The 464,742-nt window shown below is 42.0% G+C and overlaps 3 protein-coding genes across 8 annotated transcripts; 2 read left to right on the top strand and 1 right to left on the bottom strand.

Moving 5' to 3' along the window:
* Positions 1-25,407: 25,407 nt before the first annotated feature.
* Positions 25,408-31,935, top strand: KCNS2 (potassium voltage-gated channel modifier subfamily S member 2). Of its 4 annotated transcripts, none has more exons than XM_074944048.1 (2): positions 25,408-25,657; positions 26,919-31,935. In XM_074944048.1, exons 1-2 carry the CDS (start codon positions 25,638-25,640, stop codon positions 28,384-28,386), a joined length of 1,488 nt encoding a protein of 495 aa, XP_074800149.1. In that variant the 5' UTR covers positions 25,408-25,637; the 3' UTR covers positions 28,387-31,935. The 4 variants fall into 4 exon arrangements, with proteins under 4 accessions (XP_074800149.1, XP_074800151.1, XP_074800150.1 ...); XM_074944050.1 differs by having other exon boundaries at positions 25,644-25,767; XM_074944049.1 differs by lacking the exon at positions 25,408-25,657 and adding an exon at positions 26,208-26,304.
* Positions 31,936-60,207: 28,272 nt separating this feature from the next.
* Positions 60,208-340,630, bottom strand: STK3 (serine/threonine kinase 3). Its single transcript, XM_074944047.1, has 11 exons — positions 340,479-340,630; positions 315,154-315,234; positions 313,097-313,225; positions 311,151-311,265; positions 286,360-286,524; positions 283,800-283,967; positions 217,283-217,420; positions 211,784-211,909; positions 189,182-189,383; positions 150,410-150,585; positions 60,208-63,327 (listed from the first exon to the last, which is right to left on the bottom strand). The coding sequence occupies exons 1-11, from the start codon at positions 340,499-340,501 to the stop codon at positions 63,169-63,171; spliced, it is 1,482 nt and encodes a 493-aa protein (XP_074800148.1). The 5' UTR covers positions 340,502-340,630; the 3' UTR covers positions 60,208-63,168.
* Positions 340,631-379,160: 38,530 nt separating this feature from the next.
* OSR2 (odd-skipped related transciption factor 2) lies at positions 379,161-387,274 on the top strand. Of its 3 annotated transcripts, none has more exons than XM_074942996.1 (4): positions 379,161-379,557; positions 383,853-384,589; positions 385,613-385,712; positions 386,543-387,274. In XM_074942996.1, exons 2-4 carry the CDS (start codon positions 383,934-383,936, stop codon positions 386,723-386,725), a joined length of 939 nt encoding a protein of 312 aa, XP_074799097.1. In that variant the 5' UTR covers positions 379,161-379,557; positions 383,853-383,933; the 3' UTR covers positions 386,726-387,274. The 3 variants fall into 3 exon arrangements, with proteins under 3 accessions (XP_074799097.1, XP_074799098.1, XP_074799096.1); XM_074942997.1 differs by having other exon boundaries at positions 379,162-379,561; positions 386,625-387,274; XM_074942995.1 differs by having other exon boundaries at positions 379,162-379,561.
* Positions 387,275-464,742: the final 77,468 nt, after the last annotated feature.

The following is a 464,742-nucleotide window of genomic DNA, read 5'->3' as shown; positions in this document are numbered from 1 at the left end:
TGGGGGAAAGCAAGCAACGGAGGGAGGGGGCATGGAGTGGGGGTGTGGCCTCAGGGAAGAGGCAGGCCAGGGGATGGGACAGTGGTGTTCACTTTTGTGTGATTAGAAAGTTGGCAACCCTAAGTGCCATCTATTCTGGGCACTTCCATAGCAGGGCTTCCAGCTGGCTGCCATCACTGCTTCTGCTGGAGCAGGTGGTGTGTGACTGCTTTGTTCCTGCTCCATGTATTTGTGTGCCGGGGGATGGGCAGATTGTTGTTTTGCTGCTGAGCTCCTCCTCTGCCTTGCTTCCAAAGTGGCGGAAGACTTTTTGTATTGTTTCCCATGCTCCATTTTATGATGAGTCCTATCTTCCATTTTGTTTCCCCTTCCCTTGGCTGCTTGGTTTGTTTGATGTTCTCTGTTCTTTCTTGTGTTGGGTTGGTCTGTTTGCTTGTCGTCGTCCCCATTATTCCCCATCTGCTCCTCTCCTTCCTTTCCCTTGGGCAGACAGGGTCCCAAGTGATTACTTTTCCCTCTCCCTTCAGCCCTGTGAGTCCCTGCCCAGGGATTCCCCTTCCCTTTGGGGGATGAGGGCAGGTCTCCCTGATCCTCCCTACCCTTTTCCTTTCACTGTTTATGGTTCCCTTCTTCGTCCCAACCCGCCATGATTGTACCCCCTCACCTTTCCTTCCCTTCCTCCCTATTCTGTGTTTAGTTTGGTCCCTGCCTTCCTTTCTCAACAAAGTGGGGGGAGGGTGGAGATTTCTGATAAATGTTCCTTGTGTTGATTGCTGTTCCTTTTTCTCCATTTTTGTTTTGGTTTCCCCTCTTTGCAGTGGGAGGGTGTTTATTGTTCCCCTATCACCACTCTCTTCCCTTTTTTCAGTGGTCATCATGGCAGGTGTTCAGTCTCTCCTTGGCGAGACTTCTTGCCGCAGGCCTCAGTTGGTGGGGAGAAAAGGGGGGTTGGAGAGGGAGAGAAGGGATCAGGGATTCCTCAGCCACAGTCTCATCATGTGGTGATGATAACACTTTTTACAGTCCACTAGTATCTCTGGTGGATGTTAAGCAATAGCTATTAAAGTTAGACATTGTTAACTCAGCAGGAGTTAAACTTACATCCAAGAGTTTTAAAAGAGTTAATGTTGATTTTGAATAAGGCCTGGTCTACACTACGAGTTTATGTTGGATTTAGGAGCATTAAATTGAATTAAACCTACACCCGTCCACACAACGAAGCCATTTTTTCGACATAAATGGCTCTTAAAACCGATTTCTGTACTCCTCCCCAATGAGGGGATTAGCGCTGAAATCAACATTGCCATTTCAAATTTGCGTTAGTGTGGATGCAATTTCAAAGGTATTGGCCTCTGGGAGCTATCCCACAGTGCACGATTGTGACCTCTCTGGACAGCACTCTGAACTCGGATGCACTGGCCAGGTGTACAGGAAAAGCCCCAGGAACTTTTGAATCTCATTTCCTGTTTGGCCAGGCGAGCTCATCAGCACAGGTGACCATGCAGTCCCAGAATCGAAAAAGAGCTGCAGCATGAACCAAACGGGAGGTACTGGATCTGATCGCTATATGGGGAGAGAAATCTGTGCTATCAGAACTACATTCCAAAAAGACGAAATGCCAAAACATTTCAAAAAATCTCCGAGGCCATGTGGGACAGAGGCTACAGCAGGGATGCAACACAGTGTCATGTGAAACTTAAGGAGCTCAGACAAGCGTACCGGAAAACCAAAGAATCAAACGGATGCTCCGGGACAGAGCCCCAGACATGCCGCTTGTACGCTGAGCTGCATGCAATTCTGAGGGGGGCCACCACCACTACCCCCACCCCATCTGTGGACTCCGATGATGGGGTACTTTCCGTCATGCCTGAGGATTTTGCAGACAGGGAAGATGAGGAGGAGGAGGACGAGCTTGAGGAGAGCACACAGCACCCCATTCTCCCCGACAGCCAGGATCTTTTTATCACCCTGACTGAAATACCCTCCCAACCCAACCAAGCCAGAGAAGGGACCTCTGGTGAGTGTACCTTTTAAAATATAATACATGTTTTAAAAGCAAGCGTTTTTTAATGATTAAGTAGCCCTGAGGACTTGGGATGCATTTGTGGCCAGTACAGCTACTGGAAAAGTCTGTTAACGTGTCTGGGGATGGAGCAGAAATCCTCCAGGGACATCTCCATGAAGCTCTCCTGGAGGTACTCTAAAAGACTTTGCAGTAGGTTTCTGGGGAGGGCAGCCTTATTCCGTCCTCTAGGGTAGGACACTTTACCACGGCATGCTAGTAGCAAGTAATCTGGTATCATTGCATGACAAAGCATGGCAGCGTATGGTCCCGGTGTTTGCTGGCATTCAAGCAACATCCGTTCTTTATCTCTCTGTGTTATCCTCAGGAGAGTGATATCGTTCATGGTAACCTGGTTGAAATAGGGGACATTCAGAAGTGCCTGTTACTACTGGGCTGTTTGCCTGTGGCTGAAAAGAAATCCTCCCTGCAATTAGCCACTGGTGGGAGTGGGGGGCCATTGGCGCTGAGCTGTTCGTGTTTGGCTAGCAGGGATCTTCCCTGATACCAGCCACATGGAGGGGTGAGGGGTAAAGTAATCATCCCAGAGAATTGGGAGGGGGGGTTAGTTTGGTTTCTGCTGCTGCACATTAAGAGGAAAACTGCAGCACTAAATGGCCAACTCAACGTGCTTTGCTTCATATGGGAGAGGAGGACGCTGCTGTTATGAAGGTTGCAGAAGCCGAAAGACTATGGCTTACCATGTCTGCCTGCAAGCCGAATTCTGTTGCCCGGCACAGCGTGTGTGATCTCTAACACCAAAGCCACAGGCACTCAATATAAGATGCAAAATGTGAGCTTCTACCAAAATCACATGTACTATGTAATGTGAATAATGTTATTCACCATGAAAGAGTATAGCCATTGTTCTGTAAAATGTATCTTTTTAAATACTTCACTCCCTTTTTTTCCTCCAGCAGCTGCAAATGTTTCCAGCCTCCCTCTTCCATCCCAAAGGCTATCTCAGATAAGGCGACGAAAAAAACGCACGTGCGATGAAATGTTCTCTGAGCTCATGCAGTCATCCGGCACTGACAGAGCTCAGCAGAATGTGTGGAGGGACACAATACCAGTACAGGAAAGTGGCCGATGAATGTGAGGAGAGATAGCTGCAGGAAGATCAGAGGAGGCATGATGCAACGCTGGGGCTACTGCGGGATCAAACGGACATGCTCTGGCGTCTGGTGGAGGTTCATGAACGGCAGCAAGATCACAGACTGCCACTGCATCTCCTGTTTAACCGCCCTCCCTCCTCCCCAAGTTCCATAGCTCACCCAGACGCCAAAGAACGCGGGGCAGGAGGCTCTGGGCACCCAACCACTCCACCCCAGTGGACAGCCCAAGCAACAGAAGGCTGTCATTCAACAAGTTTTGAAGTGGCCTTTTCCTTCCCTCCTCCTACACCCCACCCGGGCTACCTTGTGAGTTATCTCCCTATTTTTATAATCAATTAATAAAGAATACATGTTTTTTAAACGATACTGACTTTATTTCCTTTGCAAGCAAGCTGTGATCGAAGGGAGGAGGGCGGGTGGCTTACAGGGAATTTAGAGGCAACCAAGGGGGTGGGTTTTCATCAAGGAGAAACAAACAGAAGTGTCACACAGTACCCTGGCCAGTCATGAAACTGGTTTTCAAAGCTTCTCTGATGCGCAGCACTTCCTGCTGTGCTCTTCTAACCACTCTGGTGTCTGGCTGTGCGTATTCAGGCGCCAGGCAATTTGCCTCAACCTCCCACCCCGCCATAAACGTCTCCCCCTTACTCTCACAGAGATTGTGGAGCACACAGCAAGCAGCAATAACAATGGGAATATTGGTTTCGCTGAGGTCTGAGCGAGTCAATAAACTGCACCAGCGACCCTTTAAACGTCCAAATGCACACTCTACCACCATTCTGCACTTGCTCAGCCTATAGTTGAACAGCTCCTTACTACTGTCCAGGGTGCCTGTGTATGGCTTCATGAGCCAGGGCATTAAGGGGTAGGCTGGGTCCCCAAGGATAACTATAGGCATTTCAACATCCCCAACAGTTATTTTCTGGTCGGGGAAGTAAATGCCTAGGGACTGCAGGGACATACCAACCACTTTCTGCAGCCATTTAAACAGACCAGAGTTCCTGAAGACATGAGCGTCATGAACCTTTCCCAGCCACCCCACCTGGATGTTGGTGAAACATCCCTTGTGATCCACCAGTGCTTGCAGCACCATTGAAATTAGTATGGCACACATTAAATGAATTAAAAAGTAGCTAACTGATAGGTCTCAAAATGTAACTGTAAATGGGGAATCATCATCAAGCAGTTCTGTTTCCAGTAGGTCCCACAGGGATCAGTTCTTGGCCCTCTACTATTTAATATTTTTATTAATGACATTGAAAAACACATAAAATCATCACTGACCAAGTTTGTGGATGATACAGTAGAACCTCAGAGTTACAGACACCTAGGGAATGGAGGTTGTCTGTAACTCTGAAATGGTCCATAACTCTGAACAAGACGTTATGGACTTCAGCCACAGGAGAGTTTGGGCTGCAGCCGCAAGGGGGGTTTGGGCTCTGGGTGGGGTGGGGGAATGTCAGGGCTCCTGACCCCTGGGAGCACCAGGACTCAGGGCTTTAGACTTGGGGGAAGTGCTGGGGCTTGGGGCTTCAGCCCCATGGCTCCACTCCTGGTTTCAGCCGGGAAGCGGGGGCGCTGGGGGTCAGGGCTTTAGCTACAGGGGGAGCGCTAGGGCTGAAACCGGCGCTCCCCTCATAGCTAACGCCCTGAGCCTGGCAATCCTCACAGGGCTGAAGTTGGGAATGGATTCGCAGAGCTGAAGCCTCAAGCTTGGGTGCCCCCCACGGGGTTGAAGCCAGGAAAGGAGCCCCGGGGCTGAATCTCCAAGCCCCAGAACCCCTTGTGGGGCTGAAACCGGGAATGGGGTGGTGCATGGGTTGCTGTGTAGTGCCTCTGGTTTGGGGGACACTGCTGTCCATAAGGATCCTCCACCCGCTCCCCAATGAAAGGTACCATCTTCTCCTCATTAAAAATTCATGGCTGTTGGGTTAGTCTCTGCAGGTGCCAGATCCTCTCCTACCTTCAGGCAGGGCATATTCTGTGGTTTATCTGCAGCAGACTCACACCGATCTGGACACCAAAGCCAGCTGGGACAAGGGAACAGAGGGTATGTTAGCCACCTTACGGCATCATCAGGTGGGATGTTGACCCAGACCAATGAACAGAGGTATTGGGGGTTGCTGAGGTTGTGCCAGGCCGCCTGCTGCACTTCCAGGTCCATGTGGAGTCTGCTTTAAAAGTTGGAGACCCTCTGGACTATGGTCGGTGGGACTGGGTGAACCCTGGGATGCTTGCTCAGCATACAGGGTTGGCTTCTCTGCATATGTCACACTGTGTGCCCCAGAGGGTAAAGGCCACCTGTCTGCCTCTGTGGATTATCTCAGGTAAGTCCTGCAGCATGGTGTTCCAACCTCCCCACCCCCAGTGTCCACTGGTCCTCTGGAGCTTGATGTCAGGCCCCTGTGCCATGAGCCTCTACCCTGGCCACCTTGAACCTTCCACCTGAGCCAACTTACCGAGATGCAGCTGGTCTGACTCTGAGCCACATCACGAGAGCAGCTGTACATGGTCCTGTTCCATACTGGTCATTTCCTCTCCCTTTAGTCCTGCCCTGATACTAAATGGCAGGACCTTTTACCACCAATGGAAGATGAGAGTGGCCCAGCATGTAGTCCAGCTTGGTTCCATGACCCACTGGGGATATAAGTTGGCAGTTCCTTCATGGAGTCATTAGCACGGGTGTGCCACTGATGTGGTTAACAGAATCCCCTGACACTTTGTGATGAAAGGGAGACTCTGTCCAAACTGCTCTTAAAAAATCCCCAGTGATGGAGATTCCACAACCTCGCTAGGCAATTTATTCCAGTGCTTAACAAGCCTGACAGTTAGGAAGCTTTTCCTAATGTCCAACCTAAACTGCCCTGGCTGCTATTTAAACCCATTACTTCTGGCCCTATCCTCAGAAGTTAAGAAGAACAATTTTTCTCCCTCCTCCTTGTAACAACCTTTTATGTATTTGAAAACTGTTATCATGTCCCCTTTCAGTCTTCTCTTCTCCAGACTAAGCAAACCCAATTTTTTCAATCTTCCCTCATAGGTCATGTTTTCTAGACCTTTAATCATTTTTGTTGCTCTTCTCTGGACTTTCTCCAATTTGTCCACATCTTTCCTGAAATGTGGCACCCAGAACTGGACACAATACTCCAGTTGAGACCTAATCAGAGTGGAGTAGAGCGAAAGAATGCAAGCACACAAGGGAGGTGAATTAAGGTTGCACATGCAACCTTATTGGAACCATATGGACCCCCAGCCAGATCAACAGCAGGACTGGATGGAACCTTTAGATCCATAGCACAGACCACTATCGCTTGAGCTAATTGGTAATAATAGTAGACTGTTATCCTTTATGTGAGCCACTCACTAGAGGGGGATGGGACACACTTTATCATTGCATTTCAGAAGAAAAGAATTTAATTTCTTTCACACCTCAAAAACATTTCATATGGACACAGCACACACTGTGGCTCTTTACCTGAATAGGAATCTAAATGGCTTGTCCTCAAAATTATGCAAAATGATTGTGCTCGTTTCTGAATCTAGGATTATAACACCTTAAATAAAATAGGTCTGGTTCTGCACACGCACAGTTTTGACACCAGTGTAATTTCAGTTGTGTTATTCCTGAGTTTTTCCAGTAAGTCAGATTTATGTTGTGTGCAGATTTGTGTTCATTTAAAAAGATATCTAATAAGAGTTTTACATTTTAGGATATAGTTTTCCCACATCTGAAATTACCTAATCTTTATTTCTCCACACACCCAAAAACAGATCTCCTCTCATTTATACCAGGGTAAATCAGAATTTACCCTTTTGAAGTCAAAGAATGACAATAATGTAACATGAGTGGAAAATTAGGTTCAAAGTACCTTAGATTATTTAATAGCTTGAGCCCTATTGACACCAATGGATCTTTCTGTTATGAATATATCGAATGGCTGGAAAAAATAACTTCATTCCCTAAAAAGAAATGAAGCCACGATTGGAAGCATCACGCTTTGGGTCTAGGAGCAGTAGTCACAGAATCAATCATCCAAAATAAATGATATTATTATTGGTATCAGTCAGAAGCTATTTGAAAGCAGACAAGCTGAAGGGATGTGTTTAAACATGCCAAATATGTTTGGAATATCTCTCACACATCTTACCGGTCCTTAGGTACACATTGATTGTTTTGTATTAGGACAGATTAATTTACAAAGTAACTAAGTGCACTGAAAACACAGAGTAAAGCATTACAGGCAAAAGAGTTCATTTTGTCCTGATCTGGCACCCTTGACTTAATCAGGATTGTGCAAGGTGTAAGTGAAGGCAGAATTAGACCCCAGGAGAGAAACTAACAACCTCTATAAGGATCACCCGGCAAAATCCTGAACTGATGGAACGCTCATAGCAGCCTTTGGGCCAAAGTCAGTGCTGATATAAGTTACAGGTGTGTAAGTTGCTTTGAGCAGGGGGTTGGACTAGATGACCTCCTGAGGTCCCTTCCAACCCTGATATTCTATTCTATGATTCTAAGTTGGCCAGAAACTAGGTGAGAGCGGTAAAGTGATTTAACATGCACCAACTGTCTTGTACAGTAGGGGCTAGATCCACAAAGGAATTTAGGTGCCTAACTCCCACTTTAAGAGGTGCCTAAGTCTAAAGTATAGACCCTCAAAACACCTGTTCAGCTGACACCTTACTCTGTAAGTACCTAAAATCTCTGGGTGCCAGTGTCAACCAGTAAAGTCCTCTAGGTGCCTAAATTTCTGCCAGTGGGTATTCACAAAAACACCTGTATCCTGGCAGCAGCAAGCAGCTCGGTGCCTAAACCGGGGTGCTGGAATGGGGGGCTCCAGGGGACATCCCCCTCCCACTTTTTACCAACTGCAAGGGTGAGTGATGGGGGGCCAGAGAGGAACGAGTGGGAGGCAGGGTCTTGAGGGGAAGAGGCGGCATGGGAGTGGGGCCTCAGGGGAACTAGTGGTGCAGGGGGCAGGGCCACAGTTCAGGCGCTGGTGGCCCGCCCACTTTTAGGGACCTTCACCGCTCCTGGCTTAAGCTCCAGCAGGATCCTCAAACCAGGCATTCCCCTGCCTAGCTTGCCTGTGGGGCCCAATCCAGTAGGCTTTCTCAGAGGCCACCTGAGCGCACACTGCTGCAATCAAGCTGCATGCAAAATACTGCAGACGAGGTGGAGCACTTATACCCTAGTGACTAGAGTATTCATATGGGGGACTGGGATTCAAATTCCACTTGATTTACAGCAAAGGCTTGAACCCAAGTCTCCCATGTGAGGGCTCTAACCACTGGGCTATAGGGTTTTCAGGGTTTGTCTCAGTCTCTGCTGTTGCTGAGCCACTTTGCATGAACTATTTAACCATTCATTGGGCAGAGAGAGAGTGAGAATGACTCTATAACCTAGTGGCTAGAGCACTCTCCCAGGAGACCAAAGTTTCAAGCCCTGCGCCAATCAATATTTAAGTATTTTATTAAAAATGAAACAGCTTCAACAAGAGAGATCCACCCTAAGATACTGTACAGCCCATTGGTAAGGACACACTAACAGCCAGACTGAAGACAATGAAGCTACTCTGGATTTATAGTGATGGATTTGAGATCAAAATCTGGCTCCACGGAATCAGGAGGGGTGTATAGCAGGAGTCAACAGTAGGTAGACGTAAACTAAGATATGCCAAATTAGCTCCTGAATCATGCACCCCATCTTATCTTACACCCTCCTGCTAGCTAATTTTCATGGTATACACCCACCGCTTCGGTGTGTACCACTCGTCTTGTACACCACTGAATGCTACACCAGTGCAAACTATATTACTGTGCCCATTACAGCTGATGCTAAATTTACATCAACCATTTACATGCTCAGAATTTGGCCCCATACATCTGAGAGCTGAGAGGATTCACAACTACTTGATACATAGGAAATACCTGTTTGCTCCTGTAGCTTGTTATGGAAGTTTGCACAAGCAGATATACACATCTCCAGACACAATTTCCAGACAGTTACCCAGTGCATCCATTGGGGACAAAAATAACCTTTTATTCCTGCTGTGTAGAGCTGCATCTCTGACACACATACAAGTCAGACTGAAATAGCCCCAAGAGGTTAATATGGTGAATGGGATCTACAGTTAGCAAAGCTGTTTTGCCTGGCTTTGTTGTTTGGCTAAACTGCAACAAGAATGTCTATCTACAAGGTGTTTACTGTTGCTAAAGGCAGCACTGAGGAATGTTTAATTTTTAGCAGAACTGCAGCTTTTGTGATACACACTCCAGATCTCATTTAATGATATAAACTATGAACTGTTCAGAGAAAACAAATCACAAGTCCATCAAAATGCCAGATAAATTAGTTCAACAAACTGGACTAGAGACATGTTCAATGAATCATCATCACCAAGAATAAATAAATTCAGATTAAGCAAAACTTGATTGAATCATGCTGAAGTTTGGCACTGTTAACAAAATGGATCAGTCTAAAATCTCACATTAGGTACACATAATCTCATAAGATTTATGACTGTTATTGCTCACCACATATGTTTCTAGGTTACTGTTTGCTATGTTAAGAACTGGATGCTCTGAGTTTATAAAGGCTTGCCTGTTATTTCATATTTTAATCTCTTCAAAAGGACATGCTCTTTGCTTCTCTTGTCAGGGGTGCAAAGTAAACTTTAAACATAGTCAATTTCCTGATTACCTTTTCCCCCCGTGTTAAATGCCGGATCTCTCCCAGTGGATTTCAGTGTAGTGTGAGCTTTCAGCGCTCTTTAGGCCTGGTGTACCACTACAAAGTTATGTTGATATAAGTCACCTTGTGTTGACTTATTTGTGACTGGGTCTACTATTTGCCTCCCAATGACGTAAGAGCCCCATTATGGCGACAAAATCAAGACACCTCCCCAAACAGTGTGGAGCCATGGCTGACCTAATGAGGTTGATGTAGTGTGAGTGTAGACACTGCACAACTTATGTGGGCCCTAACACTCCTCTAGCAGCTGTCCCATAATGCTCTCTGTGACAGAGACTGCTCTGCACAACTGTAAACTCAACTACCGAGGGGTTGTGGAGATTGGCAGCCAGACCTCCCTCCCCCTTTAAAAAACTCCCACATATTTTTCAAAATCCCTTTTCCTGATGGCCCACCTTGGTGAGCACACCTAGCAGCTCTCCCTTGTTGTGTGCAACTGCCCAGCTGCCCATGCCAGCTCCATGCTCTGGATGCACTCCTGCCTGGAGTAGGCATGAGGTATCGGATCTCCTGGGCGAGAAAAGGCTGGGCAAGCACAGCTACAGACCCGTCATAGAAACGTGGGCGATGCCCGCCAAGAGGTACAACAGGGCTCAGCAGCAAAGGCACTGCAGCACTCTAATGCCTGGAGGCCAACAATCCGTCTGGTGCTGAGATAGAGGCCTGCTACTTTTACAATGAGATGCATGCCCTACTTGGCGGAGACTCCACTAGCACCCCACAAACCACCCTAGTTACCTTGGAAGAGTGGCGACAGAGACCCCTGTCATGAAGAGCGAGGAGGAAAGGCGGGGGAGACGTGGCAGGGAACTCCAGCCATGAAACGAGCCAGGACCTGTTGGAGACCCCACCGCAGTGTAGCCAGTCCTGCCAGCTGAGCACGGATGAATCTGATGAAGGGGAAGAGATCGTGGTTAAGTGTGTGCTTGCATTGTCCCTTACAATGTTTAAATTTAAAGATGGCTCCTGGCCCATCCCCAAGGTATCATGACAAGGTACTGACTTTTCACTGTTTTACTTGTATGAAAAGAGGTAACAGTACAACAAGTAGACATAGAGTTGTTATCTGCTGTTCATTCCCCTATAGGGCTAGGTGGGGTGGGCATATGGAGCAGTTTGTTTATGTACCGAGGGTTGCCCCATGTATTCTCCTGACAGGTTTTGATGAAACATCCATGGAAGAACTCTGCAGAGAGTTTCTAGGAAGGGTTGCCTTATCATTCCTATTCCTCCACGGTAGGACATTTGCCCATAACACTCTGTGATGAGTTTGGCTGGCAACATTGCAGTAAACAGGGTCACAGTATATGCGCCTGGATGGCTTCAGGATGCCAAGAGCAGCTAAGTGCTCTGTGCCTTTGTTACCCTCAGGAGTGAGATAGCCGCTAAATCACCACCACCTGGGGAAGATAGTGCCAGTGCTCAGTGTCATTGCTCTATACCCATACCCAAGGAATAGGGACAGAAACGTTATGGTTTCATGCAAATTCCCTCCCCTCCCCCTTCACCCCAGCAGGCCATACTTACCATGGCTGGGGCTGGAGAGCAGCACGGTACAGAGGCACCCCAAAGCTGAAGTGTCAATAAGCATGTTTTGATGGGGATAAGGGAAGGGAGTTTTGAAATATATCTTTCTTTCCCTTTCTGTCATGGCTGTAAATCCAATGATACATCTGTCTGTTTTTATCAGCGGCTGCTAGTGTTGCTGCCTTGAGGGGTGCCCCCTCCACACCTGCCTGAGGATGAGAAGAAAGCTGGGGCCTAGGGAGGCTATGTTAAGCGAGATCCTGCAAACCAATGCTACACTGGCCTATGAAGAAAGGGCCTGAGGGCTGACATGGCAGACAGCATGGAGAAGAAAAGAGTGGACAGGAGAAAGGCCCAGGAATACCAACAGAAAGGGGAGATGCACCAGGACATAATGGGTCTTCTCAGGCAGAAAACACAAATGCTGCAGACCCTGACTGACCTAGAGGTCCAAAATCCCAGACTCTGCACCCTTTGCAGTCCTTAGAGAACTCCATGGTAGCAGCTCCCTACACTGCCCCCCGTCTAACATTCCACATGGTATCACAGGCCGCATCCTTACCTTTACCACTCCATGCTGGGGATAGCAAGGAAAACTGCAGCTTCACATACACTGACTTTTGGGAGCCACAGTTGGTGTGTGTGTAGCCACAACAGACTCTGCATTTTTGCTGAAATGTTTGCTGCATTTCCAATTTCATAGTCCCATTCTGGTAATTTATGTTTACAGTTTCTATTCCATTGCCTATTGTTTCTTGTACATTTAATTGCTGCAATGTTTTTGCCACTCAATGAATTTCTATCTTTTTAAAGAAAATGATCTTTATTAGTTCACAATACATAATGCAGAATGCAAATCAGTACTCAAAGCATGCAGTAATTTTAAATGCAGAGCACCACAGAACTCATATGTTCAAGTAAACACCCAGTCATATTTAAAAATGTAGAGCAAGCACCATATAATTCATAGCTTCAGTAAAACACACAGTCATAATCTGAAATGTAGAGAAAGCACTAAACAGTTCCTAGCAGCACCTAAAGCTTCAGGCTCAGAGAACAGTCCAGCACAGAACATTACTACTGCTGTGGCTGATCATTAAAGTGCTCTTTCAGAGCCTCCCTCAACTGCAGATCTCCATACTGAGCTCTTGTAATGGCCCATGTATCTGGCTGTACCAAGTCAGCAGACAGCTGCTCCACCTCCACCCTGGTGGCAGCTCTTCCTTCCAGATGTTATGCAGGACACAACAGGCAGCTATAAGCATCAGGATATTTTTCCCACTGAGATCCAACCAGTGAGCAAACTCCACCACTGTCCCTTCAATCTACCAGAAGCATATTCAGCTGCCATTCTGCAGCTGCTGAGCCAGTAGTTGAATCGTTCCTTGGTGCTGTCAAGGTGGCCAGTGTACAGCTTCATGAGCCAGGGGAGTAAGGCATAGGTGGGTCCCCCAGAATCACTATTGACATTTCAATATCACCAATGGTTGGGAAAGAATGTCCCTGCTGGCAGCTTTCTGAACACCCCTGTGTTCGTAGAGATGTGAGCGTCATGCACTTTCCCTGACCAGCCCACGCTGATATTGGTGAAGCATCCCCAACCCACCACTGGTTGCATAACCATAGGAAAGCAGCCCTTTCTGTTGAAGTGCTTTGTGGCAAAGCAACCTGGTGCCAAAACAGGGATGTGTGTGCCAGCATTTGCCTCCCCACATTTCAGGACCCCATTGTTGTAAAGCCATCCTGTACGCCCTGCATATCACCCAGCGTCTCAGTCCTAGGTAGCAGGATACGATTAATGGCCCTGCACACTTGCATGACAGTGGCCACACTGTGGCTTTTCGAACTCCAGAATGATTTCCCATTGACTGGTAATGTAACCCACACACCTCCTGGGTGTGGTGCTCTGTCCCTTCTAGTGGCACCGAGACCACTTAGAGATTAACGAGTCTGCTCTACAGACTTAGCTAAGAGTCCTGGGGCTTTTAGCTCATGCAGTAGAGGCTCATGCACTAAGCTTCAGAGATCCCAGGTTTGATCCCAACAACCGGGGTCATGTTGGTATTGCAGGAGCAATCTATCATTGCAGGTTTCCTCAGTGCAATAACCACTTGCTTCTCCACTGTCAGTGCAGCTCTCATGCTAGTGTCCCTGCCCTGGAGGGCTGGAGTGAGCTTTGCACACTGATCCAGAAATGTGGCTTTTTTCAGATCAGACAGTTCTGCAGCCACTACTCATCATCCCAAACCATTACAATGAGATCCCACCAGTCTGTGCTTGTTTCTCAGGCCCAGAAGTTGCACTCCATCCGCAGCTACTCCATGAATGCCACCAACAACTTTTAAGTCTTTTTCACTATGTCTCTCAGCAGTCTGTCCCTGCAGTTCTCCCTGTGGGTCTGCAAATACAGGAGGAGAATTGTGTGTCTTGTATTTGCAACATTCATGAGCATAGTGCAGAGCTCTGCGAGGTCCATGGCTCTGTCAGAGATGGCAAACACCAAACACTGCTGCACAGGTTTGTGGGATTTAAAAAAAAAAGCACAAATATTATGGGATATAGTTGGTATTATGGGATGAAGAATGTTGCATGCTGGGAACTTGGCCCCTACCCCCCAGAGATCCCTGAGTGACTAAGTTCTACCCCACAACACATGAAAATTTCCCAAAAGGCATTGTGCTGGATGATGGCACACTGGGATACCTGCCCGTGTTGCACTGATCTTTGCATCAAAACAAGCACACCTGTTGAGTATGTGACTCACATTGACCAAAGTTTGTAGTGTAGATATGGCCTTAGGTAAGAGTTCTGTAGCAAGTTTTGCAGCAGTGAAAGTGTGCAAATTTTGAACACTAAATCCAATCATTGATGCAGCTCAAGGAACCCTAGACATTACAATTCCATGGCAATAAACTCACACACTGGCCAATGGATTTACTTTTTGGTAGTTGAGATGGGCAGCATATGTTTAAGGAAATTTAACGTATTTTAAATTGTACATCAGGACAAGAAATAGATCAGTAGATAATTATTATTGCATCAGCTATAGGTCTCCGTCAGGCTAGAGGTCCAAGTGTCTTTCATGCTGTATGGATGCAAAGTTAGATATGGTATTTTACATGGTGGGTTTCCAATCTATAATACTTTGCAAATATAGCTCCAGATTGTGCTCCCTGTTACTCCAATGTAAGTAGTCCAGTAGTCTTTCCATTTGAAGCTCACTCAGTACTTAACAATGGTGGGTCAATATTATCCCCATTATACTGGTGGGGAAACCAAGACAGAGAAGTTATGTGACTTCCCCAAAGTCACACATTGGATCAGTGGTAGCATTGGGAACAGAACCCAGCACACATTCAGCTTTGGATGTAGATTGCATTTTACTGAGTGCTTAAAGTATGGATTGGTATTTACAGCCCATCACTTTGGGTTGTCTTTATGGAAAGTATTTAGGTCAATATTTGCTATTGGCAATATGAATGATATCACACAGCCAATAAAACCCCAGATTGCTATACTAAAGGAAACAAGCTATGGTGCCAGCCACTAGGATCTGCTCCAGCCTTTGGTCTTTGGCCTGATTTTTCCACTTGTTTTTTACATTGGAAATAGCAAACTCTCCCCTACCTCTTTCTGCTGAAGGAGCTTGGCAAGATCTTTGGAGGACCCAACGAGTGATGTCCCATGAGATTGCAACCAGAGTGACAGTTCTCTCCTTCCTCCAACTGAGAGTGGAGGAGATGTCAATTCTTAGACAGAAAACTGGTGTACGGTCTTCTACTGGGTACACATGTAGGCTGGAAAGTGAGACGATAACCGTCCAGGCCCAAGTCAGTTTGTAGCCTTTGCCTCAGGGCTCCATTTATTGTACAACACAAAAGACAAGACTGTGGATTGACAACATAAAGCAATTGTGCTGCTCCCATGGGTAGATTGTGGGCCCTCAGGCAATCTAGTGGTCAGGATCTCACCTCAGGACCTTTGCAGGGCTGGCCTCCTGCTCATTTGCTGGCTTGCTCTCCTCCACTGCACTGCCTGCAGCCTACATTGAATTATAGGAGGGTATTATCCTAGCCCTCTTCTTGCCCCAGGCTCCCTAATGGAGTAGGGCCCTCATCTATATCCTCTCGCTGGTAATCATCAGATCCAGTCACCTGATGCTTCCCAGCTGGGTCAGAGCATTCCCAGGACCTGACTGCTGGACTCCTCCCTGGAGGACTGCTGGCCCTTAAAGGGGTAGACCACCCTGTTACAACTTGACATCCCCCTTCAACCCTGTGACCACATCCAGAAATAGGCTCAGAAGTGACAATTTTGGTAAAACTTTTTTTAAAAGACCATTTCTCTGTTTTCTCATTGTAACCTTTTCTGGTGCTGGGCCGAGCAAAACAAACACATTTTTCCTTTCTTAAAAAAAGGACTTTCAATATTAAGTAATATGGCAAAATAATTTGCAAGCCCGTAAAGAACAAAAGACCCCCACTGTGTCTAATGCACTGCATTTATGCCTCTGGTTTTACAGTTATAATTCAACGGCCTTTTTCTTTATCGCTGTGTTCAGTGCAAGCAGATCTTAGAACGCACAGTATGGGTAGCCTGGATGTCTAATCAGACAGAAATGAGCTAAGCAAAGAGTAATTTTATACTGAAACCCTGCCCTAAGCTGTATGAAATGTCGGTAAGTGCTATTTAAGTAAAATGTTAATAAATATATATCATGACTCGATTAAATGCTGTGAAATGAGCCATTCACGGTCTCTGGTGAAAAATAAAAGCCAGAGTTTCACCGAAGTATTATACAGAGGGGCCCCTGCGGCGAATGTGTTGCTTCATGCAGCTGAGAAGGACTAGACCTGACTCCTGACCTTCTCGAAGCAGCTCCTTACATTCGCTATCGGAGGCTGCTCAGGAGAATGGTCCTGTCTGCCTACACAGGCTGCGTGCATGTCCTCTGTTGCACTCTCAGCCCTGGGTAACCGAAATGAGTGTTGCAAATGAGGCCTGAGAGTAGAATACCCCCATGAGTTTCCCCACTTCAGCACCTTGGAGCATGTTGGCCAAAATTAGCACTGCACAAAATTTTGGATCTGAAACCTTTTTCAGTGAAAAATTGCAGCTTCATCGAGACAAAAACATCAGTTTTGCTGAATTGTTTGTCTTGAAAACAGAAAACTCTGAAGAAGTTAAAACATTTTGTTGCGATATTCTCAAAACAGAGTGTTTTGATTTTTCAGTTCATAATGACTTTTTGGTTTGAAATGCCCTTCGATTTTATTAAAAATCTTCTAAAGGGATCAGAATGTAAACAAAATGTTTCATTCAACCCAGTTTATTTATTTATTTCACTTTTTGATTCTCTGAAAATTAAAAAAAAAAAGTTGGTTTTGGTTTAATCCAAAGCAATTTTTTTTTCAAAATTGCCAATGAAACAAAAAACAATCCATTATTTGCACAGTGCTAGACAAGATACAACTTACTAGAGAGGTAGAGTGTGTCCTATGACTAGCTCAGAAGCATCTCCCAAAGCAACTGATTATATAAAACTATCTGATGGGAAATGGACCCAAAGTGGGCAAAGGGAAAGTGATGGATAGACTCTCAAAAAGAATTAACAGCTGTGTGACATTGTCAGAGAGCACTCCGAAACTACAGCTACCAGTGGACTAACAGAACAGTGAATGATGGAGTGAAACTGACTAGAAATAACAATCATTGTGACTGTGAAACAAAGTATTAACTGCATCCAAACTAAGTCTCATTTCTAGGAGCAGTCATAAATCTGCCCTACTTGTGGCAGATTGTGTGAGTCACAAATAGGATTCTGTAGATAGAAAGAGCCTCGCAAAACCTTCATCCTTCAGTCACAAAGTGATAACCATCACCTCACAAAGATACTGGAAGGCCCGATTAATTGATATTTATAACAAACTTTGGAATCCTGAGATGAAAGTCACTATAAAAGTGCACCGGAATTTTTTATTGTTCCTAGACCACCTGCTTAGACCAGAAGCATTCTCTTTTAACATTGCCTGATACAGCTACCAATCTGCTGTCTCTTTGGGAATTTCATAAAACAGATGTGGCTGTCACATTTAATCTCTCTTTTACTAAAAACAAGGACGCACTTGAAGAGGATATAAAATGAACTGTATGAAAAGTGAGGGTGAGAGGAAGCCCCATAGTTCTGTTCTCACAACTCATGGACATACCAGCTGCACCATCGGAGTACTGCCCTGATGACTAACTCCACCAACATCACAAATTAGGCCTGACCTAGTTTCACTCAAAATGTTCATTCAGCAGCTGATTGATGTATTATTCTGACTGCAGCTAAAGTACAAAATTGTACTGTGAAGCAGTAGTTTGAAAAGAAGACAAAAACAGGATTCATGTTTTCCTATACTCACAATGCCTCTAGCAGTATATACTAAAATAATCAGTCAACAGGTGGAACGATGCAGCCAAAAACATTCGTATATTCTCATGGTTCCCTACTGTGCTCTTGAAAAGAATTACTTCAGTTTACCCTCTCCCTCTTTATTATAGGAATAACAAAGTCCAGGAGACGGGGGGGGGAAACATAGTTCAGGACAGGGAACCTCCAAGTGGCCTCAGTTCAGAAAACCAGAAGTAAAAGCATGTGCTTCACTTGATTTAAGTAACATGTAGCAATTAAGTACGTTTAAGTGCTTTCCTTAATCAGGGTCAAAATTTGACTTTCTAGGTCACTTCAAGTGAGGACCCAAAAGTTTGAATGCTTTTTTGAAAGCTATCTGAACCAGATGAACCTCTTGAGAACATGGAATTGGACTGTAAATCCCATGAAAACAGGCTCTCTCATGGGATCCTGGCCCTTCTTCTTGAAACTTTTCTCTCTTACCAACATAAATTGAGGCAATAAAAGGTATTACCTCACTCACCTGGTCTCTCTAATATCCTGGGACTGACACAGCTACAACAACACTGCATCCAAAAATTCCTGGCATTTCAGAAACTTTAAAAATGGAAGAGGGAAAATAAATTAAAATAAATGGGGTTCCTATTTTATTCTGAACTGGTTCACTCATTTTAAAACATAATCTACAAACACCAAAGGAAATCAAATCTTAGTGAAAAGAAAATGGTATCTGGATTCCTCATTTAGTGACGAGCAACATTTCAACAGCCAAAATGTGTTTGGAGAGGCATAAAAATGTGCATGCTCCCAATTAGATCTTTCAATAGGACAGTCTGACCTTTGGGATAAATTACAGCTCAGATTACATTGGAGATACATTTCATTATAAGAATTGCCACCACATATTTGCAGCAAATCTATCCAAGATGGATCGTTGTTAGAGAAAAGCTCATTATTAATTCACTGCCTTTTTTTCCCTCTGTTGAATACAACCTGTAAGCAATCTATGTTTTAGAACAAGGTTTTTGAATTCCTTTTGGTGGGAGTAGAACATATATGTTTTGGCAATTAAGTTAAACAGAATTATTTTTGTAAACAGGATTTTCTATAGCAACCACCTTGAGGTTCTGCAGAACAAGAGATATTTGTCTTCATATTTGTCTCTGCTTCATAAAGGACTTGGAACATCGCCTATTACATCAGGATGACACAACATTAGAGACACTGACCCACTCTGGGAGAACACCTTAGTTCACAAATAGAGTTGTAATGAGCTGGAGAGTATGTATGTGCACCACTGTCCTTTATTGGTTGGTATGAGAACTTCTTCACATTGCTGCTAACAGCTAAAGCAAAGTCATTTTTAGCTTAGGGGGGAGTGATTGGTGCTTGTGCAGTAGGAGGAGCTGGGTTCTGTTCTCACTATGACCAGCATGCTTTGCATATTATTAGTATTTATTTGTTTTGTGGTAGAACCTAGAGGAGGCCTGGTTTCCATTGTGGTAGGGGGCTGTACAAACAGAGCAATCTGCCCTGAAGCACAATCTAAGACTAGAGACAACAGGAGGATACAACAAATATGTCGGGGCGGGGGGGGGGGGGCACACAAGGAAATAATGAGGTGATACTGGTTAGCATGATATGTAGTAGTCACAGGATAGATAGATAGATAGATAGATAGATAGATAGATAGATACTGAGTGACCATGGTTTGCAACATAATTATACCTAGATGGCCACAGATTTGTCACAATTTGTTAAGCAGTTCCAGGCTGCCAGGTTAGTTAGTCTGGGAAGCTTCTCTGCCCTCACTCTCCAACTTCTGTATGCCCTTTTAATAAGCAAAATCAGTTCTCAGCTGGGATTGATATAGGCTAAGAAATGGTTTGTCATGTTCGCAAATTTTAATTAAGCCATTTCTAAATAAAGATGACTACAATTGTATTTGACTTGTTTTCTGTGTTTAGGTGAAGATGCTTGGGTCACACGTTGAAGAAACGAAAAATTAACACCACTATTCTTGGAGTAAATGGTGTGCTTTAGCTTAAGATAGTTCTTTCCCATTTACTTAGAACAACTGGCATCATGTGCATCTCCTCTGGCTGTGGAAGCCATGTGCTCAGCACAAAAAGACTAAAATCAAAGAAAGCAATCTACATTGTCCAAAACTTGGGGCAGATCCTCAGCTGATGTCGATCAGCCTAAGACCCATGCATCTGTTTACACCAGCTGAGGATCTGAACCAGGGGCTTCATGTTTTGGTTGGTGTTTCCTGGAGTAACATTATCCAGATAAATAAAAGCTAAGAACTGCAAGATAAAAAGGACCTAGTTACTGACTCTGAGAGCAAATGTGCCTGAGGGGTGCTTGAGAATACATTTTTAAAAAATCTTGGGACAGAAAGGTTGTTTCAATATGAATACTTTTGAAAATTTAACAAACATTAATTTTCATAATTAAATTATATTAAATTTAGATGAAGTTAGTGTTTGTGAAAGATACCAGCTTGACAGCCCTGTAGGTCCGCACTACATTACTTGTTCCTCAATGTAGAACTTCACATTTGGCTGTATTAACATGCATGTTGTTTGAATGCACCCAGTTACCCAAGCACTCCTAAAAAATGAGGTACTGTATCCTGAAAAAAAGCATTTCTGAAATGAGTCTGAAGAGGATCTAGGGGTCATAGTAGACAAGAAATGCAACATGAATGTCAGGGTGATGCTGTGGCATAAAGGGCTAATCCTTGGATGGATAACCAGGGGAGTAGGTGCATGGAGGCAATTTTACCTCTGTATGTGACAGTGAAAAGACTGAACCTGGAATGATGCCTGCAGTTCTGGTGTCCACATCTTTTAAAAGGCATTGAAAAATTGGAGCGGGTGCAGAAAACAACTCCACAAAATGAGTTGAGGGCTGGAGAAGATTCCGTAAAGTAAGATACATAAAGAGTTCACCTTGTGTAGCTTATCAAAATGAATATTGAGAGGTGACTGTGTTATAGTGTACCAGGACCTTCACTGGCAGAAAATACTGGTTACTAAAGGGATTTTCAGCCTAACAGAGCAAGGCATAAGAAGAGCCAAGGGCTGGAAGCTGAAGCCAGAAACATTCAAATTAGAAATAAGGCCTCTCTTTGTTACATTTTTTTTTCGTTGTTCATAAAATGTGGCACTTCATGCTGTTAATCTCTATGGCCATTTCTTCAGATCAAGATTGGATGCCTTTTTTGGTAGATATGCTTTAGTCAAATACAAGTTATTGGTCTCAGTACAGGGATAACTCTTCACAGAGCTCACAATAGCACTTGTATACCATTGAAAAAGGCAGCAACAGCTTGGTGGCTACAGACATTTTGTGACAAGATGAAGTAAATGTTCTAGGACAGTAACTCATTTGATAGTCAATCAGTGGCTTCTTCAGAAGGGTGGTAGATAATTGCATTGCCCAGTATGAATATGTGATTTATTAACCATAGTTTATTTCTGTAAAATAATCAGTGCTTAATTTATGCCAGAGCTTGCCAGAACTGAGCCCCGGCACCTCTAGGTTTGGCAGTTCCTAGACCCAGAACCTCTGGGCTTGCTGCATCAGTTCTGAATGTTAAAAAATATTGATTCATCCCTGCTTAGGCTCTGGCACCTCTTTATTACAAATTAAGCGCTGAAAATAATACAGAGTTTCCTAAACAATGAGTGTTTAAATTAGTGTATAGAAATTTACCAGAATCATTTGATCCTGATTATTCATTTCCCTTTGCCTAGTCAAAAGGAAGTGAGTCCTGAAGTATAGGTCCTGGCTCGTAAGTCAGTACGGACTGTAAGTGTAACAAATATGGAAAGTGAAGTACTGTCTTTTTTGCTTTAGACACTGGAATTAACAGGATGTCTTTCTGAATGCCTACAGTTTGCTGCCTCATAGAGATGATCAGAATATTAGGGAGGAATGCCACATTTTATGAACAGAGAAGCAAAAATGTAACCATTAAAATACTCCTTTTCTATATGGATGCTGGTGACATTTCAGTGTTTCTACAACCACCAGTAAATGTGTAGAATAATGGAGAGTTCTTATAGAGCACTTACAGCATTTACACTTACAAGTGCTTTACAAACGTTAACTCATCATTCCTCACAGCAGCCTACTATAGTGCGAGGAAAACTGAAGCAGAGAGATTAAGTGATTTGCCCAAGCCCACAGGGAGAGTCAAGGTCAGAGCTAGGATTAGAGCTCCAAAGTTTCTGGCTCCCATTCCTGTACTCAGACCATTATCTTCTCTTGCTCTTGAAAGCAGGGATGGCTACCAAATACCCTAAAGAATCTGGCACCTGTCCAGTAAGATTGACTCACTGTTAACTACAGTGGTGCTACCCTCTATAAGAAACGGTGTGCTCCACTGAAGAGTTAGACAGCCTCACTGCAGGGGATCCTGGCACTGGCCTATGGAGTGTAAACCAGCAGCCTGCCTGCTGTACAGTACTAACCAGAAGCGGAGAAAGGAGGAAAAATTAAGTTCAGTGCAGCGGCACTTTCCCTGAATACCAGGCAGATTGGTGTGAATAATTCAGTGTGGATTCAGAGTCACGTTAGACTCTCTCAAAATGAAATGAACCAGGTTGGAATTCCAGATGCCTCCAGGGAAAACTGGGCAGTTATCTGGGACACAGAGACAGAGCTGGTGTGTGGAGAAGATAAGGTAAGAATGAGAGAAAGACACCGAAACACAAGGAAATGAGAGACAAACAGCCCCAGAGCCATGGGTGGCGGGTATCATAGGCCAGGGAAGGCGAAGCCTTCCCTAGTTCCGCCGCCGCTGACTCGCCACCAGACACCTGTGCCCCACCCCTTCCCCAAGGCCCCCACTGCCTGCTGCGGCCTGCCATGCCTGGTAAATCTTCCTCCACTCCACCCCCGCACACTGTGGAGGTCCCCGCTGCTCGCTGTGTCCCTCCTCCTCAGTGGTGGGGGGGTGAGGAAGGACGATGCTTATACCCAGGACAGGAAGGAGAGAGAAAGGGAGGAAATCGGAGAGCCACTCACACACCAGTTAGGGAAAGGACAGAAGGAAGCAAGCAGTGAAATTAGATGTGGGATACAGAGAAAGGCAAATGCAGGGAGAGAAGCATGAGAGACAGCTGGCAGGGGAGCAGCACTCTGGCCCCCATTCAGAAAAGTACCTAAGCACGTGCTTAATTTTAAGCCCAAGTATTCCTATTGGCTTCAGTGTTTAGTATCTATAAAGTGACTATTGACTTCAATGGGCCTGTTCTTCAGATTCAAGCTAAGCATGTGCTTATAGGCTTTGCTGGATCAGAGGCAGAGCACTCAGCACCTTGCAGAATGAGCCCATATACATAAAGAAACCCAGAGAGGGAAGACACACAGTGAGAAAGTGGGGAGAAAGGTGCAGTGGGGGTGGGAGGGGTAGTGCACAAAGGCTAGGATAGGAGACTACATACCTCATAGGGTGGGAACAAGTGAAGAGGCTGGGCTACCAACACAACAAGGATCAGAAGCACAGCCCTGAGCCCCACATATCACTCAGGCCATTTGTGCTGCCAGACTTTTCTACTTTGGTCCTGAGGATGTTCTTTACAAAAATAACTGGCAGGTTCTTGCAAACAGGTGATTAACTGATTTAATGAACAATACCAACAAGTGAATCATCACCATCATCATCATGTTCCCATTACGCCTCTGGTGTTTAGGGCATTGACAAAACTCCTCCACTCCCGTCTGTTTCTGGCAAGTCTTTCAATGGTTCTCCAGCTGTGCCCCAGGTTTTTCAGCTTGTCTTCCACAGCTCTTCGCCATGTTGTTTTCAGGCAGCCTCATTTTCGCTTGCCTTCAGGTGTCCATCTTATTGCTACTCTGGTGATGGAATCAGTTTCCATCCGAAGAACATGGCCAATCCATCTCCAACGCCTCCTGGCAACGATGGTGCTCAGATCCTCTTGGCTGCACTGTGTCAGTAGATCTTGATTTGAGCTTGTTCTGGGCCAAAAGATACAGATTTTTCTGAGGCAGGTTGTATGGAATGAAGACAGTTTGGACATGTCATACTTTCTCATTCCCCAGCATTCTGCACTATAAACTAATGTTGAAAGTACACAGCTCTGATAAATCTTGCGTTTGGTTTTGCTGTTGTATTTTGATGATTTCCAGACTGTATTTAAGCTCCTGAAGGTGTTCTGGCTTTATTGATTTTGTTCCAGATGTCCCGGCTTGTTCCACCATCCAAGAAGTAAATGCTGACCCATAAATTCCCCAGTAGGGTGTGTTTTGTCCCAAAGCACTGAAAGAAAAACCTTGTTTGTTTCATTGCCGGCCCCTAAAGAAGTGTGTATTCAGTGCTGTTCAGCAGAGCTGCAAATGCACAGAGAAATGCTCCACCCCTATTCAGTGCATTGGGGTCTATAAGGGCTGGGGCTAAGCTGGGGGAAATGGTAAAAGACCCCAGAAAGGAGCATGCTAAAGAAAACCCTCCATTTTGCCTAGGTCTCTGGTACTGCTTCCAGCACCTGCTTTTAGAGAGTAATATTAGAGCAATCCCTTGTCATGAGCCACGTGGAGGATAGGTCCATCAATGGCTATTAGCCAAGATAGTCAGAGGTGCAACCTCCAGGTTCTAGGTAGCCCTAAGCCTCTGCCTGCCAGAAACTGGGACTGGAAGACAGATGGATCACTCGATAATTGCCCTGTTCTGTTCATTCCCTCCGAAGCACGTGGCATTGGCCACTGTGGGAAGACAGGATACTGGGCTAGATGGACCATTGGTCTGACCCAGTATGGCCCATCTTATAGTATCAGGTTCGTTCAGGTGCCAGAGTCTCAAAAGCAGAACAAATAGGGCAAGATAATGCAGCTTGCAGAGTTTTCGGACAGTTAGGTATATAACCCATTTATAAGTCGCCTATCCCAGAGCATTTGTGCTCTGTACAAGCAAACCCATTGTACAATCAAATCAGCTGTAGAGATGGCAAAGAATGGGTCTGTAGCAGCAGCTGACCTGGCGTCTAACATGGACGAAAGAACTGTTCTCACTAACTCTTTGCTGTTCCTAGTATAACCTATAACTTGAGGTCTAAAAATGTTGTTCCACCAAAAGGAACAAAGAGGTTGAAGGCGCGGGGGTGGGGGCGCGGGAGGGGAAACAGGCGTGGCAGTTCCTGATTTAAATTGCTGAAGATCGCCGTGATCCTTCCTTCCACAATGGCAGGGCAGTAAAGCAATCTTTTGAAAGGTATAAGACACTGAAATTTTGGAGCCTGCTTTTCTGGCAGCGAGACATGAGTGGCATTTAGCTAATCTCAAGCTTCAGCACGATTTCAGGTAGAGAGAATTGTTTTGACAAGTGCATACGTGTTTTCAATCAGAATGAACGCTACCTGTTAATTTCAGAGCGCTAGCTGCACATGGGCAAGTTCATACATGTAGGGAAGAGCTGCATGTAGGTGGGGAGATAATGCAGTCTCTCTCTCTCTCACACACACACACACACACACACATCAGTTGTCTCCCTGGCCAAAACCTCACCTGCCCATATTTACACAGGCCAGGGCACCAAAGTATGGCAATTGGGGTTTCTCTGAGAGCGCTCAGCGTTTCTGACGAGGCAGAGCCCCAGTGTACACTGTGTGAGCAAGCCCAGATGGCTCTGGACTTTGACACTGCCATCGCTTTGATGTGCAAGTGACGCTTTGCAAACTTGAGACCCGGTGTTGGGGAAGCGTGAGGCGAGCAGGCGTTAAAAAGAAAATCTCGGGAGCTGTTATCATTTCCATGCAGCGCCGGAGCGTGGGGTAGGAGAGAAAGAGAGAGAGAGAGAGAAAACCCTCCAGCACATCAAATGTGCTCGTGCCATCAAATCTCAGCCAGGGAGCCAGGCTACGCTTTTGTGCAACAGACACGCGTAGGGAACCTGCCTCCGTAGGGGCACTGCCGGGCTCCCGGGCGACAGCCCCATTTCTACCCTGGCTGGGGTTTAATCCCTGCACGAGCCGCTCCGCGGGCGCCCCGAGCCCCGGCCCGGCCGCGAGGGGTTCCCCGGCGCGAAGCAGGGCGCGCCCCGCGGGGCTGAGCAGGGGGCGGCCGGCGGTCGCCATGACGGGCGCGCGCGCGGCAGCCGCCTGCCGGGGCTGAGCGGGGCGGGGCGGCCGGCGCGGGAGCTGTCCCTTCAGCACCACCGCGCGCCGGCTCCGCCTCGGGCAGCGGAGCCAGCATGGGAGCCCTGCCGCCGCCGCCTCCCCAGCCCCGCTGAGCGCAGCCGCCTCCGGCGCACGCCGGGAAGAGGAACCCCGGCCGGCTCCCGGGGCCCCGCGGCTGCCGACTCCCCTGCCCAGCCCCAGCGCCCCGCCTCAGCGCGCGGGCAGGGGGCAGCCGCGATGCCGGCACGGGGCTGCGGGACGCGCCAGGCTCCGGCCGGGGCGCCCAGCTGCTGAGCGGACAGGTAGGGCGGCGCGCTCCCCGGGCGGCGGCCGGCGGGGTGGGGCGGGGCGCAGGGCGAGTCCCTGCCGGGGGCCAGCGGCGGCCCCTGGGGGGGAAGGGGAGCCCGCGCCGGGCAGCTGGGGGAGTGGCCCCCACGGGGCTGCTCCGCGCCAGGCTCGGCCCGGCGGGTCCCTGAGCTGAAGGGCGGGGCTGGGGTTCCCACCCAGACAGCAAACTGCCCTGGGAGCAGAGTCCAGTCCCGGCCGCCTCGCGGGCCCCCGGCAGCGGCCGCGATTGCCGGGGGCGCTACCGGCTGAGGGGGCCAGTCACCGTGTTTCACGCCAGGGGGCTTCTCCCAACACTGGGGCGAAGCAAGCGGAGCCCAGCCAAGCCCCGGGTAACTAGTGATTTCCTAGTGGCCCCAGGGACTCGCCGCCCGTGCTCATTACACGGCCAGGCTGCGAACCCTGCCTCCGAAACAAAGACCAGCCCTGAGAGTACGTGAGCGCCGGGGGCCGGCTCGGGCTGCCGGGTGGCAATGCCCTGGGTGGCAAGAGGCCAGAAGGAAAGGCAGGAAAGGGGGAAATCCCCATGGGGTCGCCCCTGGCACTGATTTGCGGTTTGATCCCATTCTAGGTCTATTCCCGGCGCCCCTTGGAAGACGCTCACTATGCCCGGGCGGAGCCTGGAGGATTTCTCTCTGGCTTACTCGGAAGACAATGAGATCAGCATCAACGTCGGCGGCTTTAAGAAAAAGATGCGATCCAACACCCTACTAAGATTTCCCGAAACCAGGCTGGGCAAACTGCTGAGCTGCCACTCAAAGGAGTCGATATTGGAGCTCTGTGACGATTATGACGACGCCAAGAACGAGTTTTACTTTGACCGGAACCCCGAACTTTTCCCCTACGTGCTACATTTTTACAACACGGGCAAGCTCCACGTGATGGGCGAACTCTGCGTGTTCTCCTTCAGCCAAGAGATTGAATACTGGGGCATCAATGAGTTCTTCATTGACTCGTGCTGCAGCTACAGCTACCACGGGAGGAAAATGGAGCCGGGTCAAGAGAAATGGGAAGATCAAAGTGACCGGGAAAGCACCTCGTCTTCCTTTGATGAAATCTTGGCCTTCTACAATGATGCCGCCAAGTTTGACAGACAACCCTTTGGAAACATCAGGAGGCAGCTCTGGCTAGCGCTGGACAATCCCGGCTACTCTGTCTTGAGCCGAATATTTAGCGTCCTGTCCATAGTGGTTGTTCTTGGGTCCATTGTGACCATGTGCCTGAACAGCCTCCCGGACTTCCAGCTGGTGGATAGCTACGGGAAGGCCGAGGAAGATCCTCGCTTTGAAATCGTGGAACATTTTGGCATTGCATGGTTCACATTTGAGCTGATGGCAAGATTTGCAGTGGCTCCTGACTTCTTGAAGTTTTTCAAGCATGCCCTGAATCTGATTGACCTCATGTCCATCCTGCCATTTTACATTACCTTAATTGTTAACTTGGTTGTGGAAAGTAGCCCGGCTTTAGCAAATTTAGGTAGAGTAGCCCAAGTCCTGAGACTAATGAGGATCTTTCGCATCTTAAAACTTGCTCGACATTCAACTGGCCTCAGGTCTCTTGGGGCCACTTTGAAGTATAGCTACAGGGAGGTAGGGCTTCTCTTACTCTACCTCTCTGTTGGAATCTCCATATTCTCTGTAGTGGCTTATACCATTGAAAAAGAAGAAAACGAGGGCTTAGCCACCATCCCTGCTTGCTGGTGGTGGGCTACAGTTAGCATGACCACAGTTGGCTATGGAGATGTTGTCCCAGGGACCACTGCTGGCAAACTGACGGCATCTGCATGCATCCTAGCTGGTATCTTGGTGGTAGTGCTTCCTATCACGCTCATCTTCAATAAATTCTCTCACTTTTATAGGCGTCAGAAGCAGCTAGAAAGTGCCATGAGGAGCTGTGATTTTGGTGATGGAATGAAAGAGGTTCCGTCAGTCAATTTAAGGGACTATTATGCTTATAAAGTTAAATCCCTTATGGCCAGTTTTACCAATCTGAGCAGGAGTACTCCCAGCGAACTAAGCCTAGATGATTCACTGCATTAGACTGCAGGTCTGACAGCAGTTTGCATGATGTGCACCAAGAGCTGTGTTTATAAACATTCCTATTCCTTGGGGTTTTTCTAGCATATAGTGTTGCTGACACTGCACTAACTTTGCACCTAACAGGAAATTTAGTTGCAAACTGACAGTTTGCACATTTCCATCCTGTTGCATAGAAACAAAATGCTCATTTTTCTAGACAAGTGTTACTGTGTCCATGACACTAGTGCTAGTGGTGCAGTGCTGATTTGTCACTTAGCTTGTTTCCTTTAGACGTCCTTGTATGAGCAGAGAAATGAGTTGATCCAGGGGAAAACGCACAACTGTGAAATTAACAATGAAATAATCTGTTTTCACTTACACTGATGTAACAACTCTTATTATCTGTGCATTTCCCAATTAGTTTAAAGCGCTCGCAAGGCAGATTTTAAAAAGAGCATTTTAAAGTATCTGACACTAACTGCAAGTTAAAAACTTACCTGTGAATAGTTTACATAGTAACACATTGCCACCTTGTTATGCCAGCTAATACTAATGTTAACCACATCTCTGAAAATGTGATTGAGTTTAGCAGTTCAGGGAAAATTGGCATTTATTCTAGAGCACATGTATTAAAGCACGAGGTGTTCTTTTGAAATTAAACATGTCGGTGAGATTTTCAAAAGCATTCGGCATTATCTAACTCTGCTTCCAGCTACATCAGAAGAAAAAAATCCCATTGCCCTCACTGGGAGCAGAGATAGGCCAATACTGAGCACTTCTGAAAAACTTACCCAAAGCTTTTAAATTATGAGCGCTTTAAGGCCACATTTTCAAAAGTGGCCTACAGCCTTGGTGCCCATCAAGACCCCTAGGGCTTGATTTTCAGAGGGGCTGAGCACCTGCAGCTTCTATTGACTTCAACTGGAGCTGCAGATGTTCAGCATCTCTGAAAGTCAGGGCCAAGGGAAGGAAGAAGGAAATTGGGCTTCAGAGGAAGTTGGGCTCCCAAAAATGGAGGCATCCAACAATTAGAAGCCACATGTGAAAACATGGGTCTCTCTAGAGTATGGAAATATTCCAAAGTGAATGATAAAGGCAGTATTTTAGGAACTGACATTTACCTACTGAAAGATGACTAATTAAAAAGATAGCATATGTATTTCTGAGATACAGCCTAATTTTATCAGGGAGGACTGTTTTGATGCTTGGCATGAGAATTAAAACAGGTGTCCATGGTAAATAATCTCATTAAGATTTTTGCAGATGAAACTCTAAGGGAATAAATATAGCTAGTATTTCTACTTTAAAATGGTTCAGAAAAGGATTCCTGTTTCTCAGTTCAGGAAGAAGCATTAAGGCTAAGACCAAGAAAGGGCACTTATTGGATCAGATCCTCAGATTGTCCAATGACTTTGATGATTTAAAGCAGCTGAGAATCTGACTTAGTATTTGTAAAGTCTGTCTTAAGTAAGACAGCGGATCTTGATATTTAATTGTCCAAGTCATGACTCTGCATAAACTAATCTTATGAGTGCTCAAAGTTGTCTCTCCCTGCCCACTGTAATGGTTTAAGGATCAATACTCTCAGCTCAGACAATGCCTTCTCTACCATACTATCATATTTCCTGTTTACTAGAGAACTGTGCTGTCAAGCAAACTACCAGTACTCAGCTGACAAAATGGCTCTTTTCTGTTCAAACCCTGCTACATTGCAAACCAGTTATCTATTGTTTTCAAGTCAATTTGTAGTATAGCAATTTATGAAGATAAGGTGGGTTCAGAGAATAGATTCGAATAAGGGAGATTAACAAGTGTCTTAAAGCACTAAGGCCAAAATTGTCACATTTGGAAGCCTAAAATTACACATCTAAATAATATTCAGGCACCTGAATAAAAATGGCCTGATTAGCACAGATGCTGAGCATCCACAGCTCACCTTGGGTCAAAAGGATATAGGAGTTGTCAAACCAAAGCAGACCAGAGGTCCAGCTAATTCAGTGTGCTGTTTCTGATAGCAGCCAGCACCACATGCTTCAGAAGAAGGTATAAGAACTCTGAAATAGGTGGATGTGGAATAACCTGCTCATCTGGAAAATTTCTTCCCAGCCCCCTTCAGTTAGTGGTTGGCTTATGCCCTGAAGCATGAGGGTTTATAACCCTTCTAAATGTTTTTGTTTTTAAAAAATCCTTATTGATTTCCATATATTTCTCTGTAACTTCAGTAGGAGATATGAGTGCTCAGCACCTCTGAAAATTTGGCAGTTTATATTTAAGTTTCTGAATGTTGGATTTAGGTGCCTAAATTTAGGCATTCACATTCAAACAGGTAGGCCAATGCTTTCACCTCTGGAGGACTGAGTTCAATTTCTGTATTGGGTCACAGGTGTAGCTAAATTTGGTGGTCTCAACCTAGTCCTGAATTGGAACATTTGGATACTATCATCAAACCTGGAAGGGTAGCCAAAAGGATCATAGCACTAGATTATGCGCATTTCAGGTCAGGATTGATATACCTTGAAAGAAGTATGTGGGAGATCTTGCATAGCACTTATATACAGAGTGGGCTGAATCCTGTAGAGCTGGCAAAAAAGTCCATTGATGCAAAGGATAATTTGGCCTTCATTAGGTTTACCAGTTTGTGGTCTATGCAGAATCTCTCTCTAGCCAAGGGTCTTATTTTCTCAGCTTCACAAGCAAAGAATTCACAGAGTTTTTAAAAAATCCTAAATAGTATATTATTTTAAGGCCAGTTATTTCAGCAGACATGTAGAATTGTCAAAGGGTCACTAATTCCCCCAGCTGTTAGTTTAGCATTGCAAACTTTGGATTATTTAAATAAGATTAGATTATCTTGTTTTATAGATTTATTATTCATAGGGACATTGTTCAGTCATTTCTTCAGAAACTGAATGGAATGTTTCCAAATTGCATTTTATGAAAGAAAATGAAGTTTCCCAACGAGTCACTATTTTTATTGTATTGGTTGTAAGAAATTTTCATTATTGCTTTTTTTTTTTAATATAAGTGCTATGGATCAAAGATGCTAAATAAATAAAGTATTGCAATTTAGTAGGCACTCATTGCTATGATTCATCATGAAAATGACTTTATTGTTAATTCAGGAGGATCCCTGCACACTTTACAAACTATATTTATAGAAGGGAATTACTTCATTCACCACGTAAATACAGCAACTGGGGGTGAAGCTTGGTCAGTGTTTAGGACACGAAGTAGCAAATACCGTATCCCAAAGTTAAACTACAGGTAGACATGCTGGCAGACTGAATGTAATTATCCAAACTTGAAACTTGCCCAGGACGCAAAGAATAACACAGACGAAAACAAGTAAAATGATTGAGTGTGTTATCATTGTTTTATTCAATGTCAGAAATGAGTCCTTTACCAAGGCTTACAGCCCTGCTTTTGCAAAATGGGTAATGACTAATGCAATGTGGAGTGGAGCGGGGAAAGGGCCTAGGACCTTAGTTTAGTCTGGCATACAAAATACACCACCCAATAGCACAGTGCCCCCTAGCACCATTGGGTCTGATTTAAATGATACAGTAAGTACATGTAAGGAGGAATGAGACATAGGCTGCCTGCCATTTTATAAAGGCAGCTATTGTAGGGCCCAGTCCTGTGAGCTGCTGAGCACCCTCATCTTCTATTAACTGCAATAGCGAAGAAAGATACTGCACATTTTGCAGGAGAAACTCAGCACTTTGCAGGACTGACTGTTAGCGAGGACAGAGAGAAGACAAGCTGTTTGGCCAGCTACTATCCTGGTGGATTTTTTAGATGACTGGTTTGTAAATTTGAGACAGTCTTGTGTCTTGTGAAACAGCAGGGCCTGAATTCAAGGATGTGAGGTGTCACAGGCAGCACTCCTTTGTGTTCTAGGCTTCAAAACGGTCAGGGTCCAAAATCTGCTTGTGATGCAGGTGCTAGCCAATTAATAGTGTTCTACCTGATGTGGGCTAACTCTGCTTTGTAAAGGGCACGTTTCCGGCGTCAGAGAAAACACTGAAACATGTTGCTAGTGCTACCTGTATGCTAAAAGGTTTAAAGTGGTTAAATGAGGATTATGGTTTTATTTCCAACCAAGTAATTTACTTTGTCTGAGGGATTAAACTTTGTTATGGAATTCTGATTTCTACTAAATCCCAGGAAAAACTTCCTAACTGTAAGAACAGTAGGACAATGGAACAGACTGCCTAGGGAGGTCGTGGAAGCTCCTTCACTGGAGGTTTTCAAGAGGAGACTGGATAGCCACCTGTCTTGGATGGTTTAGACCAGGGGTTCTCAAACTGGGAGTCACGACCCCTCAGGGGGTCACAAGTTTATTACATGGGGGTCGCAAGGTGCCAGCCTCCACTCCAAACCCCACTTTGCCTCCAGCATTTATAATGGTGTTAAATATACAAAAAAGTGTTTTTAATTTATAAAGGGGGGCACACTCAGAGGCTTGCTATATGAAAAGGGTCACCAGTACAAAAGTTTGAGAACCACTGGTTTAGACACAACAGAGATTATCCTTGCAGTCCCTTCTAACCCTCTGATTCTATAGAGCTGGGCTGACTATTATGGTGTTCCAGGGCTGCTGCTGAAAAGCAATATGATTTATTTATAGCTTGTGATGAAGCAGTTAGTATTTGTTTAGATTTAGTATTAACACTTGTTTTATTATTCATAGATTTTAGTCACTTGTTAGTTGTCTCCTTCTGTGCAGACTGTGTATTATCCATTTTGAAATCAGACTTTTTCTTATATAATATAGCATGATCTGTTTCACATTTGTAAGCTTAAAAATTGAGAACTTTGTGTTTGTTACTTCAGTTTTAGCACTTACAGTATTTGCACACTGTTGTGTGGGCCTTTATTAAGACAGCAATGATCTGTTATATATATTACCACTTTAATTTTCTATCTGGTGCCAACCATGTATTATCACACTGGTGTACTCAGTAACTCAGGCTTATGCCACATAATGCAAATTAATGAAAAAACAGTATTTAAATTTCATCAAGGGATTAATATTTGATCTAAACTGCAGGACATTCCAAGCATATATTATGATTAAAGAAAAGCCCATATTGTCTTGAAATGATAGGTTTCTTTTTAAAACTTTTCATCAGAATATATTTGTTTAAATGTTCTGATCTGGAGAAACATTTTTGGGCATTAAACAGATGGCACACAACTCTTGTTTTCTGTTTGGTAGATTAGGGACTAAGCAAAATACCTATAATGTTTCTAGGTATTAAATCAATTTGACATGACCTTTTATTTCTTCCACAACAAACACTTTCCTTAGAGGCCTCTGCTGTGCACATGTAAGTAGTGTTCTGTGTTGGGTTGGTTATCCATTTCCTCTCATAGCATTTCTGATTTTAATCTACCTTTGATGGTACTTTCAAATAACATTCGACTTGCAATCACTGCCCATGTCACCGTGTCATGTCAGTAAGAGCCTTTTCTTATTTTATGCCTCTCCATTCGTATCTCACATTATCACCTCACTTTCAATGAGGTTGCACCAGAGATTAATTTGATCCACTATCTTCTCCTTCCAGCTGTCCACAGCAAGGTGGGGACCTAATGATGATCCCCTGCAGTTTCAGAAGTATCTGTCATGAATACATCTTATATCCAAAAGAAAAAGACAGTTCTTCCCACCAGAGAATAAAGTACTGTGTTAAGAGTACAAGCAGTACATAATGCATTATACAGAACAATTCATTGCATAGCTGGCTTATGGTAAGTCGACACTGCAACTAGACACCTGTGGCTGGCCTGTGTAACTGTTTGGGCTTGGGCTGCAGCCAAGCTCTGGGACCCTCCTACCTCACAGGATCCTAGAGCCTGGGCTCCAGCCCGAGCCAAAACATCTATACTGCAGTTAAACAGCCCCTTAGCTCAAGCCTGAGAAGCCTGAGGCAGCTGTAATGGGCCAGCCACAGGGTTTTAACTGCAGTGTAGACATATCCTGAGAGATTATTTTAGTTTTGTCCTCTCCCTCCAGCCCAATTTTTAAGTCTGTTATGATGCTTCATCTACACCAAGGACACCTGATCTCCTCACTATTGTCAAGTGAATCATGAGCCCTCATACACAAAATGATGGGCCATCAACTGGCAGAAACAACCTCCCACACACTCGTGGAAGTGTCTGCTAAGGCCATGCAACTATAATGAGTCCGCTCTGAGCCTGAACTTGAGCCGGATAAGTGCTGTGGAGTTGATGAGTTATCCCTCAGCCTGAGCCTGATGAGATATCCCTGATGACCTGAGGGATCTGCATCAATTAATCAGGGTTCAGCCAATCCACAAGCACAGACCTAACCAGGTGACCCCCAAGGCCAGGGATATGGGCTTCCAATGGGAGCAGCCAGTCCAGTCTGCTCAACGTCACTACCTTACTGGGAATATCACCTGCCACTTGGTGGTTCTGACAGACTGCTCTAGCTCCTGCTCCTGCTCCAGCCTTGTTCCAACCCCATTCTTGATTCCTGCTCTGACCCCTGGCTCTGGTCCCCGGTCTGACCACCGCTGTTTCAACCACCAGGCCTGATCACCCACTTCTCAGTTTCTGACAGTTTGAGCAGACTACCTGATTTTGTGCCATGCCCCAGCAGTTGAGATGGAGACCCCTGGAATGTCTATCACTGAGATGACAGAGTTGGTCCACAGCCTTTGGGGTCAAATTGCCCAGTTGCATCTGGAGAATCCCTCCCTTCGCCCAGAGATCCTGCTAGTCCCAGTAACCTCAGTAGAGCCAGCCATGGTACCTTTAGAACCCAGCCCAAAGGTTCCATTGCTGGAAAGGTTTGATGGGAATCCCCAGAAGTTCTTAATCAGCACTGCCTTTTGTTCCTGATGAATCCTGCAATATATCCCAATGATCAGACCAAGGTGAGGTTTATTATCAGTTTATTGACCGGAGAAGCCCTGGACTAGGCCTCGCAGCTCTTGGAACAGCAAGCCCTATTCTCAATAACTTTGATAATTCATCCAGGCCTTCTCTGTAATATTTGATGATGGGAATTGCATGTGTACTGCTGAAGTTGCCCTGCAGTTTTCCCAGCAAAGTGTTGCTCCATCTTGACCTACGCTGCACATTTTCAGTGTCTGGTCGCCAATACAGTGTGGAATGCTATCGGCCTACTCTGTGGGTATCAGTGCCACTTTGCTGCCACTGAGAGCCACCTTAAATTCAGACCTTCGGTGACCTAGGGAAATGATCGTATACATCCCCATTAGAGAGTTTGCAGCTGGATGTAACCTCGGAGTTGAATCCTCCAGTGAGGCCCCCTCTTCTGTCCAAATGTATCTTGGCAGCAGTGAACTGTTGTCCTCCACACCTGCAGGTCTTGCTCCATCTCTGGGTCCCATCTGTGGTGAATTGCACCCATCTTGACTAGTAGATTCTGGGATGCTGGATTTGCTAAGGCTAATCAACTGCTGGTGAAAAGGAAGCCCACTCCAGATCTAGTGGAAACAATCAATGGTAGTATGCTTTCCTCTGGTCTGGTCACCCATGAATCCGTGCCCCTCCAGATTGAAATCCAAGATCATCTAGAGACTCTGCAGTTTAATTTATTTAAGTGATCACACTTTCCAATCATGCTTAGTATTCCCTGGCTCTCAATGCATGATCCAAACATCTCATGGAAGATGCTTGAGGTACGATTCAAGTCAAGCTACTGCTGACAATCATGTCTGGCCAAATCAGGGGCCACGGAAACAAGAACCAGCACCTAGAAGTCCACTGCCATGTGTGTCCAGCAGATTCAAGAAGCCAACAGCTCCTTAATGCTTGTAAAATATCAAGAGTTTGCTGATGTATTTGATAAAAGGAATGCTGATATTTTACCCCTCCATAGACCTTACAGTCACCCCGTCGATCTCCTGCCAGGGGATAAAATTCCATTCAGACGGATTTACTCCTTATCAGAACCAGAACTCAGGGCCCTGTGAGAATACCTTGACAAAAATCTTGCAAAGAACTTCATCCATCTACCCACACAAATGCCCCAATTCTGTTTGTGAAAAAGGATGTCTCCTTGTGCCTTTGCGCAGACTATCGTGCCTTCAACAAAATCACCATCTAAAACAAGTATCTTTTGCCTTTGATCAATGAGCTGTTGGAAAAGATCAGTTCTGCCAAGGTATTTACCAAGAGTGGCATTTACAACCTAGTTTTTATTCGGGATGGCGACCAATGGAAAACAATGTTTTACATATATTATGGCCATTTGGAATTTCTGCTTATGCCTTTCAGTCTCTCCAATGTGCCAGCCACATTCAGGCACTTTGCCAATGATAGTTTGAGGAATGTTCATGATGATTTACCTAGACTTTCTCAGAAAGTCAAACTATTCCTGCCCAACACATCTGTCTGGTATTCAAGGCCCTCCAAGTGAACGGCCTGTACTGAAAACCTGAGAAGTGTAAGTTTGATTGCCCCTTGTGACGACTTCTTAGGCTATGTCATTTCCTCTAATGGATTGCGATTGTGGACTGGGTATCCCCATGGAACATCCACAAATGTCCAGGACTTCCTGGACCTTGCTAATTTTTACCTAAGATTCATCAAGGACTTTTTTTGAAGATGGTTACCCCAATTACCCTCCTGCTCTGGTAGAACACCACATTTCCTTGGAAGCAGGAAGTCCAATCTGCCTTTGAGCTATTAAAGGAAGCATTTACACTGGTACCCACCTTGGTACACCCAGACCCATAAAACCTCTCACTGTCAAAGCAGGTGCCTTCAATTATGCAGCTGGAGCAGTGCAGTCACAGCAGCATGAGCCCCAGAATGTGCTTCACCCCTGTGCATTTTATTTCCGTAAACTGACACCCATAGAACAAAACTATCAAATCTGTAACAAAGAACTACTGGCCATCAAGGCTACCTTTGAGGAACACAGTGTCACCTCCTGAAAGATGCATGTTTCCCTGTCCAAGTATATACAGACCACAAGAACCTGGACAGAGCTAGCCCTAGACCAAATGGCTCCCTAGGCAAGGAGCATCTTTGGTGCCCTCCCCCCTCCATTTGTTAAACTTTTGAATACCTTATTTTTATTGCATTTGAATTAATTGGAGAACTTCGAGTGGACAGTGCTTCCCATGTTGCAAAATGTGACAGATGTTGTCCAATTTGACATAGAGGTCTTTATCACTGATGTGCAAACATTCCCCATGTGTCAGCATCTGGTGAAGGGTCGTATATTGTTCAAGAGTGTTTTCCTGTCCACCGGCAGCTTACTAAGGTCATACAAAAAATCCCAGGTCTTTTCATGATGCTTCATTTCCCAAACCTTTCTTCAATGGACACTCGAGTAGTGTCAACAACAAGTGTCTTTTCTGCTCATTTACTGGAAATGTCATATCCTTGATTTTGCCCGGCCCATTCAAAATTGTACGATCAATATTGTCAGAGGTTAGGATTGCCGGCCATAAAGAAGGATCTGCTGTATCGATTTGTGGTGTGCAATTTTTCTCTCTGTTGTTTCTGTCAACATGCAAGGCTGATTCTTCTTTATCATTTCTTTCCTTTTCATGTAAACCAGATTTTTCTTTTTCATTACTCTGCTTTTCATGTGAGCCACATTCTTCTTTATCATCACTCTCCTTTACATTGCCAGGAAAACTTCACAATTCTCCATAATTTTCCTCACATTTCCATTTCTTACTTTCAGGTAAATCTGCTAATTCCTTAGTAATAGGACTTCCATCCTTTACACTTTGCTTCTCAATTTCTTCTGCACTGGGTAGGGTGACCATATTTCCCATTGCTGAACACAGGACACCTGGTAAAATTACTCATATTCAAGTGAGTTCAATGGCAATCAATCAGAACTACGCAGTAAAAATGTTCAAATTAACATCAAGTTGACTGAGCCCCTGTTACAAAGAAATACTGTGTATCTGGATTCTTTTTTTATTTTCCTTCTTATCTTTATGGCTTTAGGGTTCACACGGGAAGAGATGACACACACTCCCATACACCTCTCTCACACAGAATGGGTGACTGGCCAACCCGACCCTCCCTGCCCAGCACTCTCTTCCCTCCATGCCTGGCTGGGCCCCCAGGACAGACCCACATCTCCTGGTACCTGGTGCAGCATCTTCCCAAGGCAACATGTGGCGGGGCATGCAGGGTCACATGCCCTCCCTCCCCAGATTTCTGCCAGGGTTCACACCAGAATGTGGCCAGCAGCAGCCTTTAGGCACTGTGCGGGAGGGAAGGGATGGGAGCTGCTTCCAACTGCAGGGGAGGAGGAGTGGGGAAGGGATGACCTGGCCCATGTCTTTGCAGAGCTCATCTCTCCCTTCTCCCCCCCACCACCCCTTGCGGCTGGAAGCAGCTTGTCCCTTCCTGCCTGCACAGTGTCGAAAGGAGGTAATACCTCCAGGCTGCTGCTGGCCACCAACTGTCCCCCCTGGCTACAGCATGGGCAGAAAGAGGTTAAGCACTAAGGATGCATTGTGCACCAGGGCCCAGGGAACCTGATTGCAGGGCTTCAGCACCGGCCAGAGAGGTGGCTCAGCACAGGAGGGTGCCTAGGGGACAGAGGTGCCGCACCTTCCCTGGGGGCAGGATCCAGGGCAGAGGGGGTGAAGAGGGTGCTAAAACCCTGCCCGGGGGACTGCTGTGGAGCCTGCAGGGTTGGGGCGCAAACAGGCTGGAAATCACTTTCCCCACCATCATCACTCCAGAGCTTAGCTGAGGCATGGAGAGGCTTCTCCATGCCAGCGCTGTGCGGGGCTTTGGCACATGCATGGCTCGGCTCCTCCTGGCCAGCACCCCAGGCTGAAGGGTCTTGGGCAGTGGGGGAAGGGAGGAGCTTGCCGGTCAGGCTGCTGGTGAGCTGAGCGCTCCAACCAGGGGCTGGTTCTCTGCACAGCACTGGGAATGGGACGCGCCCCGCCAGGGGGGTTATGGAGGAGCAGCAGGTGGATGGGTGGCTGATGAGCAGGGATCCGGCCAGCAGCAGTAACCACCAGTGCTGATGGGGAGGGGGACAGAAAATATGGGACAATTTGCATGTTTTAAAGAAAAAGTTGGGACGCTTTCAGAAGGGCTTAAATATGGGGCTGTCCCTTTAAAAATGAGATGTCTGGTCATCCTAGCACTGGGATGATGGCTACTACTTAAAGCCTGCTCTATGCTGTTCTGTTTCAGATATTTTCCCATCAAATTTGCCACTTGCTGCAAACTAGATTGCAATTGAGCTTTTTGCTTGCTATACCGAGCTCCTGAAGACTTCTTTGGGAGCAGCTTTTATTTTCTAGGGGGGAATACAGACAGAATTTTGGAGAGCAAAAGTCTACGTTCTGCAGTCTTAGAAAGTCATCAAACATTACATGTTAAAAAGGGCAAAAGAAGTAACTATTTCTTTTATATTGTTGCATAGGGAGGGGTTTGATAGATATCTCTGGCATCTCATTAAATATGTCCTTTATTAGTCGCTACTTACACTCTTCAAGTCTTAAAACACAAGCACATTTTCACAATTCCACCATAAAACAAAGTTCACAATATCGCAGCTGGGCTTTCACTTTGTTCTGATATCTCACTGACTGACTGGTGACATCCTACCCATTATATACCTGCAAGGGCATGGCTGACAACATTCTATGAGGTTCAAAGAAAATGTAGTTCTCATAAAGTCTGGAAGGTTCCACAAGATTCTACAGATTTCCAGAACATTCCAGGTGGTTAGTGAAAAATGAATCCACACATGGAATGCCTGAAAAATTTTACTTCAAACATTCTATTTTCCTTTTTTGCTAACAACAAAAACAGCACCCTGAGCCTGGCACCCCCCACGCCTGGCACTCCAGGTGGTTGTTTGGGTTGCCTGCCCCTAAATCCAGCCCTGAACCTGGAGTACCTGTGAACTGCAAGGGCTCTCAGCCAGCATCAGATCCGTTGGTCTCTTTTTTCTTCCTGATTCTTTTTCACCCTGACCTATTGCCTGGGTATCTGGAATAGTAAACCTGATGCACTGTCCTATGAGGCGGAGTACCTGGACAAGAACAGTACATCTCAGTCCTGAAACCCAGTCATTTCATCAATGTGATCGTGAACAGTGACTTGCTTTCTCTTGTAAAGCCCCTCCCACCCCACATTCCTACCCTGCAATCCATTTGCAGTAAATCTTATGTAACCAGAATGGACTTAGCTCATAACTCAAAATTCTCTGTCAAGAATGGGATTCTTATGTTTAAGGGCCGTATCCATCACCTCAATGATGGTGAGGATCATGATTAGCAATATCATGCTAATGGTGATGGTGAACCATGATTAGCATGATATTGCTAATATCATGGCGATATGGTATGGTGAACCATGATTAGCAATACTCTGGGTATGCCATGACTCGCCATGGCCAGCCATTTCAGCCACAGGAAAACATTGAAGCTGGTTTCTCAATATGTCCAGTGGCTGAAACTACATTCATCTACTGAGTCCTACATTGACTCCTGAGATGTCTGTGGTCAACAAAGACCCCACTCACCAAATCCATTGGTGCTCTGAGTCCACTGCCAACTCAGTCTCAGCACTGGTCGTCCATTTCCATGGACTTTATTATTGACCTTTCCAATACTCAGGTGCTAGTTGTTGTCGACCTACTTACAAAAATGTCTCATTTCATGCCATGCCTTAAAATACCTCCATGGAGGTAACAGCCCAGTTGTTTTTCACTCTGCTTTTAAACTCCATCTAATATCATATCTGACTGAGGATCCCAGTTTGTTTTGCACTTCTGGCAGGAGTTATTCAAGTTCCTGGATGTTCAACTATGTACTTCCTCAGCATTTCAGTCCCAGATTGATGGACAGACTGAACAAGTGAACCAAATTCTAAAGCAATACCTCTGTGGATTTATTAATTATCATCAGAATGACTGGATTTCCCTCCTTCACTTCACTGAATTCATGTACACTAATTCCAATCACCAATCAACCCACCAGAGTCCTTTTTATGCCAGCTATGGTTTCCACCCTTGGTTTCACCTGTCCATGCCATAAACCTTCTATGTACCTGCAGCCTCTGACCTAGTCAAACACCTTCACTGCATCCAAGAAGAACTGAAATCCCACCTAGAGTCAGCCAAAAGATGACAAGCATTACGGTGACCTACGTCAGTGGGCAGTCCCTCAAATCACAATTGGAGATGAAAGTATGGTTCTCAGCACAGCACCATGACTGTACCCAGCCTTCAAGAAAGTTAAATTACTGATATCTTGGCCCATTTCAGGTCATCCAGCAGATCAACCCTGTGGCCTTCAAACTCCAGTTACCTATGTAGATGAAAATGCACTCAGAATTTCATGTCTCTTAACGGAAAAATCCCATGGACCACACCTTCCTGGGATGAGTACAACAGCCACCTCTACCTGTCATGGTCCAGGGCATGAGGATTACTTGATGAAGCAGATCTTGGACTCCAAAATTCTCTGAGGAAAGCTCATGTACCTTGTTGGTTGGGAGGGTGATGGTCCAGTTGATCATTCATGGGAGCCAGCTGAAAATATAAATGGACCCAACCTGCTTCGAGAATTGCATCAGTCACACCCTGGTAAGCCTGGTCCAAGGACCAGTGGCAGGCATCTTTAGAGGGTTGGGGTGGTAATGTAATGAGTCATCTCTGAGCCTGAACCTGACAAGTGCTGCTGAGCTAATGAGTCATTCCTGAGCTTGATCACCCGAGGGCTCCACATCAATCAGCCAGGACTTAGCCAATCCACAGGCACAGGTCTAACCAGGTGACCCCAAGGCCAGGGATATAGGCTCCCAATCAGAGCAGCCACATCATTCTGTTCAATGCCTTGCTGGGAGTATTCCCCACTGCTTGATGGTTCTGACGGACTGCTCCTGTCCCAGAGCCAGGCTGTGCCTGCCTTCTGTTCCATTCCAATCCCAGCCGGTGCCTGCTCCTGCTCCAGCCTTGCTCCAACCCATTCTTGATTTGTGCTCTGACCCCTGGCTCCAGTCTCAGCCCAACCACTGAGCTTGACTGTTGCTGCTTTGACCACTAGGCATGACCACCTCTCAGTTTCTGACAGTGACCCCTTTTTTGGAGCCATTGGCTTTTTATTTTATTTCTGTCACTTGCACAAAGAAAAGGGAATTATCTCACAGGTGTTAAACCTCAAATTGACCTTCTGCTACCAGACCGAGAAGAAGTTTTCTTGGTCTTATGACTCCTAACCCTCCACACACAGTCCTTTGGCCCTTGCAAATTTAAATGATGAGTCTTTCCTTATATAAATGCATCCATCTGGAGGCCGTAATACAATTTCAAAACTACAATCCCCACAAAAGAATAGCACGATGTCAACAGCTTGTACATTTTTTTGCTCACTCTACCAATAGGTTTCTGGCACCTCTACAAACCCTACCCAGAAATAAATAGAACGAAGTTATTCTTGCATTGGACAAGGCCTGCTGTAAATCTGCCAACATCTTCTTTATGTGCATCGAAACCTAGCATCTTAAGTGAATTGTTCTGCCTGAGATGGATGATCAGACAATCAGCATGTGCTTACCACATGAGCAGTAATTGGGTGTGTGGCTGTAGTTTTGACCACATTATTCTATTCCCTCAGTGCCACTGTATACCCTTTTGGCAATATCTAATGCATGAACAAAACACTTTTTTTCTGTTTAAAATTCTATTCAGTGACCTCATTCCAACCATTCAAAGGATCCAGAACTTTTGAAAAGAACACCCAGATGATTATTGAGGCATTTCTTAAGATGATGTCTGGAATGGCTCTGTCTGCTTGCTATCCAGAGGGGAAGTTTTTAGCTTCCACTTCGAATCTGTTTCTTGTAATCCTAAATTAGTCTATTCCTATTGCCACCATTATGTAAAATGAATGGGGTGCAATCATGCAGTCTAGGTTCAAGTGCAGAAAAGCTATGGCAGGATTTTCAAAAGCACCTAAGTGACATGGGAGCATAAGTCCCACTGACTTTTTTGAAATTCCCACCGTATGCTTTGTTTTTAAGCCTGTCCTCAACTGATACTTCCTGAAGGGTTTTCAGTCTTCATTGTCAACTTCAGGTCTTATTATTTGTATTGTGCTGGTGTCTAGGAACCTCAGTCATGGACCAGGACCCTGTTTTGCTAGGTGCTGTACAAACACACAAAAAGATGATGCATTATCTTTAGGCACGGATGGAAAACTTGTCCTATATGTTCTATGGGACACACCTCCTCCTTCCTGTAAAAAGGTTTGGTTATCCACTGGTCTCGCCTACTTACTCTGTACACTCGTGGAGGCCCAGAGCATATCCTTGCTGGAGATCCAGTACTTGGTCTTCACCACTGAAGCAGAATTGTTGACCATTTAAAACACTATGACTGCCTAAAGGAAGGCAAGATAGCCTCAACAATTAATCTGGTACAAAGCTGCACACGCCACTGGCAGTGTGCGCTGTGAGAGCAGGAAAATCATATGCATGTCCCCTTTGGCCTCTTTCTCCAGCCCATCCTTTCAGCATTCTCTGAAGCAAATGGCTTTGTAGTTGGGTCCTTCTGTTCATTGATTTGCCAAGTGAAGTAACAGCACTGTCATCTGACACAGGTATAGCGCTTTCAGCCTATAATTCTAAACTGCTTTATAATTACAGGCCAAATTGTTGCTTGCCCTACACTGTGTGCATGGGCAAAGGCAGGGTACATGGAGCTCTCCTATGCAAGAGGCAGCCACAGTCCTAGCCCTTGTGCTTCCTGAGCACAACAACAGTGCAAGATAATCTGAGGGAGATGCTGGGGCTAGGCTACTGTTAGGGACAGCACAAGCTACTCCTCAAAAATAACTGTGGGAGCTGTCACTGAGTGCAATCCTATCCACCAGCACCCCAGCAGGTATTCTGCTTACAGGTAAATTACCCCTGGGATTGGTGCTGGTGAATTTGCTTCCACACCCTTGTTAACAAGAGATTGAAGTTTAAAAGTCCTAGTGGAGCCCTATGTGCAATATGGGAATCACTCAGCACCACTGGTGATGGAAGCCAACCCTGGGATGGAATGTGGCAGCTGCTTCACAATGCATGTGATTTTCTTAACCAGTTTCCCTTTAGATTCAAAGTGAGACCAATCTAGATATACTGGGAATGTAAAAGAAACAGGCCACATCCTTTGACAGATAATCAATGTCCCTTATATCAAGAAACAGGTCATTCAAGAAGAACTGATATATATTAGAAGTGTCTGACAGCTCTCCTTCTTCCTTAGAGGACACAGATGAAAACAAAAGTGTTACTCTATTGCTCGGTAAGAAGAAATACTGATGAAAAGATTGGCCTGCTTGATTTTTGGTCAAAGAATGTTTCCGTTCTGACTTATTTTTCTTTATCTGGACCTTTTGGGAATAAAACTGAAGCCAGAACTGGGATAAATTTCTTTCCAGAAGAAGTGCATGGACCAGAATCCCAAACCCTCAGCTTTGGCTGCCTATCTTTAGGCATCCATGCTACTATTTTGAAACCAACTTCCGTGAGTCCATATTTCGACTGGGATTTTGAAGGAGCCCAGGGGAGTTTGGTAGTCAACTCTCACTGAAATTCAGTGGAATTTGGGCACCTCTCACCCTTAAGCTCCTCTGAAAATCCCATCCATAGGGTCTGATCAAAAGCCTATTGAAGTCAACAGAAAGACTCCCGTTAACCTCAATGGGCTTTGGCTCAGACCCCTACATAGGAATGGCGTGATTTTCAAAGGTGCAGAACACCCACAAATTTTACTGAAGTCAATGATAAATATGGGTGCTCTGCATCTCTGAACATAGGGCCACTTATTCAGGGCCCCAGTTCAGCAAATTATTTAAGCCTATACTTAAAGTGCATCCCTCTTCAGCAAAGTACTTACACCCATGCTCAATATTATGCACGTGGTTTAGTCCCATTGAAGTTAATGGGACTTAGGCACATGCTTAAATGCTTTGCTGGGCTGCTAAATCAGGGCCTAGGTGCCTCTCTTTGGGGAATCTGGTTTCATAATGTTGGCCAAGCTTTTTCGCCTGAGATACGTCTCCATCATCACCAGAAAAAGAACATGCTGTCAAATATAGCTGATGGCCCTCTTCTGAGAAACAAAACCTAAAAAGAGCCGGCCTCCATACTGAGGTGATCTCCCAATGGAGTATAGCATGGTAGTGAACTCTAGAGACTGGTTTTCTACCTCTCCTGTGTAGGCTGGGGCTATCTGATCTGCACTACTTGCTGGGCCAGACTTCCAAAGGTATTTTGGCACCTAAAAATGAAATCAGGAAGCCTACTGGGAGTTTCAAAAGTGACAAAGCCAGTTAGACGTCTAACTCCAGCAATCAATGGCTGTTAGGTTCCAGACCTGCTCAGGCACTTTTGAAAATCCCACCAAGCACCTACCTTCATCTGTAGGCTCCTAAATCCCTTTTAAAAATCTGATCCTCTGTCACAATGGATCTTTCTTAATTCTTGAGAATCAGATGACATGTGAGAAAAGCATAAATCAGGTTGGACCTAATGTGCCATTTGGGGACAACCCAGATCAGTAAGGGGTTCTGTCACCACCTGTCCTGTAGGGGCCATGGTGCTCTGCAGCTCTGATTCAGATCCCTGACAGCAGTAGCCTGCCCACAAGCATAAGGCCTCACCCTGGCTCTCACCAACGGAGTTACTTTTTGCAAGGTGACACCAAAAACTCTTCCAGTCCCGAGTCTCCCCAAATATGTCCTCCCCGAGTTCTTAATTCATTGACACTGGGGTGACAAATAAGAGAGATACAGTCCCAAAGGTGAAACCAACACACACACACACCCAGTTATCAGCTCGCTTTGGCACACACATCACACCAGAGACCTTCTTGGGAAAAATAAACTAAAAGACTATTGAATAGAAACAGCAGGGATTGAAATCTGAAATAATAAGCGAAAGGAAACACATACAAATTACACAGCAAATAAACAAAGTCACAACTTCAGGCTTTACACTTTCATATTCAATATCTTTTCTAATAAGAGTTACCTTAAAGCAGTTTTCCAGCATAGCCCATAGCTATATGACGGATCCAGCGCTCACGGACAGCCTCCCACTTTGAGACTGTCTCCCAAGTTCTGGTCAAAACCCCTCAGTCCCAAGGCTGCTTTCTCTCTCTCTCTCTGTCCACAGTAACTCATGGTTAATCAGAGTGGGGAAATTCCCTCCTGACTTGCTGGTGGAGAGCCGGGATGTTCTTTTCAATTTGAGGTGACTAGTGTCTTTCCATTAACTCTAATGGTACAGCAGTGTCTTTTTCTGGGCTGGACAATGGCTTGAAGCCAGTTTCATGCAAACAATTGGTTTGGGTGCCTTGCCCTGCTGTGAAGTGGAGCTGAAGTTGCATCACAGATGAGGAGTACAGTTTTCTATATAAACAAACAGAGCAATAGATCACCCTGTCTGTATGTATATCTCATAGTGACCAGCAAGTTCGGTACATTACAAGCTTCCATACAAGACCTCACTCAATATGTTTTTATAGTACAACACAGTATGTGATCAGTTGGTTTGGGGGGGGTTAATCCTTTTATTCTCCCCTTTGGGAGTCCAGACCCTGACTGTTACACCTAAACGTAAAACAGCAAGGTTATGCTTTATCCAATGGTGCTAAAATGGTATTATTCAGTGGGGGCACCCCTTTGTTGTTTGCTCTGAACAGTGAACTGCTGGCAGTAATGTGAAAATTAACAACCGAGGATTGTGACAGTTGGATTTCTACTGGAGTCAATGGGAATCTTTCCATAGACTATAACGGGAGCTGGACCAGATGCTTAATGATTTAGAATGCTGAACAAAAAGTAATGTTACTTTCCGGTGATACTTTGTTACATTTGACTCAACCCCCTCCTCCCTGCACCAGTGCTGAGAGCAGAAATAGACATTTTAGTTCCATTTCTGGCTACAAAATAAATTGTGTTTTAAAGGAGGGGTTTTGATAATAAGATTTCCTCCTATTTCAACTGCAAAATTACCCAGCTTCTGCCCCTTTTATTTGGGCAGTCATGAACGTGCTATGGAATTCAGAAAACTGATACAATTGATGGGCTGTATAAATCAATTTTTGTTAACCTAATTGAAAACATTTCAAAATGAAGCCGGGTTTTGGGTTGGGCTTTAGGACTGCTCTACTGTGTGCACATCCTATGTTTATTAAAATTCCGGATTCTTTTGCTAAATTTGACCAAATAAGCACATAATTTCTTTGGGTGTATAAACATCTAGGAATCCATTAAACATAATTATAATTACCAACCAAACAGGGAGGGATCGACTTACCAAACCTAACACAACACTGTTGGGTAGCTACTGGTAACTTAAGAAATTTTGCATTATGGACTATAAACAAACCAGAATGCCTTTGGATTTCCATAAAAGTAGAGCAATCAGTATTAGGTATCCTTGACTAATACAATGGATTACTAAGAAAATAGCCTATAGTTACAGTCAATCAACAAGTTATATCAGATATACCTACATGCAGTGGTCACACTTAAAAAAGATTTTTTTTCTTTTCCAGTTTTGAAAGCTTCCACCACTGTCAGAGATATTCTCTATATTTAGCTGAATAGAAAATTTTAGTTGCATCCATGTATATGCATAAAGGGCCTGATCCAAAGCCTATTGAGGGTGATAAACTCAAGTTGACTTGTGCTTTGGATCAAGACATACACCTGCACACGTGTATGATCAATACATTACTGAGTATCAATCCAGTTATTTCTCGATATAATTCTATCGATGATACCAGGATCTTCACTTCATACGGATTAGTTAACAGGGAAACAAGGTTTACAGAAAATTAAGACAATTGACACAATTTCTATAGATACTTTAACAGCTATACCACTAACGATCTTAAAGCAACATGAAAGAAACATCTGCTCCTAAATTTCTCCGCTATGCCATGTCTGATTTCACCCTGTACCATTTTCATATGAAACACTTTTAAGACTTTTTTCTGGAATACAATTATCTTTTTCCAATTATTTTTATTAGGGAGAGAGTATATGGTAAATTTAGTACCTAGCTTTAAAAGGGAGAGTTATAGACCAATCAGGCTAACTTCAATACTGGAACAAATTATTACACAATCAATTTGTAAGCACCTAAAGGATAATAAGGTGATATGTAATAGCCAAAATGGATTTGTCAAGACCATATCATGCCAGACCAACTCTAATTTCCTTCTTTGACAGTATTACTGGCCTTTTGACACAGTCTCATATGACATTCTCATTAGCAGAGTAGGGCAATATGATCTAGATGAAATTACTAAAATGTGGATGCGTAACTGGTTGAAAGGCCATACACAAAGAGTAGTTATCAATGGTTCACTGTTAAATTGGGAGGGAAAATCTTGTAGGGTTCATTACTATTCAACATTTTCATTAATGACTTAGATAATAGTGTGGAGAGCATGCTTAAAAAATTTGTGGATGATACCAAGCTGGGAGAGGTTGCTAGCATTTTGGAAAACAGGATCAGAATTTAAAATGCCCTTGATAAATTGGAGAATTGGTTTGAAATCGACAAGATGAATTTCAATAAAGGCCAGTGCAAAATACTGCACTTAGGAAGGAAAAATCAAATGCTCAAAATACAAAATAGGGAATAACCGGCTAGTGCTGCTGAAAACAATCCATGGGTTATAGTGGATCACAAACTGAATATGAGTCAACAATGTGACGCAGTTGCAAAAATGGCAAATATCATCCTGGGGTGTATTATCAGCAGTGTCATATGTAAGCCACAGAAAATAACTGTCCCACTCTACTTGGCACTGGCGAAGCCTCAACTGGAGTAGTGTGTCCACTTCTAGTGCCACACTTTAAGAAAGATATGAATAAATTGGAGTCCAGAGGAGAGTAACAAAAATGATAAAAGGGCTAGAAAAACTGACCTATCAAGAAAGGTTTTAAAAAATGGGCACATTTAGTTTTGAGAAAAGAAGACTGAGCAGGGACCTGATAACAGTCTTCAAATATATTAAGGGCTGTTATAAGAGAACAGGTGACACATTGTTCTCCGTGTCCACTGAAGATAGGACAAAAAATAATCGGGCTACTCTGCAGTGAGGGAGATTTAATTGAGAGATTAGGAAAAACTTTCTAACTATGAGGCTAGTTAAATATTAGGATAGGTTACCAGGGAGGTTGTGGAATCCCCATCATTGGAGGTTTTAAAGAACAGGTTAGCCAAACCTTTATCAGGGTTTGTCTAGATATGCTTGGTTTTGCTTGAGCCTGGACAGATGGACTAGATGATCTCTTGTGGTCCTTTCCAGTCCTACATTTCTATGATTTATAGAATGTATCCATAGACTGGTTATAAGGCCTGAATTTGAAGAAGAATTTCACATTTTGGATACTGTTGCAAATGCCTGAAAGAAAAATGATAAATGTGCATCTAGTCCCTCTCCAAGCAAGCTCTTGCCTAAATAAGCTCTGGGCGATGACATCCATTTTTGTGTGCTCTGTGAGCAAAAGGGCTCTTTCTTTGTACTTGACTGTATACCAGATTGCCGTGTAATAAACATGAAATATGAGTTGCTATATCACACTAAAAGCTTTGTGTGAGATAGATCAGAAGCTTTTTGCCTTCCTCATTAATTTATTTTGCTGAATTTTTCCTTAAATCATTAAGTCTAATCATAATTGCTCTGGAAGCACAGAATGAACATTGAGCATTTAAAAAGAGATGCTATTAACATCCAAGATGTGTCCCTCTTCCATTAATAGGTTATTACAGAGAGGAGAGAGAGAGAGAATAGGAGAGATCAATTTTAAGTACTGATCTCTGGTCTGAGAAAGCTGATTTAGGAAAGCTACATTTTATGAGCCTCTTCAGGGATCAATAGGGAAAGGGGTTTTTTAATATAAAATTTCTCCCTTTGAAGAAATGTTTATCTGGAGTAGAAAGTCCAGACATTCAACAAAGAACCTATGGTTTAATGCAGATCATGGAGGAAAACTCATAACAGGATACACTGTTATAGTATATTTATATATTCTTCAATTTCTACAGTTTATTTTTACATTAAAAAAAGGAAAGGCATACAGTAGTCTGAATAAACAGCATTGGTTAATTCTCTTTCCTCTGTATGACCCAGAACCTGCAAACATTGCACTAATACATGACTTTGTTCACACAAGTAGTTCCATTAAAGCTAACTGACTGTAGAGGGCATTTGGAGTGCACCAGGATCACAGGAGTCGGCCTAATGTTAGCATATAATCCTCATGCTTCAGGGCCTAAACAGACCACCAATTGATTGGATTAGGAAGAATCTTCCATTATGGGCTGGTTATTTTCCCCGCACCTTCCTATGTAACATTTGGTTCTGGCCACTATCAGCGACAGGACACTGCATTAGGTGGACCATGGGTCTGATCCCATATGGCAACTTCTAAATTCCTATTATCTTTTTTTACACCATATGTGGGGATGAGACTTCAGCTGGTTCTAATTAAGTAGCTTTGGAAATTAAAAATCAATGCATTTATAGCAAGCTAGCTGGAAATTTTTAACTAGCAAGAGTTAGTGACATTCCTAACTCCTAAAGCAGAGTCAGGAGTGCAGTTCCTCTCTAAGTTAGATGGCTGTGTTTCTGTCAGCTGTTATGGAACAATCGAACTTTGAATGAATACATCACCTTTCTAACAAGGAACCAAAGCACTTAGCCAACAGAGCACCCATGTGAGCTTTGACAGATATTTGTAACAGGGTTGGCACCCACCTCTCATGAGTGCCCCCTTCTCGTTGGGCGTGTCTGTGTTCTTTAGTTCTGGTGACCCCTTTTGGTGGTTCTCAGGCAGATTGGTCAGTGACACAGCGCTCCTGCCAAGTCACACTGTCTGCATGTTAACCAGCACAAACCCCTTCCAGGGAATATGGTCCACCGGGGCCTCTCTCAGTACTTCTTTGGTAATGTTTTTCTCTAGTCCTCCCTGGGCTTTGGTCTTTAAGTAGTCCTGCCCCACTATGGGGCTGTATACCCAGGGCTTCCGCCCTGGAGACAGTATCTTCTTGCAACCCTCCCCAGGCTCAGCCCCTGCTCAGTCCCAGCAAACAACCAGGAGCTCCCTCAATGTTCCCCCAGGCCCTGCTAGCAAACCATCCGTGGCCCTGCTGCTCTTCCAGGAAGCCAGACCTGCAGTCCTTTCTTCTCCTGCTCCAAGCAGCATCTTACTACTACTTTGCTCTGCAGATCCTTTTATATGGTCCTCCTGGGCCCTGATTGGCTTCTTCCCCTGCAGCCACTCTAGCCTGCTTGGAGGACCTCTCTACTGTTCCTTCCCTGGGATGGCTGTGGCAGAACCCTGAGGCCTCCAGCATGGGGCCTTTGGGCCTAGTCCACCCCATCACAGTATTATTCTATCCATTTTACACATGGTAAACTGAGGCAAAGAAACAGACACAGATTAAATGACTTGCTCAAGGCCACTGAGCAAATCAGTGGTAGAGCTGGGAACAGACTGCAGAGAGGTCATCACTTCAGTGTCCCACTCAAAGCATTAATACACAACCTAGATGAAAAACAGAACCCTGAACTAAGATCTTGAGAGATGAAAGATGTTCACTTCACCTTTCAAGGTCACCTACAAAAGATTCTTTGAACTTTTTGCTGCTTTATAATGAATACTATAAAGAAAACCTGAAAGTGCCTTTTATAAAGGTTGTTTTTTTGCTTTTCATTTCTATCCACCTGAGAAATATCAGGAATGTCACATCTGGTTTTGCTGGAGGGGAAGGATCTCCGAATCTTGATTGTGAGCTATTATACGTTAGCTGATGAAACCGGGAAATTGAATCCTCAACAAAGACCTCCTAACTCTAAAATGTTCATTAGTTGTTGGTGTGAAACTCTCAAGGCCCATCTGCTCTCAGTTGCTCAACTTTCATTCTTTCGCCTCTTGTGATGCCATCACTTCATTAGTTCTCAAGTCATCAGGAAAGTCTTTCAGGGTAAACATGGCCTTAACTAGTAATATGACAAAGTCAAGCAGAACCATGCTCTGCCCTTGCCCCCCACCCCTTTTTTGTGTGTGACACAAACCTTTCTTTCCTTCCTCACAAAGAAGCAAAATAAGGTCACATGTTCACTTTTTTAAATTTGAAGGTCAGTGTTAATGCAGTGTAGTACTGGAACCCCAAGGTGTATATATCACCCAGTCCATCATGTGCAAACTTGTTTTGTTTCTTTGGGGCAGGAACTCTGTCCAATTCTATGGTTTGAAAAGTGCTGTGTACATTTACAGCACTGAATGCTCATTAATAATACATAGTTCCAAAGTTAAATTCATATGCCGTGTTTGGTTTATTTTTTAAAAAGTTGTTTCATTCCTTTTTACAAGTGCACCGTAGTTTCATATTTTCTATACAGCACAGTGAACAATTGCCAACATTGAACACATTAGCAGTTATCAAAGTTCCAAACATTAAATGTTGAGTCACTAATATGTATTTGCAAAATATACTAACTTGGTCAATAATAAACAATGCAGGTGTTTTAAAAAATTTAAATGTACTTTTTTTGTGCAACAGGACACGGGGCAGTAATTTCCTGTACTGACCTAAACTAGCTTTTCCATATGGAGCGTTCAAACTGCTTGTGGCAGGAATCCTTATATTCCCAATGCCTTGCTATTCTTTTCTTTGCGAGTGATGAGACAAATTTATTAGAAGCTAGAACAAATTTTGCTAGGTGATCCATCATACCGTATTGTAGGGGGTTGTCAGGCTTCCCTCCCCACTCTGAACTCTAGGGTACAGATGTGGGGACCCGCATAAAACACCCCCTAAGCTTATTTCTACAAGCTTAGGTTAAAAACTTCCCCAAGGTACAAATTCTTCCTTGTCCTTGGACGGTATCGCTGCCACCACCAAGTGAGTTAGACAAAGATTCAGGAAAAGGACCACTTGGAGTTCCTGTTTCCCCAAAATATTTCCGCCAAGCCCCTTTACCCCTTTTCCTGGGGAGGCTTGAGAATAATATACCAACCAAATAGGTAACCAAGGTAAGCACAGACCAGCCCCTTGGGTTTTTAGGACACTAAAAACCAATCAGTCTTAAAAACAGAACTTTATTATAAAGAAAAAAAAGTAAAAGAATCACCTCTGTAAAATCAGGATGGAAGGTAATTTTACAGGGTAATAAGATTTAAACACAGATGATTCCCCTCTAGACAAAACTTTAACGTTACAAAAAAACAGGAATAAACCTCCCTCTTCGCATAGGGAAAATTCACAAGCTAAAACAAAAGATAATCTAACGCATTTTCTTACTATTACTTACAATTTGTAATCTTGATACTTATTTCAGGTAGGGTTTTGGAGATGTGTTTTTCCTGCCCTGGTCTCTCTCTGTCCCAGAGAGAACAACAAAGAGACCCCAAAACAAAACCTCCCCCCACAGATTTGAAAGGATCTTCTTCCCCTATTGGTCCTTTTGGTCAGGTGCCAACCAGTTATTTGAGCTTCTTAACCCCTTACAGGTAAAGGAGGAATTTTATGCTACCCTTAGCTGTATGTTTATGACAGGCGTGATCAATTATTATTTGTCAAGGACCACACTCCAGATAAAATAATAAAAAACAATAATAATGATAATAATAAGTAAATAAAAAGATTTGGGGGTCCATTTGAAAGCATCTGGCAGTCTGGATTTGGACCGCTATCCACCTATTGACTGCCCCTGGCATATTGTATTAGCAGCCTTTGATTAGATTTCCCAGTGTTAATCTACTTGGCATTGGTCTGGCATGTGTTTTCACATATCCAATAAAAACAGATATTATTGAAAGTTGTATCTATGAAAATGATAAATAAAATAGTACCCAACAAGGACATATCACAATAAAAATACTAATGTAAGGAAATCTTACATTCTCAAAAAACAGTACTGTACTGACTTTACACACTGTTGAAGTATGAATTGTATAAGTTACACACATGGGAATGAGGTGGTTTGGTTTTGTCTGCCCATATTTTTGCTCTTAGTTGTATTATCTTATCTGCAAAGAGTAAAAAAAAAAGTCATGTAACCATTTTTCCTTTATTATTAAAAAAATACAATAAAAAAAGCTATAAGATGTTCTTTTTTAAAAGAGATTTTCCCTCTTCTTGTCCTTTACCTGATAAATGTAGGTCTGGTCTAGCCTGGAAGATTCTGACTAGTGAAATTATAGTCTAGTCTACACTACAGAATTTGTGAAGAATTGAGGTACCTAACATGATCCTGACCATGCCGTTGCAGTTAGTGAAGACCAGGACAACTCATGTTCAGCATCACATCAACTAATTGAACTTCTGTAGTGAAGAGAAGCCCAGTAACATCAGATAAGCCAAGAAACTGGAAGCAAACAATAGAGAAAGGGAAGGGATTTTCATCAAGACTATTTAAATCTGTTTTTGCTAATGTCTATTTAACTTCGGTGTCTAATGAACATTTTTGAGAAAGATTGTCTTGGCTAAAGATTCAACACCTCATGCTTTCAATTGTGTATGTGGAAACAGGGATGCCCAGAATTTATATCCCTGATCTCTCAGGTTGAAAACAAGAAGAAATAAAATGTGACTTACCAGTAACTCTAATTCTTCAAGAGCCACGTTCATACATTCGCATTATGGGATGGTGTCCCTACCATCTCAAGCTTGCAGAACCCTCTTGAAAGCCATGTCTATGGTCCTTTTTTTTTTTTTTTAGGGAATGGAAGAGGAAGAATCTTTCAAGTCTAGGACTTGAAATATAAAACTGGGACTTTTCATCTTGGAAAAGAGACGACTCGGGGGGGGAGGGATATGATTGAGGTCTATAAAATCATGAGTGGGGTGGAGAAAGTAAAGAAGGAAGTTTTATTTACTCCTTCTCATAACACAAGAACTAGGGGTCACCAAATGAAATTAATTGGCAGCAGGTTTAAAACAAACAAAAAGAAGTAGTTTTTTTTACACAATGCACAAACAATCTGTGTAATTCCTTGCCAGAGGAAGTTGTGAAAGACAAGACTATAACAGGGCTAAAAAAAACCCTAGATAAGTGCATGGAGGATAGGTCCATCAATGGCTATTAGCCAGGATGGATAGGGATGTTTGCCAGAAGCTGAGAATGGGTGACAGGGGATGGATCACTTGATGATTATCTGTTTTGTTCATTCTCTCTGGGGCACCTGGCATTGGTCACTGTTGGAAGACAGGATACTGGGCTAGAAGGACCTTTGGTATGACCCAGTATGGCCATTCTTATGTTCAAGTCTTTGAATATCGGAGCAAAAAAAGGTTTAGGGGCACGGCATGTGTATATATCTTCAAAGGAGACCTTTCCACCAATAAACATACTAAATCATGAAAGTGGAATAAAGCCTTTTTAAAATAGACTTAATGGGCTAGATCCTCTGATGCGGTGTTTCTGCTTTGCTTTGCACTGCTGGTAGAATCTGGCCCTACAGCCATCTCAGCATGCAAAATGAGGATTGACCACCAGAAGCTGCTAGAGCCTTGTCTACACTAGGCCTCCCACTGGGAACAGCAGTGTGAATTTTATTATAAACTTCCCTAGTGTAGAAAAGGCTTTAGACTGGTTTCACCTCTGACTTGAGCAGAGTTCTTCCTGGCTATACCACTGTAAATCAGAGGAGACCCAGGCCCAAAGCCTGCCATAGATATTAATGTATAGTTAGCTTGTAGCAGTACATATGACATTACAGAATGCCCATCCATTGTCTCTAGACCTTTAAAGGGCAGAAAAAGCAGCAGACACTTCAGTGAGCAAAAATGGCATTTTAATGATAAATTAGACTATGCTTTTAAAAATAAACAGACATAAAAAGTGGTTCTGATTTCAATTTTCCAACCCCTTGATTAAACCGCTTCATATTCCTGGATTGGTTTCTGTCATCAGAGCCCCCTACCAACTCTGCAGTATATTTCAGTTGACATCCTACATTGTCTCACTGTCACATTTTAAAAAATTAGCATGATTTGAAAAAGATTTGCCAATCTGCTAGATTTGCCAATCTGCTATTCTGTGAACTATTTTTAAGAGCTAACATGTTAGTGTATGCACTACTGTGTTAACAGTAGTGCATACACTAACGTCCCTATCCAATTATGTGCACATTGCAGTCAATGGGAATTTTACACTGACTTCCATGGGAGCAGGATTGGGCCCTAAATTATTAAGAATATAAAGAAATAAAGGCTTCTTGTCATATTCTAAACACAGCCCCTTTTAATTATGTCATTTTTATAACTAAAATGTATATGCAGCAGAAAGTGTAATAATCAGCTTATCACACTCTCTGATTAACCAGCTCGTATATAATATGTTTTACAGAAGGCTTTATAGTACATAATCTACTCAGAAGCACCAGTTGCTCGGAAAGGTCACTAACAGATGATCTCATATACTTACACATTGTTTCATCAACAATGAACCAGATTTATATGCTAGCAGGCTCAATGTATAACGTAGCTGAAGATATGGGTAGTTTGAGCCAACTAATTTGTTTTCTGCTCTGGATGTATCTGTGCAAATGTGGACACGTGAGGAATAAACATGAAAGAACTAAAAGGTGCACTAATAGCAGGAGTTTCTGCCATCCCCCTCAACCTTTTTTTGCTCTGCTAGTCAAAGATTAGCAACAGAACTGCTAATCAGTCATCATGGGAGCCACGTGGACAAATACTTAAAGAATAATGATTAAAAAAAAAAAAAAGAAATGGAACATTTGAATCAGGTTTGGGATGTTAAGTACAGCAGCTCTCCCTGGCACATCCCTCTCCAACCCACTCAAGTTCCCATTGCACCAGCAGAGCACCAAGGACTAGATTCTGCAACCTGCTGAGCACCCACAACTCCCTGGGAGCAGAGATATTCAGCCTCTCTCAGGTTCAGGCTACAAAACAAGGTCAGTTCACAGAGAGGGACATCAGTAAGGTGAGGGGGAGCAGGAGACGCTGCTACTTAGGCTCAGCTCCCTTCATGGCAGTCTGAGTAGGATTTCTGCTCTTTTCATTCCCTGCAGGGCAAAAATCAAAGGGGCTGATCTCACCCTGAATTTGGATAATTATTATTATACATGTTTTAAGATGCAGATCGCAACACAACATGATTTTTGTATTTTGTTACAGTTTGCAAGAAACTGAACTGCAGAAAATAGTACAAATTTCACCAGAAAAGACATTAAGAAAGCAGCCCCTCTGGCCCTCCAGAGCTCCTACAACTGCTACTTATCCAATGGGGGTACTTACTCCTTGATGATGCCCACATAATAGCTGAGAGTCATACGCATCTCATCCTCTGATATCCAAAAATACGTGCTTGCCTGACTCACAGCCACTTAGGAATTGTACAGGTTTTGTGCTGTTCAAAGACTATTTCCTTGGCTTTCAACTTCATTCCAGGAGAAAAGAAGGGACCATGAAGCCAAAGAGATCCATACACGAGAGGGGGAAGTGAATGCCCCATTTCCATTATGAGGAATGTCCCCACACAGTAGTGATGGAGAAGGGAGATGTTCCCCTGAACACACATGGGTAGCATAACAGATACTGCAACCACATGCAGTAGCTTTGGGAACCATTGTATTAACTTTACAAAGGTTATGCGTATCGTTTCAGGATAGGGATTGTAGCCTATTTCATGAAGGAAGATTTCCACAGCTCTTCTAGTAACTAAAAACGGGGGGAGGGTGGGAATTACTGCAGTTGCTGGGACTGTATACAGTTGCAGGGAAGTACCTCCTCCAGGGGTGGTTTGCATATACTGGTTCAGACTGGTACAAAGGACCCAAACAGACCAATGAAAGGGCTTCTGGTATAAAAGGCTGAGTTTAACCTGACAGAAGGGCCTCCATTTTGTTTCAACAAATGGACATGATCTTTTATCCAAGAAGAGACCAAACCCTTTGGAAGTAAGGTTGCCAGATGTCCAGTTTTCAACCAGAACACCTGGTCAAAAAGGGACCCTGGCGGCTCCAGTGAGCACCACTGACTGGGCCATTAAAAGTCTGGTTGGTGGCACAGCGGGGCTGGCAGTCTCCCTGCCCAGCTCCATGCGGCTCCCAGGAAGCAGCTGGCATGTCCAGCTCCTAGACAGAGGGGCAGCCACAGGCGCTACATATGCTGACCCCTCTCCAAGTGCTAACTCCGTGGCTCCCATGGGACAGGAATTGCGGCCAATGGGAGCTGTGGGGGCTGTGCCTGTGGGCAGGGGCAGTGTGAAGAGCCTGTTGGCCGTGCCTCTGCCTAGGAGCCAGAGGGACATGATGCCACGTCCCGGGAGCCACCAGAGGTCAGTGTGCCCAGAGCCCATACCCCTCACCCACTCCCGCACACCAACCCCCTGCCCTAGCCCTGAGCACCCTCCTGCACCAAAACTCCCTTCCGGAACTCGCACCCCTCCTCTCCAGCCCCACCCAAGCCCGCACCCCCAGCCACAGCCTTCACCCCCTCTCACACACCAACCTCCTTCCCCAGCCTGGAGCTCCCTCCTGTACCCTGAACCCCTCATTTCTAGCCCCACCCCAGAGCCCTCACCCCCTCCTGCACCTCAAGCTCCTGCTTCAGCCTGGCGCCCCCTCTTGCACTCCAAATCCCTCATCCCCAGCCCCACCCTGGAGCCTGCACCCCCAGCCAGAGCCCTCACACCCTCCTGTACCCAACTTTCATAGCCTGGTGAAAATGAGTGAGTGAACGAGGGTGGGGTAGAGTGAGCGGTGCCCCACCTCGGGGAAGGGGCAGGGCAAAGGTATTTGGTTTTCTGCAATTAGAAAGTTGGCAACCCTATCAGGAAGGGTTGGAAGGACTTGAACCTGCCAGGATCCCAAAAGCCTGACGAGTGACTTCTGGTACATTTAAATATGCATTTCGATCTTTTTATTGTTTTGTTTTCTCTGGATGTTTTTGTCCTTAAATAAATGTACTCTGCTTTGGAAGAACTGTTTGGTCACTTATAAGCGCTGGCTTACATTGGTCACAGCTCTTGGAAAGAAAGAAAAGCATAGGGGCTGGACGTTAGTCAGGCTAGTGTAGAGATAATCACAGTGCAACTGCAAGGGGGCAGCAAGGCTGACCCCTGCTCAGGACATTGAGGGACGCAGGTCCCTGCCCAGAGAAAGGTGATGGATAAAGGCCTGAGCCCCAAGAGAGTATCCCTGGAGCAGACCATGGAGAGGGGGGCAGGGAGCAAAGGTGCAGTTCCCTGAAATTGTGACATGAAGCATCTCTCAATATTACCTCTCCAGCCTCCTGTATCTGGGGGGTGGGATACAACAAAGTTTGGCTCAAGATCTGCCCCTTTCTTCTTCTGGGGGGAGAGGGGGGGATCACATGTAGTGTGGTTACTACAGCCCTAGCAATGTAGTAACACCTGTAGACTGCAACAGCCCTGTAGGGAAGAGGCAGCGAGACAGGTCTAGCATAAGGAGCTGCAGTGCAGGAGAGACACTACATGAACTTTCACCCCCAGGCAAGCTCTTTAATTCCCAAACAGGGGAGACTTGGGTGACCTACTATTTATGTCCTATATAAACTATCCACCTCCTGGTGGATATCTTGAGCTGGACAGGGTTTCAGAGGTGCTGAGTACCACTGACTTCAACTGGAGTTGGGTGTACGCAGGAATTCTGAAAGTCAGACCCCGAGCACTAAAGAAAGCAATGTTTTGAAATCTGAGACTTAAAGCACACTAAGTGAATGTCAATAACTAGCATGAACATGATTTAGCTTGAGATGGAGTGAACACAACACAACACCCATAAGCGAAAAATAAGTTTTTATTCAGATGTTTAGTGATAAGTAATTATTTTCCAGAGATTTTTATGTACTAAACTTAAACATACAAAATGGGCAGCAAAAAGAGAAAATGCTGGGTTAGAATCTTCCTAAATCTTAATGTGTCCGTAGTTCTTCTGGATTTATTGAAACGTTTGATGTTACAATGTCTTATTTAGCATACTACCTGATTTCCTTTATAGAAAATGCTCATTCCTCAGTGGAGATAAATGTGGTCATGAACATGGATGCTATGATTTAGTAAATAAACAGGGGAAAGAAAACCATAAAAGTACCCCTCTCTAATATAAAATCTATTTCGAGGTTTTACTCCTTGCACATAACTAAGGGTCTGATCTAGTTCCCCCTGAAGTCTGAGAGGCTTTTCACTCATTGCATCAGGCATCAAAGTTATTGAATTTTATATTAGTTGGGGGATATCAATTCTGGACAGAGAAAATTCCTGCATCTAAGTTACAATATCTCAGAAGCCATGAACTTCCCCATCCCAGGTGGATTATTCCATTTCCAATTTTTACCGTGACTTCTGGCTTTTCTCCTATGTATGTGTATGTGTAAAATTCAGTTGGGTTGCTTCATTTGGAGAGAAAGTGTGGCTTTCAGGTAGACTGCAGGTAGAGAAGGGATGCACTTTATGCCCTCATGCCTTTCAGATGTCATTAGAAAAGCTCTAGCCTGTCTAGTGGCCTTTAACCTGGGCCCCCTCTGGGTAAGTATTACACACGGTGTGCACTAAATTGGAAAATTTTCCAGAAGGCACAAAGTCTGAACACAGGGTGTAATCAGATGATGCTACCATATACAAAACCAACATATGCTATTTTTGGTGGGGCAAGTGGAAGAAAATATGGGAAGAGAAAGTTAGCAATGATGCAGAGAGGCTATAGTTGGACAATTACATTAATTGCCTACAAGGCACACTGGGAAAGGGCAAATAAGGCTCTCTCCTTCTTGATGATTCTAAGCTTTCCATACATTCTTTCCATATATTATATCTTTGTGTTTGTATGTACACATCAATGAATTTAAAAAAGAGATAAAGCAAAGATTTAGAAATTAATTTGAAACAACAGGTCTATATTCAGAAGTCTATGTTGTCATTTTCATAAACTGTATTAGATTTTACCATGCATCACTTCATTGTTTGTTTAGATGTGAGGCAGTAAAAGCACAATATTGGGGCATCTTGATTTACCGTAGGTTTTATGGATCTCTCTTAAGGGTTACTTCCCATCCTTCTTTGCAAAAGGCAGTTCACATTTTTAAAAATTTAGGAATATATGAGGGTCAGTTAAAATGTATTTGAATTTACGATTTACAAGTTGGAAGTACACACACACACATAGAATAAAAATGATAAGAATGGCCATATACAACTCAAGAAAAAGAATTGGTCCAAGAAGGGTCAGACATATGCTGATCTGTTTAAAACTATTTTTTCCTTGTTTAGTTAGACTGTTTAAAGATAATGCATGGTTTCCAAAGGCTCATGGTTCAGTATAAATGGTCCACATATGACTATAGTAAATGCCAAGAGGCATGAGATGTTTACTATCTTCCAGAAAACATTTAACAGAAGGATGCCAGTAACCATGGGCACCATTAAAATCTGTATAGCTGCATTTTGCAAGTAATTATCATTTTGTCTGACTTCTAGGGAAATATCCGAATACCACAATAATGTTAATTAGGCAAAAGGCAAAAATTGTGGCAATATTAATATTAATAGTGACCACAGTCGATGGTTCAGAAAGTGGATCACATTTTCATACAAATGACTGATGTATTTATTGCAACGTGATATATTTCACCTACCATATATTTACACACATGAACCAGAGACAAAAAATGGACACAGATATTAACAAGAGCCTGGTCCTGCATTCCTTATGCACCCAAAACTCTCACAGAAGACTGTGGGAATTTTGAGTGTTCAATGAATGCAGGATTAGGAATACTGCAAAACTTTGCTTCTTTTAGAGGCTTATTATGGATTAATACAGGTTTTCCATTGATTTTCTTTGGCTTTTAAATTAGTGTCCCTTACAGCTACATGTCTACAATGCAGAACACCAACAAATAAAATCATTCTACAAACCAACCAGGTAAAAAACACTGGCCAAAAAGTGTAGCTGTTGCTTCATTACAAAACAATGGTGCAGAATGATGTTTGAAACTGGTCAGAATGTAAGAATTGCAATAGCAACTAGAAGTATATACCATAGGTGTGACTGCACTTGTTGCTTCTCCTGCCCTATAGAAAAATTAAAACTAAGTAGGCACTTGTTTCCTTCCGTAGTAGGAGGAGAGCACTCAATGTAAGGAAGGGCAGCCCTTAAGCACATGCTTAACTTATCAGTGTCAATGGAACTCGAGCACATGCGTAAATGCTGCCCTGAATCAGGCTTTAATATGGCAGTGAGTTTCTTTTTTATTGCATTCCCATGTTCAATTTAAACTAACCTGACCCTGCTCTCCACCACAACTATCCTAATGACCCCCCCCCCCCAAGTTTTAAAAAGTAAATGGGCATAAAAATAAATACAATCACCTACGAGTATATAATAAATATGCTACTAAATGGGAGAAAAATATATTGCAACATAAGGCCCTGTAGTGCTGCACAATCATGAAACACTTCAAAATCTTCCAGGTATCCTAAACACTCTCCCATTGTACATCACAGTTACCACTATACAGCTGAGGGGGATCAAGAAAGTAACAGATTAAACTTCTATTACATTAAATATTTGAAAATAGAAGTGTGGTAAACGCACAGAAGAGTTTAATTGCATTCCACCGTCTTTGCTGAACACCATATACATGTTCTTTCACTGCTCCTTGGTTATGAAGCACAATTTAAAGTTTTAAAAACACCTCTCATAACTATAGGATTCCTTCAGACTTACAATTTAACAAGTGTCCATGTTGACTGCTAGCATTATCTTTGAGAGTAAGACAAATTCAGAAATTCTGTTGCCTTCGTTTCTTTGCATCCATTGCATCCAGGATAGGCTGCCTCTTCGCTGTGTATCTTTGACGAAGCTCTTCAATTTCTCGTTCCATCATAGGGTCCAAAGCCGTTAACCTCATTTGCAATTCTTCTAAACTTAGGTTTTTTAACTGTAAATAACAAACAGTAAAGCAAAGCTGTTTAATGAAATTGCTTCCAACAACAAACAAAAGATTGATAACTGTTAATACTAATCATTTGTTTAATTTACCGTGGCAAAGTGAAAACAAAGTATCAAAAATAGCAACTAGTATAGTAGCATGAAAGTACCTACATTCCCATTTACATCTGATACAAAGTAGTTTCAGTGTACCCTGCACATAGACATATGCCTTATGTTGAATCAGTTTGTAAAAAGCATGCATGCCAATTTATGGATGTAATTCTATGGATATGATGGTATCCAGGATAATTACCACACCCAATCAAAAATGACTGGTTGAGCTACAGTCTCCTGTGGAAGCCCTAATTCTAAGATAGACAACATCCACAAATAGTACTATGCCAGACAGTCAAACGTACCTACTGATAAGAATTAAAAGTCACTTGTATTCCTCAATGGATCACTGCCATATCTACACAGGGCAAACTGCCAACAGAGTGTATAAATAATATAGGAAACAACATCCTGAATTCATGGGAAGGAGTTCGTTATAACCAACCTCTTTTCTTTCTAAGCAGCACATTAACATTTTCTCAGAACATTAATGGGGCCATTAATGGCTCAGGAGTCCTTTAAAAATTAATAATAATGAGGCTATTTACAAAGAAATCGACTCATTTGCATGCTGACTGGTGTGACTAACCAAAGCTGGATTCTTGCCAGCCAGTGGAGCATTGCAGGCATTACTTTCCATGCCTCTTCTTGCTGGAAAGAATCCATAGTTCATAGTTTCATAACTGAAAACAAATAATGGTGAAGTTCATTTTTATTGCCCTGAGGCAGCAAGGTGTCTTTCTGCCCTTCACATTCCTGTCAGAGTCCTTTTTGTGCCAACTGCCCTTCGCTGGTTGTGAAGATTATCACCACAGTTCAGATGGCAGAAGGAATTTAATGAATTACATAAAGGCCCATCCTAATAAGAGACCGTCTATATTTCGTTTGAATGTAAATGAATGTTCTGACATACTGAACAAACACACCACCTAATAATTGCCTACGTGAGGAAAAAAAAATGACAACACATTTTCTGAATGAACCTGCCTATGAGTCAATATTGAGTTCATGAATCCTGGGCAATTTTTCATCAATACAGTCTAATCTATTTTCCTTGGGGAATAAAATATTACTTTTGATTTCTCTATCAGCATCTGAAGCATACAAATTAACCACACTGCTACTGCTATGTACAGTCCCTCTCCCTGTGTTATGACTAGTACTAATACGCTATATCACACATGGTAGTAAAGAAAAATGGAGTGTCAGAACTTTAATTAGACACAAAGAGAACTGGTGCAGGAACTAATAAAAAACCATAAACAAGAAACAGAGGAAAACAAGCAGTATGTCATGCAAGACAATACTAGCATTAAAGTTTCTGTGAAAATGAGAGATCAAGGAAGAGTTACTGATTAGGGTCAATCCTACCCTCCTTCCCACACCTCCACAGGGACAAAGGGTCCTATGATAGCAGAACACATACAGTTCTGTCATTTCTTCAGAAAGAGCCAGGTGGAGGATACCTGTAGCCCCAAGCCAGAGTGCACACCCCCGTGTGCCTCAGAACCAAACTCTAACCAAAGGAGTCATTTGGGGCCAATAGATCTTCAACTATGAAAATCCAAGGCTGCAGCACTGGCCACAGAGCACCCCAAATGTGCTCTGCAGCCTGTTGGCTAGGATTCTTTTCCCGGCTGCACATCTCGCTACTTGGGCTTCCACTGAGTGAAGTGATTAACTAAAATCTAGTTGGATAAGTTGCCCTGCCCTACTTCCAGAAAGGGGCTGGGGGAAAGTGGTCACTATTGCCAGGACACCAAGACACCCATTAATTTAGGGGGAAAGAGGGAAGAAGCTTCTGTTTTTCTGTTCTTGTCAACTGTTAAATGGAAGTAGCATGTTAAAAATCATGTGAGTGGGGATATTCTCTAGGGGGCAAGATTGGGATGGGTTTTCAATGTAAAGGGATCTAGCGTACAACGTGGAGGGTTTATGGCCTTAATAGGCATGTATTTAACTGACTCAGAAGAAGTGCAGGAGCTAAGGGGGGCACAGGGAGTTCCTATTTTTCTAAATTCTCCTTAACTCTTCTTTTTGAAACCCATCCATGAGAGGATGGAGAGCTTTGGAGATCCATAGAGAAGTGAAGGAACTACATGATGGGATCCAAGTATAATTTCTTGCCTGTAGGGTGTACCTTTTTTTTCAGGACAGATCTTTATGAGGTTTTCATATGATCTTTACAGTCTGCCCTGGCTCTGACTTGGGTACTCAGCTGCCTTCTCTGGATAGTCACTATAAACACACCAAGAGGATTTGGGTCTCTTTATATATCGTTTGAGACCGATCATCTACTGCTGTACAAAAGATTTTGTATGTGCGGCCAGGGAGAAATGTGACGGGTGCATTTTTATTTAAATCTCAGAAACAGAACAAGTAAACAGAAACAAATGCACTTTGAAGACCACAGACAGCTAGGCTGGAAATTACAGATTTGAAAAAAGAGAATTTCAAGATCCAAATATTGAGGGATTTTCAGAATGATCTCAGTCATGTCACTGAAGGGATCTAAGCCATTAGAATACTTGTGTGTATCAGTGGATACCACTCTGAACACTGGAAGGGAGAAGTGAATATAAAAAAGCAAGGCACTTCATGTGAAAAAAGCAAGCAGATTTGGCTTGTATCTGACATCAGGTGCGTTGAAGCAGGCATAGCTATAGAAAAGCTATTGTATCAGTGTTTATAGAACGCTATATAAAACAATAATTTTGCCATGATATCCCAAACTGCTAAGTGTCATTCTAGAGACAAGATGGGATGTCTGTTGGTGAGAGAGAAAATAAAAGATATTATCTCACCCACCTTGTGTCATAAATATAAAGGGAAGGGTAAACCCCTTTAAAATCCCTCCTGGCCAGAGGAAATCTCCTCTCACCTGTAAAGGGTTAAGAAGCTAAAGGTAACCTCGCTGGCACCTGACCAAAATGACCAACGAGGAGACAAGATACTTTCAAAAGCTGGGAGGAGGGAGAGAAACAAAGGGTCTGGGGGTCTGTCTATATTCTGTCTTTGCCAGGGATAGACCAGGAATGAAGCCTTAGAACTTTTAGTAAGTAATCTAGCTAGGTACGTGTTAGATTATGATTTCTTTAAATGGCTGAGAAAAGAATTGTGCTGAATAGAATAACTATTTCTGTCTGTGTATCTTTTTTGTAACTTAAGGTTTTTGCCTAGAGGGGTTCTCTATGTTTTGAATCTAATTACCCTGTAAGGTATCTACCATCCTGACTTTACAGGGGGGATTTTTTTTTTTATTTCTATTTACTTCTATTTCTATTAAAAGTCTTTTTGTAAGAAAACTGAATGCTTTTTCATTGTTCTCAGATCCAAGGGTTTGGGTCTGTGGTCACCTATGCAAATTGGTGAGGCTTTTTATCCAACATTTCCCTGGAAAGGGGGGGTGCAAGTGTTGGGAGGATTGTTCATTGTTCTTAAGATCCAAGGGTCTGGGTCTGTAGTCACCTAGGCAAATTGGTGAGGCTTTTTACCAAACCTTGTCCAGGAAGTGGGGTGCAAGGTTTTGGGAAGTATTTTGGGGGGAAAGACATGTCCAAACAGCTCTTCCCCAGTAACCAGTATTTGTTTGGTGGTGGTAGCGGCCAATCCAAGGACACAAGGGTGGAATATTTTGTACCTTGGGGAAGTTTTGACCTAAGCTGGTAAAGATAAGCTTAGGAGGTTTTCCATGCAGGTCCCCACATCTGTACCCTAGAGTTCAGAGTGGGGGAGGAACCTTGACACCTTGTCTCTCTAATATCCTGGGACCAACACAGCTACAACAACACTGCATACAACTATCATTCTGACCTTTATATAAGCTTCCTTGGTTAACTCAAAGAAATTACTTCTTGGCTTCCACCTGTACTACATAGCATACCTAAAAACCTGCCAAGGCCCAAACATGTGATACGACATGGGACAAAGATGCTAAGTGAGGTACATAAAAAATTAGCCATGCAGGAAACTTAAAATGCTGTGGGATTTGTTCCTTTAGGGTAACTAACTTTCTGTTGTCTCAGTAACCTGGTTCATTGACTGTTCCTTGACTTTAGCAAAGCTTTTGACACTGTTTCCCACAGTATTCTTGCCAGCAAGTTAAAGAAGTATGGGCTGGATGAATGGACTATAAGGTGGATAGAAAGCTGGCTAGATTGTCGGGCTCAACGGGTAGTGATCAATGGCTCCATGTCTAGTTGGCAGCCGGTATCAAGTGGAGTGCCCCAAGGGTCGGTTCTGGGGCCGGTTTTGTTCAATATCTTCATTAATGATCTGGAGGATGGTGTGGATTGCACCCTCAGCAAATTTGCAGATGACACTAAACTGGGAGCAGTGGTAGATACGCTGGAGGGGAGGGATAGGATACAGAAGGACCTAGACAAATTGGAGGATTGGGCCAAAAGAAATCTGATGAGGTTCAACAAGGACAAGTGCAGAGTCCTGCACTTAGGACGGAAGAATCCAATGCACCGCTACAGACTAGGGACCGAATGGCTCGGCAGCAGTTCTGCAGAAAAGGACCTAGGGGTGACAGTGGACGAGAAGCTGGATATGAGTCAGCAGTGTGCCCTTGTTGCCAAGAAGGCCAATGGCATTTTGGGATGTATAAGTAGGGGCATTGCCAGCAGATCGAGGGACGTGATCGTTCCCCTCTATTTGACACTGGTGAGGCCTCATCTGGAGTACTGTGTCCAGTTTTGGGCCCCACACTACAAGATGGATGTGGAAAAATTGGAAAGAGTCCAGCGGAGGGCAACAAAAATGATTAGGGGACTGGAACACATGACTTATGAGGAGAGGCTGAGGGAACTGGGGATGTTTAGTCTACGGAAGAGAAGAATGAGGGGGGATTTGATAGCTGCTTTCAACTACCTGAAAGGGGGTTCCAAAGAGGATGGCTCTAGACTGTTCTCAGTGGTAGCAGATGACAGAACAAGGAGTAATGGTCTCAAGTTGCAGTGGGGGAGATTTAGGTTGGTTATTAGGAAAAACTTTTTCACTAGGAGGGTGGTGAAACACTGGAATGCGTTACCTAGGGAGGTGGTGGAATCTTCTTCCTTAGAAGTTTTTAAGGTCAGGCTTGACAAAGCCCTGGCTGGGATGATTTAATTGGGGATCGGTCCTGCTTTGAGCAGCGGTTTGGACTAGATGACCTCCTGAGGTCCCTTCCAACCCTGATATTCTATCTGATGCAAGCAATTTTCAACAATGAAAGTAAGGAAACACCTAAATTGTGTGGAATGTAAGTAACTGGGATTAAAATGAGTGACATCCCTCAAAATGAAGCATGCTGCACATTATGTTATTTTTAACACATTTTTGATGTCTCACAGAGGTCTTTCAAACTCATTTTATTCACAAGTAATTCAGTTTACATAGTTTTATTTTGTTTCCCTTTTTTTAAATGATGGGAAACATTTCATGAAATTTCTCTCTGTTTGGGTAAAAAGCAAACTGAATGATCAGCAAAGTCTAAAGATCAACTGACGGAGGCAGAAAAGCCTCTTCTATTAAGATTACCATCAACATTTATACAGGATTAGGCAAAAATCCTGTTTTTTGTTGAATAGAGCCCTGTGTGATTAAGCAGTGTATTGCTCTACCTGATAAAAAAAATTCCTTGAGCAATTACTTTACAGTGAAAATACTCTAAGAAATTGAAACCATTCTAATTTTGCACTACTGTTAGAAGAGGGGACAACTCTGAATGGAAAAGGCTTCAATTTTGCAAGATACTAATTAAAAGGTAGTTAAACAGGAAACATTTCCTCTTGATTCCAACTCTAAAAGCAATGGAGGTGGATGCTTTTAGTTTAGTTCTAACTGCAAACAGCTCACAATTTAAATGGCCATAAATAATTTACCATGTAGTTTGCTGTTGAGAATCTCTTAGGGCTACCAACATCAGCAGGAAGAGAAAGGAGTTCTTATGCATTCAGCCATGAAGGCCATGGGAAACCAAAAAGCCTTTAAATTATATTTTGATAGCTTTTAAAATGCAGATAACCTCTAGGAGCTCAGTAATCCAGACAGGCTTGTCTAGCTTCTTAAATCTGAGGACAATAGATCGTTTTCAACCGGAATGCCCAATCGAAAAGGGACCCTGGCGGCTTCGGTCACCACCACTGACCGGGCTGTTAAAAGCCCTGTTGGTGGTGCAGAAGGGCTAAGGCAGACTCCCTGCCTGCCCTGACTCTGTGTGGCTCCTGGAAGTGGCCGCCATATCTGACTCCTAGGCACTGGGGCGGCCAGGGAGGCTCCGTGTGCTGCCCCTCGCCCCTAGCACTGTCTCTGCAGCTCCCATTGGCCAGGAACCATGGACAATGGGAATTACAGGGGAAGTGCCTGTGGGTGCGGGCAGCGCACACTGCACAGAGCCGCCTGTCTGCCCCTGCGCCTAGGAGCCAGACATGGCGGACACTCGCAGGAGCTGCGTGGAGCCAGGGCAGGCAGGGAGCCTGCCTTAGCCCTGCTGCACCGCCAACTGGGAACTCTCTGAGGTAAGCGCCGCCCAACTGGAGCCCACACCCCGAACACCCTCCTGCACCCTAACCCCCTTCCCTGGGTCAGAACCACCTCCCGCATCCTAACTCCCTCCCAGATTCCGCACCCCAAACCCTGCCCCAGCCCTGACCCTCCCCAGAGCCCACACCCCCTCTAGCACTCCAATCCCTTGCTCCATTCCTGAGCCCTCTCCTACGCCCCAAGCCCCTCATACCCAGCCCCACCCCAGAGTCGGCCCCCCAGCCAGAGCCCTCACCCCCTCCCACACCTCAACTCCCTGCCCCAGCCCAGTGAACGTAAGTGAGGGTGGCGGAGGGCAAGCGACAGAGGGAGAGAGGGATGGAGTGAATGGGTGGTGGGGTCTCGGAGAAGGGGTGGGACAGAGGCAGCGCCTCAGGGAAGTGGACGGGACAAGGGTGTTCAGTTCACTGCGATTAGAAAGTTGGCAACCCTATTTCCCACCAGTCCCAGTAAAATAAATCTATTTTTTCTTTTCCAGGATTGTCTGTCCACAATCCAGCAACTGATGGACTGAATCCTGGAGAGTGCTGCTAACTGTCAGTGAATGGGGATTCTGGTAAAGCATTCACCCCCTGCTGGAACACTCCACAATGTTAATTATTTTATCATTTGACTGTGGTAAACAGCAGTCCAAATTAGTACAACTTGCAACGTTAGGAATACATCGTGTGTGTGTACATACATACATACATACATACATACATACATACACACACACACACACACTTCTAATAGGGAGGATGTGGACTTGTAGTCTTTAAGAAGAAAAATTAGCATGTAGCATTAGCATTTTTTCTTTTCTCCTATATGGCATATTTGCTAATCCAATAGCCACAGGGCAAGTCGCTAACAATGCAGAAAAGCAATGGGGAGGGAATGAAGGAAAGAGGTCTCCATGGTGAGATTATATTAAATAATCTATTCTACAGCCTGAAGCACTCTCAAGGCACATTACTGCCAAAAAAAAAAAAAAAAAAAAAAAGAGGAGGGCCAGGGCCAGATTCTTGGCTCTGTTCTGGCCATTTTGCTCTGTTCCTTTTGGTGCAAAGTAGCCAGATTTTGGCTGTAAAGCATTCTCCTTGTGGAAAGCAATCGTCTTTGATGTAATGCAAGTGACACCAGTTCCAACACCAGCCTCCTCCCGTCCCTGGCATAGGCATGCTGCGGGAAGGAGGTGTCAGAATGGGAGCCTGGTGGAGGGGAGCTATGCTACACCAATCTTCTAATGGTACAAGGTCCCTTTGACTGCTTTAAGACAGGGTGGGGCTGGCCAGCAAAGAGTCACACAGCCATAAACAGTCCCTAAACACTCCCCTTCATCCTGAGCTGAGTGGAGTATCTAGCCCCAGCCTAGAACATTTAGTGAAAGTGTGCATTATGGACCAGGATATTTCTCTCTGTTTTTTCCATTCGGGCATATGGCTTTTCCACCCACAATTCAGCTCTAGTTTGCACTGAATGTACATTAAGTTTTATTGTGCAGAAGGAAGGTCTTTTGCTTTGTAGGCTTCCAATAATCACTTATTGCACTTTGCAATGGAACTCTAGAGAATCTTCTTCCCCTGATAGTGGATTGGATAAGCCACACAAAGGGCATTTGTACAAAACACTTGGTTTGCTTTTAAATTCTTATTGCTTTCTGATGTCCAATTTATGCCAGGTTCTCATGTTAATGGGATGGACTGGGACAGGACGATAGCAGGTTAGTTTCTAGACATGAGAAAGGTTGTTTTAACCTTGGTACCACTAATTTGACAGTATCTTTAAACTGCTTCATCTCTGGGAAAGACAGCTCTAGCCGCATCCCACATATTCCCCCCAGCCAATATATCATAGGAGTCTAGAGTAGAGGGGGGTGGGGGAAAAGGTGGCACACTGAATCTTGGGCTTTGCAGACAGGTGGCTAATTAAATTACTTTGCAGAGGGCTGCAAATTTGTTTACATCTGCCTTGGTCTCCCAACTTGTTCGTGATAGGCTCCAAGAAAGGCTGGGAATAGAGGGGGAAAACCAGCAGACTCAATGGAACAGAGGCTAATTGGTGTTGAAAAGGCCAGTTTAATAGGAAAGAAAACATTTTCATGCACTGTAGTGATTGCCTTACAGAAAAATTGAGAGAGAAACTGGGTCTGTCTGTGTAGCCGTTTACTGCCCACATAGAGGCAGAACATTTGAGAGGGATCCAGGTAGAATAGGTTCTACTGGAAACCCCAAAAGCTAACCATTCTGTGACTCCCTCTGTACTTACTGTCAAGAGAATGCAGTGGATCAACTACTGGACTAGCAGATGGTCTCATGGGAGAAAAGGCTTTGGTTTTGTTTTTTTGATATTTGGAACAATTGAAGAGCTTGGGGGAAAAAAAGACCTTCAAATATTATTTGTAACATTCATGTGTCAGAAAGGTTTGGGCATGATCAAATTACAACAGGAGCCAACATTTTGATGAAAATTGGTACAATGTGTGGCATAAAATGATAGAACAAACAAACAGTCTATTTTATTAATAATGGCATTGGATTCTGAAATTAAACACAGGAGGTAGGAAGGCCCTGAGCAGATTTGAAAAGATACCAATTAAAATACAAAAGAGCTTTTCTAAAGCCCTGAACAAGTGCAACTTGGGTATTCTTCCACAGTTATTTAGCTAAAGCTTCAAAATAAAGATCCTCACATACCACAACAATACAGGGGATCCTCATGCAAGGTCACGCAGGACCTGCAGCAGAACAGAGTATCTCGAATCCCAGGCTAGACCATCCTTCCTTGGAGGATGATGCTAGCATGGAAATTCAACCTTCTTTTGGTGCCACACCAGAGTCTGAAGCCCTAGTCTCTAAACATTACATCTGCCAAGAGACAAGGAATAATCATTCACCAAGCCAAGGAATTTCTAAGGGTCACTGAAGAGAAAAAATAGGCAAATTCTGGGTTTTTGTCAAAATCACCCCCATCGCTTTAAAAAAAAAATGTTCAGGGGATAGGCCTCCAGCCACCCGAGGGTTGTTCATGCATTCTGTTAACTTGTGCTGTATGTTATTTTTTATGTGGATATCCTCATTATCAGGGTCTCAAAAGATTTGGGGCTCAGATAAGTATCCAATTATCCAAACCTACAGAGTTAGGCTGTAGGGCATTAGGCAAGCTGGCATTTCCATAAGGCCGTCACAGTAAACAACAAGAAGCACATCAGTAATATAACCTGGGGACTATGAGAGCCTGGACCACCCTTGGTAGTTCTTCAGACAGAAAGAGGTACAATCTCCTTGCTAACTGAAGGCATTTATAACCACTGTTGCTATCTGTATTTACAGGAGCAGTGATGAGTCTAATATAAGCCCAGGACTGTCCAGTAGCATGATTTTTGGAGTATGGAAATCCTCAGTAGAGGGTGAGATCAGCTCCTCATAGTGTTCTTCTCCTATTAGCATCATCACCTGTTCTACATGGATTAATCTAGAGCCTGCTACTTTTCATCCAGGTGTTGCTTCTTTTCAGGCACTAGTACAACTGGCTGACAGCAAGAACCATGTCTGTTAAGGAAATGTAAAGTTGTGTGGTCACTGGCATATTGATAGCATTGAAGCCTGCAGTATCTTATGACCTCCACAAGTCATTTGATTTTCTTGGTCATTAATGGGCCCAACCATCCTTTACCAGCCATAAGGAAGAGAGATCTCTTTCTTCACAAAGTGACCCCAGATATCCCTCAGAATTTCAGGGCTTCCATTTGTGTGACTGGATCAAACTCTTTTAAGGAAAGTGAAACAAACATCGTTTATCACTGTTTTAATACTTCTTGGGTCCCACCAGAACCAGCTTCAACTGGGTCAATGCTTTTTCAGTGAAGCAGAATGAGAGCTCTTTTCAGTGAGTAATTCTTCCCTTTTTGGCTGGGTGAAGGTAAGCTGCTAGGCTGACCTAAACTATTCCATGTTCTGGAATGCAGTTCCAGGTGTTTGCAGTCCTGGACAAAAGCCACCCAGAGTAGTTCAGGCCAAAATGGAAAGCGTGCAAATAGGTATGCCTTCGTCCCAAAGGTATTAGAACTCTCTTGAAATAAAAGCTAACAGGAGAGCAGTAAAGTGGCACCTATGTCCCATTTTCAGAGTCAGTAAGTAGCAGGTATTTCAATGTGTGGATCTTGGCAGCTGGCTTGTCAGCAGTTTCTGGCACAAGACCCAGATGTGAGGAGGTGCACCCTAGACGTATGGTGCCCCTCTGCAGGTAATATCATGCAGTGATTCATAATGAGGGAGCCTGGGAGGCAGGAACTGGGGGGAAGGCGATCACTTGATTCCACTTGGCCAGCATATATCCAGGGCATCCAAACTTTTCAGGGGGTGAAAGCCACAGTTTTGGTGGATGCAGCCCACTACAGTCTTAAGCTGTCCTTGACAACTAACGGGTAAATAAAAGTTCTAGGCTTGTGATGTTTTCAATATGCTAAAATTAGATTTTATTAATAGCTTTCATATTGCATGAGTTATCGGAGCAACCTTTCAGTCCATCAGATTAAATGATGCGACACTGCTGTTACACTGGTGAGATGAAAACAAGAAAATGCTTTTTCAGGGTTTAAATCGTTAATAAAATAGATTTTCAAATAAAAAATAATCTGTATAAAGTTTGCTGTGTTTACTTGAAAAAACACATTCTTCCTAGCAACTGTTTAAATGAATCTTACAGATGCTACATGCCTTATTAAAGGCCTTTGATTGAAAAAATATGGCTTGCTAATACTGTATTCTGAGTCATCTCTTTTCCCATCTGCTAGCAATTCCTACAATATGAACTATCAACAGAATGGCTAACAACAATAATTTTCTATGGCAATTGCAACAGTGGGTTGCCTATAGCACTTTCTAAGATTTAACCAGTGCATGCCTCAGATTGTTTTATGTTGTTAGTGGCCTCAAGTAACAGACACTCTTCCTTTCTCTCCATCTCACCATTGTGGCATGTTACTTTACTTCTGTTGAGCAGAGTCTGTTTTTGTTTTACAGAGTGTGGTCCACTGAGGACTCTATACTTACATCTGGATTTGAGCCAGGGTCTAAGAGGTCAAAGGTCAGCCTGTTTAGCTTTTTGTCTAATGTCCAAACCTAGGGCCAAATCCTGCTCACTTTACTCACAGAAGTAGTCACATTGGTCCTGGCTGCACGAGGATTTTTTCTTTTCAGATTTTCCACATTTACTACCACCAGTGTAGCAATGCTGGGAACACTGGTGTAGGCAAGGTGCCAACAACTGCTAGCATTTTAAGCACTGTATCATGTAGTCCTGCTCTCAGCAGGGTCAGACAGTGTGCTGCGTGAGACACCAGTGGCCACTTGGAGCTCTGTCTACACTGGCATTCTCACCCTATCACCAGTGGAGCTGCACCAGCTCCAGCACTGGTGGGAAATCTTTGGGTGGGGAGAATGTAGACCTCACCACTGACTTTGATGGGTTTGAAACACTGGTGTCACTGAGGGCATAATTTGAAGATATGAGGTTGCACAGGTGTAAACAAGGACCTAATTTACCTCCCTGAACTTTTATTATGTGAGAGAAAAAGAACCCTGACTTGACTGTCAAAGCCCAAGCTGAGTCTGCAGGACTGGCAGTTAAAATAAACATGTTTTTATTGACACACGAAACACTGAGGCACAATTAACAGGGGGACCCAATTTATGGCATTTTTACAACGTCATTTCTCAGGGTACAACCCCATTTTAATGTTCCATGCTTAATTTCTGTATTCAGTGGCACAACCTTTCCTATTCATCAGACTAATACTTTAAAACTTCCAATGCTAAAAATAGCATGTATGGAAGCTACATTGATAATTATCCTTTTCTGGCTCTAGATTGCTTTTTTGTAGCTTTCTCCAAAGTGCTGGCCACTAGGGGAAGAGCTGGAGTTGCTTTCTACAATACCTTATGTGTAATATTACAGCTATGTGCAGCTACGCTGTACACAACACATATAGTATCTTTATCTGAGAAAGAGCAGTATTACCAAACCCAAGCAGTCAAAAATATCACGAGTCTGCCCCCCCCCCAATAATGAGATTTTTAAAAATAATAAACTTTGGGTTCTTTTTATTTGCCTTTTGGTTTTTGAGACTTAGGAGTACACTTGGGTCACATTTTTAAGCCTTCCTCTGAAACTCTGAAGGCTTGGAAAATCACTATTTTTAAAATAATGAAAGCTGAGACCCTCAGACTCTGATGGTTTTTTTCGAGCTCCAGCTCCTAAAGTCAAGATTTATCATTAAATATCACAGAAATCACAGTAATATCATAAGTGTAGTGTAATGTAGTGTAGTTCCATGCAGCTCACTGCTAACACACATTAAAAGACAGAAGCTTTATGTACCATTCTATCTACCCTACGGTACCTAAATATCATTTATACTGTGCTTATCACCCTGAAGTGAGTGCCACACAGCTGGGAGATTTGTAACTTTCGCTAAGGGGGATCAAGGGGAACCTAGGAGTGGTTGTGTATGTAAGTAACATACACTGCAAACATGTGTCTGTAGGCTACTGTGAGGCATTAAAATAAAGTAGACTTGCTCCTATATTAACTCCAGTTGTCTGCCTCCATCATTGCATTTAACATCATACAGCACTTATCAAGATTCTTGCACACTTAGTATAACTACAAAGCTTATGGACAAGATATTTTAAAATCACGTTAAGTAATAAAAATCCACAGTCTAAGTTACTTTGGGATAAATTCTGCAGCATGCTGAAAATTTACCTTTTAGTAACTAACTAAATTGCAAAGGATACAACTGAGCTGCTCCAAAGGGAAGGTACACAGAGGTACAGGATTTAAGCAAAATAGGAGCCACTCAACTTATTTTGCTCTTCCACTTATGTACAGTGTATTACATGCTTACTTTTGAGTCTGCTGAAGCATGTTATTTTGATTTTCTATCACCCTTTGTTTAGAACTGCATTGTCTATCACAGACATTTTTCAAAATGACTTTTTAGCATTACAGTATTATGCTTCAAGCAGAAATTCAAAGTATGAAATGCCTTGAGAGAGCACCAGGTTTACAAACTGAACTCTGCACAACAATTCATGTGATTTTCTACATCAGCAATCTCTTAAGGTTTTTTGGATACAGTTTGAACAATCTTTTGAAGATATTATACATTTGTTCACAAAAACCCCAAACAGAGGAAATTATTTAAAAGGTCTGTGAAAACCCTCCATCCTGATGCTCAGATCATAATACTTAACTTTGAGATACACACATAGCTGCTATCAAAACCACGAGCAAAAACAATTATCACACCTGATAAGAAAATCTGTAGGATTTTCTCTTAGAATTTTATTACGATATATCTAAAAAAAGCAAAACAAACTGTTCCAACAACTTAAAGAAGCAAAAGATAACAAACTTTAAAGAAAACAATCTAGAATTAAGACTGGAGAACCATCATTAATTTAGATAGCAATTCTCCAGCCAGACTTTTTTAGAAAGTTGGATGAGTATCATCACAAAATAGCATTCTATCTCTGTTAGTGAATAAATTAAAATCTTTCTCTCTCTCTAGGGCATGCAGTGTTGTAGCCATCTCAGTCCCAGGATATCAGAGAGACAAGGTGGGTGAGGTAATATATTTTATTTTATTGGACCAACTTCTCTTGGTGAGAGAAACAAGCTTGAAAGCTTGGTTCTCTCACTAACAGAAATTGGTCCAATAAAAGATATTACCTCACCCACGCTCTCTCTCTAGGGCAGACATTTTAAATTGTCTTTCAATGTCCTCAGCTATTAGCTCAGCTGTCACCACTACAGTTTAGTATAATTCTTTATGCGTTTATAAACATACCATATCACAGTTCAGTGAGTTGCTGTGAGCATTCAACTCTGTGAACAAACATTGCTCTCCAAAAGCTCTTTGGGGCTGATGCATTTGGTTTTGATTTATAATGAGTGGGACATTTGGTTGTAAGGATCAGATTGGTAGTCATTTTTAAAATTTTCTTTTGTTTTCAAAGGTGGAAAAGATTTTCACACCCTTTTAAAATGCCATTCATCCACATGTAAATGCATTTTATAAACTGATTTACCAGCCTTATCATAACCTAGCAGAGCCTAGAAGAATTAATTCTTTCTTTGCAAGCAGAGATTTCGCTTTCACACACTTCTGATTTGGGCAGTTTACTGCTTTATAGCTCTTTATGTAGTGATCACTATTACTAAAATGGGAGTTGCCCAAATCAAACCTCATAACAGCTGTTGGACTGTAAATTCTTTGAAGTTAGGACCATTTCTTCATGTATGTTTTATACAGTTTCAAGCACAGTTATCACACAGTATTTCTACTTTACAAAGAAACGTTCAGTTACCTTCGCCCATCCCTGCCTCCGGCAAAGTCCTACAAATCAATTTTAAAAAATAAAAATTTCCACCCTATTTAGCAGTTTTAATATTTTGAAAATACAGTAGTTATCTAGAAGCTAATTAAAGTTATAAAGAATCCAAGATAAAATTCTAAGGTTTAAAAGAAAACTAACCAGTTACTAAAGACAACTAAGGATCCATGTGATACATATGACATTATTTAAAACCATATTATTTTATTTTCACTAATAATTCCATTTTGATTAAGATGTTGGATTTTAAAAATAGACAGGAAAATTTAAACAGATTTAAAAATCACAAATTTTTTGTGACAACCAAATTTCAGTCCCTTTATATCTAGATATATCTCAAACCTAATAGAGTGATTAGCATGACTAGGATGTTAAAATCAATGGTTATAATCTATTTAGTAATGATTGAGTGGGCAAAAGGGGGAGTGGCAGTCTATTCATAAATGGCATTACCTGTTTCTAAGTTACTGATAACTTGGAAAAAATTATCTTGAATCCTTATGAATCAATGACCTAACAGATATAGCACAAGATGGGGTATTTGTGTCTGCTACAGATCACCACATCACGCTAGGGAACAGGATGATCACCTTTTTATGCAGCTCTCTACAACGTGTAGGAAATAAAGCTGCATGATCATGGGGGACTTCAATTTGAGTGACATATGTTAGAAATCCAATGCTGCTAGTACTAAAATATTCTTGGAATTTCTAAACATTACAGATGACAATCTCCTAACTCAAAAAGTGTTGTATCCCACATGGGGGAATTCTATATTAGACCTCATTTTCACAGATAAAGATGAACTGATCACAGAACCAAAAAATTAATGGTAACTTAGGTACAACTGATCTTGACTTGATCACATTTATAATGTGTAACAGCATAAAGTCCAGACCAGTAATATAGATATACCTGGTGCTTGAATAGGGCCAATTTCACAAAGCTGAAAACAATTACCAGCAGATCAGCTGGGAGGAAAATGTAATCAGACAATGTGAAAGACAATTGAGAATAATTTAAAGAACACCTTACCAGATGCCCTAAAAGCCACAATCCCACAATTGAGGAAGAAGGCCGTGCTGGTTAAAAAAAACAATCTGGTTTAGAGGGGAAGTGAAATCAGCTATAAAAAATAAAAAATGATATATAACAAATTAAAGAAAGGGGAAACTGATAATAATGAATATAAATCAGAAATTAGGAATTGTAGAAAACTGATAAGGAAAGCAAAGGGACACAAGGGGAAATCTATAACCAGCAGAGTTAAGGACAATAAGGAGTTTTTAAAATACATTAGGAACAAAAAGAATCCTGACAATGGTATGGGTCCATTAGTAGATAGAAATGGCAGAATTATCAATAATAATGCAGAAAAGGCAGAAGTATTCAATAAATATTTCTGTTCATATTTGGGGAAAAAAACAGATGATATAGTTTCACCATATGGTGATAATACTATTTCCATTCCGCTAGTATCTCTGAAGGATGTTAAACAGAGGCTACTAAAGTTAGACATTTTTAACTCATGAAGTTCAGATAACGTGCACCCAAGAGTTTTAAAAGAGCTGGCTGGGCAGCTCACTGGACAATTAACGTTGATTTTCAATAAGTCTTGGAGCACTGGGAAAGTTCCAGAAAGCTAATGTTGTGCCAATTTTTAAAACAAGTAAACAGGCCTACCAGGGTAATTACACGCCTGTCCGCCTGACACTGATCCCAGGCAAGATAATGTGTGGTGATTTGGGACTCGATTAATAAAGAATCAAAGGAGGGTAATCTAATTAATGCAAACTAACATGGATTTATGGAAAATAGATACTGTCAAACTAATTTGATAACTTTTTTTGATGAGATTACAAGTTTGGTTGATAAAGGTTATAATGTTGACAGACTTCTTTAAGGTGTTTGACCTGGTATTGCAGAACATTTTGATTTAATAAGTAGAACGATATCAAATTTACACAGCATTCATTAAATGGATTAAAAATTGACTGATAGGTTTCAAAATGAAACTGTAAATGGGGAATTGTCATCAAGTGGGTATGATTTCAGTTGAGTCCTGCAAGGATTGATTCTTGGCCCTCCAGTACTCAACATTTTTAATCAATGATCTGGAAGAAAACATAAAGTCACTGAAAGTTTGCAGATGACACAAATTGGAGAAATGGTAAATAATGAAGAAGACGGATCACTGATTCAGAGAGATTTGGATTGCTTGGTAAACTCAGCGTAAGCAAATAATGTGTGTTTTAATAATGCTAAATGTAAATGTATACATCTCGGAACAAAGATTGTAGGCCATACTTACGAAGTGGAGGACTCTATCCTGGGAAGCAATGACTCTGAAAAAGATTTGGAGGTTATGGTGGATAATCAGCTGAATATGAGCGCCCAGTGTGATGATGTGGCCAAAAGTGCTAATGCGATCCTTGGATTCGTTAAGAGGGGAATCTTGAGTAGGAGTAGAGAGGTTATTTTACGTCTATATTTGTCACTGGTGCGACCACTGCTGGAATACTATGTCCAGTTCTGGTGCACAGAATTCAAGAAGGTTGTTGATAAACAGAAGAGGGTTCAGGGAAAAGCCACGAGAATGATTAAAGGATTCGAAAACATGCCTTATAGTGAGAGATTCAAAGAACTAAAGCTATATATCTTAACAAAGAAAAGGTTAAGGTGTGACAATTAAAGTATAAGTATCTCCATGTGAACAAATATTGAATAATAGGCTCTTCAATCTAGCAGAGAAAGGTATTTAGCTGGAAGTTGAAGCTAGACAAATTCAGACTGGAAATAAGGCATACATTTTTACCAGTGAGGGTAACTAACCATTGGAACAATTTACGAAGGGTGGATGTTTTTCTAAAAGATCTGCTCTAGGAATTATTGTAGGGAAGTTCTATGGCCTGTGTTATATTGGAGGTCAGACTAGATGATCACAACAGTCTTTCTGGCCTTGGAATCTATGAAAGCATAACTTGGCGACAGCAACTAACTTGGAGACTGTCTAACCTGAATATCACAGAGTAAGCATGATGGAATCTTATACTGCAAACCTTAGTGTACATCTTAGCTGTTCTAGAAAAGAACTACAGAAGTTAATCTCAAGTTTCTTAAAAGCACAAAATGTTCATCTCAGAAATTAAAACAAAAATGGTATGAATAAAGCTAACAGGAAATGACTGTTGGAGGGCAGCCTCAATTTTTTTAAAATTGCTTAAATACACAAATTTATCTTTGTTACTGAGGAACTTTGATTAACTTATATTCTCTATAAGGAAGAAAATTCGGTGCAGTTTAAAAAGCCAATTTAGAAATGATCTAGGAAAACAACATATCGTCTTTAATCAATGGCAAAATGATAGACATACTGTTTGTTGTTTTACCTTTCATGCAGAAAGCACATCCGTTGGTTTACATTTTATGCAGAAAGCACAGTACAGTATGGGCTTCAACCTCTTTCAGTATCAAGTAACTTGCATGCTGGATGGGAAAACCCTACAGCACAGAAACTTAAGAAAATTTTCTGGGCAAATAAAACATCAGGGTTCCAACCTAGTGGACACATACAACAGGGGCAAGTTTAGTGATATCAAGCACAGAAACATTGAGCTGCCTGGCAGAAGCAAGGGGTGGGCAGAGTTGGAGTACAGCAAAGAGAACTGATCTATCACAGGGGAAAGTGTAGGAGAGGGGGCTGACATCCCAACATAAGGCGGAGAAGATGAGCACAGCAATGGAACTGAGCCACCCAGTCAAAGGCAATGTGGTGGAAATAGGATGGGCTAAGCAAAGCAATCAAATCAAGTTGTCAGTCAGAGGGGAGAAAGAAATACGCCTAGCTGATGCCAGCAATGCAAGTAATGCCCTGGAAAAAGAGGCTGGGACCAGGGAAAAGGGCATGGATGAGCATGCCTGAAGCTGAACCTCAGTTTGAATGCATTGTCCGTTAATAGTTTGATTTGAGGCTAAGCGGTGATCAGGAAGCTAAGAGACATGATTTTCAGCTGCATTCAAGCAGTCCAAAAGCCAGTTGCTCTCCTTGCTAGACACAAAAGCAACCGCTTCATTTTCCACACAAGTCAGAGTAGAAAGTGTAACAACTTAAAAGAATCTAGGAAAAGTTAGAAGCAATATTTGCTGCTGCAGGACAAGGCTCTCAGCTCCAAATCCCTCAACCTTTCTGGTTGCTGGAAGAGATCTTTGTTCCTTCATCAACCACTGTTTCTGAATCCTCCTCTCCAGTGAATAGCTCTTATATGGGGCTCTGCCAATGTGGTTTGGAGTTTGCAAGAAGTAACAGAATGCAACTAGCACAATTTTACAGGTTCCCAATAGCAGCAATGAAACCTGACTAGATTCTGCTCAGTTTTCACTCTGCTGCTGCCTGGAGAAACTCTGAGCAGCAGCAGAGACAATGTAACTGTCTGAGACTCAGAAAGACGGCACCACTTTGGTTCATACTTGGATTGCATTTGGAAGGTTATCAACCATAAAGGCTAGAGATTTAATTTTCTTTTTAAATGAAAGCTTAGACTTTGTAGAAGTTGATGACATTTGCCTGGGAAAGTTCCCTGCTTACTGTGGGTCAAAGAGAAGTGAGTGGATTTTTCAAACCCTGCTTATACCTTAAAAAACACTTTAGTTACTCTATATATTTTTTATTTTTATTTTTTATTGAAGCCACACATCTTGCACAAATCAGACTAATACATATTTTCAAGATACTTCAGGCTTGTTCATTAATCTCAAACTTTTCATTTTTCATAATGGGCCAGATCCACATTTGTCAAGCACAACTTAAATTAAAAACTCAGAATCTATCAAACAACAAACTTGAACCAACATGATGAAATCCACATTAGAGTTGTCTCGTTTTAGTGCAGCCAGCTTCTGTCATGTCCCAAATCAAGACTAAAGAGTATGATAGATCTAAGATATCTTAGAAATTGGTAATCCACCAGCAGTTTTTAAATTAGATAAAGTATCTTTTAATTTATGGACTTCTAGTGCTGCTTCCTCATTACAAAGTATAAATTAAGGAACACATGGAAAGTAAGAAAAATAATGAATAATAAGAGAATCAATCTTTATGAGATAGAAGAACAATCAGCCAGGAGCCCGTATATCAACCTACAATAAAGACAAATATTAAACAAGGAAAAAACCCCTAGCTTAAAGAAATTATATCGAGAGTATTTCCTTACTGAACAACAGCAACATCAAATGATCATTCAACACTACATAAATAAAATACATTCAATGTACAAGATGTGAGTATGCTGAACCTATTAAGCGATATAATGTACGGTATTTAATACTTTAACAAAAATCCATTCATTACGTAGCCCAGTATTCCTGAAAACATTTTGTCAAAGAAAAATACTATTTTCTCATGTATTTTGTTCAAGATTTAAAGATACTAATCCCAATCTCTGATTAAGATAGAAACCTTACACTTCATTCTTACCGTCTTAATATTAACTCCTAGAAAATCTCAAATCACATTTGATGAATTCACATGGTCACAAAGCGCACAGTAATATTAGTTCATTTAATTAGTTCCTTCAAATTAAATTGTGTGGATGTTGCTCATTAAGATGAAAGACTAATAACAATGGACTGAGCCAGGCATAACACAGACAGGTACAGGGCAAGCTTCCCTGACAGTTCTGCCAATTTACCTCATCTCTTGCTATTCCTGTCATGGATCTCTTGAGTAAATATTGCCAATTATGCACCATACAGATGGGGATTAGCATGAGGTCTGTAAACTCATAAATTACAATACAAGACCCAGATCTCCACACCGCACTAACTACTCTGAACCTACCCATCATTAGTTTTCTAAATCACATGCCATCTTTTGCAGGAACTATCTATGGCTTGATTAGTTGTCATCTTTCCAGACCTTGATCACTGAAGGGAAGATAATAATTATATAAACCTAAGAAACGTGTACTGTTTTAGGCTTGAAAATGATAGCCTAACATACACACTGCACTTTAAATTAGAGATGGATGCAAACTCTAAATCTTACTCTTGCATCTCATAAAAATTGTTGGGGCTCAAATTTTGGGACTTATATCTGCATAAGCCTTCGGGTCTGATATAGAACCAATGCCTCCGGGAGCTTATTTTTAGTTCTGAACTCAGGGGAAGGAAATATGGTCAGTGTACTCTCTTCCCTACCTAGCCCCCTGCTCCTTCCAGACACCAATACCCTCAGTCCCTTTCAAGCACATATCACCCAAAAAGAGGTGGGGAAGAGGTGAACCAGCCACACCAAAACGGCAGTTTCTCCCAGACCATCTCCTGGGGGTAGCACAGCTAAGAACCACCCCAAACAAGGACCAGTGCTCAAGTTGGCCAACTGATGTAAAATAAACAGGCTCAATTTTAAAAGACAATTATCAGGACTGTCTCATCTGCATTTTCTGGCTTTAACTGCCAAAGAGGACCATATTTAAATTAAAATGTTTCAAAGGCACAGTTAAAAAAAGTGAAGCAATGCATTCTCAAGAAAAGATACAAGCATAAATGCTGAGTACATCAAGTGCTCCCACAACACATTTAAAAGCCTACCACTCTATTCTTGTGCACATAGAGCATCTATTCCTCTCCATATATTTCAATTGTATGCTACAGTCAAAGGAAGCACAAAAGAAAGAGACACAATCATAATCATCTGAGCCATGTTATATATTGAGTGCTATTAGTATGCTCAGAGCTTTGTAAGCATACAAGGACTGTGAATGGGCAGCATTCTTATCTTGCTTTCAACACAGCACATACACACTGGGTTAGCGTCCAGAAACGTACACATCCTTTCATTTATTCTTAACAACAAAACAAAAAACACAAGTTAGGCTGAGATTCCTTCTGAGCTAGCTATTCCTTGGGTTTGGCCTTGTCTAATCAGAGAGATGCATATAAACCCCTTTTACACACCTGGGCTGGAGCTAATGATATCCAGCTGGTGTGGCAGCCAGGCGGACTCAGGAAAAGAGCCCTGCACCTCTATTCAGTGTCCTAGAAGCTGACATCCTGTCACAAAAAGAAACAGATGACACCAAGAAGTTTACTATTTAACATTAACATATACTAATAAATATTAAGAATATTAGCGTATAATAATAGCCATTGGAAAACTGTCCCCTCCATTCCCCCTGGAAATTATGAGGCAGATATTTCAATTTGGAAGATCAAATTATGTCCAGTACAGGATAAGATTTTGCTAAAGATAAAGGGCTAAATTGTGGCTTTATGCCACAGTCTGCAGAGGTGTACTGACTGTCCAAGCAGAATCTTCCTGGGGCACTGTGCCTGATGCAGCTACAATGCCTTGATGAACACTGGGGTTAAAAGGCCAGTTCTACACCCTATGAAAGGGTGCAATATGCTCTCCTATCTATGCATGCCAGTTTGAATGTCTGGGGGTGAAGGTTGGCATAGCCCTTTCCCAACTCACTACTTTTAGGATTTCTACTGTTGCTGGACATTGCTAGAGACCCTAGATTCTTGTGCTCTGAAAGTGCAAGGAATGAGTAAAAGCAGGAGAAGTCTTTACTCTGTTTTGCGCAGATTATAGGCTGAGCAAACACGGGCTATAGTCCAAACTTACTTCGTATCTGAGTTTGCCTTTATTTTTGACTTAAATAACAGCAACAATACATAAATTTCAGACTAAGCTGTCTCTGAAGCTTAGGTGTTCCTATAATTTTCCCCTCAGGAATCTAAATCCAGACCCTAGTACTCTCTCCTCAAAGAAAGGCTCAAACCCTTTTATATTCTGGGCTGGAGCTAATGGGACCCATCTCCTGAACTGACTTTAGAAGGACTCTCCAAAAATAACTGCCCTCTGATCAGTATTTGAGACTTGACAATAGGATGACTCAATAGGAGACACCTACATTGCTATTCTGGGTCCTAAAATCTGCCCCATTACCCTGGGGTTGAGTTTGGTAGTGTACTGTGTGTGGTACTGTACAGGAGCACAAAGGAGAGATTGAAGGCTCCTTTAAACCTCTCCCTCTCTTGCACACCCATGAAGGTCTAAGGAACTGTCACCTTCTGTGCAACATCAGAATTCTGGAATCAATCCTGAGTCTACTGAACTTAATGACAAAACTTGCATTGATTTCAGTGATGAAGAACTGGGCCCTTCATGTTAAGCACTGGGCCCTCACACTCTGAGTTTGGATACCATCAAGAGGCACATGAGGTGACAACAAAACCAAGAACATGACAGTATATTTATTTTTAAATGATATCCTCAGGAATAGCTATTAGTAGATAAAATATTTCTCCTCCTCTGACTTTTTATAGTTGGCCTTCCAGGCTGAGATTTTTCAAGAGAGCCATTGAAATGTAATGGGATTTGCATGCCAGACTTCTTTGAAAATCCCAACCCAACTGTTTCTTTACAATATAAAAATTACAATATATTCCAACTTATGTGCTAAATTCAAGTAATCAGGCTAAAGTACATTTCAGCACTTTCTTAGTTAAATTACTTTTTAAAATTTGCTCTTCTCAAAATACAGAGCCAGTACAGGTCTCTGGCTCATACTCTGTGCAATGATGTCCCTCCATCCTCTCAGGGGGATATGACACCCACCATCCAGAATGCTAGAGACAGGAGTAAGGGACATTTTCTTTCCACCACCACCCTGTTTTATAACACTACATAATAATTTTGTAAGGTTCTCATTCATATATTCCCATTTTATTTCCCATACATGAACATTTCACATGAATTTGAAATACTGTAAAACCCAAGATATTAGAATACTCCAGAAAGAATTTATTTTAGCGACAGACTTTAGCATTATTCAATTGCAGGAAGATGTCAGTGTCACCAGCAGAGCCCATGCTAAAGGGTCATGCTGAGTGCAAATTATGACCTCCAAGACTACAAAACAAATAAATTAAGATGTATTTTTAAATTACCAGTGTGCTCATATTACATATTAAAGCCCTGTTTATTTTGGACATCCAGCCCAACATTTTAAAAACCATCTCCTTATTTTGACTGCCCAATCCTGAGAAAACTTGGGCCTGATTTTCAGAGGTGCGGTATCCCTGCAGTTCCCAGTGATTTCAGCCACATCAACCTATGTACCCATTCCCTGAATATCTCCCTTTATATCTAACATAGTCCAAATGTCAAAATCAATAGTGTAAGATATATTTTGAAGGCTTGCACTAAAACCATCTCACAGCTCACTCACCTCCTCTCCCATCTTTCAAAATGTTAGGGGAACCCTGGTAATTACAATCAATTCTACATCTACCAACATGTTTGAACTTTATAAGAAAATGCTTGCTAGAATGCCAGCTACTTTACAACAACCCCCTCATTAGAACAGTGGATAATCAGCTGTAATAACTTAATAGATTTCATCTCTCTTCTTTATATTTTAAATTGTAGTCTCAGGTATTTTCACGGTCCAGAGAATTAATTGGAAGTATTTGTATTATAAAATCACACTGCAAATTAAACAAACTTAATTACATTAATTTGTTAAATTATGTTGTGCACATTCTGTCTCTTGTTCATCAATTTAGTATCATTCAACAGTTTGAAAGTAGGAACATAGCCTGAAAATGTGGAATTTACTGTCACTATAGAAACCAAAGGAGTCTGCATAAGGAAATACCAAGCAATAAGAGGTGAAGCACCATAGAAACAGAATGAAAATAGAATGAGCTATGTCAGAAATTACCAAACCTGCAGCAAAATTTTAGTTAAAAGCAAGTTAATGGATAGAGTTACAATTTGGGTAAACAGAAAAAAAGATACATTTCACAGAGAATCAACGAACTATCGATCTCACAGACCACCTGTTCTTCCATTCCTAACCAAACAATGTCCTTGTGGCAAACTACAGCAACTGCTTACAGGGAAAATTAATACAGTATAATTCCAATTATCCAAATTCCCCTTAATACAAGAGTCTTAGTTATCCAAATCCACAGTTTGTCCCCAACATAGACCTCAGTTAATTAACAGCACTTCCATTTATCAGCACGTCTGATTATCCAAAACTTGTGGCCATTTCGATACACAGGAGTGTACTGTGTTAGGTAAGTACTTGTGTATTTTTAGCTGTCTGAATGTAAACAAATAGCTAGAGGCAAGGAGAAAAAACAGTATCATGCAACCAACCCGATTTTTGTGAAGCACAAGTGATCAAGGGACCACAGCCTGGAAAATCCAGAGTGGTCACAATCTAGGAAGTCAGTGAACAAATAAAACACAGAGGTGAGGTGCATAAAAGCAGAAGAAAGAAGCCTGTGTCCTGTGGGCTCCATTATTTAATTTGTATATTATATATGTAAATAAATACGTCTTAGAGAGGATGACTAAGGCTTGGTCCCATGTATAAGGAGCAACATGGATGGTCACAAAAACAACAGTGTGAAGACAGAAGGGTGGTGACAGCAAAGGGAGAACCAAGAAGGGACAGGAGCAGAAAGATGGGAGGAGCTAAGCTGTGTGAGAATTGAAATGAAAAATTAAGATTAGTCACCAATGAAAAGCTACCTCAAAGATCACCTACCTAGTCATGACCTTCCCTTGCAGACACAGTATGCTCTAGAGGGATGTTTTCCGTTAGAAAAATCCAAGATAAGACTGTCAGATGTCGGGGGACAAAGCATTTGAGTGACAGGGTCCCAGCTCTGGAACACTTTACTAGAAAAGGTCACACTGAGTCGGACTCTTAACATGTTTAGATCTAAATGAAAGTCCCACCTCTCTAATAAAGCCCCAACAATGGCATCTTCCCAAGAACCCACAATTAAGGAGATTGACAGGGAGAAGTACTGTAGAACACAAGAAGGAAAGGCGGAGGGACCCACTCAAATATGCACATTGAGAACAAGGATGTTTTGGGGGATATTGTCATAGGGCACATTATTCATTATCTTCAATTGTTGTAGAGTGCCCACATTCATTGATCAGAACCTTAGAAAAACCAAAAATAGATTAGACAGATCTTTTGAGGGAATATACCAGCACTATGCTATCTCTTCCAGCTGGGACCTGCTGATAGCACTCTCAAGGGGTAATATCAGGAACATGAGTATTTCAAAAGCCAATAAGAATGCAATGCAATTTAGAATGTTTTACATAAGACTAAAACTCAGACTATAAAAAACAGCCAAATAATTTGGCTTGTCAGAATATTGCTAAAGTACTCCTTAAAGCTTAAAGGGCATTTGCCGCAGCTTGTAGTGAGAAGGGGGAATATTTTGAATGAACAATTAACAGAAATGGCATTAAAAGAAAATTAAAAATTAGGTGTCTAATTCTTGATCTCACACTAGGGAGAATCAGGAATAACTCCTCTGGTGAAAACTGCTATAAATTAGATGAAGAATCAAGTCCTACAGGTTTAAGTTCTCCTACAGAGTTATCACTGTATCTTGTCTCCAATAATGCTGCTATATTGTAGTATTATATAAATAGATAAAAGCACTCAAAGCCAGAATAGAGTAATAGCTAAACTGCTGTTAGTTCTACATGGTTCTCTACAATTCCTTCCAGCTGAAGGAACCAACAATTGACTTAGGAAGTTATGAAGGAATTCAAATGTAGTGGGTTTTTTTTTCCTGCTTGCCCCACTACTGCACTGTATAATAAATGTAAACATAGAATGATATCATTTCATCTCTGCTGTTCACCTTTCCAATGACCTTGAAGAGAAAACACCCTGCAGCCTGAATTTTGTTTGACATGCAAGTCACACAGGCCGGATAATATGACATTCCTACCTACCAGCTAAACACCTTTAATACATTAATTTCTCCTGAATAAAAATAAATACTGGGTGCATGCCTGTATGTCAATGGCAGAATCAATATGTGACTTAGTCAAAATGAAAGCTTTGTGTACAGTAAAAGAAATAATATAAATTAAGTATATAATTAAATAAATATAAATATAAATTCTTTGTTTAAGGATTAACACAGCCAAAGCTAAAATCTTTCCAGCTACAGTCATTTTTGAAACTTTTTATTGAATTTTGTAAACATGAGCCGTAATTAAGAAAAATACTTTGATAAGAAAGGTGAAAATACGCAAAAATGATAAAATCCACACATATAACACATATCCTAAGCAAAACGGAGTCAGAAAATAGTATGATTTACTAACAAGCTATTGTGCCATAACAACTCAAGAACAGAAGAAGATACCTGGATTTAGCCTAGTCCAGGCAAATGGAAGAAACCTAGATCTATAACATATTATTGCATTTTTAAGGGATTCAAACTCAGTTCTTCCAAATGACATTATCATAGCTAGACTGCTCCTAAATTAGTAACATTACAAATTCTGTTTTTTATTATTATTTATTAAGGTTGACAATATGCAAGATACAAATAAAGATATGGGGCTAGATTTACAAAGAAACGTATGCCTCTAACTGCCACTTTAGACACCTAAATCCCACAATCAGGCCCTACTGGGATTCACAAAACTCCTGCTCAGCTGCCCCCAAACTCTGTAGGCACCTAAACTCTCTCAGTGCCTGAATTTTTTTCGATAAAAGCTCTTTAGGTACTTATGTTTCTGCCTCTGAGCATGTGCACTGCAGCCACACACAAAGAGTCTGGACTCCCAAGTAGGGTTGCCAACCCTCCAGGATTCTGCTGGAGTCTCCAGGAATGAAAGATTAATCTTTAATTAAAGATTATGTCCTGTGATGAAACCTCCGGGAATATGTCCAACCAAAATTGGCAACCCTACTCCCAAGCCCAGTGTGATGTACTACCTGGGGGAAGACAGGAATTCCTCTGCCTAACTCACCTGTGGGGCCCAATCTTTTAAGCATGCTCAGGCCTCGCATACTGGATCAGACCCTTATAGATGAGCTTAAACAAAATCGCTGGAAGAAGAGGTGTGCACCTTATAATTTTTAGCCCAGCAATTAGAGAACTCATTGGGGATGTGGGAGACCCCTGGTTCAAGCCCTCCCCCTACCTGAGAGGGAGAAGGGACTTGTACTGGGATTTGCCATCTCTTAGGTGAGTGCTCTAACCATGCAGCTATTCTGATGTGGAGCTCCCTCAGTCTCTCCTGTTGAAGCTATTCCTCTGTGGATAAATAATGAAAGAATTATTGGACCAGAGAGACAGAGTGAGAGAGACAGAGAGCAAGCCTGAGAATAACTCTGTAGCTTGGCGATTAGAGCACTCACCTGGGAGACCCAGACTATAGTCCCCTTGTGCCAATTACTTCTGAAAATAATCCACAGTAGAATGGCTTCAGAAGGAGAAAATGAGGAGACTCACATAAGAATATCCCTTAGCTCAGTGATTAGGGAACTCACTGAAGAGGTGACTGAACCCAGTTCAAATCTCTTCTCCCCCTCAGCTGGGAGCGGGGACTTGAACTTGGGGGCCTTCCACATCCCAGGTGACTGGGCTAAAAGTTATAAGGTGGGCATCACCTTGGCTTCTTTCTATACCAGGGTTTACAGCTGAGAATCCCAGGCAGAGGGAGGTGCATTCCTACAGCCCAGACTTAAGCATATATCTTTGAAACAGGGGTGGGGCTTAGCACATCCCGCTTGGCTTGGAATTTCCCATTGGCTATCTTAGGTGAGGAGCAATGTTCCCTCTAATTTTTTCCATCCATGTGCAGAATGAATTTTGTTATGTGCACCAAATTATCGACGTAGTGTGTGGATGTGCACCACCAGTAGAAACAAAAAAATCTAGATATAATATATATTTTAAAACTGTTACTTCTGCCAGGACAGGCTAGGCATTTTAGAACTCACTACTCAAAGAATTAATTTTAAGCGTAAGAGAGAAATAAAAATTATGAAATGCATAGACCAGTCAAAAAACTAAAATAACAGTACTTTGAAAGAATAAAATTACAGAGAATATATGTACACTGCGGGAAGTATCAAGAAGTAACACCACCTCCACCACCATAAAAATGTGTTGGGAGGTGAATGTGAAAGACAGAGAGGGGGAGAGGGGGTTTGCCCTTTTAAGTATTTCACAGCCTGGCAGGACTCCCTAGTGGACTGCAGCTTCCCTTCAGGTAATCAATACTGCTAATTCTCACGCTATATGGTACTTTCCTTAAAGCTCCGGTGTGTATACATGGGCACAGGAGGAAGAAGTGTGTGTATATACAGCATCCCCTTGAGTTCTGGGAGAAATGGAGTGACTTCCTCCCATTCTGAGTTACAGTCAGGGGACTAAAACTTAAAGTATCCATACGCCCAAAGGGTGGAGTCCTGGCTGACAGCTCTGACATGGAGCTGCGTGCCAATAGAGAAGTTGGGCCATTGCCCCAGTCCCCAGCAACATAGATCCAGACCGCATTCCTCACTGAATGGGACCCCCCCCCTTTTTTTTTTCTTATTCCACAGAGGACCCAGCCCTCTCTCTCCACCAGAGGCAGCTCTGTGGAAGTTACAATCATTCTAGTGTTTACACATCAGTTTAAAGTGTTATGACTCTCTCTCTTCACAATGGAAAAAGACAGAAACTCAGGGATGGTTTTAATTGAAGCGCAGAATTTCAGATGATGGAGAAATGCAGCCTAAATGGTGGAGCCTCACTAAAACCTTGAGCGTTACTGTTTCTTTTCAGGCCTATAATTTGCTGCTGTACATTGCCCTTTTAAGTAGATCGGCACTCAAAGTAGACAGCAGCAGCAGCCACCAGCAAGCTCCCTCCACCCCACTCCTGAGTCCTGTCACATCCGCCCCCCCCACCTTTGCAGAGGTGGGGCATAGGGGTGGGAGGAGGGGGACACCCTGATATTAGCATCCCCGTTCCCATCCGCTCTGCATAGCGAGCAGGCTCCCGTGGGAGCAGCTCAAGGCAGAGGGCAGGAGCAGCAGGCAGTGGGCGGAGGGACACCTGAAGTGCGCGCCACTTGATAGCTTGCTGGGTGGCTGCCCGGCCGCAAGCTTAGAGGGAACTTAGGTGAGGAGCTGCCTACTGTGCTGGCCTTTGTGAATCCCATTCTGTGGCACCTATCTCTCCCCATGCATTGTATAGGGAGCTTACGTACCAAATTCAGGCATTGTGAATCCCAGTGATTTTCTAGGTGCCTAAAAGTTAGGTATCACCACACCTCAGGGTGTTTTTGGGTGGAATCTAACCTATGGTCCCTGTCCCAAGGAACTTAAAATGTAAAAAGCAGATGATGATCAGACAAGACTGCACTGGCCAACACAGAAGTTGATAATAACACACAGTCTTTTTAGTTGCTAATAATAAACTGGGATAGCGATACACTTATATTAACAGGTCTATATTTGTGGCGTTCATAAAAGAAACTGGGGTTCCTGAGGGATTTGCATGAGGAGAGGAAGGAAAACTGATACAATATGATAGTGAAATCATTTCAGATAGAGGGGACTGTCTGGTAGAAGGTATGAAGAGGAGAGTGGGAGAAGGAAACTAAGGGAGCAATGAATCTGGCTCAATTGTGGAGTAAAAGGATCAAGGTAAAATCTGAAAAGAAAGAAAAGCAGAAATACAGACTGAGTTACATAGAACTGGCCTGCAGTTAGGACTAAGGGGGTGTGAATAGCAGTGCTGCACTCCTCCATATGGATACTGTGGGCGTGAACTGAAAGATTCCCAGTTTGCATTAATGTAATCCTGTTTGAATAGGATTATATAATATGATCTAGGAACCTTTTAGTTCGTGCCTGCAGCGTCCACACAAGGAAGTTACAGTGCAGCACTTTGGTGCAAACTGCTATTCATATCCCTGTAATCCAACTTGTGGGGGCATTGTAGACAAGCCCTTAGACTTGATTCAATAGGCAAAGGGGAGCTGTTATTCAAAGAGGAGAGTGAACAGCAGTGGATAAGGAAGTTTAGTTATGGTGGGAGATAACAAAGGCATAGACAAGCATTGTAGCTGAATGGCCAGTTTTTTGATGTGTTGTAGAAAGAGAAGTGGTAGAATTTAGCAACACCTAAACAGCCTGGATGTGAATGGATGCATGCGTTGCCCTGCCCAGAAACAACAACAACAGCAGTCTCTTAATGCTATGGAATTAAACTGCACAAAATTCCTTCTGCAAAACAAGTCAACTTTTTAATAAAATTAGAAATACTGATGAGATTAATGTTGACAGAAAATACATGGCAATACTGAATACATCATTTTGGATTAGGAAGAGCACGGTCACTTCACAACATTCTATACAGGATGGTCACTCTTTCACAATATAACACAGATCAAATTGATTTTATACACTACAATCACTGCAGCATTAATCAGATCAAATATTTCCCAAAAGTTCTGGCAACAGGTCTGACAGTTTTTTCAAACTTAATTTGCAAGCCCAACTATAAACAAGTAATCAGAAGTTTCAAAACACAACACTGCCAAATTGTGGGTGGAAATCTACAAGGAGGTCTGTCTTGTTCTGGCATTTATGCCACTTTAAAACACAGAAGCCCTGCAGTCTTAATAAATTTTTAAACCACCTGATAATTCTACCCTGATACACCATTGGCTAGAAGGCTATCATTACTTCAGAGAGAATTAGAGATTTATAAAATGATCAATGTAAGATGCAGGCAATGGGTACAAAATCTAATCCGGCCATGCACTGTCCCCCAAAGAAAATTATCATACCTATTATTTTCTTTGGAACTAAGCATTTCCAAGCTTTCATGGCTGGTTGCATGTTGCTGTTTTTTACTAGCTTCATGAGCAGAAGTGCTTTTCAAATGCAAAAACTGCTTTACACCAATACAAAAGTTTTGGGAGAAATGCCAGAAAACGTTCACACCAAAGTGGTATTGGCAAGAGGCAAATATTTGTTGTTTTGAGTGGAAAAAAGTTCACACAACTGCATCACAACAGCTTAAATACTATGGACAGATAAGACTATGAGCCTCCTGGACTAAATGTGATCTAGCGTATGCATTTTCTCTAAACTGATTTTTAAAAAAAACATTACATTATAATACTTTGCAAATATTTTACATGTTCCCTCCATAATGTAGACTAAAAACAGTCATGATAAAATTGAAAAGAGCAAAACTCATGGATATATGGTTAAAAAAAAATGACCAAGTGCCATGGACTTTCTTTTGTCCCCTAAATACATTTTATTTTCTTATTTTAGTGCAAATAAATAGATCTCTGCTGTATTGTGCAAAGAGTGGACAGACCTGAACACAGTAGTTGCCATACTACAACTGAACTTTAAAAACACAAACTAATTCTCAAAATGCTTTTCTAAAAACCTTTTTACCTTGCAAAAGGAAGAAATACCATTATCTTCGGTGGAGTTCATGGCATTACTAACAGTTCACCAATATAATCCTTTGTGTTGCCTCAGTATTATGCTGAGGTCCTGACCTGCCTTCTGTTAATTGCTCATGCAACTCTTGGTTTAACCTGCATCATTCAATGTTCTCGCTCTGAAACTGGTTCAGCTGTTTGGCATCACATCCTTCCAACAGCATGCAAACACACCACTTTTTCAGAAAGCCATGGATATTTAAAAACAATACGATAAGAATTGGAGTCCATAACTCCTGTGACAGATCTGACAAAAATGCAGCCATGATTATGATCTTTCAGCAAAGAAAATGTTTACATTGAAACACCTACTTTGAGGATACAGGATGAAATAACTATTTCTCCATTTTACCATTAGAAAATAATGCAACCAATTATGCTCAAAAGTTAACAACAATGGAAAGATCATGGCTCCATTAAGAATAATGTTTTCCAAATACGAAGTATAAACTCCATGTTAATAAAGGTAAGTATCCCCTGCAGGCCCCATTTTAGATATTAAAAAGGTAGATGGATTTCTCTTCAAAGCATTACAGAATGAGATACCATATCACCTGCCAAAATTATACAAATAATGAAGTTTTGTAAATGCTGCAAAGAAAAACACATTTTAATGTTGTAGTAATGATACATATTAATAGTTATAGTTAATAAAACATTTAATCTTATAGTTATTACTGTCTAACTTAGTATACAGTATCTATTTACAACATGCAAAACTGAAGTCAAAAGCTAGAAAGACTATTGATTAAAAAGAAATGCTGAGAGAAAGCCATTTTAGGCAGACATCTTTTTAGGAAGCAACGATTGAAGTACAGCCAGATCATATCTAATGTCAAAGCAATAACGTTAAATAAAAGGATGTAATTAATTCCAGGTGTCTGCATTGCAAATTTTAAGAAGTGGTATTGATTTTTTTTTTCCTGCGATCCTATTAGGATCCAGGAAGCTAAAGGATCCCCCCCCAAGGGGAGGATCCACAGGACCTGGAAACCAAATGATTCCAGGGAAGAACTAACGAAATAATAGGGATGGGAGTGCGGTCAAAGGGTCAAATGAAGGGAACCTGATGGGGACACTGAGCAGAGAACCCTGGAAAGCGCCCACTGCTCCTCGAAGGCGTCAAGGGAGCCAGCGGACGCCACCCAGAGGAACTCTGCCCGGATGCGTGAACGGACGGAGGATCGGAATTGATCACAGGTACTATCAATGTAGCTCTGACTGAACAAATTTTAATTTAATCTTAAGCATCAGTAACAATGTAAAATAGTGACCTATTGTCTAGTACTAGTCTGCTGCATATGAAAACCAAGAGCCACTTAATACCCAACTTGTGAAGTATGAGAGTACTTCACTGAAGGAGGATGGAAAATGGGGAAAATGTTGACATGACATAATTGAGACGGAATTCCAAAATTATTGAGTTGAGATCTTCCTATAAATGTGCATCTTTATAGCATGAAATTCCTAAAAGCACTGATGCTAGCAGCAGGATTCCTTCCTATAATGTGAAAGGCCCCCCATTCTAGGCAGCATGTTTGATATTAATTATGTGGGAAGCCCTCCCCCAGAACTGCCCTGAATTACTGGCAATATGAATTGATTACAAAATAATCAGTACTCCAGAATTATCTTACTAACTCTCCCCAAAATCCTAAATAGGCCCTGTGCATTGTGGTGTCATCACAGGGGACAGAATTCAGTTACCAGGAGAAAGAGGAGCATGGAAACAGCACCAAATATTGTTTCACAAGCCTGTATACAAAGAAAGATTTATGCTGCATTACAAGCCATTAGAAAATATGACTGAAGCCATTTCTTGCAGTTTTCTCCTAACTGATTCAGATGTACCTATAGAGAGATGTCCCATCTTGATCTTTTCCATCACCTGCTCCACAACCATACATTCTTGCAATTAACAGAGGTAACAAAAAGTAGCAATTTTGCTGGATGCCTCTTTCTCATTCCATGAATCAGCATAAGCCTTTCTATGTATGAATGCACCAGCAGAGATGCACTTCCAACAGCGAAACCAAACAGAGACACTCCATTAAAGATGGCCACTAGAACTAGGCTTGAGTAACCAAAGAAGAAAAATGAAGGACATGTAGACTCACATTTGGAAACTTATTATCCCTGTTCATTAATTTATTTTACACAACCTTTTGTGGAATGACACTAAAATTGGTATTTGTCAACATGGGTTGCTTGGCACTATGATACTAGTCTGATACATGGTGGAGGCAGGAGGTTCATGCTTACATAGCACTTACATGATCCAGAGACATTGGGCCAGATTTTGGCTCCCATTTGGCAACTTCAGATGTGTTTAAGGCCATAAAGGGACTGCAAAAGCCTGAGTAGGATTCTCCTGATGCAGGAATTGTGCAGAGATGACTTACGTGGCCCTACTCTGCCGGGGATGGGCACATGTGGAGGGGGAGTAGCCATAACATTCAGTGCTATTTGGATTTTGGACTGCAGAGGAGCCCATGGGCAGCCATGTATAGGCTACCATCAATTACAGTAGCTCTACCTTATGCTGGAGGCTGTACCAGCCCCCACTGCAGACAGAATTTAGGATGCATAAAGTTACCTTTGCTCCCTTTCCTCTTGGGGGCCAGGCTTCAGGATGTGCAGCATAGAATCTAGTTGCATTAGTTTTTGAGATTTAGAAGTGAAATTATTATTAAGTGAGAGAGCAGTGGGATGGTTTGGTTGCAGACCCTAAGGAAAGATTTTCACAGATACAAAGAGTTTGATACAACTACAGAAATAATTAACTAATAATTAAGACAAAACATCAAAACTATGAAGAAAAAGAACTCTCTCTGAAGAAAAATATACACTAGGCTTTCAGCCAAACACCATCAAATGCTATCATGCTCAGATGATTGCTGCTAAAATAGCCAACTGGTAGTATGGAACGCCTTCCTACTTACTTAGGAATCTAATATGATACTGAGATCTTGAGAAAGGGGAGAAGTGCAAACAGGGGACCCAAGAACACCCTTTCATTCTGGCCCATACTTTAGCATTATCTCAGGCTTACCGAATTACTGCTACAGTAAACACAGAAATATAAACAATGAAGGGAATTTTCCTAAAATTTTGTGTCACCATTCTGCATTTATCTTTATAAAATATATCAAAAGTATAAAGTTCAGCAACTTGCAATGGTTGCTGAAAATAATGTATTTCTATGAGACTGAAAATGCTATTTTAAGCAACAATTGTTCTACTCTTGCTGCTCATCCTGAAGACAACCCTTTTGAGATCCTATGTCACTTTTTAAATGAAGGGAGGTTTTTTTCCCCACACACTAAAGAAAAAAGGGGTTTCTCTAATTGAAAAGAATTTTAGCATACAATAGACTCATGAAGAAATTGTGTTTCTAATATTATATAAAACTCTTTTCTTCTGCACAGTACATGTACACTTAAAATATAAATGTCAGAAAAAAAACCAGAATATATTGTAGAAGTGTCTTATATTTCAGCCAAGTTTTTAGGTGCCTCATGGCAGGGTGCCCAATCTGAGACACCTCAAAGGAACTGACTTTTAGAGGACGGGTGCTCTTCATCTTCTAAAAAGCAGGCCTCTTCAAGACATCTCCATTTGGACTCCCAAAAACTGAGGCACCTAAAATCACTGGTAATTTTAGAAATCTTAGCCTTAAACTTTCTATGTGCATTATTTTGCCTTTATCAACATGGAGAAGGTATTGCAGCTATTGAAAGCAAAGTTCTGCACATTGGAAAACATAATCCCAACTATACATACAAAATAATGGGGTCTAAATTAGCTGTTACCACTCAAGAAATAGATCTTGGAGTCATTGTGAATAGTTCTTTGAAAACATCTGCTCAATGTGCAGCCTCAGTCTAAAAAGTTAACAGAATGTTAGGAACCATTAGGAAAGAGATAGATAAGACGACAGAAAATATCATAATGCCACTGTGTAATTCCATGATATGCACTATACTGCGTGCAGTTCTGATCATCCCATCTCAAAGGCAATATATTAGAATTGGAAAAAGTACACAGAAGGGCAACAAAAATGATTAGGGGTATGAAACAGCTTCCATATGAGGACAGATTAAAAAGACTGGGACCGTTCGGCTTAGAAAAGAGACAACTAAGGGGCAATATGATAGAGGTTCATAAAATCATAAATGGTATGGAGAAAGTGAATAAGGAAGTGTTATTTATTCCTTTTCATAACACAAGAACCGGGGGTCACCCAATGAAATTAACAGGCAGTAGGTTAAAAACAAACTTAAGGAAGTACTTCTTCACACAACACACAGCCAACCTGTGGAACTCCTTGCTATGGTACATTGTAAAGGACAAAAGTGTAACTGTGTTAAAAAAAAGAATTAGGTAGACCTACTCTGCATGAACCTATCAATGGCTATTAACCAACATGTTAGGGACGCAACCCCATGCTCTGGGTGTCCCTAAACCCTCTGACTGCCAGAAGCTGGGACTGAACAACAGGGGATGGATCACTTGATAAATTACCTTTTTCTGTTCATTCCCTCTGAAGCATCTGGCACCAGCCACTGTTGGAAGGCAGGCTACTAGGCTAGATGGACCATTGGTCTGGCCCAGTATGGCCATTCTTATGTTCTTAACTTTATTTACCTTGTAGACTAAAGTATCTTCAATTCTGAAGGCAAAACTAAGTGGTTCAATTTGCATATATTGCAGCTACAAAGCATGCATATTATTGTATAGGAGGTATGCACGCAACTTTTTCTAAAATATGTATTGGTAAGTGAAAGATTTTTTCCCCCCTCAACAAATTAACCTAACAAACCTTTATTCTGACCTATTATGTATTCTACAGATTTGGAGGGGAGAGCAAGACTGCTTCCTGGGTTACACCAAATTCTCCAGCACCTAACCTCTAAGGGTTATATTACTGAAGAGTAATTTACACAACCCCCATCTCCATGCTGTGGAAAATGCATAAACTTTATCAGGAAGGAGGCTGTGCATTAGTGCAGAGGCAAGGGACCTTGGCATTGATATATGCATCTTGACTTCAGCAGACCTTGGAGGTTCCATGATATATGGATGGAACCCCTAATGAGTCTCCTAGGGAACCAAACCCATCCCCTACTCACAACAATTCCTTGTTCCTCTTTGGAGGTTTTTTTTCATTTTTCACGCAGAGGTTTGATACCACCATAATCTTAGTAAGGGGTGCCCAGACATGATGCTGGATATTTTATAAGCATTGTTACTATTATTACTATTATCCATTTGGGCCATAAAATTGAATATTATACAGTTTCAGATTTTCATTCAAGTTCAGCACTAGAAACTGGATCATACTTCTACACTACAGGTACTTACGTAAAAATCTGTGAGTAGTTTAATTTAAAAGCCATGGTCAGCAACCTAAAGCAATTCTTGACCATGCAAAAAGTTTTATAAATAGTTCCATGTGCACTGTTCATCTGGAGACTTACTAGAGTCGAATAATGACCTTGTATTTTGTTCTCATTTACTCTGAAGTAGTCAAGCCTTCTGTTTTTAATTACATACTTAATACACCTGGCATGGTCTAATTACAGAAAACAAAACATCATTTAAACAAAAGGTGACCTTGAACGTAATCTATCAAAACACCAGTTAGTTTTAAAAGTTTTCAATTTTTAACAAACTGCCAAGACATGCAATAGTAATTTTCCAGATGTGATCATATGCCTTTAGAGCAACAGACTTACTACATTAGGAAACATCTGTATACACTTTTTAAAACTGTATTGCTTTCCTCATTATTAATGCAAATCCTCTTAGATTTCAATAGCACTATAAACAGTCCTATAAGAAAGCATTAAGTTCACACTGCTAATATCTTTAAAATGTCCTACAATACATTAAACCTAGAGAAGGCAAACAACAGCCTGTTGGAACTAGAGCAACTTGTTTCAGAAATTGAAGTCAGTGATTTCGCATAAATATTAATAAAGGAAACATATAGCTATGACAACAGAGTTGCCCTGTAAAAAGGATGACAACTTTTAAACAAGGGCCTCAAATCAGTAAGATATTTAAACACAAGTCTAACTTTAACCACAAAAATAATCCCATTTGTCTAACTTTAAACACAAGTATTCCCATTGGAGTCAACAGGTCTACTTATGTGCTTAAACTTAAGCACATGCTTAAGTACCTTCTTGAATTTAGGTCAGTTTGTTTTTATAAGAATGCTTTATCAAATCTGAGAAGGCCTTTACATATTTGAGGTTCCCCTCTCTTGACCTCACTCTGACCAAGTAACAGTGAAAATTAGCCTTTAGTACATTTTACAAACACTTGGGATTTAAATAAATAGTATGACATGACATTTAATACAAAAATTACAATAAAGTGTAAAATATCCGTAACTGAAACATAGTACATATCCTCCTTTTGCACTATATATGTTCTTGACATTGCAAATTCAGCAGAAGTAAATTATCTATGTACTCACTAAAAAGATTTCCAATCATTTCTTTTTATTCCTGACTTCGACCATCACTAAGGACCAAATCCCTCACTCTGCATAGAGCAAGGCTAGCTGGTCAGGTGCACATGTGGGGTGAAAGGTATCCACAGGAATGGTAAGGAAAGAATTCTCTTCCCAGACTGTCAAAAAGGAGTCGGGATTTGCCCTAAAGAAATGTATTCATTCAAATTTTCTCCTCAAGTTAATAAAATGTCTAAATTGTTGCTAAGTTAAACCAGAGCTCTATAGCAGCTATTTGTATACCACACTATTCTTTGGAATTAATCTAAGCAGTGCTCTAAATATTAAAGTTTTCTAGTAATTGCTAATAACATAACTAAATAAGAATTCTCTATAACTGGAATTAAACATACTCAAGAAGAAACTAGCATGGTCACTGGAGTCTGTCTTATAAGTGTGTTCCTCCAGAATATTTCTCTATGATCTGGATCATTGCACACAGTATACTACTAAAACTAGACCACCACGCTACACAAGGTAGAGAGACACTGAATACGGTGACTGTTCCCAGTGTAACATAATTCCAGGAGGCTTGTGTTAAATACATGCAGTAAACACTGCATTGTGTTATTTTGACTAAATAACTACGTAAAACTAGCATGCAGTTCTTGATAAAAAACAGAATTCTTACACTGGCATTTTGATTTGTTTCTACATTTTTGGGCTGACACTTTCCTGAGGCTGCCATGAATGTTTTATAAATGCCATGAATGTTTTATCTACTACTACATACATTTGGCTGGCAAAATGGAGAAAAAAATTCTGTTTATAGGGGGAACATTAAGTCTTAAAAATGCTACAGATACAATTACAAAAGCACACTGAAGTAATGTGAAGAGTGGGAAAAGATCTAACACCACAGTCACTGTGATAACAGATATAAGAATACTGCTGGAAATCTCCCATTTTCTACTAAGAGTATGATTTAGTCTTTGCAACAATATTTTTTGTTTTGTTTTTTTGGCGGAGGGTAGGACAGATAGAGGATAGTGCATTTTTTGCTTTTGTGAGAGAGATCTGTAGTTAATAAAATTTGGATTAAATAGTGCAACATCATTTATTATTATTATTTATCTATATTACAATAGCATCAGAATCAGGGCTCCACATTGAGCTAGGCATTGTGCAAACATAATAAAAGACAGTCTCTGCCCTGAAATACTTATAGTCTAATTTAAGACAAGATGCAGCAAGTGTGTAACGAAAAAAACCAGATGGTATGGAAGGGATGATGAGGCTAACAGTGATATGATAGGGAGGTAGTCTAAGGGTTAACAAGAAACTGGAAGTCAGGACTCCTGTGTTCTACTCCTAGCTCTCCCATCGACATATTGTGTAACCTCAGACAAGTCACTTCACTTCTCTGAGCCACTGTTTTCCTGACTGTGAAATGGGGATAATGATGTTTGCCCATCTTTGTAAATTACATTAAGATCTACAAATGAAAAAGCACTATATAAATGCATAGACCTCAATCCTACATTGTGACTTGCACAGGTAGATTGCTGCCTTCTGGCAGAGCTTCACTGACTTCCACAGGGGTGCAGCAGTCCACCAGCTTGGATCACAATGCAGGTTTGGGGCTTTAGTGTTTATGAAGAATTATTAACTAAATACTCACCCTACCTGTGGACAGGAGAGTTCACTAATCAATGATACTCAGGTCCTGATTCATCTCCATATTATTTGAGTTTTACGATGTCAACGGAGCAAAACTATGCTGTCACTGGTGTAAAGCTGGAGTATTGAAATGGAAAAACAGCCCCATAATTTCCTGACTTAGTTGTCTCATCTCTACAGACAAATACAAAGCTATGGATGTTACAAACAGACATTTATCTGAAAGTAAACTGTACCTTAAATGGAGTTGATCTGTAAATCAGAAACTCAATATTATTTTCTATATGTGAGCCCTTATAATGAAAGATCAAGTGGCTCAGCACAGGCAGACTTTCAGTACTCCACTAGCATGATAACTGTTGTGTTCATTTAAAACTAGTCCAACTAAGACGAAGTCACTTGGTCTTCTGATTCTTTCATAGCACATTAATAATTAATATTTTCAAATGATTTCCATAGCTAATCACAGAGCATAATAAAATATGCCACAGAAACACTGCAAGAAAGCAATCAATTGTGCAGTACCAGTTCTGTGTATCTCCATGCACTAGTGATATGCTATTAAAAAAAAAGAAATAAGCAAATTTAATTGCTAAATACAATACCCCCTAGGAAACTACATTATTAATTAGGAAAAGATTACAAGGAATTCTAGATACTATTTTCTTATGCTGGCATTTATGTTTCTTGTAATAGTTAGCCAAACTCAATTTACTGTCCTGTCTCAGATCACGTAGGACCTATTTTTAGTTTCCCTGGTAAATAAAGATACTTGCCAATTCAAACTCCCTAATGCCAGTCAGAAAAGATACCACATTTGGAAAAACTGCAAACACGATCTGTGCAGAAAATGGTTCACCCTATGACAGAAGGCTTTTAAACTCTTAGAAACATGTTGATGAAATACACCACTTGACATCAATAGGACTACTCACCAGTTTAAAGTTAAGCATAAGTTTAAGTGCTCTGCTGGATTAGGGACAGAGTTCTTTGCGCCTTGGAGGACTGAGGCCGTGCTTTTAGGAATAGCTGCAGATCTGACCCATAAAAGGACAGACTGTTTACTTTTGCCAGTGCACCTCCCTGGCCTAGAAAAACTTTTTATACCATTCTGTGAAGAACTGTCGTATTGGAACGGAGGAAAGTGGAATTTATGGCAAGCATATCAAGTCTCAAAGCATGAAAAGAGAAATTATTGAGCTCTGACATTAGCATTAGAAACATTTGCAATAAATAAAGGGCTAAAAAGTGTTCAGAGAACCTAAATCAAAACAAATAAAATCATTCAAATTAAATACACATACAGAATTGAGAGAGACAACTACTAAGTCTTATCTTTTCAAAAACTACAAATTCAATATACTCTAATTCACTATTTACTTCCTTCGGGATTAGTCTTTGTTCAATAAGAAAGGTTAAAATTGTCTAATTTGTTTTGAAACATGATATGCTAGTTATTAAATGGCTATATTTACTGAATTTGGAAAATTAAATCTAATAATTTATAATTAGATCACATACACTGTTAGAGCTGGATAAAGCTCCTTGTCAATGTGCACTAAAAACAGACCACAGAAGCTTAGTGTTATTCTGGTTGAAAGATTCCTGGAGAAGCATTTCTCTATAAGGCGGTCAATTACAGAAATCTAAAAGTGATCTAAAGGGAATCCCAATTAGCATGCACTTTTTAACCTATGGAAAAATATAAGCAAATATAGTTGAGAAACAAGAAAGATTTTTCAGTTAGACACTTGCAATGCAATACTATGCTCATTAGAGCAAATGAGACTCTATGGCCAAGATTTTCAAAAATGACTACTGATTTTGGGTGTTAAATTTTTGGGTGCTCAACTTGAGAAAACCTTGAAAAGGCCTGATTAGAGAGTGCTGAGTACCTCCCCTCTGAAAACCAAGTTGGGTACCCAAAACGGAGGCAATCAAAATCATAGTCCGTTTTGAAAATATTGACCTATACGAATAGGTGTCAGGTCATGGACCAATAATGCAGTAGTTGCAGATTTACATAGGAAAAGAAACACCACTCTTAGAAGGCCCCAAACAATTATGGATGCTTATACAGCAGAAAGATGTTGACAAACTGAATGGACTTCAAAGTCAAGAAACAAATAAATTATTAACTCTTCGGGAATTGACTTATAAAATACAATAAAAAATATAGCTCTATTCACATAGTAGTTTCTCAAGGACTGATACATGGGGAAAGATTTAACAACCTAAATATATATAACTATGATAAATTATTCGTCCAAAGAGGAATAGGAATTCTCTAGAGTCACCCAAGGAGCTATAACTACATATAATGTCATGAACAAAAAGGAACTTTCAAGCTGAATATCAAAACACATTTCATAACAGAAAGGTCTATTAAACTGTGGGATAAGTGCCCCAAGGGAAGTGGTGGAAGCCCCATCACTTGAGTTATTTTAAACTAGTCTGGAAAAAGCATTCAACAGCATACTGTAGAAGCAATCTACTGTAGTTGCGGATGGAAATGATGACCTAATAAGTCATTTCCATCTCTCATTGTTAAGATTCCACCATAAGTTTAAAAGAATTAACTTTTAAAATTAAAATGAATAGCATCACAGATTTATTAAAACTGAAATGTTGAAATAAAGTTCAAATCGTAAATGTCAGGAGCTATCTTGATTGTTTTATCTTCATTATTGCTGTAACAAAAGGAAGGTTACTCACCTGTAACCAGAGTTCTTCAAGATGACCTCTGAATATTCCCTCTCTTGGAATGAACCATCAGCACATCCCGAGAGTAGGACTGTGCAGAAGCCACTTGAATAAAAGCCTTTCAGTTTTAGCAAACCTCACCGGTGGGTTTGCTTCACATGGTTTTATAACCTGAGTTTCTTTCAATTTTAGATTAACTTGAATCGGAAAACAAAAGTTCACCTCAAACTAACACTATGCAAATTCAGGCAAGTTTCACCACAGCCTGTGAAAGCCACCCATATCATCCACCTCAAAGACCTGCTCCACTAACAATCTTCTGGAACTATCTGCTTACCATTTGAGGGAGAGCTGTGGCCTGAACAACCCTCTTCCCTAGCACTGGTAGGTAACACTATCCTCCCAGCTATTTTAGGCAATGGCTGTTTAAGCCTGTAGCCCAATCTTATGTGATTGGAGGGGTAGTGATACGCTTCTCCCCCTTCCTCCCAGGCTGTTTCGCGTGGCAAGCCTGGGAGGGAGGGAGGGAGCAGCCGAGCGGCGGTGCGCTCAGGGGGAGGCGGTGGTGGTAGAGTAGAGGTGAGCTGGGATGGGGAGTGGTTCCTCAACCCCCCCCCCCCCGTTACTTCCTGCGCTCCACCCCACCCTCGCTCACCTCCGCTCCACCTGCTCCCCTGAATGCACTGCCTCTCCCTCGCCTGAGAGGGAGGGGGAAGAAGCGGAGCGGCGGCATGTTCAGGGGAGCAGGCGGAGTGGAGGTGAGCTAGGGCGAGGGGTTGCGGGGTGGGGAGCTGCAGGAAGCAATGGGGAAAATGTGGCATGCCCGGGGGAGGAGACAGGGCTGGGGATTTGAGGAAGGGGTTGGAAAGGGGTGGAGTTGGGGTGGAGCCAGGCGCAGGGGGGCACAAAAAAAAAAAAGCAGGGGTGGCGAAAAAATGTTGTGCTTGGGGTGGCAAAAATCCTAGAGCCGGCCCTGGTATTAGCAGGAGTATTGTAAGCAAGACACAAGAAGTAATTCTTCTGCTCTACTCCGCACTGATTAGGCCTCAACTGGAGTATTGTGTCCAGTTCTGGGTACAACATTTCAGGAAAGATGTGGACAAACTGGAGAAAGTCCAGAGAAGAGCAACACAAATGATTAAAGGTCTAGAAAACGTGACCTGTGAGGGAAGATAGAAAAAATTGGGTTTGTTTAGTCTGGAGAAGAGAAGACTGAGGGGGGACGTAATAACAGTTTTCAAGTACATAAAAGGTTGTTACAAGGAGGAGGGAGAAAAATTGTTCTTCTTAACCTCTAAGGATAGGACAAGAAGCAATGGGCTTAAACTGCAGCAAGGGCAGTTTAGGTTGGACATTGGGAAAAACTTCCTAACTATCAGAGTGGTTAAGCATTGGAATAAATTGCCTAGGGAGGTTGTGGGATCTTCATCATTGGGGATTTTTAAGAGGTTGGACAAACACCTGTCAGGGATGGTCTAGATCAGGGGTCGGCAACCTATGGCATGCGTGCCAAAGACGGCACGTGAGCCGATTTTTAATGGCACGCTACTGCTTGCCGGGTCCCAGCCACTGGCCCCGCTCAGCCTGCTGCCAAACCCAGGCCAGCAGCGGGCTGAGTGGGGCCGGCAGCCAGGACCCTGGCAGGCAGCAGCGTGCCATTAAAAATCCTGCCCGCCCCGGCCCATTCTTCTCTGCGGCCCCCCCCCCCCACCAGGTCAGGGTGAAGAAGCTTGGTCCTGCTGGCTGCTGCTGCAGGGCAGGCAAGCTCCCCTCTCCCCCGCCTCTTCCCCCAGCTTGCTGGATTTCTGCCCTCCTCCTTTCCCTCCCTGCCGCTGATCAGCTGATGGCCCTTGCAAGGGAGGGAGAGAAGCGGAGCCACAGAAGAGGTGGGGATGGGGCCTTGGGGAAGGGGGGGTGGAATCAGGGCATATCCCCTGCAGCCCCCTGCTGTGAGCTGCTCTGGGCAGGGGGTTGGGAGCACCCCCATGACCCTAGCCCACACCCCCAGCCCTCTGCACCCCCCTCACACACACCCAGCCCTCTGCACCCCCCTCACACACACCCAGCCCTCTGCCTTGACCCCTGCACCCTCCACACACCCTAGCCTCCTACCCTGACCCCTGCACCCCCCATGACCCCAGCCCTGACTCCAGCCCCCCCACACATACCCAGCCCCCCCACACCCTATGCCCTGACTCTTGCACCCCCCACATTCCCATCCCCACCCTGAGCACCAAACGGGAGCTCCTGCCCCTCCCCCCCCACATTCCCACCTGCACCCCTCACACTAAATGGGAGCTGCACAGGTAAGCACTCCACACCCAAACCTCCTGACCCAACCCTGACCCCCTCCCTCATTCTAGCTCCTGGCCAGACCCTATACCCCCTACCCCCAGCCTGCTCCTTCATCCCCAGCCCTGTGCTACGTGCACTCCCACCCTCAGCTCAGTGCAGAGAGAGAGGAAGAGAATGGGCTAGAACCAGGGAGAAGGTAGGTACCCACTCTATGTGGGCAGGGCTGGGATCCCAGACCGGCAGTGGGCTGAGCGGGGCCCTGGCTGGCAGGAGCTGGCGGACAGGACCCCAGATCGGCAGCGGGCTGAGCCGTTCAGCCAACTGCCAGTCTGGGGTCCTGGCCGTCAGCCCTGCTCAGCCTGCTGCCGGTCTGGGGTTCTGGCTGCTGGCCCCTTGCCAGCCAGGGTCCTGGCCGCAGGCCCTGCTCAGCCTGCTGCCGGCCTAGGTGAATGGAACCCCAGACAGCAGCAGGCTGGTGGCGTAAGATCAGCATTTTAATTTAATTTTAAATGAAGCTTCTTAAACATTTTGAAAACCTTGTTTACTTTACATATGACAATAGTTAGTTATATAATAGATAGACTTATAGAGAGAGACCGTCTAAAAAACGTTAAAATGTATTACTGGCACGTGAAACCTTAAATTAAAGTGAATAAATGAAGACTCGGCACACCACTTCTGAAAGGTTGCTGACCCCTGGTCTAGATAATACTTAGTCCTGCCTTGAGTGCAGGGGACTGGACTAGATGACCTCTCGAGGTCCCTTCCAGTTCTATGATTCTATGCTGGGAGTGCAATTGGGTAAGATAGCTATACATGGAAGACAGTATCCTGGGCTTTTGCAAAGAAATGGATGTATCTATGAGGAATTCAACTAAGGCTGTCGGAGAGAAGGCTGGAGAGCTAGCTCAGTGCCATATAAAATCTAGAACAGGAAGAAATTCCAAAGGAAAGCTTGAATGAAGAGGAGTCCAAATTACCAATGAAAAACAAAACAGTAACTAAATTGGACTACATGGCTGAACTGCAAGTAAAGTGAGTGTATCACCATGCTGGCTAGGAGAAAAGGTAACTAAATCACAGCTGCAGAAGAATCAACTGACAATTCATAGATGGCATAAGATATGTCTGTTGCAAAATGTGACGTTTTCTGTGTAACTTGATATACAGCATCACATTTGAGACCACGATGTAACACAAAATATTCAAGACAATATAGGTTCTTCTCTATGACCATTCAATCATCAATTGCTGTCACTACTGCTGTTATTGCAGCTTACAGTAATTGGAAAAAATAATCAAAAATGAAAAAGAAAACAAGAGAATTAAAATGATTGAAGATTTTAGTTTTAAGCATCATGGGGACATGCAAGAATGAGTGAAATTGTATAAAACTTTTGAGTAGTGCCACAAAGAATTATTATTCTAAAAAGTCTAATACCATGTCTAAAGTCAGTGCTACAGGAGACAACATCAATATCTGTCTACACTGCTCTGTAACTCTCTCATGTGGACGCTGCAGGCATGAACTAAAAGGTTCTTAGTTCACATTAATGGAGTACATTTTGCACCTCCCCCCATTTACAGCACAGCGGTTTGGTGTGCACTGCTGTTCATACCCCCATAGTCCGAACTCAGTGCACTATAGAGAAGCCCTTAATGGGAACTGGAAAAAGAACAGCTTTTGCCCATGGACAACAGTTCTTGACTCAGATCAGTAGTTTCCTTGATAAGTCACAATGAAACTGAATGGAATTGAATATTTTAAATTCTGCTGCTGTAACTGTTGTAAATTTGTGGCAGAAATGTGTTAAAGTATCAGCGACAAGTCACATTTTAGTAATCATTGCATCATGGGTTACAAATGGTTTGAACTCAAGTTGCTTACACCTACACTTTTTGGTTAATAAAATCACTAATGATGACCAGTGTTATTCAATGCAGATTCTCAACTGCCTTGAAATGTATGTAGCAATCTCAGTTTCGTAGAGTTTTACACTCACTTTACAGGGTGTATGACTATGCAAGATGTAAGGCAGTGGAGAGAGAGGCCCAGAGTGAGCACACCTCCTCCCCACAGCCAATTTCAACGGCACAATTTCCTGACATATGGATTTTTCCAACTTCCATATTGTATTATCATTCCTTAATATAAAGTATCTTTTTCTACTGCTGCATGAAAAATTAATTATTTGGTCTTTATTGCAATGTCAATAACTGCTTATATAAGAGGACAGCAGTCTAAGGATAGTTCAAGTTGTGAACTGAGCAACTTTTGAGATAAGAGTCATTGAGAAACCACAAAACATGGCACCACACAATGTCATATTAAAAACTCACTTTTCAGATGAGACCTACATATTAAAGTTTGAGTGCTTTGCACACCTCTGCATCAGGTTGCTAGGCTGTCCTCTGTATTCTATATCACTTTCTTGCAAAAGCAGAAGGCAGTACTTAAAAATAATATATTTGAAAGAAAGAACTCTCCAAACTCTGAGGATAGCAAGATGAGCCAATGATAATCCATATATATATATATATCTCTGTAGATTACCACTTTACATACACCCACATATATAATCTTCTGAGAACAAGAATTACAAGTAAGTAATTTTTAAAAAAAATTTATGTATGTATGTATTTATTTTTAAGAGATACACATCTCTGTGGATTCTCCTTTTGGAGACTAAAAAGTCCACAAATATGAAATATTTTTAATATGAAATATAAGAGAAAACTACAGAAAACTGTAAGGTAGACAAACATAAAGCTAACTTGCCTTAAAGGGAAAACAGCAACTTTTATTTAGTACAGAGCTTTGGAGCGGAGCCCGGAGCTGGAGCACGGAGCAGCTCCGGAGCAGTGGAGCTGCAGGTTTTTGTCTGGAGTTGAAGCGGAGCTGGAGCACAGCTCCAAAGCGCTGATTCAGTACATGGAGGGCACAGTCTAAGCTTTCTTCTCACTTTGGCTCTGTAAAGGCAGACATTCAACACTGGTGCTAGCTAGTAGTTGTTCAGAGGTATTGCAGGTTATCTTCCCTCTGCTCCACTTGTGGTGCCGTGACTCTGCCCTCTGACCAGGTTACAAATTCAAGTCTGTCCTTTTCGGGAGTATTAGAGAGACAAGGTGAGTGAGGTAATTTCTTTTATTGGACCAAATTTTGTTGGTGAGAGAGACAAGCTTTTGAGCTTACACAGAGCTCTTCTTCAGGCGAAGAGCTCTGTGTGGCTCGAAAGCTTGTCTTTCTCACCAACAGAAGTCGGTCCCAATAAAATATATTACCTCACCCACCTTGTCTCTCTAATATTCTGGGACCAACATGGCTAAAACAACACTGCATACAACCCTTCTGGGGTATGTATAAGAAGTTCAACAATGGGGGAAGCCTTCAGGATTAAGCAGAAGGCCTCAGAGGTCCTCCCTTGGTTTGATATCACGCAATTCAGGCCACTTTATCTTTGGCCTTCTACCCCAAAACTAGGTTCCCTGCATCAGGAATAGGCCTCTGTGATCATCCATCTTCAGGTGTTGGTAGGGGAGCTTGAGACCACCCTCCCCACTCAGCTTTGATCCATGATCCAATGGTAAGAAGCTACATCCTGCATCCCGGTGTGCTATGAAGCTGCCTCCCTGGATCACTTCTTACCAATCCCCTTTCTGCACATCATCCACTGCACTGCCACAGGCTAACGTAAAGAACTAAAACACAAAGATAAAGTCTCTAATGCTCAGAGAGTCACAGGTTCCTTCTGTATAGGCTTGGTCAGGTCACTTTAGCCATGCCTCAAACAGCAAGAGCTCCTGTGGTACTCCTTCCCAGGAGTTCAGAGAGTAGGTCTGTTCACCTTCACTGTCTGCCTCCCAATGAGCTACTCTGTTCCCCTTTCCAAGCTCTTCCTCCACCCTGTGCAGGTTTTCAGGTGGGGTGGGGCAGGGCCACCCGGGGCCAGAGCTGCTCTTTAACCCCATCCTTTCCAGTGTGGGGTTTGTATATCCCAATACAGGCTCCTAGGGTTTTTTCCATCATTGCTCCTAATGCCCTCTTCCACAAAAAGAGACACCAACTCCTCTGATATTCTGGGTTTGTGTTTAAAAAGACAAATTCATTAGTATAAGCAAGCAAAAATTACTCTGCAACTTCTTGCAGAGTTCTAAACCCCAAAATAACAGAAGAGCCTTGTATTCCCACGCTGGGTCCTACAATTTGCCACACAGTTACAGAGGATGTAGATAACTCCAGAAATATTTTAAAATTGTTACTGATTTTATAGTACTATACATGTATATGCGTGGTATTAGATGAGCAATTTAAACAGAGAGAAAGATCCTGGACTCTCCACAGAGTTAAGTTCAAACAGCTTGCTATTGCCTTCACAAACCTACGTAACTGAACCCCTACCTACTTATCACAGATATCTTCTCATCATATCCCCCCAGCCCCTCAACACACTCTCTCCATTTCCATCAATGATACCAAACTCCACACCATGTTTGTCCAATCCCGCTGCTACTATTTTCCATTCCTTTTTTCTATTCCAGTAAAATTCTTCCTAGCTTCCAACTACCAGTGTCAAACCATGTCTAAATGTTTTATCTGGCAACCCACAACACAAAAAGATCAACTTCTAAATCTAAATGTGTCGTTCTCCCTCAACCTCAGTTACCCCAACTAAATTGGAGGAATAAGAAGTATGTTAACTAAAATCCTTGGTTTAAATTCTGTAACAATAGTGATACAGAAAAGACTTTTTTTCCCAATAAAAATATTTCATACTTTTTTGGATGTGTGGGGTGATTCCTTTAGATAGGTAAGAAACATTAATTTACTTACCCTATAAATCATTTAACACTGGCAAAATTGCCATTAAAGTCAATGAAGCTCCTTGTTTTACAGTATCAATGCCCTTTGTCAGCATTCTTAGTCTTATTCTAATATCAGAATCAAGATTATATTGTAAGGTAAATAGCAATTTAAAAATATTTAACTCATTAAAAAAATCACAAATCATTAGAGGCAGTACTCCATATCTCTTTACTATGTAGTCTCCTCCTCCATTTTTATATTGCATGCTATGCAGTCACCATCAATTTTGCTTTGCATTCTCCATCAATTTTTACACTGCATCAGTATTTTTCAACGTCTTGCAAATCATTATCATCATCAGGTTTCCTGTCAGGTTTCCTGTAAACCATTTCCCAGGTTCCTGTCCGTACCAGTTACTCTATGAACATATATGCATTTCTTAAAGTTTAAGGTAAAAATATTTAGGTAATGAATACTTTAGTAAATGAAATAAAGTAAGGGTACTGAAAGAAACAGATCCATACAAAGTGTTGCTTAATCATAATATAGACATTGGTTCAAGATAAAACCATATAAATTATGTGTTTTACAATGAGAAATGGCATGGGCATAAGAACCCACCAGCATGGATCACTTTGCAGGATCAGGGCCATAACTAATTGTAATCAAAACAACTTTAAAACATGTGGTTTAGCTGGCAACCAGTAAAGTTGCATGTAAACTTAGTTCTGACTCACAATTTTGCGCTGATTTCCATAGAGATATAAACGAGATTTGTGTGTGGAACTGATAACTTCCTCAAAGAAAAACTGCTAAACTGGATAAGATACAATGCATGCTCATTTCAATAGCCAATGTTAACAGCAAAAGGAAACAACACTTAGGGTATATCTACACTACAAAATTAGGTCGATATTATAGAAGTCGATTTTTAGAAATCGATTTTATATAGTCGATTGTGTATGTCCACACTTTTAAGTGCATTAAGTCGGTGGAGTGCGTCCTCACTACTGTGGCTAGCATCGACTTACAGAGCGGTGCACTGTGGGCAGCTATCCCACAGTTCCCGCAGTCTCCGCCGCCATTGGAATTCTGGGTTAAGCTCCCAATGCTTGATGGGGCAAAAACATTGTTGCGGGTGGTTTTGGGTACATGTCGTCAGTCGCCCCTCCCTCCGTGAATGCAACAGCAGACAATCGTTTTGCGCCTTTTTTCCACGCAGATGCCATACCATGGGGCAAGTGTGCAGCCCGCTCAGCTCAGCTCACTGACACTGCCGCTGTTGTGTCCTGGGTGCTGCTGGCAGCAGACAGTGCAGTAGGACTGCTAACAGTCGTCACACACCGCTTCCGCTGCAACTCTGCTCTGCTGCTATTGTCTCAATAGCGAATTTCTCCATGTTGTCTGTCATGGGCTCCCAGGTACGTGTGTTCTTCCTTGGGAAATGTGCGCGGTGCTAACTGTCGTCCTCCACCGCTTCTGTGCTAACCATCGTCCTCCATGGCAGCGCGGTGACGAGAGTGATGAGGACATGGACAAAGACTTCTCTCAAAGCATGAGACCTGGCAATTTGGACATCCAGGTGGCAATGGGACGCTGATTCTGGGCCCGGGAAACAAGCACAGACTGGTGGGACCGCATAGTGTTGCAGGTATGGGATGATTCCCAGTGGCTGCAAAACTTTCGCATGCGTGAGAGCACTTTCATGGAACTTTGTGACTTGCTTTCCCCTGTCCTGAAGCACAAGAATACCAAGATGAGAGCATCTTTCACAGTTCACAAGTGAGTGGCAATAGCCCTGTGGAAACTTGCAATGCCAGACAGCTACCGGTCAGTCGGGAATCAATTTGGAGTGGGAAAATTTACTGTGGGGACTGCTGTGATCCAAGTAGCCAATGCAATCACTGAACTGCTGCTATCAAGGGTAGTGACTCTGGGAAATGTGCAGGTCATAGTGGATGGCTTTGCTGCAATGGGATTCCCTAACTGAGGTGGGGTGACAGATGGAACGCATATCCCTATCTTGGGACCGGACCACCTTGGCAGCCAGTACATAAACTGCAAGGGGTACTTTTCAATGGTGCTGCAAGCACTGGTGAATCACAAGGGACGTTTCACGGGATGGCCAGGAAAGGTACATGACGCTCGCATCTTCAGAGACTCTGGTCTGTTTGAACAGCTGCAGGAAGGGATTTACTTCCCAGACCAGAAAATAACTGTTGGGGATGTTGAAATGTCTATAGTTATCCTTGGGGACCCAGCCTACCCCTTAATGCCATGGCTCATGAAGCCATACACAGGCACCCTGGACAATAGTAAGGAGCTGTTCAACTATAGGCTGAGCAAGTGCATTTGGATGTGCATTGGTAGAATGTGCATTTGGATGTTTAAAAGCACGCTGGCGCAGTTTACTTACTCGGTTAGACCTCAGCGAAACCAATATTCCCATTGTTATTGCTGCTTCCTGTGTGCTCCACAATCTCTGTGAGAGTAAGGGGGAAACGTTTATGGCGAGGTGGCAGGTTGAGGCAAATTGCCTGGCCACTGATTACACGCAGCCAGACACCAGGGCAATTAGAAGAGCACAGCAGCGAGCGCCGTGCATCAGAGAAGCTTTGAAAACCAGTTTAATGACCAGGCTACGGTGTGACAGTTCTGTTTGTTTCTCCTTGATGAAAACCTGCCCCCTTGGTTCACTCTACTTCCCTGTAAGCCAACCGCCCTCCCCCCTTCGATCACCACTTGCAGAAACGATAAAGTCATTGTTGTTTCAAAGTCATGCATTCTTTATTAATTCATCACACATATAGGGGGATAACTGCCAAGGTAGCCCGGGAGGGATGGGGGAGGAGGGAAGCACAAGGCCACACTGCACTTCAAAACTTATTGAATGCCAGCCTTCTGTTGCTTGGGCAGTCCTCTGGGGTGGAGTGGTTGGGTGCCCGGAGCCCCTCCCCTGCGTTCTTGGGTGTCTGGGTGAGGAGGCTATGGAACTTGGGGAGGAGGGCGGGCAGTTACACAGGGGCTGCACCGGCGGTCTGTGCTCCTGCTGCCTTTCCTGCAGCTCCACCAGACACCAGAGCATATCAGTTTGATCCCCCAGTAGCCTCAGCATTGCATCTTGCCTCCTCTCATCACGCTGCAGCCACCTCTCATTTTGCTCGTCCCTCCTGTCCTTGCATTCATTTTCTGCTTTCAGTGACTCTGACTTTGTTTGCCTCCATGCATTCTGCTGAGCTCTTTCAGTGCAGGGGGACTGCATGAGCTCAGAGAACATTTCATCGCGAGTGTGTTTTTTTCGCCTTCTTATCTGTGCTAGCCTCTGGGACAGAGATGATAGGGGGAGCGTTGAAACATTTGCAGCGGTGGGAGGAAAAAAAGGGAGAGTAGTATTTAAAAAGACACATTTTAGAGAACAATGGGTAGACTCTTTCACGATGAATCAAGCTATTAACATTACATAGCACATGTGCTTTCGGTACAAGGTCGCATTTTGCCTCTTATATTGAGGGCCTGCGAGTTTGGTGAGAGATCAGACACGCAGGGCCGGACAACAGAATTCGGCTTGCAGGCAACCATGGTAAGCCACAGTCTTTCAGCTTCTTCAACCTTCATAATCAGTGGCATAGCTAGGCGGAGCAAACAGGGGCAGTGGACATAAAAAAAGGTGCCACCCGCCTGTACTCACCGGGCGGTGCTCTGGGTCCTTGGTGGCACTGAAGGCTCCCGCTGCCAAAATGCCGCCGAGGACCCGGAGTGAGTGAAGGCCCCCGCCGAGCCAGAGCGTGTGAAGACCCGTACCGCCGAAGTGCCGCCAAGGAGTCAGAGCACATGAAGGCCCCCGCCGCCCAAGACCTGGAGTGCAGCCGAGTAAAAATTAAAAAAGGCGCCTATAAATTAAAAAGGCACCACTTGTGCTCAGAGGGGGAGTGGCTGCTCCCCCTGCTCGCCCCCTGGCTACGCTACTGTTCATAGCATGTGGGAATGGTTTCAAACAGCAGCGCCCTCCTTTCCCATACCAAGCACCTGTTGGGTTGGCCATTTAAAAGGAGGGGCTGTACAGGCTGTGAATGCATCCCAAGTCTTCAGGGAAAATGAATCATTAAACATGCTTGCTTTTAAACCATGTATTATATTTACAAAGGTACACTCACCAGAGGCGCCTTCTCCGGCTTCATGGTCCGGGAGCCTGCCTTGGGAGGGTTGGGAGGGTATTGGCTCCAGGGTGATAAACAGTTCCTGGGTGTCAGGGAGAATTGTTTCTCCAGTTGCCTGCTGTGCGCTATCCTCCTCCTCATCATCTTCCTCATCCCCAAAATCCTCATGCCTGTTGCATGAGACTCCCTCTTTGCAGGTGTCCAGAATCCCATGCAGCTCATCACAGAAGTGGCATATCTGGGGCTCTGACCCGGAGTGGCCGTTTGCCTCTTTGGTTGGCTTGCCTGAGCTCCTTAATATTCACGCGGCACTGCTGTGGGTCCCTGTTGTAGCCTCTATCTATCATGCCCTGGAGAGTTTTGCAAATATTTTGGCATTTCGTCTTTTGGAACAGAGTTATGATAGTATGGATTTGTCTCCCCATACAGCGATCAGATCCAGTACCTCCCATTCGGTCCATGTTGGAGCTCTTTTGCGATTCTGGGACTGCATGGTCACCTGTGCTGATGAGCTCACCACGCTGACCAAACAGGAAATGAAATTCAAAAGTTCCTGGGGCTTTTTCTATGTACCTGGCTAGTGCATCTGAGTTGAAAGTGCTGACCAGAGCGGTCACAATGGAGCACTCTGGGATAGCTCCCGGAGGCCAATACCGTTGAATTGCATCTACACTACCCCAAATTTGATCCAGCAGTGTCAATTTCAGCACTAATCCCCTCGTCGGGGAGGAGTACAGAAATCGATTTTAAGAGCCCTTTAAGTCGACAAAAATGGCTTCGTCGTGTGGACAGGTGCAGGGTTAAATCGATCTAACGCTGTTAAATTCGACCTAAACTTGTAGTGTAGACCAAGGTTTAGTGAATGTGAGTAGTCCAAAGGAGTTACTCCTGTAAGTAATGATGTGTAGAACTGGGTTCTTAGATAGTTATGTAGATATTGAAGAGTCATGTTCGCTCCACATCATCTCAGCGAAAAGTAATTAAAGCTCTCCACAAGTAGAAGGCTAATTAAAGTTAATCTCTGCCTCCCCCACCAATATTTCCATGATTTTCTTAGTAATGTAGGATAGAGCTAGGAGACCTGATTCTGAACTCACACCAAGGTAACACAAGATTAAACCCACTGAAGTCAACAGAGTTATACTTGTGTAACACTAGAGTGAGATAAGAAACAGGTCTACATATCAATATATTACATCAAAAATAGGCCTAAAAAGAACATTATTAAAGTTGCAGAGTCAAGCACTCAAAAGTTAGAAAATGCCAGAATTATTTATTGAAACATTTATTTGGCTTCCTTGTGAGTATGCAATATTGTACAGTCCTTAATTACATGATCAAAGACTGTTTTGCCCAACCAGTCCCAGTCCTCCCACACTTTAGCTCTCAGTACCAGCGTCCTTACCCAACATAGTCCCAGTCTCAACAGATCCCAACTCCCTGTCCCACTATTCACTCTAACTCCTTGTGCAAGGAGACCAGACGTTCTTGTTGCTTTGCCCACAAGCAAACCATTGGGAAAGGACAGAGCCACAACTCCGCCCATCACCCCCATGCACCAAACAACGCAGCTGGCTAGGTGTGAGGGGTGGGAGGGAGGGACAGAGGAAGGAAGGAATATACTGAACCCTGTAAAGGGCTATAGCAGATTACTCTCCCCGCACTCTGTGCAATAAGGTGCTACTGGAGGTGTTGTCCTTGTTCCTTGTGCAGAACTGAGCAACCACGGAAACAGTGCAAGTGGCTTTAGGTTAGCTTCAAAAAGGTCCCAAGGGGCTGGGAAAGAGCAGAAGACAACGAAAGATATGGGTACAAGTTGAGAGTTGCCCGAAAAACTAAATATAAAAAGGATCCCATCCCCTAAAGACTCTCCACACAAAAGGAACAACTCTTGATGCCTTGTACTGCTCACGTGGACAGGAGTTTAAACGGTCCTGAAAATGCTAAGCAACAGCAACACATAACTAAAGGGGAAGTCTGTCCTTAGAACAACCCCTTTACTTAAAAAAGATTAAATTGGAAAAAGCTTACCCTCCGTGGTTAAAAAACACTGTACACAAGAAAGTGCAGAAACAAAAATATGATTGAAAAAGACTATATATGGTGAGGCATAGTGATCTGATTGGTAAAGATGTACCATAAGAGTAAAAATAGTATGGCAAATATTTTCCCTACTATTTGTTTTGCCTTTTTGTAAGAATAACAATGAGGAGAAGACAAAACTGTGCAATTAATACAGAAGTAGTTGAGAGAACCCCCTGTATTTAGGTTGCCTAATATAATGGACTCTCGCTACCTTTTCATACATTGTAAAGTTAGAAGGACCATTACAATTATCTAGTCTGACATCCTGACAGGCCACAGAACATCTCCCAGTAACTTCTACAGCAACCATGTAACTTCTGCTTGAACTACAGTGTATAGTCTAGAAAGATATCCAGCCTTGATCTTGGAGATGCTCTCTCACATCCATTTTTTGCAACAGATCTTAGATATTTGGCTGGCGGAAAGCTCTCAGGCTACAGATGTGCCTTTTCTTTGTGCCATTAAATTCCATGTAGCTTTTGGTGGGATATAAAGTGCTTATAATCACCTCTTCATTTCTATTAGTTACCTTGCTCAGGAAAATATTAGTAGCATGCCAAAATAGCTAGACTATGAACACACTAAGGCCGGGTTCACTCCCTTGTGAAAGCAGCAACAGCAGACACTATGCTGGAAACCCCCTGGACATTGCCAGAGTTGCTGTTAGCAGAAGAGCCGCGCTGGGCTGGACCCACTCCCCCACACAGATCCAGCACATGAACCTACTGGCCCATAATGCATCCCTCTTCGGGAATCATGCAGAGAAGAAATGAGCCCATGCTCAACTAACTCCTAAAGCCCTCGGATTCAGCACCTGACCCCAGCAGCCCTTTTCCTCCACCCAGGGGGACCACATAGGGCTGTAGTTCCCATTACCCTTGGGAACAGGTAAGTGAGAGCGAGAGCTGGGCTACCACTCAATATTCAGCATATGGTGCCAAATATCCATCCTCCCTCCTATGAAAGCACCATTTGGGGCAAGAGCTCCCAGATTTCCAGAGGTTGTATTTAGGTTGTAAAGTCAAGTACTTCAAAGATAGGAAATCCCAGATTTACAGTTGGCCATGCAACCTTAATTTTGTCCCTTCCCTTTGTCTACACGCATTATGATACAGCCTTTAATTGCATGATCATCTACTATGTTTTCCATAGGACTCTTGCCTCATTCAGTGCACATGATGGACACCCAACAGAGCAGAATTAAGCAGCACAGGAAACCATACATTAGCATTTCCTAACTTTTGAATGCTTCAGTTTGCAACCTAAATAATGTTCTTTTAACACTTTATTTTTAGATATAATACCAGATTGGTTGAGATTTGTCAATCAATTTAGCCTTCCTCACAACCATAGTTCCACAAAATGGCACAATGAATAAAATAGAAAAAAAAACATTTATGAGTACTTGGGTCTATAGTTCCATATGGCAGAGCTTGGGATAGAAAGGACGGTTATCTGAATGTGTCTTAACCTAGTCAAGACTGAAATAATGCTAGTAAATGTGGGAAAGCAACCAGAGGAAATGAGATTACATTAGTCCCCATTTGATAAGGGAGTGCACTTCCTGCTGTTACTTTTATAATTAGGAAGTGATGCCTGATTCCCAGCTGCTCCTGGGCATCCAAGTTGCAGCTGTGGCTAATCCTCCTTTTTAAAATCTGCATTTGCTAAGGGCACACGTTTCTTTCAGATATGCATCACTTTGTAGTTGCTATTCCTCACCTCATGATTAAACTATTACAATGCATTATTAAGCTACACCTTAGCTATCCAGAAATTTATGTTAGTGCTGAATGTGGCTGAGCACTTATTAAAAGGTAATTCTCTCCACATAAGCACAGTGCACTGGTGCTCCACAGTCTGCACTGGCTGCCAGGTGATGCTCAAGCTGTTGGTTTTGTTTTTAAAGCCCTAAACTAGCCTGTTGCACTGGATATCTGTGAGATCTTCTCTCTCCCTCATGTGTTACAGCAGCAGGTCTGGTCAGCAGAGGCACTCCAGCCAATAACCCTCTGATCAAAAATGGCAGGTCATTTTCCATGAGGGATCCTCAACACTCGAATTCATTCCTCCCCCACCCATGGTCCAACAGAATCCAAGTTTGCTGACCTTCAGGGCATGATGAAGGGCTCATGTTTCTGGTAATGGGACAGCCTGAAGAGTATGGGGAGGGGGAAATTACTGTCCCCTGGACTCCTTTGGGGGGCAGGGAAAAGTGGAAGAAGAACCTGAAGTCAATCTAGATGAGTTAGTTCTTATATCTGGATTGAGCTTGTGTATTTTCTAACATTTGTGTAAGTATCTAGAAATGAATGTGTCTTTTTAAAAATAAAAATGTGAAAAATAAATAACGGGTACTATAATATGGCAATCCCCCCATGACTCCACAGAGCTTGTGAAGCTTACCAGCGTTCTGTCCTCTGCTAGTTGCTGTTACCATGACAACAGTTCTCTAAAACAGGTCAGGTAGTTTTAAACTATTCACTGTTTCCAGTTATTTTCTCCCGTAGTTTTAAATTAACCAGCCTCTTTAAGATGATCCTACGTTGTACAGGAGGTCAGACTAGATGATCATAATGGTCCCTTCTGACCTTAAAATCTGTGATTCTATGATTGTTGCCAGTAGAAGACAGAGGACAACACTGTTAAGTTTCACAAGCTCTGCAGAAAGAGGCAGAGTTGCTTAAGTATCTGTATATCTCTACTTCATTGACTTTCCATCTCTTTACAAATCTCATCCGAAACCATCTTCATTCTCGTCAATATCTCTTAAAATTAAATAATAAAATGGGAACAGAAAAATTATCTGTATTTTACTTTAGTAAGCACAAGCACTATGGGGTTCCGGTGGTATGAAGGGACACGATGTAAACTGAGGGCCAAATCCTGCTAACCAGTAGGACTGCTATCCTTGCATGAGGAAGGAGAGTAGGATTTGGCCCTAGGTACTCCAATCCTTCAAAGGGATTTATATTACAGTAGTGTTAGGAACGGTCTGTGCTTCTGGTTCAAAATTATCCCACCACGCTGCCACCATGTCAGGGTTCCCTCCCCACTCTGAACTCTGGGGTACAGATGTGGGGACCCACATGAAAGACCCCCTAAGCTTAATTCTACCATCGTAGGTTAAAAACTTCCCCAAGGCACAAATTCTTCCTTGTCTTTGGATGGTATCGCTGTCACCACCAAGTGAGTTAGACAAAGCTTCAGGAAAAGGACCACTTGGAGTTCCTGTTTCCCCAAAATATCCCTCCAAACCCCTTCACCCCCTTTTCTGGGGAGATTTGAGAATAATATACCAACCAAATAGGTAAACAAGGTGAGCACAGACCAGACCCTTGAGCTTTTAGGACACTAAAAACCAATCAGGTTCTTAAAAACAGAACTTTATTATAAAGAAAAAAGCAAAAGAAGCACCTCTGTAAAATCAGGATGGAAGGTAATTTTACAGGGTAATAAGATTTAAAAACACAGAGGATTCCCCTCTAGGCAAAACTTCAAAGTTACAAAAACAGGAATAAACCTCCCTCTTAGCATAGGGAAAATTCACAAGCTAAAAGATAAGATAACGCATTTCCTTGCTATTACTTACAATTTTTGTAATCTTGGATGCTTATTTCAGGTAGGGTTTTAGGAGATGGTTTTTCCCTGCCCTGGTCCCTCTCTGTCCCGGAGAGAACAACAAAGAGAGCCCAAAACGAAACCTCCCCCCACAGATTTGAAAGGATCTTCTTCCCTTATTGGTCCTTTTGGTCAGGTGCCAACCAGGTTATTTGAGCTTCTTAACCCCTTACAGGTAAAGGAGGGATTTTATGCTACCCTTAGCTGTATGTTTATGACATATATATATGCTTATAAATAAATAACTGTCTACCCCTCAATCTACAGTAGCAATTGCCAGTCCCATCATTCACTTGTTAGTGCCTTTCTTTTTTTTTTACTTCAATGTGTGGATAAAGGTCCACTCACATAGACCCCTTTCCATACCTTGACCTAAAGTTGTATTTTATTAGTGATCTGAAACTACCAGAAATATAGAAATAGCTATGAATTTAGAAGGTTGGGGCAGGGGGAACAAACAGTGAGAAGGCTGATGTGTGTATTATTCTTTATTCAGTCTTTATTCAGGCCTAATTTGATGGTGTCAAGTTTGCAAATTAATTCCAGTTCTGCAGTTTCTCGTTGAAGTCTGTTTTTGACTGGGAGTGGCTGGGTTATTACAAAAAATAATTTTCCCTCTGTTGATATTCACCCCTTCTTGTCCACTGTTGGGAATGGACCACATCCACCCTAACTGAATTCTCCTAGTTAGCACTGACCCCCCCCCCCCACTTGGTAAGGCAACTCCCATTTTTTCATGTGCTGTATATTTATACCTGCCTACTGTATTTTCCACTCCATGCATCTGATGAAGTGGGTTATAAGGTGCCACAAGGACTCCTCATTGTTTTTACTGATATAGACTAACACAGCTACCCCTCTGTCATAAATATAAAAGGAAGGGGTAACCATCTTTCTGTATACAGTGCTATAAAATCCCTCCTGGCCAGAGGCAAAATCCTTTCACCTGTAAAGGGTTAAGAAGCTAAAGTAACCTCACTGGCACCTGACCCAAAATGACCAATGAGGGGACAAGATACTTTCAAATCTGGAGGGGGGAAAAAGGTTTTGGTCTGTCTGTGTGATACCTTTGCTGGGAACAGATCAAGGATGAGAGCCTTCCAACTCCTGTAAAGTTAGTAAGTAATCTAGCTAGAAAGTGTGTTAGGTTTTTTTTGTTTTGGCTTGTAAATTTGCTGTGCTGGAGGAAATGTGTATTCCTGTTTTTGTGTCTTTTTGTAATTTAAGGTTTTGCCTGGAGGGATTCTCTATATTTTGAAAGGAGTACTTGTGGCACCTTAGAGACTAACCAATTTATTTGAGCATGAGCTTTCGTGAGCTACAGCTCACTTCATCGGATGCATACTGTGGAAACTGCAGAAGACATTATATACACAGAGACCATGAAACAATACCTCCTCCCACCCCACTCTCCTGCTGGTAATAGCTTATCTAATAGATAAATCTAATTTAGATAAATCTATTAGATAAGCTATTACCAGCAGGAGAGTGGGGTGGGAGGAGGTATTGTTTCATGGTCTCTGTGTATATAATGTCTTCTGCAGTTTCCACAGTATGCATCCGATGAAGTGAGCTGTAGCTCACGAAAGCTCATGCTCAAATAAATTGGTTAGTCTCTAAGGTGCCACAAGTACTCCTTTTCTTTTTGTGATTACAGACTAACATGGCTGTTACTCTGAAATCTATATTTTGAATCTGCCTGTAAGATTATCTTCCATTCTGATCTTACAGAGTTGTTCTCTTATCTTTTTTTTGTTCTTCTAATAAAGTTCTGATTTTTACTAATCTGATTGGGTTTTTTGGGCCTTAAAAATCCCAGGGGTTTGTGCTCATCTTGTTTATTCTCAAGCCTCCCCAGGAAAGGGAGTGTAAGGGCTTGGGGGGATATTTTGGGGAAATAGGAACTCCAAGTGCTCCTTTTCCTTGGTTCTTTTTTAAAGCACTTGGTGGTGGCAGCGTTTTACCTAATCCAAGGGCAAAGACTTTGTGCCTTGGGGAAGTTTTAACCTAAGCTGGTAGAAATAAGCTTAGGGGGTCTTTCATGCGGGTCCCCACATCTGTACCCTAGAGTTCAGAGTGGGGAAGGAACCTTGACACCCTCTGAAACCTATCTCACTTTGATTGCTTTATTTGAACATATATCTCTTTCCCTCCATCCTTAGGTAGGATTTTTTTTAAAACATTTTACGGTCATTAGGGCAGGGGTTGTTTTTCCATATGAGGACCACATCTATAACATTTGTGGACTATCTTAATATAATTAACAAATAACAATCATAGAGTAGCATTTAATATTTAAATTAATACATTAAGTTACCATTTTATAAAAGCAATAATTTTCTTGGGAAAAGTGCAATATTTTACAGAGGTGACAGCCTTGGCTCCATATTTAAGGTTGAGTCTTGCACTTAAAACAGAGATCCAACCACTTTGTTATGTATGAAAATACAGTGTATCACTCAAACGAATCCTAACACTTACTCCTTGAGTATAGAATTATTTTTTTTTAGGATTTACAAGTAAATTGTCAATTAGTTTGAGTTGAAATTAATTTAAAAATGGGTTCTTTAACAAGGAAGGATGGGCTCCACCTAAGCCAAAATGGAACCAGATTGCTGGCACTTAAAATGAAAAAGGTCATAGAGCAGTTTTTAAACTAAGGGCTGGGGGAAAGCCGACAGGTGCTGAAGAGCATGTGGTTCGGACAGACACATCCCTAAGGGGAGTATCTATTAATGGAGATTTTCTATGTCCTAGTAAGGAGGAGAGGATGGAAAAGGATAAAATACAGGTAGGATCAGATCAGAAACTGTCAAATGAAAAAGAGTCCCATTCAATTACATCACGTAATGGCAGACAACAAAAAAGTGACAAGTTTTTAAAGTACTTATATACCAGTGCTAGAAGTCTAAATAATAAGATGGGTGAACTAGAATGCCTTGTACTAAATGAGAATATGATATACTAGGCATCACAGAAACTTGGTGGAATGAGGATAATCAATAGGACACAGTAATATGAGGGTACAAAATATATCGGAAGGACAGAACAGGTCGTGCTGGTGGGGGAGTGGCACAATATGTGAAAGAAAGCATAGAAACAAATGAAGTAAAAACTTTAAATGAACCAAATTGTACCACAGAATTTCTATGGATAGTAATTCCATGCTCTAATATAGCAGCAAGGATATATTACCGACCACCTGACCAGGATGGTGATAGTGACTGTGAAATGCTCAGAGAGATTAGAAAGGCTATTACAATAAAAAACTCAACAATAAAGGGGGATTTCAATTATTCCCATATTGACTGGGTATGTCACCTCAGGATGGGATGCAGAGATATACTTTCTTGACACCTTAAATGACTGTTTCTTGGAGTACAGAATCTGGTCCAAGAAGTGAATATAGCTGGACCGCATGGTAATAGTGACCATAATATAATTAAATTTAACAACCCTGTGGTGGGAAAAACACCACAGCAGCCCAACACTAGCATTTTATTTCAGAAAGGGGAACTACACAAAAATGAGGAGTTAGTTAAACAGAAATTAAAGGCTATGGTGCCAAAAGTGAAATCTCTACAAGCTGCATGGAAACTTTTTAAAGACACCATAATAGAGGCTCAATTTACACGTATACCCCAAATTAAAAAACATAATAAGAGAACCAAAAAAGTGACACCAGGGCTAAACAACAAAGTAAAAGAAGCAGTGAGAGGCAAAAAGGCATCCTTTAAAAAGTGGAAGTTAAATCCTAGTGAGGAAAATAGAAAGGAGCAAACTCTGGCAAATGAAGTATAAAACTAAAATTAGGAAGGCCAAAAAAGAATTTGAAGAAGAACAGCCACCTGTTTGTGGCTGTTCTTCAAATTGTGGATAGTTCTCTGAAAACAGGTCCCTCACCAAAGGCTCTTAAGCAAAGTAAGCTGCCATGGGATAAGAGGGAAAGTTCTCTCATGAATTGGTAACTGGTTAAAAGGTAGGAAACAAAAGGTAAGTATAAATGATCAGTTTTCAGAATAGAGAAAGGTAAATAATGTTGTCCCCCAGGGGTCTGTACTAGGACCAGTCCTATTCAACATATTCATACATGATCTGGAAAAAGGGCTAAATGGTGAAACGGCAAAATTTGCAGACAATACAAAATTGCTCAAGATAATTAAGTCCGAGGCAGACTGCAAAGAGCTACAAAAGGATCTCTCAAAACTGGGTGACTGGGCAACAAAATGGCAGATGAAATTTAATGCTGATAAATGCAAAGTAATGCACATTGGAAAACATAATCCCAACTACACATATAAAACGATGGGGTCTAAACTGGCTGTTACCACTCAAGAAAGAGATCTTGGAGTTATTGTGGATAGTTCTCTGAAAACATCCACTCAATGTGCAGCGGCAGTCAAAAAAGGGAAGAGAATGTCGGGAATCATTAAGAAAGAAAATATCATATTGCCTCTATATAAATCCATGGTACACCCACATCTTGAATACTGCATGTAGATGTGGTTGCCCCATCTCAAAAAAGTTATCTTGGAATTGGAAAGGGTTCAGAAAAGGGCAACAAAAATTATTAGGGGTATGGAACGGCTTCCGAATGAGGAGAAATTAATAAGACTGGGATTTTCAGCTTGGAAAAGAGTTGACTAAGGGGTTATATGATAGAGGTCTATAAAATCATGACGGGTGTAGAGAAAGTAAATAAGGAAGTTCTATTTACTCCTTCTCATAACACAAGAACTAGGGGTCACCAAATGAAATTAATCGGCAGCAGGTTTAAAACAAACAGAAGGAAGTATTTTTCACACAATGCACAGTCAACCTGTGGAACTCTTTGTCAGAGGATATTGTGAAGGCCAAGACTATAAAAGTTCAAAAAATAACTAAATAAATTCATGGAGAGTAGGTCCATCAATGGCTATTAGCCAGGATGGGCAGGGATGGTGTCCCTAGCCTCTGTTTGCCAGAAACTGGGAATAAGCGACATGGAATGGATCACTTGATGATTACCTGTTCTGTTCATTCCCTCTGGGGCACCTGGCATTGGCCACTGTTGGAAGACAGGATACTGGGCTAGATGGACCTTTGGTCTGACCCAGTAAGGCTGTTCTCATGTAAATTTAGCAGCTGATGTCAGACCTTCTTGTTGTTCTGAATGATGGCAGTAATGAAGTAGCACAGACTCTCCAGATTTTTCATATAGTTAAAACTCAAATTTTGTGCATAGGCTACATGTGATCACTTTTTTTAGATTAATGTTCATTTTTTGCTCTAATTCTTCATAACTGAAAGTTTCTCTTTCAGCCGGAAAAATGTTCTTCCATAAAGAACTGGATTTCTTTCAAAATTGTCACCATTTCCTATTGTTCTCATTGGGACTCAGGCCACAGGCAGGTCTTAGTAAAGATGGCTACCTTTTCCATTTACTTGTTCCTCACAGTGTTCTCTCTCTGCCTTCTGACAGCATAAGGAGTCACTGTTCTCCATGAGAGCAGCCTGGCTTCACTGCCGCTGGGAGCAAGTGGAGGTAGTGGCCATCTTTACTGAGGGCATCCTGAGGCCTCAGTCCCATTAAGAACCATTGGAGATGGTGGCCATTATGAAAAAAAAGTCTGCTCTTTGTGAATTCTCTGAAGTAGAATTTTTTTCTTCAGTCTCTGTTGAAGGAGAAACTTTCAGTAATGAAAAATAATACCTAAAATATTGCCCTATAGTGACACCATGAGGGAAAAAAAATCAAATTTACTTTTAAAAATCACTTCCACCTAATCTGGGACTAGAGTCACTGAGGTCTAGTCTACACAAAGGTTTTGTTTTGGTGATTTTTTTAAACAAAATTGTTGTACCATTACAACCCTAATGTGAATGCAATTAGACTGTATAAAAGTGCTCACTGATAGTTAAAGCAGTACAAATTTGTGTGTCGAAAAGGCGTATATTACTGTTATGTACTCTCAACAGTAACTCCATCTTAACATTATGTTGTTCCCAGACAAAAACACAGTATGTGTTTTTATTAAAATTATTGTATGAACATGTGCCCTGAGCTATCAGGAAGGAAGCATTTCATAAATCTAGGGCTAGCATTTTCAAATCTGTGTGCCTAAATCTAGGCTTCTAAATCCACAATAAGAACAGGAGTACTTGTGGCACCTTAGAGACTAACCAATTTATTTGAGCATAAGCTTTCGTGAGCTACAGCTCACTTCATCGGATGCATACTGTGGAAAATACAGAAGATGTTTGTTTTTATACACACAAATCATGAAAAAATGGGTGTTTATCACTACAAAAGGTTTTCTCTCCCCCCACCCCACTCTCCTGCTGGTAATAGCTTATGTAAAGTGATCACTCTCCTTACAATGTGTATGATAATCAAGGTGGGCCATTTCCAGTACAAATCCAGGTTTTCTCCACTCCCCCCCCCCCCGGATTTGTGCTGGAAATGGCCCACCTTGATTATCATGCACATTGTAAGGAGAGTGATCACTTTATATAAGCTATTACCAGCAGGAGAGTGGGGTGGGGGGAGAGAAAACCTTTTGTAGTGATAAACACCCATTTTTTCATGATTTGTGTGTATAAAAACAAACATCTTCTGTATTTTCCACAGTATGCATCCGATGAAGTGAGCTGTAGCTCACAAAAGCTTATGCTCAAATAAATTGGTTAGTCTCTAAGGTGTCACAAGTACTCCTTTTCTTTTTGCGAATACAGACTAACACGGCTGTTACTCTAAATCCACAATAAGGCACTTAAACAAAAGTGGCATGATTTTTCTAACAAGCTGAGCACCCAGAGTTCCCATAGTCAGTGGGAGTTTTGCCATTAACTTCAATAAGATTCTGTGGGGCTGAGCCTTACATGCAGAGCTTGTCATTGTGCTGCTCTACTCTTAAATGATGACTTATGTAACATTATCAAATATGATTAAAGTTTGTAACATGTCCATGTTTCTTCTCAGTCAGGCGATCTTAATGGGGTATTCCATCTTTTTGTATTTATTTATGTTTAAATAGAGATTCTACTCTGGAGTATAGTCTTGAGCAATACATAAATAGCAGTAACAATCAATACAAAAATAAAGAGCTCAAAGAATGATCTAATCCCTTATGCCCAATATAATTATCTTTTTTTGCAAGTAAAACATTTTCACACTGAAATATGTCCCGATCACTCCCACACTTTGCATGAAATCACAAAATGTATTCCAAGAAAAAAAGAATATATTCAGAATGATACTTTTGGGGGGCAGCTACACTGATGGGAAGAAGTAGTAATTGACAACCCAAGAGAACTCTTTTTCTTCTGGAACGTCTACAGTTCATTTAATCATAAACTGCAAATGACAAACAGAAAGAACTTCATAGAAATTTTTAACCTTGTGCATTATACATTATGCAGACACATGTACACCATTAATATATGTAATTTAATTTTTCATACATTGTGTTCAACACTTATTCTTTAATATATAACCTACTGAGTCCTTGCGGATCAAGGGATGAGACTCAAATACAGCTCTCTTGAATACAGTGCTCTAACCACATGGCTACCAAACGAATGCAGAAACGTCTCCTGTTAGAATACTGGAATTCCATTTGACAAGTTCTTATGCTCTTATTTGACTCTTGTAGAAAAATACTTCCCTTTTGTTATAATGTTAAACCGAAAAGAATCAACATTTTCTTTAATGTACCACAGAATGAGGAAATCCTTTTCATAACCAAAAAGTTACATACATTAACTTAAGACAGCCTTGCAAAATTCTGTTCACCCACTCTCCTGAGGCAAGTTTTATTTTTAGGGTTTTTTTTTTTCATTATCATTATTCATCATGGCAAAGACTAGGAGAGTAGTTTTTGTGCCTGGTCTGGTGAATTTGCATGATATTTAGTGAGGCCAATTTAAAAGAACACTCTCAAAGTTGACAAACTCAAAATGTAACCCATCCCTCTCTAATACTACTCAGTTTTGGGGTGAGATATTGCACCCACAGGTAAGGTACACTGCCTTGATATAAACTGTGATTCATGTAACATGATGGAAACTATGCATCTAGAGACTTCTGAGTTAGACAACTTTTTAGTGAGAGGACAGAGTGTCCAGAGACATGAAACCCCATGTTCTGATGTGTGAAAAAGCATCTTCTAAAACTTGTCCATCTACAACTGTTTTTCAAAACATGTGTTTCAAAACTGTTCCTGGACCACAAAGGATACTAAGCTATTCTCAGTGAGCTATATTAATATAGACAATTGGTTACCACAGTAACAAGATGGACAACTATAACTAGCTGTGCTGCTTTATCTCACCATTCTCATTGCTTATTTATATTTGTTCCTCTGTTTAAATTATGGATGAATTATAAACCTATTATATAACTAAGTATATGCAAACGAGTTCCAGCCTCTCCATTCCAGTTTGTTAGAAGAAAAAAAATGTTATCACATTGTCTGTACATTTAAACTCTTCATCATGAAACAGTTTCACAGCTGATAGATTAATACTAGAGTTGTGCAAAAGTGATGGAAAAATTTCATGACACTTTTTGTCCTTTCATTATGGATCATTTTGTGACTCAGAAATGTTGTTTTTTTAACTAAATTTTCATCATGCCGATCTTTTTACATTGAAATATTTAACTTCTCAAAAAGGAGCCAGGAGGAGAAGGCTCCACATACATCAACAAAAAACAGTATTATGTTATTAACTACATAACACAAAACTGCAGAAACTTGGATGCGATTTTCAGAAGGAGATTTGTGTTTGGAATAAAAAATTAACTATTAATTGTTGGCATGAGTGACATTTTAAAAGGCACCTAAGCGACTAAAGCACTTCTAAAAATCTCACCTGATTCATAAAAGGAGAACTGCACATAACAGTTCCTTTCTATTTAGGTCAAGAAATTGCATCAGGGATAGCTTAAAGAACTGGTAACTAAAAATCTTTATCAATATTTATTCATATATAAGAAAGCAAAAGACTGTTCTAGCTCTGTAAGTCCTCTTCCTTACTTCCCCATCTTGTAAAACTCCCACAGAGAGGGCCCACAATGTGAAGCTGATGACTTGTAGCCCTGTCTGAAGGACATTAATGATGTAGGTTTCAGAGTAGCAGCCATGTTACTCTGTATTCGCAAAAAGAAAAGGAGTACTAGTGGCACCTTAGAGACTAACCAATTTATTTGAGCATAAGCTTTCGTGAGCTACAGCTCAGTTCGTCGGATGCATTCAGTGGAAAATACAGGCTCCTCACTGTATTTTCCACTGAACGCATCCGACGAAGTGAGCTGTAGCTCATGAAAGCTTATGCTCAAATAAATTGGTTAGTCTCTAAGGTGCCACTAGTACTCCTTTTCTTTTTATTAATGATGTAGAAGTTAAGATTACAGAAAAGCAATTATCCTATCTATTTAAATTTCATGCATTATTAATTATCCTTCCCCCATCCCCCCCACTTTCTATCTACAGTATCTTTTAGTTAAACATCTTAAACCTTGATACAATGATAGAAATCACTGCATCTGATTTTCAGTCATTCCATCCTGCACTTGGGGCAGGGATGGAACTGGGGAGCAAAGGTGCATTTAAGCTACTCTTATGCCAGTTCTACCCCAGCTGGGGTGACACGTGACACTCTGCTTAGGTAATTTATACCCCCCCCCCCCGTCAAAGTCCCTTTATGCTGAAGACATAAAAAGGCCATAGTGTTGCTGAATCAGGTTTATTATGCCCTGAATTTGACCAGCAGAACTTAAATCAGCAAGCCCTTATTAACTTTATTTAAGGTTGGCCAGTTCACTTGGAAACTAACTTCTGCCCCCAAATTTTTAATTTATTTTACATATTGGTGTACTTCCACCATTGGTTGTATGAACAATGATTGTGCAATCAATCTAATAAATTAGTGTCATGTCACATGAACCATCTTCCTTCCTTCCACACAAGAAACTACTGTCCTAATCCTCTGTAATAAGAAGTACAACAGTCAGAGTTCAGCTGCTAAACTATACACAATGCTCACAAAATGTGTGTCAGATGTGGAGGTGCACACACTACATCTCTGCTCTCTTTGCCGACTTATGAACTGAAATTTATGAGAATGCTGCATGAAGACCAGATTGCCAATATCAACAATCCCCCATCTGGTTCACAAGAACAGACCCTGTACAGCACGGTATGCAACCCTTGTTTGTTTCATATGCCTGCTCACAATCTAAACAAACCCAGCAACTTGAATTTCTTACTTGTTCAATTAAGAAAAAGCCATGTAGCTTCCTGCAAGCATCTGGAAATGGATTGCAATAATAAGACTTGAAGAAGAGCTCTGTGTAGTTCGAAAGCTTGTCTCTCACCAACAGAAATTGGTTCAGTAATACCTCACCCACCTTGTCTCTCACAAAAATCATACAACTAATTTCAAACAAAGCAAAACTAATATATTTTAATACTTCAGAGTGCTCAGAAGAGGGCATGAAATGACTCAACCAAAGATTATTACATGAAAAAAAATTTCCCCATCAAATATAGGGAATGTTCCAAGCACAAAGTCAACAGCTGCTCAAATAAATCAGGGTAAAACCAGTCAAGGCTAAGGATGGAAACAAGAGGGCTCTCCAATGAAGCTAACTTAGCAAAGCAAGGTTTATATATATATATAAATTATATATATATAATTTATGGGAGTTTAAATTAAATTTTATATGCTCTGTAGTCATATAATGGTATTCTACTATTATCTAATCATCACATTATACATGTGTAAATGTTAAATAAAGTACTTGGTATCTGCACTATTATTTTATAACAATTATATTCCTAATGTATTTGTTTTGCATGGATCCCATTAAAACTATTCTGCCTAGGGTACCAGATGGCTTTTTAAATTTTTGTTACTTTTCCAGAATTTTTATGTCACCCAAAATGTATCTACTTAATATATGACACTGTAGTTGCTGCAAAACATGATCTACACATTCTCTGTTTAATGCTAAACAATCTGCATACCATTCCTGTTTGGAAATAATTATATCAAAGACAGAAATCACTACACTCATGTCACTGTAATAAACAGATTTGCCTTTTATCTTTTTCATTAGTTATCCTATACAGAAAAAAAAGTTTTTCTCAATGTTTAAGTGCTGCTAAAATAGATTTACTCAGTGAAATGAGACTTTATAACTCTTCCTAAATTAGATTAAGTTGGTAGTGCCAATGCCTAAGTGATTAGTAATTAGACTAATTTATCATTTTGTTATGCTTAGTATAGAACTATTTATTGAGTTTGCATCCCACAACAACACAGATTACCTAAGGAAAGAGGTTTTCAAGAACAATTTTTAGATGTACAATTTCATAGTAAAAAAGTCAAAAGGTAGGGAGAGGACTAATTAACAAAATATTATACAGCAAATTACAATCCAGTGAATTTAGATTTGCCTGTTATTCCTCACACCTGTGATACAGGTGCCAAAGAAATCTGTGAATACGTTCTTTTGCGAAGGAAACAATGAACAGTTCCCTTTATTTGTTTTTGAAAAATACATTCCTTAATTGCTCAGATAAAAAATTGACAGTCAACACCATCATACAAAGTAATGGATGACTCTTAAACCCAGAATGCAGAAATAACAACAAATAAAGTGAAGAGATCTGCTTAAAGAATACTGTGTGTCATTTTATTGCCAACTCAAAATAACGGATTCCCTCCAGCATTTAGATATCTAATTGAAACCATTTCTCATGCAGAACAAAACCAGGATAGAAAAAGAATATGTCCATAGAAAGACATGATGGCTATAAAAACAACTACATTCAAAAAGGCTTGGCTATTTAAACAGTTCAAATTAAATAAAACACAATTTGGGCTAATTTGGTTCTCTATTCCAAATTTCAGAGAACCAAGCTACAAGTTTATGAACCTTGGGAGGAAGGAGTGAGCCTTCATAAAACCTTTCTTAGCTTGGTCAATTAAATGGCTAAGCCTTGTCTAGAATATCACATCTATATACAGTATAGTTTAAATATGTTTTTAATAATTTAAGGTCATATTCTACCACCCTTACTCACATCAAGTAGTAACCACTGACACATCTACTTGCAAAGTAAGAAACTACTTAACCTAAGTCAGGTAGGCAGAATTGGGGCTTAAATTATTGTTTATACCATGCCATCAAACAGACAAAAGAATGTGCCTAAATGAAGAGTTTCCAATTTAAGTAGTGGATGAAAGAGAAATCCCCAATGATCCCTGAATGCAAAACATACATTTAAAAGTGAATACAAAGGATAGAGTTCAAACAAAGTCGGTTTCATAGTTCATAAAGTTTACAGCCAACCTCTCTGATTCACACCAAGTTGTGTGTTATTTTATGCAAATTACCTAATATTTTATTTATTAAGCTAATTTACATAGTTGAAAATAATTTGCGTATTACCATAAATGAAAACTTAATGCAAATTGCATAGATTTACTGCTGATTAAACATGTCAGCTCAACAGCCGCGAGAAAAAGGAAGAAGGATGGTCCTGTGGTTAGAGTACTAACCTAGGATTTGACTTCTCAGACCCAGGTTCAGTTCCCTGATCCGTCACAGATTTCCTATGTTGCCCTGAAAGTCACTTAACCTCTCTGTGAATCAGTTCCCCATCTGTACAATGGGGATAACAGCACTCCTCCACTCCCCAAAGGGGTGTTGTGAAAATAAAGAAAGACTGTGAGGCACTCCGATACTATGGTAATTGGGGCCATATAAGTACCATAAATAGATAGAATAAAGTCTTCTGTTTATCAGCAGGGCAAGCTTCACACTCCTCATGGCCTAGCCAATATGCCTCAATGGTCTATGAGATTCTTGACCTCTCTAATATGTCTACCTATTCGTAAAAAAACATGATGGTAAGATGGAAGGGATCTCAAATAGGGACTACCAAACATCTGTAAGGATACGTGAACTAGAACCTGGGTCTGCAATGCCTGAGACAGCTGATGTTTCCACAATGCCATGGGGAGGCTATGCCGAACCACACCCAGGGAGCACTGGAGAGTAGGTGCCTAGGGACCTAGGGTAACAGTACTCTGTGTCCCTCTGTTGGCAAGTGCACTGTGTAATTCTGGGAGGTGCCCCAAGAAGTTGTCCTGGCAACTACACAGACTTCTGGCCTGCTGAGATTCCAAACTTCACCTCATCTCCTGATCTCCGGACTCTGACCTGACTCTGACCTTAGTTCTTGCGTCCTGACTCCAGCCTGGGACTACTTCTGATCTCCGGTCTCTGACCCTAGCCTGTATCTGACTCCCAACGCTTGCTTACTGAACCCAGCACTAGCGATTTCTCTGACCCCTGCTCACTGACTACCGTCCTTGACATGTGGACCCAGCCCAGCTGTGACTGTTAGGCCAGACCATCTATGCCCCAGTTCCTTCCAACATCCACCAGAGGCAAACAAATTGTAATCCCTATTAAAATGGTCTTAATTCAAACTGGTGACTTATGGCTGAAATACCCTGTAGCTAACTCATCAGCAGGGATCCTAGTTTTCCATGATAAACCCCCTCCAAAATTCTCCAATAAAAAACATGAAAATCTGCCTTTTTCCACGATTAAAATGAAACACTGAACTTTAGTTTCCCTAGTCACAATATATATAGGTATCAGTTGAACACAATGTTCTATTGATATACTTATAATATTAAAGCAAGTTCAATGCCTACCAGTGCCATTAATCATTATAATAAAATAAAAATTAATAGAATTGCAATCTGTATTTCTTACATATACCAAATACTTTTACGTCTGTATTCTATATTTTCAGAAAATTGTTTCTTAAATGCACAAAAAATAAAGCAAAAATTGCTTTTATATCAAAATTACTCTCTTTCTGAGTTAGTCCTGGAGGCTAAAGTGAAATTTGAGATGCATTAAAACACAAAGCCCTATATGCCATTAAGTAACATCTATATGCCAGAAGCAGTTTTTTGAAGTATGTTTAGCTATGTAAATTTAAAGCGCATTCAAAAATCAACCATAAGATGGGAAGGTTGTGTGCACTGAATAAATGATACTGGTGCTTTCAGTACAATTTAGTTAATAGTTAATATATGTTTTTATTTTTTCACAAAATGTAAAAACTAAAGATTCTCTGTAAAAATGCAATTTCCCTGTTTTTCCACAGCAAACCGATTTCTAGGATCCCTGCTCATCAGCAGTGCTTTGAGACATCAAGTCTCCCAATAAGTGACAATTTAAGAAGGGGTATTATCTATACATATTACATTAAAAAAACCTACGTTAAAAGAACATGATGGTTCTAAAGCAGTGGTTCTCAAACTAGGGCCGCCACTTGTTCAGGGAAAGCCCCTGGCGGGCTGGGCCGGTTTGTTTACCTGCTGCGTCCGCAGGTTCGGCTGATCGCGGCTCCCACTGGCCGTGGTTCGCCACTTCAGGCCAATGGGGGCTGCGGGAAGCGGCGCGAGCCAAGGGATGTGCTGGCTGCCCTTCCTGCAGCCCCCATTGGCCTGGAGCGGTGAATCGCGGCCGGTGGGAACCGTGATTGGCCGAACCGGCAGACGCAGCAGGTAAACAAACCGGCCCAGCCCGCCAGGGGCTTTCCCTGAACAAGCGGCAGCTCTAGTTTGAGAACCTCTGTTCTAAAGTCAAGCAAGTGTGTCAATGCTGCCAAATTCCTCAGTGCTAAGTGCATCCAAGATGTATGATACTTGGAAGGTCTGCTGTTCTGCCTTTTCCAAGCTGCTACAAAGCGTAGTTCCTTCTAACTATGCATGTTCAGCACAGAGATATTCTGCATTTTGTACGGGCCAGTGCTGGCTACAGAGGCAGAGTGTGGAGAGGCAGGAAAACCTTGCAGGGAGACAGCTTACTCCTTGCCATGCTGAAGATCCAAGAAGCAAACCAAAGGTAGAGGTGAAAGACAGGAAGGGAAAAATCTGAAGGACCCCACTAAAAATGGTGCAGCCTGTATCCTGCTGTGCATGGAATCCATGATTAATCTGTCATCATTTATGGCTAACCACTGGTATATGTAAAAAGATTTGGTATCTTAGACCCCAGTCCAGCAAAGCACTAAGCATGTGCTTAATTTTAATGGGACTATTCATAGAATCATAGGTTAGAAGGCACTGCAAGGGTCATCTAGTCTAAACTCTTGACAAGATGCAGGATTTCTCATGTCTATTCATGTGCTTACAGTGTTTTTAAACACTTTATTTTCTTAAGTCCCTGCTGTACTGGGGCCTAAGTAAATAAAATGTTTAAAAATCTGTATTGGTTATTCATTTATCTGCGTTTCACTGTCATAAAAGAAGACACATATTCCTGGGTTTCAGCTTTTGGCATGAGATTTAGAAACAGATTAGCAAAATAAAAGAATCTGGAACCCTTCGATGACTAACAGATATGGAATGTCACAGCCTTCTTTTTCAACAGAGGAAAATAAAACTGATATGCCATTTCCCAAGGGAAGTTGGATGAGTGAGTGTTAATCTATTATAATTAATGCCTTCAGTATGCAGAATTACAAGTAAATAATTTCAGATTTTTTCTGCCAACACAATTAGATTATTAAAAAGAACATAGTCCCAGCAGCTACAAAGCTCAAGCAAGGCCTTCTTGAAAACAGATGTGGTAGAATCCTTATTCATGCTGAAGAGCATCTTACTCCACAAGTGCAGGCTACACTAGACCACTTGTGGAGAAAGTACTAATCAACATGAGTAAAGGGTATAAGAATCAGGTCCACTGAAATTACCTACAAGGGGCCCGATCCAGCACAATTTATTCTGCCAAAACTCCCACTGACTTCAGTTGGAGCTTTGTCTGGGCAAATAATGTAGCATTACACCAATAACTAGAAATAGAAACAATCAGATCAGGAAATTCAGAAAGACACCATGACCAGAAGACACAAGGCAATAGAGGTAAGTCTCAATTTTCCATCTAGCATTAATGGATAGACAATACACAGATCAGTCCAGTATTCTCAAGTCAGCGTTATATCATTTTTGTTGTTTCAAAACAAAGAATTTTATTTTAATATACTTCTATCCTGATTCGCAGGTACTGAGAAGAAAAGGTTACTCACTTGGTGCAGTAACTGGAGTTCTTTGAGATGTGTGTCCCTGATGGTGCTCCACTTTAGGTGTGTATGTGCCGCTGCACCTTTTTCGGAGACATATGGTAGCAGTGCCCTTTCTGCCTGGACATGCGCCCTACATAGCCTCATGCCCCATACCAAGGCTATATAAAGCTGTGTAGGCAAACTGCCCTCACTTCCTTCTCTATGGCAAAGCTCAGAGAGGCAGGTCGAAGCAGAGGGGAGGAAGGCGGGAGGTGGAGCATCCACAGAGACACACATCTTGAAGAACTCCAGTTACTGCACAAGGTGAGTCAGAGCTGTAACTAAGCATTTTTAGTGCCCGGGGCAAGGAATCATATTGGTGCCCCCTAGAAGCAACATGTGGGGGGGGTCACAAGGTCATGTGCTGCCCCGATTTCTGCCTCCTATTTAGCACAGAGATTATCAAACTGTGGGGTGCACCTCCCTAGGGGGATGTATCCCACAGTTTGAAAACCGTTGCCTCCTGCCAGGAGCCAGCAGAGCGGAAGCTGGTGGGAGCCTCCCAGCCCGCTCGGGCCCCTGGCTCTCCTTGCTGTGGGAGCTGGGCACTGACTGGCTGCCCAGAAGACCTCTCTGCCTTGCTCCCTGAGCCAGGCTGCCTCTGCACAGCTGGGTGCTCCCCAGGGCGGGTAGCACAGCTCTAAGCTACATCCCTGACACACTCCTGCCTCTGCTCTGAAAGCCCTTGGCGCCAGCAGGCAATACCACTTGGAGTCGGCCCCTGCCTATGAAGCCTGGCTGACATGAGATGCCTCCCAAGTTGCTCCCTGGAATACTCATTCCCTTTGGGCACCTGCCTCTCAGTAGCCCGGTCACACCCCACTCGCCACCCAGGGCCCTGCTATTGCAGCTTGGTCACTCTTCCCACACTCCCTTCCTGCTGAGCGGAACCGCCCCTTGCTCCCCTTCACTGCACTGCCCCTGCCCCAGCCCAGTGGCTGCTGGGCTCGTGGTGATACAGCCTGATCTCTGAGCTCGGCCATGCGTGCCTGGTGGCCAGCCTAGGTTCTGGGGGTAAGCAGCTGCTGGCAGGGCAAACTCACTCCCACCAACTCCAGAAACCAAGTCCATGAGAACAGAGCAACCCCTAAGGTTACCATATTTCAAGTTCCCAAATAGAGGACACTGCCAGGGGGAGGAGGAGCTGGAGGGGACACCTGGGGGGCGCTGGAAGGGATATTTGCGGCGTGTTGGAGGGGATATCTGTGGGGGCACTGGAGGGGGTACCTGCAGCAGTGTTGGGGGGGATGAGCTGACTTAATGGGGGAGCCCCACCTGCCGCTGCTGTCGAGGGGACGCTGCATGCGGGGCTCCTGCTTTCCTGCCATTCCCCTATACCCTTTTTTCCCCCCATTCCCCTCCCTCCCCACTCCCACATCTCCTTGCTCCATTCCCTTATCCCCTTCTCTTCCCCCTGCCCTATCCCATGCCCCTTCCTTCCCCACTGCCTCTTCCCCCACCTCAGCCCCCTTTCCCTATATTCCCCACACACACTGCGGGCACTCATCATTGTCCAGAAAATTAGGATAAGGGCCACATAGGGCACCCAACACACGTAGAAGAGGAAAATGACTGGCACGAAGACCCAGGAGGTGGCGTCCAGCTTTAGAGGCAGGAGAAGCAGCTCCTGATTATCCCCTGTGCTCCCTGCCCAGGCCTCTGCTTGTGGTTTGGGTGGGGGTGGGGGAGGCATACTACACCCATAAACTCCCACTGATGCGGCTGGGCCCAATCCTGCAGGGGTGGGGGGCTGACACCACTTGGCCTGATCCTGCGCTGCCCCATTTTTGCGCCCCTGCTGGCTCTGCGCCCTGGGCAGCTGCTCCTCTTTCCCCACCCTAGTTACGGCCAGGGCCAGCTCCAGGCACCAGCATTCCAAGCAGGTGCTTGGGGCGGCAGTTAGAAAGGGACAGCAGTGTTTCCACGGTGGCGGCAATTTCGGCGGCAGCTCCTCTGTTCCGCCGGCCGTGGCGGCAATTCGGCGGCAGTTTTTTTCACTGCTTGGGGCGGCAAAAAAGACAGTTACTCCTCGATGACAGAAGTAGGCAGCTACAACCGCCAAGATTTTTGAGGACACCCTTGGACAGAGGAAAGACCAAAGAGTAGGACCTGTTACTGGTAATGATTGTGATTGAAAGTGGAACAAAGAAATCTTGTGAGAAGGATGAATCACTACGTGGAAGTAGGCATCTTTGAGGCTGAGGGTCGCACACCAGTCCCCTAATTCCAGGGAGGGAATTATAGCTGCTAGCAACACCATCCTGAATTTCTGATGTCTGACATGCTTGTTCAATTGTTTGAGATCTAATATTAGCCTCTTGCCCCCATTTTTCTTGGGTATCAGAAAATATCCAGAATAAAACCATTTCCTCATGTGTTGAAGTGGGACTTGCTCTACGGTTCTAGGCTTAGGAATGATGAGATCTCCAGTGTCAGCAATCGCTTGTAGAGGAGTCCCTGAAGAGGAATGGGCAAGAGTGTTGGAAGGGGAAGGTGGAGGTAAATTGGATAGTATAACCTGAAGTAATGGCCTCCAACATCCATTTATCTGATGTTACCATGCTCGATGAAATAGAAGGAGGCGGTATCCAAATTGAGGAAGGGAGGTTGTGACAGGCAGCTGATAAAACCTGGTAATTGGGTGGTCTGGACTCTTGACCAAACTATCAAAATTGGTATGAGAAGGATGCTGAAGGCTGGGATGAAACAGTCGAGGTAGCTGCATGCTCTTTGTTTGAAAACCTCCACCTCTTGGCCTGTGGCCTACGGAAGGTGGAAAACTGAGCAGTGGGGGATCTTTGTGCTGATTGAGACTTGCTAAACTTCCTTTTATTTGCAGGCACGTATACCGCAAAAGACCTAAGTGTTACCCCTAGATCATTTAGAGTATGAAGCAAGTCATCCATGGAATCTGCGAAAAGCTTCTGGTCATCAAAAGGTAAATCTTCCACAGTCAATTGTATCTGCTGTGGAAACTCAGACAACTGAAGCCAGGAAGCTCCCTCACTGCTACTGCAGTGGAAATAGACCTGTCTGCAGTGTCCACCAAATCAAGAGAAGCCTGCAGTGAAATTTTTGCAAAAAGCTGACCCTACTTTATTATGGCGCTGAACTGTTCTCAATATTCCTGTGGTAAATGGTCAAAGTATTAAACTTCTCATAGTTCAGGTAGTTGTATTTTGACGTCAGTGCCTGTTGGTTAGCTATTCTGAATGGAAGTGTTGCTGATTAATAGCTGTTACAATCAAACAAGTTCAGACTTTTTTGGTTCTTATTATAAGAGGTGGCTTTTGGGGTATGCTGTCTGTCCCCTTTCACTGACTGCATCCACAACCACAAAATTTGATGCTGGATGAGAAAATAAAAACTCAGAATCCCTGCCCAGAACACAGTATTTATCAAACCTCTTGCATGTGGCAGGGTTGGGGGCGGGAGATGTTGCTGGACTTGGCTCCATCATTAGTATTCTATAGTTCATTTCCCTGTTTTTACTGGATCTTCCCTTTAGCAACAAATGCAGTGGGAGTACTAGTCGCTAACAGGATTACTTCTTGACAAGAGAGGTGCCTTTTACATCTTGGGGAGCCCAGCCTTCCTGACAGAAGAAAAAGTTGTTCAAGCCCCGCAGTAGGGGGAAAAGAAAAAAAAATGTGTGTGTGTATTTTAAGAAAAGGGGAACAAATGTTCCAACTATATGGTACTAAACCTACTACTACTAAGAACTAACTATAAAGCTAAAAGATTAATAAAAGGGGTGGGGGGGGAGGTACACAGTGAACAGGCACATGCTAGACTCCACCACTGGCCAAAGGTGGTTGAGAAGAAAGTGATGGCGGTTCACCAACACAGCCTTATATAGCCTTGGTACAGGGCATGAGGAGGTGTAGGACAGTGGTTCTCAAACTAGGGGCGCTGCTTGTTCAGGGAAAGCCCCTGACGGGTTGGCCTGGTTTGTTTACCTGCTGCGTCCGCAGGTTTGGCCGATCGCGGCTCCCACTGGCTGCGGTTCGCTGCTCCAGGGCAATGGGGGCTGCAGGAAGGGCGGCCAGCATGTCCCTCAGCCTGCGCCGCTTTCTGCAGCCCCCATTGGCCTGGAACTAATTTTTTGGTTAGTATTTGGAAAACTAGCAAATAAAATAGACTAGGAAATTGACTATCTAGCAGTACAACACAAAGAAAATATACCTTCTGGATTGAAGAACTTATGCCCCACTTCTGCCAATGCTTCTGCACAAGCATAAACCAATTGAATGCTTGCAGGAAAAAGTGGTAATCCCAATATTTTATTTCTCTGAATGCAAAAATAGTCCACCCAGTTTCATTTTTTTAAAAACCCTTGTATAAGCAAAAAATCTTAAATATTTCCTTTACTATTAACTTTGTTTAAAGCTAAAACATGCATCTGACTTTTTTTAATTAATTGCAAAGTTTGACTGGCACATCTTCCCTTTTACACCGCATTAACAAAAGCCAGATGCCCTAATAAACTTGATATTACTTTTCCCTCTCCAGACATCTGAATACGGTCTGTTACCCTCCATTATTGTGGTACTTTTTGTTCTGCCCTTCTGGCTAAAGAGTAAAGTATTTGTTGGCTGCTACCATTGGCACATTATGTATTTGCCTCGGGAGCGTGGTAAAACATAGTACAATCCTCCTCCCTTTTACAGAATAATCATATCATCTTTCATATGAGACTGGCCACTACCATCTGACATGGTGCTAGCTCTTCCACCTGGTACCACAGAGCACTATTACAGTATGTTAGCATTAGAGTGGGTCTCGAGCAGCATCCTTACTTTAGAATTAAAGTGTTAACTTTCGATCCCTAAACAAACATAGCAGTCATGATTGCCTGTATTCACTTTTAGAATCTCTATCTTGGTCCCATTAAGTATAATTCCACTTGAGATAGAATAGAGTTCTTTAGTACTAAAAGTTCTCTATTATTTATCTTTTTCATAAATGATTTAAAAGACTGTATGTCAGTAATCTAAAAAATTAATGTTGATTTCATATAAGTAGGAAATTTATTATGCATGCTTCCCAGAGATTTATCCTTTTGGAAAGTCTCTTGCAGACCTTTCAGCAGTATTGCCAATAATTTTTTTCAAAGCATTCTAATTTGAAAAAAACATACCCGTTTCTGACTGCTTAAAGACAAACTGAAGTATTCTGAAAATAAATAAATACATAACAATTGCCCTACTGGTTAAAACCAATGGTCCATCTAATCCAGTATCTTGTCTCTGACAGCAGCCAGTACCAAACTAAAACATTAATCCTAAATAAAGTAACTTATACTTTTATTCTTGTTTTATCCATATAAACATCTAATCCTTTTTTAATCCTCTTAGTCTCAACAATGTATTTTGCAACAACTGCCACAAATTAATATTGTTATAGCCATGTTGGTCCTAGGATATGAGAGAGACAAGGTGGGTGAAGTAATATGCTCCAGACCTAAAGGGCTCTGTAGAGCTCAAAAGCCTTGTCTCTTTTACCCACTGTTGTTGGTCCAGTAAAATATATTGGATCCATCTTGTCTCTCACAAATTAATATTGTGTAAAAACATATTCAAGTTTTAGTAGGTTTTTAAAACAGCATCACCACTTCATGTAACTTTTAAAATGTTGTTTGTAATTTTTTGTGCTACTGGTTCATTCTATCAATCATCTGAGATCTCAAATAATTTTGTATATTTATTTATTTAAAAAATCTTTTCAGTTGAATTTTAAAAAAGCTAAAGCACTAAAGAGATTCAATAACAGTAAGTCACTATATGATTTCTTGCTAAAGATTATAAATTATTTAGGCCTTGATACACATAGCAAACAAGTTGATACATGTGAGTAGTCTCACTGAGTTCAGTGGGACTACTCCTAATCTAGTGAGGAGGACTTTAAACTAGGTTCGCTGGGGGACGGTGACCTAAGCCCAGAGGTAAGGGGGGAAGTGGGATACTAGGAGGAAACACAAGGATGAAGGTGCAACAGGGGAGTCCTCCTTGGTTCATATTGAGAAAGCAGGGCAATTGGCGAGTTATCTTAGGTGCCTATACACGAAAGCAAGAAGCCTGGGAAACAATCAAGAAGAATTGAAAGTCCTGGCACAGTCAAGGAACTATGATGTGATTGAAATAACAGAGACTCAGTGGAGTAACTCACATGGCTGGAGCACTGTCATGAATGGGTATAAACTGTTCAGGAAGGACAGGCAGCGGAAAAAAGGTGGAGGAGTTGCATTGTATGTGAGGGAGCAGTATGATTGCTCAGAGCTACAATATGAAACTGGCAAAAAGAAAAGGAGTACTTGTGGCACCTTAGAGACTAACCAATTTATTTGAGCATGAGCTTTCGTGAGCTACAGCTCACTTCATCGGATGCACCCGATGAAGTGAGCTGTAGCTCACGAAAGCTCATGCTCAAATAAATTGGTTAGTCTCTAAGGTGCCACAAGTACTCCTTTTCTTTTTGCGAATACAGACTAACAGGGCTGTTACTCTGAAACCTGTCAATATGAAACTGGAGAAACCTGTTGAGAGTCTTTGGGTTAAGTTTAGAGGCAAGAGCAACAAGGGCAGGGGTGGCCAACCTGAGCCTGAGAAGGAGCCAGAATTTACCAATGTACATTGCCAAAGAGCCACAGTAATGCGTCAGCAGCCCCCATCAGCTCCCCCCACAGCGCCTGCCGCCCACCGGCAGCTCCGCGGATCAGAGCCTCCCCTTCCCTCCCCACATCTCCCGATCAGCTGTTTCGTGACGTGCAGGTGGCTCTGGGGGGAGGGGGAGGAGCAAGGGCATGGTAGGCTCAGGGGAGGGATGGAAGGGGTGGAGTGGGGGCAGGGCCTGTGGCAGAGCTAGGGGTTGAGCAGTGAGCACCTCCCGGCACATTGGAAAGTTGGCACCTGTAGCTCCAGCCCTGGAGTCGGTGCCTATACAAGGAGCTGCATATTAACTTCTGAAGAGCCGCATGTGGCTCCAGAGACACAGGTTGGCCATCCTCGAACAAGAGTGATGTCGTGGTGGGCATCTGCGATAGACCACCAGACCAGGAGAATGAGGTAGATGAGGCTTTCTTCGGAGAACTAACTGAAGTTTCCAGATCACAGGCCCTGGTTCTCATGGGGGACTTCAATCACCCTGACATCTGCTGGGAGAGCAATACACAGACAAACCAGGAAGTTTTTGGAGAGTGTTGGGGACAACTTCCTGGAGCATGTGCTGGAGGAACCAAGTACGGGCCATGCTCCTCTTAACCTGCTTCTCACAAACAGGGAAGAATTGGTAGGGGAAGTACAAGTGGGTGGCAACCTGGGCAGCAGTGACCATGAGATGGTTGAGTTCAGGATCCTGACAAAAGGAAGAAAGGAGATCAGAAGAATATAGACCCTGGACTTCAGAAAAGCAGACTTTGACTGCCTCAGGGAACTGACGGGTAGGATCCCCTGGGAGGCTAATATGAGGGGCAAAGGAGTCCAGGACGACTAGTTGTATTATAAAGAAGACTTATTGAGGGTGCAGGAACAAACCATCCTGATGTGCAGAAAGAATAACAAATATGGCAGGCAACCAGCTTGGCTTAATAGAGAAATCTTCAGTGAGCTTAAACACAAAAAGGAAGCTAGCAAGAAGTGGAAACTTGAACAGATGACTAGGGAGGAGTATAAAAATATTGCTCAAGAATGCAGGGGTGTAACGAGGAAGGCCAAAGCACAATTGGAGTTGCAGCTAGCAAGGGATGTGAAGGGTAACAAGAAGGGTTTCTACAGGTATGTTAGAAACAAAAAAAAGGTCAGGGAAAGTGTGGGACCCTTACTGAATGGGGGAGGCAACCTAGTAACAGATAATGTAGAAAAAGCTGAAGTATTCAAAGCTTTTTTTGCCTCGGTCTTCACAGACAAAGTCAGCTCCCGGAATGCTGCACTGTAGTGGGAGGAGGTGAGCAGCCCTCAGTGGTGAAAGAACAGGTTAAGGCCTATTTAGAAAAGCTGGACATGCACAAGTCCAGGGGCTAGATCTAATGCATCCGAGAGTGCTGAGGTAGTTGGCTGATGTGATTGCAGAGCCACTATCTTTTAAAACTTGCGGCAAGCTGGGGAGGTCCCAGACAATAGGAAAAAGGGAAATATAGTGCCCATCTTTAACAAAAGGGAAGAAGGAGAATCCAGGGAACTACAGACCAGTCAGCCTCACCTCAGTCCCTGAAAAAATCATGGAGCAAGTCCTCAAGGAATCCATTCTGGAGCACTTGGGAGAAGAGGAAGGTGATCAGGAACAGTCAACATAGATTCACAAAGGGCAAGTCATGCCTGACCAACCTGATTGCCTTCTATGATGAGATAACTGGCTCTGTGGATATGGGGAAAGCGGTGGATGTGATATATCTTGACTTTAGCAAAGCTTTTGATATGGTCTCCTACAGTATTCTTGCCAGCAAGTTAAAGTAGTATGGATTGGATGAATGGACTATAAGGTGGATAGAAAGCTGGCTAAATCATCGGGCTCAATGAGTAGTGATCAACGGCTCGATGTCTAGTTGGCAGCTGGTATCAAGCGGAGTGCCCCAGGGGTCTGTCCTGGGACCAGTTTTGTTCAACATCTTCATTAATGATCTGGATAATGAGATGGATTGCACCCTCAGCAAGTTTGAGGATGACACTAAGCTGGGGAGGACTGGGCTAAAAGACATCTGATGAGGTTCAACAAGGGCATGTGCAGAGTCCTGCACTTAGGACAGAAGAATCCCATGTACCACTACAGGCTGGGAACCGACTGGCTAAGCAGCAATTCTGCAGAAAAGAGCCTGGGGATTACAGTAGACGAGAAGCTGGATATGAGTCAACAGTGTGCCCTTGCTGCCAAGAAGGCTAAAGGCATATTGGGCTTCATTAGTAGGAGCATTGCCAGCAGATCGAGGGAAGTGATTATTCCCCTCTATTCGGCACTGGTGGGGCCAAATCTGGAGTATTGCATCCAGGTTTTGGGCCCCCCACTACAGAAAGGATGTGGACAAATTGGAGAGAGTCCAGCGGTGGGCAACAAAAATGATTAGGGGGCTGGGGCACATGACTTATGAGGAGAGGCTGAGGGAAGTGGGCTTATTTAGTCTGCAGAAGAGAAGAGTCAGGGTGGGATCTGATGGCAACATTCAGCTACTGAAGGGGGTTCCAAAGAGGATGGAGGTAGGCTGTTCTCAGTGGTAGCAGATGACAGAACAAGGAGCAATGGTCTCAAGTTGCAGTGGGAAGGTCTAAGTTGGATATTGGGAAACACTATTTCACAAGGAGGCTGCTGAAGCACTGGAATGGGTTACCTAGAGAAGTAGTGGAATCTCCATCCTTAGAGGTTTTTAAGGCCCGGCTTAACAAAGCCCTGGCTGGGATGATTTAGTTGGGGTTGGTCCTGCTTTGAGCAAGGGGTTGGACTAGATGACCTCTTGAGGTCTCTTCCAACCCTAATCTTCTATGATTTGTGTAAATTTACTTGTGGATAAATGTTTACAGGTTCAGGACCTTAGAATTTACAAATGTATTCATTTTGTTTGTAATTATCGCCCATCTGTAAAAGCAAAACAGTTTTTACAACAGTTCTAAAGAAGTTTTATTACCACCATAATAAACCACATTTAGACACAGATAGTTATTTTCCAATGAATAATGTACTAGTTATTTCACTTGTTGATTATGAAGATGCTGGCTATTGTATTTTTGTAGCATAGAAAAAAACAGTGTACTTATTCAAAAGCTTTATTCTTCTACAGCAACAGTTTATATTGTAATGTTTCACTTGCCGTACCATAGTAGCTTAAATGTAAGAGTCAGCTTTATTTAGAAAGACAGTAAGTGAAAACGGAGAAAAAAATCCCACACCTACAGCTGTCACCTAAAATTAAATGCAGTGTTTTTCAGTTTCTGAAGGTATCGTGATCAAATTTAGCTACTACAGTGTAGTGAAGGAAAGATCATGTTAAAGGTACAATAGGTATGTTAAATTCCCTTGTTTAGAAAGGTTAGAAAATATAAAAGAGTGGGGGGAAAAAACTGTTACAGCTATACATCACATGTCCAAGTCAATCTTATCAGTTTATTTACTTCATTTTGATAAAAGAACATTTTAAAACTATATCGGTTTACTGGCTGCTTGGAAACAGTTCTTTTTGTCTCTGCCATATTTTTCATTGTTATCTTTAAAAAAACCCCACATTTTGAAGCAAAAGACATTCAAGCTAGTGTAACAGAGAGCAAATAGATCAGCGTATTATTTCTAAAGATGTAATAATTTGTTCCAGAAATCACAGGAATTGTAATACAAGTTGTACCAAAAGACTCAAAGGACACATTAAATGATCTTATTCAATCTACTTAGGAGATATGTAAATTGTTCTGCCTAGTTTAAAATTCTTTCTACATGTCTCACTTGAGATATTAACTCAAAAAAACCCATTTACAGTATATTCATATTTTTGAAGGCTTTAATAAACTAGGTCACACAAGCAGTTTGATAAAGATAAAAACTACAATACAAAATTGAAAAGCGCCGAGAATACATTTACTGAAAGGAATTTTTTTTTTTAATGTTTTCACTCCAATCTACCACTCTCTTTTAGAAGTCATGTTCTGTGTTGTTATAACAGCTAGAACATGACTTTATTATTAAATATTTGGAAGTTATCCTTGAAAGATGACTTATTTTGTTTGCACTACTAGAAAGCTATAGAAAGGATTAATTAATTTTAGCATATATAAAATAAACAGTATGCAAGGAAGTAAACATTAGAAAAGTAACACTGTAAATGTACTTACAAAATCAAAATCTCCATCTTGAGGGACTTTCCAGTTATCAGGAAAAACATTTTTGGATATGTGGTAGGGTTCAGGCATGTTCTGATTACAGTTTTCATGGCTTTTATTCTTGGAATCTTGTTTATCAAAGTAGTCCATGAAAGAAGGTCTTTGTACTTGCGGTGAAGTAGCGTTTCCTTAGTTGAAAGGAAAGGAAAAGTTAAAACTGTCTGAAGATGGAAGATTTACTGCCCTACAAAATAAGCTATGTTTATGAATTTATTGGACTAACTCTGCACTGATTCATGTAATGTCTACTTATTGTTATACAATCAAATATCAGTATGTACTAAATAAAAATAATACACAGTTGTAGCAGTTTAATTAAAGATGTGGTTTTAAACTGAATTAGCAAAATTGGTGCACAGATGGTGCATAGACGACGAGTAAATTACTTCACTGGCAGTTGAGAGTACTCCGTATATAACAGGATCATAGCCTTACAGAGCAGATGGCTAGAAAGTGCCATATAAATTACGGCATGAACTCCCACTCTCATTCTTTTCATAAAAGAATTATATCTGAAATATGTTGCCATTTGTGGGACGTCAAAAGAGTTCACCCATCGAATAGGACAGTTAATCTATTAAACAGAAAAAACACTATATTAGGTCTATGTAACTATCTCCCCAGAGGCTACATCCAGAATAAAAGAATACTATGAATCATAAAATGTTGTACTCAAATAATATAAATATTATAAATATACAAATTCTACCAGTACAATAAAAAACATAATGACAATAATTAAGCAATCAATTTGCAAACACCTACAAGATAATAAGGTGATAAACAACAGTCAGCATGGATTTGTCAAAAACAAATTGTGTCAAACCAACCTAATAGTTTTCTTTGACAAGATAACAAGGCTTGTGGAAGTGGGGTAGCGGTAGATGTGGTATATCTTGACTTTAGTAAGGCTTTTGATACTGTCTCGCATGTCCTTCTCATAAACAAACTAGGGAAACAGAACCTCGATATAGCTACTCTAAGGTGGGTGCATAATTGATTGGAAAACCATTCCCAGGGAATAGTTATCAGTGGTTCACAGTCAAGCTAGAGAGGCATATCAAGTGGGGTCCCGCAGGGATCAGTTCTGAGTACAGTTCTGTTCAATATCTTGATCAATGATTTAGATAATGGCACAGAGAGTACACTTACAAAGTTTGCGGATAACACCAAACTGGGAGGAGTTGCAAGTGCTCTGGAGGATAAGATTAAAATTCAAAATTATCTGGACAAACTGGAGAAATGGTCTGAAGTAAATAGGATGAAATTCAATAAGGAAAAAAAGCAAAGTACTCCACGTAGGAAGGAACAATCAGTTGCACACATATAAAATGGGAAATGACTGCTTAGGAAGTAAGACTGCAGAATGGGATCGGGGGTCATAATGGATCACAAGCAAAATATGAGTCAACAGTGTAACACTGTTGCAAAAAAAGCAAACATCATTCTGGGATGTATTAGCAGGAGTGAAGTAAGCACTCTTACACTCTACTCTGTGCTGATTAGCCCTCAACTGGAGTATTGTGTACAGTTCTGCGCACTACATTTCAGGAAAGACAAATTGGAGAAAGTCCAAAGAAGAGCAACAAAAATGATTAAAGGTCTAGAAAGCATGACCTATGAAGGAAGACTGAAAAAATTGCATTTGTTTAGTCTGGAGAAGGGGGACATGATAATAGTTTTCAAGTACATAAAAGGTTGTTACAAGGAGAGGAAGAAAAATTGTTCTCGTTAACCTCTGAGGAAAGGACCAGAACTAATGGGCTTAAATAGCAGCACGGGCGGTTTAGATGGACGAAAAACTTCCTAACTGTCAGGGTAGTTAGTCACTGGAATAAACTCCCTAGGGAGGTTGTGGAATGTCTGTCATTGGAGATTTCTAACAGCAAATTAGACAAACACCTGTCATGGATGATCGATAATCCTTAGTCATGCCTTGAGTGCAGGGGACTGAACTAGAAGACCTCTCAAGGTCCCTTCCAGTCCTACGATTCTCTGATTCTATGACAAGCACAAGTAACCTAGTTGAAATGAAAAACAAGAACACTAGACAAACCTGTACTTTTTTATTATAAGCATTAAAAGCAAACTAAGAAAAAACCTAGATTGGGTGGAATTATCCTGTTTTAAAGAGAGAATAAACTACAGCGAGGGCGGAGGAGCAGGAGAATGTTGCAAACATCTTTTTAGGCATATGTATAATGTATGAGTGTGTGGGCTTTCTGATCTGCTGGGAAAAGAAATTTCATCATCTGCAAACCTGGACTGTGGTACACTGTAGTATATTTAAGAATTGTAAAACAACTACAGTGTGTATGCTTGCACTTTATTGCAAAATTTAAGGAGCTTTTTTTCTTTTGGTCTCAGTTTCTGTAAAGTAACTAGACACAAAAGCATGATATGTTCAAAGGATGCCATCAATTTTACCTAAAGGAGCCCACAGACGTACAAAAAGCAATTTTTATTAACTATTTTTCCTTTAAGGGTTTGGAGGAAGCAGAGCTGTACAGGGTAGACTGATTAAAATCAAAGTTCTTTAAATCACCAATTTTAATCATGATTTAAATGAGTGAGCAAGAAACCTTGATTTAAATCATCAATTTTAATCATGTTTTATTTATTTTCTTAAAGAAAGGTTTATTTTCACTGATAACCACTAAAACATGTTGATTTACAACTAAATAGAGTCTTTACACTAAACTTGGTACTATTTTTTGCTAAGCAGGAAGATGCACTCTATCTATATACATTTATTTAAACAGTAGCATAGCTTAATTTACATTTATTGAGATTCTTAATTTTTACAATTCTTATGTTAGAAAACGGTAAATGATGCATTTCTAATTTACTAGATGATGAACTTTTTAACTGTGATTTATGTCAAGCTCTATATAGATGGAAATTCAAATTCAATTAAAAATGCACAAAAACAGCATTTATTTATTTTATTTAAATTAAATAAAACTACCTTAAATGTGCTGGATCGCATAAACTTTTTGATTTTTTTTGTCTTATCAAAACATGTTTTGCATTAAAAGTAACTGATTTTTTAAGCAAAGGAAGCATTATTTGAAGGTAGTGAATTGAACTTATTGTTCCTGGTCATCACGTCCTTCAAGATTTTAAAATTAGTAGATCTCTTCCTCTCACAACTTGTTTACTTTCCTGCTTTTTCAGCTGCCAACTGGTTTCTTAACTTTGAATGAACTAGCCATTGAACTGACCTAGTTCAATAAATTGTAATGAAGAAAATATTCCCTCTGTACCTGTAGAAGAGTCTGGTTTAGGACTTCAACAAACTCTGGGGCCAGGCACTTAACCATTGACTTCCACAAGCTCAGTGATCTGATTTTCTTTAAAACTTTAGAAGCAAACTGCTTACTACAATTTTTGTGTTTAATTTTCATGATTTTAACACATTATTATATGTCTAGGCTTTAACATATGTTGTGAACTTCAAATTTAATTTTAAATAGATTTTTTTAAAATAAACCAATATTTAATTTAAATTAAAAAAAATCAACACCCCCCCCCAAAAAAAAAAGAAAAGAAAAAAACCCCAACCATTGATTTTTATCTACCCTGGAGCAGGACTGGAGAGTGCAAGTAGCCTGGTTAATATTTTTTTGAGTAGCCCACAAAATCAGCCTCCCCTCAGTTAGCCAGAATCACAGGTATATGGAAAAAACACAATTAAATATAATTTGGTATTAGACTTCCTATAAACTAATAACAAACTTACTCACTTTTTTTCCCTTTCTACTTTTATTCATCCAACTTTTTCTTTCTAAGGTACATTGGTGAATCTTTTCCTCTGTGTCTCTGGTGCTGTGGGTTTTGTTTGTTTGGCTTTCCCCATTCACTATAATTTTACTGCAATATTAGTAGTTGGTCTAGTTTCTTTTCACTCACTAACCTTTATTTCTGTATTGTGTTTTCTCCCTACTGCCTCAGCTTCATTCAGTTATTCTCTCCTCCATGCCCTCTCTACATCTTTCTGTTCTAGTAAGCTTTCCCTCTGAGTTTCTCATTCTTTCAACGGTTTCTTTTTTTTTTTTTTTTAATATCGGCTTCCTGTTCCCCAGAACCTGCTCACTTAACTCTTCCACTCCTTTCTATCCATGATGCTTCCTCCATTTATTCTGTGACGTTTTCACATAAATGTATGTATGTTTCCACACTTTACCCAAGTCTCCCTTAGCTGTTGCCCCAGTTCCCTTTGTAAGCTCAGGCAGCTGCTGCCTCTATTCATCTTTTCAAATATGGACAACCACACACACATGCACCAATGAGCCAAATTCAGGGCTTATCCAATGTCTCTGCTTCAGGTCCTGTTTCTACTTCCTCTCCTATGGCCTGATTCAACTCCATTTGAATTCAGTGTGATTTGGATCAGGTTCCTGGCTCTCTGCAGTCAGAGCTGGAGAGGAGGAAAGGCGGGGGGGGGGGGGGGGGGAAGCCATGATCCAACAGGAGATAACAATAGCATGGTTCCTGATGGAAGGAGGCCGAGGTGCTGGTGAAAAAAATAATACCTATTAAAAAAAAATCTTTATGATCCCCCCCAGCTTTTATATTGTATAGTTTATGTGGCCAAAAAGTAACTCAGGTATTAGCATTAAAGAGGCAGACGCAGGTCTATATTATTGCATCATCATTATTTTTCTTCCTGCTCTGCTTACTGTACTTATGCTTCATACATAAGACATAATTATGATCAGAAAAAATAACAAGTTTATCTATGACAGATACCATGTCATTCTCCCTCGTTCACAACAAACAAATAAGCTCACTCTATATTTTCCTTGAGCTACTCTTGAAGATTTCAGAGCTACATAAAAATTTCTATTAAATACATGTCAGGAGACTGAAAACATCTGTAAACCTAGGAAAAACTAAAAGAAACAGTATCCTTGCCATTAAATGCAAATTAAGGAAAGTGGTCAGCAAGATTAGAGTTGAAGCTTCTCAAAAATGAACAAATCACATTTAATTTGCACTCTGAGTCACCTTTTCGAGGGAGTTCGAGTGGGAATTGTAGAACAACTGTGAAGTGTTCAATTTACTTAAGGAAACTTAAAAAGAGGAATTTATAACTCTCTTATCTCTGACTAAATACACTCCCTGGTGCATGACTGGGGCTCCTTAGCATTATGATCATTACTATAATAAAAACAATGACAACAAAAAGTAAGCAGTTATAATCACCCCACTTTAAAGAAAACAAGAGTTGCTTGTATCCACCACAATACAGTAAAACTCTAAACTAATACTCTCACAACTATGAAAGGATGGATTTTCCCCATAAAATTCTCTCATGTCAAATAAAAATAGTGGGAAATTAAGATTTTCTCTATCATTAAAAATAATGAACACGACAGAGTCTTTATAGTTTAACCTGTACAAACGTAGTTAATAATTCACAATGTGGTTAACATGTTAAAGAACGGTTACATATCCTACAGTAACTGTCGTTCTTTGAATTGTTGTAGTCAGAATGGACCTCGTGTATGTGTGCATGTGTCTCTGGCATGCAAGCGTGGAATCTTTTGAATAGCCATGTCCTTCCGGAATGCGCATGCAGCCTGTGCCACCTTGTGCAAGGGCATAAAGAGTGGAATGGCCTCAACCTTGCTTTAGTTTCTTTGCAATTCAAAGCCCCTTGGTAGCTGAGGACTCCAAAAGCAGTGAGGGAATAAGAGGTCATGCATAAAGCTGTGCAAAGAACTGATTTTTCTGTTTGCTGGCAAGCCAAAAAATCGAAAAATTTAAAAAAAAGTTGGGATTTTTTGGTAAACCAAAAACACCGAAAACAATTAGTTTCAGGCTGAACCAAACCATTTGTTTCATTTTTGACTTTTTTTTAATCCTTTTTTAAAATGAAATTTAAGTAGATTTTGAAACAAAAAGTCATTTTTGAATTGAAAAGATTTCAGCTTTTTTCAATTATTGGGGTCTTTATGACTGAAACAATTTGGTAAATTCAATGCAAAATTGCAACCTTTCAGTTGACCCACATCTGCATTTTTCAGCAAAAAATGTTTCATTCAGAATATTTCACCCAGATCTATATGTGGCATCCACACTGACAACATGTCAAAGAACCACAATTACCATAGCATGACTAATCATTCTTTCTTCTTTGGCTATGCATCCATATGCATCCTTACACAAGGAGTATTCTCTTCAGAATGGTGGGGATGAGGAATATCAGCTGTATCAGTTGAAGAGTATCATTTCCACAAATTTGGCATCTGATCTAGAAATTAAGTTCAGTGTATGATGCTTGAGAAATGTGAGGGTGGCTGCTCCATGTAATAGTCTTGCAGATTTCAGAAATGAGCACATTGAGGAAACAGGCTGATGGTGCCACTTGGGCTCTGGTGGAGTGGGCCTTAAGAGTCAGTGGGAGAAGTACATCAGCAGGCTGGTAGGACAGTGAGAGACAATGTGTTACTCATTCTGAAAGTTTCTGTGATGAAATGACCAGATCTTCGGAGTGGCCAGCCAAGAAAAAGAGACATAAGGGCAGTTTGAAAGATTTGTTCCTACTGATGTTCTTTCAAAGAGCACTGGATATATCCAAGGCCTAGGGCTTCTTTTTCCCTTTTGTGGAAAACTGGCTTTGGAAAGAACACAATTAAGTTGATTGATTGGTTTAAGTGGAACTCAGAAACCACATAGGGGCTGAATTTTGCAAAATGTTTCAGTACCATCTTGTCTTTATGAAACAAGGTATGCAGGGGTTCCCAAGAGCCTAAAGCTGACTTACTCATCTGATCAAGGTGATGGCCATCAGAATGGTGATGGTCATTACTACTTTTGGGAGTGAGACAGTAGGCAGAACACTCAGAGGGAATCAAAAGGGCTCCATAAATTTTAGAAGGATGATGTTGTGGTCCCATGCTGAAGTAGGGTCTCTTACCAGTGGGAAAGCATGCAGGAGGGTCCTTGGGAATTTACATACCACTGGATGAGAGAAGGCTGAAAAAAAAACTATTCAGTGGATCATAGAATCATAGAATATTACGGTTGGAAGAGACCTCAGGAGATCATCTAGTCCAATCCCCTGCTCAAAGCAGGACCAACCCCAACTAAATCATCCCAGCCAGGACTTTGTCAAGCCAGGCCTCCAAAAACCTCTAAGGATGGAGATTCCACCACCTCCCTATTCCACCATTCCAGTGCTTCAGCAGCCTCCTTGTGAAATAGTGTTTCCTAATATCCAACTTAGACCTTCCCCACTGCAACTTGAGACCATTGCTCCTTGTTCTGTCATCTGCTACCACTGAGAACAGCCTACCTCCATCCTCTTTGGAACCCCCTTCAGTAGCTGAACATTGCCATCAGATCCCACCCTGACTCTTCTCTTCTGCAGACTAAATAAGCCCACTTCCCTCAGCCTCTCCTCATAAGTCATGTGCCCCAGCCCCCTAATCATTTTTGTTGCCCCCCACTGGACTCTCTCCAATTTGTCTACATCCCTTCTGTAGTGAGGGGACAAAAACTTGACGCAATACTCCAGGTGTGACCACACCAGTGCCAAATAGAGGGGAATAATCATTTCCCTCAATCTGCTGGCAATGCTCCTACTAATACAGCCCAATATGCTGTTGGCCTTCTTGGCAACAAGGGCACGCTGCTGACTCATATCAAGCTTCTTGTCCACTGTAATCCCCAGGTCCTTTTCTGCAGAACTGCTGCTTAGCCAATCACTCCCCAGCCTGTAGCAGTGCATTGGATTCTTCCGGCCTAAGTGCAGGACTCTGCACATGCCCTTGCTGAACCTCATCAGATTTCTTTTGGCCCAATTTTCCAATTTGTCTAGGTCACTCTGGACCTTATCCATACCCTCCAACATATCTACCTCTCCCCCCAGCTTAGTGTCATCCCATCATCCAGATCATTAATAAAGATGTTGAACAAAACAGGCCCCAGGACCAACCCCTGGGGCACTCCACTTGATACTGGCTGCCAACTAGACATCGAGTCATTGATCACTACCCATTGAGCCCAACAATCTAGCCAGCTTTCTATCCACCTTATAGTCAGAGTTCCTTCAATTCATATTCTTGCCAGCAAGTTAAAGGAGTACTGTGGGAGACCATATCAAAAGTTTTGCTAAAGTCAAGATATAACACATCCACTGCTTTCCCCATATCCACAGAGCCAGTTTTCTCATCATAGAAGGCAATCAGGTCGGTCAGGCATGACTTGCCCTTGGTGAATCCATGCTGACTGTTCCTGATCACCCTCCTCTCCTCCAAGTGCTTCAAAATGGATTCCTTGAGGACCTGCTCCATGATTTTGCCGGCGACTGAAGTGAGGCTGACAGGTCTGTAGTTCCCCGGGTTCTCTTTCTTCCCTTTTTAAAATATGGGCACTATATTTGCCTTTTTCCAATCATCCAGGACCTCCCCCGAACACCACGAGTTTGTCTCCCCCATTCAGTACGGGTTCCACATTTTCCCTGACCTTCTTGTTGCTAACATACCTGTAGAAACCCTTAGAATCATAGAATCATAGAATAACAGAGTTGGAAGGGACCTCTGGAGGCCATCTAGTCCAACCCCCTGCCAATTGAGCAGGACCAATCCCAAATAAATCGTCCCAGCCAGGGCTTTGTCAAGCCTGACCTTAAAAACTTCTAAGGAAGGGGATTCCACCACCTCCGTAGGTAATGCATTCCAGTGTTTCACCACCCTCCTAGTGAAAAAGTTTTTCCTAATATCCAACCTAAACCTCCCCCACTGCAACTTGAGACCATTACTCCTTGTCCTGTCATCTGCTATCACTGAGAATAGTCTAGATCCATCCTCTTTGGATCCACCTTTCAGGTAGTTAAAAGCAGCTATCAAATCCCCCCTCATTCTTCTCTTCTGCAGACTAAACAATCCCAGTTCCCTCAGCCTCTCCTCATAAGTCATGTGTTCCAGTCCCCTAATCATTTTTGTTGCCCTTCGCTGGACTCTCTCCAATTTATCCACATCCTTCTTGTAGTGTGGGGCCCAAAACTGGACACAGTACTCCAGATGAGGCCTCACCAATGTCGAATAGAGGGGAACGATCACGTCCCTCGATCTGCTGGCAGTGCCCCTACTTATACACCCCAAAATGCATTGGCCTTCTTGGCAACAAGGGCACACTGTTGACTCATATCCAGCTTCTCGTCCACTGTCACCCCTAGGTCCTTCTCTGCAGAACTGCTGCGTAGCCATTCGGTCCCTAGTCTGTAGCGGTGCATTGGATTCTTCCGTCCTAAGTGCAGGACTCTGCACTTGTCCTTGTTGAACCTCATCAGATTTCTTTTGGCCCAATCCTCTAATTTGTCTAGGGCCCTCTGTATCCTATCCCTACCCTCCAGCATATCTACCACTCCTCCCAGTTTAGTGTCATCTGCAAACTTGCTGAGGGTGCAATCCACACCATCCTCCAGATCATTAATGAAGATATTGAACAAAACCGGCCCCAGGACTGACCCTTGGGGCACTCCGCTAGATACCGGCTGCCAACTAGACATGGAGCCATTGATCACTACCCGTTGAGCCCGACAATCTAGCCAACTTTCTACCCACCTTGTAGTGCATCCATCCAGCCTATACTTCTTTAACTTGCTGATAAGAATACTGTGGGAGACCGTGTCAAAAGCTTTGCTAAAGTCGAGGAATAACACGTCCACTGCTTTCCCTTCATCCACAGAACCAGTTATCTCATCATAGAAGGCAATTAGATTAGTCAGGCATGACTTTCCCTTGGTGAATCCATGCTGACTGTTCCTGATCACTTTCCTCTCATCTAAGTGCTTCAGAATTGATTCCTTGAGGACATGCTCCATGATTTTTCCGGGGACTGAGGTGAGGCTGACCGGCCTGTAGTTCCCAGGATCATCCTTCTTCCCTTTTTAAAAGATGGGCACTACATTAGCCTTTTTCCAATCTTCCGGGACTTCCCCCGATCGCCATGAGTTTTCAAAGATAATGGCCAATGGCTCTGCAATCACATCCGCCAATTCCTTCTTGTTACCCTTCACATCTCTTGCTAGCTGCAACTCCAATTGTGCTTTGGCCTTCCTGATTACACCCTTCCATGATCGAGCAATATTTTTATACCCCTCCCTAGTCATCTGTCCAAATTTCCACTTCTTGTAAGCTTCCTTTTTGAGTTTAAGCTCACTGAAGATTTCACTGTTATTCTTTGCTTCCTGATGGACCTTGATTAAACTAATGGAAGTCCAGAGTGTTGCTCATGGACAGTTTTCTGCTCCGAATTAGGATTTTCTGAACATGTGAGGGATGGTTACTTTCCATGGTGTCCGACCAGCCAACATCCAGGCTTTCGGGTGCAGTGACTTCAGGTTTGGATGGAATACTTCCCTTAGTTCCTGTGATAACATATCTGGGTGGTCCAGGAGCCCGATTGATGGTTGCATGGACATTTGTAATCAACCAAAACTGCCTCAGCCAGTTGGAGCACCGAGGATGACTGTAGCTTGGTCTCCTCAGGCCTTGGCAATCATGCTGGGGGCTAGTGGAATTGGTGGAGAGCCTTAAAGGAATCTCTGGTTCCTTTGCAGTGGGAAGCATCTGGCAAGGATCCCAGGTTCATGCCTCTTCTGGAATAGTAATTTGGATACTTGGTGTTGTCCTTGATGACAAACAGGCCTGTCACCAGGTTCCTCCACTGGTGGAATACTGACTTGCTAATGGATTTTTGCAGGGCCCATTGGTTGGTCACCAACTGTCTGCTTAAGAAGTCCACCAAGTCATTGCTAGCACCTGCAAGGAAGGTGTAGGGTCATTGGAATTACACCATGCAGGTAGCACCAACTCCACAACTTGACTGTCTATAGAGCGGGGAAGACTGGGTGTCCCTTTACTTATGTATGTAGTGCATCACCAATGTACTGTCTGTCAACAGCTGCACTTCTGAGTGTGGCTATGAGCTCGAAAACATTTTGTGCCCTTTCATGTCCTTACAAGCATCATATGTAAGGAAAATATGAAAACTATACTTAAAAGAAATAAAATTATATCCCCATAACAGATAGCTGTAAGAATTTAACTTTTCTAAAGTAGTTGTAAATATGTTATCTTAAAAATATTTCCCCCAAAAAAATCTCAGTTAAAAAAAGGGGGGGGAACTGCAATTGGATCTGCATGGGGCCAGATTTCTATGGGGCTCTGTACAGGCTTATCCAATTGCAGAATTGGGATCTCAGTCAACACATAGTCAGACACATGATGGCTAGCAGAGCCTACAATTTATAGATTCATATATTCATAGATTCCAAGGATAGAAGGGACCATTGTGATCAGCTCATCTTATCTCCTGTATAACACAGGCCATAAAACTCCCTCAAAATAATTCCTAGAGAATATCTTTTAGAAAAATATCCAATCTTGATTTAAAAATTGACAGTGAGAGAAAATCCACAATGACCCTTCGTAAATTGTTCCAATGGTTAATTACCCACACTGTTAAAAACTTACACCTTACTTATAGTCTGAATTTGTCTATCTTTAGTTTCCAGCCATTGGTCATGCTATACCTTCCTCTGCTAGGCTATTATTAAATATTTGTTCCCCATGTAGATACTTATAGACTCTAACCAAGTCTCCCTTTAATCTTCTCTTTGTTAAGCTAAATAGGTGGAGTGCTTTGAGTGTAACACTTTAAAGCATGTTTTCTAATACTTTAATCATTCTCACAGCTCTTCTCTGATCCCTTTCCAATTTATCAGCACCCTTCTTGAACTGTGGGCACCAGAACTGGACACAGTATTCCAGCAGCAGTTGCACCAGTGCCAAATACAGAAGCAAAATAACTTCTCTATTCCTTTTTGCAATTCCCCTATTTATGGATCCAAGGATTACATTAGCTCTTTTGGTCACAGCCTCTCTGAATCAGTGACCTATCATTTTCATTTACCACTCCCCCAATTTTTATGTCATTTGCAAACTTTATTGGTGATAATTTTATTTTTTCTTCCAGAACACTGATAAAAGTGTTAAATAGCATAGAGCCAAGAACTGATCCCTGCAAGATCTCACTGGAAGCATGCCTGCTCGATGACAATTCTCCTTTTGCATTTACATTTAGAGACCTTTCAGTTACCCTCCCCCCTTATAATCCATTTAATGTGTGCCATGTTAATTTTATATCATTTAGCTGTAATCTCATCAAAAAAGATATCAAGTTAGTTGGACAGGATGTATTTTCCATAATCCATGTTGATTTGCACTAATTACATTACCTTCTGTTAATTCTCGATTAATCAAGTCCTGTATCAACCACTCCATTATCTTGACACACAAAGAAATTTGTGAGAAATTTGTTCTGAATACTGAGCTTAAGTATGACACTGTCTTGGGAATGAATTTGACATTTGGATTCTTTCAAGGACGTGAACAGTCCATTATACTATATCAGACATATAACTTTTCATTTACTTTACATAAACTCTGCACTTAAATATCATGAAATAATATAGCTTATCAACATCACTGTGACACTGACACTTTACAAAATCTTTCCATTGTCCTCTTTTCAGTTTTTAAAATTCTAGTCCAGAATGGATTCGTGTATTTGTCCTTGGTTTCCTTTGAAAGAAGCATAATTCATGAAGAGTCATATGCTCCCCTTCTTCCTACAAAATAGAAGGGAACAGAACCCAGTGTCTGGTAGCTTTACAAAAGCTATGCAACCTTGGGAAGCTGTGTTCCCTTTCTACTTGGTTTTACACTGGAAAGGCAGTATATGCCCTTTAGTTCTTTTCCTCTTCCCTGTTTCAATATTTCTCCTTGAAATAGTGCTGCAGGCAAATTACCAGTGAACGATTCCAGTTATCTGGATACAGTATGCATATAATATCACATGAGCACGCGCTTACAAATTGTTTATCTATTTAAAATGCAAGCTAACACTCTTTATTGAATTTTGTATTTTAATAAAACACTTAAACACAATTCTATACACTTTAAGCTTAAGCACAATGATTCTGCTGGCCGCCGCTTCCCACAGCTCCATTGGCCAGGAACAGTGAACCGCGGCCACAGGAACCTGCAGGCAGCTGTGCCTGCGGACAATCAATGTAAACAAACTGTCTCGCGGCCCACCAGTGAACTACCCTGATGGGCCGCGTGCAGCCCTCGGGCCACAGATTGTCCGCCACTGGTCTAAGTCCTCAATGACAGGCTATGTCTAAATCTTGCTGATTCTTTCTCCATAACATCTCTAAGATAGGGCCTTTCCTAGCCATCCCCACAGCTAACACTCTCATCCAGACTCTCATATTTCATGTCTCAATTACTACAACATCCTTTTCTCTGGCCTGGACAAACACAATCTTGCCCCACTCGTATCCATTCAGAATGCTGCTGCAAAGGTAATTTTCCCATCATTTTCACTATGTCACCCCTCTGCTGGCTCCCCCTTCTCTACTGCATCAAACATAAGTTACTTGCTTGGGCAGCAGGTATCCCTGGCACTGCCGCCAAGCTGCTGCCGGACACCTGGGTCACAGTGGCCCCGCCCCTCCCACAAAGTCCCCAACCTCCTGCTGCTGCTGCCTGCCTGTGTCTGCCATGTCTCTTCCACTCCACCACCACCTCTGGAGGTCCCTGCTGCTCACTGCGTCCCGCCTCCTCAGGGACGGCGGAGTGAGGAGGGACGCGGAGAGCCAGCAGAGAGCCACAGATGGGCAGGGGAGTGAGGAGGCTCGGCCTGGCGCTGGTGGGGGTGATAGGCGGTGGGTTGGGCAGGCTGGGGCTCCTCTGGTTGTGGGGGGGGCCCCTCAGGGCTTCTCCTGTTGGGGGGGGCATGAGGTTTTGGGGCTCCAGCATGCAGGGTCGGGGCTGGCAGGCTAGCCTATCCAAAGCAGCGGGTCATCCACTGCTCATTATTACTTGCTTTCACCTTAACAAGCCTTTCACAGCCTACCCCCATTCTTCCCTTACCTCTCATCTCTCATTCACTACTGAGATGGCAACTGACTTCCACCTCTGATCTGTCTATCTCTATCCATCTGTTAGTCTGTGTTATATTTAGAACGTAATCTTTTTGGATCAGGGATTATATTTTTTGTTCTGTGATTGTGCAGCACCTAGCACAATGGGGTCCTAGTCCATGATTAGGCCTCTTAAGGGCTACAGTAATCGAAATAATAATATCTATTATAGAGCAGGGCATTGTGTGTGTAACAGAGGTGTTGGCAGTAGATCACTGCACAGTGTGAATTCACTGGTCCGAAACTCCACACTGAGGGCTGCCACCACTATGCCTCAATAAGTCTGTAGCATGACCCAGGTGTATAAGCTGGAAGAATCCTATAGAATTCCTCCTCTCCATAACAACATCCCTCCCTGTTTCCTGCTTCCCTGGATGAGGCAGGGACACTTACGATAGTAGTTTCTTAAAGCAGGGAGGCTGGGAGCAATAGTTGTGGGCTTTGCCTACATTGAGGAAGTAAGTTGCATTAAAAATGTGTTTAAATAACACATTATTAAACACCTCTTAGTACTTAGAGTAGACAAAGGCAGTGGTGTTTAAAAACATATTGGCGGTTGTGGGTTAATGCTAAAGGTAATCCCACTCCAGTCCTTTTTTGGCACACTTTGGGGAAAGAAGCCACAATGCCTCTAACAGTCTGAGAAGTTATGTGAATAGGGGAATGTGGAGACTATCTTGGACACTCAATACATCTATTCCATCTTGGCAGTACTGGTGGTAAAGACAAAATGAAATTAGATGTCCTCAAATGGCTCTCTAGTACCTTTATTTCTATTAAGGGCATTTTTTGCCAAGAAGGATCATCGGGATGTCATATAAAGTTTATCTTTAAAAATATAAATTGTGACATCTAATACAATGAAGAAACACAACTTAACTTGACTGCAGCTCTGTCATTCTACTCAAAACACGTAGCCCTATTTCAAGGACTGTGCAGGGGGGAAATCAATTTTGTGCAAATGTTTCAATTTAAATCGGAATATAATCCACTGTAATGCATGTTTTGATCAAACCCACCTGATGTCTTCATTAAGGAAAAATATCTCAGTGATGATGTATTCCCTAAAGAAAAGTATTTTATGAAGATTAAAAAAAAAGAAACCCATTGTCCCCACAGATTAATGTATAGGTAAAGCCTAGATGAATAAAAAGCATGTACAATATAAAGTATTAAATGACTAGTATGTATTATATCACAACTGTAAAAATGTAATAATTAAGTTGAACAATACCAATAGCAAAATACATTATTCTGTCACTCTTGGCAGAATGAATAGAAATCTTGTAATTAGTTTTAACCTCTCTGCACTGCAGATGCCAAAACATGTACACAGTCATTAAAATGATTTACAACGCTATAACATTTGAGATACAACTATATGTTTAGTATCCCAATGCACTGAAAGGGTGTAAATGTAGGAGGGCAAGGAGTTGTTTAGGCTGGTTCAGTGAGCATCAAAAAGGCTGAATATCAGAAAACAGTGAGGCCCCTTACACATTGAACTGTCTCCCAAGGAAAACAGTAGCAGTCCCATCTTTAGAAATATATTAAACACTAGACTGAAAAACCTCTCAAGAATATACTGAATAAAACAATTCTGTATTGGTTGGGAAGTGAAAGGGCTGGGCAAACTGCTCTATGCTAATAGGTTTTTCTACACTGATCCTGCAAAAAGATTCACAACCAAGGATCTCTAGGGTCTCTTTGCAGGATCAGGGCCTTAACATCTATGAAAGAATTTAATGCCAAATATGAACAAAAATATACTGTAATTAACTGAGACAGTTACTTACTGTAACTGGATTCTTTGAGATGTGATGCAGATGTGTATTCCGTTTATGTGTGCATGCACTCTGCACACCGGAGCCAGAGAATTTGCCTAGCAGTACGTGCAGAGTGTCGGCGCTTGCACCTCGTATCCATGGCCCCTCCTGGAGCTATATGACAGTGGGTCTTGGAATACACATCTGCATCACATCTCAAGGAACCGTAGTTACAATACATAACCGTTTCTTCTTTTTCAAGTCAATGCAGCCATGTATTCCATGTATGTGATAAACAAGCAGTATACACCCAGAAGGCAGGGCTCATAGTCTACCTAAACAAAGATTGCAGGACCATCTTACCAAAACTTACATCCACCGTGGAAGATGCAATAACAGCATAATGGTTCATAAATGTATGGATGGACAACCACATAGCAGCCCTGCAAATGTCCAATATTGAGACAGCTCTCATAGAATGAGCTTGCACCTGCTGAGTAGGCATAGCTGAAGCTATGTCATATGCAATCTTCATACAAGATGTTATGCCTTTGGAGACAGTCTGCGAAGAGTCCGCTTGCCCCTTCACATGATCTCCAAATGACACAAACAGGCGACGCAAAGCATGAAATGGTTTAGTCCTACCTAGATAGAAGGCTAGACATCGCCTGACATCTAATGTATGGAGATGCTGCTCTTCCAGAGATGAATGCAGCTTAGGAAAGAACACAGGTTCAAATGAAATGAGAAATCACGACAAACAAAAATTTGGGGTATGGTCATAAAGACATTTTGTCCTCAGGGAATGTAGTGCCAATCTTTAAAAAAGGGAAGAAGGAGGATCCTGGGAACTACAGGCCGGTCAGCCTCACCTCAGTCCCCGGAAAAACCATGGAGCAGGTCCTCAAGGAATCAATCCTGAAGCACTTAGACGAGAGGAAAGTGATCAGGAACAGTCAGCATGGATTCACCAAGGGAAGGTCATGCCTGACTAATCTAATCACCTTCTATGATGAGATTACTGATTCTGTGGATGAAGGGAAAGCAGTGGATGTATTGTTTCTTGACTTTAGCAAAGCTTTTGACACTGTCTCCCACAGTATTCTTGTCAGCAAGTTAAAGAAGTATGGGCTGGATGAATGTACTATAAGGTGGGTAGAAAGTTGGCTAGATTGTCGGGCTCAACGGGTAGTGATTAATGGCTCCATGTCTAGTTGGCAGCCGGTGTCAAGTGGAGTGCCCCAGGGGTCGGTCCTGGGGCCAGTTTTGTTCAATATCTTCATAAATGATCTGGAGGATGGTGTGGATTGCACTCTTAGCAAATTTGCGGATGATACTAAACTGGGAGGAGTGGTAGATACGTTGGAGGGCAGAGATAGGATACAGAGGGACCTGGACAAATTGGAGGATTGGGCCAAAAGAAACCTGATGAGGTTCAATAAGGATAAATGCAGGGTCCTGCACTTAGGACGGAAGAACCCAATGCACCGCTACAGACTAGGGACCGAATGGCTAGGCAGCAGTTCTGCGGAAAAGGACCTAGGGGTTACAGTGGACGAGAAGCTGGATATGAGTCAGCAGTGTGCCCTTGTTGCCAAGAAGGCCAATGGCATTTTGGGATGTATAAGTAGGGGCATAGCCAGCAGATCGAGGGACGTGATCGTTCCCCTCTATTCGACATTGGTGAGGCCTCATCTGGAGTACTGTGTCCAGTTTTGGGCCCCACACTACAAGAAGGATGTGGAGAAATTGGAGAGAGTCCAGCGAAGGGCAACAAAAATGATTAGGGGTCTGGAACACATGACTTATGAGGAGAGGCTGAGGGAACTGGGATTGTTTAGTCTGCGGAAGAGAAGAATGAGGGGGGATTTGATAGCTGCTTTCAACTACCTGAGAGGTGGTTCCAAAGAGGATGGTTCTAGACTATTCTCAGTGGTAGAAGATGACAGGACAAGGAGTAATGGTCTCAAGTTGCAGTTGGGGAGATTTCGGTTGGATATTAGGAAAAACTTTTTCACTAGGAGGGTGGTGAAACACTGGAATGCGTTACCTAGGGAGGTGGTAGAATCTCCTTCCTTAGAAGTTTTTAAGGTCAGGCTTGACAAAGCCCTGGCTGGGATGATTTAATTGGGGATTGGTCCTGATCAATTGGCAGGGGGTTGGACTAGATGACCTCCTGAGGTCCCTTCCAACCCTGATATTCTATGATTCTATGATTCTATGAGTAATTGCGTATAAAGCAGCTCTGCCATCAGAGCCTGCAACTAACAGACTCTCCTTGCAGATGTTATCGCTACCAAGAATGAAGTTTTCTGACACAAAAGTGGAAAGGGACAAGATGCGAGGGGCTCAAATGGAGGTCCCATTAAAGCCGCTAGACCATGTTAAGTTCCCACAGAGGAACCAGCTCTTGGATCAGAGGATGGAGACAAAGCCCTTTTAAGACTCTTGCAACCATGACATTGGAGAAGACTAATATTCCCTGAATGGGGGTGTAGCGGGATGGTCACCCCGCTCCAGCCCTGAAGGGGTTAAAACAGCCCTGGGAGAGGCCTGCCCTGGGAAGCCAATAGTAAAAAAGCAGCCCTGGAGAGGGCTGTGGCTGGGAAAAGGAGTGAAAGCACTTGAGTAGCTGACCACAAGCATAGCCAGCTCAATTAGGGCTTAGCTGGCACTGATAAGAGGACTGGAGTCCAGGAGCTCAAGGAGTCTCACTCTAGCCCTGGAGTGGGAAGGGCTAGCTGCCTGGGAGCAAGGTACCTGAAGCAGAACAGTGCTGGGGGAAAGGGCAAAGGGAGCTGGGGAGCTCCAGCCTGGTAAACCTCCAGGCTGCAGGCCTTGGTGAAGGCCTACAAAGGTACTGGGGCTACAGATGTGCAACCTGGGAATAGGCAGAGGCAGCTGGTCCAACCTACTTGCCAATGATGAGTGGCCATGACAGACTGCAGTCTGCCCTGGGAGCGGGGGCTAGATGATGACTGGCAGTAGCCACTGAGGCAAGGTGGGGATAGAAGGTTGGCAGTTCCCCTGAGAGGGGAGACCCAGAGTGTGGGGGCACTGCCAGGGGGCAGGACCCCAAGGTAAAGGGGCACCGGGGTCCGGGAGGGACACGGGGAGCAGCAGCAGGCAAGACACCGGCCAGGAGGAGACGCTCCATACGCTGGAGAGCTAATTCCCGAGGTGACCAGCAGGAAGCGCTGCACTGGTGAGTCATCGCTTTGCTACAGGGGGGATAAAATGCTCACATTGCTGCCAGATGCACTCTCAATGAGATAAGTCCAAGTCCCAGCAACTGAAGGTTCAGCAAGTACTCCAAGATATCTTGGATAGAAGCCAGGATCAGTTGAATTCCATGGCCAATGACCACACTGAAAACCACTTCCATTTTGCTGAATAGGCCATTCTGGTAGAGGGCTTTCTACTGTGAACCTGTTAAACAGCCCTCAAAACACTGCTCTTCCTCATTTAGGCATGAAGCAGCCACACCATGAGATACACGGAGATGAGACCGGGACACAAGGTGTGATTCTGTGTGAGTATGGAGAAGAACAGGTATGAGATGCTGAATTGATAGCACAAGAAGTTCGGAGAACCAGCACTGCCTCGGCCATACGAGGGCAATGAGAATGAGCTTGGCTCAATCCACCTCCAACTTGAAGATGACCTGTGGGATGATTGGAATTGGAGGAAAAGCGTTCAGAAGAGCTGACTATTGGTTGAGATGTCCCCAAATGGAGGAGACGGGAAGAAGGGAGTGATAACTGGAACACTGCTCTGGACCAAGGAGTCAAAATGGACGCTTGGGGGACAGCGGGGGAAAGTATGTTGACTGGCCAAACTATGGTCCTGAATGCCTCCTCCTTTCTTGGAGAGGGAAAGGCTGCCCAGATGTGCAATGTGAACAACAGTTCTGCTGCTACTGTTGACCTCTGTCGTGCCTCTGCCCTGCCAGCATGTACACCCACAAGGCCAGGTAATGGAGAATGTGAGGAAGAAGAACCTGGCCTGGACGCCAAGAAGTCCCAGGCTTCAGGGGACAAAGATGGAGCCAGCCCTAAGGGTGCGAGCAACTGCTCTGACTCATTCATAGCCCAAACTGGCACTTAACAGTGGAAATGATACCGCCAGCATGGAGTATCCCTCCATTATTTCTGGTGCCAGAAGCGGTGTCAACCCCAAAGTCAGCAGCAGTACCACAGTGACTAATGGTGCCAAAGGGGAGGGTGGTGAATACGACCATGGTAACATCGGCGGTGCTGACAGCAGGACTGCTGAGAAAGTTCCCAGTGCCAAGGAGGTGACTTGTGCTGAGCCCAGCACAGGCCCCACTTCTACTGACTGTGGAAGGGAAACACTAGGGTTCACTGCCAATAGAACCACAGGATCAGTGGCCTGCCCAGCCAAAGAGTCTATGAACAATGCAGTCCTGGCAAAGTCCTGGACCAAAGGAGAGATCAGGTCAGAAAGGCAGAGCAGGTCTGTTGCCACCTGATATGTCGCCAGCGCGGAAACAGCTGGTGCTGGACTCAACAGACGCCCCGGGGCCAGAACCGGAGTTGATGGCACAGGATTTCTGACCTCCCTGTGCAGTACTGGGGAGCAGCTGTGCTCCATCTCACATAGTGGCATTCATACCTGGAGGAGGCAGATGAGCCCTCATGCTACCTAGAGCGGCCACGATCAGTCTTGTGTGACCTCTTTCTCAGCACACTCAATAGGGAACGACTCCTCTGTCTCTTTGGTGAGGCACCAGCTCCAAGACATAAAGCGACAGGGTTCTCAGAACCTGAGAGTGACCTTCAAAGGCCTTGGTGCCAAAGCAGCTCACCTGCGTGGCCTATTAAAGCAGGTGCTTCTTTAGATGAACAGCCCTTGCCACCTGTGTCCATTTGGTGAACAATTTGCAAACTCAACACCGTTCCTTGACGTGGGCTTCGCCTATGCACAGCAAGCACTGTTGTGAGGGGATTGTTGTGGATCCCACCCCCCAACACAATGGACAATGTTAGGGAATAAGCAAACAAATACTAATTAACAGTAAACCTAACTAACAGTATACTAAGGGTACTAATTAACCATATACAACTAGAAAAGTCACTAAGAACTAGAGAGATTGTGAGGTTAGAAACCACACAGAACTCCAATTCCAGCCATGGGCAGTAAGAAGGAACTGAGGGGGGGATCAGAGCGGCACCACCTCATTTAGCCAGTGCAGGGGCTATGGCCACAAGGTGCAAGCACTGCCCCTCTCTGAGTACTGCTAGGCAAATTCTCTGGCTCTGGTGCAATGAGTGCGAACACACCCATGTGGAATACATGGCTGCATCTACTCGAGGAAGAATCAATGGTCCTCATACTTACCTCAAAGTGAAGACAAATGTATTATTTCTGAAGGAAAACGCACACATCCCCAGTTTCAAATGTGTTTATTATTTTAGGGGGAGCAGGTTGTGACCCCTCCATTTATGTTGCTTAACATTTCCATTACAAAAGATTCTTACGAACTTTATGGTTATGTCTTCACTAGTGAAAAAGGTGCGTCATTTACAAGACAGCTAACAGGAGAAAGTTACTCAATATAAAATCCTGGTGAAGACAAGACAAGTGGTAGTTTTACCTTGATGTAGCTGGTCAAGGTAAACCCGTGGGGGGGAAGGGGCGCAGTGAGGGGAGAGAAGTATAGAGAGGAGGATTCTAGGGTTTATCTTGATATCAATGTAAGACTACCACTTGTCCTGTCTTTACTAGGATTTTACAATGAACTAGCTAGAGCAGGGGTTGGCAACCTATGGCACACGTGCCAAAGACGGCACGCGAGCCAATTTTTAATGGCACCCTGCTGCCTGCCGGGTCCCAGCCGCCGGCACCGCTCAGCCCACTGCCGAACCCAAGCCGGGACCCCGGCAGGCAGCAGCGAGCCATTCAAATCCTGCCCTCCCTGGCCCGCTCTTCTCTGCTGCCCCACCCCGCCCCGGCAGGATGAAGAAGCTTGGTCCTGCTGGCTGCTGCTGCAGGGCAGGCAAGCTCCTCCCTACCCCGCCTCTTCCCACAGCGTGCTGCGTTCCTGCCCCTCCTCCTCCTCCTCTCCCTCCCTGCCGCCCATCAGCTGATGGCCCTTGCGCGGGAGGGGGAGAAGCTGAGCCGCAGCACGCTCGCTGCTCTGGGGAGGAGGCGGAGAAGAGGTGGGGACGGGGCCTTGGGGACAGGGGGTGGAATGAGGGCATATCCCCTCCAGCCCCCTGCCGTGAGCCGCTCTGAGCAGGGGGCTGGGAGCACCCCACGACCCCAGCCCACACCCCCAGCCCTCTGCCCTGACCCTTACATCCCCCCCACATCCCAGCCCCCTGCCCTGAGCCCTGCACCCCCCTCACACTCACCCAGCCCTCTGCCCTGAGTCCTGCACCCCCCACACACCCCAGCCCTCTGCCCTGTCCCCTGCACCCCCTCACACACACTCAGCCTCCTGCCCTGGCCCCTGCACCCCCCACAACCCCAGCCCTGACTCCAGTACCCCCCCACATACCCAGCCCTCCCCACCCCATGCCCTGACTCTTGCACCCCCCACATTCCCACCCCCACCCTGAGCACCAAACAGGAGCTCCTGCACCCTCCCACATTCCCACCTGCACCCCTTGCACCAAATGGGAGCTGCCCAGGTAAGCACTCCACACCCAAACCTCCTAACCCAACCCTGAGCCCCCTCCCTCATTCTAGCTCCTGGTCAGACCCTGCACCCCAACCCCCAGCCTGCTCCTTCGCCCCCAGCCCTGTGCTCCGTGCACTCCCACCCTCAGCTCAGTGCAGAGAGGAAGAGAATGGGCTAGAACCAGGGAGAAGGTAGGTACCTACTCTATGTGGGCAGGTCCGGGATCCCAGACTGGCAGCGGGCTGAGCGGGGCCGGCAGCCGGGACCCTGGCTGGCAGGAGCCGGAGACTGAACCCCAGACCGGCAGTGGGCTGAGTGGCAGCGGGCTGAGCCGCTCAGCCCCTGCTGGTCTGGGTTCCCGGTCGCCGGCCCCTCTCAGCCTGCTGCTGGTCTATGGTTCTGGCTGCCAGCCCCTTGCCAGCCGGGGTCCCGGCTGCAGGCCCTGCTCAGCCTGCCACCGGCCTAGGTGAACAGAACCCCAGGCTGGCAGCGGGCTGAGTGGGCCGGCGGCGTAAGATCAGCATTTTAATTTAATTTAAAATGAAGCTATTTAAACATTTTGAAAACCTTGTTTACTTTACATACGACAATAGTTTAGTTATATAATATATAGACTTATAGAGAGAGACCTTCTAAAAAACGTTAAAATGTATTACTGGCACGCAAAACCTTAAATTAAAGTGAATAAATGAAGATTCGGCACACCACTTCTGAAAGGTTGCCGACCCCTGAGCTAGAGAAACTCTAACACCTCTATTGTGGTGCTGGTCTTTGAAATTTGGCAGGGACAAAGTCCTGCCTTGTTTTTGTCACATGAAATTCCATTCAGGTTTCGCTGAGATATAAACTGTTAAAAACCACCATTTTCCTTCTCCTGCTATTATTCTGGGAGCATGACAAAATAATAAACACAAATTTTCTAAAGTGTTGGGCCACCATAGTTCACACTGGCACAGAGTGCTGAGAACACTGCCAGGCAGAGCTCTCCTCCCCACAACTACCCAATTCCCTGGACCTGACACGTGCTCTACCCTGTGGGCACCGCATGGGAGAAAAACCTGTTCTGCTACCCACTCTTCCTGGAAGGCAATGGAGAGGAGTGCGCCAAGTTCTCCCTGACCATACCCAGATTCAGCACAGGATATTTGCAGCTATCCCCCTCCTCTGGGATAACAGCCTTAATCTTGTTGCTAGCTAATGTAGTTAGTCCTGAAGATCAAGTAGAACTCTGCAGTAGTGCTGAAAATTGAGGGTTCAAATCCTATGGCTATGGAGGGGAAGAGGGATTATTACAGTTGTACATATTAAAACTTTTTACCTTTCTTCTTTAAAAAACAAATGAATGAACAAACAAACTTAAGAGATTATATGTGAAAAAACTATCTGACAATTTTATTTTGGTTACAGTCAAGCACTTAAAAGTTAGGAAATGCCAGATTTACAGTTGCCCTTGCACCCTTAATTCTGTTCCAGCCTTATGCATATGTATTATGATACAGTTTTTAATTACATGATCACATACTACATTTTCCATAGGACTCCTGCCTCATTCAATACATAGGAGGGAATGCACAAAAGGGCACAATTACAAAGCACAGGCATTTCCTAACTTTTGAGTGCTTGACTTTGCAATTTAAGCAATGGTCTTTATATGTAGCTTTTAGGTGGAGATGGTGGGTGGTTTTTTGTTTTTGTGTAATCTATATATAACATCTACACAAAATGTAAATTGTTCTGATAATTAAAAGGAAAATCCACATACTCTATGGGCCACCTGAAAAAATATTCACAAACCTCTTGAAGGGACCGTGAACTCACGTTTGAAGACTTCTGTATGAAAGAAGTTTGTTTGTTTTAATACACAAATATAGTTTTTGCTTTCTGAGAACAAGACCTGTAAAACTGGCTCTATTAACTTTTGATCTGCTTTTCCACCTAGTGGAGGAAAATAAAATCAATAACATGACTATAGTAAACCCATTAGCCCTTTCTAGGATGAGTTTTACAATACCTCTGCTTCATGCACAGTAAAGAGAGAATCCATGTTAAGTACATACTCTGCAATAGCTCTTGAATCAGAGGGACCAACATGGTTCTTCCCAGAGAGGTTCTTTGACATGTAACTTAAAAGCACTTCCCATTTCTAAAAAACACTATCACAAAAAGCATTAATGAGCAGTCTCGTTAGCAGTCACAGCAGAGAGACCGAGGATTGAATGGGTCTGCACAAAACAATTACCTTCTCATTTTAAGGACCTGTATATACTAGAAAAATTACTCAGCAAACTGATGTCAAACACAGACAAACCTTTGGACCATAACAAATGATGTGCAATACAGGTTCAGTAAATGTGGTTAAATCATTCCAAATAAATGAGAAGTCAATGGCTATGCAGGAGCTCAGAACCTCTAAAAATTAGGCCCATAATGTATGGATTTCCTGGCTGATCTTCTACAAACTGGTAATTAATTAATACTATTCCCAGAGCTGTAGAACATCCATGCTGAAACATCCAAAATTGTGAAAAAGATGGGGAAGAATAATCAGAGAATTTTTAACAGACATCTTTAACTGTGAAAGAGCTATCTGAAGACCAAAAACTCATTATAGCACCAATTCTCTTGTTCAGAAATAAGCTAGACTCATCAGGAAACTAGAGATGGATTGGTCTGACATAGGTAGTTGGGTAATCTTACAAGCCATTTAAGTGATCATTTGGAAAAGCAAAACCAAATTAAGAACAGCTAACAAGCTTACAGGAAAGGAAAGTCATGCCTCACTAACTTTTTGATATTCTCTACTATTACTACAACAATACACAAGGGGATATACTGATGTCATACTGACATCACTTGATTAGACTTTCAGAAAATGTATACGTTCCACATTAGAGGATAACATCTATGATGCAGAGCCCCATATTAACTGGAATGTTGGCTTTCTCTATTAAATACCAGCTTAAGTGCAGGAAACAATAACATGCATGAACATCTTTCCCAGATAAAAAGTGGCTTCTTGTGCAGTTTATATTGTAAAGATCAGTGCCTGGAACCCTAACATTACAACATTAATTCCATAATATATGATAGTCAGGAATGTAGGAAACTTTTCAAAATGGCAAGGAAACATGCCTTGAAGTTTCTGAAATTGTCAGTAATATTTCTGTAGTCATCAATTTTTTTCTGAAATACACTAGTTTTATTTATTGGTAATAAATATGAATGAAATACCCTGAACAAAATTGGTAGGTTCTAAAGAGCTAATTTATAGGTAGCATTGATACATAAGTACAATAGATACAATGAACCCTAGGCAGCTCCTAGAACCAACAGTTCGGAAAACAACAGGCTTTAAGGAAACCAGTGAATCCCTAAAATTAAGTGTCTGCTGCAAAAAGCCTTTTCTTTCTTATCAAAACTGATATTCATTCCTTCCGAGACTTTCATTTCCTTAATTCACCCTTATTTGTTTGCCCGGTCTCCTCTTCCTCTTTTCCGTGCTAGCTTTTTAGGTTCCAATTCTGCAATTGCCTTTGTGCAGGAAGACCCCCATGGGGAGCCTTACTGAAATCAACAGGGCTTTGTGCAAGTGCCTGCCCATGCAGGGCTCATTGTAGGATCTGGGCCTTAGACTGTAATAAATCTGATCGCAATTGAGTTTCTTCTCTTACACTGAACAAGGAACTTGGGAGAGCTTTGTTCTCCTTAAGAGTTTTCAAATCAGCAGTTCAACATTTCTACAGGACTTTAAAGTGTCAGCTTCCTATTAGAGACAGGATGGACTGACATCAATGTGACACAATCTGATATTTAGGAGGGCTTGGAATTTCTTCACCAAGTTTTCAACCCAAATGACCCGAAGGGTTTGTTATTCAACCAGAAGGACGCCAGTCCTGCAATCTGGGACTCACTAGGGACCTCAGAAGATAGTAGATGGCATTCCAGGATTAGGGTCTAAAAGTTTTAATTCTTAACGGGAAATAAAAAGCACCTACCCCAACCTCTCCTGTATCTTGCATCCCATTAGTTTATTGCCCTCTTCCCTTTATTTTTACAGTACCAACACCAAGTATGGGGATGATGTATCAAGGTTAAAGCAATAATAATAAAAAACAGATTGAGGCCAAATGGCACAGAGAGAGAGAGAGAGAGCCTCTGCCAACCCAAAAAAGGGCAAATGTAAAAATAACAAAAAATAAAATTATATGGAAAAGAGAAAGTAAAACAATCAAAAGTGAGTTCACTTAAATAGAAAGGTCTGACCCTGAGCCTTAAAGACAGCTACAAAGGTACTCGCAAACATGCTCACGGAGAATGTTCTGCATACAGGGGGTCTCTGAACTGAGATCAGATGAAACTTACACACGAAAATCAAGGGCAGTCTGGTCAGCTATATTGCCTCACATCTTTTTTCCTTCCTTTTAAGTGCATATGAACAAAAGGCATCACTCCCTGCTTGTGAACATGTACAGATGCAAAAAGAAACAGGGCATAATGTTATTTATTGCTGGGTTATGTATTGCATGATGGGGCCGGATGACAGGCCTTGTTTTGTTCCCGATCTCAGCTTTATTTGGGCACAATTCCCTGTTTGTGAAAAAATATGTTTTAAATTATTTTTTGTCAAGGCTCCCAGAGGCCTCTGAGCATGGGCGCCTATAAATAAAAACTCCTCATTGTTACTTATTTTGTCCTTTAGCAGGGAAATAAAAGGCAGAGGGAAACAAATATAGGAAACTAAATGTTAAGGAAGTTTAAAAAAAAAATTTGTCATTAATGTTTTGCATCTCTAGGATTTTTAAAAAGCCAAACCTCTCCTCTGTCCAAATAACTCTGCCACTGTTAGTAACAGTCGCAGTCCCATGCCCAAATAACAGAGGATGGTTCTGCAGTTGGGTTTGCGACCCACTCAGGTAAAAAGCTTACTTACTGCAACAGGAACAGTTCAGTTAAACCAAAACTTTAGGATGGTAGGTGCAGAAGGAGCTCAAAACCCAAGTATGACACATCTCAGTGAAAGCTGAAAGGAAGCTGAGATCTCAAGACATTGAATCCTACGACCAAATCTGTCACAAGTGTAGTCATGTGGAACGTACATAATTTGTATAATACAGGAAAGCTCGTACAGGTTACAGGAGAATTGAAAAAAATACTATCTGAACATTCTTGGCACCAGTGTGATGAGATAGGCAGGGAGTGGCAAGATGGTGTTTGATGGTGCTACAATTTTATACTCAGGAAGAAGAATTCATGAAAGAGGTGTAGGAATAACGCTGCATAGCAGCACAACAAAGACCCTGGTGGCTCGACAGCCAGTGACAGACAGAACAACAACAGCCAGGCTGCAAACAAGACACATCAAGTATACAATAATCCAAGTCTGTGCGCCAATAAATGCAGCAGGGAACAGTGGAAAGGGTACACGCCGCAAGCAGGTGCAGAAAGTATTTGATGACCTGTCTGGACATGACATCAAGTTGATGATAGACAACTTCAGTGCACAAACTCTACTGGCTGAGAAGGAGTCACAGGCACAGCAGCAGAAGGCATCTGAATTGATAATGGCAAAGCCTCATGAATCTCTGTGGCACAAACACCATAAATGTAGGAAAAAATATCTTCTGGCACCAGAGAATTCACAAGCTCACATGGAGATCATCAGACAATGCAACTGTCAACCAGAGAGATCACGTGTGTATATCTAAGGTCTGGTCTACACTGGGGGGAGAGGGGAGATATCGATCTAAGTTACGCAACTTCAGCTAAATCGACGTACTTAGATCTACTTACTGCAGTAAGTCGACGACTGACACTCTCCCATCGACTCTGCCTGCACCTATTGCCCCGGTGGAGTACTGGAGTCAACGGGAGAGCGCTCAGTGGTCGATTTATAGCGTCTAGACTAGATGCAATAAATCGACGCCCGCTGGATCGATTGCTGCCCGTCGATCCAGCGGGCAATGTAGACAAGCCCTAAGAGATGGGCATCTTCTTTGAGGAATGTCAGAGTCAGCACAGGAGCAGATGTTAGCGCAGATCATTATCTTTTAGTAGCCACGTTACAACTTAAACTCAAAAAGATCACAAAGATGGACAAAAAGAGTGTTACAGCAATAGAGAAGTTCAAGGACAAAGAAACACAGATCAGATTCCAGACTGCAATGTTTTACAGGACCAGGCTGATGAAAGTCTGGAGGAGAAATGTACAAATTGGAAGAAGACGGTAGTCGAGTCAGTCTCCAAAGAGAGCAGAAGAAGGATCCATGGATTACATATGAAACATGGGCAATGACTGATGAGCGGAAAGCTCTGAAGACCAAAAAGGAACAGTGCAAGACACAGGCAGAACTCTTAGAGGCGGATGAAAGATACAGAGAGAAAGGAAAAGAAATAAAGAAGAGATGTAGGTATGATAGAAATGCCTGGTTCAGGAGAAGGCTGCAGAGGCAGAAGCAGCAGCACACAGGTGGAACGTCAAGTAGCTCTATAGAACGGTGAAAGAGCTCTCAGGAAGAACCAGACCACTACAGGTGATGCCATCAGAGACTCTCATGGACAGACTGAAAATGCATGAAGAGCAACCCAGATGATGGAAAGAACATTTCCACTTCATATTAAACTGTCCAGGGCTGTTGATCACACACAGATTTGAGAGAAATGCCAATCCTAATTTAGAAATAGAAGAGGAGCCAATGACACCCAATGAAATTAAAGCAGACATCAAAGACCTCAAACAGGGGAAAGCTCCTGGGGTTGACAGCTTCTGACTTAGAAGCTAATAAAACTCTAACGAAATATGGATGAAAGAACAAGAAGGGCCAGAAGACTGGAAAGATAGTATCATTGTTCTGCAGTTTCTCGAACTGGAATTAATTTGCAAACTTGAAACCATCAAATTAGGCCTGAATTAAGACTACAAAAAGTAATTTTCCCTCTATTGATACTCATACCTTCTTGTCAACTGTTGGGAATGGGCCACGTCCACCCTGATTGAATTGGCCTCGTTAGCACTGAACCCCCACTTGGTAAGGCAACTCCCGTCTTTTCATGTGCTGTATATTTATACCTACCTATTGTATTTTTCACTCCATGCATCTGACAAAGTGGATTATAGCCCACGAAAGCTTATGCCCAAATAAATCTGTTAGTCTCTAAGATGCCACAAGGACTCCTCGTTGTTTTTGCTAATACAGACTAACATAGCTACCCCTCTGAAACCTATCTCCTAGTCGAGTCCTCTCTGCTGTTGGAGAGGATCTCTCATATGGCTGAGGAGCATGCACTTTCTCGGTATGATGCCCATCCAAATACCATACCTGAAGGTGCAGTGGTCATAGATTGCATCCTACCATTGCATTGGGTCAGTAGATTGGGAAATATTGGGACGGTAATTGGTGGGTGAGACAACATGCACAGGCAGATTGGGGACCAGAACGGTCTGGGCCAGAACGGGAAGATCAAGGTGACTGTCACCCTGTCCTGCTGGATCTTGTGTAACATTCATGGCAGAAGCTTCAGTGGAGGGAACGCGATAAGCTAGGGCGCCTCTGGAACTATACTTGGCACACTTATTGTTGGCCAGGGAAGTGAATAGATCTCTGGTTGGGGTTCCTCATCATCTGAAAATGTCGCGTAGCACTGTATCATGAAGTTCCCACTTGTCGTCAATTGCAAAGTGTCTGTGAGAACATTCTGTGTCCCCAAAAGGTAGGCTGCTGATAGGGTGATCTGATTTCTGATACACCAGTTCCAGAGGTGGACTGCTTCTGCACAAAGGAAGGCCAACCTTGCTCCCCCTTGCTTATTGATGTAGAAGGTCATCGTAGTGTTGTCTGACATTATCAGGATGTGTTGCGAGCAGATGAATGGAAGAAAGGACTCGCCTTCCTTACTGCCTGTAATTTAAGGACATTGATGTGCATTCTGGACTCTTAAGATGTCCACATTCCTTATGGTGCCCCAATCTAGTAAGGGCATGTCATTAATGATGGTCTTGTCCGACGAGGAGGGGGAAAGGGACCCCCCCATGCATACATGATGAGGATTTGTCCACCACAGCAGGGAGGACAGTACCTTCGCAGGAACCATCAACATGAGGCTCATGGAATGATGGCTTGGGGAGTAAACCAACTGTAGCCACGCTTGAAGGCAGCAAAGGTGGAGTCATGTGGCCAAGTAGCGACAGACATGTCTTGACCATTACCTGAGGGTTGCTGGCGATGTGAGCTATGATATTGTTCATGGACTGGAACCTGTCTGTGGGAAAGTTCACCCGCGTAGTGACAGAATTCAAGGCTACCCTGATGAAGTCCAAAGATTGCGCAGCGGTAAGAACAGATTTTTTTTTTTATGTTTACGCTGACTCATAGTAAGGAAAGCAGGCAGAGCATCATAGAGGTTGATATATAGGCTTCTTGGTGAGATTTGGCAGGAAGGAGCCAGTCCTGGAGGTGCGGGAAAATGAGGTGTCCATGATGCCCAACATGAGCTGCTACCAATGAAAATACCTTGGTAAAAGCTCTGGGGGCAGTAGCTATCCCAAAGGGTAGTACTCTGTATCGGAAATGGTCAAAGGCCACCATAAACCTGTGAAATTGTCTATGGGCGGGATAAATGTCAATGTGAAAGTAAGCATCCTTCATATTGAGAGCCGCGAACTACGTGCCCTTTCCTAAAGATGGAATTATCGCTGCCAACCTGACCACGCAAAATTTGAGCTTGCAAATAATGTGGAAGAGGTGATGGAGGTCAAGGATTAGTGTCCACCAGCCCTTCTTCTTGGGAATGAGGAAGTAGATTGAATAAAAGCTTGTCCCCTAATAATGTTCTATTGCTCCTCACTGCAGTAAAGAGTTCACCTCTTGAGTGAGAATACTGTTGTGAGAGTGGTCCCTGCAGGGAGATAGGGAGGTTTTTTTTGGAGGAGATAGTGCTGCGATTGTATAGTGAGGGTGGACCACATTCAACACCCACTTGTCTGCTGTTATCACACTGCAGGTGTCAAAAAAAAAAAAGAGTGCTAGACAACCCCTGCATGGAGTATTGGGTCAGGAGGTGTTGGGCTTAGTGATTCATGGCTCTCGAGCTTGTGTCAAAAATACCATTGGGTCAGGGGCTGAGATTGGAATATTGAGGTCAGTGAAGAGAATAGATGGAAGTGGGACTTTTGAGACGTCTGCTTTTTACACAGTGGTTCATTGCATCTCTGATGGTAGAAGTGTCATGTCCTATATCTCGATGAAGTGGATTGGTGATGGAACTTCCTCTTAGGGGCAGGTGTGTATATACTCAGCGATCAAAGGGTAGCCCCAGAGTCCCTCACGGTGTGTAGGGACTCATCTATTTTCTGACTAAAGAGGTGAGATTCATCGAAGAAGAGGTCCAGGATGGTATTCCAGTCCTCCCTGGGGAACCCTGAGGCATGGAGCCAGGACTGCCTTTGCATCACACTAGCGGTTGTGGCAGCTCTAGAGGAAGTACTGGCCGCATTGATTGCAGCTGCATGGAAACTTTAAAAAAAAAAACCACCATAATAGAGTTAAATGTATACCGCAAATTAAAAACATAGTAAGAGGACCAAAAAAGTGCCGCCAGGGCTAAACAACAAAGCAAAAGAAGCAATAGAGGCAAAATGGCATCCTTTAAAAATAGGAAGTTAATTCCTACTGAGGAAAATATAATGGAGCATAAACTCTGGCAAGTCTACTGTAAAAGTATCATTAGGCAGACCAAAAAAAGAATTTGAAGAGCAACTAGCCAAAGATTCAAGAACTAATAGCATTTTTTTTTCAAGTACATCAGAAGCAGGAAGCCGGCTGAACAACCAGTGGGGCCCCTGGACAATAGAAATGCTAAAGGAGCACTCAAGAAAGAAAACGCCATTGCAGAGAAATAAAATGAATTCTTTGCATCAGTCCTCACTGCAGAGAATGTGAGGGAGATTCCCACACCTGAACCATTCTTTTTAGGTGACAAATCTGAGGAACTGTCCCAGATTCAGGTGTCATAAGAGGACGTTTTGGAACAAATTGATAAATTAAACAGTAACTAGTCACCAGGATCAGATGGTATTCACCCAAGAGTTCTGAATGAACTCAAAAATGAAATTACAGAACTGTGGTATGTAACCTGTCACTTAAATCAGCCTCTATACCAGATGATAGAGAATAGCTAATATGACACCAATTTTTAAAAAAGGTTCCAGGGGCGATCCCGGCAATTACAGGCCAGTTAGCCTAACTTCAGTACCAGGCAAATTAGTTGAAACTATAGTAAAGAACAGAATTATCAGACATATAGATGAACATGATTTGTTGGGGAAGAGTCAACATGGTTTTTGTAAAGGGAAATCATTCCTAACCTATCTATTCAAATTCTTTGACAGGGTCAACAAATAAGTGGACCAGGTAATCCAGTGGATATAAAGTACATAGACTTTCAGAAAGCCTTTGACAAGATCCCTCACCAAAGGCTCTTAGCAAAGTAAGCAGTCATGGAATAAGAGGAAAGGTCCTCTCGTGGATTGGTAACTGGTTAAAAGATAGGAAACAAAGAGTAGGAATAAATGGTCAGTTTTCAGAATGGAGAGATGTAAATAGTGGTGTCCCCCAGAGGTCTGTAGTAGGACCACTACTGTTCAACATATTCATAAATGATATGGAAAAACAGGTAAACAGAGAGGTGGCAAAATTTGCAGATGATACAAAATTACTCAAGATAGTGAAGTCCAAAAGACTGAGAAGAGTTACAAAGGGATCTCACAAAACTGGATGTCTGGGCAACAAAATGGTAGATGGAATTCTATGTTGATAAATGGAAAGTAATGCACATTGGAAAATATTATTCCAACTATACATACAAAATTATGGGGTCTAAATTTGCTGTTACCACTCAAGAAAGAGATCTTGGAGGTCTATAAAATCTTGACTGATGTGGAGAAAGTGAATAAGGAAATGTTATTTATTCCTTCATATAATACAAGAACTAGGGGTCACACAATGAAATTAATAGACAGCAAGGTTTAAAACAAACAAAAGGAAATACTTCTTCACACAACACACAGTCAACCTGTGGCACTCTTTGCCAAGGGATGTTGTGAAGGACAAAACTATAACAGAGATCAAAAAAGAACTAGATAAGTTCATCGAGAACGGCTATTAGCCAGGATGGGCAGGGATGCAACATCATGTTCTGAGTGTCCCTAGCCTCTGTTCACCAGAAGCTGGGAGTGGATGACTTGATAATTGCCTGTTCTGTTCTTTCCCTCTGAAGCACCTGGCATTGGCCACTGTAGGAAGACAGGACACTGGGCTAGATGAACCATTGGTCTGACCCTGTATGGCCGTTCTTATATAGATTAGAGGGTGGTTCTGGCTACTGACTTCCCTTACTCATTTCCTGACAGAGGAAAGTCCTGTCGTGGGAGGCTGTTGGCGAATTTGTCAAACTTGGCATACTTCAGGAAATCATATTTAGCCAACTGCTTGATAATTAGCTATCCTGAAATGAAGTCTGGAGGACCAGTAGATCTAAGCGTTTACAATCCTTGTCTGTGGGAGTAGATCTGAGATATTGATGCCTGGACCTTTCTGAAGTGGCCAGAAACACCACCAAGCTGGGAACTGGGAGAGAGAACAGGAATTCTGAATTCTTAGCCAGCACATAATAATGCCTCTCCACTCCTTTGGGGGTCAGGGTACAGGTGGCAGGGGTGTGCCACACGGTCCTAGCCAACTCCAGTATGGCCTCTGTGAGGGAGCTTTGAATAGGATGCTATGTTCTTTGGGACAACGCACTTCCTGTAGCAGACATGATACTGGCGAGATGTCACCAAGTGAGGGCATGCTGGCGAACTAAGCTAATTCCCAGGACAGCCAGCAGGAGGTGTCACAGCGGTGAGTCAAACCCTGACACAGCCTCATTGACCAGGTGGGCTATTCTCATTAAGTCCAGAGGCATGGAAGATGTCCATGCACTTGTGTTAGGAGTCCTCAATCTCCTCTGGTGGCATCTGAAGTTCCCCAATGACTCTGCAGAGAAGGTCCGGGAATTGCCGAAGTCATCGGGGGGGAGAGGAGATACTGAGGTCACCACTTCATCAGGCGATGGCAATGGTAACGTGGATGGTTTCAATGGAACTTCCAGAATTGGAGTGTAGTGCTACTACTCCTCTATTGGACCTGGGGGTAAATTTGATTATTCCTTTGAAGAGGAGGCAGGTGGCACCTCCCTGGTGTATGAATAGATTTTGAAGGGGGATGCTAGTCCCAGGGTCCCCAATAGGCCAGTAGCTGATCATAAGGGTCCCCAAGGTATGGGGTACAAGTGTCTCAGAGTCAGGTGAAGTCGCAGTTGATTCCAGGGCTGTGTGGGTTTCCTGGGAAATGAGTAAGGACAGTACAGGAGAAGCAGTTCCTCTGAGAGTTCTGAATCTCTTGAGGAGGAAAAGCCTGACTCAGTTTCCAATGGCAGTACCGCTGGTGCCACTGGAGAGGTCTGAGTTGTGAATGGGAGAGGAAAGGGGGGGCCATAAGCTCCGTCCCATAGGCAGGTTTCTCAGAGGAGATGTGAGTTCCATGGAAAGAGAGGGTCCCGAAGGAGCAGGGGATTCTGGATTCAGGAAAGCAAAAATGTCCTGTGGCGTGGCTATGGATCTAGACCTTCCAGGTGTAAGGGAGACTTTTTCTGTTCAGGCCAGCAAAGATGATGGTATCTGGCAGTGGTCAGTCTTTACCGGTACTAGAGGGACCCAGGTCTTATGAGGAGCTGGGGGTGGTGATACCAACAGAGCACTGTCTGGAGCCAGCGGAGACCCATGTTTCTGTGCTTACTTATCAAGGCCTATGGAACTTAGGACATACTAAGTCCTCATGGACTGAGCTGGTGGATTTGCTTGCAGGCACATCTGATTTCTTTGATGTGAAGTGGACATAGAAGACGACTTAATCCCATGCTTATGAGAATGCTTCCCAACTAGGTCCCGCTGTGGTGTCTGTGGATTCTCTGGCACCAGAGTCAGACTTTGCAGCAGGTGGCTCACTCCTTGCTGATTCAGGCTGATGTACAGGTGGGGTTCTCCAGCCTGGGTCCATTTGGGGTCTCATGGCCATCTCCATGAAATACTTACAGAAGCAAAGTGACAGGCTTCAGAGTAGCAGCCGTGTTAGTCTGTATCCACAAAAAGAAAATGAGTACTTGTGGCACCTTAGCGACTAACACATTTATTTGAGCATAAGCTTTCGTGAGCTACAGCTGACTTCATCGGATGCATGCGATGAAGTGAGCTGTAGCTCATAGAAGCAAAGTGCCTACCCTTCTTAGGTAAGATTGGAGGAAGGGTTGGCAACTACAGCACTGAGCTGCAATGTGAGCTTCTCCCAGGGAATAGAGGTTGCGTTGATAGCTGTTGCGGACCAAGAAGGACCATGGGCAGGAGACGCAGAGTTTGAAGCATGGAGTTCTGGACAAAGTACAGTACCTGGATGGGGTACTGGGTTGTGGGGGGAATTCCCCGTAGCCTAATCTAATTCTAAAAGGTACTAAAACTATTAAAACGATTACATCTATACAAATTATTAAGAACTATTAAAAGAACTATGAACTATTCATAACTGAATTAATATTGTTTTTCAGAATGACATCATAGCTGAGGACCCTAAAGTTTCCAACCATGTGATGAACCATGTGATGGTGAGAAGGAACTGAAGAGGTGATTGACCCACCCTGCCTTTATCACCTCGGACAGAAGCACAAGGCAAGCCAGGGCACATGCATGGACCAATCGACACTACTTTCAAATTCTCTTACTCCAGGCACATGCGTAACCCAAAGTGGAATACAATAGGGACCATCACTCAGAGAAAAGGGCTCCTTGTGCCCTTTCCCTCCCTCACAAATGCACACAGGGGCTGGACACAATTTGACGCCAACTCTGTATATTCCAGTCGTGCCTATTCTCTTTTTCATGTATAATTTCTTTCCCATAAAACCCTTGAACAGCCCCTCATAAAGCCCCATTAGACTTTTATTTCTCACTTTTTTTAATGGAAGTCTGTTGTACATTAATTATGGCATCCTGCAGAAACCTCTGAACATCATTTACATTCTTAAGGCTCCCTCCAGTCCACATTTCTTTCCAAGAGAGTGAAAGTTGCAGAGGATCTGCATTCTTCCCAAACAACACAGCTGACCCTATTCCTAGTAAGAAGCTCCTCTTTGAAAGTAGCTAAGTAAGCTCCTTATTGGCACTGAGCAGTCTCCCAAGTCTTACCTTCCTCTGGATGGGCTGAGGTAGGGGTAAGGGTCACAGACAAAGTGACACAGGAATAACACTGCACTGCAGTTAGCCAGGGCAGGGGACCATGAAGTCCAGAGCTGCTGCTTGTTGGCTAGCGATCCCAAAACAAAGCTGTCACCCAAGGAGAAGAAGAATAATCATATTGTCCCAGAGATTCTATTCCCCCCTTTGCCCTTTAAAAGCTAGTGATCAGAGGTTCAGGAAGAACACAGAAGCCTAAAAAAGACTGTTGAAGAAGAGGAAGCTACCAGTAGAGTTAAGAATCCTTCTTGCCAACTGAAAGGTAGGCTTAGGCCATCACAGCTTGCTACTGGGATTACTTAATAACTAGGATTGCAGTAACTGTTGCAGGCTGCATGTCTCCAACAGTAGAGAAAGGATTTGAGCATGGATTAAGAATTGCAGCACATATGAGATTTATATAAACTCTCATTCCCCTAATAACTCCACAATTCCCAGCACAGATCTTGGGTGGTGTTTTTGGCTTTACACACCACGCTGACCTGTCCTTTTGGCAGGCTGATCATCTGCATGCATGGACTTCTGAGTCTTAAAAGGTTTGGAAGGCCACATATCAATCTTTTCTTGAAAAGAATCCTTACTTTGTAACATTTCTACCCACAAGAATTTACTCAGGATTTTCCTTTGCTCCCTTAAATTTGCTTTTTTTTATTATCTGGTACCTTTACACTTATTACTACTCTGTTCCAAAACATGTTAAATTTAATTAGTTCAGGACTGCTTGCACTAAGCCTCCCTATTATTCTCATAGTTTATAAAGCAAATACTGTTTCATCATCAAAACAAATTAAAACATGTACTAAATGTTTTATGGGGTTAATCATCTTACCGAAACTCATCACTCATCAATAGGACTGTTTATTATCTTACATTTGAAGAGAAAAATAATCTCCAGTCTACTATAGGCTACACCACAAATAAATAAAATGTAATCCTGCCTTGAATTTCAAACCAAGCTTGCATAAGTCACAACAGAAGTTTTTCCAATATACATCCAACTTCACATTTAATATAAAACACTCTACGCTCTTTCAATTGTTCATTTGTTATCTTATCATTCCTTTCAGTTTACCAGACTCTCGCTTTATTTTTTAGACTTAACACAAGGTTTTTGCCCACTATAAATGATTCCTTGCATTCTGCCACAGTAGAATCCAAACCTTAGAAGTGTGGAATTCCACCTGCAAGGTGCTGAGCAACTTCAACTGCTAGCGAAGTCATTTAATATATGTCTGAAGTTACTGGAAGGTAAAAGTGCTCAGCACCTCACAGATTCACGTACTTATGGATGGTTTCGGATACTCTACTCAGGTTGAATTGTATCTTATTAAACAAGTAGTCCCTCTACAGATGTTCTTGTGGAGTGAAGGTGATACACAACATGAGTAAGGGTATCAGAATGTGTCATGAAATCACTGTTTAACAAGTGCAGATTACAAAGATTGTATCATATTTTATAATTTTGCTCTCTTAAAAAAACTACTAATTTTTCAGTTTTTCTACTCTTTTAGGGGCCGGTCCAAAGCCCTTTGAAGTCAACTGGGGAATCTGTCTGTCAATGAAAGATGACAATACTTAAATAAAATAGGCTAATTGGCCCCAATATTTTCTGGATGTACAACATGAAAAAAAAGCTTGCCCCAACCTGTAACTGGATCTGTGCAGATAGACTGCAGCACCCATACAAAGTCCCTTTGTAGTCAATGGGCCCATACACAGGCACAGAGAATTCTTCTGCATGGATCCAATTTGAGGATCAGGATCTTATTAATTAGCTTTGGCTCATAATTACTACATTTCAGTTTAATTTAAAGAAATTCATCCAAACAAACATGGGACATGAGAGAAAAAACAAGATACAGTTTATAAGGACTACATGTTAAAAGCAGAATATACAGGTGTTTAAATATTGATACCATAATGCTGTACACCCTTGTGCAATATGGAAAAATAATTCTTAATCAAAAGAGGAAATAAATAATTAACATACTTTTCATGGTCCCATCTTCTTCTTCTTCTTCTTCATCATCATCGCTATTTATCACCATAGTCCCTAAGTCTGATTCTAACATGGTACTGTTATGTTCAATCATTGTCTGGGCACTTTCACTCATTGTGCTTGTGGCCCTCATTGTGCCAGCACTCTCTGAATTAGTTTTCACCATGGTGTGAGAGTCCAGCTCGTCTTCTTCCTGCAAACAAATATTTATTAAGAATTATTTGCAGCAAAACATTTAAATGAACAAGTCAAAAGTTATTCGTTTAGGTGCCTTATTTTATTAATTTTGCAACTTCCGCTGACTTTTTTTCAATTACCTTTAATTTTTTTAGACCTCTGCCATGTTTAAATTGAGAAACTATAAAATATTGTTGTTTTCAAACAAGTGTCATGTCTACTAAGTTGGCCTTGCAATAGACCTCAAACACGTATGTTGATTATCCTCCCCTAAATTCCAAGTCCAATGTTGTGTATAGTGTGTGACAGGATTAAGTAAAGTTTGAGAGTTAGAGGGTCCTTGAGAACTGTTTAAAGAGTCCACCTCAAAAAAAGAAGGGCCAACTTGGCTTATTTGTATGTATTTTTTAACCGCCTCTCATGATAAAAGGGCAAGAAGAAAACATGTTGATACTTTGTAGAAATATATCTGCTGAGCAGATGCTTCAACACTGTAGAAAAGAACTAATTCCAGCAAGGGCTACAATAGCATTTTCAATCAGTGGCAGTAATGTGCCAGGAATGTAAAACAGGGAACTGATGATAATCCAGTTTATGAATCATAAAATCCATATGGAATACAAATATTTGAAAACACTATTAGGAAATCCTACTCCTTTTCTGAAGTCAGATTTAGAATATGTGAACATCACAGCAATTTAAAGGATAACATGGTGTACTGTGCATTAAGTTCCATTACATTGGTAAAATCTACTATCCAAAGAAAATCTAAGAAGTCAAATATGCTTCTTGTTGATTATTCAGAAAAATACCTGTTAATGCAAAGACTCTAATTTCAAGCATTTCTTTTTAAATGCTAATACTATCCTTTGATTTTCAATCCTCCTTGGGGAAAATATAAATCAGTCAAATATGCCTATTTTGCCTATGTCATAGTGTAACCTAATTTGAGTTCAGGAATAGTCACCACAGAACAATCCCGAATGAGGGAGCCAAATACCATTAATTAGAACTATACAAGTCAACATAAGGGACTGTCCTGTGAACATGTTTTTTCCTGAGAAGAGAAAAATATTATTTGTTAGGCACAGATAATAGGCATGGTGCTGCATATGACAAAGTAAAACAAAGTTAAGTTTTCAAAAAAAGAAATTGTATTTATAAATGGAAGAAGAAAACAAATAATATTCTGCCCACAGAATTACGTTCTGTGTTTGTACAGTGTCTCGCTCAATAGAGTACTGAGCCACATCTTTATGGACCAGTCCCTTTATCCTTTATGATTGCCACCATGTTAACTTTCCTCCCAGCTATGACAGCAGAATATAGGCAATCGTGTTACATTCTAATGCTTATCTAGTAAAAGGCTAGCATGGGCTGACAGAGAGAGTTTTTGTTAGCAATCCTATCACCCTGTCATCTGAAGATGAACTACTCTAAAGTAAGCAAATCTCCAGTTTCAGAAGTTCATCTCATTCCAATTCTGAGCCTCCTGCTAACATTGCAATGTGTTGCAGCCATAGTACTAACCCATATAATTGTGTTTTAGACATAAATTCTAGTGTAAATGTCAAGAAAACAAATATTTCTTGAGGACAAAAAAAATTCTAAAACTTTGTTTTTTAAACAAAAGTACTTCACTTGTTTTCTTTTTAAAAATTTTCTTAACTGTAACCTACATTCCATAATAGCATCTTTATTCCTCTGCCTTCAACAATTTGGGGTATTCCCAAATATACGGAAAATTTACAGCAACAACATTAGACAGAGCGTGCCAGTATACAGATAAGAATATTTTAATAGTGTTCCTCCTGGTGGTAAAAATAAGAAGCTAAAGTTAACTCCCACTGAAATAATTTTGTCTACAGGTTACCTAAAGATTTTTTCCTTCTCAACTAAGCCCTGGTCTACACTATGGGGTTAGGTTGAATTTAGCCGCATAAGGTGGCCTTTAAAGTGAATGCGTCTACACAACCAACCCCGTTCTGTCGACCTAAAGGGCTCTTAAAATCGACTTCTGTACTCCTCCCCGGTGAGGGGAGTAGCGCTAAAATCGACCTTGCTGGGTCAAATTTGGGGTAGTACAGACACAATTCGAAGGTATTGGCCGCCGGGTGCTGTCCCAGAGTGCTCCAATGTGACCACTCTGGACAGCACTTTGAACTCCGATGCACTAGCCAAGTACACAGGAAAAGCCCTGGGAAATTTTGAATTTCATTTCCTGTTTGGTCAGTGTGGCAAGCTCAGCAGCACAGGTAACCATGCAGTCCCCCCAGAATCACAAACGAGCTCCAGCATGGACCGAAAGGGAGACACTGGATCTGGTTGCTGAGAAGAATCTGTGCAGGCCAAACTCTGATCAAAAAGAAGAAATGCTAATATATATACCAAAATCGCACAGGGCATGGTGGAGAGAGGCTACAACAGGGACACACAGCAGTGCCACGTGAAAGTTAAGGAGCTCAGGCAAGCCTACCAAAAGACAAAGGAGGCAAACGGTCACTCCGGATCAGAGCCCCATATATGCCACTTCTATGATCAGCTGCATGGCATTCTAGGGGGGACCCTACCACTACCCCACCACTGTACATGGACACCTGCAAGGGGGAAGTCTCACGCAACAGGGAGCAGGATTTTGTGGAGGAGGAGGAGAATGTGCTGGAGGCAAGCGGTTAATCCATTCTCCCCGGCAGCCAGGACCTTTTCATCACCCTGGAGCCAATACCCTCCCAAAGCGGGATCCCCGACCCTGAAGCCGGAGAAGGCAGCTCTGGTGAGTGCACATTTGTAACTACAGTACAGGGTTTAAAAGCAATAGTGTTTAATGTTTGATTGGCCCTGAAGAATTGGGATGCATTTGCGGCCAGTACAGCTACTGGAAAAGTCTGTTAACATGTGATCAATGGCTCCATGTCTAGTTGGCAGCCGGTGTCAAGTGGAGTGCCCCAGAGGTTGGTCCTGGGGCCGGTTTTGTTCAATATCTTCATTAATGATCTGGAGGATGGTGTGGATTGCACTCTCAGCAAATTTGTGGATGATACTAAACTAGGAGTGGTAGATATGCTGGAGGGCAGGGATAGGATACAGAGGGACCTAGACAAATTGGAGGATTGGGCCAAAAGAAATCTGATGAGGTTCAATAAGGATAAGTGCAGGGTCCTGCACTTAGGACGGAAGAACCCAATGCACCGCTACAGACTAGGGACCGAATGGCTAGGCAGCAGTTCTGCGGAAAAGGACCTAGGGGTGACAGTGGACGAGAAGCTGGATATGAGTCAGCAGTGTGCCCTTGTTGCCAAGAAGGCCAATGGCATTTTGGGATGTATAAGTAGGGGCATAGCCAGCAGATCGAGGGACGTGATCGTCCCCCTCTATTCGACATTGGTGAGGCCTCATCTGGAGTACTGTGTCCAGTTTTGGGCCCCACACTACAAGAAGGATGTGGAGAAATTGGAGAGAGTCCAGCGAAGGGCAACAAAAATGATTAGGGGTCTGAAACACATGACTTATGAGGAGAGGCTGAGGGAACTGGGATTGTTTAGTCTGCAGAAGAGAAGAATGAGGGGGGATTTGATAGCTGCTTTCAACTACCTGAGAGGTGGTTCCAGAGAGGATGGTTCTAGACTATTCTCAGTGGTAGAAGATGACAGGACAAGGAGTAATGGTCTCAAGTTGCAGTGGGGGAGGTTTAGGTTGGATATTAGGAAAAACTTTTTCACTAGGAGGGTGGTGAAACACTGGAATGCGTTACCTAGGGAGGTGGTAGAATCTCCTTCCTTAGAAGTTTTTAAGGTCAGGCTTGACAAAGCCCTGGCTGGGATGATTTAATTGGGGATTGGTCCTGCTTTGAGCAGGGGGTTGGACTAGATGACCTCCTGAGGTCCCTTCCAACCCTGATATTCTATGATTCTATGATTCTATGTCTGGGGATGGAGCCCTCCTGGAGGTACTCTGAAAGCCTTTGCAGAAGGTTTCTGGGGAGGACTGCCTTATTTCGTCCTCCACGGTAGGACACTTTACGACGCCAAGCCAGTAGCAAGTAGTCTGGAATCATTGCAGCACAAAGCATGGCAGCGAATGGTCCTGGGTTTTGGTCGCATTCAAGCAACATTCGGTCTTTATCTTTCTGTGTTAGCCTCAGGAGAATGATATCATTCATGGTCACCTGGTTGAAATAGGGGAATTTTTGTAAGAGAACAATAAAAAGACGCCATTCATGCTGGGTTGTTTGTGCTTGGCTAACACGTTTTCTGAGCTTATGCAGTCCTCCCGCACTGATAGGGCACAGCTTAATGCATGGAGGCATTCAGTGGCAGAGGCCAGGAAAGCATTAAGTGAGTGTGAAAAGAAGAGGCAGGAGGCGATGTTGAGGCTAATGGGGGAGCAAACGGACACAATGAAGTGTCTGTTGGAGCCGCAGAAAAGCCAACAAGAGCACAGTCCCCCACTGCATCCATTGTATAATCACCTGCCCTCCTCCCCAAGTTCCATATCCTCCTCACCCAGATGCCCAAGAATGCGGGGGTGGGGGAGAGGCTCCGGGAACCCAGCCACTCCACTCCAGAGGACGGCCCAAGCAACAGAAGGCTGTCATTCAAACAGTGTGGATTTGTAGTGTGGCTACAATAAGCAGTGTGGCCTTGTCCTTCCTTCCTCCCGCACCCCACCCCACCCAGGCTACCTTGCCAGTTATCTCACTTTTTTTCTTAAATTAATAAAGAAAGAATGCATTGTTTCAAAACAATAGTTACTTTATTTCCTTTGCCAGCTGTGATCGAAGGGGGGAGGGTGCTTGGTTTACAGGGAATTAAAATCAACAAAGGGGGCGGGTTTGCAGCAAGGAGAAACACACACAACTGTCACACCACAGCCTGGACAGTCATGAAACTGGTTTTCAAAGCCTCTCTGATGCACAGCATGCTTAGCTGTGCTCTTCTAATTGCCCTGGTGTCTGGCTGCTCAAAATCGGCCACCAAGCGATTTGCCTCAACCTCCCCTCCTGCCATAAACGTCTCCCCCTTACTCTCACAGATATTATGGAGCACACAGCAAGCAGCAATAACAATAGGAATGTTGGTTGCGCTGAGGTCTAAACTAGTCAGCAAACAGCACCAGCGATCTTTTAAACATCCAAAGGTATATTCTACCACCATTCTGCACTTGCTCAGCCTATAGTTGAACTGCTCCTTACTACTGTCCAGGCTGCCTATGTACGGCTTCATGGGCTATGAGAGCAAGGGGTAGGCTGGGTCCCCAAGGATAACTATTGGCATTTCAACATCCCCAACAGTTATTTTCTGGTCTGGGAAGTAAGTCCCTTCTTGCAACTGCTCGAACAGCCTGGAGTTCCTAAAGATGCGAGCGTCATGCACCTTTTCCGGCCATCCTACGTTGATGTCAGTGAAACGTCCAATGTGATCCACCAGTGATTGCAGCACCATTGAGAAGTACCCCTTGCAGTTTATATACTGGTTGGCAAGGTGGTCCGGTGCCAAGATAGGGATATGCGTTCTGTCTATCGCCCCACCACAGTTAGGGAACCCCATTGCAGCAAAGCCATCCACTATGACCTGCACATTTCCCATAGTCACTACCCTTGATAGCAGAACATCAGTGATTGCACTGGCTACTTGGACCACAGCAGTCCCCACAGTAGACTTGCCCACTCCAAATTGATCCAGTAGCAGTCAGTCGTTGCAAGCTTCCAGAGGGCTATCACCACTCGCTTCTCAACTGTCAGGGCAGCTCTTATCTTCGTATTCCTGCACTTCAGGGCAGGAGAAAGCAACTCAAAGTTCAAGGAAAGTGGCCTTGGCATGCGAAAGTTTCGCAGCCACTGTGAATCATCCCATACCTGCAACACTATGCGGTCCCACCAGTCTGTGCTTGTTTCCCAGGCCCCGAATCGGCGTTTCACTGTATCAACCAGCCCCACTGCCACCATAATGTCCCAATTGCCACAGCCTGTGCTTTCAGGAATGTCTGTGTCCATGTCCGCATCACAATCGTCCTCGTGCTGGCGTCTCTTAGCCTGGTTCTGCACGTACTCCAAGATAATGCGCGAGGTGTTTACAATGCTCACAACAGCAACAGTGAGCTGAGCGGGCTCCATGCTTGCTGTGGTATGGCGTCTGCACAGGTAACCCAGGAAAAAAGGTGCAAAACGATTGTCTGCCATTCCTTTCACAGAGGGAGGGGAGACTGACGACATGTACCCAAAACCACCCTCGACAATGTTTTTGCCCCATCAGGCATTGGGAGCTTAACCCAGAATTCCAACAGGCAGTGGAGACTGCGGAAACTGTGGGATAGCTACCCACAGTGCACTGCTCCATAAGTCGATGGTAGCCATGGTATTGAGGACACACTCAACCGACTTAATGCGCTTAGTGTGGACATACACAATTGACTGTATAAAATCGACCCAATTTCGTAGTGTAGACATACCCTAAGTTACTTAGAATGTATGCTCTTTGGGTCAGGAACTGTCTTTTTGTTCTGTGTTTGTACAGCGCCTAGCACAATGGGGTGCTGCTTCTTGATGGGTCCTTAGACATTATTGCAATACATATAAAGAAGGAAAAAGAAAAGCTTATCTATGTAGAACGTAAATAAATTAACTACATTGTTCATTAAGGTAATGTACATTCTGGGTGAGCCCAAAGTAGCCAAATTCACTATTCCCTCTTCACTCTTTTTGATCCAAATTTACACTATGAGTGTGGATGTAGTGCTATTTATTCTTGTAAATGTTGCAAACAAGATTTTCCTCTCGTATCCAGATTAGCCTCTGCAGTTAAGGTGAGGCTTATTAATTTCCCAGAGCAATATTAATAGCAGTACCTAATATTTGAACCTTTAAACCTACTATAACTGGAAACAGTCTAATCAGTGTAAAACATCCAAACATATATATACATATATTAATCATGTTTATTATGACAGTGCCTAAGGACCAATGAAAAATGGGGTCCCTCTGTGCAAGGCTGTATAAACACAGAGTAACAGACTGTCCCTGCCCTGAAGAGCTTACAGTCTAAGCAGACAAGACAGACACAGGGTGGGAGAAGAAGTATAACTCACATGCAGAGGGAATGATGTGATGGCAGCAAATGTCATCTTGGTTCTACAGTATATTTATTTGATGGATTTAGTTAGGAGTTGATAAGCTAAATGGAAAGAAAAATGAATGGAGATGAGACACCGAAAGGAAGGGGGAGTGAAGGGAACAGAGTAGAGAAGAGGTTAAGAGGTCCAGGAGTGGTGAAGCTCTGGTGAACAGATTGTGAGGGAAGGAGATGGTTGGAAAAAACAGCCAATCAGCACGTGGCGGAGAAAGTCCTGTCAAAACCATAGGAAGTTCCCTGAATGTCCAAAGGGCCCCAGCTTTGGCTGCTTCTGCAGCTGCTCTTACTGGCTGAAGAATCTGTTTTAAACTTTGTTTAAAACTTTATTTTAACATTTTTAATTTAAAAAATTATTATGCTGGAACAACTGGGTAACATCAACAATAAGCCTGGCAACAGGAAATAAAGTCATTAATTTCCATGTCACCAGTTCAAATGGGAAATAGTGACTGAAAGTCATTACCATCTTACAGAGGTTTACCAGGTGGTTGCTACCTAATACCTAGCACAGCATAAAAGCCTCACTACCACTAATTGTCAGTCTCTGAAGGAACCAAGGATTGAATGACCAAGAAGATTTAACAACCATTTTGGCCTGAAAAGCGCTTTCTCCAAGTCAGAGTTGATGCAGGGTTCTCCAGGACAGTGGTATGAAATTTCTACTGCTGCTGCCCGTAGTGTTTAAAAAAACCTATTCTGAGGATTAAACCAGGTCACCAGTTTCCAGGGTTGTCATTCCAGCCGTTTTCACAGATATTGGAGATGTAAGTAATAGCTTAGTAGACCTAAGGTGCTCTGAATAAGCCACTTAAAGCTACTGGATGTTTTTATAAAGTTATATCAGTACATGTTTACACAACAGATGGAAATAATTTCTGAGTATTGGTTACAATATATAATTAACTCTTCATGAACATTTCGGGGGAACTTTGGCTCTACTATTTAAAAATATGAAGTGACAAAATATGACAAATTTAAAATAGCAAGGATGGTAAGTGTTAAGGATGACACTTCATCCTCAGACCTTCCCTCATGAACAGATAACAATAGAGAAAGGATGGAGTAAAATAACAGTTGACTAAGGAATAGCAGATTACTACTTTTTTATAGATGAATGTAATCGACTCTTAAGTTTGTATTTGGTTGTATTTGGGGTATATCAGAAATACCAACATAATTATATGTGAGAAAAGGATATCTAACTTATTCTGGTATGATATAGCACTGTCAATTGTAGAAACTGGGTTTAACTGCAGACTTTTTCAATATCCTGTGGCACTACATGGCTGTCATTTTGGATCCTCATCTCTCTACCAAAGCTTAGATAAGGATTTTATAACCAAAATAAAGCTTTTACGCATGAAAGATGGCCACAGGGACCTGCTTATCAGGACAGGGAACCCAAAGTGACAACAATGAAAAGCATGTGCAAGACTTCACAAACTACACAGTTGCAGAAAAGATTTTACACGGCTCTGCAAATCCTTGCAAAATGTTAAAACATTCTCAAAGAGGAGATAATGTTGTAACTCATACAGTATGCAAGATCAAGTATGACTGAGTTTAAGAATTATAGAATTAATTAGAGCTTCCCTTTTTACAAATTTTGCAAACAGACAACAGAAAGTCAAGGGATTAAGATTGCTATTGACTTGTAGAAATGCAATAAAACAAACAGTTTGCCTCTAAAATTCCTTAAGTATACACTTTGTATATTAAAATAAAAAACACTAGATGGCACCAAAGACAGCTAACTAGACTTCAGTACATTAAGTGAAGATTTACATGCTGACAAAATTTAATATCCTATAAAATAATTTCATTTACTATTAACACCTCATCATCACCTTGGAAAAATGTGGTTGTAGACTCAGCTATCTTTTGGAAAAAGCACTGTAGTAGCTTCATAAACACATAATATACTTTGGGAAAGTATGACGATCTGAAAAAGTTCCATAACATCTATAAAGCCTGATTCAGCAGACCACTTAACCATGTGCTTAATTTTAAGCACAGGCTTAAATCTACTCCTAAACAGTCAAAAGAGGAAGTTACCTTGTGGTAATTGAAGGTTCTTCAAGATGTGTGGTTCCTATCTGCAGTCCACATTGTGAGTGTGTGAATGCCCTCCATGTGCCTGGAGTCAGAGAATACTTGCAAGTAGTGTCTGTTGGTCCACGTGTGCGCCCTTGCCTTCTTCATACTTCCAACTGAAGGCATAAAGGGACAGAGCTGACCGACCATCTCTCCAGTTCCCTCTCTATCCCAAATCCAGTAAAGAGCTGAAGCAGAGGGGGAGGAGGGTGGGTCGTGGAATACACACAGAGACCACAAAAGAACCTCCAGTTCCCACAAGGTAAGTAACTTCCTCTTGTTTGAGTGCTGGTACCTATGTGTATTCCACTGTTGGTGACTGAGAAGCAGTACTCAAGTAGGAGCAGGACGTGAGGATGCAGATGGCAGAACCGTTTGGAGAACCGCTGTCCCACAGGATGCGTCAGCAGATGAATTCTGCACTAGAGCATAATGTCTCATGAACACGTGGCTGGAACTCCACTTAGTGGCTCTGCTAATATCCAGTAAAGGTACTTCCTGAAGCCATACAACTCTTGCAAAATGAGCCCTCTCCCTAGATGCAATAACTGGCAACAAAGCAGGATACAAACCAAGATCCACCTAGAGATCTTCTCAGAGGATACAGCTTGACTTTGGACTCATTCTGTTATACTGAAAAACAATCTAGGTGATTTTTAATTGGTTTTGTCCTTTGCAGGTAAAAGGAGAGAGCTCATTGTATATCGAGAGAGTGAAATATCTTCTTCTGATGCATGCAGTTTCAGAAAAAATGCAAGTAAGTGGATTGACCGCTTTATGAGAAATGCCGAAACTACTTTGGGGTGAATTTCAGATGTAGTCGTACAGATTTTGTCCATATGGAATTTAATGTATGGTGGATCTGCCATTAATGCTCCCAGCTCACCCACTATTTTGGTTTAAGTGATGGCCACAAGGAATACAACTTTCATTCATAAGTGAGACATGGAACATGTAACTAATGATTCAAAGGGAGGCTTAGTGAGTGCCAAAAGTGCAAGATTTAAGTCCCAATGATCAGTAGTTTCCTTACTGGTGGGAACATTCTGATTAGGCCTTTTAAGAATCTGCTAGTAAATGGGTGAGTAAAAACTGGTGGATGGCATGCACAGATTGCTGCCAAGTGGACTTATATAGAACTGAGGGAAAGCCCAGCTGTTGAAAGAAAATAGTCCAAAATGAGGGTAGTATCTGCTGACTCAGGAGATACATGTTTTTGCTGTGCCCAGATGAAACAACGCTTCCACTTTGCTGAGTAGCATTTTTTACTGGAGTCAGCTCTGCTATTATTAAGGATGGTTTGTATGGCTTCAGAGCAGAAACGTTCTAATGTTGATGCCCAATCAAAAAACAGGCCATGAGATGAAGCACTTCAGGTTTAGGATTGTCATAAATATAAAGGGAAGGGTAACCACCTTTCTGTATACAGTGCTATAAAATCCCTCCTGGCCAGAGGCAACATCCTGTTACCTGTAAAGGGTTAAGAAGCTCAGCTAGCCTGGCTGGCACTTGACCCAAAGGACCAATAAGGGAACAAGATACTTTCAAATCTTGGGGGCGGGGGAAAGGGTTTTGTTTGTGCTCTTTGTTTACGTGTTTGTTCTCTCTTGGGACTGAGAGAGGCCAGACAGAAATCCATCTTCTCCAACACTTCCTAATCCAAGTCTCCAATATTGCAACCAGTATAGGTAAACCAGGCAAGGCAGATTAGTTTATCTTTCTCCTCCATAGCTCTCTTGTGGGCAGCTTCCTCTGCCTCCACCCTGACTTTTTTTTGCCTCCACCTCCAATTGCCTTAAGGCCATCTATCTATCATGCTCTTTTTGTTTCTCTTCAGCTTCGAATCTGGCCAGCTCTAGTATATTAGCTGCTTCACTGGTAGTCATTTTCCTGCTTTCTTGTGCTTAACTCTAGCTATACACGAGAGTTAGGGGGAAAAAAAAAAAAACTTGTGAATTTCCCTGCAGGAGGTTAACTGCCCTCCCTTTAGGTAGAGAAAACTACAGCTCAAAAAAGAAAAATCCCTTTGTAAAAAAACTAACACCTCTGTCTCCAGGAAATAGACAGAAAACTCTCTAGCTGCTCTCAGCTTAAAAAAAACTCTCTTCCAGTCTCTGCTTTTGGTTCAAAATGATCTCTGGTTCAAAATGATCCCACCGCTCTGCCACCATGTCAGGGTTCCTTCCCCACTCTGAACTCTAGGGTACAGATGTGGGGACCCGCATGAAAGACCCCCTAAGCTTATTCTTACCAGCTTAGGTTAAAAACTTCCCCAAGGAACAAACTTTGCCTTGTCCTTGAACAGTATGCTGCCACCACCAAGCGTTTTAAACAAAGAACAGGGAAAGAGACCACTTGGAGATGTCTTCCCCCAAAATATCCCCCCGGGCCCTACACCCCCTTTCCTGGGGAAGGCTTGATAATAATCCTCACCAATTTGTACAGGTGAACACAGACCCAAACCCTTGGATCTTAAGAACAATGAAAAATCAATCAGGTTCTTAAAAGAAGAATTTTAATTAAAGAAAAAGTAAAAGAATCACCTGTGTAAAATCAGGATGGAAAATACTTTACAGGGTATTCGGATTCAAAACACAGAGGATCACCCTCTGGGCAAAACCTTAAAGTTACAGGAAACAGGAATAAACCTCCCTCTTAACACAGGGAAAATTCACATAAAACAAAAGATAAACTAATCTGCCTTGCCTGGCTTACATATACTGGTTACAATATTGGAGACTTGGATTAGGATGGGTTGGAGAAGATGGATTTCTGTCTGGCCTCTCTCAGTCCCACGAGAGAACAAACACGTAAACAAAGAGCACAAACAACCCCCCGCGCCCGCGCAAGATTTGAAAGTATCTTGTTCAATTATTGGTCCTTTGGGTCAGGTGCCAGCCAGCTTAGCTGAGCTTCTTAACCCTTTACAGGTAACAGGATGTTGCCTCTGGCCAGGAGGGACTTTATAGCACTGTATACAGAAAGGTGGTTACCCTTCCCTTTATATTTATGACAAGGATGCTTGATGCTTTTCTCCTGGGTATTTTCTAGGCTGGAGTTTCCTCGCCTCACAGGTATGGCTAGCCGTGACATGTGCCTTTCTGAGATAGTGCAAATAGCACCGGTGGTCATTGCTGACCAAGAAGAAAAGGGGGTAAGAGACAGTTTTGAAGGCTGGAGACCTGGGCACAGTCCAATACCCATAACGGTGAATGGGGGGGTATCCCCAAGGTGGGGGAATCTATCTAATTGGAAAACTCTGCTGAAAGGCAACCATAAAGAACTATATACAAACGGCTCTAAGGCAAACTTTGAAATATTTACAGATTAGAGACATCAAAGGAAAGGTCCAGATACTGGAGGTTCTGATCCAGGCCATGCAGTGGCAAAAAGGAAATGGAGAGGCATTTGGGCCACTCCAGCCCTTTATGCCTTCTGTTGGAAGCACAAGGAAGGCAAAGGCACATACGTGGACCAACAGACACTGCTTGCAAGAAACCTCCAAGTCTAGGAGCATGGAGCACATGTGCACACCCACAGTGGAATACACGTAGAAACCAGCACTCGAAGAACACCACATATATTATCCACAATCTCTATGCAGTTTTTAACTCCATGTGCACATGGTCTTGATTATATACGTACAGCAATGACCATCTGCCCAAACTTAACACTATATGTAAACTACCCCATATATCAAACTGACCCATGACATAACCCAACAGCTTAGGACATGAAGTATGTACATGTACACTATACCCCACAGATGGCTGCATTTCAGTGGTCGGTGATGTGATCTTACAGCATGACATGAAGGGGAAATGAGTCCAGGAGAGCTGGCTGTACTTTAAAGAATCCTTATTGAGGTTGCAGGAACAAACCATCCCCATGTGTAGAAAGAATAGTAAATATGGCAGGCGACCAGCTTGGCTTAACAGTGAAATCCTTGTTGATCTTAAACATAAAAAAGAAGCTTACAAGAAGTGCAAGATTGGACAAATGACCAGGGGGGAGTATAAAAATATTGCTCGGGCATGCAAGAGCTAAATCAGGAAGGCAAAATCACACTTGGAGTTGCAGCTAGCAAGGGACGTTAAGAGTAACAAGAAGGGTTTCTTCAGGTATGTTAACAACAAGATGATGATCAAGGAAAGTGTTGGCCCTTTACTGAATGAGGGAGGCAACCTAATGACAGAGCATGTGCAAAAAGCTAATGTACTCAATACTTTTTTTGCCTCTGTCTTCACAAACAAGGTCAGCTCCCAGACTACTGAACTGGGCAGCACAGTATGGGGAGGAGGTGACCAGCCCTCAGTGAAGAAAGAAGTGGTTCAGGATGATTTAGAAAAGCTAGACAAGCACAAGTCCATGGGGCCGGATGCGCTGCATCCAAGAGCGCTAAAGGAGTTGGCTGATGTGATTGCAGAGCCATTGGCCATTATCTTTGAAAACTCATGACAATCGGGGGAGGTCCCGGATGACTGGAAAAAGGCTAATGTAATGCCCATCTTTAAAAAAGGGAAGAAGGAGGATCCGGGGAACTACAGGTCAGTCAGCCTCACCTCAGTCCCTGGAAAAATCATGGAGCAGGTCCTCAAGGAATCAATTCTGAAGCACTTACATGAGAGGAAAGTGATCAGGAACAGTCAGCATGGATTCACCCAGGGCAAGTCATGCCTGACTAACCTAATTGCCTTCTATGACGAGATAACTGGCTCTGTGGATGAGGGGAAAGCAGTGGACATGTTATTCCTTGACTTTAGCAAAGCTTTTGATATGGTCTCCCACGGTATTCTTGCCAGCAAGTTAAAGAAGTATGGGCTGGATGAATGGACTATAAGGTGGATAGAAAGCTGGCTAGATCGTCAAGCTCAATGAATAGTGATCAATGGCTCCATGTCTAGTTGGCAGCTGGTATCAAGCAGAATGCTCCAAGGGTCGGTCCTGGGGCTGGTTTTGTTCAATATCTTCATTAATGATCTGGAGGATGGCTTGGATTGCACCCTCGGCAAGTTTGCAGATGACACTAAACTGGGAGGAGTGGTAGATACACTGGAAGGTAGGGATAGGATACAGAGGAATCTACACAAATTAGAGGATTGGGCCAAAAGAAATCTGATGAGGTTCAACAAAGAAAAGTGCAGAGTCCTGCACTTAGGACGGAAGAATCCCATGCACTTCTACAGACTAGAGACCGAGTGGCTAGGCATCAGTTCTGCAGAAAAGGACCTAGGGGTTACAGTGGACGAGAAGCTGGATATGAGTCAACACTCTGCCCTTTTTGCCAAGAAAGCTAACGACATTTTGGGCTGTATAAGTAGGAGCATTGCCAGCAGATCAAGGGACAGGATCATTCCCCTCTATTCGGCATTGGTGAGGCCTCATCTGGAGTATGGTGTCCAGTTTTGGGCCCCACACTACAAGAAGGATGTGGAAAAACTGGAAAGAGTCCAGCGAAGGGCAACAAAAATGATTAGGGGGCTGGAGCACTTGATTTATGGAGGGGAGGCTGAGGGAACTGGTCTGCAGAAGAGAAGAATGAGGGGGGATTTGATAGCTGCTTTCAACTACCTGAAAGGGGGTTCCAAAGAGGATGGCTCTAGACTGTTCTCAGAGGTACCAGATGACAGAATGAGGAGTAATGGTCTCAAGTTGCAGTGGGGGAGGTTTAGGTTGGATATTAGGAAAAACTTTTTCACTAGGAGGGTGGTGAAGTACTGGAATGGGTTACCTAGGGAGGTGGTGGAATCTCCTTCCTTAGAGGTTTTTAAGGTAAGGCTTGACAAAGCCCTGGCTGGGATGATCTAGTTGGGGATTGGTCCTGCTTTGAGCAGGGAGTTAGACTAGATGACCTCCTGAGGTCCTTTCCAACCCTGATATTCTATGATTTTATGATCTTTATTAAAGCTGTCAATTAATCACAGTTAAATCAAGTGATCAACTCAAAACGAAAATTAACTCGATTTAAAAAATTAATCACAATTAATCACAGTTTTAATCGCACTGTTAAACAATAAAAATACCAATTTAAATTTATTATAAATATTTTTTGATATTTTTCTACATTTTCCAATATATTGATTTCAATTACAACACAGAATACAAAGTGTACGGAGCTCAATTTATATTACTATTTTTATTACAAATATTTGCACTGTAAAAAAGATAAACAGTATTTTTCAGTTTACCTTATAGAAGTACAGTACAGACCCGTTTATGTGTGGATGTCGGCAGTCAAGCCGTCACAACCGTGTGTTAACGGACCGCGGGTTAAGAGGGCCATGCTGAAAAAAGTGTCTATGATTCACTTAGAAAAAAACGCCATTATTTTCTGCTCTTTCTGGCTCGCATTTTTTTTCTTTCTTATGAAGTCTGTCGTTCGCTGCAGATGAAATGCATTCATCGGCTGATCGGCTTTCTCCAGAAATCCATACTTGCGCTACACCATGACGCTTTTTAAAACGACTTATAAACCCCTTGCTGACTTGGAATTATTCATCCCCCGTTAAATTTCCAAATTTTGTCGCTTGGGCTTGAAGAATTGGCCCACTTAGGGGCATTCCTTTCAGCCTTTCCTGAGCAAACTACGTGCGCATGGCTTTGTCTGTTGTGGGTTTTGCTGAAAAGCGCACATGTTTTCGCTTAAGCCCCGCAGCAGAATCGATATTTTGTACAAAGCCATTCAGTTTAGATTAGTTTTTTCGCCATCCTCGGAGAGTAGATTCGGCAATCCCAATATCTTTTGAAACTTTGGCCTGGGTTTCTCTGCTATTTACTTGATCTATTGCAGCTAGCTTTTCTTCTACAGTGTAGGAACACTGCCGCTTGCCCTCTGCCATTATATTAGGCCTACAGTTAAAATTTTCTTATGTAGTATATATAATTACTATATAACTACTATATATCTCTCTTGTGTGACAATGACTAAGCGTGCGTGATACGTCTTTACCAATATAGGTAAAGACGTACAACACGTTTCCACTCCGCACTTCCTGTCGATTTCTATGTCAGTGAGTTAGTGAGCAAATCTGTAGCACTACATAGCAAGTTCCTGTACCGCGTGTTAACGAGTCTCGCATGTTAAATAGGTAGCACTGGGAGGCATGGCGCTACCGCACGTTAAGCAGATTCGCGCATAAACGGGTCTGTACTATACTTAGTACAATCTATTATCATGAATGTGTAACTAACAAATGTAGAATTTTTTTACATAACTGCACTCAAAAGCAAAACAATGTAAAACTTTAGAGCCTACAAGTCCACTCAGTCCTACTTTTTGTTCATCCAATCGCGAAGACAAACAAGTGTGTTTACATTTACAGGAGGTAATGTTGCCCGCTTCTTATTTACAATGTCACCTGAAAGTGAAAACAGGCATTCACATGGCACTGTTGCAGCCGGCATTGCAAGGTATTTAAGTGCCAGAAATGCTAAACATTCATATCCAAAAATATTTAAATAAATGGTATTCTATTATTAACAGTGCAATTAAAACTGTGATAATCGTGATTTTTTTTAATCTCACAATTAATCATTATTAATTTTTTTAATCGTTTGACAGCCCTAATCTTTATATTTTTCTTATCTACCTCACAGGAGTGGTAGTGAGGCTTAATTAGTTTGCACAGTAAAATGTTATGAAAATCAGATGAAAGATGAAAGCATTATTATGTATCTACCATGCAAAGCTGAACTATATTATTCCTCTTTTCCAGCAGTCTATATGCACTTTTCAATGTATGTGGTATATATAAAAACTTCCAGCACATAATCAATATTGCCTTGCTGTGCATATTAAGTGCTATAAAAATGCATTATTAACTAAAAGACAAACTGCAATTTACTTTTACTTTTTAAAACATGCCATAAAAAAAGGAACAATTACAGCAATTATTTCCTAAATTTCAAATTCTGACACCATTTTCTAAGCATTAATATAACAGCACAAAAGGAAATTTAATTGTAAGGATTAATTAGCATAAAGGGAGGCATACTGTATTGGTATGGCAATGGCTGACTGTTGTTATCAGTCAGTTACAAAAGTAAAATTAGTTTGAATTAGTCCTCTAAAATAGTTTAAAGAAAAGGAGTACTTGTGGCACCTTAGAGACTAACAAATTTATTTGAGCATAAACTTTCGTGAGCTACAGCTCACTTCATCGGATGCATTCAGCGGCACTGAATGCATCCGATGAAGTGAGCTGTAGCTCACGAAAGTTTATGCTCAAATAAATTTGTTAGTCTCTAAGGTGCCACAAGTACTCCTTTTCTTTTTGCGAATACAGACTAACACGGCTGCTAGTCTGAAACCTAAAATAGTTTAAACATTCTTCAAATAATGGAGACATTTAAATGTAACAGAAAACATATACTCAGAGTCGATTATTAGTTCATTTCTTTAAAGATCCTTTGAAATAAATATTTAGACATGTTCTTTGTGAGCTGCCAGGCAACGAATTACTTTACATTCCCATAATACAGCTGCCCGACCTCAGAATCAAATTCACATCACACTTCAAAAAATGCACAAGAGAAGAGATTGGTCATGTTTAGTAATGCTTAAACTAACATTTAAACTTTGATATTGCGATTAACCTTCTGTAAAGTACTCAGCTTGCAATTTTTGCTTAATTAAAAAAATCTGTACAATTACCTCAGCACCTATCAAAACATGTCAGTTTGTCAGAATGCATTTCCATCACACAAGCAGTTCCTGTAACATGCACAAAATCAATTCACAGTGCACTACTCCCAATCATATTCTGTAATTCAAACAAGGCAAGAAAAGCTAGTTGTTAATAACAGCCATCCAGGCTACAGGTGTGCAGTGTCAGGTTTTTGAAAAGCATATATATCAAAATGTTTACTATAAATTGTGTCCCCATCACAAGATGCTTACAGCAGGTGGACAAAATGTGACTCTTCCACACCTGAGGAAAACAGAATGGTACAGGTTCTGAAAATGAAAAGTGTACTTGTGCAATCTTTGTACTTAATCCATTTAGTTCTAAAAAATCCTTTTCCTTATATACATGAAATGTATACAGAGAACAAGCATAAACTAAATGTGTACTACTGTACCTATAGCTATGTTTCTACACTGAGGACATGAATTAAAATTTCTTGATGTTATAGCAAAAGATACCATGTCATACCACAAACTGGTTATTTTAGTCAATTATGTTATTCATACAGTACCACGGGTGTATACAGCACTGCTGAAAGGAAAAATACACCATACAAATGGAGTCAACCTGCTCCATCTACTATACTATATGACGTTATCTTCCCTATATTATTGGGAAGATGTGCTACGCACTAGTTGGTTATCACTTTCCAACCTAAGAGTGGCTGCATTTCAGTGGTACTGTTACATATGTAATCGGACTATGCACATGTATATAAACTATACCTAGAGATCATGAAGTGCAGGTGCCTTCGCATATTAAATTATTTAGGGCTATGTTATCACTTGGACTACGTGAGCCACCTACCTCTCCCCGCCCAGAGCAGGTGACCATGGAAGAGAAGCAGCACTGACTGTGCCTTCCCCCCAGATGTATCTGCCAGAATAGCTATATCCACACAAGGGATGTCATAATAGGCTGCTGGTATCTATCCTCTTCCCTCCCTCAGAGCAAGGGTCAAACAGGAAGGGAGCCGAGCCTTCAACCGAGTCTGCCCCTTGTTCAGCATTGTGCTTTCTAGCCCTTCTCAATCTAGCCCTTAACAATTTAGAACATGAAGCGAAGATGATCTTTTCCAATTAAAACTGCAAAAAGAATGTAGGAAGATAGCATATAATTACCAAACTTGGAATTGGTCCTGGACACTAGGGTTAACCCTGTACTCTTCTGAAAAGTGTACTGTAACCTTTAATGACTACAAGTGGGCAAGACCTTGGTTTCACCTCCCACATGAAAGCTGGAGTTTCTTATGATGATTAATTGCATATAAGATGCAATGGCAACACAAGGGAAATCAACATCAAGAATGAGTGATTATTAAAACTAGTCCAGAACAAGATATTTTATGCAACATGATAAAGTCACTACTACAAACCTGTGGTTGAAATGAAACTTTGTTTAAAATTTAGTTGGATTAATTTAAATGTTCATTCATGATAAGGATTCTAACTTCACTGGCAACTTTTCTTTCACACTACATCACTTTTTTTCAATACTCAAGCTATTTATTATTAAGGGCTTCAGTTTTCTGAGCAGCATAGAGAAAATCAGAGTACATGCAGGTCCTATTAGCAATAAATGTACTTGTAAGTACCAAACATAATTCATTAGCAATTTCAACAAAAATAACCATCAGATATTCATTATAGCAAATCACAGACCTAATAGCCATGTACCATCTTTCTTTTATTTTCCAAACCATATAACCATAAAAAAATTAGGGTAAAAAAAAAAAAAGCACACCACTAAAGACCTGTGATAGAGCCTTCAGAACCCTGAAAGACCTTTTAAGCAGAGAAACTGTTTTCCTTCACCCAGTTATCACTCCACGCAGATGCTTCAGATGTGGGTGGGGCTGCCCCAGGACTTGGATAGAGTGGGGGGAGAACACCCAATACTTTATATTAGCAAGAAACTGTTTCCCAGAGAAATGGCCCACTTAACTATAGAGAAAGAGCCCTGGGGAGTGAAGCTGGCCATAGAAGCACTACAATATTACATTTTCGGAAACGCCTGCCTCTCGATAACTGATCACGGACCTCTCCACTGGTTAAATTCCATGAGGGACACCGACTCCTGGATTCTGAGATGGTATTTAGCCTTATAGTCAGAGGTATAGGCCTTTCAAGTAGCAGACAGACGGGGAGCCAAACACCAGAATGCAGATTTCTTTTCCTGGGATGGGAGGTGAGGAGCACTAGAACAGCTGTGGGCCAAGGAAACCTCATCGCACTCCAGTTGGAAGGGCTTAACAGGAGGCACTGCAGCACAGCCAGGCAGCTAGCAGAGGGGAACCTAGGCAGCTCACCGCTATAAAGGGACTACACCAAAGCGTGCATCACCAGGAGGGGAACTGCAGCACGAAACAGGGACTCTCACCCAGAGGCCTGCAAGCCAGTCTGCAAGGGGCACCTACAAGCTTCAACACACCTCAAGGAAGCATAGAGAGGTAGGAAGGGACCCAGGAGAGGGTGTTGGCCAGATGGCAGGTGGTGAATGCCATCCCTACAGCACTCATGGGGTCCCTGGGTCAAAACCTGGTAGAGTGGGCAGGCCAGGTCCCCCTGCCTGTCCCTGCTCCCCTTGCCGCAGGCTCTAACAACTAGGCAGGACTGCTGCCACAGACTAACCACTAGGCAGAAGACGTGCCTGTCAATATAGCCCCATTTAGATTTTCTTTTTTGTAATTAACGTTCAGAATCCACAACCACTAACTAACTAGCTCAAGACATTTTGTAGAAAATGCTGGCTATCCTCTATTCTGTAATGGCCACTGGCATCCTGTTCTGTGTCCCCAGGCGAGGCAGTGACAAGGCATAAAATGCCTCCTTACTCCCCTCCACTCAGTACCTGTATCTGAGGGAGCATAGCCTCCACACAGCTGTTACTCTCCCACCCATGAAGGTGGGCAGGGACTGAGTGGAGCTTTGTTTTCACTCCTACTTCACCAACCCAGATAGCACAGCTGAGCTGCCACACTGGGGAAGTAACTGCACCATATATAGGGCTGGCACAGATTACTTAGTCCCTGACTGATAGTCTGGTTTCCAATCTACTGCTGAGACGGTGTAACTACATGCTGCTCTTATTCTGGTTTGTGACAAAGACACAACTTAGACCAAAATATTTGAGTTTGAGAGTTCAGAAGGTGATAAGTAGGAAGAAAAAAATGCCAACAAAGGTGTTTTTTAAAGGTCTGTGACAAATTTGTCTTTTTAAGGGTCATTTAATGAAGTGAAATTCTACTCCAGCATATAGTTATTTGTGGACCACTTGTAAGAATCTGAATTAAAATCAGATCAGCGGCCTGCCAATAAAGTCTCCTCTCCGATAAATTAAGTAGCAAACAACAAAACTGCATATGAAGTCACAAAATTCCATATCTGTGTGTGTTTCTTGACATAGGAAGGCTAATTCCATTCTTCCCAGCTTGTTTTATAACTGACTAGACAAATACTACCCCAAATTAACCAATTTTAAAAACGACTTACTCTCAGTCAGTGTTAAGACATTGTTAGAACACATAAGTATCCTGTAGACATAGAACATATCTTATGCCAGATCCAAAGCAAACATTCTACATTATTTGACTGGAATGTATCATTATATGCACATCATCATCCTAAAATCCAGAGTACCTAACAAAGCTTCTTGAGTTCAAGTTGTGATACACAATACATTACCAAAATGTATGCTTCTCAATTTGTTCAGAACTGTGAGATTCATATTAATATTCAAGCCACCAACTTTTTTACTCAGCCTTGCTCCTGTATGACCTTGGTTCTTCCAATGACATGTGGCAATGCATTTGTTTGAAACACACAGAATGAATGTCTTTTTCTATTGTATACGGTTCTCTCCTTGTCTACATTTCACAGGCCTGCACTAAAATAAATGATTTAGAGAGGGTAATAAAACGAGGGAAGAATGAATTACTCTTCGTACCACAAAACAAACAACATAAATCCTATTTACCTCCTAATCTGCTTCCCTAACAGATCTGCATGAAAAATCACGTGCATAATGTGAAAATAACAACATCAACCAACACAATTCACAAATCACTAATTCCATATTTTAGATAACTGTTTTCTATAACTGACTTCAGGGAAAGCTGTGGGATACGCCTAATTTTTTGAAAATCAGAATACTTATTCAGGTGCCTAAATATGGACTTACAAGCCTAACTTGAATATCTCGACTTCTTTTTTGAAACCTTAGCCTGACATTTTCATTTACTATAGTGTACACCATAGTTAAGGTAGAAATGGCATCTTTATTCTAAAAAGAGCTCATATCACTACAACTAGGTAAAGCTGTATGGGGAACAGGCTGATGCTGCAGTAGTCACAGGAGTATTGCTCAACATGAATAAAGGTGAAAGCTCAGACCTTGCACGCCGAAGAACTGGTAAGAAGATTCAAAATATTATATATATATATGAGAAAATTACAAAAATATACTTAAAATACAAAATACTTTAAAAAAAAAACAAACACTACACACACCGAATTTTCTTCCTCCTCTTCCAGCTCCCTTTGTTGTTCCTCATGTCTCTTTGCCTTGATCTCCATAGCTTCTGTGATCAGGTCTCTTAAAATTGAGACTGGTTTGGCATTCTTAATAAAAGTATGCTAGAAAACAAACCATGAAATTATATAACAGAAATCCAACAAATACTTTTCAGCTACAACTTAATTACAAGTAACAGATGTTAAAAATAACATGTTATTCAACATCACAGACTTCAGCGATAAATAGTCTTTCACATCAGACAGAAATTAAAATCTAGATTAGGGAAATATATGATCTCTCTTAGCTGCTTTGCAACTAAATAAAATTTAGCTTTTTTAGTTATTTGGGTTTTTTACACAGCAAGCCATGGGAAAATATAACTATATAATACAACTGCTTTATAGTTAAGGGTGTAATTGTTGAAAGGAAATGTGGATTAGGTAGTAAATAAATACAGTGGTGATTGTTGAACATAGAAAAATAATTTTTTTCAGATATTCAGTTACCACAATTAATTTTAACAAGCTGACAACACAATTAGTGGCCATAAGCAGAGCAGCCATTGCTGTTGCTTACTTCAACAAACCTGTATTTTAATATGTTATGAATTATTTAATCATCTGCAATGCTGAAAATGTAAAACAAGCAAAAAATCCCAACTATCTTTTAGCAGGCAGATTATTTTTAATTCAAAACCATTTCAAATATCATTTACCCCTCTTCATATGCATGTTGCTGTCTATAAAGCACCTGTTGTCAGAATATTCTGATTTCTCCATTAGTATTTACATGGAATTTCTCAGCGCAAGAAAACATATCTGTAGTTCTGAGACTGGCAAAGTAAGTTATTACACCAAATGAAAAATGACAATTAAAAAAACAGCAATGAGCATTTCAGTAGTTGGCTTCTTTTTCTTGGTCTGAGCTTAAATATTGAAGCCTTTAATCTTATTTTTCCTTTCTATGTCCTATCATTCAAAAGATGAGCTTTACTGATGCAAGCTAACATCTCTTCGTTATATTCATAATTGTAGCAAAGTAACTGTTCAATATGCTATCTACAAGCAATCCAGAGACAGCACCTGGGTCTATCCTTGAAATTTAGGGCATGTCTAATACAGCCTTGCTCCCTCCGATGTAAGCGCCCTGCTACACCAAAATAATAACAACTCCACCTCCACGAGAGGCGTAGGGCTTATGTCAGTGTAGTTAGGGTGACGCAGAGTCCCTGTAGACACTGCCTTACTTACATCAGCTCTTGGTTGTCATTCTTGTCGAATTTCACAGCTCTGTGCTGAAGCTCCCTGTTGTGAACTCCACATCCAGCTCACAGCTTGGGCTGACACCCTGGGGCAGGTGGGGGGCTCCAGCTAGAGCCCGGCTGTCCGCAGGCTCCTGGCTCCCCATTGCCAGCCAGGGTGCTGCCCGGGCCTCCCACTCGGAGCTGGGCTGCCACCCAGGCTCCTGGCTCTCCGCGCCAAACTGGGCTGCCACCTGGCTCCCCACTGGGATCCCTGCTGCCTCCCAGCTCCCCATTTGGATCTGGGAGCCTGGGCAGGAGCCTGGCTCGGAGTGGGGAGCCAGAAGCCCGGACACCAATCCGGCTTGCAGCAGGGAGCCAGAAGCCCAGGCGGCAGCCTGGCCCATGGCGGAGAGCCAGGAGCACGGGCAGCAGCAGGGCTCCCAGCAGGGAGCCCAGGCGGCTGCCTGGAACAGAGTGGGGAGACCGTGTGGCAGCCTGGATAAGAGCAGGGAGCTGGGAGGCTGGACGGCACCCTGGATCAGAGTAGGGAGCCCAGGCGGCACCCGACTGGGAGTGGGAAGCTGGAAGCTCAGGCTGCAGCCTGGCTCACGGTGGAGAGCCAGGAGCACAGGCAGCAGCAGGGCTCCCAGCAGGGAGCCCAGGCGGCTGCCTGGATCAGAGTGGGGAGACCGGGTGGCAGCCTGGATAAGAGCAGGGAGCTGGGAGGCTGGGTGGCACCCTGGATCAGAGTAGGGAGCCCAGGCGGCTGCCTGGATCAGAGTGGGGAGACCGGGTGGCAGCTTGGATAAGAGCAGGGAGCTGGGAGGCTGGGTGGCACCCTGGATCAGAGTAGGGAGCCCAGACGGCAGCCCGACTGGGAGTGGGAAGCTGGAAGCTCAGGCTGCAGCCCAGCTCGGAGCCGGGAGCCAGAAGCCTGGGTGGCAGCCAGGCTATCAGTGGGGAGTACCACCTGGAGCAGAGGGGCTGTGCACTCAGCCCCTTCCCGCCCCGTGCAAGTTGCAGACTTGAAAAACAGCAGTAAATATAGCCCAGGCTGCACATCGACTTAAGTTTGTAGGGTACATATGCCCGTAGACTATTACTTTTTTCAACTATTGCCTGTTTCTTGTCTCACTCACACCAACTTTACAATGGTGACACTCCATAGAAATACATGGTGCTAATCAATTTACAAGAATATAAATGAGATGGGGAATAAAGCTTGATGTTTGTGACATGGCATAAAACAGTGGATTGATCAGCTGTAGCCGTACGTAACTTAAGATCAGTATGAACTCTGGAAATACTAATTTTCACTGGATACCTATCAAATGCCATGGCTAATATCGCAATGCTTGTAAAATTATTTTTTCCTTATACAGAATGCTGATTCACCAAACTGATTAAAATCTAAAGCTCTGTTTATATGCTGTCCTGCCACAACTTACCTTACAGCTCGAAGCAGTGATCACAGAAGGAATATGGAAGTACTTCATATCCTTATTTCTGAATTAGGTTGTTCTTTGGCACTACATACTAATACTGTAAATGCAAGAATTTTAATCTCTTTGTAGTGGAGTCAGAAAATTCAGGAAAGTAACAATTTGATATAAAACACAGAGATTGGTTCATCTCCAGGGCAAGATAATAGTCTCTAAGTGGTGAATTTATGGTTCTGAATAATTAAAGGAAAAATGAGTTCCCAAGAGAATAATTTTTGAGGCTAAGGTGGTGCTGATAAATAATGAACCCCCTGTAACTTGTTGTGGCATCCGAAGTTAGCATTTTCTTGCCCATCAACTTATCTGAGAATCCAAGGAAGAATTTTGTTTTCACCCAGTTTGATTGTTTATTGGTACCATTGTTAAAATTTAAAATGTAACCACTAGCCTGTCCAAAATGCTTATGGATGAAGAATCAAAAACATGAGAGGAGCAGAAGGCCTAGGTAGTAATATAGACTATCCCCCTATCAAAGTAGGATTATTACCTACAGGAAATTTGAAATTCAATTTGAATTTTTGAAATTGAAAAAAACTAACAACAACAAAAGTCAAGAAAAATGTCAACAAAATTCTCATGACGTTTTTTCTCTATATTTTGACCAATTATATTGCTGTCAGCCAGTCAGTTCTACTTATGCTAGCTGATCCTTGGAACCTCTGCCTCGAAAATTAGGGTTTTTCAGGCAGCCATGGAAGGGGAAAGCATGGGAATCATGCTGTCATAGGGGATGGTCACTTAGGGAACTGTGCAGAACTACTGGCCTCTGAATAGTCAACCTTGGTGTTTGGCCTGGAATAGATGTGTGGTTTCTTTGAACATGCACTGATATAGTGGGTCAAAATTCTTTTCAACTCTTAAAGAAAGTTTAAGAGAAAACTGGGGTTGTATATTTTACCCCTTTACTAGTTTTCCCCATAAAGGAAATAATCTAGCCTGGTATTTTCAGGACTCCCCACTCTTCTACACTTGTGAATTTTAGTACATCCTCTCACAATACCATACCGAATAGATATCCTAATTCCACAACACTTGCTTTCTTGAAATCTAAAACCCTTGTATTGTTCAGTTCTATTATTCCCATTTCTTGCTATGCAGATTTCAGGCAGCCATGGTGTGAACCAGGGACCTCTTGGTGCCAACTGGCAGAGGGGATAGGGAATGCATAGAGTTTTATAGGAATCCTCTGGGTCAGATATATGTATAATAGTTCACCAAAGAGTGATACATAAGGTCTCTACTGAGATCCATTAGCCCACTGGTAGTCATAATCATTGTGAAATGTATGTACAGATAATATTTAAGGAGTTTATATATCTATACTGAAAATTATGTTTTAAGGTCTTGGAGTTAAAGCAGGTCCCCAGGAGGTAATTTGCCTCACACAGGTTCCTTTTAGGCAGGAGATAACAGAAACTTATCTCCCTTTCTGATCATTTGTACTTTGTCTACCACAAAAGGAGGCCTACTTGCATACCGACCCAGTGCCAGTCAAAAGTTGCAAAATCCACACAACAGAAAATCAACAGGAAGAAACAAAACAGCAGGGAGTGTCCTGTTTATGAACAATGGCAAAAGCTTTGGCTACACTGGAACCTGAACAACAAAACTTTTGTCATTCCAGGGTGTGAAAAAACCACACCCCAGAACAACAAAAGTTTTGCCAACGAAAAGCGCCGGTGTGAACAGTGCTTTGTCGGCAGGAGAGCTCTCCTGCCAACAAAGCTACCACTGCACATTGGGGGTGGAAGATTTTTGTCAGCCTGAGAACTCTCTCCGGCCGACAAACAGTGGCTACACTATGCACCTCTTAGTGGCATGGCTGTAGTGGCATAGTGTAGACATAGCCAAAAGAAGGGACTTGTATATTTGAAGGTGGTGGGTGGGGAACGGAACACAGCAGGTCCTTCACCTGGGAGGCAAGCTGACAGCATGCCTGTCATGAACCTGTTGGGATTCCCTCCAAGACCTTTCCACTAGGCTTATCCAGAACACCTCGCATAGTTCTGGAAAAACATTTTATCCAGGTCTCTAGGATCCAAAAAACTCAGTTCGACTCCACTCGTCTCTCAGGTTACTTTGCCTATGCTAGCTAGGCCCAGACACAGGGAGTTTTGGCATAGGGTGATACTGTACCACATTTCCAGTTCATGTCACATACTACACAGTTCATATATGTCTTTCCTAGCTCCTAATAGCTATACTTACATGTAAGGACCAATCTCTTTGCAGACTGCATAAGGCAAGCTTATTAGTGCTGCTTACTTTTGTTTATTATAAACTTATTCACAATAGTTAGTTTAATTAGTTTCTGACTCCCTTTTTTACTAAAAATATATTCACAATGGTTAGTTGTTTCAGCAATTACTTGTTCAGAAGTTACTTGTTCAGGCTTGGCTTGTTTTAACTTGGGCCTGTTCATGTCAGCTAAGTTATCCCTACAAAACCCAGCCAACCTGTTTCTAAAGCCCTGCAAGGATTTTGGGCCTGCATCACTCTACAAGACATGAGATTATCTAGTTAATTAAGTCTGGCTTTAGAATGCACCTTCTGATTTTATTTCATATGTAACCATTCGCTGCTATTTGAATCTCTGTACTTCGTTAGATAAACTTCAAGAAAGAAGGAACATGTGGCCAGAACAAGATTTTCTAATGACCCTTGGTTCCTAGAAATCCTCACAGAAGTTCTGGCCTGAAGCCAGAAAACCAAAGCGGATGCATTGCCTTAGCAACTTGAATACTGACCTGTAGGAGCTGTGTTGCAGTAGCTCTCTGCTCAGGATTCTTCACTAAACATTTTTTCACAAAATCAGTGAACTCATCAGACCAGAGCTCCGGCTTCCGGAATGTTGGCGGTGGATTCGTGGGAATCATAAAAATAGCCTAGTTAAAAAAATTAAAACAAAAATAGAAAGGTGAAAAAAACATCAGCAAAAATCATAACACTGTAGCCAAATAAACACATTGCTTTATCCAGCTTTTTTTTTTTTTTTTTTTTAAATCAGACTGAGAATCTGGAGGACAAATTTTAACTGGTCTAGAATTTCCAATATGACTGAGATTCAGGAAGCAAATCCATCTGCTACCAATGCAGCTATTTCCCATTAGATTTCCTCTATTTAAATTGTACCTCATTCAGCACATCATTCTTTATTTTATCTATTACTGTTATCAGTCTCGAGAGAAGATTTTGCCCTTTCAGAACCTCTTAGCAGAAGTCAGGGCACTTCCTGGTTCAGCAGATATATCTAAAAATATTGCTGTTGAGAACCAGATCCACTTTCCATCTCTTAACTTAATTTCAATTTTGTACAGGCAGAATTGCTGAAGAAAGTCAGATCAATCCTATTTATTTTTACATTCTAAAATTCAGGTGTAATTAAACACCTTGATTCTGCCAATGTGATTTAAAACTAATTCTAAAAATGGATAAGATGCCACTGAAGGCACATTGCAACAATAAAATGTAAACAGAATCATGTCACTAGCTTACTGGTATGAAAAGGTCTTATAGAAATTGTGAAAATGGCAACATTTTATCCTATTTGTTGAAAACCACATACAGAGAAATTCTCCAGGTGGTACTCCTGGGGGAATTCTGTGCCACTGCACATGCACAGTATTCATGTCCCCTGGAGATTTTTTGTAATGACTTCTGACAGGGAAGCGAAGGAAAGTAGCAAGAACAGTCATGGGCCCCTCCTCAGCAGTGCCAGTGCATTGTTTCAGGTGCTCGGAGTGGGGCTGGGGATGGCCTGGCCAGTGTCTCCTAGCCTGCACTGGGTTCAGCTACTAGTCTGGGCTGGGTGCGGGGGAGGACCGGACTTCCTTTTCCCTTGCAAGGAGCGGCCGGGGCCGGGGCCTCCAGACCCCCAACCCTGTACCCAGACCATCCCTTACTTAGCCCTCACACTCAAACCCCCATCCCAATGAGCCTCACCCCCCTGCACCTGGACCACCCCAATGAGCCCCCCAATCCCAGATTCCTACTCCACTGATCCCAATCAGTTGCACCCAGACCCCCACCTCACCAAGCCCCACTCTCCCCTGCTGAGCTCCCCACACCCAGATGCCCCACATCACCCACACACAAACCCTCCCTGCTGAGCCCCAACCACCTTCAGGGGGACTCCCCTACAGAGTCCCATTCCCCCTGCACCCGGAACCCACCAACACCAGGACCTCCCACTAAGCCACCCACACTCAGATTACCCCACACAGAACCTTCTCATCCCACACCTGGATTCCCCCACACTAAGCCATTCCACACTTGGATCTTGCAAGGCTAAGCCTGCCTGCCCCACACCTGGATCAGGGGCCAGGGCTGGGTGTGTGTGCGAGACTGTTTCTTGCTATCTTGGTGCAACTGGTGTCATGTGGCAAGGCCCCGGCCCTTGCAATGCCAGGGTCGGGTGCAGCCTCACTGAAAAGGCCGTGTCCCCCAGGGGAGGGGGAAAGAAATGCAGGGTGATATCCCATCTTCATGCAGCCAGTGGCCTGTGCTTCCCTCTGCTATGCTGGAGCCTCCACATTTATTGACAAATAAAATATGCAGAATTTTGCAGAATTTTAAAATATTGTGTGTAGAATTTTTATTTTTTTGGTGTAGAATTCCCTCAGGAATATAGATTGAAAAAAAATCACACTATATGTCCCTTCTTTGTCCTGTTTAAGTCAAAGAGATTTTGCCACTGATTTTCATGACCCTAGATTTTACCCTACTGAGGAGCTACCTGCATAAGAGGAGGAAAAGAAAGATTAATAGACACCTTTCTGAGGTATCAGTCTGAACTATCACCCTAATAAGGTGTGGGGGGGAAGTTTTTAATCAATGAAGCGCCATATGTTAATATTAAATACGTATGTCATCAGTTACTGTATAGAATTACAAATAGTTGCAAAGAGAGCAGCACACCGTATATTAAGAGAGACCTAAGGTTTAAAAAAAACATTTCATTATTCACTTCTCAAACCAGGTTCGGTTGGGATCACCACTTTTCCCATGTAAGAAGATGGGGGGGGGGGGTCACAAAAACATAGTACTCATTCATTGTAACCATCCTACACAGATAAATGGAACTTTGAAGCAGGGGAAGAAAAAACAAAATGAAATGAGCACAGAGTGATGTAAAAAAATGAGACAATTTATTCGTACCATCTACATAGCATACATACAAACATTTGAAATACTGCTGGGAGGGGAGAGGAGAGAGACACGAATTTGAGATTTTCAGCATAATCCCTGAACATATTTTTGGTAATTTATGAATGCCCAGTATCTTGTTCAAACACCTCAATCTAAAATTAAACTCATATTCTCAAGAAAAGCAACGCGTGTTGAATGTTGTACAACCAAAATATTCACTATAATCAGGGCCGTCCTTACCCATATGCAAAACACGCAGCTGTGTAGGGCTCTAGGGCACCAAATTTCCTGGTGCCTTGCGCAGCTGCATGCTGCTTCAGCCCCTGCTCCGGCTCTTGCCCAGGGCCCCCACTCCCCTAAGGAATGCAGCAGGGCCTGGCCTGCACTCACCGGCAGCGGGAGTGCAGTAACCCAGCCCCAGCCGCGCCGCCGGTGAGTGCTGGGGGGTGGTTCCCCCTGCTCCCCAAGCCAGCCCCACCCCCCGCAGAGGCCATGGGCCAGCCCCCCCACTTCCCCCCATCCCGCAGATGCCTGGGGGCTGCATAGGGCCCCAGAACAGGTAGGGACGGCCCTGACTATAATTTTCAGAGAATAAATATTTCTGTACCAAATAACTGATTTCAATTCAAATACTTATATTTTATAAATCAGTTCATTATTCACCTAATAGGAAATGTACAGTAACAAATCTGGCCATTTGGTTTAACAAAAGTAATACGCCTGCTGCCATAATGAAAGTTATTTTTCTTTACTTTCTTGGAGAGGGGCACTCTACTGCAATACAAGGTATCCTCAGCCTGGCACCCGAGCTCAGATACATGAAAGTAGAACTATGCACTACTGATAGGCCTCCATGCTGGCATTGAACTACTAGTTTGCAGTACCAGACTAATTGTTTATCAGTGTAAATGAAGTACTACTGCTATAAAGCAAAGGATGACAAACTCAGCTGCTTCTGTCCTTGAAGGTAATGATCTCTTTTGAACTTTGAGCTGCTGAGTTGTAGTCTTATCTCAAGATAATCTTAAACTTAACATATAATTTCTGCAGTAGCTATAAGAAACATAAGGATAAAACGGTCTACTTGTAACTAGTGTTTATATAGTATCATCATAAAATGGAGCTAAAAATATACATCTCCTATTTGATCATAAACACTGAACTGTGTGACACACAGAACAAACAAGTCTAAATATATGAGCTATCATATTTAGGGGCAAGGTTATTTTAATTAACTACATAGCAGCTAAGAATCGTAACAAAGAATTTACTTCTTTATAGTCAACAAATGACTGACCATTTATTCTTAAATGGTGAACAATACAAGCTACCAACGTAACTAATACATATATCTTAAACTTAGGCTCCTAGACCCATATTTACGTACTTAAATAAAAATGGGTAATCAGCACTACTGAAAACCAGGCCACTTATTTAGGTGCCTAAACTTGGATTTAGAACCCTAAAACAGTAGGGTCCTGTTTTTTAAAATCTTGACCTATTATTTCTCCTGCAATATTAGTCTGCAACACTATTTTAGATGCACTTTTGTGTTACAAAAACACTGTATAAAGTTGATGTGAAATACTGTATATGCAGTACAAAAGTACATATTCAATTAAAATACAAGATCATGGTTTAAACTACAGAGGGAAATCTGAAATTAAACTTTACATTGAACCCCATCTCAATATAGGAAATACTAAAAAACAGGAGGTTATTTTTCCAAAGAAAAGAACAAGATGCTTAGGCAGACAAATTATACACATACATATATGTCAGTCTATATAATTTTATCTGATCTCAAAAACCATTTTGATGGAAGATTGTTAATATTCAGAAATATTAGCTTCCCGGTTTATTTGTGTCTGCACAACATGTTGCTTAACTAAACATTTTACCATAAATCAAATGAAAAATAGATCTTGTCTAAATTCTAGTGTTTGTTCAAAACGTCGATCACTTCCTTTTCGCAGGGCTTGTACAGCTGCATTCTTTTTTCTCTTCTCTAACTGCTCCTTCATTCCTTGTTGGTGTACTGCCTGGGTTCCACCTGAAATCTTCTTCTCGTTTCATACCTTGTACTCACGCCAGAGGTCATCTTGTTCACCCCCCACCCTCCCATTGCTTTAACTATTGCTTTCATACAGGCATTCTTGAATTGTATGTATTACACATACATACCTGCAGCAGGGTGGTCACCCTGGCCCTGATGGGGTTAAAACAGCCTGGGGAAAGGGCTGCCCAGGAGAAGCCAAAAGCTAGGCTGATGGGGAAGGCAGCCACAGCTGGGGCAGTCTCTCCCTAGCTGTGGAGAGAGATGGGCCTGGCTGCTTGGGAACTCACCAGGGTACCTAGAGTGAAGCAGGGCTGGGGAAGGCCGGAGGAGCTGGGGAGCTCCAGGCTGGAAAACCCCCAGCCTGCAGGTCTTGCTGAAAGCCTAAAGCAGGTACTGGGGTTGCAGAGGAGCAGCCCAAGGTTAGGCAAAGGCAGCAGGTCCAAACCCTCCTTGTGGTGATGAGTGGCACAGACTGCAGTCTGCCCCAGTGTGTGGGGGCTAGATGAGGACTGGCAGTAGCTGCTAAGGCAAGGTGGGGATTCCCTCGGGTGGGGAGACCCAAAGACTGTGGGGGGACTGCAGAGGGCAGAACCCTGAGGGAAGGGGCACCGGGGTCCAGGAGGGACATGGGGGGCCTGAGGCAAGCAGGACACCGGCCTGCAGAGGGTCCTCTGGAGGCTGGAGAGCTAATGCCCAGGATGACCAGCTGGAGGCACCGCACTGGTGAGTCTCAGCCTTCTTACAATACCCCGGGCAAGTCACCCTTATCTACCGGGCGTATCTATCTTAGCCACTTATATGTAAAGCCACTTAGCTCCCATTACTGTAAAATCTGAGAATAATCCTCTTCACAACATCCCTGAGATAGAAAAGCACCATTATGTCAATTTTACAGGTGAATCACTGAGATACAGAGAGTGTGAGGGAACATCTACACTACAAAGACTATATTCACATAGCTACAGCAACGTAGCTATGCCAGCATAACCCCATAGTGTAGATGCAATGGAAGGGGTTATCCAATTGGTGTAGGAATACAACTCCCTGAATGACTATCGCTTCAACAGAAGCATTTTCTGTCGACATGGCTGTATCTACACCACGGGGTTAAGGTTAGGTTGGCATAATTACATCAATCAGGGTGTAAATTTTTCACACCTCTGACCAATGTAACTTATTGACCTAACTTAAGTGCAGACCAGACCAAAGTGACTTGTGCAAGGGCAGACATGAAGTCCATGATGGAGCAAGAAAGTGAATCCCAAGCCTCCTGAGTCTCAGGGTGGTGCCTTAACCGCTGGACTATTTTTCCTTTCTTCATAGCCTCCTGAATGATTTGCTGTTATCTCTAGTTCAACAAATCTAAACAGAGTTTATTTTCCTGCTAACACCTCTCCTCTAAATCCCTTCTGTTATTAAATTCACAATCCTTCATATTAACAGCTCTAGCAACCTTGGAGTCATCTTTGACTCCTTTTCTTTGTCCCTCACATCCAGGTTTCTCACTTACAGTGTCTCTAGAAGACCTTCTGTCAATCCCAACTGCCAAATCATTAGTCCAACATGCTAGCTATCTCATACTTTGGCTACTGTAACCATCTAACTCCAGGGTTTCTCAAACTTCATTGCACTGTGACCCCCTTCTGACAACAAAAAATTAATACATGACCTCGGGAAGGGGGTCCGAAGCCTGAGCCTCACTGCCCCAGGTGGGGTGGGGGGGGAGCCAAAGTCCAAGCCCTGCCATCCCAAGCGGGGCTGTGGGAGGAGGCAAAGCTGAAGCCTGAGCCCCACCACCCTGGAGTGGGGGCTGAAGCTTGAGGGCTTCAGCCCCGGGTGTGGGGCTGTAACCTGAGCCCAACTGCCCAGAACAGAAGCCAAAGCCTGAGCCCCGCCGCCCGGGCACCAGGAAATCTAATGCCACCTTGGCGACCCCATTAAAACCGGGTCTCAACCCACTCTGGAGTCCCAACCCACAGTTTGAGAACTGCTAGACTACTTCCCAGCCTCCCATTTCCCCAGCTCTCCCTTCTGCAATCCAACCAAAACATGACTGACAAATCGTCTTCCTCTTCCAACCCCATCTCACCTTTCTACTTCCTATTACTGTCTTCACATCTTTTCAATATAAAGTTTAAGCTTCACCAGTTCACCTTCGAAGTACTCTGTGATTTGGCTTCCACCTACCTCTCTTTCCTTTCAAGAAATTTGCAAAGCAGTCACTCGAGAAACAGAACTAGACCCCAACTCAAAAGATTAAAATAAAATTTCTAGCTCACAGAAATGTCTTGATCATGTGTTTCTATTTTTGGTCTGTGAAATATCGTATCCCCCTATTTTTAAAAAGGATAGCGAATATCTTTAAAGACCTTGGCAGATCTCATCCTACATTTAAAAAAAAATACATGTATTATTTTAACTTGAAGAAATTTTCATCTGTTTGTGTCTGGCTACCCAGTGAGTGCACAGAAAGCACATTTACATTGTGCCCTAATCTCCTCCTATATCCCCATTCTGTTTGCTTACCCAATGTATCACTCTTAGCCACTTTCTTTGGCTGTGCCTCCACTTAGACTTTTTTCCTAAAATTTCCCCACCATTACTAGCACTAGTACAGTTTCACTGGTGGCAGTGCTAACATAGACAGTGCTCTAGGCAGTCTAGATAACAGTAGTTAACATGCTAGCAGCTGCTAGCACCTTATGTACACTAGTGCTCTCATCACTGCTCTCAGTGCTTGGGCTAGTAGCAGCCCAGTGGTAGCGACTGAGAGAAATTTGGGGGGGGGGGGGATCTTAATTAGACAAGGCCTTTTTCCCACCTCACTCCTATTTTCACACCTTCTTCCACACACCCTGTATTCCTAAGAGAGATTCCCAAGTGACTTGCCCAGCCAGGTTTCAAAGAAAATACAGGGCAGAGGTAGAAATAAAACTCAGGTCAACTGACTCCTAGTCTTGAGTTTTAATCATGAAAGCATCCTTCCAGATATTCTCTTTTACAGGCTAAGAGATGTCAGAGTACAAACCATTGAGTTTAAGTTAGTCTTACTTTTCAACTTAATCTGTGATTTCCTTTGTCTTGTCTTTAAAAGAGACTCCATCCTGTCCTCAACTTTCCAGTTTTATGCTTCCAGTTCTGATCTACAAATAGAAGATATTTAGGAATATCTTTTCTTACAGTGCTTTAGGGCAAATTCTGGCCCCCAGCTATGAAATCAGGATTTGTGGAGGATTAGACAGGCTCTCCCCAATCAACAATGTATAATGCGGGAGGTGCAGGACAAGTCCAGAGGATACACCGCTATGCAGAGTTGCATACTGACTTGCTACTACAGCAATTGGACTGAACTAGCCTTTGACATGACTGAGTCGGATCTCTTCTGCCCCCCTACACAACTGCCCAGAACATCTAGTTAGCCTTGTGCTGAGCTGAGGATTTAGTCCTAATAGAGAGGATGGATATGCATCTGATTTTTCCTTTGATTATATTTAGTATACCAGCAATATAAGTGAAGTCCAGACTGAAAACATTTTTTAGCAAAGTTTCTTTTATGGATGATTTTACTGGTGTGATAATAAAAAGAAAAGGAGTATTTGTGGCACCTTAGAGACTAACCAATTTATTTGAGCATAAGCTTTCGTGAGCTACAGCTCACTTCATCGGATGCATACTGTGGAAAATACAGAAGATGTTTTTATACACACAAACCATAAAAAAATGGGTGTTTATCACTACAAAAGGTTTTATCTCCTCCCACCCCACTCTCCAGCTGGTAATAGCTTATCTAAAGTGATCACTCTCCTTACAATGTGTATGATAATCAAGGTAATGTAATTAGTAGAATTAGGATATGCCACAAGAAAAATGAGAACCCTCATAGATCACGTGGAATTTCTTCCTCCAAAAATTTTTGTGGCTTATTCTTCCTTTCATTCAGGGTGACACGCCTGCAAATTTCACACAACCTAAGAACACATCACATACCCAGCAGAAGTTTAGCAAAGGAACTGCACCTTTCTGCTTTTTCTGCTCTGAGAGTAGGTTAGGTATATTGTTTGGGCTTGAATGCTGGGTGACTGCCATAGAGCCTTTTGGGGTACGTCTACACTGCAGCTGGGAGCAAGCCTCCCAGCCCAGTTAGTGCACTAAAAATAGCAGCATGGATATTGCTACTCAGGCAGAAGCTCAGGCTCTCAAGCACACTGGACCCTCTGAGTCTAAGCCAGGGATGGGCAAACAATGGCCTGCAGGCTGCATCCAGCCCGTCAGACCTTTTAATCTGGCCCTCGAGTTCCCGCCAGGGAATGAGGTCAGGAGCTTGCCCCGCTCTGCACAGCTCCCGAAAACAGCGGCATGTCCCCCCTCCAGCTCCTACACATAGGGGCAGCCAGGAGGCTCCGCACGCTGTGTCCACCCCAAGCACCAGCTCTGCAGCTCCCATTGGCCAGGAACCATGGAGAGGGGACATGCCGCTGCTTCCGGGAGCTGCTTGAGGTAAGCGCCACCCAGAGCCTACACCTCTGACCTTCTCCCACACCTCAACCCCCTGCCCCAGCCCTGACCCCCCTCCCACCCTTCGAACCCCTCAGTCCCAGCCCGGAGCATCCTCCTGCCCCCCAAATCCCTCATCCCCTGCTCCACACCAGAGCCCACACCCCCAGCCAGAGCCCTCATCACCCCCCCCACATCCCAACCCCGTGCCCCAGCCCAGAGCCCCCTCCCACACTCCAAACCCCCCCAGCCCGGAGCCCACTTTCATGCACCCCCAACTCCCTGCATAGAGCCCACACCCTCAGCTGGAGTCCTCACCCCCTCCTGCATCCCAACCCCCAATTTCATGAGCATTCATGGTCCGCCATACAATTTCCATACCCAGATGTGGCCCTCAGGCCAAAAAGTTTGCCCACCCCTGGTCTAAGCTCAGGTGGTTAGCCGAAGCCTCCACTGGTGCCAAAACATGCAGACTATTTATCACACTACCTCAAACCAAGCTAATGCATGTCTTACTACCAGGACTGGGAAGCACTCTCCCAGCTGCAATGTAGACATACCCTCGGTTTCAGTTTGCTTTTTCTTGTCACTTTCTCCAGTACAGTTGGAATGTTATTGAAGGTGTCTGGCAGTCATTTTTCTACATCTTGGTTGTTTTGTCATTTTTTTATATTGGTGGTGATGTGAGACATTTTGCCAGGTCGAATTTACAGGAATATAAGCCTTTCTGAAAGGAACAATGAGTCACAAGGACTGGTAGGAGCAAGGTATCCTTAGGCAATATGTGAAGTTACTTTTCTTTTAGCTGTTTTGGTATTGCCTACTTACACTAAATACATTTTCACTTTAGTCAACAAACTTCCAAAAATAAGCAGATATAACATTCTTATGGAAATGCTGAATCACTTGAGAAAAAAAATCAATTGCCTTTAAATAATTGTCATCTGAGATACTGTAACAGTTTTCCCTTAAAGGAGACCCACAAAGGAATTTAGTGAAATTCCATCAGCTTTAGAAATGTGACCCCCTAATAACCAGGCTAAAAGGGGCACTCAGCACACTAACATTTTAAAATTGTACCCATTTTCTTCTTTGGGACCCATGTCATGGAGCCTTGTCGCACCTTCAGTGCAAAATGATGCTGCAGCAATCTCTAAGCTGGTGGTAATATATTTAGCAACAGAAACCAGGTGTGGCAGAGAAACAGACTATAGGGGTAGGAGAAAAGGGTGGATTATATAACGTTTTTTGTATTTCAGAGCACATAAATGTTACATGCAAGAATGAGGGAGAGAATGCAACTAATTACCAGCTGGCCATGGAGTGCAGAGAGCAACCTTTCAGGAAAGAAAGGAAGTTTGCCTCCTGAAAAGTCCAAGGGTATGTCTACACTACCCACTGGATCGGCGGGTAGTGATCGATCTATCAGGGATCGATTTATCACGTCTAGTGTAGACACGATATATCGATCCCCGATCACTCTGCTGTTGACTCCGGAACTCCACCACGGTGAGAGGCGGAAGCGGAGTCAACAGGGGAGTGATGGTCGTCAATCCTGCGCCGCGAGGACGTGAAGTAAGTGATTCTAAGTCTATCTAAGATACGTCGACTTCAGCTATGCTATTCTCGTAGCTGAAGTTGCGTATCTTAGATCAATTTCCCGCCCCCTGTGTAGACCAGGCCCAAGAGATATAGATCTCTCTCTCTCTCTCTCTCTCACTCACACTCTTCTAACAGAGGTGACAAGGGGAGATGGTCTGGTTGAGCCGATCTATTCATTTTGCATGAGAAAAGCTGAGCAACAATTTCTATTGAATTAAATATCTGAAATATCCAAGCTCATCAAATACAGTGTACCTTGCTTAACTAGAACACTAATACCTTTAAAAAAAAAAAAGCAAGAATCATATAACTTCAAAATAGATTACTTAAGAGTGTCTCTAGAGAATACACAATCAAGGCTAACCTAACCACCCATGGATGGGTTTCAGAGTAGCAGCCGTGTTAGTCTGTATTCGCAAAAAGAAAAGGAGTACTTATGGCACCTTAGACTAACAAATTTATGCATCCGATGAAGTGAGCTGTAGCTCACGAAAGCTTATGCTCAAATAAATTTGTTAGTCTTTAAGGTGCCACAAGTACTCCTTTTCTTTTCACCCATGGATGACTCTTGCTCCAGATATCTGTAGCTGACCACTCATTTATCTAACTTATTAGAAACAAAATAAGGACTGATAATATTGAAGGACACATGTTATATCAAAGGTTTGAGTAAAGAAAGCAAGAAGAAAATTCCTCATCAAGGTCATGAAAGGTCATGATGACCTTTGATCAGGAAATGCAGGGGAATGAAAGACATGGGAATGGATTTAAGCATCAGAGTGCAGCGTTATTAACTTAACAAAAGCGCAGAGTGTACATGCCCACCCCCTCTCACATACTGCTCATTTAACTGGGTCCAGTGTGGTGTTACAGGGTTCCCACCATATAAATCAATAACTTGGGGAACATCCTCTTCCATCTTCCCCTAGAATCAGCTTACTTTTGAATCCCCTTGCCTTCACTCCCACAAAGGGGATAGATGGTATCAACAGGGACCTCCATCTGCAAAGCCTTCAAGTCTCCCTTTCTCTTTACAGGCACTAGCAAATCCTGGGTCTCATTTACCTCTGGGAGCTATCCCTTTTTAGCTTTTATCCACACTGGACACCAGCCGCAGGCTATGACAACAAAACATTGCCAGTATTATCTCTTATTAACTTCCCATTCCTACTCCTTTTACCTGACAGGACTTTCATAATGCTAAGAAGGTGAAAAACCCACTATATCTCTGCCAATTTGACCCAATAGGGAACACATTCCCAGATGATTGGTCAGACCCACAACATCCTGGAATCACAGCAACAACAGGCAGGGAGGATAGGACAGCCATAAAGCAAGATGGTTCCTGAAAGTCCAGGCAGGTTTTAAATGTATAGAGGAGGAGGGAGTAATAACTAATAGACTCCTCTATGCCCCCCAGCCAGGCAATGGAAGGTGGAGATACCCCTTTCCTCCTCCCAGCATATTCCTCCATGTACCGAGAAAGGGCTCACTCTTGCTCTCAGCTCTCTCCCTCCAAATCCAGGAGGTTGAGCATAATTGATTTTAGTTCAATCAAACAAACATCCTCCCTCCCCCCTCCTCCCATGGATACAGGTGGCATTTTTTAACTTGGAACAAAATACTGCCATAACTACCTTGATGATTAAATGACTACTCCTTTTTGTCAAAAGTCTAGGGTTGCCTTGAACTGAGATCTGTGGTTTGAACTTAATATGAAAGTTCATAGTTACCATTTATCACTTAACTACTGCCAATGCTCATTTGGAGCCTGATCCAATAGCCATGAAGTCAATGAGAAATTTTCCATTGACTTAAATGCCTATTGTTTCCGGCCCATAGCCTCAAATAGACAGTGAACAGTAATGTTTCTGTAAACTTCCTTAAGTTTATTGCAATACATTATTCTGAGATGTTGTAAAAACTCTCCATAAACTTCAACTTTTCCAAAAGGCTAAGAAAAACTATGCTAATTTCTCTGCAATCTGAAAGATGACAAAATACCATGAATAAACTGGGAAAGACATTTAAAAAAAACCAAAAAAACTGGCATTTCTGAGTCACTCTCAAGGTGTGTAAGACACTAAGTAGTTATCAAAAAGAAAAGGAGGACTTGTGGCACCTTAGACTAACAAATTTATTTGAGCATAAGCTTTCGTGAGCTACAGCTCACTTCATCGGATGCTCACGAAAGCTTATGCTTAAATAAATTTGTTAGTCTGTAAGGTGCCACAAGTAGTCTGTATTCACAAAAAGAAAAGCAGTAACACGGCTGCTACTCTGACACCTATACGTAGTTATCAGTGTAAGATCACAAATCAGTTTTTAACCTCCTTTAATATGATTTAGAAGTCAAGAAAAATATTTTTAAACAAATTTTTGAAATAAATTACCATATTTTCCTCTGCAAATTAAATCATTATCAAAGCAGAATAAAAACTGTTTTCCTCTTGCAGAAGACTTTCACTCCATTAGCGTCACAGATGCCAATACTGATTAAACTAAGTCACTATTTTCTCATGATGAAAGATGCTTCTTTTTGAGAGTTTTCTGGCTTCCTGTTATGTCACTTTATATTTAAAAAGGACAGTATCAAATAATTTAGCTCAAAATATAGGTTTTATAACATTTAAGACTTTAGTAAAATCCTCTATATTTAATGTAAGTATTCCCCAGAATTGTTTTCATCCTAAATCAAAACCACATCCAGGAAATAAAAAGGACAAAAAACTACACTTGTCTGTTTACAACTGAAGATGAATGAAATTCAGAATACTTCATCAGGCCTTGATCCTACATCAGGATCCCGAGCAAGAACACCTGCCCACTTAAAGATAGCTCCACCAATGGTTTCAATGGAATATAAAGAGGAAAAAAAGTTTAGTGGAGACACAGGTTGCAGAGTGAAACAAGTGAACATAAATGCAGATTTTTTTAAAATGTTTCTGAGGGGAAAAATGTATATAAAATTGAGTTTATACGTTAAATTACTTGTTTGTGCTTTTTGAACATTTTTTTAAATGTAACAAATGACAAAACATACAAATGAAACAACATGGTATGGTATCAAAACTGTACTCCAGTTGCTTTAGAATGACAAAAATATGTAACCTTAACACTAGTAGCAGAGTTTTGGGGGTTTTTTTTACAACTGTTACTAGTAGTTTAATACCCATTAACTACTGTAAGCTTCTCTTTGGAATGATGAACTTTGGATGCTGTTTAAAGCAAAACATGATGTACTTAAGATGGTAAAGTAATAAAGCAATAGACACAGGGAAAAGGAAATAAAGATAATGGAAACAATAGTCACATGATTAAGAGCAAAGATGGGTTATTAAAGGATAAACAATTTATATTGAGCTACACACTTAGTTATTGCCAGTAAATTCATAACGTTTTGACAGTGTTACAATAAGTCAAGAATGTAAAGATATTGATCTCAAACATTTTGCAACAGTAACTGTAATAGTGCAGTTGTAAAACTACTGTACAGAATCAACCTTCACCTTCTTTTATGCTGCCAGTTGTAACACAACTGCAGTCAAAGTTTCATATGTAACTTGCTCCTACTGCTAAATGTGATATTTTAACTGGAATCACAACAAATTTCTTTTAAATTTCAAAACAATATTACCAATATGATTCTGCTTGCAGTAGGTCTCATTATAATGCCCAGTGTGGATGACATGAAATAGCCTATTTTCTAAAATAACAAGTAAATTTTGTTTGTTTTTATTAATTTTTTAGTAAGTATATCATATTTTGAAACCCCAGACCCTGGCTCAACTTTCCGGTTCTGGCAGGAATCTGGGACAAAGCTGCTTTCACGACTTAAGGGGCAGAACTTACCAGAGTAGCAGCAATTCACCAGTCAGGCAAAGTCCAAGCTACTGCTCTTGATTGACAAACAATTTTATAACGTGCAATTTTTCCACCTCACTATTTAATATATTTAATGATGTGGAAAAGGGTTGAACACCACCAGTTCCAGCACAGAAATATCACTTGGGCCTGGTGACTTTTTGCTCTTTATCAATGTGCCTCAACTCCTTTTTTGACACCTTGATCTCTGACAGCATGCCATCTTTATTACCTGAAAAGATTACGCCTGGAATTGCCCCATCCTCCTCTTTGGTTAAGTCTTAAGTAGAGAAGTTAAATGATTTCTTTAATGTCTTTTTCTTCCTTAATTCCTCTCTTTACAACCTGGAAAACCAGCAGATCCACTGAGAACATCCAATGAAGTGAGCTGTAGTTCACGAAAGCTTATGCTCAAATAAATTGGTTAGTCTCTAAGGTGCCACAAGTACTCCTTTTCTTTTTGCGAATACAGACTAACACGGCTGTTACTCTGAAAACTGAGAACTTGGCTACACTTGCGAGTTACAGTGCAATAAAGGAGCCCCGGGCACAGTAGCTCACTACCCGTCCACACTGGCAAGGCACGTAGAGCACTCTGACTCTGTGGCTACAGCGCTGCTGGTACTCCACCTCGGCAAGTGGAATAACGTTTGCTGTGCCCTCGCTGGAGCGCTGTGGCGCCAGTGTGAACGAGGTGTTGCTTTACTGCACTCTGATCAGCCTCCAGAAACGTCCCATAATGCCCTTAAGTGGCCACTCTTCTCATTGTTTGGAATCGGCTGCAGGAATGCGAAAATGCCCTTTGAAATCTCCATTTCTGACAGCCAGCTGCTTATCTGCTCCAAGACAAAGCAAGCCATTATTGCAGAATGCTGTGTGTGGGAGAGAGAGGCAGGGGGGCAAGAGGGGTCTGCTGCTGTCTGAACTTACAAGACAGCACGCTGACATGTTCTCAGCCCCCCACCAAAAACCCATTCTCTCTCCCCCCACATACACAACACACACTCCCTATCACACTCCACTCCACCCCACCCCTCTCCTCCCGCCAGTTTGAAAAGCACGTTGCAGCCACTTGCATGCTGGGATAGCTGCCCATAATGCACTGCTCCCAATGCTGCCATAAGTGCCGCAAATGTGGCCATGCGAGTGCTCTTGAAGTGGTCAATATGGACAGACTGCAGTACTTTCCCTAATGCGCTCTACGAAGGCTGGTTTCACTCAAAGAGCTCTACATCTGCAAGGGTAGGCATGCCCTGTCTCTCCCAAGGATGCTTCTTTCAATATACTTAAATAATTCCTTGATATTTTATTGTTTGTTTGTATTAGTTTGTCTGTTTGCATTAGCATGTCTTTGGCTATTTGTTCTTCAGATTTCAACTTCTATATTTTCATCTTATATTTAAAATAGCACAATTTATTATCCTTTCTATTGATTTCATTTGGGCTGGATTTCCATTTTCTAAAAGGTATATCTAGCTTAAAAACATTTTGAACTTTGCCATTTAACTACACCGTTATATTTTAAATCATGCTTCCTTTTTGGTTTCGGGACATACCGGGCCAAAATCCAAGCTCAGTTACAATGATATAAACATTCCTTGAAGTCAATGAGATTGCAGCAAAGTACAGATCACAATCTAGTCCTCACTATTTCACACATCATCAAGTAACTTAGATTTACATTAACTGGTATAGTAGTGCTGTTGCTACTTGTGAATGACTTTCAGAAAGGAAAAACAGAATTTAACATCAATAAGCTCCTTAAAAAAACCAACCTAAAATTTTCAAAGCTAAATAATGAAGGAACCTGGATAAAAGGCAACAGGGAAATTATTCCATGTTGCTAAAGATAGGAAAGTAAAGGAAACTGCCCTAAGGTAACCACGTAAAGGTCTGGAACATACAGGCAATCAACTTTGATGTGGAAAGGTTTTTAGCTGCATATAATAATAATAATAAATTACAAATAACCCACAGGAGGTATAAAATCATGTAATTATTTAACAATCTGTAAAGATTATATATACCATTTTGTCTGTCAATTACAAGTTAATATAGCATTACAGTAATCAAGAATGAAAAAGACAAAACCATCAACAAGAACCCTGCCAAATGGAGTTACAACACAACAGTGAATGAGAGCAGTGTGTCTTACATGGAAAAAATTATCCTTAACAGAACTGAAATGAGCTTCAAAATTCAGCACTATTTCATAGCAAGTCCAACAATAAGAATAGCCACCAAGAAGCAACTTAAAACCAGTTACAGATAAATTTGTTGTTGCTACGCTGAAAAGTGAACCAACTTAATCCTAAAACTGAATGAGGAGAACTAAAGGAGTTTTTGAAGCAGTAATGAAATTAAAATATTTTAACTTTAGATGCAAGAAATCTGATGTAGTCCTTTGATTCTTCTACCAAAAGTTTCACTGGATTGCAGACTTACAAGATATTTTTGTATGTGCTGCTGATTTTCACATACTTTTGTAATATAAAACTTCACTATGATAGTGTCAGGGGACACCTGCTCTCAGAGTGATTCCAAGATTGTAAGTAGGATAATGCAGCTCCCTACTACTGTAAGACCTTGCAAAATCCTGCACTCTGTTGAGCCACATGAAAGTGAAAAGTTCTCAGACGGAAAGGATACATAACTACCTTGTATTTACAGTCAACAAAAAATAGAAGATGCTTAGACAATGCTGCCAATTGCCCTGTTCTCTAATCAGATTTAGAAAACACAAAATCACTTTGATGCTACTTAAGAATCAAGTTTAGGCAGCTAATACTATTTTGAACTGGAACCTAAATGACAGAAATAATGAAAGTTATACAAGACCATAGTCTTCAAGGTAATACAGTGACAGACAAAGAACTGATTAAGAGCATTCCTCTCTCCACAGTGAAACTGTGTTATACTCTGTTATTACAAAGAACTCTATAAGAACAAATCATGCCAAACCAGCTTGATTTCCTTCTTTGACAGGGTAACTGATTTTGGTGGACGGGGGAAAATGTGGTACACATAATATACTTGGACTTCAGCAAGGCTTTTGACACAGTTCCACATGATATTCTGATAAGTAAGCTGGAGAAACGCTGGCTCGACAGAACTACCATTAAGTGGATACATAATTGGGTAAACAACCGCAAACAATGAGTAACTATTAATGGAATGATGTCGGATTGGAGGGAGGTCTCAAGTGGGGTTCCACAGGGATCTGTTCTGTGTTATTTAACATCTTTATTAATTACCAAGATGTAGGTATATAGAACATACTGATCAAGTTTCCAGGTGACACAAAGCTAGTGGGGACTCCCAATACTTTAGAGGATAGAACTAAAATTCAGAGAGGTCTGGATAAATTGGAGAACTGTACAAACATTTTGTATAAACAACAAAATGAAATTCAGCAAAGATAAATATAAGGTGCTACACTCAGGGAAGAAAAACCAAACACACAAATACAGAATGGGGGATAATTGGCTTGGCAGCAACACTGCTACAAGGATCTGGGAGATGTGGTGGATCACAACCTCAACATGAGTCAGCAATGTGATGCTGTTGCAAAAAAGCAAATGCAAATTTAGGTTGCATTATCAGACACATAGCATGCAAGTCAGGGGAAGTAATAGTACTATTCTACTCGGCGCTGGTTAGGTCTCAGCTGGAGTACTGTGTTCAATTTTGGTCATCAATGTATAGAAAGGATGTGGAGAAACTGGAAAGGATCCAGAAGTGAACGACAAAGATGATCAAAGGGATGGAATGCAAGCCATATGAGCAAAGGCTGAAGAAACTGGGTATGTTTAGTTTGGAAAAAAGGAGATTAAGGGGGGTGGGATATGATAGCGGTCTTCAGATACTTGAAAGGCTGCCATAAAAAATGATGAAGAAATGTTGTTCTCTTTTGCCACAGAGGGCAGGACAAGAGGCAATGGGTTCACACTACAGAATAGCAGATTTAGATTAAATCTCAGGAAAAACTTCCTAAACTGTAAGAATAGTAGAACAATGGAACAGACACCTCAGGAGGTAGTGGAAGCTTCTTCACTGAAGGGTTTCAAAAGGAGGCTGGCTAGCCATCTGTCTTGGATGGTATAATCCTGCATCTTGGCAGGGGGTTAGTCTCGATGACCCTTGCAGTCCCTTCCAACCCCATGATTCTATGATTCTATAAAGGGCTATCAAGTGTTTACAAAACCTCTAATAGAGTTGTCTGCAATTATGCAAGTACACCCAGACACTTATTTTGTCAGTGACATGACAGATTTTCAAGGCAAGGAAATTCACTACTATAGGTACAGGTGACAATGTCTTTCCAAAAAGTACAGCTTTCCAAAAAGTACAGTACCCCCCCCCCCCCAAAACAAACCCACTCTCCTGTTGGTAATAGCTTATCTATTTTTTTTTATCTTGTATAAAAAGATCTTCTACACTTTCCACAGTATGCATCCGATGAAGTGAGCTGTAGCTCACGAAAGCTTATGCTCAAATAAATTGGTTAGTCTCTAAGGTGCCACAAGTACTCCTTTTCTTTTTGGATTTGTGCTGGAAATGGCCCACCTTGATTATCATACACATTGTAAGGAGAGTGATCACTTTAGATAAGCTATTACCAGCAGGAGAGTGGGGTGGGGGGAGAGAAAACCTTTTGTAGTGATAAACACCCTTTTTGTCATGATTTGCGTGTATAAAAACAAACATCTTCTGTATTTTCCACAGTATGCATCCGATGAAGTGAGCTGTAGCTCATGAAAGCTTATGCTCAAATAAACTGGTTAGTCTCTAAGGTGCCGCAAGTACTCCTTTTCTTTTTGCGAATACAGACTAACACGGTTGTTACTCTGAAACATAAACTGTACTAAATGTATTCCTTTGGGCTTGTCTACACAAGCTGTCGTGCTTCAGTGTAGACACTACCTATGCTAACGGGAGGGCTTGTCCTGTTCGTTTACATAGTCTTACCCCCTCCCCCAAGAGGCAGTAGTTTGGTCACTGGAAGAATTCTCCCATTGACCTAACACTGGTCTATATGGAGGTTAGGTCGATTTAACTGCGCCACTTAGGGGTGTGGATTTTTTCATACCCCTGAGCAATGTAGTTGTACCGACCTAATTTCATAGTGTAGACCAGACCTTTATTTTCCTTTAAAACCAGAAAGCAAATGTAGCCTAAATCCTGTGACATGACTTGTTGTAAATTGAGAGTTCGACTGCAAGGGAAGTTAACAACCCTCAACTCCTAACCCTTTTCATCATTTTCTTATTAATCACATGGCTAGGGAAAAGATTCTTAAAATATGGATGCAGCATAATACTTGTTTTGTAGAAGCACCATCTTGATGACCCTTCTCTTCCTTGGCCACACAGTGATCTGAAGCATTGGGGGTGGGGGTCAAAACTCAGAATTTATTTTATGAGGGTTTACTTCATTTTATATTATTTTTACATTATTTCATAACATCAGTAGTTTTAATTTAATTTAATTTTTTTAATCATTAAGGGCAGATGCTGATTGAAACAGCTTCTCTTCTTTTCTAGAATGAAACAGTGTAATAAAACAAAATGATTTTTTAAATAAAAATAATTTTAAAATTCTGGGTTTTTTGTGTCACATTATGGCAGTCAGAAGTATCAACGCACATTATGACATGCTTGTGCACATTCTGACAAGTAGTGCATATTATGACTACTACTGATGTAGCGGAGTAATACAAAAATAATGAAAATATTAAAATATTTTAAAAATGTAACATTCAAAATTAAATTTTGGGAATTTCCCAAAATGATTTTTCAGAATTCATCAAAACAAGAATTTTTTGAAACAAAATATTTTTCCATTGGGATTTTTGTTGAAATTGATGCATTTTTCAAAATATTTCAATTTTGATTAAAACAGCTTCCTGTAAAAAAAAATGGATGAAAATTTTTTGACCAGCACTACTTTACTCCCCTTCTGCTTCAACGGCATTCTTGGGATATGTTTATATATAGAGAGGCTCCAAGACAACAGGATCAGATCACAATCCTTATATGGTGATGAGAATAAACTCACCAATGTATGTGTGAAACAGTCCAAAAAACCCAACAATTTTTTAAAAAATGTGATCACCTACTTTAAAAAGACCTCTTCTATAATTTTTCAGAAAGGCAAGCAATCATTACATTCAGAAATAAGCTACATTCACATGATACGTACTGGACTTAAGTGGAAAAAGTATATTTACAATTGTAGTTGTTAAAAAAGGCAAAAAAAGAATAAGAGTGGCACTTTACAGGGTGGATAAAAATTGATTTTTGTAAACAACTAAGTATTGGGTTTTTTATTTAAACTGAATTATTTTATTTAAATTTGATTTTTATTTAAATTAAATGCAGGGAGTTTTCATATAAACTAATTTAAAATTAATTTTGAAATTGAAAACTTATGTTAAGACCTAAACTTATTAAAATCATTTAAATTAAAACACACATAAAAATATTAAGCAGTACATGTTTGCCACCAAGTTTTTAAGAAAGTCAGACCACTGAACAGGTGGAAGTTATTGGCTAAAAATCTGGAACAAAAGTTTGCTGAAGTGCTAACCAGCTTTTGATAGCAGAAGCCTCTCTTCTGCAAATGCACAGAGAATATTTTCCGTTTATTCAGCTAGTTCAGTTCAGTGACTAAGTTCATTCAAAGTTAAGAAACCAAGTGGGAGTTGAAAAAGAAGAAGAGCTTGTTTTCCTCTTACAATCTATCAATAAAAATGAGATGTGAGAGGATGGGATCTACCAGTTCTAAAATTTTGAAGGATATAGTGAGCAGAAAACAATTAGCTCAATTCACTAACTACAAATAATATTTCCTTTGTTTTAATGAATCAATTTTAAATGCAAAACAACATGTTCTGATGAATATTTTGGTAAACTTTTTTCCCTATGTTTCCAGCACATTTAAGATAGTTTTGTTAAATAAAGAAATTAAAATGTCGCTTTTGTGCACTTTAAATTGAATTTGAATTTCCAAAGAGATTTTAACACAAATTATGATTAAAAAAGTAATAGTCATCCAATAAAGAAATGCATTATTCTCCATTTTCTAACATAATACAAAAGCAAAAATTAAGAATCTGAAAAATGTATGTTAAGCTACATCTCTGCTTAAACAAATGTGCACAAATCTAGTGTGTCCTCCTGGTTAGCAAAAAGAACCACCTCTAGCGTATCAGCTATATTTAGTTGCAAATTAACATGTTTTAATGGTTACCAACCAATGAGATTCAACCTTTGCTTGGGAAAATAATTAAAAACTACAAAAGCAAACCACAATTAAAATAGATGACTTAAATCAAAGTTTCCTGCTTGCTGATTTAAATGACTTTGATTTAAATCAATCTACCCCAATATGTTATGTGAGAAAATACTGTATTTTAACTACTTAGCTAGTGAATGTTAAGCTTCTGCCATAGCAATGAACAAAGTTAACATGACTGTGTCTTTGTGGAAATGCTCAGTTATCAGAGTTCTAGGGATTCATTTAACTTGACTATCATGACAATTTGACTATGTTATTCTCACACAACTGAAGTTGAAATTGACAAAATCTACAAAACTGGTTTGAAGGAGAGTTTCATTATCTATTGAGTTCTTTGAGTTGTTTTGTCGCTACGGGTGCTCCACCATAGGATGCACACACGCCCATGTGCTCTGAACTGGAGCTTTAAATTAGCAGTGTCCACAGGGCCATGCTTGCACACTATACATCATCATGCTCCAGTGTGATTGTATATAAGGAGGAGCAGACCGCCATCGTGCCAGTTCCCTCTCAACTACAGAGCCTAGAAGATACTGCAGCAGAGGGGAAGGAGTGGAGGAAGTGGAACACGCATAACAAAAAAAATCTCAAAGAACTCCAGTTACTGTACAGGTAAGTAACTTCTCCTTCTGTGAGTATATTATCTGTTCCTATGGTGCTCCACCAAAGAACTCTCCCAAGCAGTAACTCAATGTGGAGGCAGATGCTGAGGAAACAGATCTAAGATAGTTCGAAGGACAGCATCACCAAAGATCATGTCCTTCTTGGACACAGGTAGGACAGTACAATGCTTGGAGAACATGTGAACTGAGGACTAGTTGCAGCCCTGTAAATTTCCTCTACAGGAACATCCTTAAGACGGGGTATAGAAGAAGACTGAGCCCTGATAGAGTAGGCTAACAGTCTAGCAGGATGATGCACCCCAGTGGCTTCAAAGCAGGCTAGGATGCAATCTGAAACCCACTTGGATAGTCTCTGAGTGGAAACTCACTGTCCCTTCATTGTTTCAGTGAAGGATACAAACAGTCAGAGGAAGCCCTAGAGGTTCTTGACCTATCCAGATAGAAGGCAATTGTCTGTCTAAGGTGTAGTGATGATCCTCTTCTCTCAAGGCATGGGGCTCAGGATAATATATCAGCAAATGAATATCATGATTGATATGAAAGTCCAACAAGACCTTTGGCAGAAATTGAGGATGGGGACACAGCATGTACTGGTCATGGTAGAAGGTAGTGGGTGGCCAGTTGGCCACCGGTGCTCCAAATTCTCCCACCCTTCTGTCTGAGGTGATGACTACCATCTTGAAATGAAATGAAAATCTTCAGGAACAGATGAAGGAAAAAACAGGTACCCATAAATTCAAATGAGGGGTTCCTTAAGGTGCTGAGGATCTGATTGAAGTCCCATGGAGGTTTCGGGTTCCGGACATGAGGAAATAAATTAGAGAAGCCCTTAAGGAATCCAGCCATGATAGGTGGGCAAAGATTGAAAGGCTCTCAATAAGCAAACATAGTGGCGAGGATGGTGTTTTCAGGAAGATTGACAGAGCCAGAAGAGTACCCAGAAGTCACCTACTACAGGACAGGCCCAACAAAGAAAATAACAGAACGCCACTAGCCATCACCTTCAGCCCCCAACTAAAACCTCTCCAGCTTGAGAGGATGAGGCTGATGTGGAGGGCTGGGGTCAGGGAGGAGAAACTCGGACCCCACAGGCCTTAGGGAGCACTCCATCAGGAGGAGCTTCAATCTCACCTTTCTTCTCTTTGCAAGATCTGCTTTTAAACCCTGTGCAAACCTTGCCCTTGGACAGGACATATGAGTTTCCAAGACATCAGAGACAGCTGGAGTGCCCATCACTTCAGGGGAAAATCCTATGGCAGGTCTGGCAGGGTCTGAATCCTGAGACTTTGGCATACCCTAGAAATTAGACTGCTAAGCAGAGGAACCAAGAAATCAGTCCCAGCAGGAGACCGGGGGAAGAGGGATATTACCCCTCCCTTAAGCACAAATCTGTGCCAAAATTAAATGAATAAATTAAAAACTAAATATTAAAACACAAAAAGGAGAAAGGAAAGGAAAGAAAAGCTTCTACGAAGCAGCAGACAGTGCAGTTTCTCCACCTTGAGCTGCAGGCAGTTGAGAAAGAACTGGAGAGACAGTGCATCCACTCCTTCCTATACACCTTTGCTGAAATATGAGGCTGTATAGTGCACAGGCACGGACCTGCAGATACTACTAATTTAAATTTCCAGTCAAGAGTGTATGGACACATGCACACCCTATGGCGGAGCACACATAGAAACATATATTCGAAGAAGAGCCCATAATGTTTGAAGGCTTACAAAAGAAGATTTCCAGGATGGATTTAAGTGGAGAGAAGAATGTCAGGGACAGAATATGCAGGCCATTCTAAGCATAGAGGCCAAATGAAAGAAGATATTGAAAATATTAGGAGAGAAAATATAAGAAGTGGCATCTCTGGTGGAATGAAGAGGTGAAATAGGATATAACAACAAAAAGGAGCAGATATACAGACAGATGACTAAAAGCTAACAACAAACAAAAGTAAAACCACTCATCTATTTGCTTTGTCCAAGCTGTGAAAAAATACAAAACGTAAGCAAACAGCATAAACAGTGATAAGTAAAGAGATAATATAAATATGAAATCTAGTTAGTTTTTAAAATGAGTTAAGGAGTTACATACACTGTGCCTGCCCTTATGTCCATATGACCAGGGAAGAGTATAAAAATATTGCTCGGGCATGTAGGAATGAAATCAGGAGGGCCAAATCGCACCTGGAGCTGCATCTAGCAAGAGATGTCAAGAGTAACAAGAAGGGTTTCTTCAGGTATGTTGGCAACAAGAAGAAAGCCAAGGAAAGTGTGGGCCCCCTACTGAATGAGGGAGGCAACCTAGTGACAGAGGATGTGGAAAAAGCTAATGTACTCAATGCTTTTTTTGCCTCTGTCTTCACTAACAAGGTCAGCTCCCAGACTGCTGCGCTGGGCAACAGAGCATGGGGAGTAGATGGCCAGCCCTCTGTGGAGAAAGAGGTGGTTAGGGACTATTTAGAAAAGCTGGACGTGCAAAAGTCCACGGGGCCGGATGAGTTGCATCCGAGAGTGCTAAAGGAATTGGCGGCTGTGATTGCAGAGCCATTGGCCATTATCTTTGAAAACTTGTGGCGAATGGGGGAAGTCCCGGATGACTGGAAAAAGGCTAATGTAGTGCCAATCTTTAAAAAAGGGAAGAAGGAGGATCCTGGGAACTACAGGCCAGTCAGCCTCACCTCAGTCACCGGAAAATCATGGAGCAGGTCCTCAAAGAATCAATCCTGAAGCACTTACATGAGAGGAAAGTGATCAGGAACAGTCAGCATGGATTCACCAAGGGAAGGTCATGCCTGACTAATCTAATCGCCTTCTATGATGAGATAACTGGTTCTGTGGATGAAGGGAAAGCAGTGGATGTATTGTTTCTTGACTTTAGCAAAGCTTTTGACAAGGTCTCCCACAGTATTCTTGTCAGCAAGTTAAAGAAGTATGGGCTGGATGAATGCACTATAAGGTGGGTAGAAAGTTGGCTAGATTGTCAGGCTCAACGGGTAGTGATCAATGGCTCCATGTCTAGTTGGCAGCCGGTATCAAGTGAAGTGGCCCAAGGGTCGGTCCTCGGGCCGGTTTTGTTCAATATCTTCACAAATGATCTGGAGGATGGTGTGGATTGCACCCTCAGCAAGTTTGCAGATGACACTAAACTGGGAGGAGTGGTAGATATGCTGGAGGGTAGGGATAGGATACAGAGGGCCCTAGACAAATTAGAGGATTGGGCCAAAAGAAATCTGATGAGGTTCAACAAGGACAAATACAGAGTCCTGCACTTAGGACGGAAGAATCCCATGCACCGCTACAGACTAGGGACCGAATGGCTCAGCAGCAGTTCTGCAGAGAAGGACCTAGGGGTGACAGTGGACGAGAAGCTGGATATGAGTCAGCAGTGTGCCCTTGTTGCCAAGAAGGCCAATGGCATTTTGGGATGTATAAGTAGGGGCATAGCCAGCAGATCGAGGGACGTGATCGTTCCCCTCTATTCGACATTGGTGAGGCCTCATCTGGAGTACTGTGTCCAGTTTTGGGCCCCACACTACAAGAAGGATGTGGAGAAATTGGAGAGAGTCCAGCGAAGGGCAACAAAAATGATTAGGGGTCTGGAACACATGACTTATGAGGAGAGGCTGAGGGAACTGGGATTGTTTAGTCTGCGGAAGAGAAGAATGAGGGGGGATTTGATAGCTGTTTTCAACTACCTGAGAGGTGGTTCCAGAGAGGATGGTTCTAGACTATTCTCAGTGGTAGAAGAGGACAGGACAAGGAGTAATGGCCTCAAGTTGCAGTGGGGGAGGTTTAGGTTGGATATCAGGAAAAACTTTTTCACTAGGAGGGTGGTGAAGTACTGGAATGCATTACCTAGGGAGGTGGTAGAATCTCCTTCCTTAGAAGTTTTTAAGGTCAGGCTTGACAAAGCCCTGGCTGGGATGATTTAATTGGGGATTGGTCCTGCTTTGAGCAGGGGGTTGGACTAGATGACCTCCTGAGGTCCCTTCCAACTCTGTTATTCTATGATTCTATGATTCCTTCTGCCAATATTAACCAGAATACCTTTTAACATGTTTGAGCTCAAGCACAGGGATTTCTAATATTTTTTTCTAAAATTAAACTGGGCTAAAACTACATTATTCACCACTGTAAGTCTAGAATTAGCTAAGAAAGATTTTAGTCAATAACAAAAAATGATTGGGTATTATTAAACAACTATGTCTCCAACCTCTCTACTTCTTCAAGTGATGAGGGAGTGTTCCCAGTGAAGATTCTGGGGAAGGGGAAAAACCCAAAGAGGCCCCTAGTGCCCTTTCCCCATCTTGTACACCCATAAGTAATTGTCCGTAACTAATCAATATTTTCTCCTGTAACTCACAAAACATTTAAATTACAGCTCATTCATCTTATTGTTAGATTAATGTAAGATTGATCTACATCATTTCCTGACAATAAATGTAGTTAACAGGTTAAATTCAGTCCTCCTTTTCCACCCCATGCAAGCCACAGTGCAGACAATGGGGTTGCACAAGCAGAATTTGACCACTGCGTTTTGAAGGACCAAATGAAAAAGGTAGCATTGGTGATGCATAGTAGTATTATACAATGTCAAATTGAGCCTACATTTTAAAACAACACTCTTTTTTAATCAAATTGGATGATCTAATTACAAGATCAAAGTCCCAGAGTTAAAATTCAAAGATATCATTAGAATCGACACTTCAATTCTTTGTAGGGTTGCCAACTTTCCAATCGCACAAAACCAAACACCCTAGCCCCGCTCCTTCCCCAAGGCCCCGCCTCCTGCCCCACCTCTTCCCTGAAGCCCCACACTCCGCTCACTACATTCCCCCTCCCTCAGTGACTCACTCTTCCCAACCTTCACTCACTTTCACTGGGCTGGGGCAGGGGCTTGGGGTGCAGAAGGGGGTTAGGGCTCTAACTGGGGGTGCGGGTTCCGAGCTGAGACAGGGAGTTGCGGTGCAGGAGAGGGTGAGGGCTCCATCTGGGGGTGCAGGAGTGGGCTCCAGGATGGGGCTGAGAGATTTGGAATGTGGGAGGGTCTGTGGGTTGAGGAAGAGGGTTGGGGTGTGGTACAGGCTCTCGGCTGTGGGTGGGGGTGACGGGTTTGGGATGCAGGAGGGGGCTCCAGGATGGGGGGGGCGCTGAGAGATTCGGAATGTGGGAGGGGCTGTGGGTTGAAGAAGCGGGTTGGGGTGTGGTATGGGTTTTGGGATGGGGCTAGGGATGACAGTTTTGGAGTGCAGGAGGGGGCTCCAGGCTGGGGCCAAGGGATTTGAAGTGCGGGAGGGAGCTGTTGGTTCAGGCAGGGGCTTAGGGTGCAGGAGGGGACTCAGGGTTTTGGGGGGAGGGGGCGCCTCAGGACTGGGATAAGAGGTTGGGGCTTGGGGTTGGGGCACGAGTTTATATCAGGTGGCTTCCGGTCAGCGGCGCAGTGGGACTAAGGCAGGCTCCCTGCTTATCCTGGCTCCTTCCTGTGCTGCAGAAGCTGCCAGAAGGTCCGGCTCCTAGGTGGCAGGGGGCACGAGGCTCCGCGTGCTGTTCTCGCCCAGAGGCACCGCCTTCTGTTCCCACTGGCCACGGTTCCCAGCCAAGGGGAGTGTGGAGCCAGTGCTCGGGATGGGGGCAGTGCGCGGAGCCCCGTGGCCCCCTCACTTAGGAGCTGGGCCTGCTGGCTGCTTCCGGGGTGCAGCGCAGAGCCAGGACAAGTAGGGATTAACCTGCATTAGCCCTGCAGCACCGCCAACCGGACTTTTAACGGCCTGGTCAGTGGTGCTGATCAGAGCCGCCAGGGTCCCTTTTCGACTGGGCATTCCGGTTGAAAACCGGACATCTGGCAACCCTAATACTTTGTAGCTCTTTGTTCTCTTAGTAGAAGTAACCAATACCTCTCTGTAACAGAACGCATTATATATGAATCATCCAAAACCAGCATAATGGCATTTAAAAGCAACCTTACAAACTCAGAGTCGCAACGAAGGTAAAATAATACACCAAAATTCCTGACAGCCTGAGTAGTGCAGAAAAGAATTTGTTTCAGGCAATGTCATTTTTTTATAGTGAAAGAATTAGCGCCATGATTTCATATGTTCCATATACAAGATAAAGAAGATTCTTTCAGAAAAAGGGGGAAAGAAATTCTGAAACAAAAAACAATATTGAAAAATCCAGCACATTATTTATTTAATTTTTTACATAAAAGGTGAAATGAAAGTCTGAACCAGATTTGGCTCCCCATATCTTCCGTTTTTATTTATCAAATAGAAAAGTCTTTCCAACTTTCTCCTTTCCTGTATGAGACCAAAACTATGTGATGTTCTGTTTGCATTACAATTATACTAATTCAGTGCAGGTCACTTGCTTTTTACTGAGTCCAGATGACATTTAGTAAACTAAACACGAGCCAATTAGGTTTAAAAAAAAAGTTTGATTGCCCTTGGGTAGGTCACACAGTGGCTACAGAAGACAACTGCCTGAATTGCATTTTGGCTAACACCAAACATAAGGCTGAAGCTAACAACTTATACCTCTGAATACCTCCTAGATTTCTCACATTTAAATATACCAATTTAAAAGTTTTTTCTCCCCCTCAGGAGACAGATGAGGACAGCACAATTATGAACTATTGCTGTTTTCCCTTCTACAGCTCAACTTAAAAATGCATTGTTTGTAGCTATTAGAATATTAGCAATGGGGTTTGCACTTCATTTTTAATATCCCAAGTGGCTACCTAACCTTTTCAAGCCTGTTGATTTGAACCTACTACAGTACAAAAGAAAAACACAGCATTGGAGATTTAGTGAACACTAAAAATAATAATAGTCTAAGCCTCTACTGTTTCTCCAATAACATTTGTATTTTTAAATCAACCTGAACTTCCATGTAATTAGGCATACAATAAGCTTTACTGATAACGTAGACCAACAGGTTCCAGAAAGGGAAAAAAATCCTCATGCTTAGATCCAAAAAAGAAACAAGCAATAATGTCTTAGTTAACATCTTATTAGTGACAGAGCACTTACCTTTTTCTAGAAAAAACTAGGGCTGTTGATTAATTGCAATTAACTCATGTGATTAACTCAAAAAAATTAATCGTGATTTAAAAAATTAATTGTGATTAATCACACTTATAATAGCACTGTTAAACAATAGAATGCCAATTGAAAATTAAATATTTTGGATGTTTTTCTAATATATTGATTTCAATTATAACACAGAATACAAAGTATACAGTGCTCACATTATATTACTTTTGATTACGAATATTTGCATTGTAAAAATGACAAAAGGAATTGTATTCAATTCATCTCATCCAACTACTGTAGTGCAATCTCTTTATCAAGAAAGTGCAACTTACAAATGTAATTTTTTTTTTGTTACATAACTGCACTCAATAACAAAACAATGTAAAACTTTAGAGCCTACAAGTCCACTCAATCCTACTTCTTGTTCAGCCAATTGTTAAGAGAAACAAGTTTGTTCAAAGTGAGAAAAGGCATTTGCATGGCACTTTTGTCGCCAGCACTGCAAGGTATTTACGTGCTGGATATGCTAAACATTCATATGCATCTTCATGCTTTGACCACCATCACAGAGAACAAGCTTCCGTGCTGATGATGCTTGTTTAAAAAAAATGCACTAATTAAATTTAAAAACAAAAGGAGTACTTGTGGCACCTTAGAGACTAACGAATTTATTAGAGCATAAGCTTTCGTGAGCTACAGCTCACTTCATCGGATGCATATTATGCTCTAATAAATTTGTTAGTCTCTAAGGTGCCACAAGTACTCCTTTTCTTTTTACGGATACAGATTAACACGGCTGCTACTCTGAAACCTGTTCATTAAATTTGTGACTGAACTCCTTGGAGGAGAATTGTACGTCTCCTGCTCCAACCCGCATTCTGCCATATATTTTGTGTTATGGTAATCTAGGATGATGACCCAGCATATGTTTTTTGATTTAAGAACACTTTCGTTGCAGATTTGACAAAATACAAAGAAGGTTCCAATACCAGATTTCTAAAGATAGCTACAGCACTCAACCCAAGGTTTAAGAATCTGAAGTGCCTTGGAAAATCTGAGAGGGATGAGGTATGGAGCATACTTTCAGAAGTCTTAAAAGAGCAACACTCTGATGCAGAAACTACAGAATCTGAACCACCAAAGAAGAAAGTCAACCTTCTGTTGGTGGCATCTGACTCAGATGATGAAAATGAACATGCATCAGCCCACACTGCTTTGGATCATTATCGAGCAGAACCCGTCATCTGCATGGACGCATGTCCTCTGGAATGGTGGTTGAAGCATGAGGAACATAAGAATCTTTAGCACATGTGGCAGGTAAATATCTTGTGACGCCCGCTACAACAATGCCATGTAAACACCTGTTCTCAATTTCAGGTGACATTGTAAATAAGAAGCGGCCAGCATTATCTCCTGCAGCGATTGGCTGCTCAAGAAGTAGGACTGATTGGACTTGTAGGCTCTAAAATTTTACACTGTTTTGTTATTGTGTGCAGTTATTTTTTGTACATAATTCTATATTTGTAAGTTCAACTTTCATGATACAGAGATTGCACTACTGTATTTGTATTAGGTAAACTGAAAAATACGATTTCTTTTGTTTTTTTACACTGCAAATATTTGTAATCAAAAATAAATATAAAGTGAGCGCTGTACACTTTGTATTCTGTGTTGTAACTGAAATCAATATATTTGAAAATGTAGAAAACACCCAAAAATATTTAAATAAATGGTATTCTATTATTGTTTAACAGCACGATTAATCATGCAATTAATCTCAATTTTTTTAATCACGAAGTTAATCGTGATTAGTTTTTTTAATAGCTTGGCAGCCCTAGAAAAAACACTAAAACATAAGATGACATAATTAAAATTTTAATTTATTAAATACAAAGGTCAAATTCAGACTTGGTGTAAGTGAAAGCAGCTCCACTGAAGTCAATGATATTATTCCTGCGAGACATGAATCTGGCATGAAAAACTTTTTCCACGTTTGAAACAATGGCAACAAACTTTTAAAAATATAATTTAATGTGTAATGTAATGTAAAATGTTAATAAATGTAATAAATCCCTTATTATTTATTATTGTAGTACTGTGTGCCCAGACACCGTAATCCTAGACCAGGACAACATTGTGCCAGTTGCTGTATAAACTATAAATAATAATACAGTCCCTGCCCCAAGGAGCTTACAATCTAAATATAAAACAAGAGACAATAGATTGATACAGAAAGGGAAGTACAAAGGACACAATCAGACAATACTGGTCAGCTTGATAGGCAATGCTCACAATACCCTGGGAGCCTAACCATTTTCAAGTTTTCTATAAGCATCACGGTAAAGGAGAGTGTTGAACAGGGATCTGAGGGTGATGAGGCAGATTATAGGATGTTTGTGGGGAAGCCCTGGAGAAAGCATGAAGGTGTTGATTTGAAAATTTAACAAGCGAGCAATGACGGCATGATGGGTTGATTGGAAGCGAGCCATCGACAGCGCCATAACAAATCAGATATGATAGGTAGAGTGGGGATAGACCATGAAAGGCCTTGAAAGTGAAGACAGGCAGCTTATGTTTGGTGCAACAAAAAAGGGTGTATATAATGAACATTTTATACAGTTTTGAGTTTCTAGTACATTATTTCTGAGGAAACATATTCCTAACAATAAAAAAGTGAGAGAATACCATGACAGCGTCAGATGGAGATATAATATAGCTGTTAGGTACAAATACTTGATGAATAACTCTGTGGAGACAAACATGTAGCTGTTATTTAGGGCTTGTCTTCACTACCGGGCAGATGCATATTGACGCTGCTGCAATCGATGCAGCAGGTGTCGATTTAGCAGGTCTAGTGAAGACCTGCTATATCAACGGCAGAGTGCTCTCTGATTGACTCCGGTATTCTAGTTCCCTGAGAAGAGTAACGGTAAGTTGACCGGAGAATGTCTCCCGTCGATGCAGCACAATGAAGACACTGGGGTAAGTCGGCCTAAGTTACATTGACTCCAGCTATATTATTCACATAGCTGGAGTAGCATAAATTAGGTCAAATTATCCTGGTAGTGAAGATAAGCCCGCACTCAGTAACAGAATGACACTTGAATTACCAAACACTGTGGAACAAATTAAGCTGCTGAAGTGCTGATAAATTAGAGAAAGGAGGGGAAACATTATGTCCAACCCCAACACATCCAGAAATCTAGGTTTTTACATGACACTCATACCAACAAACACCACACAGAATTATAAAGTGCATAAAAATGTGTTTACTTACAGTTTTCTTCCCTCCAGTCAGCAGAGGTTGGGCTCTGAGTGTGGGATGGTTTTGTTACGATACGAAGGATACATTTACTAAATGGGTTTTGCATTTTATTTGAAAGACACAGAGGTACTTGGTCATCCTCTTGTCTTTTGGGAGCGAGTTCCTGGAAATCCGTGGGCTGACTACTGAGAAAGTGCGATCATCTATACACACAAGTCTCCCTATTGAGACTAAAAACCTTGAATTTGATCTAGTATTCTAGGGGGTGTCAGAGAAGAGAGCAGAGCACTGGAGGGGCATGTATTGGGCCTATATTGGAGAAACTGATGATCCAACCAGAGGACCAAATTCGGTGATTAATCCTGCTCACATGGCACCTGAGGCATGTTGCGCATACACTAAGAAGAAGTGGACAGATGGGCTGCTATGTTCTGAATCAACAGAAGCAGCGAAGAGTTCAGGTGAACATGACACCATAGATTACTGGAATAATTTGAAGGCAGTTGCTCTCAATGGAGGGAGATGTTAGAGAGACAGTGGGCCTGATTCTCATTTTCACAAGATCCCTAGTACACTTACCATACTAGAATAATGTAAAGGGGCATTTGTGTAAACTGAAAATCAGGTGCAGTGAGTTCTTCAAAAGTGCTTCTATATCTCCCAACCATCATCATCTTAGTCTTTCCAGGATTCAGCTTCAGCTGACTGCTCTTTATCCAGTTCTTGATGTCAGTCAACTCACTGGGAGACCGAGCTGTTTGCATATGATGGGAAAGTGATGTAGAGCTGGATGCAATATGCAGATAGCTGGCATTTTAGTCCATGATGTTTTATAATCTCCCCTAGTAGCTTCACATGGATGTTGAACAGAATATGGGAGAAGACGGATCCTTGCAGGACTTTACAAGAGGGAGTTCTGAAGGCAGAGGAGCAGGTGTCCATTTCAACTCTCTGTGTTCAGTGTGACAAGCACCACTGAAGCCATCTAAGCATGACAGCCCTAGCACCTAATTGTGCTGAAGGCACTGGGATGTGTGAGGCAGGTGACAGGTAGTGAGCCTGAAGTGCTCATGGACCTAGAATACATTGTCAAGAGAATGGGTTTGGTGTTTTTTTTTTCTTTTTTTCTTTTGGACAGCAAGTCCTGCTGCACACCCAGGAGGGACGAAGTCTCCTGATATGTGCACTGGGACAGTAATACTTCTTCCCTTTCCCAGCCATTTAAAAGTCCTGTTTGTGAACCATTTCATTACAATTAGTGTCACAGGATGACTGGCCTTTTTAGGAAGTTTGGCTCAGCCCAGCCTGTGCCAAGGTATCTGGCCACAGATAATGGAACTGAGCTGAGGCCAGCAGCTGGTCAGGTGACCAGGATCACCTGATAGTAGCCCAAGGACACAACTTTCTATCAGAGGGATCTTGCTCCATCCTTGAGGGGAAGAAAAGAGTCCTGAGGACATGCAGGGTCAGAGAGTCTCTACACCAGCCAGATGAAAAAGCCTGGGTCGAGATAACTACAAAGACAAGCATGAGCAGAAACCTTGAGATGCTTGAGGAAACACCAGGCAACTGGACCTGGGGGTTTTTTTTTTGTTTTGTTTTGTTTTTTTGGCATGGGGGTGGGGGGAAAGACTGTTGAGCACAGCAAGAGGCTGAAGAAACAGTGGAGTCAAGGAAAGCCTTATTTTGATTTAAATTGACATATGAATTGCAATATTGTCTTAATAAAACAGATTCTACAAGAAGAGAAGTTATTTGACTCACATGAGAGCCTGAGTGCAGTTGTTGGGAAGCCTGAGAAGGCAAAATTAAGGCAGAGGTAGGGTCTGATGCTGGATTGGATAAGACCCTGTTGCAGTTGGTATTAATGGAGAAAAGGGATAACAGACAGGAAGAACTGTGTTAAGCCTTTATTTTTAATGAATAGTCACCCTTTCAGTAATCACCAAAAACTGCAAGGGAACAGTTTATTTCACAATTCATCTAGAGGACATCTGTAACAGTACACCATCCCCCAGGTATATTAAGAGGTCAATATCAGGTATGAGTTTGGATCCCATCGTGTAACTTGGGCCAGCAACATTTTCATCCAGAGGCGAAAGAGCTACCACCACAAGTCATTCTGCGAAAGTTACAGTCTATGTCCGAAAGACATTCCTGTTGGATATATGCAAACCATTAACGCCTTGGCACCTGTAATCAGATTCTCTGGAAGAAGTCAATTGCCAGCCCTAGATGTGCTGAAAATCAGTAGTGTGAAAGGATAAATGGACTTCAAATAGTTAGTGTTGATCATTAATTTACCACTAGTTATGGTCCCTCTCTTCCTGAGCTTTTTAAAATCTTAATCAGTTTTGGTACGGTTTGATTAAAGAGTTCTGGTATACAGTGTTCTAGAGTGATTTTCCTCTGTTCCAGGAAAAGACTATCCCCAAAATCGATGCTGTAAGTAGAAATAGGCCCAAACCAATACTCCAAATACAAAAAACCCTGGACTCTCATGAAGTGTGAGTCCAGACCCATATTTTGAGGCTCATGTGCATTTCCAGTTGTAATGGAACTGGTGTGACTCAGTTAAGAACAGAATTTAATTCATGTGCATAAACCGAGGTGGGAAAGAGAAAAGGAACTAAGAGAAGATTGAGGAGGAAAGTAATAGCAATAAAAATAAAAATACAGTATATAACAAATAAAAATGGGGAAGCAAACAGCAATGATGCAGACAATTGATAGGGGAAGCTAAAGGTATTGATGAAATGTCTGAGAAATAGGCTTGATTGATCCTTTGCTCACTGAGGTCAATGACAACACTTCCTTTGACTTTAATGGTGGAGGATCAGGGCCAATAAGTAGCTTGCTTTTTAATATATCAGGAGCAAGAGAAATCCTAGCAATGCTACACATCTGTTACTAGTTAGGGATGGTGATACTGTTGACAATTATACAGAAAAAGCAGAAGTACAAAATAAATATTTCTGTTCTACATTTGGAAACAAATTGGATGATGTATTCACATCTTACAGTGAGAAATATTTTCTTGTCCAACAGTAATTAGGGAGGCTAATAAACAGCAATTACTGATGTAAAAAACTTAAACCTGCAGGGCCTAATAGCTTGCACCCAAGTGTTTTAAAGAATTAGCTAAGGAACTCTCTGAGCCACTGATATTTATAGGATCTTGAAATACTTTACCAGCAATTATATTTGTTGCCCAAAATCATTTATAAAGATATTGAAAAGTGTTGGTCCAGGAACAAATTCCTGCAGGACTCCGCCGGGGTCGAGTCACAGCACCACTAATCTTGGGATTCCTTCTGAGACCTCTTTCCACTCAGCTTCCCAAGAACTCAGTTAGACTCTAACCTTTGTCACTCAGGCATCCTTATTTGGCATATATCAGTGCTATGCTAAGTTAATCAGACTCAAACAGAGAGAGGATGGATGCAGGGTAAATCACAGCTCCAAAGTTACACAGAAACTTTCTCTCTTTATATACATTACACATCTCATTGCATTTACTATACACTGCATCACACATTTTTGGATTAGCTTGGTTACTTTGGAGGAACTATTCTCTGTGGAGCATGCTCTGTCCACACACTGACCATGGTTCAATTTCCTCTTTACCTCATCTCTACATTCTTAACTTCCCTTGTTATCTAGTTCATGGTAAATAGTTCCCTGCATGTTCTCCCTCTTATCTTAGTTGGCTCAGACATTCTGTCTTTTTAGCCTGCTAACCTATTTACTTATCTTATTTAGCACATTCTGTTTTCAATCTGATGATTTATTTCCTTCCCTAATTCTATCTTCCAAAAAATAAGGCCTCCCTCCATATGTTAATTACGCATGTCAGGCCAGGTATCAGCTACAGGCTCTTCAAACAATACACATTTTAATACAGCCAAATGCAATGTCATACATCTAGAAGAAATATGTAGGTCACACTTACAGGATGATGGACTATATTTTGGAAAGTGGTGACACAGAAAGGGAATTACCGATCGAAAACTAACCAACCATGAGCTGCCACTGCAATGTGGTGGGTAAGACAATTAACATGATCCTTGCTTGTATAAATGGGGAAAGATAGAGTAGAAGTATTCAGGTTGTATTACATATGCACATGGCATTAGTGATATAATTAACGGAATATGGTATTCAGTTCTATGGGATCCACTTCAAAATGGATGTAGAAAAATTGAAAAGGGTTCAGAAGGAGAGAGTTACAAGAATGATTCTAGGTTGGGAAAACTGCCTTTATGGTGAAAGACTAAAGAAGTTCAACCTGTTCTATTTAATGTATTCAACAGAAGATTAATCACCATCACGATCTGCAAGTAGCTATATGGGAGAGGGTATCCAAAGGCCGCTCTGTGGGCAAGAGCTTTTAGAAGTCTATAGTGAGATGGGTACAATTTTGAATACTGTATAATTAAGGATTTTCAGACCTTTTTTCTTTTGGCCAACAATATAAATCACAAGATTATTGAAAACATACAGTATGAGTCTTCTGAGCAGGACTGAAAGAGGCAGGAATGCATATTCAACAAGAAGGAATATTAAGAGTTTCTTGTACCTGTTCCATAACTTTTCTAATATGTTTAAAGGTCGAGTCATGGAAGTGTTTCTTAGTTTCACAACAGCCAGATAACATGATTTATGTTGATTTTGCAGCTTCTGATTGACTTCCTTAGAATTCAGTGAAGTGGGATTGGTAATAGGGTAAAGGGCTATTCTGCAACAGCCTCACTGACAATCATATATTAGTTTTCAAGGAATTCATGCAAAATAGGGGCATAATGAACATCCTATTCCTAGTCAGTTTGTACAGGAGTCCACTGATATGAAAGGGTTTGATGAGTAATATTTCATAAAAAATCAAGTTGCACTATTACAGATTATTCCAAAAAAACCCAACTTAAACCTGTCTACACACATACTTTCACTGATTTTGTTAAAGCAATTTCATTAACTTATGCAAAACTCCTCCATGGACACTCTTATTTCACTATGTGAGGCTCATCTGATAGAGCTGAAATGTCTTCCTAATGGAATTATGCTAAACCAAAATAAGCCTAATTTAAACAGTCTTTTGCATGAGTTTAATTAAATCCATTGTCTAAAGATATAGCTTGGCACGTAATAGGATTATTTTTAAAGTGCCTGTGCATCTAAATGCCACTGAAACTAAATCCCACTAAAGCATCGTTAGGCACCTAAACACCTATAAAAATCTGAACCCTAGGCCATAAAGCTCTTACGTTCATCCATATTCCTAACTCCATAACACGCAATATTTAGTAAAAAAATCACATAAAAATTAATTGTACCATATAAATATTATTCCTGTTCACCCATACATTGGAAACATGGTCTAAGCAATCACTGTGATTTTTAAAAAATAGTTTAAGCACATTTTAAAATTCTTCTATATATATAATGCACACTTATCAAAATGAGAGAGCCTCCACTTTAACTAGCTCTCCTCAGTGAAATTATAAATAATCTTAATGCTAAATTCAAGAAGCAAATTAAAACAAAATTTATTCCACAATTTTGCCAATTAATCCATGAGCATCATTGTCTGAAGAAACCTGTGTATACCTTCAGCATGTCTCCTAGCATTATATTTCTCTACCATTTGGACTTAATAACACCTCATACATATAAATGACCCTCAAAAGAAAGGAAAAGCCATCTTTGGTTGACTATCATTGGCAAGGTTATTTGAACCCAGCAATCACACAGTTCTTTCAAATTCTTATCATATTACCAAAATTTCATGAGAAACAGATGTTAGCCGCACAACTAAGTTAAAATTATTGAACAACTTTTCTTTCACTTTCATAACAAATTAGGCAATGCCTAGTTGATGCATCTGAAAAAAGTTACAAAATCGTAAGCCTAAAGGCAAAGCGCTGGGTGTCATAATTTAAACCATCACTGACTGAAATGCAAGGGCACAGGAAATCAACATATTACTTTACACAACAAATTATTCTTATTGATGATCTTTATTTGTTAAAAAAAAAATCTTATTCACAGTGGGAAACTATAAATTTCCATTTAAGCCTTAAAAGCTTAAGAGAACTCTGATAGCTTAATATGAAGATTCAAGGAGTTGCATAAATAAGAAATAAAAATGGGGGCCCATAATAATATAAAACCAGATACACACCTGCAGTCTTCTCTAGGACAAAACAACAGGTCATGTATACATAGAACAAACAAATCTAAATAACCAGAAGAAAGTTAATTTAACATCTCATGTATGTTCAAAGATACTTTAAAATAAATCTGCTGTCTAACCAGAAGCCAGAAATCACCCATAAAAACTGGATTGACATGATAAAATAAAAGAGTTCTTGTTATTGTCCCAACTACTGAATTTTGCAGAACAAAGTGATGGCTTATGAAGCCAAGCAACATAAAAACTGGTTTGAAAGAAAATACTTCTAACAGGATAGCTAGGAATTTAAATTCTGATGTTATTTTCTTGCAAGAAATCTTTAAAATCAAACACACCAATGATCTTCCCACTCATATTAGAATCAAAGAAAAATCAACAGACAAAAAAAAATTAAGTTTAAAAAAAGCAGTTAACTTGTAAATGCAGAAAAAAGGTAACTGCAGTTATCAGAAGATACAATGTAAGCATCCATGTATATCCAAAGCAATATACATCTTTTTCATCTGAAGACTGGATTGCTGCAATGAGGTCTGTATGGAGCTATGCATGAAATTTCAGTTAGCTAACAATATTGCTACCCGCTTACTTAGCAGTATTTCCAATAGGGAGTATATGGTCTCTACTGGCTTCTCATTCCTTTTTGGGTGAAATAAAGGTGTTGTTGACCCATAAGATGAATATTTCAGTCCTGGCTGTTTATAGTAGTGCCCACACTTTACTAGGTACTTACGTTCCAGACACTAAAGGGCAGTACCTGCCCTGAGGAGCTCGCAACCTCAGAACAAATAGAAAGAAGTTAGGGAAGAGTAAGCAAAATATTGTTGGTTTTATACAACCAACAAGACTCATTGTAGGCAATAAGAAACTGGCTTTTAAAGAGGTACTTAAAAATGGGTAAAGTAGCACCCTTGAGGATGAATTTCAGGGAAGTTCAACTATCCATGGAGACTGCATTGAGAAGGTATGGAAGTGATTGTGAAAAAGGCTGACGGATGGGCACATTAGGGTAGGAAAACTGGCAAAGAGGGCCAGGAATACAAAGCTTGACAAGGAAGGATAAGCAGGAAGTGGTAGAGCTCTCAACATGGAAAGCCAATGGGGAGACAACTGAGGGAGCTTTCCAAGACGAACTCACTCCTGGTGGGACACTGAAGCAACTAAAATCAGTCTAAAAGAAAAGGAGTACTTGTGGCACCTTAGAGACTAACTAATTTATTTGAGCATAAGCTTTCGTGAGCTACAGCTCACTTCATCGGATGCATACTGTGGAAAGTGTAGAAGATCTTTTTATACACACAAAGCATGAAAAAATACCTCCCCCCACCCCACTCTCCTGCTGGTAATAGCTTATCTGAAGTGATCACTCTCCTTACAACCTGTATGATAATCAAGGTGGGCCATTTCCAGCACAAATCCAGGGTTTAACAAGAACGTCTGGGGGGGAGGGGTAGGAAAAAACAAGGGGAAATAGGTTACCTTGCATAATGACTTAGCCACTCCCAGTCTCTATTCAAGCCTAAGTTAATTGTATCCAATTTGCAAATGAATTCCAATTCAGCAGTCTCTCGCTGGAGTCTGGATTTGAAGTTTTTTTGTTGTAATATCGCAACTTTCATGTCTGTAATCGCGTGACCAGAGAGATTGAAGTGTTCTCCGACTGGTTTATGAATGTTATAATTCTTGACATCTGATTTGTGTCCATTTATTCTTTTACGTAGAGACTGTCCAGTTTGACCAATGTACATGGCAGAGGGGCATTGCTGGCACATGATGGCATATACCACATTGGTGGATGTGCAGGTGAACGAGCCTCTGATAGTGTGGCTGATGTTATTAGGCCCTGTGATGGTGTCCCCTGAATAGATATGTGGCCACAGTTGGCAACGGGCTTTGTTGCAAGGTTAGGTTCCTGGGTTAGTGGTTCTGTTGTGTGGTATGTGGTTGCTGGTGAGTATTTGCTTCAGGTTGGGGGGCTGTCTGTAGGCAAGGACTGGCCTGTCTCCCAAGATTTGTGAGAGTGTTGGGTCATCCTTCAGAATAGGTTGTAGATCCTTGATAATGCGTTGGAGGGGTTTTAGTTGGGGGCTGAAGGTGACGGCTAGTGGTGTTCTGTTATTTTCTTTGTTAGGCCTGTCCTGTAGTAGGTGACTTCTGGGAACTCTTCTGGCTCTATCAATCTGTTTCTTCACTTCCGCAGGTGGGTATTGTAGTTGTAAGAATGCTTGATAGAGATCTTGTAGGTGTTTGTCTCTGTCTGAGGGGTTGGAGCAAATGCGGTTGTATCGCAGAGCTTGGCTGTAGACAATGGATCGTGTGGTGTGGTTAGGGTGAAAGCTGGAGGCATGTAGGTAGGAATAGCGGTCAGTAGGTTTCCGGTATAGGGTGGTGTTTATGTGACCATCGTTTATTAGCACTGTAGTGTCCAGGAAGTGGATCTCTTGTGTGGACTGGACCAGGCTGAGGTTGATGGTGGGATGGAAATTGTTGAAATCATGGTGGAATTCCTCAAGGGCTTCTTTTCCATGGGTCCAGATGATGAAGATGTCATCAATATAGCGCAAGTAGAGTAGGGGCGTTAGGGGACGAAAGCTGAGGAAGCGTTGTTCTAAGTCAGCCATAAAAATGTTGGCATACTGTGGGGCCGTGCGGGTATCCATAGCAGTGCCGCTGATTTGAAGGTATACATTGTCCCCAAATGTAAAATAGTTATGGGTAAGGACAAAGTCACAAAGTTCAGCCACCAGGTTAGCTGTGACATTATCGGGGATAGTGTTCTTGACGGCTTGTAGTCCATCTTTGTGTGGAATGTTGGTGTAGAGGGCTTCTACATCCATAGTGGCCAGGATGGTGTTATCAGGAAGATCACCGATGGATTGTAGTTTCCTCAGGAAGTCAGTGGTGTCTCGAAGGTAGCTGGGAGTGCTGGTAGTGTAGGGCCTGAGGAGGGAGTCTACATAGCCAGACAATCCTGCTGTCAGGGTGCCAATGCCTGAGATGATGGGGTGCCCAGGATTTCCAGGTTTATGGATCTTGGGTAGTAGATAGAAAATCCCAGGTCGGGGTTCCAGACTAAATCTGTAGTTTCTTTTGGTAACTCTCAGTGGGATCACAGGGTAATGGCTGGTAGAAAGTGGTGTTGGACTTTGGTCATTGGTCATTGGTCAAACTGGACAGTCTCTACGTAAAAGAATAAATGGACACAAATCAGATGTCAAGAATTATAACATTCATAAACCAGTCGGAGAACACTTCAATCTCTCTGGTCACGCGATTACAGACATGAAAGTTGCGATATTACAACAAAAAAACTTCAAATCCAGACTCCAGCGAGAGACTGCTGAATTGGAATTTATTTGCAAATTGGATACAATTAACTTAGGCTTGAATAGAGACTGGGAGTGGCTAAGTCATTATGCAAGGTAACCTATTTCCCCTTGTTTTTTCCTACCCCTCCCCCCCAGACGTTCTTGTTAAACCCTGGATTTGTGCTGGAAATGGCCCACCTTGATTATCATACAGATTGTAAGGAGAGTGATCACTTCAGATAAGCTATTACCAGCAGGAGAGTGGGGTGGGGGGAGGTATTCTTTCATGCTTTGTGTGTATAAAAAGATCTTCTACACTTTCCACAGTATGCATCCGATGAAGTGAGCTGTAGCTCACGAAAGCTTATGCTCAAATAAATTGGTTAGTCTCTAAGGTGCCACAAGTACTCCTTTTCTTTTTGCGAATACAGACTAACACGGCTGTTACTCTGATCCCTAAAATCAGTCTAGGCAATCAAGCCAGTGGTTCCCAGAGTTATATGTGTTGAAGTGGGTAGCAGGATATTTTCAGTGTGGTTCCTTCAACTCTAAAACTTGTTCCCCTTCACTTGTATACTACAGCCCAAATGTAATGACCTTCAAGAGACTCTGCAACGCTCATTTACACAAGCTACTGCCTGAGGGAATGAGGGGCAAAGGGTGGGATCTCAGGCTGACAGAGCTGGAATCTTTTTCTGGCATTCTGTCAATTTTTGAAGCATGAAATAGCTTATTTTAAGTATCGTACAAACAGAGCGCTTTTTGATCAGTGCAATTTTATATGTCAAAAGAAAGAAATAAGCTTGCCAATGGAGAATCCATATAGTTACTGAAAAGTGTGCTGTTTTGTTAATTTAACTCATGCCATCCACTATAGATTTTTAAGTTTTAAACTTCTAACATCAAGGGTTAATTTCATGCAAAGTAACAGTGTACTCCTGAAGTTTGCAAAACCACAGAGGTAACCCTGTTTATTTTCTGCATATAAATAATAAGGGCAACAGACTACTGTGAATATTAAGAAGCAGTAGAAAAAGAGTGTGTGCTCCAGAATAAAGCCCTGGAAAGCCCTATAGTTAACAGTGGTTTATAAAATGATGAATTTTCATAGTACAAGGAGTCAGATGATCATGACAGCTTCTAAAGAGATACGGTCCTGAACCAGGTCAAGGGTAAGTTCAGGGAACCTACCAAACACAGTCCAAAAAATGCTGAGATAAACTATATCAAAAAGCAGCTAAAATTAAGAGCAGCAGAAATATTATTCCTTTTTAGTAATAATTTACAAATCACTAAAAAGCATTAAGACAATAGCCACTTGCAAAGCTAGGTTTTAAATGCAATTACCCAAGTCGTAAAATGTAATAAGCATGCAAATAAATATTCATCTGCCCAGATCACACCTTGAAATAGCAAATTATAAATGTGTTCCCCACTGGACAACCAGTACCATCAGTTTAAAAAGGGAAAAATAACTGGATTAATTCTCAGGCAAGAAGCATGTTAAATGTCGCAGCAGTGTGAAACTGATTAGGATCACAAAATTACCCCTTGTCAATCTTACACTAAAGCCAGCACCACAGTTAAAGCACTTCTGTGCAGAAGTATGGTTCTGCACTTGCTCTGCAGCTGGCAAATTGAACTTTACAACAAAGAAATGAGAAAGGGGAGAGAAGAAGTGAAACACAAACAAAAAGAGGGAGAAGACAACAATGTTGGTCCCAAACCGTTTTTTCCTTTTAAATATTTGTACTGCACTAAACTGTTATGTTGAGGATTATGAAGGCCACCAAAAATTGCTTCTCAATGACCCCACTACATGTTACAAATCAAATTTGTTCACATTTCCTTAACAATAAGTAAACTCAATTGTGACCTAAATGGATTTTAACAAATCAAGTACAAAACCCAAGGATTTTTTTAAAAAAAGATTACATGTAAACATGAGACAATTATAGTTGATATTTTGCACTTATATAGCATTATCCACCCTGAAGAATCTCAAAATACTTTTTTTTTAAAAAAAAATCTAACTGATATACATACACTACACACAAAGGATCATTCCATCCAACATGGAAATGCAGCCACTTCTAAGGGGCAAATCAGCAAACATACAATAGATTAAAACAGGACACAGTGGCTTAATAAAGGAAGTAAAGAATATCTTATCCAATTTAAATTGTAAAGGGGATTCAGAAATACAAAATGTAATAATGACAACAGTTGGAGTTACACCATAATATGGGATTAATCTACCCTCATTTGGGGGGTGGGGGAAGTGGCGCGGGGTCAGACGGTTAAGGGAGAAAGGCCATAAAGCTTTAGTCAAAAATCTTGTTTTTACTTCTCAAAATAGAGAACATCCCTTCTTAAAGTACTTAGGTTTTTCATCCAAGTGTAGACCCAGTCTAGGTCTGTCTACCCTATGAAATCTGATAGGCAACATGATCTAGAGGCGGTATTGGCCAACTATTCTTTCCTTTCTTTTGGAATTCATAATAACAAGCACTCTTTCAGTATTAAAAGTTGACATAATGTACACATAAATCCAGTTCTACCTTTGGGCACCTCTTGCACTAGGTCCTGGATTTGGGCGTTGTGAAAAAATCCTTTATTTGAAATTATAATATGCAATCAGGAATTGCTATATTCATAAAGCTAAGAGAAATATGAATATATTTTGGGAGGAAGTTTCTGCTCAAACCCTGAATCTGCAGATCTTTATGTATGTTTTAAACAAATTTAAATTCCCATTCATTATAATAAGTCCTGAATGTTGTCGTGCAAGATTAATTTTGTAATTTTTTTATGCAACTCAGACCAGAAATGCTGCACGTAAGTATATTCACTTTTATACTGGTGTAGGGTTCAGACATGTAGATTTTAAAGATGATTCAGATCATGCAGCATAAATTAGTTTTGTTTGTACCAACAAAACAATGTTCAGTATTTGGAATTTACTGGAGCGAGACAACATATAAGCATTAACAAACACAATTTAATTGCATTCTACTACATCAGTAAGAATGTGTTATCGAAAATTAACCAATACATCGTACACAAACAAACAAAACCCCTCCCTCCCTTAAATTCAAAATTTATTTCAGATGAAGAAAAAAAAAGTTGATTAACTAAATATTGAGAAATACAGACTTTTTAATCACAACATATTTCATAGCAAACACTAAAAAGTACAGTAAACACCCCAATTCATTTTTAAGGTTTTTTGATAATTACGTCTCAACATGGAAATATTCCACCTGAACCCATCTGGTTGACTAAATTTTACCCTTTTTTTCCTAAAGTGAACACAAAAAACATGGAGGTGACCAGCTCCAAGTGTAAAGTAAACAGGACAGATGAAATGCACAAAATAGTAAGCCACAGTTAGAAAGGCATGAAATATATATAACAAAATACAAAGCTATTAGAAATTGAAGCTTTTTGGTATTTTGTTACAAATTTGAAATGGGCCTTTTTTTTTTCCTTTTCTTTTTTTTAGGAATAACAAGTCCCTACAGCATATGAATAATTTTAAAACCAAAATTGCACCCATTTTCCATTGAGAACATTTGAAAATATTCAATTTTCAAAACTCCCAAACACATAAAAATCTGAGGGTGTGAAACTGATCCAAAATGCCACAAATTATATGAATTTCACATACTCCAATTAAAAAACCTGGAAACATCTGTTTTGTGCTTTTTCATATAATAATTATTAAAGAATGCAACTGGCTTCAAGGTGGCTATTCTGTAAAAATAGATTTATTGATTTATCTTTACTTAGGAAGTACTTTTTTTCCCATATATATATATATATATATATATTTTTTTTTTTCAATCTCTGAAAACATTTCAGTCTTAAATTAAAGACACATATATAATTAAATAAAATTTTCAAAAGCACGGTGATGAATTAAGTCACCGTGATGACTTTCAGTGAAATTTAGGATTTTAAGTGCCTACCTCACTTAGATAATGGCTCCTGAATCACTTACATGCTTCTAAATATATGTTACTTTAGCCCTAATCCTATAATTCATTGAGCACAGATAGATTGCTGTAACCAAGCATTGACTTCAAAGGGGCTCTGAGTGGGTGCAGCAATTCACATGCGACCAATAAATGGCAGAATCAGTGCCTTAGGCTTTGATAATATCTAAGGAGGCTGGGAAGAGACTATAGGAATGTATCTCATTTAACGTCATTTATAAATATTCATCAGTTAGAAATGCTGATGTTTAAATAAATTTGTTCTCTGCAGAGATCACAGTAACTTGAAGACATTATACCATCTGTTACTGAGAATTCAAGTTCAAATGGTGACTGCTAGATGGGTCAACATTTGTTAGTAATGTCAAGTGGTAAATCTCCTGATCTTTGTGTTTTGCTTCCAGTAACATGGAAGGGGGATACAAAATTGTCAGATTAAGTTAGGAATGGCTACAAGGCAGTCTGCAACTGAATACTTGTAGCCACACAGATAAGTAAAAAAATGTCTATTTTAATAGTACCATTTTGAAAGGACATTAAGATTCACAAGATGAATTGCTGCCTTGTTAGAATGGCCTTACTTTGTTGTCTACATTTGGATAACAGACCCTGTTTATAAATCAATTTATTCATTAAAAACATGTAATCCAGATTGTGATGACCAGCTACATACCCAACAAATCACCCACATAATACAATTTAATAGCGGGTAGAACAGCAACAACAGTTAATTTAAGTTAATAAAGTGTTTCAAATTCTGTGGGGTTAAAAGGTAGGCATTTCTGGATCTCCCTCTAACCAACAAGTACCATGTGTGGAAGGCAGTCACACTCTCCCTTTATTTTATATCAGTACACATCTTTAAAATAAAAGACTCTCCAAAAAAGTAGAACAGAGAAAAAGATAAATTGTATTTATCTAAAATCAAGTCTGACATTATTATTGGCCTACTTATAAGGATAAGAATAGAAAAAATGAAATGTGAAACAGGGTTGGGAAAGGTAAACAAAAATGTAAAAGTACCAACAGTTATCTAAAGACCACGGCATAACAAAATAAATTTAGACTGAACTATTAACTACTTTAATATCTGAGTTATCCTACCCCGTTCTTGATCTAGAAATAGGACTGTAAACCTGTCTAGCACAATCACCTTGTTCCACTATCCCTACTCGGGGGGAACAATTGAGATTGAGACTTTGCTTCCTCACTCAGTACAGATGGCTTCCAGGCTACCCCCAACTGTCTTTCCGTTCACTCCAAAGTCATCCTCCCAACTCCTATGAAGTCAGTTGATGTCTGGCCATGGGAGCAGCACTGAGCTCCAATAAAATGTGTCCTACCATTTTTATGGAAATATTATGTGATCAGTATAAGATTCCATGGTAACTGGACCATTGAATTAAATTGCATTCACAACAACATTGAAAGAATAATAAATGGAGAGCTTTTAAGGTACTGTACTTACTCTAAGCTCTCATTTTAAACAAGTTAAATGTTCACCCTTCCAGATTTATATAAAGACAATTTATACCGATGATCAGTTGTTTTGTTCAGCCTGAAACCAGAGAGACTATCAAAAGCAGGATATGTGAACATTCCCTGATCCTCTGGTGAAAAATAAAAGTACTAGTTCAAGCCTTCTCTCATCCCCCAGAACTGAACTTGAAACTCTGGGAGAAAGTGGATAGAGGAACATATTATCAATGGTGAAGGAGCCTTCCTGCTAAGCTGCAGCACTACTAGTTTTAAGTCTTCGCTGTTAGTAGTCTTGAAACCTTGTGTGCTCTGGTGCTTCCAAGACATATGTGGGGCTCAAGTAATGTGACAGCCCAGAGTATGGAGAACTGAAAACAAAATAGCATAGAGGCTACTGCATACCCACTACTTTCATCAGACCCGTAGCTCTAATATCAGGATGCTGGAAAGCAGAGGGAGGACCACAGAATCTCCAATTTAATAATCAAAGAATCATAGAAGTATAGGACTGGAAGGGACCTTGAGAAGTCTTCTAGTCTTGTCTCCTGCACTCAGGGCAGGACTAAGTATTAACTAGACCATCCCAGACAGGTGTTTGACTAACCTGCTCTTAAAAATCTGCAATGATGGAGATACCACAACCTCCCTAGAGACAATTTATTCCAGTGCTTAACTGCCCTGACAGGAAGTTTTTCCTAATGTCCTAACTAAACCACCCTTGCTGCAATTTAAGCCCATTGCTTCTTGTCCCATCTTCAGAGGTTAATGAAAACAATTTTTCTCCTTTCTCCTTGTAAAACCTTTTATGAATTTGAAAACTATTATCATGTCCCCCCTCGGTCTTCTCTTCTTCAGACTAAATCCCCACCACAGAACCTCCCCACTAAATAATTATTTTCTAGGGGTGTGGAGTACCTACTCATTCTCAGAAAAGTATTCCTGGTTTCTGGGGAGGAGGAGGAAGACAAATACAACACACATGAAACTTCCTCCCAGTATCTCAAGTTTGCCTTTAGTCTCCAACATAAGCCAGAAGGTCACTTGTTAGCATGGATTTGTTTTACAGGCAGCACAAGCATATTCTGTATGAACAAAGTGATCGTTAAGACTATAGTATGGTGGTTGGGATTTCATTGGTTTGTAATGCATTTTAAAGAGGATCTTGTGGGAAAAGAAAGGCTTTTTGGGTATACAGACAATGGCAACCAATACCTTCCAGGTCTTTTGTCTGTTTCCACCCCCAACCCTCTTCAAACACCACCCCAAAAACCCCCTAAGCATTCAGAATGCTTAAAGATGTGCGTGGAATTCCAAACACTTTAAACAGTGCTCATAGACAATGTAAACTTACAGACACTGTCAGAAAGGCACAAACGCAGAAATCTGGAGGTAACATTTGTGTTGGCTTTATTTCTTTCCCATGGGAACCTCAATAATGAAAACTTATTCACATCTGGAACCAACCTTATATTCGTACAACTTTAAAAACAGATCATATTGACTAAAAATACAAACTTAGCTCTGCTTGACAAAAGGTGAACTATTTGTTTCAAACACTGCTTTTTATTTCGTCTCATGTAATACACAAGTAATTTTTCTATGTTATTCTTAATAAAATTTTTAAATAACTAAACAACAAAAATTGATCTGGCAAAATTTGGGAATTGTGCACCCCAAACTCATTTATTCTAAAGCTAGTTCACAAACTTTGACAGATGTGTTATGGCTCTGTTTAAATATTTAGTCAGTAAAGTAAAAGGCTAAAATGAAAAAAACAGAATGATTTAGTTCTTCTCTAGGGTGGTCTACAGGCAATTTTTGGTACCAGTGGTGTTGCCAGGGAAACAAAATGAAAACAGGTGCCATCAAATTCAAATTAAAGATTTAGTTCTATTTTAAACCACCTTAAAACAAAGTTTCCATAAACTTTTTAACTGAAACTACTACACATTTGACAACACTTTATAACAAGAAAAGAATTATAAGTTGTCTTTAGACCATCAAATTTTAACTGTAACAAATTTAGACTGATTGGCAACCCTTTCTTTTAAATATATTTCTTACATTAAATATGTATCATCCTCTTTAAAAATGACTTGGTGTATATTAAGAGGCAATATAATACCAAGAAAGAAAAGAGGGTGTACACAGACTTTAATAGATTCCTCAAACCCAAATTTTACCTTCCTTCTAATCTATATAATTTTTACCGTTTCTACAAAGTAAACAATCTGTATAAACTGAAAACATATAAAAGGTTCTTACAGAGAGTAGCAGAATGGAAGCTTAACATTTTTCTCCTAAGTCTGAGTGTGGTTTTCTCCCATATGATAAAAATTGAATAATGTTCCTCTAACCAAAATCCAAATAAAATCCAAGTAAAAAATAATGTGGCCACACACTAGCCATGTGTCTTTACAGTACTTACCCAAGTCAGTCAGCTAAACTGGCAAAAAAAAGTCAAGTTTAAAAATTCAAGATATACTTTATTTGGAAGAAGAAACATTGAATCAGACTGTCAAGAGACACTTCAATCATTTACTGAACTTTCCTGGGCTTCAGCAAGACTCTAGTCATAAAAATATCTTGAAAGGTCACACTTCAATTAAAAAGCAGAACATAAATTCCTTCTTCAATAAAGCTGATTGTCAGTGCCCCTGAATAAAAGTTGACCTTGCATACTTTGCATTAATCTTGGAAACTAAGAGATCATAATAAAAAGAAATAGAAGTATCTGTAGTAAATATACATTGCTGTTATCTTAAAGTGTCGAACTCTGTGGTGAAGTTTACAATATCCTGTGGGATAATGTGGAATTTTTAGTTAAAAGAGCTCTCTGTAAGACTGTATATAAACACCTTGCTGAATATTTTATCAAGCCCATAGTTCAAGTTAACATAAACTGTGTAAATTTGCCATATGATGATGTGCACAGGTGATTAAATGGTTGGCTTCAAATAAGGATTTCTGTTACATTAGCAGAGAATAAAATCAATCTTTTGCAATATTCACATAAATTCAAATTTAAATGGAATTCAATGATTTACCCATGGTTAACTTACTTGAAGTATGACCTTTTTAAGATATTCAAGTTGCAGAAAAGTTTTGCCTTGCACTTTGGTCTACATGGCTATTTTACTTACATCACAAATAATCAGACTATACAGCAGTTTAAATTATTTCAGTTAGTTCAAAGCTTTGTATTTAAAAGGGAAAAGGGAGCTAACACATCAGGATGGAATAACAATGCATGCTGAGCTAAGTATGTTGAAAATTTTCCAGTCTTTAACCACAATGACAATTTCATCAAATTGTCTTCAACAACACTTAAAAATGTAGGGCCTGATCCAACCTCTATTAAGTCATTGGAAACATTTCTATTGACTTCAGTTTGGGTTGAATTGGGCCTAAGCATTACTCTTCATATATCTTTGAAAATAATATTCCCAACTCAAACATTTCCCTATTAAAACATCTTGCAAATAAATGAATAGTATCATAGTACAGGTTTATTTCACATTAGCACTTGTAAGTATTCAAATTATAAATATATAGCATTACATGAAGCTAACCAACATCAAACGTCCTTTACAGTTAGTTATTGTAGTTAAAGTTTCAAGTTAACTCACTTGTGTGTAATTATGAAATTACTGCACCGATCTTCTGCTTACTTTGAAAGTGATTAATCAAAGTCAGAGAAAGCCAACCATCAACTGAAGTATGTTTCAGATTTCCCATTCAGAGATAAATCTAAAAAGATGAGCTAACTTTATTTTAATTAAATCCTCATTTAGAAGCATGAAATAAATGTTTTCTATGTAATTCCAATTAGACTGCAGTTGTAGTCTGAATTTCAAATATTCTCTGCTTCTGCTACTTTGTTACACATCCCAGATTAATCTTTCCTACTTATACAACAGAAATATTCAACAACAAACTTAATACCATATGAAGGTTGGTTGGTTGGCTGGTTGGTTGGTTGGTTTTTGTTTTGGGGGGGGGGGCGAAGGGGTTTAAACTTGTTTTAGAAGAGATACAAAACCATATTTAGGTGCCTTACTCCAAATAAAACAACATCAGTGATGTGATATGTAGGGCTCTTGGAGATACCTCTTGGGAACCCCTTCTTCAGTCTCTTCTAAACTGAAGGGAAGAGTTTGAAATGGTTCCTACAACCCAGACACTTCTGCTCTCAATTTATATTCTAATTATTTATATCAAGTAGAGGTCATTATGTGCTAAGCACTTTCTTGATACTGAAGAAAGATGCTCCTTGATTTGAAGACTTCATAATCTAAGGACAGACAAATAGACAGAGGTAAGGAAAAGGGGGAGCAAAACAACAACAGCTAATTTATATACAGTCAAATTGATTCACTATAAGCAGCATAGCAGAAGTGGGTTTTTTAAAAAGACTTAAATGTGGATGGAGTAGGGACCATGTGAAGAACTCTAAGTCTGCTTTTGTAAGGACTAAGTAAAAACTGAGTTACAACCTCAGGATTTGGCTCTTTGTGCTTAGGAACCATAAGCCTACCAGACTTAATGTAATTTATCAATAGGCTCCTCTAGCCAGTGTGCAGATTTCTACCTCAGAAAAATTTCCATCCATGATTCCTTACTTTTAGTGAACTCTCCTTCCAGATTCACTGTAGCTTAGCTGCAGTCTAACATAAGTAGTACCTTTTGGATTTCCAAAACTGAACTCATTCCTCAACTATCTTCACTGTCATCTTTATAGACTTTATCATGCCTTCCTTTCCTTATATCTTGTTTATGCCTATGCCATTTTTGTCAATGAAGAACTACATGACAATGACTGCTTCTCTTGCACTAAAATAATGTAAATTCTCTGGCCCCATGATTCCTGCTAAATTCACACACAACGTGGAGCCTTTGCACATGTTTCCATACTAAAAGGGAATTCAGCTGTCCCTGTGGCATCACTCACACCCACTATACTCTGGACCCTGCAGAGACCTCTCTGTTCAGCCCTGGTTCCAAGTCTCTTCCAACTCCCATGATCCACAAAGATCCCCGGGGATCCTCCATTCTAGGGAGAAGCCCTGCGGTCTTTTCTGTGGGGAAGAGGGAACCCTGCTCCCTGATGGAGCAGTGTGGAGAGATCTCTACCAGGAGATCCTTGCAGAGATTTCCTCCCCAAAGTCCCCCTTCTTACAGGTTTTGCCATGGGACAGGTTGATGTTCCTTTCTATCTTGGTCTGTGAACAGTGCTGCATAAGCTAACCCCCCGTTGGTGCATGAATCTAGGAGATCATAGTTTGTTTTCTTTTAAACACTGGAGACTGGGTTCTGGTATGCTGCAGACTAGAACTCCATTATTACATGACAGATTCATTGCACATTACTGCATTTGTTAAAGTAGGAGACAATAAATGAACACAAAATTAAAAAATAAGTTGTATATCACAGAGTGAACTTTATTTATTATGAAAACTCCTGATTGTAGTTTAGTTTTAAATGACCTGATGGCACTTCATAATAAACTATTAAATTTACTGTAGTATTTTTTTAAAAAATAATTAATTCTGAGTAGTAGATAAATTCACTACAAGACTGTGTCAGATGTGCTGAGAAGTGGGAAGAAACTGCCTTATCCTGGGCATATTATAAAGGGCCAGATTGTGCCTTGCAGGCACCTGCCTGTGCAAGGAGAAGAGAGCACAGTGACTCAAAAGAACACAGTGGCTGTAAGTTTGTTTGGGTCCTCCATAGGGGACAGCAACAAAGGAGGAAGGCTCCTGCATCCTTCTCCCACCACAATGCATACCTACACAAAGGCCTGGCACAATCTGGCCCAAGGGTGGATTGTCAAGGTTCTAATCTTTGGGGAGATTCACGAAAATCTGAAAAAAAACTGTTACTAACCTTCCATAACTGGTGTCCTTTGAGATGTGTTGCTCATGTCCATTCTAATGTAGGTGTGTGCTCACTCCAAGCACCGCCGCCAGAAAGTTTTTCCCTTTGTGGTATCCACTGGGTCAGCCCTGTGTTGGGGGGAACACCCAGGGATTCCAGAGGGCCACAGTGCTGATGGACATGCCAGAAATGGGAAGCCCTGGCCTGGGTCCACTGTCAGGTATTGCCGGCTGAAGTGTTGGTGCCAACTCCTGCAGGAGACATATGACTCTGCCTCTGAGTCTGTCCCAGAGGAATCCCTTCCTGGAGACCAAGGTGGAGCGGTGCTGACCGTTGCCATCAGTGTTGATGAACAGTGCCAGGAGAGAGGAGATCGGTGCTGACCCATCATGGCCAGTTTCCCTTTTGAAGGACCTGGAGTCTTGGTGCTGTGGCAGATCTTTCCGTTGGTACTGCCGTTGACTTCTCCTGTACTGGCAGGGACAGCAGTACCAGAAAAGAGAGCAAGTCTCTCACAGCCACAAACGTTGAAGGTATTGCCAGGGCAGTAGGCATCCGGTGTCTTCCCAGGGAGTCCATTGTTGCCAGACTCGATGGTGCCGATTCTGGGGCTGGAGTCAATAGTACCAAGCGGACTGTAGAGGTCTCAGAGTGGCCTGGTGTGGACTGCACTCTACTAGAGTCTCTGAGACCTCAGGGATGGGGATTGACCACCTTCCACTGCTTCTTTTTCAGCACCGGTGACAGAGAGTGGTGTCAAGAGTCCTTGGCTGGAGCGGTTTTCTTCAGCCCTGGAGATGATGGACAATGCCGAGGCTCCCAAGAGGTAGAAACAACATCCCTTATCGGTGCTGGAAATGGAGATTGGTGCTAAGTCCTAATAGTCACCAGGGCACTCCTGACAGAAGCTGAAGTGCTCGGTGCCAAGTCCGAGTGACTCAGCTCTGAGGGAGAATGGAGAGCTGCCTCCATGAGGATAAAACTTAAATCTTACATCTCTGTCTTTTTTGGTGCAGGGCCTGAAGTCCGTGCACTCCCACACGTGAACTTCCTCCAGGCACTAAGACAGCTGGAACGGGTGTTCCTCACCAGCATAGGCTTATGGCAAGAACCACAAGGTTTAAACCCCGGAGAACGAGGCATACCCCAGTGCCGGGCAGGGACTAACCCCACAATGTGGGGTTCCTTAACATAACTGTTCTAACAAACAACTATAATAACTGTAACTATATACAAGAAGTTAGAAACAAAGTCCACTGAGGAGTTCTTGCAAACACAAGGATGAAGTAGTTCCAGCGACCATCAAAGGTGGTAAGAAGGAACTGAGGGGGCAACAGGTCAGTGAGGCCCTTTATACTGGCACCATAAGCGTGTAACCCCAAGGGGCACCAGAGCCAACCCGACAGATGAGGAATAAACTTTCCACCGGCAGTTCTCAGGGCAAGTACAAACCTAGACTGGAATGGACATGGACGAGCACTCAAAGAAGAATAAAGTCTTTCCCAGACCTGAAAGAGAGCTCTATGCTGCTTGAAAGCTTGTCTCACTCACCAACAGAAATTAGTCCAATAAAAGTGATTACTTCACCCACCTTGTCCTTCTGGGTATTGGAATCAGACTGGAAATGCCAATGAGTCACAAGCACTTTTTTAGGATGAGGGAAGGACTACCATTTGTTGTGAAAGCCCTTTGTTTGTGTTGGTTCTTCCTATTTAGTTTTAATCCACCTCTGGATACACATGAGATAAAGTACAAACAAGTGAAGTTGTCAAATATTTATATCTGGCTTATTTTCACTATATAAATATGGCATTCATTGCAAAAATACGTAACATTTCTCTTAACTGTTTCTTTAAACTTAGAAACATTTATCCTTCACATTTTGCATCTCAAAGAGTAGCACATCTAGCTACCACAGTGACTGAACTCCTAATATATTAATAATGTTGGTATAAAGAAGCAATTGATTGACCACAGAAAGTAATACACTTACTAGCAAGCACTGTGGGTGGCGTCAATGGGCCAGGACTTCTCACCTGTGTCTGGATATTCAATTTCGGCAATATGATGTCTATTTAACCATGTGTATGCAAATACCTGATGTAGTCATACACATCAGGTATTTGCTTACATAGATTACTTATGCGCAGCTATGTATGCCTAGTTTTCAAAAATTTGCCTGAAATTATCTTCTTTGTGGTCTATTTCAGAAGCTTTCAAGAAAGGGGTCCTGGATCTTTACTACACACCAGTATCATACCACCACACAAGAAGCAGCTTTCTATAATAACTAGGTAGCAAGCAGTTCAAGTAGAGAGGTCCTCTGCTTACATTCTGTATCCATAAATCTCTGTTCAAGGTTAAGAAAACCATGTTTGTGTATTCTGGCAAGAGAAATACATTTTAAATGAAAAAGCATTTGGCATGTTTTGTTTTTAAAATATTGTACTGCTAGAAGGAAGTATCTAACAATCTGTTCATTATTTATTGTATGGGGGGTTTTATATGGATAATTATTCGAGTTTTGATAAGATCTCTCAGCTGGATAGGCTGCTTGCTGATGCAAAGTAACAGCATATTTAAATTAAAATGTAAAGCTTGCTTTATTAAGGTCTCTTAAGAAAATATCACACTTCCTTAAAGTTTAGCTCTCAGAAAAACAGTGGAAAAAATAATGTAGCAAAAAATACAATTCTTAGCTCAGTGTTGATATTAATGCACAGTTTGTCCGACTGCCATTTGAACCACAAACAGCACTACTGTCTCTGAGGAAAAGCACTACATATCCAATTACCAGATGTAGTGGCATTTCTCACGGTGATTTATGTGGGAGGCAACTTCTTGGACTACAGAAAGAATCAATTTATACTCACAATATATGTTCTCTCTTTAAGATAAATATTGTTCTGGTATTAATTGTGCTCATGTTTGTCTTGAATACGTTAATCACTAATTTGAAATTCTAACCATGAATAGGGCCACTAAGAATACGTATTATGGAGCAAGCCCTGCCCTCAGCTTCTCACAAATGGAAGGCCACCTGGCAGTGGAATCTAGGCAGTTATTCTCTGCTAAGGAGGCAGTACTCAGGGGGCTATGCAGAGCGTGCATACTACCTGCAGAGCGTAGAACTCTGTAGTCCTTGGGCTCCCTGCATAACACAGTCCAGCAGAAAGGTGGGGCAGTTTGCCCACACAATTCCTCTGGCCCTTACCTATATGGGACACTACAACCCCGGAGGCTCCTACAGTCATTACGCTCTGTTGCTCATCCATTCTTCCCCCCCTCGCCCTGACATCTTCCTTGCACTCAGCAAAAATTCCTGCTCCTAATTAGCTATGAACACGACAATAGTGAAAAGCAACCCAACAAAACAGTTAGTACATTAGGTAGTCCAGTAATGCTTAACATTACTCCTAATGCACCAAAAAATTAAAAATTCTGTGCACAATATTTTAAAATTCTGCAAAATTCAGCATACTTTATTTGTCAAAATAACACAATATAATCACTCTGGTTTCAATTATTTCTGTAATTTATTTAAACTACAGTACAATGGATGAAGAATAGGAGTGGGGAGCATTGGAGGAAATCCCCAAATGCCCTTGCCTAATATTAATGTAGCTAGGTATGACCCTCTCTTTCTAGTTATTAGTCAACAAATATATGCAGCCATATGCTCAGTGTTACTTCATAGGCAACTGAGGAGCAAGTGAGAACTGGGGAATCAAACTCAGAATTTATATTGGCCACTGAATATCTCCAGGAAGGTCAGTAGCAAACAGTTCATGGAGCACATTTTGACAGGAAATTTTCTCAGTCCAAAAATTTAGACCAGTTCTAATCATTAAAGCACCATAAGCATTTATAAGGCCATACTGTCCTTTATACCACTCTGGCAACAAAAAGGAGCCTTAAAACTTTTACACCTGTTTTCTACTCCTGGGGCAAATCACAAAGACAATGAGAACAATTCACCGAGTAGGCAGGCTGCTACATTCTACTCTGACTGAGGAAACAGAGCCTGCCCCATGCCTACCTCCTCAGAAACACCCTGAAGCCCTGCCCCCCCCTCCACGCCAAGTGTACTGCAATAGCGAGAGAGAGAGAGACAGACACACACACACACCCCTACCTGCCCACCCCACTCCAGGCAATGATTTGCGTCTCTACTGGCTGCTCTGGGCACCCAAACCAACCTGCTTGCGCTGCCAGGGAGAGGCGCATGAACACTCTTGCGACGTCCTTTTGCTTCTCCTTCAGAAGTCATTTTTCTGCAGGAAAGCAAAATAATTCTTTGGGGGACATGAATTCTGCACACACGCAGTGACACAAAATTCCCCCAGGAGTATAACATGGCCCTCATCCCCATGGTATCTGAGCACATCACCATCTTGAATGCATTTATCTTCAATACCACTGTAAGGCAGGTATTATCCCCATTTTCACAGATAGAGAATTGAGGCAGAGAAAGGCTAAGTGACCTGCCCAAGTTCACATAGAAAGTCTGTGGAAGCTCCGAGCCCCAGCAGGCGCCTCCTGCAGGGCAGAAGCCCCAAGCCACAGCAGGGTGTGCCCCAGCTATCAAACTTCTGAAGGTTTCAGAGTAACAGCCGTGTTAGTCTGTATTCATAAAAAGAAAAAAGAAAAGGAGTACTTGTGGCACCTTAGAGACTAACCAGTTATTTGAGCATGAGCTTTCGTGAGCTACAGCTCACTTCATCGGATGCGATATGCTATGCATCCGATGAAGTGAGCTGTAGCTCACGAAAGCTCATGCTCAAATAAACTGGTTAGTCTCTAAGGTGCCACAAGTACTCCTTTTCTTTTTTCTTTTTACAAACTTCTGAAGGTTATTGTATGCGGCTCAGAGGGTCAGTAAGTTTGGCCACCCCTGATATATGCACACAAGTGCCTACCTGTTGGAAGAATTTGATCTTTAGGAAGGTATTGAACAAGAATTTACTTATTTGAAACAATGCTAACACCATAAGACAAATCATTTAAAGTACACCCAAGATTTAGTTTTAAGGGAGCTACCATTGTGGTCTCTTTCCTATTCTGGAGTGACCCTGCATGAGAGGCTCCCATCAACTAGGACAATTGGTTGTAAATGGCTCTGTTTACTTGTAAGCCTTCCTGTGAGTCAGGCCAGGAAAAATGAAGGTTTGGGGTCTCACAGGACATGTGACCATGTCACCTGGTACTGGAATCCATCTTAAACCTGGTGCTTTTCCATTTAGGAGGAGAGATAGGGACCCAGAGAGACAAAAGATTCCCACCTTGTGCCAAAGCTATATAAGGGGATGGAACAGAACAAAAGAGGTTCCAGTCATGAGAAATCCCCTAGTTACCACCTAAGCTGGAGCTAACAAGGACTGTAGCAGGGGAAAGGACTGGGCCCAGATTAGGAAGGAGTCCAGTCTGTGAAAGAAGCTTATTGGAACATCTCTGAGGGTGAGATTTTATCTGTAATCAGGTTCTTAATGTATTAGGCTTAGACCTGAATGTTTTGTTTTATTTTGATTGGTAACTTACTTTGTTCTGCCTGTTATTACTTGGAACCACTTAAATCCTACTTTTTATACTTAATAAAATCACTTTTGTTTATTATTAAACCCAGAGTAAGTGATTAATACCTGGGGGAGCAAACAGCTGTGCATATCTCTCTAACAATCAGTGTTATAGAGGGCAGACAATTTATGAGTTTACTCTGTGTAAGCTTAATACAGAGTAAAACGGATTTATTTCAGGTTCGGATCCCATTGGGAGCTGGGTGTCAGAGACAGGAGCACTTGCTAAGCTGTTTTCAGTTAAGTCTGCAGATTCGGGGGTGTGGGTCAGACCCTGGGTCTGTGTTAGATTAGCAGATTAGCATATCTGGATCAACAAGACAGGGTTCTGGAGGCCCAAACTGGCAGAGAAAACAGGCTCAGAGGTAGTCTCAGCACATCAAGTGACAGTCCCAAGGGGGTCTCTGTGACCGAACCCATCACACTCTTTACACTCTCACACATATTCAAGGAATTGTGGGACTTGGCTAATCCAGTCTACCTTTGTTTTGGAGAAGGCATATGACCGCATTCCCCAAGATGTCTTATGGAAAGTGCCATGGGAGTATGAGGTGGCAGTGTCGCTTTTGCATGCTATCCAGTCCCTCTATTCTCAGAGTGAGAGTTGTGCTCGTATTCTTGGCATTAAGTTAAGTTAGTTCAAAGTGGGTGTTGGACTCCACCAAGGGTGCGTCTTCTCCCCACTCCTATTCATGATTTTCATGGACAGAATATCGAGATGAACATTTTGCTGCTGAGTGTGAAGCAACTGGGATGAGAATCAGAACCTCCAAATCAGAGGTCATGGTCCTCTCCCGGAAGAAAGTGGACTGTTCTCTCCAGGTGAAGGGAGAGCAACTGCCCTCAGTGGAAGAGTTAAAGTATCTAGGGGTCTTGTTCATGAGCGATGGTAAGCCGGAGCATGAGATTGACCGGCGAATTCGTACAGTGGCAGCAGTGATGAAGGCACTGTACTGATCCGTGGTGGTGAAGAGAGAGCTGAGTTCTCAGACAAAGTTCTCAGTTTACAGGTCAATCTACGTCCCCTCCTCACCTATAGTCATGAACTTTGGGCAATGACCAAAAGGATGAGATCATGGGTACAAGTGGCAGACATGAGGCTTCTCCATAGGGTGGTTGGGCTTACTCTTCGAGACAGGGTGAGGGGCTCAGCTATTCAGGAGAGCCTAGAACTAGAGCTGCTACACCTCCGGATCGCGAGGAGCCAGCTAAGGTGGTTCAGGCACCTGATAAGGATGCCCCCTGGGAGGCTTCCTTTGGAACTCCACTGGGCATGCCCCACTAACAGGAGGCCCCAAGGACATGCTGGAGGGATTGTGTCTCCTGGCTGGCCTGGGAACGCTGAGGAATCCCTCAGGAGGAGCTGGAGCTTATTGTGGAGGAAAGGGAGGTCTGGTCCTCCCTATTCTCCATCCTGCCGCCGGGACCCTCACCAGGAAAAGCTGAATAAAGGAAACGAAGAAGAAGAAAGACGAAGGAAGCTACCATACCATAGCATCTGTAATATAAATATTGAATAATATTCATCATCATCATCCTGAAAAGCCCTACTTATTCAGTCTCACCAAGCTACACTGGCATCCTCTTGGAAATAGAAAAAAGAAGAAAAAAGAAAAAAAAAAGAAGAAATTAAGTATGAATTTATAATCAAAATTAATTTCCACAATGTTCTTTAAAGGGCAACTTTATAATCTTATTTCTTAACGTACACTGTTGTTCTGCAACTGTGTCTATCAAAATGCACAAAGCACATGTTTCAGGTACAAATATTAGGTAGCTCCTACACCAAGACAGAAGAGACCTTAAATTACAATCTATTCTTACATTCTCTCTCCTAGAGATAGGAACCATGACTTACCTAGTTTGTACATTGATTAGCACATTGTGGGCATTATTGTAAACAAATGATAAAAGATGGTGATAAATTCCTACAGTCTGTGTAAAGAAGGACTTCATAACTATCTTCTAGGAATACCGAACAGTGCTGGATTAAAACCAAATCTCAAAAGAAAAAACAACAAGATGTTTTATTGAAACTGAGAACTATTCCACCTGTTGAAGACAGGAAATTAACTAGATTATTCAACTAGAATTATTCATATAATAAGAGTGATGGTATCAGCAAAAGTGGATTTTTCCATCTTTTGGTATATATTTACAGGAGATTTTAATCTTAGAGAAAACTATTTCCCCATTGGTTGAAACAGGGGTCTTCTTTAGCTAATAATGCCTAAAGCCACACTTAACTTTATCTGGCAACAATTCCCATTGCAGTCCATAGATTCCGATTCCAAGGCCAGAAAAGACTATTGTGATCTTTTAATCTAACCTCCTGTGTAACACAAGCTACAGAACTTCCCCAAAATAGTTCCTAGAGCATATCTATTAGGAAAGCATCCAGTCTTAATTTTAAAATTGCCAGTGATGGAGAATGCACCACAATCATTGCTAATTGTTCAATGGTAAATTACGCTCACTGTTAAAAAAAATTATGCCTTACTTCCAGTCTGAATGTGTCAGCTTTAACTTCCAGCTATTGGATCATGCTATACCTCTCTCTGCTAAACTGAAGAACCCATTATTAAATATTTGTTCCCCCTTTAGGTACTTATAGACTGTAATCAAGACACCCCTTAAACCGTTTCTTTGTTAAGCTAAATAGATTGAGCTCCATGAATCTATCACTATAAGGTTTCCTGTTTGCATATGCAAGAATCACATTAGCCCTTTTGGCCACAGCATCTCACTAGGATCTCATGTTTAGCAGATTATCCATCACCACCCTCAAATCTTTTTCAGACTCACTGCTTTCCAGGATAGAGTCCCCCATTCTGTAAGTATGGCCTACATTCTTTGTTCCTAGATGTATACGTTTAGCCCATATTAAAACATATTGTTGGTTTGTGCCCAGTTTACCAAGCGATCCAGATCATTCTAAATCCTGACCTGTCCTCTTTATTACTTACCAATCCCCAAATTATTGTGTCATCTGCCAACTTTATCAGTGCTGATTTAATATGGTCTTCCAGGTCATTGATGAAAATGTTAAATAGCACAGGGCCAAGAACCAATCTAATGGAACACCACTAGAAACACACTGATCTATCAGTTAGCTAGTTTTAATCCATTGAACATGTGTCATGTTAATTTAACATCATTCTAGGTTTTTAATCAAAATGTCATGTGCAGTTCTGTCCGGACAATCTCTACGCAAAAGAATAAATGGACACAAATCTGACATCAGGAATCATAACACTCAAGAACCAGTAGGAGAACACTTCAATCTCCCCAGTCACTCAACAACAGACCTAAAAGTGGCAATTCTTCAACAACAAAACTTCAAAAACAGACTCCAACATGAAACTGCAGAACTGGAATTTAAGTTGCAAACTGGACACCATCAGATTAGGCCTGAACAAAGACTGGGAGTGGTTGGGTCATTATAAAACCTAAACCTAATTTCCCCAATACTAAGTTCCCCCTACTGTTACTCACACCTTCTTGTCAACTGTCTAAAATGGGCCACTCTCATTACCACTTCAAAAGTTATTTTTCCTCCCTTGGTATCCTGCTGTCAATTGAATTGTCTCGTTAGACTAACCTCACACTTGGTAAGGCAATTCACATCTTTTCATGTATTTATACCTGCTCCTGTATTTGCCACTTCATGCATCTGATGAAGTGGGTTCTAGCCCATGAAAGCTTATGCCCAAATAAATTTGTTAAGTCTCTAAAGTGCCACAAGGACTCCTCATTGTTTTTACAAGTAGATTAGTCCATGGTGGAGGTGACACAAGCTAAACAGGAGGTACAGACAATCTGGGTAAGTGCTATGGAAAAATAAATATCATGATTGGACTTAAAGCAAATCGAAACAGTTCAAATTGGCTTCCTACAGTAGTCTGTGGAACACATGATGTCCACATGCCCATTACCAATAAACTGCAACACAGAAAACAAAGGCTAATGCTGTGAGATCTTTAAATACACAGCTACTACCACCCTGTTTCATACTATAGCTGCATGCATTACTGAGAGTGTGTAGTAAACTTGCTAAGAAGGTAGACACAAGAACAACAGAATAAGGTTTCTGTAACTGACCTGCAGCATTTGTCTGAAACACCCCACCCTGTCAGCAGATGTTGATCCCTGTTGGTGAAGTATTAAGTGGGTTCTGCTGGCTCTCTTAGGGACATGACTCATGACTTCACCCGGCTATACGGGAGGCAGGAGTTGCACTCTTGCAGGAGAGAAAGAATAAATATCTAGATTGTGGACTGACCAGTTCTGAGGGAGGAACCCTAGGAAAAGTCAAGCTTGGAGAGGTATCAGTGAACTTTATGATATTTTCTTGCAGATTTGTTGGTTAACAAAGCCAAACACGAGGAAGGGAATGCATTTGGACTGTAAATAACGTGTGGACTATGTATGTAGAGCAGGTTGGGAAAGACTCCATTTCAAAGTTTAACAAAATTTACTTTCTTTGCTTGTTAAAGAAGATTCTGTAAGCAAGGATTTTGGAGGGCACAGCTTGATAACCAGAAAGGAAAATATTGCTAGAGCATTACAGAAGCTTTCGGTTACCAGATTGGTAATTTGAATCTCCACTGATGACAGGGTCTAGACTAGAGCTAGTATAACAAAAAAAAAAAAAAAAAAAAAAGTGGTCAGTGCCAACCTTTTGTTTGAATTACAAAAGAAGAAGATGGTAGAGATGAATGAAAATAATAAAGGTAGCTGTTGATCAGGAAGGAAAAGATGAGTGAAGTAGCTGATGGTTTTATTTAAATACAGATAGTAACAGGATACAAACAAATATGACTGTATCCATACCACAGCCTATCGTTTCACTCACTGCTATTTCTAGGGGCTGTCTTTCCATGCTCTAGAGTAGTCCTGATGCCCACAAGCTTTCTCCCTTTTAAGACTTCCTTCATCAAAGAGGCGGTATTCTGAAGAACAGATGATGTTCTCTGAAGTATGTCTTTATTTAACATTACCAGCAGCATGAATGAAGTTAAACACCAGATGGATGAGGCAACGCAGGCCCCTTACATGTATGAAAAAAGTGATACTATTAGACTATTGGGTTGGTTTATGGTCATGGCCTTTCCATCATAAGCCAAACATGGTGGTCCCAGGCAGTAACAGCCTCAGATCTACAACACAACCAGATGAAATGGCACTCATCACCTTTATGTAGTCACAAATATTTAACCACAAGTTTAAGTACTTTACAAGAAGAAACCATTGCTATTCTTCAAACCGAAATGCCTTTTTCCTCCCTTCTCATCCTTCCCCAACTGAAACTTAGTACAATTCTTTGGAGTAGCTAGTGTGTGGTTAAAATGGAGGAAGCTATGCCTGTTTGCATGGAATCTGCTATTTCCTCCCTGCCAAAACACTTGTTTAAAAAAAGTCATGTAATATTTCTATTAAACTGTAAATGCAGTCGACAAGGAAATGGCCTACTGGCAGTGTATTACCTTTGTGGCAATGCCAACCAGCCTACAGCAAAATAGCGCATATAACATGCATTCCCAAGTACTGTAACAAAATTGTACTTTACATAAATACCACAGAACTCAAGCAAGATCCAGAAAAAGCAATGAAAATTTGCCCAAGCTTTCATGCTCGCCTATATCAATTGTATGTCATAACTAAAACAAAACAGAAAAGCATCTACATATGTCCAAGGATCCTGTGAAGTTAGATCATATAACTCTGGGGAAACTATTGCAACTTAAATCTGTGTATTTCTTGTTAACCACTGTAACAACTCACTAATAAAAATTAAGAAAAACTGTGGGTATCAAATATACAAAAAGAGTACTAACAGCATACAAGTCCTTAAAGACCATAACATAATTTATTAACAAGAACATGTGTTCTGTGTAATCCAGAATTGTTATGTTAAATTACTTTGGCCTTTGATATCATTCATTTGATTACAAGAATTAAAAAGACTCAAGCTTTCAAATTCAGACAGTGACCTTTGGTTTATAAGCAGCTATTGTCATACTGATAAAATCCTCTCTGATAATTTAGTCCTTACCTTTCACTACCTAGTGCAACTACATGCAATTATATTAAAGTGATCCCAGATGTACTGAAGATGATTTCATTAATGTTAAAGAGTACAACTAAAAAACCCCAATACAATCAAATAGAATTAATCTGTAATCAATACAGTTCTTCAGAACAGTTTAAAATGTTAAATCTTCATTAATTAAGCCACTCATTACAAAAGGGTGAGCTTGAAAGATATATGTCTTGTTCATCTGAATTTGAATTATTTCTAGTCATTCTTTAATTTCAAAATAGCCAAAACCAATGGCTTTGCCAAAAGTTTTATTAGGTGTTTCTTTAGATGCTATAATGTTTCAAGACCACAAAACAATGATGGTTTTGTTTTGCTTTAAATACTCACTAACAGAACTTTTTGCAACCTTAGAGATTATTCCTGGTTTTTTTTTAAGACCATAAATCTACTAAATACTCTTGAATGTATTCACGTTAAAGTCACTGTGTAAAAACAGCACCTTTTTACTCAACCATGGTGGTTCCCTGTATTTATATTAAAATGCTGACTCATGAGATACTGACAAAAAAATATTAAACCCTATGATACGCAAGTATGTGTGTCATGCTTAAATATCCCCAAACATACTGGGAAACATACTGCCTTTAACAGCATATAATGTCTTGTTAACCCAGAATGGGTTCTAATTATAAATGGCACATGAAAATAACTGTTTTTATTATAATCATACTTATTAGAAAGGCATAACTATTATTTATAGTGCAGTTCAATAAACAAAAGTACATCCAATTGGTGGCAGGACTGTCCCTGGATAACACCAGCCCATGAACTTCTCAAAGAGCAATATCACTCTTAGATCACACATTCTTTTTTTTTTCTCATCTAAGCTAATGCAGAAATACATTCCTAACTTACTTTATGTTTAGTAACACATAAAAACTGGTTTGGAATTATGACCACTGTCAATAACAAGCAATGGATCAAATCATGAATTCCGTTCTTGGCTATTACTAATCAAAACACCCTTTGAAGGGAGGAAGGATGGTCACATGGTTACAGCAGTGCACTGAACTCCGGAGATCTGGGTTCAACTTCAAACAGGCTTCCTTTGTTACCTTGGGGAAGTCACTTAACCCCTCTGTGCCTTAGTTATCCATCTGTAAAATGGAGATAACAGTACTTTCTTATAGGGGGATTATGAAAATCAATTCAATGTTTGTAAGGTACAAACTATAGTAACAGTGCCTTTTAAGTATTGGGGACATAGAAGTCAAGCAGCGAGTGACACCTGATTAAGGATTCCAGGATTTTGCCCACATTTCTGTTATTTATATAAGACATAACTCTACAGCTAGCTGTGCAAACAACATACCATGGTCAATAACTCATTTTTTAAAAATCCACATATTACTTACTCTCATTGGATGTATATCAGCATATGGAGGTTTTCCTTCAGCCATTTCTATTGAAGTGATACCAAGGGACCAGATATCTGCCACACAGTTATAACCAATCTCTTGAATTACCTCAGGAGCCATCCAAAATGGAGTACCTATAACAGTATTTCGTTTTGCCATTGTATCCTGTAATCACATCATTTGTGCAATTAAAATTTGGACATTTGTCTGCATAGATTCCCATTACATTTGTTTCATATTTAAGGTTAGAACTGAGTTTCCACTGTGAGCATTACATTGCCTCCCCCATCCTCACCCCCAAATCTACAAATAAACAAATACTCTCAAAATTGGTAGATGATGTCTGTGACTGAGGAAGAGTTTTCCTTTCAAACCTGAAGTAAATAAAACAAGGGATTTCTTGATTTTTTGCTCTTAAATTAAAGAGCTTCCCCAGAGTCCAATAAGTCTAAGGTTTTTTGCCACTTTATTTTATTTCTCTTCTTCTTTCCAATGTTTTGCCACAAAGTTTACTGGACTCATGTCATCAACTGGACAAAGCCTAGTTGATTTAAACTCATTTTTAAAACATATCAGCATTTTTAAATAGTGACACTGGAATGGGGCTTCAGAAGCTGCCAAGCTAATTTTAGCTCACCAGCAGCTTCAGAGACAGGCCAGGCTGCATAAGGAAAATCAAGTGGAAGGGTTGTTTGCTCTCCACATCTCCAACATAGAGCTCAGGAAGAAGGAAAGAGGGTGTATCTAGCAAGACCAATGTATTTCAGGTGGGAAGGGACAAAACTATGGGCTATCCCCACCCACCTCTGCTGACCACCTACAGGCAGAATTAAGACAGTGTGGGTACCTTAGCTGAATTTCCAAACTCTGACGTTTGAGTTTCTTGAAAATCTAATCTTAACCCTACATTTCTAGGATTTGTATTTATGTACATATTTACTTCTGTAAAATAAGGATTGTTATTAGCTAGGATTGCTAACTATAATGTCCTTATAAAGGTTTTTACTCTTAAGTTATTGATACATACTCCCAACTGCTTCATTTCTAAGATTTTTTTTTTAAGAGGGATCACTTCATGTATTTAGTTGAGTTCATAATGTTCAGCAGACGCTATTACAATGATAATGTAAAAGTTATTTCTGTTATATCACACACAAAAAATGCAAACATTTATGATCCTACTATAACAAAGGATCAAGCTCTTTTGAAATGTAGCAGTGCTCATAAATCCATATGACTAATAAGTTAGCCAGCCACTTTTCCAGGTTTTGGAACACTTGCACCTTAACGGTGCCAGAAAAGGGCCAAATTGGATGAAATAAAAAGTGGTATATTTCCAAGCTCTGCCCACATTAATCACAAGGATGAGAATGTGCTCACTGTAGGTGTGGAGATGTTAAAAATATGATCACATGCTTTCTGGACTCCTCTGGGCTCAATAAGCTTGGATTCCTTTTCGTGGTTCTTCAATAATGCACATGGGCTCTGCTAGTCTACCTAGGAAACTGTCTCTCAACCTTTTCAGACTCCTGTACCCCTTTCAGGACTCCTATTTGTCTTGCGTACTCCCAAGTTTCACCTCATTTAAAAACTACTTGCTTACGAAAATCAGACATAAAAATCCAAAATTGCTTATTTTCATTTTGTTTGTATGAAATTTTAGTTTGTACTGACTTTGCTAGTGCTTTTTATGTAGCCTGTTGAAAAACTAGGCAAATATCTGGATGAAGTTGATGCATCCCCTGGAAGACCTCGGTGTACCCCTGGTTAAGAACCACTGACCTAGGGCATCAGTCAAGGGGGTGAAAGCAGTGGTGACTTTCCCAAAGGTCACCCCACTTGTGGCACCAAAATGAGAAGTCTCTCACAATAAACTACAATAAACTGTGCAGTATTGTGATCCTCCCTCTTCTTTTTTACAGGAGCAATGAAATCATTAATAATGTTGACATTTAAATTACTGTTATTAACACTTCACTCTGAGAGGTATTGTTCCAGGCTCTTTCCACACCCATATTGACATCTCTGCATCACTTAAATTCAGTTAACACATATGAGATTTTCTTTGCAACCACAACAGCTAGGGACTCACTTTTTAAACTAAGCTGAAATTCTAAAGAACAAGACAGTAACTTCAGAGAGTTGTGGTATGGCATATGGGCACATACTAGCTGTTCCCCAAGCCCTGGAACCAGACCGACAATACTGAAGTATTCCATGTATTTTCAAGACAACTACAGCATAAACACAGGAGCAGTACAGTCTTCCAAAAGTCCTGATTAGGCTATAATTCAAGCAACTAAAAATCAAATTAAAGGCATTAAAGTTGATGGTATTATGAGGTTTTTAATCTAGTTAAGTAAGCTCAATAAAGTTAGAGAGCAACAAAATAATCAACATGGGAAGAAGAGTGCTCTCTTTCCCACCATCACCAGTCACTCCTGGCCATGGAGAATGATGAAAGGAAATGAAAAAGTAGAAACCCTTTTTTTAAAAAAGTGAATGGTTATGAGCATTATAACAATCTAAAAAAGATTCTGACCTTTCATATACTTACTGTTAATTGGCCAGCCACTCCAAAATCAGCTAATTTTGCATGTCCTTCTGTGTTAAGGAGGATGTTTCCAGCCTTTATATCTCTGTGTATTTTTCTCATGAAGTGCAAATATTCAAGTCCTTTAAGTGTGGATTTAAGAATGGTTGCTATTTCATCTTCTGTTAGCTATAAGAAAAACAAACATCTAACTACTTTTCTTTTTGGATACACACACACACACACACACACACACACTAGTTACACATTTAAATAAACAACATGATAGCTTAGAAGAATAAAACTCAGGTTCTGTAAACTGTTTTATAATTATTATTATTATTTATATAACATACATGAAGTATGCTAGATGCTTTACAGACATGAGGCAAGACCAGGTCTCAAAGAGTTTACAATTTAAGACTCTGATCCTGCAATTTGATCCACGTAGCTGGATGGGAACTAAACCTATTTCAGATATGAGCAGGAGTTCACCCATACAGATCACGTTGCAAAATTGGGCCCTAAACATCACATAAGCAAAATAGGGGTTGAAATGTTGCCACGGGATTAGCTTAAAACTTTTTTGAATTTGTTTATAATTTTTCTTTATTTATACATATAAGAAAGAGTTTTCTCTCTCCCCAATATAATCTATAATTAGATTATTAACTCTTAGAGACAGGTGCTACCCCAAAGAAAATGTCTCACCAGTAATACGGACTCTTACCGGGATTTTAGCACAAACAACCCCCATCATTCCCCCATTGTCTGCATGCTAAAACCCGTTACCCAGATTTGGAATTGCTTTGAGCCTGAGCTAGCAGACCCAGCTGCGGGTATGGGTTAGAACCTTGTCTCCACTTTAACTCGGGCTGGAATACACCCACTTTGCAGCATGGATGCAGGCTAAATCACTCAAGAGCTGATAGTCCTCTAATGCTTTCCCACACTTCCCCCTGAAAAACAGGCAAGTACTCCCACAATTGACTGGGAAAGAATCAGAGCATCTCATCACAGAGAGCCATGGGATAAGACCCCAAACACAAATAAGCAAGTGAGGACACCATAATGTGAATATGACTTTGCACTGGGGACACTAACATCTGGGCTAGACTACCCCAGGTGCTCAGATCTGGGTGCTTATCACCCAGGTTAACTATGCAGTGAATCACAGAAATGTAGGCTGGAAGGGACTTCAAGAAATCATCAAATCCAGCCCCCTGCACTGAGGCAGGACTGAGTAAACCTAGATCATCCCTGACAGGTTTTTGTCCAACCTGCTCTTAAAAACCTCCAATGACAGGAATTCTACAACATTCCTTGGATGTCTATTCCAGTGCTTAACTGCCCTTATACTTAGGAAGATTTTCCTGATCTCTAATCTAAATCTCCCTTGCTGCAGATAAAGCCCATTATTTCTTGTCCTACCTTCAGTGGACGTGAAGGACAATTGACCACAGTCCTCTTTATAACAGCTCTTAACATATTTGAACACTCCTATCAGATCCTTCCCTCTTGTTCTCAAAATACTGAGCATGCCCAGTTTATTTGTTTTTAAACCTTTTCTCATAAGTCACATTTTCTAAATCTTTTATCATTTTGTTGCTCTCCTCTGGACTTTCTCACCAACTTGTCCAGATCTTTTCTATTAAATACCATACTCCAGTTGAGGCCCCCCAAGGGTCAAGTAGAGCAGGACAATTACCTCTTGTGTTGTACATACAACACTCCTATTAATACACCCCAGAATATTAGCCTTTTTTGCAACTGCATCACACTGTTGACTCACTTTCAGTTTGTGATCCACTATAACCCAGATTCTTTTCAGCAGTACTACCTAGCCAGTTATTCTCCATTTTGTAGTTGTGCATTTGAGTTTTTACTTGCTAAGCAGAAGACACTTCTTAACTCTGCATTTGTACGGCACATAACAGACTGTTACTCTGATACTCATGAGAGCCTCTAAGTGCTACTTCAATATAAGTAATAAATTAACAATAACAAATTAAATAAAAAGAAAAGGAGTACTCATGGCACCTTAGAGACTAACAAATTTATTTGAGCATAAGCTTTCACGAAAGTTTATACTCAAATAAATTTGTTAGTCGCTACGGTGCCACAAGTACTCCTTTTCTTTTTGCGAATACAGACTAAGACGGCTGCTACTCTGAAACCAATAAATTAAATGTTAGTTGAGGATGTTAAGTACTTCACAGGATTGGCCCAGGATGAACTCTTCAACTCTGGGTACAGAGTAGAGGCCAAACAAATCCTTTTCAACTCTGGGGTGTATTAATAGGAGTGTTGTATGTACAACACAAGAGGTAATTGTCCCAGTATACTTGACATTGGGGAGGCCTCAGCTGGAGTACTGTGTCGAGTAGGAAAGATGTGGACAAGCTGGAGAGAGAATCCAGAGAAGAGCAACAAAAATAATAAACAGTTTAGAAAACATGACCTATGAGGAAAGGTTTAAGAAGTGGAAATTAAATCCTACTAAGGAAAATAGAAAGAAGCAAAAACCTCTGGCAAGTGAAGTGTAAAAAAATAATTAGGGAGGCCAAAAAAGAATTTGAAGAACAGCTAGCCAAAGACTCAAAACAAAGAGCAAAAAAAAAAAATTAAGTACATCAAAAGCAGGAAGCGTGCTAAACAACTAGTGAGGCCACTGGATGATCGAGGTGCTAAAGGAGCACTCCCCAAGGAAGATAAGGCCATTGCAGAGAAACTAAATGAATTATTTGCATGGCGGAGGATGTGAGGGAGATTCCCAAACCTGAGCCATTCTTTTTAGGTGACAAATCTGCGGAACTGTCCCAGATTGAGGTGTCATTAGAGGAGGTTTTGGAACAAACTGATAAACTAAACACTAATAAATCATTAGGACCCGATGTATTCACCCAAGAGTTCTGAAGGAACTCAAACGTAAAACTGCAGAACTACTAACTGGTATGTAACCTATCATTTAAAGCACCTTCTGTACTGGAGAATAGCTAATGTGATGCCAATTTTTTTAAAAGGCTCCAGAGGCAATCTAGCAATTACACGCTGGTAAACCTAACTTCAGTACCAGGAAAATTGGTTAAAACTGTAGTAAAGAACAGAATTATCAGACACCAAGATGAACACAATGTGTTGAGGAAGAGTCAACATGTTTTTTGTAAAGGAAAATCATGCCTCACCAATCTACTAGAATTCTTTGCGGAGGTCAAAAAACATGTGGACAAGGGTGATCTGGTGGATAGAGTGCACTTGGACTTTCAGAAAGTCTTTGACTAGGTCCCTCACCAAAGGCTTTTAAGCAAAGTAAGCTGTCATGGGATAAGAAGGAAAGTCCTCTCATGGATTGGTAACTGGTTAAAAGATAGGAAACAAAGGGTAGGTATTAATGGTCAGTTTTCAGAATGGAGAAAGGTAAATAGTGGTGTCCCCCAGTTGTCTGTACTGGGACCAGTCCTATTTAACATATTCATAAATGACCTGGAAAAAGGGGTGAACAGTGAGATGACAAAATTTGCAAATGATACAAAACTACTCAAGATAGTTAAGTCAAAAGCAGACTGAGAAGAGTTACAAAGAGATCTCAAAAACTGGGAGATTGGGCAACAAAATTCAATGTTGATAAATGCAAAGTAATGCACATTGGAAAACATAATCCCAACTCTACATATAAAACGATGAGATCTAAATTAGCTCTTACCAATCAAGAAATAGATCTTGGCGTCACTGTGGATAGTTCTCTGAAAACATCCACTCAATGTGCAGCAGCAGTCAAAAAAGCTAACAGAATGTTGGGAATCATTAGGAAAGAAAGAAATAAGAATACAGAAAATATCATATTGCCTATCTATAAATCCATGGTATGCCCATATCTTGAATACTACATGCAGATCTGGTCATCCCATCTCAAAAAAGACATATGGAATTGAAAAGGGTACAGAAAAAGGTAACAAAAATTAGGAGTACGGAAGTTTTGTTATAAACTGGGGATGCATCACTTGGAAGTAATACAGGAGAGGAAGGACCTCAGAGTATTGGTTGATCACAGGATGACTATGAGCCGCCAATGTGATATGGCTGTGAAAAAAGCTAATGCAGTCTTCGGATGCATCAGGCAAGGTATTTCCAGTAGAGATAAAGAGGTGTTAGTACCGTTATACAAGGCACTGGTGAGACCTCATCTGGAATATTGTGTGCAGTTCTGGTCTCCCATGTTTAAGGAGGATGAATTCAAACTGGAACAGGTACAGAGAAGGGCTACTAGGATGATCCAAGGAATGGAAAACCTGTCTTAGAAAAGGGGGCGCAAGGAGCTTGGCTTGTTTAGCCTAACCAAAAGAAGGCTGAGGGGAAGATATGATTGCTCTCTATAATTATATTAGAGGGATAAATACCAGGGAGGGAGAGGAATTATTTAAGCTCAGGACCAATATGGACACAAAAACAAATGGATATAAATTGGCCATCAGGAAGTTTAGACTTGAAATTAGATGAAGGTTTCTAACCATCAAAGCAGTGAAGTTCTGGAACAGCCTTCCAAGGGAGCAGTGGAGGCAAAAGACATATCTGGCTTCAAGACTAAGCTTGATACGTTTATGGAGGGGATGATATGATGGGATAATGTGATTTTGGCAATTAATTGATCTTTGACTATTAGCGGTAAATATGCCCAATGGCTTGTTATGGGATGCTAGATAGGGTGGGATCTGAGTTACTACAGAGAATTCTTTCCTGGGTGTCTGGCTGGTGAGTCTTGCCCACATGCTCAGGGTTTAGCTGATCGCCATATTTGGGGTCAGGAAGGAATTTTCCTCCAGGATAGATTGGCAGAGGCCCTGGGGGTTTTTCGCCTTCCTCTGCAGCTTGGGGCACGGCTCACTTGCTGGAGGATTCTCTGCACCTTGAAGTCTTTAAACCACAATTTGAGGACTTCAGTAGCTCAGATATAGGTCAGGGGTTTGTTACAGGAGTGGGTGGGTTAGATTCTGTGGCCTGCGTTGTGCAGAAGGTCAGACTAGACCATCATAATAGTCCCTTCTGACCTTAAAGTCTCTGATTCTAACAGCTTTCATACGAGGAGAGATTAAGACTGGGACTTTTCAGCATGGAAAAGAAACGACTAAGGTGGGATATGATAGAGGTCTATAAAATCATGACTGGTGTGGAGAAAGTAAATAAGGAAGTGTTATTTACTCCATCTCATAAAAGACGAACTAAGGGGTCACCAAATGAAATTAATACACAGCAGGTTTAAAACAAACAAAAGGAAGGCTTCAGAGGGGTAGCCATGTTAGTCTGGATCTGTAAAAGCGGCAAAGAGTCCTGTGGCACCTTATAGACTAACAGACGTATTGGAGCATGAGCTTTCGTGGGTATTTGTGTTAGTCTATAATGTGCCACAGGACTCTTTGCCGCTTAAACAAAAGGAAGTATTTCTTCACACAACGCACACTCAGCAGGTAGAACTCTGCCAGAGGTCATTATAAAGGCCAAGTCTATAACAGGCTTCAAAAAAGAACTAGATAAATTCATGGAGGATAGGTCCACCAATGGCTATTAGCCAGGATGGGCAGGGATGCAAAACCATGCTCTAAAAGCAGTGGCTCTTAACCTGGGGAGCACGCACCCCCTGGGGTGCGAGATGCCCTTTTTGGGGGTGCGAGACATGCCAGATTTTTTTAGAAGGTAAATCATCAGAAACACAAGTTAAGCACAGGCATGTACGTACAACTACTTTGTTTCATCAAACCTATATATTTATTATTATACATTTTTTTAACGATTACTGTAATATACAAACAGAAAATATATCTAGGTTTAAAGAACTGACCTACTTCAACGATTTTTGATAAGGGGTGCGAGAACATAGTTTGAGAACCAAAGGGGTGCAGGCTGCAGTAAAGGTTAAGAACCACTGCTCTAAAGTGTCCCTAGCCCCTCTTTTCCAGAAGCTGGGAACTGGCAACATGGGATGAATCACTTGATAACCTGTTCTGTACATTCCCTCTGAAGCACCTGGCATTGGCCACTGTCTGAAGACAGGATATTAGGTTAGATGGACCATTGGTCTGATCCAGTATGGCCATTCTTATGTAACTCTCTCTGTTAATTTCTGTTTTCAAAATACTCTGCTGAGATTATAGAGTACAAAAGACAGATTTTGCTCAGAAGGCAAAATGAATTGCTGTGAAGAGGAAAAAGACAAAAAAGTCTATGCATTCCTTAAATCCTACAAGTGAACTGGCCTTCCACCATGAAGGAATGAATTTCACCACAGACAAAGAACATGATGGTCACACATGAATCCCCATTTTATAAGATGTTAAAATTGGTCATAATTGCTGATCAATTAAGTTAAAGTTTCAAAATTGTTTCCAGTCTAACCTCCTTTTTTTCATAAAAACTTAACTTTCCAAAACAATTTTTAAACAAAATTAATAGGTTTCTCACTTTTACAAAAAATATCTAAATTTATAACTAAAAAAAAAAAAAGGCTACTTTTTATAGTTCAAATTTCCCATGTGCTTATTCTTCAGAACTGGTACATAGGCTAGTTTTGACAAAATCTGGTGACAATATTTGATCACAAATTTTAAAAATGTTTACTTGCCAAGTGACTGGTTGTGCCTTACCTATGCCAACAGAGAGGACAGTCACCATCAGACCAGATAATGCACAACAGAATAGGTAGCAGTCAGCCACTTTCTCTTACCAGAAGGAAAATAAATCACCTTAGCTTTACAGTATAAGAGAGGCTATCAAGATCTCATGCCCTAAAGCACAATGAACTAGCAGAGTCCTAAATTTGGATTGAACTCAAGGGAATGCCATGTTTTCTTAATTTCTCAAACTCCCACATATGAAATTCTTGCTAATTGCTACAATTAGCAATATCAAGGCTGAGCTCCTGGTCATTAGCACTTCCTAATGGCAGCAACTATCAGTTTCACACTGCTGACAGTACACAAGCCAGACAGTGCTAATTAAGAGTTTGTGGGCAAGAGAAGGGGGGGGAGGAAGAATGGATAAAACAGATGGGTTTGTACACAGAGACAAAAAAAAAAAAAATACATACAGCATACTGGGGCAGAGAAAACCACCTGACCCCACCCTTCCCATCATTCTTATGGCTTGTCTACACAGTGAGTTATTTGGGAACAGATATTCCTAAATAGCTCCAGGTATGAACACTCTTCTGGAATAAGAGTGTCTTGTTCCTGTTTAGTTTAAATCACTGGGTTAAATTTAACAGAAATAAGGCCCTCTTATCCCAGAATAAGAGTCTCCACCCATGGAGTCAATCAGGAATAGCTGTTCCTGAATAACTTCAAGTTCAGACAAGCAACTCACATCCCCCCTACCCCCCGCTTTTCTTTCTCACCCCCTCCCAATTACAGGGATGTGTCTTTCAGAGTGACAATATTTTAAATTGACATTGGGAATACTATTATACTGGAATGTGTTCAAGGCTGCCATCGATTCTTTGATCTGTAGATAATTACAGCGATGTTGAACATAATGAGCCTGTTCTCCAAACGCAAAGAAATCTGTGTGTTCCTCATATCCCCCCATTCAGGTTTTTCAATTTTCACCATAATCAATAGGGTTCTGCTAATTGATAACTAGAATGTTCCCTGTCATTTTGGAATTGATCGGATGTGTCATTCAAAAGTTATCACATTATATCCAAACAGCAAAATTCCACCATGGTGAGTGTAATCCCTCACTCTCAGCTAAAAACCTGTTTTAAAATGTCCTTCAAAAATATGAATTACTTTGCTGTTTGCCAAATGCTTTCTATTAGCTGGTAATAATTGCCAATATGCAACATGATCTGCATTATAATATATCATGTTACTAGAGCAGTTGTAATACTGTATTGTGGAACAGCAGGAATCTTAAAATTAGCTGGCCCTTTACTATATTTCAACAATAATAAGAATTTTAATAAGAACAGTTATTACTATGGGAAGATAATGGTACCACGATAACTACGACTTTCCTTGCAGCCACAGCCTATGAATGCCTGCTGCTCTACCCTGAAAAATGTTGTTGGGCTGTGTCAATCAGGGGTGTGGAAAAAAAAAAAAAAAAACACACTCCTGACTGACAAACGATGCCAGCAAAACAAATGTAGCTATACTGGCAAAATCACTCCTTTCGCTAGTATAAGCTGCCTCTCCACCAGGGGGTTCTGCTGGACTACCTATAGCAGTATAGCAGCATCAGGCAACCCTTTATATTGTAGGCTGGCCCTACAAAGCAGATTCAGTGCTAAGATATTGCTTTTTCATGAAGAGGTCAGATACCCATACTACTCACCTCCACAATCATTCTGGGTTTTAAACAATCTTCTTTATTTCACTCACTAAACACCAGGTAGCCTGTTGGGGTTTTTTGATTTTTTTTTTTTTTTTTTTTTTTTTAAGGTGAAAAGGGCATTATAAGATTGCATTAAAGTCAACAATTGTGTGCCATATTTTGAAGAATTACACTCCATTTTTTCATATTGTGTTTGCTTTTTTGTTCTTTCAATCAAGATGTGTGGAAATTTGTCTCCTCATATTCAGTTAGGGTAGTACAAGAGAGCATAACCAGGAGAAATGGGATGAAAATTAAAGAAATAAAAAACTGTGACTGACAAATTATGCCAGCAAAACAAATGTAGCTATACTGGCAAAATCACCCCACATTTCAGCAGTGGGGTGTCTGGTGCCCTGCCACAGTCTTCTGGGAATAGGAATGTGCTATTCCCACAGAAAGGTTGGGGACCATTGTGTTAAGGGGTCACCACCAGTTACTTTGTATTCTTGGTAGGTACAGCAAAGAACAAAATTGTACTAGTATTTTCAGCTAATTCATTCGGTTTTAGCAGGATTAGCTGAAACCTAGCCTATTTGAATAATTCAGTTCTAACTTTTTGAAATATATGGCCTATATATAAAGGGCTCATTTATCATCCAGAGATAGAATAATTCCCAAATATTTTAGCCCTGAAGGGATAACCAGTACTTTAGTTGACTGATATCTCTCTTCAGATCCTCTTTAAAAACTCTCCTTTGCTGTAAAGTTGTTTCCTCACTGGGATTTTATAATACATCCCATCTCCTCTAGGCCTTTCTTACAGGTCATGAATCTGAAGTCAGTTCCACCTGAAATCCCATTGACTTCAATAGGACTCTATGCAGGCACAAGGGTCTACCTATGCAGAAAAAATACAGGATCAGGACCTTATGTTGCAAGCTCTTTGGAACAGAGATTGTCTTCATCCATACATCTTGTTCTACACCAAGCATTTTCAGTCCTATAACAAATACATAATTATTCTCCAAGCAAGTATATTCTATGGCCTTCTACTTCTTGGTAAGGTGTAACTTAGTGCTGTTTTAAACAGGAATATATTAAAGCACACTAGGGAACCTTTAGTAGGCACCAGCAAGGTCTACCAGACCAGTTAATACTAGGGCTGTCAAGCGATTAAAAAAATTAAACGCAATTAATTGCACTGTTAATAATAGAATACCATTTATTTAAATATTGTTTGATGTTTTCCACATTTTTAAATATATTATTATAACATAGAATACAAAGTACACAGGGCTCACTTTATTTTTTATTACAAATATTTGCACTGTAAAAAACAAGAGTCTTTCAATTCACCAAATGCAAGTACTATAGTGCAATCTTTTTCATGAATGTAGAATTATGTATAAAAAAGAACTGCATTCAAAAATAAAACAAATGTAAAACTTTAGAGCCTTCAAGTCCACTCAGTCCTATTTTTTGTTCAGCCAATCGCTCAGACTAAGAAGTTTGTTTACATTTGCAGGAGATAATGCTGCCTGCTCCTTGTTCACAATATCACCTGAAAGCGAGAACAGGTGTTCGCCGGCTACAACAGTGCCATGAATCGCATTTTACATGAATCGCAATTTACATGCCAAATCTGCTAAAGATTCCTATGTCTCATCATGCTTCAACCACCATGCCAGAGTACATGCATCCATGCTGATGATGGGCTCTGCTCAATAACAATCCAAAGCAGTGTGGACTGACGCATGTTCATTTTCATCATCTGAGTCAAATGTCATCAGCAGAAGGTTGATTTTCTTTTTTGGTGGTTCAGATTCTGTAGTTTCCACATCAGTGTGTTTCTCTTTTAAGACTTCTGAAACCATGCTCCACACCTCATCCCTCTCAGATTTTGGAAGGCACTTCAGATTCTTAAACCTTGGGTCGAGTTCTGTAGCTATCTTTAGAAATCTCACATTGGTACCTTCTTTGCATTTTGTCAAATCTGCAGTGAAAGTGTTCTTTAAATGAACATGTGCCGAGTTATCATCTGAGACTACTATAACGTGCAATATATGGCAGAATGCGGGTGAAATAGAACCGGAGACATACAATTCTCCCCCAAGGAGTTCAGTCACAAATTTAATGAATTCATTTTTTTAACAAGCATCATTAGCATGGAAGCATGTCCTCTAGAATGGTGGCCAAAGCATGAAGGGGCATATGAATGTTTAGCATATCTGTCAGATACCTTGCAATGCTGGCTACAAAAGTCCCATGCGAATGCCTGTTCTCACTTTCTGGTGGCATTGTAAATAAGAAGTGGGCAGCATGATCTCCCATAAATGTAAACAAACTTGTCTTAGTGATTGGCTGAACAAGAAGTAGGATTGAGTGGACTTGTAGGCTCTAACGTTTTGCATGGTTTTGTTTTTGAATGTAGTTATGTAACCAAAAAAAAAAAAAAATCTACATTTGTAAGTTGCACTTTCATGATAAAGAGATTGCACTACAGTACTTGTATGAGATGAATTGAAAAAATACTGTCTTTTGTATATTGTTTTTACAGTGCAAATATTTGTAATCAAAAATAATAATATAAAGTGAGAACTGTATACTTTGTATTCTGTGTTGTCATTGAAATCAATATTTGAAAATGTAGAAAGACATCCAAAAATATTTAATACATTTCAATTGTAGTCTATTGTTTAACAGTGCGATTAAAACTGCAATTAATCATGATAATTTTTTTTAATCGTGATTAATTTTTTTGAGTTAATCACGTGAGTTCACTATGATTAATCGACAGCCCTAGTTAATACACAACACATTAATGTGCTTTATAAATCACCTTGCCCTATTAGTCTGCATTACCCCATCAAAGAGACAAGCCATTATGCAACAGCTCCCCACAGAGCTGTCTAGCAGACCAGAAAAGTTGGCGCACAATATGCTCCAACCATGCCTCCTCCCTCTCCTGCACCACTCCTTCCCATGCCAGGGGCTATGAGGGAAGCCCCAGCCTTATGCTACTGAGAGTATACCCTGGTGGGAAGATTCATCAGTTCCAAAGCCCCGCACACATAGAGAGAGCCAGCCTGTAAAGGGTGCGAGAGAGCCCAACACCACGGCCATAGTTTGGCTTTTCAGAGTAAAAAAGCTGTTGCCTGCATAAAGTACTGTCCATTGCTCTACATTCATATGCATTATTTTTGATATTTTTATGTTGGCATATAACTATTGCTATTGGTTAAAGAGCCACAGCAAGCAACAAAGGGAACAGGAGTTAGTCAAATTCTTCCTATAAAGTAAAACTGATTTACTCTGTTTTTTAACCCAAGAGCAAGCGGGCAAAAAGGAGCTCTCCAACCAGCCAGCACTCATTTCAGAAACATTTGAGATCAGGCAAAGGAAAAGAGAGAAAAAACAAAATTTGAACAGAATATAAAATACTATTATTTGTGCTTCTGTGTTTATTTTACAATATGCTTTCTTCCCCCGATCTTCCAAAATTATTAGCCATAGGGAAAATATCTGAATCCTTGTGACCCAATTATAAATTAAATTAGTAACAGAAAAAAGAAGATGAAATCTTAGGGGAAAATATAAACTATTAACTTTAAGGGCGATATGTAAAATGAAATAAGCAAATCTTTATCATGAGAAATTTTCACTGTTTTCTTTAAATCTCATCATTCCATCTCTGTTGTCAAACTAGAAGTGGCTTCATTTTCTAACCTTCAGGTCCAAAATAAAAAATCTCCACAAAGAAACAAAAGTTAAAAGTATAGAAAAGATAGCTCTGTTTTTAACTGTTTCCAGCTAGATAAGAAAATTAATCAGCTAAGTATTTTACCACCTCTGTGTGGGGATCTTCCAGTTGAAAGTTAAAAAACTGAGCTGGTCTCTATGTGTAGACACTAATGATCCTGAGGTACAATCATTTGCCTGGTATCTTTGGTCACCATTTTCCCTTACCCCATGCTTGTGTACAGTGTGCTGTGCATTTCTTGTCCACTTGGGTGCCATCTGCCATTCCTGAGACAGCTGTGAAGCAATTTTGAACCCTGCAGCATTCATACAAAATAACTCAGAAAGCTAAAGTGGGCCAACTTTATAGCCACCATACAAACCAATGGAAACTATTACGCCAGCCAGCTCTGGTCAAACTAAATATTCTGGTGGATCAGATGAACATGCACTAAGTTCAGGTAACATATCTATTAGGGGAGGTTGCAGAGTAACATATCTATTAGGAGAATGAACCTGAAGATATGCTTGGCTGATTAGGCATGGATGCCCATGCACCCTTAATTCCGCTTTCTGTGCATATTCATTATTACAAAGTCTCACCAAAGTCAAATACTATTTTTCTCCCACAGGACCTCTGCCTCATTCAGTAGGCAGGAAGGACAGTAAATGAGGCAGGGGTGCATAGCTAAAAAGCCGTTGCTGGCAAGACCCCTGTCTCTTTCACTGTGAAAGTTGTAATGCATGTAACACATGAGGCAAGGAGCTACAGGAAGAGAAATAGTGTTGTTGGGGTTACAGCACTGGATTGAAACCAGTGAGAATGGGATTCTAGCCCTAACTTTGACACAAACTTCCCTCAGACCAGACTTTTCAGAAGCAGTCATAACTTGCAGGTGCCTCATTTTCTAGGTGACCAGCTTGAGACACACAGGGCTTGATTTTTCAGAAATTCTAAAAACACTCACAACTGTAAATGAAGTCCACACCTATAAAAATATCAGGCCCTACCTGTCTCCAATTGGGCACCCGATCATTAAGACATTCAAAATCAATATACACTTTTGAAAATTTGGCCTACATCTTCCTATACTTTAGTTCTCTATCTGTAAATGGAAGATAATATTTCCCTACTTCACAGGAGTGTTGTGAAGATAATCATAAGGCACTTGGGTAATATGGTGATGAGAGCAATAATAATAATTTCCTCATGGTTTTCTTTAATTATTATTATTAATATTAATAATAAATAGATAAGTAGTAAATTAGGCACAGGATCATGAATTGAGTGATGCAGATAGAAAGACATTACACAGCTCATTCTCAGAGCACCATCCACCATGAGCAGCGAATGATGCATGGTCATGTGGAAAATAAATAGAAATGAGCACACAACTAAAGATAGTTCTACTCCTTTGTGCATATACAGGCTGCATGAGGATTTAATTCTGACATTTGAGTATTAGACTTTTCAATGATAAGGTATTTTATATGTAATTTTATTTATATATATATATAAAATCAGACCCCCTCAAGTTAGCACATTTTAGGGGACAGGATACTTAGGACAGTGCTAATGAGCTACAGAGCTTTCCACCTGTAGTTCAACAGTTTGAATCCAGCCCAGATCAGTTAAGAGTCAAAGCTGTCTCCATCTAATATATATCTGCTGGCCCCTATATGAAATAAGTTTGGTGGAAGTCATTTCCAGCTCTCACCAATTTACCATAGCACTTGGCACACATGTGTTTTGCATGGAGAGGCCAAGAACAGAATGGAACATGGAGACTAGACTCCCTCTGCTACTCCTAGAGCTTGTCTTCACTACCAAGTCTGATCTACAACTGTGATGTATCAAATTAGCTAACCAGAAGCTAACCACAACTTTGCAATTAATGTAGAAAAGAACACATCCTGTCCAGCACTGTGTCAGCCATAGGGGAGGTCTGAGACTTAAACATACCATTTAACCATGATTATGTGACACAATAATGCACATGGCTTGTCCTTGTCCACACAAAGATGTGGTCAGCATCACGACAGTTAATTCCACTCTTCACAGTAATATTTTAACAATAAAATTGTGTAGTGACAGCAAGGCCCCAGTGGAAATCCCACCCAGACCAGGGTTGAGACAAGCTGATAGGGTAGTATGTCTGGGCTTCTCAGCCTGCAGATAAAAGAACTGTATTTGCCAGCACTGTGACCTTTCATTAACTCTAAATACAAAAAAGCATTTTTTTATTAAAAACAAACTTTATGGTTGTATGAAACATATTTGCAAATAGACAAATTAACTCATTACTGATTTGCATAAACTGCTTATGTGACAGCAACTATATTATTATTTCACACACAAAAATGCATTCCAAAAGGAGAGACGCTTGTGTCTTATAGACACACCCCGCAATCCATACAGACCTTGGATCTAGGGGAGTTGGAGAAGGTGAGGGGGGAACAGAGAAATCTTTTCTTCTGGTGAGAGCGCAAAAAATCTAATCTCACACAACTCCAACACTGCATGAAACAGCTTGATGAAAACTCCATGAGGGGAACCTTGTGAAGGTCTCCCCCACCACTCTGTTTTGTTGGTTTTTTTTCCCTTTCCCCACCACAGTAATATTCAGCAACTGACATCTCAAAAATTTCATTTATAAAGATTCTCTTCTAATTAACCAGTATTATAAGCAGGGCCTAGTATCACTGCTTATTATTAAAGGTACCCAACACTTCCCATTATAAGATCCTCTTTTCACTGGGTTTATAACTTTGCCAAACTTTAACCAATTGGACTGAAATTTTACATGCCAGGTGTCTGCCACAGGCTGAATTTTTTTTAAAAAAAAATAATCTCAGTCAAAACAGTTCTGCCCTTTCTGAGAATGAGACTATGAAAAATAAATGGTTTTGCTCATGTTAAAAATTCTTGTGACTGTTTCTTTGAGAAGCTTTAGCACTGCCCCTTCCCTTCCCTCCCCGCATGCTTCGGAGCAGGGCCTTCAAATTTGGCATGGGGTGGCCTTGGGTCAAGTGAAGTGTCCTTCACAATCCGTGTGAAAATCCACCCAAATCTGGCCAAGTTATAAACCTGGGGGTGCGGGGGGGGGGGACGGGACGACTGCAGTTTGCACATACTCAGAAAGTGTTTCCATTTTTAGCAGCTAAAATCTCCAAAGATGCTCTATACACCTTCACAGTTCCCAAGCGTGACTGGACTGCACTTGAGCCAGCCCCACAGAACCACTGACTGTGTTCCAAACCAGGGCTACAGAGTGAAGCCAGACTTTCCCTGTAATTGCTGCACCCACCTGCTCTGGGCAAGAGTGGAGGTGAGCACCGCAACGGAGAGCTCTAAGTGACCTGCATTCCAGCACCCAGGAACGTGGAGGAAGCTGCCTGATTCAAATACAGAGGAGACAGAAGCTGGACCAGGGGGATAGAAAGAAGTAGATTAGGACAAGGAGTCTGGTTAGCGTAGGACTAGAAGAGAAGGGAAGGAAACTGGGACTTGGACAGACAGCCAGGAGGGAGAGATGAGGACTGGCTGGATAAGGAGACTGGGACTGGGATGAGAATCCTGAGGAGTGGAGACTAGGACTGGATAGGCAAGAAGAATGGGACAGGGACAGGTTGAAGCAAAAGGGGCAGAAGGACTCAGTCCTGGGTGGAACAAGCAGAAGATGCTGTGACCATTAGGGAAAATTCCCCTCCGGAGGTTGGAATGGAAACCAAGATTCCTGAGTCTCACCGTTCCTCTCTCATCATTAAATACCTATGAAATCCACTAGCAAAGTGTGTCTCTCATCCTCCTCCAATGTTGGTTCATATAGACGATAATAAACTTACTATTGCTATCAGTTACTCTACTATCTCAAGGGGAAGAGGTCTGTGTGGTAAAACTAAAGGTTCCAACCAAACTGATGACCCATATGGGTGTCAATATGATGCAGCATGACAGAATTTCTGTATTTTCAGTTTGCTATTTTTAAACCTAGGAAATTTTTAAACACAAAAAGCAAAGTATATTAAAAACATTTTAAGATTGCAAAGTGAAGCTTTCAAAAGTTAGGAAATGCCAGAATTAAGGTTGTCTGCACAACCAAAATTCAGCTCCCTTGTGTATATGTATACGGTCTTTAATTTCATAAATCATATGTTTTTTTCCCCCCAAAGGACCTCTGCCTCATTCAGTGCACAGAATGGACAGTGCTCACTTACTGAGCAGCTGGTCAATATTTTGTTTTTTCCTCATCATGAAATGTGTGGCCCAAGTCCTTATTTACTGCACACTATTCAAATCCTCCTTTGAAGACAGAATTATTAATTTCCTCATGGCCTTTTCTATGGCAATCATCACTATAGTACCTGAATATCTGAATATTGCAAATATTAATGAACTTATTTTAACATCTCTGTGAAATGAGGGTGTTGTATTATTATTCTCATTTTACAGATGGCAAACCGAAGCAGAGAGATTAAAATCAAAAGTATCCAGTAATGCTGGGTGCCCAGTTATAGACACCTATGAACTGACTTTTCAGAGTAGTTAGCATCATATGCACTTTATAGTTCAAAGCATTGCCCCCACTAACTTTAGTGGCAGCTGTGAGTCCTCAGCACTTCCACAAATCAGTCCTCAGGGTCTCAAGTCAGGCGTCCAGAAAATGAGAAACTCACAGCTAATGACCACCTGTGAAAAATTTGGTTTAAGTGACTTGACTTGTATCACAGGCAAGCACAGAATCCAGTTCTCCAGGACAGCATTCAACTGCCTCAACCATAAGACCATCTTTTCTCTTTCTGGAAACACTTATCTTCCAACCTCAGCAACAAACGAGCAGCATCCTACAGACAACAGTCTCTTTCACTACACACCCCTGATTCATCCCCCCAGCAGGTCCATCCTGGCACTGAATGAGGCAAGTATCCCATGGAAAAAATAGTATGTGATCATGTATTTAAAGACTGTATCGTAATGTATAGCAACAGAGGTGAACAGGCAACTTATCTGGCATTTCCTAACTCTTGAGTGCTTAATGTTCTTTTAACAAAGTTTTTTTATATGTAATATATTAATACATTCTGAAAAGGGCTGTTGTACAGCAGGGTAGCGCCAACTGGCTTTTGTTAGAGAACCATTTGAAAACACTTAACCTAGTTTTTAATATACCATGTCCAACTAATTTCTGGTTCAAAGACATTTGAATAGGTCTCCTCCTTAGGTCAAAGTTGGTTTTCCATCATTAGCCACTTTCAGAACATTCTGCTCCAATAACAGGAAGCATCTGAAATGATTCCTAGATTTAGTTCAGATGAAGGTAAACTCAAAATTTAGGTCACATTAATGGCATAAAATGTTAAAACAAAAACTAAGACAATTATTCTATACACAAGTGTCAAGTTCACCTTAGAAAAACTAGAAAAATAAGTTCCATCAGCAAGTATACCCTTCAAAAGAACTTCTGGTAACAAAATTCAGCCCATGTGTGCAATGAAGCTATTTGGGAACTTTAAAATGTTATAGTGATAGCTACAGTTATACTCTTAGCTCCATACAGTTGAGACTATTGGGGTGGGGGGGTGATAATTTTGCCTCCCTCAACACTGCAATTTTGCATTTGAAAAGCTAAAACTGCTCTGTCAGAAACAGCTATATTTATACTGAGAGCTACATAATTTAAAATGTTCAAATTTAAAATGCTAACAATTTTTGCACACACAGGTATAGAAATTTGTTCACAGTAAGCTTCAATTTTTTAATAATTAAGGATGACATTGCTAAATGAATTAAGGGTTATCATTATGTTTATTAGGAACAAAATATGACTATTTCCCCAAACCACTACTTATAGTGTTTGTCTAATCCATGAAATTCTTGTGTGCGCGCAGGTGCATTTTGAATTGTTCAAATGGTTGTTTTTGTTTTTTTTTCCTATTCACTATGAGGGATGGAGGACAACCAATGTTAAAGGCCAATGGTTCTGAGTAGAGCCCTGTGAGGGACTATTTTTTTAATCCCGCTCCCGTCCCATCCCACCACACAATACCCATTCTTACTTACTCCCACATTGTTTCTTGCATTTTTTTATCCCGCTCACATCTGCAAAAACCTTAGATCCTGCAAATTCCACGAGAGGGGCAAATTCTCCCATGGTGCTAAAAAAAATAGTTGGTTTTTATATATATATATAATGGAATTCAGGGTGGGGAAGTAAAAACACACTGGGAGGGAGTAATTCAAAAAGTCAGCTATGGCCCATCTTCCCAGACGTGCACTTCCTTAGTCACCATAGGGCCCAATTAAGCATCACTGTGTCTCTGCACCTTCCACCACTGGGTTCTTAAAGACAATGTGATTAAGTTTAAGGGTTGATATCATCAATATATAAATTTTAAATTTTCCTAAAAATTGTAGGGCCAGGTCTTATAAACCTTATTAATGAATAATTCTTACTTACAAGATTAGTCCTATAGACTTCAATTTACTTATGTGACCAATAAGCCTTTCAGGAATAGCATCTTTATATTGTAAAATATCTCAACCTATGTTATTAATCACTACCTTAGATTAGCAAAAGCAATTTTTTTAAAGATTTAGTTTACTTAACACTGTAAACATATTGTTTACTTTGTGTGCATTTCTCTGAGCTTGGATGAAGAAAATCAGTTAAGTCAATTTTGTTTTGAATTGTAAGTACTGAAAAGTATATTTGTTTGAAAATTGATTACATTTGGGTAAAAAAGATAGAATCATAGAATATCAGGGTTGGAAGGGACCTCAGGAGGTCATCTAGTCCAACCCCCTGCTCAAAGCAGGACCAATCCCCAGTTTTTGCCCCATATCCCTAAATGGCCCCCTCAAGGATTGAACTCGCAGCCCTGGGTTTAGCAGGCCAAAGCTCAAACCACTGAGCTATCCCTCCCCCCAAATAGATCGATATTGGCCTAAATCTTTCTGTACCTGGAAATATTTCTTTTTGTCTTGTTTTCTACAAGCTTGTTTTTAAGTAAATTTAAACTTTGGGACAAATTTGGAGTTGACAGTAACTCCTTACGTGCCTAGTGAAGGACAGCTCTGTAGTAATTAAGTACCTAGTACTAAAAAAGGTGATTCTATTGTAGAATATTAAATATATTTTTGAATGGGTGATTAAGGACTACACTGAGATTTGGGAAATGCCACAGAATGCCTTTGCTATTAATCATACATACAGTTAAACAAAATTTTAGTTTAAATAGCATGTCAATAAGCACTCAGATATTACAGTGACGTTGGCCAAATTAGTACCTAGGTACTTCACCATATGCAATTTTACCAACATTAGCCCTGCAACTATAAAAAGTTTTCACACTATTACAAAATTAAGATTTTAAAGTCAGAAAACAAGGCCATCATACAGGGGAAAACAGGTTTCCAAGCTTCCAACAGAGGACCACATATTGAATATCTTATTTGAAGAAAGCTCCCAATGACCTGCATTCTTTTTTAGGGTTTTGTTGTTTGTTTGTTTGTTTGTTTTTTTAACTATGGGTTTTGTCAGCATTTAAACTGATTCTGGCCCACAGGATCAAATCTGGAATAGTCAAAATGTCAGTGCCTGACGATTTCAATGTAGGGGATGTTACCTGTGGATTGGCTAAGAATTTCACAGCTCCCATTACAATTACTGGACTGTCCCAGGCAGTCACAGGCTCCATTCATAAGGCTAGACACACTCTGGATCTTGTGCCTGAGTTAAGGTTGAAGAAACATTTCCCCCCATCATTGATCATCCACAATCTCTGAAGTTGGGAAGAATTTATCCAGCCACAGTGACAGACCTATCTTGAAAATCCACCCTCCGTAGTTAATGAAACCACTGAGTTTCCAGGCAGCCACTACAGATACCAGTGATCTTTCAGAAAAACAACCTATTAATGGTTTTGGTAAGCTTTATATTAGTATTCGGTCATCCACTATTGAAACAGTGGCCCCTAAATGCTCTCTGCACAAGCTCCATCTTCACCATGGTTCCCAGAAAAGACAGATCAAGTGAGAGAAGAGACAGCCAGAACACCAGTGACCGAAATCTCATGCAGACTGCAACCAATTATATAGTTTTTTTCCCTTCCAAAGGAAATCCAATACAGAAAAATACCATCCTTAGTGGCCAATAGCTTGCTCAATCCTAGCTGTCTCATCACAATTATAGAGTTGAGTTCTTCCCCTCAAAATTTTCATATTACTTGGCAAATAAAAATTGTTTGAATTTAGAATAAACTGTCTACTTCTGTAGAAATGGAACACTGTCTTGAGGAAACAATGAATTAGTCTTATGAATTTCAGCCAGTATTGCTCACTGAAGTTAAAGCGGTACGGAAGTAGCTTTGTGCTACAACCTGTGAGCTGGACCCATGACCTTCCTGGCTGGTGAAGGTCAGTAGGGAAAGTGGTGGGTTCCTTCTTGATTAAGATTGTCAACATTTCCCTATGGAAGGGCAGAGTGCAATTAGCTCTTACAGCTACAGTGAAGCCAATTTTGATGCTGACAATCTATATAGTCTTCATTTTTGGGGAAGGTCATGAAAAGGTTGTGGTGGAAAAATTAATGTGCGTGGGGTTTGTTGTTTGTTTTGATTTTTCCAGTCCTCTAGTTTCCTTGACCCCAGTTTATAGGTTTACAAGCCTGGATATGAGATAGAAATTGCACCGGTTATACTAGTGGATGATCTCCTAGTAACGGAAAAAAGAGAGAATCTGTGCTGATCTTTTTATATTGGTCACCAGCTTTGATATTGTTCCTTTGCTTGTGAACTAAAGCAGTTGGTGGACGGAGTCACTCAGCTTTCTGAAAAAAAAACAAACCATTGGCTGTGGATTCCTTTGCCCAAAGGATTCTTTCCTGCAGGATACCACAGGGGTTTAGTGGTACCACAGTTACTTCTGTTTGAGGATGCTGGTAGGATTAGTGAGGAGACATAGGCTGCAGTGTATTCAGCATCACAACTCCGATCTCCATCATGTCTGATATGATGGAACAATGGAATAAGTTACCCAGTGGCTACATTAACTATGGGTTTGGATGAGAACTAGCTGGTTACAAATTAATCCAGACAGGAAAGTTATAATGTTGTTGGCCTGGTGAAAACAGTTAAAACTTACAATGGCACCTATAATGGAGGGAGAGTAACAGAGGTGTGCAACCTGAGTGCTTTATTACATCCTGGATCACCAAATGATGGCTATGGTCATGTGCACTTTCCCTTCATCAGTGCCTATGGAGAAGAGTGCCCTTTTCCCCTCTGATGTGAGCCTTGATAAAGCTAGCCATATCTTTGTCATCTCAGAATAATAATAGGGTCACACCTTGGGACCATTCAAAACGTGAAGCTAGTGGAGACTATCATGGCCCTCTTAAATGAAGTTGCATACTGAAAGCACATTACACTACTTCTTCCTGGATATATACTGGCTTCCAATAAACTTCTGGAAGGGATTCCAGGGGTTGGCTTACGCTATAAAGCAATAAATGTTTTGGGACTTCATTACCTGAGAGGCTGCCTCTCTTTTGAGCTGGAGCCCCCTTGACACGAAAGGGGAGTGGCTAACAAGGGTCTGAAGGGTACCCAATTCTGGAATTTGTTTCCCATACTTTTGGTCAAACAGGGCTGAGCCAAGATTTGTAACCTTCTTGACATGCTGCAAAGCCCAAATCTTTCTGCTCAGTCTTCTGACAAAGGGGTGGGCTGAGGGATGAAAGGATTTGGTGGAGATGTATGTATATTATATGGTACATTTTTAAGCTTACAAACAGGCACGAAGGGCAAAGAATGAGTGCTTCGAGATTTTTTTTTTTAAATAAACATGAAAAAAAAAAACTTCCATCCTTTCCTCACCTATTTTTAAATAAGAATTTAAAAAAAAAAAATTCACAGAGCCATCTTCCATTATCTTGTCCACAGCCTGGTTGGTTGTTTTTTGGGAGGACGGTGTAATCAGTTACAGAGATTGTTAAACCTTAATCTATTTTATCTATTTTCTACCTATAATCCCTAAATTAAGAATGCTTTTCCTGAAGCAACCATTGTATTGGTTTATGGTGATGATCTAGGAAAATTCTAAAATACACAACTATGAATGAGAAAAGAGGTGAGGTAATATCTTTTATTGGACCAACTTCTGTTGGTGAAAGAGACAAGCTGTTGACTTTACAGTGTCTTTTACAATATGTGCTTACTACCCATGCCAAACAATACATTCCACCTTGTATTTAGCTGCAAGAGCCTGAGTGCCTTTCCCAGACCTGAAGAAAAGTTCTGTGTAAGCTGATAAACTTGTCTCCTTTACCGACAAAAGTTCATCCAATAAAAGATATTACCTCATCAACCCTGTCTCTCTAATAACCTGGGACCAACACAGCTACAACAATACTGCAGTAACTATGAATGGCAGTGGCCAGTTAATACACATTCTACCAAACTAAGAATTAACTCTTGTCTCCCTCTTTAAGTGGTTTATTTCTTGTGGAAAACATAAAAACACAAACAAGTTTCCAACTTATTGTTTCCACAAACAAACTTTATTTTAGGTGAACCACAAAGTATTGAAGTATTTAGCCAGCCTTATTCCAGTAATATGTAGTCAGAAGTTTTCCATCATGTAATAAAAAGTCATACAGCAATCAAGTTACTGTTCCAGAGAATCAACAGTATACATTGTCTTGTTCCTCCATCATTACACAGAAATATAAGGTAGTTTCATTCTTATAAATCATGGCAACCACTAATGGGGGACACAACTTGCCTTAGGTACTCTTGTAAATAGCTTTTTCATTTAGGGTTATACAACGTAAACAGTTAACTGATTTTAGTGGAAATGTGATTAACTAAATACATCATAACTACATGTAGGTTTATTAAAACTGCTTAAATCTCTTTCAGACAGCCTGAAATGATTTGCTGGTAAGGGCATGGGGAGAGGGGAAGAAGATTATACTTTTAAGGGCATATTTTAAAATTAGGTTATTGAAGCAAATTAGAACAACTCCTTCTGTTCCATTTACTAGTCATGAAATAGAAAGCAACTTCTTCATCTTTCAAATTACGACTTAATAGAATAGACCCCTTAAAAAAAAAAAAACACACACCTCACACACACCCATACACACACAAACAATAGTTCCAAGTACTATTCTCCCTTTACAAACTGGACAAGTCGTAAAGGTCAGGAGGTCTGGACAACATTTATTCAACAGTAACTCAGAAAAAACACCCAGTACAGATGCTTTTCAGGGAAAAACCTTTGCTACCATAAATAGGCTATTGTTGAGATCTGGGAGTATTCACAAAAACTAAACATCAAAGGGATTTCACTTGTAATAAAGTATTGCATACAGTATTTTAATAACAAAAATTAGTTTTAAGCTAAACATGGCACCTAGGTAATAGGACATTTGTCATTCTAAAGACAACTCCTTTCCATAAAAGGAAAAAGAAAAATACAAATATTGAGGGGGGAGGGGAGGGGCAATTGGGTGATAATGCTAGCCTGCACCTAGTGAGTACTTGATAGGATAAAAACATCATAATTCCTCTCCTCCCCAAGAAAGATTTTGTTACATATGGTGCAGGGAGATGTCAAAATAAATACTGGAATATCAATTTTGGGGAAAGACAAGGGGAAGAAAAAAACAAAAGCCTAATCAACAGCTTAACCTCCTAAACAAGGTACCTAAAGGATGGCAAGTGAGAGGTGAAAGAGTAAAGAAGAACAAAGTATTACAGTTTCAATTCTTTCTATCAGTGATAAAAAGAATTTGTACATTTTAGAGCTACAAATTATGCCAGGAGTGTCCTTTTAAGATGTGTAAAATTATCAAGTGAAAATAAACTGTATTTTGTGATCTTGCAGATGAAGAGGCAATATTTGTGTAGCTGAAATAAATTCCATATTTGAGGGCTACCATCCTGAGAGATTTCATAGATTAAGATATTCTAATCACAACTTTCAATTCCCATTAGTCTCAATGAAATAAAGAGTGCCCAATATTGAGGGCATGTCTACACTGCAAAGAGAGTGTTCTCAACCCAGTTAGCTAACCTGAGTTCGTTAATTCAGGGTTAAAACAGCCATGAAGACACAGTGACTATGTCTACACTGCAAACAAAAAAAAAAAAAAAAAAAAAAAACCTGTGGCAGCAAGTCTCAAAGCTCAGGTCAACTGACTCAGGCTCACAAGACTCACACTACGGGGCTAAAAACAGCAGTGTAAACGTTCCCACTCAGGCTAGAGCTTGGGCTATGAAACCATGCGAATGGGGCGGATGTCAGACCCCAAGATCTAGCCTGAGCGGGAATGTCTGCAGTGCTATTTTTAGCCCCACAAGTCCAAGTCAGTTGACCCAGGCTCTGAAACTCACTGCCACGTGGTGTTTTGCTTGTTTGTTTTTGCAGTGTAGGCATACCCACTAACTCAGCTTTTACCTTGGGTTAGCAGTTTGAGTTCAATACTGGGCTCCCCTACTCGAGCTGCTAATAGGAGTTAAAAGCTAACTTGCCATGTCTTCACTGCTATTTTAACTCAAGTTAGCTAACTTGGGTTAGCAAACCCAAGAACACTTTTTTTTTTTGCGCAGTGTAGACATGCTTTTAGAATTAAGCCCTCTTCAAAAATTTCCCAAGAGTTAGACAAAGCCTCTAGGCAAATTTTTTCTCTTAGTCAGATTACTTAAGACTAAAAGTTATAATTAAAAAACAGTATAAAAAGATACACATAAAAAAGGGAACTTACTGTTTTATTCCGTAATCTAATTATGTCCGAGACAGAGCCAGCTCCACAATACTCCATAACAATCCATAGATCTGTGTTCTTAAAGTAGCTGCCATAGTACTTGACAACATAGGGACTAAATATAAACACAAAACAGTTGAGATTCATATATTAATGATCCTCAACAATGAAAAAAATATCCACGGTCAGTTCTAATAAAATGAGAATTGGGGAGTCACTAGGACAGCCAAAGATTGTGTGGTGCAGTTGAGCGAACTTTAGGTCATGATGGGACTACCTTAATCAAGGCCTCGTAAAGGTCTGGTTAGACTTCCAGAAGTTTGGTTCCTTCACCAAAATGATGGAGGCACATGTAGAATGACCTACAATACACCCACACCCCTCAGATAAATACAAAGATCTCCCCAATCACCAGTTGCTTTCTGATGAAGGGGAAGCACCTTCTCCACTTCCCTTTTCCTTCGGAAAAGTCTATTCCCCTTTTCACTATCTTCAGGAGCCTTCTCCTTTTTCTCTCTTTCCAGTGTTGAGTAGACAACATGGAAATCATTTTAAATTTCCTCTTTTTTCCCCACACAACCTGCAGGAGTCTATTTCAAAAACAAACCTGAATAGCTAACTAAATATTGTTCAGTCTAATGTTTTGCTATAGAAATATTTATGGAACTCTATGTGCATTTTCCATATTAAGTTTTAACAGAACACTGTTATTTATATAGTGCCATAAATTATGCCTGTTGTATTTCCATTCATCAACGTATCAAATAAAGGACATAAATCCTCCCCTGAGTTCTTCGAGACCTGGGATGAGTGGCAGTAGCTGCAGAATCTCAGAATGAGGAAGGAGACTTGTTTTGTCCCTCAGTGGTAAGCTAGCCTCAATACTGCAGCAGTAGACAAGGGTGTACAAACTACTCTAATTTGAGAGGACAGCTGTAAGTAAGACTTGTGAAAGCAGACTAGTCCAAATGGTTACTGACAAAGTTTGTGTTTAAAGAAAGTTAGACTGCTAGAGAGATTTTAGCCCAACCTTTGCAGAATTAGGCCTTGATCCCACAAACAGACAGACCCTTACACCACCAAATTAAAGAAGACTCCTCACATGCATAAGGGTTCACCATCATGGATTCCATTGCAGGATCGGGACCATAATCCTTTTAAAAAACACCCCTCACACACAGAGCACAAAACAATTTAACTGAAAGTAGCACTTGTAACACTAACTTTCATTTCTACCTCCTTATAAGTGAAGGCCCCTGTTCCTGCAGCCCTAGTCAGAGAAAGCTGCCACCACAATCAGAGAGTGAGTTGTCCAAAGAAAGACTAGGATAACAGCAGCTCCTCCAAAGTAATCATTGTTGCAAAAGTGCCAATTGTATAATAGAGACTATTTTCCAAGCACATTTTCCCCCCTCTATTTTTTAAAATTAACAGTGATTAGTCTTGGCCTATAACAATCCTTGCCAATGCTTTGAAATGGAGGACTCAAAACTCATGTGGATTTATCTGCTTACAGGAAATTTTAACAGCACTTCAAACTTTTTAAAAAAAGATTCTTCTTTAATTATAATCATGTCAAGTTAGTTTTGTTTGACACTGCTTGTAATCAAGTGCATATCTAAACAAATTACCTTATTCTTCTCAGGATAATAATAAATAAATAAAGTAATAAATGTTATTTATTACTAAATTTAATATTAATTTAGAAGTATATATTTTTCTTTCAGTTGTTTATATTAATCACGTTTCACTACGAACTTAGGGGAAAATTCAACCTTCAACAAGTACATATGCAGTGGTCGTTAAAATTAGAACTGAATATCAAATGTAAATAGACTTTTACTAGACCAGCTGTGCTCGTCACATTACAAGTAAATTTTCAAATAAATGCTTAAAAAGGAGGCAAATGAGTAAATAAATAAATAAATACGTAATATTGCTCATACCTGTCACATTGCTGCATTATAGAAATTTCTTTAATTATTTCCTGAAGATCTGACTCGACAGGGACTTGTTTAATTGCCACTACTTGTCCAGATTCCTTGTGTATTGCTTTAAAGACACTACCGTAAGATCTAAAAATTACAAAAAATTACAAATTAATTTTTTCTCCAAAATAGTTCTTCCTTCCTCCCAATCAGCACTATTCAAAAGATCGTGCCAACCACTGGATTCATTTAGAAGACGTCTTTTTTTAACATTATCTACATGAGATGCTTGTAAAATTGCAAGAGATTTTAATTTCGTCATGATTGTGCCTCTGAAAAGGAAGTCCTCAGATAACGTTTACCTTCGCCAGTTCATAGGATTTGGCATATTATGTCAAAATATTGATTAATTATATCTGGTACCTTACCTCCAGCAGTTGCTAATGAACTAATATAACATTAAGAGAAAGGTAAAATCACCATCATAATACACGTAGCCAAATAGGAAATGCTGTAAATTAGAAAAAAACAAGGAGGGAAAGAATAAGATCCCTCCTGACCGCTTCAGGCAATCAGCTTACATCCTGACCATCAGATTTATCCTCATCATTTGCATACAAAAATCATAATTTTATCCCATTCTTCTTAAAAATCTAGCTACGGTATTTGACTCAGATTTGCTCTGGTTGTAAATATACAAAGATTTGTTATATGCTTTCTAAAATACAATTACAAAGAAAAAACTGCTATTACCCTTTCGTGTTTTCTTAACATGGGATCAAGAAATTGGAGAGACCGATCATTTTTTCGCAATTCCCTTCATAATTTGAATGCCTCTATCAACTCCCCTCTAAAACTTGAGACTAAAAAAATCTTAGTTTTGTAAATAGCTCCTTAGATTAATCACAAATATAATCCGAATTTCTGGATATACATACAACATTTAAAAGGAATAAGGTTACAATTACATTTTTACAGTTACCTTTTTCTATTTTACAATATTCTCCCTATTATAACATGTCAGTTTTCAGGCACCCAAAATGAAGGTTTGCAGTCTGAAACTCTAGCCTCTAGAGTGAGCTACCCAAACACATGAGCAATTGAGCAGACTGCGCTTGTTTGGAAGGCATAGTGCTCTGTTCCTCTTACATGCTCCATAACTGTGAGCCAGCAGGGGAATAGAAATTGACAAGATTCATGTTTTGTCCGTTTCAGTCCCTCATCATCAGCCTTATAGTTTACTACTTGGTCCTAAGTATGTGACTTCTCTATATTCAAAATGACAGAAGAGTCAATAGAATTCTACAGAATTAGGCTTACCACTGGCTATGTCAGCTACCAGGGAAGCAGCCCCTCTTCAATTTACAAAGCCTGCGGAGCTCCTACATTCTGGTGGTGATGAGTAGGCTTGTACCCCTCCCAACAGCATAAAGCACCTGCAGAGCTACCAATTTTCCTGGGCAGATCACAGTAAAAATGGAGCTCTTATACCACAGGTACCTTCTCTACTTCAACCTCTTTCCCTCTCTAAAAATAATAATCTGCTATCTTTGCAGCTAGCCAAACTGCAAAACAACCTTACAGTATATACCAATCCTTCAATAAGAAGATACTTTGCTGTGTAATAATTGCAATGCTTATTCCACCAGTCTCTATGAGCAATAAAATGATAACAGGGAAGGTAACAAGGTACTCTGAATATAACTTTATATCACATTCTCATCTACTTTCCAATTTGCAATGAAGTGTGGCTTGTGGCAAAGAAAATGCTCCCGACTTCACTACAACCACAAAAATAAACTTATTTTTCTGCCTCAGTAAATGAAAGGCATGAAAGTTTGCAATCTGAAACTCTAGCCTCTAGAAAGGCATGACAAAAATGCATGGGTAGGTTTTCAAAAAAACCCACACAGGCATTTGCTGTTTAAGTACTAAAAAAAAGGCACAATTTAGTTCATGCTCACTGACACTATGTCACTTTTAATATCATATTAATTTTAATTATTTTCCCCATGTATCTCCCCCCCACACACACACACACACACACACACACACACACAAACAGTTTTACTCACCCCTCACCAAGCTTCTCTAGAACATCAAAGACTTCTTCAGGCTGCTTAGTTAAGCTGTCTTCACTTAGCTTTTTCAGCTTGCTAATAAAAATAATATTTTACAATAAGTCATTTACATATTTGACTTTAAAAGGTAAAAACATGTAGTTCAAAGAAAAAACACAGCTATTAAATGAGAGACAAAGAAATTAAGATCTTACAAAGAGAGAACCAGGAGCACTTGTAATGAAAAACAAGCATCAGGTACAGATGGTTGGTTATAAAATACTGTCCATTAAAAAACAGGGAGGTGAAAAAGACAACACTCCACACCATTGAGAAGGAGCAGGTGGCGGTACTAGAACTTTTAGCTTAGTGGTTAAGGTACTCACCAGGGAGACCTAGGTTCCATTCCCCCTTGCCTGAGGTGGAGCAGGAATCTGACCTTGCGTCTACCCACACTGCAGGAGAGCACCCTAACCACAGGACTATGGGATACAATGGTGTGTAGTTCTGAGTCTCTCCTATTGACAAGTTAGTCAAACAGGGACAGAACCTAAGATCTCCCCACTACTAGGTGGGTGCCCTAACCACAAGACTACAGAGTCAGTCAGTCAGACACACACACACTCCCGCCCCATGACTATTCAAGTATTTTATACAAACTGGAGCAGCTTCAATGGGAGAGACTGAGAAAGACTGACCCCAGAATAGTCCATAGCCTGGTGGCGAGGACACTCTCCTGCAATGTGGGAGACATAAGCTCAAATCCCAGCTCCACATCAGGCAGAGGAGGGAACTGAACCCAGGAACTTCCACATCCCTGATGAGTGCCTTAACACTGGGCTAAAACTTATAAAGGTAGTAGATGTCACTCTGTGAATGGCACCCAAGCCCCACCCCCCAAAAAACAAAAATGTTTGGCTGAATTGGTATCACATTTGCAAATAGTTGTGTGTCGAACAAACACCAATAAACTATTAAACCAAAAAAATTTGCACAGCTCTAGTTACAAAGTCAAGCACCCAAAAGTTAGAAAATGGCAGAATTCAGGTTGCCTGTACAACCCTGATTTAGCCTCCTTGTGCGCACACATTACGATGCAGTCTTCAATTACAGGATCTCATACTATTTTTTTTCCACAGGCCTAATTCAGTCCCTCCCAACCACCACCCTCCAATTCAGTGATGGGCAACCTGCGGCCCACGGAACACACGCAGTCCATCAGGGTAATCCACTGGCGGGCCACAAGACCATTTGTTTATATTGACCGTCCACAGGTACGGCCGCCCACAGCTCCCAGTAGCCACGGTTCGCCATTCCTGGCCAATGGGAGCTGCGGGAAGCGGCTATATACATAAAAAACATGGACATAAACGTATTTTCCCCTAACCTGGTTCTGAAAAACAAATGAACCATTTTTGCTGCAGTTCTGAGGCAGATGCTCAACATGGAAAATTTCAGCTTAGTTACAGCTCATTAAGACCTATACAAGCAGTTAGGAATCAATATTTAATCAATATTACAGCTGTAAAAGAAACCCACAAAAATAGTGGGTATTTATAGATCAGTGGGATATATACCACAAAGCATAGTGTGGTAGGATCACATCATCATGCAGACATGGGATGACCAGCAGTAGCTCCAGAATTTCCACATAAGGAAACAGACCTTTATGGAGCTGTGTGAAGAGCTTGCCCTGACCCTCCATTATCAGAACACTCAATTGAGGGAGGCCATACAGATATAAAAGCAGGTTGCTGTTGGCCTCTGGAAGCTGGCAACACCAGACTATTACAGGTGCTGCAAACCAGTTTGGTGTTGGCAAGTGAACTGTTGGTGTTGTGGTAACGGAGATTTGTGAGGGGATCACCACTGGTTTATCCCCTGGTGGGGAGCATGAGAAATGTTCCTGAAATAGCTGGCTTTCAGAAAATGGAGTTCCAAAACCCATACCTAACAGTTTGACAGTCAGCAGGAACAAGCATGTGTGTCAGTTGCAAAGGGTACTATTCCATCATTCTGTAGGGCCTGGAGAGGCAAATTCAGAAACACTAATGTGTGAAGTATGGGAAAGTTGCATGAATACAGTGTGCTAAAGAGATCTGGCACTGAAATGCTGAGAGAAGCAGGGACCTTATTCCCTCTTAATTACACTGTAATCAATGGGACCTTTGTGCCCACTGTCGTTTTGGAGGACCATGCGTACCCACTCTGGCCACAGCTCATGAAATCATACCCTGACATCAGGGGTCCTGGCAAAAGAAGATTCAATTACAAGCTTAGCAGCTGCAGGATGAGGTACTGTGCGCATCTGACAGGCTGATGGCAAGAAGGTGCTGCCTACAAAACCATTTGTATGCCAATGCAGTCCATATGTCTGTGGTCTGGTGCGCCCAGCACAACATCTGCAAGGTTAAAGGTAAGTGTTTTTGCATGAGCTCTGGACCCCGCTGGTTTGCAGGCCTAGTACAGGCAACCATAAGGTAGACCAATGAATCCTGGAATTGGTTGCAGTGAGGAAAGGAAGCCGCGTGTTTTCATCACTTCATTATCTGCTTTTTTTACAGAGGTGTAAACGGTCTATTTGATATAGGGTAGAGGTGATTTAACCTTTAGTGTTATTTTAGGTTATACAGGCTTGGTGTGAAGTTAAGTGCCTATGTGATTGTGACATTTTGCTTAGTACAAAACTTCCTGGATCTTCCTTCCTATGAAAGCACCCACAAAGCCACATTTTCCAAAAATAACCAAACTTAAAACAAACAAACCAACTCAAGGAAAAAGCCAACTACCCCTCTATAAAATAATTATTACATGTTATTTTATGACATGCAATAAATATTCTACATATTGTGCAATGCAAGTGCATGGCGTTTGTATACAAAACATTAACCACCACTGAATACAAATGTTCAGAAGCCAATATTAAAGGACATGTTATTCTCTGGCCAAGTTCCTCCTCCTGTTCGCCCTCCCCACTCCAAAAACCATGTTGTTTGCTTTGCATATGAGTACACAGAGAACACCCGTGCTTCCAGTTTGTGGAATAGTCCATTGCCAAGCCAGCCCCAGTTGTCTAAATCCTGCACTGACTGCAAGATACAGTAACATGAGGAGTCTGTGGTCATTAGTGCTAGCATGGCTAGGGTTCCCTATGCCTCCATTCTTCCTCCAGCAATCCTTCCAGGGTTCCCTACGCCTGCAGCATGCTCCACTCCTGCTTTGTTTTCTGGTACGCCACGTATACCTCTGGCCTTCGCATCATATCCTCAACCATATAGTTGACAACCCACTTGTGTTTATCCGGCTGCTTTATGGTCCTGTCACTAGGAAACAGTTGCAGAGGCTAAGACAGAATTCAGTCATGCCAGATTACAGCAGCAGCTGCAACACTGTATTGTTAGTTAATAATGTAACTTAAAACAACAAAAAGTATCCTAAAACCTGCCTCAGTCATCACTTAAATAATACCTCATGCTAGAAGTGGACGGTACAGATTCCTAGCTGATCAAGAGAGCAACCAGACCGCAAAAGTTTGATGAAAGTGACACTGACTACAACAAGGGGAAACTTAAGAAATAGCTGCTGAGAGGTAGCAGCATGCAGCTGCAACACGCAAATCCCTAACCAGCCCTATTAGTTATGGGAAATTCTGATACAAAACACGTATATAGCAATTTGAAGTGTATATGGAAGCCATAGGGACGAGTATAATAAAAGAGGAGCAAAAGAATGGCTCTGTTTGATAGTGGTTGGTGTTCTAGTACTGGATATACGCAATGTATTCCATATGGAGGATGTGGAGGGGAAAAAAAAAAAAAAAAGTATGGAGGATCATTAGGACCTTATGGAAAATATGTCACCTATGACAGTTTCCTGGATAAAAACCAAAAAAAGGAAAAGGAGGAGAGACAGGAGTTTAAGTCTTTTAACATTAAAAAGCCAGTGTTATGAATATAGAACATTAAGTGACCCTTTTATTAAAAGCCAAGCAATGTTGGAATGTAACAATTCAAAAAAGACACATTAAAGGCTACTCAGAGGCATGGATCCAACACTTGAAAAGGCAATTTTCATATGCGCCAGGTGGCAGAATAAAAGCAGAAGTGCAGAATAAAAAAGCTCTAGAGGGACAGGCAACAAAACTAAAACGCAGAGTTAAACAGCCTTCCAAGCAATATAGTGGGGGCAAAAAAACCTAACTTGTTTTAAGACTGAGCTTGCTAAGTTTATGGAGGGGACAGTATGATGAGGCTGCCTACAACAGCATATGGCCCATACGCAACTGATATTAGCAAATCTCTAATGGTCAAAAATGAGGAGGGCTCTGAATTACTACTACTGTAGGTGTCTGGCTAATGGGTCTAACTGATAATCATATTTGAGGTCAGGAAGAAATTTTCCCTCAGATCATACTGGCAGAGACCTTGGCGGGGGGGAGGGGGAGCAGAAATTGTTCACATTCTTCTGCAGTATAGGGCAGGGGTCACTTCCTGGTTTGAACTGAAGTAAAATGTTGGATTCTGTGTAACTTGCAGTCTTTAAATCAAGTTTTGAGGATCTCAGCCAGAGATTATGGGTCTATTAGAGGAATTGGTGGGTGAGGTTCTCTGCCCTGAGACGTGCAAGAAATTATATTAGATAATCATGATGGTCCCTTCTGGTTTATTAGTCTAAGGATATGTCTACACTATGAAATTAGATTGAATTTATAGAAGTCCGGTTTTTAGAAAGCGATTTTATACAGTCGATTCTGTATGTCCCCACTAAGCGCATTAAGTCGGCAGAGTGCATCCACAGTACCGAGGCTAGCATAGACTTTCAGAGCATTGCACTGTGGGTAGCTATCCCACAGTTCCTGCAGTCTCCACCGCCCATTGGAATTCTGGGTTGAGCTCCCAATGCCTGATGGGACAAAAACATTGTCGCGGATGGTTTTGGGTACGTGTCATCAGTTGCCCCTCCCTCCGTGAAAGCAACAGCAGACAATCGTTTTGCGCCTTTTTTCCATCTGGGCGCCATATTGCTTTCAGCTGCCGCTGCAATAGGTCTGCAAACCATCGTTGTCATCCACTACTTCAACTCTGCTCTCCTGATGCTATAAATCCACCTCAAAGGTCCTCCATATGACTGTCGTCATCCACTGCCACTCTGCTTTCCTGGTGGTCTCGCAGGGCCACTTCAACTCTGCTCAGCTGCTCGTCTCCCCATACCATGGCAAGCGTGCAGCCTGCTCAGCTGTTGTGTACTGGCAGCAGAAGGTGCAGTAGGTCTGCAAAACTGGTCATCCAACCACCGCTTCCCCTGCAACTCTGCTCTCCTGCAGATGCCATACCATGGCAAGCATGGAGCCGGCCCAGATGACCGCGGCAGTTATGAGCATTGCAAACACCCCACGCATTATCATGCAGCATATGCGGAACCAGAACCTGCAAAAGCAGGCAAGGAAGCGACGGGAGCGCGGTGATGAGGACATGGACACAGACTTCTCTCAAAGCACGGGCCCCGGCAATTTGGCCATCCTGGCAGCAATGGAACGCCAATTCTGGGCCCGGGAAACAAGCACAGACTGGTGGGACCGCATAGTGCTGTGGGTCTGGGATGATTCCCAGCGGCTGCGAAACTTTCACATGTGTAAGGGCACTTTCATGGAACTTTGTGACTTTCTTTCTCCTGCCATGAAGCACAAGAATACCAAGATGAGAGCAGCCCTCACAGTTCACAAATGAGTGGCGATAACCCTGTGGAAGCTTGCAACGCCAGACAGCTACTGGTCAGTCGGGAATCAATTTGGAGTGGGCAAATCTACTCTGGGAGCTGCTGTGATCCAAGTAGCCAACACAAACACTGAGCTGCTGCTATCAAGGGTAGCGACTCTGGGAAATGTGCAGGTCATAGTGGATGGCTTTGCTGCAATGGGATTCCCTAACTGTGGTGGGGCGATAGACGGAACGCATATCCCTATCTTGGACCACCTTGGCAGCCAGTGCATAAACCGCAAGGGGTACTTTTCAATGGTGCTGCAAGCACTGTGGATCACAAGGGACGTTTCACCAACATCAATGTGGGACGGCCAGGAAAGGTACATGACGCTCGCATCTTCAGGAACTCTGGTCTGTATGAACAGCTGCAGCAAGGGACTTACTTCCCAGACCAGAAAATAACCCTTGGGGAAATGCCTATAGCTATCCTTGGGGACCCAGCCTACCCCTTAATGCCATGGCTCATGAAGCCATACACAGGCAGCCTGGATAGTAGTCAGGAGCAATTCAGCTATAAGCTGAGCAAGTGCAGAATGATGGTAGAATGTGTATTTGGACGTTTAAAAGCATGCTGGCACAGTTTACTGACTCGGTTAGACCTCAGCGAAACCAATATTCCCATTGTTATTGCTGCTTGCTGTGTGCTCCACAATCTCTGTGAGAGTAAGGGGGAAGACGTTTATGGTGGGGTGGGAAGTTGAGGCAAATTGCCTGGCTGATGATTACATGCAGCCAGACACCAGGGCGGTTAGAAGAGCACAGCAGGGTGTGCTGTGCATCAGAGAAGCTTTGAAAACCAGTTTCATGACTGGCCAGGCTACAGTGTGACAGTTCTGTTTGTTTCTCCTTGAGGAAAACCCGCCCCCTTGATTCACTCTACTTCTCTGTAAGCCAGCCACCCTCCCACCCCCCTTCGATCACTGCTTGCAGAGGCAATAAAGTCATTGTTGTTTCAAATTCATGTATTCTTTATTAATTCATCACGCAAATAGGGGGATAACTGCTAAGGTAGCCCAGGAGGGGTGGGGGAGGAAAGAAGCACAAGGCCACACTGCACTTCAAAAATTTATTGAATGCCAGCCTTCTGTTGCTTGGGCAGTCCTCTGGGGTGGAGTGGTTGAGTGCCTGGAGGGCCCCCCCGCATTCTTGGGCATCTGGGTGAGGAGGCAATGGAACTTGGGGAGGAGGGCGGTTGGTTACACGGGGCTGCAGTGGCGGTCTGTGCCTTTCCTGCACCTCAACCACATGCCAGAGCATATCAGTTTGATCCTCCAGTAGCCTCAGCATTGCATCCTGCCTCTTTTCATCATGCTGCCGCCACGTTTCCTCTTGATCCCACCACCTCTCTTGTTGCTCCAGCCATCTGTCCTCTCGTGCATCCCTCCTCGCGTTCATTTTGTGCTTTCCTGGATTCTGCCATTGTCTGACTCCGCATATTCTGCTGGGCTCTTTCAGTGTGGGAGGACTGCATGAGCTCAGAGAACATTTCATTGCGAGTGCGGTTTTTTCGCCTTATCTGCGCTAGTCTCTGGGACGGAGATGCTAGTTGCAGCATTGAAACATTTGCAGCTGCGGGAGGAAAAAAGGGAGATTAAAATTGAAAAAAAAAAAAAAATTGGCCATTTAAAAGGAGGGGCTGATGTTTTTGGGTTTACATGCAGCACAAACCCAACTAAATCCCCCCACGCACCCAATTCTCTGGGATGATCGCTTCACCCCTCCCCCCACCGTGCAGCTCACAGCAGGGATGATTTCTTTTCAGCCACAGCCAAACAGCCCAGCAGGAACGGCCACCTCTGAATGTCCCCTTTATAAAATTCCCCTATTTCAACCAGGTGACCATGAATGATATCACTCTCCTGAGGAGAGCACAGAGAGATAAAGAACGCATGTTGCTTGAATGCCGGCAAACACGGGGACCACACACTGCCATGCTTTCTTATGCAATGATTCCAGGAAAATGTGCTACTGGCCTGCTGTGGTAAAGTGTCCTACCATGGAGGATGCAATAAGGCTGCCCTCCCCAGAAACCTTTTGCAAAGGCTTCGGGAGTACCTCCAGGACAGCTTCATTGAGATGTCCCTGAAGGATTTCCACTCCATCCCCAGACACGTTAGCAGACTTTTCCAGTAGCTGTACTGGCAGCGAATGCATCCCCAAGTCTTCAGGGCAAATCAATCATTAAACATGCTTGCTTTTAACCATGTATTATATTTACAAAGGTACACTCACCAGAGGCACCTTCTCCGGCTTCATGATCTGGGAGTCCACCTTGGGAAAGTATTGGCTCCAGGGTGATAAACAGTTCCTGGCTGTCGGGGAGGTTTCTCCTCTTGCCTGCAGTGCGATATCCTCCTCTTCTTCTCATCATCTTCCTTGTCCCCAAAATCCTCATCCTTGTTGCATGAGACTCCCCCCTTGCAGGTGTCCACGGACAGGGGTAAGGTAGTGGTAAGGGCCCCCCCTAAAATTGCTTGCAGCTCATCGTAGAAGTGGCATGTCTGGGGCTCTGACCCAGAGTGGCCGTTTGCCCTTTTGGCAGGCTTGCCTGAGCTCCTTATGTTTCACGCAGCACTGCTGCGCGTCCCTGTGATAGTCTCTGTCCTTCATGCCCTTGGAGATTTTTTCAAATATTTTGGCATTTTGTCTTTTGGAGTTCCGATAGCATGGATTCTTCTCCCCATACAGCGATCAGATCCAATACCTTCCGTTCGGTCCATGCTGGAGCTCTTTTGCGATTCTGGGACTGCATGGTCACCTGTGCTGATGAGATCTATGTGGTCACGCCACGGTGGCCAAACAGGAAATGAAATTCAAAAGTCTGCAGGGCTTTTCTTGTGTACCTGACCAGTGCATCCGAGTTGAGAGTGCTGTCCAGAGCAGTCGCAATGGAGCACTGTGGGATTGCTCCTGGAGGCTGATACTGTCCATTTGCGTCCACACTAACCCAAATTCAACCCGGCGATGTTGATTTCAGCGCTAATCCCCTCGTCGGGGAGGAGTAAAGAAATTGATTTTAAGAGCCCATTAAGTTGACAAAAATGGCTTCGTTGTGTGGACGGGTGCAGGGTTAAATCGATCTAACGCTGCTAAATTCGACCTAAACTCGTAGTGTAGACCAGGGCAAAGAAAGAAGTTAAAAGAATAAAAGGGCAAAGCGGAAAAGTCACACGTCAAAAACATGTCCGTGATGTAGCAACTGGCACAAGTATAAGAAGAGTCCAGCATTCGGGAGGGATGGTCTATAAACTGTAATAAAGCCCAAGCAGTTTGCAAAGGTGATGCAGACAAGACTTGGGGAAGTGCCTGAGCTGAAGGCAGAGTAAAATGTCCCCCAAGTGAATGAGAGGAGCTGTTCATGAACACAAAGGAAGAAAACACCCACAATCTCAAAGAACAACTAATGCAAATTTGTACAAATGGCTTACAAACCAGACACAGCAACACAAATAAATCTACTTTCTCTAAACCGCTCTTTCAGTTTCTTAAGGATTAAAGGCTTGGCTACACTTGCGAGTTAGTGCGCATTAAAGCAGCTCTGGGCGCCCTAGCTCACTACCCATCCACATTGGCAAGGCACATAGAGCGCTCTGACTCTGCAGCAAGAGCACTCCTGGAACTCCACCTCAGCGAGTAGAACAACATTTGCTGCCCGGGCGTTGTAGCCAAGGTGCATCAGTGTGAACGAGGTGTTGCATTACTGCGCTCTGATCAGCCTCCGGAAATGTCCCATAATCCCCTTAAGTCAAGTGGCCACTCTTGTCATTGCTTGGAATCACTGCAGGAATGTGGATATGCTCTTTCAAAGCTCCATTTCTGACAGACGGCTGCTTATCTGCTCCGAGACAAAGCAACCATTAGTGTGGAATGCTGGGGGGGGAGTCCTGCTGCTGTCTGAACTTACAAGACAGCATGCTGACATGCTCTCAGCCCCCCAAAAACCCACTCTCTCTCCCCCCATATACACACTCCCTGTCACACTACACCCCACCCCATTTGAAAAGCACGTTGCAGTCACTTATATGCTGGGATAGCTGCCCATAATGCACTGCTCCCAACGCAGCTGCAAGTGCCGCAAACGTGGCCATGGCAGTGTGCTTGAAGCGGTCACTGTGGACAGACTGCAGCGCTTTCCCTACTGCGCTCTACGAAGGCTGGTTTCACTCAAAACGCTCTCCATCTGCAAGTGTAGCCATGCCCTAAGAAGTCAAAGGTGAAACTGAAATCTTGTAGTAAGGAGCATATTCCATTCCTAAGCAAGTGTCAATTGTCACAGATGTACTAAAACAAAACAAGAATGTGTGTGTTAGAATATCAGCAAAAGCAAAAAAAAAAAAATCAATCAATCTTTGGCTTCCATGGCTGAGGTGCTTGGCCTCATCAAGAAGGTACATGTCGGAGTTGGAATAAATATCAAAACAAGCTTGAACCAGATAGGAATGGGCTAAATGCATCCTATAATCATGTGTCCACAGAATGGAGGATTCTCTCCGCCTGTTATACTTGCCATCTCTAGTGTCTCACAAGCCTTAAGAAGAGAGACCGCTAGTTATACATATTACTCTCCCATAAACTAGAGAAAGAGCTGCCAAAAATAAGAACAGGTGGCATCCTCGACAAAACAGAAGAAGAGTTAATAGACTGGGTCAACTCATTAGTATTTGAGGACAGAAAAGAGGGGCTCTGAGCAATAAAAGGAACATTTAATCTTGCCTAGAAATGAAATGGTTGGTGAAATAGCAGAAGCCAATTCTTCAAATCAGATGCTTTTGCAGTGTTTTGTCAGATTCCTCTCAGCAAAGGGAGCACCAAGATTTGCATTGTCATTTGACAGATACAGCTTCTTGATATAGCACTCAGAAATGTGCTCAGTACCAAAAGTATTTCACCATAAGTGCCATGTCTTTTAGAAGACTGCAAAAGTGTACACTGATGGCAGTCTGGAGCAGCACCACTACTGGACACCAGGAATCATTGTAAAAAGTTCCAGACATTGTAATAAGAAACATCCTTCAACTGAAGAGAGTCAATTGTCAGTTTCAAACAACTGAAGTTATCTACATTACTTAGGACAGAACTTGATGCTAAGGGAATAGTGTCTCATAATTCCAAAGTTTTAAGGAACTTGAAACATCAGGACATCCAAATGACAAAAAAGGAATTCACATATTGAACTAGGTCAGTAAGTTCATCCCCAACTAACTCACTTAAGAAAACTCCTTCACAAAAATGCTGAATAGGCATGAATGCCGGAGAATGAAAAAGTGTCCAAAAGATTTAATTAACATTAGTATCAGTTCTGCAATTCTTTAGCCCTCTGAAAAGGATCATGGTCCTCAGAGGTGTTTCAGCATGAAGGCTGGAAGCTGTATTACTAAAGAAACATTGGACTAAACGGTTGCCTGTAACATATGCAGCAAAAGCTGCGATAAAGTGTTTGCACAAATTGAAAGAGATACTAGGCCTTGCATACTTCTTCACAAAGTTTCAGCTTTTACCTTAGGAAAAATTGTGGAACTGGCAATTCAGTGTAATACAAAAGGAAAAGCTTGAGCTCTGATGAACACTGTCGAACAAGGAAGACATCAAGCCAGATAGTAAGAGTACTCGTTCCTGGTGCAGCTTCATAGCTATTGTTTCTGGACTCAGGAAGGCAATGTGGATTGGTGGGAAGAGGATTGTTCTGCAGACCAGGGATGATCAGCAGTGACCAAAAAATTTCAGGATGGAGAAAGAAACTTTTCTGGAGATATGTGCTGAACCCAGACCTAGAACAGCAGTGTGCCAACATGTGGTGCCCCATAACCATCTGGAAGCCACCCCAAATACTACCGGTCTGCTGCAAACCAATTCAGCAAGGAGAAAGCAACCATTGGGGCCATTCTCATGCAGGTGCATAAGGCCATGGCAAAGGTACTGTTGCACTGGGTTATAAAGCTTGGCAATGCTTAGGAGATTATAGATGGCTTTGTACACATGGAATTCCAAAACTACATTGGAGCACTTGATGGGTCCCCTGTGCCTATCATTTGACTAAGCCCTGTATCCCCAAATTAGAGCTCAGAATTCATAAACAGGAATAGGTATTTCTCCATAGTGTTCCAGGGGGTTGCCAACCACCAATGCAGATTTACACTTAAATTGAGTGTCCACAGCACTAGGATGTTTTGGAACCCAGCTCTTTTTAAATTTATGGAGGAAGGACTACATGGTATTTTGTACAATATTTGAGAGTGAGGGAAAAAGCCTCCCCTGCACCTGTAAGGCTAAGGCGCAGAGACTTACTCAGCGGTTTGAACAGTCAGCAAGGAACCCCATACAAAATGCACACAGTCAGGGCAATATTGTCAGGGGTGCCTAATGCTCTTATTTTGGGTCTCAGGCCTGAAACTGTGCAGCTACATTTCCAGCTGTTAACTTCCATCCACGCCCTGACCCCATGGGACTGTTGTGCAGTTCTGTGTTGTTTATGGGCAGAAGTGCAACACTGTGGCAATCTGTACTGTACCTTGTTTTTGCCAGCATTTGTTCGTAAGCCCTTAGGAATTAGTGCAACCAATGATTTTCTGTATAAAATGAACCGTCAACGCTCTATTATTAAACAAAAATGCATGTCAACTGAAAAAAATGAAAAAACAGATTTTAATTATGAAAGAAACTACAAAGAACCCTTTCATTAAACTAGCTGTAAAATGAAACAGCAAAATCCAACAGTGCAATGCAGGGCCAAACACAACGAGTTGTGGGGGGGGAGCTCCTCATCACAGGCAAGCAGGTTCTTCCTTTTCTGGTTTGTCAGACTTCTGGCACGGACTGCTGTAGCTCAAAAGTTACAAAGGGCAATAGAGGGCTCAAGAGAAATGGGGACCCAGGTGCACTGTTCTTGATACCCTAAGCTGGGGGCGAGAGAGGAATGGCCTCCGGGAGTAGTGTTCTGATGGTACAGTGGGGAGCAGAAGCTGTTGCTCCCAGTAGTCCACGTTGTCCAGAGGCTGCATAACATGAGGAGGCACTGTTTTGCAGTAGTGCATTGCCTGCTGCCTTAACAGTAACATTTGCTCCAAAGAGGCATTTTGGCTTTGTATTGCCTCTAAGAGTTGCCTCTGCATTCCCTTATATATTTTTCTGTACTGTCTTGGACCATGGCAATGCTGTCCCTGGAAACTGCAACGCTGTCCTTCGCCACTGCAACAGTCTCCCTGGAAAGCTTATTAGATTCCTTCTCAGACCTCAGATTCTTTGTAGTCTTGGGGAAGCCTCAGAGATGGTAAGTGGTATGTGCATTGGGATTTTTGGCCTGTGCAGTATATGCTGTGTGGCTATGCCATTGTGCCTTGGAAGCTAGGAAGCGGGGAGGGTAAAACGAGATTGGGAATTATTTTCCTGGTCTGGCTTTTAAGTTTTGTTGAGCCTTGGAGATGCATATATGATACAGAAAGTATGGCTGTCAAGAGATTCTAAAAAAATGAATCGTGATTAATCGCACTGTTATACAATAGAATACCATTTAAATATTTTCAAATATATTGATGTCAATTACAACACAGAATACAGTGTACAGTGCTCACTTTATATGTATTTTTGATTACATGTACTTGTACTGTAAACAAAAAGAAATAGTATTTTTCAATTCACCTAAGAGAAGTACTGTAGTGCAATCTCTATCATGAAAGTTGAATTTACAAATGTAGAATTATGTACAAAAAACTGCATTCAAAAATAAAACAATGTAAAATTTTAGAGCCTGTAAGTCCACTCAGTCCTACTTCTTTTTCAGCCACTCAGGCTAAACAAGTTTGTTTACATTTGAAGGAGATAATGCTGCCCCCTTCTTGTTTATGTCACCTGAAAGTGACAGATGCGCTAAAGATTCATATGTCCATTCATGCTTCAACCACCATTCCTGGGGGCATGCGTCCATGCTGATGATGGGTTCTGCCCGAAAACAATACAAAGCAGCGCAGACCAATGCATGTTCATTTTCATTATCTGAGTCAGATGCCACCAGCAGAAGGTTGATTTTCTTTCTGGTGGTTCAGGTGCTGTAGTTTCCACATCGAGTGTTGCTCTTTTAAGACTTCTGAAAGCATGCTCCACACCTCGTCCCTCTCAGATTTTGGCAGGCACATCAGATTCTTAACTTTGGGTTGAGTGCTATAGCTAACATTAGAAATCTCACATTGGTACCTTCTTTGCGTTTTGTCAAATCTGCAGTGAAAGTGTTCTTAAAATGAAGAACATGTGCTGGGTCATCTGAGATTGCTATACAATATATGGCAGAATGCGGGTAAAACAGAGCAGGAGACATACCATTCTCCCCCAAGGAGTTGAGTCACAAATTTAATTAACGCATTAAATTTTCAAACGAGCGTCATCAGCATGGAAGCATGTCCTCTGGAATGATGGCTGAAGAGGCATATGAATGTTTAGCATATCCAGTACATAAATACCTTACAATGCCAGCTACAGAAGTGTCATGCAAATGCCTGTTCTCACTTTCTGGTGACATTAAAAATAAGAAGAGGACAGCATTATCTCCTGTAAATGTAAACAAACTTGTTTGTCTTGTTGAACAAGAAGTAGGACTGAGTGGATTTGTACGCTCTGAAGTTTTACCTGGTTTTATTTTTTAGTGCAGTTATGTAACAAACAAACAAAAAAACTACATCTGTAAATTGCACTTTCACGACAAAGATTGCACTACAGTACTTGTATGAGGTGAATTGAAAAATACTATTTCATTTATTTTTACAGTGCAAATATTTATAATCAACAATATACACTGACTTCAATTACAACACAGAATACTATATATATGAAAATGTAGAAAAACATCCAAAATACTTCATGAATTTCAATTGGTATTCTATTGTTTAACAGTGCAATTAAAACTGCGATTAATCGCAATTATTTAATTTTTGCCTTAACTGTTGACAGCCCTAATCGGAAGGGTTAACAGGGTGAACCTAGGCAAAAGCATGATAGTAATTTCCTCTACACCCCCTTTAGGCTGTCCTGACTCTGGATGACCTAACATATAGAGAATGGCCTTATTCAAAAAGGCAAAGGGCACCAGCAAAATTCATTGTGATATTATTCACCGAGATGGTCCACCAAGCAGTGTTACAGGAGCGTGAGGAAGTACTGAGCTATACCAGTGGAGAAAGTTGTGCAGCTAGTCCTCATAATTAAGGCTACGATTTAGTCGCGGGTATTTTTAATAAAAGTCATGATCTGGAAAATGGGTAAACAGTGAGGTGGCAAAGTTTGCAGATGATACAAAACTACTCAAGATAGTTAAGTCCCAGGCAGACTGAAGAACTACAAAAGGATCTCTGAAAAATAGGTGGCAGAGCAACAAAATGGCAGAAGAAATTCAGTGTTGATAAATGCAAAGTAATGCACTCTGGAAAAACATAATCCCAACTATACATATAAAATGATGGGATCTAAATTAGCTGTTACCACTCAAGAAAGATCTTGGAGTCATTGTGGATAGTTCTCTGAAAACATCCACTCAATGTGCTGCGGAAGTCAAAAAAGCAAACAATGTTGGGCATCATTAAGAACGTAATAGATAAGAACACAGAAAATATATTGCCTCCATATAAATCCATGGTACGGCCACATTTTGAATACTGTGTGCAGATGTGGTCACCCCATGTCAAAAAAAAAAAAAAAAAAAAGAGATACATTCGAATTGGAAAAGGTTCAGAAAGGGCACCCAAAATGATTAGGGGTATGGAACAGCTTCCATATGAGGAGAGATTAATAAAACTGGGACTTTTCAGCTTGGAAAAAAGACTACTAAGGGGGAAGATGATTGGAGGTCTATAAAATCATGACTGGGGTGGAGAAAGGAAAACAAGGAAATGGTATTTACTCCTCATAACAAGAGCTAGGGGTCACCAAATGAAAATAGGCAACAGGTTTAAAACAAACAAAAGGAAGTATTTCTTCACACAACGCAGAGTCAACCTGTGGAAACCTTTGCCAGAGGATGTCGGGGAAGGGGTTGGAATGGGGGGCAGGGATGGGGTGGGGATGTCAGTGATGCGGCCCTCGGGCCAATGCACTAGTCCTCATGTGGCCCTTCTGGTCATTTGAGTTTGAGACCCCTGGGCTAGATGGACCTTTGATCTGACCCAGTATGGCCGTTCTTATGTATTTCTACACTTGACATGCCAGAGTTTGTTCCTTTCTATATCTCTCAGTAGGATTTGGCTTCCAGTTTTTAAAAGGGTGCCTTTCGCCTCTAACCACTGCTTTTGCTCTCTTTAGATGTGGTGGCATTTTCTTGTCCTCTTACTGTTTGTTTATTTGGGATAATACATTTAATTTGAGCTACTATTATGGTGGTTTTAAGTAGTTTCCCTGCCATGCAGCTTGCAGGTATTTCACTCTTGTAACTGTTTCTTTTTAACTATTTCCCCTCCACCCCACAAAGATGTTCAATTTAATTGCATTATGCACTTGGCTATTGCCAAGTGATTCAGCTATATTCACCTTTTATACCGGATCGTGTGTGCCCCTGATGACTAAATCAAAAATTGCCTCCCCTTATGGGTTCTAGGACTAGCTGCTCCAAGTAGTAGCCTTTTTTGGTGTCTTTGACATTTCATGTCCGAAAAGCAACAATGTCTACCTCATGTAAAGTGAAAGCACTAACCAAATTTTCTCTAAGCATTGCACAAAATGCAGATGTTTGAGACAAAAAAAAAGTTTTTCTTATTTGAATCTGCCAGGGAAGCAGGTGAGGTATAGGCTTCACCACCATTTGGAGATGGCAAACTGGGCCAAATTGGGGGGGGGGGGTGCACATTGCTGGGCAGGACAGCAGAGAGAAGGGGAAAGGAAAATAGCTACATGGGCATGGCCTTCCCTGTCATGGGCCAGAAAAACTGTTGCTAGTCAGGGCTTTAGAATGACATGGAAGCCAAACTATCCAGCTGAACTAGTCACGATTTTGACAACGTGTTGGGGAGGGAGGAGGCATAAACAGACAGCATGGAGTAGGGAGGGAGGCACAGACTCTGGCTCACAAAGTTTACTCAGAACAGAAGCTAGCATGGCAGTATAGTATAACAAGCCAGTTAAAATAAATACATGCTGACGTTCCCTCCATAGGATCAGCCTCCTCAGCCCCCATCTGGGTATAAATTTCTGCAAACAACATCCTAGATACCTCCCATCAAACATGGGAGTGAGTTCATATACTGACAAATCTGTTTTTAATAGAGTCTAGCTGATGGAAGAACATCCACATTTAGTACCACCCAAACATCACTGCAGCATTGAATGTTAGCAGTTAAATAGAAGATTTGCCACAGTTAAACGACAGATATCAAACTTGTGTGTGTGTGTGTGTGTGTGTGTGTGTAAGTAAAATATATTATTTTTATATTATATATTGTGACAAAGTTCCTCCTCTACCTTGGTGGGTCTTGCGCTTATTGGTGGATTTGGTCGCCTTGGAGCTTCACGGCAGCCCTCACTTTGGCCGTTTTCATGAACCCACAGTCCAGGTCAACTCCTCCTGTGTCTGACCAGGAGTTGGGAGGTTTGGGCAGAACCCGGGCCTGCCCTCTACTCCGGGTTCCAGCCCAGGGCCCTGTGGAATTCAGCTGTCTAGAGTGCCTCCTGGAACAGCTGTGCGACAGCTACAACTCCCTTGGCTACTTTCTCATGGCCACCTCCCAACACCTTCTTTATCCTCACCATAGAACCTTCCTCCTGGTGTCTGATAATGCTTGTACGCCTCAGTCCTCCAACAGTATGCGTTCTCACTCTCAGCTCCTAGCGCCTCTTGCTCCCAGCTCCTTACACGCGCACCACAAACTGAAGTGAGCTCCTTTTTAAACCCAGGCACCCTGATTAGCCTGCCTTAATTGATTCTAGCAGCTTCTCGATTGGCTGCAGGTGTTCTAATCAGCCTGTCTGTCTTAATTGTCTCTAGAAGGATCCTGATTGTTCTGGAAACTTCCCTGTTACCTTACCCAGGGAAAAAGGATCTACTTAACCTGGGGCTAATATATCTGCCTTCTATTACGCTCCTGTAGCCATCTGGCCCGACCCTGTCACAATACACACATGCGCACACAGTTTGACAAGATAGTTATTGGCCAGAAAAGGCTAGATTGATTAAAGAAACATCACATTCTGCATTAAGTGATAATTTTGTAAAATCTCTCTTTACCTCATCAATAGCAGATATCTGCTAATGGTACCAGAGAAAAAGTAGCAGAGAAGAGTAAATCAAAAGGCAGCTACACCAGAATTCCATGAATTGATCCTGTTATGAATTATGGAAAAGTGACTGTATGAGACATGGACACACCTATAGATTAGTGGTTCTCAACCTGCAGCCCGTGGGCCACTTGTGAGCCAGTCAGCACACGTTTGCAGCCTATGTGACATCCTCAGGGCCATGCAGGTAGTAGCCCACATAACACACACACACACACACACACACACAGTTGAGAACCACTGCTATAGACACTTTGCTTTGTAGCAGAACCAGGAGACAGATGAAACATCAAAAAACAATGACTGAGACCCATTTATACTGTAATATTAAAATATAAGATAAATTGATGGTCTAATTTACTAGAAGTGGACAAATAGTGCATGGAGTGTTTAAGCCATGTGAACTACAAAGAACTTTGTATTTCACACAGAAATACTCAAAGAAAGTTTTCAGAAAGAAGTTGGCTATTATCAGATATCTGATCACTTATACGACCATACATGTTAACAGTAAAAGTTCTGAGTAGAATTCTGCCCTCATTTGTACACTGTGCAATCCCAGTGAAGTCAGTGGGGTTGTACAGAATGTGAGAAGGGAATTAGTCCCTTTATATTTGCATAAACTGATATCCCACTACCAAATGTGACTTTGAGTACGATAATAGTAAAGCCCACAAATTCTGTTGCTCTACATGTCTCTTCAGATGTTACAATGATTTGTAGCAGAGTTGTTAGGCTAAATTCATTTTAATAAATGAATGACAGGTGACCCTCAAAAAAAGTTAAGAAAAGCAACTTGTCCTCTTGCAGAATAGTTATGGATTTTTGAATGTTCATAGACCCATAAAAACTGCTTCTTTTAAAAATGTAAGAGGGAAGACAGGAGTATGTATGGGAATTACACATAGTTCATGTGTCAGGAAGGAATCATTCCTGGATTATTATTTTTTTTTAAACTTAAGTTTATTTACAGACAAGTTTAAGTCGTCTCAGTTTAAAAAAAAAAAAAAAAAAACGCTGAGTCAGATTTTTATGGCTGCTGATAGCATTCATTTGAAATGGGGAGGAATAATTTAAAGTGAATGCCAAGACACTTTTTCCTCCTACTACTGTTAAAATTAACATAACTGAAAGATTAAAGAGTTAAAAAACACCTTACCGTAGAACCACAAAAAGATTCTCAGGAAGATTCAGAGGCAAATGTACTGGCTGGAACTATTTCCAGTCACTTCTTAAAACAAATTACTTGATTTCAAATGTGATCGTGTCCTTTTAAGTAAAGGGGGGCGGAAAGTATCACGTTAAGCTTCACACAGATGTAGGAAACATGGTTGAAAGTGCAGATAGAAAAATGCAACTCACTTAAACTATTATAAAAATAGTTCACTGAAAAGGAATTAAAGTAGATGTACCAAAAAAAGTTAAGAAATATCCATGGATTCCTTAATACCTGCCTTTTCATTATGAATGTTCAGTTTCCTGCTGTTAAGGCCACTTCTCCTTTTCTTGTTTAAGCTCTCACCCATCACACCATGCCCCAAGTTCCCAATAAAAAGCTATAGTGGTCTAGTATGTCTATTGGACTGCGTCATATGCTGCTCTCTGAAGGACTCAGGTTTGAGAAATAAGAGTGTTACAAGTCAGTTTTAGTGTAAAGTTTCCTTGGATTCTTTCAGACCTTTGAGGACCGTGGTTTGTTTCTCCACAAAGCAAAGGGAGGAGAGAGGATGGACCTTCCAAACATCCTAGACACCCATGGAGCTCTAGAACATTCACTCAAAGACTCTGCTATCTCTGAACTAATTCCCAGTCCTCCACATATCCCCCTAGCAATACGTCCCTCTCAGCAGCTGCTGCTGCTACAGGCAAGCATATGTGTATGTGCACGCACACAAACCCATCCCTACAGAAGTCTAGGGATTAGAATCTATTTATGTTATTAGACATATGCCACCATCCCCGCAAATCCCCATGGCATCCAAGAATCTCTGAAAGTATTACAAAAGCAAAAATAGTCACTCTGGTTCTTCCCAGCCAATAGGGGAAATAGGTTGATTAGACTGGGGGGTGGGAGCAAGAAGAGTCTGACACTTCAGATTACCTTTTTTAGGGTGTCTCTATACAGCAGCTAAGAGATTGTTTCCCAGCATGGACAGACACACACTAGCCCTGCTCAAGCTAGCACACTAAATCTAGTAGTGGAACCACAGCCACGCAGACAGTGACTTGGGCTATTTAAAGCTGAAACTCATTTCCCATTAAAATCCTGAATTTTCAGACTTCTTCTCCCACTAAAGAAACAAACCTATGTACCCCTAACTTAGAACACATTCTCAGCCAAAAGATGGCTTTTTTCCTCCCCGGGAAATTTAAAGGATGAATTTCAGAAAAACCCCCTACAAGTTTTGTTACTGACATTTTGACTGATCATGACTCTGAATCTTAAGGTACTGAAGCACTAGTAGTCCCCCTAAAGTCAATGGTGCTACTCATATGCTTAAAGTTAAGTACATGCTTGAGTACCGTGCTGGCTCAGGGCCTAAATCTCCAAAACGGCTTGGTCTACAATCTTAAATGTAAGGTGCTTCACTACCTATGGATTAGATTAGAAGCATTGTATGAGCAGTATTTTATGATGCAGACAGGAAAATTTCAGAAGAATGGTTTTGTTTGGACAGAGGATCAATTGGATGTGAAACTGTAATGCCTTTTCAGATCAGAAGGCTGGGAACCCTAGTTTCATCCACAAAAGTGGCTTCATGTCTACAGCGAGCAAATAGGTGTCAGACCTCCTGTTCCTCACCAAGTTTCACCAATTCTTGCAATTTTAAGTCACATGTCTTGAAATATTTGGTATCTTTTGTATAACCCCAGCTCCTGAAGTTATGTGAATATGGGAGAACCTCAGCCTTCATGTGAGAGCAAAAAAAAAAAAAAAAAAAAAAAAAAAAAAGTGTCTTGATCTCTTGGTAGCAAAAAATGTGGCATAAGTGTATCCCAAAGGTTCAAAAACCAGAAGATTTACCAAAAAAAACCACACCACACACGACAACAAGCCTATTTTTAAAATCTTATAATTCAGTCAATTTTAAGAATGTTGAATGCTTGGGGATGGTAGAACCACTTCCTCCTGCCCCCTGTAACACTGGGAAAGTCACTTACGCTAAAGCTTTCAGAAGCGTACACTAATTTTGGGTGCCTCTGTGTAGGTGCCAAACTTGAGACAACTAAAGCTTTATTTTCACAGATGCTGAGCATCCTGTGACCCCAACTGAAATGAGGCCTTAGATATCCCAAATTGAAGACCAAAGATTGAAGCACATAAAGTTAGTGAAAGTTTTGATCTTAGTCACTATGCTTGTTTATCCATTTACAAGTCAGGGACAGACACCTACTGCACAGAAGTGTGAACTATGAGGTTTAGGATCTGAACCTGAATAAACAAAACTCCCACTGAAGTCAGTGGAAGTACAGTCCAAGACTGCAAATTTTGGGCTTTAGTTCGTTAGTACTTGTAAAATGCTATGAGGTTCTGCAAGGGCTATAGAAATACAAGTGCTTTTTTTTTTTTTTTTTTTTTTTAATAGATCATTTTATCTGGGGAAAAGTAGAACAAATTCTCAATGGATTAATTTTAGATTGTACAATTGTATCAGTATTTGATAGACTTGATGAACCAATGTAGCTGTATTTCTATTATAGGCAACAGATTTTCAATGAAGTAGCAAAAGGTTCCAAACAATGAGTCAATAGTGAGCAAAATCCCAGACCAAAGGCTTAAAGAAGTTGGTATTAGATTTAATATAGGCCAGATAAAAAAAGCACATGCACCTTACAAAACAAAAAACAAAACCACCCTTATCGAGTTGCCATTAATATATACATCTTATTTTAAAATATTTATAATTTTACATAACACCACAAAAGTTGCCATGCTGGATCAAAACATCTAGTTCTGTAACCCTCTCTCTAACAGTAACCTGGTAACAGATGCTTCAGAAGAAAGATACAAGAAAGCAGGCAAGCAGTTGTCTTACGATAACCTGCTCCCAATGAAAGTTTCTTCCTAACCACCCCCCACCCAATCAGTTTGGCTGGGTTTTTGCCCTGAAGCATGATGGTTCATATAACTTAATATATGCAGTGCTGATAACTCTCAAAACTGTATTGATATCCTTGTGATATTTAGGCCTGGTCTACAGACAGATTTTGTACAATTATAGCTACTTCTGTTAAAGAAAATACAACCACCTCTAACTGAAATAGGTATACTTGTATGGTATTATTCCCCTTTCTCTACTCATCAATAGCTATTGTGGTGTAAGCACTTTATACCACTATCACTGCATCCACACTAGGGTGGGGCTGTACTGCATTAACTATACCAACACAGGTAAGGTAGCATAACAACTTTTGTGATTGACAAGGCTTTGTGTTTTACGTAAAGCAACAACTCCTGGAATCAAGTTTCTAGTCTTCATGGTTGTGGAGAAAAGCCTAAAGACATGAATCCTAAAGGCTCAAAATCCAAAATGTATTACATTATCACGATATGGGGGGGCCTGACTCATGATTTTTGAGCATTTGGGGTTGGTCAAAACTGCAACAGTAAGGGTTTTTTGTTTTAAGTTTCTAATTTTGAATGTTCCTGATTTATTTGACTAAATCTCTCTAATTATGAGATGAGGCTATTTTAAAAGTGCTTTTCAGATAAAAGCTCCAGCCAAAGAGTTTGGATGAGGTCCATAGCTTTTATTATTGTACTGTTACAGTCTAATAAAAACTCTGGATAATACATTAGCTGCAATTAGCTTCAGATGCTTACAAAAATAGTTTATGAAAAACTTTTCTCCAAAAGAACCACAATTAAAATGGAGTGGTGATAATATAATCATGATTTATCAATTCCCTGTCCTCCAAAAACAATCAAGTATCCTAAAAAGCTATATTTCACTGCCAGCAGCTTTTATTTAGTATTATTGACTGCTGTTTGTAGCCAACAGAACATTCACATATTCTCCTGGCTTCTGCTGGGTCTTAGATTTGGGCAACTTTTTTTAAAATGAGATTTTAAAGGTAGCATTGAAAAAGCAGGATCTTTCAAATGTAAGAGCAATATACTTTACCAATAAAGTACTAAATGCCACACTTTGATACATGCCCAGAGCCCAACTAAAGTTAGTGATCACCTACCGTATCACATTACATGGCAAGATTGGAGACACAGGCAGAGTACTGAACAACTTGGATGCCATATGCATTTAAGTTATTAAGTTAATATTTCAGTCACTAATAATCTCTATACCCGTCTTTCCCCTTCCTTCATTTTAGGTATATTTTCGAAAGGGGAGGGGGGTGGAGAAAAGAGAGAGAAAAGCAGGAAGACTTTCCTTCCCTTTGATCTGCAAAAATCCAATGGCTAAACTCAGTTAGAAAGATAATTTCAACTAGAAGACTTTACTGTTAGTAACAAGGAACTCCAAGGCCCCTGCCATACCTATTTAAGAAGGGGAAGAGTATAGGGGCTCTCTTGTGCAGCTATGCAAACTCACCCTCAAACACATAGTTTCCTCACAGAGTGGGGGGGGAGAGAAGAGGAGGAAAAGGAGAAGGGATCTTAAAGTTATTTTAAGGCTGGGCACGTATATCAATTTCTCCCTCAGAATTAGTTTTAAAAATATAGAGTTTAAGGCCAGAAGGAACCATTGACCAGTTTCTCTCAAAATTTCATTGCACCACAACCCTTTTCTGACAACAAAAATTACTATGTGACTCAGGGAAGGGGTACCAAAGCCTTAGCCCCACTGCCCCAGGCAGGGGGCCAAAGCTCAAGCCCTGCTGCCTTGGAGGCACCAAAGCTTGAGGACTTCAGCCCTGGGCGGTGGAGCTCAGACTTCGGTCTCAGCCCAAAGCCCCAGCAAGCCAACCCTGGCAACCCCATTCAAATGTGGTTGCAACCCACTTTGGAATCCCAACCCACAGTCTGAGAACTGCTGCATTAGACCACGTAGTCTGAACTCTTGTATTTCACAGATTTCGTTTCATCCTGTCAGCCCTCTGTTGAGTCCAATAAGGGTCTGTCTACACTTGGAAATTTAGCTATTCTGGAATAATATGCCTTTTCTGATTTAGCTTAATCCAATTTGGGGGGAGGGATAGCTCAGTAGTTTGAGCATTGGCCTGCTAAACCCAGGGCTGGGAGTTCAATCCTTGAGGTATTGGTCCTGCTCTGAGCAGAGGGTCGGACTAGATGACCTCCTGAGGTCTGTTCCAACCCTGATATTCTATGATTAGTTAAGATCTGCAAGGCCAGTGCTTAGAAAAGAGGTTAACTGAGCAGATTTGATTTTAAAGTAATCAAGATAAAAATATGGAATTCCCAATGTAATTTGTAGTCAGGTTCAGACAAGAACTGCATTCAAAGGAGGTTTGTTTCAGTCTCCTCACCATCCCCAAAACTAGTTCTAGAGACAGAAGAGTGAGATGTTATGATTTCCCTCCTGGATTGTTTTAATGTTGGGTGTTTTTATGCTCTCCTTCCCCACCCCTCCACTCATAGGAATTAACCTTAGCTTCCTACAAACTTTGTTTATTCCCTGAGCTGCAGGGGGAAGAAAACTTTAAGGCTCGGGGGGGGGGGGGGTTACCAGTTCCACATTCCCACCCACCCCCATGGAATTAGTGCTAAATTGTGCAAGCACATCTCAGTCTTCATAGCCACCCTAACATGGGGTGAATGTTAAAGGTCAAAGGATTCATGTGTGTGCTACAATCTCTCCCCCTATGGTGGGGGGTTAGTGCCAAGGCTGAGGGAGAGGGGGGATCAGGGTCTCTCTCCTCCACCATGAGGGCAGTCAGTGCCAAGGCTGGGGGGACCAGTGTCTCTCCCCCTATGGGGGGGGGGGGGTTAGTGCCAAGGCTGGGGGGGGGGGGGGGAAGATCAGTGTCTCTCCCCCTATGGGGGGTTAGTGCCAAGGCTGGGGGGGGGGGGGGGGGAAGATCAGTGTCTCTGCCCTCCCCCATGGGGGGGTTAGTGCCAAGGCTGGGGGGGGGGAGATCAGTGTCTCTCCCCCTATGGGGGGGGTTAGTGCCAAGGCTGGGGGGGGGGGGGGAGATGATCAGTGTCTCTCCCCCTATGGCGGGGGAGGGGGGTTAATGTCTCTTCCCGTCGCCCTAAGTGGGAGAGAGAAAGGGGATCCCAGCAGACCCAGGGGATGGCGGGGCCGGCCGTAGCCCCAGTGGTGCCTAGCGAGGCCTAGCCCCAGCTCCTGCCCCAACCCACCAGACCACGCCGCCAGCGGCTCCCACTGCCAGGGCGCGGAAGGGACTCAGTACCTTCTTGGTGCTGCCTGCTCCATGCTGCTGCTGCTGTTGGCTGGAGGCGCACTGAGCCGTCAGCCGCGACGCGAGTGTCGCCTGACAGGACCCCGCCGGCCCCCCTAACTCCACACAACTTTCCGGCAACTCTGGAACTGGCCCTTTAAATGCGACTCGCCCCCTCCCCACTGGGGTCCGATGCCGGACTCTCACGCAAACGCCAGCAACTCCTACCCTGATAGCTACCCCAGACCTGCCCCTTTCATTGGCTACTGGCGGCACAAAGACAAACACAGATTGGATGCTCATCAAGTCACTCAGAACCTTAGAAAGCGGAAGAAACCGTCCCCCAGCCCGGACTGAAGCGGCTTGGGGAGGGCTGTTCGTGTCCTGGGAAGAGCAAGCGTATTTGCGAAGGGAGGAGGAGGGGGAACAATGGCGTGCGCGGCGCGGCGCGGCAGGCGTAGAACTATTCGTTCCCGGCATGCACCACTCCTCCCAGTTACTAGCTGTCGAGCGGGGCATGCTGGGATATGTAGTCCCCAGCGGCAACAGCCAACTTCCCACTGCCGCCTCTTCCGCCCCTGGGGCCGGTGGTCTGAGGGAACCACTCGGGTGATGGCCACGGGCAGCCCTGTGTCGGGGCCCGCGCGGTCACCCCTGTACACTGCCATGGCGGGAGAAGTGAGACTGCCGGACAAGTCCAGGTTTTGTTGGGCGCGAAGGTTGGCAGAGCTGGTAGATGACGATAAAGCTGCGGCCTCCCCGAGAGGCCCCGGGCCGGCTGTCCCTCAGAGCGAGCTTCACCACCCCACCCACGGGGGAGGCGAGGCTGAAGAGTGAGACGTTCCAGGGGGCGTTAGGTCATCTTCGGCCCTTGGCTACACTAGTCCAGCTTTTTAATCCAACCAACGCGGGATAGTTTGGTTTAAAATGTACGCTACTTAATAGTGCATCTGAAACACTGACATCTCCTAATTCATGCTAAAGTCTCGGGCAGGTGGCAGGTCTATAGGCAATGCAAACCAGTGGATGTTAATATAAACAATTATTGGCTGAAACCTGGATTGTTGGCGATTCCTGAGGACCAGTTCATAACCCCTGGTTTTGGCACAGTCATTAAACAGAACAAGAGAAATGTAAAAACAGTTTATTTTTAAATATAAGTTTTAAAAAGAAAAAACTTTTAACAATACAACAATGTTTATTTTGCATGTCACCTTGTCACAGTGATCATCTATTTGAAAAACACTTTACAGTACAAAGTATCAGAGGGGTAGCCGTGTTAGTCTGTATCCACAAAAACAACAAGGAGTCCCATGGCACCTTAAAGACTAACAGATTTATTTGGGCATAAGCTTTCATGGGTAATAAATACACTTCTTCATAAACCCACTTCTTCAGATGCATGAAGAAGTGGGTTTTTTACCCACGAAAGCTTAAATAAATGCCCAAATAAATCTGTTAGTCTTTAAGGTGCCACCAGACTCCTCATTATAGTACAAATATTATTTGGTTTGTATATTATTACCCATATTACATTTACAGCAAACTAAAGTAATCAGATTCCAAAATAAATAACTTAAAACACAATACATGAAATGAATGTAAAAATAAAGTAACTGAATTTAATTTAATTAATTTGAAGATAAACCATAGATAAAAAATTCATATTCCACATTTCTTTTAATATCTAATTTAGTTTCACATTATATTCATGTGCTTTATTATATTGCATGCAGCCCCCTTTGCTGTTCTTGTAATTTCTTTGGGTGGCTCTAACTTGAAACATGGCTCAGGATTTGCCAGCTTCACTTGAAAAAAACAGGGGACGGTGTCCCATCTAGTCCAAGGCTGGGTCTGAATGGTGTCTTAATTTTGGAACAAGACTGAACACTCTCTCTTCTCCTGCATTTAAGTGTGGGTAAAACTAAGATAAGCCTGGCAACCCTGCACTGTAATGGGAATTTGAGAAGACCACTAGGGCTTTTGCCATTGCTAAGATATACCCCCAGTGTCCATCCTGTATTGCACAGTATTGTTATCTGTGTCACTTTGTAGTGCTGCCTCCTCCCATACACACTGAGGGATCTCCGATTTGTGCATCAACTGATAATCAACAAACTCCTCTTACAGCTTCTCTATCTCAGGTAACCTGCTCTTAAGAACCTACAATGACAGAGATGCCATAAACTCCCTAGGCAGTTTATTCCAGTGCTTAACTACCCTTACAGCTAAGAAGTTTTTCCTGATGTCCAACCTAAACATCCTTTGCCAAAATTTAAGCCCATTGTTTTTTGTCCTATCCTCAGAGGTTAATGAGAACAATTTTTCTCCCACCTTCTTGTAACAACCGTTTATATACTTGAAAAGTGTTATGTCCCCGCTCAGTCGTCTCTTCTCCAGACTAAACAAACCCATTTATTTCAATCTTTTCTCATAGATCATGCTTTCTAGACTTAAAATCTTTTTTGTTGCTCTCCTCTGGACTTTCTCCAATTTGTTCACATCTTTCCGCAAATGTGGTACCCAGAACTGGACATAATACTCTGGTTGCAGCCATATTAGTGTAGAGTAGAGCAGAAGAATTACTTCTAACGTCTTGCTTTCAACACTCCTTTTAATACATCCCAAAATGATGTTTGCTTTTGCTTTTTTTTTTTTTTTTTTTGCAACAGTGTTACGCTGTTGACTCATATTTAGCTTGTGATCCGCTATGACCCCCAGATCCCTTTCTGCAGTACTCCTTCTCTGCAGGACCCCACTTGATATGCCCTTCCAACTTGATTGTGAAACACTGATAACTACTCTCTGGGAACAGTTTTCCAACCAGTTATGCACTCACCTTATAGTAGCTCCATGTAGATTATATTTCCCTAGTTTGTTTATGAAAAGGTCATGCGAGACAATATCAAAAGCCTCACTAAAGTCAAGATACCACATCTACCGCTTCCCTCCCATCCACAAGGCTTGTTACCTTGTCGAAGAAAGCCATTAGGATGGTTTGACACAATTTGTTCTTGATAAATCTATGTTGACTGTTAATTATCACCTTCTAGGTGCTTGCAAATTGATTGCTTAATTATTTGCTCCATTATCTTTCCGGGTACAGATGTTAAGATGACTGGTCTGTAATTTTCCAGGTTGTCCTTATTCCCCTTTTTATAGATGAGGCAAATATAGGCCATTTTCCAGTCCTTTGGAATCTCTCCCATCTTCCATGACTTTTCAGAGATAATCACTGAGATATCTCCTCAGTCAGCTCCCTGAGTAGTCTAGGATATATTCATGCCACATTAAATAGTTTCACATTTAAAAAATAAGGAAATCCAAAAATCATTGCCATACAAACTAAAACTTACTCCTGAGGGAATTCTGCACCTAAAAATTCAGTGCCAAAAAATAAAAATTTTGCACACAATATTGTAAAATTCTGCAAATGTTATTTGTCAAATAAATGTGGAGGCTCCAGCATGGCAGTGGGGAGCACAGGCCACTGGCAGCACCCTGCAACGCCTCCCCCACCCATGACACAGGTAGCTTTTCTGCACGATATTACTGGTCACTTGAATTCCCTCAACTTGCAGCTCCTGACAGACTTAACAGGGAAGATGTTACACTTTCCCACACTGCATGTTGTTGCTACATATGAAACCTCAATGAAAACGATGCAAGAATTCCTAAATAATCTGATCAAAAATTTTAAAATGTGATTTGAGAATTTTAAAATTCCAAAGGATTTGCTTTTATTTGTTTGTGATCTGTTTGTTGTCTCTACCAATGGGCCTTGCCCTTCTGAAGCAAAGAACGTTCGTGATTCAACTGATGAAAGTGCCTTTCAATTCGAAATTTTAAGGCTCCAGAGCTCAGATGTCTTGAAGACAAAATTGAGAGAAGTAGGACTTTGTGATTTCTGGACTCAATATGCTGACCAATTTCAAAATAGCCAGAATCTAGCTATCTATCTTTTAACAATGTTCAGTTCAACATACCTCTGCAAATCTGAGTTTTCTACCATAAACATTATTAAAAAACCAACATTGCAATCGCCTGGCAGATTAGCATCTCCACCAGTGCATGCCCCTTGCCCTGACCTCCTACAAACCTCTCTTCACAAAGTTTGCCAGAGATCATCGATACCACTTTTCCAATTAGAGATTGCCACAAACACGAGTAATAATTTTGATCTTTGTTAAAATATAGGAACACTAATACTTATGTTGCAATCAAGGTCTTTATTTATTGGCACCTGAAGTGTGGTTGTTTTGGGGTGGGGGGGGTTGGGGGGTCATCAGCCTTCTGCACAAATGGCCCCCTTTGTGTCATAAAATTCTCAAATCAGCCCACGGATGGATCTAATTGAGTATCACTGTAGATGCCTTCTTTTGTTCCAAATGCTCTTCCCCTTACTCACCTGCCAAAACTTCCAGCTTTCCCTAGAGAGTTTCTAAAATTTAGTTATGCATTCTGAATGTAAATGGAGGGACAATAAATTGAATTCAATGTCAAAAATAGATAAAAAGAATAATATGCTACACGATCAATTATTAATTTTCATAGTCACTTACCTAAACTTCAGTAATTTTTACCCCAACATATTGGAGTAATCCATGCAATCCCACTTCTGCCACAGCCATGTAAGCTTGGAGACCTTGCTGCAGAAGTCAGCTCCAACTTGCTGTAGAGTATGGTAATAAGGCAGCAGTGCTCATTAAGGAGCCAGCATGCCCACTACAGTATTGTTTATAGCTAGGGAGATGGAGATATGGTTTGCACTTGATAGGTGAAAAACATAGTACCTCTGAATCCACTCCCTAGCCATAACTTTCCAGTAAGAGAGATCTGGAGACGTATGCTATTGGATCACTGATATCTAGACAACATGAAGGTGAAAAAGTTGGTGGATAATGTACAGTGATACTCCCACAGTTTCTACCAATGGTACAGCTACACCAGAGTTTGCAGTGGTGAGGGATCTGCAGAAAAAGTTTTGTTTAGACCCAGCCTAAAACCTGGCAGAGGATCATTGAATGGCTGCTTTTCCTTTCAAGCAGCTGATCCAATCCGTCAGATTACAAATATGTATTATCGTTCATTCCTCTGAAGAATTAGCAGTAACAACAAACAACTTCTTCTGTTCCCAGGGGGTGCTCGACCCCCGCTCCACCCCATACTCTGCCCCCACTCCACCGCTTCCCCAAGTCCCCACCGTTGCCCCACCTCTTCTTGCCCTCACTCCTTCCCCTCCCCTCAGTACCTCCTGCACGCCACTGAACAGCTGATCCATGGCACATGGGAGGCACGGAGGGAGGAGCTGATTGGCAAGCCGCTCGGGGGGAGGGGAGAAGGTGCTGATCCACAGAGCTGCTGAGCATCTACTATTTTTTTCCCCCGTGGGGGCTTCAGACCTATAGCACCCACGGAGTCAGCATCTATGACAACAAGTACAGTTATTTTTAAGAGGAACATAATATTATACCGGAGCACATGAACTAGCAAGTTACAGAATGTCTTATTTGTATAGAAGTCATAATAAATTGCACAGGACAAAAATTTGAAAAAGTCAGTTTTATGTTTTTAAAGGTGTTTACTAACAAATATTTAAAAGTAAGATTAAGTCTGTCTCCTTTTAAAAAAAGTTATTCACAGACATAACGTAGGTGTTTGTGTATTGATTAATACACAGACACCTGATCTAACTCCATTAAAATCAATTGAAATTTATTTCAACAGTTGTTGGATCAGGCATTAAATGCCTAAGTGATGTGCTTTAACTAAAATGTGTAATATTTGGAATAACTAGTTTAACAAATTGTCAATACATTATTTCCATGTCTTACTGTATTTTGTGTTGCAATTGCCTGACAGTAAACTGAGATTTTGAAAGTTAAGGAAAAGGCCTTGGATAGAATCCTGGCTTGTTTATACAGAAGATAAGGAGAACCAACTTCTACATGTACTTTTTGTATTGCCCAAAAGGGAACAAAAGATCCTAGCTATCATGTCTAAAATGAAGTAACCTTGCAGGCTTATCTAAGAATGTTATGTATTTCCTTAACCTTGTCAGTCATAAAATAGTTATAAATGTACCAGATATTATAAGGGACACTGACAACTTAAGTTTGGCTCAAAATTTAACTTTGTTTAAAAAAAAAAAAGTTTACAAGAGCCTAGGAGTAGTAACCTTTCCATTATTTTTTCCTGAACTACATTGAAGTTAAACAAACATTCCTTGCAGTGTTTTTACAGTTTTTACAGTTTTTATTGTGGTGTAAAGAGAAATTGACCATAAAAGAGTGGAATCGATCTTACTGATTTTCTTTGTCCAAGTTGTGATACAAAAAGTAAAGAAGCAGCAGATTTAGGGCCAGAGTCTGACACCATTTATTCCTATTGAAATCAGTGTGAATACTCATGGAGTAAGGTCCTGCTCAATACAAGGAAGGGCGGCAGAGTAATAAATTAGTTGGGTTTCCTGATCTAAGTTACTTTAATAACCAAAGTATTAATACTACAGGTAAGGATATTTGTTCATATAGGATTTTAAGTTGACTAATCATTTAATTTCAAGTCTTAAAACCATCTGCTATTTTTCCTATTATGCTATAATATATTAAACAACTCTGAAACAGAGTAGGATGTATATTGAGCATTACTGTTGGCAGCTAACTGGAAAAACAGGTTCTAATCTGCACTACAGTGGTACCAATTTTGCTCTTGATATTTAAGGGTCACCATCAACTTGGTTACTCCTATTTTTGTCTGGAAAAATTTACCTCCTATTGTTAGTAATAGGACCTAAGATTACTATGAACTTGTCTAGGCTAGAGACATTTACCATGCTTGGACATATTCTCCTCCCCCCGCCTTAATTGCTTGTTCTCCTTCACAACCACACACAGAAGTCCTCCAATCAGTTACCAACCACGCTGGAATATTAGATAATAAGTGGTACTTATCTCCAAAAAAATTGGTGGCTATGTGGGGGATAAAAACAATATACAGGAGTTAAGGAATGACTAATTCACAATGATTTTTGCATCAGCTGTTTATGTGAACACATTTCATTGGCACAAATGGTGGGCTGTCAGCTCTGACAGCTGTAATTTCTCAGAACTGACAGACCCATCAGTCAGTGAACCTCCTTTAATTCACTAGCTGAGAGTTCCCTCTCTACCCTTCTGACTATGTCCCCTAGGCCAGTGGTTCTCAAAGCCAGTCTGCCGCTTGTTCCAGGAAAACCCCTGGTGGGCCGGGCCAGTTTGTTTACCTGCCACGTCCACAGGTTTGTCCGATCACGGCTCCCATTGGCAGCGGTTCGCCGCTCCAGGCCAATGGGGGCTGCGGGAAGCAGCACGGGCCGAGGGATGTGCTGGCCGCCCTTCCCACAGCCCCCATTGGCCTGGAGTGGCGAATCGCAGCCAGTGGGAGCCGCGATCGGACATGGCAGGTAAACAAACCGGCCCGGCCCGCCAGGGGCTTTCCCTGAACAAGCGGCGGACCAGCTTTGAGAACCACTGCCCTAGGCCTTTGGCCCTTCTGTTCCTCCCACAATATCGCCTTTACTCTGTCACGTGTCTTACGCTGCAAACAGCAATCCAGCAGCCAGCTCAGGGAGTTTGAAGAGGGTAGGTGGCAGGGGCATTGATGAAGGCCTGGAAGTTGGAGGCAGGCATTCTTAAGGGCAGCACTATGTGTCTAGTTAGTTTCAATCCTTCCCTTGTATAGAATGTCATTTTCCCCTGTTCTTGCTAACCTTTCACAGGACAGCTGGAGGAGAAGCATTTTTTTTTTTAAATATAGGAAGTGTGGTTGTAAGGTTGCAACAATAGGTAGGGGAAACTAGTTGACTGCAGTGTTCTTTCAATTAAAAACTACTGGAGAGCTCATTGTCTATCTTGAGGCCTGCACCTTGAGTTACTAAAAATTGCTTAGAGTCAGCTCCAATTATGGGACTAGCCTTTGATCAAACCCTATCCATGGTTCTAAAGTGTCTCTCTCACTTGTCTCACAGCTGAAGTAAAGTAAGTGTTGTGTGTGTGAAACAACTGACAGTTCTGCTGACTTTACAGTCCAGAGAGCTGCCAATATTCAGTTTTCCAAACCAACTGCCTGAGCAAATTAAACTCTATCTCTAAGTACGTCTATAGAAATGCTGTGAAAAACAAAAGAAGTCATCCCCCTAACAGACATTACTATACTGGCAGAAATTTCTGGAGCAAATCTGGCCTTCATCACTTTAAAATTCAAGTGCATCACTCCTTTTGTGAGCATTCCTCGTGTTTCTGTGTCCTCTAAATAAGATGGAATTCAATATTTTGTATACCCTTGAACTGGAGGATTCTGAAGTATTAGTGCCTCATCCTTGAGTTTGTCATTAATTATATTGCCTAATTTGCTGCATATTCAGTGTTTAGCTATTCTTATCCTATTGACAACAGCAATTTTTAATCCTTTAACATTCATTCGTAAATAGAATTTGCCTTATTTGAATACCAAAAATGTTCAGTGAGAAACTGACACAAGAGTGCCTTTTAGAGGGGAAGAAAGGAATAAAAATCTGAGTGTCAGACATGTATTCAGACTCCCTTTCTGTACGATGGATACCTATTTCACATTTATGAGAGACTTGCAAAGTAGAGATTGTCTGAAGTTAAGCTGCTAGGTTTGGTTTTGGGTATCTAAGCGGACCCAATTTTCAAGAATGCCAAACACCCAAAAGCTCCTAGTTAGATGTCTCAAAAGTGGCTTTAATACCCTGATCCAAAGCCCATGGAGACACCACAAGCCTAAGTTTTGGCACCCATTCTCTAAGTAGAAAAAAAAACCTGTCCGTGAACATTGGTTGTTCATTATTTTCCAGGAATTCAGCAATTTCATGGAGAGGTTAAGTTTACTACATATTTCTACAACTTTGAAATAATAGAGATATTGAAAATTCTGATAGCGTGAGTGTGTCTGCAGGACTGGATTTCATTTTAGCTCTATGGGACCTCTGAAGATTGTACATAATTAACCAATCCTCCTATTTGGTTCCTATTTTTACATGCCATTGAGAATGCTGGTGATTAGTGCAATATTTATTGCTATAAGTAATAGCCTGTTCTTTCTATTTGTTTTAGTGAACCAGCATGTGCAAGAAATAAATAAAGTTATATGTATTAGGGCTACTATTTTGCAAAATGGTGCATAGATTATAAACTGGCTTCCTGGGAAGAGGCAGCTAACGAGCGCTGTACTTAGGTCTGTCAAAGCTGATACGGCAATCACAAACATGTGTTACACTTCTTGTGGATCATCTCCACATGGTGCAGCTGTTGTCTTAGCCAAAGAAAATGCAGACCCGAGGGAAACAAATTTAATTCAGCTAGGGTGACTTCCGCTAAAAGAGTGTTTTAAGAAAAACAGGTGTCTATGGTTGTTTGTTGCAGTCTTCTCGTATTGCTAGGAAGTCTGTTCTAAAGACTTGAGCCTATTAGTCATCATCTCTTACACTGTGATTTTTAGATAGTGTCTTTCAGTGGAGGTAATGGATTCCAGAAAGCTTGTTTGTGTATGTGTAATTTAGCATTAAGAAATCCAGAATAGCATTAACCTTTTCATGTAAATTCAGACGTTGTAGTGTGCTTTGTCACCGTTATTTGGGTTCCTTAGCCTTACATTTTGCTGAATCAATAAATGCATATATTGGTCCAGATCCACAGGTGGTATAAGTCAGCAGCTGAGCTACACTGATTTACACCAGTGTGGGTCTTGCCTGTTGTGTTTAGTTTCTATGCTAAGTGTCAGTTACAAAAATAATTAGTGTCTCTAAAACTAGTCTGTTTAAGCTACTAAAAAGATATTATTCACCATTCTGTTTCTGGAGGAGAGAGCTTATCCTACATATTTAAAATACCATCTCCAGTTTTGTTCTGCATTCAAATAGGATCTGCATTCCTTGTGCCGAAATGCACATCAGATTGGGAAGTATTAGTAGGCTGGCACTTAGTAGCGACTTTGGTAGCCTTACCAGTATTACAGGTGGCCATACACCTAGTACTATTGTGACAGCCACAATCTTAACTAATATACTGAGGTTTGAACTGGAACATCCAGCCCTAGAAGCTGAAACTGCTACAGCGTGAGCTAAAGCTCTACAGCTGGCAAGTGTAACAACTCATTTGTAGATTGGCACAGATTGGCACCTGTGACACACTCACCAGTAGGTTAAACAAGACTCTTGCAAGGCTGAAGAGAATAGCTTTTCCACCAAGCTACTAACCAACACTTCTCTCCCTCAGCGAAAGTGCTGATCAAACCAGCACTCCACACTCAGTACCATAACTATTTCCAGGTGATCTCTCTGCCTGCCAGTCATATAGAGTTATCAGCCCTTCTGCCCAACATACAGTGGGTCTAGGAAAGCTTCTTATCTTTACTGTGTGAGTGTAGCTATAGTCCCAGTTTCCTCTTGCTGGTAAGTAGCATAGCTCTCCAGCTAAAGCAAAATTCCTTCCATTCTGGGGTAACAGAAGTCCATAGAAAGCAAGAAATTTAAATCAGAAGTGATCGTTCATCTAGATCTCCTCATGCTCCACTACAGTTTCCCTTTTAGGGCAATGCCGGGGGGGGGGGCGGGTTTCTGTCAATACAGCAATGCCCTCAAGATCCCTCAGAGTCCAAGTGGAGCTTTCATACCCTCCCTCTTCCATGAGCATCAGGCTCCAAATAATAAAAAAAACAAACATCAGATGTTACCACAAGCTCTTCCTGCTTCCCTTCGTACAAGGCAACCTCCTTACAGCTATGGAAGTCCCTGACTTTGGCCAACTATATTATCCACAACACCATATTATCAGAGTGCCTTACCCATCTGTCTTTTTAGGCTTCTTCTCAGGCTTTCCCTGGCCTTTAGATTGAATACCCAGAGCTCTTGTTAGTTTCCTCATTTTGCATGAAATTCTGGTCCATTGATGTCAATGGGAAAGCTCTCATTAAATTAAGCAGGGCCAATACTTCACCCCTTATATATATCTCTGCAAATAGAGATAACTCCTACCTTTTCACCCACCATTACTGAGAATGAGCTTCCCAGTAGCCTACAACAAACATCAGTTACAGTAACTACCACTCCCAGAATTCCACTCATTCTGGGTTGACACCAGATGCCAGATAGATTTGGACCTGAATTATATCCCAAAGGCCAGCAAGCTGTATAACAGTGAAAGAAGCAAATAACCATCTGAAAACCACTTTGAAACAACTGAAAACCTGTGACAGAGTGTGGAGAAGCAGCTGCAGAAGGAAGCTTCTGTTCTCAGTGCAGCCATTACTGGCACTTCAACTTTTACCATATGTCCAAGTATTACATTTTGACATGTGGATTTGAGAAAGAGTTTTGCTACATCTTGAGTAGGACTGTAGTCATGCTTCTGCCTGATGGTAGCACTAAGCAGTCCTGGTGCAGTGAACAGTAGAAACCTGAATTTAAGAATTGCTTCTTACTTTTCAGGACAGTGGAGTTCATGGTTAGGTTGTGCTTCAGGGGGAGGCTGAAAGCAATCTTCTTTGGATGCCTTCTGCTGACCGATTTTCAGAAAATCACTGGCTATCTTCTCTAGAAGGAGGCCTTTGGATGATCTTCATAATGGTGGGAATTTACAAGATAGATGAGTACATCAAAAATAGTAGGAAAAATGAGATGCCTTTAGAAACTAGCCAGATCAACCTTCAAATAAAGATCAAGGCCCCCTGTCACTGAAGAAGAAGAAGAAGAAAAATGTAAGCACAAGTTAAGAACTGACAGGCACTCTGTAACCATAGTCTCATGGGAAACAAAAGCACCAGTGGGATGAGGCCAACCATAAACAGGAATCTAAATGAGCCCATGAAACATTACATGCACTTTGTGGGAGCCTATACAAACTTTCACTCATGATGCTGCAGACAGTTGTCTATTTACTTATGGTTTTAATTTGATTCCTAATGATGAAATCTAAGGCCATCCTGCCTAAAGGTGTGTTTTTATGGGCCCCTTGGTTGCCTGAACTTGGACCATCTCTCATCTCAGTGCAGCATGGGACTGGAGTTCTGCATCTCAGTTAGCTATGATTTGATCCTAAGAGTTTAGATAATTCTGTGCAGACCATGTCTGGCAATTTTCATGGAACTGGATACAGTGCCCAGTTTGAGAAACTTCATCTGCTGACAACACTATTATTGCTATATAGTCAGAAGAGATGATTAGCTTCTACAATGTGGATGAATTTGAGAATATAGTACAGGGAGAAACTTGAACTGCAGGAGTGACCTTGTTCTAGTCAGGTGACCTTGTTCAGTTACCAAAAACAAACAGAAAAAAAACCCCAACAACAACCCCTGATGACTGAACTATTACAGTCAGAGAACTCTAGATAATATTTCATCTCTACTAAGAGACTACCAGTGGCCAAGGCCCCACTCCTGCTCCCAGCAGAACATTTCTGCTTGCACGTGAAACTCTGATGGTGACAAATACCAAATCCAAGGATCACTGATCAGAACAGAAAGCTATCCTTTCATGATGTTAACATCAGCAGGTTTGCAGTGTAGGCGACTTCACTGCTAAAGAGACAGAAGACCTGGGCTTCCAACAAAGAACTAGAAGAGATGGCCCTCAGCTGTGTCTTCATTTAGGTGGAGTTTGAGAGAAGTGTTTGTGTCCCTAGCCCCAAGACCAAGCTCTGCAGGGGAGCACAAAGACTATGCATTTTGTCCCACATCACCACATATAGGTCACATTAACAAAAAAAAAAAATGTAAAGCCACAGCAGGCCAATCAGCTGCTCTGGGACTCTGCCCATAGGAAGTCAGGGACGGAGCCTCAAACTGGGGTTAGGCTTCATGGGTCCTGGATAAGCAATTGTCAACAGGCTGCTAAATGGAGGGATGGCACATAGCTGCTTCTGCAGCTCTGGGTTCAAGGTCACACAAGCTTATATGTGCTGGAACTAGGGGTGCTGGCTGTGCAGCAGCACTCCCTTGCTTGAAGTGGTTTCCATTATATAAATGGTTTACAGTTTGGTTCAATGGCTCTCAGCACCCCACTATACAAATTGTTCCAGCACCACTCCACAAGCTTTGCTCTGCCATCTGTATTTCTTATCAACTTCCTTTCATAAAGTGAATCCTTGGCTTAATGTCTCAATATTGTCAAAATATTGACGATACATGGTAAAAATCTGTGGAAAATAGGGTAAAAACATTCATTTCAAAATATCTGATTTGATTTTGATTATATCAGCCATTTGTTGACCAAACAATCACTTTCAACTACTATCACATTGAGAGTCCAGTCTCTTAAAAAATTGACTATTTTAATCTGAACTGATTTTAAAAAATGAGTAACTACATTCAAAAAACTGGAATTTAGTTTTAGGAAATCACAGCTGCAATAATAAGATGGAAATCTGACACCCTCTAAGTTGAAGGTGGTGAGGATTAAAAGGTATGGAATTAGAAAAAACCTTGCACTGCTGAACAGAATATACCACATAAATCAATGACTAACCTTGGCTAGGCTTTGCCTTATAGAAGTACGCAGCATTGCAGCTTCACAGTTATCAGTATTTGTCATCTTGAGCACCAGTAGACACACCAGATGCAAAAGAGAGGCCCAGAGGGAAAATGGGGGATGATGAGAAGAAAGTTAATAAAAGAGTGTACATTGTCACTGAAGTTGATATGAAACAGGACTTCTGTAATATTTCAAGGGACATATATATATATATATGGACAAAAGCTGTTGGAAATATGCCTTTGACATAAAAATGTGCCTGATTAAAAAGAATGCAGATAAGAATTAAGTAGAGAGCAGCTGGAACTTTGATTACAGTTGTGTTTTCTTCTGGATGTTTATTCCTATATCACATGTGCAGCTGCTTTTATCTACTCTTTAGAAGTTCTTGTAGATTTGGGGAACCATTAGCTATAAAGTAAACATCAGCTCCATTCCGTTTTTATATATCTTCTCTCTGACATTAGGAAAAACAAAGCAAAACACAACATTAGTCTAATGCTGAACTGGATCAGACTTAGACTGTGTCTACTGTGGATTTGTACCACTTTAGTCTCCGCCCATGATATCGTTTATGGGAGCTCCAGTATTTCTCACATTTTTATTTAATGGTATACATCTAAAGGCTCTAGAAATAACACTTTTTCTGGGGAACATGGAATTTTCTTCTTTATCCATTTTAAAGTGAGCTGACTTTAAGTATTCCTACACTACTTATGGTACTTACATGGCCCCAATATGTATTCACACCCTCATAGGTTTCAATATCTGGCACTTCTTATTTAATAAATTATAGACATTATGCTTTGAATAAAATAGGACTGCAGTTTTTGCTGTTTTACTTTAACTTATTTTGTTATTGTATTTGTTTAAGAGCTCTCTCCTTGGGAACTAGAGAAAGGTCGGGGTTAACCTTGTTTAACCTTAACTAATGAAGCTGTGCTGTGCTCTCATTTTCAGAACTCAGACATGTGGGAGATGCTGCTGAGGCAACAGACTGTCATGCCAACTCCCCATAAAGTAAGTGCATTGCTGAGTGTGTATGTATATATAGCAATGATTCACCACTTCCTCCTCATACAATGGCCTTCGTAGGCTGATAGAGTGATTTGGGACCTAGCTCTCTGGCCAAACTCACCAACAGCGCTCCACTTTCAGGGTAAACAAAGAGTCCAAGCTCAAGATAACATTTGTCCTTCTCCAGGCTCAGGAATCTGTCAGGCCTCTGTGGCTTCAATAGTTTCTTCTTTGGCCCTCTCCAGGCTCACTCAATAGTCCTTTCCTACAAGGGTCTGTCTTGGTCTCTTGATCTCTCCCCTACTGATACATGTGGGCTTCCTCTCACTCTCTCAGACGCCCCTGGAATCTCTAAACAAGGACTGGGACTAACACTGGTCCTCCAGGCCACACCAGAGGTGCATTGACCACGGCCTCTTTCTTACCTTACTTCATTCCTCCCCGGCATTTTTCTGTGCTACTATGTCTCTTCATGGGCCTTTTCTACTTCACCTGCTGAGCAAAGTGTTTCCCCAGCTCTCTTGAAGAAAAGCCCTACACCAGGTCTGACCACTTTCCCAGCAAGAAACTGCTCTCTACATTGAGGAAAGTTTTTTTTTATGTCTCCCAGGAGGCCTAGTTCTTAGTCACCTGCTATCTCAGTCTCACAATTGTGGAGCAGGAGAAACCAGTCACAAGTCAGAGATGGGACTTGAATTCCTTAAAGGTCCAGCTGACATTTTGTTTGCCAACTAACCTTTGTGTTTTTCAGATTAAACACTGTGAAGCAAAATGAAAACAGCAAACGCTCTGCAATGTTTTTGATAAAGTTGTGTTTTTCATTCTATTTCTGTGGTCTTTGCTGTTCTGGGGGTTGGGATGGCAGCCCTGGGAAGAGTGGCCAAAGCAACTGAGTACTATCTCAACAGGCCTCTATTCAGCTGTGACAGGTGATGGAGCCAGTTTTCTGAGTTGTCAAAGCTGCAGCTGAAGGGAAGGCAGTGGGAGCAGAATAAGGTATGGGCACAAGATGAATATGGTTAGGGCTTCCAATCCTTGTGTCACGTGTTGATGTCAGCGTGACAGATATTGCAACCACATGCTGTATCTTTAGGGACCAAACTGTATTAAATTTATGAATGTTTTATGTTTATTGTGGGCCAGGGATTGTATGCAGCTCTCAGGGAGAAGGGTTACCACAGCTTCTCCAGGAACTGAAACCAAAGGGGAGTGATTACTACAGTCCCAGAGACTGTAAACAGCTCCAGAGAAGTACTACCTCCAGTTGCATATGCCATTTGCATATACCAGTTTAAGGCAGTCCCAGAGGAGAAGTGAAGGACAAAGAAAGAATTTGGGAGATAAAGGCTGAGTTTGGGAAAACTCAGGATCTTCTGTTTGATTCGACGAACACGCAGGACCTCAAGTCCAAGGGAGACCCCAGCCCTTCTTGAATGGTTGTAAAGACTTTAGCCAACTAGGTTCCATAAGACTGGTGGGTGATTGCTGGAATGGTTACTGTGAGTTTAAATCTGTTCATTGTTTCTTACATGTTTTCTCTGAAATGCTTTTGCCGTGAAAATAAATGTACTTTGCTTTGGAAGACATGTGTGGTCACTGATAAAAACACTGTCGTCCTCTGAGAGAAAGAATGAACAGGGCCTAGCGTTTAGGCAGACTGGCTTGCTGGGGGTATCACCGTGTAAGGCAGAGAGCAGTGTCACCTTAAAACCCCCAGTTAGGAGGAAAAGAGACACAGGTCTCCACCCAAGAGAGGTGACAGCAGGGAGCCTGAAACCTTAAGTGGGTGCCCTCAAGGGACCTTGGCAGGGGAATACAGGTGCAATTATCCCTGAAACTGTGACAGTGTGGTGGCAATGTATGAACTCTATGACAATGTGAATTGCCAATAAGGTGCCCATAGCAGTAAAAGCAAGTACTGTAGAAGGAAAAAGCAGGGAGAAAAGTGTCTTATAGTCTTTTGGGGGGGGAAATAGTGAAGAGAGACAGAAAAAATGAGTTATGAACAGCTGACGACATATCAGCTTCTGAGCGTGTTCACACAGCAGTCTGTCTGCTCCTATCCAGAAGAAATCAGAGTTGGTGGTCATGCTGCACGCGTACGTCTCTAGCCAGGAGGAGGAGGCACCTGCTTCAAACAAGGACAAAGAGGGTCTTTTTCCTCCTACAGGGCCTGCTGGTAATCAAGAAGACAGTTTCTACAAGTGGTTCCCCAGACAAAGTAGATGCAGCAAGGGTGAGTGATCCAGAGGAGCAAAGACACTGCAGTTTCAGAAGAAACAACTTTAATTTGAGAGAGATTTGGAGCGACGAAGGCTGGAAGAGTGAGAAAAGGAGCACCGGCACAAGGAAAAGAAGCATCAACATGAGCAAAAAGAGAAGGTCATGTAGCAACAGCACAAGCACAACATGCAAAGACAGTGCCAGCAAACTCCTCTTCTGGTAAGCAGAACCACACCCCATATGCCTGGTTTGGGGAGTGATGTAGACTCCAAATTATTTCCTCAGTTTAGGGACTGGGAGGCCATGGATATGTTTTTGAATGCATTTGAAAGGGGATGTGAATTGAACTAGGTGGAGCAGGAGATGGTGCAGCATCTGGCTCCGCTGCTGTCAGGGAAGGCCTGGAAAGATTATGGGCTGTGTAAACAAGCATTATAGTGAAATTTAAACTTGATGCCCGAAGCATATAGGAGGAAATTTCAGGGAGTCAGAAAAAAGGGAATTTGAACTATGCAGAGGTTGCAACACAAATTAAGGGGTATATAAGGAAATGGGTAGCTGACTGGGGAGTCACCACTATTGAGGAGGCCTACAAATTAATGAGTCTCGAAGAAGTCTATTACCTCTGCCTCCCCCCCCCCCCATCATGGCTAATAGATAAACATCCCAGGGAAGTTTGCATAGCTGGGAAACTGGAAGATTTTTCTGTAGACAGCAGGGGGTGCATAAAACATTCAAGGGAGAGCAGCACAAAGCTGACTCCCAAGAGGGCGCCTCCTAGGAAGAGGAATGGTCTAAACCCAGACTTTTGGGGGAGTTGAACCCTGACTGGGCCCCTAAGAAGGTGAGCTGTGATCTGAGATGTTTTCATTGCAACAAGCCTGGTCATTAAGTAAGAAACTGGCCAGCACTGGAGAGACAAGGGGCTAGTGGTAACCTGCAGTGGGTCCAAGTGGTAGCGACTCTGCGCACAGCTGAACCCGATCCTTCCCTAACACTCAACTCAGTAAACCTGGTCATTTCAGACCCAAAAGGAGAATCAAGAAAATATTGTTTCCCTATGGAGGTGGATAGGAAAAGGGTCCAGGGGTGGAGGGACACATGAGCCCAAGTCACTCTGGCATCCCAGTGGTGGTAGATCCCTCAAGAATCATCCCCAATAAACTCCTGACCAGTCAAGGAATAATGGCACCCTTTCCAAATCCCAGTAGCTCAGATCCTTCTTAAGTGAGGTGACATTCAGGGGCCTAAGGCTATACGGGTATATTCCCAACTGCTGGTTGAGGTGTGGTTGTCGAATGACCTAAGTTCCTGGCCCTGGTTCACGTGTATGGGTACCCAAAGTAGAAAGCAGCTGCCCTTGTCTCTGATCCAGGGCTGAAAGAGAGAGAGGCAGGCAGGCAGAGAGGCAGCTCTGAGCTGCTGCCTGACAGTGTGAGTGCATGCCCTGGGGTACAGAGGAGACTTGTTGATGATCCTGATACAGAGGAGTGGGCCCAAAAGGAACACTGGAACTAGTATCCCAGCTCCTGCTATGGAGTTCAAGCAGGAACAGTTGTCTGATCCCTCCCTAGTAAAACCAAGAGTGGTTGCTAACCCCCCCGGCAGTCTCCGACAGAGGAGCACGTCAGAAGGTTTCTCTAGGATCAGGGGCTACTCAATAGTGGATGCCCCTCAACAATGTGGAACTGGGGGGGATAGGGAGACAGTCAGTGGTACCAGAAAAATATCAACTTAGGTTAGTCAGCCTGGCCTACAATATACCCTTCTCAGGGCATATGGGAATACAGTACACTAAACAATGCTTACTGCAGAATTCCTGCTGGCTCTGGGTTTTAGAGGCAGTGCAAAACAATTGTAAGTCTGGTGACCCATCTAAGCAATTGGAGAAAGCCCAAGAGAAGGGTAAGGCAGCCCTGATCCCCCTCACCATCACAGAGGAACCCTTTCAAAGGTTCACTGTTACATTGCAGGGGCCCTCAGCAAAGTCACCTGAACAGGGAAAAAATACATTCTGGTATCTGGTTATAGTACATTATTCCACCCACTACCTTGAAGTGCTGGCCCTGGCCTTTGTAGAGGCAGATAAGATGGCTGATGTCTTTCTAGAAATATTCAGCCATGTGGCATTTCCCTGGGAGGTTTTGGCTGATCAAGGGGCAAACCTTATGTCTACCTGTAACACCGTAGCTTGCCCCTTAAGGGTTGGAAGCCTGGGACAAGTCAGCCCTGATTACTGAAGGAACTGCTTCAGCCCATCTGTCCTGTGTTAACAACTTGGATAGGGCTAGACGGAGGACAGCTGATTTCCAGTGGCAGATTACTGCACAAGCCATGCCCATGCCAATGGCCCCAGCCAATTTGGGGGCCCTGGAAAAATCTCCCTCCGCTGTGGCCTCGGGGCTGGGGGAGCTCTCACTCCGGTCTTGGGGCCACAACGGGGGGCAGAAAGGAATGAGCAGGGGTGGGTCTGCAGTGGGGGTGGTGGAACAGGGGTGCAGTCACAGGCAGGATTGGGGCTGGATCACAGAAGGGGGTGGGACTTGGTGGAAGGGACAGGGTGATGAGTGAGGCCTTGGGCTGAAGGGGTGGGACAGGGCAGGACTGCAGGTGGAAGGGTTGGAGTGTTCCAGCCCCAGGGCCCCCCGACTTGCTCTGGCCCTGGGCCCCAGGAGACCTTAACCCGCCTCTGCTGATTCCCCTAGAAAGGACAGCGGGAGGCTGCAATGAAGCCATGGCATGGCAGTTGGAGAGAAGAGTGATATTAGGGGAATTGAGAAGTCAGAACCTGAAGGCTGAGTTCTAGCTACCTAAAGTCTGGGAGTGGTGATTGAAGTGGGATCCAGCTCTGGGAAGAAGGGCTGGGAGCTCTCGGCCTAAGGGAGAGAGAACCACTGAACTGGGGTAGGAGTCTGGAGGGACCAATGTGTTTAACTAAGAACTGAATAAATTGAACCTAAGAAGGGGAATGTTTTAAATACTGTGGACTGTGCAGTCCTTAAGGGGCCCTGAAGAGGGGGAAATAAGCAGGGTGCTGGAGAGTGACCTTTGGCCACAAGGGGGTACTCAGCCGGCAGTTGCACCTGTTCACCTACATGAAGGTCTATGGGAGAAATGTGGGGTTCAACACTTCTGTTTGTTCCTGGAGAAGCTGTGGTAACCCTTCCCCCCAGCGCTGCATACAGTCCCTGACCCACAATAATACATAAAACATTCATAAATTTAACATAATATGGTCCCCAAAGATACAGCATGTGGTTGCAATATCTGTCACAGTCAGAATCTCTCTTTTAAAGAGCTCTCTAGCTTTTAAAAGAAAAGCTTGAACATATAAACTGAGTGTAATCAATACAATGATGTCTTCTTGAGTCTGCTGGTGGCCTGAAACAATAGCTCTGTGAGAGGCGTTTAATTTTCCCATTAGTCTTAATAGTTTATTAACATGGAGGTTGAAGGCTGAGTCCACCCTTCTCTAGAATGGAGCAGCCCACCGGAGGACAGGGAGTAATGCTCTAGGTCAGGGATGGCCAAACCATGGCTTGCAAGCCGCATGCGGCTCTTTTACTGTTAAAATATGACTTGTGGAGCCTCGCCATGTCCCCACCATTTTCTGCCTACCAGACTGGGGCCTGGGCCACTCAGGACTTCTGCGTGCGGCAGCATGGTGAGGCTAGGAGCTGCCCAGCAGGGAGGGGACTCTCAGGGCTTCAGCCCACAGGACGGACCTGCTGGGGCTCGGGGTTTCAGCCCCATGGGGCTGAAGCCTCAAGACCCACCTCCCAGTGGGGTTGAAGCCCCGAGCCCACCAGCTCTCAGACTTCTGAAGTTTGCTGTATGCAGCTTGGAGGGTCATATGTCTACGCTACAAAATTAGGTCGATATTATAGAAGTCGATTTTTAGAAATCGATTTTATACAGTCGATTGCGTATGTCCACACTGAGTGCACTAAGTTGACGGAGTGTGTCCTCACTACTGTGGCTAGCATCAATTTATGGAGCAGTGCACTGTGGGTAGCTATCCCACAGTTCCCCGCAGTCTCTGCCACCCATTTGAATTCTGGGTTAAGCTCCCAATGCCTGATGGGTCAAAAACATTGTCGCGGGTGGTTTTGGGTACGTGACGTCAGTTGCTCCTCCCTCCTTGAAAGCAACAGCAGACAAGAAGCACAAGAATACCAAGATGAGAGCAGCCCTCACACTTCACAAGTGAGTGGCGATAGCCCTCTGGAAGCTTGCAACGCCAGACAGCTACCAGTCAGTCGGGAATCAATTTGGAGTGGGCAAATCTACTCTGGGAGCTGCTGTGATCCAAGTAGCCAACGCAATCACTGAGCTGCTGCTATCAAGGGTAGTGACTCTGAGAAATGTGCAGGTCACAGTGGATGGCTTTGCTGCAATGGGATTCCCTAACTGTGGTGGGGCGATAGACGGAACCCATATCCCTATCTTGGGACTGGACCACTTTGGCAGCCAGTACATAAACTGCAAGGGGTACTTTTCAATGGTGCTGCAAGCACTGGTGGATCACAAGGGACGTTTCACTGACATCAACGTGGGATGGCCGGGAAAGGTACATGACGCTCGCATCTTCAGGAACTCTGGTCTGTTTGAACAGCTGCAGGAAGGGACTTACTTCCCAGTCCAGAACATAACGGTTGGGTATGTTAAATGCCTATAGTTATCCTTGGGTACCCCTTAATGCCATGGCTCATGAAGCCATACACAGGCACCCTGGACAGTAGTAAGGAGCTATACAACTATAGGCTGAGTAAGTGCAGAATGGTGGTAGAATGTGCATTTGGACGTGTAAAGCATGCTGGCGCAGTTTACTGACTCAGACCTCAGCGAAACCAATATTCCCATTGTTATTGCTGCTTGCTGTATGCTCCACAACATCTGTGAGAATAAGGGGGAGACGTTTATGGTGGGGTGGGAAGTTGAGACAAATCGCCTGGCCACTGATTACGTGCAGCCAGACACCAGGGTGATTAGAAGAGCACAGCAGGGTGCGCTGCACATCAGAGAAGCTTTGAAAACCAGTTTCATGACTGGCCAGGCTACGGTGTGACATTTCTGTTTATTTCTCCTTGATGAAAACCCGCCCCCTTGGTTCACGCTACTTCTCTCCCTGTAAGCCAACCGCCCTCCCCCCTTCGATCACTGCTTGCAGAGGCAATAAAGTCATTGTTGTTTCAAAATCATCCATTCTTTATTAATTCATCACACATATAGGGGGATAACTGCTACGGTAGCCCAGGAGGGGTGGGGAAGGAGGGAAGCACTGGGTGGGGTGGTGGATGAGGGGAGGAGGGAAGGACTAGGCCACACTGCTCTTCAAACTTATTGAATGCCAGCTTTCTGTTGCTTGGGCAGTCCTCTGGGGTGGAGTGGTTGGGTGCCCCGAAGTCCCGCCGCCTGTGTTCTTGGGCATCTGGGTCAGGAGGTTATGGAACTTGGAGAGGAGGGCGGGCGGTTACACAGGGGCTGCAGCGGCGGTTTATGCTCCTGCTGTCTTTCCTGCAGCTCTACCAGATGCCGGAGTACATCAGTTTGATCCCCCAGTAGCCTCAGTATTGCATCCTGCCTCCTCTCATCACGCTGCCGCCACCTCTCCTCTTGCTCCCGCCACCTCTCATCTCGCTCGTCCCTCCTGTCCTCGCGTTCATTTTCTGCTTTCCTGGACTCTGAGATTGTTTGCCTCCATGCATTCTGCTGAGCTCTTTCAGTGCGGGAGGACTGCATGAGCTCAGAGAACATTTCATCGCGAGTGCGTTTTTTTCACCTTCTTACCTGCGCTAGCCTCTGGGACGGAGATGATAGGGGAAGCGTTGAAACATTTGCAACTGCAGGAGGAAAAAAAGGGAGAGTAGTATTTAAAAAGACACATTTTAGAGAAAATGGGTAGACTCTTTCATGGTGAACCAAGCTGTTAACATTACATAGCACATGTGCTTTGGGTACAAGGTCACATTTTGCCTCTTATATTGAGGGCCTGCCAGTTTGGTGTGAGAGATCACACACGCAGGTTTGGGCAACAGAATTCAGCTTGCAGGCAGCTATGGTAAGCCACAGTCTTTTGGCTTCTTCAACCTTCATAACATGTGGAAATGGTTTCAAACAGCAGCGCCCTCCTTTCCCGTAGCAAACTCCCCTAGGGTTGGCCATTTAGAAGGAGAGGCTGTGGTTTTCGGGTTAACGTGCAGCACAAACCCAACTAAACACCCCACACACACACACCCAAATCTCTGGGATGATCACTCTCCTGAGGATAACGCAGAGAGATAAAGAACAGATGTTGCTTGAATGCCAGCAAACACTGGGACCATACGCTGCCATGCGTTGTTATGCAATGATTCCAGACTATGTGCTACTGGCCTGGCATGATAAAGTGTCTTACCATGGAGGACAGAAAGAAGGCTGCCCTCCCCAGAAACCTTTTGCAAAGGCTTTGGGAGTACCTCCAGGAGCGCTTCATGGAGATGTCCCTGGAGGATTTCCACTCCATCCCCAGACATGTCAACAGACTTTTCCAGTAACTGTACTGGCCACAAATGCATCCCAAGTCTTCAGGGCAAATTAATCATTAAATATGCTTGCTTTTAAACCATGTATTTTATTTACAAAGGTACACTCACCAGAGGCACTTTCTCCGGCTTCATGGTCCGGGAGCCCGCCTTGGGAGGGTTGGGAGGGTATTGGCTCCAGGGTGATAAACAGTTCCTGGCTGTCGGGAGGTTTCTCCTCTTGCCTGCTGTGTGATATCCTCATCATCATCATCGTCATCATCTTCCTTGTCCCCAAAATCCTCATCCTTTTTGCATGAGACTCCTCCCTTGCAGGTGTCCACGGACAGGGGTGGGGTAGTGTTGGGGCCCCCCCTAGAATTGCATGCAGCTCATCATAGAAGTGGCATGTCTGGGGCTATGACCCGGAGCGGCCGTTTGCCCTTTTGGTTTTTGGTAGGCTTGCCTGAGCTCCTTAATTGTCACGCATCACTGCTCTGGGTCCCTGTTGTAGCCTCTGTCCATCGTGCCCTTGGAGATTTTTGCAAATATTTTGGCATTTCGTCTTTTGGAACGGAGTTCTGAGAGCCTGGATTCATCTCCCCATACAGCGATTAATCCAGTGTGTCCCATTCGGTCCATGCTGGAGCTCTTTTGCGATTCTGGGACTGCATGGTCACCTGTGCTAATGAGCTTGCCACGCTGGCCAAACAGGAAATGAAATTCAAAAGTTTGTGGGGCTTTTCCTGTGTACCTGGCTAGTGCATCTGAGTTGAAAGTGCTGTCCAGAGTGGTGACGATGGAGCACTCTGGGATAGCTCCAGGAGGCCAATACCATCGACTTGCATCCACACTACCTCAAATTCGATCCAGCAGTGTCAATTTCAGCACTAATCCCCTCATCGGGGAGGAGTACAGAAATCGATTTTAAGAGCCCTTTAAGTCGACAAAAATGGCTTCGTCATGTGGACGGGTGCAGGGTTAAATGGATCTAACGCTGCTAAATTCGACCTAAACTCTTAGTGTAGACCAGGGCTGAGTTTCACCACCACTACATCTAGGTAGTGCAAAGGCACCAAAGTGGATCCCTACTAAAAGGTAATTGTATGGGTGACTCTTCTACTACCTTTCTCACAGACTATTATATTCAGGTGCGCCCCTAGGAGCCCCTTATCTCAAGGGTTGAGTTTGTGTTAATCTGGTCTTAATGGAAAGGAGCACTGTGAGTTGACATTGGGAATATTAATTGCATGTTGCAGCTTCAAGACCAGTTCTTGCTATGTACATTGTGATCTCAACAGTGCAGAGAGACATGGAGGTAAATGACAAGAGAGTTAGGCCTGCAATCCCAACAGTAACAGAAATGCCTGTACATTGTTTGTAGCAATTTTGTGTGCGGATTTCATGTTTGCTGCAGGTGTGCTGGCTGCTGCCACAGTAATTTCTGCATTGGCAAGCTTTTTCATTTCCAAAAGGAGATGGTATATTGGTGCAGCAAGAGAGGTATGAATTCTCCTTCTTTATCTTGAGCATTAATGCAGAAGCATATTTGTCATCTGCTCTGTTCATGGAAAATCAGACAGAATCATAGAGTCAGACTGGTCGTCGAGTAGAATTTGAATTTTGTTCAGATGTGAATACAGAATTCCTGTTTAATGCCCAGAGGAATATCAGGAGACTGGGCAAACTGATCCTCGCCCAATCTGCTACTACTGTATTATCCTTCTGAACCCTCATATCATATCTGCTGACCTTCTGCTGTTATCCTTCTAAATCCACCGTCCAATCCCTGCTCCCTCTGCTGATACCTCCCAGAACAGTAAACCCAAACCTGGCCCTTCGGCACTGCCAGACAAATGCTATGTATGGCAACAAGCAGACCCCACACAGTGCAGCAGAACAAATCAGCTAATGCCAAGAGAAGCAGCACAACAATAAAAGCTAAAAAGCCAAAGTGTTACTTGCACACTTATTTAATTAGCAAGACAAATGAGGCAGAAAGGGGCATAAATGTTGAATCCTGATGGAGGACACTGTGGCTGACACAACATCCCTGTTCTCTGCCTTCTGTCTTCTTAAAAGCTGAAGATAATATGTCTTGAGGCTCTTCTGCTTTGCTGGAGGGTCCTCGATTTTCAACTGTTCTATGTTGTTGAAATGAGTTTTTCTACTGTAAAATGTACATTTATTGGCACAGTTTGAAAAACAAGAGGTTGAACTAGAACCGTAGCCACACATGAAGTCCCACCAGCCCCTCACAAGTGAGCAAATCAAATGAAATATTTTAGTGCAATAATGGTATCAAATGTTTGACATTTTCAGGATGGCAGAGGGGAACCTTCTCTCTGAACTCTGAAAGAATGTTTTAGATTGCTTCAAAAAATCAAGATTCTTGCACATTTCAAACCATTGGCAACTAACAAGAACACCATGGGCAGGCTGAGTGGAAGGCCAGTTTGACATGACATATAACAAACCCAGCACTCTGGATTTGTTTGTCAATGTGTTGCCCAGATAAAGAGTGAGGTGCACTCTATCAGGAATAGAATAGATGGCTTTGCCAATGGTGATTGTAACACTGGGTTCTGCCCCACTCAGATAAATTTTAACAATTATTCAAAGTAATACAAGTTTACATTCATCTCAGTTCCACTCACCATGGATTCATAGATTTTAAGACCAGAAGGGACCATTGTGATCATCTGGTCTGGCCTCCTGTATAGTACAACATATGGAACTTCTCTGAACTAATTTCTGTTTGAATTAAAGTAAATGTTTTAGAAAAATTATCTAATCTTGCTTTTAAAATTGCCAGCGATGGAGAATCCATCACAACTCTTGGCCAGTTGTTCCAACAGTTAACTATCCTCACTGTTAAAAATGTACAGCTTATTTCTAGTATGAAATTGTCTATCTTCTGCTTCCAGACATTGGATGGTGTTATACCTTTGTCTGCTAGATTAAAGAGAACCCTCTTTTCAAATTTCTGTTCACCACATAGACACTTATAGACTGATAAGTCACCGCTTAGCCTTCCCTTTGTTAAGATAAACAGTTGGAGCTCCTGGAATCTATCACTATAAAGCACATTTTTCCAGTACTCCAGTCATTCCCATGGCTCTTCTCTGAACCCTCTCAAATTTTTCAACATTCTTCTTGAACTGTGGACACCAGAACTGGACACAGTACTCCAATAGCAGTTGCATCAGTGCCAAATACAGAGGTAATATAATTTCCTACACCTACGTGAGATTCCAGCATTGATTCATCCAACTTCTCATTAGCCCCTATGGTCACAGTGTCACTGTAGATACTTGTGTTCTACTGATTATCCATTGTTATTTCAGAATCATTTCTTGCTAGAATAGAGTCCCCTATTCTGTAAGTATGGCCTACATTCTTTGTTTCTGTATGTATTTGGCCATAACTACATTTGGCCATATTAAAACAGATATTGTTTGCTGCATCAAGTTTCCTAAGTGATCCAGATCATTCTGTATCATTGACCTGTCCTCTTCATTATTTATCACTCTCCCAAGCTTTGTATCAAAATGTATTAATGATTATTCCTAGCTATTAATTTAACAGTGTAGTGCTTCCATCTTCCACACTGATCTCACTCCGATTTTATACCAGTGTAATTTCATTGACTTCAGTAGAATTATTTCTGATTTCTACCAGCATAAGTGATCTCAGAACAAGGTCCAAAGATTCCATGTTGAAGCAACTGCCCCTCTGCCCCACATGATAGTACACTGTAACACAAAAAGGCTCCAGGGACAGCTGCTGCATTTAAGTGGAAAAACTGGATAGCCACATCAGAAAAGTTGAGGAGCACTTCATTAATGAGAGCGTGCGGCCAAGCAGTCATGTCTCATGTAAAATCTTGATCAAGAGCTGCAATTGTCCCTTGATGTTATGGGCTAACCCCCCTCTGCCACACCTTCTTTTTTTTCTTTTTTTCTTTATGGTCTTTTTTTTAAAATGTCTTGAATAGTGATGAACTTAAGCAAGTGCTTAAATGCTTTCCTGAATTAGAGCCAATAAATGTAAAGATTCTAGTATTTTTGTTTTGACAGTGTCTTTTTAAGTTCTAAATGTCTAATCATGGTAAATTATCCTTCCTTTCCCTTAAATTTCAAGAATCTACAATCCCTGACAATTTATCATAGAAGATCCCTGACTTTTTTTTTTATGAACAATCTGTTGTGCTGCAGAGTGCAAGTCATTGATAAGATTTACCCAGCTGTCTGTGGCTTGTGTCTGCTCTGGGGTAGTTGTTATTCTTTTCATCATATTTATTGTTGAGCCTTTCTTTTAATTAGAAGCCACAAACAATAGAAAAAACATCCTGAGATTAATATAGACATTGTGCACATCTGTAAGTGATGATTTATATATGCCTGCACCATATTTATGATACTCTTAAAATAAAGTATTTGAAATGCTATACAATAGTCTGGATTATAATGTGTTGTTTGCAATGCACACTATGCAAGTAAAATGTATGCTGAAAACAGGAAATGCACATGGGGGGTAGACCTATTTTAAGAGTATAATAAGCATGGTGCTAGCGTAAACAAATCATAACTTAGCTTACATATATATCTAGTGACCATATGTATCATGCATGCTTACAACCTGAAAAAAAAATCTCAGAGATTTTCTATTGTCTGGTGCTTTTCACTCTACATTTTTAATTTTATTTGTGGAAATCTGGATATTCATTGGGATATACAATAGTTGCTTAAAGGAGATTGAAATGTATAATATAAGGCATAGGACAAGATGTATGGATAGTTCACATCTCATGTCTTGGGTGAGTTCTGAGGAATGAGGCCAAATGTATAACTGCATTTCATAAACCAATTTTCTTGCTTTTATATAATGGTTTTCCTTAGATTTCTTTTAGAACAATAGGCTTAGGAGCTACAGACTGCAGGAGCATACGAGATATATGAATCTGCAGAATCTCCATCAGCCAATTAAATTCTTCCTTTCCTAATGCCAGTTGTATACGACATGAAATCAATGGACCTGATTCTTTGCTGCCTTACACCTTGTGTAGTCATTTATATTTAAACCTATGTGAAGTGAGTGCAAAATGGTACCACTGATGTAATTAAGTGGAGAATTGTGATTCTGTGACATTTTACACCCACTTTGCACAAGTGTAAATGACTAGATATGTAAGGTATAAAAAGAATCAGGTCTATTTTATCTGCCGAATGACTATCCCCAAAGTAAATGCTCATATTCATAACTATGGCAGTTATACAGTAACTAGTGGTAGTAATACTGTAAATAGCCACTATCTATACTCTGTTGTATTATTCTGATAAAATGAAAGATCAAAATTAATTATATTTGCTCATGACAAAGGAAATGATTACTAATTTCAGACCCCAAACTAACAATACAAACATCTGATTACTGATTAGAAAAAAAAGCTTATTCTTCACTGAAAAACCCTTACTGAAATAACTATTCTGATAAATGAGCAATATGCCCTAGGCCTGTTCTTGCTCCAGCTGAAGTCAGCCGGAATTTTGCCATGAATTTAATTGGAGCAGGATTATACCAAATGGAATGGACAACAGCCAGTCAGATTGTTGGATGGAATACTCCTAGTTACTGATACAGAACCATACTGTGCCTTCAGTATTTCAACAGAACTGTCCATCAGAATCTCTGGGACAATATGGCCTTTGGGGCCCAAGCCTACTCCTGTTGAAGTAGAGGGAGGCTTTGCTTGAGTAAGGATAGCAGACACTAACTCAGATATTTTAAAGAAGTGCATTCACCCAGTCATGAACCATCTTATGCACAAAATTATCATACACCTTTTTTATATTCTATTTATTGATTGTTTTCAATAAACAATGTATAGCATTAGTGACTGCATATGTCACAGTCATATTAATAAAGTTACAAAGAGAAACCCATTATTTTATCTAAAGGAAAAGAAGCCTATTGCCCCCAAACTCACAGGGATATTGCATATCAAAGCCATAAATTAGATAACTTAATCAGATTCTTCCTTTCAATGGGACTCAGCCATCAGGAGGGGATTTTGAATTAGGAAGAATTTGATGAAAATTGGTACATGTGCTCAGGTGATATATTTGACCATAAAGTTGTCTCAACATTTTCCTTTATAACAGATAGTATCTGCTAAGCACCTGTTCCCTCTACCTACTAAGATACAAAGGCCCACTTCTGTACTGTCCCTTTTCAATCCTTGCTCAGGTGAAGCTTTTATTAAGTCCCATTGCTTTCATATTATTACTTCAGTGAGGGGTTGCATGAATAAGGAATAAGTAAATAGTGAAGGATTGGGTCACCTTACCCTCCCACTATCTGCCCAGCAAATTGAGTGTCTGTGTCCCTCCAACACAGCAATGCTAATTGTCTAAACAAGGCAGAGTTGGGAACACCTTCCTTGTATTAATCCTCACCTTTCCTCTGTGAGTAAGGGTTACTTGTGTGAGGAAAGGCTGTGGGATCAGGACCTAATGTTGTTCTCTAAACCTATCAGAATATTCTTATTCTATACTAATGCAATGAGGAATTGTCATTCTACTGTACCAATATCCATCCAGCAAAATCACTGTGCACTATATGGAAGATTAGAAACAAGGTAATCACAATAGGATGATGTCATAGAATCAATGTCTTCCACTTTAAAAAAAAAATCCACTCTGTCTTCACGTTGATTTCCAATGAATGATCTTGCTTTTCTTCTGCCACTGAGCCTGCTGTCATAGGAATCAATGGGGGACTTGGAGCTTTGGCGATTTATATGGCAGCAGCATTGGGCTCATTATCTCAAGGTCTCAGAAACATTTCACAAATCCTGTGATACTCCAGCAAAGAATTCAAGGAAAAGTCAGCATAGTACTAGTACAACTTGGTGAAGCTCGTGGGTGGCCGAAACATCCCTCATTTCCCTTTTCTCATATCGGCCATATTAAACCACTTAATATTAAAGTACGATACCTTCAGCTACGGTACCTTTCTTTGAACTCTTCGTTGGAGTGACACAGGCTATGGAGTGGTTTTGAGGCCATTGCACTCACCCCTATGAAGCCCGTATATTGGAAGAAAAAGTCCAGGGGTGTGAACTTTCATCTCAGTGTAAATGCTGTAACTAGCTACTTCTCGTTATTTCTTAACTAAAATATATTCACTAGGTAATGTGATAGTGGCAGATAACGCAAATTGTAAACAACCCCACACAAATTAGAACCTTCGTTTTAAGAAGCACCATTCTTCAGATATTTAAAATCCTACATTAGAATTCCAAAGGGTTCATTTACATTTCACACTGTGGGAGACTCCTAAAAAAACCCTGATGAACATAGAGGATAAAAATCTTTCAAAATGCAAATTCAAAATGAGGAAACAAAAATTGTTTAGGGTCCCTCCTCTCCCGCCCACCAGAATCTACGGCGACAACATCGAAGTCCATTTCTTTAGACTTTTGAAAATGTTTTGGTACTAAAACTCATCTGCAACCCCGACAAATAAGCAAAATAGGAACATCTAAATAAGCATGGTGTAGAGAGAGATGCTTTATCTGTCAGTACTGTGGTGTAATATCCGGTGAAACAGCTCGTAAACAGCTAACCAAAGAACTAGCAAAAATCAGTTCCCTAGCATGGTGTTTAACCAAAGATCAGAAAAATTGTGCTGGAAAACTTGGGAAGACTGGAAAGTAACGGCTAATATAATAGGAGGTCCTTGTACCGCCTATAGAAGAGATCCCGAGTGCTGGTTTCAATGTAGTGAGCATTTGCCACTTGATGTGATGTTATATCTCTTTCTGCTGCAGGAAGAAGAAACCCACACGTAGTGGATTCATTTCGATATTTTATTTCCGTGTTAAATATATTAAAGGGCAATGTAAAATATAATGTACTGGGCAGTGGTGTGGCAGGGAATATACAGCACACGTTGTTTTACATTCTAATAAAGTCCTTGAAGGCTCGGTAAAGAAGTCTCTCTGATACTCTCCTTAGATCGCTACCGTCCTTCTTTGGGAGGAACTACTGTACCATCCAAAAAAGAACGAAGAACTAATTTAATGGCATCACGTACTAGGCTGTAGGTGTTTTAAATTCAGCACACTTTACTATTTTGATGTCATTTTTTCCCAATTAAAGTTAACGATGTGGAACTTTTAAGAGAGGGTTGCACCTAACGGGTGAGTTCCTGCTTTGAAAACAAGGGCTGTGCTGGACATAAATTCTATCTGCTATTAGAAATACACAGAGATCGCGGTTTACATCTATTTTTCTCATAATTTGCCCTTGTTTGTTAAACCCTGGTATTTCATGTCTGGACACATAAATAACCCACATAAGTGACTGAGTTAGATGATGATTTAGCACCCAGCTGATCCTCTGGGTGTTAGTAAAAAGTCAGATGTACACGCTGTGTCTTCCTTAATGCTTAAATGTGCCGACTGTGTCTTTCAAACGGTAACATAGTTGTCAGATGAGTCCATAAGGACTTTAAAAATTGCAAAAACAGTAAACAATGGCTGTTGCAAGCAATGTTATACTTAAGAACTCCACATCATTTTCTAAGAAATACAAGGAACTAGTTCTTAACGCTGGATAAGTCCTTTTGGCAAGACAGATGTGAACAAAACGGATCTAAAACTAAAACCTAAGGGTCATATCTGCCGAAGTAGCCTTTAGAACTGATTGCAGAGAAATCTGTTACACAGAACCATAAAGGAATCCAGGACACACATGTGGAGAATCTGCTGACTGGACTCTCCAAAGCTCAGCAGCGTTCAAGGGCTCGGTACTGTTATGAGTTCATATCCTCTCAGCACTCAGCTCAAAGAAGGGCAGAAAACTGTGCAGTACAGATGGGGAAAAAACGCTTGTGGGCTCTGTGCCTGCATTTGACTTGAGATACGGGACAGATCCTCCATGGATGTGACAGTGAATTGTCATAGCTCCATTGACTTCAGGGGAGGATCTGCCCCAACACCGTACCACCAAAAGCTGCGGGGGCGTCCCACTGTTTTTCACTCCTTTCGACAGTCAAATATGTAACCACTAAGGACATCTGTTGGCAGGTGAACTGCTATCTGATGGCGAGCCTCCCTCTTGTGTGTTGTTCTTTAAGGCCAATGCCAGGAGTGTGAAGGTTTAGCGACTCTCTGTATCCTTGCCCCATAGGGGTCAGATTCCCTTAGGGAAGCAAAGAGGCTGCTTTAGTTTCGATTTTGGAAATAAACACCCCAGCCCCACAGCCATATATCGGAGTATGACAGTCATGCTATCAAAAGGTTCCTTTGCCTAATGAGAATACTCCTTGAGCTGCTGCTAAATCACCTCCACGGGAAAGCAGAAGTGCAGGTGGAGAGCAGAGCCGGCCAGCGTCCGAGCCCTTCTCCGTAGGGCTGAAGACCTGGAGGTGAGGCTTCGCCACATCTCACCAGTTGATCCTATTGACTGATCTCAGTCCCATTCTTTCAACATCCCAAATTCCTGCTGACTCCAAGTGAGTGCGTTTGAATGCGGGATCGGACCCTCAGTGCCTCTTCCTAGATCAGTCTCATTGCTACATTAGATTCTATTTGCCCTTTTGCCTCTGCTGTGAAGTGTGTCTTACCCAACTGTATATCAATGCCCTACACGATTTGCTAATACATAAAGACACCTTCTGGAACTGATCCCGCTCCAATTGAAGTAACTCCTAATTTTGTCATTAATTTCAATCGGGAATTCTTTAAATACTCTCTCCCTCCTTCCCCTCCATTTAAAGCAAAACCCCTCAGTAGGTGAATTGTGAAGCAGTTTTCACTTGTCTTGTGTGTGAATAACTTGCTGCATGGCATAAACACACAAATCACGTCGGTATTTTACTGGTGTCATCCTGTAATCTCTGTGCATTTTGAGTTTAAGGATGGAACGGGTGGGCAAGGTTTGCCTTAAAGACATATTCTCAGTCAAATAAGCCAGTCCACTAATTTGTTCCTTACAGTAAGAATAAACATTACATATGTTCATGTTCCCTTGGAAGGGATCCAGTAGTTAGAGAAACGTATTTTAAAAAACCAGTGTAGCAGAGATTACTACAGCTGTGTTTGGATTGCTTCATGGAGTGATCGGATACAAATATGGTAAGTAAAGTAAACAGTATACTATGATTGTTTGTTGTTTCTTGTATCATCCAATATCACTTGCAGCTGATGTTAACACCGGTGGTAATAATATACCCATTTAATTGGTTCTGTGAATGTCCTATGCTTTGTTTGACAGCGCGTAATGACTGCTCTTCAGAACAGGCATTTAGTAAAGAGGAATCTCTAATCACTTCTATTCTCAAAAGAGTGTCCTTTATGGTAAAACATTGTGATGGCGGAAGTCAGAAAATGAACAACAGTTGTGTGTGTCCATTTTCAAGGAAAACCAAATATATATATATATATATCTCTTAAGCAAGAATCTAGACAAGCCCGTGTTTTGTTTGGTTGGATTATTTTCATTCCTTTGAAACATTTCACTTCTACTTTCATGAAGACATAAACAATCTCTACATTACAGTTCAAAATGACGATTAAGTTAAGAAAAAATAGCAGTTTCTGATGGCCAAAATCTCACATGTTCAGAAGACACACGAGATTTCTAAGAGAATACGATTGCAGCTAATAAATTAAAATGCACCTATCTCGTAGCTCTTCGCGAATACGAGAATAAGTTCCTTGAAAGAACATTTTCTTGATATTTCTTCATTATTGGTTTAAATTGGCAACCAGCAGCATTTTTCCATCTATCATAAGTTTACAGAAAAAGAACACGTCTGCTAGCATTCTCGGACTTCGAGTTTTCCTATCACCCGAAATAATGTTTTAAAGTTACAGAAAAGAGCAGTAAAACTGGCGTTTCCGTCTCTGAGTTCGCAGAGTTTTAGCTGACTTTAATCATCAGCCTGAGTATTTTTGTATATACGCTTCAAAGGCTTTAGAGACATAAACTAATGACCCTCACGTTTAAGGTAGTGCAAGTTGCTTCCTAAACCCTGATTGCTTTTCCGTCAGAAGATGCATTGAATTGTATTTGTCTTGGTAATAATCAGCATACAACGAAAAACGTTCCTATTTTAAGACCCTTATCCTAGAGAAGCCACGGCGGAAAGAAAGATTGCGTGGAGGGGGAGTTTGGGAAGAAAAATGGACCAAGACGGGTCCGTGAGCCAGGAGGGTTTGGAATCCCGAGGGATCCCCTCAGGCAGGCGATTCCCTGGCACAAGCTCTGCCCTGCAGTCCCAGCTCAGGTGAGACGCCAGCTGAATCCAAGGAAACCATCAACATGAGGGCTGCGGGATCGGGCCTCTCTACCAGGACCACATGCGCGAACCTGCAAGGCTGCAGCAAGAACAGCAGCTCGCAGTTAATCTGCGGTCTCTGTGTTTCCCACTGCACAGAGAAACTGAAGCTGTTCTCCATCCTCTCACCGTTTTACATTCACTCCCACGCACATAACCTCCCCGCCCCCACTTCCCAGAAAGAACGAGCTCTTAATCGTGTTGTTCTTCAGACCTTACTAAAACAAGGCATTTGCAAAAGGTAAAGAAACGGACTGGTTGTCTGAGCTGTGGAAGTGGCGATGGGGGCAATAATTAATAATAATGTATTGGATTATGTGTCCACTATGTCCTAGGTGTTTTCCACACATATTAGAAGACAAGAGCCCCTGCCCCGAAGAGCGAAGGAGCAGAACTGCATCAGTCTCATAAAAGCATCCTTTGAAAGCAAAGTAGGGAAAAGGATCTCCTCAATACCCGTGCAGGGAGAGTGGCACAAAACTGCTGTTAAATGTTCTTCAAACTTGATTGAAAACAAGACACGGACCCTGTGTGCCCCCCCCCCCCCAATGCAGGGAAATATGATCACAAGTATTTTCAGGAATATGTATGTTGTATGGGCATAGGCTGAGCTATTTCAGACTTTAACATCTCTTGCGAAAATACATAGGCACAATACAGAACCTCCCCCTCCTCCACCCTGATCACAATTACAGCACCCTCCTGCCTACGCACGCTCGCGTCCGGAGCGGCGGTGCGGCTCTTCCCCAGCTTCGCCTGCTTGCGCTTTGCGCAGCGGACACCTGCAGGGGGCGCTCCTGTTCTTCCGCCGCTGAGTCCATAAGCGACTAGCTGCTTCTTAGTCGAAGCTCCTCTGCTTGTCCCCCGCCCCCATCAGCTCCACGGATCACACAGATCGCTCCGAGAGCCTCCCCCAGGCCCAGAGCAAGCTCCCCTAAGCGGAGCCTCCTCTGCTCCTGTGCTGCCGATCGTTAATAATTAGACGTGTCCCCGGAGCAGGGGGGACGTGTGAACGGGCCGCTGGCGGGCTGGGTGCGTGAAGAGCAGTCATTTGATTGCCTAGAGCCGCGCTGCGAGTGGAGTTTGGGGAAGGTAAAGCAAAGGGAGAACCTGCCAAAGGGCTCCCCCGCTCCCTAGTGGGGCTGGTAACATTAACTCGAGATTTATGAGACTTCCGGGGATTTTGTACCCCCCCCATCCCCTAACAGATTAAAAAGTTATTATGGGATTTGCTTGGGAGAATGACACCTGCCCTTCTAATAAAGTTGCAGCAGCAGGCCTGAGACAGAGTGGGCTTTATTCTCTACATACACACATATAGTCTGCAGCGCGCAATCTGGGAAACAGCTCTGCTAGCCCGGTTTCTGCTGCAGGGATCCGTCTGGTGTCGAAATGATAAAGGCAGGGAGGATAAACGGTAACCCCCTTCGCGGAAGTGTCAGGCTTAAACGAGCTCGAGTGCATGATCCTCCTGAGTGTGCGTGTAAAGAAGAGGAAATGGGAAGCAAAGCTCTGGGCTGTGCAGGTCCCCCGCGGCTCCTGCTCCCTCATGGCCAGTCCCTTCTCCAGAGCTGCGGCAGCTGCTCCTGCTGCCCGCAGACAGGCTACTCCGCAGCCCCTCCAGTCCCCTGGCTCAGCTTGGTTTGCTGACTTAACATCTCTGGGGCTATTTACACCGATTGATTAAGTATTTTATGATGATTGTTCCGCTGCTGATGGGACCCTTTCAGCATCAAATTAATTCTCTGTAACATCTGCGTGGAAGGCTGTGCTGTGCTCTGGAAGTGGGGGGCTTACGGAGACATATGTTTAAGTCTATAGTAAAGATCTCTCTGTATTTCAGTGGAAACCAATACATGTGGTTTGTTGAGTCATAGCACTGAAAAGACACCTGCTTATTGTTTCTTTTAAAATGGCTGGAGCACTTCAAAAATGACAATATCGCCGAGATTACTTTAAAATCTCTCCTATTCGCGTCCAGATATGGCGGGGTGTCTTTTGACTAGCTATAGAACATAACAAGTTAACGTCGTTGGACTGATTTTTATTCTTTTGATAACACATGGACCAAAAGGTGGCAAACATGACATGAGAGATTTTGGATAAAACAATGCGTGTATCGCTACAATCCCGATTAATTTTCATCGTAACGTCCCCATTTTGTATCGGAATCATTTTTTTCCTAATAAAAACGGGCTGCAAATAGTGCATCTTGTGAAAGAAACAAACAAACAAACACAAGGCGGGGGAGGACTCATTTGGATTCTGCAATCTCAATGAGAATAAAGAAATCCTCTTCTACTTCGCCGTTGAAACGAACTGCGATACTTTAAAATAAAACAACGAAGACATTAAAACCAGCTACTTTCATCTTGCCAATAGCCTCAGCTTTTTAAACGTGTATAATTATCAAATCTAGTACCTATGTGCTGGGATACATCTTCAAAGCGCTTACACTTTCACGAATGACTTAAATTGGTAGTTTTATCAGTGTAGAATGGCACCATTTCACTGTTGCTCCTACTTCCAAAAATATTTTATTTTAAACCTTGTTCTTATTATTTTCTGTTTTACGAAGATATTATATTATTTTAACTAATATAACTGAGTTAAATTGCATTTTATAAATAACACTTTTTAAAAGAAACAAAAACAATTACGTTAATCATTCATCAATAATAAAGAAAATAAGTATTTTAATGTAAATATTTTTACATTAAACTTCTTAATATGTAATATTTTAAAGCTTCCATTTCTGACATTTATTTACCTAATTTGTTTAATTTTTAGTTTTTTCAAAAGTATCAAATATAATAAAATAAAGTGGTTCCCATGAACCCTGTATTGCTTTTCTTTTTTCTTTTGCGAGAATGAACTAACCAGCATAATCCTTGCCTTGAGCATTATTAAAATACACTTTTAAATGTAATTTCACGTGTGCATTTTTGTTCTTCTTACACGTTGCTGTGAGCTCGCCTTTCAGTCCTTCATGCTGATAATAAAAATCAGCTCCCCCTACGATATCTTCCATTAATGTATACCAAAAGATACAAATATTATTTTTAAAAGTCAGCCTGAATACAGTAAAAATCAATCGGAATGCAATTAATGACGTAAATCAATATATTTCTGTTGCCCAAGGAACTGAAAATAAAAAGTATGTGGTTTGTCATTTGGTCTATATTTAGGTATTTAGAAGTACCTCCATCCTAATAAATGGAAATGTCTATCGAAGCTACCAGTTTATCCCAGGTGTGTATATCGGCATGTACACTACAGATACCTACAAATCTGGATTCTGTCATTGAATATTGAAGATGCAGTTAAGAACCTGACGTAGGTTTAAATTTTGCTCTAAATGTTGTCTTGGAATTTTTATAGAATGACGGAAAATTCGTAGATAAAAATTTACTACTTACTGAAAGTTACCTGCATCAGACAACTGTACATACAACTCCCCTAGGAAATATGGACAGCTAAACCTCATGCATTCGGAAAAATTTAGAAGTATGTACAGAAAATAACGTTGTGCTATAAATTATCCTGGACAGAAATATACAAGGACAGGCATACAAAGTATCATTGTAAACATTACGTTACGTGCCACCTAAGCAGGGGAAATGTAAAGGCTTTAAGGATTGAACGGAGTGTATTAAGAATGTAAAGTGAATTGTAGCAGTAGGGGAAAGTTCTTGCAAATTGCTCCAAGCAGCTCTATATCCGGGGAATTGGGACGGTACAGAACTCCCTGCAGCTGATGTAGGCAGGGACAGAGGCATAGGCGGGGATATCTTGTTTTATGAACGAGGTTTCTCAACGGAAAAAGTCACCTTAGGTAACGTGAAAAGAAATAGGGGAGGGGATGAGAAAAGAGAGCACTGCCCCTTTAAAACCCTGTTGCTACCCAAACACAAGTAAACAGTACAGCGAAAAGGGAAGAGAGGCGGAGCTGAGGGCGGGCTCGGAACTCTATAACCCTCTGAACGTTCCATGTTGGGCGGGGTCAGAATACTAAAGCAGTGAACGTTCGAATGTGTGCGGCTTGGGGTGGGACAGCGGGCGGGGACAGTGCTCCACGCCACTTACTGCTGAAATGTGATGGACCTGGGAGGGGGAGACTCAGACTTGTATCAAACTTTGCAAGAGTCGAAGGCAAGAGGCTCAAGGAGAAGGCGAGGGAGAGTGATTAAGAGAAAGGTCTCTACACAATTCCCCAAGCAAGCCAGGACTTTACACACTTCCGCAGCAAGAGTCCCAAAGACAAGGCGAAACCCTTGAGTAATTTCTAACCCTTCTTCTTCCTCCTCCTCCTCCACAACATGCTGAAAGCTAGTCGGACTCAGCCTTGCTGAACTCTTATGGTGGAGTTTTCCGCCGGTTCGGTGTGGATCTAATGACACTGCAAAGACACTAGGATCGCTTCTTGAACTTTGCGTTGTGAGGGGCCCTTTGGGAGAAGCTCATTGTGGTAGGTAAGTCACTCACAATCCTGTTACTAACACGTAGCTGCTGGGAGAAAGCCTGCATTGTACTGTGCCGTGAGAAAGGGACATCAAGGATTGTGTACCTAGGTATAATATGCTATCGTTTGAAACATGTGCTTCACAAAGATACTTGCACTGCAACGTAGCTACAGTCACCGAGAATGTTCATAGTGAAAGGTGTCCATGTTTAATTGAGTATTCGGAGACTGATTATAAAAGTAAATCAGCAGTAGAGCGTGATCATACATTTCCTTAAACATGCTCAAGTTAAACACTGGCATATTTGTCAAAGAGCTTTCTAACAGCTAAGCGATTCCTGAGGGGAGGACAGCATTTCTAGGTTTACTTTCAGTTTGAATCTCTGCAGTCCCATGCACTGCTGAGCAGATGTGTTCTCTGCGCAGTGCTTATTCCACTAACACATTAAATAATGTTTGAAGTACGTTTTCTGTTTAGGGTCTCCCTAAGAAGTTTCGGTTTCTCCAGAAATTCTGGACTTGGCCTTTAATGTTAAATAAATCCTGAGCAAGGCGAGGTCCATGCACTCATTGCTTGATTAGCGCAGTGCGGTACGATAACGCTGATAAATTCCAGTCCTGTGTTAAACTAGGAGTTTTAGGTAGCAGTAGCGATTGATGTGCTTTGGTTTCTCCACACGCTAAAAAAGCGTTTGTGTGTGGTAGCTAAACATCGTCACAGCGTACCTGTTATCAGTGAACAAAAGCAATATGTTGTTTCACTTCGTAGATCATCAAAGACAGCTACTTTCTCTACTTAGCACATTGCCATTACAGGAAAAAGAAAATCGGCGCTGCTGAGGAGTAGGTCAAAAGTAAGCAAGCAGATAAACAGAGACCTATTATGCAGATACCAGCCTTAATTTAATTAAGTGCTTTGAATGGAAAGGGAAAGGGAAGTGCCAAGGTCTAAATAACATCCGTTTTTTTCTCACCTTAAAGTAGACTTTAAAGGGGGGAAGCACACACTACTACACTTTCTGGTCTTGAGTGTTGTTTTAATAAGATGAAGTCAAGTACAAATGGCAACCCACTCATTATGGTCCACTTCATAGTATACTCGTTAAATTTTAAAACATATTCGGTAGAAAATATATTTGAATAATACTTTTTACAGAATTACATTGTGGGTATGAGTCTTCGTCATATTAATGCATGCGCTGTATAAAATTGGACAACCACGTATAATATTAAAAGAGGAAGGTGAAACTTACTAAAATACTACAGCTCCTTTTGGTAACTTTTAATATCCTATTTTTTTAATGATAAGGTTCAATGAACTGATATTAACCTGTGAACATGTCATATTGGCCAACACTAAAAAGAGGTCTTAATCTTCTTTACCTAAATGGACATTCCTGTAATGTATCTGAATGTAAATCAAATACAGGAGTGATGCTTTACAAGAGTGCTGCTATTAGTAAGTCTTAAAAAACCCCGTAGATGTCTACATTGAAAAAATCGTAAGTGTCTTCCATCTTCTGGATTTAATAGTAAACATCAATAAACGCAAATAGAAGAAATTCCGACATGGCATGATTAAAATAAAATGAAAATGTGAATGCGTGATACTTAGATTGATATAAAATTTCTTAGATACGTTTTTCAAGCAGGACCGTTTGAAAGCTAAATTCTGTATGACAAACGTGTGTTTTGGCAAAGAACCGAAAAGACAGCTTTCAAAGGAAAAGCGTGGTGCCATTCAAATATACGTGTAGTGTATCTTGTTTTGTGTAGTGAATTGGTTTTATGAGAGAATCGGTAATACTGAAGTTTTGTGCTATCAGGGGAGGCACATTTCACTGAAATAATGGGTGGAGAATGTGCATATAATCTTTGAGGCAGAATATTTCAAACTTTTGAAAATTACATGTCACAATTTCCATCCCCAGAAATCCAGGGGCCGTTATACTCTGTGCCCCATACCAATGGTTTTCAGGCTATCCAATACCTATTTCTGGATCCCATTTCACGTGATGAGGGAAAGCGACGCCGCTTGTCTTGGTCTGAAAAAAATAATTTGAATCTGATGGAAATGTAACCATACCAAGAAAGAAAGCGTATTAACCAATCAAAACTTGAATTTGCTCCGTGCGGTGCTTTCTAGCTTAGCCCAGAATGCTAGCCCTCTGCGGCTCTGGTGTGTGAAGTGAGAGCTCCCTGATTAAACGTGGAAAATGATTAGTGGTGGGAAAGTTGATTAGAAATGGAGTGTATAGTTTCGGTTGAATGGACTGAGTGAAACCCTCTGACTGTCACACACCTCTCATTAACTCCCTCCCTGCACTCCCAGATCGCATACCACAGCTCAGAAGGAGTTCATTTCATTAATAAAACTCTTTGCGCAGGGCTGCTGCTGCCTTCCCGAGTGGAGCCGAGAAACACAAGGTGCGGGCCCAGCAGCAACCGGCAGACCCCAGGGCACAGCCCTGCACGAATACTCTCTCGCGTATTCATGGTCTTAGGCAACTGATCAAAAATGAAGAAGAGCAAATAAACATAGGAGCGGCCGGGCTGTTTCTGGTGTGAGATGCAGAGCAGGAAAACAGCTCTAGGGGCCTACAGCCGGGACAGACAGCCACCCCGATCCTGTACAATCTAGAGTACAGCCCAGGGTTTTCATTCAGAAATGTCTAATTTCCGAGGCAGCCCCGCGGGTCTGACACACCGACCTGCGGGCGGGTGGAAGTCCCAGCAGGCAGGAGACACCGCGCTGCAGTGTCTAGGTGCTTTTGAACAAAATAAATCACATTTCCCCTCACATTTGAAAACGGAGGAATCCAGGACGTAGCCAACAAATCGTGGGTCAAAAGCCCATTGGAAAGACGGCCAAATAGGTCTTCCTTAATAAGGAGCAGAGACACACGGCAGAGACGCTCGGATAGCGCAATAGGCCACAGCAGTAACCGGGACGAATCAATACCACTCCGGAAAGCGGCTAATGCAGTGTCCGCCGATCCTTTTCTGAAGGGAGTTAGTATGATACCAACGCAGACAAGGGATCTTGGCCTGGGAGGGGGGTAATCTGGGGCAGAAACCCAGCAGTGTCCAGTTCTTCCGAGGCGCTTGGAGCATTGTCCCGTCAGTGACTAGTAACGCCGCAGGTTATTGTCTGTCTCTGGTGATGGTAACAGGAGTCAGAGAAATTAATATATTAACGAGTTTGCAGCTCTCATATCTATTCCCCCGGGCGCCATTAGGCAGAGGAGGTTTTCAATAGCAGAAACACATCTCCATGAAATCTAGTCTGGAACACCTAGTTCCGGGGGGTGGGGGGGGGGAAGAAGGGAGGGGGATTGATTTATTTGGAGGTCTAGAAAAGTGACTGTGTCCGTAGGGCTGCAGAGGCCTCCCGGCCTGGCCACTTTTCCTCTCCGCAGATGGCGTTGCTCGCCCAAAGCCCTTCTGTGTGGCGTTGCTCCGACCATCTGGAAGGGATCTGAGCGTAAAGTGGATTTATTTAGAACCTGCAGTGCTGGAAACGTGTTGCTTTTCTCTCCTTCAATTATCTTGATAAATGAGTTGTTGTTGAAGGAAGAAAAATAAGCACCCGAGCTAGAATAAACTAGGCTGCATTGTCACCTCTAGCCCCCAGCCCTGAACCTTGTCTTGGCTCCCCTGGTAAGAGAAGACTGTAAATTTGCGCACATTCTCCTCCACTCCATCTCCCAAGAAGGCCCCAGAGGTGAGGTGTCTGCCTCAGCGGCTGCTTCAAAGCCTCGGGGGAATCAATAAGTCTGAAGAGAAGGTTTGAAGTGACTTCTGGAGATAAGATCGATGTGAAGGTAGCACTGAATGCAGAATGAAGGCGTTCTGCTTCTCACTTCTCTGCAGTGTGCGGCTAAAACCACTTGTCTTCTTGGTGGGAGTTCAGTCTCTGGAGATATTTTTGGGGTGGGGGTAGGGAGGTTGAATGACTGAAAGACAAACCAATAAGACATACAGCCCTTTAGGAATCGATACTCGCCTTGCATTCCTGATACACTTTCACGATTAGTTTACTTTTTCGGCTATTGTGAGTGAATTGAACCGGACGCTTTGTGTTTTTCTTCCTCAATACAGAGAATTACTTGTTTCTTTTCCTATTCTCTGGGATCTGTGCAAACATGTACAGTAGTTGGCTCTGCACGGGTGCACTAGTGCAAAAACAAAACAAAAACAAACCCCGACCCTGGGACACTTGTTTGAATTTTTCGATTGCCTCAGTCAATGAGGAACACGCTGCATTCGGTAAATTCTCTTTCCCCCTCCCTTGCTTACAGGATTTTCTGTCGTTGTTGTTGGAAGTTCAGAAAGTCCCGAAGAAAGGTAAAGGGTTCTGCTGCTTACGTCCGCTTGGGAAGATGGGAAGCAAGGCTCTTCCAGCTCCGATCCCCCTCCACCCTTCACTGCAGCTCACTAACTACTCCTTTCTCCAAGCTGTGAACACCTTCCCAGCAGCTGTGGACCACCTACAAGGTCTCTATGGACTCAGCGCGGTGCAGACCATGCATATGAACCACTGGACATTGGGATATCCCAATGTGCATGAAATCACCAGGTCTACCATCACGGAGATGGCTGCAGCTCAGGGCCTGATGGATGCCAGATTCTCTTTCCCAACGCTACCTTTCGCCACACACCTCTTTCACCCAAAGCAAGGGGCCATCGCCCATGTAATCCCAGCTTTACACAAAGACAGACCCAGGTTTGATTTTGCCAATCTGGCCGTGGCCGCCACGCAGGAGGACCCACCAAAGATTGCAGATCTGACCAAGCTGAGTCCAGGACTTGGAAGTCCCATCTCAGGGATCAGCAAACTGTCTCCGGACAGAAAGCCCTCCAGGGGCAGGTTACCTTCCAAAACGAAAAAAGAGTTTATCTGCAAGTTCTGCGGCAGACACTTTACCAAATCCTACAACCTGCTCATCCACGAGAGAACCCACACAGACGAGCGGCCCTATACCTGTGACATCTGCCACAAGGCCTTCCGGAGACAGGACCACCTCCGAGACCACAGGTGAGGGAGGCAGCCAGAGGCAAGCAGCCTTCTCCTAGCTCCCCCAGTGAAAGGCAGCTGCTATTTCTCTCTCTAGATGTCACATAAGAAACTTTTCCTATTATTTACTACAAAGGTTCCGTGGGCTCCGCCTGGTTCAGATCACTGCACAAGAGAACCTCCTGCCAGGCTGTCAGCATGTGGACAATCTGCTGCCAAGCTAAACTCAAGGCCCCACCGATCTTGGGCCGCTGTGAATTTAAGAAATATGCCCACTTTCCTTATACTTTCCCCTGTGGTTTACATTAGCCGTAAAGGTTTGGTGGATTCATCGCTTCCCATGTAGAGGCATTTCGGCTTCTCCAGCAAGGAAGCAATGGCAAACCAATTGACAAATTAATTTACAGCTGATCCTCTAGGGGGGAATAGCAAATACATACATAATTTTTGTGGGTTGGACATGTGATTGTATTTAGAGGCGAGTCTATTAACTGAAACAAATATTCCCCATCGCTGATTAGATTGTAATAGTCTGGTAAGAACAGTATTTACAATCTGGTTTTAAGAGCTGAATGTAAAGGTAAAGGGCCAGTTCCCACGCCCCCCTAGGTTAGTAGTCCAGGAAAAGTGAGTAGAACTTCTACTAAAAATTAAAATAAAATAAAATGTATGCCAAATCCTGCTCACACTGACGTTTAACGGCAAATTTCCCATTGACTTCAACGGGAGCAGGATCGGGACCAGTTTATGAAACAGATGATTTTTCCATCATGCAGTCTAATCTGTCACCAGAGAGGGCAATCTAGCGTTGATAAGAATTATTGTCAATGTTTTGAACTGATAAAGGAGGTTAATCATATGCAGAATTACAGAACAAAAATAATAAAATAATAAAAAAATTAATAAGAAATAAACTAAAGAGTCATGATTTTGCCCTCCCCCACACAAACAAAGTAATTATAAGATTAAAGAATCTCTGGAGGCTTCTTGTGGCTTTTGAGTTTGTCTACAGCCATGGATTCAAACCCTTGTATTGACTTTCAGATATATCCATTCCAAAGAAAAACCTTTCAAATGTCAGGAATGTGGGAAAGGATTCTGCCAATCCAGAACTCTAGCAGTTCATAAAACTTTACATATGCAGGTAAGTTTAGCTCCAAATCTATTATTATCATATACTGTTCTTGTTCTTATCCTGTTTATTTTGTACAAACCCTTAAATAGCATGTAAGGTAGACAAATTTCTGAATGTGGTTAGGGACCTGAAATAATGAGCCATGTCTTGCCATTAGTTTTTAAAGCTGATCTCCCCAATTACTTCAATAAAGCAATCTGCTTAATAACAGGATATGGCCCTACCTTTTTATTTTTCTTGATTAAGACACGTCTATTTAGTGTATTTAAAATATGTAATTCTTTTAGAAAAAAGCAAATCGAGTCCAACTGAGGATTTAATTTATATAAATTGCTTGTGAATGTGGGTACTTATAAATGGTCTTTGTTAAATCTTATTGAATGCATTTCAATATTTTATAGTTGTAAAAAATAAAGGTAAGCTCTGTCGGGGAAAAACAGCTTTGAAAGATTAATTGGCACCTTAAAATGATTTGCCTGCACCCCAATACATTGTATATGTCTGTAATGGTTTAACTGTCTGGAGTGAAGCTCAGCCTTACTCATAGAGATGGCCTTGTGATTTGAAATTGAAGGATTGCACTGTGCATTTTTTTTCTTGTAGATTCAAAGCGCATGAAATGGGCTGAGCTGAGAATAAAATATAGGTTGACAGGCAGGATATTTCCAGGCAGTTAAAAGTGGCATGATTTTGTATCTGTTGAGGATTAAGGGTCTAGATTTATTTAAGTAGATTCCCTATACTTCATGTTATGCTATGTAATAACAGAAAAGTAATAAATTTAATAAACTAGGTAGTTTGTAAAGGATTAATCCTTTGCTTGCTTCAAATCTGAACAGGAATCTCCACACAAATGCCCCACATGTGGAAGAACCTTTAATCAAAGAAGTAATCTGAAAACTCACCTTCTTACCCATACAGACATCAAGCCCTACAACTGTGAGCAGTGCGGCAAAGTGTTCAGGCGAAACTGTGATCTGCGGCGGCACAGTCTAACTCACACCCCGCGGCAGGACTTCTAGAGCAGCCAAGGACCTGCACCTGCCTCTGCAGCTCCAAGTTGCTAATTTTGCTCAAGGACTTAATTGTAGAAAGCTACACACACACACACACTGGGGCCAAGACCGCATACCACACTCCAGCAAAACTCCCTTAGGGAGTTGTGGACTGTCACTGCAGGATCAGGCCCCACTCCTATCCACACAAAGAGCATATGCTAGTCTCTTGTAGATATTCGCAGCTCATTTTAGAGCTCTGTACAGAACGTGGGTTTTTTTGTTTTTTTTCGTATTGTTCTGTTGGATGCACATTGATAACAAATCTGGGAGTCAAAATATCATTTAAAAGTGTATTTCAAAATACCCCCCCCCAAGTATCTCCCGCTTTGTCGTATTACTTTCCTAAACATTTTGTTCTTTTGCTGTGTCAGCTGCAATAGTAACTTATATTGAATAAATTTCCCCATCTGGGCAATTGTATTGTCACAACGTTTCTGAAAAGTGTTCTTGTTTTCGCTTTTATGACTGCTGCTTTTGTGTTATCTATTGTAAAATAAAATGAAAGTGCCCGTATTTACAACTCCATTGCTTAATAGCTTGAATGTCTACATTCAGTATTAGCTTTTGTAAAAAAATTTTTATTGAATTAACGACTTTTAAAAAAGAAATAGCTGCAAATAAACAGTGCCTGGGAAATAATGTATACAACAATCCCTAAACCAAACTGGCTTATTAGTAACTTATTTGCAATCAACCCATATATTGTAAAAGTCATCTCTTTTCCAAAGATTGCATTAGATAGTCTCCTGCTATTAGACTTTGAACATTGGCAATTCACTAGCGTAGACAGGGACTTTATACTGCAGAAGACGATTATTTTCTGATAGCTCTGAAAACAAACACTGGAACATAAATAAAATCCCATTGGATCCCATCACCCATGGGAAGGATCATTGTAAGTCCCAATAGCGTTTAACCAACTTCATTAACATTCCTATCAGTCCTAACAATCTGCTGAATGGCAGCGTTATCAGGGCTCAGCCCTGCAAAGCCGGAGGAGTTTGCAGGGTTGGTCAATAAAAGCCGTCAAAATCGTAACTCGTACCTAGTTAAAGAAAGAGGATGTTTCAAATGTCTCCAGAATCATTAACAGAGATAAACCACTGCACCAGAGAAGCCAAACTGCCAGCACTCTGCAACTGCCCCCTTGCAGGAGACTCCTGGGGAATGCTCCAAAGACTCCATGCAGTTCCCCAAAGATGGTCTTTAAACAGACTTTAAAGCTAGTGTGGGAGAAAAACGACCTCCCGCACCCACCTCCAAGTGGCCTGGGGAGGCTGGGGTGGGCACAGTCTGCAGCAGCAGAAACCGAAGTTACAGCCCCCACCCCGCTCTCCTTGGTGAGGTCTTGAGACTAACGGCGGTGTCCTGCTGTGCTAGCGGTGCGGGGGGCACCAGTGACCCGGCCGGGGAGGCCACTTTTCGTTCCAAAACTGGGCTCATTTTAATTCACGTGGTGGGACAGACTTGCGGGCGGGGGCGGGAATGACCCCGCACATGCCCTGGTGCAGACAGCAAAGGCGAACTGCCCTGACGGGGACACCACTGCGGGGCTCAGCCCTTCACTGGTGGGATCCCTCAGACCCGTGCCCAGCTGCCACGGGCTCGCCCAGTGCTGGGACCCCTCCTCGGACCCCCTGCCCGGCCACTGGCGGGCTCGTCACGGCCCCCTGCTGGGAGGACCCCTCCTTATGCCACGCGCAGTGCCACTAGGGCGGCTCGTTCCGACCCCTTCTCCTGGGAGCCGCCCTTAAGCCCCACGCGCAGCCACCGGGGGGCGCCCCTGTTTAGCCCCACGCTCGGGGCGGGAGAGAAAGCGGAGGCGAGAACCACCCGTGGCCGCCAGGCTCTGGTCCCCGCACTCCTGCGCCGCCCGGAAAGCCCGCGGCGGGGGGAGGGATGGGAGTCGCGGTCCAGTCCAGGACTCGCATTAGCAGCTTGTTGTGGCGCGTTTTCCCGCTTGCGGCTGGCGTCTGCTCCGCTACTGCGCCTCCTGAGCCGCGAAAGGGTGAGCGGGCTACGGCCGGCGAGATCCGTCCCACTGCCCGGCGGGAGCGGGAAAGGAGCCCCCCTTCCCCGCTCCTGGGGGGACCTTCAGCTTCCGCCTCCCCTGACCTGGGGGCTCAACCCCCACCGTCTCCTCCCTCCTTCCCCCTGCTCTGGGGGGGCTCAGCCCCCACCGTCTCCTCCCTCCTTCCCCCTGCTCTGGGGGGGCTCAGCCCCCACCGTCTCCCCGCTCCTTCCCCCTGCTCGGGGGGGGGCTCAGCCCCCACGTCTCCCCCCTTCTTCCCCCTGCTCTGGGGGAGCTCAGCCCCCACCGTCTCCTCCCTCCTTCCCCCTGCTCTGGGGGGGGCTCAGCCCCCACCGTCTCCTCTCTCCTTCCCCCTGCTCTGGGGGGGCTCAGCCCCCACCGTCTCTCCTCCTTCCCCCTGCTCTGGGGGGGCTCAACCCCCACCGTCTCCTCCCTCCTTCCCCCTGCTCGGGGGGGGGCTCAACCCTCACCGTCTCCTCCCTCCTTCCCCCTGCTCCGGGGGGGCTCAGCCCCCACTGTCTCCTCCCTCCTTCCCCCTGCTCTGGGGGGGCTCAGCCCCCACCGTCTCCTCCCTCCTTCCCCCTGCTCTGGGGGGGCTCAACCCCTACCGTCTCCTCCCTCCTTCCCCCTGCTCTGGGGGGGCTCAGCCATCACCATCTCCTCCCCCTTCTCCCTGCTCTGGGGGGGCTCAGCCATCACCATCTCCTCCCCCTTCCCCCTGCTCTGGGGGGGCTCAGCCCCCACCGTCTCCTCCCCCTTCTCCCTGCTCGCTCAGCCCCCACCGTCTCCTTCCCCCCCCCGCCCCGGGGATTCTCCCCATGCTGTGCAGAGGGTTGAACTGCTGTGTGCTTTCTCTTCCCCTGCAGAGCCGAGCCCCCTACTTTCTCCATGCACACCCGAGTGTGCCCTATGAGAAGGAAGTGCCTCTCTGAAACCCACATACTAGCGGGGCATGGCTCCTGCATGGAGAAACAGCTGTCCGAGAGCCTGGCTCTGCTGGGGTCTTTTGCCAGCAGCATGCGCTGGAGCACAGCACAGTGGTATGTCTATGCTGACAACACGCATTGTGATAGTAAATGACATGACTTACACTGGTACAGCATGTCCGTGCTAGGAACCTGTCTAGCCTGTGTCAGGAAATGTGTTAACTAACCCGTGTTACCTAACACCATGCCAAACACATGTAACCGTTGAGCCCAGACAGGAGCAGGCTTGTTTAAAATCATGTTAGCTAGCTTCAACCCCCAGCCAATACCTCTTTTTACACCATTCCGACATGAAGAGGATGGAGAATTGGGTTGCTGCATTCACCGGCCAGAGTAACCAAGCCTTTCAGGTCCTGAGGCTGAGGGATAGAGTCCAGTCTCCAAGATCATACTCCAGTGAGGAACTATTGTCTGTCTCTAACTCATCTATTCCTTGACTCCATTCTTTCTTCTTTTCCCTGGTCCTTTGTTCTACCCCCCAGTGCCTCTCCATCTGTCTCCTGTTCTCTGAATCAGTGTTTCCCATCCACTAATTCATTCACTGCTCCTGCTCCTAGCTCCTAATCTACTCTGTTCCCGATTGACAGTTTCTCCAACTTCCAGTGTGCTCCCCTCCCCATAATATGTTACCTACCTCCAAGTCTCTCTCTGCCTCTTTTTCTCAGTCTCTGGTTCCTAAACCCTAGTGTCTGCCTATCCCCAGTCCCAAAGGCATATAGTGGGCCAAATTTATCCTTGGGGTAACTCCATTCAAATGGAAGTATCTTGGGGTGAATATGGCCCATATAGTCTCTCCGGGGCCAGGCTCCATTTGCAATTTGTGTAACATTTCTCTTTAGCAAAGCAAGTCAAGTGGTTATGTACAAGCATTTTTTGTATTATTTATTTATTAGTATTACTGTAATACTGTACAAACACAGAACAGAAAGACGATCCTTGCCCCAAAGAGCTTACAATCTAAGTATAAAACAAGAGGCAACAGATGTCAATAATCTTCCCACTCTGAACAGACACACATGCTGTCACTTCATATTCTCAGTGCTTCAAGAAACTCACTACACATTTTTTGATTGAAGTTAAGAGTCCAGGCAAAGACAGGTGTTTTTAACAGTCACTTATTCCCTTGATTTTTTTTAAACCAGTAGCCGCAATCTTAAAAAGCCAGTGAATATTTTAAAATTTCTCTGTGTGATCATGCTTCACTATGCCACTGTGCTACACTACCCTGTCCCGTGGTCCTCTGACAAGAATAGTTTTCTTGGGCACATGGAAGCTGCGTTGGTAATAATCAAATAATAAATATGCTGAAAATGTAACAAAGAACAGTTAATGGCTCGTTGTTTGGTTTTAAATTTGTTTAGCATAGCGCTAAAGGATCTGTAAAGCTCTCTTTTGGGCAGGGGTCATGCTTTTTGTTATCTCTGTAAAATGCCACCCACATTTGTCACAATGTAAATAATAAATATAATAATGAATAACTTTGGCATTAGCATTCATTTTCACACAAAGTATTTTTTTTGTTCTACTGGAGTCTTGCTGCTGACAATTACATCTGCATCCTCTGGTAACCCACTGAAGTTTTCTAAATCTCCTTTTCTCCCTGTTTTTGTTTAATTTAATCCCTAACCCCATCTCTTTTTTTACTTGCCTAGTCTATCTCCTCCTTTCCTATATCCCTGTTCTGTACGTCTCTCTGTATTTTAGATGGCTACTAGGTATAATGGTGTGAAAGAAAGGGAAAACTTGGGCTGAATATCTGAAAAAGCTTCCTGAAAGTGAGATCTGTTAGCCTGTGGAAAGCAAGTAGTGTCCTGTTCAGGGGTTGAATTGGGCAGATACGGGGGGAGGGGAATGGTTGTACTCTTCCAAACTCCATGCACAAAATAAGCTTTGTCCATGTTAGTTGCTAAAATGAGATATGCTCACATTGGATTGTGCAGATGTTCAAAATACATTTGTATGTGCTTGCTGAGCTCTTCTGGTCTCCTTGAAGCCTTCTGTGGGGTTTGAATACGCCCATGGGCTCAGCTAGGCTCCTGGTAAATGGCTCCTTTTTCACTGGGGATAAATAATAAGTGGTGGTATTTGGTGCCAAAATGAAATGTCACTCAGTAAATTGTGCAGAACTGTGACCCGCACTCTCCTTTCTTGCGTACGGAATGAAATAGTTTATCATGTTGACATTTTATCTATCATTGCAAGGCTTTCTGAGTTAACACCTCACTGACATGGATGGGGGACTTACACCACTCAGAACTTTTACTCCAAGCTCCCTGCAGACTCTGATATTTCTGTAGCAGTTACACACCATTCACATTTTTCTTCCACCATAATAGCTAGATACTTACATTTTTTGTCAGACTGGACAGAGCATCACAAAATGTAGTTTAGGGAGCTATCTTGCCCTGGCAAGGAATGAGTCTAATTAGTCTTTTTTCAGCTCTCACTGCCTGTGTTCCTTATCTCTTTCTTTGTCTTCTCTTTTAATTTACAACCAAATCTTGGGTCAGGTCTATACTAGGAGTGGTTTCCTGGTATAAAATGTATGGTTGCCAGTATAGCTTATTTCAGCCCCGAAACAAAACAAAATATACTAGCTGCTGGTATACCTGTGTTTATATTAGGGGCTTTTGCCAGCACAGCTATGTTGGTCAGGAAGCACACCTCTTTATATCTCTGACTGACATAGCTGTGCCAACAAACATTTGCAGAGTAGACCTGGCCTCACTCTTTCCCTGGTCTGTATTGTCTTTTGGAGCTCATTCATTTGTTCCATCGTCCTCATCCCACACCTTTCTGTAAAGATTCTCTTTCCTGTGCCTTTCTAATGTCTACATTAGAAATGCAACAGCAACACAGCTGCAGTAGCACTTCAGTGCAGACGCTTGCTGCAGAGACAGAAGGGGCTCTTCCGTCACTGTAGTAAATCCACCTCTCTAACAGGCAGTAGCTGGGTCGATGGAAGAATTTTTCCATCAACATAGCAGTGTGTACAAAAGGGCTTAGTTCAGCTTAACTACTTCTCTCGGGGTGTGACTGAGGCTTTGTCTACACTGGAACTTCATCAGCAAAACTTTTGTCGTTCAGGGGTGTTAAACCCCCCCTGCCCCGAACGACAAAAGTTTTACTGACAAAAAGCACCAGCGTGAACAGCGATTTGTTGGCAGGAGCACTCTCCTGCCGACAGAGCTGCTGCCGCTCATTGTGGGTGGAAGTTTTTTGTTGACAAACAGGAGCTACACAGTGCGCCTTTTAGCAGCATGGCTGTAGCAGCACAGCTGTGTCGCTAAAAGGTGTGTAGTGTAGCCAAACTGTAGTTGGGTCGACTTAACTTTCTCCTGTAGACCAGCTCTTAGGTGTTGTCCATTCTGAGCTCCTTTTCCCCCAGATATTTCCCCTGCTCTTTCCCCTCTGCCTCTCTCTTGCCTTTTCATGTCTCTCCCTCTGCTTGTGTCTCAACCTTCCTTGCTCCTGACCTCATTCTGACAACTCAGGGGTGGTCTACACTAAAAACTTAAGTTGACCACACTCCTGAGAGACGTGATTAAGCTTATCTAAGCCCTGGTATAGACAGTGCTAATTTGATGGGAAAATTCTTCTGTTGACCTAACTGCTGCCTCTTGGAGAGATGGATTTACTACGGCAAAAGAAGAACCCCTTCCATCATGGTAGTAAGTGTCTGTACTACAGTGGCACAGCTGCAACGCTACAGTCTGTAGCTTACAGACTGCTGTGAGACTCCTACAATGCTTCAGCAGTGTTCCATACTTAAGTAGAACTGTGGCTTCCTCCTTATTGAGTATTTGTGAGAGATCTTGTACATTTTAGATAGTTTTTGAGAGATGTTAACTTTTACAGGGAAAGGAGATTGATGTTTTTATCCAGATGAAAAGGTAACAAAATAATTTTGTTACTGACATTGTTTACTAGGCACCATCACTGAAACTGTCAGCTGACATCCTTTGGCATCATTACTTTTAGAGGAAGGGTCTGACTCACTGCCTGAGGTGTTTTGAGGATGTTTGAAGGTGTGTCAGCTGCGCTTCACGTCAGTGCACCTTGATGTGTTTCTTTGGCATGGATTGAAAGGTACAGTTTCTAAATCTCCCAGTGACCCATTATTTATGGATCACTGATATGATAGAATGTAACTGTTCCTGTCTATCATGTTAATGCAAGTTTGCCTACATACAAAACAGCCTGTATTCCAGGGATAATACTGTGCATGCACAATGAGAGCGCATACAAAAATCTTTGTGAAAAGATTACGTACACTGGGCATTTTCAAAACTTAATTATTGTAGCCATTTTATTTATTTATGTGAACTGTTTAACTAGAAAAACTAAACACAGAGTTCACAGTGTGGAATTAGGGCAATCTGAGACTCTAGGCACACCACAACACAAGCTACTCCATAGGTCCACCTTTGTGTCCTCACTTTCATGTTGTGGCCCCACCCTCACTTGGATTGGTGTTGGCAGAGAGGACCCATCCCTTCCCAGTTTGGCCAGAATCTGGGGAGGTAAGGGTAGCAGCAGTAAGGTCCCCAGCACAATGTATCTGCTTTTGTTTATGAGTCAGGGCACACCATCCTTCTTCTGCCACACACAGAGTCCCCTGCACCTAACCCCTACCTCACAAGAAGGGATCTTGATGTTAACACCCCATTTAGATGCACACCGTACAGAACTATTGTTTCACACTTTCGGCAGGCTCAGGCAGGCATCACTGTATTGGTTACATTTGTTTCACATCTTCAAACTTCTATTCAGAACATGAGGGCTAGAAACATAAATGTTTTACAAATGAAAAATTAGAGTCTGATGTAATCACATGACTCTACCAGCTGGGACTCTAGGCATGGGCCTATAGTGCCTATGCCTTAATAGCTATAGATACAGCATTTGTTTGTTTGTTTTTCTACTGAGAAGACTGGGGGTTTTTTTTATTCAGTTTTCCAAATAGGTACCTGAGGCACACAACAGGTTAATTTTCCCAAAGTTGGACAATAAAGTCGTGATTCAGCTGAGATCACAAATCAGAAGCTTTCTGACTCTCAGCCCTTTGCTTTAACAATCACTAGAACGCAACATTTTTAATTTTACTGAAATATGTAAAGTATCCACAAGGACTACTGAGAAGTATCTTCTTTAAATCTGAGGCTTGTTTTTTTTAATTACAGGAACACAAAGAGTATTAAACTCCCAAATGCCTGTTATATATAATGCTTATACGTATGTGTGTGTGTATAGTGAAATCATATTCCCTCCCAAGAACAATCTAAATGTACTACAGTAGAAAATTTCTGAGCTAATTATAACATCATGGTAGCAAAGATTTTGGTTGAGAGCTGACACGCTTCTCTGCTTCCCACCCCAAAAATCCTTTTGGCTGAAATTTCCCCTGCTTAATTTTAACTCAAAAGATAATTTGTTGGCTATTTCAAAGAAAACCGATTCAGTCATTATTGAGGCCCCCTACATGGAGTTTTGGCCAGTGGATCTACATAATTTGAGGGGCCTCTTTTTACATCCATGACTCTGATATATGCCTCTTCTCTGCCATAATGAGATTGCATCAAGCATCTTCAGTTTCAAATGTTACATGCTCTGAGGCATATACACTGTGGATTTCATAGTTTAATAGTTTAATGGTGTGAACACATGATTAGTTCATCTAGTCTGACCTCCTGCATAACATGCCACAGAATCTCATCCAGTAATTCCTGCATCTAGCCAATAACATCTGTATAAATTAGAGCATATATTTTAGAAAGATGTCCAGTCTTGATAATACTAGATGATGCCCTCCTCCATGATTGAATGATATGCAGAACAACTACAGGGTCATATGGACTTGGCATAATTTATATAATTAAACAGTTTTTGGTTGACAAAGAACCCTTTTTAAAAACCAGAAATTTTCACCAAAAACATTTTTAATTTCTTTTTCTTTTTTGTTGTTGTTGATGAAATTGGAAAATGTCATTTTTATAATTTATCATTTTCTTCCCTCCCTTTTTTGGTGGCCAAAAGAAAAAAGTGAAGGAATAAGGAAAAAAGAAGGGGGGAAAGTAAAACAAAACAAAAAACCCAACCACAGAAAAACTAAAAAAATTAAAAATGAAAAAAAATTGAAAATGATTTTTTTAAATTTATGATAAAAAAATTTCCATGAATATATTGAAATAAATGAAACATAATTTCAAAATCAGTAGAATTAAAAAGACTAGGAAGCTTGCTTCCATTTTTTAACACATTTTAAGTCCCTAACATGCAATCTGATCCTAGATGTGCTGCACAGTGGGCAATTTTTGCATGGTATTATGGAATATTCTCTCAGATTTTGGGAATTGTGGGAAGAGGGGATCAAACTCCCATAATTCGCCCTGCTTTATTCCCAAATGTAGGTGCATGGATGGTTTTATTATTATTAATTATTATTATTATTTTATTGTATTACTGTAGTACCAACATGACCCAGCTCAGATCAGGGCAGCATTGCTATTGTACATACAAAAATTAAGTGACTGTCTTGAAGAGTTTCTGATCTAAACAGACAAGACAAAGGGTGTTAAATGTTACAAAACAGGTCATTAGCAGAGCTAGGAACCAAACCTGTGTCTCCTGAAGATTTTATTTGATGTTTTTATTCATAAATATCATTTCAAACATTTGGTGGTGGAATCAAAACTTTGACTCCTTTACCTACTCTGCTTGTTTATCAATATGTTTTCAAGTTTAGAGTAAGAATAATTAAGATATTCAGTAGGTTTTTAATTTATGTGAAATGATATAAGCTTAAGAACACAGAAGCCCTTCAACTCAGAAGGACAATGGATAAGCAATAATATATTATTAGGCATCTTGCTGTTAATCCTGATGTTCTGGGGGAACTTTGTTTGAGGCACACTGTGGGATTGGGTGTTTGGTCTAGGGTTCTTGCACCACAATCTGTCGGACTTCCTGTTGAAAGAACACTAGGAAATTAATGCCACTCCAGTTTCCCCTCTATACCTGGTAGCTCCATAGACAGTGTGGGAGGTGGTGTGCAGATGTAGGGGACAGTCAATAGCATCATAGCTCATGAAGGAACTGTGCTACAAAGAGGGGCTGAGTTCATGATAGCTGTGTCTGGAAATCTAAAGACAGAGCTTGCAAATATATTCGCTCTCTAAACAGACTCAGTCTCTTACCTCTAGACCAAAGGACTGGTTCAAAGATCCTGAGTAACTGGGGCAGCTTATTTTTGTCCCATAGGCAACTTGCTAGTGCAGTGGTTTTCAACCTGTGATCTGCGGACCTCTGGGGGTCTGCAGACGATGTCTAAGGGGTCCGCGACAGGTTGTTACCATAGAACAGTGGTTGTCAACCTGTGGTCTGCAGACCCCATTCAAAAATTTTTAGGGGTCCACAAATGAAAAAAGGTTGAAAACCACTGTGCTAGTGGTATGAGATAGCGGCTCCTACTGCATATAGGGGACAACAGGCCCTATCTTGTGATTTGATCCACAGAGGCTACTGATCCCAGCACAGCAGTGCTTCACTTTGATTCAGCTTGGCTCAAGAAGGATTAAGACATGTTGTGACTTGTCGTTTCAGTATGTTGCGCCTTATAAAGACAAGGTAGTTGTGGGCCATTATGTAAAACTAGGTGGGCTTCATTTGTCTGCCCCAACTGCAGATAAGTGAAACCTCCGCATGTCTTTCCATTCAAACTCTCACCATTTTAACCATTTGAATAAAAAAGAAATAGCTAATAAAAGATGATTCACCTAATGCCAAATCTGAGCTCTGTAGATCAGCTTTGATCAAATACACTGACATTTGGGTAACTGTATTATTATTATAAAACATCCTTTTAACTTTTTTTCCAGATGCTCTTTGTTTAAACTTTGCTTTGATCACTGCGTGGGTCTTTCCATTTCAGCAGATATTTATCCACAGTGAATGAAATGAAGGTGGATTTTTAGATTTGTTCTTCATATGGATTTTCTTTCCTTTGTTCAAATTTTAAATCAGTGAAGCTACTTTTTGAAACTAACCCTCTTACTCAGAAATACAGTTATTTATTCTTAACTGCTCTGTGGCTTTAACAACTCGTCAGTGTCTCAATTTCTCCATCTATAAAATAGGGAAAACAGTACTTGGTTACCTCACAGGGATGGTTGTGAGGATTAATTAGGTAATGTTTATACAGCATTTTGAAAGTATAAACATCTAAATGATACAAGGACTATCTAGTAGTAAGTACCCTCTGGTAGTAGTCATTTGAGTTTGCAATATGTTAATTAGTACTAGTGCTAGAATAGGATATTTTGAAAGGGAATGTTCATTTGAGAAACTAATTTTCAAATAGGGTCTAAGAAGTAAGAACACCAATTTCCAAATAAGAGCCAAAATCTGTAGAGAAGCCCTTTATGGAATTTCTTTTCTGAATAAAGTTACTGGTGTGTAAGTGTTTGTAGGATCAGGCCCTGTAGATGTCAACTCCATATCAAACATTAAAAATACTTGAGTTGTCACCTAAAACACCATAGACTTGAAGGCCCTATTATTATATCTCTAGATTAAACAGAAGGTAGTCATTTTTAAACCATGCATTCTCAAACATATTCACAGTACGGCCCACATCTTAATAGACAGATTGTTGTGCAGATTCTATTGATGCAGGCTGCAATTGCATAACATTTGTGGCAACTACAGCAATTGTTTACATGAAAAAGCAATATCAGGAAAATATTTAATATAGTTTTAGCAGGACTTAATGCAATTTATTAGGTGGAAACAAGGAGTAGAATAGCACCAGGTGCATCCAGAAGAAATACCTGCTTTTGAAACTAGTTGAAATGATGATTGTCAAATTGCCACTAAAGAACCCAGGCTTCCAAACTGTCCCTTTCTTTTCTGACTGCAGTGAGACCCAACCTTATAGTACCAGCTGCCAAAGTCAGGCCTTATCTACCCTGTTTTTTCTGGAAAACACTATAGAAGACTGAAGAACTAGTAGGTTTATGACATTACTGAGACCACAGAAGCCAAGCCTGATTGAGAGGGGAAGTAATTTTTCATTCAGACTGTTTAAAATAGTTTGTTTCTTTTTGTTAACGTATATTTAAATCAAATACCTAAAAGCATGTGGAAAAAAAACTTTTTTGTTAAAGATTCCATACCAGCCCCTTCATTCAAGGTCTGAGCAAGCTCCTAATCTACATATCCATGTCCTTTCCAGGGATACCTCTACCGGAACAGGGAAGACAGCATTTGACCATCTTCATATTTCTATGTGAAAAAAACAAGTAGAAAAAAAGTTAGGCATTTTTTTTTATGACATATAAGCAAAAAAGCCGCAACCCCAATCTTTCCCCCACCTTTAACATCGGGCCTAATTCTGCAGCTGCTGCATGTAAACAACTCTCACTGAAGCCAGTTGTAATTGCTGACATGCACTGGCTGCAGAATCGGGCCCACTGCTACTAAATCCTCCCCTTCCCGTTCCCATCATTCTTTCATCCTTCGGGCCAAAGCAGGTCAAAGAAGTTTTAAGGTTAAAATGAAAGTCAGTCATTCACTGCATTTGTTTAAAATAAAACTGCCACAGATGTCAGAAGCCCCAGGAATGGTAGGAATAAAAAATTACTTTCTGATAAGTGTACACTGTGGAGTCTTTTTGTGAGACGATCTCTATTAGTCATCCTTTTCTTATTGACTTGCTTTGATCATTTCCTTGGTAACCATATCAGGCTATTTCACCTCCTTCGTTTATCACAAGAAGGGGCCATTATTGTAAAACTCATTGTCTTATTGGAAAATACTATGGACATATCAAAGCATTTTGTTTGTATTGAGTATTTTTCAGAATTTACAGTGCTGAACTCAGTCATACATCTCATATCAAGCATATTTTTTTCTCCATAGCTAATTCAAAGTATTAAAAAAAACTCCTTTTCTATACCTTAACTAACAAAGGTCACTTTTAATATACAGTATCCTCTTAAAGTATTTGCATTAGAAAGTCTGAATATTTATTATCCTTTCGCAAATATAATTGTAGGCAACCATCCTGTACTCTGGGTGTCTATCCTAACATTAAAATGACAAAATATTTAACATACTGTCTTATAACACATTGGTGAACATTTCTTAAAAGAATAATACAAGGAGGTCTAATTAGTTCAAAATAATTTAAAAGTGTGCAGCCATAAGCTGATGTAATGACAACCAAATTTTGGATTCTTCTGCCATTTATACAGTTCATTATTTTTATGTTTTGTATATAAAAACTACAACTGCATTTACCTACAATAAAAGCAAAGAAAGGATTATATATAAGCAAACTATAGTTCTTTTTATACTGTTGCATAAATGCAACAATTTAACCAATTAATAATTTAATTAACCTCATCACAACAAAAGCAGTATTCGTTGTAGCATTTTAACCATATACTTATACCCTTTAGAAACCAATTCCATTATAGTCTTGTATAAATATACATTTGTTTTCAAAACACTCTAAGGAATTGCTGGTTATGTAGTCATAAAACACACACAAGACCAATAAAGATATAAATGCATATGAAAAAATGGCAAAAGTTGATAGAAAATATGGATCAAAGAATAGAAAATCTGAATCCAATTTCTTTTCCCTTTCTTCAAACATATATTAAATGAATAATAAAATTGAGCCATCACAGTCTCCAGACAACACATCTTCATTGCTGCTTCTTATTTTTAATGTAATTTTTTTATGGAAATCATCAATTCATCATATACAAACCTTTCTGTTAATAAGCATTTTAGAAAGGTACATCATATTTGTTCTACAAGACTTAGTCAGAATTTAAACAGAAAAAAAAGAGAAAAATTCCAAGATATCAAACTGAACACTGAAAACAAAATAATGTAAATATTGGAGACATATTTTAATATTTAATATGCACTAAGTAAATTTTAAAATCCATATCTGCATACAGTTAACTGCATTGCCACAGAAGCATCTGAAAAACTTGAATACTTCACGAAGGTAAAGCGTGAATCAGTCCAATTTCAGCTTAAATTGTTCACTGGTCCCCTTCTGTCTCTTGTTCAGTGAACAGACAGGATTTGATCGTTCACAGTTTTTAAAAACAGAGCCTTATTTTCATTAAGCTAAGCCTACCGCTGATGTAATTCTTGCATTACAAAGGTCTTAATTTAAACCATGACATAAATGCTTTTCATCAGTTGATTTTTTTGTTCTTCGTGCCAAATTTCTTGCATTTTTAAAATAAAATGTATGGCATATAATAACTGCTGCAGGACAGGCTGCTTTATTCTTAAATATGAAAGACAAATGGGGTGTGACATACATACATTTCAACATGCAGCACTTATTTCTTCAGGACTTTCCTTTTTCGACTGTTTTCTCAGTAGAGTATTTGACTTCCTTTGAATCTGGCCTAACAATAACACTGGATTTGAAGCACAAATCTCAGTCATGATCATACTGACTGGACCAAGAGGTGAAAAGTGTTCTAATCCCCCCCCCACACACACCCAGTGAGGGATTTATAGCAGGCTTTTGAAACAACTGTGAACACCCAAAATCCTGCTTTGTATTGCATACCAGGGGTTTCAAAGCACACCCAGATTTCATCATAATCATATAGCCAAGGATCATTCCTACAGCATAAATACCTTTTTCCTTTGGTATCATTGTAATGAATGATGGATGAGCTATGTTAATGCACTCAGGAGAATCTCATAATTTGTTTAGTATTGTTTTATTTTCCAGATAGGAGCCTGATTACTTTTAATTCTGGGTCAGGGGACACCAGCTGTTTTCCCGTTTGAACTGTAAAATATCAGAGATATTTTTTCTTGTGTAATATTAATATGAATACATTAATATTATAAATACTAACATTCAAACATTGTATCGAAGCAGAAGTTTCAATGTGATCTAGCTACAGAATGCTATCAAACAGTGTGTGGGTAGTTCATTGATTATTGCAAATAGTATATTATGAGGCATTGACTAGATGAAGACTGTGAACTCTGACGTACTTTTAGAAAGAATAGCATTTCAGACAACATCTGGTTGCACAGTATTTAAGAAGGTGTGGGCTCTTATTTGGATTTTATTTGAATTGTGAGAGGCTGTTTTAGTTACATCAAATATTTATATTCAATTAGCTTTTGACTTTATGCTAATTTTTAAAATCCATTACTCATAGGATACCTTACTTCACTTGTAACAATATTATAGGTTTGAGTTGAGAAAATAAAAAATATTTTAAATATGTCATTGTGACTATTATATGTTGTTATTTTTTCATACTACCATCTGTGTCTAGAAGGTTTTCCATTGCTTATTTCATTATTTTAGATTTTGGTCTTATTTACATTATTTTTTATGAAAATCCTTTTTGTATGGACCCTGTATGGAGCACAAGTTAGCAAGATTTTTGTTAAGAGAGTGTTCAGCTTTACATTTTCAATCCCTATTTTGAAGGATTCATATTAGTGCTGTAACAGTTCACTCAGGGATGACATTTGGCATAGAAAATTTCAAATTAAAATATTAAAATACATTTTTCTTTTGTTTTCCTTTTTTAATAAGAAAATTAAAAAATAAGTCATGTTGTTTTTAGAGAGACAGGGTGAAGTCCTGGCCACACTGAAGTTGATGAGAGTTTTGCCACTTCAGTGGAGCCAGGACTTCAATCATAGTATGGAAAACAATTGAATGTAGTATTTTCAGATGGGAGATTTGTGATCCTATAACTTAAAATTATTTCATTTTTTTAGTTCATATTGCGTAATCATATTGTGAATTAGTACCTTTGTTTTTTGTTGTTTTTTGATTTAGTAAAACAGCTACTTAGCATGTGTGGTCACTTTTAAACAAAAATTTCCAAAGGAATTCTAGTATTTTGAGATGAAATATAAAACTAACATCCTCCCCCGACAAAGATCCCATGGTATTTCTCCTCAGAGTTAGGGGGTGCCACCTACAGTGGCCTAGCCAGATTCTAGTTTGGATAATAACAGCTTGCTTATCTAATTTTCCTCAGCAATTTCAATCGGATTTTGGCATTGTTATACATTTCCTGTCCTAAACTGTAACACATCGTTTCTTTGCACTTCAAATAGCTTATACATCTCACCACTCCACCTGTAATGATATTATCATTTGAGCTCAGAGCTAAGTCCTACTGTGCTGGTGATGAATTGACAGCACCATAAATGAGCCTGACATGATAAAAGTACATATGTTCAATATGTAGAACAGTCTGAACAATAAATCAGACTGTAAGGTAGTGTGGTGCCCCTTTGTGTAAGGGTGTGACGCTCCAAGGAGTCCCCAGTGCTGTCTCCTGCTTGCTGCCTGTCACTGAGTCGTCTGTGGCTCAGCTCTCTGGCAAAGTCACATAAAGTCCAAACCCTTTCTGGGGTAACAAAGAGACATAAACAAAAGTTCTCACAAATCCAAAGTAATAATTTTTCAGCCCCTCTTGGATCAAATTAATAATTATTTCTTCTCTGGCAGGATTCCCTATGCTGCCTCTCTCCCGCAAGGACTCTAGCAGTTTACCTGTGAGGTCACCCTGCTCCCACTTACAAGGCCTATTCCTGGACTTCTCCCACAAAAGTCTACTCTATTCCCCATGGGTTTCTTCTACCAGAGCTCTGTCCTTTTTACTCCTTGGAGGCCTACACCAGCTAGGGTTGCCAACCCTTCCTTTTTCGCTGGGAGTCTCCCAGAATCGGGCTCTATCTCCTGGAGGCTACTGAAGCCAAACCAGGAGATTTTAGGCCACTAAAAGTCCGGTGGCGCAGCAGGGCTAAGGCAGGCTCCCTGCCTTCCCTGGCCCTGCAATGCGTCCAGAAATGGGCTGGCATGTCCCTGTGTCCCCGGGGGTGGGGGAGAGAAGGGTGTCTCCATGCGCTGCCTCCGCCCCGAGTGCCAACTCTGCAGCTCCCATTGGCCGGGAACTGCAGACGGGGCAGCCCACGGAGCCCCCCAGGGGCTGCGGGGATGTGCTGGCTGCTTCTGGGAGTGACGCAGGACCCCACTGCACTGCTGACTGGGAACTGCCTGAGGTAAGCATCAGCTGGCCACAGCCTACACCCTTCACTCTCTCCAGCACCCCAGTCCCCTGCCTCAGCCCTGAGCCCCCTCCTGCACCCAAACTCCTTCCCAGAGCTTGCACCCCCAAGCCCTCCTTCACCCCAAATCCCTGCTCCAGGATCAGCTCAGAGTCTCCTCCCACACTCCAAACTCCTTGGCCCCAGCCCAAAGTCCACACCCCAAACCCCTACCCCAGCCTGGTGAAAGTGAGGGTGGGGGAGAGAGAGCAACAGAGGGAGGTGGGATGGAGTGAGGCGGGGCCTCAGAGAAGGGGTGGAGCCTTGGGGAAGGGGTGGGGCAAGGGTCTTTGAGTTTGTATGATTAGACAGTTGGCAAGCCTAACCAGCTCTCTTCCCAGAGCTTAATGAGAGGAGCTCCACCACTGTCTCCCTTCCCTAGGGACCCTGACAACTCTCTTGGAGTTCTCACCATCAGCTCTGACCCCTCATTCAGGGCTTGACCTACAGAGGCTGACTCTACCTCCTGTGGGCAGCAGCTGCAGAGCTTGTCTAGTGAGAGCTCATTTTCTTTCCCCCTTCCTTCTAAGCAACTTTCCCTTTAACTGTTCTAACAGCGTCTTTCTAGCTCAGCGGCTCCATTACTAATTAGCTAAAGGGGCACCGCCTGGAGTACCTGATTGCTCCCAGGTGAAGCACACAGGATCATTGCAGGCCAATTATGCCCTAATTTTCCTGAAGGACTATTGGCTCCATTGTTCTGAAAGATTGTTCTGTGTATGAGCATAAAGATATAGAACCAAGACAGTGCAACATTCAGGCTTTTTCCTTCCTCCACAGATACGGTCCTCTCTTTCCAAGCACTTCCTGAAAGCAGAGTTCTCTAAGCTCCTAGAATTTACCTTCTATATAAATATATTGCAACTCCCCCTATTGGGAAGCTGTTTATCATAACATTCCTTTTGTCACATTTATTTGATAACAAGGTTAAACATTAATACCGTAAAACCTGCGTACATACTTAATATTTTATTACACACCCATAAAGCATCTCAATGTATGTGTCATGACCCATGGGTCTCAGAACCACCTCTGCAAGGTTCATGGGAGCAGCCCTGCTCCAACCCGCCAAATAACAGCTTGCTAACAATTGCTTACCTGGAACCCAAGCCCAGCCCCAGCTTGAGGCTCTGTCCCTGAGGTTCTATATGCAAAGTCCCGGAGCAGCTGATTGGCTCCCGGGCCCCACTTAAGCCAGCAGCAGGAACAGGAAGTTGTTTGAATAAGTGGGTTGCACACTGTGCCTTCTCCTCCTCCCCTGGCTTGATTTCCTGGCAATCTGTTCGAGCATGACTCTGGTTCCCGACTCATGGTTCTGACCCCCAGTTTGTCTCCTGCTTCTGACCAGCCAGTATCCTGACCAAGATGACACTTGACTCCTGTCTCATGACTGCAGACTCTGGCTCTGACTACTAGGTCTGGCTGCTCACAACCTGGCTGTGACAGTTTGTTCAGACCACAAAACCCTGAGGGCCAAACTCAGTGTGGGAAGGATGGATCCAGCAGCATCTCTGCAGCCACTAAAAGCCTCAGACTCACCTAAATGGGCCCTCTGCCTCTAAGCGGATAATTAAGCACTGCAGGACCTTGGACAACCAGCAGCTGCAGGAGCAAGTGAGGCAGCTCAACACTGAGAATACCGTGCTTGCCCCAATGGTTTGAAAGGAACTGCTAGTGGTTCGGGGATTTCATGAACCAATCATAGAATAGTAGGACTGGAAGGGATCTCGAGAGGTCATCTAGTCCAGTCCCTGGCACTCATGGCAGGACTAAGTATTATCTAGACCATCCCTGACAGGTGTTTGTCTAAAATCTCTTAATGATGGAGATTCCACAGCCTCCCTAGGCAATTTATTCTAGTGCTTAACCACCCTGACAGGAAATTTTTCCTAATGTCCAACCTAAACCTCACTTTCTGCAATTTAAGTCCATTGCTTCTTGTCCTATCCTCAGAGCTTAAGGAGAACAATTTTTCTCTCTCCTCCTTGTAACAACCTTTTACGTACTTGAAAACTGTTATCATGCCCCCACTCAGTCTTCTCATCTCCAGACTAAACAAACCAAATTTTTTCAGTCTTCCCTCATAGGTCATGTTTTTTAGATCTTTAATCATTTTTGTTGCTCTTCCCTGGACTTTCTCCAATTTGTCCCCATCCTTCCTGAATTGTGGCACCCAGAACTGGACACAGTACTCCAGTTGAGGCCTAATCAGCACAGAGCAGAGTGGAAGAATTACATCTCGTGTCTTGCTAGACACTAAAAATGTTGGACTGCATCTGTGTTCCCTCAGAACTTGCGAGGGTGGCAGTTCTTCAGCTGTGCCATGAGTCCACCTTGGCAGGACACTTAGGGTGATACAAAACCCAACAGTTAATATCTTGTTTCTTCTGATGGCCCCGAATGTGCCCTATGATAAAGACCTTTGTAGCTTCCTGTCAGGTGTATGCCCACACCAAGATCCATCACCAAAAACCCTGCTGTCCCCTGCAATCTCTGGCCATCCCATCTTGGCCCTCGGAGACCATTTCCCTGGACTTTGTGGTGGAACTACCAGAATCCAGTAGATTTAACAACCATCCTGACAGTGGTAGATTGCTTATCTAAGCAGAGGAAATTGCCCGGCTCTGGATAAACAACAGAGTCCATCTTCATGGCCTCCTGGATCATATCACCTCCGACTGGAGGTCACCATTTACTGCTGACTTCTGGCACAAGGCCCTACATTTATTAGAAGCCCACGTGCACCTGTCTTCTGCCTACCATCCTCAGTCAAACAAAAAAAAATCAACCAGAGCCTCGAACAATACTTATGATGGTACACCATCATCACCAGGATGACTGTTACCGTATTCAGAGGAACATAAGAATGGCCATACTGGGTCAGACCAAAGGTCCAGCTAGCCCAGTATCCTGTCTTTTGACAGTGGCCAATGTCAGGTGCCCCAGAGGGAATGAACAGAACAGGAAATCATCAAGTGATCCATCCCTTGTCGCCCATTCCCAGCTTCTGGCAAACAGAGGCTAGGGACACCATCCCTGCCCATCCTGGCTAATAGCCATTTATGGACCTATCCTCCATGAATTTATCTAGTTCTTTTTTGAACCCTGTTATAGTCTTGTCCTTCACAACATCTCTGGCCAGGAGTTCCACAGGTTGACTGTGCGTTGTGTGAAAATTTACTTCCTTTTGTTTGTATTAAACCTGCTGCCTGTTAATTTCATTAGGTGGCCCTTAGGCTTTTGTTATGAGAAGGAGTAAATAACACTTCTTCATTTACTTTTTCCACACCAGTCATGATTTTATAGACCTCTATCATATCCCCTCTTAGACATATCTTTTTCAAGCTGAAAAGTCCCAGTATTATTAATCTCTCCTCATATGGCAGCTGTTCCATACCCCTAATCAACAATGAAAAGCTTTTGACATGGTCTCCCACAGTATTTTTGCCAGCAAGTTAAAGAAGTATGGGCTGGATGAATGGACTATAAGGTGGATAGAAAGTTGGCTAGATTGTCGGGCTCAACGGGTAGTGATCAATGGCTCCATGTCTAGTTGGCAGCCAGTATCAAGTGAAGTGCTCCAAGGGTCGGTCCTCGGGCCGGTTTTGTTCAATATCTTCACAAATGATTTGGAGGATGGTGTGGATTGCACCCTCAGCAAGTTTGCAGATGACACTAAACTGGGAGGAGTGGTAGATATGCTGGAGGATAGGGATAGGATACAGAGGGCCCTAGACAAATTAGAGGATTGGGCCAAAAGAAATCTGATGCGGTTCAACAAGGACAAGTACAGAGTCCTGCACTTAGGACAGAAGAATCCCATGCACCGCTACAGACTAGGGACCGAATGGCTCAGCAGCAGTTCTGCAGAAAAGGACCTAGGGGTTACAGTGGACGAGAAGCTGGATATGAGTCAACAGTGTGCCCTTGTTGCCAAGAAGGCCAGTGGCATTTTGGGATGTATAAGTAGGGGCATTGCCAGCAGATTGAGGGACATGATCATTCCCCTCTATTCGACATTGGTGAGGCCTCATCTAGAGTATTGTGTCCAGTTTTGGGCCCCACACTACAAGAAGGATGTGGAAAAATTGGAAAGAGTCCAGCGGAGGGCAACAAAAATGATTAGGGGACTGGAACACATGACTTATGAGAAGAGGCTAAGGGAACTGGGATTGTTTAGTCTGCGGAAGAGAAGAATGAGGGGGGATTTGATAGCTGCTTTCAACTACCTGAAAGAGGGTTCCAAAGAGGATGGGTCTAGACTGTTCTCAGTGGTAGCAGATGACAGAACAAGGAGTAATGGTCTCAAGTTGCAGTGGGGGAGGTTTAGGTTGGATATTAGGAAAAACTTTTTCACTAGGAGGGTGGTGAAACACTGGAATGCGTTACCTAGGGAGGTGGTGGAATCTCCTTCCTTAGAAGTTTTTAAGGTCAGGCTTGACAAAGCCGTGGTGGGGATGATTTAGTTGGGGATTGGTCCTGCTTTGAGAAAGGGGTTGGACTAGATGACCTCCTGAGGTCCTTTTCAACCCTGATATTCTATGATTCTATGATTTTTGTTGCCCTTTTCTGAACCTTTTCCAATTCCAATATATCTTTTCTGAGATGGGGCGACCACATCTGCACGCAGGATTCAAGATGTGGGTGTAACATGGATTTATATAGAGGCAATATGATATTTTCTGTCTTATTTATTCCTTTCTTTATGATTCCCAGCATTCTGTTCGCTTTTTTGACTGCTGCTGCACATTGAGTGGGTGTTTTCAGAGAACTATCCACAATGACTCCAAGATCTCTTTATTGAGTGGTAACAGCTAATTTAGACCCCATCATTTTATATGTATAGTTGGGATTATGTGCATTACTTTACATTTATCAACATTGAATTTCATCTGCCATTTTATTGCCCAGTTACCCAGTTTTGAGAAGTCCTTGTGTAGCTCTTTGCAGTCTGCCTGGAACTTAACTATCTTGAATAGTTTTGTATTATCTGCAAATTTTGCCACCTCACTGTTTACCCCCTTTTCCAGATCATGTATGAATATGTTAAATAGGACTGGTCCCAGTACAGACCCCTGGGGGACACCACTATTTACCTCTCTCTATTCTGAAAACGGACCATTTATTCCTACCCTTTGTTTATCTTTTAACCAGTTACCAATCCATGAGAGAACCTTCCCTCTTATCCCATGACAGCTTACTTTAGTTAAGAGCCTTTGGTGAGGGATCTTGTCAAAGGCTTTCTGAAAATCTAAGTACACTGTGTCCACTGGATCCCTTGTCCACATGCTTGTTGACCCCATCAAAGAATTTTAGTAGATTGGTGAGGCATGATTTCCATTTACAAAAACCATGTTGACTCTTCCCCAACAAATTATGTTCATCTATGTGTCTGACAATTTTGTTCTTTACTATAGTTTCAACCAGTTTGCCCGGGACTGAAGTCAGGCTTACCAGCCTGTAATTGCCAGGGTCATAGGTGCCAACTTTTCCCGGCCAACTTTAGTTGATCAATTTGTTTCAAAACCTCCTCTAATGGAACAGTTCCTCAGATTTGTCACCTAAAAAGCATGGCTCAGATTTGGGAATCTGCCTCACATCCTCAACCATGAAGACCGATGCAAAGAATTCATTTAGTTTCTCTGCAATTGTCTTATCGTCCTTGAGTGCTCCTGTAGCATTTCGATCGTCCAGTGGCGCCACTGGTTGTTTAGGAGGCTTCCTGTTTCTGATGTACTTAAAAATTTTTTTGCTATTACTTTTTGAGTCTTTGGCTAGCAGTTCTTCAAATTCTTTTTTGGCCGTCCTAATTATATTTTTACACTTCATTTGTCAGAGTTTATGCTCCTTTCTATTTTCCTCTCTAGGATTTAACTTCCACTTTTTTAAGGATGCCTTTTTGCCTCTCACTGCTTCTTTTATTTTGTAGTTTAGCACGGTGTCTCTTTTTTGGTTCTCTTACCATGTTTTTTAATTTGGGATATACATTTAAGTTGAGTCTCTATTATGGTGTCTTTAAAAAGTTTCCATGCAGCTTGCAGGGATTTTACTTTTCGTGCTGTAACTTTTAATTTCTGTTTAATAAACCTCATCAGTTTTGTGCAGTTCCCCTTCCTGAAATTAAATGCTGCAGTGTTGGGCAGGTGTGGTGTTTTCCCCGCCATAGGGATGTTAAATTTAATTATATTATGGTCACTATTACCAAGCGGTCCAGCTATATTCACCTCTTGGACCTGATCCTGTGCTCCACTTAGGACTAAATCAAGAATTGCCTCTCCTCTTGTGGGTTCCAGGACTAGCTGTTCCAAGAAGCAGTCATTTAAAGTGTCAAGAAACTTTATCTCTGCATCTCATCCTGAGGTGACATGTACTCAGACAATATGGGGATAGTTGAAATCCGCCATTATTATTGAGTTTTTATTTTAATAGCCTCTCTAATCTCCCTGAGCATTTCACAGTCACTATCACCATCCTGGTCAGGTGGTCAGTAATATATCTCTCAAACAATAATGCAGACCAATCATCCATAGGCCACAACCCTTCTTTTTCAAGTATGGATATCACCCCTGATTTCACCCACAACTACTCATATCCTCCCCCAACCCATCTGCCTTGAACCTAGTACAACACAGCCATCACATCCAAGAGGAGGGACACCTTGAGAAGACAAAGAAGGACAACAAAAGTTATGTGGATGAGCATAAACAACAAGGCCCCACCTACTCTGTAGGACAAAAGGTCTGGCTTTCAACAGAACACCTCCACAGGACAGACTCTCCCAGAAACTAGACTATCAGTTCCTTCATCCATACCAGATTTGGAGACTGGTCAACCTGGTCACCTCTGAGCTCCAGCTCCCTCAATTCCTTAGAGTCTACCTGTATTCCATTTCTCACTTCTAAACCCATACACTGAGAATACATTTCCCCATAAAGCTTAATCACTGCCCTCACTGATACAAATATAGGGTCAGGAAGAATACATTGTTTGTGAAGTCCTCAGCTCTAAGATTAACTGGGGCAAATTATGGTGTGATGGGTTGGAGCCCCCGTTCTGGGATGCCACCTGATGTACTGGGATTTCACTGAGCCTCCCCTGCTCAATCAGCCTGGGTTCCCTTCCCTGCTTTGCTGAATTAGGCTCTCCGGCCTCTTGCAACACACACACACACACACACACACACACACAGGTAGGGCCACACCCCGCTGCAGAGAGAGACTGAAGTCAGCTGCGTGTGAGAGGACTCCCCCTGCACTCACGTGCAAACCCCTTTTTGGGAGATAAACCCAAAATAATACTGTCTTGCGCTATATCGAAAAATCTGCACAGCGCAAGCTCATAAAAGTCCGCCCTCTTCCTCAATGTGAAGAGAGATGTGCACACGTCTTTCCCCCACAGTTAGAAATTGCATAAACTGGGTTTTATTATAAACAAGAAATAAGTTTATTAACTACCAAAGGTGGATTTTAAGTGAATATAAGAGATAACAGACCGAACAAAGCAGCTTACTAAGCAAATGAAACCAAACACGCAAACTAAGCTAGTATCAGTAAAGAAATTGGTTACAAATAGTATTTCTCAACCTAGATATTGTTGCAGGCAGATTACAGAAAGTCTTGAAAGGCAGCTGTACTGGTCTCCTTCTTGAGACTTCAGGTATTATTACTCACAAGCCAGACGCCCTTCCAGCTTGGGCTCAAACCTTCTCCCCTCAGTTCTTGCTTCCAGGTCTTTTTTCAGCGTCTCTTAGGGTGGGGAGGCTGAGGAGAACCTCGATATTGTCGCTCCCCTGCCTTATATAGCTCTTTTTAAAGGCAGGAACCCTTTGTCTTCTAGTGGAAAACCACTGGGATCCCAAAAGGGGAGGAGGGGTATCCAGTACCAGGTGACTCGGACCCATGTCTCTACATGGCTGTGGCAGCCATTGCTTATAAGCTGTTTCCAGCGTCCACAGGAAGACTAAGCTCTTTCACAGTCCATTGTCTCTGCTAATGGCCCAGGAGCCCTGTCTGGCTTTTCCAATGTTGTACCTGAAGCGCTGATTGGGGGGTGACACCCAAAGTAACACATTTGAAATATAGATACATAGTTAATATTCCTAACTTCAGATACAGAAATTATACAGTCATATAAATTGGATAATCACATTCAGTAAATCATAACCTTTCCAATGATATCTCACATGAGCCATGAGCCATCTTGCATAAAGTATATCTCAATTATGTCATACTCATATCATAAGCATATTTTCATAAAGAATATGGAATGAAATGTCACATATGGTACCTGATCAACTAGGAAGGTTATTGCCCAGAGGAATGCACTTGGGAGCTAGTGGAAAGTGTTCACGCGCCCACGCTGGTTTGGGCCTTCCATAGGAGCCACCATGAGAAACCTGGACCTATGTTGCCTGGAGGGGAGGAGGTTATGTCATGACCCACAGGTCCCACAGGGTTCATAAGAGCAGCCATGCGCCAACCCTCCACCTGGTAGCCTGGTAGCAATTGCTTATCAGGGACAGAACCCAGAGTTGTGGTGCTCTCCTTGAGGTCCTATTGGTGAAGTCCCAGAGCAGCTGACTGGCCCACTGGCACCACTTAAGCCAGCAGCAGGAGTAGGAAGCTGTCTGAGCTCGACTGTGTGCCTTGTAGTTCCTGCTCCCCCAGCTTGATTTCCTGGCATCTTGGCCTGGTGTGACTCTGGTTCCTGACTTGTGGTTCTGATCCCTAGTTTGTCTACTGCTTCTAAACTCCTGGCATCTTCATCCAGCTGACAACTGACTCTTGTCTCATGACTGTAGCATCTGGCTCTGACTACTAGGTCTGGCTGCTCATGATGTGGCCGTGACAGTATGTATAACATAACACAAACTTTAAAAAAAAAAGAGTAACTCTTAACTTGCTTGGCAACTAAGGTATTTTCCTACGCTTTGGAGGGGTTCTTTCATGCCATTGGGTTTGTCTACATGGTGCAGCAATGGTTTCCATGTCCATGTTTCTGTTTTGTGCTTGTAGTGGGTGAATGCACTTGTGGTTTCAATGAAATATATGCCTATCCATGGCTATATTTATCTGTTCAACACAAGCAGCTTGCTTCCAAATGCATGATTTGTACTGAGACAAATCTGGAAGGGAGGAGGTATGAGTTGCTGTGCCAGGGGGGCCCCATGGCTGTGCTCTGGGGAGAAAGAGTGTGCGTGTCAGGCCCCCAGGCTGAGCTCTGGTGGGGGACGGGGCAGAGAAGCAGGAACTGGGCTGTTGTAGTGGTTTCTTTAACTGGCTACTCCTGGGGGAATTTTTGAGTGTGTGTATTGTTACAGACATACTTGCTGACAGGTATTTTGAAATAAATTACCCAAATAATTGAAACTGACATGATTATATAGTGTTATTTTGAAAAATTTAATTTGCAGAATTTTGCAGAATTTTAAAATATCGTGTGCAGAATTTTTAATTTCTTGGCACAGAATTCCCCCAGGAGTAACGTTATCCTTTTGGATATGGAACCTAAATCAGTGAGTTCCTGCACTGGGCACAGGCCACAAGAAGGTGGCAGCATCAGCTTGACTGCCTCCACCTTGCCCCACTACCTAGGAGTTAGGCCAACCAAATACCGAGATAATCCAGGAACAAATTGGCACCTATATCAGAAAGGCACACTCCATCCTCTCAATAAAGTTCAGCAACACTCTGAGCTATGTGGCTGTGTCACATAATGAAGCCACCTCCGTACTCCAGCCGTGTCGATACTTTCCGGTTGGCCTTCTGGCCCTATCCACCTTGGTGGGTGGACTGAAGTCCACCAAACCCTGCCAACCAACATCTCCAACCATAATATCCCCACACCAGGAAACATATCCACCAGCAATCCATCATCCAGTTTATCCCTCCAAATCATTCCAGCCTGGAGCATGTTCCCAGCTCATTCTCCCCTAAGTGAATAACAGTGATGTCCAGTGTGTGCTTTCGGGGGCCAAGCCATGCAAGAAAGGCCAAGACAAAATCACATCCCACCTGAGGCCAGGTGTGAGCCTCTCGCTGTATTACACACTCTCCTGTAAGTGCAGTGCACTATGCTGTGCCTGCAAATCAATATTCTCAGCCGTAGACATGCTCCAATACAGTCTATATGATAGAAATGGGGAAGAAGCAGACATGGTTAAAACCCGAGGTGCTCATGGCCTCACCTCAGGCAGGTGCGTGCAAGCCCTGGATCACCAGCATCCTATAACCTGAACCTCTGATACACCCAAACCCAACTGGGTAGCCACAGTTGTGACCTCTATATGGAATGAGTGGGAGCCATGCTGTCCCAGTGGCATGTCCAATAGGAAGGGGCTGTCACTCAACACTTCCACAAACTGGAATTTGGTTTTGAAGGAAAGATGCCTCTGCAGGAACACAGGTGGCTCAGGAACATATGCCCACAGTGCCCGCACAAGTCCATCTCACCAGAGCAGTGCAGAGCAACTGCCTTGCTGATCCCTCTTTATTTGGTTTTTGACCTGTGGACCTTCAGAGTCACTGCACGTCCTGTACTTCAAGAGCCAGCCGAAGGGACCAGTTCACTGACCCAGAAGACCCCATAAAGTCAAACAGAAAGGCTGCCTAGAAGAGTACAGCCTCACCCCCATGAACTGCAGATCCAATGAAATGCCTTGACTAATTGCTTAAAGACCTGAAAGGTCACTGGCTTCCTGACATTGCTTCATGTCCCAGTAGCCCCAGGCAAAACCCTCCAGCATCCTATGGGCCAAGAATCCCTGACAGGGGTCTGGACAACCCACAGATCTGCTGTAAAAGACACCCCTGACACCTGTTTAGCTTTGTCAGTGGTGCCAGACCCGCACCTATGCAGCAAGACAATGAACTGCCAAATTTAGGGTTCTGGTATAGGCTAGACCCTGGGTAGAATGACAGCCATCCTGAATGACTGAAACTCCCAAATGCTGTTGTGTAAGCCAAAAAGCTGTTCAAGTGCAAGTGATCCCTTTGCCGTGGATATTGATTATATCAACCAAGATTCCATAGGACTGCCAGCATCTGTTCCGGCACCTCCATGGCCTCCAGTGTTAGTGTTCAGAATCTGTCAACCTGCAATCAAGAAAGAGCATTGACTATGCCATTGTTAAGCCAAGGCACATGCTTGGCAGTGAAATGAATATTGCATTTGAGGCAAAGGAGAATGAAAGGCCTCACTAACCTGGCAGAATTAGTGGACTGAGAGTTCACCACATGGACAACCACTTGATTGTCACACCAAAACCTGACCGTCTTGTTCCTGAACTCCCCATCCCAGATGGTGACCACCACCAGAATGGGGAAGAACTCCAGGAATGTGATGTCCTTCAAAATTTCAGACTTCTTTCACTCCTGGGTATACTAACGCACCCTAATATACAAGCCAAAACCTATCTGCCTGTGGCAAACAAGTTGACCTGCAGGGCTGCCTCGAGCATGTAAACATACCTTCATCCCTCGAGGTCCCTTCCAATTCTATGATTCTATATGGAAACTCCACTATAGTGAGTGAGAAAATGGTGCCAGGTCTTTCTTCATCTGTGTTGTTACCCTTAAAAAGTGGTGCAGGGCTTGCACTTGTAGAAAAACACCCAGAGGATGTGCCTGAGGCTATGACTTTGCATGCAAATTCAGATGGCCCAACAGATATTGGAGAGCCCTCAAACAAACCTTTTTGGCCCTGCTGACATTAACAACCACATGTTCTAGCACCGTAAGCTTGTCCCAAGGAAGGCAGAACTGCATCAAGCACAATGCCTAGGTATGTCAATGTAGCAGTAGGGCCCTCAGATTTTTCATCATCTAGGGGAACACCCAATTTGCCTACCAGCTCCCCCAAAACCCCAAAGCAGTCCCTTACATTGTAAGACCCCAAAGGTCTAGAACTCAGGCCTGCCAGGCTACTGACATTTCCATGCTGCCACCCAGCAGCAGCTGTAACTAGCTTTCACTCCATGCCACCATGACCTGCTGTGGACACAGACCATGGGAAGTCCCACCTCAAGGACACCCTATATAAATCCAAAGGGCATTCCAGAAAGTGTCCAGGCAACAGTGTGGATCTTCTGTAGGTGCCATGACCATTTCTTCTCATGAACTCCTGGCTTCAATCTTGGCTTGAATCAGACTTCGCCTCCTGACCCAGACCCTGAAACCTGACTCTGGTCTTTGGTATTGACCTTGGCCTGGAACCTGACTCTGAACTCCTCTACTACTCCGAGACTCAGGTTTGCCCCTGCTCTGACCCTTGGTCCCAAGCACCCTTGTTCGGATTCTGACAGTTTGCCTGGATCACCCTAGCCTGTGGTGAAGGCCTATCCTGGGGGAACATGGAGGCAGCAGGCCACTTCCTGCCCATTATGCCCCAGAGAGTATCATAGATGCCTTAATGGGTTGACTGCTCCCAAGAGGAGCTCCCCATGCTTCGAGCCCAAGTATTGCAGCTTGCAACAGAGAGCCAAGCTCTGTACAGGCAATCCACCCAGCTCAATGATGAAAACATGGCACCTAGGCCCAGCATGCTGCAGATAACCAGATGCTATGAGGGTTGGAGGCACTGCTGCAGGATGAGAATGCTGCACTATGGGCATATGCTGCAGCTGCATACCTGGAACCAGTCCCCCTCCCAGAATATTTTAGTGGGTATCACCAAAAATTAATCAATATTGGTTTATTAACCAATACTGGCTGCTGTTTCTGCTCTGCCCCAAGTCCTACCCCACTGACCAAGCAAAAGTAGGACTCACTAGTCTCCTGATGAGAGATGCACTGGGCTGGGCCTCACCCCTACTCAAACGAATAAGCCCAACTCTGTTAACTGGGATGCCTTTCTACAGGCATTTTCTGCCATATTTGACAATCCCCACTTCGCCTGCTTGGCAAAGGCGGTCCTGCACAAACTCCAGCAGGGGCAGGGACAGGCCTCTTCCTAACCTGTTCACTTTCAGCGACTAGTCTCTGACATTGAGTGGAATGAAGTGGCCCAGCTCTACCAAATCCGGTGCGGACTATGCGAGGAGACTAAGGATGAGTTAGCTCGTGTGGAGGCCCTGACCAACCTAGATACTTTTGTTGACCTTGTTATACTCATCGACTACAGGCTCAGCAAATGACATGAGGAAAGGGAGGGGTCCCTGTTACCATTTGGCTGGTGCCTCTTGGCACCTGTCTCCAGCCCAGACCACAAATCTATGCAGCTAGATAGCACTCGCCGCCATGTGACCCCTGAGGAAATGGAGCTCCGTCGCCATCCTGGGTTGTTTTTCTCCTGGGGAGGATCCAACCATATGCTTGCCAACTACCCACCCCAAGACCTAGCATGATACAGTTTTGGAAATAACTTGGCCAGTAGAGGGGGTTGGTTAGGGCAAGTCCCAAGATAATGCCCCCCTCACTGAATTCTACCTCAGTGGCAATGATGGATTCTGGGACAGCGGCCGACTTCATAGATGCTGTTACTGCCCAAGCCCTGGGTATTCTGGTTCATCCAAAGACTGTCCCTGACCTAGTGGGAACTAGATTACTCACACCTGTCTTTGGGGCCAATGCAGGGGAGACAGTGCCTCTGGAAGATGCCTTTCAGGACCATCAGGAGGTCCTTCAGTTCAGAATTATCTGCTCACCACACTTTCCCATAATCCTTGGCTTTTCATGGCTGTTGGCTGCTGATCCACATATTCTTTGTCATCAGCACCAGGTTAGTATCTGCTCCATATTCTGCCAGCCAGTCTTCCTACATGAACTGTCTGATGAGCCCCAGAACCAAGACATGCCCCCTCACATGGGCTCTGGATATCGGTCAGGTGGGACCACCACCAAAGTTGACTCCAGCACTGCTTCCCAAGTACAGTGACTATGGCAGTGATCCTCAAACTTTGTACCTCACGTCCCCCCTTACACCTATCCACATCCTCCCCTGTCGGGGCTGAGAGCAGGGCCACGGTTCCAGGAGGAGGGAGGGGGCCGAGGCTAGAGCCACAGCTGGGGCTGGAGGTTGGGGGCTGATGCTGGCAGTCGGGGCCAGCAGCCAGGGCCAGGAGTGGAGCTGGGATGCACGCCCTCCCCATCTCCTGTGGAGGCTGGCTGCAGCCCCAGCCGTGCCTCCACAGCTTGAGGACCTCTGGACTATGGTGACTTAGAAAAGAACACCAACACTCAACCACCACACCGGTATTATGGCTGCCCTGCAGACACTTGGCATGTCCCACCCCCATTTATGTCTCCCTTGTGCTACCTTGCACACCTGACTTTGAAGCCACCTGGAGCCCTGCCTGTCGCTTCCACCAGAACTGCTCTCCTGAGACCATGTGGTGTCACAAGGGAGTGTGCTAAACCCCAAACACACCTGCCAAGGAGGCCAGACCACTGGGCCCTGCCCTCCCAGTGAACTGTTTGTGAACACACCCTGCTGCAGGGACCAGGGGTTTCATGTTGCACCTGCCCACTGTTTTACAGGTCTCCAAGCTGATCTGAAATGCACTGCATCATCTCTATGAGTTACCCTACCCCTGGTCACTTAGGACATGGCTCCCTTCCTGGCCTCTTGCTCTTTCTTCCCTCCCTCCCCTTTCCCAATATCCTCCTGGTCCAGGATAGGCAACACACAGCCCTGTGTATCAAGTGGCTGCAAGGGGTCTGTTAGCTTGTCCTGCTGCACTGGGTCTTGGTCCCAGCCCTACAGCTGGCTAGCCACGTGCCCTGCATAATCGAGCAGGTTTTGGTCATTGCCAGATTGCTGCCTATGATCCATGTGCTCAGGGCCTCCTTTGACAGCTAGAAACCAAAAAACAGGAAGTGGCCCTGAGTGCATCATGGCGCTAAATCCCATGAGAATTTATGGTTCCAAATCTTGTGCCAAATCCTGCGAGACCAGATGTTCTGTGGGGGCTGGAAATCTTGCGGGACCCAGCCCATCCTGTTCTTTTTTGCCCTCTACTGATGCAGGAACCACTAAACTCACCCCTCGCTAGGCTTAGGGCCATCTTATAAGAGTTATTTCTTGATTTTCCTCATTATGACTACCCCATGCATCAGGTTTGGCACAAAAGAGAATTGATTTTTTTTCCCAAATTGCAATATCTTACAAAGCCACACGTTTATGGTAAAATAGTTTTGACCGTATAGAAATAATACTTGCATTTCCATAGTGCCTGTCATCTGAGGATCTCAAAGCCCTAGAGTTTGAACTAATTAGGTCCCACAACTCCCCTGTCAGACAGGTAAATGTTAGACTTGTTTTGCAGATAGGAACGTTAAGGAACGGAGAGAGGATGTGACTTAGCCAAGACCACAAAGCAAGGCAGTGGCAGAGCCAGGAACAGAACTTAGGAGACCTAGAAACCAATAAAAACATCAACATTGTTAACATACTTATTTGTTAAGAAACTAACACATACAACTTTTATTCTTTGTTATTTTTTAATTAATTTGCAGTTAGGAGGCCATATTTCCTCACATGAAAACCCTATGCATTTACTGCTGATCAAGTACATTACAGAACAAAGACAATGATAAACCCAGTCTTTCAGTCCTTGCATACCGAATAATCCCATGAAATCAATGAGGGTTACAGGTGCTAAAAGATATCAGTATTAGGCCTAATGTGGAAATATTTTGGGCCTTCATTTATAAAGGTGCAATTCTCATTCTAGTCAATGGGAGTTGCACAATTGGCCTCTGTATGTTAATTTTTTTTCTATTTTTAAGATTCAAATGTATATAGAGAGATGTAGCTGAATACTGTATTCAGTGGGCCAAATTCTCCTGTGTGGATTTCAGTGGGGTTGCACCAGTACAAATGAGAATAGAGTTTGGCTGTTGTGTGTGTCTATACATTCTCTGAACCATTGGAATAGATAATCTCTAATGAAACAGACCTCTTCACATCAATTCCATAGCTGACAAAAGGATTCAATTCTCAGCTTTATTAGACTGGGCAAGATTTCGCACTAGTCGTACAACATCAGATGTTATCACAGATCTGTGGAGTGCACTTTTGTGAAATGAAGATAAATTAGGAAAAAGAAAAAAAATCTTTACAGGTAAGTATAATTTCTGAATGCTGTCATCATGGTGGTGTTCTCGTATTTCAAACAAGTACTAATTTTCATGGTATAGAGCAAGTAATTCTTTAGAGCCATTAATCTCATTCAGTTAGGAAGGTACAATGTGTAGTGTCAAAAAGAGAGACAGCTTTGAAGGGTTTGGCTTTTTTTCCCCATTGGAAAAAATGCAAAAAGCACATAATTCTAAAAGGAAGAGTAAAAGGACAGAAGCTCTTACATGGCACTATATGCTTGTGCTCTTGGATCCATAGCCTTGATTATACAACAAGAATTCCTCATTCATGACAATGAGTATCAGTAACAGATACAGCTGAACATAGCTTAATAGCAAATGCAGCCAAGACAAATTCTGTTCAGCACTTTTTCAAAAACCATGGTTAAACTGCATCTGCCTGATGCAGAAGGTTTGGGAGCTGATAGTGACTAGAACATATTCCTCCAGAGAGAGAGCCTTGGGATGGCTCCATGTCCTCTTCATAGGGTTAACCTGTCCACAACCTTAACTCCACAAAGACCCATCAACCGGGACCTGTCCCCTCTCACTCAGTAATTTATGTATTTTAATGTAGAAACTGTGCAAATTGGTATAGTCTCTATTTGCATGTATGGTATTTACAAGCACTATAATGAAACAACTACTACTAGGATCTAAGAAGCATTACATTTATGTCAACAGCATCTAACAATAAATACTCAATATCTTAATTAAGTGTTCCTTGGAGTGCACAGAACCTGGTTGTGGGCTCTTTAGAAATGGATGGTTCTCCTTGTTTCACTTAGCGTACTTACTGGATGCACATTTTGTGTGTTTGTCAATAGCATAAAAAGCTGTGAGTACATAGGACAAAATAAACATTTCAAAACATGAACAGACTACATTTAGTAGCAGTGGAATGTATCTAGTTAATTAAAGAGATTGTCCTTAGGCACTCCACAGATTATAATTACAGTTTCTCACTCCACCTTCTGGCATATTTTGCTCAGAGGAGTCCCAAGAGTTTGGCTTCTTTAGGTTGAATGAATGTGGATACTTCCTTCAGGGTCTGAAACAGGAAAAATTGACAGCCACATTCCAAAGAAAGCTTAGCCGGATGGAAAATGACTGCTTATAGTACCAATGTTCTCTAACCTCTGTTTAGCTGCGGCAAAGCTGTGTCATCTCTTTAAAAAGATGTAGTTAGGATAAATACTAGATCCCGGAACCAGAAAATTCCACTTCAATCATTTCATGAGCTAGTTTAAAGATTTTATTATGAAGATTCTGTTATATATATGAAATCAAACATATGTGGGGAAGTACATTTGGAAGATCTAGCAGAGAGCATTCTGGCTATTTCAAGGGAGATTGTAGAAGTACAAAGCCAAATAAGCCAGATAGAAATTTAGAGTAAAAAAAAACAACCAATCCAGCTAGCTAAATCTCTGATTTCTTTCTTTTTTTTTTTGGATTTCTAAAAGTAACAAGTTTCTGATCATGGCATTGTTTTCCAATAGATAAATCATTGCCACCAGAACTAGTATGTTTCACATTCACAACTTCTATTATCCAAACCTATCACTTCATAGGAATTAATTTTCAATTTATTCACATTGGTAGATAAGTAACTTAAATCTGTGTCCAAACTTTCATGTACCAGGCTCAGAATCTGGACACAGTTTTGTACTTATTTGAAAAGAAGCTAGAATCGCCAGTTGTATAGACTATCAGGTAGGCAGAGAACTTTGATGGCCAGGCAGCCAGTTCCTGGTATAGCGGTGTTCACTACAAACCAATTGCCAAGAAATCATTTGCTTCACCTGAGCCATATATTTAAAGGGAAGGTCCATAGATTGAATTCATAAGATATTTCCTGACTTTTATTACACAATTGTTAACCATAATTAAATACAAACCAATTATCAGCTTGACTATTATCTTGGCTATCCAGACTTCTTGCTTGAATTTGAGAACCCAGTTTTCCCAGTTTTGGATTGGTGCACATTGCCCAGTCACTGCCTCCATTTTGGACCAATTAGGTGATTAATTTTTGGATCCTCTATTCCCTAGCCGTTTTATAATGTCTAGTCTAGTTATGTTTGAGCCAGTGTTTACTATTCCCTGTATTTCACAGGTCCTCTTACACATTCCATAGCCAAACTCCTACTGTTGTTGTTTAACTGCCCAAATCTAAACAAAACCTGTGGGGTTGATCCTTATAGCTCCAAGCTTTGCCCCTTAGCTTCACAATATACTGGGGAAGTGTCAAAATGGCTTTTGTAAAGGCAAATTTTGCCTCACCAATCTATTAGAATTCCTTGAGGGGGTCAACAAGCATGTGCATAAGGGTGATCCAGTTGCTATAGTGTACTTGGACTTTCAGAAAGCCTTTGATACTGTCCCACACCAAAGGCTCTTAAGCAAAGTAAGCAGTCATGGGGTAAGAGGGAAGGTTCTCTCAGTAACTGGTTAAAGGACAGAAACAAAGGGTAGGAATAAATGGTCAGTTTTCACAGTGGAGAGAGGTAAATAGCAGGGTCTTCCAAGGATCTGTAGTGGGACCAGGGCTGCTCAATATATTCAGAAATGATCTGGAAACAGGGGTAAACAGTGAGGTGGCAAAGTTTGGAAACAATATAAAATTACTCAAGATAGTTAAGTCCAAAGTTAGTTGTGAAGTGTTAGAAAGGGATCTCACAAAACTGGGTAACAAAATGGCAGATGACATTTAATATTGATAAATACAAAGTAATATACACACTGGAAAGCATAGTCCCACTTATACATACAAAGTGATGGGGTCTAAATTAACTCAAGAAAGAACTCTTAGAGTAATCATGGATAATTCTCTGAAAACAGCTGCTCTGTGTGCTGCGGCAGTCAAAAAAACTAACAGAGTTTTAGGAACCATTAGGAAAGAGATAGATAATAAGACAGAAGATATCATAATGCCAGTATATAAATCCATGGTACGCCCACACCTTGCATGCAGTTCTGGTCGCCCCATCTCAAAAAAGTATTCGAAAAAGTACAGAGAAGGGCAACCAAAATGATTAGGGATCTGAAACAGCTTTCATACAAGGAGAGATTAAAAAGATGTGGACTTTTCATCTTAGAAAAGAGACGACTCAGGGGGGATATGATAGCGGTCTATAAAATCATGACTGGTGTGGAGGAAGTGTTATTTACTCTTTCACATAACACAAGAACCAATGGTCACCCAATGAAATTAATGGTCAGCAGGTTTAAAACAAATATAAGGTAGTACTTCTTCACACAACATACAGTAAGTCTATGAAACTCGTTTCCAAGGGATGGTATGAAGGTCAAAAACATAACTGGGTTCAAAAAAGAATTAGATAAATTCATGGAGGATGGGTCCATAAATGGCTATTAGCCCAGATGCTTAGGAACGCAACCCCATGCTCTGGGCATCCCTAAACCTCTGACTACCGGAAGCTGGAACTGGATGACAGAGGAGGGATCACTCGATAATTGCCCTGTTCTGTTCATTTCCTTTGAAGCAGCTGGCCCTGACCACTGTCGGAAGACAGGATACTGGGCTAGATGGACCATTGGTCTGACCTAATATCAAGGATGGCTAACCCGAGCCTGAGAAGGAGCCAGAATTTACCAATACACATTGCCAAAGAGCCACAGTAATACGTCAGCAGCCTCCCATCAGCTCTCCCCCTCCCCCTGCTCCCAGTGCCTCCCGCTCACCGGCCGCCCCGCAGATCAGTGCCTCCCCCTCCCTCCCTGCACCTCCCGATCAGCTGTTTTGTGGCATGCAGGAGGCTCTGGAGGGGGGGAGGAGAAGGAGCAAGGGCATGGCAGGCTCAGGGGAGGGATGGGAAGAGGTGGAGTGGGGGCAGGCCCTGTGGCAGAGCCAGGGGTTGAGCAGTGAGCACCCCCTGGCACATTGAAAAGTTGGCGCCTGTAGGTCCAGCCCTGGAGTCGGTGCCTATACAAGGAGCTGCATGTGGCTCCAGAGCCACAGGTTGGCCACGCCTGCAGTATGGCCATTCTTATATTCTTGTTTCCTGAACTGGGTGAGGGACTTTCAATAGGCATTTGTGACTCTGCTCTGGCCAACCTTATATTTACAACAATCCTGCTTTTTGTGGTCAATTATTTCACAGTACCAGTATTTAACTGAACTGGTTCACTTAATTTTTGCATTATTGCCCATTTCCCTTGTTTTACAAAACAAATTAATCACTTTTTCTAATAATTGAACCAGATCAGAATCCCCCCTTTCATCATACATATTAGACACAGAGATGTACTTAAAAGGCTCATGGCAATAAGCTTTCATTTTCCTCACTAGTAGCTGCTCCCTCTCCTGGTGTACTGCTGCAGGGAAAGATTCAGGTTCCATGGTAAATTCCATAGCTTCTCACAGTCTCTTTGCTTCCCTTTTGTTGATCTTGACCTGCAACTCTAAATCCAGCTAAGCACATAGAAATTTGTCCATTGCCAGTTTATACTGGAATTCCTCATTGATATCTGGATATGCCAGGAAAACAAGTCTCTACATATCCTCTGCTTATTCAGGTGGAGTATTTTCTTTCTCTGTCATTCTACTTCTCAGCTGTGGACTGGCCAGCAGATTGCTGGCTGGATCCCAGCCATATTTCAAGTGCTTGTACCAGACCTGAATAACTCAGTCTTTTTTCTGGGAGTAAGGTCTGCAGCACTATCAGAGCTGGGCCATTCAAGTTGGCTGGTAGAAACCACCCTCTCTGAACATCCTCCCAGCCATTCATTTGGATGGTGATGAACTGAGCCAAATAAGTCTCCCAGGAGTTTTTGCATGATTTCAGCTGGGGCAGCCTGACTTCTTCCCTCCTGGCCTTTGTGGATCCCTAACAGGGTACAAAACTGTTTCAGTTATCTAGTCTTACCCAAGACCTCTGGCTGGCCCAATTCCACATCTAGGTGGCTGAATTCCATAGTGCTGTGTGACACTTCTCAAGATGGCTTCTCAGCTGCTTAAGTCCTTGCTGAAGCTCTTCTCTGTTACTGAATTCCAAGTTGTCCAGAGCTTTCTTGGTCTCCCCTATTTTATGTAAGACCTTTTGGTCCATGACAGTCAAGTAGTTGGTCACTGACCACTGACCACTCTTGGCATGCCTCTTGAAGCTATATTACCAAAACATATCCATTACAGGCAGATTGGTTAGCTTCATTTGCCAGGTCAAAGATGTGAGTGTTTGAATCACAGCCCCTTTACATAAGGAATCCATTTGATTTAAATCCAAGTCAAATCTGGGAGATTTGCTTTGCTTTGAGGGTAGAATCGTGGCTATCCAGTTTCAGGATATTTCAGGCTATGTCATGAAAATAAGCCCAGGATAGATGTGGGATGGGCATTTGAGGGAGAACTCTGTGTTAGTAGTAGGCCAGTGGTGAGCTGGAGCCGGTTCGCACCAGTTCATGCGAACTGGTTGTTAAATTTTGAAGCCGGTTTAGAACTGGTTGTTACAGGGGTGGGCAAACTCCGGGCAGCAGGCCACATCCGTCCCGCAGGACCATCCTGTCCGGCCCACCTGAGATCCTGGCTGGGGAGGCTCCCCTGGCTCAGAATCCCTTTTTAATTTTTACTCACCTGGCAGCGCTCCTTCACTCGCTCCGGGTCTTCGGCGGCACTTCGGCGGCGGGTCTTTCAGTGCCGCCAAAGACCCGGAGCGAGTGAAGCGTCCGCCGAAGTGCCGCCGAAGACCCGGAGCGACTGAAGGAACTGGTTCTTCAGATTTTGGCAGCTTATCACTGGTAGTAGGTGCATTTTGTGGAATGCTTCCCGAACAACCTCCAGCGTGAGAACAACTGTGAATGTGTGCCAAGTCTGGCCTGACTAGATGATCTGGGAAAGCGATCATCTTAATTTTCCCTGCCACGCCCCAACTTCTGTGGCTGAAAGAGTAGCAGTGCCATAGTATGATATCTCCTTTGAACCCCAACCCTGCCCCTTGTTTCCTGCAGAACAGATTATGAACGTGAGCATGGAAGTGTTTCTGTAACACAGGCTAGAACTGCAAGTATTTGGGCAACCATAATGGTCTTCACATGCACTCACTTCAACTCCCTGACTCCATGGCAAACTGATAATGGCCCTGGATGAGAGAGAGAGTGGAAAAAAGAGATATGTTTTCTCAAAGTAATAGCTAACGAACTAAAATCCTACTATAGGCAGGGCAAGTTAGGACCAGCTACATGGAGGTAAAATGGCAACTTATCCAATCGGCACTAGGATTTTACAAGTTAATGTATTAGTTATCATGCTGTAAAAACACACCTTTTTCCTAGTGTAGACATACCCATTCAGAGCAGAGCACAGCCCCAAAGAGGAATGGGGAGGGGAAGGCATGGGGGAAGCCAAGAAGAGAGCAGTGTGGAGGGAGTGGAGCCTTAGTGGAAGTGAGAACGCAAGGAGAAGGCAGGAGTAATAGAGAAGAAAATGGGAATAATTGAGGGGAGCAATATTGGCCCATCCACGCTGGAAATTAAACCATTTCAGTGTAAGACATAACATCTATAGAGTGTTTTTAGAATACTGTTTTAAACAGTTATGTCTGGTACACATTGGTCAGAGAGACTGTGTTTAAACTCTATTAGCCAGAACTGTATCCCTACTGTGTTCAAAATCAATTTAGATAATACAGTTTAATTACTGTTGTTGATGGTGTCTTAGAGAGGGAGGAAGGATGTAAAAGAAAAGTGAACTGGATGGAAGAGAGCTGCTGGAAAAAAGAAGAAAAAAGTGGGGGAAAAGAAGAGACAGGAGGAATAAAAACCAAGGGAGATGTAGTAAGTTTCTGATTTATATTATTTTATTTTATAGACATTTTGCTGCCAAAATATTATAAACTGCCTACCTGAATAGTAACTGTAAAGTATATGCAGAACACACACACACACACACCGCTAGCTTCTCTTTGTATTACGCTTATGGTGGGAAATGCCACAAGAAAGATTTAGATGGCATGTTGTCATATCTTCTTATGTTTTAAATCTATCAAAAATTAAAACTTTGACATGCAGAAAGGATTTTGGCCAGTTATACATGAAAATATCATAATAAATTCCTTCTTCTTTTGTTGCTAGCATTATTATAAACAATGTACTCTGCCTATTATTGGGTTATAAAGGAATTCTTGTGTTATTTGAAAGTTAATACATCAGCTAATATATAAAGTGACATACCTATTTTTTAAAGTCTAAATTCTAAGCTCAATACAGCTTCTTTTTCTATCCTGTGGGATTTTTATTGAGACTCAGAAAAAAATCTGTAGGTACACTTGTCTCAGACTTCCATGCTTACGATTTGTAGTGAGATCTTTGGGCTGTAAGTATTCCTATTATGTGCCAGTTTTGCCGACCCACATTCAGATGTGCCACTTTAGGCCTTTGCCCCACTTTAGGCCTTTGGGGTTCCACTTCTCTATTTTGTCCAAGGCCCTGAAAATACTGGCTGCTACCTTGATGCTTCTCAGTGCATTACAAGGCATGACGCAAATTGATTTTTTTGGCCATTCCGTTTCACCTAGGCTGTGGCATGCCATATTATCTGTCTCAGATGGGAAAACACATGTGAATGAGCGTAATCCATTTATTGGTTTATAGTCACAAAGTCCTCTAGGGAGTGTCCCACATAAACAGGGTGTTCCTGCATGCTGGATTTGGTATTTTAGTGTTTGAGCTGAAAGATGTGAAAACCAAATGTAGGTTCCTATTAATAACTAACACAGCTGAGATGGTTTGTGTGTACAGTCTATTCCATCAAAGGTGTGGAACAATTACATACAAAAATATTCATAATAGACATATTCCTCAGGGTTATCCATGCACAACTGATGCACAAGGGAAAACCTGTCACTTTTGGACAAACAATTATTTTTGAGATCTTCAGACACAAATGCAATAAACATGCATCTCTGTTCTAATCTACTGTATTGGAGGTTGTTTGTATCAAAATGACCCAGATGAAGAACATATTTTCATGGAAGATGTTACTAGACCTGACCAACTACTTTACTTTTAGGTGTGTGGATAAAGGGCAGACCTGAGCCTTACATAACTGTGTGTGTGTGGAGGGTGAATTTACTGTTTATGATTGGTGCTAATGCCCGAAATCCTTCACTCTCAAAGGCCTTTGGGTTCTGCTGGACAGGAGCACTTTATCTTAAGCAAACTTTTATTAATCATCTTTTGAGAAACAAAAGATCTCTGCATACAGAATCTTGGATAGTTCCTCTGAAGGATTCAAAAAGTTGTCTTATTTGCACAGAGTAAAATACACTCAATGTATTTTTTTGCTTTAAAGTTATGAACGCAAAAATTAGAAGTAGTACACACTGTCACAGGGATATCTGAGCTGTAGGGAGCTGAGAATTGAGCTAAATAATAAACTGTATGAAAGCTCCTAAGTTTCCTGACTTATTGTAAAGACTCTTTAAATATATATATTTTGTCTGAAAAAAAAATTCTTAATCAGTAGAACATAGGTAGTGGCAGCAAAAATTTGCCCACACTCCTCCCCTAAATATGCTTCAGCTTTGAGCTGGAGGGAACAGCTGCATTGATGAGAGGACTGTTTAGTCTCACTGCACTTTTAATCTTTAGCCTTGCTGCTGAGACTGTCAAATATGGTAGCTGTTTTTGCGATATAGTCACTTGCACAGTTGGAAAGGGACTGAGACTATTAAAATTGTTTAATAGATCACCAAGCAGCCACCATTTGAACACTCTCCACCCAGGCTGGATTCCCATCAGTATCATAGAGGTGAAAGATGAGCCCCACATTTCTTAAGTACATAAATAGATGGCCGTTATATAGAATCTTGGGGCCAGTTTACAAGTGAAAGACAATGCTGTCACTTATTAAACCAGCGGCTCACGAATCTCGACGAATTGGTTCATGGCTCATACAGAGAAGCTAAGACATCAGCATAGGAGATTTATTTTAAAATTTTTATAGGCAGACTGTGTGATCTCCAGTACTGAGTACAGCAGCAGGAAATCCTGAGTTCTAGTCCTGGTTCAACTATGAATAATTATTTTATTTGATTGTTTATTTGTATTTCAGAGGCACCTAGGGGCCCAACTTGTGTGGCACTGTGCAAGTCACTTAATCCTTCAATGCATCAGTTTCCCAATCAGATAAATGGAGGTAGCAATATACCAGCCTTCAAGGTGTGGTATGAGGATGAATTGATAATGTTTGCACAGTGCTCTGAATAGGAAAAGTAGTGTATTAGTGATGAGTGTTATGCTCTTTTTTAAAAAAATACTTCATTATTTTTCAAAAGCAAACAGTTTTGGCAAGGTGATAAAGGAAGAAAGAAACAGGGAGGGGAAGGCTGAAGACAGTATGCTCATTTTCTCCAGTAAATAGTAAGCTCCTTAAGAAACACTATATTCTTTCTTTTTCATTCTTCAATCAATCAGCCTCTTACACTCAAGAGCAGTTTTCATATCTGTATTTACCTTCTCAAGCCATACTTTACACTCATGCTTTTCAGCACTTTACACATTTATTTAAGGCTCAACTCTGAGCACTTATTCCTTTTATTAGGAAAACACATCACACTCACACACTACAGGCCATAACCGCAAAGCTGTTATAAATCATACGATATCACTAACATCCTCCCTTTCATCTTCATGTGGATGCAGTACTCTTTTCTGGCTTATTGCTCTCACTCCGGCTGCTGTGGAGCTTCCTCCTGTGATTGAAAATAAATAGTCTTTAGTTTCCTTTCTAAGTCAATTGAAAATTTATTCCTGGTACCTCTCAGCAACATAGTTGATAGCAGTTAATGCATTCAGGTCAACCCACTCACATCTGTCAATCAAAACTTATGTTGCAAAGATCACTTTTGTACAATAAGGCAAACACCCATATCAAAGCCATTCATCTAATGTTAATGCATTTAGGAAATTACATTAAATCTGTTGATTATATATTTACTGTACATTTTCTTTGTCTACATACCAGCTTGGGGTTGAAGGACAAGGAAGTACAATCTAAGTCCTGCTACTTTATGTGTAGAGCCCTACCAAATTCATGGTCCATTTTGGTCAGTTTCACAGTCATAGATTTTAAAAATCATAAATTTCATGATTTCAGATATTTAAATCTGAAATTTCACAAAATGTAATTGTAGGGGTCCTAACCGAAAAAGGAGTTGTGGGGGGGGGTCGCAAGGTTATTGTAGGGGGGTTGCAGTACTGCTACCCTTATTTCTGCGCTGTTGCTGGCAGCGGCACTGCCTTCAGAGCTGGGTGGCCGGAGAGTGGCAGCTGCTGGCCGGGAGCCCAGCTCTGAAGGCAGAGCCACCACCAGCAGCTACACAGAAGTAAGGCTGGCATGGTATGGTATTGCCATCCTTACTTCTGCGCTGCTGCATTCCGAGCTGGGTTCCTGGTCAACAGCTACAGCTCTTCGGTCACCCAGTTCTGCATGTAGCGCAGAAGTAAAGGTGGCAATACCGTGATTCCCCTAAAATAGCCTTGCGACCCCCGTGCAAATCCCTTTTGGGTCAGGACCCCCAATTTGAGAAGTGCTGGTCACCACCGTGAAATCTGTATAGTATTGGGTAAAAGCATATAAAAGATCAGATTTCATGGGGGGAGACCAGATTTCATGGTTCGTGATGCATTTTTCATGGCTGTGAATTTGGTAGGGCCCTATTTATGTGGTAGTAACAGGCAGCCAGATTTTGACTTCACTTACACCAGTTTTACAATTACACTGATATAAATCAGGAGTAACTCCACTCAAATTAATAAGTAAATTCAGGATAGCTAGGAGGGACTATGGAGCAGCGAGGGGGAAAAACACAAAGTCAAGGATGAGAGGAGGATACAGGAGGAGGATGTTTAGAAGAGAGGTCAGTTTGGGAGCACCATACACAGAGGGAGGGGGGAGTAGGAGTTGGAGGAAGAGATTGCAGAGATGGAGGCAAGACCATTTTTTTTTAAAAAAGGTTGCTTTTCATGTTGAACTCTGCTTGTAAATCTGCACCATCTTTAAACTTCATCCACAGGCTGGTACTTGTCTGCTTAGTAAATCAATCCTGTTGTTTTTTAATCATGTGTATTCCATATAATATGCATGCAAATGTTTTGTGGCGATATCATGTGCCACCTACATACTCATTGAAAAATCTTATCAAGCTTTAAAGCAGAACAGCATATAGAGCGATTCTACAGATTTTGTTGGAATTTTGTGTTTTTTTATCATGAAAATCAGAAATATATTTGAAAAGTGAAGCAAAACCCCCCAAGATTTGACAAAAGAAAAATAAACAGCATGGACTAGGCAGCTTAGATGAATTTAGCTGGCATGAATGAGTTGCTAAACGTGTGGTGTGGCCAACGTTCTGATAGGGTGAGTAAGCTTTGCATTTCTTATTGGAAACACCTTAAAGTTCACTACTAGTGTGCACTAACCCCATTTAAATTAATTTACTAAGCTGAAAGAAAGCTGCTAATCTCTGAGTAGCAGGTCGTGAGATGCTGACTTGGTGATAAATTAATAACATCCTCTGGGATAATGTGACTATGAGCCTGCTGTCTTAATAATGAAGGGCCCAATCCTGAAAACTCAATTGAGCACACCTATGGCCCTGTCTATTTAGGAAGAATAGCCTATGTTTGAACTCACTTTTTCAAACATTTCCTACTTGAAACAGAACCAATGGGGTCTCTTTATGGTAGAAAAATCTCTGCTCTGTTTACAGGATCAGGCCTCTACTATAGTCTAGTATAATTCACACAGTGTTGTGTCATGGTAAAAGTATTTGGTTGGAACAGCACAGCTTGATGATTGACTGGTGATATTCTACTGAAGAAGATCTCAGTGAAGATAACATTTTTCAAAAGAAAGATATTGCTGGCACTTGACTACCTGTTCCATGCAGCATTTATTTGCATTTGTCAAAAAACCAAAATGAAGCCTTTACTGCTGCCAATTTGTGACTTTCTTTGCTGTGAAAATATTCTATTACTAAATCAGCATTTTTCTTCTGTCTGTGTTTGTCTTAAACTCTTGTGTGAAACAGTATATACCTCCTTGGAGACTTTTACTGCCCTTGCTATTTAGGCAATGAGAGTTCTGTACAAAGATCAAGGGGAGATTAGGTGCAGTTACATAGATGTACGGTTTACTTGAGGGTTGCTCATTTATTAGCCTATATTTTCTGTTTTCTTACCGAAGAACAATTTAGATGTATTCAAGTCTTTTTTGTTTACTTTTTGTTCTCACCAGTTATGATAGTTTTCAGAGTAATTACAATCAGCTGCAGCCTTTTTTTAAGGTAATAATTTAAAGCTACATAAACCAGTGGTGATTCATCAACAGGTGTGTGGAACATCAACAGTGAAACCTGTTTTTTCTTTCTAAGTAGTTAAGTCCAAATAATGTAAGCAAAAATAATTTCTCTAGTCAACTATCTTGAATAAAATTATTATTCAATGTAATATTGCTGTAAACTGTAATGACTGATTTTTCCTGATGACATGATGAGAAGGAGAGATGTTCTGTTCTTAGGAATTATCTTTGATGAACAGGAAGTATTGTTGATTCAGCAATATCACCGTAGGGTTGATTTTATCAGTTTAGACAGATATAGTGGGTTCTACTCAGTATTTGCATGGGCGACCTCCAAGGAAAACGCAGGTGTTACAGGAAGCAGCGTTGATAATTCAAGAGTTGAACTTTTTCCACGGAGTTAATCCTGAAGCAGTACTCCAGCAGCATAGCTTAAGGGGGAATTGTGGGGGCATGGATCAGTGTTCACGTCACACTCCCCGGCAGTACCCAGTCTGAGCCGGGGAAGCTAATGATCCAACCAGTGGACCAAATTCAGTGATGAATTCTGGTCACGTGCCACCTAAGGCATGTTGTGCATATGCTGAGCAGAAGGGAGAACTGTGCTCCAAGTGGTGCAAGTTTTTGGAAGAAACCCAAAACAGATTTTGACCTCATTATCAGGGTGGATGCCAGATTGCAAAAAATTCAAAATTGTCTTCATTTCTGTTTCAAACAGTGGAATTTTTTGAGAAAGACAAGATGTCTTTGTGAAAATATACATTTTTGAAAAATAGAGTTTTGTGAACAAAAAGTGTTGCCCAACTCTAATTTTAAACTTCAGACGGTAATTAAAGATTCCATAGCCCTTTTTGCAAGAGCAGGATTGTTTAGCCCTGGTGTCCCAGCCAAATCTCATTTTGTGTTAATACATTCTGCCTACCTAAATTCTGTCCGTTGTCTACTGTTTCAACTCTTCACTTTCTGCCTATCTAATCTTCTCTTTATGTATTTCCAGTGGGGCAGTCATTGTGAACATGCTCATAGGTGCTGGAACTAGGGTGCTAAGGGTGCGGCAGCACCCCCTGGCTTGAAGTGGTTTCCGTCATATAAAGGGTTTACAGTTTGGTTCAATGGCTCTCAGCACCCCCACTATACAAATTGTTCCAGCACCACTGCACATGCTGTTATCCTGCTGAAGCACTTCACCTTAGAGGTATGGTTTGTATTTGGAACACAAAGTCTGCCACTGTGTTCCCCCTGAATGGGACCCTTTAAATGTCAATTTTAACAACTGCTCACTTAAAACAAAAGTTTCCAGTCTTTTTCATTGCAGAGAGCCTTCTGATGTAAACAAGTCACTGATTTGTGTTGAAAGGTTTTTCCTAAAGAATTTCAGGTTTCTCGTATTCCATCATACAGCTACTCAGAGCTGGGTTTGGGACCCATGAAACCCAGGGCCATGGAGTCTCTGCTTTTACTTTGTATGTGTAGATGTGGAGCAATGAACCACCAATGAACTACCCCTATCCAAAATTCTAAGGCTGACCCTGCTTAAAGATGCCTGCATTTCTGACGTAGTCAACTTACTTCCTGCTCTTTAAGAGTTTGTGAAGCCCTATGGCATTCTTCTGGTGAGAGGTGCAATTATAAACATTGTTTCTGATAAAAATAAATTGAATTCCCGATGATGAAGAAAATAATGATAGATTTTTTTCCCCTGGGGACAGCGGTGCTACCTCCCACATAAAGAAATAATTTAATTAATAAGCATATTCCTTGGTAGCTATTCACACTACATCAGAAAAAAGTTAAATGATTGTAACGCTTGTTTCACTTGTAGAATAGGTTAGCAATTTTTCACATAAAATAATCCAATCTCAATTTGGATTTTGTTGGCTATTTTTTCCTGAGGTGTATTTTTTCCTGCCTTTTGATACAACGTCTACACGTAGTAGGATGAATTTTAATTTTGCTAGGCATTAATCTGCCTATTTTAGATTGCCAGTACTAACAAGAAGTCTGCAAAGTTTCATATATTGTGCTGGAGCTGTGATGATTACAAAAGCAGTACAAGTAAAAAAGAAGAATTTTATTTTTAAGCAATAAGTCTCCTGTAAAAGTAATAAAACAAATATGATGCTCTCCAGCACTTGTATGTGATCAGAGGAGCCACATTTATTAGTTTATACAAAAGCATTTGTTTGTATTAAGACAATCAATTATGTGCATTTGGGGATTAAAACCTATTTACATAGGACTAAATTGTTTCTAACACTAATGCAGCTGCACAGAGGAGTAGGAGGGAATAAGAATTCATCTCACTGTCTCATGTGTCCAAAACACACAGACCAGCTAGTAATGGGGGACTTAACTACACAGACATCAGTTGGAAAAGTAATATTGGACATTTTGTGTTTTACCATAAGTTCTTAGAGTATATCGGGGACAACTTTGTTTTAGAAGCTGGAGGAAGTAACCAGGGGAACAGTCATTTTAGATTTGATTCTGACCAACAAGGAGGAATTGGTCATACATCTGAAGGTTGAAGGCAATTCGGATGAAATATCATGAAATGACAGAACTCATGATTCTAAGGAAAGGAAGGAGTGAGAGCAGCAGAATAAGGATCACCATCATCATCATGTTCCTATTATGCCTCTGGCGTTTAGGGAAGTGATGAAACTCCTCCAGTCTTCTCTGTTTGTGGCAAGTCTTTCAATGGTTCCCCAGCTGTGCCCCAGGTTTTTCAGCTCAGCTTCCACAGCTCTTCGCCATGTTGTTTTCGGGCGTCCATCCTATGTCTACTTTGGAGATGGAATCAGTTTCCATCCGAAGCACATGGCCAATCCATCTCCAATGTCTCCTGGCAATGATGGTGCTCAGATCCTCTTGGCTGCACTGTGTCAATAGATCTTGGTTTGAGATTGTTCTGGGCCAAAAGATATGGAGGATTTTTCTGAGGCAGGTTGTATGGAATGAAGACAGTTTGGACATGTCATATTTTGTCATTCCCCAGCATTCTGCACTATAAAGTAATGTTGAAAGTACACAGCTCTGATACATCTTGAGTTTGGTTTTGGTGTTGTATTTTGATGATTTCCAGACTATATTTAAGCTCCTAAAGATGTTCCTGGCTTTATTGATTTTGTTCCGGATGTCCTGGCTTGTTCCACTGTCCTGGCTGATGGTGCTGCCCAAGTATATGAATGTTTCTACATTGGTGAGAACATAATCCTCTATCCATACTGATGATGGTGAGGCAATGTTAAAGGTCATGATATCTGTCTTATTGCGGTTGATTTTCAGTCCAATTTGCTGGCTGAATGTGTTTAGTTGAGTTGTTTTTTCTTGTATATAGTGTTGGGTATGTGATAGGAGAGTGACATCTGCGAAGTCGAGGTCTTCAAGGGATGAGAAGAGTGCCCATTTAATGCCTCTTGGCATGTCTTCTGTTGTACGCTGCATTACGCAGTCAATCACAATGTTGAAGAGGACTGCAGACATGACACATCCTTGACGTATTCCTGTTTTGACTTCAAAACTGAGCTCACTGTGATCAACACTGCATGTAAAGTTGAAATAGAAGCTTTTGATGGTGTTAATTATATGGAAAGGAATTCCATATGCCCATAGAATGTGCCATAGACTGGTCCTGTGAATGCTATCAAAAGCCTTCTCAAAGTCTATGAAATTTATGTAGAATTGCCGTTGCCATTCTAAGCACTGTTCTATTATGTTTTGTAGAGTGAAGTTCTGGTCTGTGCATCCACGCCCTTTCCGAAAACCAGCTTGCTCTTTTCTAAGAACTCTATCGACTGCCTCTGATATATGCTGGACTATGATCTTACACAATACTTTGCTTGGCACAGATAAAAGTGTGATACCACGCAAGTTATTGCAATCACTGAGAGTTCCTTTAGTTGGTATCTTCACTATAACCCCATTGGTCCACTCATCTGGCACTTTTTCCCTTTCCCAGACTGATGTAAATAGAGGGGCCAGAACAGATGCTGCTAATTTAGGATTTACCTTGAACAATTCTGCATTCAAGTTATCCTTGTCAGGAGCTTTCCCATTTTTTAAGGATTTGATGGCTTGAATGATTTCTTCCTTAGTTGGGGTGTCTGTATTGAAATCAAGATCTTCTTCTGTCTCCTGGATGTTTGCTTCCTCTTTAGGTGGCTTCCTGTTCAGCAATTCTTTGAAATGCTCTGTTCAGAGCATTTCTTGTTCTTTTTCGGTTGTTAGTAGGTGTCCTTGTTTGTTCCTGATGAGAGTGTTTGTTGGTGTCTGCCGTTTACCACTGATAAGCCATGTCATTTTGTAGACAGTTCCTTGTTCACCACGAGCAGCTGCATCCTCTGCTTGTATTGCCAGATTATCAATATAATGCCTTTTGTCTGCTCTCACAAGGCGTTTGACCTCCCGGTGTGCCTTGCTATACTGCTCGTGGTATTTGTCCTTTAGGTTCTGGGATTTTGTGTCTAAAACTTTTTTCTTCAGGGCTCGTCTGGTTTCTATGGCGTTCCATGTGCTGGGTGCAATCCACTCCTTCCTTCTCTTCTGCCTGTAGCCTAGATAGCTTCACTGCTCTGTTTATAAATTGCTGTTACTTTGTCACACTTCTTGTTGAACTCCTCATGTGCATTCCCCTCCTCTTCATCTAGGTCTGCAAGTGCCTGAAACCTGTTCTTTAACTGCAGAACGAAGGCTTTCTGTATTTCAAGGGACTTTAGCTTGTCAATATCATAACATCTATGTCCCTTGTTTGGTGGACCCACACTTCTCAGTTTTAGCTTGATGGAGACTGTCACAAGGTGGTGGTCACTGCCAACATCTGCACCCTTTCTCACTTTCACATCTGTCAGTGAGCGTCACCATTTGCCATTGATCATGATATGGTCAATCTGGTTCTTATCTCTCCCATTTGGAGAACACCTTGTCAGCTTGTGAATTTCATGAAGTTCAAATAGGGTTCCACCAATGACTAGGCCATTCATAGTACAGAAATCAACAAGCCTTTCTCCGTTTTTATTCAAGGTGCCACACCCATGTCTTCCCATTGCTCTGTCGTTGTTTGTATTGTCCTTACCGATCTTGGAATTCAGGCCTCCCACGACGAGAGTTAGGTCGTGGTCTGGTACTCTCTCTAACTCCGCCTGTAGTGCAAGGTAGAATTTGTCCTTTACTTCTTCATCAATGTCATTTGTTGGAGCATAGCACTGAATCAGGGTGATATTATTATGTTTCCTTTTCAGTCTGGCTCTCATAAATCTGCTGCTTATGGATTTCCATTCAAGCAGGGAATGCTCCACTCTGTTCTTCAGAAGGATGGCAACACCTTCATGGTGTTATCCATCATCCTGTCCCGAAAACATCAAGGTTTCTCCCGAGGCTGTTGTTAATCTTCTTGATCCTGTCCATCTGCTCTCGCTGACACCCAGGATGTACAAGCTGTAGCGTCTCATCTCTGTTGTGACCTGAGCTAGCTTCCCTGTTTCGTACATTGTCCGTATGTTCCAAAAACCAAGTTTGGTTTTTGTTTTGGTGTTAAGCACTTCAGTCTTCATGCCAGTGGCTTCCTTTCAGCTTTCACTGCTGGCAGTCATAAGGGTCATTGTTCAACTGTACTCAGCACTGGTGAGGCCGGAGTTGGAGAACTATGTCCAGTTCTGGGCTCCCCATTCTAAGAAGGGCAATTGGGAGAGAGTCGAGGAGAGCAACAAAAATAATAAAATGTTTAGAAATCCTGACCTCTGAGGAAAGGTTAAAAATACTGGGCATATTTAGTCTTCCAATATGTTAAGTAGGGCTGTCGATTAATCGCAGTTAACTCACGCGATTAACTCAAAAAATTTAATCGCGATTAATCGCACTGTTAAGCAATAGAATACCAACTGAAATTTATTAAGTATTTTTGGATGTTTTTCTACATTTTCAAATATATTGATTTCAATTACAACACAGAATACAAAGTGTACAGTGCTCACTTTATATTAATATTTTTTATCACAAATATTTGCACTGTAAAAATGATAAACAATAGAAATAGTATTTCTTAATTCACCTCATAAAGTACTGTAGTGCAATCACTTTATCGTGAAAGTGCAACTTACAAATGTAGATTTTTTTGTTACATAACTGCACTCAAAAACAAAACAATGTAAAACTTTAGAGCCTACAAGTCCACTCAGTCCTACTTCTTGTTCAGCCAATCTCCAAGACAAACAAATTTGTTTACATTTACAGGAGATAATGCTGCCCGTTTCTTATTTACAGTGTCACCTGAAAGTGAAAACAGGTGTTCGCATGCACTGTTGTAGCTGGCATTGCAAGATATTTGCATGCCATATATGCTAAACATTTGTATGCCCCTTCATGCTTTGGCCACCATTCCAGAGGACATGCTTCCATGCTGATGATGCTCATTAAAAAAATAATGTGTTAATTAAATTTGTGACTGACCTCCTTGGGGGAGAATTGTATGTCCCCTGCTCTGTTTTACCCACATTCTGCCATATATTTCATGTTATAGCAGTCTCAGATGATGAACCAGAACATGTTGTTCATTTTAAGAACACAGTCACTGCAGAGTTCACAAAACACAAAGAAGGTACCAATGTGAGATATCTAAAGATATCCACAGCACTGGACCTAAGATTTAAGAATCTGAAGTGCCTTCCAAAATCTGAGAGGAATGAGGTGTGGAGCATGCTTTCAGAAGTCTTAAAAGAGCAACACTCTGATGAGGAAACTAGAATCATAGAACTGGAAGGGAACTTGAGAGGTCATCTAGTCTAGTCACCTGCACTCAAGGCAGGACTAAGTATTATCTAGACCATTCCTGACAGGTGTTTGTCCAACCTGCTCTTAAAAATTTGCAATGATGGAGATTCCACAACCTCCCTAGGCAATTTATTCCAGTGTTTAACCACTCTGACAGTTAGGAAGTTTTTCTTAGTGTCCAACCTAAACTGCCCTTGCTGCAATTTAAGCCCATTGCTTCTTGTCCTATCCTCAGAGGTTAAGAACAACAATTTTTCTCCCTCCTCTTTGTAACAACCTTTTATGTACTTGAAACCTATTATCATGCCCCCTCTCAGTCTTCTTTTCTCCAGACTAAACAAACCCAATTTTTTCAATCTTACCTCATGGTCATGTTTTCTAGACCTTTAATAATTTTTGTTGCTCTTCTCTGGACTCTCTCCAGTTTGTCCACATCTTTCCTGAAATGTGGTGCCCAAAACTAGACACAGTCCTCCAGTTGAGACCTAATCAGCATGGAGTACAGCGGAAAAATTACTTCTCGTTTCTTGCTTACAATACTCCTGCTAATACATCCCAGAATTATGTTTGCTTTTTTTTTAAAGTGTTACACTGTTGACTCATATTTAGTTTGTGATACACTATGACCCCCAGATCCCTTTCTGCAGTACTCCTACCTAGGCAGGCATTTCCCATTTTGTATGTGTGCAACTGATTGTTCTTTTCTAAGTGGAGTACTTTGCATTTGTCCTTATTGAATTTCATCCTATTTACTTCAGACCATTTCTCCAGTTTGTCCAGATCATTTTGAATTTTAATCCTTTCCTCCAAAGCACTTACAACCCCCAACTTGGTATCATCGTCAAAGTATAGAACCTGAACCATCAAAAAAGAAAAGCAAGCTTCTGCTGGTGGTATTTGACTCAGATAATGAAAACAAACATGCATCGGTCTGCATTGCTCTGTATTGTTATCGATCAAAACCCATCATCAGCATGGACACATGTCCCCTGTAATGGTTGTTGAAGCATGAAGGGATATATGAACATTTAGCACATCTGGCACATAAATATCTTGCGACGCCGACTACAACAGTGCATGAGAATGCCTGTTCTCACTTTCAGGTGACATTGTAAACAAGAAGCAGGCAGCATTATCTCCTGCATATGTAAACAAACTTGTTTGTCTGAGTGATTGGCTGAACAAGAAGTAGGACTAGGTGGACTTGCAAACTCTAAAATGTTACATTGTTTTATTTTTGAATGCAGTTTTTTTTGTACATAATTTTACATTTGTAAGTTCAACTTTCATGACAAAGAGACTGCACTACAGTACTTGTATTAGGTGAATTGAAAAATACTATTTCTTTTGTTTTTTTTACAGTGCAAATACTTGTAAATATAAAGTGATCATTGCACACTTTGTATTCTGTGTTGTAATTGGTTTCAGAGTAGCAGCCATGTTAGTCTGTATTCGCAAAAAGAAAAGGAGTACTTGTGGCACCTTAGAGACTAACAAATTTATTTGAGCATAAGCTTTCGCGAGCTACAGCTCACTTCATTGGATGCATTCAGTGGAAAATGAATGCATCCACTGAATGCATCCGATGAAGTGAGCTGTAGCTCACAAAAGCTTATACTCAAATAAATTTGTTAGTCTCTAAGGTGCCACAAGTACTCCTTTTCTTTTTGTGTTGTAATTGAAATCAATATATTTGAAAATATAGAAAACATCCAAAAATATTTAAGTAAATGGCATTCTATTATTGGTTAACAGTGCGATTAATCATGATTAATTTTTTTATTGCTTGACAGCCCTAATTACAACACAGAATACAAATTGTACAGTGCTTGCTTTATATTTATTTTTATGACAAATATTTGCACTGTAAAAAAGAAAATAAATAGTCTTTTTCAATTCACCTAATACAAGTAATGTAGAGCAATTTCTTTATCATGAAATTTGAATTTACAACTGTAGAATTATGCTCAAAAAAGTCTACATTCAAAAACGAAACAATGTAAAACTTTAGCACCTACAAGTCCACTCAGTCTTACATTTTGTTCAGCCAATTGCTCAGACCCACAAGTTTGTTTACATTTGCAGAATATAATGCTGCCTGCTCGTTTACATCATCACCTGAAAGTGAGAATAGGCATTGGCATGACACTGTTGTAGCTAACGTCACAAGATATTTACGTTACAGATATGCTAAAGATTCATACTTCATACTGTCCCTTCATGCTTCAGCCACCATTCCAGAGGACATGTGTCCATGCTGATGATGGGTTTTGCTCAATAATGATCCAAAGAATTGCGGACCGATGCATGTTCATTTTCCTCATCTGAGTAAGATGCCACTAGAGAAGGTTTCCTTTTTTGGTGGTTCAGGTTCTGTAGTTTCCGCATCAGACTGTTGTTCTTTTAAAACTTCTGCAAGCATGCTGCACACCTCATCTCTCTCAGATTTTGGAAGGCACTTCAGATTCTTAAACCTTGGGTACAGTGCTGTGGATATCTTTAGAAATCTCACATTGGTACCTTCTTTGCAAATCTGCAGTGAAAGAGTTCTTAAAATGAACAACATGTTCATGGCAGGGGGTTAGAGGACGGAAGGGGGTGTGGACTCTGGGAGGGTGTTTGGATGTGGAAGGGGGCTCAGGGCTGGGGCAGGGCTGGGGGTGCAGGCTCTGGTTGGTGCTTACCTCAGATGGCTCCCGGAAGCAGTCGGCATGTCTCTCTGGCTCCTAGGCAGAGGCACGGCCTGGGGACTCTGCGCACTGTTGGTTTCCAGCCAATGTGAGCTGCGGAGCTGATGCTTGGAGTGGCGTCTGCGTTGTGGGCAGGGGAAGCACACGGAGCCCCCCCGGCAGCCCCTATGCCTAGGAACTGGAGGGACATGCCAGCTGCTTCTGGAAGCTGCGCAGAGCCGGCCACTGCGGCCAACCGGATTTTTAGTGGCCTGATCAGCTGTGCTGACCAGAGCCGCCATAGTCCCTTTTTGACCAGGCGTTCCAGTCAAAAACCAGATGCCTGGCAACCCTAGTTAGGGTTAGAATAGGCCCAATTCTGAAGCTTTATGTGCACTGATGAGCTTTTAATAATTTGAGTATTCCCCTTGGCTTTGCCTGTGTATGTGAGTGCTCACTGTGGTAAGAGCCTTTTTAATGTTTTTAATCCACAAAGTAAATTGTTCTTTTAGTGTGAAACAATACTTTTTTATTAGTTAAACACAAGCAGCTGGCTGACCTTTTATGCATTTGAATAAGGACAGAAAACCTCCCTTTTGTTTTAAGTTTTCTTTTGCTTAGATTGTACCCTCATTGTACCCTTGTATTTTATATTTATAGCTTTTAATGTAGATTGTTTAAAATGCGTATAAGAGCAAGGAAGGGAACAGTTTAACCTTTGACAAAGGCAGCATTTTTAGATTTAACTGAAAGTACTTAGTTAAAAAAAATCTGTTTCCACTTTATTGATGGGATCCCTTTTAAAAAAACCTGCAGGTTAACTACATACAGTAGAGCCATGAAAAGCCTTGCCAAGAAAGGCCAGATCCGGCAAAGCCCCAGTCACATGAACAGTCCTTACTAATGTGAGTCCAGTTGAAGTAGATGGAACTACTCACATGATCAAGGTTTTGAAGAAGCTGGTCCCAATTTAAACACTTGGCAAAACTTGTGCCTCCATAATATTTGTGGTCCATAGTAAAACCTCCTAAGTGGTTTCTGATTCCTTTCCAGTGCTAAACTCCTTTTACAGGAAAAGCCTACCAGTTGATGAGCTTGCATGAACTCCCAAACATCTTTGCTAAAACAGTAACAAAACAAGTCCCTCAAAAACTGAGTCATAGGATTACATTTTTCTCTGTTACAATACTATAATCCAGAGGGAACCCAATGATACTATCTCTGGACTAACAGTGGTGAAAACAAGAGCAGAGTTTGGCTCACTGCTTGGAAGGAGTCTGTTGCTGAAAACTGAAAGATAGCCTATTTTCCTCCAAAATAGGCCAAATCTTGTAGTTCTTACCCAAAGTTCCCATTGTCAATTGACATCAAAGGGAGTTTTGCCTGAGTAAGAACTGTAGAATGTGGCCCTGTAACAAGATCTCCAGAAGAAGAAAGAGTAGAACCCATGTACCCCCAATGCAGATAGAGGTAAGTAACTGTTTTCAGGTTCTCTGCGCAGGCACTACAACGGAGAATGATTTGGAAGAGTATCTGAGGGAAGGGATCAGAAGGAGACCCCATCGACCGGAAGACATGGGATGCATTGTCCTTCTGGTCTGGTGGTCTATAGCAGACGCCCACCATGACATCACCCTTGTTGCTCTCGCCTCTAAACTTAACCCAAAGACTCTCAACAGGCTTTTCTCCAGTTTCATACTGGAACTCTGAGCAATCATAATCCTCTCTTACATACAGTGCAACTCCTCCACCTTTTCTCCCCAGCCTGTCCTTCCTGAGCAGTTTATACCCATCCATGCCAGTGCTCCAGTCATGTGAGTTACCTTACCAAGTTTCTGTTATTCCAATCACATCATAGTTTCTTGACTGTGCCAGGACTTCCAATTCTTCCTGCTTGTTTCCCAGGCATCTTGTGTTTATATACAGGCACCTAAGATAACTAGCCGATTGCCCTACTTTCTCAGTATGAATCAGGAGGCCTCCCTGTTGCACCCTCCTCCTTGTGTTTCCTCCCAGTATCCCATTTCCCCACTTACCTCAGGGCTTAGGTCTCCATCCCCCAGCAAACCTAGTTTAAAGCCCTCCTCACTAGGTTAGCAAGTGTGCCTGCGAAGATGCTCTTCCCTCTCTTCATTAGGTGGATCCCATCTCTTCCTAGCAATCCTTCTTCCTGGAACAACATCCCTTGGTCGAAGAATCCAAATCCTCCCTCTAACACCACCTGCGCAACCACACATTTACTTCCACAATTTGATGGTCCCTATTTGGGCCTTTTCCTCCAACAGGGAGGATGGACAAAAACATGACTTGCACCTCAAACTCCTTTATCCTTCTTCCCAGAGCCACATAGTCTGCAATGACCCGCTCAAGTTCATCCTTGGCAGTATTATTGGTGCCCATGTGGAGAAGTAGGAAGGGGTAGCAGTCCGGAGACTTGATCAATCTCGGCAGACACTCATCGCATCCTGAATTCTAGCTCCAGGCAAGCAGCACACCTCTTAAGTTTCCCGGTCTGGATGGCAGATGGATGACTCCATCCCCCTTAGGAGGGAATCCCCAACCACCACCACCCATCTCCTCCTCTTGATATGGATTTGCAGTTGGATTTGCATTACCCTGGAAAGTGACTGAATTTAGGAGTTGATCTGGCCAGAGAACTGGGCTATTGTGGAAGACCCAGAAAGGGCCAAAAAGGTGACCAATATGGGGGATGAAGTTCCCTGCAGTGTCCTGACCTAATACCAGGAGGTGGTACAGCAGTGAATGCAACCATTGACAGGGTGGCATAAAAAACACTATGCTGGCTATACTACTGACTAGTGACTATACCCTGAAGAGTGAGCCTCCGAAGGCCATTTACATCATTTATATGGCCGCGCTGTAGTGCAAGCACAGAATTGGGCCACACTGTCTAATCCTGCCAGAAATGAGAACATAAATGCCACAGACCAAGTAGTCCTTAAGCTAGGCTTGCAGTGCAAAAAGAACACAGTTACTGAAGATTCATAACAGAAATGCAACTGTTCCCTACTCCATATCATCTCAGACTCCATCTGATTATCCAAATAGATTTGGCAAGTGCCCAAATGGAATTCTATGGATATCTAGTTTTGTGAGAGGAAATAACTGTATAAGGCTAGTCACACTCTGTGCAACAGATTTCTGTGATTTATTAGTAAACCCACCAAAGAAACGTGCTTCAAAATAAAAGGGATAACAATAAAATCTCAGCTGCATTCGTGTACGTGGGAGCTCTTTCTGTGGCTAATGACATTAGGCACAAAGATTTTATTGGCACTCATTTAGGATTGCTTGAATAACTTATGCATGGCTTCATCACTTGTGAGTAAGGTGGCCATCCCAAGATCATGCCAATAATACCTTTATACCACCCCATACTACCTGGCATTCCTTTTATGAACCATTTTACAGGAAATCTATTTTAGAAACGTTAGAGGTGGTTTCTTTCTAAAAATATTAGTACTATAATTTAAAATATTGTTCCTGTAAAATCAAGTTACTTTAGTATTGTGAGTTCAACTGTACAGGCCCTTTAGGGAGAGGAAAATCATAAGTAATACAATTTTGGAAACCTCTAACATGACCCCAGAATAGCTTTTCCATGCTTAATAATGTCTTGATTTTAAGGTCTGCTATTTCAAGGCCTACCAGAGTTGTAAGGCAGTATTGTGCCACATCAAAAGGTTGACAGGTTGTGAGGTATCCCATCTTGAATCAAGTGTAGCAGTGAATATTGCTGCTCTTGAGTCATAGGTCTGTGTGGTTTCCACATTTGGTGGGAAAGTTCTAAAGTTGAAGGGGAAAGGAAACATTTAAATGGCAATTTGGGTTTTTTAATTATTTCAAGCTGCTCAGTTAGTCCCAGTGGTGGAGATGGCTTAATGGGCAGAGGGTAGGTTAGGCAGTTGTAGGTCCATGATAAATACAACTTGTCACATGGATATTGCCTCCACGTTTGTAGTATTTGTGTATGTGTTTCTCCAGCTGTTGAGTTCATTATTCTTGATTCAGATACCGAGTCAGACATCTGAGCATATGGTTGCAGACTGCCTATGTTGTTTGTGCATTTTTTTGTTAAATTAGTCCTTGCCATGGGCTGGATTGTAATCTTGCAGTCTGCCCTGAGTAGAGGGTGGTGTGTCCCAGAAGATTGATTTTGTCTTTCTTCATACCCCTGTTAATCAAGAATTTATAGTCCATTCCAAATGATGCTTTATTCTCCCACGGTTTTTAAACCATCTGTAATGAGACAGTTCACTTTTATATGTAACTCTGTTAGAGTCTTCAACAGTTTTATGGAGGGAACACACATATTTTAAGGGACATTCCATACTTGAAGATAGCACTGAAAATGACTTCATTTCACTCATTAAGCCAATAATTCTGGCTGAAAGCTGAAATGCCAATAATCATTCCTGCTCATGTTAAGACTTCACCCCCCACCCTGAAAGAGGCTTTGTCATGTTCAAACTGTCAGGAATTTTTTGTTAGAGGGATGAGGAGGAGATTTGAGGAAAGACTCATAATTCCTAGCCCTTTTTGCAGTACATGGTAGAAAATGATGGCTGATGTGTTCAAGAACACATTTAAATTAATACAGAACTACATTCTAGCCGTGTCTGAGGCAGTAGAGATAAGGGCCAATTTAGCAGTTCTCGGTGGGTAGCTGACTTTGCTTATGGCATAAGATATTTTGTTGAGCATAGCAGGATGACTCAGGGCAGGCTGCAGTTTACATGTGGATCCTGTTGCGGCTTGATAGAAACATGCACGCTAGTTGGTTTGGAGGCCAGTTTGGAGCCCAATAGACTGTTGGCTATTTGCTGTTGCTATGTGGCTTGCACACTAGCATGCCTCTTGCCATTTGTACTTCTGGGCATGATGTAAGTATCTTGCCTGGCTGCTTAAAGGGGAGAAAAACCTATGCCTATGCCCTTTCCCCTGCCTCATTGTACACCAGTAAACTTGTCATCAGTATCAGGACTCAGCCCAGTATATCTGATGAAGATTCCCATTAAAAATATACTGAATAGAAAATATCTTGTCTTTGTACTTACATTTTAAAGATGTCACCACAAAAAGTGTATCCCTTTCTTTTCAACAGAGAAAAGTTTCAGCCTCATAATGCTGGGAGTGGAGTGGGAGGAAAATCAGAATTACTGTAGTGCTAACTCAAAAGTGTGCAGTGATGCCAGTCCTGTTGTCTTGGGATTCCCACCAACCTCTCAGAACAGACAGAACCAGCTGTTTAAGGGTGGAATGTACAATCTTCTGAGTGTTGAGAGCTTAAGGCAGGCTAATGGTCAGCAAAATTACTATGTTAAAACACATTTTTATTCAACAAAACTACTCCCTGCATATTTTGGAGTTATAGCTCCTTACTTTGCTGACCAAAAACCTGTTTTTACTATTGTTAGCACTACAGAGCTGATAGAGCTTTGGGAGAGTGAGTAGGCTACTATTCTGTTTTGCACGTCATCAACAAAATTGTCAGCTGATCTCCTATTGCAGAATCGTTATTACTGATGAGGCAGAAAGAACACTGTTTTCACACAAAAGCTGGAATTTTCAGTCTGATAGAAAAAACATCATTATGACTTGTACACTGAACAGATTTCATATGGAAGTCACTGACTGTGAATAAATATGCACCTCAATTATATCACTTGAAGGATAACATTGAACTATAATGCTAATGTTTTTATTTGTTTTGTTCTGTCAGCTGCTGTTTTATAAGTGTGTTGAAGCCTTTGGCTTCAAAGCTGCATTAAAACATATGGTACTTCTACCCCCAAATGTTTAAAAATCATGAGTTTGGTCTAAAAAAATCATGGGATTGACTTCAAAATCCTGAGATTATAGAAAAAATGGGGGAGGGGTTCTAGTTACTTTCTGGTTTTTGAGCCTTTATCATAAATTTGTTTCCATTTACAAACTCTGCTCTGCAACCAAGAGGAAACTTAATTTAAAACAATTTAAATCTGAAGTTCCCAGTTTCACTCAGTCCAGGAGCTGGGGCTTTGAGGAAAGTGCCAAACATTTTAAGATTCACAAGCATTGGCAACACTGTTCCCAGGTCAAAAAATGGTCACTAAACTGGTGTTAAGGTTTTAAATCTCTAGAAATAACTTAAAACAAAAAACTTAATAGAACATGGAAGCTTTCAAGAAACACAAACTTTAAATTTCCAGAAAGCCAGAAAATTTAAAGCTCAGATTACACTCTGGAACCCCTAAAACACAGAAATGTTTGGAAATGCAAAGTTAGGGTACCCTTCTTCCACCTAATCCCCATAAAAATAAATCTGCCCCTAAACAGTGTCCCCTTGTGTATGCTCCTTTTAAGGTGAAGACATTTCAAATGATATTATCTACTTAAGGCCCATTGATTTCAACAGAAGTTTTGAATGGGAAAGGACTGCAGAACTAGGCCCTAAGCTAGTTAGCCATTAAAGCAAGGTTAACACTGTAGATATCCTTGAAAGTCCAAAAAACAGTTCTGACTATTGAGAGGTTCAAAAATCCATAGCAAATGGCTCCAGCCTCCAAAATTAAGCATGAGAGCATCCAAAAATACTGAAAAGCATTAGGGCTCATGGAGGGCAGAAGAACAGAACAAACTTGGAGTTTCTAGCCTGAAATATGCTGTTCCAAAAGAGTTAGACTTTTGTAAAGTTTATGTCCTGTAAAAATTCTTGTCCTATTCATTTCAAGTATGCTGCCCCAATAAAATATCTCTTAAGGCAAGGATCTACAAGTAGTGCAGTTTGAATTTGGGTTGAGGAATTTAAGGAAAGTTGGAGTTGAATGAGATTTATTATAGAAAGCTCATTATAGCCAAAATACTACTGGCGTGCCATATAATAAACAATCTAGAATTGGGAAGACTCGATGTGGCCTCAGAAGAACCCAAAAAGTAGCTATGAGGTGAATTAATAGAAACAGACAGGGGCACTGAAAATATGTCATTTGTGGGATGTGAGATCAAATCAACAGGAAATCTGAGGAATCCATACTAAATCAAGGTGCAGTATCTGACCCAAAAGTAACAGTTTTTCAAGACTGAAACAAAGTTCTCATTCAAACATTCTTTGTTTTATGTTTTAAATAGTGACTTATCATCCTATTGTTTGAAAATCAACAGTTTTCGTTGAAGCAGAAGCTTGTTGTATAGAATTTTATCTAAGACTTAGTTGAAATCCAGAGAAATTGTGCTGTGTGAGATTCTGTACCTTTATCAACTTTATCTGCAATGGCCCTAAAAAGATTAGTCAAGCTGGAAACCTAATCGGGTAGAGTGAATATTTTACCAACTCTAACGTTGGAATCCCCATCAAACTAGTCTTTACAAACTAGAAGTTAATTGATAAAAGGTGGCATGGATAGAACCAGTTTACATAAAATATGCATTTATCTGAAACTTTGCTCAAAACATGAAACTGAAAAAATTATTAACGTTCTAAAAGTTGTTTGATTCATTTTGGAGCACATCTGCACTTCCGGTTCTGGCTCAAGCCGAAATGAAAAGAGCAAAATACTGAAAGGAAGGCTATCTTTGCGATGTGTTCTGCCCAACCAGAAACCGAAAAAGCCAAAAACCTAAAGACAGCCTGTTCTCTTGAGTTTTCTAGCCCAGATCTCCAAAGTCAGGAGACCAAAAGAGCTTGGAAAAGCATCTGGGCTTCTGAATGTTTTTCCAGCTGAACCTCCATCAGCAGAAAAACAGCGTAGGGAAAACAAGGAAATCTAGATTACAGCTCTTATATTAGCGACACAGATTCAGAGTGCAGCAGTTTTCTTGAACCAATGTATTTCAAAGCAAAACAATCTGTGGTGTATGAAACCATGCAAGTGTGAGGTCTTTGTTTATTGTGTACTGCATTTTTAATTTAATAATAAGAAAACCTGCAGTCAGAGACAGTGGACATTTTGTTGTCAGATTTGCTGCAGTCTGTTACAGAGGAGATACATCTGCACACTGTGCTCACAAAGAACAAAAGTAAAAGTTCCTCTTATTTATCATTAATCTAAACTAAAAATAATGTAAACATTGAAATAATATGGTTGTTCCTTGTGAATGGAAAAAACTGAACACAACCTATACCACTATAATTTTTCTAAGAGAAGACTTTCATTATTTACTAATAGCTTTCAGTTTTTGCTTTCACACATCTTTTTCTATAAGAAATGTAGTAAACAGATCTTATATAGCTGCTTGCATTTGCATTCTCTTCCATAACATAATCAAATGCACAATGAGGTCTGGTCTACACTCCAAACTTAGGTCGAACTAATTATGTCAGTGTACATGCTACAGCCTTGCTCCCACCGATGTAAGTGCCCTGCTACACTGACATAATAACTCCACCTCCAGGAGAGGAATAGGGCTTATGTCAGTGTAGTTAGGGCAATGCAGTGTGGGTCTAGACACTGCGTTACTTACATCGGCAGTTGGCTGTCATTCTTGTCAATTTCATGGCTCCATACAGTGGAAAAGAAAAGAAAGCCTGGGCCAGTAGTGGGCTCCAGCTAGAGCCCTGCCGTGCCCTGGCTCCACGCTCCCAGCCAGGCTGCTGCCCACTGCCCCGGGCTCCCTGCTCCCAGCCATGCTGCTTCCAACTGCTCCAGGATCCGTGCTCCCAGCCGGGCTGCTGTCCAGGCTTTCCGCACCCAGCTCCCCACTCAGGGAGATGAGAAGCCTGGGCCACTGCCCCCTGGACCCAGCAGGGAGGAGAGAATCCTCGGCCATTTCCCCCTGCTCCCAATGTGGAGCTGAGAGCCCAGAGGGCAGCTGGGTTCCTGGAGGGGAGCTGCACAGAACTGAGAGCCTTGGCTCTCAGCCCCCCCATACTGCCCCTCTTCAGTCGGTGGAAGTGCTCCTGGTGAGGATACGCACCACCAACAGAAGGAGGGCAGTGTGGACATCAGCCACCGCATTAATTACTTGACCTAACACTAATTAATTGACCTAACATAGGTCAACTTAAGTTTGTAGTGTAGACATACCCTAAGTCTATTATCGATCCAGTATAATCATATCACCTGGTTATCAGAAGTTTGTAAATAATTAGCATATGCTGCCTTAGTTGTAATCAAACAATGAGCCCTAGACTTTACTAACAGAGAATTTTGCCATTGAAGCCCTGTTTAAAAAATTGAGCTTTCACCCTGAAAATATATTTTAGATGAACAGCTCCAGTCTTCTACAAATTCAGTAATAGAAACAACAAAAGCAGGCGGACAATCCCTTGCTTGCTACTGTTCTTGAACAAGAGCATCTCACCCTGTGCAATAATATGTCAACATATTTTCTACGTTGTTCAGTATTTAGACTTAGAATTTATTGCCAAGCTTCCTGGTAGCAAGCTGTGCAGGTTGCAAGTGGAATCTGATTGAGGTGAGTGAATTAATGTGGTGGCTGTTTGGAATGTCGTCCAGCTGCCAGTTAGAATTAAGTTTGTTTGCCTTTTGCACAAGTGTGAAATGAACAGCCCTAGATTTCAGAAGTGTGAGTGTACATTTTTATATCTCACACTAATGAATACCTTTTTTCTATCCTCCTCATTCTGGGACATTGAATTTATTTGTAGATGTTATTTACTACTTATGTGATAAAGAGGGGGAATTTTACCTCAGACATTGAACATGTATTTAAAGAAAGAAAAAGACTGGGGCAATCCAAAAATGGGTAGATAAACTACCTCAATTTCACAATGTTTGCCATTAGATCTAAAGTGAGATAAAAGGAGTTTGAATTACAAACAATTTTGGAAGGAAGCGTTATTCACTTAATGCATCTTAGGAAAAATTGTTGCTGAAATATGTCATTTTGTATTTGTTTGTGTTTGGAATTTTACGTCCTTCACTTTGACCCTTCTTTTGAAGGACACCAATTTTATGTACACTCTCCACTACTCTCCCATACACACAACAATCCTTCTCTGCTATCAATAGGCTGATTATAATGCAGTTTGTAATGTGTTCTGATGTGAAAGGTGCTGCATAAGACTGAATTGTTGTTGTTAGTGATATGGCCAGAAATTTCCCCAACTAGATCTGTCAATAACTGACACTAAAACAACAAGGTACAAAGTGTATTTGAAGAGTGTCAGACAACATTGTTTTTTCTGTCTTCTCTAGGCAAACTGTTCTTCAGATAGGTGATTTGACCTAGCTTTGTTTAAATAGATTAAGGGCTAAATGGTTTGAAAAGAAATAAAGGAAGAGAGAAAAAAATGGAAACAGACTAATATGAGTTGCTTTGCACAATGCAAATCTTAACGTTCTCTAGTCCTGTTATAATTTGTAACTAAAAATATCACTATTATTTATGAGAGAGACAGGGTAGATGAGGTAATATCTTTTACTGGACCAACTTCCATTGGTCAAATGGACAGTCTTTCAAGCATCACAGTGCTCTTCCTCAGGTCTGGAGAAGGTAACCAGTGTCTCTAAGCTAAATACAAGGTGGGACAGATATTTAAGTGTGAGAGGTATATACCTGCTGTAGAAGATCACTTAAAATTGAGTGGGCAATTAAGGGTTAGCGGGCAGTAGGGTGTGTTACAAACTGTTATAATGAGCCATAAAACCTGTGTCTCTGTTAAGTCCATGGTTTTTAGTATTCAGCAGAGTTATGAATTTAAGTTCGCAGGCTCATCTTTTGAGGGTGTTGTGCAGGTTTCCTTTGTGAATGAGGACTAAGAAGTCAGATTTGGAGTGATCACCTTGTGTAAAGTATTAATCCAAATATGCTTTTGTCTTTTATCATTTTTTGGTGTGAATTCATTTTCAAGCATATCTGGTTTCACCCACATAGTTGTTGGGACATTTGATGCCCTGGATGAGGTACACCACATGTTGGGAGAAGGCATGTGTAGGAATCATAGATCTTGAAATCTGTGTGTTGTGGGAGTGTAGCGGGGTGGTCACCTGCTCCCTGGTCTGGAAAGGGTTACAGCCAGCCCTGGGAGAGGGCAGGAGCTGTGGGCTAAAAGCTAGGCTGATTGGGGAAGAAGTCACAGTTGGGCCACGCCCCAGTTGGACCTCAGCTGGCCCTGATAAAAGGGCTATGAGCCAGGAGCTAGATACTCTCCCTCTAGCTTCTGAGGGAAAAGAACCTAGCTGCCTTGGAGTTGAGGGTGCAGGCAATTGAGCAGGACTGGGGAAAGGTGAGAGGAGCAGGGGAGCTCCCATCTGGCAACTCCACAGGCTGCAGGCCTTGTCAAAGGCCAAACCAGGAACTGGGGTTGCAGAGGCTTCAGCTCAGGGGTTAGGCAAAGGCAGCAGGTCCAAACCCCCCTTTGCTAATGCTGAATGGCTTGTACGCTGCAGTCTGCTCCAGTGAGTGGGGATTAGATGGTGACTGGCAGTAGCCAGAGACTGAGGTGAGGTGGGGATAGAGGGTTGGGGGTTCCTCTGGATGGGGAGACCCAGAGAGAGGGTGTACTGCCAGGGGGCAGCACCCAAGATAAAGGGGTACTGGGGTCTGGGAGGGACATGGGGGGGGCAGTGGCAAGCGAGACACTGGCATACAGAGGGCACTCCAGGGTGGAAGAGCTAATTCCCAGGAAGACTGACAGGCGGTGCCATGCCAGTGAGTCATCAGCTTACTACAGGGAGATATGTCTGAAAGATTTGCATCTGTTGTTCTGGCAGGATCTGGTGCCACTTTGAGTTTGTGTCCTTATTTGTGGAGAGCTTCCTTTTGGTGATGAGGTTGGTGGTTGTTTGAAGGCCAAAAGAGGGGTTTCAGGAAAGATTTTTTTTTTTTTTTTTTTTTCCAGGACATAGTCTCCATTAACTATGGGTTGTAACTATTTGATTATATCCTGTTTGGGTTCCATTGTGGGATGGTGGGTAACAACTAGGGGTGCGTGGCCAGTGGTGGGTTGGGTTGTTTTGTTTTTTCTGTATTGAAGCAGGTTCTTTAGGGGTATTTGGGAGGCCCATTCCATGATGTGATTTACTACTCTGGTGGAGTGTCCTTGCTTGGTGAAAAAAGTTTTAAGTTTGATTTGGTATGTACCCCATACTTTCTTTTGGGAGCAAATTCTGTGATATCTAAGTACCTGCCTATAAATAACAGATTCCTTGGTGGTTGCTGAATCTGTGGAAGTAACTCTGGTGAGCAATGTGTGTATGGTGTTTTTATTTATTTTTTTTTTTTTTAATATATAGTCATTTGTAGGGTTCCATTGTTGAAGTTGATTGTGGTGTCCAGAAAGTTGCTGCTGGTGCAGGAATATTCTGGAGAGAGTTGGATATATGGGTGACGATTATTGAAATTGTGGTGGAAATCTAAGAGGGAGTTTGTCATCTGTCCAGAGGAAGAGAATATCATTGTGTCCAAGGTATACCATTGGTTTTGTGGTACAAAATTCTTCCTCAAGATGGCCCACAAAGAGATTGATGGCTCCCTAATATGCCATAGTAGCCAGGGGTGTTCCCATGATTTGGACAAAGTATCTGTTAAATGTAAAATTGCTGTGAGTGAGGATGAAAGAGAGGAGTCCGATACGTTTGGGGTGCATTTCTGAGCATTGTTCATTATCCTGCAAGTCTTTGAGGCAGGCAGCAGTGCTGTCATGATAGTGAATGTTGGTGTACAGGGAGATGATATCCATGGTGGCAAGGTTGTTAATGTTGCAGCGTTTCTGGAGGAAGTTGGTAGTGTCTTGGAGGAAATTGGCCCTTTGTCTGAGTGGTTTGAGGATGGTTTCTAAGAGTCCTGACAGAGTGCCGTGGCCCAAATATGATGGGTCTATCTATGTTTCCTTGTTTGTGTACTTTTGGAAGACTGTAGAAGGTCCCTGGGGTGGGTTTGTGGGGAATGAGGTTGTAGAATTTTTCTTGAAGTTGTTTGGGAAAGGATTTGATTGTATCTTTAAATTCATGTGTGAATTGTGGTTCAAGGTCTTCTTTGAGTTCTTTATAGTAGGTGGTGTCAGTTGTCTCTTGGCCTGATTAAGAGAGTCATCACAATTAAGAACTACGATAGCACTCCCTTTGTCTGCTGGTTGGATCACTATCTGGTGGCTGGATTTTGCGGACTGTATAACTATCTTCACGGCAGTGAAGAGATTATGGTGGATGTAATGTTTGTTGAGGATTTCACGGTTGGTTTTTTTTTCCCCTGAAGCAATCAATATAATGATCCTGTGTGTCTGAACCCTTATGATTAACAATATGTCCCACCTTGTATTTAGGGTAGACGCTCTAGTTACCTTTTCCAGACCTGAGGAAGAGCTCTGTTAAGCTTGAAGTTTGTCCCTTCCACCAACAGAATTTGGTCCAGTAAAAGGTATTACCTCACCTACCTTGTCTCTCTTATATCCTGGGACCAACATGGCTACAACTACACTGCAAAATGTTATTTATGTCTGTCCTGTTGCCTTTAATATTGTGAATGAAGAGCTATGTGATTTTTGGTTCAGTATGAATTACTTCAGTGAATGTATTTGAGAAATTCACATGTACGACAGATCTTCAGAAAAGTGAACATGAAAAATGTGCACTTGTTTTCACAGCTAATTACTTAATTTACTTGTCCAATTATGTGACACACCTACAGTCAAAGTAACTGCATACACAATTACTTGAAAATCTGCCCATGCATCACAAACTTGGTAACTATTAGATTTTAATGTTTACTTATTCCTTTTACATTTGTAGTTTCTATGTTACTCCACTATGCTTGGCACTGACATACACCAAAAATGTTTTACATAACTGATACAAAATTATAACTGTGCTACTAAAACTGAATAAGGAGAAGAGATTGGGAATATTAAATGTTAATCACAGTCTTATTTGATGACATAATCCCTGACCAGTTTGTGCTTGCTTTTAATTTCTCACCAGCTACTGTACTGAATGTTTGTGACCCTCTTTGCAGAACATATTGCCTCCCTGTTAATGAAGGACCAGGTTCTTTTAAGGAAAGATGCATTCAGTAGCATGCCCTGTAGGAGAAAGAAAAGTCCATGTGTGCTTTTTAGGGATAGAATTTCCCTGCAGGATGAAGATGTGAGAAATACCCTTAGAGAAGAAGGGATTAGGAGTCCAACAGAATTTGGTTGGACCACATTTTCCCAGTTACACTCACATAACTCCACTGAAGTCCAACAGGATACATCATGTAACCATAGCTGTCACAAACAGTGCAAACATAGCTGTCTGAAGCTGCCACCATCCTAGGGAAACAGAAAAAGATAGCAGAATTAGTCTTGTGCTATAGCTAGAGCTGTGTCAATGGGTGGTTTTTTTTTTTTTTTTTTTTGTTTTTTAATTTCTGCTGCCAGTTCCATAAAATCAAACCACTTTTGTTTCTGGTCAATCTGAAAATGAATTTTTTCAAGATTTTTGGTGAATTGAAAAGTTTAAAAAAATGGGTTGAATTAAATGTTTTGTATGACCCAAAATGTTTTAAATTCAAGCATTTTTGTTTGTTTAAAAAATCTAAAGGAAGTTCAAAATTAAGTAATTTCAAATCTCTAAACTTCTAATTTCAAAAACGTCAAAACAAAATGTTTTTGGGGAATTTTTGTAGTATTCCCAACTCTAGCAAAATAATTCAGCAAAATCACAAAATACTTTGGTCAGCCCAAATCTGCACTTTTTCTTTTTTTCTGAAAAGTTTTGGTACAAAAATTTTGCTCAACTCTAAGCACAGCCTCAGCTCTTCCTCTGTTCAGTTATCTTTCCAGCAGCTCCAGCCCTGATCCTTCCGATCACCTTTTGGTTGCTCTCAGAGCAGGAGGCACCACACTGACAGCAGCAGGGAAGCTGCAGAAAGCTGGAGCCCTAAAAATTCCCATATTGTCTCTGGAGGCTGAAAAGGTCAGGGTGAAAAGAGACCTGGCAGAAAGGGTAGTGAGGGAAGCAGGGAAAAGACAATCTTATTGTAAGAGGTTCTCACAGGAAAGAGAAGCCTGGGGGAGCAGAGATTTGGTGCCCTCAGTAGGCTACCCTGATTGCCTGCCCCAAAGGCTGACCTTATGCAGGAGGAGTGCATAAACAGAGGGGCTCAAAACATGCAGAGGGGAGGCGGATGTAGAAGGATGGTGGACACCTACAGAGAAATAAAATTCACTAACACACAAGTCTAATTGCTCAGCAGCTAGAGGCCAGGCATTGGAAAATTGTCCCTGGAAAGTAACTGTAAATATTAGTGGATATGTGTGTTGTAACTCAGAGGAGAATCTGGCTGAGGTTTTTCAATCAACACTACTTCCAGAAAAGCCAATTCAGGTATCGAGAAATGGCAGACACAGCATGGTAAGCCAAAGGATAGGCCAAACAATGGAGGGATCCCATGTTCAGGTCCTGCTCCCAGGTTCTTGTTCTTGTGTTAGCAGAAGTTGGCCAGAGCTTCCTCTCCCAGGAAGGCTGGGAAAGCAATATGAGAGCCCATGATCCCTCCTCTGAAAGAAAACGGTCACACAGAGGAAATAAGCTGTCCTAGTGCGAGTTGTGCAACTATCAGAGGCACAAAAGAAGTTTGGTAATCTCTCTAGTAGTCCAGATGATGCACATCTTCAAAACACAAGACACACAGCTCATTTGTGTAATGAGCAGCACCAAACCTCCAGATCCAGATACTCTCAAAATTAGGAATTCTTTAATTAGGTCATCTCTTTGGAACTAGTAAATGGTTCACCTCTTTCCTAATCAGTTTTGCCCTGTTTTATTAAGTAAGGATTGATTTTTATCCCTTGTTTGTTTTTTTGGCAACATGATTATATTTGTCAGCAACATACAGCCCTGGGAAATAAGATTTATAGTTGACTTGTGCTCCCTCTCCTGGTTGGCATTTGCCTCTACAGTTGCAGAGCAAAACAGTAACTACTGTAGCTTTTTGATCTGTTGACAATAAGGTGTGTTTGAACATTATATTCTATATTTTGGAGGCAATTATTGCTCAAGAGAAGTTCTGCACTGATGTAATTCTGAGTATGAAACCCTCTATACTCAGAGAAAATTGGCCTTCAGAGTCCCAAATTCCCTTCATGGATTTGGTGGGCCTATGAACATAAAGTTTAGTTTCAGCTTTCATTTTTTAAAATAGTATTTCTTATCCATTTCATTTTGAAATGAGCTTTGAAAGAGTAAACTAACTTTAAACCAGTGTAAACTGATCATTAGTGTCACTGATTTTCCCCCCCCCCCCCCCAAAAAAAATGATGTTAGTCACAGACCTTCCTATAGTCACTTGTGGTTCATTTTTTGGGACTCATCATGAAAGACCTGGTCACAGTTACCTTGATTTGAGGAGACCCTACTGTAGCTTCAGGTGCCACTATTGCAGATGGGCCTGCTAGTTCTGTTTGTCCAAATGCATAATAGTTAGATCTCAGTGAAATGCTTATTGTCAGCTGTGATGCAATTTGTTTCAGAGGTTGAATATATAGCCTGCAAAGTTGGTTTCCTGTCTGAATCATTGTCTGAGTATCTTTTTGATTAAAATTTAATTCTTACCCATAGTATTCTACAGGTTATACGCATGCGAGCAAATATTGCATAGTTGTAAAACATAGCACCCAAATCCATTCACAATGGTAGAAAATAGTGCAGCTAAATAACAGTAAGTATGACCTCTGGCCACAAAGTCTAATAGCATGAGAGGTGCCTGGTCTAGTAATTTAAGCACATGACTGAAAACAAAGGACTCCTGCTTTCTAATCTTGTCTCTGACCATGGGTGTAGTTTGGGGCAGCAGTACCCTCCAGACTGCAAGCCTCAGGACATAATTTACCCCCACCCTCAAATGGCCCCCATTAGCCTGACTGGAGCTGCCCTTCTCCTCCTCCCCCCTCTCCCCCATATATTAATCAAACTACATCTCTATCTGACACAGATTCTTGGACTAAGTCAAGTCATGCCCATTCATTCCTAGTAAAATGGGGATAACGCTTACCTCTGGTACTTACCAGGCAGGTAGGAGAATCTCCTCAACATTATGATTTATACAAGTTGAAGATTTGCCCCATCTGATTAACTATTTAATGCTACTACATAAATGATAAAATTCACCTTAATATGACTGTTGAATGACTAGGGGGCAAGCAAAGATTTTGAGTCTGCCTTATTTGGATAATTATTCCTTGGAAAAACTCTTTTAATCAACAAATGAACAAAAGAGAGCCTTGCTTGTTTATGGTCAAATCTTATGTCAAATATCCAGGATGCTCATTTTGAATTTCAGCAATTTCCTTTATTGGTTTTAACCATTGCTTGTTTTTATCAAAGGTCAATGTTTGCTAAATAAATATATATCCCAATAAACAAAGTACCCACTGTAATTTTCCAACTATTCCTCCCCACTGCAAGCAAGCCAGTCTTATATCCGACTGAAAGACTGTAACTCAAGTTGTTGAGGTTGTATGTGTTTTTTTTTCCTGAAATGTTTGAATGAATATTAAGTTTATGTATGTTAAGGATTAGACTTAACCTGAAGAGGTTATATTTTCCACTGTAGTGGAAACAAGAATTTAAATTTGTGGAAGGGCTTCCTTACTTTTATGATTTGTGCCATTCTTGAGTGAGTTTTGACCCCTACCTTCAAGTACATATAAGACCTTTTTTCAAAATAAAACAGACATGGGGTCATTTTGGGAGGTTGCAAAATACTCATACAAAAGTACATTTTTTTAAAAAAAAATTGTGGGCTGGACTTGCTACAGCTAGCTTCTAACCCAACAGTGATGTGAATATTTCTTGTAGTGGAGGATCTTTTCAGTATTTTGGTGTTCTGAATGAGTTCATAATATATTGAACAGGTGTTTAATTTAGAGTAGAACAGTTTTCTCAAAGGTTTCAGAGTAGCAGCCGTGTTAGTCTGTATTCGCAAAAAGAAAAGGAGTACTTTAGACTAACCAATTTATTTGAGCATAAGATTCCTCAAACTTCTATATTCACTCCAAACACCATTCCTCCTGTGGAATACTTGTTCCACCAGACTATTTTCCCCTCCATAAACAGGGCAAATCCTATATGGTATAGCAATATATCTTGATAAACATTTTGTAGTTAGAAAAAATCCAAAGATGTCCTGAAAGAGGCTTCTGGAATACAATTAAAAAAAAAAAAGGATGTATGGACATTTTTCTTTGCATGATGGTCCCTATATGGATTGCAGATGAGTGCGCACATGAGCACCATGTGATGGAGCTGCAACTTTTCATAATAGTATCCATTGACCTGCACATGCGTTTGAGGTTTTAAGAGGCTGTGCGGGTCAACACTGCTCCAGTTCCCGCTTACTGCCACGTGGCCAGAGTCAGAACACCTGTTCCTTGGTGCTCTTAGCTTCCTAAGAGAACTCTTTGTTTGTTCCTGCTGTTGTTGTGCGTAGTTTTATAGTTTTTTCTAGTTGCCTAGAGTTAGTTGGTTAGATCTGCTCTCTTGTTGGAATTTGTTACTGTGTGAGTGACCCCTCCCAGGTATTGTCCTGGAAAGCCAGCTTCAAGGACTGTGCTTCATGCCCATGCTCCTTCTTGGTGAGTGATAAGCACCAATGTTGTCTCTACTGCTTTGGTGAAGTCAACATCATGTTGCTCCATCTGCCGCTCATTCTTGCCTCGCATTGGGAAGCCAGAGAACTCTGCCTCTGCAAGTATCTGATGGAGGAGGCTATGTACCCATGTGTGTGATCAGATCCACTGGAGTGGCACCCGTCACTGGAGTGAGCATGCCCCTAGCTCCCTCTTGCATGCTGGTGCCCATGGTATGGCTGCAACCCCAGGAGCACTGGGCACATAAGCACTGCCATAGGCATAAGGGCAGATCCTCAACAGGGACTGGCCCTAAGCACATTGTTGCCTTCCCAAGCTGCGTCAAGTTGGGCGACAAATCATACACTGATTCAGATGCTCTGTCTCCCAAGCAGCCCTCACAGAGAGCATAAGTTGAGGCACTACCGCAAGCCCTTTGTGCCACCTCCAGCCACAACTGCTGGTCCTCTGCTGGTATAGAATTTTGTTTACTAAGGGATATGCTGTATGATTGAAGATGACCATTTGTATATTTGTTGCTGCCACTGTTATGCAATTGCAACAAATTTTATACAAAGTGTATCATGTAAGGTGTCAACAGAAAAGTTACGATCTGTCAAGTATGATTATCCTAGTTAAATCCATGTATCGTCACTTCATCTGAAGTTATGAGTATTGGTTATATATTGGTATCTCAAATGAGAAGGTCATTTACCCTGTGCGATAACTGAGGTTCTTTGAGATGTGTGTCTTTATGGGTGCTCCACTGTATGTGTGGCAGTGCCTCCTGCACCTGGGATTGGAGATCTTCTTCAGTGCCCACCGCACATGCACAACTCCCCCCTTTCACATTTGTGAGTGGGAAATACACATATAGTGCTGTGCGATCCAACTGCTCCCCAGTTCCTTCTCTGCTGCAGAGATTGTTTCAGTTCTGAAGCAGAGGGGAGGAGGGCAGGTAATTGAGCACCTAGAGTGACACACACCTCAAAGAACCTCAGGTTACTCATCCTGTGCAGTAACTTCTCTTCACGTGATGTCCCTATGTCCACTGTAGGTGACTAGAAAGCATTGCCCCTAATTGAAAGACTGGGGCTTCAGAGTGGTATTTACTGAAGATGATTGAACAGTATGCTCTAGGAGAGTGTCTGCAGCAGTGGTGTGAGTAATGGCGTAGAGATGGGCAAAAGTGTCAGCTGATGCCCATGTGGCCACTTTACAAATGTCAGCGATGGGGACATGATTGAGAAAAGCAATGGAGGTGGAGAACAAGTGGGTGAAATGTGCTCTCATTCCAGTAAGAGGTTGTCAATTGTGTAGTTGGTAGGACAGATGTAAGATCCACTTAGAAAGGTGTTGCTTAAAGATGGCTGTGCCCTTGGATCTTTTGGCCGTTTGAAAGGAATAAATGTGGTGGTTTTCAGAAAGGTTTAGTTCTGTCCAGGTAAAAAGCTAATGCTCATCTGACATCCATGGTGTGCAGTGCTGCCTCCTGTCAGTACCATGGGTCTTTGGAAAGAAGCAAGGAAGGTGGATAGGTTGATTAAGATAGAAAGAGGATGGTACCTTGGGTAAAAATTTGGGATGTGAAGGTAGTGTAACTTTGTCTTATGAAAAATTGTGTATGGGGGAATATGTCATAAGGGCTCCAGTTTCACCAACCCATTGGCAGATGTGATGGTGAGAAGAAATGCCATTTTAATTGATAAATGAACGTAGGAGCATGTTGTCATTGGTTTGAATGAAGGTCTAGTAAGAGAGCATTGGATGAGGCCAGGGTCCCAGGCTGGGGTTGGATCCCGTATGTGAGGGTAAAGATTTTGGAGGCCCTTCAGGAAACGATTCATGAGTGGGGGTGTGGAGACGGAGTGGCCATCCTGTGTAGCAGTGGAAAGTCGTGATGGCTGCCAAATGCACACAAATAGAGTTCCAATCATTTAAGGTATCAGTATAGTTCAGGATAAGTGGTAGTAGAGCGCTCATTGTGTCCCAGTGATGGGAGGCACACCAGCATTGGAATCTAGTCCATTTGTGGAGCTAGATGTATCTCGTCATGCTGCATCTGCTATTCAAGAGTATCTGTTTAACTACTTCTGAACAGGTTATTAACAAATCTCAGAACAATGGAGGAACCACGCTTTCAGGTGTAGCAGCTGTGGATTGGGGTGGAAGATGCGACCTGCATCCTCTGAAAGGAATCAGAGTTGGATGGAGAGATCAGTTAGCATACAATCATGCAAAGGAGGTAAGTATACCAGATCTCTTGTGGCCATGTTGGACCTATAAGGATGACATGGCTCAGTCCCTCTGGATCTTCTGGAGTACTTGAAAAAGAGGAGGGGAGGGAAGGAAGGTATAGAGCAGTGGTGAATCCCATGTGATGAAGAATGAGTCTCTCAGAGATCTATCTCCTAGTCCAACTCTTGAGCAGACTTGAGAGCAGCAGGTGTTTTGCGGTGCGGCAAAAAGATCTCTGGCAGGGAATTGCGAGTAGCTGAAGAATACACATATCCAGTTGCCACTTGTGATCATGGGAGAATCTCCTGCTCAATGAATCCACAGTGGTGTTCTGATGTCCAGGGAGTTATGTGGCTGAGGTGGTGGTGTCACGTTGGATACACCAGCCCCATAATTTCAGTGCCTCCAAGCATAAGGACTGGGACCTTGATCTGCCTTGCCTGTTTTGTAAAATATGCAGGCAATATAGTCTGTCATGACTCTGAGCCCTGGTCTAAACTAGAAGTTGAGGTTGAACTTAGCAGCATTAAATCGATTTAACCCTGCACCCATCCACACAACGAAGCCCTTTTTTCAACTTAAAGGGCTCTTAAAATCGATTTCCTTACTCCACCCCCGACAAGGGGATTAGCACTGAAATCAGCCTTGCTGGGTCGAATTTGGGGTATTGTGGATGCAATTAGACAGTATTGGCCTCTGGGAGCTATCCCAGAGTGCTCCATTGTGACCGCTCTGGACAGCACTCTCAACTCAGATGCACTGGCCAGATAGACAGGAAAAGGTCCACAAACTTTTGAATTTCAATTACCTGTTTGGCCAGTGTGGCAAGCTGCAGGTGACCATGCAGAGCTCATCAGCAGAGGTGACCAGGATGGAGTCCCAGAATCGCAAAAGAGCTCCAGCATGGACAGAACAGGAGGTACAGGATCTGATCGCTGTATGGGGAGAGGAATCTGTGCTATCAGAACTCTGTTCCAGTTTTCGAAATGCCAAAACCTTTGTCAAAATCTCCCAGGGCATGAAGGACAGAGGCCATAACAGGGACCTGAAGCAGTGCCGCATGAAACTTCAGGAGCTGAGGCAAGCCTACCAGAGAGGCAAACGGCCGCTCCGGGTCAGAGCCCCAAACATGCCGTTTCTATGATGAGCTGCATGCCATTTTAGGAGGTTCAGCCACCACTACCCCAGCCGTGTTGTTTGACTCCTTCAGTGGAGATGGAGGCAACACAGAATCAGGTTTTGGGGACAAGGAAGATGATAGCTCACAGCAAGCAAGCAAGCAGAGAAACCGGTTTTCCCGACAGCCAGGAACTGTTTCTCACCCTGGACCTGGAGCCAGTACCCCCCGAACCCACCCAAGGCTGCCTCCCGGACCCATCAGGTGGAAAGGGGACCTCTGAGTGTACCTTTCTAAAATACTATACATGGTTCAAAAGCAAGCATGTTTAATCATTAATTTGCCCTGGCATTTGCAGCTCTCCTGGATGTACTCCCAAAGCCTTGGCAAAAGGTTTCTGGGGAGGGCAGCCTTATTCCGTCCACCATGATAGGACACTTTACCACACCAGGCCAGTAGCACATACTCGGGAATCATTGCAGAACAAAGCATTGCAGTGTGTTTGCTGGCATTCAAACAATATCTGTTCTTTCACTCTCTGTGTTATCCTCAGAGTGATTATCATTCATGGTCACCTGGTTGAAATAGGGTGCTTTTCTTCAGGGGACATTCAGAGGTGCCCGTTCCTGCTGGGCTGTTTGTCTGTGGCTGAACAGAAATGTTCCCCGCTGTTAGCCATGGGGAGGGGCTAGCCACAGGGTGGGGGGGGGAGGCAAAATGCAACTTGGAACAAAAGCACATGTGCTATGTATGTAATGTTAAGAGCAAGGTTGACCGTGAAGGAGTGTACCCATTGTCCTACAAAATGTGTCTTTTTTTTTAAATACCACTGTCCCTTTGTTTTTCCTCCACCAGCTGCATATGTTTCAAGGATCACAAGATCTTCTCCTTCCCAGAGGCTAGCGAAGATTAGAAGGCAAAAAAAACACACTCGCGATGAAATGTTCTGAGCTCATGCTGTCCTCCCACACTGACAGAGCACAGATGAATGCGTGGAGGCAAACAATATCACAGTGCAGGAAAGCACAAAATGACCAGGAGGAGAGGTGGTGGGCTGAGGAGAGGGCTGAAGCTGAAAGGTGGCAGCAGCGTGATGAGAGGAGGCAGGATTCAATGCTGATGCTGCTGG

Source organism: Natator depressus, chromosome 2 (genome assembly GCF_965152275.1).
Source record: "Natator depressus isolate rNatDep1 chromosome 2, rNatDep2.hap1, whole genome shotgun sequence".
Classification (NCBI taxonomy): Eukaryota; Metazoa; Chordata; order Testudines; family Cheloniidae; genus Natator; species Natator depressus.
This window is presented reverse-complemented; position numbering and strand designations above follow the sequence as displayed.

Coding starts and splice junctions, on each gene's coding strand:
- OSR2 (XM_074942996.1), top strand. CDS start 383,934: ATGGGAAGCAAGGCTCTTCCAGCTCCGATCCCCCTCCACCCTTCACTG. Junction 384,590..385,612: donor GACCACCTCCGAGACCACAG/GTGAGGGAGGCA, acceptor ATTGACTTTCAG/ATATATCCATTCCAAAGAAA. Junction 385,713..386,542: donor ATAAAACTTTACATATGCAG/GTAAGTTTAGCT, acceptor AAATCTGAACAG/GAATCTCCACACAAATGCCC.
- STK3 (XM_074944047.1), bottom strand. CDS start 340,501: ATGGAGCAGGCAGCACCAAGAAG. Junction 315,235..340,478: donor GAGCAGGCAGCACCAAGAAG/GTACTGAGTCCC, acceptor TATTTTTATTAG/CAAGCTGAAAAAGCTAAGTG. Junction 311,266..313,096: donor ATAATGCAGCAATGTGACAG/GTATGAGCAATA, acceptor GTTTATATTTAG/TCCCTATGTTGTCAAGTACT.
- KCNS2 (XM_074944048.1), top strand. CDS start 25,638: ATGCAGCGCCGGAGCGTGGG. Junction 25,658..26,918: donor ATGCAGCGCCGGAGCGTGGG/GTAGGAGAGAAA, acceptor ATCCCATTCTAG/GTCTATTCCCGGCGCCCCTT.